Source organism: Loxodonta africana, chromosome 6 (genome assembly GCF_030014295.1).
Source record: "Loxodonta africana isolate mLoxAfr1 chromosome 6, mLoxAfr1.hap2, whole genome shotgun sequence".
Lineage (NCBI taxonomy): Eukaryota > Metazoa > Chordata > Mammalia > Proboscidea > Elephantidae > Loxodonta > Loxodonta africana.
Window position 1 is genome coordinate 126,221,551 of NC_087347.1, and position 576,716 is coordinate 126,798,266.

General features: G+C 47.5%; 1 protein-coding gene across 1 annotated transcript; it reads left to right on the forward strand.

The window, feature by feature from the left end:
- The first annotated feature begins 210,552 nt into the window (after nt 1-210,552).
- On the forward strand, nt 210,553-470,274 carry GLI2 (GLI family zinc finger 2). Its single transcript, XM_064287308.1, has 13 exons — nt 210,553-210,898; nt 400,479-400,584; nt 428,677-428,879; nt 431,820-432,005; nt 446,028-446,229; nt 447,837-448,050; nt 449,318-449,440; nt 453,538-453,672; nt 459,208-459,357; nt 460,924-461,088; nt 462,762-463,043; nt 464,683-465,007; nt 466,251-470,274. Exons 1-13 carry the CDS (start codon nt 210,757-210,759, stop codon nt 468,626-468,628), a joined length of 4,611 nt encoding a protein of 1,536 aa, XP_064143378.1. The 5' UTR covers nt 210,553-210,756; the 3' UTR covers nt 468,629-470,274.
- The last annotated feature ends 106,442 nt before the right edge of the window (nt 470,275-576,716 follow it).

Consider the following 576,716-nt stretch of genomic DNA (forward strand, 5'->3'; position numbering starts at 1 on the left):
CATTATGCTGAGTGAAATTAGTCAGCTGCAAAAGGACAAATATTGTATAAGACCACTATTATAAAAACTTGAGAAATAGTTTAAACTGAGAAGAAAACATTCTTCTGTGGTTATGAGAGAGGGGAGGGAGGGAGGGTGGGAGAGAGGCATTCACTAATTAGATAGTAGATAGCAACTACTTTAGGTGAAGGGAAAGACAGCACACAATACAGGGGAGGTCAGTACAGCTGGACTAAACCAAAAGCAAAGAAGTTTCCTGAATAAACTGAATGTTTCGAAGGCCAGCGTAGCAGGGGCAGGGGTCTGGGGACCATGGTTTCATGGTTGACATCGAAGTCAATTGGCGTAATAAAACCTATTAAGAAAACAATCTGCATCCCTCTTTGAAGAGTGGCGCCTGGGGTCTTAAACTCTACCAAGCAGCCATCTAAGATGCATCCATTGGTCTCAACCCACCTGGATCAAAGGAGAATAAAGAACACCAAGGACACAAGGCAATTATGAGCCCAAGAGACAAAAAGGGGCACATGGACCAGAGACTGCATCATCCTGAGACCAGAACTAGATGGTGCCTGGCTACAACCGATGACTGCCCTGACAGGGAACACAACAGAGAACCCCTGAGGGAGCAGGAGAGCAGTGGGATGCAGACCCCAAATTCTCATAAGACCAGACTTAATGGTCTGACTGAGAAGGACCCCGGTGGTCATGGCCCCCAAGCCTTCTGTTGGCCCAGGACAGGAACCATTCCCAAAGCCAACTCTTCAGACATGGATTGGACTGGACAATGCGTTGGAGAGGGATGCTGGTGAGGAGTGAACTTCTCGGATCAGGTGGACACTTGAGACTATGTTGGCATCTCCTCCATGGAGGGGAGATGAGAGGGTAGAGGGGGTTAGAAACTGGCAAAATGGACAGGAAAAGAGAGAATGGAGGGAGGGAGTGGGCTGTCTCAATAGAGGGAGAGCAATTGGGAGTACGTAAAACCCAAACCAAACCCACTGCCGTCGAGTCGATTCTGACTCATAGCGACCCTATAGGACAGAGTAGAACTGCCCCATAGTTTCCAAGGAGCACCTGGTGGATTTGAACTGCCGACCTCTTGGTTAGCAGCTGTAACACCTAACCGCTACACCACCAGGGTTTCCTGGGAGTATGTAGCAAGGTGTATATAAGTTTTTTGTGTGAGGGACTGACTTGATTTGTAAACTTTCACTTAAAGCACAATAAAAATTTATATATATATATATATGGGTATATGGGAAACCCTGGTGGCGGACTGGTTAATTGCTACAGCCGCTAACCAAAGGGTGGGCAGTTCGAATCTGCCAGGCGCTCCCTGGAAACTCTATGGGACAGTTCTACTCTGACCTATAGGGTCACTATGAGTCGGAATCGACTCGACAGCACTGGGTTTGGGTTTTGGTTTATGGGTATATATGTATTTATGTACACATATTGAAAAAAAAAACAAACTCAGTGCCTTCGAGTCGATTCTGACTCCTAGCGACCCTATAGGACAGAGTAGAACTGCCTCATAGAGTTTCCAAGGAGTGCCTGGCAGATACGAACTGCCGACCACTTGGTTAGCAGCCGTAGCATTTAACCACTACGCCACCAGGGTTTCCATGTAGACATATATGTGTGTAAATATGTATATGTGAGTATATATATGTGTGTGCATATATGTGTATTCATATGTATACATATATGTATGTCTGTGACTGTATGCACATAAAGCATATAGGGGCAAAGTTATAGATACTTCTTAAACGTAACCAAACACCTCACAGAATTGGTTTCCTGGGTTTGAAGAATTAGGACCATAGTCTTGTGGGACATTTAGGTCAATTGGCATAATATAGTTCATAAAGTTGTGTCCTACATCTTAATTTGGTGAGTAGTATCTGGGGTCTTAAAAGGGTACAAGTGGTCATTTAAGACACAACTATTAGTCTCTACTCATCTGGAACAGAAAAGAGAAAAGGAAACCAAAGATTCAAAAAAGGAAACTAGTTTACAGCACTGATAGCCCATATGAGCCATGGCCTCATCTACTCTGAGACCAGAAGAACTAGATGGTGCCCAGCTACCACTACTAACCATTCTGATCAGGGCCACAATAGATGAACCTTGATAGAACAGGAGAAAAAGGTGGAACAGAATCTAAATTCCTTTAAAAAAAAAACAGGCTAACTGGATTGGTTTAGACTGGAAGACTCCCCTGGACTATTGCCCTGAGATATTCTTTAAACCTTGAACCAAAACTAGCCCCTGAGGTCACCTTTTGGCTAAATAACAGATTGGCTCTCAAAATAAAGACTATCCCCATAAGGACTGTGCTTATTATAAAAATCATCTATGTGAGACCAAATGGTCAACAATTACTTTAAAACAAAGATGAGAATGTAAGGGGACAGGAAAACTAGATTAATGGAAATGGAACGACCAGAACGGAAATACTGAGAATGTTCACACATTGTGAAGAAAGTATTCAATATCACTGAACAATTTTTGTATAAACTGTTGAATGAGAACTTAAACTGCCATGTAAACCTTTGCCAAAAACACAATAAAATATTATTTAAAAAATTATGCAAAAAAAAACTTATTTGAAGAAAATAATTTCAATAAAATCCAAAAAAAAACCAGAAATAGTAATTGTAGTGTATAAAAACCTGTAATTAAATTGGCATGGTATGGGTCTGAAAAATTCTTTCTCAAAGAAATTCCAATCACTGTTGGCATAATCCTATTAAAATATAAATAGTCACATGCTTTTAGGATGAAAACATTCCCAGTATCACAGAGGCAGAGGCAAAATGTCAGGGCCATAAGGGTGAAGACAGAACACCCATGCTCACCCTACACTCTGTGGTCTGTGTAAGCAACACCAGCACCCTGCACAGCGACACCCCACACCCAGCCCACTTCCTGCTCCTGACCTCCAGACTCATGTCCCCTTCACAGCCTCCTCTCACCCTCCTGATACACCATGGTTTTCGTGGCCAGGACATGTCCTCTCTTCTGCGATTATGATTTGAGTTCTCTCTTGCCTCTCACCACCCACCTCCCCAGGCCCAGGCAAGCCCCAGTGACTTCGAGGTGATGGTACCCCAACAAGCATGGTCCTCACCAACGGTACCTCAGCCCAACAAAAAAGACCCCGCCACTCATCATTGTCCCTAAACCCCCCCTGGACCTTCATACAAACAAGATTTCCAGGGACCTGCCCTGGACACTAGGAGCTCCAAGATGAGAGACAGGCAGACTTATTGGGAACATGGGAAACAAGAAAACAGCTAAATGTTGTGAGTACCTCCCATATGTCAGGCATTTTTTAAGTACATTACATACATTACTTCTACTCTACAAATTAATTCTGCAGGGCTGGTATTAACTCCTTCTCACAGAGAGATAATTGGACCCAAAAAGGTTGAACAACTTGCCCAAAGTCTCCCAGTTATTAAAAGGTGGAGGTGAAATTTGAACCCATACCTAACTTGATTCTGAAGTCCATTAAGATCCAAAGTCCATTATGATCTCTCCTCTAGCAATGGCAGGCTCCTAACAACTAACAAAGCTAGAGAAATGGCAAATAAAAATCTATGAAGGCTTCAGAGAGCTCCCAAGCCGTGAGGAATTGGGGTCCTGAGATCTGCACAGCACCGGGCCACTTTCCTCCAGGAGCACACATGAAAGTCTGAGTCAGGCTCTTGGCAGAGTCACAGTGATCTAAGGACAAATATTGGCATTCAGTACCCACCAAGGATGTCCTGGTAAACATTCCAGGATTTCAGCTGAGGTCCAAAGGCTACATCCTGAGAGTAAGAGTGAACCAGATATATATCCCTCTCTTGCAAAGTCAGCAGCCCAGTATTTGATTGGATTAAGGTGACCTGGAATTGTTGAGACCCTAGCCAGAACCAAAGATAAATCTTCCCTTTGAAATTATAACATCATCCAGAGTCTCAAATTAATGCTACGGTTTTTTAAATAAAATGTCTGCCATGCAAGCAAAAATAAGTAACAAGGAATTTAAAAAGACCAGACGACATGACCAAAAACCAAGAGAAACAATAAACTATAGAAGCAACAGACCCACAGGGGTTCCAGGTAGTGCAGTTATCAGGCACAGACTTAAATTCCTGTTTATGTCGAGATGTAGTTTTAGCGAAGTTCATGACTAGAGATGCATCTTCTTGTGATTTGTGGTCATGGTTAAAAATTTGGGTTCCCAGGTCAGACCTCCTCATTCTGATCTTTTATATTATTATCAAGCTACTAAGCTGGTTGGCATCTGAGGCCTCTAAGGTACAGCAAATGGTCTCGTTCCAACTACAGGAACAACAAAGAGAAGAAACTAAAGAACCAACAAAAATAACAGATGTTTTACATAAAGGTACCCCATAAAGCAATATCTATAAGACCCGAAGAAACCAGGTGGCCTGCCAAGCTTAGTGATCAAAGATTCTAAGTGAATCATGATCAGGAAATAACAGACATCTCACTTTGATTTTAAGGTTTTCTTACCCACGAAATCAAAAATTTACTGTAAAGAAATTCCTGACCAAAAATTAATCCTGCCAGCAGATTTTCTTTTACCCACAGTTGCTAATCTTTTCTTTCCTCTTGAAAGCCAGGCTTACTAAATTTAAATTTCAAAAGATATGACTGAGTGGAGGGTTGAGGTCATCTTATGACCTGATATTAGATGAACTCAGTAAAAAGGGGAGGGCAGGGTTCAGTCAATCAATTTAGGATTGGCCAATGTTTGATCTTCTCTATTTCTCTCTCCTTTTTTCTTTATAGCCTCAGTGTATCTATCTTCTTTGAGCCTTTTGCTTTTTCTGGAATCAAAATGGTGTCCCTATATGCATATAAAATAACTGCTTAGGATAAATCTTATGTTAAAAAAAAAAACCTTCTGTTTAACATGTTCAACACAGTGAAAGACAAGGTTAAAATTTCAGCAGAGAATATAAACTATAAGAAAATGAAATTCTAAAACTGAGACAAGAAAAAGGAAATTAAGAACCTGATGGATTTAAAAGCTAATTAGGCACAGCTACAGAGAGGAGTTAGTAAACTGGAAAATACATCAGAAGAAAATATCAAGACTAAAGTTTGTAGAAACAGAAGTATAGGACAAATAGGAAAGAGTATAAGAGTCATTTGGGATATGGTGAAAAGATCTCATGCCTATAATTGGAATCCCAGAAGGAAAAGAGAGGGAGAATGGAGCAGGAGCCCCATCTGAAGGGAGAAGAGCTGAAAGTTTTCCCAGGAATATGTTCTTTGCATTTACTCCATTCCAAATATTCCAAAATCTTAGGCTCTTTGATCCTTGCTTTCCCCGTTCTATTTCCCATCATCTTTCCCCAATTGTTACCTTTTAAAAATAGTTGTGGTTCAGAGTTTAGCCACATGAAACACCAGTGAAACAGGAGACAGCCTTTGCTAGTGTCTTCTGCGAAGTATGGGAATGATGATCTATCTTCCCCCGGACAGTATGGTTTGAGGCCTGGAACTGCAGCAGCCATTTTGTGAGCACGAGAGAGTAGCCTTGGGAGGAAGCTGACATTGACACAGAAAAACTGGATCCTGTTCTCATTGTTTGATCACCCAATCAATGCACACTTAGAGCCAACAATACCCCCACACACATTGCTATAATTTGGGGCAAAAAAATTTCCCTTTTAAGCCATTTGAATCAGTTTATAGTCACTTGCTACCAAAGCAAAACTAAGCAATAGAAGATTTTGGAAGTAAAATTGCTTTCTGGAAAGTTGCAACAATTTGTAATCCACCTTGCACTGTATGAAACTACCTGCCATTCTTCACCCAGTCCAACATTTAGCACTGTCCTTTTAAAATCTGCTTCTGATAGACAAAACAGTAACACTTGTCTTTAGTTTTAATTTGATTATCTTTGATTTACGGTGAGGTTGAATGTTTAATGTGTTTCTTAACATTTGAATTTCCTCTTTTGTATATTGCTTCATTATGGCTACATGTCACCAATACCTTAGTTTTCTGTGTTTTCCTTGCTACCATTGTTCACAAGTCTTTTTTACAAGCAGAAACCCTGGTGGCGTAGTGGTTACGTGCTAAGTGCTACAGCTGCTAACCAAGAGGTTGGCAGTTCAAATCCACCAGGCGCTCCTTGGAAACTCTATGGGGCAGGCCTACTCTGTCCTATAAGGTTGCTATGAGTCGGAATTGACTTGACGGCCGTGGGTTTGGTTTTTGGTCTGGTTTTTACAAGCATCACCAGATTTGGGGCTAGGCACTGTGCTGCATGGGTAGAGTGCACTGGGTTTCTCTTATATATGCCTTTCTGACCTTGGGTTTATAATTCTGCAAAAATGACTGGATGGGCCACAGTGTCTTAGTCATCTAATGCTGCCATAACAGAAATACCACAAGTGGATGGCTTTAACAAAGAGAAATTTATTTCCTCACAGTAAAGTAGGGTAAAAGTCCAAATTAAAGGCATCAGTTCCACGGGAAGGCTTTCTCTCTCTGTTGGCTCTGGAAGAAGGTCCTTGTCCTCAATCTTCCCGTGATTGAGGAGCTTCTCAGGTACAGGGACCTCATGTCCAAAGGACGTGCTCTGCTCCTGGTGCTGCTTTCTTAGTGGTAATGAGGTTCCCAACTCTCTGCTTGTTTCCCTTTCCTTTTATCTCTTGAGAAATAAAAGGTGGTGCAGGCCACACCCCAAGGAAACTGTTTACCTTGGATCAGGGAGTGAGTAAGGGTGATGTTACAATCCCACCTAATCCTCTCAACATAAAATCAGAATCACAAAATGGTGGACAACCACACAATACTGGGAATCATGGCCTAACCAAGTTGACACATTTTTGGGGAGACAGAATTCAATCCATGACACATGGCCTATCCTGTGATTGGTCTATCTTATGCACCTTGCAGGGATTGATTGATTTGCTATGCAAACAGCGGCTTGAAAATCCACCCAGTAGAACTGAGTGACTTGCGGGGATTAGTTGATTTGTGATCCTGCCGGGAGGGCCATGCCTTGAAATAGACAAGGAATTTGCTTACATAAGCAGCCAACCCCACAGAGTGAAGGGGGGACCTCATTACCATCAAGAAGAATCTGGAGTGGAGCATGTCCTTTGAGTCCAGGTGCCCTGCACTGGGAACCTCCTAGACCCGGAAGAGAGAGCCATAACACTGAAGATGGCAAGAAGCGGCAGAGAAGCAGCGGCGGCAGTACCAGTGGTAGAAACCACAAGACCAGCAGATGGCAGCAGTGGGCAAATTGGCCCACAGAGCAGAGCTGGGGACCTCAGGGCAGGAGGTCACCAACAGAGCTGGGTGCCCCGTACAGGGAAGCAGCTGCAGTCCAGGCCCATTCAGCTGGACCACCGAGCAGAGCAAGCACCAACCTGGAGGTCGAGCTGGCCTGCCTTTGGCTGCAACACATGCCCCAGCTGTGTTGAGAGCTGTAACCCTAAGGCGTAGAAGGGCCCAGTGGCAGAGGCTCGGGAGATCCTGTGCAGGAGTTTTCCTGTGAGGCAAGGTCCAGCAAGGCTCAGTGGCAGAGAAGCCTCAAGAGTCAAGCAGACCCCTAGCTCTCCCAGCAGTGTGCTGGTAGCTGGAGGCTGAGAGGTATGCATGGCTAAGGAGGGTCCATGCACAGCCTAGAAGGGTGGCCTGCTTTCGAGCACAGCCAAGAGCAGCTTAGAGAGCTATCCCGGTTGGAAGCTGTCCTGATTGATGAACTGCATTCTGTCTCCTGCGTTATATCCTGTTACTTCTTTAATAAATCACATAACTGTGAGTATGGTCTGTGAGTTCTGTGTGGCCATTGCAAGGAATTATCAAACCCAGCAGAGAAGTAGAGAGTGGCATGGGGGAGGATGGCTGGTCAGGATAGTGAAAAAGTTGGAGAGTGGAGGTATGTCTGACCTCTACCTCATAGGAACCAGCTTTGTGCTGATCCTGATTCTTACCCCTCAGGAATTTAGATAAGTTCCAGTGCTAGATTACAATGGGGCAGGAGTCATAGAATTCAGTGGAACAGGCCTTCTGTCCTGGGAAACTGACCATCTAGTAAGGGTAGGAAAACCAGAATGGAAACCTCTGGACCAAAAGGCTGCCGACAGGCATGTGGGAAGAGATAGGAGGCTGCATCTGTTAGGACTGTTTCTTACGTTGTGATCACTGAGCTATTTGGAATTATTTCCACCATCTTATTTTATGGTCTCGTTTTACTTCCTTTTTCTTTGAATATTCGTTCTCATTCCCTTTTTCATTGTATTGAGTAAATTCTTTTTATTCCTTTCTTTCCTCCAGTCTAGTGGTTTGAAAGTTATACATTCTATTTCTATTCTTTTAGTGCTAACCCACTATATTTTAACATGCATACATAACGAACTCATGTATCTAAGTCTAATCAGTGTCTCTATTCTTCAGTCAACTAAGACATGGACTTCATAATTATTTAACTTCTATCAACCATTTAATGTCTTTTGTGTTATTGCTATACAGTGTTTCACATCCACCTGATATTTAGCTCCCCCATGATTAGTAATGGACATCTTTTTTTCCCAGTAAATGTTTATTTAGACTTGCCAACATACTTACTAATTTATTTTCTTATTGCTATCTTCATCATATCTCTTCCTTCTGAAATCAACTTCCTGCTTACTGAAAACACCCTTTATTAATTCTCAATAAGAGACTGTGAGTGATAAACTCAATCAACCGTTGTTTGTTTGAAAACTTTATTTTATCCTCATTCTTGAATAATTTTTTATCTGGATGTTAAAGATCAAGTTCACAGTTTATTTCTGTTTAGCCTTGTGATGATTTCATTCCATTGTTGTCTGGCATCAGTTGTTGCTGCTGCTAAGTCTGCTGTCAGCCTAAATATCATTCCTTTTTTCATTACTGTGTCTCTTCGTTCTTTGTCTAATGCCATGTCTGCAGTTTTGTAATAATGTGTGTAGATGTTGATTTACTTCTATTTCACCTATATGGAACTTGGAGTGCTTCTTTCTTTGCCACTCTTTCATCCTGGACCTTCTCATTGTGTTTACCAGTCTCTTAACATAGCTTTCATATTTTCATCTTCTTATCTCTTTGTGTTGCAGTCAGGGCAGTTTTCTCAGATCTACCTACTGACTCCCTACTTCTCTCTTCACCTGTATCTGGTCATCTCTTTAATCGATCTACTGAGTTCTTAATATTAATCAGAGAATTTTATTTCTTGAAATCTGTTTGGTTATTATTCAAGTTTGTCTCTTTCATTTTATAATTGTTTTTCTTGTTCTATCTTTTTAACTGTTTTAACTATACTTATTTTACAGTCTCTTTAAGATTTTTAATTTATTTTCAGTTCTTGGGGTGGGAATCTTAATCTTCTTTGTTGACTCCGTTCAAGACTTTTAATTGTAGGGGACAGAAAAACTCACCTAAACAGACCTAACCAAGAGTAAATTAATTGGCTCATACAATTGAAAAGTCCTGAGTTATATCTTGCTTTAGTCACAATTTGATTCAGGGCTAAAATCCAGCACCAAATTTCTCTGTCTTTTTCTATCCTTTGAATTGACTTCTCCTGTGCTGGTTCTGTTCTCAGACAGGTATCTCCTTATGTGACAAAAGAACTGCAACAGCAGAAGCTTTACCATCCTCCCAGATTCAAATCTAGCCAGGAAGACAGAATCTTTTTTTCTCTTTTTTCCACTAGCTCCTGCAAAAGCCATGATTGACTCTGATTGGTCTAGCTTAGATTACTTACTCATTTCTGTACCAATGATTGTGGTTATGGAAATGAGATATGGTGGTTGATTTGGCCCAGGGTGGAGCCTCACCCAGCCCAGCTGACCTGAGAGAGGAGGAAAGGTCATCACCAGTTGGGCTGAGAAGGACAATGGATGCTTGGGGAAGCATGGTGTGTGGGTAATAGTAAGTTTCAATAAATGTCTGTAGAAAGAATGAATTAATTTAACCTGATCATTATCTAACTCATGAATCTCCCCTCTATACCATTATCCTCCTTACACACACACTATCACACCCATACACATACTTGCACAAGAAGGCCAGCCCCCAACAACTCCCATCTCCTGTTGTAATGTGGTAGCAATAGTGTCAGACCTCGTCTAACTTAAAGGAGAATGAGAATTAGCTTCAGAACCAGCCCAAAGCTGACTCCTATGAGATGGAGATCAGACTTACCTTCACTCTCTAACCTTTTTACAATTCTGACACCAGTTGTCCTCCCCATGGCAGTCTCTACTTCTCTGCTGGGTTCAATAATTCATTGTAATAGCCACACAGAACTTACTGACCACACTCACTTTTTAGGGATGTAACATGGGCTCAGGATTAGTTTGGAAGTAACAGGAAAAAGATCAATGTCAGAAACCACACAGGCAAGGTCTGGAAGGTTCCCCCAAACTGAAGAGCACATCATTACCTTCTTTAGTGTAGGACAGCTCTGTCTCTCTGTCCTCTCTCTCAGCTGGCTGTGCAGACCCCTTCTAGGTCCACTCAGGACAGACCTTTCCTCAGCCCCTGTCCTGCTTGGGCAAATGTTACAGCTCTTTTAGCTCCACCAAAAAGTGCCCAGAAGCACATCACTTCTCCAGCTAGCCTCCGGCCCAAGGGCCTTCAGCTCTCTGTGATCAGCAAGCTCCTTTAGCTACATGACAAGTGCCTGAGACACCCCACTCTGACAGCAAGCCTCCTGCCAGAAGGAGCTCAACTCTCTTGCTTTGTGGGTTGGTAAGCTCTCTGTAGCCATCTCACTCCATGGGCCAGAAAGCCCATTATACTGTCTCACACAGGTCTTCTGGCTCTGCTGCCATCACTCCAGTATTAGAGCTCTCTCTGTCTCCTGGGTTCAGAAGGTTCTCAGCACAGGGGCCCTGAGTCCAAAGGATGTGCTCCACTCCATGCTCTTCTTCTTGATGGTAGTGAGGCCTCCCCTCAACCTCTGTGGGATGGCTGCTTATATAAGCAAGTGACTCAGTCCTATCAGGACGATTTTACACACCCTATTTGCTTAATAACTAACTAATACAATCCCCTCGCTGGACTAAATTGGCCAATCCCCTTGAAAGCGTCTTCATGTATTCGCAGAATAATTGACATTTTCTCCAGACAGGGACTGGCTTCTTCCTTGGGCAAATGTAGCAAGCTTCTCCAAAGGACTAGGACAACTGTAACAAAGGCAACGGTAAAAACTCCTTTCTTCCTCCAAAGGCCTAATTGGTGATCACCCTTCCTCCTCTCTCAGGCCAGGTGGGCTGGGCAAGGCTACCCCCTAGGGCCCAAGGGAAAAAATTTCCCAAGCATTTTTCTTTTTCTCTCTTTTTCACAGAACCAAGGCAAAAGGCCACATAAAGAAATTCATTTCACCTTTTTTTTTTGTCTTAATAGACGAGCAAGCCCAGACCAGAAAGCTCCTTTCCCATTGGTTTCCACTACAGCCCCGGGACTGATTCTCTCTAACTATATTGAGCCTCAGGCCCCTCTCTGAACTCAACATGATCACTCTGTCTGGCCATGCCTGAGTCATGATCCATCTCCTGCAACCAGGAGCAGGGACAAGCTCACAGAGCCACACAATCTGAGAGTGGAGGAAGGATGTACCCCCAAGGAAGGTGGGGTACTTATACCGGAGAAGGAAGATGGATGCTGTCAGGCAGAAGCAATAGCTGCCCTTTCAAGTGTGAGCAGATGTTGCTCTGTGTGGTTTCACACCAGGCAAGCCCAGACCAGCCTCCTGTGCCTCCCACTCACAATCTCTTCATGATGTGGACATGCCATGGACTCTCTGGTATCTCCTATCCATATATTTATTTTACAACTTTTCCTAACATCAGCCCGTACCATCTTCTAAAGTAAAAACCAAACCTGCTGCTGTTGAGTCAATTTTAACTCATGGCGACCCAATGTGTTACAGAGTAAAACTGAGCTCCTTAGGGTCTTGTTGACTATAATCTTTATGGAAGCAGATGACTAGGTCTTTTGTGCCACCCAGAGACCTGTCTTCTAGAGTAGTGTGCTCCAAAATGTGTCATTCAATCTATCAAGTAAGGCTTTGTTAGTTACTGACCATCATTGTTCCCATTTATGTTTCTTTGGGAATTAATGGTCTAGAACACGGCAGACTCTATGATTTCTAGACCTCAGCATACCCCTCCTTCCAGAGGTGAGCCCTCATCGTTTGAGTCTGTTCTCAGGATACAAGCTATCCTCTGGGGCTCCTGTCCAGCCACTTTTGTGACCCGAGCTCTCATTGCGTTGTAGACAAATTGCATTCTAATCCCAAGCCCTGATGCTTATGAGCTGAGAGAACTTCTCTGAGGCTCCATTTCCTCATTTGCAAAATCGAGACAATTATGCTCACCATCAACGGTCCTGGGGAGGAAATATTCATGGAACTCTCTGCAGGGATGTCCAGTTATGGTGCCTAGCTCAGTCAGTTCTCCTTGAGTGTGAGCTCCCTTTTCTCCTCTCGCTGACTCTGGCTACTGTGGCTCCTGGCTCAAGACCCTTCTGTTCCTTGACCACTGGTCTGCCCCTGTGCCCCTGACATCTGCTAACTGGCCAGGCTGTGGCCTCTGACCCTTAACAGCCACTTACCTTTGCCTTTATATAACTTCCCATCTGACCCTTGATCCTCCATCCTTGATACCCCCACCCCTTTGGCCCATCCTCTTCTGTGACTCCTTCTGCCTAAACGCTAGGCCAGGGTGGCCCAGTGGGATGGGTAAGGGAGAAGCAGTAGATGGGGACAGGTAGCTGGGAGGAGGTGGTGGAGGTCACACCATCTCTCTCTGGTAGTGCTTGCTTTTCATCTTGAGAGAACATCTGTGGCTTCCACATTGTCACAAAACAAACAGAACTGAGTCTTGTATTTCACAATCCGTGCAGCTAATTTCATGGATCTTTGACAGTTCTTTCATGTTTCTGACAGTGGCAAGCATTTTTCCCCTGGGAAGTTAAGGGGGCGTGTGCCCCACCCCCACCCCCCGCCCCATGACGTTATGCTGGCACTCCCAGGGCCGATGACACTCTGCTGTCGCCTTTCACATGTGAGCAGATGTTGCTCTATGTGGGTTTCCAGGTGGCCGAGCCATGTCCCTGACCACCTCCCTCTTCTGCTGCACTGAGGACCCTCCAACCCAGTGACTCACCTGGCTTTGCCGCCCACAGAGGGCTTTCCGGTTGGCCACGCTTGAGCAACAGCTCCATGTTAAGAGAATGCTTTTCTCCATGCCAGTTAGGGAAATGGGGGCTAACAGGTTTTTCTAGCTCCTGCTCTTTTCGATTCACAGCTCACATGTTTCCAGGTCTGCTAGTGAGGTCCTGAGGCAATCCCTTGATTTAGGGATTTATTAATTCTTCTAATGTTCGCTTCTCCCCGCTCCTCCCCACTCCCCATGACTCCTCCAGGTACCACTTCCCGTCACAGCCCTTATGACAAGTTGATGATTAGCCACGCAGCAGAGGCTGTGGTTTCCCCTCCCCTGCTGCTATGAGGGTGGGACCTGCTTCAATTCCTAGGATGGGTGCTGGGTTCATGACCCGAGCCCCCTGTCCCCTGGCCTGTGGCCCACTGCACTTCCCACCCTCGTGGTTGTAGAGTGGAGGGGAACCAACAATACCACTTGTTTAATGTTGCTGGAAGCTATGCCACTGGTATCCCAAAGACCAGCAGGGTCACATATGGCTGGGAGGTTTTAACAGAGCTTCCAAACTAAGACAGACTGGGAAGAAAGGCCTGGTGATCTACTTCCAAAAATTGGCCAAATGGAAACCCTATGGATCACAACAGAACATTGTCCTATATGGTGCAGGAAGATGAACCCCCTAATTTGGAAGGCACTCAATTTTTTTTTGTTTTTTTTTCAAAATACACAGTGGCCACAACAATGGACTTGAGCATAACAACAATTGTGAAGATGCCAGTTAGGCAACGTTAGGCAACGTTTTCTTCTGTTGTGCATGGGGTCGCCATGAGTTGGGGCAGACTCAACGGCAAATGGCAACTAATAACAGTACGGCTGCAGGCCTTAGTTGTGTGGCCTTAAGCAGTTATGCGCTTGTCCGATCCTGTTTGCTCCTCCAGAAAGTGAAGACAATAGCCCCCACATTGCAGAGCGGCAGTGAGGGTTAAATGAGAAAAGATAAGCAAAGTGATTGTTTACAGTAAGTTATTATAGTACAATAACAGCCAACATTTACTACATGCTTATCACATGCCAGACACACGGTACATAGACTGATGTCTTCAATCCTCACTGCTATCAGTGAGGAAGAGCCCACAGGACGCCCATCTTATACATGAGGAAAGCCATGTACAGACAGGTCAAGTAATTTTCATAAGGTCACACAGCTGATAAGTGGCCGGGCTGGCTGTGAGCCCGGGAGTTTGCCTCCAAAGCTTACTCTTAAAAATTCTAGCTGCCTTCCACAAAGGTCTCCCCCATTCTCTGAGAAAGTTCCTTTTCCATCTCCAGCCACTGGGAGGCGCTCTGGCCTCCTGAAGGCTCACTGTTACCAGGTGGAGATTGTTTTCCGGTCTCCATCGTTAGCACTGCGGGAGTGCTTGGACTGGTCACTCTCTCTTCAAAACACTTCCCTGTGTGCCCTCTCTCCAGCCCTGTTGGCGAGGTGAGTGGCTCAGGTGCTCTGGTCCACATTTTACAGACAGGGAGACTGAGTTCCATAAGGTCTCCCAGTCAGAATTGGGGCGGGGGCCAGATAGTGGGTCTTGGCCGTCCACGCCCTTGCCCCACCACCCCAGGCGATATGGGGCTTGGGTGATGCCTGCGGGAGGTGGACCCACAGGTTCTCTCTGGGACGCACAGGGAGGGTGGGCCTGGGAGTACCGGGAGGCAGGGCCTGGGAGCACAGGGAGGCAAAAAGCCCAGGAAGCAGGTGCCTGTTGCTTCCTTATCTCCGGGAACAGTTTCCCTTTTCAGCTTCTTGGCTGAGGGAGTTGAGAGATTTTTTTCTCCAAGACCTTCTTCCTGACAGATTAATTTATCTATTTCAGTAAGCTGGGCTTCCTGAAAAAGGGGAGGCCCCATACCCGGGCCAGGGTGAGGACCAACTGAAGATAAGTGAAGGGCGCCCATCCCTGCCCTTTCTCACTCAGGCCTCCCAGGGGTCAGTCCCCTGATGCTCAGGCTGAAGGGCAGCTCCTGGGTCCCCTACCTGCCCCTTGCTAGGGATGAAGGAAAGGAACTTCATGGGGTCTGTGGCATTGGCAGGAACCGTGCAGAACCGGGGACATGTAGGCTCTCCTGCACCCCTACCAGCCCCCAAGGTGAGTCTTCTTGGACCCATTTTATGGCTGGGGAAGTTGAGTAAAAGATGAAAAACTGCCCTAGGGTCAGAGAACACATTTGAACCCAGAACTCTTCCTCCTCCATTCTGCTCCCCGTACCTAAAGAAAGGATTTGAAATGGGGATTTGCACTGAGCTGGGCGTGAGCTCCCAGATCTTGGCAGCCGGGATGGATAGCTCTTCCTGAGTATTATTCGCTCTGTGCCTGGCCTGCCCTGTCCTGCCCCTACCCTGCCCTACCCTGCCCTACCCTGCCCTACCCTGCCCTTCCACTGCCCTGCCCCTGCCCTGCCCTGCCCTTCCCCTGCCCTGCCCTACCTTGCCCTGCTCCTGCCCTGCCCCTGCCCTGCCCTGTCCTGCCCTTCACCTCCCCTGCCCCTGCCCTGCCCTGTCCTGCCCTTCACCTCCCCTGCCCCTGCCCTGCCCTGTCCTGCCCTTCACCTCCCCTGCCCCTGCTCTGCCCTGCCCCACCCGGCCCTGCCCTGTCCTGCCCTTCACCTCCCCTGTCCCTGCCCTGCCCTGTCACATCCTGCCCTGCCCTTCCCTACCTTGCCTGGCCCCCGCCCTGCCCTGCCCTGCCCTGCCCTGCTCTGCTCTGCCCTGCCCTACCTTTCCCCTGCCCTCTCCTACCTTGCCCCTGCCCTGCCCTGCCCTGCCCTATCCTGCACGTCACTCGCCCTGCCCCTGCCCTGCCCTACCTGCTCAGCTGCTAACCGCAAGGTCAGCAGTTAGAACCCACAAGCAGCTCCACAGGAAAAAAGACCTGGTGTGATGATTAAAATTGTGTGTTGCCTTTGTTGGGCCATGATCCTCAGTAGGTTGGCAGTTGTGATGTAGCTCAGAAGTCGTATAATGATGTAATCACCTCCATAATGAGATCTGATATAACGTGATCACCTCCACGATGAGATCTGTTGTGAGCAGCCAATCAGTTGAAAGGGAGTTTCCTTGGGGGTGTGGCCTGCATCCAATATAGGTGGGCTTTCTTGCAAGGCTCACCAGCGTTTTGCTCACTCTGGATCCTGCAGCCAGCTTCTGTTCATCTGACCTCCGGTTCTTGGGACTTGAGCTATCAGCATACCTGTCATCTTGCCTGCCAATCTTGGGATTCGTCAGACTCATCGGCCTGTGAGCCAGAAGAAGCCTCCAGTCTGGTGACCCACAGAGTAGGGACTTCCCAGCATCTGCAACCGCATGAGTCATTTCCTTGGTATAAATCTCTTTCTATATATATATTTATACAATTTACTGGTTTTGCTTCTCAAGAGAACTCAGCTTAAGACACCTATTGCTCTGCTCCCATAAACATTTCAGCCTAGGGAACCCTATGGGGCAGTTCTATGCTGTCCTATAGGGTCGCTTTGACTTGGAATTGACTATGTGGCACACAACAACAATCTGAGCATATAAAGAACTTTTACATCTCAATAACAAAAAGACAAATAATTCAATTAAAAATAGGCAAAGAATCTGAATAGGCATTTCTCCAAGGAAGAGACATAAATGGCCAATAAAGCCCTGGAAAGATGTTTGACATCATTAGTCACCAGGGAACTGCAAATTCAAACCACAATTAGATACAACCAGGATGGCTAGAATCAGAGTCAGGTAATCATAAGTACTGACGAGGTTGTGGAGAAATCGAAAACCTTGTCTGTTGCTGGTGGGATTATAAAATGGTAGCGCTACTGTGGAAAACAGTTTGGTGATTCCTTTGGACCCAAGGTTCCTGTGCGGAGAAGCTCCTAGACCAGGGGAAGATTGATGACAAGGACTTCCCACCAGAGCCAACAGAGAGAGAAAGCCTTCCCCTGGAGCTGGTGCCCTGAATTTGGACTTATAGCCTCCTGGGCTGTGAGAGAATAAATTTCTGCTTGTTAAAGCCATCTACTTGTGGTATTTCTGTTACGGCAGCACTAGATGACTAAGACATATGGTATGTGAATTATATCTCAGTAAAGCTTTTGGGGGAAAAAAAAACTAAAGTCGCAGTGATGATGCCCCAGTAGCCCCAGGGCTGTTGTGAAATCTACTGAACAGGCTGTGCTTTAAAAATATGATGTAAATGACAACACAGTCAGGTGGGCCCCACCCAAAGTGATTTCTCCCTGGATGTGGATGCTGGGATGAGGAGGCAGCGCTGTCTGTCTGCGGGACTCAGGCCCAACCCCTGGATCTGTCCTCCCTCCCCCTTCCCCACCCCTCCCCACACACCCTGGCTACGGTCATTACAAGGCATGAGTGGTCAGAGGGGCAGGGGAGCGTCCCCGAGGAGGCTAAGCCAAGTGGGAAGTAGGGGACACTGCCCAAGTGAACCAACCGGGGTGGAAAGGGTATGGCGGGCATTTCAGACAAAAGAAATGGCCTGTGCAAAGGCTCTGAGGGGTAACTGAATGGGTGCTCAGGCCAAGAGGATGTAGGAGAGGAGAGGGGCTGGACAGTCAGGGGAGTGGCCTCTGGAACTTTCCTATCCCTCTCCCCACCACCCTATCACCCCACCACCCCACCACCCTGCCACCCCACCACCCCCGTATTCTGCCTTCCCTCCCTGCACCCATGCTCTTGGCCATCTCAGCACCAACCAACCGACCAACTGGTGTCACTTCCTGGGAATGGCTCCATGAGGTCCCTATCAGGTGAGGGGTTTTGACTACCCACGATCCCACCTACACCCAGGAGACCCAAGGACCAGGTAAAGTAACCAGGAAGAAGCCTGGCTGGAAAGCCGGGGTGGGGCAGAGATCTGCTGGGGCCCGTGGTTACACATTCAGGGATATTGCAGGTGTATTGTTAAATGCAGATATCATTTCATATTAAGTTACATAGACTCTTTTCAGTCAAACAAATTATATGAAAATCAAAGGTAATAAGCACTCAAAACTCAGCATTCCTGCTTACTTTACTGCATTTTACTATTATCTAAGCTCTTGTGGTTATTTACACCTGTTGTGTCTGTATGATGGCAATACTACATAGTGCTGCTGCTCGTCTCCCCCCAACTCTGCATTCGGTGACGTCACAGTGGTAGCCTGAAACCCACAAACACCACAAGTCAGGGCTTTCCCCAGGGAGCAGATGGCAGCCTGAAACCCACAAACAGCACAACTCAGGGGGCCTCCCCCAGAGAGCAGGCTGCTAAACATTTGCCAGCACACCTCTGGGGGGGATCTCTCTGCCACACACCTAGCGCGCTGGCCTGGAGTCTGTGACCTGGTTAGGGTGAATAGATGGTGTTGCTGGGCTGGAGCCTGGTGTTTGGGAACTCTCCCTGCAGGGGTGAGCTGTGCAGACCCTACCCTTCCTTTTCACTCTTTGTGCTCAGGCTCCAGGGCCCCTCTGATTTCAGGCTGGCTCACCTGGGGATCCGAGGAGGCAGGGTCCACTGGGCAGCATAGGGCTGTGGTTGCCATCTCACGGGCCCCAGGCAGGCACCAGTGTGCCCATCCTCACAGCCACCTTGTAGGCAAGACCACGCACCCAGGTGGAAGAATCCAGGTTCTGAGAGGGGAGGAATTTAACAAGGGCTCATGGTCGGTAAGTGGCAGGTCAAGATTCTAACCCACTTCTAGTGGACTCCAAGGTCAGTGCTCTCCCAAACAAACCACATTGGGGGGTTAGGTGCAGGCAACCACATCGGTCCAGGCTTCTAGGGTGTGGTTAAGGAAACTTGGAGAGGACTAGCATCCACTCCTGAAATTCCACCATTAGAAATTCATTTCTCTGGGTATCTGCTGCCCTTCTCTTTGAGTCCTCTTATGATACCTGCATCCCTGAGAAGGTGAAATCATTGGAGCACCAACATCCCACTCATGGTTCTTTGGGAGACACAAGCAGCAGGGAGAAACCCGGGTGGGATGGGGCATGACAGGAAAGGGGACTAGAAAGCTGAGGAAGGCTTGCCAGTGACCCACAGCAGTCTTTCCGAAGGGCAAGGGGGCACAGGAGAGCCTCACTCTGTGCAGTCACCCTCTCTGACCATCACTTTGCTGGGAACAGTGAGGGTGTGGTGGGGATGGCAGCAGCAGGTGGCCAAGCCAGGCCCGGCAGGTGGAAGGTATGGTGAGGGGCGGGGCTGGGCCTTGCTGGAAGGACTCAGCTTAGAGGTCAGAGCCCTGGCTCCGCAGCCAGAGTTAAAGTGTGCCTCAGAGATTCAATGAGAAAATCACAGAAGGGAATAGCAAGGAGCCAAGTCAAGGGTCCATGGGATGTCCAAAGGGGCCTGATCCAGCTGTGTGGCCTTAGGCACGCCCTCCACTGCTCTGGGCATCAGTCTCCTCGTCTGTACAAAGGTTTGCAACAACCAGCCAGCCACTCTCACAGGGTGTAGAAATGACCCCACTCCAGGAACTGGAAAGTGTGTGAGGAGCTGGCTCCAGAGGCTCGGAGCAACCATGGGACTCCAGGACTGCCAGCCGCTGTCTGATCAGCCTCACTTCTGAGAGAAGACCTGGCATCCCAGGTCCAAGGACATTCTAGAGACCCAGCCTGCTGGGGAGGAGGCAGAAGTCCTCTCTAAGAGAGGACCCTGTGGTCTGCTCATGCAGGGACTGGACGAGTTACTAAGAAAACCCAAGCAGGACCAGCAGCTGTCACTGAAAACAACATTCTTAATTCTATTCAGGATTTCCTGTCTTGCTCCCAAATACTTGAAGCAATTTACAATTATATGCAGAACATGGCAGGAAAACAGGAGGAAGATGAGTCCAAGGGACAGCAGTGGGGGGCCTAACATGGAGCCCAAGGCCCAGGTGGGGTCTAGCTTGCCTGGAGGCCTAGAGGTAGGGAATAAGGGATGGAGGCGGAGGACCTGGCCGCATGTACCAGCTCTAAGCCGCCCAGCAACCATAGTGAAAAGGGAAACACAATTGGACACACAATTGAGAAAACAGCCAACTGCTCAAGGGAAGTGTAACCATTACTGATAGTAGCAAGGGAAAGCCTTTCTCTTATAGGGCCTCACAAAGAGCTCCTGTGGGAAGCAGTTACCACAGCCAGCCACACGGCAAGCCCGACACTTATCTCCCCGGGTTTGTTTTCCAGCATCCCCCAGCATCAGCAGATGGCACTTCATCAAAGATTACGTATATACATATACAATACACACACACACACACACACACACACACACACACACACGTTATCCATTGGACAATCCCTTCCCCTCACAGGCACTGTTTACAGCCCCCATACTGTGGCCTCTGCATCATCTCATTGAATCTCCTGACGCTCATAATACCAAACTCCTTTTAGAAATGCAGAGGCTGGGCTCAGGGAGAGTCAGAAACTTGCCCAGAGTTCCCCAGATGGGAAAAGGGAGGCCAGAGTTCAAGCCACGGCCTCAGGCCCACCCCACACTATTCCTGGCCCACTGTGGGCCTCTGCCACCCACCCATCCGTCACCACCAGCTTTTGTCACATTGACATGTGTAACAGCAGGGACTTTGTCTCACGGTGACATTTCACCAGCATCCAGCCCTCCGTGCCTAGGGCAGTGGGCTGTCTCCTCTTGGATGATGGTTTCCTGGCCCCAGGGGCAGACCGCCTGGGCTGTGCGTGGGCTCTTCTGATAGGCAGGATTTTGCAGCCGTTAACTGATAACTTAAAGGTTGGTGGTTCGAACCCACTCAGGGGTATTGCAATAGAAAAGACCTGGTGATCTGCCTCTGTTATGATTACAACCAAGAAACACTATGGAGCGGTTTTGCTGTATTCCACCAAGAGCTGGAATCTACTCGCTAGCAGTTAACTACAACAGCAAAAACAACGCATAAATTCCCTCCTTACTGTGAATGCCGGGTGGGGCAGGGGGCAGCCAGCAGTGCAGGGGGTGACCCTGAACCCCACATCAAGCAAGTCTCTGGCAGGAGGAGGGCTGAGGTGTCCAGAAGCTGGCCTGCAGCAGTGCCCGCAGGGCTCCCCCAAACTCTGAGAGGGCAACACCCAACTGGTTTGGGCAGAAGAACCTTAGAAATGGCTGTGCCCGAGGCAGATACCACAGCACTCCGACCACTTACACGACCAAATCTGAGCAGAACACGTGTCCATCGTAGCCATAACAGCAGCCACTGTTTGCCTAGTGCCTCAGCCGTGCTGGGCTGGACTAAGCATTTTATATGTTTCGTGTCATTTAAAGCTGTCCTAAATTATCCAAGGATTGACCTGCCTATGTGCAAAGTGACCTCCAGGTGAGGTTATTCAGTGCAACATGGCTGCAACAGTCAAAACTTGCAAACACCTAAATACCCCCCAGGTGGGCAGAGCAGGCAGTGTGGCACATCCACAGACAGTGGAATACCACGCAGTCATGAGAAAGGGTGAAGGCACACTCGGCACCAACACGAGCCATCGCCAAGATCTGCTGCTAAGTGAGAAGAATCAGCGTGCAGCCTGTCACTGTTAGTTACAATCTCAAGGGAGGCCATGGAGGCTACAGTATAACTGGGTTTGCCTGAATCTGCATGACAGACTCCGGAAGGATGCGCAGAAAACCACTTCCTCCGGGGAAAGGACCCGGGCTGGGAGGAGGAGGAGGCAGGAGATTTTCACCCTGGGGCTGCTTTGTGCTTTGTATCATTTAGATTTTAACCCCTGTGAAGTTGTTTTCATTAAAAGAAAAGTATACTGGTCAGTAAGCATGTGAAAAAAATGCCCCACATCATTAGTCGTTAGGGCAGTGTGAATCAAAACCACAATGAGACACCACTTCACACCCACTAGGATGGCTATTAGCAGAAAGACGGAAACCAACCAGTGCTGGTGAGAGCGTGGAGAAATTGGAACCCTGGGGGATAGTTTCAGAGGTTTATCCAGCCTCCATGACTCCGGAAAGTCTGGAGTCTATGAAAATTTGAAATTCTGGTCTGCATTTCCCCCCCTTTGATCAGGATTCTTCCACAGAATCTTTGAACAAAATGTTCAGTAATGGTAGCCGGGCACCATCCAGTTCTTCCGGTTTCATGGCAAAGGAGGGAGTTGTTCATGGAGGCAGTTAGCCACACAGAGGAATGCAGTTTTGATATGACTGAACCTTGAAAATGGAGTGAAATAAGTCAGACACAGAAGGACTAATATGGTATGATCCCACTTACATGAAATACCTGGAATAGGCAAATGCATAGAGACAGAAGTAGATTAGCGGTTACAAGGGGGCTGGGAACAGGGCTAATGGGAGTTACTGCTAAAGGGGTACTGAGTTTCCGTCTGGGGTGAAGGATAATTTTTGGAAGTAAATAGTGGTAATGTTAGCACAACATCAAGAATGTAATTAATGTCACTGAATTGTACACTTAAAACGGTTAAAATGACATTTTTTAATATCTATTTTACTGCAATAATTTTTTTTTTTTTAATACTATATGTCTACAACTCTTCAGTTAAGGCCTTTAGGGCCAATATTTTGGATTCGGAGTTTCTCTGACTTGAGGCAGACATTCAGGCACGTACGTCACATGTTAGCGAGCACCTCCAGCGGGGCCCCAAGGCAGCACCATGTAAATAAGCACATTGATTTTTCCACAGCAAAACTTAGGACACTTTGCACTAAGCAGAAAAATAAGGACAATGAACAGCCTCACATCAGCTCAGGTCAGGCTTTGTCGTCAAATTTATGAAGTATCTTCTGGAATTGAGACCACGTGTATATTTTGGAATTACAGATAAGGGATTATAGGTTTGTGTATGGAGAAATTTTAAAAACAAGTTAGGCAGAGATAGCTATTTGCCTATCTAATATCCAATATCCTCTCTTCCCTTCTACCTTGGTTATACAACCCCCAATTTTCAGCTGACCCCAGCTAAAAACACTATTTCCTAGCATCCTTTGCACACAGGAATAACCGTGTGACTTAGTGCTGGCAAATGAAATGCTAGTAGAAATGTATGTCACAGATTTCAGGAAATTTCCTTACAGCTGGCCTAGGCCCTGTGACCTTTGTTCCTTCCTCCTTCCTGATACCTAAAAAGGGGATGTAATGGCTGACACTCCAGCAGCCATTTTGAGTCATGAGATGACCTGAAAGAAGAATGAAAGTGACAGCAGAATGGTAGAAAAGCAAGACAGAAGGAGCTGGGGTCCCTAATGACTCATTTTACATGAAATGGGATTAACCCATTTTGTTTAATCCATCATTATTTTTAATTTTCTTCACGTGTGAATATAACCCCAATTGATATATCATTCACATTCGTATTATTTTTATCTCCATTTCACAGATGGGAAGCTGAGGCTCAGCAAGGAGAAGTAATGTGCCCAAGGGCCACAGCTGAGGTAGGTTGTACAAACCACAGACTCCATGAGAGTAGAGGTAGTTGCATACAAGATTAGCAGTCAGCATGGTCAGTGTGAGCAGTGTCCACCCAAGTACTGGCTGAGCAAAGAACAGCCCAGGTCCAAGGCCCTACATATTGTTGGGAAGGAGGCTTCGGGGCCATGAGGGTTTGCCTTCTTCCACCTGGCCTGAGTCTGCACCCACCAAGCAGGCTTCTGTGTGCCAACTTCTCACACTGATTCGCTTAGGGAGGTTGTACCAGCCCAAGATATGAGCCCAGGTGCCTTGGCAGGTGTATTTCTTGCTGTAAATTGGCAAGGTGGTGTGTGGAGTGCCCAACCATTGGGCAACAGCGGCACACCATGCGTGCCCACACTTACCACCTCAAGGATCGGCAGGTGATCGTGACGCTTCCTCCAGGGGCCCTCCACATGCTCTTCACCTGGGGCACGCCCAGGCCTGCCTCACAGAGTCTTCCCTCTGAAAGGGACCAGCACTAGCACACATGCATGTGAGGACACCATATGTCAGATGATGGCATGTGCTCTGGAGAAAAATGAAGTGGAAAAGTGTTTGGGAGTACGGGAGGTGTGCTGCTTATTAACAGAATGAAATGAACATAATAGTTTCAGTTTGGAAAAAACTAGCCTAAGAAACTTTGGAAGATGGTATTTTGACTATCTTCTTTAGGCTAAAGATGAAAAGAACCATATATGTATCTTATGCACTGGTTAGCTGGGTATGGGTAAGCAGTTCTGAAACTCCTTTATGTGCATCCTAGGACTGAGCAGGAGAAGCAATGGTGGTTCAGTGGTAGAATTCTTACCTTCCATGTGGGAGACCCAGGTTCTATTCCCTGCCAATGCACCTTATATGCAACCGCCATCTATCTGTCAGTGGAAACGTCCATGTTGTTGCTATGATGTTGGACAGATTTCTGTGGAGTTTCCAGACTAAGACGGTCTAGGAAGAAAGGCCTGCTTCAATAAATCAGTCAATGAAAACTCCTTGGGTCACAATGGTCTGATCCACAACAAATCTTGTGGGTGGCACCGGACCAGGCAGAGCTTCGTTCCATTGTGCGCGAGGTCTCCATGAGTCGGAGCAACACGATGGCAGCTAACAACAACTAGGACTGAGCAAATAAGTAAATATATTGTACATAACAACATCTAAGTTTTTCCAAGTTGGAGAAAGGAGTTACAAATAAGGAAATGAGGAAGGCTAGAATGAACCCTCTGGTCGTTACATTGTTAGGTGCTGTCGAGTTGGTTCTGACCCATGGTGACCCTATACACAACAGAATGAAACACTGCCTGCCCCCGCCCTATCCTTGCAATTGTTGCTATGCTTGAGCCCATTGTTGCAGCCGCTGTGGCAATTCATCCCATTGAGGGTCTTCCTCTTTTTTCCTGACCCTCTATTTTACCAAGCATGATGTCCTTCTCCAGGGACTGGTCCCTCCTGATAACATGTCCAAAGTATGTAAGATGCAGTCTCACCGTTCTTGCTTCCAAAGAGCATTCTGGTTGCACTTCTTCCAAAACAGATTTGTTCTTATGGTGTTGGACTGAAATTGGAGGTATCAGTATGAGCTCACGGGTTTTAATATATATACAGAGTTACGAAGAACCACCCTTAGAAGAAGAATTTTTTTTTAACATCTTATTGTTTGTAATGTACAACATACAATGTTGCAGTGTATATGTAAGTGTGTATGTAATGTTTCCAACTCTAAAAGACAAATAAAGATCGGATTTATAAAGATACTGATAATAAAAGACAATAATAATGAAAATTTAAAAAAAAAAAAACTTGGGTGTTCCACTTATATCCACCATACGTCTGACAGTTCGTTCTATGTGGTGGCTTGCATGTTGCTGTGATGCCAGAAGCTATGCCACCAGGATTTCAAATACCAGCAGAGTCAGAGCCTCCAGACTAAGACAACTAGGAAGAAAGACCTGGCAATCTACTTCTGAAAAAATTGGCCAGTGAAAACCTTATGGGTAGTAGCGGGAAGATGTCTGATACATTGCTTGTGAATGAGCTCCTCAGGTTGGAAGTCACTCAGAAGATGACTGGGGAACAGCTGCCTTCTCAAAGCAGAGTTGACCTTACCGACCTGGATGGAGTGAAGCTTTCGGGACTTTTGTTTGCTGATATGGCATGACTCAAAATGAAAATCTGCAAACATCCACTAATCATCAGAACACGAAATGTACAAAGTATCAATCTAGGAAAATTAGAAGTCATACAAATGAAATAGAAGGCATAAAGATCCATATCTTAGGCACTAGTGAGCTAAAAGGGACTGGTATTGGTCATTTTGAATCAGACAATCAGATGGTCTATTATGCCAGGAATGACAACTTGAAGAGGAATGGTGTTGCATTCATCATCAAAAAGAACATTTCAAGATGTATCCTGAAGTACAACACTGTCAGTGATAGGATAATGTCCATACACCTACAAGGAAGACAAGTTAATATGACTAATGCCAAAGATGAGGAAACTGAAGATTTTTACCAACTTCTGCAGTCTGAAATTGATCAAACATGCAATCAAGATGCATTGATAATTAATGGTTATCAGAATTTGAAAGCCGGAAACAAAGAAGGATCAATAGTTGGAAAATATAGCCTTGGTGATAGAAACAGTGGCAGAGATCTCATGATAGAATTTTGCAAGACCAACGACTTCGTCACTGCAAATACTTTTTTCAACCACATAAACTGACTATACACATGAACCTCACTGGATGGGAAACATAGGAATCAAATCAACTACATTTGTAGAAAGAGACGATGGAAAAGCTCGATATCAGTCAGAACAAGGCCAGGGGCCGACTGCGGAACAGAGCATCAATTGCTCATATGCAAATTCGAGTTGAAACTGAAGAAAAGTAGAACAAGTCCATGAGAGCCAAAGTACGACCTTGAGTATAGCCCACCTGAATTTAGAGGCCACCTCAAGAATAGATTTGAGTCATTGAGCATTAATGACCAAAGACCAGACAAGTTGTAGGATGACATTAAGGACATCATACATGAAGAAAGCAAAAAGTCATTAAAAAGACAGGAAAGAAAGAAAAGACCAAAAAGGATGTAAGAAGAGACTCTGAAACTTGCTCTTGAACATCGAGTAGCTAAAACAAATGGAAGAAATGAATAAGTAAAAGTGCTGAACAGAAGATTTCAAAGGGCGGCTTGAGAAGATAAAACAAAATAATGAAATGTGCAAAGACCTAGAGTTAGAAAACCAAAAAGGAAGAATACACTTGACGTTTATCAAGCCTAAAGAATTGAATAAAAAATTGAAGTCTCAATTTGAAAGATTGAAGGATTCTATGGCCCAAATGGAAACACTGGTGGCGTAGTGGTTAAGTGCTATGTCTGCTAACCAACAGGTCAGCAGTTCAAATCCATCAGGTGCTCCCTGGAAACTCTACGGGGCAGTTATACTCTGTCCTATAGGTCATTATGAGTCGGAATCGACTCGATGGCAGTGGGTTTGTTTTTATGGCCAAAATATTGAATGACACAGGAAGCATCAAAAGAAGATGGAAGACATAAACAGAGTCACTGTACCAAAGAGAATACATCGATGTTCAACCATTTCAGGAGACAGTATATGGTCAAGAACTAGTGGTACTAAAGGAAGAAGTCCAAACTGCGCTGAAGGTATTGGCAAAAAACAAGGCTCTAGGAATTGAAGGAATACCAGTTGAGGTCTATCACAAACAGACACAGAGCTGGAGGTGCTCATCCACCTATGCCAAAAAATTTGGAAGACATCTACCTGGCCATCCGACTGGAAGAGATTCATATTTGTGCCCATCTGAAAGAAAGATGATCAAACAGAATGCAGAAATTATGGAATAATATAATTAATAACACACACAAGTAAAATTTTGCTGAAGATCATTCAAAAGCAGTTGCAGCAGTACATTGACAGGGAGCTGCCAGAAATTCGAGCTCGGTTCAGAAGAGGGCATGGAAGGAGGGATATCACTGCTGATGTCAGGTGAATCTTGGTTAAAAGCAGAGAATACCAGAAAAAGGTTTACCTGTGGTTTATTGATTATGCAAAGGCATTTGACTGTGTGGATCAACAAATTATGGATAACATTGCAAAGAATGGGAATTCCAGAACCCTTAATTGTGCTCATGAGGAATTTGTACAGAGACCAAGAGGCAGTCATTCAGACAGAACAAGGGAATACTGGTTGGTTTAAAATCAGGAAAGGTGTGCCTCAGGGTTGTATTCTTTCACTATACTTATTCAATCTGTGTGCTGAGGAAATAATCTGAGAAGCTGGACTATATGAAGAAGAACAGGGCATCAGGATTGGAGGAAGACTCATTAACAGCCTGTGATATGCAGATACAAAACCTTACTTGCTGAAAATGAAGAGAACTTGAAGTACTTACTAATGAAGAACAGAGTACAGCCTTCAGTATTGACTACACCTTAACATAAAGAAAGCAAAAATCCTTACAAACAGACCCGTGAGCAACATCATGATAAGTGGAGAAAATATTGACGTCAAGGATTTCATTTTACTTGGATCCACAATCAGCCCATGGAAGCAGCAGTCAAGAAATCAAACAATGTATTGCATTGAGTAAATCTACTGCAAAAAAAAAAAAAATTTTTTTTTTTTTTTTTTTTTTAACTGCAAAAGACCTCTTTAAATGTTGAAAAGCAAAGATGTCACTTTGAAGACTAAGGTGAACCTGACCCAATCCATGATATTTTCAACCACCTCATATCCATGTGAAAGCTGGACAATGAAAAGGAAGACTGAAGAAGAGCTCGTTAATTTGAATTATGATGTTGGCAATGAATATTGTCTATACCATGGACTGCCAGAAGAATGAACAAATCTGTCTTGGAAGAAGTACAACCAGAGTGCTCCTTAAAACCAAGGATGGTAAGACTTCTTCTCACATACTTTGGACATGTTATCAGGAGGTAGCTGTCCTGGAGAAAGACATCATTTTTTGTAAGGTCACTGAAAAAGAGGGAGACCCTGGCTTGACACAGTGGCTGCAATAACGGGCTGAAGCATAGCAGTGATTGTGAGGGTGGTGCAGGACAGGGAAGTGTTTGGTTCTGTTGTACGAGTCAGAATTGGCTGGAAGGCTCCTAACAACAACAACAAAAACAACATTCAACTTATATCAGTACTGACTTAGTACACAATCAGAAAGGTGTGAGTGTGTGTGTGTGTGCACGCACGCACATACATACATTTCATACCTTGATCTGCTGAGAGGGCCTAGAAACAATAGCACCCTAGTACCACTGAGCACAAGGAGCCCTGGTGGCACAGTGGTTAAGCATTGGGCTGCCAACTGGAAGGTCAGGGGTTTGAACCCAGCAGCAGCTCCGTGGGAGAAAGATGTTTCATGAAGATTACAGCCTTGGAAACCCCATGGGACAGTTCTCTGTCCTGCAGGGTTGCTATGAGTCAGAATTATCTCAAAGGCAACGGGTTTGGTTTGGGTTTTGGTTTACCAGTGAGCACACCCAGTGCCCAGATCTTGATTTCTCAATATCATTATTAATAAAAGGAACTAGCACTCCTTAAGAGAAACTGCTAATCCCAGGACTGGGTCAGGGAAAGTACAAGTTGAGCCTGGAATGTCTTATGGTCCCAGAAATGAAGGAAGTGCTCAAAAAAACAAGGGCAGGTCAAAAGGGCGTAGAAGCTGACATGGAGGAGCTCCTGATGGCCAAATCTGGGACGATTTGAACAAGAAAATAAATAAGGATAGTAAGAGATGATAACCCATAGAATGAAGTGAGAACCCATAAGTCCACACTAATTATGTAGGTAAATGAATAAATAACACCAATGGGGAAGAAAGGAGAGCTGTGCCTCGCAGGAGCATTTCAGGTATTAACTGTAGAAGGAATGATGGACGTAGATAAGTCACCACCCAGTAAGCTCCTCAGTAGTCATTATTTCAGGCGAGAATCATCAATGAATGCTAAAATTAGTAGGCAAAGATACGAAAAACAAGATATTTGCATAGTCTCAAGTATCTGCCCACAGATACACACTAATAGGAGAAGGAAAAACAGTAACCTCGTAATGGAGAAATCAAATATCATGTGCCCCAGAATTTCAGAAGATGCCGCCCGCCTTCTCGGTGGCCTCCTTGCCAAAAATGCATAACTCAAGTTTAATGAGGAGGAAATATTAGGCAAACCCAAATTGAGGGGCGTTCTACAAAATGACTGGCCGGTACTCTGCAAAAATAAGATAAAGAAAGACTGGGGAACTGCCCCAGATTGAAGCAGACAATACTTGAATAAAATCTGTAGATTAGATAAAAGCTATACATGCATGTTAGTTTTCTGACGGTGAGGAGTGTGCCGCAGTTATGTAAGATTTTAACGTGGAGAATCTGGGTGAACGTATAATGGGAATTCTCCGTCCTCTTTTTGCAACTTTGCTCTAAATCTGAAATCATTTCAAGATGAAAAGTTAAAAAAGGAAAAGCGAGAGACATAAGACACGCCTTACTCAATCACTCTGGGTGGGTCTTGTTTGGATGCTGATTCAAACAAACTGAAGAGAAAATTTCGCTTCTGTTGTTGTTGTTGTTAGGTGCTGTCAAGTGGGTTCCGACCCACCTGGAAATCGGACCTGGCTACCTGGGTGTTAGGGGATTATTCGTCATTGTCAGGTGAGGTCATGTTGTTTTGGCCATGCCATTTTTAAAAAATGTGTGCTGAGGTAGTTTCAGGTGAAATGTTATGATGCCTGGGATTTGCTTCCAAATAGTGCTTCCAGGAGGTACAGGAAGATGAGCCCCCTGAGTTGGAAGGCACTCAAAGCACACCATGGCAGCAAAAATGGACTCCAGCGTACCAACCACAGTGAGGCGTCCAGTGTTTCCCTGTGTTGTACTTGCAGTGTCATGAGTCAGAGCCGGCTGGAGGGCAACTAACAAAACGACAATACAGAAGATGAGCAGCGGGGTGTAGGTGGACAGGACTGGCCAGGGACTGAAGGTTAATGGGGCCAAACGATGGGTACACGGGGTTCATTTTATTCTTCTGCCTACTTTTGTGCACCTTCAAGGTTCTCCAGAGTAAAGAGTTTTGTGACCAATACCCAGAGGCAGTTCTCGGCCTGGACAGGTGGGAAAGGAGGAAGCAGGCTGGGACTCCTCCCAGTGTTTCTTCCTGCTATGTTCTGCACACCCTTCCCTCTCAGGGTCTGTTCTCCTCGGCCCGGCAGGCGCCTTCTGGGGCCTGTGCAGACTTCTCTCTAGGTTGACCCCCTGCTGGCGGTCCAAACCCCAATGTCAGGAGTGCGCACGCTCTCAGCTGAGAGTCCTCACTCACTACCCTCTGCAGCACCAGGCCCGCTCACACCTCCTGAGGCCCTCCCCAGCCCCTCGCCCACACCCTGCCCCCCTTGCTTGTCATTCGGCAGCATAGCTTTTTAGAAATGATAAGCAATGATTTTCCTTGTCATCTCCTTTCTTCTTTTTGCCCTTCCCGTGGGCGTGGTGGTTAAGTACTACGGCTGCTAACCAAGAGGTCGGCAGTTCGAATCCTCCAGGCGCTCCTTGGAAACTCTATGGGGCAGTTCTACCCTGTCCTATAGGGTCGCTATGAGTCGGAATCGACTCTAGGCAGTGGGCAGTGGGGAGTGGGTTTATTTTTTTGCTTGGTTGGTTGTTTTTTTGGTGACTCAGGTTGGAGAGGGATGGGGCAGAGAGAAGAGCGAGCGTCCTGCGATCCCGCACTCTCCCGACAGGGGCACTATGGACACTGCGGGGGGCCGCCTCTGTAGTGGGGGGCCGCCTCTGTAGTGGGGGGCCACCCTCGGTATTGCAAGATTTGCAAGACCCTGAGCCTTCCTGGTCCCACCCTCTAAATGCCACTCACACCCCCCGTCACTGTGATAACCAAAAATGCACCCACCCCACTGAGAACCATGACGCTAGTTTTTGTCTTCCAAAAGTCTACCATTAAGGGAGAGAGCACATGGCTGGTTAGAATCAACGCCAGAGATGAGGAGGTTGGAAGAGAATAGTTTTCTTTCAAGCCCCCTCCAACACCTCCAGAAAATGATCGTCCAGGCTGAGGTGAGGAGGAGCTGACCAAAGATGGACATGAGTGGGCCTTGAAAAGAGGAGCCCAGGGCAGTGCCCAAGATGGACTTGCCTGAGGGAGGGCAGATGGGACCCCCGTGGAGCCTCCAGGAGGGTAGCTCCATCCTGAGCATCAGGAGAGAGGTATGGCAGGCAGTGGCTCCTGTACCCTCACATAGACCAAAATCAACTGAACCATTGGCATCCAATCGATTCCAACTCATGGCGACCCCATGTGTTACAGAGTAGAACTGCTCCATAGGGTTTTCTTGATTGTCATCTTTATGGAAGCAGATCACCAGGCCTTTCTCTCATGGCACCACTGTGTGAGTTTGAACCATCAAACTTTAAGTTAGCGGTGGACCACAAACCACTTGCATCACCCACGGACTTTTTGCATAGCGCAGAAGCAATTGAATGGTGTCCCCGCCCACCATCCAGTGTAGCATAGAAGCTACAGCAAGAGCTCAGGACCTGAAGGGGTCTGTGTGGACGCTAATGGGAACCTCACATCTTGAGAACACCACCTCGCATGGTATCCAAGACCAGGTATTCATTTTCTCTCCCTCCCTCCCTGTGTCGCACACACACACACACCTCATTCTCACACTCGCTCTCACACTCTGTGGTATAACTCAAGCCCCCCTGAACTTAAAGCCAATGCCAGCCACAGTAAACCAAAAAAAACCATTGCCATCTAGTCAATTCCAGCTCATAGTGATCCTATAGGATAGAGCAGAACTGCCCCATAGTGTTTCCAAGGAGCGGCTGCTGGATTCCAACTGCTGACCTTTTGGTTCGCAGCCAGTCTCTTAACCACTGCACCACCAGGGCTCCAGCCACAGTGGGAAGCCTAAATGACTGAGTTTCAGCACCCTAGGGGAACAGGCACATCAGATAGAAACTAAGTTGAGTTATGGAAAACAAAGAAAGCGACCTGTCTTGCACACCTGACATATGGAATATTAGAGACCAGAAAACTGCATCATATCCTAAGATGACTGCCATGGAGAGAGAGTTCCCTCTGTGGTGTCACCCGAGAGCCTGGTAAATCAGACAGCCAGGAAATGCAGGCTGTCCTCAAGGTCTCGTCCACGCCAGCCCCTCAGTTATCAGGACGCATGATGCAGTAAGTCATCGTATTCTTCAGTTAGGTTTAAGTGTGTTATTACTATTTTTCACATTTTCTATCATGGTATTAAGTGTCATTTAATGTGTTTTGGGCAATGTGGATGAATAAAAAGTGCTGCATGGTGGGAGCCTGGGAATATACTGTAGTTTTAACTTAATCTTTACAGAAATAGCCCCCCTTACCTTCTCAAACTTCCTGCTTTAAGTTACAATTTCCTGAAAGGTAACTGGGACATAGAATATTGCAGGTGGACCCCCGTACTCAATGTCTAGTGCTGTGCTGGGCTCATCCTGGCCCAAGCCTCAAATGCCTGGGTCCTTGGATAAGGGCTGGGTCAGGCCCACAAAACTCACCATCCCCAGGGCCTTCTGTGCCTTCCAAAAAGCGTCAGTGAAATTAGGTGTTTGTCCTGTGGCATCATGGCGCCACCTGGTGGTCATTATGCATACTGTTGCTCCCCCAGAATCCAGCTGCGTGTGTGCGTGTGTGGGGGTGTGTGTGTGTGTGTGCGCGCGCATCCCACCACTACCCTGACTGACCACTAGCTATTCGGGAGCAGCTTGTAAAGGGGAAGACTGTTATCTGACAACCGTGGTTCCAAATCCTAACTCTGCTGCTTACTTAGCAATTGACCTTGGACAAGTCACTTCAACTCCGTGAGCTTGCTTCTTCCCCTGGAACATGGGAGTAAGAATCTCTCCCTTACAGGGTTGTTGGATGATTATATGTAGCACATAGGTGGGGACCAGAAACCAAAACTATGGTTGACTCTTCTACCAGTGGTCAATGGCGATGTTTTCCATGAGGAAACCAGCCCTTCCACTGGATTATAACCCCTGGAGGAAAGAGTGTATGCCAAATTGCTCTGTATTTCTTCCCCTTCCTGCCGGTCCCTTGCCTGCCTCACCACGACCACCGCAACCAGTCAGTGCAATGCTCAGTACACGGCTGTGGGGCACAAGACTGGCAGAAGCTGAGGCTTCTGGGCTTGGCCTAGTGATTTCTTTGTTTATACTTTAATTGAGGGCTGCTGTCTCTATTTGGAGCTGGTTCTATATCATACAGCATTAATGGAGGCTCCCCAGGTCTGCTTGAGCAGGGCCTGGAGGGTGACCTTGGGGGGGCGGGCAGTGTCCCGGGCCTCTGCAGATGCACAGAGCAACGGAGGGTGGGAAGGCAGCCTCAAGAGCCAGGCCTGGTCCGGCAGATGGGTCACTGCTGCTCACTGAGGGCTGCACTGGGGCTTACCACAAAGGGCACAACCAGAAGAAGTGGGCCCCAGCTGCAAAGTCAGCTGTGGAGTACCTTTTTGTTATAAGCCTCAAGCTCTCTTTTTTCCTTCCTTTCTTTTTTTGCATTAGATGAAAGTTTACAGAGTAAATTAGTTTCCCGTTCAACAGTTTGTACCTGAAGTGTTCCATGACATTGGTTCCATTCCCCCCAATGTGCCAGCACTCCCCCCTTTTCCAACCTGGGTTCCCTGTTTCCATTCATCCTGAATTGCTACCCCTTCCTGCCTTCTCATCTTTGCCCTTGTGCAAATGTTTACCTTTTGATCTCATATAATTGCTTGTTCTAAGGAGCACGTTCCTCTCGGGTGTTATTGTTTATTTCATGGGCCTGTCTGTGGTTTGGCTGAAGGGTAGTCTCCAGGAATGGCTTTAGTTCCAGGTCAGAAGGGTGTCTTAGGGCCATAGTCTTGGGTGTTCCTCCAGTTTCCTTCAGACCAGTCAGTCTGGTCTTCCTTGTGAATCTGATTTTTCCTTCTGCAATATTTCTCCTGCTCTGTCTGGGACCCTGCACTGTAATCCCCTTCAGAGAGGTCAGTAGCGGTAGCCAGGCACCATCTAGTTCTTCTCATCTCAGGGTCCTGTAGGCTGTGCTTCGTGTGAAGCCCTCTTTCCTGTTCACAGTTGTCCCACTAAAAATGGAGGAATTCCGTGGGTGATGCAAACGGTTGATGCGCTCAGCTGCCAACAACAGTTTAGGTTGAAGTCCACTCAGAGGCACCTTGGAAGACAGGTCTAGTGATCTACTTCCAAAAAAATCACCATTGAAAAGCCTACTCTGATCCACATGGGATCACCACAAGTCAGAGTCCACTCTGTGGCAACTGTTTTTGCTTTTTCTCATTTTTATTTTTTAAATGGATGAGACAGACAATAGCTGGGGAGGGGGGCGGGTTGAGCGGTGGGGAGAGTTTTGCCCTTGAAATCAAGAGTGAACTTACCACAGTACAGCTGGTAAGGCCCCAGTGTGCTGGCCGACAGATTCCCTAGCCCTGGCTGCTGCTGCCACTCAACCCACCACTAACGTCCTAGGCAGAAGGGCATTTCAGCCATGCTATAGCCACCACCCCAAAAGCCCAGGTCTGCCTCAGGGGCTCACAATTTCACATCCTCTTTAGGACCAGGCTGGCCCCACACAGCACCTAGTCACACTTCCAGAAGCTGGGAGGAAGCTGCCCCCCTTACAGGATAAGCAGGAGCTCCCTGGCTGGACACTGCAGGCAGGGGCACCCACAGGAGGGGCAACCACATGGGCAGAGGCGTGTTATGGAGGGCACGCACTACAGGCGGGAACCACTGGGGAGTATGGAAGGGACTTGGGGCAACCATGCAAGGCTACAACTAACATAGCACCAGGCCCCTGCTCGTAAGTCCTACCCTGACCTTCTGGGGGAAATCAGTTAGACCCACAGGTAAATCTGCTTTGTAAACTGGAAACCATAGGAGTATCTGGGCTCTAGCTTGGGTAATTTCAAACCATGGGGAGTCAGCTTAGCCTCCTTCCTGATCCTCATCTCCTCACCCTCAATTCTGAAATCCAGAAAGGTCCCCACACATTAAAAATGTTTCATAATTCATTTGGCAGCAAACCCTGCCCTGCTGGGCCTGTGGCTGCATGTGAGGTCATTCTTCCTGGTGAAAAAAGCTCAGTGGGGGTGCTGTCCCGGGACCCACTGAGGGGGACCCCCACACCACCCTGTATGTGTGCATTCTCACTAATTTAAACCCTGAGCATTCTGGGTCCCAAACCACAGCCACTCTGAGAGTTTTGGACTGGGAGTATGGACCTATGGTAGAAAGTGAAATTTCTCCCAGTTTACTCAGAATTTGTATTCCTAGAAATGTTTGTAACTGAAAATTCTAAATCACATACTTCCTCTCACTCATTCCCTGTGACTGGACTCTGGCGTACTCCCATTTTCAGTCACATAGCTGCACGTCTTCTGTCAATTTGCTGCTCACGACCAGTCGGGCCGCCATGCTTTGGTCTGAAGACTTGAGGGCAGTCGCTGCCTCACAGCAGCTCTCAAAGCGGGCCTGCCTTCCTCCTCCTCGCCAGCACCAGCTGCAGCCACTCCCTACTTCTCTCTGCCCGTCGCCCTGCTGCTCCCAGCTCGTCCCGTCCCCAGGAAACTTCTAGTCTCCTCCGTGTACCTGCAGACCCCCCTCAGATCAATGGTTTTAAATACTGAAATGACAGAGGATTGCAAGGAAAAACAATGATATGGAAAAACAATTGTCAAAATATTTTTTAAATTGTGATACAGAATTGTACGTGCAAAGTGCTTAAGATCTTAATAATATTTTAAGATGAGGTCACCCAGTGTCTGACTCTACAGCAGAGTTTTTTTTGTTTTTTTCTTTTAAATAATATCTGTGGAATCCCTGGGTGATGCAAACAGTTAAGCACTCAGCTGCTAACCGAAGGGCTGGAGGTGAGAGTCTACCACAAGGGACCGCAGAAGAAAGGCCTGGTGATCTATTTACAAAAAATCAGCTGTGGAAACCCCTATGGAGCCCAGTTCTACTCTGACACACACGGGGTCGCCTGAGTTGAGTCAAATCAACAGCACCTGGTTGGCTCAATGACTGCAGAGCAAAATGAAAATTTTGTGGTTGGTGACAGAGCTATGGTTACTGCTAAAATGAAACTGTGTAAGGTTTTGTTGTTTGTTTTTAGCCCCCATAGTGGAAAGAAATGTTACCTTTTGGTTAGAGGTTAATGAAAATAAAAGTAATATTTTTTCCATTCAGGTTCCAGCTTCCCTGAATCTACCCTCATAACCTTGGAGTCCATGTACCCAGATAAAGATGCCTAAGTGTGTAGTAGCTGATCTGGCCTGCAAGATATGACTGCGATATATAGAAAACTTCTACAACAGAAAGATAAATAACCCAGTCAAAAACTGGGCAAAGGACATGAACAGACACTTCACCAAAGAGGATATTCAAATGAATGAGGTCATGGATTAAATTGCACCCCCTAAAATATGTGTCAGCTTGTCTGGGCCATGATTCCCAGTATTGTGTGGTCGTACTCCATTTTGTGATCAGATTATCCTCTGTTGAGTGATATGTTGTAAATCCCAGCCTCTACGCCTGTGGTTGTGGTCCCATTTGGGAGTGAGCTGTCTATTATGTTAGTGAGACAGGATTAGGTCATGTTAACGAGGATTAGGATGGAATGAAACACCCTTACTCAGGTCATAGCCTTGATCTGATCTAAGGGAATTTTCACTGGGGTGTGGCCTGCGTCACCTTTTATCTAACAAGAGATAAAAGAAAAGGAAATCAAACAGAGAGAGAGGGATCTCCTACCACCAATAAAGAAGAACCAAGAGCTGAGTTCAACCTTTGGAACCAGGTTCCTTGCACTGAGAAACTCCTGTACCCAGGGGAAGATTGATGACAAGGACCTTCCCCCAGAACTGACAGAGAGAAAGCCATCCTATGGAGCTGGCACTCTGAATTTGGACTTCTAGCCTCCTAAACTGGGAGACAATAAATTTCTGTTTGTTAAAGCCATCTACTTGTGGTATTTCTGTTACAGCAGCACTAGATGACTAAGACAAATGATATCCAAAGAGGCTATTCAACTCAAAACAAACACATGAGAAGATACTCAACATCATTAGCCATCAGAGAAATGCAAATCAAAACCACAATGAGATACCATTTCATTTTCACTAAGATGGTGTAGTGGTTAGTGGTTAGTGCTACGGCTGCTAACCAAAAGGCCGGCAATTTGAATCCACCAGGAGCTCCTTGGAAACTCTACCGGGCAGTTTTACTCTGTCCTATGGGGTCGCTATGAGTCGGAATTGACTTGACGGTAGTGGGTTTTTTTTAGTGGGTAAGATGGCTACATTACAAAACAAAACAAACAAATAAACCAACAAAATAACAAGTGCTGGAGGGAATTTGGAAAAATTAGAACCCTCATCCATTGCTGGTGGAAATGCAAAATGGCACAGCTGTTGTGGAAAACAACCTGGTGGTTCCTCAGACAACTAGAGGTAGAGCTACCAAAAGACCCAGCAATTCCACTCCTAGGTGTATACCCTAAGGATCTAATAGAGGTGACACAAACACACAGATGTTCATTGCAGCACTATTCACAATAGCAAAAAGACGGAAACAACCTAAGCGTCAACGAATGAATGGGTAAACGAAATGTGGTACATACATACAACGGAATGCTACGATAAAGAAAAAGAAAAATGAGTTCCCAGAACATCTTAAAACGTGGATGAACCTGGAGGACATTATGTGGAGCAAAATAAGTCGATCAAGAAAAAACAAATATTGTATGTTTTCACTTTTATGAAATGACATGAATGTGTTGTAGAGAAACTAACACTCATTGGTGGTTACCAGGGGTGGAGGGTGGGGAGAAGGAGAAGTACTCCCTAGGGAGTAGTCGTTTTTTGTTTACAGCAATGGTAAAGATGTCATGGGATATGGGTAATGTCTGCACAGCATGACTGGTATAACCAATGTCAATAAGCTGTGCATAGAGAAAAGGGATGACTGGGCAAATGCTAGGCTGTGTCTAGTTTTGCAACAATAACAACAACCCAAAGAAAGGGGTAGTGGCTACAGATGCCGATACTAATTAGACATAAGCCATCACCTCATGGGATTAGTTCTCTTGGTTTGGGGACTTTGGGACATGGTCTCATGGAACAATCCAGTTGATTGGCATAATATAGTTCTTAAAGTTTACATTTTACCCCACAGTAGGGTGGGTAGTGTCTAGGGTCTTAAAAGTTTACAAGCAGCCGTCTAAGATACAACTATTGGTCTTTATTCTCCTGGGAAAAAGAAAGAAAGAAGGACACCCAAGAGTCAGAGAAGAAACTGGATTACAGGACTGTCTGCATGGACCACTGCCGCCTTCGTGACAAGGACTAGGTGGGGCCCAGCTACTACTACTAAATGCTTTGATCAGGAACACAGTAGATGAATCCTGATAAAAAGGGGAAACAATGTGAAACAGAGCTTTAAATTCTTAAACAATCTAGACTTACTGTACAAACTGAGGCTGCAGAAATCCCTGAAACTATGGCCCTGGGTTGATCTTCAAATCTTCCATTGACACTATTCCCCGAAGTCACCTTTAAACTCAGTTTTGCCCAAAGAGTAAAGATTGTCACCCTTGAGTATTGCATGTAAATATATACATATAAAAAATACATTGTATATATATATAATACCTTATTTTTTTTGTTTTGGTTTTTATATAGAAAATACCTTGTACACAAAAAATACCTTATATATATATATATATATATATAAAGTATTTTTTCACAAATAATGAGCAGCCCAGGTAAATAACGTGCCTACGCACATAACACACATGGCCTGCCTAGGAAAATCGTGTGGGGGAGGGGTTACGAGGTTGGCAAAAAAAGCACAATGTTATTTGCATAAAATATGGTATATAAGACCAAAGGGTGAACAGTTATTTTAAAGCATAGAGGAGAAAGTTTAGGGACAGAGAGTTTAGGTAAATGGAAGTGAAATAATTAGAACAGAAGTAATGAGATTGCTAACACAATGTGAGGAATGTAACCAGTGTCACTGATCGTTATGTCTAGAAACTGTGAATGGGAGCAGGCTTTGCTGTGTGTATTTTCACATAAAATTAAATTAAATTAAAAAAAGTATTATTACTCCAGCTCTGAGTGACCCTTTCATGCAGGTCCTTGTCCAGGGCTCCAAGGACTAGATCATGCCCCCAGGGCCCACTGTGTGCACCTGTTGTGTGCCTCACTGCTCATAGATGCAGTCAGGGAGTCTGTGCCCAACTCTCATTGCCAAATGCTACTTGGTGGTCTGGTTGTGAGGGCCCCTACCAAAGGGCAGAGGGGAGAGTCATGACCAGACAGGGTCCTCAGCAAATGGTGATATCTGAGCACCAAAAGGCCATTAGGAACTTACTAATAAGAGGCAGTTACTAGTATTTCACTTAATTCTGTTGTTTCATGAATAAGCACCCCCAAAGAAATGAATGTGTCTCCACTAGTTTTCTGTTGTTAGGTGCTGTGAGTCGGTTCCGACTCATAGTGACCCTGTATGTACAACAGAATGAAACACTGCCCGATGCTGCACCTTCCTCACAATCACTGCTGTACTTGAGCCCATTGTTGCAGCCACCGTGTCAATCCATCAGCTTGAGGGTCTTCCCATCTTTTGCTCACCCTCTACTTTACCCAAGCATGATTTCCTTCTCCAGGGACTAGTCCCTCCTAATAACATGTCAAAAGTATGTGAGATGTCTCACCTTCCTAACTTCTAAGGAGCATTCTGGCTATACTTCTTCGGAGACATTCTTCTGGTAGTCCATGGTATAATCAATATTCTTGGCCATACCACAATTCTAAGGCCTCAATTCTCCTTCAGTCTTCCTTATTCGTTGTCCGGCTTTCCCACACACATCAGGCAATTGAAAATACCACAGCTTGGGTCAGGGGCACCTTAGACCTCAGGTTGACATCTTTGCTTTTTAGCAGTTGAAAAAGGTCTTTTGCAACAGATTGTCCAATGCAACGCGTCTTTTGATTTCTTGACCTCCATGGGAGTTGATCGTGGATCCAAGTAAAATGAAATCTTTGGCAACTTCAATATTTTTCCATTTATCATGATGTTGCTCATTGGTCCAGTTGTGAGGATTTTTATTTTCTTTGTGTTGGGGTATAATCCATGCTGAAGGCTGTAGTCTTTGATCTTCATCAGTAAGTGCTTCAAGTCCTCTTCACTTTCAGCAAGCAAGGTTGTGTCATCTGCGTAACGCAGGTTGTTAATGAGTCTTCCTCGAATCCTGATGCCACATCCTTCTTCAGAGTGTTTGCTCAGTATACAGATTGAATAAGTATGGTGAAAAGATACAACCCTGACACACGCCTTTCCTGATTTTAAACCATGCAGTATCCCCTGTTCTGCTTGAACGACTTCCTCTTGGTATACGTACAGGTTCCGCATGAGCACAAGTGAGTGTTCTGGAATTCCCATTCTTCAAAATATCATCCATAATTTGTTATGATCCACATAGTTTAATGTCTTTGCATAATCAATTAAACACAGGTAAACATCTTTCTGGTACTCTGCTTTCAGCCAAGACTCATGTGACGTCAGCAGTGATATCCCTTGTTCCAAGTCCTCTTCTGAATCTGACTTGAATTTCTGGCAGTTACTTGTACTGATGCAACTGGTTTTCAATAATCTTCAGCAAAATTTTACTTAAGTATGATAATAATGATATTTTTTAATCTCTGCATTTTGTTGGATCACCTTTCTTTGGAATGGGCACAAGTATGTATCTCTTCCAGTCAGTTGGCCAGGTAGTTCTTGATCATATTCCACCTCCTGAAATGGCTAAATGTTGACAAATTCTTTTGAATACAGCTACTCTGTGTACTCCTTCCATCTTCTTTTGATGTGTTCAATATTTTGTCCATAGAATCCTTCAATATTGCAACTCGAGGTTTGAATTTTTTCTTCAGTTCTTCCAGCTTCAGAATGCCATGCGTGTTCTTCCCTTTTGGTTTTCTAACTCCAGTTCTTTGTGTATGTCTTTTCTTCTTTTCTTCCATTTGCTTTAGCTACTACACTTTCAAGAGCAAGATTCAGAGTCTATTCTGACATCCATTTTGGTCTTTTCTTTCCTTCCGGTCTTTTTAGTGACCGTTTGCTTTCTTCATGTATGATGTCCTACATGTCGTCCCACAACTCTTCTGGTTTTCAGTCATTAGTGTTCAATGCATCAAATCTATTATTGATATAGGCTCTAAATTCGGATGGAATATACTCAAGGTCATATTCTAACTCTCATGGACCTGTTTTAATTTTCTTCAGCTTCAACTTGAACTTGCATATGAGCAATTGATGCTCTGTTCTGCAGTCAGCCCCTGGTCTCGTTCTGACTGATGATACTGAGCTTCTCCATCGTCTCTTTGGAGAAGGACATCATGCTTGGCAAAGTACAGGGTCAGTGGAAAAGAGAAAGACCCTCAACGAGGTGGACTGACACAGTGGCTGCAACAACGGGCTCAAGCATAACAATGATTCTGAGGATGGTGAAGGACAGCGCAGTGTTTTGTTCTGCTGTGCATAGGGTCGCTATGAGTCGGAGCTGATTCAACGGCACCTAACAACAACAACAATCATCTTTTTCCACAGATGTAGTCAATTTGATTCCTGTGTTTTCCATCTGGCGAGGTCCACATGTATAGTTGCCATTTACTTTGATGAAAAAAATATATTTGCAATGAATGAGTCACTGGTCTTGAAAAATTCTATCATGCAATCTCCAGCATTGTTTCTGTCACCAAGACCATATTTTCCAACTACTGATCCTTTTTGTTTGTTTCCAATTTTGGCATTCCAATCACCTGTAATTATCAATGGGTGTTGATTACATGTTTGATCAATTTCAGACTGCCGAAGTTGGTAAAAATCTTCAATTTCCTCATTCTTGGCATTAGTGGTTGGTGCATAAAATTAAATAATAGTCATATTAACTGGTCTTCCTTGCAGGCATATGGTTATTATCCTATCACTGACAGTGTTGTGCTTCAGGACAGATCTCAAAATGTTCTTTTTGATGATGAATGCAACTCCCTTCCTGGCATAGTAGACCATATGATTGTCCAATTCAAAATAGCCAATATCAGTTCATTTCAGCTAACTAATGCCTTGGATACTGATCTTCAAGCTTTCTGTTTCATTTTTGATAGCTTCCAATTTTCCCTGATTCATACTTCCTACATTCCATGTTTCTATTATTATTGGATGTTTGCAGCTCTTTCTTCTCATTTTGAATCGTGTCCCATCAGCAAATAAAGGTCCTGAAAGCTTTTCTCCACTCATGCCATTAAGGTCAGGACTACTTTGAGGAGGCAGCTCTTCCCTAGTCATATTTTGAGTACCTTCCTACCTGAGGGCCACATCTTCCGGCACTATATCATGCATTATTCCAATGCTTTCCATAAGGTTTTCATTGGCCATTTTTTTTCAGAAGTAAAACACCAGGTCCTTCTTCCCAGTCTAAGTCTGGAAGCTCCACTGAAGCCTGTCCACCGTGGGTGACTCTGCTGGTTTTTGAAACACCAGTCGCATAGCTTCCAGCATCACAGCAACCTGCAAGCCACCGCAGTACAACAAACTGACAGACAAGTGGTGGAGCTTTCCATCACTGCATTTCAAATTACTACAAATTTGGTGACTTAAAACAACACACATACAAAAAAGAGGAAGGAACAATTCCCAACTCGTTCTGCGGGGCCCGGGTTACTTGATGCCAAAATCAGGTGAAGAAGACTGCCACATCTTTCTCTCACAGAGCGACTGGTAGGTTCTAACTGACAACTTTTTGGTCAGCAAAGCACTTGGCCACTGTGCCCACAAGTCTCCTTAATCAAACAATTGTTTAGCTTAATTAATAAAGAATATCTGCCTTGAGGGTTGTGCTCTTTTAATACTTATCTATATGGAATCAAATTGGCAAGAGCAACTTAAAAGATTAGATAGGAAACTTAGGGGGCAGTGAGTTTATGTTAATGGGGAGGAACAATTCAGAAAAGGAGGATGAGAATGGTTGCATAATTTGAAGAATGTAATCAATGTCACTGAATCGTGCGTGTAGAAATTGTTGAATTGGTGTATGCTTTGCTGTGTATATTCTCAACAAAAAAAAAATAGAATAAATTTTAAAAAATAAGATGAAGATATCATAAGAAAACCACAGACCAATATATCTTATGAATATAGACACAAAATTCTCAACAAAATACTAGCAAATCAAATCCAGCAATGCATGAAAAAGATTATATACCATGTCCAAGTAGGATTTATCTCAGGAATGCAAAGTTGGTTTAATATCCAAAAATCAATCAATGTAATACACCACATCAATAGAATAAAGGGCAAAAACCACATGATAATCTCAACAGATGTAGAAAAAGCAGTTAACAAAATTCCATATCCCTTCGTGGTAAAAATACTCAAAACCTAGGAATGGAAGGGAACTTCCTAAACCTGAGAAAGGGCATCTATGAAAAATCCACCACACATCTGTCAGTTTGTCGTACTGTTGTGGCTTGTGTATTGCTGTGACACTGGAAGCTTTGCTACAGGTATCTCAAATACCAGCAGGGTCACCCATGGAGGAGGACAGGTTTTAGCAGAGCTTCTAGTCTAAGACAGACCGGGAAGAATGATCTGTCAGTCTACTTCTGAAAAAAATTAGCCAGTGAAAACCTTATGAATAGCAGGGGAATATTGTTCAATATAGTGTCGAAAGATGAGCCTCTCAGGTTGAAAGACACTCAAAAAACAACTGAGGAAGAGCTGCCTCCTCAAAGTAGAGTCAACCTTAAGGACATGGATGGAGTCAAGTTTTCAGGACCTTCATTTGCTGATGTCACACGACTCAAAATGAGAAGAAAACAGCTGCAAACATCCATTAATAATCAGAACACGGAATGTACAAATTATGAATCTAGGAAAATTCAAAGTAGTCAAAAATGAAATAGAATGCATAAACATCAATATCCTGGGCATTAGTTAGCTGAAATGGACTGGTATTGGTCTTTTTGAATGGGAAAATCATACGGTCTACTATGCTGGGAATGACAACTTGAAGAGTAATGATGTCACGTTCATTGTCAAAAAGAACATTTCAAGATCTATCCTGAAGCACAATGCTGTCAGCAAAAGGATAATAGCCATAAGCCTGCAAGGAAGACCAATTAATATGACTATTATTGAAATTTATGCACCAACCACTAATGCCAAAGATGAGGAAATTGAAGATTTTTACCAACTTCTGCAGTCTGAAATTGATCAAACATGCAATCAAGATACACTGATAGTTACAGGTGATTGGAATGTGAAAGTTGGAAACAAAAGAAAGAACAATAGTTGGAAAATATGGCCTTGGTGGTAGAAACGACGCTGGAGATCGCATGATAAAATTTAGCAAGACCAATGACTTCTTCATCGCAAACGCCTTTTTTCAGGCAAAGATGGCCTGAAGTGTCTCCCGGGTGACATCCGAGCAGCTTAGCAACCCCAGCAGAAAGAAAGCTCCTCTTCTCCATAGTTTTAGAAGGGGTACGTTGTGCCAGGAAGCTGAAAAGAATTGAAGTGCAATCTGCAGATTAAAGAAAACAGAAACATAAGTCAATTTCTGTGTGGAGCTGGACACGCGGGTAGTTAAGAAATTCTGCAAACAAATATGTTCTCGTTGTTGTTACTGTTGTTTTGTTTTCTTTTAAACACAGGTGACTTGGAAACTAGAAGGAGTTTGAGAAAGTGGAGCCACAAGAATGACTGCCAACAAGAGCTGCTTGCTAAACTGATCTCACCATCGACTACCGTGATGGAAATGACACAAAAACTTATATTTATTTAAAATGTAAGTTCCTCTTCAGAAATTACAAACCATCATAGATCTACCATGTGGTGCAAAATATGTGTAAGACCATTTAAAAAAGTGATGTGTCACTCTTCTTGAGCTCAGAGGGGAATTCCAAACTGGTCTCATCTGGTTCAGGAGGTGAGGCTTCCCCTCCACATCACCATCACCCCATGAAGTCTCCACACCTTCCACTCTCTGTTTCAGGGCATCTTCCCCTTCTGGAACAATCCCTTGTTTTTTTTGGAAAGCAGCTTCTTCTGGCTCTCAATCCAGGTGGCTCAAGTGGGGCTGGCCCCACCCCCAGCTCCAGGGAAGGCACAAGACTCAAGCTTGGCCAATGAGAGTCCACATCTCCATGGACATGGTGATTGGTTCAGGGAAGGTCACATGATCCAAACCAGGCCAGCCAATCAGAGCCCTTTCAGGGCAAGAGCAGGTGGGCAGTGTCTCAGGGCACAGACCAGCAGGCTGTTGAGAGGTCCCAGGGTGCTGACTGGTGTGGGTGCTCCTCCTGGTCAGAATCAGGGCCCTGGTAGTCGTGCATGTCCATAGAGCTCCCAGTACATTTCCCCTGAAGATAGAGGGCCCCATTCCTTCCTCTCCCGTCCCACTCACTTCCCCACTTTCCCATCTGCCACCATTTGTTTGGCTTCCGAGAGCATTTTTCATCTGTCCTAGTAGTCTAATGTTGCTATAACAGAAATACCACAAGTGAGTGGCTTTAACAAATTTTTTTCTCCCAGTCTAGGAGGCTAGAAGTTCAAAATCAGGGTGCCTACTCTATGTGAAGGATTTCTCACTGCCTGGGGGAAGGTCCTTGTCTCTTCAGCTTCTATTCCTTGGCTTCTTGATCTTCATGCGGTTTGGCATCTATCTACGCTCCACCCCCCACCCCAACCCCCATCTGTGCTTGCACACTGCTCATTTAATCTCTTTTATATCACAAAAGAAATTGCCTTACAACACACCCTACACTAATACAGTCTCATTAATATAACAAAGAAAACCCATTCCCAAATGGAACTGTAACCACAAGTATAGTGGTTGGAATTTACTACACATTTTGGGGGGACACAGTTCAATCCATAATGCCATCTCAGTGATGATGTCTTCAAAGAAAGAGCACATGACCAACTCCGGGGCCAGCGAGGAGGGCTCCAACCCACCACTGACAGAATGCAGTGGGTATGGAGGAGGGAGAAACACAGAGGTTAAAACAATGTTGTTGTCATTGTTAGCTACCATCAGCTCCAACTCCTGTGACTCCACATACAATAGAACAATGTTGTCTGGTCCTGCGCCATTTTCATGCTCGAGGCCATTGTTGAGACCACTGTGTATTTTGAGTGCCTTCCAACCCAGGGTGCTCATCTTCCAGCACTATATCAGACAATAGTCTGTTGTGACCCATAGGGTTTTCATTTGCTGATTTTTAGAAGTAGCTCACCAGGCCTTTTTACTCTGTCTTAGTCTGGAAACAGAAACCTGCCCACCATGGGTGACCCTGCTAGTATTTTAAATAACAGAGGCATAGCTTCGAGCATCACAGCAACACAAAAGCCACCACAGCATGACACACTGACAGACAAGTGGAGGTAAAATAGCAAACAGGTTATTTAAATGGAACGTTTTTGTTTTTGTTTTGGCTGAGACCACATGCTAATGGGGAAGTACAAGAGCTCCGTGAAGGACTTGCAAAGGAAGTGTCAAAAAGTGACTGGAGTGGTGACTGCTTCTCTCTTTGACACAGTCAAAAGCAAAGAACTTTTGGAAGACGATTTGGAGAGCAACATTTTAAGGCCCCCTGGACAGGTGTCTGAGTCACGCTGGGGATCTGAAGGGTGAGAGAGGACCTCTGGCTGCTTGAGCAGTGGTAAGGGAGAGAGACAGCTGCTGTGCTGGGCTCATGTGTGTGAGGTGTGTTGGGACAAAGGCTCCTGGCATGGGGTCCTCCCAGGGGGCCTGGGAGGGGCAAAAAGACCCCAGCTGAAGGAAGCTGGACATATGACAGGAGGCTTGGGTGGAAGAAGGAGTCGTAAGTAACAAGCCAGAGAGAGCGCATTAGCCTTGTTGAGGGAACATCCAGTGAGAGAGCCACACTAAGGGAACATCAGCTTTGAACATCTGCCAAGCCCAGAGTGTGCCAACACTAACTAGGTTGTCACAAGACACCAGTCAAATAGGGGCTTCTCCCAGCTCCTCCTGTCCCCACTCACCTCTCCTCCCTCCCAGTCTCACCGTTCAGGGGTCAAGAACGGAGACAGCAACATGGGGAAAATGGAGGGGAGCTCCTAGAGGGAAGGCAGGAAGATGCTGACCCCTGCGCCCGGCCCCCACCCCCCGCCACTGCCCTGGAGGACACTGTGCCAGGAGGGGCTGTGGAGAAGCTGAGCCTCCAAATGAAGGTTTTGTTACACTGGGCTGAATACATTCATGATGGAAGCAAGTCTATCTTGTATGACTGAAAAGAACCAGAGTACTCTTTACTAAGTGTGACAAAAAAGCCATGGGCAATACCCTGGGATTCTTCAGAGGCATAGGGTGGGTTTAGAGGATCTTAAAAAAAAAAAAAAACTAAACCCATTGCTGTTGAGTCAATTCCAACTCATAGCAACCCTATAGGCAGAGTAGAACTACCCCATAGGGTTTCCAAGGAGCAGCTGGTAGATTCGAACTGCCAACTTTTTGGTGAGCAGCCAAGCTCTTAACGCTGCGCCACCAGGGCTCCTTAGAGGGTCGTTGGGGGACAAAAACAGAATTGCTTTAGGATTCCACCCCATGAGTCAACCCACAACAGTTACAAGGAAGGAATTAACTGGGCCAACGACCTGATTTGGACTTCTAGCCTCCAGGGCTGTGAGAAAATGTCTGTTCTTTAAAGGCACTCACGTGTGGTATGTGGGTTACAGCAGCACCAGGAGACTAAGACAGACCTGAAACAACCTCCAAGATACAAGGTTAACTGAAAATGCCTTCCTCTCTGTCCTGATCCTTCTGCCTGTTCTGGGCCCCCCAACCGATAGATCAAGTGGAGTTTCAATTTGTGTGGAGCTGTAATCTCCTCACCTGCCAGTAAATTCCTGGCCCCGCTCAGCTTTCCAGAGGCCTGTGAAGCTGCTGTTGGTGCTTGGGTTTGCTGTGACATATTTTCATTGGCAACACTAGCTGCTGGGACCCCAGCAGGGCCACCTCCTCTCCCCTTCCAGGGCCAGCTTCCTCCTGACCAGCCCTTCTCTGACCAGCCCTCAGGTCCCTCCCCACCAAGGACACTCCCAGCTTTAGCAATGGACAGGGTTGGGAATGTGAAATATGCTACCTGACCAAACGAAGACGTTGACTGAACGGCACCTGTCCATGTTTCCAGGGACTGGGCAGCAAGGTCTCAGCCTCACACACACGGGAGCCTTTCTCCCTGGCCCTGTTTCAGAAGCTAATCACCTACACCTGCTGCTACAGATCCCACAGAGTTATTGACTCTGAAGTCAGGAGAAATCCCAAAGGCAGAGCTTGCAGCCCCTTCACCCACCTGCAGTCCTCCCAAGACCTGATATCGAACACTCAAGCCACATCTGGGACTGTGCCTTTGCCCATGGTTCCCAGGCCCTCTTCCTGGAGCACAATACACTTATGGCACCCAGATCTTGGATTTTTAAATACACTCCCCATTAAAAGGAACCAGACCTCCTTGGAGAAATGGCTGATTTCAGGTTCGGGCTAGAAGGTATAAAGATGAACCTGGGACCTCTTGTCACGCCAGAAACAGGAAACTTTCAAAGACCCATTAGGATCATGTCAAAGTACATAGAAGCTGGTATCAAGGGCTCACCCTGACCCAAATCGGGGCAACTGGGCATCAAAAACAACAGTGGCAATTATTATGGCAGTCACCATCCTAACCGGTGCTCACATTGCTTTGCTACTAGTGGCACAACCCAGTGATGTGACATCACTAATACCCTCACATGCCCCCATGAGAGGCTCAACGTTACCCACACGGTATTCTTGCAAAAAAATGTTTAACCTGACTCCAACCATGAAGGAAAAGGAGCCGACAAATCTTAAGTGAGGGAATTTCTGCAAAAAACAGACTTAGACTCTTAATACCAATACCAGGAAAGACCAAAAAAGGCTAGGGAGCTTTTCTGAATTAACAGAGACTACAGGCAAAGAGCCATAACATGCAAACGTAATGTGTCATCTTGATTGGATCCTGAATCAAAAAACTCAGCTTTGTTGGGGAATAATTAAGTAAATTTGAATATGGGCATTTGAATTTGATGATATTATTGAATTATTGTCCATTATCTTAGGCATGATACTGGTATCATGTTTCTATAGGAGAACATCTTTATTCTCAGCAGAAACCTGCTGAAGCATTTCGGGGTGAAATGTCATAAAGTCTGCAACTTTCATACTGTTCCGCACACACAAAAGTGTGTGCACACGTTCATGTGTGTATGTGTTTATCTGCATATCTCTTTATACCTGTGTTGTTGGCATTGTGTGCAGTTGAGTCAATTTAAAAAAAAAAATTTTTTTTTTTTAGAGACCCCACTTGACAGAGTAGAACTGCCCCGTGGAATTTCCTAGGCTCTAATCTTTATGAGTAGCCCTCGTGGCACAGTGGTTACTCAGCTGCTAAACAAAACATCAACAGTTTGAATCCACCATCTGCTCCTTGGAAACCCTATGGGACAGTTCTAATCTGTCCTATAGGGTCGCTATGAGTAGAAATCAAGTGAACGGCAATGGGTTTAGTTTTCTGGTTTAATCTTTATGAAAGCATATCACTAGGTCTTTCTCCCATGGAGCCGCGAAGTGGGTTCAAACTACCAGCCTTTTGGTTAGCAGCCAAGCACTTAACCACTGTGCCACTAGGGCTCCTTTATATCTGTATATCTGTGGAGAGAGAAAAAGAGATATCAAGTGTGCCAAAATATTAAGAATTGGCTAATCTAGGTGACAAGCATATGAGTTCTCTTTGAACCTTGTTTAACTTTTCTACAGCTATGAAATTTTTCAAAATTAGATTTGGGAAAGTCTATCCTTCTTCCTCTGGCTCTTAGGCAGCACCTCCTGAAAGTCATCCTCACATTCGGTAATGTTGTCCCTCGGTTGTTGTTGTCGTCGCTAGTTGTTGTTGAGTTGACTCCAACTCACGGTGACCTTACGTATAACAGAAGGAAACATTGCCCAGCTCTGTTCCATCTTCATGATCATTGGTACGTTTGAGCCCGTTGTCTCAGCTATTCATCGCTCCACCTCGTGAAGGGTTTCCCTCATTTTCGCTGACCCTCTACTAAGCAGGAGCCCTGGTGGCGCAGTGGTTAAGCGTGCAGCTGCTAACCAAAGGGTTGGCAGTTCGAATCTACCAGCTACTCCTCGAAAACCCTGTCTTGGTTATCTAGTGGTGCTATAACAGGAATACCACAAGTGGATGGCTTTAACAAAGAGAAGTTTATTTTCGTACAGTACAGTAGGCTGAAAGTCCAAATTTAGGGTGTCAGCTCCAGGGGAAGGATTTCTCTGTCAGCTCTGGAGGAAGGTCTTTCTGACCAAGAGCTTCTCTGCACAGGAACCCCGAGTCTAAAAGATGTGTTCTGCTCCAGGTGTCTTCTCCCCTGTCTTTCTGCTTGCTTCTGTGTTTTATATCTCAAGAAATTGCCTCAAGATACAATCCAATCCTGTAGGTTGAGTCCTGCCTCACTAACACAACTGCCGCCCATCTTCCCTGCATCATAGAGGCAGGATTTACAACATACAGGAAAATCGCACAATACCGGGAATCATGGCCCAGCCCAACTGATACACACGTTTTGGGGCGGGGGGGACATCATTTAATCCATGACAAACCCTACGGGGCTGTTCTACTCTGTGATTCTACTCTGTGAGTTGCAATCAACACAACGGCAACATGAGTTTTTCTACCAAACAGGGTGTCCTTTTCTAGAGATTGGTCTTTCCCGTGTCCAAAGCAAGCAAGCAGAAGTCTCTCCATCCTTGCTTCTAAAGAGCATTCTTCGCCAGCACCATAGTTTGAACTCCTCAATTCATCTTCTGTCCTCTTTTTCACTGTTCAACTTTCACACGTATGTGAGGCAATTGAAAAAGACCAGGGCTTGGGTCAGACCCACCTCAGTCATCAAAGTGGAATCTTTGCTTTTTGAAACTTTCAGGAGGTCTTTTGCAGCAGATTTGCCTGATGCAATATGTTGTTTGATTTCTTGACTGCTGCTTCCATGGACGTTGATTGGTGATCCAAGTAAAATGGATCGTGCCCACTGGTAATGCGGGGGAATGTTGTTAACAGGATATCTCTCAATACACAGGCTACCTGGAAAGGGCTTTTGACTCCAAGGGGCAGCCATGTCTGAATCAGGATGTCTGTTAGCAGATCTTTCCCCAGGGTAAAGAAACACAACATGTGTACACAACATATAACATGTGATTCTACCCCCTTCAATCCTTGGGGAAACTTCTGGCCAGTAGTCTGGTGCAGGGACAGGCCTCTCCCAGAAGCCTCCAGGGAGGTACATCCAGCCTGCATTGTAAGCCCCAAGGGTTGTAAGGTTCCCTGTCTCCTAGCTGGTAGGGCTGCCCAACCCCTAGAGCAGCAAGGAGCAGCTGAAGCTATGGTCCCACACACTTTGCCTCACCATCTATTGCCTGAATGGAATGGCCCTAAGGGGCAGGGGAGACGTACTGGCTTGGGTCTGAGGGAGCCACTCTGCCCCTGAGGGAGCCACTCTGCCCAGTATGAATCCCAGAGTGCCCTTAGACTTACTAGCTGACAGCCCCCCAGGCAGGACCCCAAAATGCACAAGGATAGAGTGCTCCCCTATCAAGGGGCCATCTGTTTTTGCTACGGGGTGAGAATTTCCCATCACTCCATATGGCGTCCAAGCCCCCAACTTCTATTCTGCACTTAAAGGGCCTAGGACCCCGTAGGAAAGGGGGCAGAACTTCTGTGATAAAACCAGGCCTCCAAGAAAGGTGGTCCACTTGCTCAAGGGAACAAGGAGTGACCTGCCAGCCCCCCAGATAATCCAGTTTCTCAGTCTCTCAGACCACTTTGTCCCTGCCCTCCCTCTTCTCCTTTCCTCTTAGGTTCTGGGCGTAGAAAGCACACCAAGGGAGAGCACCCTCTAATCTTTCTGTCCTGCAGCTCCACAGCTGTCTGTTCTGCAGGGGTGCTTTCCGGGGGACTTTGGAGAAAGGGAAAGGCCCTCGGGAAGTAACTGAAATAATTAAGTGGGTGGTGAGGAGGAAGGGCCTAGAGTGATGCTCTCTCTCCAGAACTTTTTACACAGCTCCCAGCAGGGCCTTGATATTGAACCCCACCTTCAAAAGTGCGGCTTAGAAATTCACCACAAGGTGGCAGGATAGAGTTAAGAATGGAATCGTCTCTTGGTCCCGGGTAGTAACGGTGGGGACCGCAAAAAAAAAAAAAAAAAAAAAAAACCCAGCTGGGACAGGAATCTATCATACGTGCACAGTGTAATTTCAGCTTCTCATTTCGTGAGGTATTTTGGACTTTGCACCATGCAGCCCCCTCCTATACCAGGGAAAATACCCCAGCATTGATGGGGCGTCCTCGGTGTTCTAAGCACTGCGCTGGGCCCCTGACAAATAGGAGGCTATTACATTGCAGCCCCCCCCCATCTTACTTTGTAGCTGGGGAACCAGGCTCCATTGAAGTTAAGTAGTTCACAGGGACAAAATGAGAACACCAGCACCTGCGTTCAAAGTTCATGTCCTCCCCAGTACACTGTGCTGTCTCCTAAAGGTGTAAAATGGCAGAGAGCACCCCACTGCCCCCTTCCTTGATGGCCTACAGAACAGGCTGGAGGGTGGCCGTCTCTGACTCACCCTAGGGGTTGGGGCTCAGTGCAGAGAAGGGCCAGGAGGGCAGCGAGAGCCACTGAAAACACCCCCAATTAACAACAGCAAAGCCACACAGTACAATGAGGCTTACATTGTCTGTTGTTGCGAGGCTTCACTTTGTCCTAATGTGATCTCACCACTCCCTTGTAGCCTCCCATTTTATGGACAGGGGATTGAGATCCAGAGGTGTGAAGTCATTTCCCCTGAGTCTCACACTCAAACTCAGGCTGAGCACCCTGGCCCCCAGCACTCTTACAGGACACACAGTGCTGCTCTCAGTTAGTCACGGCAGGGTAGGCGTCAGTGACTTTGAAGAGAGCCTCTGTCTGCTGGTCAGTGAATTCAGGCAGGAGGATGGGTGTCCTGGGAAGGCCAGAGAAATGGGAAGTGTGCTGGGGAAGGGAGGAGGGCATTCCCAGAGGAACTGGAGAATGCTCAGGGGTGCCCTGGGACCATGTCCTTTGGTAATTGGCAGGACTTTTTTGTAAGACCAGAAGTGATAATCCTTGTATGTAACCCAACAGGTTTTCACGGGGTTAAACAGAGATAAAATACGTTCAGTCGACCTCTGGGTGACTTGATTCCAAACTGCTCTCCTCTGGTGCAGCTACAAATTGTTTGAAGCTGGATGGACTAGGGGCTAGCTTATCGGCAGTGGACGTGACAGAAGGCACAAGAGTGACTGCCAAGGCTAGGTCAGGAAAGCCCACATAGCCCCTGCCTTGTTTGCTGGGTCCCGTGCTTTTGGACCCCTGAGCTGCCAAGTAAGAAGCCTGGACATGCCTGGAGGCCTTGGCTGTGAGGAAGCCCTGGGCTCTGAGATGGGCCACTGGACGTGCTCTGGTCAGCAGCGCTAGCCGAAGTCCTGGCCATCGATCGAGTCTCTCCAGCTGAGCCAGACGTGAAGCAGAGACAAGTGGTCCCTACAATGCACTGTCTGAATTCCTGACCCACAAAACCCATAACAACCCCAGTGCTATCGAGTCGAACCCATGAGCATCATGAAATGGCTGTTCCAAGCTGCTAAATTCCTGGGTAATTTGTTATGCAGCAACGGTAACTGGAACCTCTTGTACTTCTAGAAATATGTCTAGAAACGGTGTCGCTTGGACACAGCGGACCAGATTGCACACTTTTCCTCTCCCCATCTAATTCTCCTGGACCCTCTCCCTCCCGCCTTCCTTCCTACAGAGACAGACAAGGAGGAAATGTAAAATGTTTTCTGAGGGTGACCCCAGACTAGATTACCAAGGAACATTCTAGAGTTATCTTCTATGGAAATGTCCTCTGAGTTAGTGCTTGAATAATAGATTGGGCTCACCTAGCATCATGGGAAAAGATACCTCCTTGGGAGGGTTGTAAGTAAATTCAGAGTTCTCTTTGATGAATCTCCCTTTTCCATGCAATTCTAATCTCGGTTGCTCACCTTTGCCTGTCAAGTAAGGGGCAGGAGTCCCTGCCTGGAAGCCAGTCCATCTCCAGGTGTGCTGTATGTAACGAAGGCTTTGCGGGGAGGGGGGTCCAGTTAGCACTGTGATTGTGATTGTGCACAGCCTGAGCCAGGCCTGGGGGCAGGAGATTGGGGAGACTAGCCTGGGAAGCCTGAGCCTCCATTTCCTCCTACTCTTGGTGAGATGAAATCAGCAGGCCACTCACAGCACCTGACCTCCAACATTCACTGACAGATATTACTGCTTAACACTTGGGGTGCCACAGGGGACCAAACAGGCCCAAACCCCGCCCTCATGAAGCCTAGGTGCTAGTGGGGCAAGGCAGACGCTAGAAACCAACAGAATACGTAAGTTACTTTTAGAGGGGCTTAGTTGGGTGGTGCAAATGGTTGACATACTTGGCTGCTAACTCAAGGCTAGAAATTAGGGTCCATCCAGAGGCATCTCGGAAGAAAGTCCTGGCGATCCGCTTCCAAAAAGTCAGACATTAAAACCTTGTGGAGTGCACTCTACTCTGACTCACCTGGGGTCACCACGAGTTGGAACCAGTTCTACGGCCACTGATTTAAAGGGTGACAAGTGCTGTGAGGACACAGGAGTAAACAGAGGTCAGGCACACTGGGTGGCGTGGTCACAGTCAGTGACTTTGAGAAGGTGATATTTGAGCAGACTTAAAGGAGAGAAGCCAGCTACGCTGTATATTTTTTAACTACATTTTATTTGGCATTTTAACATTGTTACGAAGACAAGTAAGAGATGCTTTAGAGACAGACCAAGCTGACCCACCAGCTACTCTGCCAGAGTCAAAGTTCTCCTGGGCTTTGGCACTGGTCCAGTCATCAGCACTAATCTTGTATATAGCGTATGTATCTTTTACTGAAAAACGTATGTATTATGATAAGAATAATGTGGTCTTTAACAGCACACAATACAGGGGAGGTCAGCACAATTGGACTAAACCAAAAGCAAAGAAGTTTCCTGAATAACTTGAATACTTCGAAGGCCAGCGTAGCAGGGGCAGGGCTCTGGGGACCATGGTTTCAGGGGACATCTAAGTCAATTGGCATAATAAAATCTATTAAGAAAACATTCTGCATCCCACTTTGAAGAGTGGTGTCTGGGGTCTTAAACGCTAGCAAGCAGCCATCTACGATGCTTCAATTGGTCTCAACCCACCTGGATCATAGGAGAATGAAGAACACCAAGGACACAAGGTGATTACGAGCCCAAGAGACAGAAAGGGCCACATGGACCAGAGACTGCATCATCCTGGGACCAGAAGAACTAGATGGTGCCCAGCTACAACCGATGACTGCCCTGATAGGGAACACAACAGAGAACCCCTGAGGGAGCAGGACAGCAGTGGGATGCAGACCCCAAATTCTCATAAGACCAGACTTAATGGTCTGACTGAGACTAGAAGGACCCCGGTGGTCATGGCCCCCAGATCTTCTGTTGGCCCAGGACAGGAACCATTCCTGAAGCCAACTCTTCAGACATGGATTGGGCTGGACAATGTGTTGGAGAGGGATGCTGGTGAGGAGTGAGCTTCTTGGATCAGGTGGACACTTGAGACTATGTTGGCATCTCCTGCCTGGAGGGGAGATGAAAGGGTGGAGGGGGTTAGAAGCTGTCAAAATGGACTCGAAAAGAGAGAGTGGAGCGGGCTCTTATTAGGAGGAGAGTAATTGGGGGTGTGTAGCAAGGTGTATATGGGGTTTTGTGTGAGAGACTGACTTGATTTGTAAACTTTCACTTAAAGCAGAATAAAAATTATTAAAAAAGAATAAGTGGTCTTTAAATGATCTAAAAACCCTGTTGCCATTGGGTTGACTCCGACTCATGGTGACCCCGTGTGTGTCAGAGTAGAACTGTGCTCCACAGGATTTTCAGTGACCGACTTTTTGGAAGTAGACTGCTAGGCCTTTCTTAAGTGGTGCTGGGTGGACTCGAACCTCCAGTCTTTGGGTTAGCAGCCTGTGGTGTCAACCTTTCCCACCAGCCACGGACTCCTTAAATGATCTGAGTCTCCTAAAAGTCATGTTTTGGGTGGAGCCTGAGAGGGCCTCAAGCTGTCATCTGTACCTCTGGGCCCTTATCTGGGCCTGGTCGGTGGGGTAAGGAGGCCACTCCTCTCGGCCACTTGCACTTGCGAGGGTACTCGGCCTCGCCACCTTGGGGGCAATGGAGCAGCGGAGCCAGAGCCCACCTCCCTACAGGGTGCCAGCTTTAAGGATCTTGTAGATTTTAGGCTTTGGCATTCAGCCCCTTCCACTGCACCACTGGCCTGTTCTAGCTTCAACCTTCGGTGACTGGCCCCAGAAGCAAAAGCCCCTGAAAGCTCCTGAGGCCTCTGGGGGCAGGATCGAGCCCAGGCCCTCTGGGGCTGTGTACCCCACTGACAATAGATGCTATGGCCACTGCACCACCCCCTCCCCTACCAGGCGCTTCCCGGGAGAAAGATGTGACAGTCTGCTTCCGTAAAGCCTTGGAAACCCTATGGGGCAGTTCTGCTTTGTCCTATAGGGTCACTATGAGTTAGAATTGACTTGATGGCAATGAGTCTGATTTAGAACTGCGCTTCCCAACAGGGTATCCACTATTCACCTGTGACTATTTAATTGTAAATTAAATACAATTAAAAACTCCGTCCCCAACTGCTGTTAGTTGCCTTGGGTTGATCCCAACTCATGGCGACCCCGTGTGTGCAGAATAGAACTGAGCCATAGAGTTTTCAGGTTACAGTCTTTCAGAAGGGGATCGCCAGGACTGTCTCCTGAAATGTCTCAAACCACCAGTATTTCTGCGAGTAGTCAAGCATTTAACCACTGTTTTCACCTCCAGGGACACCTCGTCAGTCGTACTAGGTGCATTTCAAGCGCTCAGTGGCCACATGTGGCTAGTGGCTATCATATCAGACAGTGCAGACACAGGTATTTCCATCACCTCAGAAAATTCTGCCAGCCAGCTCTGCTCCAGGAGTCCCCGAGGATCCTGCAAATGGAGGACGAGATGGAGGGATTCAATGGCCCCCTTCCCCAACCCTGCCCAACAACCAGGCTCCAAACCAAAACCAAATCCATTGCTGTCAAGTTGATTCTGACTCATGGTGACCCTACAGGACAGAGTAGAACTTCTCCACAGGGCTTCCAAACCTGTAAATCTTTATGGAAGCAGACTGCCGCACCTTTCTCCCACGGAACAGCCGGCGGGGTCAAATTGCTGACCCTTCAGTTAGCAACAGCCCAGTGCTTTAACCACTGCGGCTCCAGACTAAGTCCTCCTTAAAGGGACAGAAGGTGGCTTTTTTAGCCAGATCAGAATCCAGCTCTGCCTAACTCGGGGTTTCTCAACCTTGGCATTACTGGCCTTTCGGGCCAGATAATCCTTTCTGGTGGGGGGCTGCCCTGGGCATTGTAGGATGTTTTGCAGCATCCCTGGCCTCTACCTACTAGATGCCTATCCCCAGTTGTGACAACCAAATATGGCTTTAGACATTGCCAAATGTCCTCTGAACCAAAAACCAACCCTTTGCCATTGAGTTGATTCCAACTCATCGCTACCCTATAGGACAGAGTAGAACTGCCTCAGGGTTTCCAAGTTGCTGCTTGTGGATTCGAACTGCCGACCTTTTGAGTAGCAACCTAGCTCTTAGCCAGCCCTCTGGGGGAGAAGGGGAAGGGCACAATTGCTCCAGCTGAGAATTTACAAAGGCCTGTGCTAATCCTGAAACTGAAAGTATTCCCAGGGGAGATGTACATCGGGCTGCTTCAACCATTAGCACCTCGGCCAGGATTAACTGCTTAGTCAAAGTTCTCCCTAGCCTCCAGCAGGCCTTGAAGGAACAGGAGAGCTTTGATGGAGAAGAGGAGGGCTGAGTGGGGGTTGTGGATTGAATTGTGTCCCCCACAAAATATGTAGCAACTTGGGTAGGCCATGATTCCCAGTACTCTGTGGTTGTCCTCCATTTTGTGATTGTAATTTTCTGTTAAAAGGATTAGGGTGGGATTGTAACACCACCCTTACTCAAGTCAGATCCATGATCCAGTGTAAAGGGAGTTTCCTTGGGGTGTGGCCTGCACAACCTTTTATCTCTCAAGAAATGAAAAGGAAAGGGAAGCAAGCAGAAAGTTGGGGACCTTACACCACCAAGAAAGCAGCACCAGGCGCAGAGCACGTCCTTTGGACCCGGGGTCCCTGCCCCCGAGAAGCTCCTCGACCAGGGGAAGATTGAGAACAAGGACCTTCCTCCAGAGCCAACAGAGAGAGAAAGCCTTCCCCTAGAGCCGACGCCCTGAATTTGGACTTGTAACCTACTAAAAAAAAAAAAAAATAGACTGTGAGAAAATTAATTTCTCTTTGTTAACCCCATCCACTTGTGGTATTTCTGTTATGGTGGCAGTAAAAGACTAAGACGGGGTTATCACTGGGGAGGTGGCTGCCTGGGTAGTCACCAGGTAGGATGAGGGCACTGGGTGGGGGCTGCATGGGGCGGGGAGAGGGGATCATGAGAATAGAAGTGACCACATTAGGGAACAGCTTTGGGGGCCTGTGCCCCTCACCTGATAATGTACCCCGTGGAATGTGCACAGCACAGATAGCTACAGCGGGGCCTGGTAGCTGCAGGCCCTGGTGTATACAACAGAGGAGAGGGCACTCATCTATTCCCTGCCCCCCAGGAATTCATCAGGCAGACTTTCAGAGTTTCCGATAAACTCTATCCTTCCTGCAGCCCTGCTGCTTCTGTTGGCGTCATACATTAAAACAGAGGCAGGAGAAAAATGGTTAACATGCCCCAACAAATAATTCTCACGTGTCCACTTTCTGCACATGCAGAGCCATCCCCAGCTGATACCACAAAGGATGGTCATAACCAGAAGGCCCGGAATGACCTGCTGCCACGTCACCATTGCCAGAGTCGCAGGTGAGTGAGGAATAGCTGCTTTAAAAAAAAAAAAATTTTTTTTTTTTTTTTTACAGCCCAACAATTTGTGGAGTAATGACCTAACATCGCTCCTCTGGGAACTGGTCCCAAGAAATATTTTTGCAGGTAATGGCAAATAAGAACCAACTCGGCAAAGACTAAGACTGAATAACTCTCCCCACCCCCAGGAGGATTCACACGTTTTGACGAAAGCAATCTATAGGCACTCTACTGAATCTGAAATGCCTGAGATGAGATTGTGAATGGTATCCATTGCCAGGCTTATAAAGCGCAGAGGAGCCCAAGGGAGCTAGGAACCTGTCTTCCCCACAAATGACTCAAAAAAGCCAAAGCCACTATGTTCTTCTGCTCCAAGTGGGTGAGGCTTTCATCCTGCTGTGATTTGGGGTACTTACAGGCTTGAGTGGATTTCCCAGGCATGCGATGGGTGCAAAGTGGAGAGAACAGTTGAAATGACTCATTCTGATTCACTGAAAAACTCCTATTCATCCTTCAAAACTCTGGTCCTGAGTTACCTCCTCCATGAAGCCTTCCCTGAGCCCACCTCACCACACAACCCAGCCAACCCCGATTCCACCTGTGCCTCACACTGTTCTCCTGCCTGTATGTCACCTTCCTTTAGTGCTCAGAGCCAGTGACTGCGATGCCAGAAAGGCCAGTCAACTGCCAGGTTTCTCTCCCCCTGGTGTTTCTGGAGACATCTTCAGGTTCCACAAACTACCCTGTTAAAGTTGCTGCTACTGGTGGCATCCCTCAGGACACACTCCTGGAGCCTCCTCTTGATGTCCCACCATCTCCTTTCTCCTCATTCCTCCTCTCCTTCTCCCTCTGCCACCAGCCCCAGATAAGGGTCCTCTGTAATCCCCCAAAATATTTCTAGAAGGTTCGGAGACTGCAGGAGGAAATTACAATGCAGAAGAGAAAAGCTTCAAAGCAGACAGAGTTACGCTTGTGCTGGGACAGGAGTGGTGGTTCAGTGGTAGACCAGGGTTCAATTCCTGTCCAGTACACTACTGTACAGTCACCACCCGCTGTCTGTGGAGACTTGTGTGTTTGCTGTGATGCTAAACAGGTTTCAGCAGAGCTCCCAGACTAAGCCAGACTAGGAAGAAAGCCCTGGCAATCTATTTCTAAAAATTAGCTAGTGAAAACCCAATGGATCACAATGGTTAAAACCTAATGTGCATGGGTCACCATGAGTCCAGGGTTGACTGGAGAGCAGCTAACAACAACATCCCTCCTGTGAGGACCCTGCTGGGCCCCTCCTCACAGGCCCTCCAATGCTGCTTTCCAGTCTGGTCTGTGACCCTGTTGTCAGCTGCCCACCGTGTTCCCGCCCCCCCCCCATTGACCAAGATCAGGATGAGAATCCAGCCCCACCCCACCTGAAGCCTTCTCAGGTCCCTCACCTCAGGCTACAGGTTCACCTCCCTGGTCACCTCCATCAGCTTCATGGTTGCAACTCTGCTCTGGGGGAAGACAGCAATTTGCAGTTATAAACAGGACAGTTCAGCCCTCAGAGGAAACCATTCAGTTCAAGAAGAATGCTTCTGGCTTTAACTTTTAGGTGTTTTCCCAAAACAAACAGCAGTCTTTGCTCTTTGTTGCAATTATGAGTCAGAAACTGTTTGAGCCTTAAAATGGGAAGTTGTCCCTGGGGCTTCTAAAATGTGGGGTCCAAGCTGATGTAGGTGCTTTGCCTCCTTGGCCTCCTCTGTGGAGTGTATCATACGATATCATTATCAAACAACGGTCTCCCCTCCCCCCGCTAGACGCCAAGTCTCTGGAGGGTAGGAGAAGAATAGCAAATGTTCATATCCATTTGCTAGGCTCTTTTCCTGTCTTAGTCATCTAGTGCTGCTATAACAGAAATACCACATGTGGATGGCTTTAACAAAGAGGAGTTTATTCTCTCACAGTCTAGTAGGCTAGAAGTTCAAATTTAGGGCGCCAGCTCCAGGGAAAGGCTTTCCTCTCTGTTGGCTCTGGAGGAAAGTCATTGTGATCCATCAGTCTTCCCTTGGTCTGGGAGCATCTCAGCACAGGAGCGTCAGGTCCAAAGGATGTGCTCTGCTCCCAGAGCTGCTTTCTTGGTGGTATGAGGTCTCCCTGTCTCTCTGCTCGCTTCTCTCTTATATATCTCCAAAGAAATTGGCCTAAGACACTATCCCAATCTTGTAGATCTCATCAATGTATCTGCCACTAACCCATCCCATTAACATCTTAGTGATAGGATTTACAACACGTAGGGAAATCACATCAGATGGCAATCATACAATCCTGGGAATCATGACCTAGTTAAGTTGACAGATATTTTGGGGGGACACAGTTCAAGCCATGCCAATTCCAAAAATGTTAACTCGTCTAACCTTCATAGCAATCCTAGGAAATAGATATTGTTACAGGTTACATTGCATTCCTCCAATATATACTAGAGAAATAAGAGCCCTCACATGAATAGATATATGCACACCCATGTTCATTGCAGCATTGTTCACAATAGCAAAAGGATGGAAACAACCTAGGTGCCCATCAACAGATGAATGGATAAACAAATTATGGTATATTCACACAATGGAATACAACACAACGATAAAGAGCAGTGATGAATCCAGGAAACATATCATAACATGGATGAATCTGGAAGGCATTATGCTGAGTGAAATTAGTCAGTCACAAAAGGACAAATATTGTATGAGACCACTATTATAAGAACTCAAGAAAAGGTTTAAACACAGAAGAAAACATTCATTGATAGTTACAAGGGTGGGGAGGGAGGGGAAGGGAAATTCACTAACTAGATGGTAGACAGGAATTAGGTGAAGGGAAGGACAACACACAATACAGGGTAAGTCAGCACCACTGGACTAAACCAAAAGCTAAGAAGTTTCCTGAATACAACCAAACACTTCAAAGGACGGATTAGCCAGGGCAGGAGTCTGGGGACCATGGTTTCAGGGGACATTTAGGTCAATTGGCATAGCAAAATTTATCAAGAAATTTTTTTTTTGTATTATTGTGCTTTAGGTGAAAAATTTATCAAGAAATAATACATCTGGGGTCTTAAAAGCTAGCAAGAGGCCATCTAAGATGCTTCAATTTGTCCCAACCCACCTGGAGCAAAGGAGAATGAAGAACACCAACGACACAAGAAAAATATTAACTCAAAGGACAAAAGGGGCCACAAAAACCAGATACTCCATCAGCCTGAGAGCAGAAGAACTAGTTGGTGCCTCGTTACCACCAATGATTGCCCTGACAGGGAACACAACAGAGAGACCCTGATGGAGCAAGAGAAAAGTGGGGTGCAGAACTCAAATTCTAGTAAAAAGACCAGACTTAATGGTCTGACCGAGACTGGAGGGATCCCAGAAGACATGGCCCCCGGACTCTCTGTTACCCCAGAACTAAAGCCATTCCTCAAGCCAACTCTTCAGACCAAGAATAGACCGGACTATAAGACATAAAAGGAGTGTGCTTCTCAGTTCAACTAGATACAGAAGACTAGATTGGCAGCTCCTGTCGAAAGGTGAAATGAGAGGGCAGAAGGGGACAGGAGCTGGTTGAGTGGACATGGGAAAGCCAGGGTGGAAAGGAGGAGTGTTTGGTCACATTACAGGGATAGCAACTAGGGTCACATAACAATGGGTGTATAAATTTTTGTGTGAGAAACTAACTTGAGCTGGAAACTTTCACCTAAAGCACAATAATACAAAAAAAAAAAAATCCCCCTCAAAAGATATGTTGAAGTCCTAACCCCTGGTACTTTTGAATGTGACCCTGTTTGGAAATAGGATTTGGAAGATATTATCAGGTAGATTACCATGGGATCTTAATTCAATATGCTACCCGTTGCTGTCAAGTCAATTTCTACTCATGGTGACCCCATGTGTTACAAAGTAGAACGGCTCCATAGGGCTTTCTTGGCTGTAATGTTCACAGAAGCAGATCTCTAGATCTTTCTTCCACGGCACCGCTGGGTGGGTTTGAACTGCCAATCTTTAGGTTAGCAGCTGATGGCAAACCACTTGTACCACCCCGGAGCTTAAACCAATATGAATGGTGTCCTACTAAGAGAGGAGAAGATCACCGAGACAGGGAGACAGACGAACGATGCTGCGTGATGCTGCAAGCCAAGGAAGGCCTGGAGCTACCAGAAGCTAGAAGAGACACCTGGAACAGTTCCTCCCTCAGAGCCCTCAGAAGGAATTAACATGGCTGATAGCCTGATTTGGAGTTGGTCCCTCCAGAACTGTGAGACAATAAATTTCTGTTTCTATAAGCCACCTAATTTGAGGTATTTGGTTTATTTAACCCTGGGAAACTAATACAGGTAGTAGTGTGTCTCCATTTACTGATGGGGAAAATGAGGCAAAGAGAGCTGAGTAAGTTGTCCAAGGCCACAGAGGCAGTGCGTGGCCAGAGACAGCCCTAGAGGCTATGCACTTAACCCTTGGAGGAGAGCGTGCTTATGCCTTTGCACATTCCTAGAGTCTAGTACAGAACCTGGCTGTGGCTCAGAAACTGGGGACTCACTCTTCCCTGGGCCACTCTGGAAAACATCAGGCCCCCAGGGTGTCTCTCCCCAAACACTGATTGTGCTCCTCTTTCTGCTGTCTGCCAGGCCAGGCTCCAGGGTGGTAGAAGGGAGAGGAGACAGGTGAGTTAGAGCAGAGGCTGACCTTCCAGCGTCTCCTGCTGCAGGGAAGGAGACAAATGCCTTCAAGTCTGGGGGATGGCCAGGTCCCAGGTTTCCCTGAATTCTGAGGGGTCTGGTGTGCTGACCACTGAGACAGTGGGTGTGCGTTGCCCAGCTGAGGGAGAAGGTGCAGGGGCTTGAAAGATGCACGGGTATTCTGAGGTCAGACTCCTGGAAAGGCTTTTAATACTAAGCCTCTGAGAGACCTGAGGGTTAGGGAGACCTGGGATCAGACCCGATTCTGTCCTCACAGGTGTGGGATTCTGGGCAACTCACCTGCTCAGACAGGCAGCTTCCTCCTCTGTAAAATGGGAATCGTGCCACCCTCTCTCAGGGCTGCTTTGAGCATTAACAGAGGTGATGCCTGGAAGGACCAACCCAGTTCATGACGTCCCACAGGGTCTGCATTTTGAAAATGCTAGCCCAGTGAAATTGAAAAACCTCTACAGTCTTGGTCTTTCTCAGGCCTTTGGGTGGGCAGTGGGGAGAGGGGCCCTCTTTCTGCACTCCCTCATTTCTTGCCTACCCAGCCTCTTCCAGTCTCTTTTCTTCCCTTCTGCAAGGACTGATGGACCAGGCACTCTGAAGCTCTGCACTGCTGTGGGCTGGCTACTGGAGCTGGACCTGGTGGCTACCCTTCTCCCGGCTCTTGCCCATTTTCAAGGCCTGCTACCATTTAATCTTTGCCCCACCCCAGGAACAAAGGAAGAATCCCAATTATCCAGAAGACATGGAGGAGACCCAGTGAGTCAGCTACTCAGTTGATGCCAGGGCTCCCTCCTCAAGATCAACAGGATCCTCACATCCTTGTGCCAACGAAGGGATCTTTTACTATCACAGATCCACTCCTGTTACTCTACCCTGCTTAAAATTCTTCGGTAGCTTCCCATTGCTGGTGGGATACATTTCAAAACTGTATGGTCTAGCCCCTGCCTGCCCTCCAGCATCTCCTTTGGCTCCTCTTCTTTCACTCCCTACACTGTGCTCCTTCCTGCTTTGGCCCTGTGGTAGGAATACCCTTCCTCCTTGCTTCCCCAAACCTGCATCTGTTTAATGACTCTGAGGGCAGGGACCCTGTAACCCAGAGCCTAGCGCTGCGCCTGGCACTCAGAAATTATTTTAGAGAAATGAGACCTGTGGCTCAGTGAATTACTTAATATGGCCCTTCTAGGCATTGGGTTTGGGTAGTCATTCATAGTCTTGGGACTCCCACAAAATTATTGGGTGCGACTAGGCAAATAAGTTTCTTGTGGCCCACAAAGGAGATTGGACAGCTTGCTGACAAGGCAAATAAGCTGCACTTGGAGGGGTGGAACCATGCAAATAAGGTATATGTAACTGTAATGAGGGGATTGGTCAGTTTTGCCATCCTGTTAGTCTTTAAATGAGCCACCTCAGAGGTAGGAAAGGAGGTCTCACTACCAAGAAGAGACGGGAGAGGATCTTGTCCTTTGGACTCAACATCTCCGTGCTAAGGACTTCCTAGACCCAGGAGATGGAGAAAGCTGTAACACTGGGAACAGCAAGAAACAGCAGCAGCAGAACTAGGAGGCCGGCACGAGATGGCGCAATGGGCTTCCCAGCCCACAGAGCGAGAGAGCTGAGCGCCTTCAGGCAGAGGCTTACTGGAGGGGTTAGGTGCCTCCAGGCACTTAATGCCAGAGCTAAAGAACTTTGTGGCACTTGCTCAAACAGGGAAGAGGCCAGGCCGAGGAGCCAAGGGGCTGAGGGGCCAAGGGAAAGCCCTGTCTGCAGGCACGGCTGAGAAAAGACTGTCCTGATCAAAGGACTGCATCCTGAGTTGTTCCTGATCCTGAATTGTAACCTGTTACTTCCCTAATAAACCCCACAACTATATGGTCTGTGAGTTTGGCCTGGCCATTGCAATGAATTATCAAACCCAACAGAGAAGCAGAGAGCGCCATGGGAGGGATGGCTGGTGTCAGAATTGGTAAAAAGGTAGAGAGGAGGCATATCTGACCTCCACCTCGGGAATCAGCCTTCTGCTGGTGATGATTTTGAGTCTCTCTCCTCCTCCTGATGTCACCATGCCATTTTCACAAGACCCCAACATAACACCTTTAGGCTGAAGCCCTTGTTACAACCATCACCAAGTTCCTTACTTGCCAATCCTTTCAGTTTTTACCCACATTCTCCAAGCACTTGCCACTTCCAAAGCCACAGAAATGACAAAGTAAAACAAAAAGCCTGACAAAGCCCCAGCAGGTTCATCCACAAAACAAAGACTTTTTTCATTAAGTAGTAAATGCTTTGGGTTCCTCAGCTAATCCCCATCTCAGATGTCCCAACCCCAGCCCCCAGCCCCCAGCACCTCCTCCCGCAAGGCATCTGGATGTTGGAAGACAGGAAGCCCAGACTAGTGGGAAGGGGCAGGAAAAAGCGCTGAGGACATGGTCTCCTGGGAGACACTCCTGGATAGCTCTCTAAGGAAGCAGTGTCAGTTCTTGATTCCAAGAGGCCTTCCTACGCAGCCTGGAAGGAGCAGTGATGGCTCTTTCACATTTGGTGGGAATGTAAACGGCCACTCACATTTTGGAGAACGCTTTGGAGTTACTTTTCAAAATTTACAGTATGCATATACCATTTCCCCCAGCAATTCTACCATTAGGTTCCTTCTCTGAAATACTCCCCCACCTCTGTGCAAAAGAGGAGTGCAGGAAAATGTTTTTGCGGCATTCTCTACAAGAGCGAAATGGTAAGAATCTAAGTGTCCATCAAGGGGGGCATTATTAAGGGTGCATCCTTACTCTGGAAACCCCGATGGCGTAGTGGTTAAGTGCTACGGCTGCTAACCAAAGGCTGGGCAGTCCAAATCCACGGGCGCTCTTTGGAAACTCTATGGGGCAGTTCTACTCTGTCCTATAGGGTTGCTATGAGTTGGAATCGACTCTATGGCACTGGGTTTGGTTTTTTATCCTTACGCTGGGATGCTAGGAAGCTCTTAAAACAAATGATATAACGATCTACGTACCAGAAAAACGTCGAAGGGAAAAAGCAAATTTCAGAACAACGTATGTAATACCTTCCACTTGACGCATGTACCTTGAAAGGACAGGTAATTTTGGAAAGTGAAGGAAGAAGGTGGAATAAGGGAGCACGTAGGAGGGTGAGTGGCATCTCAGGCGACACCAGGAGGAAGCAGAGAAGAGGACCCTAGCAGAGGGAAGGGGAGGTTTGAAGGCTCCGAGGGGGGTGACTGCGGCTGTTCACTGTGGCAGGGGACTGGCAGGGTGAGCACTGAGATAGGAGAGGTGGGCAGGAGTCTGGGATCCCCCAGGCTCCGTGTGTCCTAAACATGAGCGGGGCTTTGAGGAGATTGTAAACGGGGGATGACAGGGTATGGTGTGGCATTGCTCCTGTGTAGCTGAAAAAAGAATAATTACAATTTCTCTCTCATAAAAAAGAGAAAGTAAATAGGTGCACTGGGGAAGCCAGGCTGGCGAGGTGGGCCCAGGGCTGTCAGGAGGCCCCGGGAACTGGGAGGGTGGCGTCTGCGGAAACTCACTTTTGCTGCCTGTGCCAATGCCTGCACCCAGGGGCCTGCAGTCAAGGTCTGCAGTGGGGTGGGCCTCTTGTGTATGGATTTAGAGACCCAGGGAACTGGGAAAGTAACTCAAAGGAGGAAAGAAGGTTCGCTGTTGAAAGAACCAGAGGCTCTTCTCTCAGGGAGGCGTTTTGCAAGGGAAGCGCTTTCCTCAGGCCGCTCTACCCTTTTTCCGTGACTAAGCTGAACCCCCTTGATCAGCTCTGTTGCCCTGGGCTGGAACACATTTCTTCCTCCTCCAGGAAGGGAAAGAAAGGGTCTTTGCACTCTGACGCACCCTCAAGGTGCCATGATTTTCAGGGAACGTGGGGGGAGCAGGCACTTTTTATGCCAGAAATGTCATTGAAACCGCTAACTCATATTACTTAGAGCAACTCTCAGGAGCCCAACGCAAATAATCTTTGATCAGTAGTAACTGATAGTGAACTTGCTCTAAATGGAAAAAAAGGATATAATACATATACATATTTTTAAGGATATTAAATATGCACACAGTCCCTAGGTGGTATAACAGGTTAATGCGCCTAACTGCTCACCAAAACATTGGAAGTTCGAGTCCACCCAGAGGCATCTTGGAAGGAAGAAAGTCCTGGCAATCTACCTCTAAAAATTCACCCAGTGAAAACCCTGTGGAGCACAGTTCTCCTCTGACATGCATGGGGCCACCACAAGTTACAATCAGCCCGACGGTAACTGGACACCGGCGTACACGTGCACTCTCTCGTGGTAGAACTCGGAGAAGGACACACAGCATAGTGCTCCGGAGAGGTCACTCCCAGGCCTAACCCAGGATTGTGAAAGAGAAAGAGGCCAGTCCTTTGTCAACTATTTATAATGAAACATTTATAATGAGCAGATATTATTTTTATAATTGGAAAAAACACAGTACAAAGGTGGCCTGAGCAACTATCTGTCTGAGCAATATCTTTTTCCCACTCTTTGTCCTTCCACGGTCTTCTGGTTGCAACCTGATCTCTCTCAGGCTCAGCCTGTGAGGCCCAGGCCCCTCTCCAGGACCCCAAGTCCCAGCCCGGCCCGGTATGACTGAGTGGGCTTAGACCCCTCCCAGGAGACTTGGTCTTCACCCTCGCAAGGGCTAAGAAAGGTTTTCTTCCTACACACTGGCTCTGAAAGAATGCAGTTTACTCTCATTTTGCATATGTCCGCTTCATGCCTGTGGTTGGGGATGTGTGGGAGGAATTTTGGCATTAATTGCCTAGCCGGATACAAATGTGAAATTACAGTCATAACAGCTAGGGAGGGTGATTGCCTGCCAGGAACTATGCTAGGGGCATTCTGTGGGTTCATCCATTTAACCCTCGCAGAAGTCCTTTGGGGTTGGTATTGTGATCTACCTATTTTACAGATAAGAAAGCTGAGGCAGAATGAGTTATTTATTGTTACTTAAAAAAACAAAGACTGGGATATCTAACAATCTGGTCTGATCTAATACTAAGTATCCATGGGGCTGTCCATCAGTCAGGAAATTATTTATTTTGGAAGCTGCATAGACAATGGTTCTCAAAATGTGGTCCCTGGAGGGCCAGCATTGCAGCCAACCCCGGAGAAACTCGGAAATGCAAATTTTGGGGCCCCAGCTCAGACTCACTGGGTCAGAGGTTTGTGTTTTAACAAGACTTCTGAGCCATTCTGGTGCTCCCTAATGTTTAAGAACTGCTGGTTCAGGCTTGAATTTTTAAAACCACTAACTGTTCTTGTCTGAATTCTCACGGGCTCTCTCAGATCACTCGGTAAGATTAATACAATGCGTCTTCAGTCACCTGGGGGGCTTGTGAAAGCACGCACTTGGGTCCCACCCAGAGTTTCTGATTCAGAAGGTCTGAGGTAGGACCTAGAAACTTGTCTTTCTATCAAGTTCCCAGCTGTTATGAACTGAATTATACACCCCCCCCCCCGAAAATAAATCCTAACCCCTGTACCTGTGAATGTGACCCTGCATGGAAATCGGCCTTTTCTTTTATTGTATGAATGAGGCCATATCAGAGTAGGGTGGGTCCTAACCTGAATCCCTTCTGAATGGTGTCTTATAAAAAGAGAAAACACATAGAGATACACCCAGGTACGCCAAGGGTTGCCAGTACCTACTAGCCCTCCCACGTGATTCATGAGCACACCAAGAGCAGAGAGCTTAAGTGACTCCTTAAAATCACACAGCAGGTCCATCTCTGAGTAGTTGTAGCAATATGAGTTCCTTTATGTGGCCTTTGTTTTGGAAAAACAGCTTGAGAGATTTATCCTCTAAGCCCTGAGGAGTTGCCTTTGCCTTAGTTTTCCACCCCAGAGTGTTTGCTATATTTCCTGGGTAAGCTGTAAACAACCCCGTTTTGATACTTTTTGTCTGGCCCTGGGCTACAGCCTGCCCTGTGATTGGTATGCATCTTGCAGGGATTGATCAATACACTATGCAAATGAGGTGACTATGGAACTATGAAAATGAGGCAACTATAGCCTACTATTCAAATGAAATGTCTGTGGCATACTGAAATGGGATTGGTCAGTTTATGCCCCCCTAGGAGAAGCCACGCCTTGAAAGTGACACAGAGTTTTGTATATATGTAGCCAACCCCGCAGAGGTTTTTCAGACAGAAAGAAGCCGGAAGATAGGAATCAGACAGAAGCAGAAGGAAGAAATGAAAGAGGAAAAGCAGAGAGAAAAGATGCAAGGAACCATCTAGAAGAGCTAGAACATGGGTCAAGGGCTGTACCACTGAAGACAGTGAGGGGCCCAGAAAGGGTCCAGAGGTAGAGTTTGTGGTACAGATGGCAGGGTCAAGAGTAGCCTGTCCTGAGGGGGCTAAGAGGAGCCTGTCCTCAGGAGGCAGAGAGGAGGCCAGTCTTCAGTGGGCTGAGAGGAGGCCCGCATGGCCAAGAGGAGCCGAGAGAGCTGTCCTGCACTGAAGAAGGGAGACTTTGCCTACTTGCTTCCTGATCCTGATCCTGAGTTGTAGCCTGTTGATCCCCAGTTGTACCCTGTTACTTCCTTAATAAACCATTTAACTGTAAGTGTGATCTGTGAGTTCTATGTGGCCATTGCAACAAATTATGAAATCCAGCAGAGAAGCAGAGAGTGCCATGGGGGTTACGGCTGGTGTCGGAATCAGTAAAAAGGTTGGAGAGTGGAGATATATCTGACCTTCACATCATAGGGATCAGCTTTGGGCTGAAGTTAGACAGGTTCTGACACTACTACTACACTACCCTTTTACAGTAGCCCTAGAAGTCAAGATTCCTGGGAAAAAGAAGAGTGATGAAACAAAGGAACAACCTTGTGTTGAAGACCTACTGGGCATTAGATGTGGGGACATTGGTCCCTTTCTCTGAGGAAGACACCAAACCACCATTACTGTATGGCTATGTATAACAGGGAGCCCCTAGGTGGTGCACTTAATACACTAAACTGCTAACCAAAAGGTGGGAGGTTCGAATCCAGCCAGAGGCTCCTCAGAAGAAAAGGTTGGTGATCTATTTCTGAAAAACCAGCCTTGAAAACCCTATGGAAAAGTTAAACACGTTTATCAAAAGACTTTATCAAAAGAGTAAAGAGACAACCTACAGACTGGGAAAAAATCTTCAGGAACAATACATCTGATAAGAGTCAATATCTAAAATATATTTAAAAAACTTCTACAAGGTAAAAACAAAAAGACAAATAACCCAGTCAAGAACTGGGCAAAGGACATGAACAGACACTTCACTAAAGAGGATATTCAAATGGCCAACAGATACATGAAAAGATGACCAAGGTCATTAGCCAGCAGAGAAATGCAGATCAATGAGATAGCATTTTACTCCCACTAGGGTGGACAAGATTTAAAAAAATAAAAATAAAAAAATGGAAACTAACAACTGCTGGAGGGGATGTAGAAAAACTGGAACCCTCATCCAATGCGGATGGGAATGCAAAAAAAAACAGCCTTTGTGGAACAGCCTGGAAGTAGAGCTGCCAAATGACCCAGCAATTCCACTCCTAGGTGTATACTCTAGGGATCTAACAGAAGTGACACAAACAGACATATGCATACCTTTGTTCACTAGACCTGGAGATAGAAAGCCAAAAGGGAAGAATACGCTCAGCATTTCTCAAGCTAAAAGAAATGAAGAAAAAATTCAAGCCTTGAGTTGCAATATTGAAGGATTCTATGGGAAAATATTAAATGAAGCAGGAAAAGAAGACGGAAGGAATACGCAGAGTCGCTGTACCACAAAGAATTGGTTGATGTTCAGCCATTTCAGGAGGTAACATATGATCAGGAACCGATGGTACTGAAGGAAGAAGTCCAAGCTGCTCTGAAGGCGTTGGTGAAAAACAAGGCTCCGGCAATTGACAGAATAGCAACTGAGATGTTTCAGTAAACGGATGCAGCTCTGAAAGTGCTCACTCGTCTATGCCAAGAGGCTTGGAAGACAGCTGCCTGGCCAACTGACGGGAAGAGACCCATATTTATGCCTATTCCCAAGAAAGGTGATCCAACTGAATTGGAAATTATAGAACAATATCATTAATATCACATGCCAGCAAATTTTTGCAGAAGATAATTCAAAAGCAGCTTCAGCAGTATATTGACAGAGAACTACCAGAAATTCAAGCCAGATTTAGAAAACATAGAACCGGGGCTATCATTGCTGACGTCAGATGGATCCTGGCTGAAAGCAGAGAATACCAGAACGATGTTTACCTGGGTTTTATTGACTATGCTAAGGCATTCGACTGTGTTGATCATAACAAACTATGAATAACATTGAGGAGAACGTGAATTTTGGAACACTTAATTGTGCTCATGAGGAATTTGTACATGGATCAAGAGGCAGTCATTTGAACAGAACAAGGGGATACTGATTGATTTAAAGTCAAGAAAGGTGTGCGTCAGGGTTGTATTCTTTCACCGTACCTATTCAATCTGTATGCTGAGCAAATAATCCAATAAACTGGACTATATGGAGGAAGACTCATTAACCACCTGCGTTATGCAGATGACACAACTTTGCTTGCTGAAAGTGAAGAGGACTTGAAGTACTTACTGATGAAGATCGAAGACCATAGCCTTCAGTGTGGATTACACCTCAGCATAAAGAAAACAAAATCTTCATAACTGGACCAATAAGCAACATCATGATAAATAAGAGAAAAGATTGAGGTTGTCAAGGATTTCATTTTACTTGGATCTCCAATCAGCACCCATGGAATCAGCAGTCGAGAAATCAAAAGACATATTGCATTGGGCAAATCGGCTTCAAAAGACCTCTTGGAAGTGTTGAAAAGCAAAGATGTCACCTTGAGAACTAATCTGCACCTGACCCAAGCCATGATGTCTTCAATTGCCTCATATGCATGTGAAAGCTGGACAATGAATAAGGAAGTCCAAAGAAGTATTGACGCTTTTGAATTGTGGATTGTGGTGCTGGCAAAGAATATTGATTATATCACGGACTGCCAAAAGAATAAGTCTGTCTTGAAAGAAGTGCAACCAGAATGCTCCTTAGAAGAGAGGATAGTGAGACTATATCTCACATACTTTGGACATGTTATCAGGAGGGATCAGTCCCTGAAGAAGGTCATCATGTTTGGTAAAGTAGAAGTGTCAGTGAAAAAAAGGAAGACCCTCAATGAGATGGATTGACACAGTGGGCTCAAGCATAGCAACAATTGTGAGGATGGGTGCAGTGGTCAAGCATAGCAACAATTGCGAGGATGGTGCAGGACCGGGCAGCGTTTCGTTCTGTTGTGCTTAGGAACCAACTCGACGGCACCCAACAACAACAACAACATGTTCACTGCAACGCTATTCACAATTGCAAAAAGATGGCAACAACCTAAGCACCCATCAGCAAATGAAGGGATAAGTAAAATGTGGTACATACATATAATGGAACACTACTCAGTGATAAAGAAAATTGAGTTCCCAAAGCATCTTGGAACATGGATGAACCTGGAGGAAACTATGCTGAGCAAAATAAGTCAATCACAAAAAAAAACAAATATTGTATGTTCTCACTTTAACGAAATGACAGGAACAAGTAAATATAAAGAAGCTAATGTTCATTAGTTGTCACCAGGGACGGGGCAGGGGCGGGAATTCACACTCTAGGTGGTAGATACTTGTTATTTTTGGTGATGGGAAAGGTAACACGGAATAGGGATGAGGTTGACACAGCTTGACAAAGGTAAACGATGTCACTAAAAAGGACGCAATAAAAAAGGACCTGTTGGTAATTGCTATGGCATACACAATTCTGAAACAACTACAAAAATAATAAAAATATATGTGCGGGTTGAAAGGTTGGTGGTTGGAAACCATCAGTGGCTCCTTGGCAGAAAGATGTGTCAGTCTGCTTCCATAGAAATATACAGCCTTGGAAACCTTATGGGGTTGCTATGTGTCGGAAGTGACTCGACAGCAGTGGGTTTGGTTTTTGGTTATATATGCGTATATGTGTATACCCACTGTTGTTGAGTCAATTCCAACTCACAGGGACCCTATAGGACAGAGTAGAACTTCCCCATACGGTTTCCAAGGAGTGCTTCGTGGATCCAAACTGCTGACCTGTGTTAGCAGCCATAGCTCTTAACCACTACACCACCAGGGTTTCCATGTATGTGTACAGGTATGTATATGTGTATATACAGGTGTATGCATATGTATATGCATTTATGCACATATATTCACATATATAATAAAGCACACAGTGGGAATAGCTACAGATACTTCTTCAACATAACCAGACACCTTGTGGGATTTGGTTTCTGGGTTTCAAGGATTAGAGCCATAGTCTCTTGGAACATCTTAATTAATTGTCATAATTTAGTCAATAAATTTTATGTTCTATATCCTAGTTTGGTGAGTAGTGTCTGGGGTCTTAAATACTTGTGAGCGGCCATCTAAGATGCAACTACTGGTCTCTGCTCATCTGGAGCAAAAGAGAAAAAAGGAAACCAAGGACTCAAAGAAGAAACAAGTCTACAGGACAAATAACCCACACCAACCACGGTCTTATCTACCCTGAGACCAGAAGAACTAGATGGTGCCCAGCTACCATTATTGACCTCTCTAGTCAGGGCCACAATAGATGACCCTGATAGAATGGGAGAAAAAAACGAAACAGAACCTCAAAGAAAATACACCTACTGAACCAGTTGAGACCAGGGGACTTCCCGAGACTATTGCCCTGAGATACTCTTTAAACCTTGAACTGAAATTAACTCCTGAGGTCACCTTGTAGCTAAATAACAAATTGGCTCAAAAAATGGCTATCACCTGTAAGTACTGTGCTCTTTTAAAACATCACCTATGCGAGGAAACCCTGGTGGCATAGTCGTTAATTCCTACGGCTGCTAACCAAAAGGTTGGCAGTTCAAATCCACCAGGTGCTCCTTGGAAACTCTATGGGGCAGTTCTACTCTGACCTACAGGGTTGCTATGAGTCGGAATCGACTCCACGGCAATGGGTTTAAAAAAAGTTTATATGAGACCAAATGGTCACCAATTGCTTTAAAACAAAGATGAGAAAGTAAGGGAAGTTAGATTAATGGAAACAGAACGACTAGAATGGAGAATGTCCATGCATTGTGAAGAATGTAACCAATGTCACTGAACAACTTGTGTAGAAGTTGTTGAATGGGAACCTAAACTGTTGTGTAAACCTTCACCGAAAACACAATAAAATATTACTAAAAAATAAATAAAATGAAAAAGAAAATCCTATAAGGTACAGTTCTACTCTGACACACATGGGATCACTATCAGTCAGAGTTGACTTGATGGCACCTGGTGGTGATGGTGGACATATAACAGAGGTCAGCATGGGAGAGGGCGTCCCAGCCAGAGGAGACAGGAGTGGGCCCCTGCCCTTGGCACCATTAATTCTACAGCTGAGCTTGGTTAGATAGGGAAGGCAGGGAAAGGCATTACAAACGGATGGATGCCTCCGTCAGAACAAACGCTGGTCCTTTGAAAGAGTCATAAGCATTTTCCACGGCTGGAGGGGTGTGGGATTTGCACTCACGTTGTGGGCCTGGACCAGCATGAGGCAGGATGGATGAAGAAGAGGGTGACCCAAGAGAGAGGCTTAAGGAGCAGGAGTCTAAAGGATTTAGGAACTAATTGGATGTGTCGCCTGGGGGAAAGGAAGGGCACCAAGAGGACCCTTGGACTCACTGGTGCTTCTGTGTATGTTTACCGAGCACACAGTCGGGGCAGCACTGGAGTTCTAGACTGGAAGGCTCACCAAGTGCAATCAGGTCCCGGGGAGCGGCTAAGGGACTCCTCTTGAAGCAAGCACACCGATTAGTTTCAAATGCCTGTTTATTTTGGGTTAGTGGGAGAGGTGATGAAGATAACGGGGGTCTGTTTTTGTTAGCTGCCTTCAGCTTGGCCCCGACTCACGACCTGCACACTGGAACGAAACACTGCTGGTTCTTTGCCATCCCTGTGACCGGTTGCAGATCAGATGGTTGTGATCCCCAGGATTGTAACTGGCTGATTTTGGAAGTAGGTCACCAGGCCTTTCTTCCTAGTCTTAGTCTGGGAGCACCACTGAAACCTATTCAGCACGATAGCAACACACAGGCCTCCACTGACAGATGGGGGTGGCTGCGCATGAGGTGTATTGACGGGGAATTGAACTCAGGTCTCCTACATGGAAGGTGAGTACTCTACTACTGAACCACCAATGTCCCTCAGTGGGGGTCTAGAGTCTCCCAAACCATCAACAGTAGGTCCTTCGCTAGGCCCTGGGGATTAAAAGAAGGTTAAGACATTTTCCCCTACCTCGAAGGCCTCACAATTTAGTCAGAGAGATACAGCAGATAATTAGCACGCAGCACATTAATTGTATCAGAGAGACACACTTGAGGGCGTGGAAGCCTGGTGGAGAGTCATCTAATCCACTGGAAGATGGAGAGTAACCAAAGAAGGCTTCCTGGAGGAAGTGACACTCAAGTTAGTTTTACAGCTTTGTGGCTCAGACATCCAGGTGTGGGGCTTGGTTGATGTTGTGGGGCTATCTACTGAGGTGGAGAATGCCAAAAGTTTGGGGGAGAAAGGTGTCAAGTTCAGTTTTGGACAGGTTGAGCCTGAGGTTCCTGTACAAACCCAAGGAGAAATGTCCAGTAGAACGAATACATGGCTCTGGGCTGCTCTTGTCCCCATTTTATAGATGGGCAAGTTAAGGCTCAGATTGGTTAATACGCAGCTGACAGTGACATGGAGCCAGGGGTGGTGAAAAGGATAGTGTGCTTGGTTCCTAACTGAAAGATTGGAAGTTCCAGTCCACTCAGAGGCACCTTGGAAGAAGGTCCTGGCAACCTACTTCTGAAAAATCAGCCACTGAAAACCTGTGGAGCACAGTTCTCCTCGGACACACGTGGGTCGGTTGCCACGAACTGGAGCCAACTTAACGGCAACTGGGTTTGGACACCGACTTAGCTGCTTAACAGCAGAGTTGATTTTCAAGTCCAGGCCAACTGGTGCCAAAGGCTTTACACACTGCCTGCAGCCCCCACGGAGACAGTACTCTACAAACGCCCGCTGGTTTACCTAGCTCTGAGCTGGCTGGTCGGCTTTTCGGGGGGCCTCTGAAGAGGAAGATAAACCAGAGAGCGTTTAACTGATAGGTGCCAGAAAGGCGAACATGACTTCCATTAGAATGAGCTCACGCTTTCGTCTGATTTCCTCCCGATGATGAGATAAGAAGGAAGATGGCAGAATTTCAAGTTACACCCAAACCGCCAAGAATTCCTCCTCGTCTCCGGCACCCACAGGCTCTGTGTGATCAGCTCCTGCCTGTTCTGCCCGCAGCCCACCTTCCTCCCCCACATCGCCCCTCCGCCCTATCCTCCCATCAACACCCCACTCTCAGGGACTCCCCAGCTGTGCCCCCAGACTTGAGCGGGCAGGATCCTCCCAAACAGCTGCACCCAGAGGTGGTGAGTGGAAGGTGTTTCAGTTCCTGCCCTCTCAGTGCTATGCCCATTTTGAGGAGAAGGAAACTGAAGCCCAAGCTACCAGAATTTAGATTCGATACTGTCCAGGCTCCACACTCTATTCTTGGCCTTTCCCTTTCTCAGGCCCTCAGTCCCTGACAACCAACCAAGAGAGACGTGTCACAGATGCCAATAAATGGAGCCATGGGCTCTTCTAGTAAGGAGAAAGAGCTAGGATCCAGGAGGCGGGGCAGAGTGAGCCTGGACCTCGGCCAAGTAAGAAAGATGAGCTGTTTACATTGAATTACTCCCCTCTCCATGAACATTTACCTTGCCCCCCAAAAAGTAACATTAAAATTTTTAACACGAGCCAAGTTGTTCGTTTTCCCATGGCTCTAGTATGAGACGCCCTGCCTCCATTTTTGAAGTCCTGGTGGTACAATGGTTAAGCACTAGGCTGCTAACCCAAAGGTTGGCAGTTTGAGCTGCTCTGTGGGAGAAAGACCTGGTAATCTGCTCCCGTAGAGATTACAGGCTGGGAAATCCTGTAGGGTAGTTCTGCTCCGTCACATGCAGTTGCCCTGAGTTGAAATTGACTCGACGGCACCTAACAACAACAACACTCTCCATTTTGCCTGTGATCTCGTCTTATTGGACAGTGCTACCCTCCGGGGACATGGTTTGGGTGCAAGCTCCATGCCATGGATGCGGCCTATCGGCTGAGCATCCCCGTCTTCGGCAGCAGGAGGCTGGTTTCTGTGCAGGACGCTCACGGGGGCTCCAGCTCTGCAAACAGGCAAACCACAAAGCACTGGTCATCACCCAGTGGGGGTGGCTGCCCCCCAGTCCTCTTTCCATCAGCTCCGAGCAGAGGCACCCTGCTCAAGGGAGGGCCGTGAATGGGCAATTGGCTTCGCAAGTGGAGCTGATATCCCCATCATCCTCAACCTGGACACACAGAACCAACTGGACATCCCAAATCCTGATTCCAAGGTGGGGTGGGGCCTTGGAATCTGCCCCTCGCTCCAGTTCCCCAAGTGGTTTTGATGTACCCCTTCTCTGCCTTCTGCTTTACAGGGTCAGCTCAGCTTCACCTCTCTCGCTCACTTAGTCTGGGTTCCTGACTCAGACAAAAGTTCAAGTGCAAATACTCTATTCAACAAGCCTAGGAAACACCAGTATGGGGTTGAGAAAGTGAACAGGGAAGGCAAGGAAGCCAGTTAAGAGCGTGTTGTCAACAGGTTGCTGTTACAGGCGAGTGGAGCCCATGGAAACTCTGGGAAACAGTGAAGATCACACACCTCAGAGCTTCCCCCAACCCACCAACTCCCATCTGTCAACGGTTGAGAGCTGCCCCCTTGCAGTGCAGTTGCCTGGGCCGTCCAGCTCATGGGCAGGTAGAGAAGCCTCATGAGTCCAGAAAAAATTCCAGGCAAAGGCACAGAGTTGCTGGCAGCTAGAAGCCAGGCCCAGGCCAGAGGGTACAAACCGTAAAGGACAAGAGAATACGGGCCAAGTGTCGACATGCCTGTTCCAGCCCTGCCCCCGCCCCAGCTCCCAGAGCCTCCACCCAAGTCCTCTAACACAATGCCACCGTCTGGACCATCCCTGGACTTCAGCGATGGTGGGCTCCATTGACCCTCACCAGCCCAATCTACATTGATAAACATCACTTATATCTATTATGATGGAGTCCCTGGGTGGTGCAAAGGCTTAACAGCCTCAGCTATTAACTAAAAGGTTGGAGGTTCAAATCCACCTACAGGCACCTCAGAGAAAAGCCTAGTGATCTACTTCTGAAAAATCAACCATTAAAAACCCAGTGGAACACAGTTCTACCTGACACACATGGAGTTGGAGTTGACTCTATGACAACTGTTTTTTTCTAATTTATTGTGGCAGACCTGTGCCTGTCCATAGGAGACGTGATGATCAGTACTGCTTTGAAGGAAACTGCACCCACAGGACACCCCCTTGTGTGTACACCCCAAATCTCTGCGGAAGATGATCGTGGCCAAGTGACCTTCCTTGCTCTGATATATATTGCTCCAAACCTAGTTATTTTTCTTGGACACGTTTCCAGGTCAGCATACAGATCTCCACAATTTGTTTTGAGAGCTTCGTAATATCTTGTAGTGAAGATGTAACACGATGTGTTTATTCTTCTATCGATCAACGTGTAGATTGTTTCTCTCTTCACTATTTTTTTCATTGTGCTTTAGGCAAAAGTTTACAGCTCAAGTTAATTTCTCTTACAAAAATTTATTCACATATTGTTTTCGACTTTAGTTGGCAATCCCCACAATGTGACAGCACACTCTCCCTTTCCACCCTGGGTTTCCCGTGTCAATTTGTCCCATTCCTGTCCCTTCCTGCCTTCTCAGGCTACCTACTGACAGAAGCCACCCATTTGGTCTCCTGTATCTGGTTGAACTAAGAACCACACTCCTCACGTGTATTGTTTTTTGTTTTATAGTCCTGTCTAATCTTTGTCTGAAGAGCGGGCTTCTGGAATGGCTTCAGTTCTGGGTTAACAGAGAATCCAGGGGCCGGAGTTTCAGGGGTTCCTCCAGTCTCTGTCAGACCGTTAAGTCTGGTCTTTTTACCTGAATTGGAGCTCTGCTCCACACTTTTCTCCTGCTTCATCCGGGACTCTCTGTTGTGTTCCCTGTCAGGGCAGTCGTTGATGGTAGAAGGGCACCATCTAGTTCTTCTGGTCTTAGGCTGGTGGAGTCTCTGGTTTATGTGGTCCTTTAGTCTCTTGGGCTAATATTTTCCTTGTGTCTTTGGTGTTCTTCATTATCCTTTGCTCCAAGTGGGTTGGGACCAATTGATACTTCTCAGGTGGCTGCTTGGAAGCTTTTAAGGCCTCAGATACCACTCACCAAAGTGGGATGCAGAATATTTTCTTAATAAACTTTGTTATGCCAGTTGACCTAGAAACCATGGTCTCCAGGCCCCAACCCCACCCCTCTTTGCTATTATTATTAGGGAAACCACAAAGAACATTCCCGAACCCATATCTACATGGCGGATCTCTAGAGGTAGAACTGCTGGGTCAAATGGTGTATTACACAACAGTGTAATGAGAGTAGGGTAAGGCCGAAGGAAGCCTGTTGGGAATGTCAGCTGTAAGCAGAGCTCATGGCTGACTTGAAGTGTGGTAAGAGCCTCCTTTTTACTGCCACACAGACAGCTGACAGGCTGTTCCCTGACCCCGTCGTTCACACACCACCTTCACTGTACTTGCCACCAAGCTGCCCACCACCTCTACTCTTCAAAACTTGGTATTTCTCTTCTTGAAAAAAAAAAACTCAGCTCCTCATGAAGGAAACTTGATATCACTTTATTGAAATGAAAAACAATGCATCCAGTTTCCCCTTCTGAAAATGGAGCCACAGTCCTGGGCAGGCTGCCCTTTATGGAGTTCCTTCTCTGCGTCAGGATCTGGGCAGATACCATGTCCCTTACTTCTCACAATAAATAACCAAGGCAGGTACTGTTATTATTCCCTCTCTGCAGCCCCAGCCTAGGCTCCCTCCTCTGCTCACACTGGCAAGTCCAGCTGAGCCAGGGTTCCCCACGCCTCTCCAGCGCCTAGAGTTCTGCCCCTGAGCAAGGGCCTGGCCCCTTTGACTCCCATCTCAGGACAAGCTGTGACTGGCCTCCTACGTGGTCTGCAGAACTTCTCCAGTCCCTAGGTGCCTCCTCCCCGGGTGCTGGCCACGCAGCCAGGGCAGGGGTTCCCTGAGCTGCCCACCAGCTCGCCTCTGCCCCCAGTGTGCTCACGCACACACACACGCCAGTGCCACTGCATTTATTCACGCACATTTTCACTGTTAGTTCTTTAATTTAACAAACGTTTATGGCCTCGTACTTTGTGCCTGGGGCAGTGGAGGTTCAGTGGTAGAATTCTCCCCTTCCCTGAGGAAGACCGGAATCGATTTCCTGACAACGCACCCCGTGTGCAGCCACCACCTGTCTGTCAATGAAGGCTTGCATGTTGCTGTGATGCTGAACAGGTCTCAGCAGAGCTTCCAGACTAAGACAAACTAGGAAGAAAGACCTGGTGGTCTACTTCAGAAAATCAGCCAGTGAAAACCCTATGGATCACAAAGATCTGGTGCCTAACTGATCGTGGGAATGGCACAGGACCAAGAAGTGTTCTGTTCCTTTGTGCATGGGGTCATCATGAATCAGGCTAACTGGACCACAGCTAATAACTTTGTTAGGGTAAGGGTTAGCACACAGTGGGCTATGAGAGGTGCTGGGGCTCAGAAGAGGGGCATTTAACCCTGTCCAGCTGGGGGCAGGGGGTCGGCGCCACAGGGGAGGTACTCTAGAGGAGGGACATCCCAGGAAGGGGGTGAAGGGGTGCATGCCTGGTAAAATGAATGGTGGACGAGAAGAAAAAATACTTGATGCTTGTTGGGACACCCAAGAATGGATGTATCTGGAGCAAAGGGCGGGACAGGACACGACTGAGGAGCCACTGGAGCTTTGGGACTGTACCTTAGAGAAGATTCGGGGAGAGGTGGAGGCCGTCGTTAAGGTCAACACAGGCTGTACCGCCTTTGGCCTTTGGATTGCGTATTAGCACAGAGATACCATCTTGGCCAAGCCTGCAGGGTGCTTGGTGAATACAGGCAGGGGCAGGTATGGGGGGCTGGGATTCCACCAGTCCCAGCTGTCAGACGAGGCCCCCCACCCAGGCAGCAGGCAGTGGACCAGGAATGAGGCCTCGGGATGCTGCTGTCTCATGGTGGCTCTGCCCTCCCTCCTCCCTCCGCATCAGGCTTTTGTGACACACGCCCACCAGACTCAGGAGAGGGTGGGGAAACCGAGGCAATCCAGAACCTCAGAGAGAGTCAGGTCTTCAGGGATCATCAAGTCCAATCCGTTCACTTTACAGACATAGAAACAGAGACCCAGAGAGAGAAGGAAACGGCCCACGTCCTCACAATGACTTAATGAGTTTATTAATGCTTCAATGACTAATAAGACAGCTGACATTTACTGAACACTTAACAAGCACTGTGACAAGTGCTCATTAGAAATTTGATAATTTTATCATCAGAACAATCCTCTGAGGTAGCTGCTATTCACTATTTCCATTTGACATGGTGGGAAACTGAGGCCCAGAAAGTCACTTGGCCGAGTATGGCTGAGCTTCTGGGGGAATTGCACTCAGAGGAAGGGGCTCCAGCTCCCACGGACTGCTCAGGTTGGCAGGGGAGCCTCAAACAACAGAGGCCCCACACACTTCTGCTTGGCCGAGGCCCAGCGACAGGAACAGACAGGGAGCACCCCAGGGCCTGTCTGCAGCCGATCAAAGCTCCCAAATGGGCGGCTGCCAGGGCTGGTGCTGCAGAGAGCAGAGCAGAGCAGCAGTTTCCAGGGCCTGGGAAGCCGCAAAGGTATCTGCAGAGAGCCACCTCACCTCCCCACCCTGCCACCAACCCACACCCAGAAGGCCTTAGACAGGGTTCTCTAGAGAAACACCATGGGTGGTACAAACAGTTAACGTGCCTGGCGGCTAACCAAGAGGTCGGTGGTCCACGTCAACCCAGAGGAAGGAAGGTCTGGTGATCTACTTCTGAAAAAGCAGAAAAGCCCTACGGAGCACAATTCTAGTCTGACACACACAGGATCACAATGAGTCAGAGTGGACTTCGTATATATGTAGTTGTCGGATATTGAGCAGATTCTGACTCATGGCACCCCTATAAGACAGAGTAGAACTGCCCCGTAGGGCATCCTAGGCTATAATCTTTATGGAAGCAGATCACCAGGTCTTTTCTTCAGCAGAGTGGCTGGCCAGTTCAACTGCTGACCTTCCGGTTAGCAGTCAAGCACTTAATCAGTGTGCCACCACGGTCCTTCCTGACAACACGTCCGAAGTACATGAGATGAAATCTTGCCATCCTCGTTTCTAAGGAGCATTCTGGTTGTACTTCTTCCAGGACAGATTTGTTTGTTCTTCTGGCAGTCCATGGTATATTCAATATTCTTTGCCAGCCCCATAATTCAAAGGCGTCAATTCTTCTTTGGTCTTCCTTATTCGTTGCCCAGCTTTCACACGCATATGAGGCAATTGAAAATACCATGGCTTGGGTCAGGTGAGCCTTAGTTCGCAAGGTGACATCTTTGCTTTTGAACACTTGAAAGAAGTTTTTTGCAGCAGATTTGCCCAATGCAATGCATTGTTTGATTTCTTGCCTGCTGCTTCCGTGGACATCGATTGTGGGTCCAAGTAAAATGAAATCCTTGACAACTTCAAACTTTTCTCCGTTTATCATGATGTTGCTTATTGATCCAGTTGTGAGGATTTTTGTTTTCTTTAGGTTGAGGTGTAATCTGTACTGAAGGCTGTGGTCTTTGATCTTCATTAGTGCTTCAAGTCCTGCTCACTTTTAGCAAGCAAGGTTGTGTCATCTGCATAACGCAGGTTGTTAATGAGTCTTCCTGAATCCTGATGCTGCATTTTTCTTCATGTAGTCCAGCTTCTCAGATTATTTTCTCAGCATATAGATTGAATTATTTTCTCAGCATATAGATTGACGTACACCTTTCCTGGTTTTAAACCATGCCGTATCCCCTCGCTCTTTTCAAAAGACTGCCTCTTGGCCTACATACAGGTTCCCCATAAGCACAGGTAAAAATGGTGTGGAGGAGGCATCTGACCTCCTCTAACTTCAGAAAGGGGAAGAAGAACCCAGATCAACAGCCCAAGGCTGATTGCTATGAGGCAGAGGTCAGGCATACCTCCTTTCTCCACCATCTTTACCAACTCTAACACCATTTGTTCCTCCCACAACACTCTCAACTTCTCTACTGGGTTCAACAATTTGTTGCAATGGCCAAATAGAACTCACAGACAATATTCACGATTATAGGGTTTCTTAGGGAAATAACAGGTTAAATTCACATTCAGGAATTCTCAGGATACAATTCTTCCATCAGGACAGTCTCTTCTTAGCCAAGCCCACTGGCAGGCCTCTCCCTTGCTCTTGGCCCCTCAGCCCCTTGGCCTGGCCTTTGCCCTGCTCAGGCAAGTGTTACAAAGCTCTTTTAACTCTACCATTAAACGCCCAGAGGCACCCCATTCCACCAGTAAACCTCGCCCAAAGGCTCCCAGCTCTAGCTCCTTGGGTCTCAAACCTAGCTTCACCAAGTGCCTGGAGGCACCCTACTCCACCAGCAATCTCCTGCTCAAAGGTGATCAGCTTTTTTTGCGCCATTGGCTGGGAAGCCCACTGTGCTGTCTCCTGGTCTGCTGCCTACATTTCTCTGCTGCCGCTTTTTGCTGTCTCCAGTGTTACACTCTCCCTCTCTGTCTACCATGTTGCAGCTTCTCTCTCTCAGTGTCTCCTTCTATGTCTAGCAGAATGGCAAAACTGACCAATCCCTGGTCAGGGTCCTATACACCTTATTTGCATAGCCCCATCCAGTCATTTGGTGGGAGTTACAAAGACTATGGTTAGAAGGGCCATATTAAGTAATTCACTTCACAGCACAATTAAGCGTTCTGGAATTTCCATTCTTCACAATGTTATCCAGCATTTGTTACAATTCACTCAGTTGGTGGATCGAACTACAGTGATCCATAGGGTTTTCATGGGCTGATTTTCAGAAGTAGATTGTCAGACCTTCCTTCCTAGTCTGTTTTAGTCTGGAAGCTCCTCTGAAACCTGTGCAGCACAATAGCAACACGCAAGTTCCATTGACGGTTGGGTGGTGGCTGCACGTTGGCCAGGAATCAATCTTGAGTCTCCCTCACAGAAGGCAAGAATTCTACCACTGAATTACCAATGCCTTTGGACGCCATCATTCTCCCGACTGCATCAGCCTCCTAACATCGAGTCAACGACCAGCCGCGCCACACTCAGGAAGACTCACAGCACACGTAGCAGGCAGAGCTCATCCGGGGGCTGTCACCCACCCAGACTCAGATGATGCTCCCCACTCTGCCGCCCCAACAATTCTGCCCATGTGAGGCTCCCTGCCACTTGCCAGGCGACTTGCTTCCATCCGGGGATGGTTCTTTTTCTACTGTGAAAGAAGTTTATGAACACTAAAGAAAGTGTGAAAAATACAAAAGAGGTGCAAGAAAAAAAAAAAAAAATCCCAGCCCTGAAAATAACCACTGTGAACATGTTGCTGAGTAGTCTTTAACTTTATGCATGGGTTGACTTTTTAAGAATGTAGTTATAATCCTATTACAGAAATTAAATTGTATTTTGCTTTTTACACACAGCAGTATATCATATATAACGGTACCACATTAAAATAAATTATTTGTTAAATATTTTTAAATGGTGGCCTAATATTCCATAGTTTGGATGGATATGATATGGCTCACTTAACAATTCCCCTAATATGGGACATTTGGCTCAGCCATCATTATAAATTTTTATAGACATCTTTTTCCGAGGTGTCTTCCCAGATTTAAGATGCATTTCCTTAGGATTAAATCTAAGAAGAAGGGATTATTAAGAAGGTCAAGAGTGTGAGCCCACTCTGAAGTTGTTGCTCCCTACAGGTGGTGACTGCGCGCCCCGGTTCTTCAGTGAGAGTTCCCGTTTATACCTGTTCTGTGTAACAACTAAAAGCGCTCCCTTGTACTTGGTGTCTCAGTGAGTGATGACCACCCCACCCAGAGGCTGGTCTGGGGACTCCCAGGACCCCTCTCCTCTGTGCTGCCCTACTCCAGTTTGGGTGTCAGAGGCTGTGACCACACCCTGCACCTGCACTCCCTGGGACAACTGTGCTTGCTCGTGTGACATTCACGTGGCACACACCTCTGCCACCCCACCCGTCTGGGTATCTGTGAGGGCAGGGACAGTGGCTCACCCTGCCCATGTCCCCAGTGCCCACCCAGGCCCGGCTTGTTTATCCACCAGGCTCAAGCAGGCTCCCACCCTCTGCTGGGTGCCCTCCTGGGCTCTGGGCACTCAGTAGTGTGTGACCCAGGGAAGTCCAGCACTGCATGGTTCAAAAACACCATCAAACCAGTAAATGGATTAACGGTTGTGGCTGGCACTGCCCCAGAGTGTTTGGAATGAGTGTGGATCCTGTTCAGGCCCCATGGAGTGAGGAAGAACCTGCTGGCTTCTGGTGGCATGAGCTCTTCTCGGAGGCAAGCTCCAGATGGGGTGCCAGAGCCCTGTAGGCCTCACAGTGTTTTCCAGAACTAGCCAGGAAAGACATTTGAAAACGTGCAAAGAAGCAGGAAGAACAGGCAGGTTGTCCCAGCTGCTTAAAAACTGAAGACCCAGGCGAGACCACAGTTCCTGCAACACTCATGAGGAGGCTTTGGTGGGGACCAGGTAATGAGAGCAGAAAATGGAGAATGTCCTTTACATACATTAGCAGAACTCTCTGACTTCTTGGAATTCACAGTAAAGCCCCCGTCACTTTGGTCATTGAGATTGCCCCTTGTAGTTTTGGAGATGGGGATGTCAAAGGAGAAGCTGAGACAAGTCCTAGAGGCCATACGACAACTCCTAAAAGGGGCTCGCTCTGAGGATCCTCTGTGTCAGGTGCTCCAGGGAGTCTCAGGCTGATATAGTCAGAAACCCCACAGCCCTCAGAGGGTGGGTAGCTCACTGGGGTGCGGACTTGGCCACCAGGAACACCCTGAGCCCTTCTAGAGGCGCTTCTCACTACCAACCGGTTGTTGCCGGGCCCAGGGGGCCAGATCTTCAGAACTTCTCAGGGGAAAAATAACAAAGAAATTTGTTTCCCCCCCACACCTTTAAAATATAATCGCCCTTACCCTTCAATGTTGTCAAGATGTCAAAAATAGAAAAGAAACTGTTTAATGTTGTCCAGTCCCAGCAAAACCTGTGGGCCAGTTCAGCTGGTAGGCAGCCAGTTTGTGGCCTCTGAACCAGCCCAACCTACTCACAGTGTTACAGATGGGGAAACTGAGGCCCAGTGAGGGGAGGGGCTTCTGTGGTCACATGGTGATTGGCAGCAGGGCACTGGTACCCCCAACCCAGTAGTCCCCTCTCACTGCCGCACTGTACCTCTGTCAAAGGCACCCAGAGAAGGAAAGTTGAGGCTTCGCTGGCCTACTAAAGAGCATCAAGGCAGGAGGATGGGGGGCCCTCCTCTCTGTGCAAGGATGGGCCTACTCCTCTGGCTTTCTGATGGAAGACCTGAAGTTTGGAAGGATGAAGTGGCTGGATTCTGTTAACCAAAGATACCTGCTCACAGTGGTACACCTAGAAGGTGTGCGAGCACTCCATGCCCACCTCTATCCCTGAGCTGCCTCTCCATCCAGGGAAAATACTCTCGGGAATCAGAGTCCACCTCCCCCTACCCCCCTACCCTCTGCTCTAATTCTGGCCTCCAGGTCTGCACTGAACACACCACAGCAGCACAGCACAGACTTAAAGACAGTGCCCAAACTCCCTTGAAATCTTTTCTATTCCAGGCAAAAACTCAGTTACTGTTGAGTCTCCTCCAACTCATGGTGAGCACATATGTGCCGGAGCACAACTCTACTCCATAGAGTTTTCAATGGCTGGTTTTTCAAAAGTAGATTGCCAGACCTTTCTTCTGAGGCATTTCTTGGTGAACTCAAGCCTCCAACCTTTCCATTAGCAGCCAAGTGTGTTAACCGTTTGCACCACCCAGGGACTCCATTCCAGGCAAAAAAAAGTTGCAATTCCTTCACTATTGGCCATGGGCTGGGGTGTTGAGATGCTGTCTCATCCAGATGGTGAAGGACACTTTGTGGTTCGTTATCCTCCTCTAGAAATGTGGCCCCTCAATGCACGCAGGCTGGGCTGATGGGGAGAGAGGAGCGGGCGGTCATGTTCCCAGGCCTGATGACCCTGTTTCCCACAGGAGGGAGCGGGTAGCACAAGCGGCCTAGGAGACGGCTTGTAGGTGCGCGTGGACGAACAGCCCATTGTGAACAGCCGAGCACGTCTGTTGACAGTGGTCTTCTATGTGGGCAAGCACTGGTGTTACCTAAGGTCTCCTGTACCTGGAACTGAGATGATGAAAAGAAGAATATGGAGTTCCCCAGAGCCTGACTGATCTGCTGTCAGGCCCAATAACATGTAGGTGGCACATGACAAGGGAGGTTTAGGGGACGCTGCTCTGGACCACAGCCTGCCAGCTTTTGTGACAGCGTGAAAAATCCCAGCAGAGCTGACCTTCCACGGGCCAACACCCTAAGGCTTTTCTTTGGTTTCCTTTTCTCTTTTTCCTTTCTGCAAACACCGTTGCTAAGGCATGTCTCTTTGTTCTTTTCTTGTGGGATGGGTTTTGTGAACTTAAGTATCTTAGCTGATATTTTGCCACTTCCTGCTCATTCTTTCAGTGGCCTGAGGCCTTATCTTTTCAAACCTTGAGTCTACACCCCAAGTGTCAGATGCTGGCTTGGTTTCATTCCCCCAATATAACCAGCAGGCTTTCTCTGTCTTCATGTAAGTCACTAGCAAAGCTGTGGGATCAGGCAGGGCTAAAGGCAGAGTCTGGTGACCCTCGGGCCTGGCTCCAAGGGACAGCAGTTCTTTCTCCAGCTCCAATTCTGCTGACTATGTCTCACCTGCTCCTGTTGCCCACAAGTGTACAGGACTCTTCAAGGGGCTTGCATGCCCTCCCTCTATGCTAAATACCCACTGGGACTTAACTTTGAGCAAGCTGGTTATTCTTTTTCAGAATCTACCTTGCACTCTTCGGGGGAAGCAGCCAGCATTTCCCAGACATGTGTTTCGGTGCCTGGCACCTTTCCCAGGCTTAACACTTTCTCAAAAGTCATAAGGTGCAACTCTGCATTCCCACTGCACGTTCTCACAGTCCTTTGGGCCGTAATTTATCCAGACTTGGGTACCAGCTATTATTGTTCAGCCTGGCTCAATTCCCTGACTAACTCTTCAGCCAGGTAGCAGAAATTAAGAGCCACATTTCCTCTTAACCATATTTGTTCAGTCACTCCACACTGAAGATCACTGTGGTTGTTCAAAATGGTACAGCACCAGAATTGAGTAATTCTTTCCCTTGTTTCCACATTAACACCCCATCATAGACACCTGCTGGGGTCCATCCAGGAAATGAAGATACAAAGATAAATGAGACAAGGTGTTTGTCCTTAGAAGCACTGCACCGGTCCCTTGCTTATTCTTCTTTCCATCCTGAACGTGCTACAAAAAAGTTCTTTTCATGGAAACAACTTCGGTGCTCATCAAGGGATGAGTAGATAAACAAATTGCGGCACATACTACACAGTTATAAAGAATAAGGATGAATTCTCAAAACATCTTATAACATGTATGAAACTGGAGGACATTTATGCTGAGTGAAGTAAGTCAATCATAAAAAGACAAAAATTGTATGGTCTCAATTTTATAAAAAGACAAGAACAGGTATACATACAGAAAGCAATGTTCTTTGGTGGTTACCAGGAAGGGAGGGGGGCTCACTTTCTAGGTAGTAGACCCTTGTTATTTTGGGTGATGGGAAAGTCCAAGTGTGAGTGAAGTCTGCACAACTTGACCAAAGTGAATGATGACACCAAGAAGTACATAAGAATACGGGAGATGATTCTGGCAAATGCTACAACATATACAATTTTGCAGCAACAGTAAAAACAACCAAAAAATATGTGTGTGGATACATAGGTAGATATGTATGCATATGTGTGTACAGGAAGGCATATGTGAGTATATGGGTGTGCATGTATAGTGTATCTGTAGGAGTATGTACATACATGTTTGTGTGTACTACATATATATTCGTATATATAATAAAGTACATAGGGGGCACACTCATGGATACCTAGACATAACCAAACACCTCAAGGACTGGTTTCCTGGGTTTCAAGGCTTAGGACCATAGTCCCTCGGACAACTCAGTCCAGTGGCAGAACATAGTTCATAATGATAATGTTCTTCATCCCAATGTGGAATGTAGCATCTGGGGGTTTAAAAGGTGGAAATGGCCATCAAAGATACAACTATTAGTCTGTGTTTGTCTGGAGCAAAAGAGAAAGAAGGAAACCAAAGACTCAAAGAAGAAACTAGTTTATAGGACTAATAGCCACAGGAACCATGGCCTCATCTACCCTGAGACCAGAAGAACTAGCTGGTGCCTGGCTACCACCACCAACCATTCTGACTAGGGACACAATAGATGGTCCCAGATAGAATGGGAGAAAAATAAAGAACAAAACTCAAATTCCTAAAAAAAGACCAAACTTATGGGACCAGTGGAGACTAGAGGAACACCAGAGACTATGGCCCTGAGATCCCTTTTAAACTTGGAACTGAAGCCACTTCTGGAAGTCTCCTCTCAGGCAAATAACAGACTGGCTCATAAAATAAACAATATCACTTGTGAGGACTGTGCTCTTTTAGGTAATCATCTATGTGGCCACATGGTCAACATTTACCCTAAAGCAAAGATGAGAGGGTAAGAGGGGGCAGGGAAGCTAGATTAATGGAAAAAGAACAACCAGAACGGAAGTAATGAGAATGCTGACACATTGTGAAAAACGTAACCAATGTCACTGAATAATATGTATAGAAACTGTTAAACGGGAACCTAAATTGCTGTGTAAATTTTCACCAAAAACACAATAAAATATTATTTAAAAAATAGTGCCAAAAAAATAGTGCCAAAACACACACACACACAAAAAGCTCTTTTCCCTGTCCTTGGAATTTCAAACTATGGTGAAACCTACAAACATAGCCGAGCTGTGCAGAAATGAAGTTTTCCCAGTCAGAGCTGGGTGAGACCTATTAGGGCTGGATGCTTTAAACAAAGAAGCCAAATGAAGCAGAAACCTGGAGTGGAGTGTGGATGGGGTTGAGGGGGCTGGTCAAGGGGTCAGCACGTGCAGAGAACCTTCTGAGTGCTAAGCATTATACTTGGAGCTGGAGACCTGAGCTGAACTCTACACAAATGATTTCAGAGTGGGGGCAGTGGGATGGGGGGTGGGCACAATGTCATACCTGCTAGAGATGCTGTGAGGAGTGGGTGCTTCCTGCTTTGTCTCGGGGAGCAGTGTTACAGAGGAGGTGAAGACCGAGCAGGGTTGTGAAGCCCGCACAGGAGCTCTCCGACAGAAGAGGTAGAGAGGGGCATCCCAGCGGAGGCAGTGCCTCTCCCAGGGGAGGCAGCAGGGGCACAGTACGCTGCAGGAGGGAGCTGGGACCCCATCTGGAAGGCCTTGCTACAGAGTTTGGGGCAGAGTAACACAGTCTGGTGAAGTATAGGAAGCTCTCTGGTGGCCATATGGAGGGTGGTTGCGCAGTCAGAGAAGCCAGCAGGGAGGCAGCTGTCAGCTCCAGCCTGCATTCCTCCTTCAAACCTTGACTGTGGCCCATTGTCATTTTTATTTTGTGTTTTGAAATTCAAAAAGCCTTTTATGATGAGAATTTCAAACACTTCAAACAGAGGGAGAACAGTCTGTCAGTTTGTTGTTCTGTGGTGGCTTGTGTGTTGTTGTAATGTTGGATGCTATGCCGCCGGTATTTCAATCTATCACCAGGGTCAACACGGTGGACAGGTTTCAGCAGAGCTTCCAGACTCAAAGGCCTGGTGATCGACTTCTAAAAATAAGCCAACGAAAACCTTACGGTTAGACTTCTGGCCAATATGGCGCTATAGACGGAAGCACCATGCCATCCCCCACAGTAAAGACCCAAAAAATAGAGAAAAACATCATTCCTGGATCCCAAAGTGTCAAATGAAGAGATAAAGAACTCAGCCAAATATCAAATGGAATAAGAAAGTGACAGAGGACAGAGAGCGGGAGAGATATGTGCACAGGTCCCTTAGCATAACGCAGCACGGATTTGCCATCTTGGGCTGTTGTCAGAGATAGGCAGACAGGGAGCAGGGGAAAGCAGCTTCATGAGCTCCCAGCAGGAGACAGAGCACTGGATAACAGTCAACACACGCTTTCCCATCCCCCATCCTCTCCCTGTTGCTCTACCTTGGAGCTTCCTGGCTGGCTGGAGTGGCACAGGAAAGCAGCTTCACGAAGTTCCCAGCAGGAGACAGAGCACCTGGTAACAAGAGATATACACTTTCCTAACTGCCATCCTTCTTCCCCTCCCCTCTTTGGCCTCCTCTGCTTCCTACCTGCACCCTCTCTTAGCCAAGAGGCAACTACTTCTGTCCCAGGCTGCTTGGATTCAACCTGCCCATATTGGCCAGGTCCCTGAGCTGGAGTTGCTTTTTTCCATCTCTTTTAGTTTCTTCTGTGCCTCCCACTACCTCCCCCTCCTTTCACTCAAACACCTGACTCCGTGTGCCATCTTTGCTTCTTCTTGAAAGGCTGTGAAGCCCAGCTTGACGAGGGATCCACTCCTTGGCCCGCAACACCATGCTGGTGGGATCCCTGGGGATTTATTTTTCCTTGTTTTGTTTTTCTTTGTTCTATTTTATTTTGTTTATTTGTTTTCTTTCTCTTTTTGCACTTGGTAGCCCCTTTCTAGCCAGGCTACACTGCACAGCTTAGGAGCCACTTCCGCAATCTGTGCAGCTGCGTAGATGGGATTCCTGGGGGGATTTCTTTTCTTCTTCTGATTCCTGGCCCACTCTGTCAGACCTAGTACGTGCCACAAACAACTCATCCCAGCCCCTCGCCTTCAGCTAGACCTGCCCTGCTTCACCACTGAGTGACGAGCCCCGCCCAGTGGACAAGGAGGTGAAAAGTATCATGACTACAGACGAGCAAACAACAAAGAACACACAGCTCCCCTGCTCAGAAATAACCAAATAAAAAAAAAAAAAAACAGGACAAAACAAACAAATCTACAATTAAAGAAACAAAGAAAATAACTACTGAATGTTTTGAAGACGGCAGACAATATCAAAACATATTAAAAAAACAGGACAAGATGGTTCCAGTAGGCATCCAAAAAAAAAACACCAGATGAATTTCAAGTAGAACAAAAGGCACTGGAACTACCTGACCAAACCGAAAAACCAAACCCACTGCCATCGAGTTGATTCTGACTCATAGCGACCCTATAGGACAGGGTAGAACTGTCCCATAGAGTTTCCAAGGAGCACCTGGTGGGTTTGAACTGCTGACATTTTGGTTTGCAGCCATAGCACTTAACCACTACGCCACCAGGGTTTCCAGAACTACCTGACAGGGAATTCAAATCTCTGATATTCAGAGCTATCCAAGAGCTGAAGCGAAAAGAAGACAAAAATGAGGAAAAAAATAGACAAATTTATTGAAAAGGCAGACAAATTTATGGAAAATACAGACAAAAGATGGAAGAATTCAGGAAAATAATACAGGAACAAAATTTCAAAATAAATTCACAACTAGAAATCATATAAAAACAACAACTAGAAATCCCAAAAATAAGGAACAAGGTTTCAGAACTGAACAGTGTCATAGAAAGGCCGGGGAGCAGGTTTGAAATGTTGGAAGACAGAATCAGTGAAATTGAGGACGAACAGTTGGATACAACTCTGTTTGAGGAAAAAATCAGAAAAAAGAACAAAGAAAAATGAGGAAACCCTGAGAATTTTGTGGGATACAATCAAAAGCAAAAATTTGTGAGTGATTGGAATACAGGAACAGGGAGAGAAAATGGAAAACACAGCGAGAATCATTGAAGAATTCCTGACAGAAAACTTCCCTAATATCATGAATGATGAAAAGCTGACCATCCAAGAAGCTCGATGAGCCTCATATAGGGTAGACACCAAAGCATATCATAATCACACTCACTAAAACCAAACACAAAGAAAAAATCCTGGTAGCAGCTCAAGAAAAGCAAAATGGCACATACAGAGGAGAAACAATAAGACTAAGCTCTGATCATTAGGCAGAAACAATGCAGGCAAGAGGGCACTGGGATGATATACATAAAACCTTGAAAGAAAAACATTGCCAACCATGAATAATATATCCTGCAAAACTTCATTCAAATACGATGGTGACATTAGAACTTTCCCAGATAAACAGAAATTAAGGGAACATGTAAAAAACAAATCTACAAGATTAAAGGTAGTGCTTCAGTCTGAGAGCAAACAACAGCAGACCACAGACTGAATCTAGGACACAAGGTTGTACCAGCCAGATACCAACATAAGAAATGAACTCTCAGGGACTGTCATAGATTGAATTATGTCCCTCCAAAAATGTGTGTATCAATAGTGCTGGGCCATGACTCCCAGTATTGCATGATTTTCCTATATGTTGTAAATTCTGCCTCTATGATGTTAGTGAGGGAGGATGGGCGGCAGTTGTGTTAGTGAGGTAGGACTCAACCTACAGGATTGGACTGTGTCTTGAAGCAATCTCTTGAGACATAAAAGAGAGAAGTGAGCAGAGAGACAGGGGGACCTCATACCACCAAGAAAGCAGTGCCAGGAGCAGAGTGTATCCTTTGATCTGGGGTTCCTGCGCAAAGAAGCTCCTAGTCTGGGGGAAGATTGATGAGAAGGCCCACAGAGAAAGAAAGCATCCTCCTGCAGCTGACATCCTGAATTTGGACTTTTAGCCAACTTTGCCGTGAAGAAATAAATAAATTTCTTTGTTAAAGTCATCCACTTGTGGTATTTCTGTTATAGGAGCACTAGATAACCAAGACAAGGACTATCCAAAACAAAAAGAATTGCAACAGGAAGACAGAGAGGTTACTCCATAAATGACGACAACATCAGAACAATAAAAGAGGGAATGAATGATTTAGTTATAGAACTTTCTAATGGAAAGGAAGGCAAGGCTATACCAAGTAATAATAAAAAATGGTTCAAATGTAGGGAAGATAAGGGTAAATTTCAGGGTAACCACAAAGAAAGTTAACAATCCTACTCATTAAAATAAAGAAGAAAAACTTAAAGTCTCAATAAAAACAAAATGAAAAAGAAATCCACAAACAAAAGGAGCTTAACACAGGAAAGTAAGAGGAACAAAGAAAATGTTAGTACCACAAAAAAAAAAAAAGACTACGAAATGACAGCAATAAACTCACACCTATCAATAATTACACTGAATGTAAATAGCCTCCATGTACCCATAAAAAGACACAGAGTGATAGAATGGATTGAAAAACAGGATCCATCAATATACTGTCTACAAGGGACACACCTTAGAAACAAAGACATAAATTTATTAAAAATCAAAAGATGGAAAAAAATATATCAAGAAAATACCTACCAAAAAAGAGCAGGAGTGGCAATACTAATCTCAGATAAAATAGACTTGAAAACAAAATCCACCATAAAAGACAAAGAAGGGCACTATATAATGATTAAAGGGATGATCCATCATGAAGATTTAACCATAATAAACATCTATGCACCCAATGACAGGGGTCCAAAATACATAAAACAAACTCTAACAGCACTGAAAAGAGAAATTGACAATTCCACAATAATACTAGGAGACTTCATCACACCACTCTTGATAAAGGACAGAACATTTAGAAAGAAACTCAACTTTTATAATGATTAAAGAAACTTTGATAGCTTTATCGAAGAGCTAAAGAGCATAATCACCCAATTTGACCTCATAGATGTATACAGAACACTCCACCCAACAGCTGCAAAGTACATATTCTTTTCTAAAGCACATGGAATATTCTCCAGAATAGACCACATCTTAGGCTACAGAGCAACCCTCAACAAAATCCAAAACAATGAGATACTACAAAGCATCTTCTCTGACCACATTGCCCCCAAAGTAGAAATTAACAACGGGAAAAGTAAGGAAAAAAAGTCGATTACATGGAAACTGAATAACACCCTGCTTAAAAACCACTGGGTGATAAAAGAAATCAGAGATGGAATAAAAAATTTCCTAGAATCTAATGAGAATGAAAACATCATACCAGAACCTTTGGGACACAGTAAAGGCAGTCCTCAGAGGTCAATTTATAGCAATAGATGCTCACATCAAAAAAGAAGAAAGGACAAAATTAAAACATTAGCTACACAACCTCAACAAATAGAAAGAGAATAGCAAAAGAAGCCCACAGCCACCAGAAGAAATGAAATAATAAAGATCAGAGCAGAAATAAATGAAATGGAGAATAGAAAACAATAGAAAGACTCAACAAAACTAAAAGTTGGTTCTTTGAAGAGATCAACAAAATCAACAAACCACTGGCCAAGTTGACAAAAGAAAAACACAGGAGGATGCAAATAGCCCAAGTAAGAAATGAAATGGGGGGCATTACAACAGACCCAACTGAAATAAAAAGGATCATAACAGAGTATTATGAAAAACTTACTCCAACAAATTTGAAAACCTAGGGGAAATGGACAAATTTCTAGAAACACACTACCTATCCAAACTAGCACAAAATGATATTGAAAATCTGGACCTGTAACAAGAGAAGAGATTGAAAAGCTAACTAAAAAAAAAAAAAAAAACTCCCAACGAAAAAAAGCCATGGCCCAGATGGCTTCACTGGAGAATTCTACCAAAGATTCAGAGAAGAGCTTACACCAGTACTACTCAAACTATTTCAGAACATAGAAAAGAAAGCCATAGTTCCAAATCCATTCTATGAAGCCAGCATAACCCTGATACCAAAACCAGGCAAAGACATCATGAAAAAAGAAAATTACACACCAATATGTCTCATGAATATAGATGCAAAATTTCTCATCAAAATTCTAGCCAATGGAATTCAGCATCATATCAAAAATAATAATAATACACCATGACCAAGTAAGATTCATACCAGGGTGCAAGAATGGTTTAACATTAGAAAATCAGTCAGCGTAATCCACCACGTAAAAAAAAAAAATCACATGATCATCTCAATTGACACAGAAAAAGCATTTGACAAAGTCTAACACTGATTCTTGATAAAAACTCTCAATAAAATAGGTATAGAATGAAAATTTCTCAAAATAATAAAAGGCATATAAGCAAAACCAACAGCCAACATCATTCTTATTGGAGAGAGGCTGAAAACATTCCCCTTGAGAACAGGAACAAGACAAGAATGCCCTTATCACAGCTCCTATATAACATTTTGGTGGAAGTCCTAGCTAGAGCTACAAGTCAAGAAACAGAAATAAAGGGCATCCAAATTGGTAATGAAGATGTTAAACTGTCGCTATTTGTGGATGATACGATACTATACATAGAAAACCCGAAAGACTCCATGAGACAACAACTGGAACTAATAGAAAGATTCAGCAGAGGAGCAGGATGCAAGATAAACATACAAAGATCAGTTGGATTCCTATACACCAATAAAGAGAATGATGAAAAGGAAATCAGGAAAACAATATCATTTATTTATAGCACCTAAAAAATAAAATACTTGGGAATAAATCCAAAATGTAAAAGAACTATACAAAGAAAACTACGAAACACTACTGCAAGAAACCAAGAGATCTACATAAATGGAAAACCATACCATGCTCATGGATAGGTAGACTCAACGTTGTGAAAATGAAAATTTTACCCAAAGTGATTTACAAATACAGTACAATACCAACCCAAATACCAACAACATTCTTTAAAGAGATGGAAAAACTTTTCATTAACTTTATGTGGAAAGGGACGAAGCCCCACATAAGTAAAGCACTATTGAAGAAGAAGAATAAAGTAGGAAGACTGGCAGTACCTGAGCTCACAACCTACTATACAGCTACGGTAGTCAAAACAGCCTGGTATTGGTAAAACGACGGATACATTGACTAATGGAACAGAATTGAGAGCCCAGATGTAAATCCATCTACCTATGGTTACCTGATGTTCAGCAAGGGCCCAAAGTCCATCAAATGGGGAAAAGACAGTCTTTTTAACAAATGGTGCTTGCAAAACTGGATGTTCATCTGCAAAAAAAGGAAACAAGGCCCATACCTCACACCATATATAAAACCTAACTCAAAATGGATCAAAGACCTAAATATAAAGCAAAAACCAAAAAGTTCATAGAAGAAAAAATAGAATCAATGCTAGAGGCCCAAATACATGGCATTAACAGGATACAAACCACAACCAATAACACACAAGCTCCAGACGATAAGCTAGATAACTGGGATCTTCTAAAAATTAAACACTTATGCTCATCAAAAGACTTTACCAAAAGAGTAAAAAGAGAACCTACAGACTGGGGAAAAATTTTTGGCTATTACAAATCAGACGAAGGTCTAATCTCTAAAATCTACAAGAAAATCCAACACCTCTACGACAAAAAGACAAATAATCCAATTAAAAAATGGGCAAAGGAAATGAACAGACACTCCACCAAAGAAGACATTCAAGCGGCCAACAGACACATGAGGAAATGCTCGCAGCCAATAGCCATCAGAGATGCAAATCAAAACCACAATGAGATACCATCTCACCTGGGCATTACTGGCACGAATCAATAAAACAGGAAGTAACAAATGTTGGAGAGGCTGCCGGGAGATCGGATTTCTTATGTACTGCTGGTAGGAATGCAAAATGATACAATCATTTTGGAAAACAATACGGTGCTTCCTTAGAAAGCTGGAAATAGAAATACCATATGATCCAGTAACCCCACTCCTAGGAATATATTCTGGAGAAATAAGAGTCATCACACAAATAGACATATGCACACCCATGTTTGTTGCAGAATTGTTCACAATAGCAAAAAGATGGAAACAACCTAGATGCCCAGCAACGGACTAATGGGTAAACAAACTCTGGTACATACAGACAATGGGCTATTACGCAATGATAAAGAACAAGGATGAATCTGCGAAGCATCTCATAACATAGATGAATCTAGAGGGCATTATGCTGAGTGAAATAAGCCAATCACGAAAGGACAAATATTGCATGAGACCACTATTGTAAACACTCATGAAAAAGTTTACATACAAAAAGAATCAATCTTTGATAGTTACGAGGGAGGGAAGGGGTGGGGATGGTAAAATACTTGATAGGCAATAGATAAGTGGAAACTTTGGTGAAAGGTAAGAATGTATAGAATACTGGGGAAGCCAGCACGACGTTACAAGGCAAGGTCATGGTAGCTCCATAGACACATCCAAATTCCCTGAGGAACCAAATTGTTGGGCTGAGGGCTAGGGGGGGCCATGATCTTGGGGAATGTCTAGCTCTATTGGCATAACATAGTTTATAAAGAATACGTTCTACATTCTATTTTGGTGAGTAGTGTCTGGTGTCTTAAAAGCCTGTGAGCAGCCATCTAGGATACTCCACTGATCTCACCCCTTCAGAAGCAAGGAAGAATGAAGAAAACTAAAGATACAAAGGAAAGATTAGTCCAAAGGACTAATGGACCACATCTACCATGGCCTGCACCAGACTGAGTCCAGTGCGATGAGATGGTGCCTGGCTATCACCACTGACTGGTCTGACAGGGATCACAATAGAGGGTCCTGGACAGAGCTAGGGAAAAATGTAGAACAAAATTCTAACTCAGAAAGAAAGACCAGACTTGCTGGCCTGACAGACCGGAGAAACTCTGAGACTATGGCCCCCAGACACACTAGCAGCTCAGTAATGAGGTCACACCTGAGGTTCACCCTTCAGCCAAAGATTTTTCAGGCTCATGGAACAAAACAAGACTAAACGGGCACACCAGCCCTAGGGCAGGGACTGGAAAGCAGGAGGGAAAAGGAAAGCTGGTAATAGGGAACCCAGGGTTGAGAAGGGAGAGTGTTGACATGTCGTGGGGTTGTTAACCAATGTTATAGAATGATGTGTGTACTGACTCTTTGAGGACAAACTAGTCTGTTCTGTAAACTTTCATCTAAAGTACAATTAAAAAAAAAAGAAAGCCTTATGGTTGGCATCAATAGCAGCAACAATGGACTCAAACCTATCAACCATCATGAAGATGGTGCAAGGCTAGGCAACGCTTTGTTCTGTTACACTCAAAGTCACCATGAGTCAGAGCCAGCTCAAAGGCAATTAACGATAGTAACCTTACATCTGTATCTCCTTTCTCTCATGCTGAGAAGATTCTGCTCTCAATGATGCTAACAAAGTTACTCATTTGCTTTATTTCATACTATATACATCACATTTCAAAGGAATACTACCATTTTACCAACAATATGATTACTGAGGAGCCCTGATGGTGCAGTGGTTAAGCGTTTGGATGCTAAGCAAAAAGCTAGTAGTTCGAATCCACCAGCTCCTCCTTGGAAACCTTATGGGGCAGTTCTACTCTGTCCTATAGGATCACTATAAGTCAAGATCGATTCGTTGGCAAGGGGTTTTATGATTACTGAAAAGAGCTTAAAGTCTTTCCCTGGTTCTTTTTGTCCTAAAGGTATATCCCTCCAGGGATGTGCAGTCAAATTATCATGTTTTAAAGTCATATGGAATCGTTTTTCTCTTTGTGTCCACTAACTGGACTTATATTTATGCTCATTTGTTTCATTTTACTTTCAATTTTTGGAATTACTTTTAAAAAATACTTTTGGGAGTATAATAATGTAAAATATTTTCACAGTTCCAAAGTCAAGTCTAAAAAACAAGGTTCATTCAAAGAAGTCTAGCTTCCATTCCTGTCCCCTCCATATTATTCCCTCCCTCTCCCCTTAGATAATCTAAAAACATTTTCTAGTTTATCTACTTTATACATATAAACAAATCACACACACACATTCTTTTATCATCCTTCCCATTTTAAGATAAATACTAGTATACGGTACATAGTTTGCCCTCCCTTGCTTATTTCACTTAACAGTCCATGTAATAGATAAAGAAGTATTCCTTACTTCTTTTTACAGTTGTATAATACTCATTTTGTGAGAACAGGCTGTAGTTCATTCAATCTTTCCCCACCAGAAGATATTTGGGTTGTTTCCAGCTTTTTTTTTCTTTTTTAATGTTACGAAGAGTGATGTTATTCATAGCTTCCTGCATAAATTGTGTCTGAGATAGATACTTAGAAGCGAGGTGGGTAGGTCAAAAGTGTATATGCATATGTAATTTTGCTAGTTATCCCAAATTTCTCTCCGTGGAGCTTGTCCATTTTGCTTTCCACCTACATTGCATCAGAGTGCTTGTTTCCCTTCAGCCTCACCATCAGAGTATGTTGTTAAGCTTTGAGTTTTTGTCAGTCTGATAAGTGAGCAATGGTATGTTGGTCTAGTGTTAATTTGCTTTCCTCTTGTTAGAAGTGAAGTTGAGCATTTTTTTATATAAATCAGAGCCATTGACATATCTTTTTCTGAGAAAGGGCATTTTACCATAGTTGGGCTTTTTCACTACTTTTAGAACTTCTTTATATAAGGCAGGGTAACGCTTGTTTGGGGAGCCCTGGTGGCACAATGGTTAAGAGCTCACCTGCTAATTGTAAGGTCTTTTGTTCTAACCCATTAGTGGCTCCAAAGGAGAAAGACCTGATGGATCTGCTCCTGTAAAAATTACAGCCAAGGAAACCTATGGGGCAGTAGTCCTCTGTCCTACAGGGCCCCTATGAGTCAGAATCAACTCAACAGCACACAATAACAACGTTAGGTGCCGTCTACATGATTCCGACTCAGTGACCCTATGCGCAACAGAACGAAACATTGCCCAGCTCTGCACCATTCTCACAATCGTTATGCTTGAGCCCATTATTGCAGCCTCTGTGTCAACCCATCTCATTAAGGGTCTTCCTCTTTTTCACTGGCCCTCTACTTTACCAAGCATGATGTCCTTCTCCAGGGACTGATCCCTTCTGATAACATGTCCAAAGTATGTGAGATGTAGTCTCGCCATGCTTGCTTCTAAGGAGCTTTCTGGTTGTACTTCTTCCAAGACGGATTTGTTTCTTCTTTTGGCAGTCCATGGTATATTCGATATTCTTCGCCAGCACCACAATTCAAAGGCATCAATTCTTCTTAGGTCTTCCTTATTTGTCGTCCAACTTTCCCATGCATATGAAGTGATTGAAAACACTATGGCTTGGATCAGGCGCACCTTAGTCCTCAAGGTGACATCTTTGCTTTTCAACACTTTAAAGAGGTCACTTTGCAGCAGATTTGCCCAATGCAATGCGTCTTTTGATTTCCTGAGTGCTGCTTCCAGGGCACTGGATCGTGGATCCAAGTAAAATGAATTTCTCAACAACTTCAATCTTTTCTCCGTTTATCATGATGTTGCTTATTGGTCCAGTTGTGAGGATTTTTGTTTCCATTATGTTAAGGTGTAATCCATACTGAAGGCTGTGGTTTTTGATCTTCATCAGTAAGTGGTTCAAGTCCTCTTCACTTTCAGCAACCGAGGTTATGTCATCTGCATAATGCAGGCTGTAATACCTTACACATATTGTTTGTCATCTGACTTTTTAATTCTTTTACTATTTTAATATTTCCTAGGAAAGAATTAAAATAATTTTTTATGTAATTAAACTTATCATTTTTTTTGTCTTTTGCTTCTGGATTTGAGTCAAGCTAGGGAAGTTTTTCCCACTCTGAGGTTATAGCGGAATTTATACATGCTGAAGTATTTGTACAGTTTTATTTTCTACATGTGAATAAAGGATGCATTTGGAATTTATGCTGTTGTACAGTGTGAAGAAAGGATCCAATTTTTCTTTTTCCATATGGCTGTCTAGTTATCCCAATACAACTTCTCAAAAAGCACATCTTTCACCCATTCATTCAGAATGTCAGCTTTATCAAAAACAAATTTCCATACACTATTAGGTCTATTTCTAGACTTTATATTCAATGCCATTAGTCTTTATATTCACTCATTATGATGGTTAAGATTGTGTGTCAACTTGGCTGGGCCATGATTCTCAGTGTTTTGGCAGTTGTATAATGTTGTCATCACTTTCCTATTGAAATTTAATATGTGATCACCCCCATGAAGGAATCTGCTGAGTGGTATCAGTGGGGGTAGGGCCTGTGGCGGCTCACCGCCCCTCAGCCTTCATCTCTCTGCCTTCCACTGTCTACTTTCTTTTCCTGCTAGTCTTGCAAAGGTTGTTGGCTTGTCCTGGATCCACCAGCTGTCTCTTGTCTGACCTCTTGTTCTTGGGACTTGAGCTAGCAGCTTACCTGTCCATCTTGGGATTCCCCGATCTTCACAGCCTGCAAGCAAGAGTCCTTCTCCCCGACCTGCCCATCTGCAGTTCAGCAGCCCCTGCTTCTAAGTTTTCCACATCAGGAGAGAGCGAGCGGCAGAGAGTCTGCTCAACCCTCCAGGACAAGCGAGAAGTGGTCCTCAACCGGCAAATAGATAAGTACCTGTGTTTAACCTACCTTGTGGATCCAAAAATATCCCTTCAGAAGAAACCTCCCTCCCATTTACCTACTCCCTTCCAGCTCTGTACTGAGTCCCAGCCAGCTGCATCCCCTGGGGCAGTAGAAGGACCCTACACTCGACTTGAGCCATTCTTCCAGCTTTGGAGAGGGAACAAATGAACAAACAAGGGAAAAAATAATCTGCTGGCTCCCCTAAGTTGGGAACTCAGGCACAGGAATAAGGGGACCACAGACTTTCAATGCCTTTCACCACTGCATAGACCTGTGTGGGCCCATTTCAACAGCATAGGCCCTCATCGACTGTTTCAGGTATTTGGTGGAGAGGCAGGTTCGTGATATCTGACAGTGCTCTGCCTAGTAAGCACAGTCCTTAACTACCCACAACAGGGGCCTGAGGAGTGAAGGCTCCACCCATGACAACTAGCCACCAGGGGTCTAACAATAAGTGATGTCTCCCAGTCCTTACTGCCAACAATATTGGGTGCCTGTAGTCTGGCTGCAAAACCCACCCACCTACACTCTCTAGGGAACAGGGGCATACTTTTCTCACAGACACTTAGGGGCAGTTGTTATAGTCTGGCTGCAAAACCCACCCACCTACACTCTCTAGGGAACAGGGACACACTTTTCTCACAGACACCTAGGGGCAGTTGTCAGCCCCTTCCTTGCACAGTGTGTGACCCCCTATTGCACCCAGATACCTGTGCTTACACCAGTTCCCCCTGCTCAGACTGTAGGTGAGAGCCTGAATCACATACTTGGTGACTGACTACCCAGGTACCTAATCTGAATCCATACAAGAAAAGTGAACTGACTCCTGGGCTCACATACCTAATAACAACTCTAACCACTTGGTGACAGGATGTTAGTACTTCAAAGATGCCAGCAATCAAACTGTCTCACTCAAGCAGCCTATTTGGGTATATCAAAACAAGAAGCTGGGACACAGCAAACATAAAATAAATAAATACAATAACTTATTGATGGCTTGGAGGAAACAGTCAATATCAAATCACATAAAGAGGCAGATCACAACGGCTTCATCAAGCTCCCAAAACAAAGAATCAAGAAATCTACCAGATAAAAAGAATTTCCTAGAATTACTGGAGGTAGAATACAAAAGATTAAGATACAGAACTCTTCAAGAGATCAGGAAGGAGATTAGGCAAAATGCAGAAGAAGCCAAGCACCACACAGACAAAGCATTAGAGGAGCTTAAGCAGATCAGACAAGAGCACAATGACAAATTTAAATAGGCTGCAAGAATCCATAGAGAGACAGCAAACAGAATTCAGAAGATTAACAATAAAATTTCAGAATTAGACAATTCAATAGTACCTCGTAAGAGAAGAATTGAGGCAATGGAAGTCAGAATTGCTGAGATTGAACACAAAGCATGTGACACCAACATATTTGAGGAGAAATCAGATAAAAGAATTAAAAAAAAAAAAAAGAAGAAACCCTAAGAATTATGTGGGGCTCTAGCAAGAGGAATAATCTATGAGTGATTGGTGTACTAGAATGGGGGGGAGGGGTGGATAACAGAAAATGCAGAGAGAATTGTTGAAGATTTATTGGCAGAAAACTTCCCTGATATTGTGAACGATGAGAAGATATTTATCCAAGATGCTCATTGAACACCACACAAGTTAGATCCCAAAACAAAGTCACCAAGACATTTGTAATCAAACTTGCCAAAACCAAAGATAGAGACTTTTAAGAGCAGCTAGGGATAAACGAAAAGTCACCTGCAAAGGAGAGCCAATAAGACTAAGCTTGGCCTGTTCAGCAGAAACAATGCAGGCGAGAAGGCAATGGAATGATATATAAAAGCCTTGAAGGAAAAAAGTTGCCAGCTAGGAATTATATATCCAACAAAACTGTCTCTCAAATATGAAGGTGAAATTAGGACATTTCCAGACAAACAGAAGTTTAGGGAATTTGCAAAAACCAAACCAAAATTAAAGAAATACTAAAGGGAGCCCTCCAGTTAGAAAGTCAGTAACATTAGATAACAACACAAAACTAGAACACAGGACAGAGTAACCAGATATTAACCCAGCTAGGGAAATCACAAAAATAAATCAAAGCTAAAACACTCAAAACAGGGAAACAGAGACTCCCTTATGTAAAAGATGACAACATTAAAACGAAAAAGAGGGTCTAAAAAATGTAGTCGTAGATCTTTCATATGGAGAGGAAGTCAAAGTGATAAAAAGAAATAAAAGATTGGTTTAAACTTAGAAAAATGGGGGTCAATATTAAGGTAACCACAAAGGGAAGTAACAAGCCTACACTTTAAAATAAAAAACAATAAAAACATAAAGACTCAGCAAATACAAAATCAACAACAATGAAAAAGAAGAAAAGAAAATATATAAAGAAAAATGACTCAGCACAGAAAATTAGGTGGAACAAGGAAAGTGTCAACAACACACACAAAAAAAGACATTAAAATGACAGCACTAAACTCATACCTATCAATAATTATGCTGAATGTAAATGGACTAAACGCACCAATAAAGAGACAGAGAGTGGCAGAATGTATAAAAAAAACGCAATCGGTCTATATGCTACCTACAAGAGACACATCTTAGACTTAAAGATACAAACAAACTAAACTCAAAGAATGGAAAAAATATATCAAGCAAAGAACAATCAAAGAAGAGCAGGATGACAATATTAATTTCTGACAAAATAGACTTTAAAGTAAAATCCACAACAAAGGATAAGAAAGGACACTATATAATGATTAAAGGGTCAATACAAAAGGAGGACCTAACCATAATAAATATTTATGAACCTAACGATAGGGCTTCTAAATACATAAAACAAACTCTAACAGCATTGAAAAGAGAGATAGACAGCTTCACAATTATAGGAGACTTTAACACACCACTTTTGGTGAAGGACAGAATATCCAGAAAGAAGCTCAGTATAGACACACAACATCCAAATGCCATAATCAAACCACTTGACCTCAAACTTGACCCCAAACTCATTCTATGAAGTCAGCATTTCCCTGATACCAAAACCAGGTAAAGACACCACAAAAAAAGAAAAGAAAAAAGAAAATCACAGACCAATATCCCTCAAAATTCTAGCCAATAGAATTCAATAACATATCAAAAAAATAATTCATCATGACCAAGTGGGATTCATACCAGGTACACAGAGATAACTCAACATTAGAAAAACAATCAACGTAATCCATCACATAAATAAAAGACGAGAACCACATGATCTTATCAATTGATGAAGAAAAGGTGTTTGACAAAGTCCAGTACCCATTCATGATAAAGACTCTCGGCAAAATAAGAATAGAAGAAAAATTCCTCAACATAATAAACAGCATTTATACAAAGCCAACAGCCAACATCATCCTAAATGGAGAGAGCCTGAAAGCATTCCCCTTGAGAACGGAAACCAGACAAGGATGCCCTTTGTCACCACTCTTACTCAACATTGTGCTAGAGGTCTTGGCCAGAGCAATTAGGCTAGAAAAAGAAATAAAGAGCATCCAAATTGATAAGGAAGAAGTGAAAGTATTTCTATTTGTGGATGATATGATCTTATACACAGAAAGCCCTAAAGAATCCTACAGAAAACTACCTGAACTAATAGAAGAGTTCAACAAAGTATCAGGATACAAGATAAACATACAAAATCAGTTGGACTCCTCTACACCAACAAAGAGAATGTCAAAGGGGAAATCATCAAATCAATACCATTTACAATAGCCCCCAAGAAGATAAAATACTTGGGAATAAATCTAACCAGAGACATAAAAGATCTATACAAAGAAAACTACAAGACACTGCTGCAAGAAACCAAAAGAGACCTACATAACAGGAAAAACATACCTTGCTTATGGATAGGAAGACTCAACATTGTGAAAATGCCTATCCTACCAAAAACTATCTATAGATACGTTGCAATCCTGATCCAAATTCCAATTGCATTTTTTAATGAGATGGAGAAACAAATCACCAACTTCGTATGGAAAGAGAAGAGGCCCTGGGTAAGTAAAGCATTACTGAAAAAGAACAAAGTGGGAAACCTCACACTACCTGATTTTAGAGCCCATTACGACACCACAGTAGTCAAAACAGCCTGGTACTGGTACAACAGATACATAGGCCAATGGAACAGAATTGAGAATCCAGACATAAATCCATCCACATACTAGCAGCTGATACTTGACAAAGACCCAAAGTCAGTTAAATGGGAAAAGACAGTCTCTTTAACAAATGGTGCTGGCATGACTGAGTATCCATCCAGAAAAAAATGAAACAAGACCCATACCTCACACCATGCACAAAAGCTAACTCAAAATGGATCAAAGACCTAAATGTAAAATCTAAAATGAGAAAGATCATGGAAGAAAAAATAGGGACAAGGCTAGGAGCCCTAATACAAAACATTACTGACATTGCACTATCACCAGAAGAGAAACTAGATAACTGGGAGCTCCTAAAAATCAAACACTAACGCTCATTCGAAAACTTCACCAGAAGAATAAAAAGACAACCTGCAGACTGGGAAAAAGCTTTTGGCTATGACAAATCTGATCAGCCTCTAACTTCTAAAATCTACAAGGTACTGCAAAACCTCAACAACAAAAAGACAAATAACCCAATTAAAAAGTGGGCAAAGGATCTGAACAGGCACTTCACCAAAGAAGATATTCAGGCTGCTAACAGATACATGAGGAAATGCTCAGGATCATCGGTCATTAGAGAAATGCAAATCAGAAGTACAATGAGATACCCTCTCACCCCAACAAGGCTGGCATTAATCCAAAGCATGCAAAATAATACATGTTGGAGAGGTTGTGGAGAGACTGGAACACTTACACCCTACTGGTAGGAATGTAAAATTGTATAACCACTTTGGAAATTGGTTTGGTGCTTCCTTAAAAAGCTAGAAATAGAAGTACCATACAATCCGGCAATCTCGTTCCTTGGAATATATCCTAGAGAAGTAAGAGCAGTCACACGAATAAATGTATGCACACCCATGTTCATTGCAGCACTGTTCAAAATAGCAAAAATATGGAAGCAACCAAGTTGCCCATCAAAGGAAGAATGGATAAAAAATTATGGTATATTCACACAATGGGGCAGTTCTATGATAAAGAACAACAATAAATTGGTGCAACATCTCTTAACATGGAGAAATCTGGAAGGCATTATGCTGAGTGAAATCATTCAGCCACAAAAGGACAAATATTGTATGAGACCAATATTATAAGAACTCAAGAAAAGGTTGAAACACAGAAGAAAACATAACAAGGGTGGGGAGGGAGGGAGGGAGAAGGGTATTCACTAACTGGATAAACCAAAAAACCCGTTGCCGTTGAGTCGATTTCGACTCATAGCCACCCCATAGGACAGAGTAGAACTGCCCCACATGGTTTCCAAGGAGTGCCTGGTGGATTCAAACTCCCGACCTTTTTGGTTAGCAGCCCTAGCTCTTAACCGCTATGCTATTAGGGTTCCCCACTAACCAGAGAGTAGACAAGAATTATTTTAGGGGAAGGGAGAGACAACACACAATACAGGAGAGGTCAGCACAACTGGACTAAACCAAAAGCTAGGAAGTTTCTTGAATATAACCAATCACTTTGAGGGATAGAGTAGATAGGGTAGTAGGGATGGGGATCTAGAGACCATGGTTTCAGGGGACATCTAGGTCAATTGGCATAACAAATCGTATTAAGAAAACGTTCTGCATTCCACTTCAGTGAGTGGTTTCTGGGGTTTTAAAAGCTAGCAAGTGGCCATCTAAGATGCATCAGTTGGTCTCAACCCACCTGGAGCAAAGGAAAATGAGGAACACCAAAGACACAAGGAAAATATGAGCCCAAGAGAAAGAAAGGGCCACATAAACCAGAGACTACATCAGCATGAGACTGGAAGAACTAGATGGTGCTCAGCTACCACCAGTGACTGCCCTGACAGGGAACATAATACAGAATCCCTGATGGTGCAGGAGAAATGTGGGATGCAGACCTCAAATTCTAGTAATAAGACCAGAGTTAATAATAAGTAATAATAGTAATAAGTAATAAGACCAGACTGAGACTGGAGGGACCCCAGAGGTCATGGCTCCCAGACTCTCTGTTAGCCCAAAACTAAAAACATTCCCAAAGCCAACTCTTCAGACAAAGATTAGACTGGACTAAAAGACATGAAACACACTGGTGACGACTGTGCTTCTTAGCTCAAGTGGACACCTAAGACTATGTGGGCAGCTCCCCTCTGGAGGAGAGATGAGAAGGCAGAGGGGGACAGGAGCTGGTTGAATGGACATGGGAAATGCAGGGTGGAGAGGAGTGTGTTGTCATATTGTAGGGAGCGCAACTGGGGTCGCATAACAATGTGTGTGTAAGTTTTTGGATGAGAAAGTGACTTGAGTCATAAACTTTCACTTAAAGCACAATAAAAAAAAAAGAAAAAGAAACCCACAATGTATTTGAAGAAAAGTTTTTGGAGGGCTAGCCCTGAAGTGGAGAACCAGGGCTGACAAACGTCCACTCCATCTCTAAGTCCTGCTGATTTTTTCTACAGGGTTTTCCAGACTGCTACCTCCTCCCCAGGCCCACTGCCCCACCCTCTCCCCTTCCCCCAGGATGGCTGCATCACCTCACATGGTTCCCATTCCCAGCTCCTTCCTTTTCCATTCTTCCCTGCAAATGATCCCTCCTTCGTAGCCCTTCCCACAGTGGGTCTATATAGGAACCTGTGGGGGTACCTGGCCTACCCAGAGTGGAGGGAAGGGCAATGGCTGTATTTCATTCATCCTATTAAAAGTTTTTTTTTTATTTCTAAAGTGTATGATACATGGTAGGACCTCTACCATGATGAATGAATGCAGGCATGGATTCATGAATGGATGAATGAATCAAAGAGTTTTGGTTGTTCTGCACCTGATTCTCTTCTGGTCATGCACTCTAGGGCAGCCCTACAGAGAAAAAGGCTGTCCGCTGGTGATTTCTGTGAGGAGAGGATCCAACATTTCTCAGCTTTGCACAACCCCTGAGTGCATGTCTACATTGCTTTGCACCACAAAGCAGTCTGGAAGGGAGTTGAAGATTTGGGCTGCAAATGAGAAATGCTGGTCTGTGGTCATCCTCCCCTCATGCACTTGTCTGCCCAGTAGTGGCCCCTCTGGTGCCATCCTTACATTCCTTACTTCTCCTATAGAAGCTTGCTTTTTGGAAAAGCTCTGAGAAATTCACTCAAGTAGTGAGGAGCATTGCCCTAGAGAGGTTTTGCATTACTGCCTCCCGCCCCAACCTGGCCTATGTATAGATATATCACTAAGTCCTAGGAGTAACTCCAGAGTTCGCAGCATTACTGATCCCAGAAAGCCAGCTGGAGGTATATTAGGGTGGAGCGATGATGGTGGTGTGGGTTCTGGAAGACTACCTAGAAGATCTGAAAGAACAACACATCCTCTAGCTAGTCTAGGGATTGACAAGGAGCCCCGGTGGTACAGTGGCTAAGCACTCAGCTGCCAACCAAAATGTTGGCAGTTCAAACCCACCAGCCACTCAGCAGGAGAAAGATGCAGCAGTCTATAAAGACGGCAGCCTTGGAAACCCCACGGGGCAGTTCTATTTTGTCCTGTAGGGTCACTGTGAGTCGGAATCGACTCATTGGCAACGTATTGCACTGACAACCTCCATCCCTCAGTCTGGCTCCAGGACCTGAATGAAGGCCATGAAAATGAACAGTTTCTTCTCTTTGGCCATTATCTAGTTGTTGGTCTGCCTTAGGGGCTGGGTCCCCAGCTCCTCTCAGCCACAGTCCCTTCCCCACTTAGAGTGTCGTATGTGTCCTCCGTTGCAGCCATATTTGTGTTTCTCTGATGAAAGTGTGAACCCCTTGAGGGTGGGGATTGGGTTTCTTTCTAGCACTCCCTGTACTTGTTACTGGGCTTTGTAGCTGTCTTAGTCATCTAGTGTTGCTGTAACAGAAATACCACAAGTGAATGGCTTTAACAAAGAGAAATTTATTTTTCTTACAGTCAGAAGTCCAAACTCAGGGCATCAGCTCCAGGGGAAGGCTTTCTCTCTCTTTTGGCTCTGGAGGAAGGTCCTTGTCATCAGTCTGCCCTTGTTCTGGGAGCATTTCAGCGCAGGAACCTCAGGTCCAAAGGAGACACTTTGCTCCCAGTGCTGTTTTCTTGGTGGTATGAGGTTCCTGTCTCTCTGCTCACTTCTGTCTTTTATACCTCAAGAGACTGCCTCAAGATACAATCCAGTCTTGTAGATTGAGTCCTGCCTCACTAACACAACTGCTGCCCATCCTCCCTCATTAACATCATAGAGGCAGGATTTACAACACATAGGAAAACCACACAATACAGGGAATCATGGCCCAGTCATAATAATACACACATTTTTGGGGTAACATAATTCAGTCCGTGACAGTAGCCAACCCACAAAAACACGCACGGCAGGCTCGCTCAGCTCCTACTTTCCGGTCTTCCTATTGTCTACAGTAAGCTTTGAGTGGCAGCCAGAGCAATATTTCTGCTCCCACACGCTGTTTCAGAATCTTGTCACTTTCCATCAGAGCCGCAGCCTATTTTTTCTCACCTTGAATGTTGGCCAGACTTTGTGATGGTCTTTTTTTTGGTAGGGGGGGCAACTTTTTTTTTAATACTTTAGATGGTTTACAGAACAAACTAGTTTCTCATTAAACAGTTAGTACACATATTGTTTTATGACATTGGTTAACAACCCCACAACATGTCAACTCTCTCCCTTTTTGACATTGGGTTCCCTGTTACCAGCTCTCCTGTCCCCTCCTGCCTTCCAGTCCTTGCCCCTGGGCTGGTGTGCCCCTTTAGTATCATTTTGTTTCATGGCCCTGTGTAATCTTCGGCTGAAGGGTGAACTTCAGGAGTGGCTATTACTGAACTAAAAGCATGTTCAGGGGCCATACTCTTGGGGTTTCTCCAGTCTCTGTCAGGCCAGTAAGTCTGGTCTTTTTTTGTGAGTTAGAATTTCGTTCTATATTTTTCTCTAGCTCTGTCCAGAACCCTCTATTGTGATCCTGTTAGAGTGGTCAGTGGTGGTAGTTGGGCACCATCTACCTGTCCTGAGTCCAGTACAGCTAGATGGTGCCTCTGGTGAAGGCCATGGTAGATGTGGTCCATTAGACCTTTGGACTAATTTTTCCCTTTGCATCTTTAGTTTTCTCCATTCTCTCTTGCTCCCAAAGGGGTGAGACCCGTGGGGTATGTGATGGTCTTAATGAGTAGAATGTAGCTGCAGGGATACTATGTGACTTCCAATGTTATGTAAAGGTTCCATAGTTTTTGCTGGGCCAACTCTTGTTATGCTAGCCTTCGGAACCCAGCTGCCATGTTGTAAGGAAGCCCAAACTAACCTAAGCAGAGAGGCACAGATGGAAAAGAACTGAGGTCTCCAGCCAAGAGCCAGAATCAACCAACAGATATGTGAGTGTGCAAGTCTTCAGATGATTACTGCCTATCTTTAAGTAGTCCAGGCCCCGACACTGTACAGGATGGACACGCTGTCCCCTTCTTGCCCTGTCCAAAATCCTGACCCGAAGAACCTATAATAAATGGTTGTTTTATTCCATTGAGTTTGGGGATGATTCGTTACAAGACCCTAGAGCTGAAACACTGTGTAATGATGGCTAAGTCACTTCTCTTTGGGCCTGGGTTTTCTCATCAGTTTCATTATACAGAAAAGAAGAATGAACAGGAATATCATTTCCTCCTTTCCTCTTTCCTAGATGGAGTCCCTGCGTGGTTAATGTGTTAAGCTGCTAATGAAAGATTGGAGATTTGAGTCCACCCAGAGGTGCCTCAGAAGAAAGACCAGGAGACCTTTTCTAGAAAAATTTTTATTGTGCTTTAAGTGAAAGTTTACAATACAAAAACTTATGTACACCTTGCCGTATACTCCTAGTTCCTCTCCCTCTAAAGAGACAGCACACTCCTTCCCTCCGCTCTGAATTTTCATGTCCATTCGGCCAGCTACTGACTCCCTCTGCCCTCTCATCTCTTCTCCGGACAGGAGCTGCCCACATAGTCTCATGTGTCTCCTTGATCCAAGAAGCTCACTCTTCACTACTATCGTTTTCTATCCCATAGTCCAGTCCAATCCTTGTCTGAAGAGTTGGCTTTGGGAATGGTTTGTGTTTTGGGCTAACCGAAGGTCTGGGGACCATGACCTCCGGGGTCCTTCTAGTCTTAGTCAGACCATTAAGTCTGGTCTTTTTACAAGAATTTGAGGTCTGCATCCCACTGCTGTCCTGCTCCCTCAGGGGTTCTCTGTTGCATTCCCTGTCAGGCAAGTCATTGGTTGTAGCCGGGCACCATCTAGTTCTTCTGGTCTCAGGCTGATGTAGTCTCTGGTTTATGTGGCCCTTTCTGTTTCTTGGGCTCATAATTACCTTGTGTCTTTGGTGTTCTTCATTCTCCTTTGCTCCGGGTGGGTTGAGACCAATTGATGCATCTTAGCTGGCTGCTTGCTAGCACTTAAGATCCCAGATGCCACTCTCCAAAGTGAGATGCAGAATGTTTTAATAGATTTTATTATGCCAAATGACTTAGATGTCCCCTGAAACCCTGGTTCCCAAACTCCCGCACCTGCTACGCTGGCCTTTGAAGCGTTCAGTTTATTCAGGAAACTTCTTTGCTTTTGGTTTAGTCCAATTGTGCTGACCTCTCCTGTATTGTGCGTTGTCTTTCCCTTCACCTAAAATAGTTCTTATCTACTATCTAATTAGTGAATGCTCCTCTCCCTCCCTCCCCACTCTCGTAACCAGCAAAGAATATTTTCTTCCCTGTTTAAACTATTTTTTGAGTTCTTATAATAGTGGTCTCATACAGTATTTGTCCTTCTGCAACTGAGTAATTTCACTCAGCATAAGGCCTTCCAGATTCCTCCATGTTATGAAATGTTTCACGGATTCATCATTGTAGGACTACTTTTGAAAAATCAATCATTGAAAATTCTAGTGAGTATGAGTTGGGGCCACCATGAGTCAGAGCTGACCCCGCAACGGCTGGTTTTTCAATCCTTTTTCATATCAGTGCTAACCTCTCTTTCTCAGAAAAGCCTTTTCTGCCCCCTACCTCCCCATTCTAGATCAGGTCTCCAATCATAAGCTCTCAGAGCATCTTGCTTTTCTTCTTTGCTCGGTTTCTAATGATGTATTTATCTGTGGGTTTATTAATGAAGCATAAGCTCCATGAGAACAAGGATCTTGCTGGTTTGGCTTGCTCTGGTATCATGACATTGAGCACAGTGCCTGGCACACAGGAAGTTGCTCATTGAATGAATGTTCTGGCATTTGCCCGAGTTCACACATTTGTGACTACATCTAGGACCAGGACCTGATATTTCCACATGTGGTCCAAGACTTCCTCTGAGACACCCATTTGCCTCACTCTCAAACCTTCTGTTGCTTTTTACAGCATCAAAACTTCTGACTACCTAGAGATGAACACATGGAGTCTGCAGCCTCTCCTCAAACCAAAAGCACGCTGTCTTCATTTCAACAGCCACCTTCTTGCCAAAATAAGCCAGGAAAGGTTATGTGTGTGCCTGGATTCCAGCAGGGCTTGAGCTGGTCTGCAAAGAAAAACAGAGAAAAAGGAAATATCCCAAAATGTTAATTTGTTTAAACTTCTTCACAAACTTCACAACACAAGGAAACCAACAGAGACAAACTCGTAATGAAGTAATCAGCCGACGTCGCTAATATTCCAGCAACAAGAAATGATCCCCCCCATTTCTTGGGCTAGATATGAATAGATATGAATAGGGTCATTAAAATATGGCCAAGGAGGGGAGGGAGAGTTTACTTTTTCTGTCTCCTTAGAGTCTGTGTTCTGAAAGCTCAGCAGGAATTTAAACAAATAGCTCAGAGGAATGGTGAATCTGATCATATTTAAAGAAAAAGCCCCTTTCAAATGCCTCTTCCCCTTAATACATTGGCTTGTACAAGGTTCACTTTTTAAAAATGTTGCAGGTTTTTTTTTTTCTCCCCCTTTTACCCATCTGGAGAGCCTATTTTACAAAAACAAAATTAGCATCAAATTGGTCTTAATATTGTTCTGTATATTTTTTTCCTAGTTCAGGAAGAAACTGTTGCTCCTCTCACATAAATGACTGTAAAGAGAAGGGAAGGAAGGAGGGACACAGGGGAAGGTGGCCCCCCACTGACTTAAACAATGAAGTTAGAGGGAGGTGGATGGGATAGGGAGAGGGCTATACAGAAAGGGATTATATCAGCGACAAGGGCCAGTGAAGGTCCCACCTCCCGGGTGGGGGCAGAAATTCATGGAGCCTTCCAGGCAAGGTGCAAGTATAGAAAGAGAGGCTTTTCGGGAGATGCCCCATCACTCTCAAGGCGAATTCAATTTAACTACTGGTACATCCCACTGACTAGGAAGAATGGCCTGGCGATCTCCTTCTGAAAATCGGCCAGTGAAAACCTATGGATCATAACAGAATATTGTCTGATGCTGTACAGGGAGATGATGAGCCCCCTAGGTTGGACGACACTACACAATAGCCACAACAATGGACTCAAACATACCAAAAATCATTAAGATGTGACAGGAGAGGACGTTTTGTTCTGTTATACGTAAGGTCACACCGTGAGTGGAAAGTGAAAGCAACTAACAACTACACAACCCACTGAAACTCATGGAGGTTGGCGCTTGAGTATGCTGACCTTGGACAAGTGACTTAATGTAAGCCTCAGTCTTCTCACCTGTAATACAGGGATAAGAACCTAATTTAAGGAGTTCTAAGGGAGTTCTGGGGAAACCCTGCTGGCCTAGTGGTTAAGTGTTAACGGCTGTTAACCAAAGGGTCGGCAGTTCGAATCCGCCAGGCGCTCTTCGGAAACTATGGGGCAGTTCTACTCTGTCCTATAGGATCGCTATGAGTCGGAATCGACTCGACGGCCCTGGGTTTGGGTTTAAGGGATAAATAATATAAAGAAAATATAACACAACACATCGTCTGGCATATAATGTTCCACAAAATGTTAGAAAAAAAAAGTTCTCCCAACGAGGCACTGTTTGGGTACTGCCCAGGCGCCCTGGATAGGTTGGTGGCCCCCGACCGGGGGAAGCGTACTTCCCCCCCATACTTCTGCAAGCCGGGAAGCTCTGGATTGTGAAGTTACGGAGTGTTTAAACAAGTTCTTTCACACACACCCCCATACACTCTTTGGCCCAAAAACTCAGTGAGATTTTTTTCTTCCTTCTTCCTCTGTTGTTGGGTTCTGATTACTTCCATCTGGCTGCAGCAGCTCGAGCGGCGTTTCTTTAAAACAACACAAAACCCCTCCCTACAAAACATACATGCACCAAACCTAGAAGGCTGCTTCGCCTCTCCAAAACACGCGCTCCGATGGCGACGTGTGCCAGCCCCGGCGGGGGGCGCGGGCCGGACTCCCGGCACCTGCGCGCATTGCCTGCCGCCCCCAGACCCGCCAGCGAGAGAAGGATTTGCGCGGAGCCAGGCCCCTCCCGGCCCCTCCGGGCCCCGGCTTCCGCCCACAGCGCCCTGAGAAGAGGCCGCACTGAGAACAGCGACCCGGGCATCTCCCGGTGGAGAGGAAGGGGGAGGTTGGGAGGGCAGGGGCTGGATTTCAGAGATTGAAAACAGAGCAGTCCTTGCGCCTCGGCTCCGGAGCTCATCTGACTTGAGTTAGTGACTCCCCACCCACCCCGGCGCCTTAAAAAAAAGTGTTGGAGACTGGCGCGCTCTTCGGTTCCCTCCTCGAACTTTCCTAGTAGGTGTTCTTTCTTTCCTCGGTGCTGGAGGGAGGGGGCGTCCCCGCGGCGGGTCCTGCGTCGTGGTACGGCGCTCAGTGCAGAACCCCGCGCGCGACGCGGGAGGCACGGCGTATGGCGCCGGGAGTGCACGCGCCGAGCGCGCGGGGGCGCTGCGCGGTTCGGGCGCTGATGGATTGCAGGAGCGCCGGAGCCAGCCAGCCAAGGCAGCGCGGCACCGCGGACTTTTTTTCAAACTCCCATCAATGAGACTTCGAGGAAGAGCAGGAGGCGACGGACGCGGAGGAAGGCGAGGAGGGGCCGCAGCAGCCGGAGGGAGGAGCGCGGGCCGCGAGGCGCGCCGAAGCCTGCGGGAGCTCCCTGATCGCCGGCGGTAGGGGCTGCCCGGCCCCCGCCCTCCATCCCCGCCGGCCTGCAGCCCCGGCGGGCGGCAGTCCCGTTGCTAGCCGCGCTAGTTAAGTTGGGATGGGGGCCCGCAGCCACCGCCCAGCGCCCGAGAGGCCACCTGCGTGCTAGAGGCAAACTTTTGTCTCCCTCGGTAAAGTTGCATTGGCCTTCTTTGGCTTTCTTTTCTCTGCGAAGCGCCCCTATCCTGGCCGGTCGCGGGCCGACAGAGATGCTGCGCTCTCTCGGGAGGTCCCTTGGCCGGAGACAGGCGCCACAGTGCGGGGATTGGGGCGCCAGGCTCAAGAGGTCCGGGAAGCGGGGGCCGGGGCGAATGGGGATGGCCCCACTTTGGGCTCTGGACAAGCAGACGTAAAGGAGGTCCTGGGGCTTGGGACTCGTGGGCAGGGGCGATTTTGCACCCCCCCCCACCAGGGGAAGAGCCTCGGTTCTCGGGGTGCACTGCCCAGCCTGGCCGGGTCCGCGCTTTGCTGACTCCGCGGCGGGGGCGGGGCAGAGTGGTGAGGGTCTTAGGCTGAGTGCTGCGAAGCTCTCCGAGGTGGGCGGTGGGCGCGCATCTGAGGCCAGCGCCGCCACTGGGGAACTTTTCTCTCCACTTCGCCGCGCCCTCATCCCAGAGCCGCGCCTTTCTTTCTTCCTCTCTCCTTCCTCCCCCTCGCCGGGCCCGTCGCCCCCTCCCCCTCGACCGGTCCGGCGCTCTGCTCCGGCCTCTGCGCCTTCCCTCTCCTCCTCCTCCTCCCCTTGCCCTCCGCCCCAAGAACCGCTTGACTTCCCGAAGGGATCGGCTCCTAATCCCTCTCTGGGTCCTCGGGTTCACCCACCCCTCACTTCCACTCCCGGCCCCACTCGTCGCCCTCCCCCCAGGGGCCATCTCTCAACAAGTATATTTGCTGAGGAATTTGAAAAATCCACTACTGCAACTTGATCTGTGTGTGATGGATGGGGAGAGGCGCGGAGAGAGTTGGGCGCCAATCCTATTAAGGGTTTAGAGAGTGGAGAGTGTTCCCAGACGGGGGGCGGAGGGGGAGAGGGGAGGCGGGTGGAGTAAGGCAGCGTGTGCTCGCGTGTGTGAGTGCGAGTGTGAGCGCGCTGCGGGGGTGCGCCAAGGGCGGGGAGCTGGAAGTCCACCCAACTCGGCGCCTTTACTGCCCGGCGGTAATCGCTGTCATTTCCTAGGAAACGCGACTTTTACGGCGCGGTAAGCTGGGCTCGCAGCCCGCGCCCCTCGCCCCTGGTGGCCCGCCACCGGCCGCAGAGGCTTTGGTGGCCTGCAGGTCCCCGAGGGGCGCCTCTCCTCACTCCTCTCTTCTTTGTATACTTCTTGTGCGGCTTCTAGAGTTGAGCCCTCGTTGGAAAAGTAGACCTTTTCCTAGGATCTGGTCCCAGTCGATGACGCGTCTCCCACCTCCCCGGCCTGGGGCATACCGCTTGGGTGCAGCTTGGCAGTCCGGTGGCCGCGTCCGGGTCGTCAGCGGTGCCCTCGGCCCCCGCCCACCGCCCTGGCAGGCGTGTGAAGGTTTAATCCCGACAGCTTCAGATAAAGCGAGCAGTTGTAAAACGCTCATACGCTGTTTGCAGACGAGGCTCTGGGGGATGTCGGAGAATTTGAAAGTAAACGTTTCCCTTGCAAGCGGCATAAAATAGTGTTTAAACAAATATTGTATTGGCATGCTCAGGGGGCTCGGTGCCAAAAAGTAAAGTAAATAAACTGCGGAATCCAAAATATACAGCAGCAGAAGGCGGCAGAATAGGCGCACTGGTCACACGCCGGCCTGATGAGGGCTGTTTGTTTCAGCCACCTCACCTCCCATTTCCTTACCTGGGCCGGGAGCTACCTTCGCTCGCCTCCCGGTGTGTACGTGCGTGTGTGGAAAGAGGTAGCCCTCTCTGGGCCTGGGAGCGGCTCCCCAGTTGCTCACGCGGGAGGCAATTCTCTGTGTGGCTACCTGGGCCGGCTCCCCGAGGGAGGGAGGGCATCCAGGCTATGCCCAGCCAGTGTGGAGTTTGAGGCTCTTGCCGCTTCCCAGCTTCTAGTCTGCCCTGGGACAGCAGTCCTAGAATGTCTGAAAGGCCTCCTCCCTTCTTCTTTAACCTCCCTTCTTGTGTTTCTTCCTTCATCTTTCTTACTTTCATTTTTCTTGACTGGTGACTTCTTCCTCCTTTGGCTGAGGGTTACAGGAAATTGTGGAGCTTTTGTCTCCTGGATTTAAATTTCACTTGTAATCGGCCATATATGGAAAGTTGTCACTTGTCTGATGAGCTTTCAGATTAATTATATTTTGTAATATTTAGGCTGGTTTTGTATTTCCCCTCCTCATTGAGAAGTATCTCAATTTCATGAGGTTACTTGAATGATTCTGGGGGAGGGGATGTTAAACTAATGCTGGGGAGATCCCCACTGAGGTGAGGAGCCCACCTGCCCAGGAAGTAGCCCTCAGATGAGCTGACCTTCGCTTGGTTCCACATCTGAGTGAGAGACTGTCCAGAGCAGTCTGTTTTCAAATGTCACCTGTGAGAGGGAGCAAAACTCCCAGACCAGGGCTGGACACAAAGAAGTAGGGGAGATTGCTTTTAGACACTGTTTGGACGTATTTTTATACTGCATGGGTACTGATCTGATGGGGATTGCACAAGGTCTAGACTCCTTGGGCCGAGACACCTAGGCTGCTCCCTGGCCGTGGCCTTCAGGGGCTCTTGATTGGCCCCAGCTGAAGCAGGTGTGGGGATGGCTCTTCTGGCCTTAGAAGGGAGAGCCACTCCACTTTCTCAGGGATGCTGCAATCTCATTGTGGGGAGAGCATTGAACAAAGAGGGAATCCTTTTGGTTGCCTGGTTGGGAGAAGGGGCTGCAGGGCTGCTTGGTCAGCTGCCCATCGCCTGGCTTTGGGGGTCTCGGGGGCTGTATACTGCAGCTGGCTTGTTTGCACTGCAGACTGAAAAATACACAAATACTTCACGCTTTTTGTACTCCTACAAGTGCCCTGTACACAGTGCAGCCCCTGGGGCTGGATTAGCAAACCCGGGGATTCAGCACACAGGCAGACAAAACTGAATATTTGCCTAATAAACACCCATCTTCCACCAGGCCCCCTTGGCCACCCCAGGGGAAAACGTCTCTCCAAAGATGTCAGCGGCTCCCGTTAAATGAGACCAGGAGTTTGTCGTGTGCGCTTGGGAAGTGCTTGAGATCCCCACACACCCAGCCGGTTTGGGAAGCCTCAAGCCCAGGGTCGTTCATCCTTGTGTACTCAAGGGTTAGGGCAGCTTGCCTTTTCCCGGAAAAGTGTGTGTTCGGCAGGGCTTCCTTTCATCTGAGTGGTGCTTGAAGGAGGTGGAGTAAACCAGCTTGTGCTTTTAGGCCGGGGGCGGGGAGTGTGGTTCCTACCAGTGCCAGGGCCTCTGCTTCCCTGGTGCACGAGACAGCTAGGTGGACCTTGCTGCGGACAGCTGCAGCTGTTCCTGCTGGGCCAGGGCCCTTTGAAAAGGAACCCCGGGGAAGCCTGTCCCCTTTCTTCTTTTCAGAGACTGTCAGAGGCATGTAGAAATGAAACACGTGAAGAATGCCAAAGAGAGAAACAGTAGTCTCAGATTCTAGAAAATTCAGAGAGGCGGACTAGGCGATTGTACCAAAAACGGGGATGTGCAGCAATTTCAGGGTGCCAGGTTCACACAGTTCTGAAGAACGGGAGAAGAAAAAACTGCTCTGTGATTCTTCCGTCAGCCTTGTCCAGTTAAAAGAAGCGCCGGGGAAGGGTCATCGGACACTGACATTTGATGGTGTTCTTTGGTAAAAAGCGACCCTATGGTTTTCAAATACATATCTAGCACCTGATTCAGTGTTAACCATTTCCTCTAACATCAATTTGAGCGTTTGTGTGGCATATAAAAGATTAAGAAAAATCCCAAGCATTGGCTTTTTAAATATCGAGCACGACAATAATGTCTTTAACATGCAGAACTAAGTTTAAAACCCTGGGGAAAAGCAGCACTGACAACAGCGTACCTTTCCTATCCTCCGGATCTGATTTTCCTCATTTTTTTTTTTTTTTTTATCCACAAAAGCATCCTTAATGTTGCTGTTTGCCTTCTGATTCTGGCTACTTAAAAAACATACATATGGGGGAAAAAACTCAGATCTGAGTTGTGGCCAAAGAATATCTATTAAACCATTTTTGAGATTTAAGTTTCAATTGAGTTAAGTTACTGTGGTTTTGTGTGTGTGCATGTTTGTTGCTGGGAGTGCCGGGTTTCACATTAGCATAAGAAGAAAAGTGTTAGTGCGTTTACTATTGTTTGGAATGAGGAGTCGCAGCAAAGGGAGGAACGCGGCCAAGGGGCGATGGTCCATTGAGATTCTTCAGCAGCCCCCCAGCTCCTCATCTGCCCCTGGAATCTGTGATCGGATATCACTTTTATCTCGCTTTTCCATTCTCTGGCCTTTTTCTCACGTTCACTTTTGTCAAGGTTTATTGATTATGTTTTCTTCTCTGCAAATCTGTGGAAAATTTAATGAACCAAAAACAGCAGTGAAATAAAGGGGACTTTTTATTCATTAGCACGGGATTGATTTTCCCCCTTTTGGCCAAGGGCCCCTGGCCTCCTGCAAGGGAGCTGGGGGTGGGGAGAAGGGGGAGGGAGGGCCGCTTAGCTGCAGGCCGGGTGGCCTGGACAGCCGGGCGGGGCCTCCCCAGGCCTGTGGCCTTGCTGCTGACCGGAAGGAAGGGCTGGGTTGGCCAGTGCAGCTCAGCCACGGAAAGCTCATCTCTAGGACGGCTTTTCTTGGCCACCTGTATCCACAACACTGCAGACCCCAGCCTTCTCCTCCAGGCTCCTGGCTCAGTGCGCTTGGGGTGGAGTGGAGGTGGGGGGATATTGTGTTCCCAGCCTTACAAATCAGTTGAGCGTCTGGGCCTTCCCGGGACACAGCTAAGTAGTTCCCTCCCTCCAGACCCAGCGCTCAAGCCTGTAATTAAGCAAAGCCCTTGGTGTGATTATGCTTTGCTGACTAGGCTGGGTTTGGAGCCTTTTCCCTTTATGAAGTAAGGTGAACTCTTGCTCTTTCCAGAAGCTTCCTGGGCAGCCTGTGCAGTTCTATTTACACAAGTCTGTCTGTCTGTCTCCTCTCTGCCTTTCTCCCTTACTTGCTCTCCTGTATTTCATCCCTCTCTTCTCCCTTTCTCTCCTTTCCTTTCTCCCCCCTCCTCTGTCTCTCTCTCTCCTCGCTTCCTCTCTTTTCACATCTCTCTCCTCTGTCTCTCCTTCTCCTTTCCTCTCATCCTCCCCTCGCGTCCCCTCCTTGGGTTTTCTCTCCGCCGAGGGCTTGCACCAGGAGGCCGCGCTGACCGAGCCCGCGTCAGGGAACGTTCCCTGCCCCGAGTGCCGCGAGCCGGCGGCGCCGCCTTCCCCACCTGCCCGCCGCCGCTTGGTTTGCGGCTCCCGAACAATGCCCACATTGTCCCGGCCGCGCACCCGCCGCCGCCAGCGAGTGGCGGGAGGCCGGGCCCAGCCCGTGGCCGGTGGAGAAGAAAGCAAACGAGCCGGCCAGACCGCATCTCCCCGGCCGCCGCCTTTGTGGACCGGGAATGGGAGCCCGGAGCGCGCGGGGTCCTGCTCCATCCTGGGGACCAGTGACTCTCGCAAAAGGTGCTCGCCCAGGGTGGACTTGAGCCGGAGTCTCCCTTCTCTCCTTCTGACTGGCGCGCCCTCCTCACCCCTTACCTGCGAAGGAAATTTGATTTTGCTTTACGGTTTGCAGAGCGAATGAACCAATTTCGAGAGAGCCGGGAGGGACCACGTTACCAAACTTCTGGTGGCGTATGAAACTTTGTCTTTACTATACGGTCTGCAAAGCTCAGACTCTAGCCACGAAGGCCTTCTGCCCTGTCTCCACCCCAAAGGCAGGAAAGAAAGGGTGGTCGCTAAAAATACCCCCCACTCCCATTCGGGTTGACCTGTAGGGAGTGGAGCCCCCTTAGCGCTTAGAAAAAGAAAGATCCCCGGATGCCTGGGATGTTAAAAGAGCATCCATCCCGGACCCAGATAGCCCCCTTTCAGCAGATGCTTAGCAAGGCTCCTTTGTGTGGTGGACAATGCAATAAGTCAGCCCGACTTTTGAGCCACATTTATAAGGAACTGTAAGGGCCGCTCAAGTACACTTGTGCTAAGTTGAATTGATTGAAATTTAATGACGGTTAGTGGGGATGAATGGTAATGATTTTCTAGCGTATCTTTGGCATACTTGACATTAATAACTGGAGAGTGTAGCGTGTGTGTGTACGCGCCCTGAGAGAGACTGCCACACGCGTGAAGCAGTGGCATTATTCATTCTTCGGGTTCCCAGTGCTTCGCCTCCTTCCTCTTCTCAGATCCTTTTCCTTCTCACCATAATTCAGTTGTTCGGATGATTTAAAAAAAAAAAAAAAAAAGAAGGAAAGAGAAAAATCTCTTTTCGTTGAGCACGTACATCACGTCAACATAATTTTGAGCTCATGATTTTTTTCAATTCCTACATAAATCAGCTTCTAATATACAGAAAATGATGAATTTGTTTTAGCTGCCATCATGAATTAATGTTATGCAAAGAGAAGCTTTGCAGGTGAAATGATTTACTTAATGATTTCAACTTCAAATATTTAAGCTCATTCATTATGTTGGGAGTTAAAGAAAACAAGTCTATATTTTTAAACCTGAGATGAGGAGATGAGCATGCATGTATTTGCGGTGAAGGCAGGCCTTAATGGCCAGAAAATAGCTCTTAATTTGTCGATTCTCCCTTTGAGAATCTACAGCTTGCCAAGCAGTGGCCTAAGGAACAGGGGACAGAAGACTTACAAAGTTCAGTCTTGGGGAGGACACAAATGTGTTTAAATAATTCCAACATGACCATCAGGATACTGTACCTTGTGGGTCTGAACTAAGTTCTTTAGGAACTAAGGAAGGCGTCCCATTTGAACTGATCTTGAAGGATGTGTATGACTGCCAGGTGGAGAAGGGAGAAGGGGCTCTGATGTCCTCCTCCATCATCTTTGCCATTGTCTAATTAAGACCATCAGCTCCTTAAGAGCAGATCATTACACATCTACCCATTAAGATGGTGGTGGTATGTGGTATAAAGGATTGTTCCAGGTAACTGCTAAGAGTCTCTTACGTATCATCTTTTCAGGCTGTTCTCTGGAGATGGTTGAGGAAGACAGTAAGAGTGATGGGTGGGTGCACTATGAAGAGACATTAGTCCCAACTTTTGGGGTTACCATGAGAGAGAAAGTGACTCAGCCCCTCAAGAGCTGGGTGACCCTGCTTTGCCTCTTTGCAGAGAGGGGGTTTGGCAAGTGTGCTTTCTCAGGGCCTCCAGCTCCAAATTCCTTGGAGGCAGCACATACTTCTCCCCAGCCCTCTTGAAGGGCGACATATCAGACAGGGTAGGAGGGCCAGGTCTGGAGAACGTGTGGGGTCTTTGTCATTGCCTCTGCTTTGGAGGAGAGTGTAGTGAGGACACCTCCCAAGGAATATGTCATGCCCTTCCCCTGCTGTGACTCTCCCAGAGAACCTTGGGGCCTGTGGTCACTGCGTGAGTGTGGGGGTGGACTTGGGGACATGGTGGGGGCGGGGGAACCAGATGGCCCGTGATGCCTTTTCAGACTTTTCCTGAAGGCTAGAGCCGAGTGAAGGAAGAGCTGACACATAAATATATCTTACATCTCTGAAGATAAGGGTAGAGTTTTGACTTTATTTCTGGAAAAATTGAGGTCATTGTGGGCTGATGACAGGTTGAAAGCACATCACTCAGGCATTTCCGCAGATGGCGGTGGCTTGTGCTGTTGTGATACATTGTGTGTGTCCACATGGTGACAGTATATTTAGGGCCGGCCCTCGCTGGCTGCCAAGATCAAGGTGAAGGGACACATCTGGTGGTCGCTGACTGGGGCTGCAGCAGCCTTGTTTATGTAGGGGAAGCAGAAATCAGACTCAGCAGTTACTCAGCCAGGAATTTTGCAGGTACGCGCATCAAGATTGGGAACAGAAAGTACTACTGAACGTATGTTGGCTGTATTTATCCAGAAAATATAGTATGTTAGATATTCTTCCCACCGTGATGTGTGAATGTGGGGTGTGTTAATGCAGGTAGACATCAGTGTTGTTAAACCTTGAGTCACCAGCTCCCTCTATGAATTAGAAGTTTTTTTCTCCTCTTTGCATACAATAAGAGAAATAGACTAAGAAAATAAGGTCAGAATCTGGAAATGAGTCCAAAGAGGCAAGTTCGACAACCAGGCTTTGTAGCTTCTCCAAGTGGGGTTCCTGGGCCTCCTGCATGGGATTCAGGTGGGACGCTTGCTAAATATGCAGATTCTCAGGCTTGGGGGCAACCTACTGAATGAGAATTACTGCAGGGTAGAGCCCGGGAATCTGCATTTTTTGAGACTGTGTGTGTGTTTGTGCGCGCATTGATGGTAATTATCGTTTTTCTTACAGTGATGTGCCTCAGTTCTTTTGTGATTTGGCATTAACAAAGAAATTGCCTTTGTATCTGTAAGGTTGGATGGACCAACCCAGGAAAGTGACCTCTGCAGATTGTAAGAATTTCAGCCAGCCACCTGGTTGGCTGTTGCTGGACTGGAGGTGGAGGGACAAACTGCCTGAGAACCGATTGGCTGCTGCTCCAACACAGCACAGAGAGAGGTGGGATAGCAGCTGGGCCCCTAAGGTAACTCTGATAGTCACCTGCTTTTGCCCTGAAAGATGCCTTACGCCCTAGGAGAGATCGGGAGTAGTGAGCTTATTAAACCACCACTTTAGTTTTTAAAATGTGCTGTAGGTTCTGGCCTGAGGCTCCCTAGAATGGCTCCTTTTTCTCCTGCATAAGAAGCTGCGTGTACGTGTGATGGCTGCTCATTCTTTATGGCTGAACTGACCAGAAGCCTGATCCTCTTTAGGTCTGGTTCCAGGCTCAGCAGTTGGAGCAAATATTATGGAAGCTCCTCCACGCTTAGGTTCGGCTGAAGGGCTTGCCTTGTAGTCGTCTTTGTGGTTTCCCAAAAGGGTAGGAAGAAGATAGGCTGGTGGGGGTGAGCACCCAGAGAGAGGAGTCGGGTGGGCTGTCATACCCACCCATGCTGTCATGGTATTAGGCTTCAGAGGTAGAGAGGGCCTGCTTTAAGGGTGAGAAGACCAGCAGGTTTTGCTGGTCAGTGCGAAGGAGGCTCAGCCCTGGTTAGTATGTGGGGCCTGGGCATCTAGTGACCCAGACTCACCCCCTGGCCCAGGTCTAACCCTATGACCTAGGTTTGGGCCTCTGCTCCCCTTCCACTGACCCCAGGCTCTACTCACAGACCTTTGTTGCTCGGGTCTTGAGAAGACTGTGTGTAGAACGTGAGGCCCTGTGTTGAAGCCTGAACTCCTGTTTTCGTTTCTACCTCCTGAGGAAGGGGGAGGTCTTTCTGTTCAGAGGGGCATATGTAAGTGGACAGAGCATTCTGACTCCTGTAGGCTGCTCTGGTACCCGCTTCTTCCTCCCCCAGGGTGTCGCCATGGTGCTGGGTCCAGAATGAAGTGTCATAGTCTGATTCACAAATGCAGGTGGGCCTTCCTTGATGTGCTCTCTGGTTCCCTGGCCTCCGCTTTCTGGTTCATTTTGATATCACTGCCCTAGGCTGGCTGGATGCTCAGGTATACATAGCATCTGCCCTCCAGACTACTCTATGGGAAGTCAATTTTGTTTCCCTGTGGACATCTGTGAGGGAGGGAGCAGGGTGTAGGGTGTAAGAGCTTGGCCTTCAGGCGGAAAGTTCTGCCATTACTAGCTGTGTGGCCTCAGGTAGGTTACTTAACCTCTCTGAACCTTACTTTCCTCAACTGTAAATGGAAAGAGCCCCCTTTAAAAGGTTGTGGGGAAGAATGAATGAGATGGCTCATGGCAAGTGGCTGGCATGGTACTTGGCACAAAATTGGGGGTTGCAAACATTGGTTTCCATCCCTATCTTTATCTTAAATGGCTCAGTGACCAAACAAAAGAACCGAAGCAGGAGACAAAGCTTAATCCCCTGGGTGAATGATGCTTTTCTCCTTTCAAAGCGAACGTGCTACATACACACCCCCCATGCTCAAAGAGAACCACATAGTCTTTGGGTCAGGGCTGCTGGCTTCCAGCCCCCTTGTCTTAATCTCTAGGTGTGTGGCCCCAGTTTCTTTATCAGCCCCTATGGTTCAGTCACTGTTGGATGTTGGGAGGAGCTGTAATGGTAGAGGGCTCTGAGCATCACGTTTTATCCAGGTGGGAGGTGCTGTTATCCCAGGGCGTGACTGCAGCCCTCAGCCCAGAGCCAGGGCCCTGCCTCGCCTGTCATTGCTGGGCCCCTTTCAGACGTCTCACAGCACACAATCAGCTTGTCAGGGAGTGGGGCCACCATACACCCAGTGTGGTACAGATGGGATTGTAGGGGGTGGGGAAACTGAGGCTCCTGTGACTGAAAAGGTACCTCATTGGTCAAGTTTCTCTATAGGTATGTGACTCTATAGGGTCAGAGGACACCACTCCTGTGTTTAAACTTTCTTGTAACTCTGAGAAGGAGTGTTGTCTGACCCTCTGTGTCTCCTTCTTTTACTCTCTCACTCTCTCTGCCTTCCCTCTCATTCCCTCCATCTCTCTTATAGTCTTTCTGTCTGATTCTTTGGAATTTCAGGTCTTGGGGACCTGGGAGGGAGCTTTTAAGTCTCAGTATCCTGCCTGATAGCCTGGAAAGAGTGAGGCAAACCTATGGGTGCTGGGTCTGGTTTCTACCCTACATGTCGTCTCCCTAATATGTGGTAAGGGGCAGGCTGTACTCTCACACAAGGTGCGAGCTGAAGATAGGAATGGAGCTGCTGACGGCAGAGTGGAGAACGGGCTCCTGCCCTTCCTGGAGCCCCACTGCAGGTCAGCCTACGGCCCACATTCCCCAGAGCGCCTCCTGGCAGCCCTGGGGTCTGCTCCCTGCACCCTGGCCTAGGCACTGGCGTATTTGTCTCCTCTCCATGACTTGAGGCTCCTTCACAGTGAGAAGACATGAAGCAGTGCTGAAAGGGTTCCTACCTTGATGAGTTGGGCTGCTGGAGTATCAGAAAGTGCATGGCTTTGGGGCATGGTTCTTCTCCCTGTGAGCCTCAGGTTGGGGACTGTGGCAGTTGCCTTGCCGGTGTGTTTTAGGTATTAAATGAGGTTCTGTGTGGGAGCCCCAGCATGACCCTTGGCTCATGGTTGGGGCTCTGGGAATGGTGGCCTTCCCCGTCACTAGGGTCTTGTTGGCCTTGGAATCGTGTGCCCTTAAATGCCTTTGGCTCTGACCTGGTATAGCTGTTTTTGGGGGGCTTTGCGGTTTGTATGATGCACTGCAGACTCTGTTGGTGTTTTTAGCTGCCATTGAGTTGACCCCTGATGCATGGTACCTCATGCATAATGGAATGAAAGGCAGCCTGGTCTTGTTCCCTCCCCATGATGGGTTACAAATTGGACTGTTGTCATCCATGGGGTTTGCGTTGGCTGATTTTCGAAAGTAGAGCACCAGGATTTTCTTCCTAGTCCGTCTAGCCTGGAAGCTCTGCTGAGACCTGTTCAGCATCATAGCAACACGCGGTGCCCCGTGTATTGGCTGGGAATCGAACCTGAGTCTCCCGTGTGGAAGGTGAGAATCCACGTGAAAATTCTACCACTGAAACCCAAGTGCTTTATCTTCATCTTTTGAGTGTACATGGGCAAGGATTTCAAGATAGCATGAAAAAAAGAAAACATTGGACATTTTGAAATTGTTGTGTGTGGACTCTCCCTGATCACTTCTGTAGTTGGCTCAGACAGTGGACGCTTGAAGTTTACAGTGAATCTGAGGAGGTGTAAATATTCCTTCCCTCTACATTTGTTCAATTTCCCTGCTTGATCCAGACCCCTGCAGGCAGGCTGATAAGGCAGATTGAGGACATTCTGCCAGGTAACCCCACTGGTACTGGGTGCCCTGTGGGAAGTGGGGTACAGGCTGGTGCTGTTTCCTTCTCCAGGTCTCTGATGTGCAGGGCCTCGCCTTCTCCAGGTTCAGCCCTAAGCCCAGGACCCTGCAGACCCCAGCGCCCAGCCCAGGTGTGTTACCAAGAACAGCTGAGGCTCTGTGCTCCAGTGTGGTGCTGCTTTGGTCTTCAAGTGAGTGGGACATGAGTCATTGGGCTCCTGAATCTTTCTTGGGTGGCTGGGCTAATGGGTCCTGAGACGCGGTGTGGAGTGCATTGCAGAATAAGGTCTCATTTTGCAGGTATGTAAACTGAGTCTCAGAGAGGTTGGATAATCTCCATATTCACCCAGCTGGTGGGAGGCAGAGCCCTCGGCAGAGCCAGATTTCTTATACCCAAACCAGCAGAGTTCACATTCTGGCAATGATTTTGGCAGTGAGAACCCAAGCATGCAGACAAGTGCCCACCGTGGGCCACTAGTAGCCAACCTCTAGGATCAGCCTGGCAACCCCCCTGGCTCTGCCTGATCGAGCCCGTCGTGTGCCCCTCGAGCTGCCCGCCCATACGGGAGGACAGAGTGGTACCTGGGGCGGGCCTGGGTCCCACCCATCCCACGTGCCTGCCCATTTCACCCTACGGCAGCCTCAGGTTCTCCCTAATGGCCCAGGAGCTGCCCACCCTCCTTCTCCTGCTTCTGTTTCCTTGGGTTTCCCTTTATTTAGATTTTCGCAGCCTTCTGTCTGCGTGGCTCGGCACTCCGTGTTTAAGGTCTGGGCTTTGATTCAGCTCTCGGGGATCAAGCAAAGCCTTCTCTCCTGATGTAAAAATATTTAAAACAACAATGCAGTATTCTCCCCCAAGATCTTGGAACTAAGACATACCTTTCTGCAGAAAACTTGTGAAATAAGGAAAAGTGTAATAAAGAATGAAATTTTGTTTTCATTCCAGTCTCTGTATTATTTTTGCTCTACGTTTTCTTACAAAACTGAAGTTACACTGTATACGGTCTTAGGGCCGTTGGTTCACTTAACAGGGACATTTTTCCATGTTATTAATTAATAATATTTTATTAATGTGATTTTTTCTTTTGGCCAACATAATACATCCCTTTGTCTGCCTCTTTTGCATTTTATTTTACCGTCATTTTGTTATTATACATTTAAATTGTTGCTAGGTTTTGTTATTGTAAACAGTGCCGGGACTGACACCTTGATGTATAAATGTTTACCTGAAATCCTGGTCATTTCCTTAGAATAGATCCCTAAAGGTGGAATAAGGTGGCCAAGGTATTTGACAGCTGTTTTTGAGGCCCTTAATAGCCTTCCTGGATTTCTAGTAGTATCTTCCAATCTTTTGGTGAGAGATTGGAAGTGCCATCTGAGGTTTTCAGAACAACTGTATGGAAACCAATATATAAGCAATCATGAGTGCCTTCTGCATACCCAGATACATGTAACCCACTTAGAATAAGGTCGCATTTTGCAGATGGGTAAACTGAGTCTCAGATAGGTTGGATAACCTCCATGTTCACTCAGGTGGTGGGAGGCAGAGCCCTGAGAAGGGCCGAGTTTCTTATACCCAAACCAGGAGTCTCCCCTGGAGGTGGGTTCTACGTGCTGCCATCAGAGAAGCTGGAAATGCCAGCTATAGCAGTATCTCTCAGCTGGCGGTGATTTGACTCCAGAGGCCATTTGGCAATGACGAGACATTTTTGGTTGTCACAACTGGGGGGCTGCTACTGGTATATAGTGGTTCGAGGCCAGGATGCTGCTCAATATCTTAAAATGCACAGGGTCGCCCAACGACAAGGAATTATTTGGCCTGCAATGTCAACAGTGTTGCTGTTGAGAAACCTTGGGCCAGATGAACCTAGGGCCTGCAGATGCACAGAGGGAAGGGAAAAGGCACCAGCCAGACCCGGGGGTTCTCTGGGGACTGGCAGAGCAGTACTCTGCCGCTGGGGCTTCCTGAGGACCTCCCACAGTGGGAGGCAGCCATCATCACAACCTGTCCTCACACCAGACTGGAAACCTGAAACCTTCTTTTCTGTGCCTTGAACTTGAAACAGCGTGGCGGATGCTGTCAGGAGGCATTCCTTGTGCAATCCATCAGTCAATCAGCTCGCACTTACTGAAACATCTGTTACGTGCCTGGCGCTGATTAAACTCTCCATGGGCGCACCTTGCTAAGTTGGTTACAGAGCCGGTGTCCTTCAGAATCCCTTAGGTTTCTCAGATGTGTGTCTTGCTCCGTTTTCCTCCATGCCTGGGAGGAAGGCTGCTTTAGAAAAGTCGTGAATTGGCCAGCGTGACCTTGAAAGGCAGCTACGTGGAAATGTTCGCTGGGAGAGGTGGCAGTGGGTGTAAGAAGAGGGAGCTGGAGCCTCAGCGTTTGCCCTGTCACTGCCATTCCCCTGGGCTCAGGAGCTTTGCTGTGAAGGGAGTGAACCTGCTGACCCTCGTGCTCCCTCGCCAGGTTTTTGTGTTGCTGTGACACTGCCTTAGGTCTCTTCCCTCTGTCACCTAGATTCTTTCGAGGAATATCCATCCCCTGGGGTAAAGGTGAGATGAGGGACAGACTGGGGGGTGGGGTGTTGGGGAAAGGCACATACCAGTTACTGTCCCTGCATTCATACCAATTAGTGGCGTGAGAGCTGGGAGAAGCATCCTTGTGTTTGTCACGGTAGCACGGGGCAAGCTGCAGAAGTCTTGGCTTCAGATCCTACTCTGCTTCTTAAACAGTGGTCCCTCATCTGTAAAACAGGACAAATAATAGTACCAATCTTATTGCATCGTGGTAAGGGAGGACTAAGTGAAAGTACATGGTAAAACATTTAGTACAAAGTTCAGGACAGGAAGTAGAAACCCCTGTAGGTATATTAAGCAGGAAGGGGCTTAACACAGGGAATTAGATGGTTACAGAACATTGGAGGTGCTGAGGGTGCAAGTTCTAGGCTAGGCCTCCAAAAATGACTTCTAGAACACTATCAAACTGAACCACCAGGGAAGCCACTTACTATGAGGCTGTCACCAGAGCTCAGAGTTAAGGATGCAGTCTGTAGTTGCAATCTGGAGTTTATGAACCTGGACTCAGGAATGTGCTGTTTATGCTGCTCTTATACCACGGGCTCTCCTAATCCAGGAAGCTGGGTAATGGATGCTGGAATATTCCTTTCCTAAGACCTTGCCTGCCAGCTGAAATAGCCAAAAGGACAGGAAGTTGGCCTTGCCTCATTTTTAGCTTCCCGGTCTACATGAGTGCATCTACTTGGTGTAATCTAATTTGTGTCCAGAAACCTAGCTTTAAAGGAGTCTGGGAAATACTCTCCAACTAGGAGGGCAGGATGAAAGTTGAGTGAGGCAGCCCCTGATGTCCACCACAGTATGTCTGAGAGCAGCTGCTCAGTAAGTGCCAACTGCCTTGTGATGCCAAGTTGAACCCACTACTAAGAATATTCTGGTGTTTTCAGAACTCAACTCCTTCCCCATCCCAGATTCTACCTGCAAATCTAGTCCTTCCATGGCTGGTGAGAGGGTGTGACATTTTCAGATACCTTGCCCTCTTTAGGACAGACATCATAACCTGGATATGTCTGTCTTCCTGATTCCAGGCTGGCAAACTTCCCACTTCACAATGAATGTTGGGCCGGGCTATCCTGGCAGCACTAGTCAGAGATTGCCGAGTCCTAGGTCAGAGTAACGGGAAGCCTTGTGGTCGGGGACCTGCAACATGGAGGGCGCTTTAGCAGTGGTCTCTTTATCTAACCAAATGGTTGAGCATGAGCAGTCCAGAAGGCTTCCTCCAGGCGAGGACCAGACTAGGTCTTCCAAGATGAGAATTTTGCCAAGGGAAGGATTGGGGGAAGGCAGGGCCGCCTAAGTGGAGGAAATTCTTTGGGCAAATGCTTGATATTTGGTATATTTCTGGGATCCTCAGTGGGCTCAGTGTTATTGGAAAGTGAAATGTGAGGAGGAGACCCAGCAGCCTGCAGGGGAGGGCACTCGTGAAAGCTTGGGGATACCTCCAGGGGACCAGCTTTGTGATCCCAAGGACAGCACCTCTGACTTATGGTCCACACATGGTTTGTCTTCAGGTTATGAGACATAAATATGCGGTGGATCCAGGTGTCTCTGGGGCTGGAGCATTTAGAACGGTTAGGTGCAGCAAAGTGATCATCAGCTTTACCTTTTCATTCTCCTTCCTCTTGGGTTTTCGGCTGATTTAGCTTCTGATGTTTTTTCTGCTGGTGGGCCAGGCACAACTGTGGAAAGAGAGAGACAGTTCCCAGCATGTGTACATGTAACTCTTTTCATCCCACCAGCCCTGCCCATATGTAGGCAAAGGGTGTGTCTGCCCTGCATCTGTTTCAACCTGCCCGTTGAAGATATCTCATGCTCAGGGTCATCTCTTCGGTCTATTGGGTGGGATGGCTGGTGGAAAAGGGAAGAGAAGATGAGACTGGTTCTCAGAACCTTCTCAGCTATGATCCCAGGAACACCTTCAGTGATTTAAGGGTAGTAGTGGCCATCCATCCAACCATCCATCCACCCATCCCTCCATCCCCCAATCCACCTACTCATCCATCCATCCACTCACCCATCCATTCATCCATCCACCCATCCATCCCCTATCCATCCATCTATCCGTCCATCCACCCACCTGTCCATACATCTGTTCATCCGTTCATCTATCCATATACTCACCCACCCATCCATCGATCATCCATCTTCCATCCATCCTCCATCACCCATCTCCCATTGTTTGTCTATTCATCCACCATCCATCCATCCATCCATGCATCCATCTTCCATCCATCCATTCATTCGTCTATCCATCCACCCACCCACTCGTTCATTCTCCATCTTCCATCCATCCTCTATCATCCATCTACCCACTGTCTGTCCAGCTGCCATCCGTCCGTCCGTCTGTCCGTCTGTTCATCCAGCCAACCAACCAACTAACCAACCAACCAGCCATCTAACTATAGGGATTTTAAAGGCTTTTGCTACTTGTCCTTGGTATATCTTTCCTGCCTTAACTGTGAGGGCAGTAACTCAAAGGTTACCTCCTCTATAGACTTTTCCCCTCCCTAATCTTTAAAAAAAAAAAAAAAATTTTTTTTTTTTTTTTAGTCTTAGGCTCCCACTTGCTCTGTTCTTGTAATACTGATCAATAGTCTTGCCATTGTCAGTTTATTTGTGCTCAGTAAATATTTGTTGATAAGTGAATCCTGGGGAACTTTTCAAGGGGAGAAAATGGCATTTACGCAGTTTTTTTTGACATCTCTCTTAAGAAATATGAACCAACCAAGCAGTCTGCAGTTACCCTTTTGCTGTTGAGTCAATTCCGATTCATAGCGATCCTATAGGACAGAGTAAAACTACCCCATAGGGTTTCCAAGGAGCAGTGGGTGAATATGAACTGCTGACATTTTTGGTTAGCCGAGTTCTTAATCACTGTGCCACCAGGGCTCCAGTCTGCAGATTGGCCTCCTTGATTTGAGAGGGCAAGAGCAATTGCTAATTAAGTGAATCATTTTTTTTAATATAGTAGAACTCTATTTTTATGCACTCTGGTAAGCATGAAGCCCTGGTAGTGCAGTGATTAAAAGCTATGGCTGCCAGCTCTTCAGACATGGATTGGACTGGACAATGGGTTGGAGAGGAATGCTGGTGAGGAGTGAGCTTCTTGGAATAGGTGGACACCTGAGACTATGTTGGCATCTCCTGCCTGGAGGGTAGATGAGAGTGTAGAGGGGGTTAGAAACTGGCGAAATGGACATGAAAAAAGAGAGAGTGGAGGGAGAGAGCGGGCTGTCTCATTAGGGGGAGAGTAATTGGGAGTATGTAGCAAGGTGTGTATAAGTTTTTATGTGAGAGACTGACTTGATTTGTAAACTTCCACTTAAAGCACAATAAAAATCGTTAAAAAAAAAAAGAACTACGGCCGCTAACCAAAAGGTTGGCAGTTTGAATCCACCAGCTGCTCCTTGGAAACCCTAGGAGGGGCAGTTCTACTCTGTCCTACAGGGTTGATATGAATTGAAATAGACCTGACGGCAATGGGAATGGGTCTGGTAAGTATGTTTTATGGTTCATTTGGGCCTCACACATAAGCTCTGCACAATACTTTTGTACCCTTTTCGTAGATTTTTTAAGCAGGAGTCTGGATGTTTTGGTGGCTAAGGCTTTGGTAATGTAGGGAGATAACCAGGGCTCTAGCCTAGCTTGGAAACCCTGGTGGCATAGTGGTTAAGTGCTATGGCTGCTAACCAAAGGGTCGGCAGTTGGAATCCACCAGGCGCTCCTTGGAAACCCTATGGGGCAGTTCTACTCTGTCCTGTGTGGTCGTTATGAGTCGGAATTGACTCGATGGCAATAGATTTAGGTTTTTAGTCAATGCCTCACCCACAGTTTCTCTGTTTTAAGTGATTAGAGAGGGTTGATTTGGGGCTTTCAGATTCATGGATGGTCATTTCACTGGTTTATTTGAATTAGGTCTTGAAAAGGAAGCAGCACTAGATCTTACTGTTCCCATAGAAAGTGCTCACGTCTTTAAATGCTGTCACGCCATCTGAAGATAGACAGGGCTTAGAGACCATGCCCTAGTTAGCACCACCACTAGGTACGGGATCCCTGTGCTGTGCCTTGAGGACAACCCTATGCAGTAGGCAGCGACAGTACCTGCAGTTTACAGATGTGGCCGAGGCTTTGTGGTTTTATTGGAGTTGCCTAAAGCCCCAAAGCTAGAACTGTCCACTTAATAGCTCCCCTCTCTTCCTGGGAGTTAGCTTGCCATCCACAGCACCACTCTGTCATTTCCTCTGGGGGAGGGCAGGGCACAGCCATTGTCTCAGCAGAGACTCCCTCTGCTTGGGAGGCCTGTCTCCCTGCAGCCCCAACAATTGGGAATATCTACCTGTTCTTAATTCCCAGTCTGCCTCCTCCATCTCCTACTCTAAGAGGAGGTCCACCCACTTGTCCCTTCTATGGCCCCTCCCTTCTGAGTACCGTGAGCATTTTTCCCATGCTAGTTCTTTCCTGGAGTCTCTGGGTGGTGCAAACGGTTAAGTGCATGACTACCAGCTGAAAGATTGATGGTTTGAACTTACCCAGAGGTGCCTTGGAAGACAGGCCTGGTGATCTGCTTCTGAAAGGTGACAGCCTGGAAAACCCTGTGGAGCAGTTCTGCTCTGCACATACAGGGTCGCCATGAGTCAGAGCCTACTGACGACAACTAACAACAGTTCTTTCCCGGGCAAATCCCTCACGCCCTTTTTCAGTAGGTTCGTCCCTGCGTGGTCTGTATGACCCATCCTGGCATCAGTTTGGTGCCCTGGGTGGATAGGAACATGATACTCTGGCTGTGGCGTGGTCATTGGGAAGAAACTGGGCGCATCAGCTCCTTACTTTGTAAGACTCAGTGGAGCGGGGGTTTTAGAGTAGGCACTGGAGCTAGAACGCTTTGGTGTGGATCCCAGAGTAGGCACTGGAGCTAGAACGCTTTGGTGTGGATCCCAGAGTAGGCACTGGAGCTAGAACGCTTTGGTGTGGATCCCAGAGTAGGCACTGGAGCTAGAACGCTTTGGTGTGGATCCCAGAGTAGGCACTGGAGCTAGAACGCTTTGGTGTGGATCCCAGTTCTGTGTGTGTTTTTGCATCTGTAAAATGAGGGTAACAATGGCACTCATCTCATAAGGGTGTGTGCTTAATGTTAGTTGCCTTTCAGCTGGCTCTGACTCATGGTGACCTCGTGTGTGTCAGAGTAAACTGTGCTTTATGGGGTTTTCAAGGCTTTGACCTTTGGGAACAGAGCTCCAGGCCTGTCTTCCAAGGTGCCTCTGGGTGGGTTTGAACCACCAACCTTTTGGATGGTAGTTGAGTGCTTAACTGTATATGCTACCCAGGGGATCCCATAGTGAGGATAAAAAGAGTTAATGTGTTTCAAGTACCTTGTGCATAGTTAGCATTCAGTAAATGTTGGTGATTATTATTAATAAGGCAGCCAAAATGGGCACAATATGTATTTGACAGCTGTATCATACTAGTGATTCATTGCAGCTATAAAGCAAAAGCAAACAAAAAAACACCGTTGCCACTGAGTTGATTCTAACTCATAATGACCCTGTAGGACAGAGTAGAACTGCACCATAGGGTTTCCAAGGAGCGCCTGGTGGATTCCAACTGCCGACCTTTTGGTTAGCAGCCTGAGATCTTAACCGCTGCGCCACCAGGGCTCCGTCACAGCTATCACAGCTATAGTCAGCCAAAATCCTTATTTCTCATTTAGCACGTGCTGCTGTTGAAGCCACTGTCCCCCATCTTGCTGGTCTTTAGCGATACATTTTCTGGTGAAACGTCTTGGCTGGGAGCAGAGCCTACCCTTACCAGAGCCTGGATACTTCTGTGCCCCTGTCTCAGACCAGGAAAAGGGTCAGTTAATTATCAGGGAGAGTTTCTAGGTGCCTGGTTTTGTCCAGGTCCAGGCCAAGAAGGTCCAGTACCTTTGGGCTGCCGGAGGCTACCCTGGGCCTTGGGGTGATGACTTGGTGCCGCCTCTGCCCTGCCACGTGCTGGGGAGAGGCCTTTCCAAAGCAGGGCTCCCACCGCTTCCTGGGCAGCTCCTGCTGGGTAGGACGGCCGCTGCGAGACCCAGAAGACTCCATAGCCCACGACTGTCTTCTCTCCCATCCTCTCGGAGACGTAAGGATCGTGATGGCCCAAATACCCAAATATTAAAATAAGAGATTTCTTCTCCTGTGCTTTGAGATTTTTTTTGTTTTGCTTTGCTTTTTGGCCTATTTTTCTGTGAATCTTGAACTCTCTTCCCCAGACCCCATACCCCCATTTTACAGATTTGAGGTTGTATGGATTATAATTTTGCATCCTGTAATTTTTACTTAATAACTTTTTGGTGAGCATTTGCTATTGGCTGTGTCAAAGTGTGTTTTTTTACTTGCTCTATTTTGGACATTAAGGTTGTTATTTTTCTCTAGTATAAGTAATTCTTTTAAAATTGGCTTTGCATATAAACTCTCTAAGAATATTGGTGTAAATAACTTGCTTTTTTTTTTTTTTAACAAAAGCAGATCATTTGTAAAATAACAATGAAAAAAGATTTAAAAAGAAGAAAGTAAATGGTGCCCGGGACCTCAGCTCCATCTTCCCTGTGTTCTTTATGGATTACCCCCATTAGCATCTTGGGGGAGGACCTCCTAGACCTTGCCCTATTCATGTTTACTATATTTCCTGCACACATGGGATCACATCACGCATATTGTTTTGTATTCTACTTTCTTCCAGTTAACACACATTATTATGTATCTTTGATCATGACGGATCATGTTTTTTGGGTAAATTTTCAGAGACAGAATTCTTGGATCAAAGGTGAGGTCATGTTTAAGGCTTATGACTAGTATTTCTAGGCAAGTGGTTAAAAAATATCCCCAGGGGAAGTCAGTGAAGTGAGTTTCCTTCTGACACAAACATAATGTAGATAAAACATTTTAGATATTACAGAAATGTATATCAGGGAATGAGAAAACCCCCCAAAAAACTAAACCCATTACCGTCAAGTTGATTTCGACTCTTAGAAGGTCCCCCTCAATTATTCCCCTTAGGTATTATTGTTGTTAGTTGCTATTGACTTGGCTTCGACTCATGGAATGAAATGGTGTCTGGTCCTGTGGCATTTTTGTGATCACTGGAAAGTTTGAATCCATTGTTGCAGCCATCGTGTATTTTGAGTATCTCCTGGTGGTGCAGTGGTTAAGCATTTGGCTGCTGACCAAAAGATCGGCAGTTCAAATCCACCAGCTGCTTCTTGGAAACCCTCTGGGGCAGTTCCACTCTGTCCTATGGGGTTGCTATGAGTAGGAATCGACTTAACAGTAGTGGGTTTGGTTTGTTTGTTTTCCAGCCTAGGAGACTCATCTTCCAGCACTGTATCTCTGTTGTGATCCATAAGGTTTTCATTGGCTAATTTTCAGAAGTAGATGGCCAAGCCTTTCTTCCAAGGCTTTCTGAGTTTGGAAGCTTGGCTGAAACTTGTCCACCCTGGGAAATACCAGACGTATAGCTTCCAGCATCATAACAACATGCAAGCCACCACAGTACAACAGACTGAGAGATAAACCCTGATAATAGGTATGCATGTGTTTTCCAGCTTGTCTCAATACACATAAACCCATATTTTATTGGACTTGTCATTTGTTTTTACACAAATGGGTTTATATTACAATATTTTCCATCAACTTGCTTTCTTTCACTTAGCAGTATGTCTTGGCATTCAGATCAATCTCATTCATTTAATTTTTTTTATGAATCTTTGAGTTTTATTTACATTTATTTATTCAGTAGTAACATATTCACATGGTTAATAACTTCAGAAGGCATTAAGGGTTACATATACATTGTGGTCTTCCTACCACTGGTTCTTCTCTCCAGAGAAAATCAGAGATACTAATAGTTTGTATATTCTTCCAGAAATAGGTTTTATGCAGGTGACATGGAAATGGATATATAATTCTTTTTCCCTTCTTGTGCATGGATGGAAGCACATTATACGACCTGTATTATACCTTGCCTTTTTTACTTACCATTCCATATGCCATGTAAGTACATAAAGAGCTACCTGTGCTTGATGTCATCTAGGTATACCAGTGTATAATGTGCCCAGAGTTTATCTTAATGGGCCTGGGGGTTGTTTCCAGTCTTTTGCTACTATAAACAATGTTGCATTGAGTAATCTTATGTCATTTCATGTAAAAAAAAAAAAAAAAAAAGTGAGTTTAATTTATAGCAAAATTCCACGAAATGGGATTTCTGGGTATAAGGGTAGGTATTTTCGTAATTTTGATAGATATTGCCAAATCAGTTTCCATAGAAATTCACCCTCCCCCCAGCACCTTATAAGAGTGCCTGTTATCCCATGTCCATGCCAATGATGCAGAGTGTTCTCAAGCTTTTTGATCTTTGCCAATCTGATAGTTGGAAGAAAAATTACATCTCAGTGGTTTTTTTTAAATGTACAGTGTACAGTTTGATAAATTTTGACTTACGTAGGCAAACCATCACCACCGTCAAGATAGTGAACATATCCATCACTCTCAGAAGGTTCCTCATGTCTCTTGGTAATTCCTCCCCTCTTTCTATCCACTCGCCTTCCCCAGGCAACCACTGATCAGTTTTCTGTCACTATAGATTAGTTTGTGTTTTCTGGAGCTTTATACACATGGAATCATACAGGCCTCTCTCACTCAACACAATTGTTTTGAGATTCAGCCGTGTTGTTGGGTGTATCAGCAGCCCATTCCTGTGTACTGCTGAGTAGTAGTGCATTGTGTGGATATATCACAATTTATTTATCCAGTCACCTGTTGGTTGACATTTGCGTTTGTTCCAGTATTTGGCTATTACAAATAAAAAGGCTCTGAGCATTTGTGTATAAGTCATTGTATAGACAGGTGCTTTCTCTTCTCTCGGACATCCTACTTAGGAGTAGAATGTCTGGATTATGTAGTAGGTGTGTCTGGATCATAGGTTCGTGTGTTTAACTTTTTAAGAAACTGCAAAACTGTTTAGTAAAGTGGTTGTGCCACCAGCAGTATACAGGAGTTCCAGTTCCACCACAACCTTGCTAACACTTGGAATGGTCAATCTCTGGAATTTTAGCCTTTCTAGGAGACGTGTAACAGCATCTCATTGTGGTTTTAGTTTGCATTTTTCTACTGATTAATGATATGTGTCTTTTTGTGTGTTTTTTTGCATATCTTCTTGGTGAAGTGTCTGATAAAATCTGTTGCTTGACTATTTTTTACCTTGGGTTGTTTGTTTTCATATTATTTAGCTTTGGGAGTTCTGTATGTATTCTGAATATAAGCCCTTTATCAGATATATGCTTTGTAAATATTTTCTCCTGTGCTGTGGTTTATCTTTTCATTGTCTTAACCCAAAATCCACTGCCGTCGAGTGTCTTTTTGTAGAGGAAAAGATTTTAATTTTGATGAACTCCAGTTTGTAAAATTTTTCTTGTATATATGATGTTTCTGGTGTCATATCTAAGGAATCTTTGCTTAAGCTAAGGTCACAAAGATTTTCTACTATGTTTTCTTTTTAGAAATATTTAAGTTTTAGGTTTAGGATTGTGAGCCACATTGAGTTAATATTTGTATATAGTGTAAGGTATGGATCAGAGTTTTTTTTCTTTTATTGTTTTTGAGTATGGATATCCAATTAATTGCTTCAGCACCATTTGTTGAAAAGATTATTTTTTCTGCATTAAACTACCTTTGCAACTTTGTAAAAAATGTTTCCCCTGTGTTTGGGTCTATTTCTAGACTTTTTATCTGTTCCATTGATCTCTTTGTCTATGTTGATGCCAGGACCATAATGTCATGGTTTCTGTATCTGTATAATAAGTCCTGAAATCAGGTAGTGTTAGCCCACCAACTCTATTCTTCATTTTCAAAGTTGTTTTGGCTCTTCCAGGTTCTTTGAATTTTCACAGAAGCTTAAGAATCAGCTTGTTTTAGAATTTTAAAATTCAGAGTTTAGAATTTCTACAAAAAAGTTTACTTTTACGGTTTTGATGGAGATTACAATGGTGTTGTTGTTATTAGGTGCTGTCGAGTCGATTCCGACTTACAGCGACCCTATGCAGGTCTTTGCACATGTTATCATAATATTTTACTTTGTCATCTCAGAATTACAATGAGTATAGATAAATTTGGAAACGATCGACATCTGAACAATATTGAGTGTTCTGACTCATGACCAAGGCATGTCTTTGCATTTAAGCCTTCTTTAAATTCTCCCTGCAGTGTTTTATTGTTTTGTGTATAGGTATTGTACATCTTTTTTTAGGTTTATCCTGAAATATTTATGCTTTCTGATGCTATTATAAATGATATTTTAAATTTTTGACTTCTGATTGTTGCTAGTATTTAGAAATATAATAGATTTTTGTATATTGGTCTTATATTCTGGTTTTTTGTAGATTTTGTCATATTTTATGCATAGATGATTGTATCATTTGTGAATAAAGGCAGTTTTTCTTCTTTTGTAATCTAGATGGTTTTTATTTTTCTTGCCTGGGTGTACTGGCTAGAACCTTCAGTACAATGTTGACTGAAGCATCCTTGTCTTGTTCTTGATTTTAGGGAAAGCACTGAGTCTTTCACCATTATATCTGATGTTAGCTGTCAGTTTCTTATCGATACTCTTTCTCAAGTTGAAGAAGTTCTCTTCCTTTCCTACTTAGCTGAGAGTTTTTACCAGAAATTGTTGAATTTTGTCAAATGCTTTTCCTGGGTCTATTGAGTTGATTGTACGTTTTTTCTGTTTTCGTTTGTTAATATGGTGAATTACCTTGACTGGTTTTCAGACGTTAAACCAATTCTCTCAGTGTTTACGTCATGCATTTTGAAGCTGTTATTGAGCATTTAGGATTGCTCTATTCTCTTGATGAACCGAGCCCTACATCATTTTGAGATGACTTTCTTTATCTCTTGTAATTCTTTTTCTGGCTGCTTTTTAAGATTTTCTATGGGTTTGTAGTTTTGGGTGCCCTGGTGTAGCACTGGTTAAGAGCTTGGCTGCTAAGCAAAAAGTTAGCAGTTTGCATCCGCCAGCCGCTCCTTGAAAACCCTACGGGGTAGTTCTACTCTGTCCCATAGGATCGAAGTGAGTTGGAATTGACTCTATGGCAACGGGTTTGGTTGTTCTTTTTTTTTTTTTTTTTTTTGTAATTTTCATCAAATTTGGAAAGGTTTTGGCCATTATTGCTTCAAATATTTCCTTTTTCTCCCTGTCTTCCCCTGTTCCTTCTTGGGGGACTTGCAGTCATATTCGGCAGCCTGAAATTGTCCCATTGCTCACTGATGCCTTTTTTTCCAGGTTTTTGCTCTCTGTTTCATATTGGGTAGTTTCTATTGCTATTTCTTCCAGCTCATGAATCTTTTCTTCTGCAGTGTCTAATCTGCCATGAATCCCGTCCAGTGTGTTTTTCTCTCTAAAAGTTTGAGTTGGGTCTTCTTAGTATCTTAGATGTTTCCACTTAACTTTTTGAACATATGGAATGCAGTTATAATAACTGTATTTTAATGCTCTTTTATCTGTTAATTCTAACATCTATGACTGTTCTGAGTTGGTTTTTCTTTTTCTCTTTGTGTCTTAGGGTTCTTTTTTTTTTTTATTAACTTCTATTGAGCTTCAAGTGAATGTTTACAAATCAAGTCAAACTGTCACATATAAGTTTATATACACCTTACTCCGTACTCCCACTTGCTCTCCCCCTAATGGGTGAGCCCTTCGAGTCTCTCCTTTCCTGACAATTTTGCCAGCTTCCAACTCTCTCTATCCTCCCATCCCCCCTCCAGACAGGAGATGCCAACACAGTCTCAAGTGTCCACCTGATACAAATAGCTCACTCTTCATCAGCATCTCTCTGCTACCCACTGTCCAGTCCCTTCCATGTCTGATGAGTTGTCTTCGGGGATGGTTCCTGTCCTGGGCCAACAGAAGGTTTGGGGACCATGACCACCGGGATTCCTCTAGTCTCAGTCAGACCATTAAGTATGGTCTTTTTGTGTGAATTTGGGGTGTGCATCCCACTGATCTCCTGCTCCCTCAGGGGTTCTCTGTTGTGCTCCCTGTCAGGGCAGTCATCGGTTGTGGCCGGGCACCAACTAGTTCTTCTGGTCTCAGGATGATGTAAGTCTCTGGTTCATGTGGCCCTTTCTGTCTCTTGGGCTCTTAGTTGTCGTGTGACCTTGGTGTTCTTCATTCTCCTTTGATCCAGGTGGGTTGAGACCAATTGATGCATCTTAGATGGCTGCTTGTTAGCATTTAAGACTCTGGGTTGGTTTTGATTGATTTTTTTTTCCTAATTATGGTTCACAGTTTCCTGCATTTTTGACATGCCTGATAGTCTTTGATGGATGCCAAAAACCAAAACCAAACCCTTTACTGTTGAGTCAATTCCAACTCGGAGCAGAACTGCCCCATAGGATTTCCAAGGAGTGGCTGTTGGATTAGAACTGCTGACCTTTTGATTAGCAGCCATAGCTGCAGATATTGTAAATTGTATCTTGTTGGGTGTTGAATATTTTTGTTTTGCTATATATATTCCTGAGCTCTTCCTGGGATGTAGTTTAATCCATTTGGGTCTTGCTTTTAAGATTTGTTAGATGAGATCAGAGCCAGGTGTAGTTTAGAGCTCTGAAAGATTGGAGATTCGAGTCTACCCAGAGATGCCTTGGAAGAAAGGCCTGGTGATCTACTTCCAGGAAATCAGCCGTTGAAAACCCTGTGGAGCGCAGTTCCACTCTGATACACATGGGGTACCATATGTCGGAGCTGACTTGACTGCAACTAATTTTTAAAAATTATTCCTTGACAGCAACTGATTTTTAAAAATTATTCCTTGCTATTGAGGCAAAATCCTTCTGAGCACGCTACCTGTTGCCCTGTGAACTTTGAGATATTCCAGTCTGGTTGGTAGGAACAGGGCACTGCTCCTTCTGATCCTTTTGGCTGGTTATTTCCTGGCCCTGGGGACGGAACCGCCTGTGCTGATTATCCTCTGAAGGAGGGCCCCCTTCAGACCTCTGGGTTCTCTCTCTCTAGCTTTTTCCTCTCTGGTACTCTGCCTTGGAAACTCTAGCTGCACTGGGCCCCCCGGCCCTCAGCTGGGTCTCCTTAGCTCAGGAATCCCACCAGATTCCACATGGGTTACCCCTTTCCTCACTGTGTCTGGAACGTCTTTCGAGACAGTATTGGGGGGCAATGCAGGGCTCCCCTCACTTGCTCCCGTCCCTGAGGGTTCACTGTCCTGTCCTTGCTTGATGTTGAGTGTCTTGAAGGCCTATTGTTTCACATGTTTTGCCTGTTTATTTGGTTATTCGGAGCAGGAAGCTAAATCTGGCCCCTGTGACTCCATTTTGGAGGGAAGCAGGAGTCTCTCTCACCTTAGTTTTAATTTGAGTTTTTCTCATGAGGAGGAGCTTCCCGATTTCACACAGGGTAGCATGTTCCACGGTCAGCCAGTCCTTACACTGCACGTGCTTATGGCCTGCCAGGAGAGTCTGGCGTGGCGGGAGGACACACACAGCAGTGGCCTGGGGAAGGGCCGGGTGCCGGAGGAGGCAGGGACGAGTTACTGGTTGTCCTGGCCCGCCCTGCCCCTGAGGGAGCCAGGCCTGGTAGAAGGAACATTTGTGTGGGCTGGAGGATTATGCTTTACTCCCAGCACCGCACACAATGTCAGCAGCCGAGCGTGGGAGCCGCGTCAGAACAGAAAACCCCGGAGAGCTCGGGCCTGCCAGCGAAGGCACTCGTTCAAGATGTTGTCATGAGCAGAAAAGGGGAAAACGGAAGTGGGAAGGGCTGGTGTGTGCTGCACTGGCTCCTCTGCGTGCACGGGGCTCTCCAGCCAGACCACAGGATCCCTGGGCCTTGTCTTGCCCTCCCAGGACTGAGTGCTGGTTCCTAGGCCCAGACGTTTGGCCTGGGCCATTGACTAGCCTGCCTGCCTGCTTGCTCAGGAGACTGGAAGCTGGGGTGAGGCCCAAGGCCCAGATGCAGGACTCCCTTTAATTTCCCAGCTCGGCTGTGGCAGTGGAAAGTATCTGCTGGGCCTGCAGCCTTGGGAGGGGCGGCCGGAGGAGGCAGTAAATCATCGCAGGCTGGGAGAACTGCTCCAGGCCTCCTTGGCCTGTGGGGAGGCTGTGGGTGGGCCTTGGGGAGCTCGCTGCCCACAAGCCGGGCCAGGCCAGCCAGGCCACTCTGCGGATCCAGGGCACAGAGGGAGAGGCAGAGAGAGGGTCAGACTATAGAGACCTGCACTCCAGTCCTCTTGTTGTACAGGGGGATGCGGAGGCCATGCAGTGGACACAGCCCGAGCCAAGGCCAGGGCCCAGCTGGCCTTTCCTTCTCTGGAGAAAGGGGGCAGGCAAGGGACACAGTGGGTGGGCTAGGCCTTCTCCAGGCCTGATTCGTGTGGGGCTCCCTGTACCTAGCACATAGGCGGGTTTCCCTGTCTGTTGGTAGAGGTGCTGTCAGCTGTGCTGGCATCCAGGGAGGGCAGAGGAGAGCTGGACCATCAGTTGGGGGGACCTCGATGGAGATGTTGGAAGTGCTCTGTGCTTCAGTCCTGAGGGTCTCCCTTCTGGCCTTTGGGGGCCCTCTGGTTGCATTTCCCCTGGGTGGTATTGGGGCGAGCCTCTGAAGGGCTGGGGGATGTGCCAGCAGGGTGACCCTGGGCAAGGCCTATTCCCTCTCAGGGTCTCTGTTGCTGCATTTGTAAAGGGAAGGGTAGGTGCTAGATTGTCCCAAGGCCCATCCCAACTTAAGACCTTCTGGAGGCTCCTTCACTCTGGGATTGGGCTTTCTCGGGACACTCCAGTGAAGCGTCTAGTGCCTCCCAGAGGACATCACCGTGCCTTTGAGGGGATGCCTGGGAGTCAGCTTTCCAAGCATCAGAAGGGGTGAGGCTTTCCCAGGAAAGGGAGGTAGAGTTGAGCCCCTCCCTGGGGCCTGGGGTGACCTATGGAGTTTGTGTTGTAAGATTTGGGGGACTGTGTGTGGAGGCATGTCCAGGTTACTCTGGGGAGGTGATTGCGTTTTACTCATCACCCAGGCTCCTTTGGGACTTGTTCTCCTGAGCCCCTGACGGCACCTTTTTGCCTCCCACTGGCCCGGCAGCTCCCACACTCCCATGCTCTGGGCTGCCGTGCCTGGATCAACCCTGACCACAGCAGCCAGCCTTTCCGTCTTGGCAGTTTCTCAGACCTCACCCCGTCTTTTTCTGCTCTGTTCTCATGCCCTGAAGTTCTGCATCCCTCTCCTTGCAAATATCAAAACAAAACTGCCGTGATATTTCCAGATCGTTCTGAAATTTCACCCCTTAATTCTCTTCGCTAGGCATACTTTTCTAAATCCTGTCCTGGGAAGTTCCTCCTGACCCTGAATGCCCTCTTGTGCAATCCCCACAGGCCCCGTGAAATCTGTTGAGATAGCCCTTGTGCGGCACGGGGAGAGCTGGGCAGGAAGGAGGAAGGAGGGCGGGCGGGCTGGGCTGTACCTTGGCTTCGTCGCAGTAGTCGCAGACATCTCTTCTCATCTGAGTGCTGGTTTGGATCTTGGTACAATTTCGTTGGTTTTGAAAATAAAGGAGAATGAGGGGGTGGAAGAAGGGCAGGCCGTGGAGAAGAAACTTCACATTGCTTAACGGTGTCTGCCAGCTTCATCCTGGTGGCGTGGTGGTTAAGTGCTACAGCTGCTAACCAAAAGGCCGGCAGTTCAAATCCACCAGGTGCTCCTTGGAAACTGTATGGGGCAGTTCTTCTCTGACCTATAGGGTCACTGTGAGTTGGAATCGACTCGACGGCAACGGGTTAACCAGCTTCATCTAGGCTCAGATCTGGGCCATCAGGGACAGCTTTGGGAGCAGTCCTGGGAGTGGGGCTTGGGTGGGAAGTGGAGGTAAGTGATGGAAGAAACAGGGAAGCAGCCCTGCCCACCCCATAGCCAGGGAGGTGGGCATTGAGGCCAGAATATTTGCATCAAGAAGCTTGGATACCCCTGGATGCCCCTGGCTGCATTGCCCCCACAGCCCTGCCCCTTCTCTCTCCCTCAGATTGGCTCTAGCCAGGGCTGGCTGGAGGAAGTCTCCCAAGCCTGGTCCCAGCCCAGGAGAGCTGCCCCTGTTGCCTCCCTCAGGCCCATGCCCCTTGTCTAGCTTCCTGCCTGTGCTTCTTTCCTGGCAAGAAAACCAGTGTGGGCCAGGCAGACCTGGTTCCAGCCCCAAGGGCATGTGCCATGGACCTTGCTGTCCCCGAGCAGGTGTGGCACAAGTGCTTCTTCTGACCAGTGATGCCTGTGCCAGGCTGGCCGGCAGCCTTTGGGTGGTGCCGCTGCTCAAGGGGGCTTTGCTGGATCAAGGGCTGTTTGTGCCATATACCCAGGCTGCGTGATGCCTTCCTGCCCTTTTAGCCCATCAAAGTGACGGCTGTTGGGCTGGGGTGGTGGGAGTGGAGTGGCCTGGAGCTTGCTTGGGCACTTCTTTGTCTGGTGAGTCCTGTGCATTGTACTCACCTTGGCCCCAGCCAGTGGACACTGGTACCCAAAAGCTGCCACTTAAACCAGAGGGGACCCCTCCCCCCAGAGCCCTGGTTCTTGTCCTCCTCCAGGTCCTGGTAGGGGCCCCTGTCCCCGACCAGGCCAGTGCTTCCTGCGGCACTGGGACTCAAGTTGACCCTGCCATTTTATTCTACATCAGAGTAAAAGTGGCAATGGAGGGACCAAAGACTCCTCCTCTGTCCTCAGTCAGGGCTGAGGGGCTTTCAAGGAAGACCCTGCCGCTGACCAGCCCTGACCCCTCTTCTTGAACACACTGACCTCAGGGTAGAGCGGTGCTTTCTGAGGGAGAGTAGGGGGTGTCCCTTGCCCACACTCCCACTGTGAAAGGCCAAATGGAGGCGGGAATGAGGAGAAGCTGCTTCTCCAGGGGTGCCAGGCCCCTCCCTCCCCAAGGAGGGCCTTCTCCCACCTTCTAGTGCATGGCAGGGGGACAGCGCAAGGGTGGGTGCTTTGTGGGGAAGGATCATTGCTGATCACCCCTGTCTGAACAGCCTTTTCCCTCACTTAGCCAGAGAGCACCCCGGAAGAGATTTGTTTCCCTTCTCCAAAAACCAAACCAAACGCATTGCCATCAAGTTGATTCCGACTCATAGCGACCCTATAGGACAAAGTAGAACTGCCCTCTAGAGTTTCCAAGGAGCAACTGGTGGATTTGAACTGTTGACCTTTTGGTTAACAGCTGAGCTCTTAACCACTGCGCCACCAGGGCCCCCCCTTTCTCTAGAAGGGGCAAATTAGAAAACCAGGGAGAACAGCAGAGTGCGTAAGCCCAGTCCCCCCATGGGGGCGTCCTGCTCCAAGAACTCTCTGCTGCCGTGTCCCAAGCAAAGCCACATTTGTGACAAGGCCCTTTTGTGCTGGGCAGAAGCCCTCTGGGTTCTCTAGGAAGGCTCCATAGCCTGCCTTGTCACCTGAACGTGTCTGCTGACCCTCAGGACTTCAGGGAACACAGGATCTGTGTGCCGAGTGGTGCTGGGCACAGCAGGGGTACAAATGGCTGCCAGAGCTGACTTGTGGGCTCCTGCCTGGGCGAGCACTATTGGCCAGGGCAGGGTGGTACCACAGCTGCTGGCCACGGAGCTGGGTAAGGAGGTACCAGGGAGGGCATGTCACAGGCCTGGGAGACAGCCCAGAGGAGACTCAGCATTCTTGCCTCCAGCTTACTGAACACTTGTGAGATGTGTCCCCAGTAATCTTACTAATAATACTAGGTGCACTACAAGTGTAAATGTTTTAATTAAACAAATACTGATCTCTTCCAGGTTAGCCCTTTCATAATGCCACCCTCACTCACTTGCATCCCTACCCCAGTGTGTTTTCCTGCATTGGAGTGAGGGGCTTGAGTCACAGCTGGTGGCTGGGCACTGCACAGGGCATGTGAGCTGTGGACCCTCTGAGTGAGCCCGGCTTGGTGTCCTTGTGCACGCACAGTGGGAGGGAAAAGAGTAGGAAGAGGTTCCCCAGAGCTTGCTTTTGCAACCCCTCCATCATAAAAGCTGCTTCTGACAGAAAGGGCCCAGGGCCCACGTGAGCTTGGGAGAAGCCACGTGCTCTGTGACTTTCCCAGGTCTTAAAAGTGCACGTCGCACTTTTGAAGGCTCCGAGAAGTCCCCCACTAAACTTGTTTAACATTGGCCCAGTATTTCCAGAACTCACCTAACATAGAACCTCTGACTCGAGGCCTAAAACCATTGTTTCTCTGAGAATGTTTAGCTGTTCCTCAAATAGAAGGTTATTTCTAGTTTGTTCACCTTTGTGTCTCTTGAGGAAGCTGAGAGCCGTAGCGCTTTCATTTGTTCACTGTTCATCCGTGCAGCAAACGCCCAGTGGAAGTAGTTGAGGGTGGTTCTTATTCAGCCACTCAGTATGCATGAAGCAGTCATGTGCTGAGCACTGGAGCAAAGTGTCCAGTAGGTGCTTGGAAATGTGTGGTGAGTGAGAGTGTCAGGGGGCAAACCACAGGAGCCAAATCTAGCACCAGGGCCAAGGAGGTGAGAGAGAAGGCCAGGTGCTGGGTGAGTGGGGTAACAGAGGCGCCAAGAGAGGGGGTCTGGGGTGGACCCTGTGCCTTGGTGGGGTGTGTGGGGCTGGTCCATGTCCAGGCCAGGCTAGAAGTGCAGACAGGGAGGAAGTGGTGTACCTGGCCCTTTCTCCTCCCCTAGACTTAGCATCAGTGAGAACTCGTAGCTGTCGTCCCTCCATTAGGGCCCACTAGGGTTAGCCTGATGAGGACAGTGGTGGTTCAGGTGTAGAATTCATGCATTTCATGTAGGAGGCCCGTGTTCAATTCCCGGCCAGTGCACCTTATGTGCATTGAAAACCCTCTAGATTACTACAGTCCAGTCCCCAACCAATCGTGGGGATGATGCAGGACTGGGCAGTGTTTCATTCGTTGTGTGTGGATTGCCATGCGTTGAGGCTGACTCTGCAGCACCCAACAAGAGCAACAGCAGGGCTTGTCCAGGGAACCAGCCTTTAGGGTGACAGGAGACCTCAGGATGAGGTGGGCCCTGAAGGCCCAGCAAAGCTCTGCCTCCATCCAAGTGTGGAAGTTAAGACAGAGTTCATGAGGTGTCTTTGAGTTTCAGGTTCACTGTCTGACTTATGCATATGCCAGTGCAGGCCCGAGGAGACGGGGAAGTGGTGTTGATATGGAGAGAACATTGGGAATTTAAGAAGCAGCAGGAAAGATGCTCCTTCTAGAATCCAGACGGCGTTTGTCACAATGATAACGCCTGTTGTCCAAACAAAAGTTGCTCTGTGGACAGGGCCTGGGGCCATCCTGGTTTCTTGCCCAATCCTCCCTCTTGTGGCTGGGTCACGTTTCCCAAATCATAACACTGAGAATTCAGAGGTACATGCTGGCCCGGCTGGACTGGGGCAAGTTTTCCTCGCTGTTCTTAAGCACGTCTGGAGCTGACTGACCCTTGGTGACCTCATAGCCTTCAGTGCAGCTGTGGTGCCTCAGTCTGGATACACCAGTCTTTCCAGAAAACACAGTGCGTCCCTTCCTCCCCCTCAGCTCCTCAGGCCGCCCAGAGAGTGGCCGGTGTGCTGTCCTCAGGCCCACAGACACCGGTATGGACGCAGCAGGTCATGCCCTGGCCTCTGTTGCCAGGCTCCTCATGCCCCTGCCACCTTAGAACGTGATTCCAGCTGGTCTGAAGAAGGAGCCTTGGGGTAGGAGGGTGCAGAGACTGCCCTAGGGAGAGATGGGAAGACAAAGGCCAGGAGGGGCCACGTCTCAGAAATTGGAGACAGAGTCTGTCCCCCTGAGACATGAAACTCTGTGTTCACAGTAACTGAGGAGCTCAGGGAGGTGGTGCGGGCAGTGGAAGGTCATCAGCAATAAGGTCAGGCTGGCCTGGTGGGTTCCTGCCTCTGCTGTTTAAGACCTCAGTCAGTGGTGTCACTCGGTGTGGTGTCACCAGTGGGGTAACTCACGGTGCCACCCCCCATGCGAATTACCACAGTATTGTAGCCAAAACAGCAGAAAATTTAACAAAATCCGTGACTGTAAACACACCGGCAGCAATGAGAATAGCAGCACATGCGTGTAGTGTGTACAGATGAAGCCACGTGATTCAAAGCATCGTTGTGGTTGGGTAATAATGACAGCTCTGACCGGAGCACATTAGAAGGTTCAAAAAGTAAATTAACATCGAGTTTTAGCCTTATAGGCATATTGATACACATAAACTGGGCTTCCAAAAATTTTTAGTTGTAACTATAGGAATGTTTTGACAAAAAATAATAAGTTTCTGCTGAACTGCACAAACATTTTATAGACAGCCATTTTGGCGTCACCCCCTCTGACAGTGTCACCTGGCATGGTCCGCACACCCACGCCCCTCTAGTGAAGCCACGACCCTGATGTCTCAGTTTCTGCATCTGTGAAATGGGGATGTAAGATAGCATGGTATACCCTGGCACAGAGTTGGCATCCAAAAACCAGACAGCTTTTCATTATATCAGAATTGATACTAAAAAACTCCGGTTCAATTCCTGGGGCCGGTTCTGGAGGACTCTGTGGGAATTTGGCTGTGAGGGCCTGTTCCCAGGCTTATAGTTGTCACCAGGCAGAAGCCCTGACCTAAGGCAGGTTTTAAGGTTACACTCCCCCTTCCCCCCGTTAGAAGGTAGTGCTGATAGAGGGAGGCTGGGGCTGAAAGAATGTGGCCTTCAGAATCAGACCAAGGGGCAGCCCATCAGCTGGCTCCTGGGCTAAGATACTCCATTTCTTCACCCGTTGAGTGGGTAGAATCATGCCCTTCCCTTGGGAGTTTTGTAAGGATAAAGATAGGATGCAAAAATACCCAAAAGGCCTGACAGACATAGAGCAGGCTCTAAGAAGGGCTGCTCCTTGTGTTTCTTCCGTCCGAAGAGTGCTAGGGGCTTGTCCTGCCCTCTAGGTAGAATTCCCACCTTCCATGAGGGAGACCCGGGTTTGATTCCTGGCAAGTACATCTCATGTGCAGCCACAGCCATCTGTCACTGGAGGCTTGCATGTTGCTGTGATGCTGAACAGGCTTCAGTGGAGCTTTCAGACTAAGACTAGGAAGAAAGGCCTGGAGATCTGCTTCCAAAAAGCAGCTAATAAAAACCCTATGGAGCACAATGGTCTGATCGCCAACTAATGGGGTATCGTTGCATTTTGTTCCATTGTGCACAGGGTCACTGTGTGTGGGGGCCAACTCAATAGCAGCTGAGAAGGCAGGAGTGAGGGCAGTGTGAATGCCACCTCCTTGGGCTAGACTACTTTGGAGCTGAGCCCGTGCCCCTGAGGAGGCGGCCGTAGCAGCCACTCAGAGCACTGAATGCTTTTTCAGCATTAAAGTGGGGTGAGAGGCCAGGGTCTGGGGTGGCGCTACTGCCCTGCCTGCAGTCTGGTGCCTGGGGGTGAGCACGTTCAGTGGGGGTGCTTTTATCCATGTTGAGGAGTGAACCCCCTTCCCTGTGTCTGCTGCTGGTGAGAGGGTCAAACAATTATGGATTTCCTAATTTCCAAGCCAATTGGGAAATTAAATTGCATCTCCATCAGAGCTTTATTAGTAATTTTCAAGAAAGAGGTAATTGAAAAGAAATTTTTTAATACCCTTGCCAAATTGGCATAGGGGCACAGGAGCAGCAGGAGTGTGTCCCCACCTCCCCCATGGCTCCCAACCCTGAGCTCAGCCGAAGTGCATGGATGGTGTGAGATGCTATTCCCCCCAACCCCTTCCAGGCCCCTCCTGGCCCTCCGTCCCAGCATCCCTGGCCCCACTGCCTCACCTTGCACCTGTAGCTTGGCTGGTTGAAGCCCCAGAGCCCAGCAGGGCTCCAGTCACCTGGCTGTAGTTCTGGTTCCCTTCCTGTGAGCTGTGTGACCTGGATAGTTCTTGGATGCTCTGTGCCAGCCGCTTGTGCGTCCTCTGAAGTGGAGATTGCTCAGTTCGTGCTTCATGTGTTCATTTTGAGGTGTGAGCGTGTTGCTACTAGGAGGTGCTGGGCCAGTGTCAGACACACCAGAAGTACCCATTCGTGGTGGCTGCTGTGCTTCTCCTAATCCTGGCATCACTGCCTGCCATGGCCACTGCCTCTACTACTGTTGATGCTGCTACCTGCCCTTCAGGGTTCTGTTTCAGCCTGTCCTGACACTCTGAAGCCTTGAACCCACCCCAGGCTCCTCTTCCTACAAACTCCTGGCATATTTTTTATTAAATACGTGGCATCCATTGTGTTGGAATAAGAGTGTTACTACAAGCACTAAGGATAACAGGGGCTCACCTTTACTGAGCATGGACTCTGCGTCATGCGCTTTTGTGCACTATTTCACTGACTCCTCACAATGGCCCTAGGCAGTGGGTGGATTCACCCCCATTTTACAGAAGAAGACACGGAGAGTCAGAGACATGAAGTGACCAGCAGAGCGAGCGGATGCTTTGCGTGTAGGAAATCTCTGTCAGATGGCTGAATGTGGTTGTTGGGTGTCTTAGGCTGGGTTCTCTAGAGAAGCAAAACCTGTAAAGTGTATAAATATATATATAGAGAGATTTATATCAAGGAAATGGCTTACGTGATTGTAGAGGCTATAATATTCCAAGTCCATGGATCAGTATAGAGGCTTCTGATTCACGTAGCCCCCGAGGCTGTCGAACCCAAGATCGTCACGTCGGAGAGCAGGGCTCTTGCTCACAGGCTGTGAAGATCCATGAATCCCAAGATTGGCAGATAAGCTGCTAGCTCAAGTCCCAAGAACCAGAGGTCAGACAACCAAGAGGCAGCTGCAAGATCCAGTGCAGGCAAAAGCCAGAATGTCCACTTATACTTGAATGCAGGCCACATGCCCAAGAAAACTGTCTTTCAACTGATTCACTGCTCATAGTGGGTCCCATCGTGGGGATGATCTCATATAAACACGGAGAATCATGGCCCAGCCAAGCTGACACACAATCTTAGCCATCACATTGGGGTTATTTAATTGCATGTGAGAAGATGATGTGTTTTTGATCTGATGAGCCTGCAGACAATGAAACCAGCTTCCTTGCCCCCAAGCCTCTGCTGTGAAGAGAACAGGTTCCTTCTATGCAGAGAGTTGTTGAACGGTGCAGGAACCTATTTGCCACAGCCTTTATAATAATTTTTATTATTTTTTTTTGAAGTCAGGCTGACATGGGTCATGCCCCTGAGCACTCTGCATCCCTCTGTGCCTCAGTTTTTGCCTTGTAGAGTTGTCGTGGTGACGAAATAACAATGGCTGCTTGGACAGAGCCTGGAGCTAGAAGACATTCTGATTGGTCATTGCTTTCAGGAAGGTGTGAGGAAAATCCAGCAGCCCCTGCTGTCACATCCATGCCATGGGGCAGGACTCCTCGGTCCCTGGCTTGGAGGGGTGGGTGGACCTGTCTGCCTGCTTGCCTGCTACCTGTGGCCAGCTGAGCTCATGCCCAGGCGCAGGGCCCCAGCCTTTGTGCTTCTCTGACATCAGAGCCTGGGTCTGTCTGCTGCAAAGGCCTCCAGAACACCTGTGGGCCCAGCGGGGCACAGCCTTTCCATGGCTAGCCGTTCCCTGCCCTGCCTGTGGCAAGTTTTGGGGGGCCGCTTAGGGAACTCCCATGAAGGAGCCCAGAACTTCGGCTTTTAGCTTTGTTAGGCTCTGAAAAGGTGGGCTGGGAACATTTGACAGGTGGGTGATGAGTCTGAGGAGCAGAGCTGGTATCCCCATTCTTTTAGCTACTCATTCAGTCATTCAGCCAGGAAATTTTAGGGCTTGTCCCAGGCTAGCCTCTCAGAGATGAGGAGACATGACAGGTTCCCTATTCGGAAATGACCCAAAAGCGTGACCTGCTATGACAGGAAGTAGCTCCTTTCCTCCCATAAGCCCAGAGCCTTCCAGAACCCTCTCTGACTTTGGAGCCCCCCTTGGTGCCCAGCTGCATGTGCTGGGAGCCCACACCCAGTGTTGATTGAATGAATGCACGAGTTGACAGATGATGAAGGAAGAACCAGGAGGGACTCCTAGGCCTTTGGACACCCAGGACCCAAAAGTTCACTCAGCCCCAGTTTCCTCAGCAAAGGGGGCCAAAGCAAGGATGCTTCTCACTTCTCATTTCTCAGCAAGGCCACGGCTAGTGCTGGGCAGCCAGGCTGGCTGAGCCCAGTGGGCCCTCCCTGCCGCAGAGTGGAAGATTCCAGGACTCTGTGGGTACCCTGTGGCCTGGGCAGCACCCCCAGAACCATAGCTCCTGTGCATTTGGCCCCTTCTTCAGGGAGTTGTCCCTGCACGTGGCCCCTCTGGGCCCTGGGGACCTGGCCTAGCCCTCCCGGCTGCTGGAGAGCTATCAACGCCTGCCATTGGTGACTTGGTCTTAATACCAGGTTCCACTGCTGCGGAGACGAGTGTAAACCTCCTTGTGGTCTGAGCTCTGGAGCTCCTGGGATTTCTAGGAAATCATTTTCCTGGAGTTACAGCAGGCGAGCTTGGAGATGTGCCCTGTAGCGCTCCCTTGTGTGTGCATGTGTGAGTGTGTGTGTGTGCATTTGTGAGTATAGAAGTGTGTCTGTCCGATTGTCCGTGTGTTTGTGGGTGTGCTGGGAGTGTGTCTGATTGTGCATAGGACTTGAGTGTAGGAGCATGTGAGAGTGTGGAAATCAGGTGCAAAAATGTGTGTGTGTGTGCACGTGTGTGCGAGCGTGCGTGCACTCAGCCTCTAGAAGTCCACGTGACTGGACAGGTCTGGCTGACAGTTACTGCCTATCTCTATCCTGCCCCCTCTTGCCTCTTACTTTGGTCCTGCAGAGGGAGGGAGCTGCCTGGATCCTGTAGATTGGAAACTGGCTTGGCAGGGTGGCTGGTGGTGGTGGGTCTTGGAAACTTGGGAGGGTGTGGTGCTTGGGGATTGCAACTTGGCTGGAAGCCATGGCCTTTGATATTTGATCCAAGGCCTGCAGTGGGGCTTGACTGCCACCTTCCTGCTTTTGCAGTGAGAAGGAGTAGGACTGGGACCCTGTAACCTAGGGCTGTGCAGTGGCCTTCCGTCCTCTGGGCTGGCCCTGCCCACCAGCCCTGGGGGGAGGGGGGCATTGCACAGGTGCTGAGCACCTCCTCCCAGACCTAAGTGGTCTGAAAGGGGAGCTGAAAACACTTAGCCATGCCTTTTCAAATTGGGCCCCCACAGTTCCCCACAGTTCCCCAGGCCCCAGGCCCTGGTGGTACCACCCCAGACACCATTCACTCTGCATTCTGGTTGTGTTCAGGGCCCAGACGCACATGTAATGCACTTCTCAGTGCCTCCTGGAGTTGTGCACCTCTGGCCTGATAAGAGGCTCCCTGACCCTCAACTTCCACACTCCTAGCTCTCACCCACACTCTGCCCAAAACTCCACTGTCCCTGTCCCAAACCCTCATGTCCAGTTGACTGCAGCTGCCCAGAACCTCTGAGGTCACGCTGCTCCTTGGCACCAGGGCTTTGGCTGGCTGTCTGGTCCTGCTGGAATGCCTCTCGGCTTCTCCACGCCCCACCCTGCCCACTGACTCCCTCAGGGCACAGATCTGTGAGGGTTTATCTGTCTCCTTCCCAGCTGGACCAGGAGCGCCCTGAGGACAAGGTAGCATCCTGTCTCCATGTCCCCAGCTTGGGGCCTGGCACAGATATCAAGGTCCTCGGAAAAGCTGCTGCCCAGTGGCAGACCGACATTAAGGAAGGTGCCCATGCTTGGGTGCTGGTGCTGGAGGGCTGCTAGTGCAGCTCCCTTCCTCCTGGGAGGGTGGGTGATTCCAGGTGGGTACCATACCAGGTGGGACCTGCCTTTTCCTCCAGTCTTGGGCAGGCTGGTGAGCAACCAGGTCTTCAGTTTCCTTGTCCTGAAAATGGGGTGGCAGCCAACAAAGTGTGGAGTGGCAGCCAACAAAGCATGGGGTGGCAGCCAACGAAGCGTGGGGTGGCAGCCAACAAAGCGTGGGGTGGCTCAGGAAAGGTCACCTCTGCACTAGCTCAGCAGCATGCGGAGTGCCTGGGGGTCTCTGATTATAGGAATCATCATTGTCTGGTGTGGCCATCTGTGTTGACTCTACCTACCCGACAGGGACAGGTCTCTGGAGAGAGGTGAGAAAGGGAGCTGCTTGGAAGCCTGTGGCCTCCTCTGCATGCTGCCTCACCCTGCCCACACCTCTGCTATCTACACCTGTCCTGCCATGCCTGCCCTGTCCACACCTGTCCTGCCCACACCTGTCCTGCCACACCCGTGCACACCTGTCCTGCCCACACCTGTCCTACCCACACCTGTCCTGGTCATACCGTTGTCCCGCTTATACCCCTGTCCTGGCCACACCCCTGTCTTGTCCACACCTGTCCTGGTCATACCCTTTTTCCACCCACACCGCTGTCCTGCCTACACCGCTGTCCTGCCCACACCCCTGTCCTGCCCACACCCCTGTCCTCCCCACACCCCTGTCCACACCTTCCAACTACTACTTGCTGAGCTAGAGCTAACTTTCCAAGCCCAGGGACTGGCTATGACATCCTGCCCTGCTTGCCCAGGTCCAGCTCCCACCAGGACATACGCATCTTGCCTGGTACACTGGGTTCCATGGCAGCGAGTCAGAGAGAGTCTTTGGAAAGCACGCCCCAGTGAATATGAGAGGGCAGCTGTCCGATCCTGACGCGGGGTGCCTGCTGGTGGGCTCTGCGTGAGTCCTGGCATTGCGAAGCTGTAAGCCTGAACGCATGTCCTTGGTGTGAGTAGGCAGTGGTGGCTCCTCAGGGCAGACGCTCAGACAGGGGTGTCCACCCTGCACTGCCCTTGCCTGTGCGCATTGGCCAGCCTGCAATGGGAAGTCAGTGCCTTGGGCAAATGTGTTATCTTTCAGAGCCTTGGCTTCCAACTCTAAAATGGCAGGGTGAGGCTGGGTGGCTTCCCAGGCCGTTGCTTCTACCCTAATGTGATTCTAAGGGAAAAATCAAGGGCATTTCTCTCAGAAGCCTTTGCGGTCTCCTGTGAAGACAGGACAGATGCTGTGGAAAGTTAGAGCTCAGTTGGTGTGGCTCAGACCACCACTCTGGCCAGGAGGGGGAGTCTTTGGGCAGGTGCCCAGGGCTGTCTTGGGGGTCCTTCTGCCTTCTGACACATCGATGCCATGAGTCCATCCCAACCTGAAGCTGCCTTCTGGGCAGAGGGGCTGTGATCAGTAGGACTTAGCTGCTCAAGCGAACAGCAAGCCTTTTCAGAGTGGCTGCCGGGACTGCTGGAAGTTAGAGGGAGAGTGGGAGCTGGGGTCCTTCCCTCCCCACAGTCCAGTGAGCAGAGTGGCCTTTCCAAGGAGGCAGGGCCTCCATGGGGAAAGCTCACGTTGCTTGCCTTTGGCACACTTATTCTGGGCCTTTGGTGCTCTCGACCTGGGCCGCCTTCCTCTCGCGTGTGGACTTTTACAACTGCTTCTGGGAACTCCTCAAGTTCCCAGAGTGCTCTGGGTAAAATGTTCCATGTCATGTCTCTCCTGACCTGGAGGATACTGATGCCCCTGTTGGCCTTGTGCACAGATGGCGGGTTAGTTTGGGCCCCCGTGCTGGCTTGGTGTGATTGGTAGGGGCTGTCTGAGGTCTGAAATCTTCAAGAAGGACTCCTGGGGCTGGAGGGAAAGAATGATGTGATTGATTAGCAATGTCTGCATGGACCCAGGAGGGGGATTGGTATGGTTGGTCGTGTGCAAAATTTAAAACAGGATGGTATCCACATTCTTCCTTTAAGGCCCAAGGCTGGTCTTTTCCACTCCAGCATGGGTCGGGGCTCCCAGAGATTTATCACCCTGTTCTGCAATTACTGGTCTCTTTGTTTCCCTCCTCCACTAAGCAAAGCTTTCTGAGAGTGTGCAGCCTATGTTCATTTTGTTGTCTACAGGGGCTGATGTGGTGCCGGCACCCAGGAGTGCTCAGCTAAGTGGCAGAGTGAGTGCTGTACTGGAAACAGTTAATTCTGCGTCCCCAGGAACAGCCAGGGTGGCACGTCGGAGGGTTTGTCTCTGCAGTGGAGCCGGTGCCACTTGGGGGCTGAGCTGTAGGGAGGATCCTTGCCAAGGCCTGGGCATAAGTGGAGACACCCAGCTCTAGGACTGGACACCTGGCTCTTGGTGGCAGGGGTGCCGAGGGAATGTCTGCTGTTGCGGACGAAGGTTTTAAAGCGTATTTTTAGCAGTTATTCACAAACAGTCCATGCACAAGGTAATGAAGTAGAAAGTTCAGAAAAGAGTCAAAGGAGAAAAAGGTCACTGACAGCCTCATTATTCATCAGCAGCTCCTGGGGATGGACACTTCCTTCAGGACCCTCCTGGACTGTGCAGCCCCTGCTGACGTCTGGCTGCATTGGCAACTTCGGGTCTGGATTTTTCCCTTCGTGTTTAGCCCTTCCCCGTGTTATGAAATAAGTCTTTGTAAATATTATTGTTAATGACTAATATTCCATCATTTGGACATACCGTGATTACTTAGCCCGTCCCTTACTTTCTTGGCCATTTGGGGTTGTTCTCAGTATGTCGGCATTACGCATTTTTCTGTGACAAATTTTGTAGCTAATGAGCTTTGAGTTCTCTTGTGGGGTTGAGGGCTAGAAGCGGAGAGTGGGTCGGAGAGTGGAAATTTTTGTAAGGCCTGAAAAAAATTTTTGAAGGTACTTTTGGGCATTGGCGGTTCAGTGGTAGAATTGCCTCCCGCACCCCCTTGTGGGAGACTCGGGTTTGATTCCCAACCAGTGCACCTCGTGTGCAGTCACCCCCCGCTTGTCGGTGTGGTTTGCGTGTTGCCGTGATGCGGAGCAGGTTTCAGCAGAGCTTTCAGACTAAGATAGACTAGGAAAAAAGGCCTGGTGGTCTGTTTCTGAAAACCAGCCAATGAAAACTCTGTGGATCACAACGGTCCAATCTGCAGCTGATCGTGGGAATGGCGCAGGACCTGGCAGCGTTTTGTTCCATGGTGCGCGGGGCACCATGAGTCAGGGGCTGACTTGATGGCCCCTAAAAACAACATCATTTTTCAAGGTACTCGAGAGGTACGAGGGTGAGGTATTGGTGTGTCTGATGGTGGTGACATTCTGAGGCGCTCTGCTTTCCCAAAGAGGAAAAGTAAGCCCTGCAGCTTGGATGTTTGAAGAGAGACGCCCCAGCAGCGAGTGCAGACCTGGAAACGCACATTGTGTGTGGTGTCCTGTCACCCGCTGGTGACAGCTTGGGGTGGCTCGGGCAGGGCACTGCTTGTCAGATGGGAAACCTGCCGGTGCTTTTAATTCAGGCCGCTCAGCCTGACATGTTCCTGTCGCCTGCTTCCTGCTGCCGTGCCAGCCCCCCACTGCCGTCTGCCACCACTGCCACTGCTGGCCGGGTGCCCGCACAAGTGGGGCCTTGCTTGGCACTAAGGAGAGATGACAAACACTGCTCGTCCGCTGTGTGTTCTCCGGGAGCCAGAAGAGTGAGCCAGCACGGTGCCGGCCTTCAGGCAGCTCCCTGCTGGGAGTGGGGAGATGGCTGGGTCAAGCATGACAGCCTGCATAGGGTGCTGCAGGCGCACAGCCTCAGGGCTCTAAGGGCCCCCTTCTGGAGGGATAGATGAGCTTAGACTGAGTGTTAGAGAACCCCTAGGCCCTGCCGTGCAGGGTGTCCTGACCAAGGGGAGCTGTGTGTACAACGGCCTCACCTTTTTCCTTGCAGCCTGGCTTCCTCGCATCACCCAACCATCACTTAGAAGCATCCTACTCTCAAACCAGGGGGAGTGGATGGTTCAGTGGTAGAATTCTCAAATTTTTTTTTTTTTTTTTGGGAGACCAGGTGTCACGGATTGAATTGTGTCACCCAAAAATACATGTATTAATTTGACTAGGCCATGATTCCCAGTATTGTGTGAAAGTCCACCATTTTGTCATGTGATGTGATTTTCCTATGTGTTGTAAGTCCTCCCTCTGTGATGTTGAGGAGATGGGATTAGTGGCAGTTGTATTAATGAGGCAGGACTCAGTCTACAAGGTTGGATTGTGTCTCGAGTCAGTCTCTTTTGAAATATAAAAAAGAAGCGAGCAGAGAGACATGGGGACCTCGTATCAGCAAGAAAGCAGCGCCAGGAGCAGCGTGTGTCCTTTGGACCCGGGGTCCCTCTGCCTGAGAAGCTGCTATTCCAGGGAAAGATTGATGACAAGGACTTTCCTCCACAGCCGATAGAGAGAAAGCCTTCCCCTGAAGCTGCTACCCTGAATTTGGACTTCTAGCCTAGTAGACCGTGAGAGAATAAACTTCTGTTTATTGAAATCATCCACTTGTGGTATTTCTGTTATAGCAGCCCTAGATGACTAACATACCAGGGTTCATTTCCCAGCCAGTACCCCTCATGCACAGCCACCACCCGTCTGTCAGTGGTGGCTTGCTATGATGCTGAACACGTGTCAGCAGAGCTTCTCTACTTAGAAAAACTAGGAAGAAACGTCTGGTGATCTGCTTCTGAAAATCAGCCAATGAAAACCCTATGGGCCACAATGGTCCGACCAAAACCGATCATGGAGATGGTGCAGGACTGGATAGTGTTTCGGTCTGCTGTGCACGGGGTCGCCACGGGTTGGGGGCCAACTCAGCAGCAGCTAACAACAAGAATCTTGAACCAAAATCAGGGTGAGGAGGCCGTCTCTCCCATGTCCTCTGACAAGTTAGAAGGGCATCCTCAGGGCCCTTAACTCTGGGTGTGGGGCTGGGGCTGTGTGCTCCCTGCCCAGTTCCTGACCCTGAGCCGCCTGTACCACGTCCTCAGGACCCATCTGTCAAAGAAAGCTGCTTTGGTGAGAAAGGTAGCAGCTGTTGGGTGTATTTGCAGTAAAGACCATACGTTTATTACTATTCTTTTAAAATGACAGCTTTATTGAGATAAAATTCACATAAAACTCATCCTTTTAAAAAATGCTTTTTAGTTTATTCACAGAGTTGTGCAGCTGTCACCACTGTCTGAGGACATTTTCATCACCCCCAAAAGAAACCCTGTACCATTAGCGGTCACTGCCCAGCCCACCCCAAACCCCTGGCAACCACCCCTCTCCTTTCTAAGACTGCACCTTCTTGTGTATATATGTTTGCAGACTCACTAGACAAGATGTCAGAAATGGGCCTATAGCTACAGCCTATGAGTGTCTTAGGCTGGGCCTACACTGCATTTTAAATCTCAGGAAACTCCCTCCCTGACTGTCTGGGGAGCCTGGCACTCTGGTCCCTCACCCTTCCACGAGAAGGACAGTGGCTGCCTGTTTGCCACAGTCAGCACCACTCCCTATTGCCTCGGGCCAGGCCTACTTTTCTGCATGACCCCTTGATGTAGGAATTGGCAGTCCTCACCCTAGATCTTTGCTGCCTCCGGGTCTAGGAGGCATATTCTCAGCTCTCCCCTGACCTTTCTGCCCCAGGCCCCGCTCTGTTGTAGTCCTCACCCCCCACAGCCAGGGTGCCCACAAGAGCCCACCTGACTTGGCTGGGCTCAAAGTCTCCTTTCCGAAGGGCAGATCTGGCGAGAGGTCAAGGAACTGTCCCACTTGTCCAGCTCTATGCCTGGAAATGCTGCCCCTGGCCAGGACTGGCAGGCACAGGACATGGGTGTGCTGTGACCCTGGCTGTCCTGCCCACCCCTCTGCCACCCTTCGGCTCTTCCACTCCACGCTGATCTGAGCTTCCGGTAGACACGAGACTACTCAGCGCTCAAGCCGTTTAACCTGCTGTGATTTGAAGCTGCGGCAATTAAATTTTAATTGAGATGCGCACTGCTTAAGCAGACACAAGGCAGTTACAGCTATCGCTAATTAATTTTCTTCCAAAATGACAACATTTAATAATTATGCTCCGTGACGCACGTGTTATTTATGTGGCCTTAATTTTTCCCTGCTGTTAAGCGATACCCATCCAGCGGTCGTTAGCAGTGTTCTCATGCGTGCCCACTGTGACAGCTTCGCATGTGACGGGCAGGTGAGGCTCTGTGAGTAATTCACAGCGATTCCTGGGGCGTGCCAGTGTCCACCCTGGCTCCCTGTACCTTCTCAGCAGAGTTCCAAGGCTTTCTCCCCAGGGTTCTCTCCCGAGGAATTACGTGCTCCTGGCTTAGTGGTTAAGAGCTCAGCTGCTAACCAAAAGGCTGAGCAGTTTGAATTCACTAGCTGCTCCTTGGAAACCCTATGGGGCAGTTCTATTCTGTTTGGTAGGGTTGCCGTGAGTCAGAATCGACTGGACGGCAATAGTTTTTTTTTTGGCTTGTTTAGCCGGAGTTCCTGGATAATGCAAATGGTGAATGCGCTCGGTGGCTAACTGAAAGGCTGGAGGTTCAAGTCTACCCTTAGGTGCCTTGGGTGGCTGGCAGTCTACTTTCAAAAAGACAGCTATTGAGAACCCTATGGAGCACAATTCTACTCTGACACCCTGGGGTCAATGTGAGTCAGCATTGACTTGATGGCAACTGGGTTTTATTGGTTTGTTTAGCCAGGGAACAGCTTCTGTAGTTAAAACATCTGCGCCTCCCGGATGGGAGAGCAAAGTGATTGAGAAATTGGGACCTGGGTGATCTTGGTAGACTTGGGTTTTAGGTGTGAACTTGGACAAGATGCCCCAGCCTCCTCACCTATACAGTGGGAATAATAACAGCACTTCCTTCTGGGAGGCTGCGAGGCTGGGCTGATCGTCTCTGTGATGCAGCACACAGTATGGGTCTCGTGAGCGCAGCACACAGTATGGGTCTCGTGAGCGCAGGCCGAACCTGTGGCCGACAGGCTGGCCAGACTGTGGAACAGAAGCCCTGACCTTCTCCTGGGTTGTACCTTCCCTTCAGGGCTCCTGTCCTTTGCATTCTGCTGCCCTTGGTGCCTGGGCCTCCTTGAATGTTCTCATCTGGTCCCTTTCCTCGGCTCAGTTCTGCTCAGGGGCAGAGAGGCAGGGCTGCAGCAAGCCCTCTGCAGTCGGGTCTGAGCTGGACCCCATCCTTCCAGGGATTGCAGCTCCTAAACCTAGGCCACCCCATCAGGTGCCCAGGCAGATGGGGGTGGGAAAGGCTATGGCACTGAATACTGACTGGGCACCTACTGACACATTTAATCTTCCTAAAGCAGGCCATGTTATTCCTGTTTTCCAGATAGGAAAACTGAGACCCAGAGAAGTTGGGTTTCCAGTGGGTAAGAGGTGGTATCAGCTTTGGAATCTAGCATTGTCTGGCCCCAAGTCTGGCTTTTTCCACTCTTTTTTTCCCAGCAGGGCCTGGGGAGGCCTGCAGCCTCAGGTTCTGGGGGTCTGAGTGTGATCAGGGCCTCTTGCTGTTGAGAAGGTCAGACAGGTGCATGGGAGTGAAGGATCAAGGCTTCTAGAGCCCAGGGCCATAGTCCAGGGTAAGTCTCTGTGGCAGTGGGTCGTGGAGGTGCTGAGGAAAGTGCGGCCCCACACTCAGGAAGCATCCCCTGGTGTGCGTGTCTGTGTCCCTGTTGTGGGGCTTCTCCTCTGTTGGGGCGTGCTCTGTGCCCCCAGCTGGCGTGGGAGCAGCTGTCACAGGGCTGGGGCTGTGTCTGTGTCTCTGTGGGCAGGCTTTTCACCACAGCGGGACTGTGACTAGGCCTGGGGGATTGGGATTGGGTGGTCAGGTGCCATGAGGCTGGCCACCTGCCTGCTGTCACATGCCCACCTCTACCTGTTAGGCACCCCAGCCCTGTTTTCATCTGTCTTCTGTCGCAAGCACCGAGTGTGCAGTGAAGGGAGAGGTTCTAGTCTGTCACTGCTGTGCAAGCTCTGGGGGGTTCCTTCTCCGCTCTGGGTGTCAGGTCCACATCTGTAGATGAGAGGTGTGGTGGGCCAGAGGCTCCAGAGGCCCCTTTCAGTTGGAAGATACTAAGCAGAGAGCAGAGAACTGAGTCCCTGAGAGGTGCAAACAGATAACGTGCTTGGCTGCTAACCAAAAGATTGGAGGTTCGAGTTCACCCAGAGGCGCCCTGGAAGAAGAGCCTGTTGACCTACTTCTGAAAAATCAGCCATTGAAAACCCCAGAGAGCACAGTTCTACTCTGACACGCTTGGGGTTTCCATGAATCAGAATTGACTCGAAGGCAATTGGTTTTTAACTGGAGTCGGGACTGTGATATGGAAGGCAGGCGGGGTCATGGAGACCCCGTGAAGGAACTGTGGGCTGTGGTGGGTTCTAGAATGGAGGAGAGATCCCTTATATCCACTCCTTCAGAAAACCTGAAGGGGGCCTCTTCTCTGAGCCAGTCCAGGTGAGAGGCCTCTGCTGAGGGTTGAGCGACCAGTCCCAGCCCCGGGGCATTCTGGGAAGGCTGGTTGGAAGTTTCTAGTGCGCGTTGAAAGTTCGGCTGCAGCCTGCTGGCCTGGGGGAGGCTAGCCTGCTTGCCCCAGGCACATATGCTGGCTGAAAGGTGGGATTGTTCTTCCCGGGCTTGCAGCAGACCCCAGATGCTCCTTAAGCCCTGCTGCAGACACACTTGTGGGGTAGCGGCATAGGGTCAGGTGGGCTTGGTGGCATCACAGTGAGCCTTGGGTGGAAGCTGGGGTGGAGGGAGGGTGGGGATGCAGGGCCTGACCAAGCCTGAGTCCGGCCTGCTCTGTGCAAGGAGGAGCTGTGGGGTCCAGAGGAAGTTGCAGGGTCGGGGCTCAGCTAGAGGCCTAGCCGGGGTGGAGGCATCCTGGTATATGTTCTCCCTAATGGCGTGCAGTGGGGACGTGCAGACAGGGCCAGCTGTGGAGATGCACTGGGGTGTAAGGATCTCCACCATAGAGTGGAGGCAGGGCAGTGTAGCAGCAGCTGGAGAGAAACTTCTGGGGTCTCAGCAGAGGTTTTCTCCCGGGGTGCCCTGTTGCGGGGGACAGTGGCCAGGGCGTCTGCTGCCCAGGACATGTCCACTGACTGCATATCTGGTGTGTGGGCTTGGGGCGTCTGAGCCCAGGACAGGATGCAGAGCCCAGCATGGATGGGGTGAGGGCAGGTGGAGATGCTCAGGCAGGAAGCTGCTGGGGGACGGGGCAGGCGGCTCCTGGTGGAGCATCACGTCCTGGCTCCCATGGGGCAGGGCCCAGGCACAGCTAGTGAGTGCTGGACCTGGTGGCAGTGTGCTCCGGGCTCCCTGGAGTTCTGCCGTGTGATAGAGGAGAGTAGTCACCCAGTGTCCACCGTCAGCAGCGCCACCACTACCTAACCAGTGGACTGCCCCTTTGCAGGCCACCCTGCCGCACTGGACTTTCCTACTGTTGAGTGGAAAGATCCTGCTGATTATCATGAAAGCTGAGGACAGCGAGGCTTGCCCTTGGCTCCCCTGCTCCTGGCCCTCCTCCATTTGTTTTGACATGTCTTTCTCTGGTGCGCTAACTGCTTCCTCGGACCCCTCGGTATCTTGGAGTGCACGGTTATCTCCCCACAGCGTCTGGCCTCTCCTGTGACTCAGAACATGCTCCTTGTCGGTCTTGATCCAATCTCAGCAGCTCATCCCCTCAGCCCACACAGCGGGGAAGATAATTAGGGAAGCGGAGAGGATTATTGCCAGGTTCCCAGGGCAGGGGACGTCAGCTTGGGTCGAGGCCCGTCTAGAGGGTGTGCAACAGGGTGTGGCCAGCCCTGGGCTGGGTGCTCTGCTGGGTCCTGAGGGAGTCCAAGGGGTCAGACAGGTGGAGATTCAGATTGTGCTTGTGGCCAGTGGGGTGAGACTGAGGCCAAGTAGCCTGAGGACCTGGCTACCTGAGCTTAGTGGGTGGACAGCAGTGGGGGTGGCATGCCAGGTGGGCAAGATGCAGACGGTTTCCATGTGGGCCACATGAAACACAGGAGAACCTGGGGTCCCTCACCCCACAATCCCAGGGCAACCATCTCCTTGTAGCTTTGGCAAGGAAGCTGCCAGGCTGGGTTGGAAACACTAGGGACTTAGTAAAATGTGCCCCTGGTTTTGCCAGTGGAAAAGTTGGGTTGAACTAGAAGAGGGGTGTAACCTTGCATTCATCCCACACTTGGCTTGCGCACCAGCCCAGCAGCCTTTCCTGAGGGATTGGATGGTGGATGTTGTGGGGAAAGTGGAAGGTTATGAGTCGCCAGACTGGCCATCTCCAGGAGCCAGGCTCTCAGGGCAGAGTAAGGCACAGGGAAGAAGAGCATGAACTCTCCCAAACACGCACCCTTCCCTGCATGGAGTAAAGCCAAGGTGGTGTCTTCTGTGACTGTCACGGCAAGCACTGACCTGAGACCTTATATGCATGAGCTGGAGTCAGGTCCTTGCAGACAGACAGACAGACAGACAGACAGACAGGCATACACCTAATCCCATGAAGTCAGCATTATCATCTTTCCCAGTTTACAGATCAGGCAGGTGTGGCTCAGGAAGATTGAGCAATGTTCTCAAGATTCCGTTTGGTAAGTGGCCTGCTGGCAGGCTTTGCCTCCTAAGACAAGCTATGAACATGGAAGTCCTACTGACCAGTGGTCTCCCCTTCTGCATTGTGCCAGCTGCTGGCCAGGGCTGACGGGGGCCGGGACTCTGCAGCTCATTGCTAGTTGAGCAGGCCCCAGTGGGCAACCTTGGCGTTTGGGAGAAAAAAACCTAGAAAGTCCAAATAGACTTAGAGAAGGGGGTTGGGATGGACCAGCCTGAAACAAGGCCTAGGAGATCTTGAGCCATTGCCTGAAGGGTCAGGGCCTGTGTCCCCACCCTCTCTTCCCCACAAGAGGTCTTAGCCTTTCGTGGTTCAGTAATCATACCGGTGAACGTTTACTGAGGCATTCCCTGTGCTAAGCCTACTGTGTCAATCACTGGACTCACCTTCACAGGTGGGGAAGCGACACTCAGAGGAGCTAATGACAGTGCCCAAGTGCCACAGCAAATGAGAGGCAAGGCTGGGGCTACACTCCCAGGCCTACTCCTGACCACCACACTGTCCTGCCTTCCCAGGCCGGGACCGACTGCCGTTTCCTCTGCCAGTTTTTTCAAACCCAGGAGGGTGCACTCCTAGCTGTCTCGGCTCAGAGTGTGTGTGTGTGTCTGTGAGCGCGTGGGTGTTTGGTGGGTGTGGATGTGTTGAGGCAAACGGAGAAAGAAAACAACACACGCATCTTTTTCAGCCCCGTAGACATCACTGCATGGTGAAGGAATGTGGATTCTGCAAAACAGCTTTTTTTTTTCCATGGTGCATAAATCCTCTGGGTTTCTCCGCTGTCGGAAAGGCATTTATTACTCAGGTCTTGTGTAGCACTTATCACCGAAAAGGGAAGGCTTGTGTGAACACACGCACACACACACACTCGCATGCACATGCGTGCACGCGCGCACACACACACACCCTTTAACAGCTGGAAAGTGAACTCTCCTGGAATTTCAGATGAGGCAGGCCTGTTGAGACCAAGGAGGCCTAATTGCTGAGCTCTGATTAGGAGCTGGAGTCCGAGGAGGCCAGCCACCAGCCACGGGAGTGTGGCCACCTTCCATTCTTTATCCATGGGGAGCAGAGACAGTGATTTCCATCCAAATGCAGGGACCCCTGGCTGTCTGATCCATTGTAGGTGAGAGAGGGAGGGAGAAAGGGAGGAATGAAGGAAGGAGACTTCCTGAGCAATTCACACGGCCCTGCTTTCCCACTCCAGTCAAGCCCAGGGTCCAGCACTCGCGAGGATTTTCTGGCGAGTTTCTGAGCAATGTGACTACCTCAGGAGCTAGCAGAGTGACCTGACCCTAAGGGCTGTTGGGCCGATCCCAGGTGTGGACACTTGCCCAGCCTTTCTGGTCTCTTGGGGTGAGTGGGTGGGCCTGAGCTCTGAGCCAGCTTCCTCATTTTGGCTCCCACATCTCTGTTGTCCCATGGTGCACACACCTCTCTTTGCCGTGGTTTCCTGGTCTGTAAAAGGAGACACTCGCTGTGCCCACCTCTGGGACTATTGGGAGCATGAGAGGAGAGAATGGAGGCCGGCCCCTTAGCATGGTCCACTGCAGCTGCGTGGCCTAGTCCTCCTCAGCCCCTCCCCTTCCCCTCCCCACCACTCAGGGTCAGTCCTTGAGTGGAAGGATGGTAAGTGTTGATGACCTTGAGGAGACCCAGGCTGGGGCTTGGGAGACACACATTTGGACCACATATCTGGGCTCTGCCATTCTAGGCAGATTACAGAAGCCAGGCAAGGCTGCTGGGAGCCTCAGTTTACTTGTCTCTAGAATGGGGACCAAATATAGTAATGTGTGGAGGGTGTCTGTATGGAAAGAGACTGAAGGCACTTCCTCCCATCCCAGTTTTCCTCTGGATATCTCAACGGTATTCCCATCTTAACAAAGGCCTCTTGGAGCCCGACAATCAGAACCAACAATCAGAACCAAGAGAAATGGCCTCTTAGTGGTGGAACTTCAAACCTGGGGGGAGCTGGGGCGTTAAGGAAAGGCATCGGCCTATGGGGAGGAACCTTCCTGCTTGAGTCACGAGGCCTGGGTTTGAGGCTTGATCGTTGGGTCACCAGCTCTGCCACCTTGGGCACATTGCTCATTCATTCCCAGCTCAGTTTCCTATTTCTGCCATGGGAGGATGATATCTGCCCTACGGGGCCCCTGGCAGCTGTGGATGGATGGACGGATGGACAGACGCTTGTTTGCTGGTGGTAGTCACACTCTGAGTTTCATTGTTGGAGGGCTCTCCTTGCATCATGGTTGACTCAGTCGTGCTGTGAACAGTGGGAATGCAGTCCCATAACTCGTTATCCTTTTTTGGGGTCCCCTCACTGGTTTGGGCACAGTGACAAGGCACCCCCTTGGAGAAGTAATTATATAATGTCAGCGCCAGCCTTCTCTTCCCCACGTCATCTTCCCTCTCGCCTCTTCTGCATGTTCTGCGCCTTTGTAGGCCTTTCCACATTCTGGTATATCGTGGTCACGCTCTTTCCTGGAAGAAAAGAGGAGGTGCTGAAGGAAAACGTGGCCAGGGCATCTCTCTTGGAGGGTCTGCCTCTACCTTGGAGGGCCTCAGGACAGGCCCTGCCTGACCTGGTGCTTCTCAGCCCTGATGGGGCCTCCGTCTTAGGAAGGGATGGCTCAGTGGTGACCTCTCTAAGCGTCTCCTTGTGTGGCTTCTGTAGCACGGCCCCCCAAGCCCTACCCCAGCCCAGGCTCAGTACTGGCCCCAGGGTTCTGGCCAAGCAAAGAGGAAATATAAAGAAGCTAGGAAAATTCTCCACTTTTCAGCACTCTCGTTGGGGATAGCTGGGGTGGCCCCTGGGTGGGAAGCAGAGACGTTGAGGGAGTGGCTCTCTGCGCATGCTGTGAGGAGATTGAAGTTTTGAGAGCTTTTTCCAAATATTTTAAGTAAATTCAGTTTGGCACTCCACAAGGTTTGCAGCCAGTCAGGGTGGGGACAAGGCCTCCCTCTGGGCTGCAGCCTCATCAGGAGGGAGTCCTTCTGTCCAGTGCCTGGCCTCTGAAGGGGAGGGGCCTCTCCTAGGTGGTGTCTTAGCCTCTTAGGGCTGATGTAACGAAATACCACCAAGTGGGGGGTTTAAAAGCAGTTTACTTTCTCACTGTTCTGAAGGCTAAAAGTCCCAGTCAGGGCATGAGCCATGTCAATTCCTTCTGCGGGCTTTGAGAGAAGTAGTTTCATGCCTCCTAGTTTCCGGTGGCTGCCAACAAACCTTGGCGTTCCTTTGTTGCCTACAGATGGATCTGACTCCACTGACATATAGTGTCTGCCTTCTTCCTGTGGGTCTCCCTTTTTAAAAGGCACCACTCAGAAGGAATTAGGTTTAGGACCCACCCTAATCCGGTATGGCCTCCTTTGACTTAACTGACAACACAAGAAAAACCCTATTTCCAAACAAGGTCACATTCACAGGTTCAGAGGTTAGGACTTCATATTTCTTTCTGAGGCACACGATTCAATCCATAACAGATTGGGGGCCAGGCATCCTTGTGGAGGTTAGATCCCACGGGGCCGCAGCAACTGGTCGACACCTGGGTGCACCTTCACTACTTCACGGACCTGAATCCTAGTTCTTCTCTGCAAAATGGCAACACTTCAGTGTGAAATGGTAGGAGTTAAGTTTGCCCCAGAGACCTTGGGTGGTACAAAGGGTTAATGTGCTTGGCTGCTAACCTAAAGGTTGGACATTTGGGTCCACCCTGAGGTACCTTGGAAGAAAGGCCTGGCAGTCTACTTCCAAAAAATCAGCCACTGAAAACCCTATGGAGTGCAGTTCTGCTCTGACACACATGGAGTTGCCACTAGTTGGAACTGACTTGATAGCAACTGGAAAAAAAAAATTGCCCCAGGGGACACCAAAGGGAGATTAGGCTCTGTGGGCCAAGGTGCTGGGATAGATAGACCTTCCTTTGCCCTGCTGGGGTGGGAGCGCTGGAAGCAGCAGGTCCCCTGATTCTGAGACCCAGGAAGGCTCCTCCCAGCACTGGCCTGGTCACCTTGTCCTGAGATTCGTTCTACCTGCTTTGTTTTCATTATCAGAAATAAGGCTAGGTTTATAAAAAAAAATAGCTTCTCCTAATTTTCTCTATATTCTTTTTTTTTTTTAAATAATATTTTATTGTGCTTTTGGTGAAAGTTTACACAGCAAATTAGGTTTCCTTTTAACAGTTTCTATGCAAATTGTCCGGTAACACTGGTGATGTTTTCACAGTGTGTCAACATTCCCATTACTTACGGTTGTTCCACTTCCGTTCATCTAGTTTCCCAGCTCTCCCTTACCTTCTCATTTTTGTTTAGAGTAAATGTTGACTGTCTGGTCTCCTAGAGATGATTTTTTAAAGGAGCACAGTACTCACGGGTGATATTGTTTATTTTATGAGCCAATCTGTTATTTAGTGGAAAGGTGACCTGTGGGAGTAGTTTCAGTTCAGAGTTTAAGGGGGACTCTCAGGGCTGTAGCCTCAGGGGCTCTTCTAGACTGAACTAGTCCAGTAAGTCTGGACTTTGAACAATTTGAGTTTTTGATCTGCGTTTTCCTCCCATTCTACCGGGATCCATCTGTTGTGTCCCTGACCAGAACGGTCGGTAGTGGTAGCCGGGCATCTCATGGTAAATGAGGCCATGGTTCCTATAGGCTATTAGTCCTGTATACTAGTTTCTTCTTTGAGTCTTTGGCTTCCTTCTTTCTCTTTTGCTCAAGATAAGTAGAATCCAATAGGTGTGTCTTAGATGGTCGCTTGCATCCTTTTAAGACTCAGATGCTACTCGCCAAACTAGGATGTATGACATAAACTTTATGAACTATAGTATACCAGCTGACGAAGTTGTCCCACAAGGCTATGGTCTTAAGCCTTCAAACCCAGAAAACTAACCCTGAGAGGTGTTTGGGTATGTCTGAAAAGTATCCCAAATTGTGTCCTGCACATGCTTCGTCTTGCATATGAATATATATACAGCACACATATACGTGTATATACGTATGCCTATAGGATCGCTATGAGTCGGGATCAACTCGATGGCAACGAGTTTGATTTTTTTTTTCGTTTTTATGCATACTCCTGTACATGCACACATATGTGTACACATATACCTACCTACCTACCTACACATATATATGCATACATACCTATCCGTGTAATCACATACGTAACTATTGGCTGTTGTTCTTGTTGCAAAATTGTGTGTGCTATAGCATTTACCAAAGACATCCCTTATTCTTGTATACTTCCTAGTGACATCGTTTACCTTGGTCAGGTTGTTCACAGTTCACCCACATTGGGTGATACCTTTCCCATCACCAAAAGTAACAAGTGTTTACTATTTAGGGAGCGATACCCCCTCCCATCCTTGGTAACCACCAATTAACATTTATTTCTGTGTGTATACCTATTCTTGTCTTTTTATATTTGCCCTTTTTTGATTGACTTATTTCACTCAGCATAATGTCCTCCAGAATTCATCCATGTTATAAGATGTTTTGAGGACTCATCATTATTCTTTATGGCTGCATAGTATTCCATTGTGTGTATGTACCACATTTTGTTTATCCATTCATACGTTGATGACCACTCTAGATTGTTTCCATCTTTTTGCTATTGTTAATAGTGCTGCAATGAACATAGGTGTGCATGTGTCTATTCATGTCACTTCTGTTAGGTCTCTAGGATATATGCCTAATAATGGGATTCCTGGATTATAAGGTAGTTCTATTTCTAGTACTTTGAGGGAGTGCCACACCTTTTTCCATAATAGTTCTACCATTTTACCCTCCCACCAGCAGTGTATAAGGGTTCCAATCTCCCCAGATCCCTGCCATCATTTGTTATTTTCTGTTTTTAGTTGTGCTTTAGGTGAAAGGTTACAGAGCAAATTAGTTTCTAATTCAAAACTTTATACACAAATTGTTTCATAACATTGGTTGCAATCCGCACAATGTGTCAGCACTCTCCCCCTTTCCCCCCGAGTTCCTTGGTTCCGTTCATCCAGTTTTCCTGTCCCTTCCTGCCTTCTCGTCTTTGTTTTTGGGCAGGTGTCGCTCAATTGGTCTTGTATTCTTGATTGATCTAAGAAGCACGTTCCTCATGTGTGTTATTGTTTGTTTTATAGGCCTGTCTAATCTTTGGCTGAAAGGTGAACTTTAGAGTGGCTTCAGTTCTGAGTTAGAAGGGTGTTTGAGGCCGTAGTCTCTGGGTTTCCTCCAGTCTCTATCAGACCAGTTAGTCTGGTCTTTTCTGTGAATTCAAACTTTTGTTCTGCATTTTTCTCCCTCTCTCTCTGGGACCCTCTGTTGTAATCCCAGTCAGAGTGGTCAGTAGTGGCAGCAGGGCACCATCTAATTCTTCTGGTCTCGGGGTTGTGTAGGCTGTGGTTCATGTGGTCCATTAGTCCTTTGGACTAATTGCTCCTTTGAGTCTTTAGATTTTTCTCTCTCCCTTGCTCCATACCGGAAATGTTCATGGGGTAGTGGTTAAGTGCAACAACTACTAACCAAGAGGTCAGCAGTTTGAATCCACCAGGCACTCCTTGGAAACCCTATAGGGCAGTTCTGCTCTGTCCTATAGGGATGCTGTGAGTCGGAATCTACTCGACGGCAACGGGTTATGTTTATTTTTGTTTTGTTTTTTGCTCACTTACCCTCTTCCTCACCTCTTGGCATATCTATCTATCTATCCATTCATAGATTACTGTTTGTTAATACTATAGTTGCAAGATTGTTTAAGCTATAGTAGTTACAAAAAAAAAAAATTTCCATCAAGTCGATTCTGACTCATAATGACCCTATAGCTTAGCAGCCTGAGGCTCTTTACTACTGCACCACCAGGGTTCCAAAAGAAGAGACCATGAAAAGACTTGAACCCTCAATTTTCTGATTCGAAGTTGGATGTTTTATCTGTTAGGCTACGTGGTCATGCCGTAGTTAAATTACTTGTCTTTTATTCCTGTATTCCTCTTAGTGTCCATTCTTGCCTTGGTCGTGTTGTGCTGACTTCTCCCATGTTGTGTATTGCTTTTCCCTTCACCGATATTAACTCGTACCTACTATCTCTTTGGTGATTTTCCCTCCCTCTCCCTCCCATCCCTGGTAACCATCAAAGAGTCTTTTTTTTTTTTGCCCTGTATTTAACCTTTTATTGTTACTGTCTAAAAGTGGTCTCATATAATATTTGTCTTCTTGTGATTGATTTATTTCACTCAGCATAAGCCCTCCAGATTCATCCATGTTGTGAGATGTTTCGAGGATTTTTCACTGTTATCATTGCGTAGTACTCCATTGTGTGTACATATCACAGTTTGTTAATCCATTCTTCTGTTGATGGGCACTTAGGTTGTTTCCATCTTTTTGCTAATGTGAATAATGCCACAGTGAACCTGGGTGCACATATGTCTATTTGTGTCATGGATCATATTTCTTTAGGCTATATACCTAGGAGCGGCATTGCTGGATCATTTATTTCTATTTCTAGCATTTTGTGGAAGTGCCATATTGTTTTCCATAGTGGTTGTACCATTTTACATTCCCATTAGTAGTGTATAAGAGTTCTAATCTCCCCACAACCTTGGCAACATTTGTTATTTTCTGTTCTTTTGATTAGTGCCAGTAATGTTGGTGTGAGATGGTATCTCATTGTAGTTTTGATTTGCATTTCTGTAATGTCTAATGATCATGAGCATTTCCTCATGTGTCTGTTAGCTGCCTGAATGTCTTCTTTGATGAAGTGTCTGTTCATATCCTTTGCCCATTTTTTAATTTGATTGTCTTTTTGTTGTTGATGTGTTGAAGTTTTCTATAAATTTTAGAGGTTAGGCCCTTGTTGCATATGTCATAGCCAAATTTATTTTCCTAATCTGTAGGTTCTTTTTTTACTCTTTTGGAAAAGTCTTTTGTTGAACCCAAGTGTTTGATTTTCAGATGGTCCCATTTATCTAGATCATCTTCTTTTGTGTGTGTACTTTTAGTTATGTATGTATTCTATTTATGCCATATATTAGGGCCTCTAGCATTGTCTCTAATTTTGCCTCCATGATCTTTAGAGTTTTAGGCTTTATATTTAGGTCTTTGATTCATTTCGAGTTAGTTTTTGTGTATGGCATGAGGTAGGGATCCTGCTTCATTTTTCTGCAAGTAGATGCCCAGTTTTGCCAGCACTATTTGTTGAACAGACTATCTCTTGCCCATTCAGCAAACTTTGGTCCTTTTTCGAAGATCAGCTCTCCGTAAGTGGATGGATTTACATCTGGGCTCTCAATTCTGTTCCCATTGGTCTGTGTGTCTGTTTTACTACTACCAGGCTGTTTGGACTACCGTGGCTGTGTAGTAGGTTCTGAGATCAGGTACTGTGAGGCTTCCTACTTTGTTCTTCTTTTTAAATTAATCTGTACTTATTCAGGGCCTCTTTTCCTTCCACATAAAGTTAGTGATTAGTTTTTCCATCTCCTTGAAGAATGTTGTTGGGATTTGGATCAGGATTGCACTATCTCTGTCTTTTGCTTTGGGCAGTATTGGCTTTTTCACAATGTTAAGTCTTCTTATGAGAGCATGGTATGTTTTTGCATTTATGTAGGTCTCTTTTGGTTTCTTGCAGTAGTGTTTTGTAGTTTTCTTTGTATAAGTCTTTTATGTCCTTAGATTTATTCCTAAGTATTTTATCTTTTGGGGGGCTATTTTAAATGGTATTGTTTTCTTGATTTCCTTTTCACAGTTCTTTTGTTGATGAAGAAGAATCCGATTGATTTTTGTATGTTGATCTTGTATGTGGCCACTTTGCTGAATGCTGTTTTTCTGTGTCTTTGATCAGTACCATTTTAGCAGGGGTGAGATGATATTGTAGTTCTTTAAAAATGATATTTCATTGTGTTTTCGGTGAAGATTTACACAGCAGTTTAGGTTCCCATTCAATAATTTCTGCACAAGTTGTTCAGTGACATTGTTACATCCTTCAGAATGCCTGAACATTGTCATTATTTCCATTTTTGTTCTGTTTCTCGTAGTTTTGACTTGCATCTCTCTAAAAGCTAATGGTCACAAACATCTTTTTATGTGTTTGTTGGGCATTTGAGTGTCCTCTTTGGTGAAGTGTCTGTTATGTCCTTTGCCCATTTTTAAATTGGGTCATTTGTCTTTTTCTTGCTGAGTCGTTGACTTTTTCTATATATTTCTGTTGATTGTCTTTTTACTGTTTTTATAAAGTCTTTTGATGAATGTAAGTATTTAATTTTTATGAGGTCCCATTTATCCTAATTTGTGCTTCTGTTTGTGTATTTATAGTTGTGTTTCATAGTTTATTATTTTTTTAAAAAAGATTAGGTCTCGTAGTTTTCTCCCTATGTTTTCTTCCAGGAATTTTATAGTTTTAGCTTTAATATTTAGGTTTTTGATCCATTTTGAGTTAGTTTTTGTCTATGGTGTTAGGTATGGGCCCTGTTCCATTCTTCTGCAAGTAGATACTCAATTTTGCCAGCACCATTTGTTAACGAGACTGTTTTCTTCTCCACTGATAGATTTTGACCCCTTGTCGAAAATTAGTCCTGTATTCTTTAATAAATATTAATGAAAAACACAGTATGGCCATTACATTAAAGAACATTACCAACAAAATCAGCATTACCCCAAATCTCATCGTCCTAAGCAAGATTTTCTTCTATAGGTTGTTTCTCCCTTGTATATATGGTTCCTTTTCCTAATTGCAATTATAGTATGCACTCAATTTTGTTTTATTTTCATTTTGCATATGATGTTAAACATTTTGGTCTTTGTAACAAGGATCTAGAACAGGTGCAATGCTGTTCCATTTGTTGCTATAATAATGTTGTTGTTGGCTGCCATCAGGTTGGCCCCTGACTCATGGTAACCCATGCACAATGGAACGAACCACTGCCTGTTCCTCCACCATCCTCCTGATCAGACTCTTGTGGTCCATAGGGTTTTCATTAGCTGATTTGCAGAAGTAGACTGCCAAGCCTTTCTTCTTAGTCTGTCTTAGTCTGGAAGCTGTGCTGAAGCCTGTCGAGCATCACAGAGACACGCAAGCTTCCACTGATAGACGTGTGGTGGTTATGCATGAGGTACATTGGCAGAGAATCAAACCCAGGTCTCCGGCATGGAAAGCAGGAATTCTACCAATGAACCAACAATGCTTCATTGCTGTAATATCAATGTATTAAAAGCTATTTTCCTCCTGTTGAACACGTAGGTTGTTTTTAGGATTTTGTGTGTCTAGTTAACCCCGCAGTGAACATCTTGCATGTTCCGTTTCACCCATGACTGACTGCATCAGCAAGGCAGGGAAAGGATTTAGCAGATGTTTTATGGCAGATGTAGGCTTCCAGCAGTCATTTAGATAGCTGGGGTTCTGTTGTCCGGTGTATTCTAAAACCAGAAACCACTGAGCAGGTCTCCTTTGGTTCAAGTACCTACTATGTATGAGGTGCTATACTAGAAGTTTTATATCCACAAACTCATTCATAACAACCCTGGAACATCAAATTATAGCTCCATTTTCCATCTAAAGAGTAGGCAAAGAGAAGCCGCGTCACTTTCCAAGGTCGCAGAATTTTCATCAAGATGCGGACCCAAGCATTGGATCCAATACTTCAGTGCTCCTTGCCTCTGTTTATAGCGTAAATTAGACCTCCCTCCCTGGGAGGTACTCAAGTCGAGACTGGATGGCCAAGTGTCTAGAATACTATAGATCAAAGTTTCTAAACCTCAGCACTGTAGACATTTTGGGTAGATAATTCTCTGTTGGGGTGGGGGGTGGGGGACTGGCCTGGGTGTTGTAGGATGTTTAGCAGAATCCTTGGCCTCTTCCCTTGAGACACCAATAGCATGATTTGGTGACGTTGTCTCCAGACATTGCCGAGTGTCTCCTGGGGACAGATTTGTCCCCAGTTGAGAACCACTGCTGTAGTGGCTTCTTGAGGGAGAGGAGGTTGAGCTATTTGATCTCTTACTGTCTCTGAGGTCTCCACGAGGCTCCTGTGCCTGGTGGGCTGCCTTGGCCAACGGTCTCGCATCTGTGGATGGCTGGCAGGAGGGACCGGCTGTGGCAGAGAATGTAAGGAACGGTGGGATCCAGCTCAGGGACAGACCTGGAGGATGTGGAGCTACTGTTTCCATGTGTGGACCCAGAGTAGGGGTGCAAAGCCTCTCAGTCATCCAGCGGGCCCTGAGGTGGCTCCCATGATGCCTGGGGGTGACAGCCCTCTGACCACGGGACACTCTGTGCATCTCACCTCACTGCTGTCTCCTGCCGGTTGGCGGAACCCGTTGTGCACTGGATCACCCCGTGGAACTGCCCTCCCTCCCTCCCCCACTATAACCAGCTTCCGTCGAGTTGATTCCGACTCATGGCGACCGCATGTGTGTCAGAGTAGAACTGTGCTCCATAGGGGTTTCAGTGGCTGATTTTTCAGAAGTAGATCACCAGGCCTTTCTTCTGAGGTGCCTCTGGATGGACTTGAACCACCAACCTTTTGGTTAGCAGCTGAGCTCTTAACCACTTACACCTCCCAGAGACCCTCCCCCGCTAGCTGGGAACAAGCCACAGTGGTCACTCTGGCCTCTCATGTGGGCTGGGACATCCCGAGCGTCTTCCCGAGGACTCCCCAGAATTGAGTCTCTCTGTGGCACCCTGACTCTGGGACCCAGGCACGCTGTGGGACTGGCCAGAAGACTGATTCGCGGGGCTCAGTGGGGCTTTAAAGGACACTGGCATTTCCACTCCGGAAGCGTTTAAATGGGCTGTGGGAACTAAAGGGGCTTGATTGAGTGTGCCTTGGAGAGCTTCATCTAAAGGAGAGGGGAAAATGACCAGAGGTTCACATTACAAAGCCGCTCTGCTTTGCGGACGGTGTCATGCAAAGAAATGCTGAAGTGTGAGAACAGGTAGAGAGACCAGCTCCTTTTTTATCAGGAGGGTATGGACTGGACGTCAGAGCCAAGGGTGGCCTTCAACAAATCAGGGCAGGGAATTTGGCACCCTTGCTCCCCACAGTTCTCCCCTTACATTTCTCCCTCCAGCTGTCTCCATACTGTGCCCCCTCTGATTAGAAACCAACTTCTGATATGAAAATCACTTAAGGCCTGACCTTATTAAAGGGTAGTTAGCATTTTATCCTTTCACAGATGAATTATTATTATTTTTTCTTGTAACTTTTTGGTGATGCTATGTTTATTCATTAATGTAATACCTGCTGAATCATTGTTTGTTGGTAGTTTTTTATTATTTGAAAAATAGGGTGCCAATTGCAACCATTCCATACGGGTACCATGTTCCATGAATTATATCACAAATGTGGTACATATCAGTACCATGGCCCAGAAAGTACATCACACTTCCTGGTTACACTTGAGCCATAAAATATCTTAAGTTTCCAGCAAGTGCTTTATAAAAGATGTTATCAGGGAGATGACTAATGCAAGTGGGCCATAGGGGTCCCATGTTCCATATAGCACATCACGCACGTGATATCTATTGGTACCATGTTCCTTGAAGCACACCACACATGCAGTACATATCGGTACCATGGCCTCTTGCTCACTGTGCCTCCTGCTTGCAGCTCAGACCCTGCCCATCACCCCTGGTCCCCTCTGCTTCAGCAGACCTTTCTGGACCTGCCTTGTTCCCCCTTCAAGATGCTTATTCCTTACTTCCTCCAGGAAGCCTTCCTTGACCTCTGATGAGCTAGCTGAGGCCTTGCAGCCCCTAACCTTCTGTCTGTTAGGACACTGATTCTGGCTGTCACTGTCTGTTGACCTCGATGACTGGCTCCCTGGGGACTCTGGGAAGGTAGTCCTGTGCTTAATTCACCTCTGTTGTCAAGGAGCTATCCCAGACTTGTTGCATGGTAGGCCTCAGGAAACATATGCCCCCTGAATGAAGAGTCTTGCACTTGTACTGCATCATGGGAGCAGTTAGAACTTTCCTGGCCTCCCTGAGCAGCTGCAGCTGACCCACAAACAGCTGGAAGGGGTGTCAGGTCACGGGGTTGAGGGGTCCAGACATCCGGTTTGAGCCCTGCGTGACTGCTGGAGGGCCTGCAGGCTCCTGCGCATGAGGAGGAAGAGTAGGACCTGGGCAGGGGGATGGTGGGACTGGCAATGGGACACGCAGGGACAGCTTGGCAGGCAGGCCCTGGGATGCCCTCCTCCTACCTTCAACACAAATGTGGCATCCTGTTGGCTTTGTTGCAAGAAAAAGGTGGCATTCTCCTCACTAGGGTGGTATTGGCTCCTGGCTGCTGGCAGAGCTTGGGGAAAGCCAATGGTTGAGCCTGGCAGAGGACAGCACCCACTGCAGAGACACAGACAGGAGAGTTGGTGCAGGCACTGCCTGGGAGGAGCAGGGAGGGCCACGGTTGGGCAAGTCAGAGCAAGGTGCTGCCCAGACGGAACCAGGAGCTGCCTGGGCCACACACTGGCTGGGTTCTTCAGGAGCCTTGAGGGCCTAAGCAGCCAGCTTGAATCTCTGCAGTCAGCATGCCCCCCCCAACCCTGCTGACTTACCTGAGCCCAGCACCACCTGTGGAGAGGGTGACATCAGATCTTGGGGATTATTAGTGCTTAAAACAGTTGCTGGTCCATGGATGCAGGTGGCTTTTGGGACCATTTTGCTTGGATCCTGTCCACTCCCAGCCCCCACATGCCTAAATTCCTGTTTCCTGTAGTCGTGGCATGACGTGACACTCCCTGGGGATCTGACCTGCCCACCTCATGGGTGGGGGACTGAGGTTCAGAGATGGGAGAACACTCATCCAGAGTCGCACAGGGTGCCAGCCTGGGCTGGAGGAGTGATGTGGCTTAAACTGGGAAGGAGCTCTGTGAAAAGCCCCCTTGCATCAAGCGGCTGCTCTGTAGCTGAGTTGCCTAGAGGCAGGAGGCTGGAAGGGATGAACTCTGGAGGCCTTTCTCAGTGCTGGACTCTGAGAATGGCGAGAAAAGTAGATTCCAACTCATAGCGACCCTATAGGACAGAGTAGAACTGCCCCATAGATTTTCCAAAGAGCACCTGTTAGATTCGAACTGCTGACCTTTTGGTTAGCAGCCGTAATTCTAAACAACTATGCTACCAGGGTTTCCGGCCCCTTGCTAAGAGCACCATAATCACAAGGATCTTTCAGGGGCTAAGATAGATGAAGCAAATGGAGGCTCTTTCCACCTCTAGGGTGGGCTCTGTGAATCCTAGAACCCACACCAGAGCTCTAAGGGGCAGTAGTGGACAAGAGAAGGTGGGATACATTATATGCCACCACCCCTTCGTGCTGACCCCTGGGTCCACCCTACCCCCACCTGCCAGCATTTTTTTTTTTCTCTGTTTTCTTTGTTCTCCCACCTAGCCCTGTATGCCACCCCTCTTCCCACCAGCCCTCACCATGCTGCTGTGGTTACAGCATCCCTGGCTCAGGCCTGCCACTGCACCAGGCCTGCACATCACCTCCCCTCCTGCTGCTGGACCAGCTGCTGAGTGGAGGGAAGCAAGCCCGTACCACTCCTCATTTGATGCCCCTGCCTATATGGTGAGAGGCTGTGAATGCACCCACACCACCGGACCAACATCAAGAGGCAGACTGTGCCCGCCCAGTCAGACCTCAGCCATCTCGCCAAACCAGTGTACAGTGAAGCAGGCTCACCCTGCCTGCTGCTGTCCTGCCCACATGGACAAGGTAGTGAGAGCTATTGTACACACAGACGGGCAAGTAGCAAAGCATGCCTGGTCTGCCTGCCCTGACACACCAAAACAAAGAAATAGGATGAAAGAAACAAACATACAATCAATAAATAAAAAAAAATGATACCATAATATCTTGGACGGAAACCCTGGTGGCATAGTGGTTAAGTGCTATGGCTGCTAACCAAAAGGTCAGCAGTTCAAATCTGCCAGGTGCTCCTTGGAAACTCTACGGGGCAGTTCTACTCTGTCCTATACGGTCGCTATGAGTCGGAATCAACTCGACGGCAGTGGGTTTGGTTTTTTGGTTTTAATGTCTTGGACACAGCAGACGATATCAAAATATATAAAAAAGCAGGACAAGATGGTGCCAGCAAGTGTCCAAAATAAAGAATCAGATGACTTTCTGGTAGAAGAAAAAGCAGTGGAAAGATTCGGTTAGGAATTCAAAAGACTAATATTTAGGGCTCTCCAAGAGATTAGGAAAGAGATCAAGGAAAGTATAGACAGAACCAATGAAAACATAGCCAAAATCAAGGAAAACACAGACAAAGCAACAGAAGAATTTGGGAAAATAATATAAGAACAAAACACCAATAAATAAATAAATAAATAGAAATCATACGAAAACAGCAACTAGAAATCCAAAAGATAAACAACAAAATTTCAGAGATGGACAACTCAGTAGAGGGTTTTAGGACCAAATTCAAAACAAAGGAAGACATAATCAGTGAGATTGCTGACAAATTCTTTGGCACCAGTTTGAGGAAAAATCGGAGAAAAGAATGAGGAAAAACGAAGAAAAAAAAACCCTGAAAATCATGTGGGACCCAATCAAGAACAAAAACTTGTGCATGATCGGAGTTCCAGAACAGGGGGAGAACATGGAAAACACAGACAAGGTTTTTGAAGATTTGCTGGAAGAAAGCTTCCCAAATATCATGAAAGATGAAAAGCTGACCATCCAAGAAGCTGAATGAACCCCTTATAGTATAGACCCCAAAAGAAAGCCACTAAAACATATCATACTCACACTTGCCAAAACCGAAGACAAAGAAAAAATTCTGCGAGTAGCTTGAGAAAGACAGAAAGTCACTTACAAAGGGGAAATAATAAGACAAAGTTCTGATTACTCATCAGAAACTATGCAGGCAAGAAGGCAATGGGATGACATGTGTAAAACTTTGAAAGAAAAAAAACTGCCAATCAGGAATCCTGCAAACTCTCTCTCAAATGTAATGGTGAAGTTAGAACATTTCCAGAGAAACAGAAATTAAGGGAATTTGTAAAAACCAAATCAAACTTACAAGAGATATTAAAGGAAGTCCTTTGGTTAGAGAACCAACAATATCAGACAACAATCGGTATATAGGACACAGAACAGTATCAGACAAGATACCAACCTAGGAGAAGAATTCTCAACAATAAAACAAAGCTAAAAGACTTAAAACGGAAACAATCTGTAAATGACGACAACGTCAAAACAATAAAAGGGGGAATAAAAGGCATAGGTGTAGAACTTTAAAATGGAGAGGAAGTCAAGGCTATATCAAGTAATAAAAGACTGGTTCAGACTTAGATAGGAAGATAAAAGTAAGTTTCAAGGTAACCACAAAGAAAGTTAAAAAACCTATTCATTAGAATAAAAAAGAAAAACATAAAGTCTCTGTAAACACAAAATCTATATTAATGAAAGAAAAGAAAGGAAAATCCGTAAAAAAAGGAACTTGGTACAGGAAAATAAGAGGAACAAAGAAAACATCAACACCACGCAAAAAGCACAGCAATATGAGAGCAATAAACTCATACCCATCAATAATTGCACTGAAAGTGAATGGCTTAAATGCACCTGTAAAGAGACAGAGAGTGGCAGAACGGATAATAAAAGCACAGCTCATCATATGCTGTCTACAAGAAACAGACCTTAGACACAAAGACATAAATGTATTAAAAATCAAAGGATGGAAAAAATATATGAAGAAAACAGTAAAAAAAAAAAAAAAAAAATGAAAGTAGTAGCAATACTAATCTCAGATAAAATAGACTTTAAGGCAAAATCAGCCATACAAGACAAGGAAGGACATTATATAATGATTAAAGGGACAATCCAACAAAAAGATGTAACCTTAATAAATATCTATAGACCAGCGACAGGGCTCCAAAATACATAAAACAAACTCTTAACAGCACTGAAAAAAAGAAATAGTTCCACAATAATAGTAAAAAAAAAAAATTATTTATTTATTTATTTGTTTTTTACTATAATTGTGGAACTATTTCTTTTTTTCAGTGCTGTTAGGAGACTTTAAAACACCACTTTCAGTAATGGGGAAACCTTGGTGGCATAGTGGTTAAGTGCTACAGCTGCTAACCAAAAGGTTAGCTGTTCGAATCCACGAGGTGCTCCTTGGAAACTCTATGGGGCAGTTCTACTCTGTCCTATAGGGTCACTATGAGTTGGAATCACCTTGATGGCAATGGGTTTGGGTTTTGGTTTTGGTAATGGACAGAACATCTAGAAAGAAACTTAACAAAAATACTGAAGATCTAAAGTCCAGAATCAACCAACTTGACCTCATAGACATATACAGAACACTCCACCTAATAATAGCAAAGTCTACAGTCTTTTCTAATGCACATGGAACATTCTCTAGAATAGTCCACAGTTTGGGCCACAAAGCAGCCCTCGATAAAATACAAAACATCAAAAAAATACAAAGCATTCTCTCTGATCATACCACCATAAAAGTAGGAATCAGTAACAGAAAGAGCGAGGAAAAACAATCAAATACATGGAAACTTGCTTTAAAATGACAGGGTAATAGAAGAAACCCAAGAGGGAATAAAAAAATTCCTAGAATTAAATGAGAAGGAAAACACATGAAAACCTTTGGGACACAGGAAAGGCAGTACTCAGAAGTCAATTTATAGCAATAAATGCATACATCAAAAAGAAGAATGGGCAAAAATCAAAATGTTAGCCCTACAACTTGAACAAATAGAGAACAGCAAAGGAAGCCCGCAGCCAGCAGGAGATAGGTAATAATAAAAATTACAGCAGAAAAAAATAGAGAATAGAAAGTATTAATAAGACCAAAAGTTGGTTCTTTGAAAGGATCAACAAAATCGACAAACCATTGGCCAAACTGACAAAAAGAAGAACCGGAGAGGAAGCAAATAACCCAAATAAGAAATGAGATGGGGGACATTACAACAGAGCCGTATGAAATAAAAAGGATTGTAACAGAATACTATGAACAATTGTACTCCAACAAATTTGAGAACCTAGAGGAAATAGACAAATTCCTAGAAAAACATTACCTACCTAAATAAACAAGCTGAGATAGAAAATCTGAACAGATCCATAACAAGAGAAGAGATTGAAGAGGTAATAAAAATAGTCCCAACAACAAACAAAAAAAAGTCCTGGCCTGGACGGCTTCACTGGAGAATTCTACCAAACTTTCAGAGAAGAGCTTACACCAGTACTACTCAAACTATTTCAGAGCATAGAAAAGGAAGGAATAGTCCCGATATAATGTCATTTTATGAAACCAGCATAACCCTGATACCAAAATCAGGCAAAGACACCACAAAAAAGAAAATGACAGGCCAATATCTTTCATGAGTATAGATGGGAAAATTCTCAACAAAAGTCTAGCCAATAGAATTCAGCATAATATTAAAAAAAAACAATACACCACAACCAAATAGGATTATACCAGGTTTGCAAGGATGGTTAAACTTTAGAAAAGCGATCAGTGTAATCCATCACATTAGTAGAACAGAAGAATCACATGATCATCTCAATCAAAGCAGAAAATGCACTTGCTAAGGTCAAACACCTATTCTTGATAATAACTCTCAATAAAATAGGAATAGAAGGGAAATTCCTCAACATAATAAACGGCATGTATACTGAAAACAGAAACAAGACATTTCATACTGAAAACAGAAACAAGACAAGGGTGCTTTTAATCACCACTCCTATTTAACCATGTGCTGCAAGTCCTAGCTAGAGCAGTAAGGCAAGAAAAAAGAAATAAAGGATGTTCAAATTGGAAAAGAAGAATTAAAAATATCTATTCATAGATGATATGATCCTTTACATAGAGAACCGTAATGATTCCACAAGAAAACTGCTAAAAACTAATAGGAAGAGTCAGCAGAGTGGCAGGATACAAGATCAACATACAAAAATCAGTTGGGTTCCTGTACACCAACAAACAGAACTGTCAAAAGGAAATCAGGAGAACAATACTATTTATAATAGCTCCCACAGAGATAAAATATTTAGGAATAAATCTGACCAGGGACATACGAGACCTATACAAAGAAAACTATAGAACATTATTGCAAGAAACCAAGAGACCTACATAAAAGAAAAAATGTATCATGCTCATGGATAGGAAGACTCAACATTGTGAAAATGTCAATTCTACCCAAAGCTATCTACAGGTGTAACGTAATCCTGATCCAGATACCAACAGCATTCCTTGACAAGATGGAAAAATGAATCACCAACTTGACATGGAAAGGAAAGAGGCCCCAGATAAGCAAAGCATTTGTCATGGATTGAATTGTGTCCCCCCAAAATATCTCAACTTGGCTAGGTCATGATTCCCAGTACTGTATGATTGTCTACCATTTTGTCATCTGATGTGGTTTCCCTGTGTGTTGTAAATCCTATCACTATGATGTAATGAGATGAATCGGGGCAGTTATGTTGATGAGATCTACAAGATTAGGTAGTGTCTTAAACCAATCTCTTTTGAGATATAAAAGAGAGAGAGGTGAGCAGAGAGACATTGGGACCTCATACCATCATGAAGGCAGTGCTGGGGGCAGAGTGTGTCCTTTGGACCTGAGGTTCCTGCTCAGAAAAGCTCCTAGGCCAAGGGAAGATTGATGACACAGACCTTCCTCCAGAGCTGACAGAGAGAGAAAGCCTTCCCCTGGAGCTGGTGCCCTGAATTCGGACTTTTAACCTACTGGACTGTGCAAGAATAAACTTCTCTTTGTTAAAACCATCCACTTGTGGTATTTCTGCTATAGCAGCACTAGATAACTAAGACAGCATTATCAAAGAAAAAGAACAAAGTAGGAGGCCTCATAGTTCGTGATCTGAGAACTATACAGCCATGGTAGTCAGAGCAGCCTGGTATGGTGCCTGGCTACCACCGATGACTGCCGTGACAGGGGACACAACAGGAATCCCTGATGGAGCAGGACAGTAGGATGCAGGCCTCAGATTTCTGTAAAAAGACCAGACTTAATGGTCTGACTGAGACTAGAGGGACCCCAGAGTTCATGGTCCCCAGAACCTCTGTTAGCCCAAGACTGGAACCATTCCTGAAGCCAACTCTTCAGAGAGGGATTGGACTGGACAATAAGATAGAAAACGATACATGAGACTATGTGGGCAGCTCCTGTCTGGAGGCGAGATGAGAAGGCAGAGGGGGACAGGAGCTGGTTGAATGGACACGGGGAATACAGAGTAAAGAGGAGGAGTGTACTGTCTCATTCAGGGCAGAGCAGCTAGGAGTACATAGCAAGGTGTGTATAAGTTTTTGTATGGGAGACTGACTTGATTTGTAAACTTTCACTTAAAGCACAGTAAATTAAAAAAACAAAACAAAACGCCTGGTACTGGTACAATAGATACATAGACCAATGGAACAGAATTGAGAACCGAGACATAAATCTATCCAGCTGTGGATGGCTTATCTTTAACAAAGGACCAAAGTTTACTGAATGGGAAAGAGACAGTCTCTACAACAAATGGTGCTGGCAAAATTGGATATCTATTTGTAGAAAAATGAAACAGGATCCATACCTCACACTATACACAAAAAATAACTCAAAATGGATCAAAGACCCAAATATAAAACCTAAAATGATAAAGATTATGAGAGAACAACACTAGGAGCTTTCTAATACATGGCACAAAGAGACCACAAACCATAGCTAACAAAGCACAGACACCAGAAGATAAACTAGATAACTGGGAGCTCCAAAAAATTAAACACCTGCCTCATTAAAAGTTTTCACCAAAAGAGTGAAAAGTGAACCTACAGACTGGAAAAAAATTTTTGGCTATGGCATATTTGACAAAGGTCATATCTCTAAAGTTTATAGAATAACACCTCAACAACAAAATGACCCAATTAAAAAATGGGCAAAAGGATATGAACAGATGCTTCACCAGAGAAGACATTCAGGCAGCTAACAGACACATGAGGAAATTCTTGAGATCATTAGACACTGTTGTTGTTGTTAGATGCCGTCGAGTCAGTTCCGACTCATAGTGACCCTATGCACAACAGAACGAAACACTGCCCGGTCCTGAACCGTCCTTACAATTGTTGTTATGCTTTAGCTCATTGTTGCTGCCACTGTGTCAGTCCATCTTATTGAGGGTCTTTCTCTTTTCCGCTGACCCTGTACTTTGCCAAGCATGATGTCCTTCTCCAGGGCCTGATCCTTCCTGACAACATGTCCAAAGCATGTAAGACGCAGTCTCGCCATCCTTGCTTCTAAGGAGCATTCTGGTTGTACTTCTTCCAAGACAGATTTGTTCGTTCTTTTGGCAGTCATGGTATATTCAATATTCTTCACCAACACCACAATTCAAAGGTGTCAATTCATCTTCGGTCTTCCTAATTCATTGTTCAGCTTTCACATGCATATGATGTGATTGAAAATACCGTGGCTTGGGTCAGGTGCACCTTAGTCTTTTAGGTGACATCTTTGCTTTTCAACACTTTAAAGAGGTCCTTTGCAGCAGATTTACCCAGTGCAATGCATCTTTTGATTTCTTGACTGTTGCTTCCATGGATGTTGATTGTGGATCCAAGTAAAATGAAATCCTTGACAACTTCAGTCTTTTCTCCATTTATCATGATGTTGCTCATTAGACATTAGAGAAATGCAAATTAAAACTACAATGAGATACCGTCTGTCTAAGTTATCTGGTGCTGCTATAACAGAAATACCACAAGTGGATGGCTTTAACAAGAGAAATTTATTCTCTCACAGTCTAGGAAGCTAGAAGTCCAAATTAAGGGTGCCAGCTCCACGGGAAGGCTCCCTTTCGGCTCAAGAAAAGGCCTTCGTCATCAGTCTTTCCAGTTGAGAAGCTTCTCAGCACAGGGAGCTCAGGTTCCAAAGGACGTGCTCTGCCCTGGCTCTTGTTTCTTGGTGGTATGAGGCCCCCATATCACTCTGCTTGCTTTTCTCTTTTATATCACAAAAGAGATTGACTTAAGGTACAGCCTGATCTTGTAGACCGAGTCCTGCCTCATTAGCATAACTGCCTCTAATCCTGCTTCATCAACATCATAGAGGTAGGATTTACAACTCCAAGGAAAATCACATCAGATGACCAAATGGTGGATAGTTACACAATATTGGGAATCATGGCCTAACCAAGTTGGCACATATTTTTAGGGGACACAATTCAATCCATGACACCATCTCACCCTGACGTTACTAGTACTAATAAAAACAATAGAAAATAAAAAATGTTGGAGAGGTTGTGGGGAGATTGGAATTCTTATGTACCACTGGTGGCAATCTAAAATGGTAAAACTGCTATGGAAAATGATATGGTGCCTCCTTAAAAAACTGGAAATAGAAATACCACATGATCCAGCAGTCCCACTCCTTGGAATATATCCTAGAGAAACAAGAGCCATCATACGAATAGACATATGCACACCCATGTTCATTGCAGCGTTATTCACAATAGCAAAAAAATGGAAACAACCTAAGCCCCATCAACAAATGAGTGGATAAACAAATTATGGTGTACAAACATACAATGCAAGGATAAAGAACGATGATGAATCTACAAAACATGTCAACATGTATGCATCTGGAGGGCATTATGCTGAGTGAAATAAGTCAATCACAAAAGGACAAATATTATATGAGACCACTGTTATAAAAACCCAAAAAAGAGATTATAGAAACGCAGAAAAAAACCATCTTTGATGGTTACAAGGGAATGGAGGGGTGTGGAGGGGCAATCACTAACTTGATAATAGACAAGTGTTAACTTTGGTGAACGGAAAGACAACACACAATATAGGGGAAGTCAGCACACCTTGATCAAGGGAAGGTCCTAGAAACTTCCATGACACATACAAACACCTTGAGGGACCTAATTACAGGGGCTGAGGGCTGGGGACCATGGTCTCGGGTGACATCTAGGTCATTTGGCATAACATAGTTCATAAAGAAAATGTTCTACATCCTGCTCATGATGAATAGTGTCTGTGGTCTTATAAGCTTGCGAGTGACCATCTAAGATACATCTATTGGTCCCATCACATTTTGAGCAAAGACTGAAGAAAACAAGGAAAATATTAGTCCCGAGCACTACTGGACCACGTGAACTACAGCCTCCACCAGCCTGAGCCCAGAAGAACTAGATGGTGCCCAGCTACCACCACCAACCACTCTGACAGGGATTGCAATAGAGGGTCTCGGACAGAATGGGAGAAAAATGTAGAACAAAATTTTCAAACTCACAAAAGAAGACCAGACTTACTGATATGACAGAGACTGGAGGAACCCCTGAGACTGTGGCCCCTAGACACGCTACTAACTCAGAACTGAAGACACTACTGAAGCCCACCTTTCAGCCAAAGATTTAACAGGCCTATAAAATAAGCAATAACACACTTGAGGCACGTGCTTCTTAGTTCAGTTAAATCAAGTATACGAGACCAAATGGACCACACCTTCCCAAAAGCAGAGACAAGAGAGCGGGAAGAGATGGGAAAATTGGGCGAATGGACACGGAGTACCCAGGGTGGAACAGGGAAGAGGTAGAATGCTGACACATTGAGGGGTTTGCAACAAATGTCAAAACACCATTTGTGTATAAAATTTTTGAATGAAAAGCTAATTTGCACTGTAAACTAAAACACAATAAAATTAAAAAAAGAAGGAGATGGGGAAATCTCACCTGCCCCGCTCCCTGCTGCCACCCAGAAGAGCCTTTGTCACCCAGGCAGGTCCTGGAACTTACCCAACCCTTTCTTCAGGACAGATCCACTTTTGCTGAGATGTTGGAAGAAGTGAGACTTGTGTTGGGTCCTGCAACCGTCTTTCCGGCCCGGGCGAAAGCCTGGGTCTCCTCGCATTTCTAGAGGCTGTGGTTTGGGTTATGATTGGTAGGACATGGGAAAGCCACCTGCACCACACCCCTAAACCCCAAAACACCACTCCTAGCCTATACTTCTACTAGGAAAAAAATAGCCCCTCTGGGGTTTAATGTTTCAAAAGGCACTTTTTAAGAAATAAGAACTATTTTTTAAAAATTCATCCTAAAAGGTGTGTGTGGGCAGAGCACAGAAGGTACTTAGTAAACACTTGTAGTCTTCTGTGTTAAGCACTATGCACAGTCTTTGCTCTCTCAAAATCAAACACATTAGCGTTGAGTTGATTCCAACTCATAGTAACCCTATAGGACAGAGTAGAACTGCCCCATAGAGTTTCCATGGAGCAGCTGGTGGATTTGAACTGCCAGCCTTTTGGTTAGCAACTGTAGCACTTAACCACAATGCCACCAGGGCTTCCTTGCTCTCTCAAGGGGTTTACAGTTTAAAAGAAGGAATGTGTTCTTAAGTCATTAGCAATTTTCCCCCCAAGATGGTCTTCATACACACTGCTGGCAAACACTTGCCATGGCAGACATTATGAATCCATTACAGAGCTCTTTCTTTCCAGACCTAACTAACCAACCAGTTGTCACTGAGTCAACTTCAACTCATGGAGCCCCCATGTGTGTCTCAGCAGAACTGTGAGCTAATTTTTTCAGATGCAGATCACCAGACCTCTTCTGAGAGACCTCTAGGTGGATTCAAACCTCCAACCTTTTGGTTAGCAGCCGAGCATGTTAGCCATTTGTACCACCCAGGGACTCTTTCCCTTATGCTCATCCTCAGCCCAACCCTCCCAGGACAGTGCTGATGGGCCACAGGAGCTGAAACGTGTTTGCCCCTCTGACCTCGGCGCCCAAAGTCTTGTGGAATCAGGCCTGAGATGAGGCTAGGAGGAGAAGCTTTTTGCAGGCTTAAGTTCTAGAGAGTGGCTGTGTGTTCAGTCAGTATGTCAGTCATTACCAAACTTTGGCTGAGCCTGTGCCTGGGTCGGGGTAAAGGACTGAATGAGGTCTGGAGGAGGACAGATGCGTAGACAGGTACATAGAGTACAGAGAAACAGAGCCTTGATCTCAGGGAGCACCAAAAGGACAGACCCCTAACCTGGCCTGCCGGGTCCTGGCAGAGCGGTATCTAGTGCATGGCAGGTATTGCACCAGCATGGTGCCACTGAGTGGTTTCTGTTAACCTGGTACAGCCAGCCGTGTATCTATGGGACATGGCACCTATGACAAGCACTGAAATTATGCCCCTTTCCAAACATCTGACACTTCTCTTTTAGATAATTTTACCATCCAAACCAAACCAAACCCAGTGCCGTCGAGTCGATTCCAACTCATAGCGACCCTATAGGACAGAGTAGAGCTGCCCCATAGAGTTTCCAAGGAGCGCCTGGAGAATTCAAACTGCTGACCCTTTGGTTAGCAGCCGTAGCACTTAACCACTACGCCACCAGGGTTTATCAGCTCAAAAATACAAACCAAGCTTGTTAATCTTTTAATTAACACATTACTGTGCTTGGGGAAGGATGTTGGGTCGTACTGGGTTAATAGAAACTGCTTGGTGGTACCCCGCGCCCACGGCTGGTGCAATACCCTAGATATGCCACTGGCTGGTGATCAGCAGGGAAGGCTTCCCAGAGGAGGTGGCACTTCCTCTTATTTCTAAGGGGTGAGGTAGGTGTTGGGGAGACAACATCCCAGGGAGAGGAGAAGCATGACCAGAGACAGAAATGTGTTAAGCAGCACAGTTGGTTGGGGACTGGGGTCAGCTTAGAGAGCGTGTATATTTGTGTGTGTGGTGGGGAAAGACAGTGAACCTGGAGGTGTGTGTTAAGGGGGCAGATTCCGAGTGACCTTGGTGCCCTACAGGAACTCAGACCTTATTCTATGGGGCACATTGCCACCTTTCTGAGCCTTGTTTTCCCTTCTCAGAGCCCACTTGGGGGGTTTTCTCCACTCACTGGGCCTCGACCCTTCCTGCTCCTCCCCCCCCCCCCCCCGCCAGCCCTGGATTAAGGGACTTTTGCAGGGGAAGTCTGTGCCCAAGATTCTGTGTGCAGTCCTGGGCGCCTGCGGAGGGCTGCAGTCTGCCCCAAGCAGTCTGTTTTCCCTCCTGGGGCAGAGGCGAAGCTTGTTTTTCTTCCCCAGTCAAGAGTTGTGCCTCAGAAGCACACACAATGCACCTGTGAAAATATATGGGGTCTGGCTGGGCCCCTGGACAGCGGGCTCCTTGTCTGCCTCATAGCCTTCAGCCTCACAGCAGAGTTGGAAGCAGTTCCCAACCCTCTGCTGGGGACAGAGAGACCCCAGCCAGGGATCCTGGGCCCTCTGGGGCTTCTGCTGCTCCAGGGCTATCCATGGAAGAGAGTGGTGGACAGGGTCTCAGGGGGAAGTTGGAATCAAGCAGAAAGGGCATGTTAAAAAGGTGCCAATGTGGGAATTGCCCTGGACAGACTTTCCTGCCCCTCAGGTGGGCAAGATAGGCTCGCTGGGCTGCCATGCTGTGATAACAGTGCCGTTTGACTTTTGAGTTGGGCAGTCAGCGTGCGCCCAACTCTGAGCTACTAATCTTCACAGCGACCCTGTGAAGGAGGTGCTGCTCCCACCCCATTTTATAGATGAGGAAGCTGAGGCTTAGGGAGAAGTTATACACGTCCACAGCTTCCAGGTGGAGCTGGGATTTGAACAGGCATCCTTTCTCCACAGTCTACCCCCGCTGTCCTGCTCTGATTATGCAGATGCCGACATGTATAGGGAGTGTTGTAAAGTTTCAGAGACAGCACAAGATTGGTTAGGAGGGCATCAGGGCAGGCTTTCTGAGTCTTAAAGCATGTGTTCCTCGGCTAGAGCAGGGGGAGAGGAATGTTCTGGGCACGACAGCAAAGGCAGAGAGTGGGCATTGAGATGGCCTGGTATTTCCTGGGAATAAACCCAAGTGGAAACAAATGCCACCATCTGAAGTGTCCATCAGGAAGTAGGTCTCACTCACACCTTCCCGGAGAAAAACACCAGCGCCTCCCACCCCGGCCTCCTGATACCATCTCCTGTTCGCTGAGAGTGGCTGCTGTGGGGGGCCTACGTTTCCTGTTGGGGCCCTCCCTGCCCTCCGTTCTGGCCCAGCGAGGCACTGAATTAGGGCTAATTATCTGTTTTCTTTCACACCACCAAGCCCAGGGGCTGGGCAAATTAGAGTGCTTTCATATTTGAAAAAATAAACTCAAGAAGCGATGAAGACGCAGGTGCATTGCCCGGAGGAGGGCTTTTGCTTGGTGCCCTCCCTGGGCTGCAGCGAGTGGTGAGGGTTCGCCCTTGACCTTCCAGGCCAAAGCTTCTGGAAGCGGCGGGGTCAGCGAGGGCCAGGCTGGCTGGGCTTGCTGCAGAAGCGTGTCCTGAGGCCCAGGAGGTGAGGAGGCGCATTGAGGCAGGAACAGAAAGGGACTGGGCCTGGTCTCGACAGTGGTCTCGGGGTTCTTCCTCCACCAGCCCTTTGCCCATCTCCCCCCAGCCTGCCTGCCTTTCCCAGATACGCTGATACCCCCACAATTCCACTTCATCCTGGTTTAGCTCCTTTTCCCCTGTGGGTACCCTCTTCTTTCTTTTTCTCTCTCCCTAGAATGTGGCAAAGGCAGTTCCCTCCTTTTGTTCATGCTGTTCCCTCTGCCTGGATGCCCTTCCCTCTCCTCTATGCAGGTCAAGCTCTACCGTTTCATCCCATCTTGAAGCCACACGGCGGGTTGGATGGTCCTCAGGAAGCCTCCCCTGATCTCCTAGTCTGTAGCCCTGCCTTGTTGAGATTTCATGGATCATACAGTCTCTGCTCCTTATTTGACATTTAGCATACACTGCCCTGGACATTGATGTTGTTCTTAGGTGCCGTCGAGTCAGTTCTGGCTCCTAGGGACCCCATGCACAACAGAATGACACATCGCCTGGTCCTGTACCATCCTCACAATTGTTACTACACTTGAGCCCTTTGTTGCAGCCACTGTGGCGGTCCATTTGTTGAGGGTCTTCCTTTTTTTCACTGACCCTCTACCAAGCATGATGTCCTTCTCCAGGGACTGATTCCTCCTGATAGCTTGTCCAAAGTATGTGAGATGTAGTCTCGCCATCCTTGCTTCTAAGGAGCACCCTGGTTGTACTTCTTCCAAGACAGATTTGTTCATTCTTTTGGCAGTCCATGGTATAGTCAATATTCTTTGCCAACGCCACAATTCGAAGGCATCAGTTCTTCTTCAGTCTTCCTTATTCACTGTCCAGCTTTCGCATGCTTATGAGGTGATTGAAAACACCATGGCTACAAGGGGGTGGAGGGTGGGGATGGAAAAACACTAAATAAGACAATAGATATGTGGTAACTTTGGTGAATGGTAAGACAGTATACAATACTGGGGAAGCCAGCACATCTTGTACAAGGCAAGGTCCTGGAAGCTCCATAGACACATCCAAATTCCTTGAGGGGCCAAGTTGCTGGGCTGAGAGCTGTGGGGACCATGCTCTCGGGGAATATCTAGCTCAGTTGTCATAACATAGTTTATAAAGAAAATGCTCTACATTCTACTTTGGTGATTAGCGTCTGGGGTCTTAAAAGCCTGTGAGTGGCCACCTAAGATACTGCACTGGTCTCATCCTTTGCAAGCAAGGGAAAATGAAGAAAACTAAAGATACAAGGGAAAGATTAGTCCAGAGGACTAATGGACCACATCTACCACAGCCTCTGCCAGACTGAGTCCAGTACAACTAGATGGTGCCCAGCTACCACCAGTGACTGCTCTGACAGGGATCACAATAGAGGGTCCCAGACAGAGCTAGAGAAAAATGTACAACAAAATTCTAACTCACAAAAAAAGACCAGACTTACTGACCTGACAGAGATGGGAGAAACCCCGAGAGGATGGCCCCTGGACACCCTTTTAGCTCAGTAATGTCACTCCCGAGGTTCACTCCTCAGCCAACGATTAGACAGGCCAATAAAACAAAATGAGACTGAAGGGGCATACTATACTAGCTCAGGTGCAAAGGCTAGAAGGTAGGAAAAAAAAAAAAAGAGGAGGGGACAGGAAAGCTGGTAATAGGGAACCAAGGCCGAGAAGGGAGAGTGTTGACATGTTTTGGGGTTGTTAATGTCATAAAACAATATGTGTACTAACTGTTTAATGAGAAACTAGTTTGTTCTGTAAACCTTCGTCTAAAAAAAGTACAATAAAAAAGAAAGGAAAAAAAAAAGAGTTGCTGTGAGTCGGAACCAACTTGATGGCACCTAACAACAACAGTAGTTTCCTGGAAAGCAATCAGAGAAAATTACTTGCTGCACTGTTTTAAATTGCTAATGTTTAATTAGTTAGTGTTTGTACAATTTTTTTTAATTTTTATTGTGCTTTAAGTGAAAGTTTACAAATCAAGTCAGTCTCTCATACAATAATTTATATATACCTTGCTATATACTCCTAGTTGCTCTCCCCCTAATGAGACAGCACATTCCTTCTCTCCACCCGTGTCCATTCAGCCAGCTTCTGTCCCCCTCTGCCTTCTCATCTCCCCTCCAGACAGGAGCTGCCCACATAGTCTCATGTGTATACTTGATCCAAGAAGCTCACTCCCCACCAGTATCATTTTCTATCCTATAGTCCAGTCCAATCCGTGTCTGAAGAGTTGGCTTTGGAATGGTTTGTGTCTTGGGCTAACAGGAGGTCTAGGGACCATGATCTCCAGGGTCCTTCTAGTCTCAGTCAGACCATTAAGTCTGGTCTTTTTATGAGAATTTGAGGTCTGCATCCCACTGTTGTCCTGCTCCCTCAGGGTTTCTCTGTTGTGTTCCCTGTCAGGCAGTCATCGGTCGTAGCCAGGCACCATCTAGTTCTTCTGGTCTCAGGTTGATGTAGTCTCTGGTTTATGTGGCCCTTTCTGTCTCTTGGGCTTGTAATTACCTTGTGTCCTTGGTGTTCTTCAATCTCATTTGATCCAAGTGGATTGAGACCAATTGAAGCATCTTAGATGGCTGCTTGCTAGCGTTTAAGACCCCAGATGCCACTGTCCAAAGTGGGATGCAGAATGTTTTAATAGGTTTTATTATGCAAATTGACTTAGATGTCCCCTGAAACCATGGTCCCCAAACTCCCGTCCCTGCTATGCTGGCCTTCGAAGCATTCCCCTTATTTGGGAAACTGCTTTTGGTTTAGTCCAGTTGTGCTAACCTCTCTTGTATTGTATGTTGTCTTTCCCTTCACCTAAAGTAGTTCTATCTACTATCTAATTAGTGAAACCCCTCTCCCTTCTTCCCTCCCTCCGTATTGTCATAACCATCAAAGAATATTTTCTTCTCTGTTTAAACTATTTCTTGAGTTCTTATAATAGTGGTCTTATGCAATATTTGTCCTTTTGCAGCTGACTAATTTCACTCAGCATAATGCCTTCAGATGCCTCCACGTTATAAAATGTTTCACGGATTCATCATTGTTCTTTATCGATGTGCGTAGTATTCCATTGTGTGAATATGCCATAATTTAAGTTATTCATTCATCCATTGATGGGCACCTTGGTTGCTTCCATCTTCTTGCTATTGTAAACAGTGCTGCGGTGAATATGGGTGTGCATGTATCTGTTCGTGTAAAGGCTCTTATTTCTCTAGGATTTATTCCAAGGAACTAGATTGCTGGATCGTATGGCAGTTCTATTTCTAGCTTTTGAAGGAAGTGCCAAATTGATTTCCAAAGTGGTTGTACCATTTGACATTCCCACCAGCAGGATATAAGTGTTCCAGTCTCTCTACAACCTCTCCAACATTTATTATTTTGTGTTTTTTGGATTAATGCCAGCCTCGTTGGAGTGAGATGGAATCTCATTGTAGTTTTGATTTGCATTTCTCCAATGGCTAATGATTGTGAACATTTCCTCATATATCTGTTAAATACCTGAATATCTTCTTTAGTGAAGTGTCTGTTCATATCTTTTGCCCATTTTTTAATTGGGTTATTTGTGTTTTTGTAGTTGAGTTTTTTCAGTGTCATGTAGATTTTAGAGATCAGATGCTGATCGGAAATGTCATAGCTAAAAACTTTTTCCCAGTCTGTGGGTAACCTTTTTACTCTTTTGGTGAAGTCTTTGGATGAGCACAGGTGTTTGATGTTTAGGAGTTCCCAGTTATCTACTTTCTCTTCTGATGTTTGTGCGTTGTTAATAATGTTTTGTATACTGTTCATGCCAGGTATTAGGGCTCCTAGTGTTGTTCCTATTTTTTCTTCCATGATCTTTATCATATTAGATTTTATATTTAGGTCTTTGATCCATTTTGAGTTAGTTTTTGTGTTTGCAAAGTGTTGTTTTGTTATTCATTCGTCATACCTGTTTTCAGGTCTATTTCTTGTTGTTGTTAGGTGCCGTTGAGTAGTTTTTGACTTATAGTGACCCCACGTGACAGAGTAGAACTGCCCCAGACATTTTTGGAGGCTGTAATCTTCACAGGAGTAGATCTCCAGGCCTTTCTTACCAGGAGCCACTACGTGCATCCACATCGCCAACCTTTAGGTTAGCAGCTGAATACTTAGTCATTGCACCACCAGGGCTCCCCACATATCTACTAGATTCCCGGGACTCTCTGAGAGTACAAGGATAAGAACAGCAAGGTCTCCGGTCACCATGCCCTCACGCTATCAGGGGCAATGGACACGTGTAGGACCCTTTAGTTCAGTGTGAGGCATGGGTCTGCTGGGGATGTGTGTACATAAGGATCACAGCCCAGAGGATGGGGATCTTACCTCTGCTTGCTTGGGAAAGGGGGAAAGGGGAAGAAAGGAGATGAGAGAAGAAAGAAGATGAGAGAAGAAAGAAGAGTCAATTCAGAAGAGCTCCGTGGAAGAGGTGTGTTTAAGCTGGGCCTTAAATGGGGAAGAAACAATTTGGAAAAGGAGGGTGAGAGTGGTTGCACGACTTGAAGAGTGTTATCTATGTCATAGAACTGTACACGTAGAAGCTGTTGAGTTGGTGTGTGTTCTGCTGTGTGTATTCTCAACGACAACAAAAAATGAAATAGATTTAAGAAAAAAGGAATGAGTAAGAATTCACCAGGAAGAAAAAGCGAAAGGATCATTTCAGGCAGAGGAAGGAAGAGGCAGAAAAAGAAAACCATGGCTTGGGTCAGGCACACTTTAGCCCTTAAGGCGACATCTTTGCTTTTCAACACTTTAAAGAGGTCTTTTTCAGCCGGCAATGGTGAATTCCCTACAAATGTGCCGTGCCTCGTCAAGGTGGCAACAGTGACTTGTACCTTTTGATACCACCTGTAGTATTCCCTAACATGGCAGGCATCTGCACAAAGAATTGGGCTGTGATAGAAAAAGTAGAAAATGTGTGGGCTTTAGAATCCAAAGGACCTGCTTTCTAGCACCAGCTCTCCCACATCTTAGCTTTGTCATGTTAGGCAGTATCCTAGTTACCTAGTGCCACCATTGCAAAATATGCCCAAGTGGGTGGCTTTACAGAGTAGAGATTTACTGTCTTATCCTTTTGGAGACTCTAAGTCCAAATCAGGGCTTTGGGGGAGAGTCCTTTCCTGCCAGTTGCCCTGGAATGTCCTTGGCTTTCCTTGGCATCAGTCTTCCCCCACTGTGTGTCTCTGTTATCTATTCTGCCTTTTTTTTAACCCAGAAGTGATTAGGTTTAGGACCCACCCTACTCTGGTATGCCTTCAGTAACATAACAAAAGAAACCCTCTATTTCCAAACAGGGTCATATTTACAGGTACAGAGTTTAGGATTTCTTCATGTATTTTGGAGGGACACAGTTCAGACCACAGCAGGCAGGTAGCTTACCCTCCTTGGGCCCCAGTTTTATTGTAAAATGAGGATCATGATTGTGACCTTCTAGGCGTAGCCACGACTTGATGAGATGATTCAGGAGAGCAGCCGGCATGGTGTGGGGCACATTCCAGGTGATGGAAGCCTTTGTTCTCTTTGCCTTCAAGTTGGTTCCGACTCATAGTGACCCTATACACAACGAGTGAAACACTGCCCGGTTGTGTGCCATCCTCACAATTGTTGGTATTCTTGAGCCCGTTCTTGCCACCACTGTGTCAGTCCATCTCATTGAGGGTCTCCCTCTTTTTCGCTGACCTTCTACTTTACCAAGCATGATGTCCTTTTCCAGGGACTGATGTGTCCTGATGGAAGACTAAAATGCACAAATGTTTCAGAATGGGCTATGAAGGGTGAAGTCTGTGGAGTCCTCCCCCTCACCCACTTCCTTTTCCCTTCAGGATCAAGGAGTGGGTGTACATTTTGGTTGGGGTGGGTGAGTGGGAAGTGACCTGAAGCACATGGCGGGCTCCCCAGGGCGTCTGACGTAGAGAGTGAGGAACCCTCTTGCTCTGATGTTGCCCGGCTTCTGCCCTGTGGCCTTGGGCTAGGCAAGCCTGCACTCCAGAGCTCACTTTAGAACGTCCATTTTCCAGAGGGAGAAGCTGAGGTGATGGGAGATAAAATGACTGGCATTAGGCCCTAGCGGGTGGATATAGGACGAGTCCTTTGGGGCTTGGGGCCATGGCCTCCTGCTCTCTTTTTAATTATAATGAGGTTATAATTATTATTGCTCTGAATCTGTATTGCCTTGGCAAAGTGTTTTTCACTCCAGGAACTTTCATATGTTTTATCTCATTTGATCTTAAAATAAGTCTGCGATCAAGGCAGGGTGGGCATTTATTATCTCCAGTATGAGTGTTTGGGCATGGGTATGTCTCTGTACACGTACATGTGTGCGTGTACGTGGTGTATATGCATCCCTCTATGTATCTGCATGTGTCTGCTGTAGGTACAGGGTATGTACACATGTGGCTGTCATGTGGTGTGTGAGTGTACTTGTGTGATATGTGTGTGCATGTCTGTGTATATGGGTGTGATGGGTGTGTCTGTGTGCATACGTGATTGTGTATGTGGTGTGTTGTGAGCCTGTGTGCATGTGGTGTGTGAGTGTGTGTATGTGTGATATGTACATGCATATCTGTGTATGTGTGTTTATGTGATGTGTGTGTCTGTGTGCATGTGTGATTGTTTATATGGTGTGTGCGAGCCTGTGTGTATGTGGTGTGTGTGTATATATGTGTGATAAGTACATGCATGTGTGTGTGGGAGCCTGTGTGTATATGCGTGTGTGATCATGCATACACATGCATGTGGGCCTGGGGCACACTTGCTGCATGCTGAGATCACAGGGGAGGCAAGAACTTCAAGGCTGTGTGCTTGCTGCATGGACTGGAAGGTAAGGTGTCATTTCTCTGCTGGAGAATGATTTTGCCTGGGGGAGAACGCTCTAATTGCTGTGACTCACTCGGTTAGATGAGTTCCAAGCAGCCAGGTGGCAGGAGGGTATCTGGGATTTCAGGTTTCAGGGTGATTTGCTCAGCCTGCTCTGATTGGTGATTTGTGTGCAAGCAGGTCCTTAAACTCAGGGGTTCTTAACCTTTTCTGTGCCATGACCCCATGGGCAGCCTAGGGAAGCCTGTGGACCCTTCCTCAGAATAATGCTATAAATGCATAGAATAAAATACACAGGAATATGAAAGAAACCAATTATATCAAATGCAACGACCAAAATGTTCAAAGCAGGGCTCTGTGACATAGTAAGGCCCACATTAACTTACTAGGACATCAAACAGCCAGGCCTGGCAGTGGGCTTTAGGGACTGTGCTCGTTCGGAGCTGTGGTGAGCATAGATAATATCCTGCCATATCTGCGGCAGCCCCGCTGTGCTCCAGCACATCTGGGACTTGCCCTGGGGCCGACTCACAGGTCCTGCCAAAGCAGCTGTGGTTTGTTGTCCACGTTCATGCCTGGGGGGTGGGAGGGGGAGACACCACGTTTCAGTTCGAAGTTTGTGAAAATAAAAATGTATTTTTTTCCGTTCAGGTTATGCATTCTTGCTTGAACTGGAATTTATAAAATTATTCCGAGGCTGGAAGGGACCTGAGGACCCAATGTAGTTTTCCTAAAACCTGCCTGAATATCAGAAACACCTGTGGATCTTTAAAAAAAAGATGCAGATATTTTGGTTCCCCTCAGCCAAGACCTACTGAATCAGAGTGTCAAGGGGCAGACCCAGGAGCTGGTCATTTTAAGATGCTCCCTGAGGTTCTTTGTGCCATCAAGGCCCCTGGGAGGGTGCTGAGGTCATGAGGGCAGGTGTGCCACTTCTCAGGGCTCATAGGAAGGGGACTTCCCCTGGTTCCCTTGGAAGAATCCCAGAGAATTGGCCTGCATTTGCCATTCTTGGGTTGTTTAGGCCGTGTCGGGCAGTGTGAGTTTCGGAGGCAAAGTGAGAAGGTGTTGGCTCTTTTCTCACCCTTGTAACTTCCGTGGCTCCGCAGCGCTCTTGGTCGGAGCCTTTCTGTGGAGCCCGGGGGAGATATCCCAGGGCAGATCATTGGCTGATGTCTGAGGGGCCCTGAGGTATGGGAACCCAGAGTTCGCCTCATCCCCGCCCTCCCCAGGTGGCCTCAGAGAGCTCAGATGAATGAGGCTGCCGGGCTGAGGTGGGGCTGAGGAGCCTGCGTCAGAGGAGCTTCAGGGAGTGAAAGTGGCTGCTGGGCTCCTGGTGTTTACCCAGAAATTGTGCTAATCCCATTAATTCCGGAGATTTACACAGCCTCTCTGCTCTGCCTACTCCCTTCTTCTGGAAGGGGTGGTGGGGCGGAGGTGGGGAGAGGACGGCAGCTGATCTGCAGAAGGCGAGACCTGGGACAGGATGGGACTGCTGGGGTGCCCTCAGGCTGGTCCACTCCCACAGGTGCTCCTGGAATCCCAGATGCCGGCTCACTGTGTGCAGGTTCCCGAGCCACCTGCCACAGTCTGGGGAATAGGAAGCTGCATGAATACCTTCCCTTTCCCCACTCTGCTCTCTGGTACCTGCAGCAGTCAAGCCCTGAGCTTTGAGCTGGCATCGCAGCCAGCAGGCCTGCACTCTAGACCTGGGCCTTCTCCCTCCACGCAGAGTGGCCTTGCGCGGCAGGCTTCCCCACTGGAGGCCCAGCTTCCTCCACTGTAAGAACTGGGGTGATGATACCTGCTTTGCCCATGTAACGGGGTTGGGGTGTTGGCATGAGGTCAAAGCTGCTGGTACCAAAAAATTCTGTGGCCTTTTCCTCCCCTCCTTTCCAGTCTCACTGTGTCCCTTACAGGGTGGGTCACAATCCCTTCTGGAGACTCTGCCATCCCTGACACTACAGTCTTTAAGTGGTAGGGCCTCAGTTTCCCCATCCGCATTTTGAAGAGGCTGGATCTGAGCCTCCCAGAAGCCTGCCCACCCTGTGCCCTAGTGCTGGGGCTGGTCACATTCTCTGCTCCTGAAGAAGGGGCACCTTAAGTCCCCTCCTGGCGCCTAGTCCAGGGAGTCCCAAGCCCTCCAGACCTGGCCTGGTTCCCTGCACCCATCCCATCCCCTGGGCAGGGCAACTGACCACCTATTTGGCTAGGCCTGGGGACCCTGGGATGGAAGGCCCACCCCTACCCTGGAGGAGGTGACAGGCAGGCAGGAAGCCAGGTGAGTGCACAGCAGGCCATGACGAGGCTGGGTGGGCGATGCCATGATGGGAGTGTCTAAACCCAGAGGAAGAACACACATGTCCATGTGTGGGATGGGCAGGAGGAATCCCTGCTAGCCTAGCTGGACTCCCAGCCTAGGTCAGTGGAGGCAGGAAGCCGCTGTCAATGGAGACTTGCAGAATAAAGGGTCAGGGGGCGAACGTACAGCTACAGGCTCCTACGCCTCCCACCCAGTTCTGCCTGGGCAGAGACACCTCCAGTGTGACCATGGGTGTTTGAGGGGCAGCCCCAGACAGCCTCAGCCTTTGCTCCGGCCCCCTTGCCCCCAGTGGTTCCTGTCCACCAGTCCGGCCCCCTAGGATCTGGCATTAGGGTGGGGACCACATCCCTAATCCTGCCCTGGGCCCTGGGCTCCTGCACAGTGCTCCCCACTCCTGAAGGGCTGGATGGTTGGTGATCTAAGTGCCCGTCAGGGAATGCTGGGGCCAGTCCCTTCTCACTGAGGGTCCTTCCTGAAGGACAGCACTCTGAGGTGTACCAGACTCATTTCTAAGTGTGCGCCAACCTCCTGGAGCCCTGGTTTCCTCCTTTGTCAAATGCTTCGAGGACTAAATGAGATCATCTGTGTAAAGCGCTTAAACCCAAACCTACTGCAGTTGAGTTGATTCCGACTCATAGCGACCCTATAGGACAGAGTAGAACTGCCCCGTAGAGTTTCCAAGGCTGTAAATCTTTGCAGAAGCAGACCGCCACATCTTTCTCCCATGGAGCTTGGAAGTGCTTAAAACCAAAACCAAACCAAACCAAACCAAATCCAGTGCTACCGAGTCCATTCCGACTCATAGCGACCCTAAAGGACAGAGTAGAACTGCCCCATAGAGTTTCCAAGAAGCTCCTGGTGGATTCAAACTGCCGACCCTTTGGTCAGCAGCCGTAGCACTTAACCATTACGCCACCAGAAGTGCTTGGTACCTGGTAAATGCTTGTTGGTCCAGATGTTGTTTTGATTTCTGCCTTTGTTTTCAAATTCAAGATGTGTTCCAAAGTTGGGCTTGAATTCCCTCACCTGAGCTGTTTGAAGGCAAACCCAGGCTGTCCATGTGGTGATTTGCATTTAAAAGAGCCATGACTTCGTGCCTCTGAGGTCCACTCCTGGCCTTTGCTGACTTCCTGAGCAGTACTGTGTGGAGGGGTTGATAGCAAATGGAATGTGGGGTGTTGAGGTCTCGGGTGGGCCACTTCACCTGACTGCTGCGGGGTCCCTGAGAGTGTGTGACCATGACTGCTGGAGGGGGAGGGGGCTTCCCAGGGGAAGTGACTTGAAGGAAGAGGAGTTTGTCGTGCACAGAAAGGGTACAGGCTTTGTGGGGGAGCATCGCTTGAGTAGAGACGTGGTGGTGTGAAGGGGGTTGTGTTTGGCCGCAGGATGGGTGGCCATGGAGTGAAGTTGGGTGTGAAGGGGAGGTGGGGAGGGAAGCCTGAGGAAAGAGATGGGAGACTTGACCTGCAAGCCAAGGGGCTAAGTAAGGCCGGGGTTGGGAGGGATGGGGTGAGATTAGGTGTGGGTAGGGGATTAGCTGGAGGGCACCAGCGGTGTGGAAGGTGCGCAGGGAGCCAGGTGCAGAGCAGTGGGCTGACCAAGGCACTGTGGATGATGTGCATTGCAGGTGAAGTGATCACAGCCGATTGGATGTGGACAGAGGGAGAAGGTGCCCCAAGATCCAGCTCAGTCCCCGGTAGGGTGGTGCCGTGGCAAGGGTAAGGGGCAGAGGAGAAGCAGCGTGGGGCAAAGCACGTTGCTGGTGAGAACAGATTTTTAAATGGATTTAAAAAAAAAATCAGACAATGATTTTGGTCTCTTCAGGAAACCCATAACACACCAAAGAGATTTCTTTATACCACTTGCCTGATTTTCTTGGGTTTTAAAGGATTGTGGAAATCATACAGGCTGGTGTGTACAGATGAAACCAGAAGCTTGGACTTGGGCTGTTAGCTAGTGAAGCCACAGGGACTATTGACCGTCTTTCTTGCCTACACCCTTGTTGTTCTTGTATCCTCTTATTTTAGACTTAGACTTGGGAGTAGGCTGGAATTTAAAGAGTATACAGTTCTGGGCCCACTGATAGAGTTTTAGCTTTGACACCCACGGAGTGGACCTGACTGTTGCCCTTGGTGTCTGCCACACTGGGACCCCTGAGCTTCCTCCTGGACCCTACCACCAGCAGGCACACCTGTGTGCCCCCTCTCTTGCTTAGGCAGCAGCAAAAAACGTCCTTTGGCTCCACACCCTGCTCCAGCTGCCACCCAATTTCTCTGCTTTTAAAGTGAAACTTCTTGAACAGAATTGTCGGTGCCTCTGTTTCTATTCTCTTTCTTCCTGTTCCTGGCATCCCCCCACTGCCAGGCCCTCTTGACTGAGACAGCTCTCTTGTCAAGGTGACCAGTGACCGGCATGCCTGCCAAGCCCAGTGCTTAGCCCCCGGCCTCACCTTCTCTGTCAGCAGCTTGTGACAGTGTGGTCGCTCCTTCTCCTCAAAGCACTGCCTTCCTTCTGTTGGTTTCCAGAGCCCCACCCTCTCAGTATTCAGCCCCCCCATCCCCAGCCACCACTGGCTGTTCCTGCTCACTCTGCTAGGCTGCCTCTCCCCTTTTTTCCTGACCTTGTAACGCTTTTTTTTGTAACGCTGGGTCGCCCTGTGTCTCAGTTCTGGAAGTTTTTCTTCTCCACCTGCACCCTTCCCCTGGCTGTCTTGTCCAGCGGCTGCCATGTTCATGTCTCTAGCCTCCACCTCTCCCCTGAGCTCCAACAGCCTCTGCTTCACTTCTTCCTGGATGTCTTAATAGGCATCTCAACTGAACAGGGCCCAAACCGAACTCTTGATTTCTGCCCCGACCTTGCTCCTTGCCATCTCTTCTCCATCATGGTCAATGGCCCCACCAATCGTTTATCCAGGTGCTCAGCCAAAGATATGAGCCATCTTTGACTTTCCCTTCTTTTGAAAAATCTGGCTTTAAAATCTCAATTCTGAAATATTCGATGCGAGCCCTGGTGGCGCAGTGGTTAAGCACTTGGCTGCTAACCAAAAGGCTGGTGGTTGGAACCTACCAGCTGCTCTGTGGCAGAAAGATGTGGCAGTCTCCTTCTGTAAAGATTATAGCCTTGGGAACCCAATGGGGCAGTTCTATAGGGTCTCCATGAGTTGGAATCGACTCGACAGCAATGGGTTTTTGGTTAATGTTTGATACAAGGTTCACATTAGCAATATCTGCAAGTCATGGCACATATTAATAAAATGCTTGTTTGTCACGCAGCTGGAGACAGGTACATTACCTGGGTCTTACATCACCAGGGTGCTCCTCCCTTACCTCCCCCTCCCCCCCGGCTCCTCTTTCCATTCTACCCCTATCGAGCCTGTAGCAAGGTCTGTGAGCTCTGCCTTCAGAATACACCCCCATTTCATCCCCTCCATCACTACCGCTGTAACCCAAACCACCATCCTATCTCCTGGGCCATTTCCGTAGCTGCCCCTGCACCGGACTCTGCTCCCTACACAGCAGCAGATCTGCTCCTTCACAGTGTGAGGCAGAACCCTCCAAGGCCTTCCCTGACCCCCTGCTACACCCTAGGCAGACCAGGCCCCTCCCACCCTGCCCGTGGCTCCTCCCACCCTGCCCATGGCTCCTCCCACCCTGCCCTTGGCTCCTCCTCTTCCTTCATGCCTTCCCGTGGCTCCTCCCCTCATGTTGTCCCTCCTGCTTGCATGCACCTTCCTGTCTCCGGCCTCTCCTGGGACAGCAGCCCCTCTTTGCCCCTCTCACCGGCCTCTCCTCTGTTACTCTGCTTTATTTTCCCATGCTACTTCTCACTCACTGAAATTAAAAAATTAAAACATACGTTTATTCCCCCTTCTCCCTTATTTATTATCAGTCTTCCAAGTAGAATGTAAGCTCTATGTATTGTAACCTCAGGCAAGTGGCATGATGCCTGGTGCATAATAAAATGCCCAAACCAAACCCGCTGCAATAGAGTTGATTCTAACTCATGATGACCAACATGTTACAGAGTAGAGCTGCCCCATAGAATGCCCCACAGAGTTTTCTGGGCTGTAATCTTTATGGAAGCAGATCACCAGGGGTTTCTTCCGTGGCACTGCTGTACGGGTTTCAACTACCTACCTTTAGGTTAAGTAGTTGCATCACCTGAGGACCTTATAAATGTGTTTAAAAATATGTTGACTGAATGTATGTGAGTGAATAAGTGATGGAATGGTGATGAATGAATGAATGAATGATGGATGAATTCTGGTAAGCAGAGAAGGAACACGAAAACTAGGATTTTTCTGTTAAGGAACCCCTGGGTAGTTCAAACAGTTAATGTGCTTGGCTGCTAACCAAAAGGTTGGAGGTTCGAGTCCACCCATAGGTGCCTTGGAAGAAAGGCCTGGTGATGTATTTCAAAAAATCAGGCATTGAAAGCCCTGTGGAGCATGGTTCTGTTCTGATACCCATGGGGTTACCATGAGGTGGAACTGACTCAACGGCACCTGGTAGACTGGTGAAAGATAACTGTTAACTAATTTTATTTCCCCCATGATTCTAAGTCGGAATCCTTACTTCTGACTTCATTTCTCTAGGTCGTTCTTGTTTTTGCTACTCACGTCGGTAGGAACTTGTTGTGTAGATTTTAAAAATCTGGGTGAAAGACCGTGAAAGCTCTTGGCTGTTGTCCGTGAGGTCTTTCAGAAGACCAGACCCATCTCAGGACTCATAATTCTCAAAATTAATTAAAACCTCCTTCCCAATTACGAGGGAATTAAGCTGGCTGCCTTAGAAGCCTGCGACGGCCGGGGGAATCTGGGTCGGCGTTTTGGGGCTGGGTTTGGGGGCTGTGTTGGTGAGCATCTCTGTCTTCTCCCTTAGGGTTGCCACCCAGGATTATGAGCGGCTGAGATGGAGACGTCTGCCTCAGCCCCTGCCGCGGAGAAGAAGGACGGCAAAAGTGGGACCCTGGAAGGCAACGGCTTTCCCGACCTGGGCAAGAAAGCTTCTCGTGCAGCGGCTGCAGCGGCGGCAGCGGCAGCTGTCCAAGGAGGTACCTTCAGTTTTGCGTTTTGCAAACGGCAGGGGTGTTTTTCATGGGCCCGTTAGGATTTAATTGGAGTGGTGGTGTTGTCATTCAGGCATGCGTGCTGATTTTATGGAGGGCAGAATCCCAGACACCTGGGTCGACGCCTGCGGGGTTTCTTGGCCGTCTGGTTCCTGCAAACCCCGGGTGCTGAGCTGTCTCAGGCTGCAGCGGTTGGGACCTGAGGACGGTGAGGGGACAGGGAAGAGGGGCGAGTGCCCGCTGGGTGGCCCTGGAGTGAGTTAAGCTGACACATTCGAGAGTTGCCCAGAGATGCTGCCTCTTGCCTGTGGCTGCCAAGGACTATTTTGGAAAGTAATTGTCCCCTGATCCTTCTGGCTGTAATTAGAGGGTCAGGTACTCAATTTAGTATCCTTAGGTGAATTTCTGGCCGACCTAACCATGACAGAAGGGCTGCACGAGCCGCGGCCTCTCATTTTACCGCCCCGAGAGAAGTCCGTGGTGGTTTCCAGCAGTCCATGCCAGCACCCCGTTGGGAAGGTTTGGCTGGAAGGTGGGACCTCCCCTGTGTCTGCGTCCTCCATCTGGAGGCCACAAGACTATTTCTGTCTCAGAGGAGTGGAGAGACTCAGATTTCTTTTCATCCCTTTTTTATTCAAATGCGTTTAGTCATGCCCTGTTGCTCCCAGCACAGCTCTGAGGGAAAAGCGCCCTCAGGGTGAGGTGTGAGGCTCTGCCTGTCACACTTGCAAGTGTATGCCGGCTGCCTGGGGTCTTGTTAAAATGCAGATCCTGGTTCAGGAAGTGGGGCACGGGCAGGGTTTCTGCATTTCTAAGCAGTGCTACACGGCGCGGAGTCTGCCACCCCACAGGCTGCGCTTGGGAGAAAAAAAAAGGAGCTGGGGTAAAAAACCTGAAACGGATGCTGAGAGGGGTGTTTCTAATAGTGAGCTGAGGTGAGACTGGGACGTGGGACCATATCAGGGGAGGACAGTGTGAGACCACCTTTGTGCGCTCACCGTGCAGAGGGCCTTGACTGTTGGCCCGGCTTGGAGGAGAAGCACCTGTGCCCTGCACTCTGGGTGAAGGACCCTCCCCCTTGGTGAGGGGCTCTGAGAGGGGCCGGCGGGGGTTGGGTGGGGGCGGGAGGTGTGGCTATAGAAGGTGTAGTAGGAGCCCCCCACCCAGGGCAGTTTCCAGGAGAGTGGGGGAGCCGTGGGAGGGGGGAGAGGAGGGGTGGTGGCAGTGAGCCCTGGCTCTCAGGGCCACCTGCCTGGGTCCCCGGCTGGCTGTGTCTGCACATTGTCCGTTCCTCCCCTGGGTCAGGCCCACCCTGATCTCTGGACTCCTCAAGCTTGTGTGCCTTTGCCTGGAGCATAGACGCAGGAGCTCTGGTGTAACTTTTGGCCTGCCTCAAGGTTCTGAGGGGAACCCACCTTGGGGTCCTCAGGGGACCTGCCTCGGGCTGGGGTCTGACTCCCAGAGCTGTGAATGGATCATGGAACTGCACATGTTGCAATTTACAGCTGTGTCACAGCAGCAGAGAACAGACTTAGGCAGTAATTAGTAATTAGGGAGTAATTGGAGGGGAAAGCCCCTCTATCATCAGGCCTGGTTGTCACCCTTCGGTGAAATAACAACAGATGTTTGCAGGGTTCTGGAAGAGGGGGCAGTGGCGGGAAACAGGCCTGTAATTTGGAGTACAGAGGCTCACAGGAGGCTCCCCTGCTCTAGCCCGCTGCTTACCCCTACCCCACCACCCAGAACAGCTCCCCTGTCCTGGGCTCTCATTGCCTAACTCCCGGTCAGCTTGGCTGATGAAGCTCCAGCAGAACCTGGCTGAGGTGCTGGGGGAGAGATGCCTCCCAGGCGGTAGAGCCCAATCCTGCTTCTGGACTGCTGCAGAGGACAGGAGCTTCCCAGGGATTGCTGCTTCCTGAGCCCGTCTCTGCGGGGAAAGATGTGGCAGTCTGCTTCCTTAAAGATTTACAGCCTTGGGAACCGTAATGGGGCAGTTCTGCTCCCTGGGAAGGACCCCCTGGGAGTAGCTGTTGGAGTATTTTTAGCTCTGACATGAGGGGAGCCCCAGGGTATGCTGGCTGGGGTCCTAGTTCCAGTATTGCCCCCTGGCCCCTATAGGGTAAGCAGTTCTCATCTCTTGGCCTCATTTTTCTAGTCTTTATCATGAGGGGATTTGACACATGTTATCCAAAGTCTAGGAGTCCCTGGGTGGTGTGAAAGGTTAACTCATTCAGCTTCTAACCCAAAGGTTGGTAATTCAAGCCCCTCCCAGAGACCCTTGGAAGAAAGTCCTGGCAATCTACTTCTGAAACATCAACCACTGAATACTCTGTGGAGCACAGTTCTACTGTGACCCACAGTTGGAATCGCCTTGACTGCAACTGGTTTTATCCAAAAGTAGGTGATCTTTAGATGTCACATTTTCCTTAAATCTTATTGGGTGGTACAGAAGGGCTGTGAGCAAGAATCTTCATTCACTCAGCAAACCCGAGTCCCACAAGCTCCTGATGGGGCCTCCCTGCCTGCAGGATTAGACCTGACATGCTGGTGAGGTACACCAGCGAAGGGGTGCTAGGTGGCAGAAGTGGTAGTGTGTCCCTGAGATGGAAACACCTAAGGGTAGGGCCCCGAAGGGTAGGGCCCTCTTGTGCTCAGCTCTGGGATTCAGTTCTTGGTGCTGGGGGGCATGAGGTAGTGCCTGAGGGTATCCTTGTGGAACTGAGTGGCCTAATGACAATGCTGGGTGGGGGCAGCTTTGCAGAGTTGGACCTGCGGCACAGGGCTGGGTGTGCACAGTGCGTGAGGTGGGGGAAGGGGGATTGCACAAGGCCCCATAAGGCGGCAGCCCCGTAAGGCGACAGCCCATAAGGCGGCAGCCCCGTAAGGGGACAGCCCGTAAGGCGGCAGCCCCGTAAGGGGACAGCTCGTAAGGGGACAGCCCGTAAGGGGGCAGCCCCGTAAGGGGGCAGTGCGTAGTGTACGCTGGGAGGGAGCTGAGAGCTGCTTGCTGAGGGCTCCTTTCTGAAAAAGATTGAGCAATCATCCTGGTATGAGAGGGCTTGTCTGCGGCCTGTTTCGGGGCTGGTGGTAGAGGGTGCCTGATTGATTCCCCTGCTCAGGTGACCTCTCTGGTCCCTATCAGACCCCTGACCCTGGCTCCTCCTCAGCCTAGTTCATTCTTTCAAAAGCCCATGAGATTGGCCCTACGATGGGGCTCCTGACTCTTGCTCTGGTGATAATCTCTTTAGCTTTTCATATATTAAGTTTTTGATTTTAGACTGTGTTGGAGGGTGTCTTAGTCTGGGTTTTCTAGAGAAGCAAGCCCAGCAAAAACATGTTTAGAGAGAGAGAAATTTATATCAAGGAACTGGCTCACATGGTTGTAGAGGCTGGCAAGTCCCAAGTCTGTGGGTCAGGCATCAGGCTGGAGGCTTCTCCTGACTCATGTAGCTGCAGAGGCTGACGAACCCAAGATTGGCAGGTCAGATAGCAGGCTGCTGGCTCACGGGCTCTGGAAGCTAAAGAATCCAAGATCGGCAGATAAGATGCAGGCTGCTAGCTCAAGCCCCAAGAACTGGAGGTCAAAGGACGATGAGCTGAATGCAGGATCCAGAGCAGAGCAAAAGCCCATGAGGTTTGTCAGAAAGTCTGTATATATTGGATGCAGGGCACACCCCCAAGGAAACTCCTTTTCAACTGATTGGCTGCATATAGCAGATCTCATCACTGAGGTGATCACATATCAGATCTCGTCATGGAAGTGATTACATCATTAAACGACTGCCGAACTACATCGTAACTGCCAAACCACTGAGAATCATGGCCCAGCCAAGTCGAGATATAACCTTAACCATCACAGGGGGTGATTTGGGTCTGAAAGGCCCAGTCCCATGATATTGTGTGGGAAGTGTCCAATCTCTGCACCAGCCTTGGAAGGATCTCCATGCCTCAGTTCCCTCATTTGTCCAGTAGGCTAACAGCACTGGATCTCTTCCAGACAGCCAGTTCTGTGAGGCCATGACTTATTTGCCGATGGACCTTGCAAGTCACCTGGCCTGACTGGCCTCAGTTGCTTGGCTTCCCCTGGGAGTCCACCTGGTCAGACCACTAGGAGCTGGGTGTTTCCACTCCACACCACTGTGCTAAAGCGCGCATCAGCAACACCTCTGCGTAGCAGAGCAGGGCTGCACCAAAGGAAAAAGCAGCACTGTGGTCAGACTGGGGAAAATGTTAGTCTAATCGTCCGCGAGAGCCGCTCTTGAGAGCAGACGGTGAAAACTATGGAGGGTGGGTTCCTTCCCAGCCCCTTTAGCTGTTGTGCTGGCACTTTGGAGGCTGTAAATCTTTAAAAACACATTTGGGCCCAGGAATTTTTTTCCTTTAATTTCTAAAATGGTGTAATTTTAAAAGCAATTTGATTCAGATGTTTCTCCATGCTTTACACTGAAATTGTCCAACTGCTGTCATATTTTCCTCTCCTGCAGTGGGTACTTTTTTCCCAAAGTATTTCTGAACCTCTGTGTGCCTGAGCTGAGCTTCGGACACCAGCCCATGTAGACCTCTGGGCTGGGAGGATCTGAGAGGCTGGAGTGTAAAGCTGGGAGCTGGGTCTTGATCTGATGGGTTTTGCTAGTCCCTGAAACCAAGCAGCTGAGACCAGCATTAGGAATCTTGTGAAGTACCTGTGATGGTCAACACATACTTTCCTGAACACCTACTGTGTGCTGGGCCAGTGGCTCTCCCAGTGTGGTTCCACACCAGCAGCATCAGCATCTCCTGGAAACATTAGAAATGGAGATTCTCAGGTCCTTATTTTACCCCAGACCTGCTGAGTCAGAGACTGGCGGTGAGCCCAGCCTCTGTGTTTCAACAAGCCCCGTGGGTTTGAGAACCACAGTGCTAGGTCCACTGTACTCTAACTGCAGTAGGGCGGGTCCTTGTTGAGCCTCAGTGTTGCCATCCGTAAATGGGAGTCATATCAGGACCCATGTCATAGAGCTGCTATGTAAAGGTTACAGGAAGTATAATGCAGGGTGCTTATTCATGCCCGGCCTCGGACACTCAGTGAACAGTAGCTTCTTTCCTTACTTCTGTTATTACAGGCAGTGAGGGGTAGTAAGCAGCAAACACGGACTGCCTAGTCACATTCCAACTCAGCCGACCTTGGGCAAGTCGCTTCGTTTGTCTGTGCCTCAGTTTTCTCATCTGTGAAATGGCACCTTGTGAGATTTACTTGTGTTAATCCATGCATAGAAAAGTGCCTGGGACCTACTTAGCTCTGTGTGAGGCCCAAGTTAAGTATTTGCTTTATTAACTATTGGAACCTTGGGTGGTTAAGAGCTCAGCTGCTAACCAAAAGTTCGGCAGTTTGAATCCACCAGATGCTCCTTGGAAACCCTATGGGGCAGTTCTACTCCATCCTATAGGGTCGCTATGAGTTGGAATCGACTCGACAAGCAGTGGGTTTGGGTTTTTTTGGTTATTATCTTCTTACTGTTTTTCCTTTTCTGGGCCTCCCGGCTCTGCCTGATTTAGAAAGATTCCTATTCACTAGAAACCCTTGCAGGCTGACCTGTTGAGGCTGCAAGCTGATGGGCAGCCCAGATTTCTGGTGTCTTTGTACTCGGCCATTGTGGAGGGAGTCGGGGTTCCTGTCCTGCAGGGGTGACCTTAGCGTGTGGCCTGACCTCTTTGTACACTAGCGGTTTGGACCCGACCAGAGGTTGTCAAAGCTGGCCGAGGGGACAAGGATGAAGACTGCTCCCAGGCCTGTGTATTTTTAACAGTCTTCCCAGGTCACTGGATACAGCTGGTCTGAGGCACAGACTAGACCTGTTTGAGTTCTAAGGACTCAAGTTGGTGGACAAACCAGTTGCTAGTGGTTGGTAAGGGGAGGGTTGTGACCAGCACAGCTGAGGGGTGGGCTGTTCCTGGAAGCCTCTAGGACTGCCCACATCACAATGGCAGTCAATTTATTGCTGTCACTTCTTCTAATGTTTCTGTGTGCCACATTTTCACCTTCAAGGTGGGGGGTATCCCCATGCGCACTGGGGAACGGTGTGCACATTCCAGCAAATTTAAGTGGCTCAGACCCCCGGCGTTGTCACGAAGATGCCCAGGGCTAGAGCACCCCCAACTCACATTTACGTCATTGTACCTAGGAGTCTGTCTGACCCCTTTCATTAATGAACACCTCCCAGACCCCGGTGTCTGTTTGTGCTCCCCTCCCACAGGGGCTCACGTGGGCAGGGCATCGTTTGCCCTCCACCACCCCCCATGCCCCTCAGCTCAGCAGATACCTCAGCAGTGATTATGGAGTGGACGCACCGAGGCTGACGCCTTTGTGCCAGTTGTGTGGGGGTGGGATGACAACTCAGACCTTTGCCCACCCGGGGGTCGGTCCCCTGCTCTTTGGCTCTGGCCCTCTGCCCACCTTGGCCCTGTGGACCACAGGGAACTTGCAGAGAGGACCAGCCTCCCCGGCTTACCCGAGCTGTTCTGCAGGCCTCTTATGCCTTGGGCCTGGATTGCACTCAGGGGTGACTAAATGGGCAATTATTCTCGTTTAAGTGATTTTTCGGATTGCTGTGATGCTGCTTCTAGGCTTGTTTGACAGCCCTGCTTCACCAAGCAGCCAGTTCCCATCAGACTTTTTCTGGAGATCTGGGCTTGGTGCTCCCTGATGGCCTGACTCACCCAGGAGGCTGGCACAGCTCCACTGGGGGCCTGGATGCCAAGGTGGACTGGGGAGCTGGAGGTCCACTCCTTGCACAGAGGGTATGGTAGGGAGGATGTGGGCCTGCGGGGATGTGGGCCTGGGGTGGGGGGACGTGGGCCTGCGGGGATGTGGGCCTGGGGGTACGTGGGCCTGGGGGGTGGGGAAGGGACGTGGGCCTGCGGGGATGTGGGCCTGGGGTGGGGGGATGTGGGCCTGGGGGTATGTGGGCCTGGGGGGGAGGGATGTGGGCCTGGGGGTACGTGGGCCTTGTGGGGATGTGGGCATGGGGGTACGTGGACCTGTGGGGATGTGAGCCTAGGGAGATGTGGGCCCAGGAGGACGTGGGCCTGGGGGACGTGGGCCTGGGGTCAGTGAGACTTAGCTTGCCCAGCCCACCACTTGCTAGTTTTGTGTTCTGCGGAGTCAGTTAACTCTGAAGCTGTGGTGTCACTAGGGGGTTGTGAACCACACTGGGTGACACTGTCAGAAGGGGCAACACCAAAATGACTGTCTGTAAAATTTCTGTGAAGGGTTTCAGCAGAAATTTATTATTTTTTATAAAATATTCCTGTAGTTAGTTATAAGAACAATTTCTTTCTCGTAAGCTCAGCTTACATGTATCGTCAGTATACCTACAAGGCTAAAACTCTTTTTCAGCCTTCTCATGAGCTCTGGTCAGAGCCGTCATTATTACCCAGCAACGATGACACTTCAGAATCCCGTGGTTTCGTCTGCACTCGCTGCAAGCGCGCACTGTTGTTTTCAGTGCTGCCAGTGGCTTTCTAGCCGCTGATTTCATCATATTTTCTGATGTTTTAGCTACAAGATTGTGGTAATTGGGAATGGGGGGGGGTGGCACCATGAATTGCTGCACTGGGTGGCCCAACCCTAGTGATGCCACTGTTCTGCTCCGTGAAATGGAGCTAATAATGTCAGAGGTATCTACTTCTGGGCTAAACTAACCAAAAAAGCCAAACCCACTGCATCGGGTCTGTTCTGGCTCGTGGTGACCTCACGTGTTACAGAGTAGGACAGCTCCCTAGGGGCATCTTGGCCGTAATCTTTACGGAAGCGGATCACCAAGCCTCTCTTCCGTGGTACCACTGAGTGGGTTTGAACCACGAACCTTTAGGTTCGTAGTCGAGCACAAACTGTTGCACCTCCCAGGGGCCTGCCTCTGGACTACTGTGAGATTAAGTGGGAAATCATCTCTAGAGGGGCTCGCAGAGTAACCGGGTAGAGAGGAAGTAACTGTTAGTAGCAGGAATCTGAGGATCCCGCACACTGACGCCAGACTCCAGACACTCCCCACAGGGGCCCAGTGTCCACACTCAGCCTCTCTTGCCTGTAACACAGCAGCCCTGCCCCTGTCCCTGCCCCTGCACCTACCGTCAGTGTGCTGCTTGGGGTGGTGCCCCCACCCTGCCTGGCTGCCCCCTCTGTGCTGTAAAGGTCTCACATGTCTGCACTAAGACCCACATCACGGTTTTCTGGCTGGTGCCCACGAGCTGGCGAGCTCCGCCCTCTTGGAACGAGGGCACCCAGGGCAGTGCTGCTGGGTCCCCAGCGTCCCGCACCCACCCCAGCACTTCCTTGTTTCTCGTTTCATTCATTCTGGATGCCTGACAGATGCAGAGTTGGGGAATTGAAGTCATTTCCAGTTATAAAACAGAAGAAGCTTTAGAGAGCATCTCATTCATATCAGTTCATTTTACAGATGGAGAAACTGAGGTCCGGGGGCATGAAATGCAAACGGTTGCCAAGCGATGCCATTGGGACTGGAACTCGATTCCCCCAGAAATTGCCCATGGGGTAGAACACAGCCTGCCCCGTGGTCCGGCCCCCTCCTGGTCCAGACCCCAACTTCTCAAATTGATGGTGTTTATGTAGGAAACATTTTTCTGACATTTGTTTCTGTCAAAACTAATTTCAGCATTTCTAAAGCTTGGTAAAAATACAGCCTCATTACTTTGATGTCAGCGCATAGTTTACTATTAGTATATTCTGGGGTTTATCATTTTAGTCATGTTTAACACGGCTGCACCAGGCATGCTCTATTAAATCTGGCTGATTTTACATTCCTGTCCGGAATTATTTATTTGTAACAATTTCCTCTCTATCAAAAGACACAGCTAATGCTGTGTTTTAATGTGTTATTTACACACAAAATAACCTATTTACAACTCAGTATGCGCTGGAGGGAGAATGGATGGGCCCCAGTTCCCTGCGTTCTGTTATATCAGAGTTTAACAATCTGGATTGCTAATCGAACCATTTATCATTGGTGGGGGTGGTGGCCAGGTCTCACCGCCTCTGATCTGGGAAACACTTTGAGGATAATGAAGTCAATCTGGGCGTTCGGGGTGGATGTGGGATGCCTGGAGGAGGAACCGGACCCCTGGCCTTTCCCCGTGGATTCCCTGAGTTCATGTGTGCATGCCACAGAAGGTTCTGGAACCTGGATCAGTGATGTGGAGAAAACAGAGACCTAGAGGAGCTAGGAGGTGTCGGGGACTAGATGCTGTGCAAACACTGTGGTTGGGGCCGCTAGGCGGTGGCTAGCAGTCCTGCCCAGGGAGCTTCACCTGAGGGCAGCGTCTGAGCGGGGCCTCTAGGGTGTGTGGTTTTCACCAGGCAAAAAGAGGAAAGAGGGTAGACGTGGTGGGAGAAGGAGCAGCAGAATAGCACCTTGGGGTGCAGGGGTCCTGGGATTAGGGAGTTGGCCCATTGACTGCAGTGTGGGATGTGTAAGCAGTACACAAGTGGGGCCTGAGAAGTGGGGCTTGTGCCTTGGAGCAGGTGGAGGCGGCTGGACTTCCCTCCAGAGGCAGCAGGGAGCCAGCCCCAGAAACCCCTGTGAGTCCCAGTTTGCCCATGATATACAAGGAGGAGCAGCCTTCTAGCCTGAGGAACACCCTGGGCAAAGGCCCTGGGGTAAGTGGATGGCTCGGCATGGCAGGGGCAGTATGTTAGAGTGGGGGGTGCAGGCAAATGCAGCTGGTTTTGTCAGCCCCTTGATGGAGGGTTCCCTCCCCCACTCCCAGCCCCAGCACAAGCCACCATCTCGTGGCTGGGAAGCCCTGTGCGTCTGTCCGGTGGTCCTTCCTTGGGCCTGTGTCCCCTGGCTGCTGCACAGCCACACATGAATGCTGGAGGCTCAGCCTAGCCTGGCCGTGCGTGTGTGTGACTTGTTTGGAATCTTCTCCAGGACGTGGCTGGTGCTAGCCCTCTCCTTCCTCTCCTGCTGTGGGGGAGGGAAGGGAAAAGAGTGGAGGGGCCACCATCTGGGAACCACCCTTAGATTTTCCCCTGTGAATCGAGGTGGGGTGTGCATACTGGGGCTGCAAGTCCCATGGGCATGGACCTGCCTGCTCTGTGTTGGCGGCGGGGAATCCGGGAGTCTGAAACCCTTATCCCAGGTAGGCCGCGAGCTGTGTGGTCAGAGGAGGGCCCATCTCTGCCATCTGGCCTTCCTGTCCTGCTCTGAGCAGCGGTATTTGAGAGGAGGGTTTGGGTTTGGTGTGATGCTGGGCAGTTGGCACTGGGTCCTGTGTTTTCTCCTTCCCTAATCCCTGAGATTCTGGAAATGAAGGAATGACACCCCCATCCTGGTGCCCGACTCCACAATTGGGCAGTTATCCTTTAGCTGCCCACTGTGTCTGTGCAAGGCACACAGTGTCGTCCCTCCCTCTTCTTGAGCAAGATTACTGCACTAGCTGCCAGGCCTTTTCCCAGAGACATCTAGGTCTCAGCAGCCTGCAGGCACTGGAGCACCTGGGGCCGGGGGCAGCTAACCCCTGGGAGAAAGAGGCTCAGAGAGGGAAGTAAAGATTGCTGACTGCAGGTTGCTGAGGCCTCGATGCAAGTGGGACCATTGTCCTGTTCCTGGTCCCCGGGCTGTGAGGTGTCCACACTCGTGCACCTCCAGGTCTATGAGCGTGGGCCTTGGCATCAGGGGCCAGAGCAGTGTGGAGTTCCCTGCCTGAGCACAGCCCACAGCAGGGGTTCATGCCAGGTCCAGCTTCCCCAGCTCTGAGCTGACTGTGGGAGGGAGAGAAAGGAAGGGCCCGGCAATTCCACTCCTAGGTATATACTGGAGAGAACTGAAAACATATCTTTACATAAAAACTTGTACATAAATGTTTATAGCAGCATTATCCCTAATAGCCAAAAAGTATAAACAGCTCAAATGTCTATCAATGGAAGAACAGATAGACAAAATGTGGTATATCCCTGTGTCATGGATTAAATTCTGTCTTCCAAAAAATCTGTGTATCAACTTGGTGAGGCCATGTGTGGTTGTCCTCTATTTTGTGACTGTAATTTTATGTTGAGAGGATTAGGGTGGGATTGTAACACCACCCTTACTCAGGTCACCTCCCTGATCCAAGGTGAAGGGAGTTTCCCTGGAGTGTGTGGCCTGCACCACCTTTTATCTCTCAAGAGAAAGGGAAAGGGAAGCTAGCAGAGAGTTGGGGACCTCACACCACCAAGAAGGCAGCACCAGGAGCAGAGTGCATCCTTTGGACACAGGGTCCCCACGCCTGAGAAGCTCCTCGACCATGGGAAGATTGAGGACAAGGACCTTCCTCTGGGCTGACAGAGAGAGAAATACCTTCCCCTGGAGCCGATGGCCTGAATTTGGACTTGTAACCTACTAGACTGTGAGAAAATAAATTTCTCTTTGTTAAAGCCATCCACTTGTGGTATTTCTGTTATGGAAGCATAGATGACTGAGCCACCAGGAGAAATGAAGTCCTGATACCTGCAACAGCGTGGATGAACCTTGAAAACATTGTGCTAAGTCAGAGAAGCCAGACACAAAGGCTGTGTAATATATGACGCCATCTGTATGAAATGTCCAGAATAGGAAAATCTAAAGAGACAAAAAGCAGACTGGTGGTTGCCAGGGGTGGGGGGAGGGGGTAATGGGGTGTGACTGCTCATGGACCTTGGGTTTCCTTTTTGGGGTGATCAAAGTGTTCTGGAATTAGCTAGAGGTGACGGCAGCACAACATCCTGAATCTACTAAAAACCACTCAATTGTGCACTTTAAAATGATGAATTTTATGGTATGTGAATTATATCTCAATTAAAAAGAGAAGAGCAAGACAAAAGAAGGAAATGAGGGAGGGAGAGAGGAAGGAAGCCTGGAAGGAAGGGAAGAGTAACGAAAGACTGGGAGGGAGGGAGGGTGCTGCAGCTTCTGCGTGGCCTCACACGGCCCCCACATCCCTGCAATGGTCCCCCCGGCCCCCTCAGTGGGAACTTGGCTTCTCCCTGGCGAATGAGAAGCTTCCCAGTCAATCCTGTAGACTCCAGAAGGCTCTAAAAAATAACTGGAGTGGAAGGTGGGTGTTTAATGACAAAGTAAATAATTACATTAAGGGTGTGAGTTTGGAGGGAAGCTGAGTAAATCACTTTTGAAAGTGCACCAGCTTCCAGCTCACTTCCAGCCCTTTATCACCAGATTACATTCTCCCTTGCACTTGGGATAATTGATTGAGAGTGGTGGGGGCTGGGGGCTGCAGCCCAGGGGTCTGCCGGGGTCGGAGAGGCTGAGCGATGTGGCCCGCTGTCAGAGGAGCCAAAGGGCAGGGTCATTGTCCTACTGGCAATAAGGTTCTGTACTGGGAGGGCCCAGGGCACGGGCTGACCCTCTATCCTTGACTCCCTCAGCTGCAGAGGGCGAGGCTGGAGCAAGGACGCAGGAGCAAGGTCACTGTCAGTCTTCCAAACTTTTTTTTTCTCTTTTTTTCATTGGAAGTTTACAATTCAAGTCACTCTCTCCTACAAAAACTTATATGCACATTGTTATGTGAACCTAGTTGCTCTCCCTACGACGTGACAACATGCTCCTTCTCTCCACCCTGTATTTCCTTTATCTGTTCCCCAGCTCCTTTCTGCCTCTGCCTTCTCATCTTACCTCCAGACAGTAGCTGCCCACATAGTTTCATGTGTCTACTTGAGCTAAGAAGCACACTCCTCACTAGTATCATTTTATGTCTTATGAAACCAAAACCCAAACCCACTGCCGTCGAGTTGATTCCGACTCATAGCGACCCTATAGTCCAGTCTAATCTTTGTCTGAAGAATTGACTTTGGGAATGGGTTTAGTTTTGGGCTAACAGAGAGTCCAGGGAGGATGTTCTCTGGGGTCCCCCCAGTCTCAGTCAGACCATTAAGTCTGGTCTTTTTATTAGAATTTGAGTTCTGCATCCCATTTTGCTCCTGCTCCACCAGGGATTCTCTGTTGTGTTCCCTGTCAGGACAGTCACTGGTGGTAGCTGAGCACCATCTGGTTCTTCCGGTCTCAGGCTGTTGGAGTCTCTGGTTTATGTGGCCCTTTCTGTCTCTTGGGCTCTTATTTTCCTTGTGTCTTTGGTATTATTCATTCTCCTTTGCTCCAGGTGGGTTGAGACCAACCAATTGATGCATCTTAGATGGCCACTTGCTGGCTTTTAAGACCCCAGATGCCCCTCGCCAAAGTAGGATGCAGAGCGGTTTCTTAATACACTTTGTTGTACCAGTTGACCTAGATGTCCCCCGAAACCATGATCCCCAGACCCCTGCCCCTGCTACTCTGTCCCTCGAAGTATTTGGTAGGACTCAGGAAACTTCTTAGCTTTTGGTTTAGCCCAGTTGTGCTGACTTCACCTGTATTGTGTGTTGACCTTCTCTTCACCTAAAATAATTCTTGTCTACTGTCTAATTAGTGAATACTCCTCTCTCTCCCTCCCCACCTTCTTAACTATCAAAGAATGTTTTCTTCTGTGTTTAAACCTTTTCCTGAGTTCTTATAATAGTGGCCTCGTATAAAATTTGTCCTTTTGCGACTGATTTCACTCAGCATAATGCCTTCCAGATTCATCCATGTTACGGGGTGTTTCATGGATTCATCGTTGTTCTTTATCACTGGACAGTACTTCCGTTGTGTGAATACACCATAATTTGATTATCCATTCATCCATTGATGGGCACCTTGGTTGTTTCTATCTTTTTGCTATTGTAAACAGTGCTGCAGTGAACATAGGTGTGCATATTCGTGTGAGAGCTTTTGTTTCTCTAGGATATATTCCAAGGAGTGGGATTGCTGGATCATATGGTACTTCTCTTTCTAGCTTTTTACGGAAGCACCAAATCAATTTCCAAAGTAGTCGTACCATTTTACATTCCCACCAGCAGTGTATAAGTGTTCCGGTCTCTCCACAACCTCTCCAACATTTATTATTTTGTGTTTTTTGGATTAATGCTAGCTTAGTTGGGGTGAGATGGTATCTCATTGTACTTTTGATTTGCATTTCTCTAATGGCTAATGACTGTGAGCATTTCCTCTTGCCTGGAGTTCTTCTTTGGTGAAGTGCCTGTTTCCTCTGCCCATTTTTAAATTGGGTTATTTGTCTTTTTGTTGTTGAGGTTTTGCCGTATCTCGTAGATTTTAGAGATTAGACGCTGATCAGATTTGTCGTCGCCAAATTTTTTTTCCCAGTCTGTAGGTTGCGTTTTTACTCTTTTGAAGAAGTCTGTGGATGAGCATAAGTGTTTGATTTTTAGGAGCTCCCAGTTACCTAGCTTCTCTTCTGGTGTTTGTGGATTGTTAGTGATGTTTGGTATACTGTTTATGCCATGGATTAGGGCTCCTAGCATTGTCCCCATTTTTTCTTCCATGATCTTCATCATTTTAAATTTTATATCTAGGTCTTTGATCCATTTTGAGTTAGTTTTTGTGCATAGTGTGAGGTATGGGTCTTGTTTCATTTTTTTTGCAGATGGATATCCAGTTATGCCAGCACCATTTCTTAAAAGAGACTGTCTTTTCCCCAAGTAATGGAATTTGGGCCTTTGTGGAATATCCAGATGTGAGTGAATTTACGTCTGGGTTCTCAATTCTATTCCATTGGTCTGTGTACCTGTTGTTGTACTGGTACCCGGCTTTTTGATTACTGTGGTGGTATAATAGGTTCTAAATCAGGTAGTGTGAGGCCTCTGACTTTGTTCTTCTTTTTCAGTAAAGCTTTACTTATCTGGGGCCTCTTCCCTTTCCATATGAAGTTGGTGATTTGTTTCTCTGTCTCACTAAAAAATAGCATTGGAATCTGGATTGGGATTGCATTGTATCTATAGATCACTTTGGGTAGAATAGACATTTTTACAATGTTGAGTCTTCCTATCCATGAGCAAGGTATGTTTTTCCACTTATGTACGTCTCTTTTGGTTTCTTGCAGTAGTGTCTTGCAGTTTTCTTTGTATAGGTCTTCTATGTCTCTGGTTAGATTTATTCCTAAGTATTTTATCTTCTTGGGACTGTTGTAAATGCTATTGATTAGGTGATTTCCTGTTCTACATTTTCTTTGTTGGTGTAGAGGAATCCAACTGATTTTTGTATGTTTATCTTATATCCTGAAACTTTGCTGGACTCTTCTATCAGTTCCAGTAGTTTTCTTGTGGATTCTTCAGGGTTTTCTGTGTATAAGATCATAACATCTGCAAATAGAGATACTTTTACCTCTTCCTTACCAATTTGGATGCCCATTATTTCTTTATTTAGCCTAATTGCTCTGGCTAGGACCTCTAGCACAATGTTGAGTAAGAGTGGTGAAAAAGGGCATCCTTGTCTGGTTCCCATTCTTAAGGGGCATGCTTTCAGGCTCTCTCCATTTAGGATGATGTTGGCTGTTGACTTTGCATAAATGCCCTTCATTTTGTTGAGGAATTTCCCTTCTATTCCTATTTTGCTGAGAGTTTTATCCTGGATGGGTGTTGGGCTTTGTTAAATGCCTTTTCCGCATCAATTGATAAGATCGTGTGGTTCCTGTCTTTCGTTTTATGTGATGGATTACGTTAATTGTTTTTCTAATGTTGAACCATCCCTGCATACCTGGTATGAATCCCATTTGGTCATGGTGAATTATTTTTTTGAGATGTTGTTGAATTCTATTGGTTAGAATTTTGTTGAGGATTTTTGCATCTAAGTTTTATTTTTTTTGTGGTGCCTTTACCTGGTTTTGGTATCAGGGTTATGCTTGCTTTTTTAGAATAAGTTTGGGAGTATTTCATCCTTTTCCATGCTCTGAAATACCTTTAGTAATAGTGGTGTTAACTCTTCTCTGAAAGTTTGGTAGAATTCTTCAGTGAAGGTGTCAGGGCCATGGCTTTTTTGGGGGGAGTTTTTAAATTACTTTTTCAATCTCTTCTTTTGTTATAGGTTTATTTAGTTGTTCTGCTTCTGTTTGTGTTAGTTTAAGTAGGTAATGAGTTTGTAGAAATTTGTCCATTTCCTTTAGGTTTTCAAATTTGTTAGAGTACAACTTTTGTAGTTTTCTGTAGTATTTCAGTTAGGTCTGTTGTGATATCGCCTATCTCATTTCTTATTTGGGTTATTTGCTTCTTGTCCTGTTTTTCTTTTGTCAGTTTGGCCAGTGGTTTATGAATTTTATTGATATTTTCAAAGAACCAGCTTTTTGTTGTTAACTCTTTCAGTTGTTTTTCTGTTCTCTGTTTCATTTAATCCTGCCGTAATTTTTATTATTTGCTTTCTTCTGGTGCCCGAGGCCTTCTTTTGCTTTTTCTTTCTATTTGTTCAAGTTGTAGGAATAATTCTTTGATTTTGGCCCTGCCTTCTTTTTGGATTGGAAACCCTGGTGGTGTAGTGGTTAAGTGCTATGGCTGCTAACCAAACGGCTGGCAGTTTGAATCTGCCAAGCACTCATTGGAAACTCTATGGGGCAGTTCTACTCTGTCCCATAGGGTCGCTATGAGTCGGAATCGACTCGACAGCACTGGGTGTGTGTGTGTGTGTGTCTTTTTGGATGTGTGCATTTATTGCTATAAACTGACCTCAGAGCATTGCTTTTCCTGTGTCCCAAAGGTTCTGGTAGGAAGTGTTTTCAGTATCATTTGATTCTATAAATTTCTTTATTCTGTCCTTTATTTCTTCTCTAATCCAGTAGTTTTTTAGCAGGGTGTTTTTCAGTTTTCATGTGTTTGATTTTTTTTCCTTGCTTTGTCTGTTACTGATTTCTACTTTTATGGCTTTAAGGTCAGAAAAGATGCTTTTTAATATTTTGATGTTTTGAATTCTGTTAAGGCTTGCTTTATGGCCTAATGTGTGGTCTATTCTGGATGCTGCATGTGCATTGGGAAAGAAAGCATACTTGGCTGCTGTTGGGTGGAGTGTTCTGTATATGTCTATGAGGTCAAGTTGGTTGATTGTGGAATTTAGATATTCCATGTCTTTATTGAGCTTCTTTTTGGATGTTCTATCCTTCACCAAAAGTGGTGTGTTGAAATCTCCTACTGTTATTGTGGAGCCGTCCAGCTGCCTTTTCAATGCTGTTAGAGTTTATGTATTTTGGAGCCCTGTCATTGGGTGATTAAATATTTATTATGGTTATATCTTCCTGGTATAAACCAAACAAACCAAACCCAGTGCCGTCGAGTCGATTCCGACTCACTGCGACCAGAGATGGTGTAGTGGTTAAGTGCTACAACTGCTAACCAAAGGGTCGGCAGTTTGAATCCGCCAGGCGCTCCTTGGAAACTCTGTGGGGCAGTTCTACTCTGTCCTCTAGGGTCGCTATGAGTATGAGTCTTCCTGGTATATTGATCCTTTAATCATTATATAGTGCCTTTCCTTATCCTTTGTGGTAGATTTTACTTTAAAGTGTATTTTGTCAGAAATTAATATTGCCACTCCTGCTGTTAAACAATTTATTTATTTATTTATTGCTGTTATTTGATAGTTGTTTGCTTGATATATTTTTTTCCATCCTCTGAGTTTTAGTTTTTTTGTGTCTTTAAGTCTAGGATGTGCCTCTTGTAGGCAGCATATAGACAGATTGTCTTTTTTTATCCATTCTGCCACTCTGTCTCTTTCTTGATGCGTTTAGTCCATTTACGTTCAGTGTAATTATTGATAGGTAAGTTTAGTGGTATCATTTCGATGTCTTTTTTGTGCGTTGTTGGCAGTTTCTTTGTTCCACTTCATTTTCTGTTCTGAGACATTTTTCTTTATATATTTTCTTTTCCTCTTTTTCATTGTCGTTGGTTTTGTATTTGCTGAGTCTTTATGCTTTTCTTTTTTTTATTTTGATGTGAAAGATTGTTAATTTCCTTTGTTCTTACCTTAATATCAGCCCTTATTTTTCTACGTTTAGACCAATCTTTTATTTCTTTATATTGCCTTGACTTCCTCTCCATATGAGAGATCTATGACTACATTTTTTAGTCCCTCTTTTTTGTTTTAATACTGTTGTCTTTTACATAATGATATCTCTGTTTCTCCTGTTTTAGCTTTGATTTATTTTTGTGATTTCCTTATCTGGGTTGATAGCTGGTTGCTCTGTCCTGTGTTCTAGTCTTGGGTTGTTATCTGATGTTATTAATTTTCTAACTGGAGGATGTCCTTTTAGTATTTCTTGTAATTTTAGTTTGGATTTTGCAAATTCCCTAAACTTATGTTTATCTGGAAATGTCCTAATTTCATCTTCATATTTGAGAGACAGTTTTGCTGGACATATTATTCTTGGCTGGCAGTTTTTTTCCTTCAAGTCTTTATATATGTCATCTCATTGCCTTCTTACCTGCATGGTTTCTGTTGAGTAGTCCGAGCTTAGTCTTATTGACTATTCTTTGTAGGTGACTTTTCGTTCATCTCTAGCCACTCTTAAAGATCCATCTTTGGTTTTGGCAAGTTTGATTATAATATGCCTTGGTGACTTTGTTTTGGGATCTACCTTGTGTGGGGTTCGATGAGCATCTTGGACAGATATCTTCTCATCATTCACCATATCAGGGAAGTTTTCTGCCAAAAAAACCTTTAACAATTCTCTTTGTATTTTCTGTTATCCCTCCCCCCCACCCCGGCACTCCAGTCACTCATAAGTTATTCTTCTTCATAGAGACTCACATAATTCTTGGGGTTTCTTCAGTTTTTTTCAAATTCTTTTATCTGATTTTTCCTCAAATATGTTGGTATCAAGTGCTTTATCTTCAATCTCACTAATTCTGACTTCCATTTCCTCAATTCTGCTCCTCTGACTTTCTATTGTGTTGTCTAATTCTGAACTTTATTCTTAATATTCTGGATTTCTGTTTGGTGTCTCTTTATAGATCCTTGCAGCCAATTAAATTTGTCATTATATTCTTCTCTAATCTTCTTAAGTTCCTCTAATGCTTTGTCTATGTGCTGCTTGGCTTGTTCAGGGCTCCTAGATTGTCGTATATAGACTCACTTGTTTTTGGGGGTCTTTGTTGTAAGAGGGACCACAGGAAACATCTGAATACTCCACCATCTTGCCCCCCCCGCCCAGTCTTCTTATCTTCTGAGCGGCCAGAGCCCCCAGCATGTACCTGGTCCACCCAGGCCCAGAGAGGGGATGGGAAGGGGAATGGGCTTGCTGAGGCCATACAGTGAGGAGCAGATCTGGGACCCAGGGTGGCTGGGTTAGACCCCCATGGTGTATGAGATCCTTTGTGTTCAGGGCATCCTCAGCTAGATGGCACACATCACGTGTATCGCTGCATGGGAACGGGGCCCAGCATTTCCTGGGAGAGGCGAAGCTGTCTCCGTTTGGCACAGTCAAGGTTGTGGTTGTTGGCACTCCCTCATGCCCCCCGTGCTGGCCTGCAGCCCCTGCTTTGCTCTCCCCTTCACCACCCTCCCTCCCTCTGCCCCAGTTCTCACACTGTCCTCAGTCATTCTCAGGTGGCCTAGCACCTGTCCCCACACCCCCCCAAAGCCCCAGCTGTGGAAGGTGGGCAGGCACCTACGTGTAATGGGGTGCCCTGGGTGGGACATTTCCAATGTGTGGGAATACTTGGCCTGGAAGGGAAAGATAGTTCTTCCTCGATGAAAAACAAGTCAGCATGCTTGGTTCCAAGTGATGGAAACCCAGTTTGACTGTTTTAAACTTCATGGAGCTCTTGGCCTCCATAAGTGGAAGCTGAGGGCTCGATTTCAGTTCAAGATGGGCTGAATCTACAGGCTGAAATGCTGACACTGGGACACTGCTGCTTTCTCTCCATTCTCCTGCCTCCCTTTCCTCTGGGCTGGCATTGGACAGCAGAGTCCTGCTGCCGCAGTGGTTGAGCACTCAGCTGCTAGCCAAAGGGTAGGTGGTTGGAACCCACCAGCTGATCCGTGGCAGTCTGGTTGTGTAAAGGTTATAGCCTTGGAAATCCTATGGGAAACTCTATGGTGCAGTTCTACTCTGTCCTGTAGGGTTGCTATGAGTTGGAATTGACTCAACGGCAGCAGTTTTGGTCTTTTTTTTGTGTTCGACAGCTTTTCCTCACCAGGTGCAGGTGAAGGTGGACCCTAGCACCATGGGCTTAGAGGGAGAGGTGTCTCATTCCAGATGATTCCAGCAGAAGCCCAGGGGCAGCTTCCCACTAGCTGGGTGTGAGTTCCATGTCCCTCGCAGACCACTTTGACCAGGCCATGTGGTGTCCAATCAGGCTGTGCACACCCAAGGTCGTGGTTGAGTTGGCCTTCTGGAACCGTAGGAGCTGTGCACCGAGGCGGTTCCAGATGATGCTGGGCAGGCCAAATAAAGGTTCCTCCCTGCCTGCAGCAGTGGGAGAAGCATTGGCAGGCAGCCCCATGGGACCCAGGAGGCGCTCACCAGTGGATGACAGGCAAAGCACCAGCACCTCTGAAGGAGCGAGGCCTCCTCTGGTCATTCAATCCCTGGGCTGCCCCTTTTGGGCTGCACCTGGAGTGACCAAGCTTGTCCCCTTCACTAGTGGCCCTTTTGAGCTCCCTCATGCTGGGGTGGCATCATGAAGAAGGGCTCCTTCCACGTGTGGATGGATTCTGGGAAGTGGGAATAGCATGAACAGAGGTGAAAGTGGTGGATAGAGGGCACAGGGAAGAGCTGGGACCAGAGTACCCTGCTTGACAGGGTGTTTCTCACAAAGGGGTGGAGGAGACAGTTGGCATGGGAGGCTGAAATCACTGTGGGGGCCTCGCAGGCTGGCTGAAGAATTTGGACTGTGGGTAGTAGGGAGCCACTGAGGGGTTCTGAGTAGGGGTGTGACATTTTAGAATAAACTCATCTTTTTGCAGAGTGACTTACAGCCTGTGACTTGAAGCATTCCATGCCCACAAACAAAGTGCAGATGATTCTTGCTTGGTTTCTTTGCTTTTCAAAGATGACTATTCTTTCTGCCTTCCTTTTTCCCACACATGTTTATTAGGGCCCTGCTCTGCCCTGGGCACTGTTCTAGTTACTGGGTCACAGCAGGGAATAGCCCAGGCAAGGCGTAGCTCCCATGGAACATACTTTCTCATCAGGAGAGAGACACGTAGCCTAGTAAGTGAGCAGGCTGTGAAGAACGTAAGATGGGGGCTCTGATTGGGAGGGACGGGGGTTGGCAGTCCTGGCATTCACCGTGACAGGAAAGTATTTTCCATTGTTGTTAAGCCCACTGCGTGTGTCAGATGTGCCGATACAGCACAATGGGAAACGGTGTCCTTTGCTTGGGGACAAGAAGAAACTTGCTCTTAACCCAGGTGCAACCTGAAGGTCTGCTCAGTTGTCTCTGCACACGGAGCAGCATGTGGCATGTGTGTGTGCCGTGGCCTGGCCACAGCACTGTGTCTAGGAGCTGGGGATTCACCAGGCATAGCTGGAGTGGACACATCTGGAGTCAGATAGCCCTGGGCACTACACACAGCTATTGCTGACCAGCTGTGGGGCTTGGGCAGTCCCTTAGTGCCCTGCCTCAGAGAGGAGTATCAGGACTGGAGTAGGGGTGCAGGGTATCCTTGCCATGAGGCTGGGGGTCCCATAGTGGGGCCTGGATGGACTGATGGCAGTACCACTGTGGGCGAGCTTCTGTGTCTCTGAAGTAATTTTCTGGTTTTCTCTCCCCTCTTTGAAGTCCTGGGGAGGCCCAAGGGAACCCAGTCTTTCTTTGGGAATATCACCCTTCTCAGTCCTGCAGGTTGCTGGGGAAGCCCCTTTCTCCCATCCCTGTTCTTGGCATGCAGCCCCCATCCTGTCCTCCCTATTCCTAGAACATTCCCTCCCAGGTCTTACTGCTGAGGTCTCTGCACCTCGTGGCTGGCCAAGCGAGTCCCCCTCCCCGCAGGTGAGTCCCCCTCCCCCCAGGTGAGGCCCCCTCCCCCCAGGTGAGTCCTGTCCTCTACTCTTATATTGCTGTTGCTGACTGCTGTGGAGCTGGCCCCCAACTCATAGTGACCCCATGCACAACAGAATGAAATGCTGCCTGGTTCTGCACAATCCTCATGACCGGTTGCCGATCGGACCATTCTGACCCATGGGGTTTTTATTGTCTGAGTTTCTGAGGTAGATTGCCAGGCCTTCCTTCCGAGTCTGTCCTAGCCTGGAAGCTCCTCTGAAACCCATTCAGCGTCATAGCAGTGCTTAAGCTACCACTGACAGACAGGTGGTGGTTGTGTGTGAGGTGCATTGAATTGAATCTGGGTCTCGCTTTGAAGCCGAGAATTCTACCGCTGAACCACCAACGCCTCTACCCTTAAACTCGTGGATAAAACAAGTCAATGAAGGGGAAAATGCCGTGCCAGTAGGGAAAGCTGGTGGAAGCTGACTGGAGCAAGTGTTCTTTTGGCTTTCACCAGGCCCTGATTGAAGGTGGGGGCACCTGGTGGTCCCATGGAGCTGTTACTGAAATAAGGTTCTTGCCTCTCACTGGTCAAGAATGAGCAGGTAAGGCATGTAGAGTTTTCCACATGAGCAAAGCTTTATTGAAGAGGCTTGTAGGCAGAGATGAGGAGGGCCTGGAGCAATGCTTACCCTTGTCTCAGAACAAAAGATGGGTCTGGGTTTTTAAAAGTTCTTGGGCAGGAAAAGATTCATGTTTATTCGTAGGCACATGTGGGCATGTTAACTATGGTGCGCGTGCAGATTTCCAAGATGGCTCCTGGCCGGGAGGGCTCTGGGATACATAGCAGGACTGATTATGGGGTGTCGCTCCTGCACAGTCTCTCACACCCCCCACCGCCAACCTTCGATTCCCGGGCTGGGACTGCAGCCCCTCACTGCCCCCGGTGGAAGGTCACACAGCGGTCACAGGTGGATGCTCTGCACGTGTCCCTGGGGCTGATTTCCTCCAGCTGCTTCTGAAAGGCAACTTTAAAGATCGTTTGCAAGCTATTTTTAGATACCCTGCCCCATTGTTCTGGGGAATGGCTTTGTTTCTGCACCCTGGCCCATTTCTTGTTACTTTGCAGATTTGGGGGCTCCTCTGTTCCCTGTCTTACTAAGTCCCTAGGTTCCACACCCAACCCCCTATTACCTCCCTGATAGTATAGCCTATCTCTCATTTGCTTGGTCCTCCTCTAACCACACCAGTCTCTTTGCTATTCCTCAAACAGACACCCTCTGATCTTAGGGCTTTGCTCCCTGTCTTAGAGCCTTTTCTGGCTTGTTCAGTGTGGGGTGCGGGAGAGCACTGGGCTTGGACGGGGCGACATGGGCCCAGGAGTGCTGCGAGGCCCGGAACTGATGCCTGGTGACGGCTGCGAGCAGCTCCTGAAGCCTTGACAGCGCCCCACAGAGGGCGAGCGTGAGAACTGCTGTGAGTGCCTGAGCCTCAGGGGCGTCCGGGCGGGGCCGGGGCAGACGTGCCTTTGCTCATGCGTCCCCAAGGAGCACTTGCTGCTTCTGGGAACTTAAGAAAAAACCAGGGTAAATGTTTCTGTGTGCTGTGAGGCTTGGAGGAGGGCAAGGATGGCCACTGGAAGTTCTTCCCAGAGGAGGCAGGACACAGTGGGGACCACGTTGAGACGCGGTACATGTGTCTGGCTGTCACGTGTTGCTTGTGCTGATGCTGGGAGTATCCCAGCTGCACGCTGCATAACAGCGGGACCAGCTGTGCTGTGTGAGAGAGGGGAGGCCGAGCCCCAGGGCCAGAATGTGGTGACTCCGGGCCCTGCTTGTGCGAGAACCTTCAGGCGGGGGCCGCCCGACGCAGAGCGCCGGCGAAGCCTGATGGACGCGGCTCACAGGCCTGCTGGACCATACACCTGGTCTTGTACATCAAGCTCCACCTGGTCCTTTGGCCTCAGTCACCCCGTCCCCACCCCACACTGCCGGTTTTCATCAGCACAGCCTTTCTCCACCATATTTCCCGTTCTCACATGCAGTCTCATCCCTACCAAATCAGCAGCCCCTTGGGCCTCCGCATCCAGAGAAGAAGATCAACTCCGGCCTCCTTAGCCCACCCAGGGAAAGTCTCAGACTGTACTCTTGTTTTCAGGGGGAGGTGCACTTAAGGTTACTCCCACACATCCTGTCTGTCTTAGTCATAGGCTGTTCCCAGTTCCCTGAATCAGAGGCCAAGATAAAGATTTGACTGCAAGTGGCTTATTTGGGAGGTTGTTATTAATGAAATTGTGTCCAGTCAAAATATGTGTTGAAATCCTAACCCCTGTACCTGTGAATGTGACCGCCCATTTGGAAACAAAGATTTGTCTTTTGTTGTGTTAACGAGGCTACACAGGAGTAGGGTGGGTCCTATACCTCATCCAAAAAGCAAAGATGTTACTTGGATGACTAAGGTGCTCCTGACCCAAACCATGGTCTTTTCAGCCACCTCGTATGCATGTGAAAGTTGGATAATGAAAAAGGAAGACAGAAGAGGAATTGATGCATTCAAACTGTGGTGCTGGTTAGCTCTCGGCTGCTACCCGAAAGGTTGGCAGTTGGAACCCAGCATCTGCTCCACAGGAGAAAGATGTGGCAGTCTGCTTCTGTAGAGATTTACAGCCTTGGAAACCTTGGCGGGGTCGGGGTGGGGGGGGGTTCTACTCTGTCCTATAGGGTTGCTATGAGTCGGAATTTACTTGATGGCAATGAGCCTTTTTGTTTGTTTGTTTCTGTGAAGCCACCCACTTGTATTGTTTGTTCCAGCAGCAGTACTAGACCTGGACAGAGGTATAGAGAGAGGAGCAGGGTGATGAGACAGGGAAGGGAAGGCAGCCGGCAAAGTGTATGGTATGGAGTATGCCTCACAGTTCTCCTGCCCACGGGGCAGGGAGCTGGGGTATTTAGACGCCAACTCCCGTCAGCACTTTCGGCCTGTTGTACAGTTGGACAAAGTGAGCTTTGGGGGCAGAGAAATCTCTCAGACAACCACACGGGCTGGTGGTCAGAAGTCGAGTGTGTGCACCAAGGGAATAAGGACCAGGGGATGTGAACAGGGACCAACATCACCTGCTGCACAGAGATGGAAGTGGCGGGTGCTTACAGGTTGCGATGTCTGGGTGTTTAGGAATCCTTTTCTGTGTCTCTTTGTGTGATTTCATCATCAGAGATGAATTCTTACTGCTTAGGAATGTATTGGTGTGATAAAATGGATACTCCTCTGCAAGGAGGCCCCATCCGGCCTTTGTCAGACATTGGTGCCTCAGTGGGAATGAGTGTATCAGGTTCTCTCTTGAGAACAAGGTTTGATGGGAAAGAGGACGGGGGACAGAGGCTGCTGCTCCGATTACAGGGTCAGAAACGGGAACTGAGCATTCCGAAGATCCCTCTGAAGCCTCCTCAGACACAAGGACCTGTGCCTGCCTTCCTGAGGCCTTTCCATGTCAGAAACCCAAGAGCTCGGGACAGGGACAGGGATGGTTTTCACAGCTGGGCGTTCCGGAGTGGAGGCGGCCCCCAGACCCTGAGCTCTGGGGGTGAGCCTGATTTACAACCAGTCACTAAAAATATATACAGTGAAATGAAAGCCTGTGCCATTGAGCAGGCTCTCCCTAGCCGTTGTAAAGATAAGTAACGGCAGTTATAAGGCCACTTAAACCCTTACCTTTGGGGTATAAAGGGGTCTCTGCAGACAGTAAGTCTCTATCGAGAAATGTTTACTCATAAAAAGACACAATGAAGCCCAGGAGAGAAAGCTTCCCCGCTGACACGGGCTCTCTGCCTTTATGGCAGCTTTGCCATCTATAACAGAAGCTGCAAATCAGCCGCTGGGCTGGATAGTCAGCCATGTGGAAAAGTTGGGTGTAAGTTAAACTTGACTTCCTGCCGTCCAGAGAGCCCACTTCACCCAAACACCTTCTTCCCACATCCGTGGGGTGAATCGTGCTGCTCTGTGTCTGGCTGCACACTCAGCTGTGGCTCCCCAGCACCACGGGGTTGGGTCAGCCCTGTGGCACACAGAGCCCCTACCCCTCTCTAGCTTCATGATGTCCCCTGCACTTTGCATGCCAGCAGTACCAAATTACTTGGGGTTCCTTGCACAGGCCAAGCCCTCTCGTGCCTCCACATCTTTGTACAGGTGTAGTGGAAACCCTATGGGGGCAGTTCTTCTCTGTCCTTACAGGGTCGCTATGAGTTGTAATCAACTCAACGGCAACAGGTTTGGTTTGGTTTTTCCCAGAATGCCCTACTCTGCTTCTGCTGGACGAGCTCTTGCTGGTCCTTTAAAGGCTGCAGTCCCACTAGGAGTGATGGAGAGCAAGGGTCTGCTGTGAGAGCTGACTGCACAGGACTGTGGGAGCCGAGAAGTCCATAGTAATTGTTGCGATGGTGTGTGTTTCATTGTGTCTATTTTCACCACAATAAGATTTAAAAAAAGAAGAAAGGAGCTTCTGCCCCCCAACTGCCTCCCCTCCCCCCTACAAGGAGTATGCAGTCAGTGTCCGTGACCCAAGGCTGTGATAAACAGCTGGGCCCAGTCTGGGTCCTTCACTTTTGTGCCAGATGCCTTGGGCATTTAGTGCAGACAAAGTCAAGTGCCAGGTCAGGCACATTGAGGGTAGGTGTTGGCTGAAACTTTGCAGAGTGGGGTGGGCACTGCAGGTAGGAAGCAAAAACCCATGGGGTCCGATAACATGCTGTGTCCGTCTCTCCATGCTCCCCCTACTCACTCTGCCCACCCCCAACCAAACACGAAACACTCTGTGCCTCTGAGTGTGTCTGGGCCCCCAGACAAGTCTCCCTGCCCTCCAGTGTCTCCCCCTACGCCCTCTGCCTCTCCCAATCCCAAGGGTCCTTCAAGGCCAGATTCAATCAGTCCGTTCTGTTTAATTCAAAAGCACTTTGATGTTTATGGAAGGCCTACTGGTTAGCATGTTGCCAAGGCCACCCGGCTGTTAAGTGGTTTAGCCAGGATTTGAACTTGAGTCTGTCTCACCCCTAAGTCAGATGCCTCATCCACCGGAGTGCTACCTTCTTCCTCCTGCCTTCTGCTGATAACCTGCTCGTCTGAAGTGGCCACAATCCTGTCCACTTAATGTGCTGGGAAAATGTAATTTTGTTAGAATGGTTTCTAAGCCAAGAATCAAGGGGTGCTGAATACCAGCTGCCATCAAGTAGGCTCCGACTCATGGCGACCCCATGCGTGTCAGAGGATTTTCAGTGGCTGTGATTTTTCAGAATCAGATCACCGGGGGAGGCACAGATGAGCTCAGGGACAGCCTGTCACTGTGGTGAGGAATCCAAGAGAGAGGTCCTGGGAGAGGAGAGATGGGGAGGCTTCCTGTAAGAGGCGTGCCTGATCTGGGTCATGAGGGATGAATAGGAGTTCACTAGGCAGAAAAGTGGGGCATAGAGAACAGAACCTGGCACAGGCAGAGGGGACAGGGTGCCAGTAGGTTTCTGGACGCACGAGCTGAGACGATGTGAACCTGGAAATGGTTGACTGTTTTGCTGGAGATCTTCTTCCCAGCTTCTCCTGAAGCATCCTGCCCTAGAAGGACATTGAAAGACCAGGGAGGTAAGGGGAGGTGAAAGAAAGGCCCAGGCCAGTCCTTGTGCCTTTTGTCTGTTTTTTCTTTAGCCGAATCTGAGTTCTCTCTGGCATCCTGAGAATCAGGACAGTGGTGTGAGGGTGGGTTTTTGGAGCAGTTTCCCTTCCCGTCATCTACCACAGGCTGTGCTTTCTTGTCTAATCTGAAGTCTCAGCTGTTGCCCTGGTATTTGCTGAATTCACAGCAGTTCAGTTCCGAGGCCCCTGTTAGGGGAACCGGTGGCTTTCATCTAGAGTTCTCTGGGAGCCTGAGAGGGTTAACCCACCAAGCCAGCTGGTGAGCATTAGTTCCCCCTTGCCAGGAGATAACGTCAGAGGCTGATGCATGAGGCAGAGAAAGGCGGGTGGCAGAGTAGGGCTGAGGGCTGGCTGGAGGCTCTCCCCGGGGTGGGCTTTGGCCTGGGACCCCGCCCCGCACCGCACCCCAGGTGGGCGGGCTGTGGCCGGGTCTGTGTGTCTCACTGTGCGCGTCTACGTTTCCTCTCTTCTGGGGAGAGCGATTCTTGGTGAGTGTTCTCCTTGGGGGGAATAACACAGAGAGCATGGCAAAACTTCCCTGGGAAAGAAAGAGTGTTGGAGCAGCAGAGAGGAGCTGCTTTTTCTAGGGGTGCTGTGGGGAGCACCCTGACTTCCTTCAACAAAGTTGCAAGTGTTCCAGCTCCGCTGGGCTTTGCCTTTTAAGCAGCGGAGCAGGCAGCGGGAAGGGCCTCCCCGTAGCTGTGGGCTCAGGGAGGGGCCCCGTCTTACCAGGGCGTCCAGTCCCCAGTGGCCAAAGGAGCAATTTGCTGAGGTGGCTTAAGTATACATTTTCTGAATCTGTTTGTGACCAGGGGCCTTCAAAGGGGCTGTCATGTGCCGACTCAGTGACTGCCGTGTGGCCTCCTGGTGGTTTCAGATGCTTTGCCAAAGCCGGGGGCCCCTCCTGGGAAACGTGGAACCAGCGTTGCAGGCCCAGATGGGCTCCCCTCTGTCCTGCAGCCTGTCTGGGCGTGGTGAGCCCACTGCCCCGGCACACTGGTGCAGAGCATCTCCCGGGGCGTTTGAGGGGGTAGGCCCTTAGGGCTCACGAAGGTGCTCACGTGAAACGTCAGTTTAATGGGTTCCTGGACTTCATGGATTGAGTTACCAGGATGAGAGAAGACCTGGTATGTAATGTATTTTTCTATTTTGGCTGAAGGTTGGGAGAGAAATGTCCGGTTAGGGATGTGCTTAGCTGAGTGGTAGCATCACAAGTGAGTGTTCACTGTGAGAGAAATGGGATAGAGCAGACATCTGTGAGCGACAGTGAGGGAAATCCTGGCTTTGTGGAGGGTGTCTGTGCTCACTCTGGCCTGGCCGCCCAGCTCCACCGACCAGCTTGTCAGCAAGCACCAGGCAGGGCGTCCGCTGAGCCTGGCCCTGGCCTCACAGGCATGTGGTAGAGGCCGAGGGACACCTCGCTGGGAGCTGCACGTGAGGATGAGGGGAGGAGAGGCTGTGTGTGGGTGGCCACGTGTGGGTCCAGGGGGACCTGGAGGGGACAGGGCCCTCCAGTCTGGCCCCACTCCTTCCCTTGCCCTTCCTTCTCCCAGTCAAATGGCAGGGAGGAACCTCTGGAGGGGAGGATGACTGGTAGACTATTGCATGTACTTGGAAAGACTCTTTTCTGCTTTGTCTCGGCCAGCCCTCTAAGTGGTTGCCTAGACTGAACCGCATGCAGGACCCCATTTTGCAGATGGGGAAGCCATGGTTCTCTGTGGGTCAGAGACCGGTCCAGGGTGCCCAGCTGGACCGCAGTGAGTTGGGAATCATACTGAGCCTCCCTAGTCCCAGCCTCCTGGTTCCATTCGGTCCTTTCCTCTTGGCTAGGCTCCATCCCTCATTGGCCTTTGACTCCAGGGACAGATGAGAGAGGGCCCTTGGGGCAGCAGCTGCCCATAGACTGATCTCTGCTGTATCCAGTGCCTTTGACTGGGAGGGTGCTGCTGCGGTTAAGATGTGGCAGTGGGCTGGGTTCATGTTCCCGCCTGTTTCATGCCAACTCACTGAGACCTCAAGCACATTGTTTCTCTCTAGGTCTCAGTTTCCTCTTCTGCAAAGCACCCATCTCAGGGGTGCCAGGACTGAGTTACTATCTGTAAAGCGCTTAGAGCACAAATGTGTTTGTGGGGCCACGTGGCCTTCAGGTGTGTCTTCACACCCAGCACTGATGTGGGCGCAGTGCCCAGCCCACAGTGGATCCTCCAGAGGTGCGAACTGGTGATGAACCACAGACCTGTCTTTTGAACAGCGGCAGGAGGATGAGCGAGGGCTACAGCGGGGAAGGCATTTGGACAAAATGGCCTTTTCTGGAGCACTCTAGGAAACAGCCAGTTGGCCCTGAGGCTCCAGAACCTTTGTGTCCCTGAACTCTTGAACCTGGGGGATTTCCCTATCATGGGAATTCCTCCTGCATACTTGCCATGGGTAATCACAGGAGAGATGCGTGCAGGCCAGACAGCAGGCACAGTGCTTCTGTATGCTACATGTTTGTTATTTCTCTGATTATTAAAGCAATCTAAATGTTTGATTAATTCAGAAAACTGCAGTGAACACAAAAGTGTTCTTCCCTAATCCTGCTTCCCAGAGATGAACGTCTCACATTTTAGCATATTTCTTTCCAGTTCTTCCTATGCAGTACTTTCCTTTTTCAGTGTTAAGTTCAGTTAAGGAAATTAAAAGTAAAATTAGCAGGGCTTTTGGAATTCAGAGCTTCAGAGGAAATGGTACCAGTGAAAGCAAAATGGTTCATTTCCCTCTGATTTTATCTTAAATACACTCCAGACCCACCTTCTGCTTCTTGCGTTGGCTCTTCTGCAGGCACCCCAAATTTCCCACTTGTTTTCCAGGGGGCACCTCCTTGCAGTGGCCTTGGAGTGGCAGGCTGAGAGGGCGTTGCGGGAGACAGCTGTGGACAGGTGTGTGAGAGGTGAGGCAGACGGCAGGTGATGGCCATGTGGGCGCCCCAGGAGGGACTCACTCCTGGCTTGCAGTGGCCGCCCGTTCCCCAGGCCGGCGCATTTGACATGCAGCGCCGCACACCGTCTTTGGTATGCCGTTTGGTCCCTGGACTTAATGAGTTCTGCGGGGACGCTCCGCTGTAGCTGAAGATCATTTACCTGAATTGCTTTTTAACTTCTGCCGTGGGAAGCTGCCCCTGGCGCGGTATAATTACATTATAATTTACAGCAATTCCAAATCTATAAATTTAGCCATACGGGTCGCTGTGAGTCGGAATCGACTTGATGGCAGTGGGTTTTGGGTTTTGAGTGGGGGGAAAGGACCTGGGTTGTGTGGGGGCTGGGCAGAGAGACCCCATTTTGTTAAATTAGCCTCTGTTTCTGGGTGTAGGCTTCAGCCCCTGGGCAAGAGCAGAAGAGGCAGAGAGGGACACTGCTCGTCCAATTAAGTACTGAAGTTTGCCTTAGCACCGAGGACTGTTTGGGTCATAAACTGGCTTGTGGGAGAAGGTGCAGGCATAATCTAACATCCCTGTGATCTGCTGCCTTGGAGCAGCTTGCTGTGGGATATGGGGCGTGGACGGAAGTGGGTGGCCTCTGTGGCATGGGGAGGTGGGTTCAGGTTTCCCTGGAGTCGCTTAACTCTTAGGCTTTGGAGAGGAGAGGTTGGGCCTCAGGAGATGTTGGAGGGTGGGAGACTATGGGGCTTGGAAGTGGACCCTGCAGGATTCTAATAGGCAGGGGTGGAAGAGGCGCAGGCTCAGGGAGGGGCTCTCCTCTTTGTGCCCTCGCTGTTGGGACCCACCGTCTTCCCCCACTGATGGTTTTATATGTTTGGTGGCCCTCGCTTTCCATGTGTCTGGGCAGCCCACCCCATTCCTATAAAGCCATGCACAGGTCAGAATGATCCACACTTAATGTGCACAAAGGCATGGGATTCTGGGGTGAATTAATGTTATATAATAGAGAAAAGATGGGCTTTTCTGATTTATCAGGTACAGAAAAAGGTTCATGTCTTGGGTGACTTACATTGGGATGACCTTATAACAGCGGGAGACAGGAACGTGGCAAAACATCAGTGGAGCTTAGGTTCAGAGAGGCTGAGTCACTTGCCTTGTGTCACACCTGGGAGAAGAGATGAGGTGTGTACATGGAGAGGTACAAGTGAACGCTGGGTGGAGGGCTGGCAGGTGGGAGAGGTGACTAAAGGCGGTAGAGAACGAGAAACAGGTGAGCCCAAAAGGAATGTGTCCTTTCTTGGAGCCCAGAGGCTGGGTGGTGGGGTTGTGGGTGAACATGATCTTGATTGCTAGCAGATCCTCCTGTTGGGCTTGAGGTGACTCTTTGGGGTGACGCCCCTGGCAGTATCCCTGGAAGCTAGTGGTCCCCTGAACTGCCCTCTGAGCTTTGGCTCTTACGCCCATGAGTGCTGGGCTCAGAGATGACAAAGCTGCCTGCAGAGTAACCCTCCAGAACACTTGCCTCTAACCAGCATTCCGGCTGAAAACCCTTCCTTGGCCCCTTGGGCTGCCTCTGAAACTGGCTCTGAGGAGTGTTCACCGTGGTCTGTGAGCATGTCAGCCCATCCTGGGGGATGTTGCTATTCTGTAAGGTGTCCCCACGGCATGGCATCCAAACCACAGGGTCACCCCCTGAACAAGAGACCCCTGCAGCATTCTACCCTGGAGTCCACGGGCCTCCAGCCCTGCATGGGTATGATTTGAGGGGTCTTAGGAAATTTGAACCCAATACTTGGAGTCTGAAATAATTTATTTCCTTTCAAAGGAATTCTTTATCACTTAGGTTTAGAACCTTGGCCACCACATTAACACAACACTTTCCTGAGCATCTTTCCATCCACCTGCTCCCTCTGTCTGGAAGGCACCACCACCTAGTTCTTTGTTTGCCTCCTCCAGGAAGCCTTCCTTGATCTAAGTGCCCCCTACCCACCCATTGGGTACCCCTCCCTGGTACTTTCTGTCACCAGAGCCCTTTGTCCACTGAGCGTCTCATGTCTGATGACTCTTCTCTCCCCCACTAGCTTGCACTAAGCCAGACCCGAAGCTGAACTGTATCCTGCAGAAGGGTCTCATGTCCAGCTGGCCGGGAGATATTTGGGGACAGAATGACAGAGTGGAGGATCCCAGGGATGCCTCCTTCCTGCCTCTGCTGGTTTGCAGACATCCCTGGAATGAGCCTCGGCTGCTCAGAGCTCTGTGCTCCAGCTGCGGCCCAGCAGTGCCCCTGAGAGGGACAGGATGCTGGGGGTAAGACCCCATGAGTCTCTCCTGCCTGGGCATGGTGGGAGGCAGCTCAGTGATGACTGCCTTTGTTATGACAGTGCAGAGCCTTGGGCCCAGGCCACCATCAGGCACAGCTGCAGTGGTTGCTGCTGGCAGCCAGCAGGGCCAGCGGGTGGGCAGGCTGGGAAGAGCCTCACGCACGTGCACCAGCCTTGCCTCGCTGTGCGGCCATGTTTGCCTGTGTGAATCCAACTCAGCAAATAGAGTGCTCCTGCAGATGACGCGGTACGCTGTGTCCACCGTCCCATTGCCCTTGTGTGTGCCCAGAGAGGGGCTGGGGTGCAGATGCAAGCAAGAGGCCACTGGTTTCCATCAGCTTAGTTCCACACATGTCTCTGTGCTGTGAGTTTCTGAGCCGGAGGTTTTTTACGCAAACCCCTGGTGCTTACGCACACGGACTTTTCACGGGCGGCCCTGGGCCAGCTCTCTGCATTGTGTCTCCTCCACACAGAGGAAGCTGCCTTTGTGGAGGAAGCAGACCTACCTCGACCATGGGCCCTTCCTTCAGGAGTGCCGGGGTGATTCTGGCTGCTGGAGGTTTTTGTCTTATGCATGGGTTTTGGCACGTAACCCTTGTAAAAGCTGTGATTTCCCAGCATCCCCGAGTTACAGATCAGGAACTTGAGACCTGGAGAGAGAGGAGCTCCCGGCCACATGGGTGGGGAGCAGGAGTTAGAGGCAGCTCCATCAGATTGCAGAGCCCGTGGCTTCTCCACTCCAGGGCAGAGCAGAGGAACAATTGGGGAACTGAGCAGCTCTATCTCTCCTTTATCATTGTCCCTAGTGATGACCTTTGGAGCCCATTCTAGGTCAGCTTAGAGGCTTCCCCCAGCCCCTTCCTCTGTCCTCCCCCATGTCAGACACTGGGCACATTCTTCATGACTTCCCAGGGCCTGCTTTCCTCAGCCTATCTCCTTGTGCCTCAGTCTCATGGAACTATTGTGGCTCCCAGGACGAGTGGGGCCCTCACCCTCCGCTTCTCACTGTGTGGTCACTCCTAGTGTGTCTACTCCATGTCAGCCCGGTGTTCTGAGCTCCCAGAACAGTGCCCGGCACTTGTTGTTGTTAGTTGCCATCAAGTTGACTGCGACTCATGGCAACCCCATGTACGACAGAATGAAATGTTGCCAGGCCCTGAACCATCTTCACGGTCAGTGGTAGGCTTGAGTCCTTTGTTGTGACCACTGTGTGTTTTGAGTGCTTTCCAACCTAGGGGGCTCATCTTCCAGCACTTTATCCGTCAGTGTTCTATTGTGACCCATAGAGTTCTTTTTTTAATTTTGTTTATTTTGTTGTTGAGAATACCAAAGCCAAACCCGTTGCCGTCGAGTCGATTCTGACTCATAGCGACCCTATAGGACAGAGTAGAACTGCCCCATAGAGTTTCCAAGGAGCACCTGGTGGATTTGAGCTGCCGACCTTTTGGTTAGCAGCCGTAGCACTTAACCTACTACACCACCAGGGTTTCCGTTGTTGAGAATACACACAAAATATACACTAATTTAACAGCTTCTACGTGTACAATTCGGCAACATTGAATACATTCCTTTTTTTAGTTGTTTCTCCCCCATTAACATAAACTCACTGCCTCCTAAGATCCTTGGCTAATCTTTCAAGCTGTGTTGTCAGTTTGTTCCCATGGGAAGTTCTTAAAAGAGCATAATGCCCAAAGCAGACTTTTTTTTTTTTTTTTAACTCATTTAGCTAAACTATTATTTGGTTTTAAAAAGGCTTTTGGTTTAAGGTTTAAAGGTTATCTCAGGGCAATAGTTTCAGGGGTTCATCTAGCCTCCATGGCTTCGGAAAATCTGGACTCTGAGAAATTCAGGTTCTGTTCTTCATTTTCTCCGTTTTGATCAGGATTGTCCTCTAGAATCTTTGATCCAAGTGTTGATCCATAGGCGTTTCACTGGCTAATTTTCAGACGTAGATCACCAGGCCTTTCTTCCTAGTCTGTCTTAGTCCAGAAGTTCAGCTGAAACCTGTCCACCACCGGTGGCCCCGCTGGCGTTTGAAATACCGGTGGCGTAGCTTCCAGCATCACAGCAGCACATAAGCCCCCACGGTACAACAGGCGGGCACTAGTACTTCCTGTAAGTGTTTGTTGAGTGGATAAATGAACGAATGAGTGCATCGGGGCCTCTAGGCTCATTTGGAGCCAGCCCAGAAATGCAGGCCTGTGGCAGAGCTGTGCTGGCCCCATCTCCCTCTGCTGTGGGAAGGTGGAGGGGGCCACAGCCCAGCACATGTTTCTGCGGATACCTTTGCTAAGTAGTGAGCCCAGCTCGCCTGGGCCAGTGCCTGTGCTTAGCCGGCACCGACAAACATCTGAGATGTGCTGAGAAAAGTCAGTGCGGGCAGGTCTTGATTCTAAAGACCCATGGACTTTTTTTTTTTAATTTTTATTGTGCTTTAAGTGAAAGTTTACAAATCAAGTCAGTCTCTCACACAAAAACCCATATACACCTTGCTACACACTCCCGATTACTCTCCCCCTAATGAGACAGACTGCTCCTCCCTCCACTCTCTCTTTTCGTGTCCATTTTGCCATCTTCTAACCCCCTCCACCCTCTCATCTCCCCTCTAGGCAGGAGATGCCAACATAGTCTCAAGTGTCCACCTGATCCAAGAAGCTCACTCCTCACCAGCATCCCTCTCCAACCCATTGTCCAGTCCAATCCATGTCTGAAGAGTTGGCTTCGGGAATGGCTCCTGTCCTGGGCCAACAGAAGGTCTGGGGGCCATGACCACTGGGGTCCTTCCAGTCTCAGTCAGACCATTAAGTCTGGTCTTATGAGAATTTGGGGTTTGCATCCCACTGCTGTCCTGCTCCCTCAGGGGTTCTCTGTTGTGTTCCCTGTCAGGGCAGTCATCGGTTGTAGCCAAAGACCCATGGACTTTTAAAGCTGCGAGGAACCTTGGGCCACCTGAGCCAACCATCCGCTTATCTCATAGCTGAGGAGAGCCCCACTGGGACCAGCCCCCACCCCCCGCCCTCCAGCCAGCTGGCTTCTCTGAGACGTTCATTTGGAACTGGGCCCCGTGTCTTCTCTCTCACCAGGAGAAAGTGATCTAAAGGCCGGCCTCTTGTCTAAGCGCCTTCACCCCAACGCTATTCCAACATTGGAGCTCTCAAGCCCAGACAGACGCTGAGGGAGGATCCTCTGCACAATATGTTGGTTTTTGAAATTTAAATCTGATTTTTTCTCTCCTCTCTGTGAAAAGAATTAAAATCCAGCCTAAGCTTATTATAGGCGGGCGAGGTTATTTTGGGAAGTAGCAATTAAAGGTTTTCTATTTTTTCTCTCCCTTTTGCCCTTGCAGCTTGCACAGGTCTGTGAAGCTATTAAACCTTCCTCCAGCCCACAGCCCAGAGGAATCTGCCTCTTCCCACTTCCCCTCCACTTCCAGCCCTTGGGAAAGAAAGTTAAATTCGTATTAATTACCGCCAAATCTGCTCAGTAAGCACTTGCTGAATATGCTCAGAGATGAGGTTTAAAGCTGTCCTCCAAACAAAATGGCAAAATGAAAGGAATCATTTATTTGGTCAGACACTATAATTTGCCACGTCATTCCACTTCTCTTGTTCCTGAAATGGATTCTCTGCTGCGGCCTAGGACTTGCAGCTCGCTGTCCAACAGCCACTGCTCCTCACAAGCCAAGGAAGAGCCTGCCTCACTCCACCAGGCTGAGGCTGGGCCCAGGGTGTAACACGTTCATGCACACTCACACACTTACACACACGCATGTGCACACTCACACACTGTCACCCACAATCACACTAGCACACATACCCAGTCACACACACCACTGCATACAGGACATACACACACACACTACACACATCCACTCACTCACACTTGTACTCACATGTGCACACCCAAAGAATCTCACACTCACCAGTCACACTCATGCATGCACACATGCTCACCCAGTCACACACACTATCACATATAACACACACACACACAGACATGCTATACACATGTGCACACAGAATCTCACACTCTCACCAGTCACACACATGCATGCACACACACCCAGTCACCATCACATACAGCATGCACAGACCTATACAATCCAGTCCCACACACTTACGCTCACAGACACACTCACACCTTTGAACAGTCACACATATATATGTATGTGGAACCCAACAGAGAAAATGCTACAAAGCAGGTTAATAGCTCCTGTCCGATCCTGTTGTGCATGGGGTCGCTATGAGTTGGGGGCCAGTTCGATGACAGCTAAGAACAACAGTTCGATAAATGACCTCCTTCTACGTATTTTGCAGAGTGGGCACGTCGTGGAAGTCTTTGGATGTATTTCTGACTGCAGTTAGTTTTTATGAGGCTGCTTTAGCTCAGAGGTCACTTAGGGACTGAGATCACAACCTGGGAGAGGAACAGTACTGAAGTGGAGCCCAGCCCAGTCACCTGGCCCTGGCCATGTGGCTTTGGGCGAGTGGAATGAGTTCCCTGAGCCTCAGTTTCCCATTCCTAACAGAGAGAACAAAGTGTTGACCTCATAGGATGGTTGTGAGGAACGAGTAAGCATTTGCACAGTAACTTTCCTAGTAGGTTCTTATCAGCATTGGCCAACATCATCATCATCGTCATCTTCATTGTCCCATGACGCCTGTGTTCCATCCCTTCGTTGAGTGCTGACTTGGCTGGGCTGTGGGCCAGGGCCTGGGCTGGAGGAGACTGCCCCCATCCAGGGTGACTGGCAGGAGGGGACGCATGGGCCTGGAGGTTCCGCATGCTCACTGGTCCCTTTCCTCTAAGGGATTCTGTGCCTGGTTCTGGAGAGAGCTGTGGGCCTTTGGGCTGCTCAGAGTTCACGTGAGCCCAGCAGGCAGGTCCTCTGAGCTGGGCCCTCAGGTGGAAGAGGGCTCAGCGGGCAGGCGAAGGGTGAGGTGTGCCTGTGTGAATGTAAATGCGTGTGCATGTGCACGTGACTAGTGCTTGGAAGACGTGGCCTTTAAGCAGAGTGTTGGGTGTAGATGGTGGCACGTTTGGGGTCCATGCTTGCTGTGGCCTGGGTGGGAGTCAGGTGGGTTGGTGGGTGATCAGGGTACGTGACTGCCTCTCCCTGAGTCCTAGTACCTCCCATATGCTGGATCAGGGAGCGCCAGGTGGACATGCTGCACCACCTCCAGGTGGTGTCTTTGTCCCTGCTACCAGAGTCTTGTGTAAGCGGCAAGCTCCCCTGCCCTGGGAGGGTCCTGCCTGCAGCTGCGTTCCTCACCAGACCCCAAGCTCAAGCAGTCAGGGAGCCCGGCACTTGTAAGCCCTCAGCTGCAGAGTGTTGAATGCTCACCTTACGGAGGACGATGGGCCCCGCTGGAGCAGGTGTTTGCTGAGCCTGTGCCTGTGTGAGTTTGGGTGCACATGCTGTGTGTACAGGTGAGTGGTGCACAGATGCCTACTGAGGGCCCCACATCCTTTCATGACGTTCCCTGGTCTGTCCCCACGTGGCTGAAGCAGCCCCTTGTGTTAGGGGCTGGCACCACAGCCACTTGGTGTCCTGAGAGACAATGGAGCAAGGCTGACTGAGGGGAGCACAGGAGAGGATAGTGGATTGTTGCTGGGACTCCTGCAGCCCAAGGCCTGGCATGAGCCTGTCCATGACTGAGCCACATGCCCTCAATTCTCTCTCTCTCTCTCGTGTCCTGAAAGCACGTCAGTTTTGTGTTTGCTCCCTGGCTGCTGTGGCCAAGTGCCAGGGCTTAGTCCAGGCGACTTAGCATTTAAAGTGCTGAAATGAAGTTTCGCCCTCAGATCTAGGGATTTTAGAGAGATGACCAAGAAGAGGGAGCCCGTGGCCTCCCTGCGCTGTGCCCCACAGATGCAGCCTGGGCGTGTGTGGGGCAGTCAGCTCTGTTAGTGCTGAGGCGGCCCAAGGTTGCCTCTCCTTCAGGCTCACTGAGGGAGCAGACAGCTGTCTTCAACCAGGAAACTTGCCTGTTAGGTGTTGGTTTTTCTGCCTGCTCTTAAAAGGGAACAATGCGTCTACCTTTGGCTTCTAGATCAGGCCTCAGGAGAACTTGGGCCCCTTGGGCTGCTGCCCCTGTCTCTGGGGGTGAGCCTGGCTGTGGAAGTCACTGTGACTTCCTTGGAGTGTGTTTGGATAATTGGAAAATAAATGACTTTGCTTGGAAGGTAGACAGAGCTGGGCCCCAGGCTAGCTTTGCCCTTCCTGCTGTGTGACTTAGGCAAATCACTTATCTCCTCAACCTCAGGCTGGTGAGTCCTGAATCCTCAGGAGGACTGAATGAGAAGTGGTAGGTATCAGGAGGCCCAGGAGGGGCTGGTCCTCTACAGGGTGGCAGAAGCAGGTTAGAGGTGAGTGGCGCTGAGTGTGTTTTCTCTGCTGACCTGTGTCGTCTCTGAGGCTCCTTCCTCAGCTGGGTGGATCCTGTCCTCTCCTCCTTCCTCTCCTGAAGCTCAGTGTCATAGTCCTCCAGCAGTGCTGGCAGAAGACAGCTAGAAAAGACTCTTCTCCCTGAGGGATCAACTCCTGGAGAAGGACATCATACCTGATGAGCGAAAAAGAGGAAAACCTTCAACACGATGGATTGACGCAGTGGCTGCAACAATGGGCCCCTACTATTGTGGAGATGGCACAGGATTGGGCAACATTTGGCTCTCTTATACATGGGGTAGCTGAGTCAGAGCTGACTTGACAGCACCTAACAACAGCAACCCCAGGGTGCGGTGATGTGGTGGCATGCGCTCAGGCTTCAGGCCTGATAAGGAGGCTTTGGGGCTGGGAGGCAGATGGTGGCTGCCTGCTCTGTCATCAGCCTGTCTTGCCCTGTGGCTCTTCTTCTCCCCAGACCCAGGACCAAGCCTTCTAGTCCATCTCCTCACCTTTGCCTCTCTCTCCTAACTGCCCACCATGCTGCATTTCCCTTCCCTGTATTTGTTTCCTTTCTTTTCTTCCCTGCTTGTGCCTGAGGCCTCCACAGCCTTTGAGAGTTGGCCTGTCCCCACTGGGGACTCGTAAGGGAATAGAGGCAGCTGGGGCCTGGAGGCCTGGCCTCTAGGGTCTAAGGGCTATTGACCCTGGGAGAGCCCCTCTCACAGAGGGCAGCCTCTCCCATCCTTGGGCTGAAGGAGCAGCAGCACCAGGGTCTGGAAAACGGGCTTCTGCTCAGAGTTCTGTGCACTGAGTGCCAGGTTCAGCGGGCCTGGATTGCATCTTACGTCTGTAGCTCGTGGGCTGCCTAACCTTGGGCGAGTCGCTGCAACCCCATGAGGTCTTTTTCCATCTAGAGGAACCAGAGTGTCTGCTGCCTTTGCAGGCCAACATGAGGACTGATTGAGAGCCTTATCCCACCTACCTTGGATGAGCCGACCCCTTCTCTGTGAGCAAGCACTTGCTGAATATGCAGTGGACAATAATAGGGTCTTTTGCTCCACATGGACATGGGTGCACAGACGTCACAGCAGCCACCTCCACCACTGAGATCACTGTTCCCACTCCACTGGCCACCACCCTGGAGCTGAGGACTGCCAAGACTTCATGAGCTGAGAGGATGTCTACAGCTCCCGACAGCCTCCACAGGCGGTTAGGAAATGATTGCAGGCCATTCAGGGACACCCAGCATTTGAATTTCAGATTCTTTTCACAAACCAAGGCTTAAAACTCAGATGGATATTAACCCCTGGGCCTTCAAAAGGCATCTTACCATAGTGTTTGAAACTTGCCTGTTTCATGGGCTTGTCTGGCTTAGCATAAGTCAAAGCTGGCAGCAGCTTGGCGTAACTCTCGGTCCAGGCTCAAGCGACCCCCAAACGCCTCAGGAACATCTGCCCCACCCACACTGTCACCCCTGGATCCTGTACATGACACACAGTATCTGGAGCCATGAGATGGTGTCCAGGTTCCTGCAGGCCTCTCGGGGCCTCTTTTTCACACTGTTGCTGGTCATGTAGGAATTTTCACCCTGTTATACAAGTCATTGGAAACCCTGGTGGTGTAGTTGTTGAGTGCCACAGCTGCTAACTAAAAGGCCCGTAGTTCGAATCCACCAGGCACTCCTTGGAAACTCTATGGAGGCACTTCTACTCTGTCCTATAGGGTGGCTTTGAGTCAGAATTGACTTGACAGCAACGGGTTTCAGAGGGGTAAACCTTCTCTTTCTATTAGGATCACACTAGTGGCTTCCCCCTGGGTAGTGGGCACAATGGCTGCTTTAGGTATTTTTTCCTGGCTGAGTGTACCATACATGCTGACCCAGGGAGGGCACCTGAGGGGTTGTAAGTAAAGTCACCTGTTTTGCTGTATGCCAGAAAAGGAGACCCACTCCAACCCTCAGAATATAGCCATCGTTCTTTTCCATGTGAAGCGTGACTGCCCTCTATGCAGTAGGGTGGTAGGCTCACACGTTAGGCTGATCGGTTCCTCCATCTCCAGGGGGACGAAGTAACAATCCACCCCAGTGGGGTGACCCACAACAAGTGGCAATAGATGGTTTCACTTCCCGGTGCCAGATTCTAAGGTGTCCAGAAGACCAAGCTGTTTTGTTCCAGTAACAATCTTGGGGCCTGTGGGGCCTGTGACGTCACTTGTATCATTGTTGGAATGTTACTCGGGGCTCCTCATCTGGAATATGGGCCCAAAGCCCCAGTGGGGGTCGAATTTTTCCACCTCAAAGCCTCGGGCAGCACCTTGGTCCACCCCACCAGGGAAGCCTTGCCCGTAAGTGTTCATATTTGTTGTTTTAGGACACCGTTCTTCCTTTCTACCAGGTCCGCTGCCTGGGGGTTGTATTGCAGGTGGTAATGCCATTGCACCTCATTCTCGGCCGCCCATTCACACACATCATGACCTGTAAAGTGTGTATCCTGCTCACTATCAATCCTTTGGGGTATTCCATACATAGTGCTCAATTTTTTGTAATCCTTTTATTGTGGCATCCTGGCTCACTCATTTACCCGGGAACGCCTGTGTCAAGCCAGTTATAGTGTCCATAGAAACAAAAGTATACTTCAGTCCTTCGTTAGGGGATAGGGGCTCTATATAATCCACCTGCCAGGCCGTCACTGGCTGTGTTCTTTATGTATCTTCCCAGGCTTGTGAGGCAGGGCATTGCACTGTTGGAGGTATGCATGTCATTTGGTCGGAGTAGTTGTCTGGGTGATAGCTGATGGTGGCTTGGAAAACAGCTTGTTTATGGGCAAAGCTGTGTGAAGGGTTACAGCTTCCACCCCTGTTAATGGCCCTACCTGGTGGAGAACATTATAGGCTGCCAATAATTGTTTCCCCATGGGATCGTATCGATTTTCTGCCCCCCTCCACAGTAGGGATCAAAAGCTGAGGGGGACTTTAGTTTCATCCTGATCTTGCTACGAAGCCCAGCCAAAGCCATCCTCGGTGCTGCTTACATCTGACCGGAAGGGTAACCCGTCCTCGGCGCCGCTCACATCTAACCGGAAGGGTAACCCGTCCTCGGCGCCGCTCACATCTGACCGGAAGGGTAACCCGTCCTCGGCGCCGCTCACATCTGACCGGGAGGGTAACCCGTCCTCGGCGCCGCTCACATCTGACCGGGAGGGTAACCCGTCCTCGGCGCCGCTCACATCTGACCGGGAGGGTAACCCGTCCTCGGCGCCGCTCACATCTGACCGGGAGGGTAACCCGTCCTCGGCGCCGCTCACATCTGACCGGGAGGGTAACCCGTCCTCGGCGCCGCTCACATCTGACCGGGAGGGTAACCCGTCCTCGGCGCCGCTCACATCTGACCGGGAGGGTAACCCGTCCTCGGCGCCGCTCACATCTGACCGGGAGGGTAACCCGTCCTCGGCGCCGCTCACATCTGACCGGGAGGGTAACCCGTCCTCGGCGCCGCTCACATCTGACCGGGAGGGTAACCCGTCCTCGGCGCCGCTCACATCTGACCGGGAGGGTAACCCGTCCTCGGCGCCGCTCACATCTGACCGGGAGGGTAACCCGTCCTCGGCGCCGCTCACATCTGACCGGGAGGGTAACCCGTCCTCGGCGCCGCTCACATCTGACCGGGAGGGTAACCCGTCCTCGGCGCCGCTCACATCTGACCGGGAGGGTAACCCGTCCTCGGCGCCGCTCACATCTGACCGGGAGGGTAACCCGTCCTCGGCGCCGCTCACATCTGACCGGGAGGGTAACCCGTCCTCGGCGCCGCTCACATCTGACCGGGAGGGTAACCCGTCCTCGGCGCCGCTCACATCTGACCGGGAGGGTAACCCGTCCTCGGCGCCGCTCACATCTGACCGGAAGGGTAACCCGTCCCGTGCTGTACCTAGCACTTTCACTTGTGCAACCAACACCTTTGCCTTCTCAAGAGCAAATTGCTGTTCGTTTCCCCAATCCCAAGAGGCACCCTTTTTTACTAGGCCATATCGTGATCTCAAGCACTGGGCCAAGTGGAGGTAAAATACTCTCCAATATCCCGAAAGACCCAGGAAGGCCTGCACTTCTTTTGGCATCTTAGATGTGGGATAATCTTATATCTTATCTACTGTGGCTTCAGGCAACACATGGATCTTACCCCACTAGACAACCCTTAGGAATTTTACTGATGTTTTGGGCCCCTGAACCTTGTGGTATTCATGGTCCATCCTCTTCCCTGTAGGTGGATGATTAGGGTGTCTGGACACTCCTGTAATAGAGAAACATCTTTAGCAGTTAACGTGTAATGAAACCAATGGACAGAAGCAGGGAAGGTGAAAAGAGATTCCTAGCAAACATTTCATGACAAATGGTGGGACTATGTAGATACCCTTGGGGTAGTACCTGGACTGTCCATTTCTGCCCCTCCCAGGTGAAGGCAAACTAGTCCTGAGCAGACAGGGCTAGAGGGATGCTAAAGAATACAGCATGATACGTACCCAGGTCTCTACTAAGGGTTTCCAACCAGGAAGCCACGTTTGGGACTGCAGCACGTATAGGAGGGATCATCTTGTTCGCTATAGTCCATGGTCGTACATCAGTACCCATCTGGTTTCTTCACAGGCCCACAGGGCTATGAAAATCACTGTAGGCTTCCCAGAGGATGCTCACCCTTTTCAATTCCAAAATGGTTTCACTGATTTCCTATGTCCTCTGATGTCTACCACTCTTTGTGGTGGGGGCAGAGCCACTGCTTTCCATGCCTTGTTCTCCCTCAAGACTGCTTTTATCACCCTTACCTGCAGTTGCAATTTTCCCACAGATGTGGTCAAAGTCAGGCCCATGACTATGGGACATCCACCTGTAGAATGTAATTTGGTATTGGGGAAATATAAACTTGATATGGTTTAGGGGGAGTACATCCTATATGTAGCATCAAGAGTACCCGACATATGTGGGTGGACTTTCTGCCATACCCATCAATTGCCAAGGGGGGTCCTAGAAACCACTCAGGGTTTCCAAAGATAAGGGTGCACTCTGCCCCTTCATCAGCCAGAGCTAGCAGATGCTGCTTGTTCTTGACCAGTGTATTGTGACCTCTACATGGGGCCTCAGGTCCCCCTGCAGGGCCCTGATCTGCGGGTGAACTCGGCCCCACCCGTAGTCCATAGGGATTGGCAGGGTCCACCAGGTGGCAAGCGGCACTTACTCATGGGGGGCACTGGGACCCAGAGGGTTGTATTGTTGCTCAGGCTTTAGATTCTTCCAAAGATTGACCAAAACTGCATCCAATTGTTTATCCTTTCTGCTGCCGTCCTGGCAGCCACTAAGTCCACCCACATCTACTTTTGGATTATGTTCAAAGGCCCCTTGGATGGTCATCTTAGGTTTTCAGTCCTTTTTTTCTCTCTTCACATGGCTCACACCCCTTTTCTCTAGCCCTCTCACTTTTACCCAAGTTGGCTACAGCTTGTCCCACCTGGTAGGACAACTGTAGGACTGGCTCACTAAAGGACTAACTATAACCACCAGCGTGCCATACCAGGAGGGTGGGGCCGCCTGTAGGATCTTTGCTTTCATTACTGCAGTAAGGAGTTCATTGTCTGGCCCCTGGAAGTGCTTGGCATAAATGGTGGGCACATACCTAGCTCCTGTTGCTGTAACTTCTCTGCGGAAGACCACTTCCCATCCGTACCAGGAAGATACCCCTTATTTGGCCACACCTTTCTATAACACAAGATGATCCAATCTGTGAGGGTTTATATGCCCTCTATGTTCCGAGCTGCATGTAATCACTGCCAGAGAGTGGGTTGAGTGGTTATACTAATCATTTTTTCTGCCTTGGCTCCATTAAAAGAGACATCATCTCCCCAATATCTCACAGATGTAACAACCAAGCTGGAATGGTTTCCTTTCCTTTCTGCTGGAATTTTCTGTACAATTCAATCAACTCAGTGGGGATATATTCCTGTATTGTCATAGAACTGGCAGGCGGGGCTTCTTGTCTGTGGTCTTTGGGCTCACCGGTAGCTTTCATTTTATGGGTAATGAGTGGCTGTGCCTAGAGGGGCTGCTCTACAAAGCCAGGCTTCTCCTGTACTATCACCTCCACTTCTAAGTCACCAGCAGACTCGCTTTCCCAAGGATTCCACGTTTCCAGTCACCGTTCATCAACTCTGGCCTGATCTTCTCCTTTGGCACTTTCCTTCCACCTGTCTTTACAAATCTGCAGGTGAACATTTTTAGTAGCTCATCCAATTCACAGACGCAGCTGTTCAATACGTCAGTTGTGGTCACACACAGCTGCTGCCCATCCCCTTTCCAACTGTAACTCTTCCTACAAAGCTCTTATGTGTTCTTCAGCAGCTAGCTGGGCATTGGTGGCCAGCTGAATGGCCCAGAGCAGTGGCCACTCTATGGCTGCTGCTGGTTTCCTGGCTTCCTTTCCACACCTATGAAAGTGCACATCTTCCCACAACTCAGTTATGCCACTTGGCTTTTTCAAGGCGTCCTCTTTCTCAGGTGGCAGTTCACACACATTAAGCATACAGGTCAAATCTACACACATGGAGGTTGCTGGCTAACCCAGGATTTTCCCCACAGAGGCCTCACTCCCACTTGCCATTTCCTTGATCTCCTGGCTGGCTTGCCAGTTGTTTTGGCATGAACCAATGAAGTGAACCTTGCTTCCAAAAATGACAGATGTCAGGACGCTGAAGAAAAAGGCAGGGAACTCTAAAGTGGCAGCAACAGAGTTTATTAGGGAGACCTGCATACAAGGCAGGTCCTCGATGTCAGCAGGACCAAGCAAATCTCCACACCTTATAGTGAGAGGCAGAGGTTTTATAGTGGTAGTGAACAATAGTGGCTACGTGCCAGGGATGCCTATAGACTTATATAAGGCTGCCTCAGCAAGAATTTGGAAAAAGAATGACATAGCAAACAGCAATGAACTAGCAGAAAGCATGAGAATGGCCGTGATCAGTCTCGTAAAACCTGTTTGCCCTTCAGCAGACAAAGAAGAAGAGACAGGAAAAGAGCCTAAGGCAGGGTGTCACAGAGCTGCCCAGGAGCTAAGCCCAGCCAACATGTGGTTTTGGAGGGAGCTGATCAGATAGAGCCTTAGAGAACTGTTGACCTGAAAACTGTTGCAAAGCGTAGACAGCTGTTTTGGGTGGGCCTGTTCGGACTCCCTGTGGAACGTCAGCCCAAGTCTCTCAGGTCTCAGCTAGCAACAGGCACTGAAGACTTTGAGCTTCTAATCTGGGCTAGTATGGTCATTGGGGAAGAAATGTGCTATGTATAATACACACACAGACACATATGTATACATACTTATAAAATATTAAATATATATAATATTTTGGAAACCCTGGTGGCATAGTGGTTAAGTGCTATGGCTGCTGACCAAAACATCAGCAGTTGGAATCCACCAGGCGCTCCTTGGAAACTCTATGGGGCAGTTCTACTCTGTCCTCTAGGGTCCCTATGAATCAAAATTGATGGCAGCATGGGTTTGGTTTGGTTTTGGTATATATAATATTTCAAGTACCAGCACCCATAGTTCCTCCACATAGCTTAACACTTTGCCTGTTTTGGCTGGTGGCATATCAAGGCAGGGAATGGTCTGCTCTGGCTGCAGACAATAAGGGGATGTGCAGTGTCTGTAGAGTATTCAAAAACAATAATTCAGTTGACTAACAGTCACTGAATTTTTTTTTCTTATTGTACTTTAGATGAAAGTTTACAGAGCAAACTAGTTTCTCATTAAATAATTAATACACATATTGTTTTGCAACATTGGTTGCCAACCCCACAACATATCAACACTCTTCCCTTCTAGACCTTGGGTTCCCCATTACCAGCTTTCTGGTCTCCTGCCTTCTTGTCCTTGCCTCTGGGCTGGTGTGCCTATTTAGTCTCATTTTATTTTAAAAAAATTAGGAGCCTGTCTAATCTTTGGCTGAAGCGTGAACCTCAGAAGTGATTTTCTTACTCAGCTAAAAGGGTGTCTGCGGGCCATATCTCGGGGTTTCTCCAGTCTCTGTCAGACCAGTAAGTCTGGTTTTCTTTTTTTTGTGTGTGAGTTAGAATTTTGTTCTACATTTCTCTACATCTCTGTCTGAGACCCTCTTTTGTGATCCCTGTCAGAGCAGTTGGTGGTGGTAGCTGGGCACCATCTAGTTGTGCTGGACTCAGTCTGGTGGAGGCTGTGGTAGTTGTGATCCATTAGTCCTTTGGACTAATCTTTCCCTTGTGTCTTTGGTTTTCTTCATTCTCCCTTGCTCGAGACAGGGTGAGACCAGTGGAGTATCTTAGATGGCCACTCAAAAGCTTTTAAGACCCCAGGCACTACTCACCAAAGTAATATGTAGAACATTTTCTTTATAAACTATGTTATGCCAATTGAGCTAGATGTTCCCTGAGACCATGGTTGCCAAAGCCATCAGCCCAGTAATTCTGTCTTTCAGGGAGTTTGGATGTGTTCATGGAGCTTCCATGACCTTGCCTTACACAAGTTGTGCTGGCTTCCCCAGTATTGTGTTCTGTTGTACTCTTCACCAAAGTTACCACTTATCTTTTGCCTATTTAGTGTTTTTCCATCCTCACCCCTCCCCTCCTTCATAACCATCAAAGATTATTTTTGTGTGTGTAAACCTTTTCATGAGTTTTTACAGTAGTGGTCTCATACAATATTTGTCCTTTTGTGATTGATTTATTTTGTTCAGCATAATGCCCTCCAGATTCATCCACGTAGTGAGGTGCTTCATGGATTAATCATTGTTCTTTATTGTTGCATAGTATTCCATTGAGTGTATGTACCATAATTTGTTTATCTGTTCATACCTTGATGGATACTGTCTTGGCCTGGGTTCTCTAGAGAAGCAAAACCAGTAAAGTGTATAAATACATACGTAGAGAGATTTATATCAAGGAAATGGTTCACATGGTTGTAGAGGCTAGAACGTCCCAAGCCAGTGGATCAGGATAGAGGCTTTTCCTGATTCACATAGCTATAGCGGCTGGTGAACCCCAGATCAGCAGGTAGGAGAGCAGGGCTCTTGTTCACAGGCTGTGGAGATCAGCAAATCCCAAGATTGGCAGGTAAGACCACAAGGCTTCTCCTAATTCGCATAGCTGCAGGGGCTGGCAAACCCAAGATTGGCAGATCTGAGAGCAGAGCCCTTGCGCAAAAGCTGTGACGATCGATCGATGCTAGCTTAAGTCCTAAGACCTGGAAGTCAGACGAACAGGAGCCAGCTACAGGGTCCAGCACAAGCAAAAACCAGAACATCTGCTTATGTTCAGGTGCAGGCCACATGCCCAAGGAAGCTCCCTTTCAACTGTTTGGTTACTCAGCAGATCCCACCATGGGAGTGATCACATATCAGATCTCAACTGGGAAGTGGTCACAATGTTATACGTCTGCTGGAACACTGAGAATCGTGGCCTGCCTAAGCTGACACACAATCTTAACCATCACAATCCACCCCTTGTCAACTTGACATCTGTACACATTTCTTTAAACCATACATAATCTCTGAATAAAGACAGTTGTAAAGTCTATAGAGTCATCCTTGCACCTAACATGATGCAACGAGCACACATGCAACTGAAAATGCATTAGCCCCGTTTATATCATATTTTATAAGTAAAGAAAACAAAAATGTTTAATACACACATACAAAGCAGAAATACTCATAAAAATTACAGTCCTCCTTTCTGCAACTGGTCACATGGCTATAACTGGTATTTAGAACTACCTTCTTCCACCACTCATGCCATATTTCCTTTGCCTTCAGCAAGCACCTCTGCTAGTAGTGATTCTTTGCCTGGTGGGGTGACCCAAACTGTCATTGCTGAAGGGTCTGGGCCGTTAGTAGTCATGTCAGGATTGGGTTGCTGTAGCTTTCCATTGACTTTAATCACAGGGCATGGTAGTACTAAGAGATGCTGTAAGGGATCTCCTGTATTCCAGATATACTCTTTTTTACCTCCATTATGTAATATCAATCTGATTTCCTCCTGGTAATGAGGATCAATCACAACAGCTAGTATGGTAACTCCCTTCTTTGCCTGTTGATCCAGAGGCATAAGGAGCCCAAAGTGGCCAGGTGGCATTCCTCGTTTCCAGTTCAATGGAATCAGTGATGTGGCTCCAGGTGGGAGCATTCCTCCCTTTGGAATGAAGATCTCTAGACCTGTAGAGCATAAGGTCATGGAAACAGGAAGCAAAAATCTCATGAGTGTGTCGCTAGGGGTAATAGTGAGCGGTGCTAATCCCATTTCCAACCCTTGATTACTGGACCCATGAATCCTGGCTGTGGGAGAAACAGCACCATATATTGGACACAATGCTTCTGACAAAACTAGCACCTGTGGACTACAGAATCCACTGTCATGGTATGCCACACAGCTTTGCCTCAGATCAAGGGACTCACTTCACAGCAAATACACTGGGCCCACGCTCATGGAATTATATGGTCTTACCATGTTCCCTATCATCCTGAAGTAGCTGCTTGACAGAACAATGGAGTGGCCTCCTAAAGACACAATTACACCACCAGGTAGGTGGCAATATCTTGCAGGGTCGGGGCAATGTTAATTTCCCACCCTCTGGCATGCAAATGTTTTACCAATAAGTCCAGAGTCATTGAAACTTCTTCCTTACTGGTTCCGATCATCGTAATGTCATCAATGGACTAGTGTGACATCTTTTGGAAGGGAAAGGCAATTGTGGACTAAGTTATGACATAGGGTGGGAGAGTTGATGTAGCCCTGAGATAGGCAAGTGAATGTGTGTTACTGGCCTTGCCAGCTGAAGACAAACTGCTTCTGTTGGTCCTTTGAAACAGCTATCGAGAAAAAAGCATTAGCCAGATCAATAGCTGCATACCAGATACCAGGAGATGGATTAATTAGCTGGAGTGGTGAGACTACATCTGGAACAGCAGCTGCAATTGCAGTCACCACTCGGTTAAGTTTACGATAATGTACTGTCATTCTCCAAGATCCATCTGTTTTTTTGCACAGGCCAAATAGACGAGTTGAATGGGGATGTGGTTGGAATCATGACCCCTGCATCCTTCGAGTCCTTTGTGGTAAGCAGTAGACTCTGCAGTCCTTTTAGGAATGCAGTATTGCTTTCAGTTTGCCATTTTCCCAGGTACAGGCAGTTCTAGTCCCCTCCACTTGGCTTTTCCTACCATACTAGCCCTTACTCTACACATCAGGGATCCATTGTGGGGGTTCTGCCAGTTGCTGAGTGTATCTATTCCAATTATGCATTCTGTTGTTGTTGTTAGGTGCCATTGACTCATAGGTTAGGTTCTGACTCATAGTAACCCTATGTACGACAGAACGGAACACTGCCTGGTCCTGTGTGATCCTCACAATCTTTATTATGCTCGAGACCATTGTTGCAGCCACTGTGTCAATCCATCTTGTTGAGGGTCTTCCCCTTTTCCGCTGACCCTTTACTTTGCCAAGCATGAGCCCGTCTTCAGGGACAGATCCCTCCTAATGACACGTCCAAAGTATGTAAGATGCAGTCTTGCCATTCTTGTAACTAAGGAGCATTCTGGTTGTGCTTCTTCCAAGACAGATTTGTCCTTTCTTTTGGCTGTCCATTGTATATTCAATATTCTTCACCAACACCACAATTCAAAGGCGTCCATTCTTCTTTGGCCTTCCTTATTCACTGTCCAGCTTTCACATGCATATGATGCAATTGAAAATACCATGGCTTGGGTCAGGCACACCTTAGTCTTCAAGGTGACATCTTTGCTCTTCAACGCTTTAAAGAGGTCCTTTGCAGCAGATTTGGCCAATGCAGTGTGTCTTTTGATTTCTTGACTGCTGCTTCCATGGGTGTTTATTGTGGATCCAAGTAAAATGAAATCCTTGACAACTTCAGTGTTCATTTATCATGATGTTGCTTATTCATCCAGTTGTGAGAATTTTTGTTTTCTTTGTGTTGAGATGTAATCTATACTGAAGGCTGTGGTCTTTAATCTTCATCAGTAAGCGCTTCACGTCCTCTTCACTTTCAGCAAGGAAGGTTGTGTCATTTGCATAACACAGGTTGTTAGTGAGTCCTCCTGCAATCCTGATGCCTGGTTCTTCTTCATATAGTCCAGCTTCTCAGATTGTTTGCTCAGCATACAGATTGAAGAGGTATGGTGCAAGGATACAACCCCGACACACACCTTTTCTGACTTTAAATCACTCAGTATCCCCTTGTTCTGCCCTAACAACTGCCTCTTGATCTATGTACAGGTTCCTCATGAGCACAAGTGAGTGTTCTGGAATTCCTATTCTTCGCAATGTTATCCATAATTTGTTAGGATCCACACAGTCAAATGCCTTTGCATAGTCAGTAAAACAGAGGTAAATATCCTTTTGGTATTCTCGCTTTGAGCCAGGATCCATCTGACATCAGCAGTGATATCCCTGGTTCCATACCCTCTTCTGAATCCAGCCGCTGTTTCTGGGAGTTCCATGTCGATGTACTGCTGCAGCTGCTTTTGAGTGATCTTCGGCAAAATTTTGCTTGAATGTAATATTAACGATATCGTTTCATAATTTACGGATTCGGTTGGATCACCTTTCATGGATATATGCATGAATTTGGATCTTTTCCAGACAGTCGGCCAGGTAACTGTCTTCCATATTGCTTGGCTCAGACGAGTGAGCAATTCCAGCGCTGAATCCATTTGTTGAAACATCTCCGTTGATATTCTGTCAATTCCTGGAGACTTGTTTTTCACCAATGTCTTCAGTGCAGTTTGAACTTCCACCTTCAGTACCATTGGTTCCTGATCACCTGTTACCTTTTGAAATGGTTGGACGTCGACCAGTTCTTTTTAGTATAACAACTTTGTGTTTTCCTTTCATCTTCGTTTAATGCTTCCTCAATCGTTTAATACTTTCCCTATAGGATACTTCACTATTGCAATTAGAGGCTTGAATTTTTTCTTCATTTCTTTCAGCTTTGGAAATGCTGAGTGGTTTTCTATCTCCAGCTCTTTGCACATGTCAGTATAATACTTTGTCTTTTTGAGCCACCCTTTGAAGTCTTGTGTTCAGTTGTTTTACTTCATTATTTCTTCCTTTTGGTTTTGCTGCTGAGTGTTCAAAAGCAAGTTTCAGAGTCTCTTCTGACATCCATTTTAGTCTTTTCTTTCTTTCCTGTGTTTTTAGTGACCTCTTGCTTTCTTCATGTATGATGTCCTTGACGTCATTTCACAACTCATCTGGTCTTTGGTTATAAGTGTTCAAAGTGTCAAATCTATTCTTGAGATGGTCTCTAAATTCAGGTGGGATATACTCAAGGTCGTAGTTTGGCTCTCGTAGACTTGCTCAGATTTTCTTCAGTTTCAACTTGCATTTGCATATGAGCAATTAAAGGTCTGTTCCACAGTTGGCCCCTGTCCTTCTTCTGACTGATGATATTGAGCTTTTCTATCCTCTCTTTCCACAGATGTAATCGATTTGATTCCTGTTTATTCCATCTGGCGAGGTCCATGTGTATAGTCGCTGTTTATGTTGGTGAAAAAAGGTATTTGCGGTGAAGAAGCTGTTGGTCTTGCAAAATTCTATCATGCAACCTCAGGCCTTGTTTCTATCAGTAGGGCCGTATTTTCCAACTACTGATCCTTCTTCTTTGTTCCCAACTTTCACATTCCAATCACCAGTAATTATCAATGCATCCTGATTGTATATTCGGTCAATTTCAGAGTGCAGAAGCTGTGAAAAATCTTCAATTTCTTCATCTTTGGCCTTAGTGGGTTGGTGGGTAAATTTGAATAATAGTCGTATTAACTGGTCTTCCTTGTAGGCATACGTATATTATCCAATCAAGGGCAACGTCATACTTCAGGATAGATCTTGAATTGTTCTTCTTGACGATGAATGCAATGCCATTCCTTTTCAAGTTGTCATTCCAGGCATAGTAGACCATATGATTGTCTTATTTAAAATAGCCAATACCAGTCTATTTCAGCTCACTAATGCCTAGGATATCGATGTTTATACAGTCCATTTCATTTTTGATGATTTCCAATTTTCCTATATTCATGCTTCGTACATTCCATATTTCGATTATTAATGGATGCGTTTGCATTTTGGAACTAGGGAAATAACTACAGGGTCGGTTCCGGGACCCAGTGGCCTTGCTGTGAGACAGACATGAGCTAAGACTCAATGAATACCCTGACCTCCGTATGCCCCGTGCTCTGACTCGTGGGCCACAGTGACGTTTTGGGTCTCCTGGAATTTGTGTCAATTTAGAGCCAGTATTCAGTAATCCTGGGAAAGTCTGAACAGTCACTCTCGTAAAAGGCCCTAGATCCCCTTGGAGGAAGGCTGGGAGAGAGATTTACAGTATAAATTTTTGGCAGTATTGGAGTCCTCCCTCAAGGGAACCCAGCCTCCACTTTACTCAGTGGGAATTAATTGAGGGACCGTGACTCTATAGCTAGTCTGGTGATTAGACTTAGACTGCTGTTTACCTGATGTAGAATTCATCTGTTTGCACAGATGAAGTAAATATTTGTAGATTTCCTATGTATTTTACTCCTAGTTAGACCACCACTGAGTAGCCAATGCCATAAGTTCATACAAGTCAGGCTATTCTGATTACTGCTTTGACTTCTCTGTCCATTACTGTAAACACGCCTATCTTATCATTGTCTATTGAGTGCCGCCACTTCGTCCCTACTACCCTGGGGTCCAATCACCCCCATTGTAGTTAGGTGTCTTAATTCAGTTAGGGCACTGTCCACTGTCAAATCTGATTTACATAAAATAGCAATCACAGTAGTCTTCAAGGATGCAGGGGCTCTCTTCACAAATTTGTTTCTCACAGTTATGGTAAAAAGTGTGTCCACTGATCACTCCAAGTGTGGGTCTGTGGGTCTATCCTGATAAATCCACTCTAGCATGCCAATTTCCCTGAGTCTTTGGATACCTTCTTCCACAGACCATCAATTGCTCATATGCAAGTTCAAGCTGAAACTGAGGAAAATCAGAGCAAGTCAATGAGAGCCAAAATATGACCTTCAGCATATTCCACCTGAATTTAGAGACCATCTGAAGAAAAGATTGGACGCATTGAACACTAGTGACAAAAGACCAGATGAGCTGTGGAATGACATCAAGGACATCATACATGAAAAAAGCAAGGGGTGATTGAAAAGATGAGAAAGAAAGAAAAGACCAAGATGGATGTCAGAGGAGATGCTGAAACTTGTTTCGAACGTCCAGCAGCTAAAGCAAAAGGAAGAATTGATGAAGTAAAAGAACTGAACAGAAGATTTCAAAGGATGGCTCTAGAAGACAAAGTAAAGTATTATAATGACATGTGCAAAGAGCTGGAGAGGGAAAACCAGAAGGGAAGAACACACTTGACATTTCTGAAGCTGAAAGAACCGAAGAAAAAATTCAAGCCTTGAGTTGCAATAGTGAAGGATTCTATGGGGAAAATATTAAATGACGCAGGAAGCATCAAAAGAAGATGGAAGGAATACACAGAATCATTATACCAAAAAGAATTAGTCGATGTTCAACCATTTCAAGAGGTAGCATATGATCAGGAACCGATGGTACTGAAGGAAGAAGTCCAAGCTGCTCTGAAGGCACTGGGGAAAAACAAGGCTCCAGGAATTGATGGAATATCAATTGAGATGTTTCAACAAACGGATGCAGCGCTGGAGCTGCTCCCTCATCTATGCCAAGAAATATGGAAGAGAGCTTACTGGCCAACTGACTGGAAGAGATCCATATTTATGCCTATTCCCAAGAAAGGTGATCCAACTGAATGTGGAAATTATAGAACAATATCATTAATATTACATGCAAGCAAAATTCTGCTGACGATCATTCAAAAACGGCTGCAGCAGCATATCGACAGAGAACTGCCAGAAATTCAGGCCAGTTTCAGAAGATGACGTGGAACCAGGGATATCATTGCTGATGCCAGGTGGATCCTGGCTGAAAGCAGAGAATACCAAAAGGATGTTTACCTGTGTTTTATTGACTATGCAAAGGCATTCAACTGTGTGGATCATAACAAACTATGGATAACATTGCAAAGAATGGGAATTCCAGAACACTTAATTGTGCTCATGAGGAACCTTTACGTAGATCAAGAGGCAGTTGTTTGGGCAGAACAATGGGATACTGATTGGTTTAAAGTCAGGAAAGGTGTGGGTCAGGGTTGTATTCTTTCCCCATACCTCTTCAATCTGTATGCTGAGCAAATAATGCGAGAAGCTGGACTATATGAAGAAGAACGAGGCATCAGGATTGGAAGAAGACTCATTAACAACCTGCGTTATGCAGATGACACAACCTTGCTTGCTGAAGGTGAAAAGGACTTGAAACACTTACTAATGAAGATCAAAGACCACAGCCTTCAGTATGGATTGCACCTCAACATAAAGAAAACAAAAATCCTCACAACTGGGCCAATGAGCAACATCATGATAAACGGAGAAAAGATTGAAGTTGTCAAGGATTTCATTTTACTTGGATCCACAATCAACAGCCATGGAAGCAGCAGTCAAGAAATCAAAAGACGCATTGCATTGGGTAAATCTGCTGCAAAGGACCTCTTTAAAGTGTTGAAGAGCAAAGATGTCACCTTGAACACTAAGGTGCACCTGACCCAAACCATGGTATTTTCAATCGCGTCATATGCGTGTGAAAGCTGGACAGTGAATAAGGAAGACCGAAGAAGAATTGATGCCTTTGAATTGTGGTGTTGGCAAAGAATATTGAATATACCATGGACTGCCAAAAGAACGAACTAATCTGTCTTAGAAGAAGTATGACCAGAATGCCCCTTAGAAGCAAGGATGACGAGACTGTGTCTTACATACTTTGGACATGCTGTCAGGAGGGATCAGTTCCTGAGGAAGGACATCATGCTTGGCAAAGTATAGGGTCAGCAGAAAAGAGGAAGACCCTCATCGAGGTGGATTGACAAAGTGGCTGCAACAATGAGGTCAAGCATAACAATGATTTTAAAGATGGTGCAGGATTGGGCATTGTTTCATTCTTTTGTGCATAGGGTCGCTATTAGTCAGAACTGACTCAACAGCACCACCACCAACAACAACCACAACAACACAGTATACCAAGACAGGTCTGGTACTTCAACTTGATTTAGTGTACATCAGTATGTAATGCGTGCTTCAGTAGCCCAACCAAATAAACTATTAGATCCTTTCTGACTTCTCAAGGTGAAACAGTGAATGAAGAATCTGTACTTAGTGGAGCCATATCAATAAACTCAGACTGTTTCATCTTTATGTCTCTTGCACCATTATCCCACACTTTTAATAGCCATTCCCACACATTTTCCCCAGGTTTGTTTATCCACATCAGTAAAGTGAAGCAGTTCTTGTGGAGTGGACTGTACCTCCTCCTGGGTCACACTTTGTACTTCACCTTTTAGGACTCACTGGGACTTAAAAGTCTTGTTATAGGTCTAGAAGCCAAAATTGGCAGTGGGGAAGTATTTTGAGAACATTCAGCATTGTCTTGGGAAGCATCTGCCTCAGGTGATGCCCCAGGCAATGACTCAGACAAGGGTTCTTTTGAGACAGCTGGGGGTGGGAAACTCTAAACCAAAGGTCAGCAGTTTCAATCCACCAGGTGCTCCTTGGAAACTCAATTTTGTCCCGTAGTGTTGCTATGAGTTGTAATTGACTTGATGGCAATGGGTTTGATGTTTTTTGGGGGTGGGTTAATGCCATTCGATGGTAGTGGAGAGGCTAATGGTTTTCCTGAGGAGGGTGGTTTAGCAGTCAAACTTGGATTAATCTCTTCACATAGGAGTGGTTCTGTTGGTTGGAGTAATTCAATGGAATTTAGGGGGTCATAGTCTCCAGCTTCCGGATTATCTGCCCATACGTTCCCATCCCAATTTCAGGGCCCTGTTTCTTCTCAATCAATGCCCTTACTTTAATTTCAGATACCTCTTGAGGGTGGTAATTGAGTTGGTTTTGTACTGCAGCCACTCTTACAATAAGACTCTGAGTTTGGTTTTTGGCAATATCAGCTCTGTTACTATAAGAAATAAGACTTTCTTTCAAAGTGCAAGTGAAAACTTTGAGGTCATTTATGTGGCACTTGAGCTTTGACTCTGAAGCCCTGAGCACATCTCTTTCTTTCACCGGTTTGTCTAGGGAAAGTAGGACCAACCAACCAGCTTCCTTATACTTGCCATTATGGCAAAACTGTAGAAAGATATCACAGATGTGTTCACTCAGTGCCTCGCCTTTCACCAATACCTGTTCTATTGGTGGTAATATTTTTTGTATTTGTATTGCCACATCAAGCCATGGGTTAGCAGTGACCTCTTTGGTGCTAGAAGCAGAGTCATTGACATCTTTAAGAGTAACCAGACTTGAGAACCAATTTAGAAAACTCATCCTTACAAATTTGTTTCTCTAGAACCACTCTCACTATCAAATGTCTTAGACTGGGTTCTCTAGAGAATCAAAACCAGTAAAGCATATAAATAAATATATAGAGAGGGAGATTTATATCAATGAAACGGCTCAGACGGTTGTAGAGGCTGTAACGTCCCAACTCTGTGGATCAGGATAGAGGCTTCTCCTGATTCATGTAGGTATAGGGGCTGGTGAACTCAAGATTGGCAGGTCTAAAAGCAGGGCTCTTGCTTACAGGCTGTGAAGATCGATGAATACCAAGATTGGCAGGCAAGACTGCAGGTAACCTGAAAGTCCCAGGAACTGGAGGTCAGATGAACAGAAGCCAGGTGCAGGATCCAGTGCAGGCAAAAGCCAGAACATTTGCTTATATTCGGATGCAGGCCACATGCCCAAGGAAACTCTGTTTCAGCTGATTGACCACTTATAGTAGGTCCCATCATGGTGGTGATGACATATCAAGTCTCAAGAAGGAAACGATCGCAACATGATACAACTGCCAAAACACTGAGAATCATGGTCCAGCCAAGCTGACACACAATTTTAACCATCACAGACACCTAGGTTGTTTTCATCTTTTTGCTATTGTGGACAATGCTGCAGTGAACATGGGTGTGTATATGTCTATTGGTGTGAGGGCTCTTATTTTTCTAGGATACATTCCTAGTTGAGGGATTGGTAGATCATATAATATTTCTATTTCTAGCTTTTGGAAGAGCCATGTCATTTTCCAAAATGGTTGTACCATTTTGCATTCCCATCAGCAAGGCATAAGCATTCCCATCTCCCAGCAGCATCACTAACATTTGTTATTTTCTGTTTTTTTTTTTTTTTTTTTTTTGATTAGTGCCAATAATGTCAGGGTGAGATGGTATCTCATTGTGGCTTTGATTTGCATTTCTCTAATGGCTAGTGATGGCGAGCATTTCCTCATGTGTCTGTCAGCAGCTTGAATGTCCTCTTTGATGATGTGTCTGTTCATTTCCTTTGCCCGTTTTTTAATTGGATTATTTGTCTTTTTGTTGTAGAGGTGTTGGATTTTCCTGTAGATTTTAGCGATTAGACCTTTGTCAGATTTGTCATTGCTAAAAATTTTTTCTCAGCCTGTAGGCTCTCTTTTTGCTGTTTTGGTGAAGTCTTTTGATGAGCGTATCTGTTTAGTTTTTAGAAGATCTCACTTATCTTATGTCTTGGTCATCTATTGCTGCTATAACAGAAATGCCACAAGTGGATGGCTTTCACAAAGACGAATTTATTCTCTCACAGTGTGGTAGGCTGTGAGTCCAAATTCAGGGCATCAGCTTCGGAGGATAGCTTTCTTTCTCTCTTGGCTCTGGAGGAAGGTCCTTGTCATCAATCTTCCTTTGGTTGAGGAGCTTCTCAGGTGTGGGGACCCTGGTCCAAAGGATATGCTCTACTTCCAGTGCTGCTTTCTTGGAGGTATGAGGTCTCTGTGTCTCTCTGTTCACTTTTTGTCTTTTATATCTCAAAAGAGATTGGCTTAAGACACAATCTAATCTTGTAAATTTCATCAACATTATAGTGATAGGATTGACAACACAGGAAAATCACATCTGATGACAAAATGGTGGAACATTACACAATACTGGGAATCATGGCCTAGCCAAATTGATACACTTTTTTTTTTTTATTGTGCATTAAGTTTACAATTCAAGTCAGTTTCTCATACAAAAACTTATACGCACATTGTTATATGACCCTAGTTGTTGTCCCTACAATGTGGCAGCACACTCCTTCTCTCTACCCTGTATTTCCCACATCCCTTCAACCAGCTCTTGTCCCCCTCCACCTTATCATCTTGCTTCCAGACAGGAGTTGACCACATAATCTCATGTGTCTACTTGAGCTAAGAAGCATACTCCTCACCAGTATTATTTTATGTCTTATAGTCCAGTCTAATCCTTGTCTGATGAGTTGGCTTCAGGAACGGTTTTAGTTTTGGGCTAACAGAGTCTGGGGGCCATGACCTCTGGGGTCTGTCCAGTCTCAGTCAGACCATTAAGTCTGGTCTTTTTACTGGAGTTTGAGGTCTGCATCCCACTTTTTTCCTGCTCCATCAGATATTCTCTGTGTGATACACATATTTTTGGAAGACACAATTCAATGCATGACGTCTTGTTATTCTTTTGGTATTTGTGTATTGTTAGTTATGGTTTGTATCCTGTTAAATGCCGTGTATTAGGGTCTTTAGCATTGACCCTATTTTTTTCTTCTATGTCTTTATAGTTTTTTGTTTTTATTTAGGTCTTTGATCCATTTTGAATTAGTTTTTGTGTATGGTGTGAGGTATGAGTCCTGTTTCATTTTTTTGCAGAGGGACATCCAGTTTTGCCAGCATCATTTGTTAAAAAGACTGTATTTTCCCCATTCGATGGACTTTGGGCCTTTGTCAAGGATCAGGTGACCATAGGCGGATGGATTTAGGTCTAGTTTCTTGATTCTGTTCCATTGGTTAACCTATTTGTCATTGTGCCAGTACCAGGCTGTTTTGACTACTGTAGCTGTATAGTAGGCCCTGAGGTCAGGTAGTGCAAGTCCTCCTATTTTATTCTTCTTCAATAATGCTTTACTTATTTAGGTTGTCTTCCCTTTTCATATAAAGTTAATGATTAGTTTTTCCATCTCTTTATAGAATGTTGTTGGTATTTGGCTTGGGATTGCATTGTGTTTTAGATTGCTTTGGGTAGAATTGTCATTTTCACAATGTTAAGTCTACCTGTCCATGAGCATGTTTTTCCATTTATGTAGTTCTCTTTTGGTTTCTTATAGTAGTGTTGTAATTGTCTCTGTATATGTCTTTTACATCTCTGGTTGGATTTATTCATAAGTATTTTATCTTTTTAGGGGCTATTATATATGGTATTATTTTCCTGATTTCCTTTTCATAGTTCTCTTTTTTGGTGTGTGGGAATCCAACTGATTTTTGTATGTTTATCTTGCATTCTGCTGAATCTTGCTATTAGTTCCTGTAGTTTTCTTGTGGAGTATTTTGGGTTTTCTATGTATAAAAAAAAAAGTATAGTATCATAAAAAAAAAACAAAAAACGAAAAAACCATCATATCATCCACAAATAGGGACAGTTTTACTTCTTCCTTACCAATTTGGATATTCTTTATTTTTTTTTTTCTTGCCTTATTGCTCTAGCTAGGACTTCCAGCACAATGTTATATAGAAGTGGAGATAAAGGTCATCCTTGTCTCGTTCCTGTTCTCAAGGGGAACGTTTTCAGCCTCTTCATTAAGACTGATGTTGGCTGTCAGTTTTGTATAGATGTACTTTATTATGTTGAGGAATTTCCCTTCTATACATATTTTATTGAGAGTTTTTATTAGGAATCGGTGTTGGACTTTGTTGAATGCCTTTTCTGGGTTAATTGAGATGATCGTGTGATTTATTTATGTGGTGGATTACGTTGATTGATTTTCTAATGTTGAACCACCCTTGCTTATCTGGTATGAATCCCTTTTGGTCATGGTGTATTATTTTTTTGATATGATGCTGAATTCTATTGGCTAGAATTTTGTTGAGGATTTTTGCATCTATACGCATGAGAGATATTCGTCTGTAATTTTCTTTTTTTGTGGTGTCTTTGCCTGGTTTTGGTATTAGGTTTATGCTGGCTTCATAGAAAGAATTTGGAAGTATCCTTTCCTTTTGTATGTTCTGAAATAGTTTGAGGTATACTGGTGTGAGCTGTTCTCTGAATGTTTGGTAGAATTCTCCAGTGAATCATCTAGGTCAGGGCTTTTTTTTAGGAGGGAGTTTTTATTTTTTTATTATTACCTTTTCAATCTCTTGTTATGTGTCTGTTCAGATTTTCAACTTCAGCTTGTGTTAGTTTGGGTAGGGAATATTTTTCAAGAAATTTGTCTATTTTCTCTAGGTTTTCAAATTTGTTGGAGTATAGTTTTTCATAGTAATGTGTTATGACCCTTTTTATTTCAGTTGAGTCTGTTATAATGTCCTCCATCTCATTTCCAATTTGTGTTATTTGCCTACTCTTCTATTTTTCTTTTATCAGTTCTTTTTTATTATTACTGTGGCTGTCAATTGTCTGAATGATGCTGGTGATAGAATATTACCCGTTGGGCAAGACCAATCCTATTACCCTCCCCTTTGACTTAGATCCCTATGTGTCCTTCCCCTATCCTTCCCAGAGAGAGCCAGGGTGCAGAATTTCATGTTTATCATCCTCTGGCATATTTTGTTTTTGTTGTAAAATACACATAACATAAAATTACCATTTTAGCTATTTTTAAGTGTACACTTCAGTGACAGTAACTATATTCACCATGTTGTATAACCATCACAAGTATTTCCAGAACTTTTTCTTTATCCCAAACCGAAACTTTTGTGCCAATTAAACAATTACTCCCTATTCTACCTTCCCTTCAGCTCTTGGTAACCACCCTTCTACTTTCTGCCTCTATGAATTCGTCAGGCATGTTTTACATTTTTACTATGTATGTACAAACGAGCCCTCATGGCATGGTGGTTAAGAGCGTGGCTGCTAACTGGAAGGTCAGTGGTTCAAACCCACCAGCCACTCTGTGGGCGAAAGATTTAGTAGTCTGCTTAAAGTTTTACTGCCTTGAAACCCTTCAGGGAAGTTCTACCCTTTTCTGTAGGGTCTGTATGAGTCAGAATTGATTGGATAGCAACAGATTTGGTTTCAGGTTTTATATATGTACATACCTATACAGCGTGTTTTCAAAAGTCGATTAAAATGTTATCTTACTCTGTGTGTGTGTATTCTATGCACAATATTATCTTTTTTGAATGTATCCATGTCACCACCTAGAGCTCTGATTTGCTCATTGAAAGCTCTGTATATGACTCTATCCTATGAATATTCCACAGCACATTTATCTGCTCTCTTGTTGAGGTTATTTAGGTTGTTTACAGTTCTTTTTTTTTTTTGCCAACATTGTGGTCGTGGATTATGTTGGACATTGTCTCTTCTGCATGTACTTTATGGCAAAAACCAAAACCAAATCCATTGCCGTCGGGTCATAGCAACCATATAAGACAGAGTAGAACTGCCCCATAGGGTTTCCAAGGAGCAGATAGTGGATTTGAACTGCCAACATTTTGGTTGGCAGCCTAGCTCTTAACCACTGTACCACCAGGGCTTCGCTTTAGAGCAAGGAATTATGAGTTCAGTTTTGTGGGTAACAAACAGCACTTAAAAAGATGAAATAGAAAATAGCTCAGTGCATTGTAAATGGTAGAGGGCCTGTTTTGTTAAACTTTTACTTGGTGTTTGTGTGCATGCACACAGACAGGCACACTGTGTTGTGTTGTGAGAAGTAGTTCTTTATATGTGTGACATCACAGTGGTTTCAAAGCCCGAGCACCAGTGTATACACAAGAGTAGAATTGCTGAGTTGTAGGGCCTGCACACAAGGAGCCCTGGTGGCACAAATAGTTAAGCGCCCAGCTGCTAACCTAAAGGTCAGTGGTCTGAACCACCCAGTGGCTCTGTGTGAGAAAGACCTGGCCTTCTGCTTCCGTAAAGATTATAGCCAAGAAAACCCTATGGAGCAGTTCTACTCTGTCACATGGGGTTGCAGTGAGTTGAAATCGACACAACCACGCCTAAGTACAACAAAAGTAAGGTATGCACACTTTCAGCTTTATTGTTGTTGGTGTCAGTTGTGTGGAGTCTGCTCTGATTTAGAGCGAGCTTACTAATAACAGAACAAAATGTTGACTGGTCCTGTGCCATCTTTATAATCGTTGGTATGTTTGAGTCCATTGCGTCAGTCCATCTCATGGAGAGTTTCCCTTGTTTTTGTTAACCTTCTACTTTAACAAACATGATGTCCTTTTTTTAGTGATTGGTCATTCCTGATGACGTGTCCAAAGTAAGCAAGTCAGAGTCTTTGCATCTAAGGAACATTCTGATTGTGTTTCTTCTAAGACTGATTTTTGGTTGTGTTGGGAGTCCACAGTGTATTCAGTAATCTTCACCAACACTACAATTATAATTGCTCTCCAAAGTGGTTGGACAGATTTACCCCCATTCTTCATGCAACTCTTGATATTATTAGACTTGAAATTTTTTGCCAGTTTAATAAGCATGAATGAGATCTTATTTTAGTTTGCATTCTCCTCATTTGTGTATTGGTCCTTTGGGTTTCTTCTCCTCTGAGTTGCCTGTGTTCAGCTTTGTTTTCTATTGCCTGTTTGCCTTTTTCTTAGTAAGTTTTTAAAGAGATCCTAATCATTGATTTTTTTAGATGTGTCATAAACAGTTTCTTCCAGTCTCTTGTTGCCTATTATCTTTATGGTCAGCTTTATTGGTTCAAAAATTGTACATTCTAATGTAGTCTAGTGTATCATTCTTTTCCTTTATGGTTTGTCTTACTTGTGTCTTGTTTAAGAGTTCCTTTCCTGTCTTGAGGTCATAAAGAGATTCTGCATTTTCCTATAAAAAGTTAAAAATTGTAATTTGCATAAAGTTTTAAAAAATTTATCTGGAATTGAATTTTCTCTTTGGCATCATGTAGAGATCAAGTTTTATGTAATTTTTCTATATGAGTATCCACTTGTCCTGTGCCAGTGACTGCATTTCCCCACTGATATTTTTTTTGAATAATTTTTATTGTGCTTTAACGGAAAGTTTACAAATCGAGTCAGCCTCTCACACAAAAACCCATATATACCTTGCTACACACTCCCAATTACTCTCCCGCTAATGAGACAGACTGCTCTCTCCCTCCACTCTCTCTTTTCATGTCCATTTTGCCATCTTCTAACCCCCTCCACCCTCTCATCTCCCCTCTAGGCAGGAGATGCCAACATAGTCTCAAGTGTCCACCTGATCCAAGAAGCTCACTCCTCACCAGCATCCCTCTCCAGCCCATTGTCCAGTCCAACCCATGTCTGAAGAGTTGGCTTCGGGAATGGCTCCTGTCCTGGGCCAACAGAAGGTCTGGGGGCCATGACCACTGGGGTCCTTCCAGTCTCAGTCAGACCATTAAGTCTGGTCTTATGAGAATTTGGGGTTTGCATCCCACTGCTCTCCTGCTCCCTCAGGGGTTCTCTGTTGTGTTCCCTGTCAGGGCAGTCATTGGTTGTAGCCAGGCACCATCTAGTTCTTCTGGTCTCAGGATGATGTAGTCTCTGGTTCATGTAGCGCTATCTGTCTCTTGGGCTCGTAATCGCCTTGTGTCCTTGGTGTTCTTCATTTTCCTATGATCCAGGTGGGTTGAGACCAATTGATGCATCTTAGATGGCTGCTTGCTAGCGTTTAAGACCCCAGACACCACTCTTCAAAGTGGGATGCAGAATGTTTTCTTAATAGATTTTATTATGCCAATTGACTTAAATGTCCCCTGAAACCATGGTCCCCAGACCCCTGCCCCTGCTACGCTGGCCTTCGAAGCATTCAGTTTAGTCAGGAACCTTCTTGCTTTTGGTTTAGTCCAATTGTGCTGACCTCCCCTGTATTGTGTGCTGTCTTTCCCTTCACCTAAAGTAGTTCTTATCTACTATCTAATTAGTGAATGCCCCTCTCCCACTCTCCCTCCTCCCCCTTCTTGTAACCACGAAAGAATGTTTTCTTCTCAGGTTAAACTATTTCTCAAGTTCTTGTAATACCCACTGATATTTTTAATGCCAAAGCTGTCAAATATTAGCTTTCTTATGTATGAGTGTCTGTTCCTGGGCTTTCTCTTCTGTCCCAGTGGCCTGCTTCTCCTTATGCTGTGTCCCTCTGTCTTATTTACTATTGCTTAGTATTAAGTGTGAATGTTTGATAGTGTGAACCCCCCTTATTTTTTCCTGTTTCAAATTGTTGTGATTCTTCATGTGTCCCTTGTTCTACCATGAAAACTTAAGGATCAGTTCTTTAGATCTCATGAAAATCTGTTGGGACTTTAATCGGAATTGAATTGAATTTATGGATTAATTTGAGGCAGAATGCTATTTTTGTTGTGTTGAGTTTTCTCACCCATGATTGTGATCTTTTCTCCCCTTTATTTAGTACTTCTTTTATGTATTTAAGTTTTATAATTATTGTCATAAAGGTCATAACACATTTTTTTCTTAAATTTATTCCTAAATATAGTTTTTGTTACAGTTTTAAATGGTATATATATTAGTGAAAATTACAGTTTCTAATTCTTTATTGCTGGTGTATAGTGATGTAATGGATTTTTTTATGTTGATCCTGTTTCCAGCGGTCTTGCTGATTGCTAATTAGTTTAGATACTCATATTGTTTACAAATTATGAAAGCTTTTTCTTTTCCAATTCTTATATGTTTTATTTCTTTTTTTGCATCTTATTGTACTGTCTAAAATGGTGCTGTTCAATAGAAATATAATGCATACCATCTGTTTAATTTTAAGTTTTCTAGGAGCTATATTTGAATAGGTAAAAAGAAATAGGTGAAAATCATCTTAATAACATGTCTTATTTAACCCAGTGTATCTAAATATTAAGATCTTAACACGTAATCAATGTGACAGTGATGGAGACTATTATATGTTCATTGTGTCCACACCAAGCCTTCAATTCGGACTGGCCACATGTCATGTGCCCAGTAGCTGCATGTGGTAAGTGGTTATTTGACTGGACAGCTCAACTGTAGAATTTTCAGTCCATTGTTGAATGGAAGCTTGGTGAGTGGGCATCCTTTTCTTGTTCCTGACTTCGAAGAGAATAATTTGGAAGTTTTCCCATAAGAACAGTCTTTTAGTTGTATTTTTTGGTAGAGTTCTTCCATTAGGCTTTAAAAGTTTCTTTTTGTTCCTGTTTTGGTAAAACTCCCTAATTGTGAATGGCTGTCAAATATTATCAGTGCTTTTCTGCAAATATTGAGGCAGTCATAAAAATTTCTTCTTTAAACTCCTATTGGGATAAATTATCCTCATAACGTGTGCTAAGAAATACTCCTCTTTTTTCAGTAATCTTCCATTTGTACAATAAATTAAGGATTATCCATTCCTTGAAAGTTTGGAAAAATCCAGACTGCAAAACTGCCTGACTGCAAAACTGGGTTTTGTTTGTTTGCTTGGTAGAGTTTCTTTTGTTTTAAGTTACTAATTCAGTTTTTTTTTTTTTCAGTTGTGGTAAAATATACGTAGGAAAACCTTTGCCAATTCAACAAATTTTGCATGTATTTTTCAGTAACACTGATTACATTCTTCATGTTGTGTAGTTATTATCACTCTCTTTTTCCAAATTATTCCACCACCATTAGCATAAACTCAATGCCCTCTTACTTGGTAGCCCCCCCCCCCTTCCTTCCACTCCTGGTAACCACCAATAAGCTTTGGTTTTGTCTATTTAGTATTTCATGTAAGCAAGATCGTATTGTATTTGTCATTTTCCATCTGACTTAGTATTTAATTCAATATGATGTTTTAAAGTTTTATCCACGTTGTGGCGTGCATCAGGACTTCATTTCTCTTTATGGCTGAGTAATATTCTATTATATGTATATACCACACTGTTTATCCATTCATCTGTTAACGAACATTTAGGTTGTTTCCACCTTTTGGCTATTGTAAACAGGGCTGCAATGAACATTGGTGTACAGGTTTCTGTTTGCATTCCCGCTTTCACTTCTTTTGGGTATATACCTAGGAGTGGGATTGCTGGGTCATATGGTAGTTCTATATTCAACTTTTTGAGGAATCTCCAAACTATTTTCCACAGTGGCTGCACCATTTTGCATTCCCACCAGCGATGGATGGGTTTTCTCCACGTCCTTGCCAACACCTATTGTTTTCTGTTTTTTTAGAATTATTTTTTATCGTAGTTATTTTAGTGAGAAATTAATTTTTTTTAACCTTTAGAGATCATCCCAGAGTTCATTTTCTTTGAGTCATCTATGTATTCATTTCTCCAGTTTTCAAATTTAGCAGCAGTGGTTGTAGTTAAGTTCTTTTTTCCCTCCCTGTCGCTGTTCATTTGTGCCTTCTCTGTTTCTTCATTAGCCATCACAGAAGTTTATCTGCGTTGTTACTCCTTTCAAAGATCTGACTTGAGAGTTGGTGGATTCTCTTTCTTGTTTGCTTTCTATTTCATTTATTTCTTCTCGTATTGTCATTATACCCTTATTCTTTCTTCTCTGAGTTTGCTCTAGTGTTATTTGTCTGACTCCTTGAGTCGGACACCTAGGTGATTGATTTCCAGACTCCTTCTTTTCCACTCTTCCTAATGTCAGTGTATATCTAAGTGCTCCTTCATTTTGTATAGCATTTTAAAATATATGTATGTAAAATCTTAGAATCCATGTTTTTTTTTTTTTTTTTCGGTTTGGGAAAATTTTCATCCCTTATCTCTTAAAACCTGGCCTTTCCTCTATTCTCTCTATTCTCAACTTCTACTGTTGTGTATATGTTGAACTTTCTCATTCTTCCTCTGTGTCTCTTCAACTCTTTGTTACATTGTCCATTTTTCTTATCTTCCTGTTATGTTTTCGCTAATTCTCTCTTAAGCTGACTTGGGTATGCTTCCTGTTGTACCAGCTAACTCTTGCTCATGGTTGTGTCTGTGTGAGCATTTTGTAATTTCTGATCCTGAGTAGAGACTTACCTGTAGGAAACCTGTGTGGCCTCAGTTGAGGCCCTCTCCCTCCAAAGTGATTTTCTGTATGACCTGCCAGGTTCTTCCAGAGTAGCATAGATGTGAAGTCTGCTTGGGGGTTCCTTGACCACATGAAAACTTTAAATTTGAACTGTCACCCAATGAGATCAAGCAAGCATGTGATTACAGACTGTCAGGGGAGATGTTTTAAAATCCGCCTCCAGCTTCCCAGGCAGAGGTGTATGCATTCTTGGGTGTCCCTGTGCTGGTAGGTGTGGAAGGGCAGCCAGCTTTTTATCAACATGCAGTCCTCTAAAGGTCTTGACGACACATGGGGTCTTAGTTCTACTCTTAATCTCTCAAGGGCTCCAGGCCTCCTGTCTGCTCCCTGTGTGGTCACCAAAACATCCACCACCAGGTTCCCCTCCCCCAGGAAGCCCCAACATCAGCTCACCTGCTCCAGATTTGGCCCCCAGGTCCCCCCCTATTTTCTGTCCCCAGGCGGCTTCTCCTCTTTTCCTGCCAACTTAGCTATATGTATCTATCTATCTGGAAACCCTGGTGGCATAGTGGTTAAGTGCTACAGCTGCTAACCAATGGGTCGGCAGTTTGAATCCGCCAAGCGCTTCTTGGAAACTCTATGGGGCAGTTCTACTCTGTCCTATAGAGTCACTATGAGTCAGAATTGACTAGACGGCACTGGGTTTGGTTTTGGTTGGTTTATCTATCTATCTGTCTGTCTGTGTCTATCTACCTGTCTACCTACCTATCATCTATCTGTCTCCGTCTGTCTATCTATCATCATCTGTCTCTGTCAGTCTATCTGTGCTATCATCTGTCTCTGTTTGTCTGTCTATCTGTCTGTCTGTCCATCATCTATCTATCTATCTATATCTAATCTATAAGAAAATGCTAGTCAGTTTTATTGAGCTGGAGGGCTTTTAGTTTACCTTGTCAGCCATGTTGCTGAAACTGGATATCACTATGCTGTTGTTTTTCACATGCAAAATCCAAGGTAGAAAATGACGTTGGTGGGGAAGGAAACCCATATTTTGGAAAAGAGCTGTAATTATCATCCACTCCAGGCAAAAGACTCATGAAGTGGATTGGTTTTCAGGGGAGGAAATCCTCGGCGTGTGCCTTTTTCCAAAATCCACAGGCTAAGTCTCTAGCTACTCAGCCTTCCTGGTTGGAGGCCAAGGCTCATATACTTTATACTTTATACTAAAGGAACAGTGTTTGGGGATTATAAGGTTGGCCTGGTGAAGGGAGTGGGGAGGGACCGTTTTTACCCATTGCAGGCCCATCCCTGACACTGCCTGTCTATGTCATCTTTGCAGGCTGCTTGGCCGTCCGCAAGTGCATCCTCACCCTGTTAAGTGTTATTTTTGCAGTACCGAATCCCTCCTGGACACAGAATTCTGAGGCTTAAGGCCAAGTTTCCTACAATGTTAGGAGTTCTGGCATCTTAGTTATTACTTCTTGAGTTTTCTCTTTGTCTTCATTCATTTAAACAATATTTACTCAGGGTCTGCCATGTGCCAGGAGCCCTGGTGGTGCAGTGGTGCAGGATTCAAGCTAACCAAAACGTTGGCAGCTTGAATCCAGCAGCCACTCCTTGGAAACCCTATGGGGCAGTTCTGCTCTGTCCTGTAGGGTCGCTATGAATCTAAATTGACTTGACGGCCAGGTACTGTGCTACGCACTGTTTAAAACATTTCTTCATTGCCTTTGGTATGCAGGTGCTGGGAAGCCCATGAAGAACTGGACTTGCTTCACGGCCTGGCCAGGGGTAGAGGGGAGAGGCTGTCCACAGAATGCCTATGCAGACCAGAATGTAGGAAGCGTGCAACAGAGGGGCGTGCTGGAGTCTCCAGGTCCTCAGCAGAGAGGGAGGCAGCGACAGATGAGCCAGATCCAGCTGGGCAGGAGAGGCGGAGGGAAGGAGGGAGGGAGACAGTGTGTACATGTGTCTATGTATGCGTGGATATGTGTGTGTGCCTGTGTGTGTGTGTATATGTGTGCATGGGTGTATCTGTGTGCATGTGTGTATGTATATATGTGTGTGTGTGCATGTATGTGTATATATATATTTGTGTGTGTATATATATTTGTGCGCGCCTGTGTGTGTATATATATTTGTGTATATGTATGTGTGTGTATATATTTGTGTGCGTGTGCATGTCAGTTATTGGTGGCAGTGCTGCTGTGCTGCTGGGGGTGTGGTCTGAGAAAGACTAATTTAGCTCCCTCCCCCTACTTAGTTCTATTAGCAGGGACAGTTTGAGATATTTGGCTTTTTGTTAAGTTTTCATTTATTATCTTATCTAGAGTAACACATGATTCAAAATTTGATAGTTTTAAAGGACATATGGTGAAAACTCTCCCTCCCAACCTTGTCTCCTGGGCAGTAAACTGGTTCTCCTCTCTGGAGGCAACTGATGTTACAAGTTTCTCACATGTTCTTTCCGAGATATTCTAGATGTACACACGTAAAAAACACATATATTTGTGAATATTTATAAAAACCCAGTATACATGTACATATCTATAAATTTATACACACAGAGATATATATGTTTTTAATGCAGTTGTCAGCATCTTGCTTTGTTTGCTTGACAATGTATCTTGGAAATTCATCCATATTAGTACCAGAAGCGCATCTTCATTCGTTTTTACGGCTCTTTGGTATCCATTACAGGGACAGACCATAGTTTATTTAAAGAGTCTGCCAATGACGAATATTTAAATTTCCAGTGTTCTGCGGTTTCCAACAATGGCTTAAGAAATCATCTTGTGCAGAGCTGCTTCGTATATTTGAGAGCATATCTGTATTATATAGAATACAGCTTACCAAGAGCTTCTGACATTCTGAACTAATAACGAATGTTCCATATCAAGGCTGCTCAGGTGGGTGACCAGGCCTTGGTGTCTTGGGCTTCCTATGGGCTGAACCCATAGCTATAGGAATGTTCCTAAGACCTTCATCCACAAATATGCAAGTGTATTTTCTGAATGAATGAATGAATGAACGAATACTTATCCTTCCACTAAATTTCAGTTATTAAACAGCACGGGAAAATAGTTCTGTCAGTTTTACTGAGCCATCTCCAAATTAATTCAAATTAGGGTTTCTAATTGTTTAATAAATTACACCATCCCTTGAAAACAGCTTCATGAGACCATCAATGGTCCAGGTAGAGCTCTGGTTGAGGAATCATTAATCGGGTTGTAAAAGTTGGTTTCCCAAATTAAAGATGATACATATGATACCACTAAAATCATGGGAGCCTCAAATTTGGTAGAACTTTCTTTTTTTGTGGTATCGTGAATCAATTAAGCATTTGTTGTTTTAACAGTTTTTACATGGGCAGTTCAGTGACATGAGCTACGTTCAGCATGTCGTCCCACCATCACCAGTGTCTGTCTCCATATTGTTCCCTCACTCTTAACAGAAACACAGTGGTCCCTCAGCAGCGACTCCCCTTTCCCCTTCCCTCCCATCACTGATGACCTTTAGTCGGTACACATTTGATACTTCTTATAAGTGGGATCATACAGTATTCGTCCTTTTGTGACTAACTTATCTCACTCAAGGTAATGTTTTTAAGGAGCTGTTGTTTATTGCCATTGGGTGGGCTCCAACTCGTAGTGATCCTATGTAAAATGTAATAAAACATTTCCCAGTCCTGCGCCATCTTCATGATGATTGGCGTGTTTGAGTCCATTGTTGCAGCCATTGGGTAATGCCTCCCAACCTAGGGGCCTCATCTTCCACCATGATATCAGACAGTACTCTGTTGTGATGCAAGGTGTTTTCGTTGGCTAATTTTCTCAAGTAGATCTCTAGGCCTTTTTTCCTACTCAGTCTTAGTCTGGAAGCTCCACTGAAACCTGTCCACCATGGGTGACCCTGCTGGTATTTGAAATACTGGTGGCATAGCTTCCAATAGCATAGTAAGATGCAAGCCACCGCCATACAACAAACTGACAGATGGGTGAAGAGGTAGCGCCTTCATTTTTGACCAAGGATGAGGGAAGACTTTTTAGTAGTAATCTACTTTGAATACTGGAGCATACCTTTTGATAAAGTTCTGGTTTTCATTCTCATATTCCAGAATGCAGTGACATGGAATGATAGCTGCTATTTGAGCCCCTGTTATGGACCAGGCCTTATTCCTCTTCTAACTCTTTACAGGGCTGCTCTCCCAACAACTCTATAGTATCCCAACTTTACAGTCAGAGTGCCTGGGCTCAGGGGGTGCAGTAACTTGCCCAAGGCCCCACAGCTACTAGATGGACATCCAGGATTCTCACCCAGGCTTCTAGGCCACGGGTGCATGGTAGAGCATCGAGCCCTGTGTGGTGATTACCCAAAGCACACTGGAACCTAGAAGTTGGGACTGACTCGAGCCACAGGGGTTGAAAGGGTTTGGACTGGGATCTGCCTGCACTTTTACGAATGTCCTTTCCACATCTTGTTGTCAATACGATTCCAAATGTGACTACAAGGGTGAAGAGAAGCCATTTCAGGATGTTATGTTCCCCCATTTCATCCGTGAAAACATTTGAGAAAGAAAAGGAATGCCCTTACTCGTGGTGGGCTCAGCACAGTGCAGTGACGGTGCGGTGGTGACTCTGGGACTCTTGCCTGTACCTGAGTGTCAGAGTGCCTTTGGCGTAGGCAGGAGTGTGGCTCTGCCGGAGCCTGGGGGTAAGCTCATGCAGGTTCCTCCCTCTTTATGAGCCTGCTTCCCTGTCTGTTACGTGGCGGTCGGGTCCTCTCTGATGTCACACTCCTGGCAAGGTGTGCTTGACACTTGCTCCCCACCCTGAATTGTAAAGGATCAAAGGGCATATTATACCAGTTGTCAACTTCAAGTTCACTCCGACTCATGGTGACCCCATGGTATCTGAGTAAAACTGCTTCATAGACTTCTTCTAAATTGTACTTTAGATGAAGGTTTACAGAACAAACTAGCTTCTCATTAAACAATTAGTACACGTATTGTTTTATGACATTGGTTAACAACCCCATGACATTTCAACATGCTCCCTTCTCAACCTTGGGTTCCCTATTACCAGCTTTCCTGTCCCCTCCTGCCTTCTGGTCCTTGCCCTCGGGGGTGGTGTGCTCCGTTAGTCTCCTTTTGTTTTATGGGCCTGTCTAATCTTTGGCTGAAGGGTGAACCTCAGGAGTGACTTCACTACTGAGCTAAAAGGGTGTCCAGGGGCCAGGATCTCGGGGTTTCTCCACTCTCTGTCAGGCCAGTAAGGCTTCATAGAGTTTTTAATTGCTGGTGTTTTGGAAGTAGATCACCAGGCCTTTCTTCCCAGGTACCTCTGGTTGTACTCTACTGCCAACCTTTTGGTCAGCAGCTGAGCACATTAGCTGATGGCACCACATATGTTTTAGTCTTTGCTGAAGCTACTCACTTCTGCCATTGTAGAAAAGCAGCCATAGACCCTGTGTAGACGAACAAGGGGAGCTGTGTTCCAGTCAAACAAGCGGTGGCCTGTTTTCGGCCCTTGGGCTGGAGTTTGCTGACCACTAGTCTAATGGAAAAATGACATTGGACTGAATTTGCAGAAAACTTAGGCCTACTTGGGTATCAACCTTATTTCGTGTGTCTTTGTGGGAGGCGGGGGAGGGGGAGGCAGGGAGGTGGGCTGAGACACCTGTTCTGCTTGGATGACCTCCAACCTTTTGGGGTGCTTCAGTACCAAGTGCAGTGGTAGAATGCTGGCCAGGGAACAGCAAGAGTAGCTTGGAGCAAGGCCCTCTCTTGCTCTGAGCCTAATCTTTCCCATCTATAAAATGGGAGGGTTGGGCTGTGATTTCTCAAAGGTTCCTCCCTGCTCCAAAATGTCCTGATCTAGTTGGAAAGGAAATGAATGTTCTTTTCCCTGGAGATTGTGGTTTCCATTTGTGCCTTCGGCCACCAAGACAAAGTGGGTAAGGTATTTCATGTTGTAATCTGCATTCCTAGAGGCACTTGTCTTCTGGGATACCCCATCATAGCAAACCCCAAACCTTCACGAGCCAGTTGGGTTGGGACAGTCCCTGGTGCCTCCTCGGCCATGTGGTGTCATGAAAAGAAGGCCTCACCTGTGAGTTGACGTGAGCCCAGGTGAGCAGCACGTTGCCTTCTCAGCCTCATGTTCCCCACTGCACGTGTCCCCTTCATAGCTGGGCAGGGGAGCATGTGGGACAAGGTATGAAAGAGGTGCTTTGGAAACCCAAACAGTGCTGGCATTTTACTGTGGCTCTTCTCTCACCGCGGACAGGTGGGAGGGCTCCTAAAGCCAGGGCAGCTCTGGCTGAATTGAAGGTGGTCGCAGCTGCCAGAGGAAGGAACATTGTCACTCTGACTCAGAACTGGAGAAATCAGCCGTGCCCCAAGCCCAGGCAATTGTGTTCCATCCTCACAAGTAGAGGCAGCTTTCTCTCAAACCCCGAGACAAGGACAGGCACTTTCCTGATGCAGCAGAGGCCCAGGAACGCCCCCCTCCCCCCGCCCCAGGGCCCAGACCTTCTGCCCAGCGCTTGCTCACAGTGGCTGCCAGCTGGCCCTTGTCGGCTGCCTCCAGTCTCATTCTCAGACACCGCACCCAGTCTTGGGTGGCCTTGGGCTGGAACAGAGCTCCCTGGGAGAACTGGAAAGGAAATTGCACGGCAGTCAGGAGCCACCTTGGCTTCTTGTGCTGACTTGGCCGATTCTGGTGGTAATGAACTTGGGGATTGCCTGACGCTTTGCGCCTTCAGTTAGCTGATTTGAATCACGGAATGGGCGATGCCTGCGGTGTCTGCGTGGATACTGAGGGTTTCCGTGGTAAACCATTCCCTTTGTAAATATTATTATGTTCCAGGCATTGTGCCAGAATTTGTATAGCAGTATTATAGATAATATGGATGAGTCTTTCCTAATTGTCTGGCCCCGGGCTGAATATTACAGGCTAGCTCATTTGATCCTCAGAGCCACCCTCTCCATCTTACAGATGTGAAGACTGAAGCCTGGGGAGATTATCTCTTGGAGGTCTCACAGCTGGCTAGAGACCAAGCCAGGGTTTGGTCTGGCTGATTGTTCAGATGGTGTTCGTTGAGTGACTCTCTCTCCCCAGGTCAGCTTGGACATCTCACTGGCTGGGCCCCAAGTATGGACCACCCCTGCTCGGTTGCTGTCATTTGAGCAGCGTGTGCACAATTTAATTTCTCCCCTACCGGCTACTCTGCTTCCTTCTTGAGGGCTGGCCTCCCATCCATCTTCCCTGAAAACCCCTCACTTGAGCCATTCCTCTGGGTTTCCAGAGAGAGCCAGTGAAAATGTGGATGTGATCCTGGTGTCTGGACTGTCCACCCTGCACCCGTCTGGAGAGAGAAAGGCTGAATTCTGGACTCTTGGCTTCTGGCTGCTCAGGGTTTATAAAAACCCTCCCTGGCCTCACCCCTGATTCGCTGGGTTTGGGAATAGCCCTGGATCTGTATTTTTTTTTTTTTTTAATGTAATTTAATTTTGGTGAAAATGTGGACAGTAAAACCTAATCCCATTCCGCAAGTTTCTAGACATAATGATCAGTGACGTTGGTTACATTCTTGTAATTGCGTCAACATTCTTGTTATTTCTGTTCTAGTTGTTTCACTCCCATTAACTTAAACTTCCTGCCCCGCAACCTTCTCATCTATGCTTTAAAACAGCTGTTGACACTTTGGTCATGTACGTATATTTATAAAATACAATATCAAGGGTAACAATCTTTACTTTTTGGGCTCAAATGTTATTACTTAGTTTAAAAGTGACTTCAGGGGATAGTTTCAGTGGAAGGTTTGAAGAACAACTCAGGGCCATAGCCTCAGGGACTCTTCCAGCCTCAGTAAGTCCAGTATGTCAGGATTCTTTAAGAATTGAAGTTCCATTCCACATTTTCCCCCCTTTTTTGCAGGATTCATCTATTGTGTTCCTGATCAGAATGTTCAGTAGTGGTAGCTGGGCACCATCTAGTTCTTCTGGTCTCAAGGTGGAGGAGGCAGTGGTTCATGTAGAAAGTCCTGTAGTGTAGCCCCTTCTCTGATTCTTGAGTTTCTTTCTTTCTCTTTTGTTTCAGACGAATGAAGACCAACAGTTGTGTCTTAGATGGTTGCTTATAAGCTTTTAAGACCCCATTCACTACTCATCCTAACATAAACTTTGAGAACTATATTACGCCAATTGACTGAATTGTCCCCCAAGACCATGGCCTTAAGCTCCCAACGAAGAGAACTAATCTCATAAGGTGATTGTTTATGTCCAATTAATATCAGCATCTGTAGCCGCACCCCCTTTTTTGGTTGTTGTTATTGTTATAAAACCATACACAACCTAGCATTTGCCCATTCATCCTTTTTGACTTATTGACATCAGTTACATCAGTCATGCTGTGCAAACTTCACCCATATTTGGTGCCATCTTGAAGCTCTGGTGACCCAGTGGTTAAGAGTTTGGCTGCTAACCCAAAGGTCAGTAGTTTGAATCCACCAGGTGCTCCTTGGGAACCCTATGGGGCAGTTCTACTCTGTCCCATAGGGTTGCTATGAGTCGGAATCAACTCAATGGCAACGAGTTTGGTTTTTGGTTTTTCCCATTTCTGTAAACAAAAGTAGCTACTGCCTAGGGAGCATTTCCTCCTCTCCTCCCTGCCCCTGGTAACCATGAGTGAACATGAGTTTCTGTGTATTTATCTAGTCATGTTACTTCATAGAAGTGAGAACATACAATATTGTTTTTTTTGTGATTGATTATTTCACTCAACATAATGTCCTCCAGGTTCATCCACATTGTATGATGTTCCAGGAACTCGTTTTTCTTGTTCACTGAGTAGTATTCCATTGTATGTGTGTTCACCATTCTGCTTATCCATTCATCTGTTGATGGGCACCTAGGTTGTTTCCATATTTTTGTTATTGCGAATAGTGCTACAATGAACACAGGTCTATTTGTTGTCAGTCCTATTAGATCCCTAGAGTATATAACTAGGAGTGGAATTGCTGGGTCATATGGCAGATCTGGGAACCCTGGTGGCATAGTGGTTAAAAGCTATGGCTGCTAACCAAAAGGTCGGCAGTTTGAATCCACCGGGTGCTCCTTGGAAACCCTATGAGGCAGTTCTTTTCTGTCCTATAGGGTCACTATGAGTCAGACTCAAGTTGATGGCAATGGGTTATGGCAGATCCACCTCTAGTTTTTTGAGGAACTCCTAGACCGTTTCCCACAATGGTTGTACCATTTTGCATTCCCACCAGCAATGGATGAGGGTTATAATTTCTCCACATCCCCTCCAATACCCCCTCCAACACTTGTTATTTTCTGTGTTTTTTTTTTTTAAATCTTAGCCATCCTAAAACTTGTTAACACTGAGCTGGTTCTAACACATAGTGACCCTACAGGACAGAGAAGAACTGCCTCATAGGGTTTCCAAGGAGTGGTTGGTGGATTTGAACTGCTGACCTTTTAGTTAGCAGCCGAGCTCTTAACCCCTGTGCCACCAGGGCTCCTTAGCCATCCTCAAACCCCAGTGCTGTCCTAGTGGGAGTGAAATGGTATCTCAGTGTGGCTTTGATTTGCATTTCTCTGATGGCTAATGACTTTGAGCATCTTTTCATGTGTCTGTTGCCCATTTGAATATCCTCTTTGGTGTCTGTTCTTGTCCTTTGTCCATTTTTTGATTGGGTTATTTGTCTTTTTGTTGTTAAGTCGTAGAAGTTTTCTATGTGTTTTAGATATTAGACCCTTATCGGTTATATAGTTTCCAAAGATTTTTTTCCCAGTCTGTAGGTTGTCTCTTTACTCTTTTGACAGTCTTTTGATGAACTTAAGTATTTAACTTTTGTGAGGTCCCAGTTACCTGTTTTGTTTTCTGTTGCTTGCACATTCGTCGTTGTATTTGATAATCTATCTTTGAAGAAAGTTAGGTCCCAAAGCTTTGCTCCTATACTTTTTTCCAAGGACTTTATGGTTTTAGATTTAACATTTAGATCTTTGATTCATTTTTTTGTGCATGGCTAAAGTATCAATCTTGTTTTATTTCTGCATGTGGAAATCCAATTTTTCCAGCATTATTTGTTGAAGAGACTGTTCCTTTCTCATTGAATGGATTTGGCTCTTTTGTCAAAAATCAATTGACCATAGATGTTTGGATTTATTTCTGGGTTTTTAGTTCTATTCCATTGGTCTATATGTCTTTTTTTTTTTTTTTTTTTTTTATGTCTATCATTAAAACTTTACCAGGCTGTTTTGATTACTGTAGCTGTGTAATATGTTTTGAAGTCAGGAAGTGTGAGGTCTCCTACTTTGTTTTTCTTCAAAATTGCTTTGGCTGTTCATAGTCTCTTGTCTTTCCATATAACATTGAGGATTTGTTTTTCCATTTCTGTAAAGAATGCTGTTAGAATTTTGATCAGGATTGCTGGATATATATTTTTTTAAAGTCTCCAAGTGTTTCCATGCCGCTGCTCAGTCTTGGCCTCCAGGTGGCTGACAGCGTGCATGTTCTGCAGGGCACCCTTGGGGCTGGGGGCCAGCATCTCCCCTGGCTGTTGCCTGCCCCCACCCCTTGGTCATGCCAAGGCCCTTGTCCTACCCCACCATGTTTCAGGTCATCATATTGTCTGAGCTCAAGAGGCAGAAATAGTAGCAGTGTTGAGATTCCTCCATGGAGAGCCTGACCCTAGCAGAAGCCCTGGCCCAGGCTTTGAAGCTGGGTTGGCCCAGGCTTGGCCCTCAGCCCTTCCGCTTCCAGCCCGTGGAGCATGGCGAGTTGTTTGGCCTCTCTGAGACACACTTTCCTCATCTATAACATTCGTATTCATAGCTGCATCTCTGAGCCTCTCTGAGGGTGGAAGGGTCCGTGTACTCCAAGCAGGTCAGGGGACCCTATCTCCAGCCCAGAATGTGCACGGGTGCTCAGCATGTGTTTGTTTTGATTCTAACCTGCGTGCCTGATGCCTTAGAGGCAAGTATGAGTTTTAGCTGCATCTCTCCAGCTCTTAGCAAAATCCTAACACTCAGCCCACTCAGAGTCTGGGAGCTGTGATGATTATACTGTCCTGGCTGTCCATGTTTCTGGGGGGCTCTGAACCCAAAATAGGAAGGGGTAGGTTGGGTAACGAACCTGGATATGCCCCGACCTGAATGGGTTCCTTGGATGTGTGCAGTTTTAAAACTGGGATAGCAGTAACAGCTGCCATGGAGTTGATTCTGACTCAGGGCGACCCCATGTGTGCAGAGTAGGACTGCTCCATAGGATTTTCGTGGTTCCGACCTTCCAGAAGCAGATGGCCAGGCTTTCCATCTAAGGTGCTTCTGCTTGGGTTCGAACCACCAACCTTTCAGTTACAGCTACAGCCCTTAACTGCACTCCCAGGGACTCCTAAAACTGGGGCGGTCCTGGGCAAAAGAGTCAAGAGCAGGGTCTCCTTCACCATTAGGTGCAGTAGGCACAATGCCACCATATGGCAGGGTCTCACTGGAAGGTTTATTTTTTAATCAGAAGAAAAAAATTAATATAATCCAGCCCTGAAGACTTAATTCTATTTATCATTATACCAAAGCAGTTGTTAAAATAATTTCTCATATATGTTGTGGAGGAAGGGACCCACAAAGGCAAAAGTGCCCAGGGCCCCCAACAGTCATAATGCATCCCTGGGGAACAATGCTGCCCCCCTGCCCCCCTCCCAGGAGATCCCTTGACCCCCAGGACTCTTTGTCCAAGGATCTGGAGGAAGAGAAGATGGCCAAGAAGGGGACAGATGGCCATCAGGCATCCAGGGCAGCAGGGTTCTTCTTGGGGTTCCAGAGAGGGGCCATAAAGGAAGCGGTGGTTTCTGTCCCTGGGCCTGCCGAGCCCCAGAGCTTTGATTGTGAGGTTGATGATAAGGTGGTGGTATGTCCGTGTTTGTGCTTGCCAGCCCTGAGTGAGATGGAAAGTTCTGGTTCTCAGATGTTCCTGCCTTGGCTGTGTGGGGGGCAGGGGTGGGCGTTCCTGTTTGGAGCGAGGGAGTTGATTTAATACAGCTGAGGCCAGGAATCAGTGGAGGCTCAGAATACAGCTGGGTCCCTGCCAACCCCTCCCCCACCACATGTGGCTTTAAAGGGGGGGATCTGAAGGAGAGGGGGCGGGGATAGCAGATGTCATTGTCCCCACACGGTGTTCTTGTTTATCTTTTATTCATGGCAGGCGCTTAGGCTGAGGCAGTGCTCAGAGCAGCACTTACAAGTGTGCTGCATTGACGGGCTCTCAGAAGCCTTGGGGGAGAGGGAGACAGCATGAATAATACAGGCTGCATCTTGATGGAGCTTGTCAGGCAGCGACTCACACACCTGAGCAAGGGCTTTGAATGCTCCTAGCTCTGAACTTGGAAAGAAAGCTTTCCTTGGCTTCCAGGTGGGAGTCACTGAATCACCTGGTTGGAAGAGCCCTTAGGTAGGGGTAGCAGAAGAGGCAGGAGGCCCCTGCTCTGTCTGTGGGTTTGGACCCAGCTAGAACTTGGGGGCTTCCCTGGGTAGTGCAAATGGTAACATACTCGGCTGCTAACTGAAAGGTTGGAGTTTACCCAGTGGCACCCTGAAAACTCAGCCATTGAAAACTCTGTGGAACACAGTTCTACTCTGACACACATGGGGTCACCATGAGTAGGAATCAACTTGAGAGCAGCTGGCTGGAACAAAAGTGAAGAATTTTGTAGTGTTTGCAGTTATGAAGCCCCACCCCTTACCTTATCAGACAAGGAGACTAACATCCAGCGCAGTGAGGGTCACAATGTGTTGACGCAACTCTAGCCCCTCATCTGGGCATCTTGACTCTGTCCTGGGTTCATGCCCCTCTCCCAGCCTTTCTCTTTATTTTGGTGGAGACAGAGTGTTTAGGACAGGGAAGAAAACTTAGGTCTGTTTTTCATTGTTCATCTTATTCTTGGCAATTTTTGTGGAAGGATCTCATAGGAGGGGGATATTGGGGAGGGAGGAATTGGGAAAAGACAGACATCTTCTTGGCTCCTTTTCCATGAAAATGGTGGCAGTTCTGTATTTCCACTAAAAATAGCTGCTTCTCTGTCAAGAAGGCCACCCACACTGATGATTTGGGGACTGGGGGAAACAAGATGTGGGCCTTGGGCTGCACCTTATGTGGACAGGCCTGGAAACTCAGAGATTGACACTTTCATTTGCGGGGAGAGGGAGAAAGGGTGAGGAATGCTGGGGTGCCATATCCAAAGAACTGGGCAGCATCCCTGCCTTTGTGTGGTGCTGACGGGCCTGCATTCCCAACCAGGTATTGGTGTAAGTTGCTTTAAGGTTAAATGAGGGTTGGCTTCTCTCTTCCCCTTGATACCCCTATGTAGAATGATTGATATCCAGGTGTTTATCTTTTATGGCATGGTTGTGATTATGAGAATGATAATGATAATTGGATTCTTCTGTAAAGAAACTAAACTAACTCAGGGTGTTAGCCCCCAGAGCCAAGTCTTATGTACCCTGGGATTTACAGGTGTCCCAGTGTGATAGCTGAAGCCATAGTTGGACAAGCCTTACTCAACTATGCAGAACTTTAACCCAGGTTTCTAGTTTCTCATATTTGAATATGAATGGCTATCCAAGGCTTATTTGGCATCTGAAGAAAGGATACTAATAAAGGATGTCATGTGAAAGAGCAACAGCAACATAAAGAAGAGACAAAATATGGTCCTAGAAAAAAGAGAATTCTAGGAGAGATGAAAATATAAGCCAAAAATAGCCCTTTCGGAACACAAGAGAGGGTCCCTGACGGAACAGGAGAAAAGTGAGGTGCAGGACTCAAATTCTAGCAAAAAGATCAGACTTAATGGTCTGACTGAGACTGGAGGAACCCCAGAAAACATAGCCCCCAGACTCTCTGTTAACCCAGAACTAAAACCTTTCCTGAAGCCAACTCTTCAGACAAAGATTAGACTGGACTAGAAGACATAAAAGTGATACTCCTGAAGAGTGTGCTTCTTAGTTCATGAGACTAAATGGGCAGCTCCTGTCAGGAGATGAGATGAGAAGGTAGAAAAGGAGAGGAGCTGGTTGAATGGACACAGGAAATCCAGATTGGAAAGGAGGAGTGTGCTGTCATAGGGTTAGCAACTAGGGTCACATAACAATGTGTGTATACATTTTTATATGAGAAACTAACTTGAGCTGTAAACTTAAAGCACACACAAAAAAGAAAGAAAGAAAGAAAGAAAAATAGCCCTTTCTTGGTATCCTCAAAGAGATCCAAGTGTGCATTCCATCCATAAAACAAGAACAGGATGCTAAGAAATGAAAGTATTCCAAGAATTAAAAAGAACTGTTGGATGTTAAAAGTATCATTAAAGAGGCAGAAAGTAACCCATGGAAAGAAGACTAGAAAGACTAAGGTAGAGACATCTTGTTTCCAGTCCAACATGTAAAGAGCTTTGAAGTTATTACTCCCTGTCTCACAAGAAAAAAATTGAGCAAACTGAAGCTCAACAACTCTTCTTATATTGACCAGAGAATTGAGGTCACAGGACAGACTGCTGCCTCAAAAACTGGAGAGAGAATCACAGCTTAACAGCAACAGAAACCCACTAGCAGAACCCCACTTCTGGAGACAGTATAGGTAGGAACACTTAAACTGTGATTGATGGATTGCTGGAGGCTCGGTGTAGACTAGTTTGATAGTTAAAAAACTCTTGGGGAAAGCCAAGACTTGAACCCCCTCCACACACACACTTTTATGAGTTTTACCTACAGGTACCCCACTCTGAAGACTAGAGAAAAATCTCCTCATGCTTCCAGCAGGAAGAGGGGACACTAACCATTTTGAAATACACCCAGAGATCTCTATTCTCCTTTATAAGGCCTACCCTCATGGGAAATTAATTTACTACTCCTAACCTACTTGGGATTCACCAAAGTCTAACCAACCTGGGGAAAGGGAAATACCCAACTCCAGCTCCCTCTGGCCTTTCTGTCTCTCCTCAGGTGGGGAGCGGAAAGCTGAGAAGTAGTTTTAAGAGTCACAGCCCAGGGGCACAGGGTCACTGAAAGACTGAGACTTAATCATAGGACTGTGGAATACTTTCCTCTACCCCTCAACATCTCACCATCACATCAGTAGGGCTCCTGTATAACAACAGGAGATTACAGCCAAAAGAACGTCAAGCCTAAAATCCTATTTAAGGAGTCTAGGGAAACAAAGACAATAGGGGAGACAAAAACAAGGACACTAGAGAAAATTTTAGCCTCGATACCTACAGCTAGAGCAAACAGTAAACACAGCCTAACTCCTAGCCAAACAAACACAAAACCTCACACTGAAGTCCCATCTACCCCAGTTCCTTTTACCAAACATATCATGTCCAGCTTTAAACAGAAAATTTCAAGGCATAATAAAAGGCAAAAAACATAGCCTGAAGAGACAAAGTAAGCATCAGAATCAGACTCAGCTATGGCAGACATTTTGGAATTAACAGACTGGGTATTTTAAAAAACTGTGGTTAATATATTCAAGTGTAATCCATACTGAAGGCTCTAGCCTTTGATCTTAATCAGTAAGTGCTTCTAGTGCTCTTCACCTTTCAACAAGCAAGGTTGTGTCATCTGCACATTGTAGGTTGCTAATGAGTCTCCCTCCAGCTCTGATGCCAACAACAAAAATCCTCACAACTGGACCAATAAACAACATCACAATAAACAGAGAAAATATTGAAGTTGTCAAGGATTTCATTTTACTTGGATCCACAATCAATGCCCGTGGAAGCAGCAGTCAAGAAATCAAATGACGTATTGTGCATTAGGCAAATCTACTGCAAAAGACCTCTTTAAAGTGTTAAAAAAGCAAAGAGGTTATTTTGAGGACAAAGGTTCTCCTGACCCAAACCATGGTATTTTCAGTCACCTCATATGCATGTGAAAGCTGAACAATGAATAAGGAAGACTGAATTTTGGTATTGGTGGAGAATATTAAATACACCATGGACTGCCAGACAAAGCTGTCTTGGAAGAAGTACAGCAAGAATGTTCCTTAGAAGTGAGGATGGCAAGACTTTGTCTCACGTACTTTGGACATGTTATCAGGAGAGAGAACAGTCCCTAGAGAAGGAAATCACGCTTGGTTTCTTAGCCTGGATTCTCTAGAGAAGCAAAACCAATAAAGCCTGTAAGTATCTATATAAAGAGATTTATATCAAGGAAATGGCCCAGTTGTACAGGCTGGAACATCCCAAATCTGTAGGTCAGGCAGGAGGCTTCTCCGGACTCAACATATCCTCAGGGGCTAGAGAAACCAAGACCGGTAAGTCAGACCACAGGGCTCTTGCTCACAGGCTGAGAAGACCGATGAATCCCAAAATGGGCAGGCAAAATGGGCAGGCTAGCTCAAGTCAGTTTTCCAAGAAGACATAATAGTCCTTAATGTATATGCCAGAATGCTCCTTAGAAGCAAGGATGGCAAGAGTACATCTCACATACCTTGGACATGTTATCAGGAGGGATCAGTCCCTGGAGAAGGACATCATACTTGGTGTCTTAGGTTGGGTTCTCTAGAGAAGCAAAACCAGTAAAACATATAAATGTATATAGTGAGAGGGATTTGTATTTATATCAACGACTCACATGATTGTAGAGGCTGGAACATCGCAGGTCCATGGATCAGGATAGAGGCTTCTCTTGATGCACGTAGCTGCAGGGGCTGGTGAACCCAAGATCAGCAGGTTGGAGAACAGGGCTCTTGCTCACAGGCTGTGAAGATCAGTGAATCCCAAAATCGGCAGATAAGCTGATAGCTCAAGTCCCAAGAACTGGAGGTCAGATGAACAGAGACAGACACAGGATCCAGGGTGAACAAAAAAGCCAGAATGTCTGCTTATATTCTGATGCGGGCCACACTTCCAAGGATACTCCCTTTCTACTCACAGCAGATTCAATCAGGGGAGTGATCACATATAAACACTGAGAATCATGACCCAGCTAAGCTGACATACAGTCTTAACCATCACACTTGGTAAAGTAGAAGGTCAGTGGAAAAGAGGAAGACCCTCAGTGAGTTGGATTGACACAGTGACTGCAGTGGTGGGCTCAAGCATAACAATGATTGTGAGGATGGTGCAGGACTGGGCATTGTTTCATTCTGTTGGTCCCTATGAATTGGAACTGATTTGACAACACCTAACAACAACAACAATGTGTATGCTTCTCACAACAGAGGTGCAAAATACATGAGGCAGAATCTGTTAGAACTGTAAGGAGAAATAGACAAAGCTGCTCTTACAGTTGGAGACTTCAGTACCTCTCTGTCAGTAATTGACAGATCCAACAAGGAGAAAACCTGTAATAATATAGTTGAACTGAACAGCACCATCTATCAACTGGATCTAATTGACATTTATAAAATTCTTTTATAAAACAATAACAGAAGACACATTCTTCTCAAGTTAACGTGGAACATTCAACAAGATAGGCCACATCCTGGGCCATAGAACATACCTTAACAACTTTAGAAGAATAGACATCATACAAAATATGCCCTTAGACCGCGATGGAATTTAACTACAAGTCAATAACAGAAAGACAGCTGGAAAATCCCAAAATACTTGGAGACTAAACAACACTAACAAATAACAAATGGGTCAAACAAGAAGTCTCAAGAGAAAATTTAAAAATACATTGGAAGTAATGAAAAAAACAACTTAACAGAACTTGTGGGATGCAGCAAAGCAGTGCTTTAGAGAAATATTTATAGCATCGAATGCATATATTAAAAAAGAAGGAAGATCTTAAAATCTGTAATCTAAGCTTCCACCTTAGGAAACTAGAGAAAGAACATCAAATTAAATCCAAAGTAAGGTGAAGAAAAGAAATAATCAAAATTAAAACAGGAATTGATGAAAATGAAAACAGGAACTCAATAGAGAAAATCAACAAAACCAAAAGCTGGTTCTCTGAAAATGTTAATAAAATTTATAAACTTCTGGCTAACCAGGAACAAAAAAGAAGGAAGACAAAAATTCCTAATGTAAAAAATGAAAGAAGGACCGTCACTGCTGATCCCATAGACATTAAAAGGGTAATATGGGAATATCATGAACAACTCTCTGCCCACAAATTTGATAAACTAGATGAAATGAACTAATTCCTTGAAAGATACAATCTGCTAAAATTCATATAAAGAGAAATAGATCATTTGAATAGGCCTACATGATCCCTGATGGTGCAGTTGTTGAGAGCAATGGCTGTTAACCAGAAGGTTGACAGTTTGAATCCGCTACCCATTACTTGGGAACCCTATGGGGCAGTTCCACTCTATCCTATAGGGCCACTATGAGTTGAAATTGACTTGACGGCAACTGGTTTGGTTTTGGTTTTATACCTGTTCAGGAGCTCTGGTAGCACAATGGTTAAGAACTTGGCTGCTAACCAAAAATTCTGCAGTTTGAATCCACCAGCTGCTTCTTGAAAACCCTATGGGACAGTTCCACTCTGTCCTGTAGGGTCAACTATTAGTTGGAATCAACTTGACGGTAATGGGTTTTTTTTTTTTAAATCTATTTAAAAAATTGATTCAATCATTAATAACCTTCCAAAACAGAAGCTTCAGGCCCAGACGGTTTTACTGGTGAATCCTACTAAATATTTAAGGATGAAATAATACCAATTCTCTACCATCTATTTCAGGAAATAAAGGCAGAGAACACTTCCTCACTTATTCTAAGGGACCAGCATTACCCTCATACTGGAACCAGACAAAGACATTACTTACTAGGAAGAAAAATTGTAGACCAGTGTCCATCATGAGTGTACATACAAAAGTCATCAATAAAATATTAACAAATCAAATTCAGCAATTTATAAAAATTGTATACCACAATTAAGTGGAATATTTTCCAGATGTGCAAGGTTGGTTCAACATTTGAAAACCAACATCACCCATCCCATCAATAAGCAAAGAAGAAAAATCATATGATCCTATCAGTAGATGGAGGAAAATCATCTGATAAAATTCAACACATATTCATGATTTGAAGCCTTTGTGGCATGGTGGTTAAGAGCTCAGCTGCTAACCAAAAGGTTGGCAGTTTGAATCCACCAGCCACTCCTTCGAAACCCTGTGGGGAAGTTCTTCTCTGTCTTTATATAGGGTCGCTACGAGTCGGAATCGACTCAGTGGCAATGGGTTTGGGTTTTATTCATGATTTTTTTTTAAAAAAACTCTCAGCAAACTAAGAATAGAGGGGTACTTCCTCAATTTGATAAAGAATGCTTATTAAAAAAAAAAAAAGCTAACATCATACTGAGTAGTGAGAAATTAGGTGTTTTTCTCCTAATATCAGGAAGAAGACAGTGATGTTCCCTTTCACCACTTCTCCTCAATGTTTTACTGAAAGTCTTAGCTAATGCAATAAGAGAAATAAAGGAAATAAAAAGTATACAGATTTGGAAGGAAGAAATAAAACACTCTTTGTTCACAGATCACTTGATTGTCTACGCAGGAAATTCCAAACAATCAGCAAATAAACTTCTGCAGCTAATAAGTGATTATAGCAAGGATACAGAATACAAATGTCCAAAAGTCGATCACTCGCCTATATAAGAGCAACAAACAACTAGAATTTGAAATTAAACACACAACACCATTTACATTAACACACACAAAAAAAGGTATAAATCTAACAAAATGTGTACAAGATCTATATGGGGAACACTACAAAACTCTGATGAAAGAAATCAAAGAAGATCTAAATAAATGGAGAGATAATCCATGTTCGTAGATAGAAAGGTTCAATATTAAGATGTCAGTTCTTCCTATCTCGATCTATAGATTCAATGAAATCCCCCCCAAATCCTAGCAAGTTATATTTTGGATAGTAACAAACTGACTCTAAAGTTTATGTGAAAAGACAAAAGACCTGGAATAGCCAACACAACACTGAAGAGGAACAAAATTGGAGGATTTACTCTATTCAACTTTTAAGATTTACCATAAAGCTACGGTGATCTAGTAAGTGTAGTATTGGTGAAAGAATAGGCAAAAAGATCAGTGGAACAGAATAGAAAGTCCAGAAATAAACCCACACAAATCTAGTCACTGGAGCAAAGGCAATCCAGTGGAGAAAGGATGGCCTTTTCAACATAGGCTGGAACAACTGGGCATCCACGTGCAAAAAAAATGAATGTAAACCTACATTAACCGTACACCTTTCACACAGACATTAACTCCAAATTGATCATAGACCTAAGTGTGAGACACAAAACTATAAAATGTCTGACGATAACATGGGAGAACATCTAGATGACCTTGGGTTTGGTGATGACTTTTTATATGCAGTACCGAAAATACAATCCGTGAAAGAAAAAAATAATAAATTGAACTTCATTCAAATTAAATATTTTTTTTTCTCTGAGAAATACTGTTAAGAGAATGAAAAGATAAGCCACAGGCTGGAAGAAATATTTGCAAACCACAGATTTGATAAAGGACTTGTATCCAGAATGTACAGAGAACTCTTAAAACTCAACAATAAGAAACAAACAACCCATTTTTTTTCTTTAAATATTGTATTTTTGGTAAAAGTTTACACAGCAAATTAAGTTCCTGTTTAATAATTTCTATACATATTGTTCAGTGACATTGGTTACATTTTATACATTGTGTCAACATTCTCATTATTCTGTTCTGGTTGTTTCTTTTCCATTAATCTAGCTTCCCTGTCCTTCCCTGACCTTCTCATCTTTACTTTAGGGTAAATGTTGCCTGGTTGGTCTCAAATAGGTATCTGTTAGTTTGTTTTCAAGGAGCATGGTATTCATGGGTGATTTTGTGTATTTTAAGAGCCAGTCTGTTATTTAGCTGAAAGGTGACTTCCAGGAGTAGTTTGAGCTCAAAGTTTAAAGAGTATGTCAGGGTGATGGTCTCTGGGGTTCCTCTAGTCTCTGTGGGTTCAGTAAGTCTTACCTTTTTTAAAGAATTTGAGCTTTGTTCTACAGTTTTCTCCCATTCTATCCAGGACCATCTATTGTGTCCCCGGTCAGAACGATCAGTAGTGGTAGCTTGGTATGATCTAGTTCTTTTGGTCTCAGGATAGATGAGGCCTTGGTTCATGTAGATAATAAGTCCTATAGATTAGTTTCTTCTTTGAGTCTTTGGTTTCCTCCAATAACCCAATTTAAAAGTGTGAAAAGATGTGGACACCTCACTAAAGAAAGATATACGGATCATTAAGTATATGAAAATATGTTCAACGTCATATGTCATTAGGGAATCGTGAATTAAAACAGTGAGATGCCACTCCCTACCTGTTGGCGTTAGTTGCCCTTGAGCTGGGGCTTCAACTCCTGGGGACTCCATGTACAACAGAATGAAACTCTGCCCATCCTGCACCATCACTGGTGTGCCTGAGTCCACTGTTAGAACCACTGTGTATTTTGAGTGTCTTCCAACCTAGGGGACTCACCTTCCAGCACGATATTGGACAGATTCTGTTGTGATTCATAAGATGTTCACTGACTAACTTTCAGAAGTGTATTGTCTTTGTCTGGTAGCTCCACTGAAACTGTCCACCATGGGCGAGTCTGCTGTGACTTGAGATACCAGTGCCGTAGTTTCCAACATCGCAGCAACGTGCACGCTGCCATAGCACAACAACCTGGCAGACAGGTGGTGGACACACCTGTAATAGTGACTTAAATCCAAAACACAGCACATAATGCGGGCAAGGATATGGAGCAACAGGAGTGCAAAATGGTACAGCCATCTTGGAATACCATCTGATAATCGCTTACAAAGCTAAATGTAGGCTTAGCGTAGAATCCAGCAGTCATTCTCCCAGGTGTTTACTCAGATGAGGTGAAAATGTATGTCCACACAAAAACTGCACACAAATGTTTATAGCAGTTCTAATCACAGTTGCTAAAAATTAGAAGGAACTCAAATGTCCTATTGTAGGTGAATGGATAAGCAAACTGTGGTACATCCATACAATGAAGTATTATTCAGTGATTAAAGAAAAACGAGTTATCAAGCCACAACAACGTAACCAAAAAAGTCCGTTGCCATTGAGTCAGTTCTGACTCATAGTGACCCTGTAGGACAGAGTAGAACTGCCCCATAGGCTTTCCAAGGAGTGGCTGGTGGATTTGAACTGCCGACCTTTTGGTAAGCAGCAGTAGCTCTTAACCACTGTGTCAACAGGGCTCCATGGAGACATAAAACAAAAACAAAAACAAACCTGTTGCCATTGAGTCGATTCCTACTGACAGTGACCCTATAGGATAGAGTAGAACTGCCCATAGAGTTTCCAAGGAGCACCTGGTGGATTCGAACTGCTGACCTTTTGGTTAGCAGCCATAGCTCTTAACCACTACACCACCAGGGTTTTCCTGAAGACATAAAGGAAACTTAAATGCATATTGCTAAGTGATAGATGCCAGTCTGAAAAGGCTATGCGCTGTGCGATTCCAACTAATCATGTCCTCAAAACAGCAAAAGCATAGAGACGGTAAAAGACATCTGTGGTTGCCAGGAGTTATGGTGTGAATAGGTGGAGCACAGGTGGTTTTAGGGCAGTGAACTATTCTGTATGGTACTGTAATGGTAGACACATGATGTAATGCATTTGTCAAAACTCTTAGAACTGCTCAACACAAAAAATGAACCCTAATGTACACTATGGACTTTAGTTAATAGTAATGTTATCAATATTGGTTCAGCAGCTGCAACAAATTACCAGATGCACCAATTCAGGAAGTCAGTAATGAGGGGGAACCATGGGTGGGGGAGAAGATGTATTTGGGAACTCTTTGTATTTTCTGCACAATTTTCCTGTAAACCTAAAACTATCTAAAAATAGTCTATTAATTAAAAAAAAAATATACAAAGGAAGACAGGAGCAAAGTTGAGAAAAAGTAACGTATTTTTAGACAGGTGATCGAGCATATGACAAGTGGATGTTCCAGAAACCGAAACAGGAGACAGGCAGGAGAAAATGATAAAATAATTAATACAAGAAGATTGCCCGGATAAGAGAATACTAGAAAAAGAATTAATGCTAGAAAAACCATTCAGAGGTCAGAAATCCTTGTATTAAGACGGTTTCTAGAAACTTCCAGAGAAGGGGAAAACAAGCAAACCAGCCCAGGTCACCTACAAAGGAAAGAGGACTGCACTGTCTCACCCTTGTCAGCACAGTGGGAATGTGTAGACAGCGGAGAGCTCAGTCATGAGGGAAATGACTTTCAGTTTCTCCTCAGCCAAACTCTCCATCCAGGGTGAGGGTAGAATAAGGATGTTGTCAGACATGAAGGAAGGACTCAAAACCTTTACCTTCCACACACTCATCCTAGGAAGTTACTTGAGGATGTTCTTATGAAAAATGAAGACAGAGAAAGAGTTCACCCGGAAGGGGAACGATGGGAGGCCCAAGCCGTGGCGCAGCCTCAGGAAGTCAGTGTTGAGGGGTCCCTGGGGTGAAGGGCTCCAAGGGGAGATGTGGGGAAAAGTGTAAACACAGAGTCTGCAGACCTGGTGCCCATGGAGGAACTGAAAGACCTGCTGTCGCTTCACCAGGAGGAAGGGGCTGGCTTTACACAAGATTAAATGTGTGTGGGTTAGGAAGGCGAAGGGGCAGGTTTTCAAATGAACTGAATTGTCCTCCATATAAATTATGTGGAAACGCTGGTGGCATAGTGGTTAAGTGCTGCGACTGCTAACCAAAAGATCTGTAGTTCAAATCCATCAGGCAGTCCTTGGAAACTCCATGGGGCAGTTCTACTCTGTCCTATAGGGTTGCTATGAGTTGGAATTGACTGTATGACAACGGGTTTCGTTTTTCTTTTTTATAAATAATGTCCTAAGTTGATAAATCAGAAATATGGGGCTTATCGGATTAAAGAATCCAACATGGCGTTTTAATACATTCCTTATGTAGATCAGATAAGCAAAGGAATTAAAAGGAGAAAAATTTTAAGAGAGTTAAAAGTGCTTGCTCGCCTCCAGGGAACAGGGAAGGGCAAGGGAGGGGGACCGGGTGCTTTTCATCATAACCCCTCGGTACTCTTTGATTTTTGTCAATCATATGTAGAATCACTTAGATTTCTTTTTTTAAAGCCAAAAATTAAAATATATATATATATAAATTAAAATGAAGCACCTTAAAATGGTCCATAGTTTGTAACAGGAGCTTCTCTGGGCAGACTTGGGGAAGACACTCTGGCCCAGCCCTCAAGGGTGCTCATGGAATCGCAAGTGTGGTCTTCTTTACAGGGTCCGTGATGCCAGATCAGGCTCTGATTGGTGTGACCTCTCAAGTGAGGTGTTTTCAGTTCTGCTATTTTGTTTTGTTTGAGTTTACTTTTTGGAAGACAGATATGTAGAAATGACAACAAACAGGCCCCAGGCCGGTCCTCAGCCCTGCAGTGGTAGCGGCCCCAGCACTGGGCAAGGTCCAGTGGACATACCACGTTGTAGTTATGCCCATGCCCCCTCCAAGGGGTAACCTGCCCAAGAAGCCTTTGTCAGGGCCTGCTGTGGGCCAGGTTCTCACTAGGTGCAAGGCAGACACACCAAGGGGCCAGGCCTGGTGGAATGAGAGGCACCCCCATGGTGGTCTAAATACAGTCGCTCTGCCAGGAGGAGGCAGGGAGGCCAGCCAGGCAGCGGGCAGCAGCTCAGCAGTGAAGCCCCTCCTTTCAAGGAGGTCCATTCCATCAGGGAAACATAGACAGCCTACTGTGAATGCACGTGTGAGATGGTTTAGTGGCAGTGCTAGGAAGTGCTGCGTGAGACAGAGCTGGGGCGCTCTCTCTGGGGTCAGGGCGGAGCGCTGGCGGCTGTGAAGGAGTGAACCTTGGGAAGAGGGTTTGTGGAACACCTGGTGGGGATGGGAACAGCTGAGCAAAGGCCCCTGGGGAGGAAAGCCAGTGCGTAGGATGTGGAGGCTTTCCCTATGTTTTGGAGAAGGACATTCTTCAGTGAAAGTATAAGACCGGAAAGGTAGGTCAGAGGTGGGCCCCACAGGAGTCTGGTGGGTCTGGGATTATAGAGCCAGTCACAGAGTTGTGAGGACATCTACCTGCATGGAAGGCGATCCTGTGGGGAATCCAGAGAGGGGAGAAGGACAGACTGAAGAGTGGGGAGTTGTCCCTCTGCCCGGGCTGTTGGGGAGCACCAGAGGCAGATGGAGCATGAGCCCATTCCAGAGCAGGGAGGATTCCTGTAACGGATGGGGCCCACTCTGCAGGGTCTGGGAGGTGGTGCTGAAGCCCCACCTCCACCCCCAGGCTGGGCGAGAACCTAGAACAGGAGCCAGCTCCACCTACCCCCCAACCTCCCCCCAGCGTCCTGGCCTCGGATGACATGCCCTTGGGTGCCAGTGAAGTGAGTGTGGGACTGAGAATGAGTGTGTTTTCTGAGCAGTAGGATTCCAGAGGCTGCACCGCAGTAAACGCCAACAGAGCAGGCATTTGTTTACACGGCGTGTTGGAGGAGGGTTCTCTGCCCACAAACACCTCTCCTGCCTCCCCAGCCCTTGGTGGCTAAGTCTGGAATTTCGCTGTTATAGGTCCAGCCTGTTGGCCTGGAATACAAATGTCTCAGTGAGGAAGGACCTTAAGCCATCATGGGTGCTGACTACCTGTGTGCCTGGAAAGTCTATCAGGGCCCTAACTACTCCATGAATCAGCCAGCACGTGCTGTGCTCTATGTGCTGTGCACTGTGAGGGCCCTGGTGTGTGCGACAGCAGACAGACACAGCTCACCCGCTCCCTGGGTGTGCAGGGGTGGAGCAGACACAGCTCACCCTCTCTCTGGGTGTGCAGGGGTAGAGCAGACACAGCTCACCTGCTCCCTGGGTGTGCAGGGGTAGAGCAGACAGAGCTCACCTGCTCCCTGGGTGTGCAGGGGTGGAGCAGACTCAGCTCACCCGCTCTCTGTGTGTACAGAGGTGGAATAGACACAGCCCACCTGCTTCCTGGGTGTGCAGGGGTGGAGCAGACACAGCTCACCTGCTCCCTGGGTGTGCAGGGGTGGAGGAGTCACAGCCCACCCGCTCTCCTCTGGGAGAGACAGGCTCAGCAGGTACGATCATGGTGTGATCTGCTGTGAGAGAAGTGGGAAGGAGCCTCAGGGGCACAAAGCACGCAGCTTGCTGGGGTGGAAAGCCTACTCATGGCTTTCTGGTGTGGCCTCCTCCTGGCTGTGCATCCTTGGACAAAGTACAAATTCCTTACCCTCTCTGCACCCCCATTTGAAATCACTAAAGAGGGTGTAGGTGGCACTTTCTCTGCAAGGCAGTTGAAATGCCGGCACAGTGCTGGCCTATGGAGGAGGATTTCCTGTGCATGAGGAGTTACGAAAGGCTTTCTAGAGGCAAGGTATGGGTCAAGGGGAGGCTTAAAGGATGGCCAGGAGATTTTCAAGGTGACAAGAAAAAGAAAAAAAACCAAACCCAGTGCCGTCGAGTTGATTGCGACTCATAGCAACCCTAGAGGACAGAGTAGAACTGCCCCTGCCCCATAGAGTTTCCAAGGAGCGCCTGGCGGATTTGAAACTGCCGACCCTTAGGTTGGTAGTCGTAGCACTTAACCACTACGCCACCACGGTTTCCAAGGTAACAAGAGGGGAAGGGTATTCCGGGTAGAAGAACTGGCAGGTACAAAGGTGTGGAGGCATGGGGCTGCCAAGAGCAGGGCAGTTTGGGAAAAATGCAGTAGGTTTGAGTTCAACAAATGACTGGTGATGATCCGAGGTTTGGAGAGGGGAGAAGGAAAGTCATGAAAGCCATGAAAATCCTGAAAGGAGAGGCCAGTTGGGCTTGCGTAGAAAATTCCCCGCATCTCGGAGTAACTATCCTGAGCCTGGCTCAGCTTCCTGGCAGACCAAGGCCTCCAGAAGCCTCCAGGCCTTTTTAGTTCCTGTTGGAGCTAGAGGCCTGGTAAGTGGAGCGCTGGGGGCTGGTCTCCATGGCCAGTGAGGAATGGCAGTTCTGTGCTTTCTGGCTGTTTTTTCGTTTTGTTTTTCCGAGAATATTGACAACCACTTGTCTCTCAGTTTGTTGTACTGTTGTGGCTTGTGTGTTGCTGTGAGGCTGGAAGCTATGCCACCAGTATTTCAAATACCAGTAGGGTTACCCCTGGTGGACAGGCTTCAGTGGTGCCTCTAGACTAAGACTAGGAAGAAAGGCCTGGTGATTGACTTCTGAACATTAGCCAATGAAAACCCTATGTATCACAACAGAACAATATCCAATATAGTACTGGCAGAGAAGTCTCTTAGGCTGGAAGGCACTACACAGTGGCCACCACAATGGACTCCAACATGCCAGTGGACTCCCCAGGCCTCGAGCTCCATCACGCAGATGGCACAGGGTCAGGCATAGTGTCATTGTGTTATACATGGAGTAATGAATGATGTGTTGGAGCCGACTTGACAGCAACTAGCAAGAGCAAGAATATCAAGTCACTAGGCTTTCATCTATCAAGGGAAAGAAGAGGAAGCACAAACCCTAAGGTGGACGATGGTATTGTGTGTTTTCTACATGTTCCAATACAAGTTTCCCTTTTGTTCTTCCATGTGATTGAAAGAAGGGAGGTGCACATTTTCCTGCACAGCATATGCTGAGCCTCTTTCCGCACAGATCCCAGGGGTCGGGGCCCCCATCCTCACCTGGGAGGGATGCCGGTGTGGTGGTCACTGGTGGGGTGCAGCCTGGCTGCTCGCAGAGACAAACAAAACTTCAGTGCACAAGCTTCATGAAGTGGAGCGGCTTGCAGTAACAGCAAAGACACATGGGTATTCCCTGCCTGTGGTGGCCTGTGGCTCTCCCTGAGCCCAGTTCTGCCCACTCCTTCACTCTGCCAGCATTTACTGAGTGTCTACTGTATACCAGGGGTTATGACGGGGAGCAAGACAGATCCCTGGCCTCAGATCACTCACAGCCTTGTAGTAACCATAGCCAGGTACATCAACAGTTGTAATGCAGGGGGTGAGAGTAAGGAGAGCAGAAACTGCAGCCTAGGGGGGCAGAGCCTGGAGTCGATCCTGAAGACTTCCTGGAGAAGGTGACACCTGAGTTGTCTCAAGGATGAAAAGGAGCTTGCCAAAGGGTAGAAGCAGGAAGGCTTGCGAGTGTGTAAGCTGTCTCCTTCCCCGCAGGTGGTGGTCATCGGGATTCCGGTTAGGCTGTTGGTATCCTGAGGGGCTACACTCCGTAAGGGATTGCTTTTAGCATCACTCTCTGGATCCTGGTCCCCGTGAGGTACGCATGTGCTGAGATCTTCAGCTTTTAATGTTGAGGACACATCTGAGGATGGGAAGAAACCAGAAGGAAGTCATGGCCACCAGAATTGACACTTCGAGTGCCTGCTCTTTGCTTGTTATTAGCACAGTGGCTCTCGAGCCTGAATGTGTATCAGAAGCACCCAAGAGGCCTGTTGAAACATTGCTTGCTGCCCTCACTCCCAAGCTGCTGATTCAGTAGGTCTGTGTTGGGGCTTGGAAGTTTGCATTTCTAAGAAGCTGCAGATGACCCTGAAGCTCTTGGTTGGAGACCACACTTAGAAACACTGGCTTAACTCAATGCTGGGCAGTCCTGGCTGGCACAGGGGAAAAAAAACCAACTTCCATCGAGTCACCTTGACTCATGGTGATCCCGTGTGTGTCAGAGTAGAACAGTGCTCCACAGAGTTTTCAATGGCTGATTTTTTTGGTAGTAGATCACCGGACCGTCCTCTGAAGCGCCTCTGGGTGGACTTGAGCCTCCAACCTTTTGGTTAGCAGCTGAGCACGTTAACCGTTTGCACTGCCCAGGGCTTCCACCCATAACAGTGCTCGGAGGGCCAGTGCTCTTTCGCCCTCAACTACCCTGTGGAGCAGGGAGCAGGGTGTACGTGAGGCTGTCAGGGAGAGCCCCTGATTTCTTCTTGAGAGAGGGTTTATTTATGCCAAAATTAAAAAGAAAACAAACAAACAAACAAAAAGTACTGCAAATGACCAGAGGAAAACATGGAATCTACCGGACATGCAAAATGGGTCTCTGGGAGCTCACAGAAGGGTCCTGACTCCACGCCAACACTGTGGGCAGCTCTCAGCCAGCTCCATTGTCGCTGTTATCATCTGTGGAATTACCTTCAAAGCCAGGGAGTGAGCCCCTCAAGAATATTGGTCAGGTCACTTCACAGACACTCCACTTTTACCCAAGTGACCTTACCTAGCTGGGCCATCTGCCATCATGTCCCAGGAGAAGAGCTGTGGATTCAGCATTAAGAATGGGGGAACTCCTGAATCTAATGCCTGGAAAAAATCTCTAAACTCTGAGCCCAAACTATCCCATGAAGCCAGCATTAAACTAAACAGCACTTTAGCCCAACTAATAATGTTTGCCTTGAGCATAGTGTTCTTATAAGGAATTATTTATGGGAGTGTAGACCGACAGCAGTTCATCTAAAGCACAGAGAGCCTAAATTAACGGTGATGCAACAACATGGGTAGAGATAGAATCCTGACACAGTGTGAAGTGTAATCAATGTTATTGAACTGCTCATGCAGAAATTATGAACGGAAGTATGTTTGGTTGTATGTATTGCCACCAAAAATATTATTTAAAAAAAAAAAAACCCTGTGGTGCTTCCCATTTTACAGAGGGGGAATTGAGGCTCGGGATAGCGAGTTACTTAAGGAGGGCTGCACAACTTGAACTCAGCCCAGGACTGCTGATTCTGGAGCCTGAGCTTTCCCTGACATCCATCCCAGCTTCTTTTCTGCTATGGAAGCCTTTCTACTCTTTGTGCTTACCTGTGGTTCCTCTCCTAATGCTGCCCGGGGGTGTTCTAGTACATAGGGGACGCCTGTCCCTGAAGCTTCTCAGACAGATTCCAGTGTGGGGTTAGGTGGCTGCCTCCTGAAATTTAGAGCCTTGATTGCGCTGCTCAGCTCACCACCCACTCAACACCTTCCCTCAGGTTGAGGAATCCAGACTCCCTTTTATGGCAGGTCTGGGCCAACTGTGCTGGCCAGAAGGCAGGACGGCCCACGGCAGTAAGGTGGGGTGGGAGAGAGTTGAACAGTGTATGTATAGTTGGGGATCTCATCCTAAAATGGACTGTCCCCCTCCCCCAGATCTCCTCTGCCTATTGGCTTTGCAGTGCTTGGGCCTGCCTTTGGCTTGGGACCAGCCTCTATGGGAGGGAAGTGGCCCTGCTGTCTGCGGGACAGCCTGGAGCACCCAGAACCTCCAGGACCCTCTGAGCTCAAGGGCACTGCGGCCTGGAGCCCCGTGTCAGTTCACCTGCCTACCCCCGCTCCCGCCACCCGCCCATTGCTCTGCAGACCAGTGGTTTCCAGCTGCTTCTATTGTCTGTCTGAGTGCATTCCTGAGAGGCCTCTGAGGAAGCCTCTGTAAGGCTGGCATGGAGAGAAAATCCAGATGGATAGGCCCCAATGAATAACTTGGGCTGTCAGTATGCCTGGCTTATTTTCAGACCTGGAGGGAATAGGCCCTCTCTGAGTTGATTTATAGCAGGGTGGGAGCTGCCTGGGCAGGCAGGGGCCGTAAAGGGGTAGGCGGGGGGCTGGAGAAGCCAAGAGGCAGCCTGGGAAGAAGGGCTCCTCCCTCCATGCTTTTCGGCCATGCTGTCTGAAGACTTACTGATGTGCTCTAAGGTGCCCACAGCTGTGGGTCTTAGTCTTTGAAGCCACTGTCTGTTCTGTGAAAGACCAAGGGAATCTGCATAGAAATGGCTATGGAGGAGAAAGAAGAGTGAGGTGAGGATGACAGGTAGAAACAGAGACGAGAAGAGGAAGTGCCTTGACTATAGAGGTGCCACGCATCCATCCACGTGTCCATCCACCCATCTATCCACTCACCCTTCCATCCATCCATCTGTCCGTCCATCTGTCCACCACTCCACCCACCCACCTGTCCACCCGCCCACCCGTCCACATGCCCACCCGTCTACCCACCCATCCCTCCACCCACCTACCCATCCATCTGTCCATCCGTCCATCCATTCATCCATCAATCCATCACATTTTTATCCATCACTTAAACTATGTTCCAGCCATTTACATCCAGATCTCACCTCCATGTAGCCCTCATTAAACCAACCCCTCCCCCATCTCTGATTTCTGTTTGCACTCACAGCCTGATCATGACCCTTGACCCTTGCAAACCATTTTCTCATGAGTCTGTTTCTCCTTTTGACCCACCCAGAAATTTTAAGCCCCTTCATTCAGGATCGTGGTTGCCTCCAGTTCTCTTGTACCCTTCTTAGAGCTCTCCTTGGAGGAGCCACTCAAGCACCTTTTGTTGGTCGTTAGGAACGTTAGAGTGGAGACGTAAATTCCTTGAGGTTGGGGTTGCCTGGCTCCTGTCTAGGGTAGCTGAGATGGAACAGGAGTTCACTGCTGAGTGCTCAGGGGGCAGAATATGGTGCTGGGGAGAGAGCCCATGTTTGGAACTCAGCAAAGGTTTGATTCATGGGGCTGCTCCCAGTTGTGTGACCTTGGAGAAGTCACTTACTTAGCCTTCTTGAGACTCAGTGTCCTTGTTATCAAGGAGGAAGATATCGACAGAGCTGTGACAATGAAGCGTGGGTGCAAAACACTCTGTGTGGTGCCTGGCACAAGGTTCCTGGGTGGTACCTTTAGACTTCCCTCTTGTCCCTTTTCCCCTTTCTTCTCCCTCTGTCCCTTATGTCCATAGATTTGATTAAGCCTGACCAAGGCTTCCTCTGACTCGCCCACCTCCACCCTGTTGAGTTGGAATGGGCAGAGCCAGACGCAGCCGTCTGAGGTCGCTGGGCAGGGCCAGGCTGGTGAACAGCAACGGGCAGCCCCTGATTTTTTGCCCACTGCTCTCCCCTGGCTCAGTCCTTGTCCTGGCACACCTTGCTGCCTCTGCTCTTGGCTGCTGGTCCCCAGAGTGGGACAGGGAAGAGATGAGCTGCTGCAGGGCAGGTTGTTTGAATAGCCGGGTGCCTTGTGTGGATGCCATAACTTGCGCCTGCATGCAGCCAGTGGCCAGTGGGTTGTTCTCATCACGTGGGAAGTGGTAGAGGTGAGCTGGGCATGAGAAGACATTTGGAGGTGAGGGATAGGAGGGTCAACTCTGGGGAGGGAATGCGGTACTGGGGGCCACAGTCATTAAATCAGCTTAATTCCCACTTCCCTCTCCCTAACTATTAAACAATTATCTCATTTGGAAAGTGTTTCTTAATGGAAGGCAGACTCCACTCCGGAGGCCACAGGTTTTGCAATCGGCTGTCTCCAGCATGTTCCAGGCTAGGGTCGGCTAGAAATGTCTTTGTCCTAGCCACACCTCCACAGTAGGCTCTGGGCTGAGCCAGGGTTTCCTGAGGCACAGTGGGGCCGAGCCCCCCGCCCCCCGCCCCACTTCCCAAGCTGCCCTGGCTAATAGTTTCATCACTAGTGTTTTCTTGATCAGCCTTCTAGATCAGTCGTCTGCTGCCTGTGGGTGGCTGCACAGGAGCCAAGGGCCAGGCCTCCTGAGCTGCTTACTGTTTTCTGAGATCCCGGCCCCAGGGTCCCTAAAACATCAAGGAATATTAGAGATGGGAGAAGTTTTTGGTCATTTTTACAGGTGAGGCCACTCAGGCCCTGAGGGACAGGGACCACCCCAAGGCCATGCTTTGCGTTGGCAGCAAAATGAGAAGACCAGGCCTCCAGCCTGCCAGCCCAGAGTTCTCTCCGCTTGATGCTTCCTTCATTTGAAATGTCACAGAACCTAAATGTGGACCAGCCCCTCTCACAGAGGTCATTCGTGTGCCAGGCAGGCTCGGACCTTCCCCCCAGCTGTAGTGTGGAGAATGGATTGGAGGGGACCAGAGTGATTGGGGGAGCCTTGTTAATGGCCAGGAGTTTCTGTCTCCCTCAACACCACGAGAGGCCTTAAGGCAGGGCTCACCCGGCTATTCCTCATCTGCACATCGGGGCCCTTCATCCCTTTCCTGCTTTTGTCACAGTGCCCTGAGGTTTGCTCGTGACTATAAACCAGGTGCTGGGCTGCTATCAGCACACCTCTCAGACTGAAAGGCCCCAAGCAGGCTAGGCCTACTCCCAGGGCTCGGGGTGGGGGGGTGGGGGGGTGGTGGGGCGGGGGGAAGGGCTTATGCAGCGTGGCCCCGTGTGCGTTAGGGAGGACTTACGGAGGGCTTCAAGGAGGTGGCCAAGGGTGAAGGAGAGAGCGGGAGGGCATTGCAGGCAACCAGGGTCTGGTGTAACTTGCTGGCTTCGGAGAAGGCCCTGTGTGGAAGAGGCATATGTAGGGCAGGCAGAGCTCATCCTAGAGCCTGGGCCTGGTTCCGTTGTTAATAGGGAGCTATCGAGGATTCTAGAGCTGCGGAGGGCCAGTTGCAGGGTGAGAGACATGGTGGTGAGGGAGGAGTCAGAATTCTAGTTCTGCCACTCAGTCCTCTAAAGCAGACCTTGGGGAAATTGCCCACTTCTAAAACTAAAACAAAAACAGCCAGTTGCCATCATGTTGACGCTGACTCATGGCAACCCCATGTAATTTTCAGAAGTAGATTGCTAGGCCTTTCTTCTGAGGTGCCTCTGGGTAGAATGAAACCTCCAAGCGCTTAGTTAGCAGCTGAGCGTGTTAGCCATTTGTTTTACCCAGAGTTCATGTGCCCACCTCCCAGGGTTATAAAACGAGACCTAGTTTCTTATGGTCCTGATATAATGCCTGCTCACAGTGAGCGTTCTGTAGCAGCGGTGGTGGTGTCACGGATGTAACTGATGGTGGACGAGGCTGAGGGCTGGTCCACTAGGTCTTTAAAATCTTAGAGCCCCCGACAACGATCACTGTCAATATTGTGCAAGACTGTGTGCTGGATGATGGGTTAAAAACCAAAAAACCAAACCTGTTGATGTTAAGCTGATTCCGACTCCTAGCCACCCTAGAGGACAGAGTAGAACTGGGTTGGCTTTCCAACAAATGCCTGGTGGATTTGAACTGCCGACCTTTTGGTTCACAGCCGTATCTCTTAACCACTATGCCACCAGAGTTTCCGGATGATGGGTTTGGCTTCTAAATATCCAATCTCAATCATCTTCTCTGCAGGAGAGACGTTACCACCCCATTTTACAGATGAGGACCCTGAGGTCACATAGTCCGTGACTGGTAGAGCCTGAGTTGAATCCCAGGATGGCGTGGGTTTACGGCTCCAACACTGCCCAGAAAGCAGTGCAGGGAGGAGCACGGGGCACCAGATGCAGTCAGTGCTGAAGTGTCTACACCCCAGGCCCTCAGGACAGCAAAGGTGCTGGGCAGGACAGATAGGGAGACGGTTGTGAGGCCCTTGCTTCCAGGCAGCTTCCTAGAGGGTCTGTCACGTGGCTGTGGCCATGGCCTTGCTTCCCAGTAGCTCAGCTGTAGGTGGAGGAGGAGCTGGGGAGAGGTCCCAGTGCTGGACCCTGTCATATCTGGCCAAGCCTTTACTCACTTAATTGCTTTTTAAAGCAGAAAGGCACTCACATGGTTCAGTCTCTTAGTCAAGTCAGCTCTGGGACGCGTTGGGAACAGGGACACAGCAGTTTGCTGATTGCCACAGCCAGGATTAGCCCTCCGCTGCCCGTGATGTTCTTTCTCCTGCCTTGCTGACCTTGATAGGGCTGGGGCTCACTGAGCTGAGCCCCTTTGTTAATGCAGATGAGAAAAGCATTAACCTGTGGGGATACAAAGATGGCTCCCCCCTCCCCCACGTTAAGTGGCCTTCCAGGTCGGCTCACTATCTATCCGTCCACCCACAGACTCATTACCACTTGACCACAGAGGAATTCCAGAGCCAGGCAGGGATTTTGTCTGCAGGCTCTGGCAGCTCGGCGGATTTCAATGAGACGATCGCTTGTCATTTTTTATTAATGAGCAAGTGCCTGATTCATTATACATCTGAGGGGTGAGCTCCCCCAGATGGGGAAGAGGAACTTGGAGGAGCTGAGCCTCCACCAAAGGAGGGATGAGGCCCCATGTGTGAGTCTTTTCTTCCTCTTTCTCCCTAAAGAAAACAAGTGAAAAGAGGTCCCCGGCTGTGGCAGGTAAGGCCCAGGTGGCCTGCTGCATGGCAGTCAGAGGGGTAGCCCAATGGCCTGACGATCCCTCAGCCCTGGGACTACAGAGCGCTGGGAGTTGTCTGTGGGCACTTTTTCATGTTCGCTTCAACACCTAAATCCTTCCTTCTATTGTGACTCTTCAAAGACTTCTGCTAACCTGGGCCTCCAGGCTGGGGCGGAACTAAGGTAAGGCAGGCCAGGCACGTGTGTGCCCAGGGCACCGCTTGAGCAGTTTCTATTGGCCATCGCAGTTTCCATCACCAGCTGAGAGAGATCACGCAGCAATTTAAAACTAATCGCCATAGGCGCTATTTTCCCTAGGTAGACCTCTGTTTCCAGGACTGAGCAGCGGGAGCCAGGCCCTGAGCTCCGGAATCTATAAGGGAAGTTATCATATATAGAGCAGATTTCTGTGTAGGGGTCTCCAGAGGAGGCCTCGGGTGAGCTCTGGCTGATAAATAAATGTCTATGTAGGAGGGCCCCCTAACAGAAGCATGTCACTCACACACCATTCTGCCAGTGCTCCTGCTGTGTGCCAGGTGCCTTCCTAGACATCAGGGACAGGAAACACAGCAGTTCTCGCTCTCTAGGAGCTCTCAGGGGCCCTGGATTATGTCTGGGCTTACCACCCAGCTGGCCGAGTGATTGTGGCACCCCTGTGTCCTTATCTATAGACTCTGCTGAGCAATGTCTGCACTGACTGTCTTTCCAGTGGGTGGATTGGAAAGAGCTGGCAGAGCCAGGAGCCCGTTGCAGCTGTGATCAGCCCATCACGAGCACTTAGCGTGCAGGTGGGTTGGCAAGGACAACTTGCTGGGCTTGCAAGGGGCAGAGCTCCTGCATTCTCAGATCTTTGAGGAAATGTTCGATGTCTTATTCACCATGGCTTTGCTGGGCCCTGCAGCACACGTGCTCTGCAATTCTAGAGGGATGATGCACACACACATATATATATATATATTAACAATCCACAGGAGGGGTAAGGCTGGCCCTGCCTCTGGATCCTTGTCTCAGATAGGAGGTCTGTTTGGCCCAAGAGGGCAGTGAACTCAGGCCCGACTTAAAGCTGGAAGGGGATGTGGTAAATTGTGTTGTGGAGTCCCCGGATGGTGCAAACAGTTACACGCTTGGCTGCTAACCGAAAGAATGGAGGCTTTAGTCCACCCAGAGGCACCTCGGAAGAAAGACCTGCAATCTACTTCCTAAAAATTAGCTGTTGAAAACCCTGTGGAGCACAGTTCTATTCTGACACACAGTAGCTGTGAGTCGGAGTCAACTCAGTGGCAATTGGTTTTTAAATTACTTTTTTAGAAGCATGAAGTTGTAGCTTATTTCTTGCTTTTCCCCTCCCCAACACACACACACACACACACACACACACACACACACGGAAGTAGAGACCGTCCACAGCTTCCTTCTGTTGCCTGTAACTAAGAAGTTTTGAGAGAGCTTTGGAAGTGTATCGAGTCTGGTTGTTGGCTCTGCCACCTTCTAGTGGTGAGACCTTGAGCAGGTACTCCATCAAGTCCTCAGGTTTTTACGCATCTTAATAACACTGGTGGTGTAGTGGTTAAGAGCTATGGCAGGTAACCAAAAGGTCGGCAATTTGAATCCACCAGGCTCTCCTTGGAAACCCTATAGGGCAGTTCTTCTGTGTCCTGTAGGGTCGCTATGAGTTGGAATCGACTCAGTGGCAGTGGGTTGGCTTTTTTTTTTTTTTCGTTAACAGTCCCTACTTCATAAGCTTTATAAGATGAAGGAGACGTCTCTAAGTGGCCTTGGCTAGGGTTGGGCCGTTGGAGAACTCAGCTAAGACAAAGCCAGTTGTGTGGAGCTGATTCCGACTCATGGCAAAACGTAGAGTTTTTTAATGGCAGAGTTTTGGGACCTAGAGCACCAGACCTTTCTCCTGAGGCACCCCTGGGTGGACGCAAACCTTCAACCTTTTGGTTAGCTGCCGAGCGCATTAACCATTGGCACTACCCAGGGCTTTACTAAAACCATGAAAAATGAGAACCCTTGCCTGCCTCTGCCTGTGAGAAGACAGTGTGCCTGCCAATGGATCGAGAGTGCCCCTGGGAGACCCCAGAAGCACCAGTCCTGCTTGGAGTTACCCCAAGAAAAACTGTTCCAGAGACCTCTCCTGCAGCAGCCTGTTGCTCCTCTGTACCCCCAACCCGCCTTGGCTCCAGTCGGTGCCCACTTTATCTTTCCCTGAGGACCAGTCAGTGCCGCCTTTTCCCCCCACGGCCCCCCCAGCCTTAGAGATGACACAACCAGGGCCTGGCCACCCGCCTTCGAGGGCCGTGAGCCCCACCACAGCCTATCTTCGCTTTTGTGACGAGAGTCTACTTTGCTTCAGGCACCATGACTCAAAATGAGCAACACACAGTTCTTCATTCCGTGTCAATCAAATGTTTAATGGTTTTCAGGTTACTTAATTACTGGTATTGTGTTTTCAAACTAGAGGTTTTAACTGCAAATATGCAGTGTTTAGTCACGTTGTGGGTTACCTCTACTGTTGTGGGCTAACCTGGAACCCTACCCAGGTTATATTGCATTATTTTTTATGGGAAAATGCTGACTTTCAGAGCATGGCTCATTTGTAAGTGGGAGCAGGCTGTGTTCATATAAAATGAAGGGCATGGTGTGTCGTATCAACAGCACAGATAAGACGCTCACTGCAGAGCGAGGCCCAGTGTCTAGGCCAGGAAGGCTCATGCTTGGAGGAGGGGGCCGTGGGCAGGAGGGAGGCGTGCTGATGCCTGGAGGCGTGTGTAGGGTCAGTGAACAGGCCAGCTGGGCAGCAAAATAGCATATACGTGGGAGAGTTTGGAGAGGTGGATGGTTTCCAAGGGCTTTGGTGGAGCCAATGACAGTTTTGAGGTGTGGAGGGTCCTACTCAGATCCTGTTGGAGGAGGCTCAGCAAGGGGTAACTGAGGATGGTAGACCAGTCTGGGGGGAAGGTGCTGTGCTGGTGGGCCGCCACAGTCAGCCTGCAGGGCTGCATCCCCAGGAGCAGGCGAGCTGCTAGGGAGGTGCCAGCCACAGTGAGAAGGCCCCAAGGCTGGGCTGGGTGGCGGCCTTGTTGCCTGACTGTGAGTTTCGACCTGCTGCTCTTGTAATGGTTCCTGGGTCAAAGCAGTGCGAGTTGATTCTGCTCCCCAACCTCTGTGTCGGTGGGTCCTGTTCTGTACAGACAGTGTGTGCTAGAGAGAGAGAGAGTCAGAAAGAGAAAGAGAGAGACTGAGAAAGACACAAAGACAGAGACAGAGACAGAAAGAGAGACAGATGGGGACAGAGAGACTACAAAAAGATAGAGATAGAGACCGGGCGACAGAGAAAGACAGAGGGATGAGACAAAGACAAAGAGGGGCAGACAGAGAAAGGCAGATAAAGAGCAAGTGAGAGGTGGGAGGTAGGCTTCCCCAGTGGAGAGGTGGTCTATGAGTTAGATACAGCATGGCTTTTGCTCTCTGTGGGGCACTTGAAAACCTTAGAAGTGGATTTCTTTAAAGTCCCACTAAGCCTGGCCGAAGGAGCCCTGGCGGCGCAGTGGTTAAGTGCTCAGCTACTAGCCAAAAGATCAGTGGTTTGAACCCACCATCCGCTCTGTGGGAGAAAGATGAGGCAATCTGCTTCTGTAAAGATTACACCCTTGGAAACTCTATGGGGCAGTTCTGCCGTGTCCTGTAGGGTTGCTATAAGTCAGAAATGGCTTGAGTGCAACTTTTTTTTAAAGCCAGGTTGAGGGGAATAGACTCAGAGTCACAGAGCTTAGAAGGCGTGAATGGCCAGGAGTAGTCTTTTCCATCTCGGTCATACCTCATTCTGGGCCTGAAAGGTCCCCTGAGGAAACTGAGGTAAAGAGGATATCAGGGGATTCTGTCCCTTAAGGCCTTACTCACGGCTGCCAGTGAGTGGTACCAGGGATGGGGGCTTGAGGGGGGGTGGCAGATGGGAAAGCTGATTATATTTGACTTGAGCTTTTATGCTTTTAGGATGCTTGAATACTTCCAGGGGCTCCAACGTGAGCACAAGCCTTAGGTGGGAAAGAACCTCACTGGGTGAGCTCAGCATGTGCAAATAGCCAGTTCTCCTTACGTTCCCTTCCCCACCCCTACACAGTCACAGCCGGCTCCTGTCAGAATGATCCGGATCCTAGACTCAAGGAGTAAGGGTCACCATGGGAGGGAAGTTTCCGTTCTGGGTGGAGGAGCCCTGTGCGTGGGTCTCCACCAGGAAAGGGTGAATGAAGGCCTCCCCCAGCCTTGCTGGGCCGCGTACCCTGAGGCTGAGAAAAGTCTGGTTCACTTCCCTTGTTTTCGTGTTGTGGCCTTTGTGGTGCCATCTGAGGCAGCACCACCCAAGAAGGGGGCCTGCTTTTTAGTTCTGCTGACCCAGGAGTTTAGGGGTGAGTTTTGTGTGTTACTGACCGAGACAAATCTCTGACCCCTTTGTGGCTCTGAAATAGTGTCTGCTTTGACCATCTCCTCTCCCACCCATCTCCCCGGGAGGAGCTGCTGCTTTGGGGTGAGGAGGAAGTAAACAGTGGTCAGAACAGAGCCAGCCTGGGAGTCCGGAGGCCTGGCTTCTGCCCAGACCCTGCTAATGCAGCACCTACTGCATGTTAGGCCAGGCCATGGGCTGTACCCGTGGTGTGCCCATGGCAGGTTAGACCCTCTCTCTGGGCAGCTGGTGCTGGCGGGCAGCTCTGCCTGGACTCAGCTGAGGAGGGGGATCCCAGGACCTCTGACGGGGAGCAGGGAAGGGAGCATGCAGCTATTTGTGTGACAGATGTGCCCCGTAGGCCGAGTGGGTGTGCACGGTCCTTCCTGATTTGGGGGAGGACCCCAGAGGTCTGGGCTGCCCTTGAGGCTTAGGGGGCATCCCACAGGCTCCTGTCTCCCATGTGGAAAATGTATCTTGTTATAGGGGCCTGAAGCTGTGTTCCTGAGAGAGTATGTGGTAGTGGGGACAGGTCAGGGGCTGGATTTCCATCATAATCAGAGGGTCTCAGGTGGGGACGTGGGGTCAGGGGCCCCTAAAGGAGAAGTGGGGCCAAGACTGGCCAGGGCATGGGAAGGGGTGGTTGGCTCTGGAGCCTTCCTTCTCCCAGTCAGGGACTGTCTTCCCTCCCTTCCTGTCCTACGGTGAATTACAAGCATCTTATACTTGTGTTCATCTCGTTACTTAAGGCAAGACCTCTCTTTTGGGGACAGAAGAGCTATTTTTCATATTGGCGACTCCTGGAGTTCAAGTGGGAAAGAGGATACAGAAGGTCATTGGGGTGGTAAGTGGTGATGGTGTCAGTGACATTGACCCGCCCTCTCTACATGCCCTCTCACCCCTCCGTCGCTGTATCTGTACGCATGGCGCAGCCCCTGCAGGTAGGGAGGGTGGCTGGCAGGCCTACCTGGTGCATCAGCACACCTTGGAGGTGGTTGCGTCCCACTCTTGTTTGAGTGGAACTTTTTGCTGCAAGGTCCTTGCCTCCTCCCTACGGAAGAGAAAAGGATGGGTGGGAAGTGAGCTTCAAAGCCCCCCCCCCGCCCCCGCCAAAAAAAAACCCCCGTTGCAAAGCCTGAAACTCAATGAGTGACATTTCAGGCCGGGTGGGTAGGGAGTTGAGCTGTGGGCCAGGTGGGGACTTCCAGACCCTCCCGGCAGCACTGCATGTGAGGGACCACCCTGTGGCCTGCTCTGCTTGAGGACACTTCACTCCGCAGATCTTTGGCTCTCAGTACCTACAGGAGCAGCGGGCAGTTGGGAGCCTTTCAGAGAGTGCAGGGCCAGTGGCCTGGGGGCTAGTCCTGTCTCTTCTGTGACCTTGCTGTGTACCTTGGGCAAGTCACTCTCCCTTCCTGGGCCTCAGTTGCCCGTTTTTATAGAGTGGGCTCTCTGGTCCAGATAGCCCCTAAGGCCCTACCCAGTTCCCTCTTCTTTTCTTGAGGTTGCAATTGGGAGCTTGTGGCATCATGCCCCATGCTTGGGACCCTTGTCCTGGTGCCAGCAGGTGGGCGGGCAGGTGGGCAGCTTCTTCCAGCAGGTGTCTGGAGGGGCCGTGCGACTCCCAGCCTGGAAAAAGCACTGCAGGGAAGACAGCCCACTACCACCAGCAGCAGCCAGCTCCCTCAAGTCAAGTCAGCCTTTAGCATTAGCTCTCAGTTCCTAAACCCTCTGCAGGGTCATAAATGATTCATGGAGTCCCCCCTCCCTCCCAGCAGCCACTTGACGTTCCCTCCCAGTGCTCCATCAGGCTGCCTCTCCTGCCCTGCCAGGCGGCGCCCTCCCAGTCTGCCACCCCTCCTGCCCAGTGCGCCATCCTGCCTCCCTCCCGGCCACACAGGGTAAGTTGAAGCAGGAAGACAGCTTTTCCTCTGATGCTTCAAGTGGAATCGAGGTGGTGGCAGCTGTTGTTTGTACAGGCCTGGCCCCACCGCTTTCTTCTCCTGCTTCCCTCTCTCCAGTCCACTGTGCTCCAAGTTTGAAGCCAGTAAGAATAAGTAGGTGCCATGCAAGGAGGGGTCTGCTGGGTGTCAGGGAGAGGGAAGCTGGAGGGGTGGAGGCAGGAAGGGAAAGGAGCAGGAAGGACCCTCTGGGTGGAGAACTGGAGGAGACGAGAGAGGGGATGTGAGGGAGGAAAGGAGGCTGGAAGAGAAAACGGTTTGAAAAAAAAGTGCAGTGGCTCCTGCTTAATGGTGGGTGAGCTTGTCCGGGAGTGGGAGATTTGCAGGAAAACTCTCACCGTAAGCCGGAGGATTTTTCTCTGCTGTCCCCCTCCCAGCAGACTCCCCCAAGCCCCTTAGACCTTCCGGGTGCAAGCAAGAATTTTGAGCCAGAGTTTCTTCTGAGATTTGCGAAAGTTGAGCTTCTGAGAGCTCTGTCTTTACCGCTTCAATTCCCTGGTGGGCTTAGCAGTGAGGAGGACTTGCAGACAGGAATCTTTATTGTTTGCTGAGCCCCAGCTCACAGTTACTTAGGAAAACGTATGTGTGTTAAAGCCGAGCCTCCCTCGGGAAGATGCTGTTTTCACATGGGGAATGAATCTGGGGAGAGTTGAGTTTAGGAAAGAGGGCAACAAAATCGTAATGAGAAAGAATGTTCTAGAGGCTTGACAAAATCTAGAAGACACTTTCTTGTACTGTCCCTGTTCTTTTTAACTTCCTTTTGAATCTTCTTTTGGAGCCTTAAGCCTTATCAGAGGCCTGGGGGTCCTAACAGTGGGGGTAATGCTGCCCCTAAGGAGCCCTGGTGGTGCGGTGCAGTGGTTAAGAGCTGTGGCTGCTAACCAAAAAGTTGGCAGTTCAAATCCACCATCTGCTACTTGGAAACCCTATAGACCAGTTCTATTTTGTCCTGTAGGGTCACTATGGGTCGGAATCAACTCAGCGGCAACAAGTTTGGTTTTAGTTTTAAAGCTTTGTGAGCTATTCCCTGGTGTAGAGGAAACTGCACTCCCAGAGGAGGAAGCAGGCAGGAGCAGACGGCCACCCCTTAGCACCCGTCCTTGTTTGTCTGGGTCTCTGGCATGGGAAGGTTCATTTGTACAGTGAAACCTGTAATAGCCAGAACGCTACGGGACTACTTTGTCTTTCTGGGTCTTGCAAGTTTTCCGCCTGTCTTAGTCATCTAGGGCTGCTGTAACAGAAATACCACACGTAGATGGTTTCAACAAACAGAAGTTTATTCTCTCACAGTCTAGAAAGCCAGAAGTCCAAATTCAGGGTGTCAGCTCCAGGGGAAGGCTTTCTCTTTCTGTCGGCTCTGGAGGAAGGTTCTTGTCGTCAATCTTTCCCTGGTCTAGGAGCTTCTCAGGTGCAGGGACTCCAGGTCCAGAGGACACGCTCTGCTCCTGGTGCTGCTTTCTTCGTGGAATGAAGTCCCCATGTCTCTCTGCTTGATTCTGTCTTTTATGTCTCAAAAGAGATCGGCTCAAGACACAATCTGATCTTGTAGACTGAGTCCTGCATCATTAACTGCCACTAATCCCATCTCATCAACATCATAGAGGCAGGATTTACAACACATAGGAAAATCACATCAGATGACAAAATGGTGGACAGTCACACAATACTGGGACTCAGGGCCCAGCCCAATTGATACACCATATTTTTCGGGGACACAATTCAATCCAGGACACCACCTTTGACAGGGTGCAGTCTTACCACTTTTCTGTTGCTCTCTATTAGTGGAAAATATTTGAGTTTTCCTTCTCTGACGGGTCGTTTCCGCTTTCCAAGATTTTACTGTATTTTCCTATTGCCGGTTAGAAACAAAATTAGATAAGGAAGCGAGATGTTCTAGGCGGTGGCCTTTGGGGAAATGGTGACGGTGACTGTCCATCAAGCCGGGGTATGACTGTGCTAAAGGAGAAATGGCCAGGAAGTGGGGAACATTGTGACTGAAAGACCATGGGTAGCGGGAATACAGAAGCTGCCCGCTGGAAAAACCATCCTCAGAGTTACAGAGGGGACACCTTCCAGGCAATGGTAGCAGCATTTGAACCTATTCTGAGGGAGAGAGAAAAAGCCGTAGATCCTGGAGTGTAGTGAGAGGCAGAGATTAGAAAGGAGGTGGGAGCCACGTGGCATCGGGCTTTGTGGACCGTGAAAGTTGGAAACCCAGTGGGAAGGGGAAGAGATATGATCTGCTAATCAGTTGCGTCGACTGGATTCCGACTCAGGCGACTCCCTGTGGGTCAGAGTAGAACTGGGCTCCACAGGGTTTTCAATGACTGATGTTTTGGAAGTAGATCACCAGGCCTTTCTTCTGAGGTCCTTCTAGGTGAACTTGAACCCCCAACCTTTCGGTTAGCAGTTGAGTGCAATAATCATGGTTGACTCAAGGTCAACCAGTTAATGACTCCTATGACACTGGTGGCCCAGTGGTTAAGCATTCAGCTGATAATCAAAAGGTCAGCAGTTCGAATCTATCAGCTGCTCCCTGGAAACCCTATGGAGGAGTTCTACTCTGTCCTATGGGATCACTGTGAGTCAACATTGGGTTTGGTTTGGGTTTTTGCTGGTCATAACCAAAAAAAAAAAAAAAAAAAACCATTGCTGTCAATTCTAACTCATAGCAACCCAACTGGACAGAGTAGATCTGCCTCAAAGGGTTTCCAAGGAGTGGCTGGTGGATTTGAACTGCCAGCCTTTTAATTAGCAGCTTAACCACTGTGCACCAGAGCCTGGAAACATCACTGTAGTGGCTGTGTTGAGGCAGGGTTGGGGGCAAGTGCAGAGGCAGGGAGGCTGTGGAGGACAGCATTGTGGGGCCTGGAAGAGCTGAGAGTGGCCGGCTGGAGAGGGGCAGGGGAGGTGGAGAGAAGCACACCTCAGCAGGGCACTCCTCACCCCCAGCCTCCTGGCTTCAAGGCCTCTGGTCAGATGCCAGGCTCTGCAATGGCAGTGCCTGGTGCATTTGAGTACAAAGTGCCACTCAGTATAACTGGCACAGCTCAGTCTTGGCCATTTGTGATTTTCAAACAAACTGTGATCTCCACCTTCCAAACAATTTAGTTGCTTTGTTTGTTGTTTTCCCTAGCCAGCCCCATCACAAACTTTTGAAGCATGAAATGAATTTTGCTGGCCCCCGTCAATAGGATCCTTTCACTAGATAATGGATTTTATGAAATGGCTATAATCCTCCCAGGTAATGAGCAAAAGCTACACTCTCCAGTTTGGGCCAGCATTCCTCTTCTTGATTTATGATATATTGGTGAAAATAGTAAACTGATAGCAGTTGCAAAATAGTCATAAATCACTAGGCAATGTTGCTTAAACTATAGAGAGGTTTCCAGAAGTGAGATGCTGACAGCTAGTGAAGGAACAATTTGGCAATCCCAAAGGCATAAACACCATTGAAATCAAATCTGTATATTGTATTGTGAGGTTGAGGGATGGAGTGGCGAAGGGTGCTGAGGAAGGAAGGCAAGCCAAGCAAGCCTGTTCCCAAAGATGGAGGGACATCCCCTCCTGTGCCCCAGGCCATGGGGGCCCACAGCTCTGTTTAGTTGGTTTTTGTATTCTTTTCTCTTTCTAGACAGTTCTGGGAAGTTTCCAACCCAAATTTTTAACATGTATGAATATGCTGGGCTAATACATAGTATTGCATTTTAGAGCAAAGTCTATTGAAAGTATAATTAGCTGACTTAGTCAGGGTTCTTTAGAAAAACAGGACTAGTAGAATACATATTCGATGGGGGCATCCTGGGTGGCACAAATAATTAAGTGCTTGACTACTAACCAAGAGGTTTGCAGTTCAGACCCACCCAGAGGTGCCTTGAAAGGAAGGACTGGCGATCTTCTGGAAGGTCATAGCCTTGAAAACCCTATGGAACACAGTTCTACCATGCATACGTGGGGTCTCCATGAGTCAGAATCAATGGCAAAAAGCTTATTTGGTTTTAGAGGGAGATAAGACAAGACAGATTTATTTCTTATATTAAGGAATTGGCTCACATGATTGTAGGGGCTGCCAAGCCCAGAATCCATAGGTCAGGTGACAGGCTGGAGATTACTTAGGCTTTTGTCCCCAGATCCACAGGTCATATAAGGCCAAGAGTAAAGAGCAAAGGAGTTCTGGCAAGATGTCTGTTTCTAGTTTGGAGGTAGAATTCCATTTTTGCTCTTAAGACCTTAAACTGATTGGATGAGGCCCTCCCACAGTATGGAAGGTAATCCCTTGGGTGGCACAAACAGTTAAGCACTCAGCTACTAGCTGAAAGGTTGGTGGTTCAAACCCACCCCAAGTCACCTTGGAAGATAGGCCTGGCGATCTGCTTCTGAAAGGCCACGGCCTTGAAAACTCTCTGAAGCAGTTCTATTCTGCGCACATGGTGCCGCCATGAGTCAGAACTGACTCTCTGGCAACTAACAGCAAAGACAATTTGCTTTACTTAAGTCCGCCTGATTTAGTTGCCTTTAATTACCTCATGGATTCAAACATACCAGCTATCACGAAGATGGCTAAGGACAAGGTAGTGTTTTGTTCTGTTATACATCAGGTTATTGTTACGATTGAATTGTGTCCCCTGGAAATATCTGTCGATTTGGCTAGGTCGTGATTCCCAGTATTGTATGATTGTCTACCATTTTGTCATCTGATGTGATTTCCCTGTGTGTTGTAAGTTCTTTCACTATAATGTAATGAGAGGGATCAGTGGCAGTTATATTGATGAGATCTATAAGATTAGATGGTGTCTTAAGCCAATCTCTTTTGAGATATAAAAGAGAGAAGGGAGCAGAGAGACATGGGACCTTATACCAGCAAGAAAGCAGCGCTGGGAGCAGAGTGTATCCTTTGGAACCGAGGTTCCTGTGCCTGAGAAGCTCCTTGATCAGGAGAAGATTGATGACAAGGACCTTCCTCCAAAGCCGACAGAGAGGGAAAGCCTTCCGCTGGAGCCGATGCTCTGGATATGGACTTTTAGCCTCCTAGGCTGTGAGAAAATAAACTTCTCTTTGTTAAAGCCATCCACTTGTGGTGTTTCTGTTGCAGCAGCACTAGATGACTAAGACAGTCCCCATGAGTTCGAGCCAACTCATCGGCAAGTAACGACAACAACTACTTCATAAGAACAAAAAACACTAGTGTTTGACCTAACTACTGGACACCGTAGCCCAGCTAAGCTGATACATAAAATTCACCATTGCAGTAGCATTTGTATGTTGTAGCTGGAATTAGAGTTCAAAGCCAGCAATGTCGGTGGGTGCTGGAGAGATTAATACTCTTAGGGAAAAGGCTAAGTCTGCAGCCTTGTTTTCATGGAATTGCCTCTAGTCTCAATGAGATATATGTAGATTACTGGTATCATCAGTTCAAGCAGAAACGTGTTCTATCCCTGGATCAATGAATGAATGAATGGTGAAAAGCCTTACAGAGCGTGTGTAGTGTCTAGTCAACACCCTCATTTTACGGTGAGGAAACTGAGTCCTGTGAGAGGGGAGTGAGGTGCCTCCTCAGTCTCACAGGGAATTGGTGAGAGAGATTGGAGTGGTACCGAGGCCCCAGCGAGACATGAAATGATGTCTCCCAGGATTTGCGCTTCACGGGTAGCATAGACAGACGTGTGGACTTTGTGCAGGCTCCCTGTCAGAGGGCAGGTCAGCAGTCCTTGGCACCATGGCAGGATTGCATGGGTACCTCGCCCGTCTGAGTGCTGCTGAGCTGACTCACCTGCCACGTTCAGCTCCAGACCCGGCTCCTGCCCAGAGGTTCTCCCACTCCCAGGTGAAGCCCGGTACCCGGAACCCAGAGTCTAGGGTGGGGATGGCATCTCCACCACATCTTGGGTCCCCAGTCCCTGCCCTGGGCTGGCCACAGTGGCTCTCTGTGAGTGCCTGTTCTGTCGATGCTCAGCATTTGAGCTGACCCCTTGGAGACAGTGGCGAGACTTTTACTCTGTGATCCTTCCAGGGTCGATGAGCATGGCCCGGTGCCTGACCCGCCATGCCGCATCCTCCTCACATTCCCCCTCCGCCTTTGCGTTTGTCCTGATGTCGGCCAGCTGTGCCTTGGCCAGGACAGAAACTTTTCTGTCACATGCACTCGGGGCTGTCAGGCCATGGGTGATAGTCATGGACTGATCTGTACTCTTCTAGGTACAGGTTTGCAAAGGACGTCTTTTGTTCTTTTTAGAGTAGCTAACCTCTAAATCTATTTAATACCCCTTCCTTGGTTGTCCATCATTATGACACATGATTTTCCAAAGGATTTACTATTAGTTAGTAGCACAGGGCTTTCTCCCTGGGGTAGCAGTGACTTGCAGTGAAGAAAATGCATGTTCAATGTAGCAATTTGTCTTTTTTTTATATATTTATTATAAGAGTAAATGAGTTATTGTTGGAGACTTCAATATTATTGCAAATTAGGTGCTGCAAATGGAGCTGGGTCCATTAATTATGTTTCTCAACTCCCACAGCAAGCACGCCAGTTCAGGGACCAGTTGAGAGTCCCGGCCCTTCCCAGGGTTTGCAGGAGGGACTTGCAGGGGCAAAGGGGATGGGGAGATGCCACACAGGTGGGCAAGGGCAGCACAGAGTTTGACGTGGTCAGAGGTGGGCAGGCTGACTTGGCCAGTGTCAGCAGGCTGGAGGAGGTGGCAGGACCCCAGGGTGTGACAGCTGCCCCCATGACCTACTCCAAGCCCATAGCTGTGGTCATGGAGCTGCTAACTCTGTGCCCAGACCATCCTCTCAGTTGTGATCTCACTTCCAAAGTGTTGACACCGCCAGCCACACAGGGTGGGTCTGGGTTCTGATTTGGGGCTAGCCCCGTGTGAGAGAGTGGTGGCTGGAATCTGCCAACCTACAGTGGGGTCCTTTGGGTCAGTGCCCTCTGGTGGATGTCTGCTGAGACTCTGCAGCTGGCTGTTCCTGTTCTGTAGTCACCCACCTGGTCTAGGGTGTACCCGAGGGCACAGGATGCATGTGATGGAGTTGGGTCCTTGCCACCAGAGATGAAGTCTGCAGGACCCTGTGCCTGGACCATGTGTGGTCAGTGCCACGGAGGGGGGCAGGCGAGGCCCTGGCACACAGCCATGTCCTGGGGCGGAGGGGCCTAAGGGAAGTCCACCTAACCCAGCAGTCAGGAGCACAGGCTTCTGGTGACAGCCCAGCCCAGGTTGGAGTCCTGGTTCTGTGTCGCTTGCTGGTGGATGACTTGGACCAGGTGCTCACCTTGCTCTGACCTTCATTTCCTCTTCTGTGAAATGGGCTAGTAATGTGTAGGTATTGGTGGGATTGAAAGAGCCCACGTCCTGAAACACTTCGCACAATGCCCAGACCATAGTAAAAATAAAAACAAAAAAAAAAACCCTTTGCTGTCGAGTCAATTCCGACTCATAGCGACCCTGCAGAACAGAGTAGAACTGCCCCATAGGGTTTCCGAGGCTGTAATGTTTACAGAAGCAGGCTGGCGTATCTTTCTTTCACAGAGCAGCTGGTGGGTTTGAACCCCTGACCTTTCTGTTAGCAGTCAAGCTCTTCACCACTGCGCCACCAGTGCTCACAAATACGATTTGTTTAATTAGTATTAAATAGGTTTTCTTAGGATGTGATAGGCTAAACTTTAAACATCGATAATTCGTTTCATTTGATTGCAGTAGTAAAGTAAGCTTAGATGGACAGGAAGGAATCTCCCCTCAGTCTACCGCTCAGACAAAAGAGCCAGCGTTATCACGCTGGAGTCTGTGTCCGCAGCCTGGTGCTGTATTCACACGTTACACGCACGTACTATTGTTGTTAGCCACCATCAAGTCAGCCCTCATCTTGGCAGCCCCACACGCATAGGGAGGAAACGCTGCCCAGTCCTGCGTCATCCCCATGATGGATTGCATGTTGGACCACTGTGGTCCATAGGGTTTTCAATGGCTGATTTTCAGAAGTAGATTGTCAGGCCTTTCTTCCTAGTCCATCTCAACCTGGAAGCTTTGCTGAAGCCTGTTCAGCATCATGGCAACACTACATAGGAGATGCATTGGCCAGGAGTTGAACCTGGGCCTCCTGCATGGAAGGTGAGAATTCTACCACTGAACCAGTACTGTCACCTGCTCCTATGTGTACACCCACTTCTTTTAAAAATGGGGTCCTACTGTATTTGGTATTTTGTTACCTCTTCACGTGACAGTGTGTCCTCCCCACTTAACAACCCCTTGTCACTAACATTCTTTTCTACTACAGGGCTTCTCAAACTTTTTAGTCTCAGGACCCCTTTACACTCTTAAAAATTATTGAGGACTCCAAAAAGCTTTTGTTTTTGTGGGCCACACCTATTGATGTTTATCATTTTAGACATTAAAACTGAGAAATTAGAAAAAATTAAATCCATTTAAAATAGCAGTAGTAAGCCCATTTCATGTGAACATAAATAACCAATTCTTATGGGAAATAGCTATATTCCGCTCCCCCCCCCGCCCCCAAGTTGAGAAGAGTGGCATCGTTTTTCAAGTCGTACAAACCTTCTTACTGTCTGGCTTAATGGAATAGAGCCTTCTCATACCTGCTCTGTGCTCTGTCATCCTGGCCCCCCTACCCCATAGCCTCTGAAAACCCCCACTATCCACTCGTGAGAGAAGAGTGAAAACGGCAATTGATGTTTCAGTATTAATAGAGAAATAGTTTTCACTTTGCAGATGGCCTTAGTGGGCCTTCAGGGCCCCCCAAACCAAAAACCAAACCCGTTGCCATCGAGTTGATTCCGACTCATAGTGACCCTGTGTGACAGAGTAGAACTGCCCCCATAGGATTTCTAAGGCTGTAAGTCTTTACGGAAGCAGACTGCCACATTGCTTCTCCCTCGGAGCAGCTGGTGGGTTCGAACCATTGACCTTTTAGTTAGCAGCCGAGAACTTTAACCACTGCACCACGAGGATTCCTTTCTGTATCCCTAAGAGCCTTCTGGAAACACTGGTGGCATAGTGGTTAAGAGCTCGGCTGCTAACCAAAACGTCGGCAGTTCGAATCCACTAGCCACTCCTTGGAAACCCTATGGGGCAATTCTACTCTGACGTATAGGGTTCTTATAAGTCAGAATTGATGGCAATGGGTTTGGTTTTTTTTTTTTTTTTTTTGAGGGGTCCTCTAATTACACTTTGAGAGCCCCTGTTCTACAGGGACTCATTTTTTATTGTTTTATTGTGGTGAAAATATATATAAAAAAACATTTTGCAGTTCACCACGTACAATTGAGTGACATTGGTTATATTCACTGTGTTGAACAACCGTCACCACTGTCCCTTTCCAAATTATTCCATCACCATTACTAGAAACTTAGTGCCCCCTAAACAAACACTACCCCTTTTGACCTCCTTCGTAACCCTGGTAACCCCTAATAAACTCTGCTGTTGTTTTAAGTTGCTGCAGCTCATAGTGGCCTCATGTACAACAGAACGAAACATTGCCCAGTCCTGCACCATCTTCACAATTGTTGGCATGCTTGAGTCCACTGCTGCAGCCACTGTGTATTTTCAGTGCCTTCCAACCTGGGGGGCTCATTGTCCGGCACTGTATCAGATAATATTCTGTTGTGATCCATCAGGTTTTCATTAGCTGATTTTCAGAAGTAGATTGCCAGGTCCTTCTTTCTAATCGATCTTAATCTCAAAGCTCCACTGAAACCTGTCCGCCATGGGTGACCCCACTGGTATTCTACTTTTAGCTCCCAGCATGACAGCAACACGCAAGCCGCTGCAGTACGACAAACTGACAGATGAGTGGTAGAATGAACTCTAAGCACCCCTTTTTAATGCCTACAGAAAAAGTTTCTGACCTTCCAGCGGGCCAGTAAGCATTCTCCAATGGCCACAGGCGCACTGGTCCTCCTCTCTGACCAGATCCATGCCCACATTGCATTAGGCTGCACTGGCATGGCCTGCACCCACATCACTGTGAAACGGGACCAACTAGTACAGTCTTCTTTACAGTGTCTGTAACCACTGAGAGAATTGTCATACCGTCTCATAACCTTTGGGGCAGGCAGCCTGGTGGTGCAGTCTCCTGCAGACCATGGGAAGACACTGATGTTTGGCAGGCCCTGCACCTTTCCCAGTCACACAGTGTATTGTTGCCACATCTCACTCCAGAGCCTGCTCCAGGAAGGAGCTGCTGTCCCCAGGCTGGGGGGCTGCCTTATTGGGCTTAGCTCATCCTGTAGTCTGCTGCCTGTGGGCCTTGATCACCAGGGAAGAACCCAGCTCCTGCTCACCCTCACCCCAGAGGCTCCCAGCTTCAGGCTGTGGTCCCACAGGCACACCCAGGGCCAGAGTGAAGGCCTGCAGCTTCTCTGGGCTGCCTCCTCAGAACCATCCCCTCACGGCCCACAGAGCCCAGTTTTGTGAGAGCCCAGGAGGCCTGTGCAAGAGCCCGTGTTTGGCTTGGCTGTGGCCTGTTTTCTCAACTAGCTGGCCAGTCCTTTCCAAAAATTGGCTGGGGTGTTTTGAAATGTTATGTCTGAAACAGAAAATTCACCCTCCCCCTTCTCTGGACCTGTAGCACGCCCCCCCCCGCCCCCAGCCAAAAGTTATAGTAACAGTTGAAAGGACCAGTAACCAGAGCAGAATAGAGTGGGTTTGGAAATCTTAAAAGTGAGAACAGAGCAGGGCAGCCCGGCGCCAGGAGAGAGGCTGAGTGCCCGTGTGAGAGTTGTGCTGACGTCTCCCAGTGTCAGCGTTTGCGGAAGACGGATGCGCCCGGAAGCGGCCCGCTCCTGTTGGAGTGCGCAGGCCCACGCCGACCATCTGTGGGTGGCATCTATCATCCGTGACCCGTCACATTTGTACTTGTTGTTCATGGTCTCTTGGCATGTGTTGTTTTTTCAGGGCTGAAATATAGCAGGCTAATGAGGTATCTCTCTGCTCAGGGGGACTCAGGCTGCTCAGGAGAAACCTCAGCAGCTTGCTGACTAGTTTGTCAAGAGCTGCACTCTGTGGCAGCTGCTGTCCCGGCAAAGAAAAAGGAGCGGGGTTGCCGGGGGACACAGGGTCGTGGCTGGGGGCGCTAGGGGTGCCTGGGAAGCTCAGCTCAGTCAAGGGTCTGCCCTGAAGGCGACGTAACCAGCTGCTGTTGAGTTATTTTGACTCATGGTGACATCATGCGTGTCAGAGTAGAACGGTGCTCCAGAGGGTTTTTAATGGCTGATTTTTTCAGAAGCAGATTGCCAGGTCTTTCTTCTTAGGCACCTCTGGGTGGATTCAAACCATCAATCTTTTGGTTAGTAGCTGAGTGCAAACAGTTAAGTTTATGCCACCCAGGGGCTCCAAACGTGACTTCTGTAGGAATATTTGTTTCTGGGACTGCCCAGCAGGGTACAACTGTCTCAGTTGCTGCTAGTAGGACAGTGGCTCAGGGGCATCTGGCAGACCTGGGCTCACACTGTAGCTCCCCACTTGCGGCCTAAATCTCTCTGCTCTTGAAGCCTGTCTCTTCATCCACGAAACAGATGTTGTGATGTTCCATGAGCAGGTGTGATCTGTGTTCAGCAAATGGCAGGAGGAGGTTGGTGGCGGTATCTATATCTGGCACTGTGGCTAGTTCTGTGCAGGTAAATTCTTCCTAAGCTGGACCTCCTGGGGAGCCAGGGGTGTGCACCCCTTATCAACACACAGTGCCTGGACCAGAGTGGAGGCTGTGATGCCAATGAACCCGTGTGGACTGAGGGGCCTGGAAAAGTGGGGCTTGGGACAAATCTGGATGGAAAGATGAGGAATGACCTCAGGCTGGGCATCTTCACCCACGGACTCGTGCCCTTGGTGCACAGCCTGAGGTAGTGCAGGAGGGAGCTGTATAGAAGAAGGCCATAAAGGAACATGAGGCCAGGTGGGGAAGGGGATGAGGCTTGGAAGGAATTTGAAAACTGTTTTCAAGTGAGAATGCTCCTTTCGGCTAGAAGAGCTGTGATAGATGCCGCCTTCCCTGGGTGAGCCCCTCCCTGCTGGTAGTAGTAACAGCACTATTGACAGCAGCTTCTGCTGACAGCTCCAGCCGTGGGCCAGGCTCTCTGCTTTTCCTCTTGGCAACCCCACGTGTGTTATGACCTATTAGTTCTGTGCAGTCAGTCACAATCCAAATCCCAGGATTCTAATGGAATTCTCCGAGCTGATTGTAAAATTTACACGGAGGAGAAAATAACCCCAAAGACCCAAGACTGTTTTTGCAAAACAAGACCGTGGTGGGGGAGAGGAGCCGTCCTGCTAGATATTAAATCTATTATAAAACTGTCCTTACGAAAACAGATCATCGGACCCAAATGGAGAGTCCAGAAATAGATAAAAAATAAAGTTGGGAATTTCGGTAGTTTACACCAAGGTTGGCTTTTCAGTCAGTAGAGAAAGGATGGGCTGTTAGTAGGTAGTATTAAGACAAATTGGTTATATATATATGGAAAAACATGAAGTTAAACCCATACCTTATCCTCATTACGAAATAAATTCAAAAACTGAATTAAAAAAAATAAAAATTATGGAAGTGGGTGCCTTTATTCGCCTGACCACTTTGCTTAGGGGGGCCTTCTTAAGATACAAAATGGAAAAGTCATAGCAGAGAAGATGGATATATTGGACTATATCAAATGGTATACTTTTTTCCCCAACCTTCTTATTCTGAGAATTTTCAAACATTCAATACAGCTGAAAGAATTTTAGCTGCATGATCTCTACCACTTAATTCTTCTGTTAGTGCTTTACTGTCCTTGCTGTGTCACCTGTCTGTCCAACCACCCGTCCGTCCTCTCCTCCATCCTTTCTCCATCTCATCATGAAGTAAATTTCTGCCACCAGTTGAAATTATAAGCCTTCATATGGAATAGGAACTGCAAACAAATTTAAGACAAGTAACAGGCTGGGAGAAAACATGTGCTGCCTATATAACACAGCTGAAGGACTGAAACCTTGATGTAACTAAGGAAAAAAAAAAAAAAACTGTCCAGTAAAACCAAAATGGGCAAAACCTAGGAAAAGTCAATTAATGGAAGTAGAATTAGAAATGTAATTTAAGCATAAGAAAAAGAAAACCCCTCAACCTCTTTAGTATTTAGGGAGGCTCCCCATCAGATTGGCAAAGATTTAGAAGTCCACTCATACCTCATGAAGGACAGGACGTGTGGAAAGGGGCACTGTCATTGATTGTTGGCTCAGTGTCAATGGCGTGTTGGTTCTGGCGGACAATTGGCAGCATGTAATAAAAATTTTTGACCCCTTGATCCAGCAGTTTCCCTCCTCAGGATCTCCTCTAGAGAAATGATCTCATGCGTACACAGCGAAGCACGAACAGAAAGGTCCCTTGTAGCATAAGAGCAAAAATTTGAGAATAACCTATGCAATACAGAAATGGTTGAACCCTAGGGCACACCCATTCTGTGCAGTGGTACACAGCAGCTAAAAAGGAATTAGCTCTGTCCATGTTGATATGGGAAGATTTTCAAGAAACATTAGTAAGTGGATCAGGCGCGGAATTCATCTACTGTGCAAAGAGGGAGTACAGAAACATTTTTAAAAACAGCTGACATGTATTGAGTCCTTACTGTGTTTCAGGCTTTTTCCATCCACTGTCTCTGTTCTTCAAAATAAGCCTATATAGCACTGTTAGTTGCATTTGACAGATGAGGAAAGTGAGATTCACCAGGAACCCACCACTACCAAGTAGCAGAACCACGATCCCACCCAAACTGCCTGACTCCAAAGCCGTTCTTCTTTCTGTAATGATTTACTCTGTTTCGGAGACGTAAAAATGGTACCTGCATATAGTAATTGCTTTGTCAGTTTACTTCCCTCCCACCCACTGTCTTCAAACATTGCTATCCAATCAAACACTCTAACATCTAAACGAATATAAACATGCAGAACAAACGGACCATTTAGTGGCAGGATGGGAAAAGAAGGCAGGGAAATGTCATGGCAGTGTACTTCGCAAAGGGCTTGGTGGTTAGGTGGTTCCTCCACCTTCCTTGGGGTTGGCAGGAAGTTACCTGAGATGTCTTATCACCTGTGAAAGAATAGCATTTCTCCTTTAGAAAATAAACGCTGCAGGGCAGTATAATAGAAGACGCATCTCTCTGGGGCCCTACTGGGCATACTCTGACTTGAAGGGCTCGAAGATGCTAAACTGGGGCAGAGTATTGATCGGGCTGTCCCGCCTTCTCAAAGCTCACCCTCCTGCCTGGCAAAAATGTTAGTTGCCACTGAATCGACTCCAACTCATGGTGACTTTCCATACAACAGAAGTAAACGTTGCCGGGTCCTGCGTCATTGTCACGATTGCTGATGTGTTCAAGTCCATCCTTGTGGCTATTGTATCAGTCCGTCTTACCGAAGGTCTCCTTCACCCTCATTGGCCCTTTTCTTCACCAGACATGATGTCTTCTTCCAGCAATTGATCCCTCCTGACCACATGTCCAAAGCAAGTGAGTCGGACAATATTCTATTGTGATCCATAAGGTTGTCACTGGCTGATTTTCAGAAGTAGATTGGCAGGCCTTTCTTCCTAATCTGTCTTAGTCTGGAAGCGCCACAGAAACCTGTCCACCAGGGGTGACCCAGCTGGTATTTGAAATACTGATGGCATAGCTCCCAGCATCACAGAAACATGCGAGCCACCATAATGCGACAAACTGTCGGATGGTGGGTCACAAAGATAGATGAGATCAAGTCTCTTCAGGAAGAATATATGAAATTAGTTGATATGTTTAAAAATATTCACCAAAGAAATAAGGTCTTGGGGGGCTGGGAGATGGGAGTGGAGGCCCTCCTCCCATCTGGTTTGCAGCTGGCTAGAGAGGTGGGGGGTGGAGGAAAGATATAGAATTGGGTCAGATGGCAGAGGCAGTGGCTTCTTGGGAAGGGACATCTGTGGGATGGCTTCTAGCCTAGCCAGCCAGCAGAGAAGAACATGGTGCTGCTGGCCCAGGCTGACGTGGGCCCTGGAAGGCACTTCAGGACAGGGGAGGGTGTCTGGGGAGGCCAGTGTCAGGGCAGGCATCTGGGGTCTTTGTGTAGTGGAGACCCACTGAGGAGACACAGACTTACTGGGAAGGTTATGACGCATATGTGTCGGGCTTTGTGTGCACAGCCCCTTTCCAAGACTGTATGCTTAATGTTAGACTCATTATTTGGGGTTTTTTTTACTTAGTGAGGCCTCCCAAGTTGTCTAAGCTTCAGGATGCACAGAACCTAGATCTGCCCATCACGCAGACTAACGGAGGGAAAAGCAGGAGAAGGCCTGGTGAGGAGTGGGCACATGGCTTGGGAGGGACTGGGGCTCAGCCCTGGGTTTACAGAGTGATGCTCTGCCTGGGGCTTGACTCAGAACCCCCAGCCTGGCCTTGCCTGCTTCCTCAACAGACGCAGAGCATGAGGCCTGCTCCTGAGCTCGGTGGGCCCTGCTGCTGGGCTCTGCTGACCGCTGCCCATCTGACATCAAACTGGATATCCTGAGACTAGACTGGGGACCCAACGGACAAAGCCTGTGTCACTAGTGGTTTCAGTGCCTGGGACGTAGATACTTAAGACAGCCTTTAAGCCTCTTGTTGAAGTTTACAAATGGGGATGCATCCTTTAAAAAACTATTAGAATATAACATACAGAACAGTACACACATCTTACGTGTGCAGCTTGATGGATTTTCATAATGTGGACACATTTGTATAACCAGCACCCAGGTCAGGAAGCAGACTGTTACCAGAGCCCCTTTGCCCACTCCTGGCCACTGCCCAGGGCAGTCTCCCCCCGGCTTCTGATAGCATTGCTTGGTTTCGCTTGTTTTTCTTCTTCATATAGATAAAATTATGCAGTATGTGCGCTTTCGTGTCTGGGTTCTTTTTTTGGGTTTGTGGGATTCGTTCGTGTTTTTTCACGTAACTGTGGCTTGTTCGTTCTCATTGTTGAATGCTAGGACTTCCTCCTTTTTGAGAATATAGCACAATATACTGGTCTGTTCTGATGTTGATGGACATTTGGGTTGTTTCCAGTTTGGGACTCTGATACTTATGAACCCCACTGCACAGCCTTGGTAAACACATGTGTGCATTTCTGTTGGGACTGAGCCTCAGACTGATATTGCTGGGTCTTAAGGTATGTGGTAATCGACTCGACGGCACTGGGAAGGTATGTGTGTAGTCAGCTTTAATAAATACTACCGGTTGTCCAAAGCGGTTATGCCAATTGCCTCAGTTTTGATACTGGAATTTGTTATTAATAGATTTTTTTAAAAAAATTTTACAAAAAATTCTTTTACATTTGTATCTAGGAAAAACTGTTCAGATTGAGGTGGGTATATTAAAGTGTTCACTGAGCCTTAGTCGGGAAATTAAAGAACTGTGAACCTAGAGGCATATTCACTTTTACATGGACTTATTCGCTCACCTATTTGCTCTTCCTTCAGCTATAGACATTCATTGTGGCCTCCTTGCTACCAGGGGCTAAGTGAGAAAGAAATATAGAAGACAAAATCTTATCCCTATATGGAATTACAGTTGAATTTATTAGTTACATCTTGTCATGGATTGAATTGTGTCCTCCCAAAATATCTGTCAACTTGGCTAGGCTATGATTCCCAGTATTGTGTGATTGTCCACCGTTTTGTCATCTGATGCGATTTTCCTATGTGTTATAAATCTTACCTCTATGATGTTAGTGATGCAGGATTAGAGGCAGTTATTTAATGAGGCAGGACTAAATCTACAAGGTTACGTTGTGTTTTAAGTCAACCTCTTTGGAGATATAAAAGAGAGGAGTGAGCAGAGGAAATTAGTGTCAGGAGCAGAGTGCATCCTTTGGTTCCTGCACGGAGAAGCTCCTAGACCAGGAAAAGATTGATGACAAGGACCTTCCTCCAGAGCTGACAGAGAGAGAAAGCCTTTTCCTGGAGGTGGCACCCTGAATTTGGACTTCTAGCCTCTTAGGCTGTGAGAGAATAAGTTTCTCTTTGTTAAAGTGATCCACTTGTGGTATTTCTGTTACAGCAGCTCTAGGTAACTAAGACACATCTTTTGGTCAGTAACGGCTCTAACTGAGAAAGACCATCTCTTTATACAAATAATTGGGCCTAAGAAGAGCTACATAAGCAGAATCATGGTTGTAGTAAAATCATTTTGTAGTGTTTAAAGGGCCAGCAGAGTAAATGGGAGAGTTTCAATAAATTAATGCCCATCCATAGAATAAGACAGTATGAATGTGCTAAAATGATAATTATGAAGAACCTTAATGACATAGCACAATATTGAAAACAGAAAGCAGAATACAGAGTTATATATACAGTATGACACCTATTTGTAAAATTCATATCTTGCAGCAAAAAGAAAAACACTAAGTTTCGTTTTTCTGGTTTGCAGAATCTTCCTGGTCTTTGGAGCCCTGGGAGCTCCCTCCTCCCTGCTCCGCTCTGCCCTCTTGCTCCCCAGTGTATAGGCAGTGTGTGTAACCTTTGGCATTGCTTGGTGGCAGTGCAGGGTGCGTACATCTCAGCTGTGGATGGTTTGCTCACCCAGGAAGGGCAGGAGCTCCATTATGGCTTCTGTGTCTCTCTTATGCCCGCCTGGACCTTCTGGTGGCAGGCTTTGGCTTCAGGGAGAGGCCTTAAAGCAGGCTCTGCTCAGCCCAGAGGAGCTATTAGGGAAGTGGGGGACACAGAGAAGGGCCTACATTAGCAGTGTCCCTCAGTGGAAGGTCCGAGTGTTGGGAAGGGGTGGAGAGGCAGCAGCAGCTGGGTCTCTGAGGGGCTTGGATTTTGGTCAGTGAATGAGTGAGGGTCCGAGTTGCTTGTTAGAATTCTTGCTTTGGGGAGTTGCAAAGAGCAAGCGGGCTGAGCTCTGAGGCAGTACACACCCACTTGCTTCCCTCTCTGGCTGGCTCCCACTACGAACTGAACTTCTGGGTAATTCTCAGCGGCTGGAGGCAAATCCTGCCTCTGAGTCACTTAATGGCCGGCCTACCACCCCACAGTAACCCATAATTACTACTTAGGAGTTTGTGGATGAAAACCAGCAGATTCCAATTCAGCGTGTTAAACTCTGTTCTCATGCGCTGCTCTAATAAGGAGCTTTTAGCCTCCAAGAGCCTGTGCCCACTGCCACGCGAGGCCAGTGGGCAGACCAGTAATTTCCATCAGCATCAGCTGGGCTTCCACAGCTGGCTACGTTTCTGCATTTAGGATTTTCGGTGCCAGTTAAAATGCTCACGTGGTGAGCATGTGTGTATTTTTATATTTTTGCAGGCTGTGCTGCAGACGAAACCAAAGTACCCAAATCTGTTGCCATCAAGTCAATTCCGTCTCATAGTGACCCTATAGGACAGAGTAGAACTGCCCCCTAGGGTTTCCAAGGAGCAGCTGGTGGATTTGAACTGCCGACCTGTTTGGTTAGAAGCCAAGCTCTTAGCCACTGTGCCACCAGGGCTCCAATGAGGGGGGCATAAGTTGGGGCTTCCAGATACTGTCAAGTTGATTCCAACTCATGGTGACCCCATGTGGAACAGAGTAGGGCTAACTGCTCCGTAGCACTTTCTTTACCAAAGTATATTGCCAGGCCTTTCTTCCATGGCACTGCTGAGTGGGTTTGAACTGCCAACCTTTTGGTTAGCAGTCCAGCACAAACTGCCCCACTGAGGGATCTGGAGCCTCCAGAGATGCCTCTGTGAGCTTTCAGGGTCCTGTCTGCATGCACACTATTGAGCCCTTGTGGGGGCCTTCAGGTGGGGAAGGAACGGGCTTCCTTTAAGGACCCTGAAGTGTGAGAGGCAGGAAGGTGTGATGTGCACCTCTCCACAAACAGGCAGTTAGCCATCGTCCAGATGCTGCATTTATTCACCGTTTTACACAGCCATTGGACAGCCATTGGGGCTTTACTAGTTGGGAATTTTAATTAGAGCACTGAGCTAACTTAATTACTCTTCATTCAGGTGTAAGGCAAGGGAAGGATCCATTTCCCCAACTTTCCCAGCCTGGGCAGGACCCCTTATCTATCCCTGAGTCTCAAATCTCAGTCCCACCAGGGCATCCTCCAACCCTTCTCCTCCAGGCTCTGGCCCCGCCCAGCCCTGCGCTCAGGAGGGAAGACCAGGTCACATAGGTGGTTATTAACAAGCAAGCACAAACCGTGTTTTGCCCACTAAGCTGCAAAGCTCATTGTTTTACTCTCCATGCCCTAGAACACTGCAGAGAAACAAAAGCAAGAAAGAGCAGCTGGGGACTGGGTTAGGACAGTTTTGATATTTGCCTATGAGTAAGGTTATAAATTTATACCCCTTGGCTGGTGGCGCAGTGGTTAAGAGCTATGGTGAGCTAAGGGTGCTAACTAAAAGGTTGGCAGTTCGAATCTGCCAGCCACTCCTTGGAAACCTTATAGGGCAGTTCTTCTCAGTCCTATAGGGTTGCTGAGTTGGAATCGACTTGATGGCAACTGGTTTTTTGTGTGTGGAGGGGGGTTGGCTAAATGATATCCTTCTTAACCACAGTTAGGATTTGAACTGTTGAAAATTAAAATTTGGGGATGTGAGGTGAAAGCAAGCTTGCTTTGGGGTGTTGAAGAGTTGTTTTCAGCAATTGTACTCAAGACCTAGCAGCATGCACCCTTTGAGGGGCAGATGACCTTTTCTAAAGGGATGCATGAATGGAAATATAAATATTTTCCCCCAGTGGGGAAAAACATGAAATTAGGCTTCCATTTTAGCCATATTCAGAAGGTAGCACTTCACAGTGGAAAAAGCTACGCATGTTGTTACCATGGTAACATGACTTTGGTACCTTGGTTTCTGTATCTGTAAAATGGAATAATAGCACTAACCTTAAAAAAAAAAAATTTTTTTTTTTTTTTATAGAATGGTTAGTGGATTCACTGAGCACATCTGTGTAAATCTTCTGACACCTGGTCAGGCCACAAAAGTCTCACTAGTGTTGCCTCTTCCTCACCAGAGGAATGCGACCCTTCCAGGAGGGGCAGCTCTGATTCAGTCTGTGGGCCAGACTCCCAGATGCCCTGGCCTGGTTGACAGTCACAACCCTGAAGTTACCTGTGCTACATCCAGATTGGCTTAGGCAGGGCCAGTGTCTGGTGCGTAAGGCCAGCTTCACCGCCTTTACCTCAGGGCCCCACCTGAAGTTGGGGAGGGCAGGTGGAGCAGGTGGCAGCATGACCTGTGGAGTGGCGAGGGGGACCTAGGCACCAGATGACCACCCAAAGATACCTAGTGACACGTGAGGCGCTTCAGGGTGGAAATGAACAAGGGACCAGCAAGGCCCCACAGGGTGATTCCAGAACACCAGTTCCGCAAGTACAGGGTGGGAGGGATAGAGCTTGGAAATAAGACAGTTCAGCCTACCGTAGGCGTTTTATCTTGACCGAGCGTAAACAAGCAGTCTCTGGATGGATGTGGCCGCCACAAGTGAGTTTGACCTTTGCAGGCAGGCATTCACCTCTAGAAGGATCCAGGTACCTCAGGCTGACAGCTGCGTTCATGCCCAGGAGCCACACCCTCAGAGGAGCCCAGTTCAATGTGGAGAGCTGTGGGGTGAAGGTTGGGCAGGGTCAGGCTCTGGCCTCTACCTTCGGGGTGGCCCAGGGTGATTCTATCCTGTGGGAGCTGTAGTGTGTCTCCACTGGGAAGGGGCAAAGCTGGCAAAGAAGATGTTGAGGTGCGGTAGGGCTGTGAGGCCTGCTCCAGTGTCTGCCTCTGCCCACTTAGGGACCTCCTCCAGGCCATCCTTGTCCCTGGGCCTCAGTTTCCTCACCCGTAAAACCCAGATGTCACTGAAGCCCCTCCACAGCCCTGTGCAGATGTGAAATGCTGACGGAGGAAATAAAGCCAGAAAGAGGGCCAGGATTTCTGTTAAAAGTCCCAGCTCTTAGCACCTGAGCGAGGCCATCCTCACTGATGCTGGAGCGGACCGAGAAGCAAATGGAGCCTGAGTGGCCACACTTGCCATCCAAGGGGAGAGCTCAGGTAAAGGACAATATTGCCATCTTGGGACCCAGCACCACTAAACCTTATGGGTAATGGGTTTTTCATCCCCTGGGTAATAGGAGACACCAAGAAATGAGGACATTACTAAGTGAGTCCCTCACCTCCTTGGCCCTATTCAGCAAACTTGGGGGAAGGACATTGCCCAGCATACAGCCATGTGTGGATTTAATGGGATTTCCAGCTAAACCTTCCATCAAATTTACGGCTGTGCCTGTCTCCTGACCTTCCCCCTCTCACACACTCTTTTTGGAAATGCAGCCGTGTGCAGGCTGTGAGGTGTCATTTCCCCCACGGTGGAGATATACAGCCCTGGGCCTGGGTAGAGACTGTGCATCTAATCAGGCTGAGTCCCGTACTTCACCCGCCCCCTAAGCCAGGTGAACAGCCACCGGGCCACCTGGTGTGGGCAGTGCAGAGGCAGAGCATACTTGCCGTGCCAGCCCCTTGCCCAAGCCCACACCTAGCTCAAGCTGGCAGGGCTCCTGCTCTTTCTTCTTCCACCACCCCAGCCTCCCTTTCATTATTGCTGCAGCCCCAGCGGCTCCTGCGCTCACTGCCCCTTCCCCAGCCATCTGCCCACCGTGCTTTCCCTGGCTTCCTCTCCATCCATCTCTGGCTCTCCTCCCTGGAGGTGCTCAGCCTCTTCTGTAAGACCCAGCTTCACCGCCACCTCCTCCCGGACATCTTCTCTGATGCGCTCACCCCAGCAGGAAAGGCCACCCTTCTCTGAACTGTGAGGGCACAGGGAAGGAAAAAACTCAAACTCTGCCCCCTGAAGCCTGCTATCTGTTGTGAGTCTGCACCCCCGAGTGGACATGGGTCCTCAAGGGTAGGGCCTGTCTCTGCATGACCAGTGGCTTCTGGGCCTGGTCCAGAGAAGACACCCAGTAACAGACGCTCTCATCGTCACTGTCACATTGCGATGTTGTCAGGCCCATCTTAGAATGAGAATATGGTTGTACTGCTACCCCATCAAGCCTACCAAATGCCCTCCCAGCCTCAGGCAGAGCAGCTTCTTGTCCCGAGAACAGCCCCTCCTCACGTCCAGTGTACTGGCCTTATGGCGTCAGGGCTCTGGAGTAACTGCCCTCATGGTGGGCACCATGCACCTGGCTACCCCACCTTGGAAAAGCCAGCAAGGTCTTTCCAACTGGCTGCCTTCCTTTCTCCACTTTTGACAGGGCAGCAGCTCCTCCTGCTCCTCTTGTTTTTCATCTGGAGTGGCATGTGTTTCCATAGCCCTTCCCTTTCTGAGTCCACATTTCTCTCACTGACTGCCTCAAAGGACTGTGGTGGTGGCCACAGCAACAGGCTGCATCCAGCAGCACTTGGACACACAGGTCATGCAAGGTGGCTGCTGGCGCAGGAGGGTGTCTGGCAGGTGGGGAGAGTGACTCAAGCTTGAGGACACAGGGAAGCCTTAAAAACAAAATCACCTTTGAGCCCTGGAAGCCGGGGTCCTCTGTGCTTTGTGTTGGGAGGATAACAGTCAGACCTGGGGGGAGAAAGAATCTGGCAGCACCAAGCTGCACCCTGTTATGGGGAGGAGTGGCTTTGTGTGGGCCACACTCGATAGCATCCAAATCATCATCAGTGTCACATAGGACCCTGAGCAGAAGCCCTGTTCTTCTCGGTCTAAGGCTATAAGAACACCAAAAAGGGGAACTTCCGTTTCTTGTCTAAGAGTGTGAAGGGGAGTGGCCTGGTCCGAACTGCATTTGGCTGGCTCTCACTGGCCCTCTTGAGAAGTATGAAATGGAGGGGGTTAGGTGGTGAGCAAAGAGGCTGGTTAGGTGGCTGCCAGGATGGGTGGTACAAATATTCAGAGGCACCTTGGAAGAAAAGCCTGGCAATCTACTTTTGAAAATTCAGCCACTGAAAACCCTGTGGAGCACATTTCTGCCCTGATGCACATGGAGTCTCCATGAATCTGGACCGACTCTACCACTGCAAACAACAACAACAAAGGCTGGGTTTGGGCCATAGTGGCAGGGTGGCGGGACTTTACCAGCCCAAGCCCCATCTGGTGGGTAGACTCAGGGGAAGGAGGGACCCGGACAATGTTGGCAGAGTAGATGGTGGGCCCTTCCGAGATGAGGAGCCTGCAGGAGGAGCAGCTTGGTGGGTGTGGGGAGGAGACGCTGCCAAGATAACTGGGGCCCGTCGAAGTGATGGACAGACAGATCAGTGCTCCAAAGAGAGGCCTGGGCCCAAGGTGCAGATCCAGAGACACAGGCTGAGTATACACGTCTGACTGTAGGAGCCAGTGACATTTAAGAACATCCCTGGCTTCTCAAACAAACATCCGAAGCTGGCCCCCAAAGAATTCCTGTGGTTGTTGAAAGCAGGTGGTTCCATGCCCTGCCTGAAAACTTCCGCATTGTAAGTGGTGGATATCGCAAGCCACAGAGACCCCTGAGAGCCCCCAGAATTCTAGTGTGAGCAAACATGCTTTTGTGTTGTTTTTAATCTCCCCCTGCAGATAGACTGCTCAGGGGTTCCCCCCGCCCCACCCAGAACCTGAATTGATGCTCACCAAATTAGATCAATTCCAGCCAGAGCCTCTACTCTGTGATTATCACCCTCTAAAGTGCTCTTTGCCTTGCTGGGCTGGGTGTTGGTTTTCCCAAAGGCTTGTAATAAACAGCGGCGAGAGCTATGTATAGCCAGCTCCCTGGCGCTGGTGAAGCTCAGGAAAGGCCACTGTTTGAGGTTAGCCTTGAGTCAACTTGTACCATGTACTTTGGAACATTTCAAAGGAGGCGGAGCACACACAAATCATTATGAGGCTAATCAGAAGTTGGGGTCTTTAGTGGCTATGTGTACACAACCATCATTGTTGCCACGGCCCTTCTCCCGCAGAGGCCATTATTCCCAAGCAGGGTGCTGTTTGCCTGGTTTTGTCTGGGCCACGATTTGTATGCACTTGATAGATTGCCAGGGTCGGGGGTCTCCTCCTTGGGAAACAGTGGAGTGGCGTCTCAGTACACTCTTAAGAGGAAGGAGACACTTAAGACCAGCGTTTGCCCAGGTCCTTGAGAGAGCCGGGCAGCCTAACGCAGTGCTAGATCAATGTGACAGGCGGCTAAGAAGCTTTGGAGGCTCATTCACAAACGGCTTTTATTGCCTCCCTCAGATGGGGACAGCAAGCCTGCTGCGAGGCAGGGGAAGAGGCGGCAGTGGCTGAGATGCAGCTGGCAGAGCTGGCCTCTGAGCTCTTGCTTTTTTTGCCAGCCTCCACGGCCTGCAGTGCAGCTCAAGTTTGCCAGAGTGAATTGGAGCTGCCTTGCCGCAGTCCAGCCGTGCGTGATTCCTTATAAGCCCCTGTCCTATCACAGGCCGCTTTTCTGGCTGGCTGGGAGTGGGGCCGGAGGCAGGAGGGAGGAGAGTTTTTGCCCATTAGAGGGAAAGGCTCCTGGTAAACAGTTTCAGTTGCCAAAATGCTCTGCAATTTAGTGGTGTTGCTGTCTTTTTTAGTGGGGAGGGAGATGTTTTTGGTTTCATCTTCGGTGTTTTTCTGGGACTTCTGGGACACCTGTTGACGCCATTTTTTTCTCTTGATGGGACATGGCTGCTGAGCAATTAGGAATCAACCCAAGGTTTCCACATTCTCCTTCTAAACAGTATTGCCTTCACTTCTCTATTTTTTTCATTGCTTTTTCCTCTTCGGACACAAAAGACCTAGTGTGATGTAGGGTGGGGCGGGGGGCGGGGTGGAGCGGGGACAGGCAGCAGTTGGAGAAACCCAGACCACAAGAGGCGTGCCTGCCTAAGAAGCTGATGGTCAGTAGAGCGCTGTGTCTTCTACTCGTCTGTGTTTGGTTTGGGTCTGGAGTGGAGGGGGCAGAGGTCGACATTTTTATTATAATCAGTACTTAGAACCATCTGAGGTTTTTCAGAACTGTGTGATGAAAAGGGACCATCATCAATGGCACCAGTTTTCCTCTAATGGGTTACTTGTTCAGAGTTGCCACCCTTCAGTGCTACTTCTGAGGTCCAATCCTAGGCAGAATTCTCAGCCAGGATCTGAGCTCCTGTGAGAGGGACTTGAGAGCAAGCAGCCACCTAGACAGGCCAGCACTGGCCGAGGTCTCAGTGGCATTTCCTTTTTTCCAAGTGAAGCAAACAACTCACAGTCTTGTCAGTTAGCAGTGACTTCATTTGCCCTGTTCTCTCGGCTTATGGTCTAAGTGGAGGCAGTTGAACTGTCGGCCCAGGCCCAAGAAGGAACCAAGTCTCCCTTCTCCCCAGGGGCGGGGAGGTGTCTCGGTTTCCTATTGCTGCTGCAACAGAAATACCACAAGTGGGTGGATTTAAAGACCAGAAATGAAATTTCTTATAGTCCCGGAGGCTGAAAGTCCAAATCAGGGTCTCGGCCACATTGATTCCTTCCTTGTAGGTGGTCCTGGGTGTTCCTTGGTTTGTTGGCTTGTAGATGATCCTTGCATGGCATCTGTCTTCCCCTGTGTGTGCCTATGTCTGTCTAATCTGCTCTTTTTATGATTATGTATAATTCTTTTTATAATGAGTGATTAGATTTAGAACCTACCCTACTTGGGGATGATCTAATTAACATAACAAGGAAAACTCTATTTCCAAACAGGAATATATGCATAGGTTCAGATTCCAGCATATATTTTGGGGGGACATAATTCAGTCCATAACAGAAGGGTAGAATGAAGAGGGGCCAGGCTAGATGACTGTGAGGACTTTATCCAGAAAAGGGAGGCTCCCTGTGTGAGGTCAGTGGGTTGAGTGCAGTGGGACCCCAGGGAGACGGAATGCACGTAGCCCTTAGGGAGGAGGAGAGTGGAGTACCACGGAGAAATGGCCTCCTCTGTTTTAGCCCTTTTCTGCTCTTGCCCCTGGGCTGCTAAAGAAAAGTCAAAAGGTGTGTGGGGCTATTTTTAACCTGCTAAGATGTGCTGATGAGCCCTGATGGTTCAGTGGTTAAGCACTTGGCTGCTAATCAAAAGGTCGGCAGTTCGAACCCACCAGCCAGTCCTCGGAAACCCTATGCGGCAGTTCTACTCTGTTCTATAGGGTCACTGTGAGTTGAAATTGACTCGACAGCAACAGCTTTAAGATGTTCTAAAACCCAAACAAACAAACAAACCCTTTGCCACCAAGTCAATTCCAACTTATAGGGACCCTATTTTTTTATAGGACAGAGTAGATCTGCCCATAGGGTTTACAGGAAGCTGCTGGTAGATTTGAAATGCTGACCTTTTGGGTTAGCAGGCTGAAATAACCACTGAGCCTCAGGGCTCCAAGTTGTTCTAAGGAATCTTAAATGGCTCTTATTTGTATCTCATCTTCCCTGTTCTTGTTGTGTGCTGTTGAGTAGAGTCTGATTCATAGTGAACCCTGTATGACAGAGTAGAACCACCCCATAGGGTTCCCTAGGCTGTAATCTTGCTGGGAGCAGCTCACCACAGAGTAACAGGTGGGTTCAAACTGCCGACCTTTTGGTTAGCAGCCGAGCACTTAACCATTGTGCCACCAGGAATTCTTTCATCTTCCATGTTGCTGTTGTTGTTAGGTGCCGTCGAGTCGGTTCTGACTCATAGCGACCCTATGCACAGCAGAACGAAACACTGCCCCATCCTGAGCCATCCTTACAATTGTTGTTATGCTTGAGCCCATTGTTGCAGCCACTGTGTCAATCCACCTCATTGAGGGTCTTCGTCTTTTCAGCTGACCCTGTACTCTGCCAAGCGTGATGTCCTTCTCCAGGGACCGATCCCTGCTGACAACATGTCCAAAGTATGTAAGATGCAGTCTCACCATCCTTGCTTCTAAGGAGCATTCTGGCTGTACTTCTTCCAAGACAGATTTATTCATTTTTCTGGCAGTCCATGGTGTATTCAATATTCTCCTCCAACACCACAATTCAAAGGCATCAATTCTTCTTCGGTCTTCCTTATTCATTGTCCAGGTTTCACATGCATATGATGCGATTGAAAATACCATGGCTTAGGTCAGGCGCACCTTAGCCTTCAATGTGACGTCTTTGCTCTTCAACACTTTAAAAAGGTCCTTTGCAGCAGATTTACCCAATGCAATGCGTCTTTTGATTTCTTGACTGCTGCTTCCATGGCTGTTGATTGTGGAGCCAAGTAAAATGAAATCCTTGACAACTTCAATCTTTTCTCCGTTTATCATGATGTTGTTCATTGGTCCAGTTGTGAGGATTTTTGTTTTCTTTATGTTGAGGTGCAATCCATACTGAAGGCTGTGGTCTTTGATCTTCATTAGTAAGTGCTGCAAGTCCTCTTCACTTTCAGCAAGCAAGGTTGTGTCATCTGCATAACGCAGGTTGTTAACGAGTCTTTCTCCAATCCTGATGCCCCGTTCTTCTTCATATAGTCCAGCTTCTCACATTATTTGCTCAGCACACAGGTTGAAGAGGTATGGGGAAAGAATACAACCCTGACCCACAACTTCCCTGACTTTAAACCAATCAGTATCCCCTTTTTCTGCCTGAACAACTGCCTCTTGATCTATGTGAAGGTTCCTCATGAGCACAATTAAGTGTTCTGGAATTCCCATTCTTCGCAGTGTTATCCATAGTTTGTTATGACCCACACAGCCGAATGCCTTTGCATAGTCAATAAAACAGAGGTAAACATCCTTCTGGTATTCTCTGCTTTCAGCCAGGATCTATCTGACATCATCAATGATATCCCTAGTTCCACATCCTCTTCTGAAACCGGCCTGAATTTCTGGCAGTTCCCTGTCGATATACTGCTACAGCCGTTTTTGAATGATCTTCAGCAAAATTTTGCTCGTGTGTGGTATGTTCTATAATTTCCACATTCGGTTGGATCACCTTTCTTGGGAATAGGCATAAATATGGATCTCTTCCAGTCAGTTGGCCAGGAAGCTGTCTTCCATATTTCTTGGCATATACGAGTGAGCACCTCCAGCGCTGCATCTGTTTGTTGAAACATCTCAATTGATATTCCATCAATTCCGGGAGCCTTGTTTTTCACCAATGCCTTCAGAGCAGCTTGGACTTCTTCCTTCAGTACCATCGGTTCCTGATTGTATGCTACCTCCTGAAATGGTTGAACATCGACTAATTCTTTTTGGTATAATGACTGTGTGTGTTCCTTCCATCTTCTTTTGATGCTTCCTGTGTCGTTTAATATTTTCCCCATAGAATCTTTCACTATTGCAACTCGAGGCTTGAATTTTTTCTTCAGTTCTTTCAGCTTCAGAAACACCGAGCATGTTCTTCCCTTTTGGTTTTCCATCTCCAGCTCTTTGCACATGTTATTATAATACTTTACTTTGCCTTCTCAAGCTGCCCTTTCAAATCTTCAGTTCTTTTACTTCATCAATTCTTCCTCTTGCTTTAGCTGCTCGACATTTGAGAGCAAGTTTCAGAGTCTCCTCCGACATCCATCTTGGTCTTTTCTTTCTTTCCTGTCTTTTCAATGACCTCTTGCTTTCTTCATGTATGATGTCCTTGCACAACTCGTCCGGTCTTTGGTCACCAGTGTTCAGTGCATCAAATCTATTCTTCAGATGGTCTCTAAATTCAGGTGGGATGTACTCAAGGTCATATTTTGGTTCTTGTTGACTTGCTCTGATTTTCTTCAGTTTCAGCTTGAACTTGCATATGAGCAATTGATGGTCTGTTCCACAGTTGGCCCCTGGCCTTGTTCTGACTGATGATATTGAGCTTTGCCATCGTCTCTTTCCACAGATGAGTCAATTTGATTTTTGTGTGTTTCGTCTGGCGAGGTCCATGTGTATAGTCGCCGTTTATGTTGGTGAAAGAAGGTATTTGCAATGAAGAAGTCGTTAGTCTTGCAAAATTCCATCATTCGATCTCCAGCATTGTTTCTATCACCAAGGCCATATTTTCCAACTACTGATCCTTCTTCTTTGTTTCCAACTTTCGCATTAAAATCGCCAGTAATTATCAATGCATCTTGATTGCATGTTCGATCAATTTCAGACTGCAGCAGCTGATAAAAATCTTCTATTTCTTCATCTTTGGCCCTAGTGGTTGGTGCATATATTTGAATAATAGTCGTATTAATTGGCCTTCCTTATAGGCATATGGATATTATCCTATCACTGACAGCATCGTACTTCAGGACCGTTCTTGAAATGTTCTTTTTGACGATGAATGCGACACCATTCCACTTCAAGTTGTCATTCCCAGCATAGTAGACTATATGATTGTCTGATTCAAAATGGGCAATACCAGTCCTTTTCAGTTCACTAATGCCTATGATATCGATGTTCATGCGTTCCATTTCATTTTTGACAATTTCTAATTTCCCAAGATTCATACTTTGTACATTCCAGGTTCTGATTATTAAGGGATGTTTGCAGCTGTTCTTCTCATTTTGAGTCGTGCCACATGAGCAAATGAAGGTCCTGAAAGCTTTACTCCATTCACGTCATTAAGGTTGACTCTACTTTGAGGAGGCAGCTCTTCCCCAGTCATCTTCTGAGTGCCTTCCAACCTTGGGGGCTCATCTTCCAGCACTATTTCAGACAGTGTTCCGCTGCTATTCATAAGTAGACTGTCGGGTCCTTCTTCCTAGTCTGTCTTAGTCTGGAAGTTCAGCTGAAACCTGTCCTCCATGGGTGACCTGCTGGTATCTGAATACTGGCGGCATAGCTTCTAGCATCACAGAAACACACAAGCCCCCACAGTACGACAAACTGACAAACACGTGGGTTTGTTTTGTTTTTTTATCTTCCGTACCAACTCTTTATTCCTCCTTGAACCAATCTTTAGAAGGCGGTTGCCCAGGCACAGAACTTGGTAGGTAAAGGAGGAGAACGAATGTTTTCAACCTCAGAGAGCTCAAGTTGTGGAACACAAGGAACAAATGAGAAACCAAAATGCAATGTGGACATAAGACGTAAAACTGCAAACCTGTTAGAAAAATTCATCTTGGGGATCTGTGGCTAGGCAAAGGGTTCTTAGACTTGACACCAAAAGCATGATTCTTAAAAAAAAAAAAAAATGATGAATTGGATTGTATAAAATAAATAATTTTGCTGTGAAAAAGACCCTGTTAAAGACTATTGAAAAGAAGATAAGCCATAGTCTGGGAAAAAATATTTATGAACCACATATCCAACAAAGGACTAGTATCTAGAATGTATAAAAGCACTCCCAAAACTGAACATTAAAAAAAAAGTCCAATTAGAAAATGGGCAAAAGACATGAAGACACATTTCACTGAAGATAATACACAGAAGAGAAATAAGCACATGAAAAAATGTTCAACCTCATTAGCCGTCAGGGAAATGCAAATTAAAACCACAACAAGATCACTACATACCCATTGGAATGGCTAAAATAAAATTGTAGTGACAGTACCAAATGCTGGTGAGGATGCGGAGAAACTGGAACGCCCATATATTACTGGTAGGGATGTAAAATGGTACAGCCACTGTGGGAAACAGTTTGGCAGTTTGTTATAAAACTAAACATGCAATTACTATATGACTCAGCAATTGTACTCTTTACTCTTCAGTGTTTATCCAAGAGAAATGAAAATATGTGTTCAGAGAAATGAAAATTTATGTTCACACCGAAACCTGTATATAGATGTTCATAGCAGCTTTATTCATAATAGCCAAAAACTAGAAACAACTCAGCTGTCCTTAAATGGCTGAATGGTTAAACAAACTGTGGTACACTCATACCACAGAATGCGACTCAGCAGTACAAAGGAACAAACTATTGATAGAGGCAACTTGGATGAATCTCCAGGGAATGATGCTGAGTGAAAAAGTCAACCCCAAAAAGATGACAAACTGTGTGATTCCACTTACATGACTTTGTAAAAAAAAATTATTGTGGTGAAAAAGTGCATAACAAAATAAAACATTGCAACAATTTCTACGTGTGCAATTCAGTAACATTGATTGCATTTTCAAGTTGTGCAATCTTCGCCGTATTCTTTTCCCAGTCATTCTGCCACCATTAGCATAACTTCAGTGCCCCCTAAGCAAAAACTCTCTTTTTCCTTCTCTCTCCCATCCCTGGTAACCACTAATAGTCTTTGGTTTCTATAAAACCCATTGCCACCAAGTCCATTCCAACTCATGGCGACCCTATAGGACAAAGTAGAACTGCCCCATAGTGTTTCCAAGAAGCAGCTGGTGGATTTGAACTGCCGACCTTTTGGTTAACAGCCAAACACTTAATGACTGCACCACCAGAGCTCTTGGTTTCTATAGATTTGCTTATTTTTTTATGCAAGTGAGATTCTATAGTCTTTGTCCTTTTGTGACTGACATATGTAGCTCAGCATGATGTTTCCAAGGTTCATGTATGTTGTGGCGTGTATCAGGACTTCATTTCTCCTTATGGATGAGTAGTATTCCATTGTGTATATGTAAGGTGCCCTAAATGGAGCCCTGGTGGCACAGTGTTGAGTTCAGCCTCCTAGCCAAAAGGTCGGTGGTTCAAATCTGCCAGCTGCTCCTTAGAAACCCAATGGGGCATTTCTACTCTGTCCTATAGGGACACTGTGAGTCAGAATTGACTCGACAGTAACAGGTTCGGTTTTTGGGTTAGTAGTTTAGTGCAATGGCTAAGTATTCAGCTGCTAACCAAAAGGTCAGCAGTTCAAATCCACCCAGCGGCTTGTAGGAGAAAAGACCTGGTGATATGGTCCTGTAAAGATTACAGCCTAGGAAATCCTAGGGCAGCTCTACTCTGTCATATAGGGTCGTTATGAGTCAGAACCAATTTGATGGCACAGAACAACGACAACAACAGTGTTCCCATCTGTGTTTATACCACAATTTGTTTATCTGTTGATGAATGTTTTGGTTTCCACCTTTTCGCTATTGTGAAAAGTGCTGCAGTGAACACTGGCATACCGGTTTCTGCTTGTGTTCCTACCTACACGTCTTCTGGGTCTGTACCTGGTATTGGGATTTCTGGGTCATATGGTAGTTCTATGTTCATTGAACTTTTTGAGGAACCGCCAAACTGTTTTCCACAATGACTGTACCATTTTACATTCTTACCAGTAGTGGATGAGGGCTCCAGTTTTTCCACGGCCTTACCAACACGTGTTGTTTTCTGTTTTTTTTTTTATCATTGCTACACAACATTTTTGATGTGACAAAATCGTAGAAATGCTGAACAAATTGGTGGTTGCTGGGGGTTAAAAGGGGGAAGTGGGGGATTGGAGATGGGGAGAGAACTAGATGTGGCTATAGATGGCAACAAGGAAGAAATTTGTGGTTATGAAACTGTACAGTATCTTGACCAAGGTGGTGAATACATGGACCTTCACCTGTACTAAAATTGCACAGAACTAAATACATACATATGAGCACAGATAAAACTGGAAACATTGGAACAATGTGGACGGAGTGTATCAATGTCAGTATCTGGGTAGTGATGTTGCTCTATAGGTTTGTAACACATTGTTGGAAATCTGGATAAGGGGTACATGGGATCTCTCTGTATTATTTCTTACAATTGCACATGAATCTGAAGTTATCTCAAAATAAAAGGTTTAATTAAAATACAGTGTAGATTGACTCATGTGTCTTTTGTAGCTCCCCACCAAGTAAGCAAATTGTGCTGTTTTAGGAGGGATCAGGCCTATTGGGGACATCTGCGCTTACATGGGATCTTTTGGATTAGAGGGAGGCAGGGTCAGGGTTTTCCAAAGGCTTGGCTTTCCAAAGTCGGCAGCCAGGTAGTGCAGTGAGGTAGAGTGAGGACAAGCATCCTGGCCTCACCTCGGCCACCTCCACCTCCTGGTGTTTGCTTCTGGGGGATGGCTTCCTCGTGCAGGCTTGCCCAGGATCAGGTCCATTTGTTCATGAATTAATCCATTGCCAGCGAAGATTTCCTGAGCACTGACTGGGTGCCAGGCACGGGGTCCACAGAAATAAAAAAGATAGATCCAATGACCTCAGAGAGTTGATATGCTGGGGAAAGGTAGGGTGCGGGGGGAGGGGGTGGAGGTGGAGAAAGAGGAAATAAGGAAGACTTCCTGGAGGAGGTGGTACACCTGAGCCACCTGTTGAAGAACAAATGGGCCTTAGGCTGAGAAGGAATTCCTTGAGAGGAGGCATGGCATACTGGTTTAGGGTCCGACTGCCTGGATTCAAATTCTGAGGTGCTCACCTAGCTCTGGTTCTTAGGCCAGATACTTAACCTCTCTCTTCCTCAGTTTCCTTTTCTGTGAAATGAAGACATTGAGGGGACCTGCCCTGTAGAGCTTGTTTTGAGGAGTAAATGAGTAGATGTTTGTAAAGTGTCTAGGACAGTTTCTGATCATAGTGAGTGTGGTGTGTTTGATAACGAAGATATAGTAAATAGGTGAGGGTAGGATCTGTAGAACTTTACCCCCTGGAGACTCTCGGGGTGCCTTCCTTTGGGGAACCAGCTCACATTCCTGAACTTCTCAGAGCAGAAGGAACCACCCTTGGATGCTTTATGGTGGACAATGCTGTTCCCTTTCTCACTCTTTCTGACTCATCTCTGCACCATGTACCCCCACTCTGTGTGGAGAGCAGCAGAAAGGGGCTTTTCCTGTCAGGTTTCCCAGAGACCGAGTAGTTGTGGAAGAAACCAGGCTGACTGAGCTCCCAGAGTGGTGATGCCCTCTTTGTGTTGCACACTCATGTGGGTGCCCCCTCCTCACCCTGCATGACCGCAAGCCTGTGACCTCCTGCTTGCCCATGCACACCATTGTCACAACCGTGAATTCCTTAACCCAACACTCTGGGCAAAACTTTAGATCTGACCAGATGTTCATGGAAAATATTGTAGTCCTCCTCCCCCAGCTCTTCCCCTAGTCAGTGGGGGAAGGGAAGGGATGATTTGGTCTCTTTTGGTCCAGTGACAATGGTGTCCTCTCCTTCCTTTTGTCTTCTTGAAAGTTCACCTGGGTCACAGGGAAAAGAGCTTTAAAGAAGTGTGTTTCAGGAGAGTTTTCTGCAGGTGGTAGTTTTGAGTCCCCCAGGTCTGAGAGGGCTGAGGCTTGGGCTGAGGAACCACGAGGTCCCATTGGGTGTCGGTGCAGTTGGTCAGGAAGCCTGGAAGGGCTTGTGGGAGCTTGTGCAGAGCACAGACCTCTGTTCCCACATCCGTAAAGTGGGTGCAGAAAGCCTGCTCTGCCCCACAGTTAGCCTGTGTTGGTCTGTCAGCTCTGATCCATGAGTGTTTGCTATAGAAGCTTTCATGTCCTGGCTTCCTGCTGTATCCTTTCCCTTTCACTGCATCCTAGCTGTCTTACTGCTGCCCTAGTGGTAGAGCAGGGTGTCAGGAAATTAATGTGCAAACCAATGTCTTGAATTAATGAATGGCTACGGCAGAACTGGTGTATAAGCACCCTACCTCTCACATCTCTCGTTCCTGTGTACGCTGGCTCCCAGTTTCCATGCGGAGCTAAGCCCCAGTTGCCGGAGTAGAAGGCCTGTGCTGATGCCCCTGGGTGAGCCACTTTCCTTTGCTTGTCTCAGTTCATTGATGCCTCCTGGTATCCTGCCACCTCCTAAATAAACCACTTGCACTCATGTCTTTGTCTCAAGATTGGCTTCTGAAGGGGCCCAAACCAAATGGTGCTGATGACATTTCTTGGGCACATTCCGTAGATTTGAAGTCAGGCAAGATAGACCACCACTAGCCAACAGTGTGAGTCTGTTTCCCTGTGCTTCAGTCTCCTAGTGTGTAAAATGGGGCAGTAATCCCTGCCTTGAAGAGCTCCTGCTACAGGTACACTTAAAGTTGAGTTTTGGGGCCAAGGTATCTTGAAGCAAAGATCTTAAATATCTTAGTAGCCCAGCCTGTCCCCAAGTAGTTTGGGAGGAAAGCTGAGTTACCATGTAGATTTTGGGCTTCTGTTTCTTGTTTCTTTTTGTTTTTAGCCTTGCTCTTGGGCGAAAGTCAGGGGAAAAGCCTGGGCTCAAGGTGAATAACCAAACCCAGCCCCTAAAGGGAGAGTGGTTTTCAAAATCAAGTGGCCTCAATGTGCATACAGACAAAAGTTTATTAGTGGTTACCCCTTCCACTGGTAACCACTAATAAACTTTTGTCTGTATGCATTTTGAAAACGGGAAAGTGGGAATTATTGCCTAAGGGGCCCTGAGTTTCTGTGCAAAAGAATGAAAAACTTAGACATGGATAGGGCGATGGTTGTACAACACAGTGACTGTAAGTAATGTCACTGCATTGTACACCTAAAAGTGGTTAAAATGACAACTTTTTGTTATATATATTTTGCCACAATAATATTAAAAATAAAATGGCCCCGGCCCCTCGGCCTCCCCTCCCCCAGCTGGGGTTTGTGTGTGGCACTGGGACAATTAAGATTCTTGCTGAGTGCTCACAGCCCTCTCTGAGCCCGTCTTGAAGGATCTTCTGAGAACTGGTTCCTCTCTGGGAATGTTTCTGAGAGATTTCTCATGGCTGAGTTCCCCTATAGAAAACGAGGAATTGTAAGTCTAGCGTAGTTCAAGAAAGAAAGTGGAGGGAGTGAGTCAGAACCAGACAAGAATAAGTTAACAGTATTCATGGCAGCGTCTTGGGAGGAATTACTCCCCGCCCCCACCCCCGCCCCCCCAAAAAAAGAAGAAGAAAAGGAACCAAAAAGAAAAGAAAAACTTTAAGCAGACTGAGGGAAAGATGAACGGGTGCCATCCAGCCAGACTCCTTTGCCCAGACAGCTGAACAGGCGGCAAAGACAGTTCTTGGAGGCTTCAGTGCCTTCAGCCTCGTCAGTCCAGGCCTTTGTGGACTTGGTTTGGAGGAAGATTTAGCAAAGCTGTTTATTTTGCATAAACCTGAGTAATAAGCCAGCGCTGGGGGAGAAGAATTGTAGGAGGCTGACAGCAGCCGTGATTTAACCTGACCCCTGTACCTCTGCAGCCTCGGCTGGAGAATGAACTGCATGCTAAATCACCATGGAGGAGGCCAAGCCTGCAGGAGGCCGAGCCTGCAGGAGGCCCGCTGTGGGGAGAGAAGGCATGAAAAGGGCACTCTGGGGTCCTCCGGGGCCTGGTGACGGCCCAGGCCCCAGCCAAATTTGTTCCTTTCCCTTTACCTCTTGTCTGAAAATCCAACTTGCCAGAAAGGTCATTAGCCTTATTCTTCTGCTTTCCTGTTTCTTCCCAGGCATTTGCCAGGCTTCCTGATCTGTGTGCTTTTTGAGAACAAATTTGTTTGCTTTTTTAATACTTGCGAAAGTTGCCTGTCCCCTTAGACAGGGGAGCTGCTCTGGGGCCTCAGAGTTGACTCCGAGGCTAGATTTTAACTTGCGCTCCGGAAGTCTCTAGAAAAATCACCAGGCACCTCTAGTCCTCAGCGGTGCCTGCTCTGTTTAGCTCCCTGCCTTCTGTCCTTCCTGCCCTCCAAGAGCCCAGTGCTGGGTTAATCCTTATTGCTGGGAAAAGGGGGAGGCTACTTCCATAGATTTGGGTGGTTCTAAATCCATGTTCTGGTGGGGATTCGACAGGGAGGAACTTCAGAACAGGAGAAAGACTACTACAAGAGAAGACAAGGTGGGCATCAGCATGGTGTCAAGCCTGCATACAAACACATCCACACACACTCATTTCTGTCCCTTTCCTCCAGGATAAGCTCAGTTTTCCTGCTTCCAGGCAGCTCCATCAGTGCTTCCCTAAAGTCCTGGCTGAGCGGGAGTGAGTGCCAGGGCTCCCCAGGGACTCTGGCCACAAGCCTGCGGACAGCTCACAGAGCTCACCCCGGGCTTCCCTTTGCTACCATGCCAGCGATTCTTTCCTCTTTGGAAACTGGGAGGAAAAAGACAACAACCAAAAAAAAAAAAAAAAAACCCCAGCAAAACTAAAAATGCACGCTTGGCTGTAAACACAGAGTAGAAAGTTTTACTTGGATTTGATGCGGAATGGATTTATGGAAGGAATGGTCAAAATGTTAGGAGGGAAAGAAGGAATTTAAATATTTTCATTTTTTTTTTAAATTGGGGTGAAAAGTTCACCAAGAAGAAGTAAGTTTCAGGGAAAGACGACAGGCCTGGGGGAGCTGGTGGGTAAGTCATTAGAGCTTCTCTGTCTCCTCACCTCCCGGTGGGACAGATAGGGCTCTTCCTGCCCATTATGTGGATGAGGGAACAGACCAGGAAAAGGTAAATGGATGAACCCCGGTAGGATGAACTGAGTGAAGGTTCTAGGCTTGTGGTTCCCATTAAGCTAAGACTTACACCTGGCCTAGTTTTCCTGTTCCCATCTCTCTTCCCCAGTGCAACTTCTGGGCAAGTTGGTTCTCACCTTCCCTGGTGGTCAGTGTGTCTCCAAGTATTAGATGTGGCCCAGGTTTCTCCCTCCCTCACTGATCACACACTCACCACTGACTTCTCCACCCCAAGCCTGGTTCCCTGACCTCGTGGAGCTATAGCTGAGTGGGAGAGGCAGACAGGTGAAATTATAGGGTCATGACCCCAGAGGGCCGTGTCTTCCCTACCTGAGGTGTGAGGCAGGTCATGAGGGCTCAGAGGAGGAATTGAATCTTAACCTATGAGCATTTGCAGCGAAGAGGAAATTGGGAGGTAGGGGTGTATTTAGAGAAATAAGGGAAATGGTGTTCCTTTCCAAAGGTTGAAACTCTCAGAAGGCAGGTGGTCCCACAGTGTCATGGGGATAGTAAAAGTTTCCAGAGCAAAATAGCATCGCCAACAACTGACATTTTGTTGTGAAGGTGGGAATGTTAACAGGTCTCTAGGGTTTCCTTCGAAACCTACCACAACGAAACCTTTCTGAGGCCTCCCCCCTTTTTCTGTCTTGCTGAAGGAATCCTAGCTTGGGTGTCAACCCCTCGAGGAACCAAGAGTTGACTCTTAGTGAGGTTTGTTTGTTAACTTTGACCTTATGCAGTTCCAGAGACAGCCTCTAAAAATGCATACAGTTTAATTGGGCCACATAAAAAGGAGATGATATCATGGTAAGGAAAAATAAAAAAGGAAAAGGAGGATCAAAAAATAAAAATTAAGTCAAGGTTGAAGCAAGTGCTCTTCAGGCATGCTCCAGGGCCCAGAGAGGGCTGGGGGAGGGTTTGCCCTGGTGGCCTGAGGGAGGGAAAGGATGGGCAGAGGGGTGGGAAGGAGCCTGCGCCCACTGCCGTGTGGGCAGACACCCCAGGAATGCTTTGTGGGAGAACATGACCCTCCCACATTCCACCACTGCCAGCTGCCCTCCAGTCAACCTCAACTCTTAGTGGTGACCCCGTGTGTATTAGAGTAGAAGTCTGCTCCATGTGGTTTTCAATAGCTGATTTTTTTTCAAAAGTAGATCACCAGGCCTTTCTTCCAAGGCACCTCCGACTCGAACTTCCCCCGTTAGGTTATCCCAACTACGGATGCTCTCACATAAGCACCTCTCAAGCTGACACTGCAGCACACAGGCTCCCCCTCTCACTTGCAAAAATATCCTGACTCTCTGATCTTGTCTGCATCGGCCTCAGAGATGGTACACTTGGTTTTCTCCTGGGGGAGGTAGGGCTCCTCTTTTGGGTCCTAAACCTCTCTTTCTGCCTTGAACTTGTATGAGCCCCTGTCCTTCACTCTGCCCAGATTACTCGCTGTCTTAGAGCAAACCATGTCCTCTCTCAGCTTTGCCTTTCCATGCTGAAGAGCCTGAATGCTTTGGCTTTTCTGATGAGAGGTAAAATAATAATAATAAAGGCCATTAAAGTATTTTTGTCAGGAGGGCATCAAAACCGTGGGCCCAGGGTTCCCAGAGGAAAGGGTTTTCTGTGTGGTTTTAGTCTGCTCTTGGGTAGCACTCAGTATTTTATAAGCATTTGTCAGCATAGCTGCTGGCTAATGCATTGTCTTCAGGGAACGTTGTCCACCAACCTGAAATTCCTTATCTGTGTCCTCAGCAGATGTTCAGCCACCTGAGGTTATTGAGCACTAACAGGTCCATGATGCTTAGATGTCTGGGGCTGTACACACGTTACACTGATGGGCTTAGCATGTACCTACCCTATGCCAGCAGGTGAGGGCAACCAGTGATGGGGATCAGGGATTTCAGTTATTCCCCATGAACGAGGAATTCCCGGTTTTTTTTTCCACAGGTGATTAAGTCTGAGGAGCCCTGGTGGTGCAGTGGTTAAGCGCTCGGCTGGCTGCTAACCTAAAGATTGGTGTTTCAAACCCAGCAGCTGCTCTGCTGGAAAAAGCTGTGGCAGTCTGCTTCTGTAAAGATGACAGCTTTGGAAACCCTATGGAACAGTTCTACTCTATCCTATAGGGCCACTATGAGTCAGAATCCACTCGACGGCAGTGGATTTTGGGTTTTATCGTAACAAAGGGCGTATTAGATTTTTTTCTCAGACACACGTTTTACACCTGTCTCTATTCTAGGAAAAAACAAAAGAGATATACTGTCTTAGGTTTGCCACACGTGTGTGTGATGCCAAGGCGATCTTGTAGAGCTCAGTGTCCCTGTCTATACAATGAGTGAACGAGGGCCAGTGGTGGTTCAGTGGTAAAATCCTCATCTTCCATCTGGGAGCACTAGGTTCGATTCCCGGCCAGTACATCTCATGCACAGCCACGCCTGTCTCTCGGTGGAGGCTTGTGTGTTGCTTTGATGCTGAACAGCTTTCAGCAGAGCTTCGACACTGAGATAAACGAAGAAGAAAGGCCTGGTGATCTACTTCAGAAAATTAGCCAGTGAAAACCCTGTGAATCACAATGGTCCAATCCTCAAGTCATCATGGGGATGGCGCAGGACCAGGCAGCCTTTCATTCCATTGTGCACAGGCTTGTCATGATAACAAAACAACATACAATGAATGGGTTTCACTGATAATCTCTTTTATTGAACTGATAATATCTCTGATCCTATGCAGAACCTATGATCCTATGATCATGTCTTTGGGTCCCTAAAATTTTATAAATTTTTCCCACCCAATTTCATGATACCAGAAACTAAACCAAACCCATTGTTGTCAAGTCGATTTTGACTCATAGTGACCCTATAAGACAGAGTAGAACGGCCCCATAGCGTTTACAAGAAGTGGCTGGTGGATTTGAACTGCTGATCTTTTGGTTAGCAGCCGAGCCCTTAACCACTATGCTATCAGGGCTCAAATTTCATGTTACTGCCCAGTAATTCCAGCCTCTGCAATTCAGAGAAGTGAATATGGTATTATTTTCCCAAAGAAAACTCCCTTCACCTGGGATCTCTTCTTTTCCTTTTTTAATATTTTTTTATTGTGTTTTTGGTGAAGGTTAGGTTCCCATTCAACCGTTTCTGCACATGTTACTCAGTGACGTTGATTACATTCTTCACAATGCGTAGACATTTCAGTATTTCCGTTCTGGTTGTTCGTTCTCTTTAATCTAGTATCCCAGCTCCCTTACATTCTCATCTTTGTTTTAATTATTTGACCATTTGGTCTTATATAGGTGATTTTTTTTTTTAAACAAACACAGTGTTCATGGGAGATGTTTGTTATTTTTTGCGCCAATTTGTTATTTAGCTATCAGGTGACCTCAGGTTGGTTTCGGTTCAAGGTTTGAAGAGTATCTCAGGGCAGTAGTCTCTGGGAGTCCTCTAGTCTCAACCAGTCCAGTAGGTCTATTTTTTGTTTAGTTTTTTTTTTTATTATTAGGAATTTGGGGTTCTTTTCCTCATTTTCCTTCCATTATTTCTGGGTTCATCTTTTGCGGCCCAGATTAGAATGGTTGGTAGTGATAGCTGGGCACCATCTAGTTCTTCTGGTCTCAGGGTAGAGGAGGCTGTGGTTCATGTACACTGTTTGTCCTGTAGGCTAGCTTCTTCTTTGAGTCTTTGGTTTCCTTTATTTCTCTTTTGCTCCGGACTAGCAGAGACAAATAGTTGTATCTTAGATGGTTGCATGAAAGCTTTTAAGACCCTGATGTGATCTTTTCTTATTGTTATTGTGTGGTGCCATTCCGATCACATAATAGTGGCACAACACTCTCTCCCTGCAAATTAGAGTAAGCATGATGGCATAATGCACTGATATCGTAGATATTTTTGAAAAACAAAAATGATTATCATAAGGAAAATCATTCTAGCCCTGTGAGGTTGGGTTTATATTTTCCCCAGACATCTGCTATGTTTATAGAGAAGAATAAGTATCTGTGTAAAAATGTATTTTATTTGCTGTAGAAAATAAGTATCTAAATAAATATCAAGCTTTTAAAATTGGAGCACTGGCAGAAATGAACGCAAATGGCTGGAGGATAGGGCTTTCCTAATTCTGGAACATGCATTCCTGCGTTTGCGCTTAACGGGGTCTGTTTGTCTTTGCTCTGCAGCGGAGGCCAGCCTCTGGGGAGGGGAAATGAATATTTACGTGGCATCCAGTGTGGGCTTGACACTTACATCCTGGGTCTCATTTATCGCCACCTAGTTATTTTACCATCCGGTTTCAAAAGAGGGAACTGAGCCTGGGAGAGGCAAAGAAGCTTGCCCAGAACAGGATTCCCAGTCAGTGTGACTGCTTGGTCCCTGTCCCAGAATGAATGCGTGCAGGCTGCCGGCCACTCTCTTCTGACCCCAGAGTCAGGACACTAGTAATTGTTGGCACACAGCACCTCAGGCACAGGAGAAAGGAAGGAGACCTGTGGTGAGAAAGGCAAGAGTTCTCTCTGCACGCCGACCTGGGGAAGGTGGCCGAGGGTGGCCAGACACCCACATATTTCCTCCTTGCCCCGCGTACTGGGGCCTGAACTGGAGACTCCTCAGCCAGCTAGCCTCCTCCTGCACCCCACCAGGACACCTCCTTCCTCAGCTCCAGGTGGTGCAGAGTGGCCACAGTGTGAGTGACACGCAGCTGGGCCTCATTTGTGCATTTTGTTTTACAAGCTGGCGTCTTGGTGGGTGATGGGTTTTGCAGATCCCTGTAACATAGACACAGTTACCCCAGGATAGGAGGGAAAGCACATTTCTCACTTTAGGGGGCCACTTCTGCCTCTCTCTCACATGCACGCGCACACACACTCATACACACCACAGGCACACACTATCAGTCACGCACACATCACAGGCAGGGTGTATTAACCAGTAAGCACAGTATGCACAGACCGAATTGTGCAGTCGGCTTCTGTAAAGATTTACAGCCTTGGAAGCCCTATGGGGCAGTTCTGCTTTGTCCTTATAGAATCACTATGCATCGGAATCAACTTGACGGCAGTGAGTTTGGGTTTTTTTTTTTTTTTACTAATCTGTAGTGCACAAAACCAGGTGAAATTGTGCACGTTAGTAAGTAAGCACAATTAAACCCATGCATACGTTGCTTACTGGGTAATCCCTCCCTGATCACACACGCACCACATACTTTCACATACACTCTCTACTCCTTAGACTGCAACTGCCCAGTGAGGTTCCCCTAGAAGGCAAATGTGGGGAGGATGGATTAACCGGCCCGCCTTGGTGCACCTGGCCTTGTCATCATCTGCCCCATGGATAAAGGGTAAGCCAGCCCAGGGCCGTTGCCCACCCACCTGGCCTTTCTGTGTGTGCAGAGTCCCAGGGTGGTACAAATGGTTAATGTACTCGGCTGATAACCAAAAGGTTGCGTTTCTAGTCCACCCAGAGGTGCCTCAGAAGAAAATCTTGACGGTCTACTTCCGAATACTCAACCACTGAAAACCCTATGGAGGCAGTTCTACTCGGACACACGTGGCGTCTCCATGAGTGGAAGTCAACTCCACGGCAGCGGGTGGTGGTGCTGTTGGTTGTGTGGGTGCGACTCCTAGTAAACTGAGGGTGATCGTGTGAGCTTGGGCTCAGGAAGGCCGGGAATGTGCAGCTCTGGGACCCTGTTCCCTCTTGGTTCTGGCGGGGGAGTTGACATAACAGGGCTCAGTCTCATCTCAGCTGAACAGGAAAGATGGAGTCCATCTCGCCTCTCCATGTGGCTGTTGTGAGGGTTAAGTGAGGTAATAGATGAGCGTATGATTTACAAATGAGGCCTCCACAGCATGTACAAATACAGGCTGTTGTTCTTACTGGTGTCCAGCCAGATGCGGCCTGCAGTGAAACACACACGGCTTTGGAAGCAGACAGTGGCCGTTTGTGGAGGGTGATGTGTTAGCCAGTAATTCTCCAGAGCGTGAGCACCCCTGGGAGGCCTGCTCAGCACAGACAGCTGAGTCCACCCCCAGCTTCTGACTCTTTAAGTCGGGGTGGGGCCCAAGAATTTGCATTTGTAACAACGCTTCCAGGAGATTCAGAGGCTGCTGCTTTCTGGGCCACACTTTGAGAACTGCTGTGTGAAGTTTGTCTTTGGTTTAAGAGTCAGACAAGGCAGATTCTCCAGGACAGCCTCAGGGATCTGGACATAAATGGGGCCCTGGATTGCAAATCTAGGTATCCTGGCTGCTGCTCTCACCTCAGCCTTTCCTGTCTTTTCTGGTTCTTTCTTTAGCAGAATTAAAAAAAAAAAAAAAAGTTGCCGTGGAGTTAATTCCAACCAACGGGGACCGCATGTGTGTCAGAGTAGAACTGGGCTCCATAGGATTTTCAATGGCTGATTTTTTGGGGAGTAGATTGTCAGACCCTCCTTCCAAGGTGTCTCTGGGTGGACTTGAACCCCCAACCTTTTGATTAGCAGCTGATTGTGTTCACTGTTGGCACCATCTAGAGACTCCCCTCTGCACAGTAGGAATGATAAACCTGGCCCATGAGGGTTGCGTGGATTTGACAAGATGACAGGAAAAGGCTAGTCCAAAAAGATACACATTATTTCCTTCCTCCTTCCGCCGTCACAGCTGCTGGATAAAATAGCCGAGAGATGTGTGTGATGATAGTTGTTTCAAAAAAAATGGAGGTTGGCAATGCTGAGTGGTTTCCTTGGGACAGTGCCAGAGACCTGGGAAGTGACCCCATGTCTGCTGACTCCCGTGTCCAGGTTCAGAGTAGTGTCGTTGAGAGCGAGGAGACCCTTCACAGAATTTGTCTGATCATTCATTTTCCTTTGACTCTGAAAATTTGTACTCATTCTTACTGTTTAAGCTAAGGAGGGAGAGCAGAGCCCTTTTGCCTGACGTGTATAAATCTTAGCTTTGGGGTTTGCTTCTACAGCATAAGTTCTTTCTTGCCCACATGCCCACCCTCACCCCCCACTTGCATCTATAAACATTTTTTTAACGTGTATTTTCTTCCCAAATGAAGCCACTTAAGCTTTACCAAAATGAGTTGCCGACATGGAATTCACCTTTGACAAACGTCTGTCATCGTGTTTTACTGAGATGGACTATTACAAATTAAGTGAAGTCACCGTTTTTTGTTTTTCTCCCACGTAGTTATGGAAGAAGAGCAGTTCCTAAGTAAAAGATAAATTATGGCTGGATCTAAAGAGGCGTCATTTAAAAACTGCCAGGATACAAGTGGGTTCTTAAAAGCCATGCAGAGCCACTAAATTCACATGAAAATTGAATGGAACAGGATTGCCGGAGTGACAGCGTCCTTGGCATTGATTTATCCCGTCTGTTCGGCCAACGCAGGACTTCAGGCCTTTGGTGGGAGAGGCAGAGTCCACTGGAGAGGGTGCTGCTAGCAGTCTCTGCAGGTCCTAATGTCCCCAGACCCCAGCTGGAGCTCTGGTAGAGCAAGGACCGTTGGCAGAATGATAACAACACACGCAGGACCAGACTTGAGAAGGGCACTGTCCCAGAGAACACATGATTTTCTTCTTGTTTATGATAAAACCCTTGCAACATTATGCTTAGACTTCTTCTGACTGCTTCTCCCTGGTGGAACTTTGAGGTTGCCTGCAATTGTTTGATATTATAAAGTCGACTCTGAGAAAAATCTTGGTGCCCAACACCTTTTCACCGCTTAGATGTTTACCCTGGAGTAGATTCCCAAGAGGGGGGATTACTAAATCAAAGGGTATGATTCTTCGGAGAGTTTATCAAATTATTTTCAATAGCTGTTGCCAACAAGATACTCCCAACGGCCTTTTCAGCATTGGGTATTTTCCTTAAGAAAAAATATCTTGGTAATTTTTTTGGAAAGAGAATGGTTGTTGTTAGTTGCAGTCAAGTTGATTTTGACTCATGGCAACCTTATGTATAACAGAACAAAATGTTTCCCAGTTTTGCAACACCTTTGTGATTGTTGGTATTTTAATTCCATTTTGCAGCTGTTGTTTAGTGCCTCCCACCCTAGGGGGCTCATCTTCCAGCGCTCTGTCAGACAATATTCTGTTCTGATCCATAAGGTTTTCGTTGTCTAATTTTCAGAAGTAGATCACCAGGCCTTTTTTCCTAGTCTGCCGTAGTCTGGAAGCTCTGCTGAACCCTGTCCACCATGGGTGACCTTGCTGGTATTTGAAATACTGGTGGCATAGCTTCCAGCATCACAGCAGCACACCACCCACCACAGTGTGACAGACTGACAGGCGGTGGAGATAGAGGATGGTAGGATGTAATTATTTAATGACATTATTTGATTTGCAGGAAATAAAAGTTGTTTTTTTTTAAACGAGACAGTGTTAGGGAGCACTGGGGTTGCGGAGACCCGATGTGGCAGGGCTGTGCTGGAGCTAGTTCGTACAAGCGCATGAGATTCGATGCTACACATCTCTTTCCAACTTCCACATTTAGTGACCTCTCATTTGTAGCTTGAAATTGGCCATGGTGGGAGCATTTGTGCCATGGAAGTCGGCAAATGCTGCAAGCCAGGGCTTACCCCATCACCGGCAGAGCTGGTTGTTAACATTTATCAGCCAGCACACTGCTTCAGCCTTTTAACAATTGGTTGTAGAGGGCTTGCTGGGGAGACAGATAATAATAGTAAAAGCCTTCCAGTCTAGTAGGAGAAGGAGAATAGTTGGTTATTAGTAATGGACTCTGCAGTCAGAGCACAGATAGTCCTGAAGTGGGAAAAGAAGGAGTCCTTTCAGGCTTGAGTATTCCAGGAAGACTTCATAGAAAAGTTAAAGCTTAAGCCAGGTCTCCAAGAGTATTCGAAGCGAGGGTGTGGCGGGGGGAGAGGAGTGAAGGCTGGGGGCACAGTGTGTGCACGAGGCTGGAAGCAGCCATTCATTCCTGCCACAGGTGACGACTAAATTAAAGCCCCAGCCAGTGGCGTGAACCGAGTGCTGTGACATTACCCAGAGCCCCTGCAGGCTCTGGGCTGCCCCTCCCTGTGACCCTTTGCAGCCACGGGCTGAGGGAGAGGGATGCTGTGCACCTCCAGTTCCTGGCATCTGGTTCCCATTTTGTTAGAGGTTGGGGTTCATTCTCAGCAATCTACAGCACGAGTGCATTTCAAAGGAAATGCTTAATTGGTCCCCAATGCTGGGCTCTGTTTCATCTCCCAAGGAGAAAGGAGTTTTGTTGCCTTGACGGTTGAGGAAGGACAGGTTGTTTGTGAGTATGTTTGGAAGTTGTCCATTTTTAGGACTCTGTGGGTAATAAATGGTTCAAGCTGTGGGGGGAGGAGGGAGTGAAACTCAAGAAATGGATGGCGAAGGGGATGCTTACTGAGGCCAGTTCTCCACAACAGAATTTAAGGCTAATGGATAAAAACCAGAACAAAAACCAAACCCGTTGCTGTTGTGTCGATTCCAAGTCAGTAACCAAGGTGGGGGGGTGGGGGTGGGGGTAGAATTTTCAGGTTAAAAGTAAAAGCAGCTCAGCCAGCTACCTTAAATTGCCCACCAACCTTGTTGTGCGCTGAAGATGGGTCACAGTGATGGTGGTGGTGATGTCCCCTGCCGGACCCCATGGCAGGCCTGTGCCTCAGTGAGAGAGCACGAGAGACAGGGCTGGTTCTCAGTTCTGTCAGACTCTTCCCATAATCCTCTGCCTTAGAATCTTTTGCTTTGGGGCAATCTGAGAAGAAAGATTGGCTGAGGACTGGTGAGAAAAATCATTCAGCTCTGAAAGTCAGGCTTGATACTTGTTGGTCTTTTATTTCATCTCAACATATCTGAAGCAGGTCCTATATGAGATGTTTAAACACCTACACATGAAATGCCAACAGAGCAGGACAGTAGTGACTAAGTGAAAATGAGCTTCCAAAGGCCCTCACATCACATCACCTCCCTCCCTGCCTCCTGCCCCTCTTCCCCTTCTTTCTTGTGGATCCCACAGGTGCTTCTCCCAAAGGACCTGAGTAGATTATAACAAAAGGACTTCTGAGATGGGACTGGTAGAAAAGGTCCCAAAGGAGACAGGGAGTGCCTTGGGGAGGTCTGCCTGGGGTGATTTGACAAGTGCCAAGGAAGCCAGGGGTTCACTGAGGCCAGGCATGTAGGGATTGGTGGGCGATGAGGCTGGGGAGATGAGGGGGTGGTAGGAGAGTGTTCTGGAGAGTGGTGAGTGTGGAATGTTGTGCAGGGGTCTGGGGAATGTCTCCTTCTCAGCCTTACCTCAGTCCTCGGACCATATTCATCCCATGAAGACAATCTTGGACCGTGAGCTTATCTGTTAGTGGCACCAGGAATGACAGGAGGATGGAGGCCCTGCCCAATTTGAGTTTTGGAATATAGTAGAATCTTCTGGAAAGTGAGCATTTCAGGAACACCAAAGCACTGTCCTTAACTGTAGGATATTGAGGTGGTTGAATCAGTTTCCTGCAGGTAAAAGCCCTTCATTCTCTCACTCATCCTTCATCTCTTGAGCTGGGTAGCGGTACCAGACCATTCTGTTACCCAGAGGACTGTTTCAGACTTGGCTTGTTTGGTAGAAAGGGTTGGAGCCTGGACTCTGATACTGTGTGGGTCCCTGGCTCCCTGGGTGACCTTGTGACCTTTGGGTTTGGTTCTCTCACCCTCCAATAAGGAAAGACCCACCTGCCTTCTTCCCCCCAGTAGTGTGAGTAAGGACTGGGCATCGGGGTGCTTGTGCCTTGGGCATGGGAAGGTGGTGCTAGGACCAAGAACAGGCCTTCCAGCAGGGATGCACAGCAGAGCCCTACTGCACAGCGGAGCCCCCTGGGGAGCTTAAATGCTGATGATGTCCAGAGCCTACCCCCAGAGACTTGGGTTCAGTGGGTGGGGGCTAGGCCAGGCATTGGGATTTTTAATTCCCCATGTGTTTCTAACGAGGAATCCCTGAGTGGTGCAAATGGTTAACGAGCTCCTCTGCTTAACCGAAAGGTTGGAGGTTCAAGTCTACCTAGATACACCTCGGAAGAAAGGCCTGGTGATCTGCTTCCGAAAAATCAGCCATTGGAAACCCTATGGAGCACAGTTTTACTGTGATGCACATGAGGTCACCCTGAGTTGGTGTCGCCATGAGTCAGGGTCAACTCGATGGCAGCTGGTTAACTGACTTCTAACGTGCTTCCAGGGCCTGATTCCCTCTGCTTGTCCCTCTGCCTTGGCCCCTGGTTGGGCCTGGAGAGGAGGGAGGCCTGCCGGCACAGGACGGGAAGGGCGGAAGACGCCTGAGCTGCAGGCTTTCCCTCAGCCATTAAAGTTTATCGCTGCCACGGACAGTGATGGAAAAAGGCTTTTTGTAGGGCTGAAATGTGAGCAATGGAACTTGCCGGTAGATACTGACACAGGGCACTTATCTCATAAAAATATCCTCCACGTCAAAAGGTTCCAGTAAATGTGCTTGCAAGTGTTAGCAGTCATCTCTGCCTGCCTTAGGCGGCCCAGGGCACAGGGAGGGCTGTAAAGTTCCTGCAAAAAGTGGGGGGTGGCGGGGTGGGGGGTGGGAGGTGGGAAGCGAAACCCGGGCCTGCTTCTGGGGGAAAGTGCCTGATCCTCTAAGTGGGCACCGTCCCCCGTGAGCCTTTCCGACAATCACCTATGCAGAGGTGGAAAGGCTGTTTACATGAGAGGTGAGTATGCAGACCACAAGCTCAGGTATGAGGTCATGTGTGTCATCTCTCGGACTGTTTCCAGGACCCTTTGAGTAAAGAAGGCTACTTACGAGGAAGCCCTCAGAGAGCTTGAGTGACTTGCCCAAGACCACACAGTTAGTAAGCAGCAGTGCCAGGATTAGGAAACGAAAGCCCTCCTCTTTCTAGGACATCCAGCACCTGGATGAGTTCTTACTCTGTTTGAGAGCAGGAGTTGCTGGAGGCCTAGGCCGACCTCTGCTTGTTTTACAGCTGAGGTTGAAGAAAGGTTCCTTGCCCACCTCTGGAGGGCTCCTCGGCAGGGACAGGCCCAGGCTCCTTTTGGTCCACTCAGGACCTGCCATAGAGCTAAACACTACTCAGCAGGTACTTACAGCAGGTGCTTGCTGCCTCCCGGGGTTCCTATGATGGGTTTGTCATGGGCAGGGGAATGGTGTCCACCCAGGTGGTCAGTACACCCATCCTATCCTTCTGCCTCCCCTTTGCTGGCTCTGGTTACCTATTTAGCTCGCTACCAGGCACAGAGGGAGGCCAGAAGAAATCTGGCCATTCTATCCGAGAAGGCAGACTCTACTAACTGTGGGTGGAGCCACCTGCCTGCTCTGCCACCTGCCGGTGTTTACATGGGAAACCAGGTCAGGGCCTGGACTAAGGCAGCGTGGGGGAGGAGACAGGCCAGTCCTGGGGGCTGTGTTCAGTAGGAGGCCTTCTTGCACTCAGGGCCTTGGTCAGGGGCAGTGATGCTGGGGGGCCACATCTGAAGAGTGGTTCCCCTCTCCCTGCCCACAACCATCTGGGTAGGGAGGTTCAGTGGATAAGCACTAAGCCCTGGGGGTGCTGGGCATGGTCAGGGCCTAGCCTTTTTGCACTGAGGCCAGGCAGGTGGCAGAGGCCAGAAGCCCCAGGGTCCAGGCTCAGCTGGTCAGTGGCCAGACCTCAGCTCCTAGGTTGTACCTCGATACCAGAAACCTGGGGAGTGGGGGGGGGGGGCAGGCGAGCAGGTGAATGAATGACTTCTCAGCCAACAGCTCTGCCCTCGCCGCCAGGCCTCATCTCTGGCACCCTCTCTTCTCTTTACACCCCACCTGTGTAGACTTATCTGCCCTCAAGGCTGCTGCCACCCCATGCATGTATCTCCTGGGTCCTGCCTCCTGCCATACCCTGCCCCAGTTTAGGTCTTATTTCTACGCTGGCCACTGGACACGGCCCCCAGTGCTCCACACACAGCGTATCAGAAACTACCACCATCTTGCCCTCAAAATGGGCTTTTTCTCCTGTGTCCTCTCCCATTATAGTTGGCAACACTGTGCCCACCTAAGCCCCCAAGTTAGCACCCTGGCCAGAGTGCTTGACCAGCCAGCTTCCTTCTCCACCACACCCACTCAGCCCAGTTCTGTTGGGCCTCTGTCCTAAATTTTCACGACTCGGTTCCTGCTTTCCTCACCACCTCTGCCCCCAGGAGAGGCCCTCAGCCTCTTACCTCTGTTGTTCATCTCGCTGCCAGCAGCATCTACACACCCTACCTTCCGCACTCTCGTATGTAAAATGCAACTCTGACCCTGTCGCTGTTTTGCACAAAACCATCGAGTGGCTTTCCACCACCACCTGGCTGATGTCCAGTGTCCTTCCACCATGTAAGACTGTCATGCCCCAGCCCTGTCCACTACCCAGCCCTAGCCCCCACGCTGCCTTGGCGTAGGTGCTGTGATAGCACAGAGCGGTCAGTGTCCCCGGGAGACTCCCGCTATTCTCACTTCTATGCCTGGGCTTGTGCTCCTCAGCTGTGTCACCTGCTGACCTGTGTGTCTCCCACTGGCCTGGGACATCCTAGAGGCCAGGCCTGGCGAGTTTCCTTTCCTTTCTGTGTCTCCAGAGCAGAATGTGGGCCTGGGGGTCAGCAGGAACACAGTAAATGCCAGAAGGACTTCCCAACCCAAAACCTGGGACTATGAAGCTGAGAAGGCAGAACACTCCGAGGACTCCCCTGGGAAGACATCCATGACACAAATTTATACACTACTACAGGGAGTGCATTTTCTGCCACCAGCAGCTTTTGTGTCTCCATTTCCCAGCCCAGCATCCTGTCATAAGAAAGAGCAGTCAGTGTCAGTGCGTCTTTTTCCTCATCAACAGAAGCGCACAGCACACAGGCTCTAGAGTCTTTTGCTGTCAAATCACCTCTCACCCATGACGATCCCATGTGTGTTAGAATAGAACTGCTCTCCACAGGGTTTTCAATGGCTGATTTTTCAGAAGTAGATCTCCAGGCCTTTCTCCTGAGGAGCCTCTGGAGGACTCAAACCTCAAACCTTTCTAACAGCAGCCAGGTATGTTAACTGTTTGTACCACCCAGGGATTCCACTTACCAGGGTTCAAATCCTTCCTTGCTAGTTATTTGCGCTGTAGTCTTGGACAAGCTATGTACTTACCCGGCCTCAGTTTTCTCATCTGTAAAATGGGGGTAGTGACAGCACCCGCTGTGGTGGATAGTTTTATGCGTCAACTTGGCTAGGCAATGGTTCCCAGTGGTTTGTCCAAACACTAGACTAGTTGCTGTTCCATAGTGTAATGTAATCATGTAATGTAATCCCTTTCTGTAGCGTAATGTAATGAATCAATTAGGTGAAAAGGGAGTTTCCTTAGGTCACGTTCTTCTTCCAGACTATAAGTAGATATTTTGGCAAACCTCACACACGCTCTTCACTCTGCACCCTTTCCCTTGCCTGACTTACAGATCTTGGGGTTGCTAGCCCCTACAATCAGTAAATCTTTCTATATGTATATATCTGGTGGCACAAACGGTTAAACGTGTGACTGCTAACGGACAGGTTGGTGGTTCAAACCCACTCAGGTGCCTCAGAAGAAACGCTGGGTGCTCTGCTTCCAAAACGTCACAGCCCTGAAAACCCTATGGAGCACAGTTCTACTCCCACACACCTGGGGTCACCGTGACTTCAGGTCGACTCAATGGCAGCTGGTTTATTTGTTTGTTTTTGTATCTCACTGGTTCTGTTTTCCTAGAGAACCCTGGCTAAGACACTCACACACAGGGTTGATGTGAAGAGCAAACACATGGATATCAAGCACCCAAAATTGCACCTGGTGTATTGCAAGCACTCAAGACAATTGTCATGATATGTCATCCATCCTGTGGATACTCGCTGGGCTTTTCCCACCAGACTGTGGGCATGGAGCAGCAATGCTGTTCCTGTGGTGAACATGGGTGTGCGGTTGCTGCCCTCATGAGTTATTTCTCCGTCTTCTTTCATGTTCTTGGTGGCAGAGGTAGCTAGAAGGCCATCCTCAAGAATCTCGGGGTGGAAGACACAACTCAACCATGTGTCATTTAGGACCCTGTACGGTAAATCATTAAGCTTGTGCCATGGCACTCTGGGGTAAGCAAAGATGGTCTAGAGTAGGGGACATTTGCAACAGAGGAGCTGGCCCTGGGGTTCCCCGTTATCCAGTGTGATGGGATCTTCCAGTCCCGGTCCGGTGGTATATCTGCTTGGCCTCCACTTGCTTTGTCTGAGTGGGTCTTGGGATGGGAGCAGGAGTGGCCAGACTTGAGCCAGAGCTCAGAGTGTGGACCCATGGGTCGGCCAGAGCTGCAGGCACTGGTGTAGGACACTGAAGAAGTGACAGCCTCCCTTCCTCTGGCCAGCAGTGCTGTATGGACCTTCTCCTAGAGCTGCCTGTGGGTCAGGGCCCTTGCCTTCAGAAGCAAGGTCTGCTCCACCTGCTCCATGTTCAGTCACATGTGGTCCTCTCAGCACCTGCAAAGGGACCAGGAGCCGGGGCCCTGGGTTAAAACTCTGCACACTCCAGAACTATGAGGCGGAGGGCCGTGTGGTCTGCCTAGGGTGTGGGAGAAGGCACGATTCCCTGCTTCCAGGAGGGAAGGCTCCTGGCCCAGCCCTGCCCCACTGATGGGCCACACATGGCATCTGGCCTGAAGCCGTGGTTTAGGGGGAACAGTGCTATGGGAACAGCTCCCAGCTCTGGCTGTCGCTCCACCCCAGAGGCATTTTCAGGGTGGGTGGTTTGGTTTGGGAATCTAATTTTGCCCAGAAAGAGAAGAGGACTCAACCACTGGGTAGAGCACCGTTCAGCTCAGCGATGGTGGACAGACTGTTTACAGAGCACGATGCAGGTGGCAGGGGTGTCAGGTGGTTGCTGGCAGTATCCTTCTCCTCTTCCCAGAAAGTACGGCCAGGACCCAGTGGGGAGATGGGGTGACGTGTCACCCACACACGTGCTGAAGATCTCAGTCTCCGGAGACAGGCTGCGAGGGTCTCCAGCCCTGGGACCACTAGAAGCCACAGCGTGGCAGCCTGATCACTGGACATTCCTCCTCTGGGCCTGGTTTGATCAGGGGGTGCTGCTGCTCCACATCCCAGAACTCTCCCGGGGCGCCCCCAGCCCCAGGTTCTCTTCCTGGCCGGGCCCATATGGAAATCGTCTTGAGGAGCTGCACAGAGCAGGAGCCCACCTGGTTGCCTCTTCCTGAATGCGGCCCTACTGACTGCTCCTCCCACTTGGACACCCTCCCCAGCTGTACTTCTGAGGGTCCCCTGATCAGCCCTGCCCCTGTCATCCCCACTGCATGTGACTCTCTGTCCTTTTTCTGTGACTTGTCTCTCACAAAGTGCCATCTGAAGGGAAAGAATATGAAATGCTTAAGGGGCCTGGAGGAGGGGATGCATTCCATGTCCCCAAACCCGGGAAGCCAGCGCTCAGAGGCAGAAATACACGAACCCCCACTTGGTCAGGACTGCTGTGAGATCGTGCCTGCTGCCTCATTTACACCCATTTTACAGATGCAGACCCCGCAGCAGCAGAGCCTTATGAAATAGATCATAACTTTGGGAATGGCAACAGCTTCTCCAGGTAGGGCGTGCTGAGGGAGCGTGCCGCACCAGTCTGGCCATGTGTCCATCCTTCCCACTTCCCTCTGGGTAGCCTGGGGGCACTGATGGCATCTGCAGTTGCCCTGCACCTGGTTTGTTCCTTCCAGTGGTCCTGTCCCAGCCTCAATCCCCACATGGCATCTGTCCACCCCTGCCATGGGGCTTTTGTCCAGCCCAGGGGCTTGTGATGCTAAAGAGAAATTCAGGATCTCATGGTGGCCAGCGGGCTTGAGGCAGGGTTGCCTGCGGGGCCGTGGGCCCTCTCCTCCCCTTACTTGGCAGGGTCTGCTGGGGCTTCTTGTCCTAATGAAGGGCCACGTTTTAATTTATGCAAAGAGGGGGGCTGGTGGCAGGCATCACAGACCATTCATCACCCCTTTTCCCAGCACCCAGTCATTCATCAGCGGGACCTTGAAGATAATACACTTTTTGTTTAAGGCAATTACTTAATCTCGACAAACTCCTGTGTTAAGCAGGGCTATTAGCAGGGCCTATCATTAATCAGCGCAGAGCCAGGTGGGCGAGTTTTCTGAACTGCGATCGCTCTGGGGGACGGTGGTGGGCCCCTTGCCATCCTCACCACCCTAATTACACCAGCAGCATGCTAACAAGGAGCACGCCACGTGGGCTGCAGGGCCGCAGAGCCACGGCAGGAAGGGGCCCATTTTTAACGCCAGTCAGAGCGCTTTCTGAGCCAGGCAGGATGATCCATGGGGGTTATTAGCAGGCACCAGGAGCACAGCTGGGGAAAACTGATAACTCCCCTCCCTTGAGTCCCTCCTGAACTTGCTTTCGACTTGCTGGATACCTGGGCAGCAGCTGCGTGGAGCACCTTTTCTGTTTTGGGAGGTTGTACTCACTTTTGGGAAGGGACAAGATGGAAATACCAAGTTCGGACTTGTGTTATCTGGAGTTTGTCAACTGACTCCTCCCTCCCTGGGCCACCAGTGCCCTACCAGTCTGTCCCACACCTTGTCCCACCGGGGCTGCCTTGATGGGGGCCCTGGGCACCCAGGAGAGCCTGGAGTCTGCGGAACAGGGACCTGGGCCCCGACTCTGTCTCACGTTTCTCTTCCTGCTGCCTCTTTTCTTCTGTCCTAGCTATGACATTGATTAGCCTCAGGACTGACTCTGGACAAGTTGTTGAACTCTTCTGTGCCTCAGTTTCCTCATCTGTAAAATAGGGATAATAATACCTACCTTGTTAGGTTGCTGCGAAGATGAAATAAGTTAGCATATCCAACATGCTCAGAAAATTGCCAGCCTGCAGTCAGCCCACTTCTGTTCTCACTCAGTCTCCTAGAGAGAGGCCCAGCTAGTGAGCTGCCATGTGGCCACCACCCAGCTTAAGGGAGCAGACCTTTCTTTCCTAGGTCCCCAGTTAGTGTATAGGAGTCCCTGGGTGGTGCAGATGATTAGCATTCTTTGCTGATAACCAAAAGCTTGGAGGTTCAAGTCTATCCAAGACACCTCAAAGAAAGGCCTAGCAATCTGCTTGTGAAAAATCAGCCACTGGAAACCCTACAGGACGCAGTTCTACTCTGATGCACCTGGGGCCATCATGACAACAACTGTTTTTCGTTTTGTTTTAATTAATGTGTGCAGCCCTTGGCAGTCACCAACGGCTCTTGTTATTCTGGCGTCTGTTCTCCAGTAATGAGATGAGCCATCCATTCACCCACCGCTCACCTCCTCCAGGCCAGGCGCTGGGCTCCCCCTTGGCTTGGAGGCAGCGGTGCAGACGAGGCATGTTCTACCTGATTTGGAGGGAGGACGGAGAAAAAGGCCTGGAAGCTTTGTAAAGGAGGGACGTGTGCTCTGGGCCTCTTCAGGGCAGTGTGAGTTGATGTGATGGAGAAGAAGAACATGGAGGTGGTTAGGAGCAGCTTTCCAGGCAGCCTGAGGGCTGATAGCCAGCATGGAGGTATAAAACAGCAGGGGTGGGCTTTCTGGGGTCTGCAAGGCCCTCAGTCTAATCCCAGGGTAAGAGGGGACAGTGGGGAGACCCACCAGAGTCCCGAGGGCGTGGTCAGTCTTTGGACTCCATTCTGAGGGTGCTGCAGGGCCTGAGCAAGCAGCCCCCTCCTCTGGGTGCCCCCTTCCTGGGGCATAACTGGACCACAAAGCAGGGCCTTCACCCCAAAACACAGTGAAAGCCGTGGAAGGGCGGCCCTGGTTTCTGTCGCCCAAGAGTGGGAGTCTCCCCTGGATTTTAAACCCTGTTTATTTTAAAGGAAGTAGACCCTGTCTGCTTTTAATTCACATACTTAGCTCATCAAAATATTGTTTTGCAATAGGTCTTTTTGATGTCCAGGAAGCCTTTGGAGTTTTTTCTCCTCTTTTTATATAGTTTTATTCTTGGAAACAAGATTCTGGCACTGCTCAGAGCCAGCGGGTTAGGTCATGAAAACATGTTTTCTATGTCTCAGTTTCTCCATCAGCAAAATAGGAGGAATGGGCTCTTCCCAGGAGTCCGTGGATGGTCTCCTTTCCTGCCGGGTGGACCCTGTTTTCTCCAGTAAAGGAAAGCTGTTCCCATTAGCAGCAAGTGGGAGTGGGTGGGATGGAGTGTGGGGGAGGGGAGGTGGAAATGGTATGTGCTGGATCCATCATTCAGTTAATTGGGCCCAGAATGACCTTGAGTCAGTGCCACCAAGGGAGCCAGGGTTCTGGAAGGGTCAGGTGATTTGGTCATTGTTTCTGCTTAGCCCTACCCTTAGGCCCTTGCAACCCCCTGCATATACTTTGCTTTCTGGAGACCCTCTTACCCATTAGAGGTCTCAGGAGTCCAGGAGCCCACTCACTTGCTTGCAAATGTCCCAGGCATGTCGGGGAAGGCATGGGCTGCCATCCAGGGCAGGATCTAGGGGGCCACTGCTGACCTGCTCAGCCCTGCTCGGATCAAGGCGTGGAAGTGAGTGGGGGGTAGAGTAGGAGTGGTAGGGGACGGAGGCAGTGCTGACTTACTCCCTTGAGCCAGGAACAGGCTTTACCCATAGAATCTCATTTAACCCCCCCTCCCAACAACCCCATGAGCCCTTGGGTGGCACATTTGGGTTTGACACTCAACTGCTAACCTAATGGTTGGCAGTGGAACCCACCCAGTGGCACTGTGGAAGAAAGGCCTGGCGACCTGCTTCCATAAAGATAACAGCCAAGAAAACCCTATGGAGCAATTCTACTCTGTAACACATGAGGTTGCCATGAGTCGAAACCAACTCAACAGTGATGGGTTTGGTTTGTGTTTTTAACAACTCTGTGAGCCCCTAGGAGCTGAACAAATGAGAGGAAAGGAGGGAAGCCTCATTATTTGTCAATCAGTTGATTTAAGTGCCCTAATAGAAGTTTTTAGGGAGCTAAGATCCAGAAGTGAGGAAGGATCGAGTTTTGGGAAGAACTTTCCTCTTCACCAGATTTTATATCTCAATGAGAGTGGTATTAATCTAGATTAGATGTCCATGAACAGTTAATAATGGTAACTAGTTAGACCTGTGCTGTGCTAGACAGTAGCCACTAGCCAGGTGTGGCTCCTGAGCACTTGAAATGTTGCTAGTCCAAACTGAGATCTAAGTGTAAACACGCACCAGATTTTGAAAACTTATTACCAAAGTTTTCACGACGAGATGGGTTCAATGATGGTATCAAGGATAGCAATGATTATGAGGAAGGTACAGGACTGGGCAGTGTTTCTGTCTGTGGTGCGTGGGGTCACTATGAGTTGGAGCCAACTTGATGGCATCCAACAACAACAGGACCAAAAAAAAAAAAAAAAGTAAAATATCTGAATAATTTTTTATATTGATTACATGTTGAAATAATATTTGTAATATGCTGGGTTAATTGGAAACCCTGGTGGTGTAGTGGTTAAGTGCTATAGCTGCTAACCATGCGGTCAGCAGTTCAAATCCACCAGGCGCTCCTTGGAAACTCTATGGGGCAGTTCTACTCTGTCCTGTAGGGACACTATGAGTTGGAATCAACTCGACGGCATTGGGTTTGGTTTTGGTTTTTTGGTGGCGCAGTGGTTAAGTGCTTGGCTGCTAAGTGAAAGGTCAGCAGTTTGAACCCACGAGCTGCCCCTCAGGAGAAAGATGTGACAATCTGTTTCTGTAAAGATTATGAGGCAGTTCTACTCTGTCCTCTAGGGTCGCTATGAGGCAGAATCAGCTCAACAGCAATGGGTTTGGTTGGGGTCAATTAAGTTGTTTTATTAAAATTAATTTTATCTGTTTCTTTTCATATTTTTTATGTGGCTGGCTGCTAGAAAATTTTAAATCACCTATGTGGCTCACGGTGTATTTAGTTAGATGAATGGGCACCGAGAGATGAGTTTTGGGCAAAGAACTTTCATAAAGAAAAGGGCCCCTTGAAGTAACATGTGATTATTGGAGCCATACTGATAAGGGCCTCCTGGGACAGGGGCTCTAGGAAGTGGTCCTTAATTAGGGGACCTGCTTCAATGAAGGAATGAAAAGTACTTTGTAATTAGCCTGCCACTTGTGGGAAAGTAAGCAAGTACTGCTCGAGTGCTCAGAGGTTCTTGAAGGCTGTTTGTTCTCATAGCAGATCCTCTGCTGGGTTTAAAGGTCGTCAGTTGACTTTGGCAGGTCTGCCCCAGAACACATCCTCAGCCCTTGAAGCTGTTGCCGGTACCGGTGGGGACCGGCTGCCTTGGCTTCACCATCCGACGGCCCCACCTCCACGAGAACTGTACTGGAGTTAAAAGCAGATGTCAGCCCTCTCAGGAGGGTGTGAGGCAGGACCTCAGTGGGCCAATGAAATATCTCACTAGAGGCCTCTGGAGAGGCCCCAGTACTGGTCAAGTACACAGTGGTGGTAGCATCTTTGGGGCATGTGAGGACCAGGCAGAGGAGTGGCGCAGACATCCCCCGTGAAAAGCGGTCTTCTCGGACCTTGATGGGGCAGTGTGGAAGCTGCTGGCTGATGAGGTCGCTGGTGCAAGTGCGCAGGTACATCCAGTCCTCGTGACTCGTGGTCATCGCGTTCTGTAAAGTTGCCAACAATACTGAGCCGTCGCTCCAAGGGGAAAGGCAGTGTTAGGTTCCTGCGAGCCTCTGGTCACAACATTTTTGTCAACCAGTCAATACGTGGGAGCCCTGGTGGCGCAGTGGTTAAGAGCTATGGTGAACTACGGCTGCTCACCAAAAGGTCAGCAGTTTGAATCCACCAGCCACTCCTTGGAAACCCTGTGGAGCTGTTCCACTCTGTCTTGTATGAGTTGGAATCGACTTGATGGCAAGGGGTTTAGTTTTTTGGTTTTGTCAATACGTAGCCTTGTTTTATGTGTGTTTCTGTTTAGACATCTTATCTAATATATGGAGCCCTGGTGGCTCAGTGGGTAGGAGCTTGGGCTGCTAACCAAAAGGTTGGCAGTTTGACTCCATGGCCACAATCTATCATTGCTTCACTAACACTGAGCTTGCAGCCTGCAGCGCTGTAACTCATGCCTGAACGCAGCGTGTCTCACACGGTAACTTTTTCCACAGGGCACGTGGTAGCTTTCTTGTGCTTAAGAACACCAGCCGGCACTTCAGCACTACGCTTAGAGGCCATTTTAAACAGCAAAATCAACAACAGAAAGCTGAAAAGTGCAAACACGTGGCACTCCATAGACTGTGAAGAGGACACTTGTCCACAGCATGAGAGTGAAGCGAGAAGGCACTGCCGCCTTGCTCACCCTCAGCTAGGTGTGCCTGCGTCAAGCGACTCAGTTTTCACTGCTCTGTGCACACACACAGATGATAGCGAAAGCTCTCCAATACCGATCACTGAGATTACCCATAAATTTTAGTGAGTAGACAAGTTTGCAAAACCAGAATCCGTGAATAATGAAGATGGATTATATGTCTGTTGAGGCCCACGAGACTTAGCCAGCCTCTGCAGCATTGAGCTGACCCTGGAGGCCTGCATCTATCTGGCGGGTGCCTCTGAACCAGGAGGTGGGTGGGCACCGGAGCCAGAGCACCAGCTCCCGGGCCATTCTCTTCTCAGGGCCTGTTTCCACCCCAGAACGAGGGCCCTGGATCACACTTTCTGTGCTATATTCTGCAAGGTCCCAGTGTCCCTTGGAGGCACAGACCTCTGGGCTGAAAATCTGTTATATATTTTGGGGTTCTGCACCCTCCTTTTTTTTTTGAAAATGGATTCCGTGGCTAGAGACAGAATTTTCAAACTCAGTCAGGCTTCATCTTCTCTGAACTTCCTTTTGTCCCTACTATCTGTGCCCTGGGGTCCCACTCATGCACCCTGGCAAGCAGGTGACCTGTCCTATCACCGACGATGATAGGGGTCTTCACAGGGTCCCTCACAGCCTTGCTAACAAGGCAAGAGTCTAACAGAGAGGTTGGTGGTAATGGTAAGACTGGCAAATGCATGGGTGGCCCTTTTGTGTGTCTGGCTCTCATAAGCTCTTGACATGTGTTAACAGGTCACCGCCTCAGTTTCCCTTGGTGGGTTCTATCACTGAGGCACAGAAGGTTAAGTCATAAGCCCAGCATCATTCGGTGGTAGAGCCAGCCTGAGTCCCTGCCAGCTGCAGCGTCAATGCTGTCCCCTGTGACTCTGCACAGTGCAGGTCACAGTTGGCCTCCTGTGGCCTGTGCTTGTTTTCTCGAGACCACCCTTAGATGGGAGAGACCCCATGACTGTCCAGGCTGTGGTGCAAGGGCCCTGTGGGCATCAGGGTCCAGCCTCCCCCGGGCTTTTGCTCAGACCCCTTGCTCCTTGAGCGTGTGTTCCTCTCCACCCGCCAACTGGCCTCTCAGACCACAGCCCTGGTGTGGGGGGGTTGTGCTGGCTCCAGCCCAGTGGTCAGACAAGACCGTCTTGGAAAATCCAGCCCTGGGCTCTGGGTGGACGGTATGTGCTGGCCGGCCTAGCTGAGGCCTGGCCCTGCCAAGCTCTACGTGGGGGTAGCTATGATGGCGCGCGAGCTTCCTGGGCCACAGTCCGCAGCACAAACCAGCCAGTTGTGGTGCTGGAATTTCCTGTCTGATTTTAACCTCCCCCCCTTTTTTTCCCCCCAAGTGAGACAGAAAGGCTTTCTAATTGCATGCTGTAGAGTGGCCATTCAGGATATCATAATTCTTATTAAGTGTTTCCTGTGGGACAGTGCCTGGCATCAGAAGGGGCGTTCCAAAGCTACCTGTCCTGTGCCTTATGACTGAGAATCAGTCACAATCAGGCTGCATACAGCCTGGAAGGTGTGCAGACCCTGGGTGGTGCAAACAGTTAACACACCTACTGCTAACTGAAAGATGGGAGCGTCAAGTCCACCCAAGGCACCTCAGAATGAAGTCATACCACTTTCGGAAAACCAGCCGTTGAAAACCTCATAGAGCACAGTCCTCCTCTGACACACATGGGGTTGCCATGAGTTAGAATCAACTGGATGAATACTGGTTTGGTCTTATTTCTGGAAGGTGGGCTCAGCTGGCCCTTGGGAAGGAGGCTTTCTTAATCCTTCTACACTTTGAGTACCTGTCAGTCTGGTGTTTGGGCCGAGTGACTTCGTCCCTGCTGGGGGAGCGCATCCTTCAAAGGGTCAGCCTTAGAAGTTGTCCAAGTTTCAGAGTGGAGTGAGAGTGCCCCAGGCCAGGGAGGATGCCCGTGCAACAGCTCCCGTAGCTTCTCCCAGCCCGGGCGTCCCCTCTGTTCTCGTAGCATCTAAACGCACAGCCCTCTGGGCATCTCAAAGCCTGCAGCTGTGGTGATGCTCAGGCCACGCACAGCCGCAACTCAGAGCCCCGGTACGTGGGGCGGCGCAGGGGTCACCCCGTTAGAAGCCATGCCTCTCCCAACATGGGTTTCTCCAACCCCAGACACTCTGCAGCTGTTACCTGGGTAGGAGGCATGGATATGAGAAGTGGCATTTTTTTCACTTTGTAAAAGGTTCGCATTGCTGTTCTGCTTAGGGTTAGATGATTTAATTTGCCAAGTTAGGTATTAAGGGTGGCATTGAGAGTAGCATGCTCTCTCTCTGTCTCTCCCTTTCTCTCTCTCTGCGTGTTGGGATTGGAGAGTCATTGACAGTTATTGAGCCTGTGGGTCCCACTCAGAGGTAAACATGTTCTTATTTGGCTGAGTCAAACCTCATCCAGGCCCCCCAAAACCAGTTGACTCCAACTCATGGCATCCCCATGTATGTCAGAGTAGAGCTGTGCTTGATAAGGTTTTCAGTGGCTGATTTTTTGGAAGTAGATTGCCAGGCCTTTCTTCCGAGGCACCTTTGGGTAGACTTGAACCTCCAGCCTTTGGTTAACAGTCAAGCACATTAACCATTTACACCACGCAGGGGACTCCAGTCCAGGCCGCAGAGATGGCAGGTCAGATGGCTGCTCCCTCCTCACCTGCCATGGCAGCCCAAAGAGGAAGTCTGCTACCGAGCCTGGTGCTCCTTCCTGCTTGGGGCCACTGACCCCCCACACTTTCTGGAGGGGCATGCTGGGTTTGGTTTAAGGGAATTGGGTCATAAGCAGAATCCCAGCCTCTGAGGCTCTGCCCCCCACCTGTGGGAGGAGCCTTGCATCCAAGGGTGGACTATCCAATAGGCAAGGTAAGAACAGTGCCTTACCTTGTTTAGCGGATCATCTGTAGTGAGTTTATTCACTGCAGATTAGTAAGTAAGCACAAGTAAGCCCATGGTTACCTTGCTAACTGGGTATTCCATCCCTGTCAGGGATTGCAAATTTAAAAAGAGGCTTTGATTCTGTACGAAGGTGCCGTGGAGTTGGGAGAGAGACAGATACCAGCCATACCTAGAAGCAGAATCTTTAATGTGGTGAAAAAATGTGAAATTGTTCCCTACAGAACAATCTGGTAAGCAAGGTAAGCACTGTGCCTGCCTTGCCTGCTGGGTGATTCACCCCTCTTGCACGCCAGGTGTCCCTTCTCTGGGGCCAGATCACACCTCTTCTGCCAGGATGAATCCTGCTGCTGTCTTTCCTGAGATGTGAATCACTGCTGCAGATACCGCAGTACTAAGGAGGGGATGGGGTTTAAAACCAAAACAGCCTGCCCTTTGACAAAATTCTCAACAGCGTCCACCTGAACTACCAGGCCACCTCAACAGTTCCCTTGGCTGTTTTGTTTTGGCAGCAGCAGCCACAGAAACCAGGGAAAAGCAGGGGGAGACCCTGGAGTGTGGAGTAGGGGACTGGTCATCTGGGAGTGGGGTGGGCGGTCAGCAGGGATTGTGCTGATGGAGGTAGAAGGCCGTGACCCCCGTGGCTACCAGCTGCCCTCGATCTGTAGCACAGCAGGTGGGCCTGTTTATGGGGGGGGGTGCACATCAAAGGGGGATACGGCATTTGAGTTACCCTGAGGGCCAGAAAGGGTCCCATCACCACTGTAGCTCTGGGGCCCTCATTCACATCTACTTTGAGGTTTACACCACTGGGGAAGGGAGCTACCATTTATTATATTCCTACTATTTGCCATGGAGCCCTGGTGGCACAGTGGTTAAGAGCTTGGCTGCTAATCAAAAGATCGGCAGTTCAAATCCACTAGTCACTCCTTGGAAACCCTATGGGGCAGTTCCACTCTGTCCTGTAGGGTCGCTATGAGCCGGAAGTGACTCGACGGCAACAGGTATTTGCCAGGCCCATCACCCTTCTGTCAGCTTGCCGTCCTGTAGTGGCTGTATGTTGCTGTGATGCTGGAAGCTCTGCCACCAGTGTCTCAGCAGGGTCACCCATGGCACACCGGTTTCAGCAGAGCTTCCAGACTAAGACAGACTAGGAAGGAAGGTCTGGTGAGCCACTTCTAAAAATTAGCCAATGCAAACCTCATGGATCACAGTGGAATACTGGTAGGCGTTAAAAATACAGTGACCTCAACAATGGACTAGAACATACATGATAGTGAAGGTGGCGCATGGCCGGGCAGTGTTTTATTCTGTTGTGCACTGGCTCGCTGTGACTTGATGGCAGCTGATAATATGGCAGATCTGCTAGTGTTCTCTACAACCACCAGGTTGATGTTATCTCTGAAGCTTGGAGGTGTGCTCGTCACTTGATAGCACATGACAGAACCGGGCTTGCACCCAGGTCTCTCCAGACTCACAGCTCTCGTGCTTCCTGGTCCTGTACCAACCTACTTGGACAATGGGACCATCCCTTAGGATAGTCGTTTCACTGATCCTGTAGTAAGCTGGATTTCGGTATAACTGTAAAGTTTTCTGTGCTTGGCCTCAAGACTGTCCGTTCTGCCACGTTTTACCTTTCTTCCACGTTGTCACCTTCCTTACCAAAGTTACAGGTGTCTCCTGATGGCCTGGGTCTTTCCATCAGGAGGAAAGGGGACCAGTAAGCCATCTGTGCTTTAGTGTGAATTTGTTTTTGTGGCTTTCTCAAGGTCTGTTTGCTTTTAAGAAAAAAGAATAATTGCACCGATTACTACTCAAAACTCAAGGAATTATAAGGTAAAGGAATGTAATAAGTTATTACAGGGGAATCCCAGGCAGAGACCCCCAAGTGGGAGACAAGTTGGGGACTAAGAAACACTTCCCTCGTCCCCCATGAGGACAGTGCCTTGACCTCACTTCCTGGAGGCCACCCAGAGCAGGCCTCCAACCCAACAGGTGTTTGTTGAGGGAGTGGTGGGTGAGGGCCCCACAATGAGCTGTGGCCACTTGGCCCAGTGCTGGAGGGTACCCGGTCCGGAGGTGCAGCTGTGATCCCTGTGAGGCATGCATTGTTACCACGCTGGTCCTCTGGATGTGGCAAGTGCACAGGTCATGGGTGCTGCAGTCCCCATGAAGGAGGCTGCCTGGTGGGTGCAGAGAGCGGCTGCTCTAGAGGAACTGCTTTTGTGGGTTAAGTGGCTATCTGCCAGGATTCAGGCTCATCTCAGCAAACGCACTTACACCCTCTCTTCAGCAGCACTGTATATTGCTGGGCCTCTGTCCCAGGCACTGATGCGCAGGCTGAGGGCCTGCCTGTCTTAATTATCTAGTGCTGCTGTAACAGAAATACCACAAGTGGGTGGTTTTAACAAACAAGTTTGTTCTGTCACTGTCTGGGAGGCTAGAAGTCCGAATTCAGGGAGCCAGTCCCAGGGGAAGGCTTTATCTCTCTGTCTGTTCTGGGGGAAGGTCATTGTCATCAATTTTTCCCTGGTCTAAGAGCTTCTCTGAGCGGGAACTCCATGTCCAAAGGATGTGCTCTGCTCCTGGCACTGCTTTCTTGGTGCCATGAGGTCCTCATGTCTCTCTGCTCACGTTTCTCTTTTATATATCAAAAGAGATTGGCTCAACACCCAACCTAATCTTGTATTTTGGGTCCTGCCTCATTAGCATAACTGCCTCTAATCCTGCCTCATTAACATCATAGAGGTTAGGATTTACAACACATAGGAAAATCACATCAGATGATAAAGTGGTGGATAATCACACATACTGGGAATCATGGCCTAGCCAAGTTGACACACATTTTTGGGGGACACGATTTAATCCATAATAGGGGCCCAGCCTTCAATGCCCACTTCTTGGTCCTACTCTGCAGCCACAGCCCTGACCATCTGCATAGTAACCCTGGAGATGGGCCTGCTGCTCAAGAAAGATGGGGTCCGTAGCCTGCCCTGGCCCCTGGCCTTCCTTACCCCCTACTTGCTGCCATCATCTTAGTTCGAGCTGTACTGTGCAAGGACCAGGCCTCCTTCCAGAGCCACCTGTCTGCACCTGCCTTCTCTTAGCACCGGGCAGGGCCGCTTCTCACGCAGTAACCCACCTTTTCCGTGATCCCAGGCAGGCGCACACCAGCCCACATGCCCAGAAGCCAGTTCTCCCCTGCAGTTTGAGTCAAAAACAACTTGGTAATTGGAACCAATTTCCCTCAAGTCAGTTCCAACTTCTGGCCACCCCATGTGTGCCAGAGTAGAACTGCGCTCCATAGGGTTTTCAATGGTGGATTTTTCAGAAGTAGATTTCCAGGCCTTTATTCTGAGATGCCTCTGAATAGACTTGACCCTCCAATCTTCTGGTTAACAGCTGAGTGTGTTAACCATTTGCCCCACCCAGGGACCCCGTGGTAACTGGAGACCTCTGCTCTTTGGGGACTGGGCACCCCAGAGAGCTCAGGACTCCCTAGCACACCCAGCTCCCCTGGGTGATGCATGCTTTTCTCCCACTGGGGACCCCAGTCCATGGGACAGCACCTCCCTCTGGCTCTGCAACTGCCCTTGGGCAGCTCCTCCGCACTGTAGCAACACGTGGCCTCACCCACAGACAGTTCACCAGGCTGCTGTCCGGTCATGTTGTGATGACCCAGTTTTCCCAGTTCCTTGTCTGAACCCTCTGCTGACCCCTGCATTCACCAGAGTGGCTATTAATGGAGAATTGGCTGGAGACGGGCTTTCAGGCAAGCAGTTTTCCTTGCCCCCTTCCAGTGTCTCAGCTCACTTAAACGGCGAGATGGCTACGCCTGGGACACTGCTGACACAGACGCCTCGCCCTTGCCCCTGGGACCCACTAGCCCAGGGGGATTTGGTGTTTAAACCGCTGCACAGAGACATTCCAGGCTTCTATAGAAACCGCCACTCCAGTGTTCTCAGCTTCGCAGGCTAGTGGATCAAAAACAAATGTGCATTTTTAAGACAGGGAAGGGGCAAGCCATTGAAAATTCCCAACTTAGAATTTCTTCCTCACAAACTTAAAAAGAGAACCATTTCTTTGAAATGACATATGGTTGAGTTTTTTCCCTTATGCCGGAAGGACATGATTTAGTTTTTTTTTTTTTAACTTAAGAAAAACCAAAACAAAATAAAAACCCACAATGAAAACAATGTGTGGAAGGTTCTCATGCAATATGTCACTTTCAGGCAGCTCTTGTTCTTTTTTATTTGAGGGGGTGTTTTTTGGGGGATGGAGGGTTAGCTCTTACTCTTTGTTTGTCCTCATGATCCTGTGGTGCTTCTGATGGGGTCTAGATAGTGGTTTCTCACAGGAGTCTGAAAGTGCAGCTTCCCCCTCCCTTTTCCTGGTGAGAGCCTCAGAGCAGAGCCTTCGCATCTGAACGTTTCCGTGAGGCACGTGTGGGGACGATCCATGCAGGTCTGAAAGGGGCCCAGACCCCAGGTGAACCAAGGTCAGCCTCTGTTTTCCAGCTTTCCTGTGGTGAAGAATTGGTCCCCAGGGATAGTGGGGTGGAGGTGGGGGTTGTTGTCCTAACACAAGTAGGCTCAGGTGACTGGGCCTCTGGCTGGCGCACTGAGTGGATTTAGTAAGCCATAGAGTCAGTGAGTTGTACAGGGGGGCTGTGAAGATGAAACGGCACCTGCCGCCTAGAACACTGGATCCCTTGTGAAGCCAGAGGCCCTTTCCCTGGGAAGTGGAGACCACTCGCAGATAGAATGTTCTGGAAGGAAGAGGCCTTAGAGCTCATCTAAACCCTGTTGTACAGATGGGTAATACAGGACCCACAGAGTTCCCCAAGGTCACATGGCCGCCTAGCGGCAGTGCCTGTCTGGGATTCAGGGCCCTATTCCCTGGCTGGTGAACTCCTCTGCCCCAACCAACCTGACCCGACTCATGTGGCCTTTTGAAAATGCTTCATCAGATCAGGTGACTCCCTCCTCAAGACCCTCCAGGACCTTCCCAAAACCGCTCAGAAAAAAGTTCCAAACTCCTTCCCGCAGCCCACACAGACTCCAGTTGTTCTCTCCAGTCAGCACCCCCTCGTTCACTCTGCTCAGCCAACTCGCCTTCCTGTTTTTCCCGACTCACCCCTCCCTCCCTTTATTCCCTGTTACCTTCCTCCTCTTGGTTTTCCTTCTTGGCTTGGCCACCCTCTTGCATTATGGTATAGATGGATGTGCTAGCTTGGTCGCCATCTGTTCCACAAGGGCCTAGGACAGTGTCTACGACATAGCAAGCCCTTGATACAAATGGGTGGACAAACGAGTAAGTGAATATTCCTCCAGTGGCTGCTCCCCAGACTTCTTTCCTGAGAGGCATGGATGGATTGGACTTCCTCCTGGAGTGGGGAGAGAGCTCTAGGCATCAGGCATTCTGGGTTTGAATCCTTGCTCTTCCATCTGCTAGCTAACCTCGGGTGCCATGCATCCATCCTGTGGCAATACTGTGTGTTAAAAAACAAACCTAACGCATTGCCATTGAGTCTACTCAGACTCATGGTGACCCCTTATGATACAGAGCAGAGCTGTTCCATAAGGTTTTCTTGGCTGTAATCTTTACAAAAGCAGATCACCAGGCCTTTCTTCCAAGGTTATGCTGAGTAGATTTGAACTGCCAACCTTTAGGTTAGTAGTACAAGCACAAACCACTTGCATCACCCAGGGGCCTCTGTGTGCTATTCAATTAGAAAAAGGGTGACCAGAGTCCCTGCTCCCTGAGGGCTCGCTGTGAGCTGGGCTCTGGGGAACTAGCTGGGAACCTTGTGGGGCTGGGTGGGGCAGAGACCATTAAACTACCAGTCACGTACTGCCCGACTAGTGTTCTCATCTCTCAGCCTCAATTATCTTTCCTAAAAAAAGGACAGCTTCTGAGTGTTCATAAGGGCTGGGCTGAGAGAGATGACTTCGACCAGCTGTTCAGGGCTTTGGATTCTCCTCCATTTCCTCATCTGTGAAATGGGTGCAATAAAACCTACCTCAGCTGCCTCGGAGGGGGGCTCCTGGATGTGCAGGGAAACATTATCATTGTGTTAGCAATAGTGTAGTCTGGTCTACTTGGACAAATTTAAAAAATAAAGCCCTCCTACACATTTAGGAAGGTGAATACCACTTCCCTGCTGACTCCCCTGGGATTTAGAAAATCCCAGTTTATGTCCCAGTGTGTAAGCAGACAAGGCTCTGTCCTCCTCCCTCCCCAGGATTTGCTGTGAATGTGGGGCAACTTGTCCCAGGCCCTACAGCTAGTAGATGGTGTAGTCGTAGTTTGATTGTGCGGCTTGGGGGCTTCAAAGACTACTAGTAATTGTCATCAATGGTGGTAACATTTATGAGGGCCTCTTACCTGGACAGGCACTGGGCTGAGATCCTCTTCTGCGTGAACTTTTTATCTTCATTGTTGTTGGTTGCCACGGAGTTAGCTCTCACTCATGGTGACCTTAAGAATAACAGAACCAAACATTGCCTGGTCCTGTGCCATCTTCATGGTCTTTGTTATGTTGGAGTCCATTGTTGAGGCTATCGTGTCAGTCCATCTCATTGATGTTTTTTTTGTTTGTTTGTTTTTGTTGGCCTTCTACTTTACCAACCTTCATGTCCTTTTCTAGAGCTTGGTCTTTCCTGATGACATGTTCAAAGTAGGCAGGCCAAAGTCTCGCCATCCTCACTTTTAAGGAGCATTTTGGTTGTATTTCTTCTAAGACTTACTCGTTCATTCTTTTGGCACTTCAAAATATTAAATATTCTTCAAATATTTAATATTCTTTGCCAACACCACAGTTGAAATGCATCAGTTCTTCTCCTACCTTCCTTTTTCATTGTCCAGCTTTAACATGCATATGAGGTGACTGAAAAGACCATGGCTTAGGTCAGACACCCCTTGGTTATCAAAGTGACATCTTAGCTTTTTAAAAACTTTTTTTTTTAATTGTACATTAGATGCTGAAGGTTTACAGAACCAACTAGTTTCTCATTAAATGGTTAGTACACATAGTGTTTTATGACATTGGTTAACAACGCCACGACATGCCAACACTCTCCCTCCTCAACCGTGGATTCCCTATTACCAGCTCTCCTGTTCCCTCCTGCTTTCTACTCCTTGCCCCTAGGCTGATGTGCCCCTTTGGTCTCATTTTTTTTTATGGGCCTGTCCAACTTTGGCTGAAGGGTGAACCCTCAGGAGTGACTTCACTACTGAGCTGAAGGGGTGTCCAGGGGCCATACTCTCAGGGTTTCTCCAGTCTGTCAGGCCAGCAAGCCTGGTCTTTTCTTTTTGAGTTAGAATCTTGTTCAACATTTTTCTCCAGCTCTGCCCAGTACCCTATATTGTCATCCTTGTAAGAGCAGTCAGTGCTGGTAGCCAGGCACCACCTAGTTACACTGGACTCACATTGGTGGAGGCTGTGGTAGATGTGGTCGATTAGTCCTTTGGACTAATCTTTCCCTTGTATGTTTAGTTTTCTTCGTTCTTCCTTGCTCCCAAAGGGGTGAGACCAGTGGAGTAGCTCAGATGGCCGCTCAAAGGCTTTTAAGACCCCAGACACTGCTCACCAAAGTAGAATGTAGAACATTTTCTTTATAAACAATGTTATGCCAGTTTAACTAGATGTTCCTGAGACCGTGGTCCCCAGAACCCTCAGCCCAGCAATTTGGTCCCTCAGGGCATTCGGATGTGTCTATGGAACTTCCATGATCTTGTCTTGTACAAATTGTGCTGGCTTCCCTAGTATGTGTACTGTCTTACCCTTCACCAAAGTTACCACTTATCTATTGTCTATTAAGTGTTTTTCCACCTCTACCCCTCCCATCCCTCATAATCATGGAAGACTGTTTCTTTTTGTATGTAAACCTTTTCATGAGTTTTTATAGTAATGGTCTCATACAATATTTGTCCTTCTGTGATTGACTTATTTCACTCAGCATAATGTCCTTCAGATTCATCCATGTTGAGATGCTTCACAGATTCATCGTTCTTCTTTATCGTTGCATAATACTCCATTGTGTGTATGTACCGCAGTTTATCTATTCTTCTGCTCATGGTCATCTAGGTTGTTTCCATCTTTTTGCTGTTGTGAATAATGCTGCAATGAACATGAGTAGGCATGTGTCCATTCATGTGACAACTCTTATTTCTCTAGAATATATATGTTCCTAGGAGTGGGATTGCTGGATCATATGGTATTTCTATTTCTAGCTTTTTGGGAACCGCCATATCATTTTCCAAAATGGTTGTATCATTTTGCATTCCCACTAGCAGTGCATAAGAGTCCCGATCTCCACAAACCTCTCCAACGTTTGTTATTTCCTATTTTTTTGATTCTTGCCAGCGATGCTGGGGTGAGATGGTATCTCATTGTGATTTTAATTTGCATTTCTCTAATGGTTAGTGATTCGGAGCTTTTCCTCATGTGTTTGTTGGCCACTCGAATATCTTCTTTGGTGAAGTGTCTGTTCATTTCCTTTGCCCATTTTTTAAATTGTATTATTTGTCTTTTTGTTGCAGAGGTGTTGGATTTTCTTGTAGATTTTAGAGATTAGACCTTTCTCTGATTTGTAATAGCCAAGAATTTTTGCCCAGTCTGTAGGTGAAGTCTTGGTGAAGTCTTTTGATGAGCATAAGTGTTTAACTTTTAGAAGATCACATTTATCTAGCTTATCTTCTGGAGTTTGTGTGTTGTTGGTTGTGGTTTGTTTCTTGTTAATGCCATGTATTAGGGCTTCTAGTGTTGATCCTATTTTTCCTTCTATGAACTTCATATATTTAGGTCTTTGATCCATTTCGAGTTAGTTTTTGTATATGGTGTGAGGTATGGGTCCTGTTTCATTTTTTTTGCAGATGGACAACCAGCTTTGCCAGCACCATTTGTTGAAAAGACTGTCTTTTCCGCATTTGATGGACTTTGGGCCCTTGTCGAAGATGAGGTGACCATAGGTAGATGGATTTACATCTAGGCTCTAAGTTGTGTTTCATTGGTCAATGTATCTGTTGCTGTACCAGTACCAGGCTGTTTTGACTACTGTAGTTGTATAGTAGGTTCTGAGGTCAGGTAGTGTGAGTCTTCCTACTTTCTTCTTCATCTTCCGTGGTGCTTTACTTATCTGGGGCTTCTTCCCTTTCCATATAAAGTTAATGATAAGTTTTCCCATCTCTTTAAAGAATGTTGTTGGTATTTGGATCAGGATTGCATTGTATTTGTAAATTGCTTTGGGTAGAATTGTCATTATCACAATGTTGAGTCTACCTATCCATGAGCAGGGCATGTTTTTCCATTTATGTAGATCTGTTTTGATTTCCTGCAGTAGGGTTTTGTAGTTTTCTTTGTGTAGGTCCTTTACATCCCTGGTAGTATTTTATTTTCTTAGGGGCTATTGTAAATGGTATTGTTTTTGTGATTTCCTCTTCATTGTTCTCTTTATTCTTATATAGGAATACAACTGATTTTTGTATGTTTATCTTGTATCCCATTAATCTGTTGAATCATTCTATTAGTTCCAGTAGTTTTCTTGTGGGGTCTTTTAACTTCTTCATTAACAATTTGTATGCCCTTTATTTCTTTTTCTTCCCTTATTGTTCTAGCTAGAACTTCCAGCACAGTGTTAAGTAGGAGTGGTGATAAAGGACATCCTTGTTTTCTTCCTGTTCTCAAGGGGAATGTTTTCAGCCTTTCTCCATTAAGAATGATGTTGGCCATTGGTTTTGCATAAAAAAATTTGAGAAATTTCTTTTCTATACCTGTTTTATTGACAGTTTTTATCAGGAATGGGTGTTGGACTTTGACAAATGCTTTTTCTGCATTGATTTGAGATGATCATGTGATTTTATTTCCTTTTATTTATGTGGTAGATTGCATTGATTGATTTTCTAATGTTGAACCATCCTTGCATACCTGGTATGAATCCCACCTGGCTGTGGTGTATTATTTTTTTGATATGATGCTGAATTCTATTGGCTAGAATTTTGTTGACAATTTTTGCATCTATATTCATGAGAGATATTGGTCTGTAATTTTCTTTTTTTGTGATGTCTTTGCCTGGTTTTGTTGTCAGGGTTATCCTGGCTTCACAGAATGAATTTGGAAGTATCGCTTCCTTTTCTATTTTCTGAAATAGTTTGAGTAGTACCAGTGTAAGCTGTTCTTTGAATGTTTGGCCAGGCCTTTTTTTTTAATTACCTTTCAATGTCTTCTCTTCTTATGGGTCTGTTCAGATTTTCAACATCATTTTGTGTTAGTTTGGGTAGGTAGTGTGTTTCTAGAAATTGACCATTTCCTCTAGGTTTTTTAATTTGTTGGAGTATGGTTTTTCATAATACTGTGCTATGACCCTTTTTATTTCAGTTGTAATGTTCCCCATTTCATTACTCATTTGGGTTATTTGTGGCCTCTCCTGTTTTTCTTTTGTCAATTTGGCCAGTGGTTTGTTGATTTTTTTTGATCCTTTCAAAGAACCAACTTTTCGTTTTGTTGACTCTTTCTATTGTTTTTCTATTCTCTATTTCATTTATTTCTGCTCTGATCTTTATTGTTTCCTTTCTTCTGGTGGCTGTGGGTTTCTTTTTCTGTTCTCTTTCTATTTATTCAAGTTGTATAGCCAATGTTTTGATATTTGTCCCTTCTTTTTTGATGTGTGCATCTATTGCTATGAATTGACCTCAGAGTACTGCCTCTGCTGTGTCCCAAAGGTTTTGATATGATGTGTTTTCAGTCTCATTTGATTCTAGGAATTTTTTTATTCCATCTCTGATTTCTTCTATTTCCCAGAGGTTTTTAAGCAGTGTGTTACTCAGTTCCCTATAATTGATTTCTTTTCCTTGATCTTTCTGTTGTTAATTTCTACTTTGATGCTGTTGTGGTCAGAGAAGATACTTTGTATTATCTCAGTGTTTTGGATTTTGTTGAGGGTTGCTCCGTGGCCTAAGATGTGGTCTGTTCTGGAAAACATTCCATGTGCATTGGAAAAGAATGTGTACTTTGCAGCTGTTGGGTGGAGCATTCTATATATGTCTTTGAGGTCAAGTTGGCTGATTGTGCGGCTTAGCTCTTCTGTATATTTGTTGAGTTTCTTTCTAAATGTTCTGTACTTTTTACTGAGAGTAGTGTGTTGAAATCTACTATTATTGTGAAACTGTCAATTTCTCTTTTCAGTGCTGTTAGAGTTTTTTTTTTATGTATTTTGGAGCCCTATCATTGGGTGCATAGATGGTTATTATGGTTAAGTGTTCATGATGGATCATGCCTTTAATCATTATATGGTGCCCTGATCTGTCTCATATGGTGGATTTTGTTTTAAATTCTGTTTTATCTGAGATGAGTATTGCCAAGAATCCTGCTCTTTTTTGGTAGTTATTTGCTTGATATATTCTTTTCCATCCTTTAATAAATTTACTTCTTTGTTTCTAAGGTGTGTCTCTTGTAGACAGCATATTGATGGATCCTGTTTTTTATCCATTCTGTCACTCTCTGTCTCTTTACGAGTGAGTTTAGACCATTTACATTCAGTGTAATTATTGATAGATGTGAGTTTATTGCTGTCATTTTGTAGTGCTTTTTTTTTTTTTTTTTTGTAGTGCTGACATTTTCTTTGTTCCTCTTATTCTCCTGTGCCAAATTCCTTTTCTTGGCTTTCTTTTGTTTTTGTAGATTTTGTTTTTATTGAGACTTTATGTTTTTGTTCTCTATTCTGATGAGTAGGTTTGTTAACTTTTTTGGGGGTTACCTTGAAAGTTACCCTTATCTTCCTAGGTTTCAACCAGCCTATCATTAGCTGGCATCACCTTGTCTTCCTCTCCATTAGAAAGTTCTAGACGTACACCATTTATTCCTGCTTTTATTTTTCAGACGTTGTTGTCATTTACAGATTAACCTCTCAGGTTCCCTGTTGTAATTCTTTTGGCTTTGGGGTAGTCCTTGAGAGTTCATTTCCTACATTGGTATCTGGTTGGTACAATCTTGTGTCCAAGATTCAGGCTGTGATCTTATGTTGTTTGTTCTCAGAATGTAGGGCTCCCTTTAATAATTCTTGTAAGTTTGGTTTGGTTTTTACATATTCCTTTAATTTCTGCCTATCTGGAAATGTCCTAATTTCACTGTCATATTTGAATGAGAGTTTTGCAGGATATATTATTATTGGTTAGCAATATTTTTCTTTGAAGGTTTTATATATGTCATCCCATTGCTTCTTTCCTTCATGGTTTCTGCAAAATAATCAGAGCTTAGTCTTATTGTTTGTCCTCTGTATGTGACTTTTTGTTTTTGCCAAGCTGCTGTCATGATTTTTTCTTTGTCTTTGTTTTTAGTGAGTGTGATTATGATATGCCTTGGTGTTTTTCTTTTGGGGTCTATCCTATATGGGGTTTGTTGAGCTTCTTGGATGGTCAACTTTTCATCTTTCATGATATTAGGGATGTTTTCTGTCAGCAATTCTTCAATGATCCTCTCTGTGTTTTCCATTTTCTCCCCCTGTTCTGGAACTCCAATCACTCACATATTTTTGCTTTGGATTGTATCCCACATAATTCTCAGGGTTTCTTCATTTTTCTTTGTTCTTTTTTCTGATTTTTCCTCAAACAGAGTTGTATCCAAGTATCACTTCGCTGATCATGTCGTCCATCGTTTCAAACCTGCTCCTCAGGCCTTCTTGATGCTGTCCATTTCTGAAATCTTGTTGTTTACCTTTTGGATTTCTAGTTGTTGTTTTGTGTGATTTCTAGTTGTGAATTTTATTTTGGCATTTTGTTCCTATATTATTTCCCTGAATTCTTCCTTTTTTTTTTTTTTTGTCTATATTTTCTATGAATTTGTTTATTTTTTCCTCACTTTTGCCTGCTTTTTGCTTCAACTGTTGGATAACTTTGACTATTAGAGATCTGAATTCCCTATCAGGAAGTTCTAGTGCCTTTTCTTCTACTAAAATTCATCTGGTGTTTTATACTGGATGCCTATTGGGACCATCCTGTCCTGTTTTTTTTAATATGTTTTGATATTCTCTGCTGTCCTCAGGACATTCTGCAGTTAATTTCTTCGTTTATCGATTGTAGATCTGTTTGCTTCATTCTACTTTTTTGTTTTATTTGGTTATGTCTGAGCAGGCGTGCTTTGTGTTCTTTGTTGTTTGCTCATCTGTGGTAACGATACCTTTCACCTCCTTGTCCAATGGACATGGCTGGTCCCTCAACTATGGTGCAACAGGGCAGGTCCAGCTGAAGGGGAAGGGCTGGGATCAGTTGTTTGTAGCACGCACGTAGTAGGGCTGACAGGGCTGGCCAGGAATCAACATTGGGCAGGTTCTGGTAGGCTGTGCCTGTGCTGCTTGGGGGTGTGATGTTCAGTGCATGGTGCAGGTAGGCAGGAAGGAGGGGGGAGGTTGTGATGTGTGGAGTTAATATGGGTGTGGGAAAGAGGAGAGAGAAGTGAGAAAAACAGGAGCCAAAAACAAACAAACAAGGAAAAAAGAGTGCTAAGGGAGCTTGCCATTGGAGTGGTGAGGTGAGAAACTGAGAAATGGAGAAGAAAAAGGAAAAAGAAAAAAAACTAGATAAAAATTTGGAGGAAAGAATGAAAGAGAAGAAAAGCCCCCAGGGGTCCCACCGGTGTGGCTCCAAAAACCAGGGAAGTGACTCCCAGGCTGAGTAATATAGCCTGGCTAGAAGTGGTATAGATGTCACACAGTGCTGGGTATTCAGGAGACAGGAAAAGAAGATACGTATAGAGAGACAAGAACTGAGAAATTAAGAAAGACAGAAAGGAAAAAGGAGAAAGAAAGAAAAAAGAAATGCCTGCAGGGATCCCGCCTAAATCGCTGCACAGATTGGGGGAGTGGCTCCTAAGCTGTGCAGCGCTGCCCAGCTAGAAGGGGCCCCCAAGCCACGAAAAGAAAACAAATAAAACAAAACAAAGCAAAAAAACAAAAACAAAAAACCAGGGATCCCGCCAGCATGGTGTTGCGGGCTGGGAGAGTGATTCCCAAGTCAAGTGGCATTTCACAGCCTTTCAGGAGGAAGCAAAGATGGGCCATAGAACCAGGTGTTCCAGAGAAAAGAGGAGGAGATGGTGGGAGGCATGGAAGAAACCAGAAGAGTCGGGAAGAAGCAACACCAGCAACAGAAAAATGGCACTCAGGTAACTGGCCAGTGTGGGTGGGGTGAACCCAAGTGGCTCAGAGCCTAAGCAGTTGCCCCCAGGCCGTAGACTGTGGCCAGCAGGAAGCAGAGGAGGCTGAGTGGTGGAGGGGGAAGAAGGGTGGGGGTTAGGAATGTGTATATCGCTGGTTACTGAGTACTCAGTCACCTGCTGGGAACTTCGTGAAGCTGCTTGCCTCTACTCTCTGTCCGTGGATCTCCGATGTGGGTGGGGCGAATCTGAGAGGCATGGAGGCTGGACTTCCCAACCGACCGAGCCACCACTGCCAGCCAGGAAGCATGGAGGCAGCACAGAGGGGAAAGGATGGCAGGGGGGTGGGAAAGCGCGTGTCTCTGGTTACCAGGTGCTCTGTCTGATGCTGGGAGCTCCGTGAAGCTGCTTTTCTGTTCTCCCTGTCTGCCGATCTCCGACAGGAGTCCAAGATGGCAGATCTGTGTTGCGTTAGCTGATAGGGGACCTCTGCACGTATCTCTCCTCACTCTCTGTTCTCTGTCAGTTTCTATTCCATTCAGTGCTTGGCTGAGTTCTTTATCTCTTCATTTGACACCTTGGGTTCCAGGACTCATGTTTGTCTCTGTTTTGCCTAGTTTTTCGGGTCTTTGCTGTGACGGGACGGCATGGTGCTTCTGTCTGTGGCACCATGTTCGCCAGAAGTCTCCACTTTTAAAAAATTTTAGAGTTCTGTCTTTTGCAGAAGATTTGCCCAATGCAATATGCCATTTGATTTCTTTTTTTTTTTCTCCTTAAATAATATTTTATTGTGTTTTCAGTGAATGTTTGCACAGCAAATTAGGTTCCCGTTTGACAATTTCTACACAAATTGTTCAGTGACATTAGTTACATTATTCACAATGTGTCAACATTCCCTTTAATAGTATTCTGGTTGTTCTGTTTCCAGTTCTCTAATGTCCCTGTCCCGTCATCTTCTCATCTTTGCTTCAGAGTAATTGCTGACAGTTTGGTCTCATATAGGTGGGTTTTTTAATGGAATATCGTACTCACAGGTAATATCCTTTATTTTATGTGCCAGTCTGTTATTTCACTAAAATGTGACGTCAGGGGATAGTTTGGGTTCAAGGTTTAAACAGTGTCTCAGGGCTATAGTCTTAGGGAGTTCCTTAGTTTCAACTGGCCCAGTAAGTCTGGACTTCTGAAGAATTTGAGTTCTGTTCCATGTTTTTCTCCCATTCTGTCAGGGCCTGTCTCCTGTGGCCCTGATCAGAATGGTTGGTAGTGGTAGCTGGGCACTATCCAGTTCTCTGGTTTCAGGGTAAATGAGGCCATGGCTGGTTGGTATAGGCTATTAGCCTTGTGAACTAGGTTCCTCTCTGAGACTTTTGGTTTCTTTCTTTTGCTTTTGTTCCTGACAAATAAGACCAGTAGTTTGTATTTTTGATGGCTGCTTTCAAGCTTTTAAGACTCAAGACACTACTTACCTCCCTGGGGTGCAGAATATGAACTTTGTGAATTATGTTATGCCAATCGACTGAGTTATCCCATGGAACTAAGGTCCTAAGCCTTCAAACCTAGAAAACCGATCTCACAAGGTGTTTGGTTGTCTGAGAAGTATCTGTAACTGTGTCCTCTCTAAATATATATATGTGTGCACACAGATATCTGTACACACCGTGTGATTTCTTGACTATGGCTTCCATGAGCATTGATTGTTGATCCAAGTAGAATGAAATCATTGACAACTTCAATCTTCATATTCACCACACAAGTTACCGTTATCCACTTTCAGGTAAGAAGAGGGAGGCTGAGAGAAATAAAGAAACTTGCTCACAGCCATTCAGCTGGTAAGAGGCAGGCTTGCTCTCGGGGTCTTCAGAGCACCGTCATCCCTGTCAGTGCTGCCCAAGCCACCACCTGCCATCCAGTGTCACCTCTTGAGAGCATAGGCATTCTTAGCCACAGAGGGGAGAGGGTGTTCATTGCAGTGATCCCTGCTCCAAAGATGAGTGCCAGGGGCCTAGAGGGGTAGGACAGGCTACCTGGTGTCCTGTCAGGCAGCCAGCTGCTCTTTGAATCTGAGACTGGCCAAGTTGGGTCAGGGGCCTGGTGGCACAGTGGTTAAGTGCTTGCCTGCTAACTGAAAGGTCAGTGGTTTGAACTCACCAGCTGCTCCGCAGGAAAAAGATGTGACAGTCTACTTCCATAAAGAGTACAGCCTTGGGAACCCTACGGGCAGTTCTACTCTGTCCCGTAGGTTCACTCTGAGTCAGAATCTACACAACGGCAATGGATTTTTGGTTTGGGGTTTGGCCAACCAATTTAATCAAGGTTAGAAGTTTTGCTTTCTTTTCCCCCACTCCCCGTGGAAGGTGCAAGTATTGTGGAATTATAAAAACAAAATTGAATATGTGAAAACTAACACTGATATTTCAGGAGAAAAGGTCCCTCCCGTTAAGAATTCGCAGTGTTTATAAAATCTGTGCAGAAGCGGTGAGCAGCGTGATTTTGATGCTTTCATTACATTAGGCCTGGTAGTCAGCTGACCTGTATGTGGAGCAAACTGTCTTCACTTCTCTCACACATTCAGAAATTCAGACTCAACACTGATTCCCACTGGCCTGTGGCCGGCAGCCTGACTGAGTTGACTGAGGAAGCTTCACTTCTGAGCCTTTTCCCAGTCTGACTACTTTTTAAAGAGCCTTGTTCTGCAAAAGCCTGTAATTACGTTTGCCTCCAGGGCACCCAGGAATGTTTTTTTAATAAGCAAAGAACATCCTACAATTGTCATGATGATTTGTCAAGGGCAGGCCAAGTGCAGACAGTAGGCTGGGCCAGCTCTGGAAATGGCCACTTGCTTTCATTTTCCTCCTTGCCACCACCAGCACACTTGGGGTCAATAATTGATGATAAGAGCTGGAGAACTGGCGGATGGAGTAAGAGATCTACTTTATGCTGCTAACGAGGTGGGCAGGCAACCCGGCGTGACTTTTCCTCAGCTGCCGGAGCCTACCCTGCCTTCGCTGATGGTTCTAGGTAGATATTTCCAGCCATGTCCAGATGTTCTGACCGGGTGCTGCTGAAGTCCCATGCAGCCGAGGCCTGGCTGGCCAGGGGCTGGCGAGGTCGGAGCCTGTTGACTCTGTCAGTCCTGATTTGCGCACGAGTCTGGTCTCCCCGCCCTTGCTATAATCCCCAGGAGTTCAAAGAACGCTTAGCTGCTTGTCTTTGTCAAGGGCACAGTTGGGGATCTTTTATGTGGAAGATGTAGGATTTCTTGGGACGACTTTGATTATTTATTTATCCCCTCCGTGGGTGTGTGATAGCTGGCACCGAGGAGCCTCTGTCCTGGGCTGCCCCGGCTCTGAAATCCGTCAAGCATTAAAGCCCTTCGGAAATTGCTTTGAGAGGAAGGGGAAAGTATTTGAAGCCCTGTCTCTGTGTTCTCCTCTGCAGCACCACAGCACCTTCTGCCGCCCTTCCATGCTCCCTTGCCAGTTGACATGCGACACCAGGAGGGAAGGTATCCCTACGAGCCTCACTCTGTCCACAGCCTGCATGGGTAAGTCCTACTCTGCCCGCTGCCCACAGTGGCTGTCACTGGCCCTGGGGGAGGCTAGGCTGGAGCCCTGGCCACCTCTGTAGCCTCTTTCTTTCTTTGTGGCAGCCCCTGTCCAATGTTGTTCTGAATGAGCACTCACTTTTCCACCAGGAGGGCACAGACCCCGGGTCCTGTGCGAGATTGTGGGTGGGCGGGCTGGGCTGGGACTACCCAGCTCCCCTCTGGTTGTCCAAGAAGGAAGCACTTCTCATCGGTGCACATCACTTCCAGGGCTGTAAGCTATCCTGGTGTGTCCACAAGGGGTAGAGGCTGTTTGCCCATCCATAAAGCAGGAATCCCCTCCAGGCCAAGTTCCCATATAAGTAAGGTGACCCCAGTTCTGTGCTGTTCCAGAATAAAAATGAATAGCACCTTTCATCATTCTCAAGTGTACCATTTGGGCAATAACTTATATGGCCACCCTACTTATAAGAACAAGGTCCCTTGGTGGTGCAGTTTGCACTTGGCTGCTAACTTAGAAGTTGGCAGCTTGGCTTCACCTAGTAGAGGCTCAGAAGAAAGGCCTGATAATCTCCTTCTGTAAAATTACAGCCCTTGCAAACCCCGTAGAGCCCACTTTTACTCTGACACACGTGGGATCGCCACGGGCCACCGTCAACTCCACAGCAATGGATTTGGTGTTTTGGAGTTTACTTACAAAGATAAGCTATACCTTTGGGGCCTCTTCCTGTTCCCTGCTTTGAGACCACCATGTCAAAGGGGGTGTTCTCAAGTGTTGTCTCAACTTCCATTTCTTGCCCTCTTTTTATATATTTATTATTATTTTTAAATAATGTTCTATTGTGTTTCAGTGAAAATTTACATATCAAGTTAGGTTCCCATTTGACAGTTTCTACACAAAGAGTTCAGTGACATTAGTTGCATTTTCCACAGTGCGTCAACATTCTCCTTAATTGCGTTCTGCTTGTTCCATTTCCAGTACTCTAGTTTCCTTGCCGCCTTATCTTCTCATCTTTGCTTTTGAGTAAGTGTTGACTTTTTGGTGTTGCGTAGGTGGTTTTCCTGCCCCTATTCATCCCTCCCCACCCTCCCCTCCCCCCGCCCCAGGGCCTCTAAGCCCATAACTGATCTCAGTTTTCTTGGTCTTTTTGGTTAGGAGTCCCTGCGTAGTACAAATGGTTAATGTGCTTAACTCCTGACTGAAAGGTTGGAGATTCAAGTCAACCCAGAGGTACCTGGGAGGAAAGGCCTGGCAATCTAGTTCCAAAAAATCTGCCACTGAAAACTTTTGGAACATGTTCTACTCTGAGGCACATGGGGTCACCGTGAGTCAGAACCAGCTCCATGGCAACTGCTATGATCGAAAGGCCTGGCCCCTCGCTGCCCCATCCGTTCTGCTTCCAGAAAAGAGGCTAAAACCTTCTCCCCACCCCTGACATCTCTGCTACTCCCCACACCCACCCCGACACCCTCCAGATACCTGATCTGCTGCTCCTGCCCACTGTATACCAACACCAAGTTGCTGTTTGTGGTTGCCAGCCCACAACCTATCATGCTCCTTGGAGCCTCAGCAGTGCCTGATGCCCGGGTTGCCTGGGATGCCTCCCACCTGGCCACTTGCCTACAGATCCTCTGAGCCTCAGAGCGGGAGCCACCTTCTCCCAGGGGCAGTGTGATCCCCACACTAAGTGACTGCCCTTTCCCTGGAGTCTTACCATCTCGTTGGTCCTCTGCTCCACCCCATCACACCAGAATGATCTTTTTGGAAAAAAAAAAAAAGATGTTTTTTGTAGAACAGTTTTAGGTTTACTAATTGTGCAGCAGGAGCCCTGGTGGCACAGCAGTTACGAGCTCGACTGCTAACCAAAAGGTCGGCAGTTCGAATCCACCAGCCACTCCCTGGAAACCCTGTGGGGCGGCTCTACTCTGTCTTATAGGGTCACTATAAGTTGGAACCGGCTTGATGGCAATAGGTTTGGTTTGTGTGTGTGTGTGTGTGTGTGTGTGTGTGTTTTTATTTTGCAGAAAGTCTAGAGTTCCCATACCCCACCAAGAACATTACTTCTGCTATTGCATTTGTGGGATACATTTATCCTAATACTGATACGTTAGTATTTACTAAAGCCCATAGTTTATGTCAGGATTCACTCTGTGTGTTGTACAGTCCCATGACTTTTGACAAACGCATACCATCATGTGCCCACCTTCACATGTTACACAGAATAGTGTCGCTGCCCACACAGTGCCCTGTGCTCCACTCTCCCCTCCCCCGCCCCTGGCAACTGCTGATCTTCTCACTGTCTCTACAAAAACCAAAGCAAACCTGTTGCGACCGAGTCAATTCGGACTCACAGCCACCCTATAGGACAGAGTAGAACTGCCCCATAGGGTTTCCAAGGAACACCTGGTGGATTGAAACTGTTGTCGTTTTGTTTAGAAGCCAAGGTCTAAACCACTGTGCCTCCAGGGCTCCAACTGTCTCTAGTTCTGCCTTGTCCAGCTGTCATATGGTTGGGATCATACTGTATGAAGCTTTTCCAGACTGGCTTCTTTCTCTTAGCAATATGCATTTCAGGTTCCTCCATGTGTTTTGTAGCCTGATAGCTCATTTGTTTTTATCTCCGGATAATACTCCATCGTATGGATGTACCACAGTGTACTACAAAGTCACCTCTTGAAGAACATTTGGATTTTATCCATATTTTTGCAGTTATGAAAAAACTGCTGTGAACATACCCGTGCAGGTTTTTAAGTAGACATGGATTTTCATCTCATTTGGTAAATACCTGGGAGCACGATCGCAGGGTTGTGTGGTAAGCCTGTGTAGACTGTCTTCCCGAGTGGCTCTACCGTCTGGCATTCCCACCAGCAGTGAGTGAGATTCCTGTTGCCCCACAGCCTCGCCAGCATTAGGTGCTGTCCGTGTGGTGTTTAGCCATTCTGATATGTGTGTGGTGGCATCTCATTGTTTTAATTTGTGATTCCCTAATGACATATGATGTCGAGCATCTTTTTCATATGCTTATGTACCATCTGTATATCTCCTTTGGTGAGGCATCTGCGCAGGTCTTTTCACCTTTTAACCTGTGTTCACACCTGTTTCCCAGCAGGCTTTGGGCCTCTCTCTCAGTTCCCTGCCTGCAGCAGCCAGCATGTAATCGGTGTGCAATAAATATTTCTGAGCAGAGAACCCTCCCCCGGCACTCCACCTGTGAAGACAAGGCCTACCTCCTCTCCCATCCCTGAGCTAATGACGTCATGAACACTTCCTGAGCACCCACCATTTCAAAGCTTTCTGCTTGATCAGAAGCAGGTGTGATTGAGAAGGTGTCCCAGCCTTCAGAGAACTCCTGTTTCAGGACACGCATGGCCTTCCCAAGACAACAAATATGGGATTTTTCTTTTAAAAAATATATGTATTTTTATTTTTTAACTTTCTACTTTGAAGTAATTTCAGAGTTGCAAAAGTAGTACAAAGAATTCCAATATACCCTGTACCCTCAAATCTTTAAAAAAAAACAAAACTAAACCCATTGCCATCAAGCCTATTCCAACCCTTAGCGACCCTGTAGGACAGAGTAGAACTGCCCCATAGGGTTTCTAAGGCTTATCAAAGCAGACAGCCACATCTTTTTCCTGTAGAGCAGCTGGTGGGTTTGAACCGCTAACCTTTTGGTTGACAGCCCAGCGCTTAACCCCTGTTAACGGGGCTTGTTAACATCTTACATAACCGTAAGCTGATACAATACTACTAACCTACAGATCTTATTCAGATGTGGTTGGTTGCCCGTTAAGGTCTTTGTTTCTTTTTCTGGTTCAGGATCACACAGTTCATTTAGTTGTCATGCATCTTTATTGTTGTTTTTAGGTGCAGTTGAGTCAGCTCTGACTCATGGCAACCTTATGCGTAATAGAACAAAACGTTGCCCTGTCCTGCCCCATCTTCATGACCGTTGGTATGCTTGAGTCCATTGTTGTGGCTTTGGTGGTAATCCGTCTCATTGAGGGCTTCCCTTGTTGTCACTGACCCTCTGCTTTACCAAACATGATGTCCTTTTCTAGCAGTTGGTCTTTCCTGATGATGTGTCCAAAGTAAGTGAGGCGAAGTCTTGTCATCCTCCTTTCTAAAGAGCATGCTGGTTGTATTTCTTCTAAGACAGATTTGTTCATTCTTCTGATATATTCATTATTCTTGCCAACACCATGGCTCAGACGTGTCTCTTTAATCACCTTTAACCCCGGATAGTTCCTTGGTATCTCTTTGTCTTTCATGACCTGGGCACTTTTCAAAAGTTACAGGCCAAGTTGCTTTATAGACTCTCTGATTTTGGTTTGCCTAATGTTTCCTTGTGATTATATTCAGACTATGCGTGTGCGGGGAATAAACCATAAAATCAATGCAAGCGTAACAAGAGGTACGTGGTGTCAGTGCGTCTCATTATGGGAGATAATTCAAATCACTTGGTTGAGGGACGTCTACTGGGTTTCTCCATGTTAAGCATTTTCCCTTGTAATTAATAAGTGTTTTGTGGGGTGATACTTTGAGACTATGTAAATATCCTGCTTCTCATTATGTTTTCACTCACTAAGGAGCGCTGGTGGCACAAATGATTAACCACTTGGATGCCAACCAAAAGGTTGGCAGTTTGAGCCCACCGAGCGGCTCCATGGAAGAAAGCCCTGGCAATCTGTTTCCATAAAGATTACAGCCCAGGAAACCCCATGGGGCAGTTCTACTCTATCACATGGGGTCTCTATGAGTCGGAATGGACTCAACAGAACAATTTTAACATCCACAGCAATTGTAACATCCATTGTGATTCTTCCCAGAAATAGTAATTACAAGTATTTGCCAAATGGTGATTTTTCTATTCCTATATTCCTTCTATCAGTTGGAATTCTGCTGTAAGGAAGAGCTTTCCCTTCTCTCCCATTTCTTTCCTCATTTGAGTATTTCTTTATAGCTGTCTGGATGCATGGATATTTCTTTTATGCTTTGGGTTATAATCTGTTACTATCACAGTGTTGTTTAAATTGTCCCAGATTTGGTCATTGGAAGTCTGCTCTTGGGCAGTGTGTTGGTGGCTCAGTGACACAAGGCCTGGACACAGCAGGTCTGCTGCGCGGCACTTCTTGTGAGGGGTGCCGGGGCTAGTCAGAGACGTGGGCCATGCTGAGAGCTCCACGGAGAGCACGTCCGGGCAGGTGTACATCACTACAGGTGAATGTCTCAGCTAACATCTCCCAATCACCGAGCTGCACTGACGGGTGGAAGAAGGCCCCAACACTAACGACTGCCATTTCTCATAATAACACCGAGTATGTTAACAGGCTTTGCTGCAAACACTTCACATGTTTAATCTCATTTAAGGTAGGCATGTCATATCATCTCTATTTTACAGATGTAGGAACCAAGGCAGTACAGAGAGGTTAAGTAACTATCAAGGTTGCTGACCCGGTGAGTTAGAAGAGTGCTACAGCCCCTGACCCTAGACCCTCGGCCACTCCCTGGCCTTTCTCGTGGGGCACATGATGGATCTGCCCCATTCCTGCCGAGAACCGCGCAGCCTTTGGCTAGGGCACCAGCCCCTAGGTCAGTGGTTCCCAGACTCTCTGGACCAGCAGCATGGGCACCCTTGGGCAGCCTGTTAGAAATGCAAATTTTCAGGTCCCAGCCCAGACCTGTTGAGCCAGACGCTCTGGGGTGGGGCCCAGGAATCTGTTTAGGGCACCTTTTAGGTGATGCTGATGTAGGCTCAGGAGTGAGAAGCTCCAGCGCTGAGTGAGGGAGGCCCCTGGGTGCCTTTCCTCCCCGGGCCATGGAGAGCCATGGGGTGTTCTTCTCCAGGCTTCACCCTTCACCAGCTCTGGGTTAGACACACTTCACACCCCCTCCCTGAGTCCCTTCCTCCTCATCAGTGAAGGGTGAGGATGGGTCAGTGTGTGCAGAGTGCTTGGAGAAGTGGAAGGTGGGTATGCAGGCAGCAGTGGGATGTGGCCAGGCTCCCACCTGAGGAGATGGCAGGGGTGGGGGAGGGGCACATCCCACCTGTATCTGCCACTGTCCTCCTGTCTGTCTCCTTAGCTGGACTTGATACCCCTGAAGGCAGCGCCTGAGTCTCCTGTGGCTCTGTAGCAAATTATCATAAACTCCGTGGCCTAAGACAACACACGTTTATTTTTAGACAGCTAAAAAAAAAAAAAGTTTTTTTTTTTCTGGAGGCCAGAAGTCGGAAGCAAGTCTAGACCTTCTAAAGTCAAGGTGCCTGCAGGGCTGGTTCCTTCTGGAGGCTCCAGGGAGGGATCTGTTTTCTCGCCTTTTCTAGCTTCTAGAGGTCTTCTGCGTTCCAGGGCTCAGGACCCCTTCCTCACATTACATTGCCTTTTCTCCCCTGCTGCCATGGTCACATCACCTGCTTCCTCCTTTGTAGAAGCTTCTTTGTCTCTGCTTCCCTTTTGTAAGAACTCTTGGGATTACATTCAGGTCCCACCCGGATAACCCAAGATAATCTCCCATCTCAAGATCTTTAATCACACCCACAAAGTGCCTTTTGCTATATAACTAATGTTGACACGTTTCAGGGATCAGGACCTGGATATCTGTAGGGTCGTTGTTCAGCTCCCCACAGGCAGGGACCATGACTGTCTCCTTTGGGATCACCAAGCCTCAGAGTGTGCCCTGCACCACACAGCAGACATAAAACAAAGCTAGTCAGTAATTTCTGGAGGGCCTGCACATGTGTGCAGCATTATTTAATTTCCTCCATTGCCCTAGGAGGCAGGGTATAAGCTGCATCTTACAAATCAAGACTGAGAGTCAGAGAGGCACCAGCCCCCAGTGTGTCACCCCTGTGAGGAAGGTCTGCTGGTTTCTGGGCAAGGATGGCTCTGGGGTGCAGACTCCTCTCTGAGCCCAGGAGGCTGAGCCCGGTTCACACCCTGGTGAGGCACCAGCACCCTGCATCCCAGAGCCCTGTGACATACCGCTTCTGCGGCTCCATGTCATTGTGGCAGAGTTGTCCCCGCCCAGCCAAAGGAGACAAATTGAGTGCCTAGCCTTGGGCTCTGGAAGGCCACCTCTTAGCCCCTTCTTCCCACCCCTTCTTTTGCCCCAGGTGGGAAGCAGGACAACATGGAGGAAAAATGGCAGCATGGCTCTGCTCTGTGACTAATGTGTCTGGGGCTGGAAGGGCCCCGACCCATTAAGACTGTGCTGTAGCTCACTCCTCCTTGCTGGCGCCAGATGCTCCAATTACACAAACGTTGCACAGTAAATGAGGTGCAGTGTCATCTCCTGTCAGCCTGTAGCGTGAGCACCTGCCTGCTGCTTCGTGTCCAAGGCCCATAGCTCCACCCTACACACCTCACCCCCAACCCGCCCAGCTCACCACCTACCACATTCTGCTGCCTCTTCTCTACAGTCCCAGCAGCCGCCTGCTGGGCCCCAGGGCCCCCGTCCGCTCTCCTGATCCCACATGACCTCGTGGAGCCCTTGGCACTGCCCCAGGCAATTGTACTGCAGTCATGGCACCCGCCAGACACCTGGGCTTCAATTCATGAGCCTTGGGGGAGCTGATTAATGTTAATTAATAACCCTCAGTGTTCTCGTCTGTAAAAGGGAGTAATAATAATACCTACCCAATGCTCTGGGTTATTTTGAGAATTAAATGAGGTCATATAAGCACTGGGGCAGTAGTGGTTCAGTAGTAGAATTCTCGCCTTCCTAATCCCCCTTGATAACCCATTCACAGGCCTAGGCCCTGAATTCACCTAAATGACTCCAAAACCTATTCATATTCTCTGCTTGCTGAAGGGGCGAGCAGACAAGGTGGGGAGGAAACAGTTCCCACTTCTGTCCTCTTGCCTGGATCCATATTTGACTTCTGACATCTGTGACACCCAACACCAACACCCGCCTGGATTTTGGACCCGACCATGGCTAGTTGCTCCCACGCAGACCCCTTTATCCTGAGCTGGGCTTGGCAGCTCTGCTCAGCGCCGAGGTCACAGCCCAACGCTGCCCTGCAAAACACAGGACAGAGAACAGCCCCTGCTGGGGACAGATGGCGCTGGGTCTTAGCTCTCAGCTTGTGCAAAGTTGGCACACTGGCCCTGGTTCCTTGGGAACAAGGGACCACCAGCAGGTGGGTGAGGACCTCCTCCTGCCACTGTCATTTACACACTCTGTCACGCACGCGTGTGACCCAGAGCCTCCTCAAGAGGGCTGCTGAGAATGTCCGACCCTCATCCCAGCAGCTGCTTATTAATGGGATGTTTAGCCCCCACGTCTGTGTGCCTTCCCTGAAGAAAGTAGTTTCTTGGCTGTTGCTGGCTGAGCTCACGGATTTTCCAGCCCAAGGGGATTTGGAGCTGGCTTGTTCCAAGGTCATTGTTTCGAGAACTCCACCGGCCCACCATGAGATTAACAACACAGCCCCCTGCCCTGCCGTGACTCATGCGCCCTGCCCTCAGCCGGCCACCAGTGGGGCGGAGAGAAGTGTGGCTATTTTCTCCTTTCAGTCTTGGCATAGCACACCAGGTTCACAACTCACAGGGAACTGGCTTTGAGTTTCACCAAGAAAGCTCTCCCTTGGCAGAGGGGCATCTTCTTTTCAGAGAGTTGTGGAGGACCTTCGAAGGGCTTGTTTCCTGAGGAGGGGCGGGCCCTAGCTGGGCTCCTGTGTGGCCCCTCTGGCTCACCCCTAGTCAGGGCTGCTGGGGGGCCCAGTGTCACCCAGAGTGGCCTCTGCCCCTCCACCCCACTTGTGTCCAAGCTGCAGCTGACCGCTTCTTCAGAGCAAGTGGGTACAGGCAGACACATGGCACAGAAAACCCTGGGTCTAGGCAGTCTGTAGAAGTCCTGAGTGGCACAAACGGTTATGCGCTCAACTGCTAAACAAAAGGTCAGTGGTTAGGACACACCCAGAGGCACCTCGGAAGAAAGGTCTGGTGATCTCCTCCCGAAAGATCACGGCCATCGATGGGAACCAAATTTGCTGTGTAAACTTTCACCCAAAACACAATACATTATTAAAAAAGACAAAGAAAAAAAGATAACCAAACCCTGTTGCTGTTGAGTCGATTCCGACTCTTGGGGACACCATGACTCAGAATCAATGGCAACTTTTTGCTGTTATTGTTTTATATCAAGAGGACTCCCTCTGTGGCGCCAGCAGTTAGCACGTGGCTACTAACCAGAAGGTTGGAGGTTCGAGCCCAGCCAGAGGCACCTCAGAAAAAAAGCCTGATGATCTACTGGAGGCAGTTGATCAGGCAATGCTGCCACCTCTTGTGGCTGTCAGAGGAGTGAGTGGCATATAGATGGGAGCCCCTGGCTCACTGAGGTGAGTGGCCCCAGCTCCCCATCAAGCAAGGCCCTTCTCTCTGGATGTAGGATGCTGGGGTCAGACTAAATGACATGCAGTAATATGAGCCTGTGACAGGTCCTCTGCATTGTATCACTTAATCCTTATGGACACCCTACAGGGAGGGCAGTATTAGCACTCCCGGTTTGTAAATGGGGAAACTGAGGCATGGGGTGGTCACCTGCCTTCTCTAGTGACATACTCCTAGCAAGCAGCACAGCTGGGACCTGAACCCAGGCAGTTTGACCCTAGAGGCCTCTGCCTGGCCCTGGCTCCTCCACTAAAGTTTCTCCCAGCTCTGAGAGCTCACATTCCTAACACCAGGCCCCTGCTCTGCTAAGTGGGACAGACAGCTCTTTTATAATGGAATCTGGCCTGTGAAAGTTTCTCAGGTCTTTGATCTGGGATGATTGCTGGCCCCTGGCAGGAGAGGCGCTACTCTGTGCTAGCAAGAGAGCTCCCTGGTCACCTGGGGGCAGAGAGGAGTGGTCTGCAGCAGGGAGGGCATGCAGAGCAGGCGAGGACGGGGGACTACAGATTCCTCCACTGCCCTGCAGTGCCCCCTGTCCTTTTGGGCCTTTCCTGTCCCACATCCCCAGGGTGCGCAAGGGTTTAAATCCTAGCAGTGCACCTCCACCCTTTCCACGAGCCTCAGCTTCCCCATCTGTAAGTGGGGATGTAGGACCCCATATGGGGTTTTGAAGATGAGGTGAATGAGTGTACGTAAGGCACACAGAAGAGCACCTGGCACATAGCGAGTGCCCTACAGGCAGCTTCTCGTACCACGCTCCCGTTGCTCCCAGAAGGAACCCCACATTTCATGCCAGGGCCCTGCTGGGTAGGATCACATTCAGTCCTCGAGCAACCTAGAAGATGGGGGTATCCTCCCAATGATCAGACCCGAAAACCACATCACTCAGCTGGTAAGTGGGATCTGACCGCAAGGCTGACTGTCCTCAGAGAGGAAGGGAGGAGGTCTTAGTTATCTAATGCTGCTGTAACAGAAATACCACAAGTGCATGGCTTTAACAAACAGAAATTTATTTTCTCACAGTTTAGGAGGCTGGAAGTCCAAAACCAGGATACTGGCTCCAGGGGAAGGCTTTCTCTCTCTGCCAGCTCTGGAGGAAGTCCTTGTCTCTTCGACTTACTTCCTGGTTCCTGAGAGATCTCCATGTGGCCTGGCATCTATCTTCCCCCATCTCTTCTTCCTTATTTTGCTTCTTTTATATTTTGTCAGAAACTGACTCAAGACATACCCTACACTAATCCTGCCTCATTAACATAACAAAGACAGCCCATTCCCAAATGGGATTATAACCACAGGCACAGAAGTTAGGATTTACAACACATATTTTACCCACTGCTGTTGAGTCAATTCCGACTCATAGCGGCCCTATAGGACAGAGTAGAACTGCCCCACAGAGTTTCCAAGGAGCGCCTGGTGGATTTGAACTGCTGACCTCTTGGTTAGCAGCTGTAGCACTTAACCACTACGCCACCAGGGTTTCCACACATATTTTAGAGGAAGACAATTCGGTCCATGACAGGGGGGCTCTTACCTCACTTCTAAGGGCTGTGGTGTGTTCTCCCTGCTGGCCAGCGTGGAAACAAAGCAGTGGTCAACACAAAGGGATTACTCACTGATAGCAGTTCAGGCATTGGGGGATAGACTGGTCTTTGAAGTGGGGGACCACTCACACTTCACAGTACCAGTTGTCCACTCTAGGTGAACAGATCCCCTTGTTGAAACTCATCCATTTATTCAGAATAATTCATCGTGGCTAGATTTGTCTGCAAGGGCCATTGCTTGGGCCACTCCTGCCAGCTTTAGTCGACATTTGTTGAGGGAACACATGAGCAGTGCCTTGCCCCAAGTCCCGCAAGCTTAGAAAATGCTGGCGCCATTGCTGCTGCTGCTGGCCTGACTCCTCCAGGCCCCCACCATTGCAGCTACCATGACATTCTTGATTATATGTCCTGGTGTCCATGCAGAGCAGACACGTTCCTGCCCCTGTCGTTCCAGCTGTGTTTCTGAAACGTGCACTTGACCCATGTTACCAAAGCAAAATAGAAAGAGTTTGGTGTTGCTTCACTCAGTCGGGGCGTGTTTTTAGCTCTCGGTGTCTGTAATGTGCCAGTCTTTTGCCGGGTGTTAGGGATACAGGAGGCACCACTGTGTTGCTGTCTACCCAGAGCTCCTGGCCTGCTGGGAGGTGGGGAGGAATTGGGCAATTACAGGGTGGCATGTTGGAAGTAGGGGGCAGTGGTGGTTCAGCGGTAGATTCTCACCTTCCAAGGGGGAGACCCGGGTCGATTCCTGGCCAGTGCACCTCATGTGCAACCACCACCCGTCTATCAGTGGAGGCTTGTATATTGCTACAAGACTGTCAGGTTTCAGCAGAGCTTCCAGACTAAAGATGGACCAGGAAGAAAGGCCTGGCTATCTATTTCTGAAAATCAGCCAATGAAAGCTCTCTGGATCACAACCAACTGACCTGCAACCTCTTGTGAAGATGGTGTGAGGCCGGGCTGTGTTTTGGCCCATTGTGCATACAGTTGCCATGAGCTGGGGGCCAGCTCAAAGGCAGCTAACAGCAACAATGCTGGAAGGGAGTTTGTGGGATCCCACAGCACCCAAGAAGCCAGAAATGGTGTGTTCATCAGCAGGAAAGCACAAGAGGACGTCTTCTCCCTGATCCTACTTCCAGCCAGCAGCCAGCAGAGGGGAGCTCCACGACCTCCTTGGAGTCATTCCAGAAAAGGTTCTTCCCTCCCCGCAGACACCAGCGCCAAGATGAAGAAGGGGAAACCCTTTCAAAGTGCACACTGATGGCATCTAAAGCTTGCTTAAAATTATTAGCACACCCCCCTCTAAGCGGACATTTATCTAAACTTCCAGGAGCAGGCCATCTAGTGCTGACAGGCTTCCAGGAAGGGAAATTCCACACAGCACTCTGGCAATCCAGGCCAGAGTTTAAGAATCTTACTGTCACTGTGGAGCCTTTTCCCTGTGCTAGCCTGCCCTCCACCCAGACCTTTTTCACTCTTGGAGCCCTGCAGACAGAAGCCCAGACCCCTTTGCTTAAGCCTGGTAGACCCTCCCTTTACTGAAGGCCTCCCCTGCTCCTTCCTCAGCCACACCCACCCCAGACCACATCTCACCCCTATGCGTGGCCCCTCCGTCTAGCCCCCCTTGTTTGCCGTCTGATACGACAATCCCCCTCATAAAGCGGTGGCTTTCTGGAAGATTCAGCTCAGCTGTGCTCAGCCCAGGGCAGCTCCTATTCCAGATGAGGGCCTGACATAACCAGAGGTTAACGGGTGATGGCAGGTCACCCAAGAGGGCCCAGGCAGGCCCAGCTCCCCCAGGACCTCTTCCCCAGGCCCAGCTGTGTTCCTGCCCCACTGGACACGTCTATCAAATCCAAGGCCCCCAGCTTCCCCTACTCCGCACAAGTTAGGACTCTGCCAGGAAAAAAGCCTCTCTGATGTTTCCTCTTGGCTTTGATGCCTTTTGATTTTTACATTTGGAAAAGCTGATAACCTTTCCTATCCTTCTGCTCTGAGGGGAGAAAAATGTGATAAAGGGTGGGCAATTGAGTTAACCGCCGTTAACTGTGTGGCTAGATCTTAACAAAGTCCATCTGTATGACCTTCTTTGAGGTGCAATTTTATAACCTAATTTCCCTACCAAAACATCAGTGTTTACTTAGTACGAAATCTGCTCTTTGTCAGCTGAACACAGTGATTTCTTTATTACAGCTCTGTGAGGGCATGACAGCTGAGAGCCAGCGCCCGGCTCAGTCTGGTGGAGTGCCCGGGCCTGTAATGGGAACCGGGTGAGCGAAGGGTCGAGTGGATTGGATGTGTACACAGATGTGTGTCAGTGGACAAAGCTGGGGCCAGAGCCTGGGTAGCAGACAGATGGGGCAGCCAGGGTGAGCCTGCTGGTGATAAGGGAGGCTGTCATTGAACCCTGAAACGATTTCCAGCTGCCCACACAAAGTCCCCCAACCCACCCGGCAGCCATGCCGCTCCCCACCCCGTGACCCCCATCCACTCACTCAGCCAACTTCTACCCAGAGACCAGCTTCCTCTTGCCGTCCCTTTTTTTTTTTTGTTTTAAATAAGTTTACTGTAGTAAAATATATATGGGAACCCTGGTGGCCCAATGGTCAAGTGCTTGGCTGCTAACCGAAAGGTTGGGTATTCAAACCCACCCAGTGGCACTGCAAAAGAAACGCCGGGCAATCTGCTTCTGCAAAGATTATAGACAAGAAAACCCTATGGAGCAGTTCCACTCTATCACATGGGGTCACTATGTGTCAGAATTGACGGCATCTAACAACAACAACAAAATATATATTAACAACAACAAAAATATATATATAACAAAAAAATTGCCATTTTTAACTGCACAATTTGGTGACATTAATTACATTCACAGTGTTATACAACCATCATCGCTGTCTGTTTCCAAAAGTCTTTTGTCACCCCAGACAGACACTCAGTGCAGTTTAAATAGTTACTCCCTCTCCGCCTCCTCCCAGCCCCTGGTAACCTCTAATAAACTCTGATGGCTTTGCATTTACATACTCTGGGTATTTCATGTCAGTGGGATCATACAATATTGTCCTTTTGTGACTAACCTGTTTCACTCTGAATAATGTTTTCAGCGTTCATCCTTGGTGTAGCATCTATCAGGACTTTATTTCTCTTTAAAGCTGAGTAGTATTCCATTGTGCGTAGGGACCACATTTTGCTCATGCACCCCTCTGTTAATGGGCACTTGGGTTGTTTCCCCGTTTCGGCTATTGTGAATAATGTTGCAAGGAGCGTTACTGTACACGTATCCATTTGAGTCCCTCCTTCCAGTTCTTTAGAGCATACACCCAGGAGTGGAATTGCCAGGTCATATGGTAATTCTATGTTTAACTTTTTGAGGAACCACCAAACTGTTTTCCACAGCGGCTGCACCATTTCATATTCCCGCCAACAATGAACAAGTGTTCTGATTTCCCCAGTCATCCTTTTTTAAAAATTTGGTCTTATTAAATATTACAGACATACAAAAGAATTAGGAAAGCATGTTTAAGATGTAAAATGACACACGGGCCCTCGTCCACTGGCCAGCCGTAGGACTGGGAACATGCTAGCTCTTTTGAGGTCCCATCTGGTCATCCAATATTCCACCACGTCTGAGCCCCACCCCCAAGCCTTCCCCCACCAAGTGTCATGAATGTTTTGTGCTTGGCTATTAACCTGAAGATTGGCAGTTCAAACCCACCCAGCAGTCCAGCAGTGCCGCAGAAGGAAGGCCTGGCGACTTGCTTCCGTGAAGACTACAGCCAAGAAAACCCTGTGGAGCAGTTCTACTCTGTAACACATGGGGTCACCATGAGTCAGAATCAACTTAGTGACCACAGGTTTGCATCTCGTAACAGTTTTACTTTATGTCTGATTCTCCAAACAATATGTTGTGTTAGTTTTGCTTTGTTATGCTTTACGTAAATGGAATTGTTCTGTATGTCTTCTTTGGGAACTTTCTGCTTTACACGCCTGAGATCTGTCCCTGTTGATGCCTATGGCTCTTAATCTGTTTATTCTCAGTGCTCTGCAGCAGTTTCTGTCGGTGGGCATTTGGGATGAGTTCGTTTGCTGTTTCGAACATTGCTGCTGTGAACACTCCTTTTCTGTCCTCTGGGCCCCATATACTTACTTTAGAGTAAGTCTACGTCTGGGAACAGGATAGCTGAATCAGACGGTAGATATTCACGGTTTAACTCTCTTAGACGATGCCAGACTTTGGCTGAGTGATCTCGCCAATATGCCAATACGCGCCTCCACCCACAGCGTTTTAAGCACTCAGTTTTCTCCACATCCGATCCACCAGTGTGATATTGTCAGTGTTTTTACCAAACAGTATCTCCCTGTGAACTTTGTTTCCTATTTCCCTCCTTACCGATGTCAATGAGCGCCCTTTCATATGTCCACTGGTCACAACATTTTCTGCTTGTGAGATGCCTGCTCAGCAATTTTGCCTGTTTCTCTGAGGAGCTGTCTTCTTCCCACTGATCCAAATCAGCATTTCGTTTATTCTGACTAGTGATTCCATGGCTGGTCACATATATGGCAGATGTCCCTTCCCGGTTTGTGCCTGGTCCCTCACTCCCTTAGGGACAAGTGTGGATGAAGGGCTGCTCCTCCTGTCACCTCGTTGGGGTGGTCAGCACTGCCCTTACCATGTCCCTACGTGTTCTCCCGCTCCAGCCCCCTTCATTCCTACAGCCCCAGGACTTTCCTGGTACTCGCCCATAAGACCTGCCCTTTGCTCAGGCTCTCCTGTCCCTCAACACCTGGCCTCCACCTCTCACCACCTCCTTTCCCATCAACTTTGTGGTGAGAGTCCAGGCCCAGCTCAGACACCACCTGCAGGAAGTTTTCTTAGATTTCCCACTGGATGAACGAATCCCTTCCTTCTCACCCGTCTTCGCCCCCAGCTCCTTGGGTACTGTTGGTAGGCCAGTCAGTTTCTGCTACCCCTCCACAACTCCAGAGGTCCTCGTGTGGTAGTTTGGCCCCGGCACCAACATGAGCTGCGGGGTCAGCAGGGCTGAGATTTCCTCAGCTTATACCAGACCTAGGCCCTCTGCCCAGTGGTGCCCCACCCAACGGCCTTGGCGTCCTTGGCCTTAGGGAATTCACGTGCTCTGCTGATACCTGTGCAGGTGCAGATACAGGGCAGGCCCTGGGAGTGTCGGGCCCACCATGCCAAGCTCTGGCACGGCACCTGCCAGTCAGGTTTGTGACCATCTAGTCTACGAGTATAAGCTCCTGGGAGGGGGGTCCTGCTGAGTTATCTCAGATCCCCAGCTCCCTCTCCCCCAGTGCCGCCAGAGACAGTACTCGGGAATGCTGGTGAGGGACGTAGGGAGCAGGGCAAGAAGGAGTGACAGGAACTGTGGTCCGGGCTCTTGCTTATGGTTACCGCTTTTGGGGTATATCCTTCACTGAACCCCCACATGGGCAGACTGCAGGACAGACACACAGGAACGGGTAGATTGATGCAGAAAACAAACTGGGCTCCAGTAGGGGGAGGGGGTGCTTCTCCCTTGTTTTCCAAAAAGAATCCACTGTACATCTCTTTAAAAAAGGAAACCCCCTGAGTACATTTTTTAAGTGACTGAATTTCTGGAACTTTCTAAGCTAATTTATGGGAAATGTGGTAAGCAAGCTTTACAGTATATAGTTTCACATGCAAAAAGCAACAAGCAATCAAAATCAAAACCAACCAACAAAAAACCTGGAGAGGAGGGTGGATTCTCTTCTGAGGCCCTGAATGGAGCTGTGCTGGTGGAAGCAGATATTGGCCTGCCGCCTGCCGCCTGCCGCACCCTACCTTTAGGGAGCCGTAGCTTGGCAGGAGGGAGAAAGGACTGGGCGCTGCGGCAAGCCAGGGGTCATTGGAGCTAGTCAGTGGGCGCAGACAATGCCTGCCTGGTGTCTCTAAGAAGGTAGGTGCCAGCCCCAGGGTCCCTCCTCTGGCAGCTCAGCAACAGCAGAAGGGGTCACGCCCCGCACTTCCGAGCTCTGCCAACCCCACCCATGGCCCTGTGATCCTGGTGGGTGGTAGCATTTTGGCCCCAAGATAAAACCGGCCCGCACGGGCAACGGTCCCAGGGCAGGAGTTTGACGTGCCGGGGCTGCGTGCGAGGTGGAGCCACTATGGGAATCAGTGACCGTGTAATCCTGGCAGTGGGCGGGCGAGCACACCCCAGAGCCCTGGGAGCACGGGCCGGCACAGGACACAGCCCTCAGCACGCCCACCCCTGCTGAGAGCACCTGCCCTCGCCTGTACCTGCTGGCCTGTGCCCATGGACCAGACACAGCGGGCTGGGGCATCCCAAACTATAACATATCTGGGCCCTACTTTCTGAAATGTACAGATACTGAGGAAACGTGATGATATAATGATGGTGATGTTGCCACCTCCTGTGGGTCTGCTACACGCAGACACAATATGCTGTATTAGAGTCCTGGTGGCGCAGTGGCTAAGAGCTCAGGCTGCTAACCAAAAGGTCGGTAGTTTGAATCCACCAGCCACTCCTTGGAAACCCTATGGGGCAGATCTGCTCTGTCCTGTAGAGTAGCCATGAATCAGAATTGACTTGACAGCTGTAACAAGTTAGCATGAACCGGAAGACATAACACGACAGCATTTATTCTCTCACACTTCTGGAGGCCACAAGTCTGAAATGAGCATCACTGGGCCAAAATCAGGGTATGTGTGGGGCCGTGTGCCCTCTGGAGGTCTGGAAAGAGCCATTCCTTGCCTCTTCCAGCTCCTGGTGGCTGCCGGCCTCATGCCTTGTGGGCCCTGTCACTCCAGTCTCTGCATCTGTAGTCATTGCCTCTTCCTCTTCTGTGTGTATCATCTCTCCCTCCTCCTCTCTTATAGGACATCTGTAATGGCATTTAGGGCCCACACAGATAATCCAGAGTGATATTCTCATCTCAGAATCCTTAACTTCATCACGTCTGCAAAGACCCTTTTTCCAAGGAAGGTAACGTTTACAAGGTCCAGCAATTAGGTTAGGACTTGGACTTACCTATGGGTGCTGTTATCAGTCCACTACAATGCCTTCCCTCTGCGTCTCGCTGCAAATTTGTAGGGCCACTGTCGTCGTTGTTTTACAGATGAGGAAACTGAGGTCCAGAGAGGCCACATGGCTTCACCCAAACCACACAGTAGCACTGGGCTGAGATGGAGCTCAGCCTTCAGGTACTAGTGCTGTGCTCCTCACTCAATGCTCTTGCCCATTCGTTCATTCAGCAGACACATCCTGAGCGTGCTCCGTGTATCAGGTGGGTGCCGGGCCTGGTGCTGGGCAAGTGTACCTGCTCCTGGGGCTGCCTGTCCAGGGGGGAGACCGCCATGTGGGAGGTCGCTACATTATCAGTAGAGGTGGACCTGCTGAAAGAAGAGCTGCCTTCCACAGCAGCATCTCACAGGGGGCCTGGCCTCAGAGTGGGGCTGGAGGCATCCTGGTGAGCTGGCCCCCTGGGGAGAAGGCGGGGGTGGTTAACTGGGGAAAAAAGGAGCAGAGTAGGCTGTAGAGGAGAGGGCCATGAGTGATGGGCAGACAGTAAGGGCCAGAGGCTGTGAGACTGAGCACAGCCTGTCCCAAGGAGCAGAGAGGAAGCAATGGGGTTGGCACGCAGGGTGAGGAGGGGAGGGGCAGGTGGGCCACACAGGATGGGGGGGTCTCATTCCTCTTGTCACTGAGGCCATAAGTCTCCCCGAGAAACGGGCAGGAGGTGGAGCTTCAAGGCTCCGTAGCCACAAGTGACTGTCTGTCTTTCGCATCTCCAGTGGAGGCCTCTAAGCACCACAGCCTGGCTCCTAGTTTTCCAGTCCCGTGGTCTGGCCTCACCACGGTCATGTCATTGTCTCTTTGGACTCAGTAGTGCTAACTGCAAAACGGGATGCAAAGGGCCCTCTTCTACCTGTTTCTGGTGGTCCTACCTGCCCTGAAGACCTCTGCACAGAGCTGTCAGAAGGAGCCTTGTTGGATCAGTGCTCCCTCCCCTGGCCCCCACCCCCAGGGGCAGTCTGGCTGAGCCAGCACCCCCCAGCTCTGGGCTGTTCTTGCCCAAGCATGGCACCATGGGTGGGACACGGGGTCCCCACCCACCCAGAGCCCCTAATCCCTGCACTTCCTTCTCTTCTCTCACTGCAGTGAAAAGAACATGTCTGCTCCTGCCCCGCGCCTCTGCTCAGGCTGTGATGCTGGTCAGAGTGCTTCCCTTCTGTCCCCCAGCCATTAGATCTTACCCTTCCAGCCCAGCGGAAGCTGCATGCCCTCAAGAACCTACCCCTAGACGTTCTAGCTCCCAGGGCAGGGCCCAGCTCTGGGGCATCTGGCCTGGTCCTCAGGCCTGGACAGGTTAGCCCTAACTCACATGTGGCCATGTAGGATTCTGATTGCCGTGGCCTTTCATTTGATCCCCCTCCAAAAATGTGTGCAGAAAGGCCTGGGATTTGATGTGGGAGGTGCATCTCTCTAAAGGGAGAGGTGGCAAGCAGTGCCGAGCACCTCCTGTTCCCAGGTGAAGCTGGGCACACTGTCCATTCTTCCCTCCTTACAGCTCACACTGCCAGTTGTGGATTGAGCTGTGTCCCCCAAAATATGTGTCGGGGCAGTTCTACTCTGTTCTATAGGGTCGCTATGAGTCGGAATCTGACCTGATGGCAGTGAGTATGGGAATTTGGGAATGGGCTGTCTTTGTTATATAATGAGACAGGATTAGTATAGGATGTGTCTTGAATTAATCCCTTACAAAATATAAAATGAGCAGATAAAGGAAGGACAGATGGGTAAGACAGATGATACCAAGACACTTGGTGTCTTAGTCACCTAGTGCTATTATAACAGAAATACCACAAGTGGATGGCTTTAACAAAGAGAAGTTTATTCTCTCACAGTCCAGTAGGCTAGAAGTCCAAATTCAGGGCGCTGGCTCCAAGGGAAAGCTTTATCTCTCTGTCAGCTCTGGTGGAAGGCCCTTGTGGTGCATCTCAGCGCAGGAACCTCAGGTCCAAAGGATGCGCCCTGCTCCCGGCACTGCTTTCTTGGTGGTGTGAGGTCTCCCATCTCTCTGCTCGCTTCTCTTTTAATATCTCAAAAGAGACTGGTTTAAGACACTATCTAATCTTGTATAGCTCATCAGTATAACTGCTGCTAATCCGTCTCATGTCATCATAGTGACAGGATTTACAACACATAGGGAAATCACATAAAATGGTGGACAGTCACACAATACCGGGACTCATGGCCCAACTAGTTGGCAGATATTTTTGGGGGACACAATTCAATCCATGACACTTGGAGATATGCGAGGAACCAAGAAGTGGAAGCTAAAGAGACAAGGACCTTCCTCCAGAGCCGACAGAGAGAGAAAGCCTTGCCCTAGAGCCAGTGCTCTGAATTTGGTCTTCTAGCCTCTTAAACTGTGAGAAAATAAATGTCTGTTCATTAAAACCACCCACTTGTGGTATTCTGTTACAGCAGCACTAGATGACTGAGAGACTGCCCTTCTTGCAGGTCCTATTGCCCCATTCTGTGGCCAGGGACACTGAGGCTCAGAACAGACACACAACCGTGGTCCAAGATAAGTGGCAAAGCCATGATTCAAACCCAGATCTGCCTGGCTGAGAAGCCTGGGCTCTGCCCTGAGTGAGGGTGGCTCCCCTCAGCCTGCCCCCCAGGGTCGGCTTGAGGACCGCCTGAGGTGAGAGGTCTACAAAGGGATCCTGAGCCAAGGACAGGTTGAGGCAGAAGTGAGGCCCTCAGTCAATGGCGGCTGGGTGGTCCACTTCAGAGGCAAGAAGACTTGGCTAATCCTCTTGTGCCCTTACAGGCCTGCACCTTGGCAATCACCGCACTTCCTTGAGCCTCGGTGTTCTCACCTGTAAAGTGGAGGTGATAGAAAGTATCTGCTGAGGTGCTGAGTATGTTGGATGTAGTAAGTGTTCACCCAATCCTTCAGACTTCAACACAGAAGCAGCCAGGGGCAGATTAACCAGTAAACATGGTATGCACCGGCTTGCGTTGAGCAATTTACGCACGGGCTTAGTTGTGTTTCCTCGTTAATCTGTGGTGAGCCGTTTCGCCTGGGTTTCACCACAGCTTTGCCGGGGTAGGGGACAAGTGAAATTGTGCACTGTAGATTGGTGGGAAGGCACAGTTTTCGCCTGTGTGTACCTTGTTCACTGGGTAATCTGGCCCTGGCTTTGCCTTGGCAACGTCTAGTTAGATTACAACAGCATCCACCCAGTTAGGTCACAGCTAACTTTGTCCAGTCTCCCCTTTCTCCTATTCCTCTTTCTTTTTCCAGCCACCACCTTTGGGTCTGGCCCAGAAATTCCTCCCAGGGACTTTGCCAGGCCTCTTCCCTCTGCCAACAGGAGAGAGAGAGAGAGAAAGAGAAGCCCTTTCCTGGTCCTGCCCCAGCCTTCCAGAGAGGAGCAGCCATCCCGGCTGACAGGCCCGAGCAGACACTCAGAGGGCGCGGGGCTCCTCCACCGTGACAGGAGCAGCCATCTCGGCTGACAGGCCGAAGCAGACGCCCAGAGGGCGCAGGGCTCCTCCACTGTGACAGGAGCAGCCATTCCGGCTGACAGCCCAGAACAGACACTCAGAGGGCGCAGGGCTCCTCCACAGGGACAGGAGCAGCCATCCCGGCTGACAGGCCAGAGCAGACACTCAGAGGGCGCAGGGCTCCTCCACCGTGACAGGAGCAGCCATCCCGGCTGACAGCCCAGAGCAGACACTCAGAGGGCGCAGGGCTCCTGCACAGGGACAGGAGCAGCCATTCCGGCTGACAGCCCAGAGCAGACGCTCAGAGGGCGCGGGGCTCCTCCACCGTGACAGGAGCAGCCATCCCGGCTGACAGGCCGGAGCAGACGCTCAGAGGGCGCGGGGCTCCTCCACCGTGACGGGAGCAGCCATCCCAGCTGACAGGCCAGAGCGGACACTCAGAGGGCGCAGGGCTCCTCCACAGGGACAGGAGCAGCCATCCCGGCTGACAGGCAAGAGCAGACACTCAGAGGACGCGGGGCTCCTCCACCGTGACAGGAGCAGCCATCCCGGCTGATAGGCAAGAGCAGACGCTCAGAGGGCGCGGGGCTCCTCCACTGGGACAGGAGCAGCCATCCCGGCTGATAGGCAAGAGCAGACGCTCAGAGGGCGCGGGGCTCCTCCACCGTGACAGGAGCAGCCATCCCAGCTGAGCTCCTGCCCAAGGCACCACTTCTGTCATCACTGCCACACTCATGTGCACACACACATACACTCACACATTCACACACATACTCTCACACACATTCACACTGACACACATTCACACTCATACTCACACATCGCACTCACGCATTCACACTCACATTCATACTCAGATTTAGAATCTCACATTCACACTCTCACACATTCACACTCACCCTCACGTTCATACTGTCACACATTCACACTCTCACATTGACATTCAAACTCACACATTCACACTCACACATTCACACTCACACATGCACATTCATACTCACAGTTCACACTTCCACATTCACACTCACACTCATACATTCACTCACATATTCACACTCTCATTCACACTCTTAAACATTCACACTCCCATTCACATTCTCACACATTCATATTCATACTCAGACATGCACACACATATTCACACTCTCATACATTCACACTCCCACGTTCACACTCTCATTCACACACACACATTCACACTTTCATACATTCACATTCATACTCCCATTCGCACTTACATTCACCTTCATACTCACACGTTCACACTCCCACATTCACATACACTCACAATTCACACTCTCCCTCATTCACACACATTCACACTCACTCATTCACACACATTCACACTTTTACACATTCACATTCATACTCACACATTCACACTCACATTCATATTCATACTCACACTCAGTCACACTCACATTCACTGTCATACATTAACATACATTCACATTCATACATTCACACTCATACATTCACAGTCACTCACATTAACATGTACACACTCATACCCCCACATTCACACTCCCACATTCATACTCACATATTCCCAGTCACATGTTCACACTCTCATACTCACACATTCACACTCACTCTTACGTTCATACACATATTCACACTCTCACATGCACACATTCATTCATTCTCACATTCACACTCAAGCATGCATTCACACTCTCACTCCCTCTCACACTCACTCACAATCACACAGGAGGCAGCAGGGCTGCAGTTGGCTGTTCCTCTTACCCAGAGCCCCTGTTTGTGCCTCACGTTCAGACGTGAACGGCCAGCACAGCTGCCCTCCGCAGCCTCAGCGGCTATGAGCAGGACGTCAGGGGCCTCTCCTACAAACCTGCAGGGTGGAGGGTAGATAGCCTGAAGCGCCGTGGCTGAGGTCTGTCTTGCAGGTCGCCAGGCCTGGATCACTCTGGCAGTGGGAGGCTGTATTAGTCAAGGCTTCTTCAGTTGCCCCCCAAAAAAACCCACCCACTGCTGTTCAAGTTGACTCTGACTCACAGCGACCCTAAGACAGAAAAACTCAGCACAAACTGGTTTAAACAAACAAAAGAAGAAAAATGCATTGGCTCCAATAACAGAAAAAGCCAAAGGTGATAGCTTTAGGCAAGGCTCAAATCCGGAACGCTCAAAGGTCTCAAATCCGGAATCTGGTTCTCCATCTGTCAGCTCTGCTGTTCTCTGTGTCCTGTTTATTCTTCATGCTTCATCCTATCAGCTGAAGAACCCCTGTGAACAGGGAGCCCTTCTTTCCCAAAGATGCCAGCCAGAGCTGCTGTTGTGGGCACATGCTCCTCTGTGAACCCAGCACGATGACTGGGATATGGAGTGCTCTGATCAGCTGGGCCAGGGTCACCACCCACCCCTAGAGCAGACGGGGAAGTAGGTTCCGTACAGCCCCAGCCTGAAGCTCTCAGTGGGCGATGCTCCTGTCCTCCCCAGCACACACGTACACATCATCCCTGCAAGAGCTGCTTCCGTCCTCCGGAATGTCCTTCCTCATTAACCCTTGTTCATCCCTCAGGGCCCAACCCAGTGTCCCCTCCTCTGAGAAACCTTTGTTCACACTTGCAGGTAGTGTTAGGGGCCTGCCCTTCTGCTCTAGCCCTTGTCACACTGCCTGCTGCTTGCCTGGTTTGTGGGTCTCCTCTTCCACCTGGCCTCTGAGCTCTCTGCAGGGCCCTGGACACAGCTAGTGCTTAGGGCAGCTTTGCCAGGAATATGATGAAGTACAGGCTCAGATGAACCCAGAGCTGGACTTTCAGGGGAAAGGCAGTGCAGAGGGGCAGTGTGCAGCCTGAGTAGCTTGCTGAAGGCCGGGCTCTTCTGGGCCTGCTGTTATGGCCTGAGTATGTGTGCACACACATGTGTATGCATGACACATGAGGCTGTGGCCCCCTTTTAAAATGAGCTTCCACAGCTGACACCCCCCCTCACCCCCCACCTTGTCCTCAAGGCTTCCTGTTCGAGTCTCTGCCCAGTTGTCAGAATTCAAGGCCTGGACAGGTCACACTTAGACCAGGTCAGAGCCCCTGCCGTACAATGTGTGGAAGCAGGAAAAGAAAGGGAGGCTGCGGCTGAGGTCGACCAGAAGCAGCGGCTCTGATTTCACCAGCAGACTCCTTTCCTGGTGAGGTCCCCACAGCCTGGTCCGCTGTCCACCTGTACTGGCGGGACCCAGCCCACACAAGACTCTCAGCTGGGCTCAAGGATGGGGCCGAGCATCCATGAAAGAGACGCTCTGGTCCCCAAAGGACCTGCTTTGTGAGTTGTGTGTGTTTGAAGTTCTGCCATTTGAGATTCATTCCTTTGGCTTTATTTGGTTTGTCAAAATGATATCTTGAAGCACTTGTACCCCCGGATCCATGTCAGTCATTCACATCACAACATCAGAGCCCCAGTTCCTTTCCAGAACAGGATTGGATTGTGGGGTGGTGGGGTAAAGGTGGGGGTGAAGGCAAAAGAGAGCTGAAACGGGGTGGGAAAAATCTGTCCCCTCACCGTCCCTCTGGTTGTCAGGTGTTGCCCGGGCCTCCACTCCCCAATCCTGTACCTAGCCCCAGAGCTCTGCTCGCAAAGAACCAAGAGTCATCAGGAGCATGCACTTCCTTGCTGAGCAGGTGGGCCCAGGATCTGGCCCAGACACACCTGGGATGGCGCTGTGGTCCCACCACCTGCTGTCTGAAGGGTCTTGCCCCCCGGGTGTGTTCTTCTCTGTAAAATGGGTGTAAAGTGCCTACCTTGTGAATGTTTTGTTTTGATTAAAAAGGCAATCCGTGTGTATAAGAGCTGGCATACAGTTCGTCCCCTTGAGGGATGCCAGGTGAGGGCACAGCTGTGATCTCAGGGGCCATGAGCAGAGGGCACATCTAGCGAGGCTTCCAGGAGGAGGTGTCTGGACAGGTATACAGGGCTCTGTAGGCTGATGGGCCTGTCGTCTTGGGTCTTGGGTGTCCAGATCAGCAGACGCCCACACTCTAAAATACCCTGTGACTAGGAAGGGACGGGAAGGGAGCTAGGGTGTGTTAACCCCTCCTGTGTGCTCTGCACTGGTCTTTTTGTCCCACTCTGGTGGGAACCAGAGACAGCACCCTGGCCAGGGCCACACTGCTAAGTGAGAAAACGAACCAGCCTGTCTGGTCCAACAACCAGTGCTCTCAAGGGCAGGCGGTGCCTAGATGCAGGGTCCTGCCTGCTGTCTCCAAGCCTTGGCTTCCTCCGAACAGGCTCTGTAATCCAGGCCTGCTCTGCACCTGCCGAGAAGAGCCTGTTCAGCATCATGTCAACACACACGCTTCCACTAACAGACAGGCAGTGGCAGTGCTTGAGGTGCGTTGGTCAGGATTTGAACCCAGGTCTTCCCCACGGAAGGTAAAAATTCCAAAACTGGCCACCCATGACCTCACCTTGCAGGTGCACTGCCCTCTAAAGGTAGCGTTGTTACAATCACATGTTCCATAGGCTCCCTCATGCCCAGCTCAGTGCCTGGCACAAGAAATGCTGCCACCCATGGATTCAGAAAGTGCTCTGAGCCCCTGCAGGATGCCCATTCCTGGGCCAGGTGCTGAGAGTGCAGAGATACAGACACACCCTGCTCTGAGCAGACCCCGTTACCCTGGGACATGAGTGGCAAACCAGAGATGGAACAGGGCTCCATGGGGCAGCAGGGAGGAGGACACTCATGCCAGGGGAGGGGGCCTCGGGGGGAGGGGTGTCACAAAGGAGAGACCTTGACCGGGACTTAAAGTGATGAGAAGGAATTTGCCCAATGAGGCACCGATACAGGAAAGCATTCGAGGCCAAGGCTCAACTTGGGCAAAAGCACAGGAGCGTGAATGTGGCCTGGCAGCCTCATTGAACAGCCACGGCCACAGCAGTCACATCTGCAAAGGCTAGAAAATGTCATAGCAACAGCCTTCGGGCGAGTGGGGAGTTGGTGCAATCCAGGTGTTAAGACATCTGCATGTCACCTGTTCAGGCCCTGCTTTTACTGTACTGTAGGCAAGATTCTCATGTGCTACTGAATGTTCTTAGTAACCGTCTCTGGTTTGCTCCAGCCACGAGGACAAGTCATTCCCTCCCTGTAGTAACCAGTTCTGACAGCATCTTGCCACACAACCACACAAATCAGATGGAAAGACCTGATCACTGATTAGCTGTCTAAGGGCTTCCGGGCACTTCTGGGTTTTGCTCTCCAAGTATGGCACTACTGCTGTAATAATTAACCAAAACCAAACCCGTGGCTGTCGAGTTGATTCCAACTCACAGCGATCTTATAGAACAGAGTAGAACTGCCCCATAGGGTTTCCAAGGAGCAGCTGGTGGATTGGAACTGCCAACCTTTTGGTTAGCAGCTGAGCTCTTAACCACTGTGCCAGCAGGGCTCCACAGCTGTAATAGTAGCTGGCATGTATTAATGCCCGCTCGGTCTCAGACACGGTTCTGGGGACTTTCATCCTCACGGCACCCTTGTGAAATAGACACTGTTATCCCCATTTTACAGACAAGGTAACTAAGGCTTGGAGAGGTTGTGTTCCTTTCTCAGTGTGATCCACTGGTTCTAATCTAGGCTTGTGTGGTTCTAAAGCCCATGTTCTTTTCTTTCTACTATGTCAGATCACAGAGAGACTATTTTCTTAAGAATTAAAACTTGGTCAATTTGGTTTCTAGTGACTTAACTGATTTCACAGCAACGTGTCCAGAATGTCTGATTTTTTTTGAGTAGACAGCCTTGAAACACCACTAGATCCGCTGCCTCTACGCCCCAGGTCAGCAGACCTGCTGTGAAAGCCCTGTGGGTTGTGTTGAGCAGAGCAGGCTCCTCCTCGCGGGTGGACAGTTGGCTGCCACACCAGCCCAGCCCAGGCGGGACCAAGCCAGAGGCACAACTGAGCAGTGGTGGAGTCCGAGGAGGAAGGGCCTATTCGCATCAGCAGGAATTCCATGCAAGGAGGGCTACAGCGATATTCCAGAACTTTCCATACAGCTTGCCATTTCAGTGTCATCTTGAATGCTGATCTCTGGCTTCACGGTTGACCCTGTGACTGACAGCTTCACACCAATGACTGCCCCACTGGATGAGAAACCCCACTTGCAGGGCACCTCCCACTCCTCTCTTTTTCTCAGTTCTCTTAGGAATATGAGCTCTTTGGGTTGCAACACCAATATTCATGTTTCCATGTTCTGTTTTCCATACGTGTTCGTGGAATCCATTCATTCACTCACTTAACAAATATCTATTGAGCTCTTGCTCTGTGCTCAGCCCTGGTAGGCACGGGGGGAAACAGTGGTGACAACGCAGCCCTGTGAGGGGCCTGCCGAGCCTGTGGTCCAGCAGATCCAGTCACGTACACACAGACCCCATGCATCAGGCGTGGGGTGGGCGGGCCACTCCACCACGAAGAAGATTCATATATGCCTTCACCAGACTCTATGTGAATCCATCAAGGGGTGCTGATATATGAAATTAAAAAGTAGACATTGTTCTGGAACCTCTTCCTATGACAGTCAAGAGCTGTCCATGTTGGTTCTGGGTTCTTGGCGGGGTTCCCTGTGCACTCTCCAACAGGCGGGCAGCCCTTCTCAGGACCTTCCCTTTGTCTTCGCAGGCCTCCTACCCTGAGCGGCAGCCCTGTCATCTCTGACATCTCTTTGATCCGGCTTTCCCCACACCCTGCCGGCCCTGGGGAGTCCCCCCTGAGTGCCCCCCACCCGTACGTGAATCCCCATATGGAGCACTACCTCCGTTCTGTGCACAGCAGCCCCACCCTCTCCATGATCTCTGCAGCCCGGGGCCTCAGCCCCGCTGATGGTGAGTGGGGCCCAGGCTAGGAGGGTAGCTGGGTGCAGCAAGGGGCAGGTGGGAGGCCTGGGGGCTCCGTCAGGATCATCAGTCTCGTTAATTCTAACACTGCTGACTCCCCAGCCTCGTCACCTTGGAGAGTGACCAGGTTGGTGTCCAGCCCACCATCCCTGAACATTAATTAGGTTTTGTGGTAAATGAACGGTGAAAGGTGGGAGAATTTGGGGTCCACTGGTGTTTGCACTTTTTTGCATGCAGTTCATGTGTGATTTACCGTAACAGTAATGGTAAGAGGCATCCTGTTTATTCAGGTAGGTCCTATCTTAGGTGAGGACCATTTGGTTACAATAAACTCAAGTCTGTAGAAGCCAGTGTTCAGTAAAGGGAGTGTTGTATAGGAATGATTCATGGACCCCAGAGCAGAAGGAAGGCAGGGCTGGTTGTCCTGGGGGGAAGAAGGTGTTAGCCATGAGTCCTGGTCCTCTCTGTCTCTGTCTCTCTCTTTGGGCCACATGGAGCCTACTGTGGCTTCCTGCTCTTTGCTCCCCTTGTAGGTCAACATAGGTGGCCTCTATGGCAGCCCCAGATCCCAAGGCTTCAAGAATGAACACCAGTGGCTCTGTGTCCCCAGTTTAGAGAGATGAGCTGGCCACCCCTAGGCCAATTAATTTGAGCCAGTGAGGGGTGGGATCCCTTGGTACAAATATGGCTTTCAATCTAAAATTTTCTACTTCTAGTGCCCCATCCCACAGTTACACATATGTGCTCACATGCACACACTCACAGTGGACAGTGGCGAGCACATTTAGGAACCTGCCCAGCCTGTGCTGTCTTGGGAGGTGCACCCTCAGTCCCAGCAACGAGAAAGGCTTATCTGCTTTCCTGTGATCCCCTCCAAGCTTTGGTCACCTTGCCATTCCCATCCTCCAGAGCAACTGAGCTGAGCTGCATCTCCACGAAATATGCCCAGCTGCGGCCCCCGCTCTCAGCCAAGTCAGTTCCTGGCTGCAGGACCTTCACAAGGCCCACTCAGGACCCCTGTGGGGCAGAGGCTCTGAGAAGCATGGTCCCAGGGACTTGCTCCTCACCTGCTCTGTTCTTACCAGGTGATTGTGGACCCTTCGCCAGCAGGTCTGTGCCTTCTAGCTTGCAGGTGTCATCGTACACTGAAGCAGAGGGCCTGACTCAGAAGGTGCAGGCTGGAACTTCACAGGGAGAAGAAGGCTTGCAGCCTCGAAAGGCACTAGAAGTCTCCCTGAAGCTGGTGTCTTGTTGTCCAGCCCTGAGGTTTTTACTTAGTGTGGTCCTCATCAAAGAAGCCAGACATTGGTCAAAGCCAAGGGGCCTTACAGCGCTGGCCCAGCATGTGGCTTCGTTCTAAGATGGCCCATAGGGGTTGGGACCCAGCCCTGAGCTCTGAGTGGACCCTGTGAGCGGCCTTGGCAGAACCATGGTGCCATGGAAGGGGTGTGCTGCCCAGCGCTGAGTGCCGAGCTGGCAGGGAATCACCATCTTGTGGAAAGTGGGCCAGCACTTTTCCACACCGCTTGTGATAACCTAGCTGGCAACAGGCTTACCTAAATGGAGCATGACGGGGGGCAAGTTAGACTCAAGATGCTGCTCAGGTGCTGACGCTTACCCCTGGCATCAGTGGCTGAATGGTGGTCCCAAAGAGATGTTCACCTTCAAATCCCTGGAAACTGTCTATTTGGAAAAGGGTCTTTGCAGATATAACTAAGGTAAAGATCTTGAGATGGGGAGAGTACCCTATATTATCCAGGTGGGCCCCAAATCCAGTGACAAGTGCCCTTATAAGAGACATACAGAGAAGGCAGACTCAGAAGAAAAGGCCATGAGAAGATAGGGGCAGAGATTAGAGCCAAGGAAGCCAGCAACCACCAGAAGCTAAAAGGAATGTCCTAGAGTCTCTGGCCCTGCAAACACCTGATTTCGGACTTCTGGCCTCCAGGACTTTGAGAGAATAAAATTCTGTTGTTTTAAGCGACCAAATATGTGGCAATTGGTTACAGCAGCAACAAGAAGCTAATACGGTAACAGACTTACTAGAGAAGAGAAAGAACCTAGCATGGTGATGGGGCATGGACAGGATGGGCAGGGGGCTGGATGGTCAGCCTGGCTGGAGACCAGGGCCCCCTCTGCAGGTCCAGCAGGAAATGGTGAGGAAGAGGAGGAAGGTGGCAGCTTCCACTCTCTGGAATCTTCTGCCTGCTGAGCACATACGAGATCTCATTTGGTATTTGCCAAGACTAAACAGCACAGAAGCCTGGTCAGGAACTTTGGCTCTAGAGTTTTCAACCTTCAGTTGCTTCCCCAATGTCACACTGCCTGAAGGCAGGCCCCTGATGATGGAATTTCAACTTCCTTTCCTGTGTTCCTAAGCCCTGGGAGGGCCGAGGCAGACAGCCCTGGGGTTCTTCAGCTGCCAGGACGGGGAACAGCGTGGCCTTTGGCGGGCAGGTGCTTTGCCCACCAGGCCCCGGGCTCTTGGCCAGTGTCTCCCCAGGAATGTTCAGGCCGAGCCTAACCTGGAGCCCTAGCCTGGCGGCCATGCACCTCAATGTGCATCTCCTCTCTCCTTTGAAGAAAGACTCTGCTGGGCCTTAGATCTGTCCACCTGGAGTGCTGGGCTTCTGTGGGGCCTGGGGGGCAGAGGTGGGGTTGTTTATGGATTTGAGGAAATGGAGGAGTGCGAGGCCTAGCTCTGGTCTCCCTCATCACCCAGAAACACCCCACCCCCTCCTAGCCCAGTAGGGCCCAGTGCAGTGAGATGCCTGGGCAGAGGGACCCCAGGGGCCCTGGTTGTGGGGAATGGGCAAGAGGGCCTTGGGGAGAGACCTTTGTCCAGGTGTGTGTTGCTCTTCTCTTTGGTGGCCAAAGATGCAACCACTGCCAGATTCTGACCACTTCCTGTCTCCCTCTCGCCCACAGTGGCACACGAGCACCTTAAGGAGAGAGGACTATTTGGCCTGCCCCCTCCAGGCACCAACCCTTCCGACTATTACCACCAGATGGCCCTCATGGCGGGCCACCCCACACCCTACGGGGACCTGCTGATGCAGAGCGGGGGCGCTGCAGGCGCGCCTCATCTTCACGACTACCTCACTCCGGTGGATGGTGAGTGCTGGGCTGGGGATCCCGCTGGGGTGGCGCTTCAGTGGGGAAGGGGGCAGGGAGCAGGACAGAAGACAAGAAGATGGATGGGGGAGGCTGGAGGGTGGGCACTGGGAGTGCTAAGGAGAGGCCTGGCTTGGCCTTGCTGTCTCTCTCTGGCCGCCTCACCTCACATTTACGTGAACTCCTTGAGCGAGGGTCCTGGTTCCCCAGAAAAGAGTTTTGTTGGGGAAGAGGACGCAGTCCTTGTGATGCCAGCCACAGATGGATGTCATTCCTGAGGGGAGGCGACTGCATGACAAAGAGGCATGACCAGAATGTGATCCCTGGGTCTGTCCCACCCTGTGTGGCTCCCCCAGGATGGTTTAGTCCAGGGTTAAGCACACAGCACAGGTATTAAATAGTGTCTTCGTTGATTATAACAGCTCTGTAAGGGCGCATGCATGAGCACATACACACTCGTTCACACACACGCACGTACTCTATCTCTTGTTCTCTCAGCATCTCAACACTGTGTGTACCTGGGCCACGTAGGACACCAGCAGGCAGTGAGGCTTGGGGCTCAGGTGAGGCTGTGTGCTGTACAGATTAGAAACCAAATGGATACAGTGCTTCTTTGGGCAGCACACACAGGCTGCCAAGGGTGTATCCAGACAGCTCATTCAATTGTCCGACTGCTCTGAGCAGGCCCACTGTCTTGGGGCCTGAGGATGGCACCAGGCCAGCTAGGAGGTGGATGAGGCAGAGGAACATGGCCCCCCAAGGGCAGGAGCAGCCCCCTAAACAGGTAGGATTGTCCAGTTATTCACCAAACAAAAGCACCTGCTATGCATGAGTGTGTGTGTGAGTGCATGTGTGCATGCCTGCCTGCATGTGAGAAGCAGAGAGAATGAGAACAGACGTGTCTGCCTCTGTTTGGTGCCTTTATACACATTACCCTTCAGAACTTGCGTTCTGAGGTTGGAATTGTTTTCCGTACTTTAAGATGAGCGAACTGGGATTGCAAACATTAAGTGATTTGGCCCAGGCTGTGCCTTGGGGTTTTCACACCTGGCTGTTTGTTACTGTTATCATCTGCTCTCCCTTGGGCACGCTGCCTCCAGTCCAGGCAGCACAGTACCCTGACAAGCCCCAGGAGCCATGGCCTGAAGGGGATCCTTGGTCCTGTGGCCTCAGGGAGAGGCAGGTGGACCCGAGGAGCGGCAGAGAGACTGTGCCAGGGGAGGAAGTGAAGTGGAGGTGGGGAGGGCCTGGGTCCCACACCTGGCCATGCCGTGACCTGGCTTTGGGAGCCGAGTCCGGGCAGGGGGAGGGGGGCGATACCCAGCCCCTTGCAATATGTAGACTTAGCTTAGTGCCTGCAATACAGTAGGGACCCCCTTCTCTGTCCATCTGTCTTTTTTCTTCTTTCAAATCTGCTTCCTCTTACAAGACTCTCTCCATATTGGCACCACTGTCCACCTCGGTGCTTAACCCCCGTGCCAGCAATTCCCTCCAGACACCTTGTTCTTGACATCTCCCCAATTCACCTGCCCCCAGGCCTGTCACATCTGGCCTGTCAGTGCTCTCAGACCATCCAGCTATCTGCAACATTTGCTTCACTATCGCACAGCTCAGGCCTCCATCAGCTCCCATCCTGCCATCAGCCCTGCGTGGCCCCCATCATCCTCAGGGGGAATCCAGACTCTCATGTGCCTCACACAACCCTGCATGGCTTTGCCTCAGCATTTATTCCAGCCTTGTGTTCCCCACCTGAACACTGCACGTCAGCCACGTTCTGCTTTCCTTCTGCTTCCTGGGCCCACGTCCTCTGCTCTGGGGGCCTTGGCAGGTTCTCGCTGCCTAAAATGCCATTCCCCACAGGCTGGCCAGGCTCATTCCTGTGGTCTGCTAGGACTCATACCAGCCACCACTTCTCCCACGACATCGTCCCAGGTCCAGCCCAGGCTGTCTTAGCACCACTTTTGGGGGCTCTTGCATCTCCGTGACCCACCAGCAGGACCTGAGGCTGATCACACGTCATTATGTATAACCAGATATTGAGCCCCGTGGGGCCTGGAGCATGTCTGGCATGGAGTATGCCCTCTGTGCTAGTGTGATGGGTGGGTGGGTGAGTGAGTGAGTGAGCGGTTATATAGATGGATGAGTGAGTGAGTGAGTGAGTGGGTAAGTGGGTGGGAGAGCAATGGAGTGGACGGGTGAGTGGGTGGGTAGGTGAATGGGTGAGTGAGTGGCAGTTATAGAAGAACCTGGAATAGAGGCAAACTAGGGAGGTAACTGCTGGAGAAGCAGCTGGTGTTTGCAGGGAGCCTGGCAGGGAGGGACTGGGGAGCAGGAACTTTGTTCCTGGCCACCACTCAGCATTTGGGGGTGTCTGGGAGCGAGACTCTCTCAGAGACCTTGGGAGGTGGAGGAGTAAGGAGGGTGAGCTCACCAGTGGGCATGTGCTGCGGCCAGCTCACGTCACTGGCTGCGGAACTCATCATGTCTGCAGGGATCCTGTCCCAGCACCGGCAGCAAGGGAGGAGCCTGCCATTTTTGCTCCCAGTCTTGGGAACTTGCCTGGCTTTAGGACGCAGTGGGAAGCGCCACCAGATTCCGGAGTTGGCCTGAGCCGGGCTGTGAGTTTCTCGGGCTGAGGCCTGGGGACAGGGGTGGATGTTCCGTAACCCTCATGGATTTCAGGAGCAGATTGTTCCATTCCCTTTGTTCTCACTCCGTTCCAATTTAAGGAAGTTGGAGCAGCCAAGCAGCAGCTCCTCTTTGTCACTACTTGACAGTTTTCAAACAAGTTTAGACTAGAACCAGAACCTTCGCCTCAGCTTTTAAAATATTTTAAAATTACATTGGTGAATATAATGTCACTGAGCTGTATACTCACGTGGTACAGTGGAGCTCTGGTGGCACAGTGGTTAAGAGCTTGGCTGCTAACCAAAAGGTCAGCAGTTCAAGTCTATCAGCTGCTCCTTAGAAACCCTATGGGGCAGTTCTACTCTGTCCTATAAGGTTGCCCTGAGTCGGAATTGACTTGAAGGCAACAGGTTTCGTTTTTGTTTTTTATGGTAAGCGGTTACAGTGGCAAAGATATTGTTATATGTATTTCACCACAACACTTTTTTTTTTTTTTAAAGTTTTGGGCATTCCCGCTCAACTCCGATGCCTGTGTGGATGCATCTTTAGGAGACTCTTGACCTGGGGGTTAGTCAGGAAGAGCACGCTGCTAGTGCTCCTGGCCCGGGTCCTCGCTCGGCTGAGCCCAGCCGTGGCTCCCAGTGTCACCCAGGCCAGCTGCACAGGTCTGCGAACAGCCCACACGGGAAAGGATGGAGTGGGCCTTCCCACTGTGTTCCTTTCTTTTTTTTCCATTTTGACCTGATATTTATTGTGCTTTTACAACATGTCATTTTTGGTTTAGAAACCATGATTAGTTTTCCAACATTAACTCAAAAGCATGGAAAATAAAATCCACCTACTTTCTATTAAACACCCAGCAACTATGGCTCCTCGCCCTCCTGCCCAGGCTGGGGAGGCCGGAGGGGAGCAGTTGGCCAGACGCTTTATTGTGGGGCAGCAGTGGTGCCTGCCTGGGTTCGCACCCCACACACGTCCCCTGCACTGCCCCAAAATACAACAGAAATGGTGCAGACCCAAGCCTCCGTTCACAGTGCTCTCACAGAGAGCCTTGTGCAGGCCGTCTCAGGGCCCAGGCCAGCCCAAGGGGCAGGAGACCACCCTGCAGGAGGGTCCTGCCTTTCTCTGAAGACCATGTGTGCTCAGGTCAGGCAGCTGCCTGTTAGTATGACCGTGAACTTGTGAGCTCCATGCAGGTGCAGGGGCATGGGGGCATCTCAAGAGCTTATGGTAGTCAGGGGGACTGCATCTCTCTCTCATTCACACACACACACACAACACACACACACATTCATTTGGTAGATATTTATTGAGCACCTGCTGTGTTCCACCACTACCTCTCTGTCTGTCTGTCAAAACGTGGTGGCCTATGTGTTGCTACAATGCTGAAGTTATGCCACCGGTATTTTGAATACCAGCAGGGTCACCTGTGGTAGACAGGTTTCAGCAGAGCTTCCAGACTAAGACAGACTGGGAAGAAAGGTCTAGGTAATCTACTCCTGAAAAGTAGCTGATGAAGACCCTGTGAATCCCAAGAGAAGATTGCCTGATACAGTGCTAGGTGAGCCCCCTAGGTTGGGAGGCACTCCGAATGCACAGTGGCCGCCACAGCGGACTCCAGCATACCAACAATCATAGGATGGCACAGGGCCAAGCAGCACTGTGTTCTGTTACACGTGGGGTCACCATGAATGAGGCCCAACTTGACAGCAGCTAACAATAACAACACCTCTGTGCTGAGCACGAGGGACACCACAATGTGCAGAATGCCCACGATTTAGGGGGTGCTCTGCACCTCCCCTGCCTGGGGGGAGTATAAGCTCCTTGGACTGCAAGAAGGTCCATCCTGACCTGCACCCCACTACCCGGCCTCCGATCTCAGCACCCTCCTTTCATGTTCTTGTGCACCGGCACAGCCACAAGACAGGAGGTGGAGCAGCGGGGGTGAGAACCTTCCAGAGAGGCTTTGAATGTCAAGCTAAGGAGGGGAGACAGGACCTCCCAGCAGTGAGGCAGCCTGAGCAGAGCAGAGAACCTGGCGAGAAGGTGTTTGTGAAGGCTGCCTGAATCCACATCCCATAGAGCAGCACCTCAGACCCACTCATCTGCAAACCACATCCCAATTTTTACCTTAGCCAGATGCCATCTGCCACAGTTACTGATTTTATATTTCCAGTAGTCTCTTCTTTTAGGGTTCTATAGATTGATATAAGTAGAACTTTACATCTCTTCCTCAACTGGAAAACCTGATAATGTCTGAAGGTGTTGCTGTCCCCATCAAGCCTGAAATAATCTCACTGGGATCATGTGTACGTCTGACATCTAGGAAGACACTACCAAACCAGTGACTATCGAGTTGCTCCTGACTCATGATGACCCCATGTGTTTCAAATCAGAGTAGAACTGGGTTTTCCATGGCTGTGATCTTTTGGAAGTAGATTGCCAGGTCTTCCTTCCAAACCACCAACCTTTTAGTTAGTAGCCAAGTGCTTGACTGCACTACACAAGGATCCCCGGTAGCGCAGCAGTTAAGCACTCTGCTGCTAACCCAAAAGGTTGGCAGTTGAAACCCACCTAGCCACTCCAGAGGAGAAAGACCTGGCGATCTGCTCCAGTAAAGAAAATCCTACGGGGCAGTTCTGCTCTGTCACACGGGGTCACTGTGTGTCGAAAATCAACTCGATGGCCTCCAGCAACAACAGGGACTCCTACAGTTGTGAGTTGTGGGGAAAGGCAGGCAGGCAGAGGGGCTGACAAAACCTACACCAAACTCTTCACTCCTCCCAGGGCCAAAGGCCAGAATGTGGAGGGACACAGGGCGTTTCCCACGGCTCCGAGAAAGCCAGTCTACCTAGGCCAGGAGCACCGTGGGGCTTCTAGCCGCTGGGGGCTTGTTTCCTGGTGTTATTAAAGGAGGCCTGATTTATGGCAGGACATGTAAGGAGCGATGCTGTATCCGAAGTAAATAGATACCCAGGCTGGTGATCCCAGGTTATCAGTCTGCTGAGGGTTCTCTGGAGAGTGGGGGAATCCGCCGTTTGTCACCAGGGCCTAACATGGAATGCCTTTGTATTATTGTCGAATATTGGTGATTTAGCTGCAGAGCGACAGCAGCCACAGCCCCCCACCCACCCCGACTCCCACTGCGTTGAGAAGATTGAAGTGTTTCCGATTGAAGCGTTGTCTGTTTAGCGCCCATATTTCCTCCGAGCTGTATATTTTATTGTCATATTGACACTAATTTGACTCGGGTGTCACCTCAGTTCCGACGCTGTTCTTTATGCAGCCGGCAGTTCCAGGGGATTTTTCAGAAACCAATTACATTGATCACACCACAGAGAGGCGCAGAGGAGCCCGAGAGGGGCTGCCAGCAGGCCCTAGCCTTTGGGCAGGAGGGGAGACTGAGGCAGAGGAGACCAGGTTGCAGGTCCTAGAGGGGCACGGGGACAGGACTACTTATGCAGACACTGGGCTGAGTGGCCTCCTTGGGTCATTTGTGGAAAACTTCATAAACAGTCCTGTGAGACCCGAGTCAGATGAAGGGCCTGAGGCCCAGAGCCCAACGTGTGTCTATGTCACGTAACTGGGACATGGTGCTGGGAGGCCTCAACCCCAAGCCCTTTGGCTTCGAAGCCCAGGCTGTCCCTACTTGGTAAGGAAGGCAGCCTGGTGTTGGGGGTAGGGCTGTGATAGCTAGGCATGGGGAGCAGGTTACGGCCCTCTAGATGGGATTTCCTTAGAGCAGCCTTGGTGAGTCTAGCAAATACCTGGGCAGGGGAGTTGGGCCATGTAGGGAGTGCTCCGTTAACCAGAGCACTCACTGACCAGTGAGGATTCAGGGCACAGGAGCCCGGTCCCAGGGCGTGTGCTGCTGTCCCCCAGGAAGGTGCATCCCAGCCTCAAGCTGAGGACAGCATTTGGCACATGGAAGGCTCCTGGGATAGGACACACCCTCAGCTGCCGGTGCCAGCACCAGGCCCACCCAGGGTCCTTCCCACACCCTTCTGCCCGTCAGCCCAGCTCTGGGTCTACAGTCAGCCCGATGGAGCGGAATGGTATGGCTCTGGAGAATCCACAGCCCCGGTGCCCCAGGAACCCTGTAGGGAGGGAGGGCGGTCCTTCCTCCATGCCTGTCCACCCATGGTGTTCTTATGGTCCTTATGGTTACAAGCCCATGGCCACCTGGAGGTGGCTGCTGTTGACCCATGTTCCAGATGAAGAACTAGCTCAGAGAGGCTCAGCAACTTGCCAAAGTCCTCCAGTTCAGAGGGGGTGACAGGCAGGGTGGGAACCTGGTCAGCCTGGGTCCAGGGCGCACACTGGTGCCTCTGCATCCTGGAGCCTTCCTCCTGGGCCCTCCGAGAACACCGAGCATAACTACTGACAGAGCACCCAGGGCATCATGCCTGCTACTGCCAGGTACCATTTCCATCCCCCCATGGACAATGAGCTTCATGAGGGCAGGGCTGAGTGTCCTCCTGGCTTGTAGTCCCACGATGTCCCCAGTGCTGCACAGGGACTGATGTATGAATGAATGAAACATCAGTGAACAAGACAAAGGACCAGTGGATGGAACAGAAGTCCAGATGCAAGGAGCGACAGGACCTGGCGCACCTAGGGCAAGGGTGGGCGGCGGCAGCTGTGTGCAGGGTGGGCCGCGGCCTTGCAGACCCCAGCAGGTGACGGACATTAGAACAGGCACAACCACAGATGAAAGGACTCGACGGCTGCCAGTTCCGGGTCATAAATCACGGGAGAAGCCATGGGAAATGAGAGCCGGGCTTTTCTTCTATTTAGTAATTTATCAGGGGAAGAGGCACATTAATAAACATATTTCCCTTGAGGTGTGGGAAGAACAGAGCTGAACATCACTGTCGGATTTGGCCTGTTTCCGCTTGTTAGGGGCACACAAGAGGGGAGGAATCCAAATACTAGCAGCAAAATCTTTTTTTTCAATGTGTTACAAAAATGCATGTGAGTTACTTTATATGATATTATATCTTTTCACCTTTCATATTTTCCCATTCGCCACTCGTTTAGTAAGTAAGAGGAGTGTCCTGGAGGATTGGCTTTTGTATCTTATTTGGAATTTTCCTTAAAGTGAGGACCGGCAAGGAGTGAACTCAGTAAACAAGAACTTAGAAGCTGAGAGGAAGCCTGGTGAGCCGGCAGATGAGTGAGCGTTTAGTGGCAGGTGTACTGCAATGTGGCCCAGCCGCCTTTCCCAGACTCAGCGTCCTCCACTGCATTGTGCCTCCCCTTGACTGCCTCCCCTCCAGCCCCACCAGATGCTTCTAGCTCCTAAAGAAGTGGTATTGTTAGCTGCCGTCTAGTTGGCTCTAATTCGTGGCAACCCCATGTACAACAGAACAAAATATCCCAATCCCATGCCATCTTCATGATCGTTGGCATGCTTGAGTCCATCGTTGCAGCCACTGTGTATTTTTTATGCCTTCCAACTGAGGGTGCTCATCTTCCAGCACTATATCGGACAATGTTCTGTAAGGTTTTCCTTGGCTGATTTTCCGGAGGAGATTGCCAGACCTTTCTTCCTAGTCTGTCTTAGTCTAGAGGCTCTGCTGAGCCTGTCCACCATGGGTGACCCTGCTGGTACTTGAAATACCAAAGGCAGAGCTTTAGCATCACATCAACACGTAAGCCAGCACAGTCCGACCAGCTGACAGCCGGGTGGTGGCTATTTTCATCAGCAGTCACTGTGAGTGTCTGCGCTCTCCTCCCCCCTCTGCATGTTCTCGGTTCTCCCAACAAGCCTGCAAGACAAGCTGGGCTGTCTCCATTGTATACACCAGGAAAGGGAGGCTGAGAAGTTACAGAATGTGCTCCAAAGCAAGTTGGCAGGTCTGGTGTGGCCAGCCAACGCAGGTCTTCACCTGAGTTTCCTATCACGTGTGTCTACCCATCACAGCCTCTGGGCCCCCAGGGGAGCCTTCCTCGACCCTCTCCCTGCAGCTGTGCCTCCCCCAAGACCCCTTTCCTCCCTACCCCAGCAGAGGCAGTGTGGACGGGTGGTTTATTTGCCTGGCTTCCAATCCCAGTTTCACCACTTCTTCTGGCTCTGTGGCCTTAGGCCAGCTACTTAACCTCTCTGTGCCTTTGTTTTCATTTTCTCATGGGTAGAATGAGGATAATAATAAACAACAAGAACAAAACAGTTGATGTCGAGTCAGTTCTGACTCATGGCCACCCCCAGTGTTGCAATGCAGAACTATGCTCCATGGGGTTTTCTTGGCTGTGACCTTCCAGACGTAGGTCTCCCGGCCTTTCTTCTGCAGCACCACTGAATGGGTTCAAACCGCCAACTTTTTGGTTAGTAATCAAGCACTTAACCATCTGCTCCACCAGGGATTCTTGAGGAGAGCAGTAATCCCTTCTCTATAGGGTACTTGTGAAGATTAAATTAGCTAATAAAGTGCTTAGAATAGTGCATAGCACATGCTAGGCACTCAGTGAATACTAGCTTCAGTGACCACTGTTCTGCTGTCCCCCAACATGTCATGCTCATGCCATTTAGTGGATACCTGGCACATCCCACTTGGAGGTCATCACTGAGCCAGCTGTTGGAGCATTGGGGATATACTGGCGGGGCTGTGGAGAACTCGAGCCTTTATGCGTGAAGACAGGAGAGATAGAAGCAACCAGGTAACCACACAAGTTGAGCTCACCATGGTGACTTTTGTTTGCAGAGAGGTCTGCAGCTGTGTGAGCAAATGAGGGAGGAGCTGACCAACTCGGGGAGGTCAGGGAAGCTTCCTGGAGAAAGGAGTGACTCAGCTGAGGTCAGAGTGCAGTGAGGAGGGAATGGCATGTCAGGAGGAGAAGGCACACAAGCAAAGGCACTGTGCAGGGCAGGCAGCCTAGAGGAGAGCCAGTGTGGCTGGAGCAGAGCGGGGGAAACGGGGCAAGATGAGGCTGGAGTGGCAGGTTGCATCGGCTGTGCTAAGGACTCTGGCCTTTTTTCCTAAAAGCAACGGGAAGCTTTGGAAAGTCTTAAGGGGGACAGTGACATGAACCAATTTGCAATTTAAAAAGTTTTCTGCACCCAGTGTAGACAGTGGATTGGACAGCAGTTAGTGAAGGGGTCTCTGGAATGTTCCAGCTAGGCTGGGCTGGTAAGTTGAGAGAAAGGGGACATGGTGAGGTGTTCAGGAACAAACATCTGCAGGCCTGGGTGAGGTGAGGGGAAGGGTCAGCCTTCTGTCACAGGTTGGGGGCCCTTGCCGAGCTGGGGAGCTGCTGGAGGGGCCAGGCAGGTTCAGATCAGCAGTGGTGCCCTGCGTGTTGAATTAGGTTTGCCTTTGACCTGCAAGAGGAGGTACCACATAGCCTGATAGCTTTATTAAGTTTGTATGGCAGTCTCCATAAAGTTCATTATTTGCAGTCACTTTTGTTGGGGGGAGGGGTTGCAGAGGCTGTTTTTTGGTGAGAGGGCATCTTCCTGGCCCCCACCCTGGGCCCACCACTCTTAAGATACCATATAGACAATGAGGACATGGAGTCCCCAGAAAATCCACATGTCAGGGCTCCGCTGGACCCAAGTTCAAATCCTGCCTCTGTGGTTCCAAGACCTTAGCGCCCCACTAAACTCCTCGAAAGCCTCATTTCCTTATTTGCAAAGCTGGGTTTGATTGGGGGATAATGGTAGCTGTTAAATAAGACCAAATCAAACCCATTGCCATCAAGTCAATTTCAACTCATAGTGAGCCTACAGAACAGAGTAGAACTGGAGCGGCTGATGGATTCGAACTGCCGACTTTTTGGTCAGCAGCCGTAGCTCTTAAGCACCAGGCCACCAGGACTCCATTAAATGAGACAGTGAGTCCAAATGTCACTAAATGGTTACTAAATCTCTCAAGAATTCAGAAGGACACCCTTCTGCAAATACTGAACCAAGGCACATGCTGCCTCCTGTTGCTGACCACGGAGGACGTGTCCGTGCCGCATGGGGTCCTCGTTCAGTGTTCAGTTACACCTGCAGCGCAGCATGGCTCCGGTGCTGGCGGGGCGTGGGTTTGCGCCCTCAGGCGCTGAGGGCCCGCCCCCTCGGGCGCTGAGGGCAGGGCACAGGGTAGGCCACCATGTGTTCTTGGGTCTGGGGCTGGCAACAGAAGGCAGCCTTGTCCGAGTAAGTGAGCTGCTGGCCTGGACACCCCTCTGTGGGCAGAGCGAGCCAGAGTCACAGAAAGCATTTATGTGGAGGAATCCTGAAACGGATAGAGGTGATGGTTGTGCAGCATGATGAAGGTAATTAATGTCACTGGATGGTACCTGTAAAAATGTTGTCATGGCAAATGTTTGTTAGATACATCTTTAAAAACCCACTGCCATCGAGTCGATCCCAACTCATAATGACCCTATAGGACAGAGTAGAACTGCCCCATAGAGTTTCCAAGGAGCGCCTTGCGGATTCAAACTGCTGACCTCTTGGTTAGCAGCCACAGCACTTAACCACTCCGCCACCAGGGTTTCCAAGATATATCTTTACCACAATTTAAAAAAAAAATAATTAATTTTGAGGAATTCTTTCCCCCCCAAAAAGCATCTGGGAGCAGCGTCTGCGTACCCACTGTAGCTCTGCTTACTAAAGGAGTGTAAGCCCCAGTCCTCAGCCCTCAGTGCTCAGCAAAGTAACAGACCACCAAAAATGAAAATGTAGCTGGCAGGGGTGCTCAGAAAGAAAGCGTTCTGGTTAACTCAACTTTTTCTTCCAACTGGGGGCTTTTCTAAAAGCTCTTCACCCCTTTTGTTGAACATCTTTTCCAAAGCCTGTTGGACCCATGCACGTTACAACTCTAGGCCGTTCAGAACGTAAAAGCTACCTTCACTGCCATCATCCATCTGGTCGTAACCCCCCAAAATTGGTGGAGAACTGTTTCTGAGTTCAAGTCACTGAAGTTCTGAGTCTCAGAGAGGTTAAGTAATTTATGCTGATCTGGGGCTTGGGCCAGCCTCAGAGCCCGCACCGGCCCCTGCACCCAGGCTGCCCGTCTACTTGCTGTGGGACTTGGACAAGCCCCTCCCCTCTGGCCTCAGATCCCCCCACCCCCACCCCTTGCCCACAACAGACGCAGTTAAGAAAGAAAACACCAGAAGCCCCGTTGGGCTGAGGATTCTGGGACCCCCTCTCTCAGCAGCCCAGAGAGGTGTTTCTACCTGTGGCCCAGCAGTCAAGGGGTTCCCCAGGGTCCCCAGGACTTTCTGGGTGTGCTACAGGCACTCAGGCTTTTCCTTTTTCTGATAAAGCTGACCTTCGGGGGCCGGCCAAGGCTGGGAGAGACAGAGCTGGGTCTCCCACAGGCTCTGGCATAGCCCCTGCTGGCTGTGGGAGACCCTGCTGTGATGCAGCTATGTGGGCACAGTGATGTGCAGTTTTCCTCAGCTATCCTGTGGCTCCGTGTGCCACACCTGCCCAAATGTGCCCTGGACCTTCCAGGGGCAGCGGCACCGTGGGAGGCTCCGAGACTCACCTCATCACCCCTGCCCGCTGCCCCCTGCTCCGGAGGCCCCAACACAGACATAATTAGGAGTCGCCCTGCTGTGAGCACTCAGTGTGGCATTGACAGAGTAGTTTGAACCCTGAAGGAGCCATGTGGACAGCACGGGGTGGCCAGGGCCAGGCATACCAGTGGTCACGCTGCCTGTCATCACCCTAGAGAAGGGGGAGAGACCTGAGCAGGGTCTGAGCAGGTCGAGCAGGCAGAGGGTGAAAATCGGGCACTGCGAGTCTGGGAACACTGGAGTGGGGCTGGGCCAGGTGCTTCAGCAGCCAGGGAGTCTGAGTAGCTGTGAGAGTCGTCTAGGGCCAGCCCCTCAACTCCTGTAAGAAAAGATTTCCCACACTACCTCTGGAAGCTGGAGGCCAGGATGGCGGAGAAGGTGGGCGAGGTGGGGGACAGAGGAAGAGGCTAAGACCTCCCATGCAGGTACCCTGAGCAGTTCTGGTGGCCACACTCGTGCAGGCTTCTTCACACTTCGCCTTATTCATGTGTCACGGCAGCCCCAGGAGGGCGGCACTATCGTTAGATGATCTCAGGGAGGTAAAGTAACCGTTCCACAGTGGACCTGGGCAGGGCAGACACCTTGTGTGTGGAGAGTCGTCCAGCCGTGCTGCCAGGCCATTTCTAGGCCACGTGGTTGTCCAGAGGAGAGACCCTGGTTGGGGCAGAGGATGGAGGTGTAGGGTGGAGCAACCTGGAGCCACCATGGGAGACCCCATGGCTCTGGGGCACAGGCAACCCTGGTCTGGGGCAGTGCCTCTTCCTTATGTATGTGTGGGGTGGGACGAGGTGGGCTAGGGGTGAGAGCAGATAGGGCAGGGTAGGGTGTGTGTGTGTGTGTGTGTGTGTGTGGCAACTGGTCCCCAGGGCCTTGGGCCACCTCAGAACTGCAGGTCCTCAAAGTGGCAGAGCTTTGTGCTACATACTCGGGCTGCTTCTTGCTGCCGCTCCTTGAGTCCGACCCATCTCATCACAGTAGGTTCTGGAGGGCGGCCACCCAGGCCCCTGCTTGGCGAATACCCTGTCAGAGGGTGTTCAAATGGTTATCCTCATTACAACACAATTGCACTCCATGACCTGAAACACTGTGCTGCATGTCTGTCCTCCCCGTGGCTTAGCCACAAGATTGAACCCTACAACAGTGAGAGCAAGTGAATTATACCCCACACACCAGCATGGACAAGCCCCACCAACTACAGTGCTGGACGCAAGGAGCCGGATATGGAAGGGCATTGGTAATCCCCTTTATGTAAAGCTCAACAACCAGCCACACTAAGCGGCGGTGCTAGCAGTCAGGACAGAGGCTGCCTTGGGTGGGACTGGCAGGGACAGAGGGCCTCGTGGGCACTAGCCACTCTCTGCCTCCTGACCTGGAGCTGTTTTCATGGGTGGATTCACTTTGTGAAAGGCACCAAGCCGTTTACTCATGAGGTGTGCACTTTTCTGTCACACCTTAGCGCTGCTGGGTTCTAGCCCAGGTCTCTACCTACCTGATGGTAAAGACCAAGGTGTATGCCCAATGCTGTACTCACTCACCACGCGTCTTACATGCACTTCTCAAGTCATCGCCACACCTGCCTGGATCAACCTCATTTTACAGATGAGTGAACTGAGGCTGAGAGAGGCTCCATATGTTACCCCAGAGCCCACAGCTGGAGCATGGCAGCACTGTGACTCTGTTAGACCGCATCTCAGGTTCCTCCTGTCGCCCATCCACCAATTCTCCTTCTCCTGCCTCCCCCTCCTCCACCCACACGTGCGTACACACATACACACACTCACACGTCCGCACACATGTACCTGCACCCACACGTGCACACACATACACTTGTGCACATCAGGTGATGCTAACATGCTTTGTGCTTGCTGCTCCCTCCAGTGTCTCGCTTCTCCAGCCCACGGGTGACCCCCCGACTGAGCCGCAAGCGGGCGCTGTCCATCTCGCCGCTCTCAGACGCCAGCCTGGACCTGCAGCGGATGATCCGGACCTCCCCCAACTCACTGGTGGCCTACATCAACAACTCCCGCAGCAGCTCGGCGGCCAGCGGCTCCTACGGGCACCTGTCGGCAGGTGCTCTCAGGTAAGCCTGGCCTCCGGAGAGGGCTGAGTTGGGAGCAGGGCTTCCAACCTGTTTGTGGTTCGAACCCCTGCTGAGAATTTGCGTTTCTAATGAGTTCCCTGTTGAGAATTTGCATTTCTACCCCAGGTATACTGAATCAGAATCTACATTTTAACAAGCTCCCCCTGGTGATTCTTAGGTATAACCTCATGGGAACTCGTTAGACATGCGAATTCTCAGCAGGGGTTTGAAGCCCTGGTTGGGAGCTGAGTGGGGCTGAGCGGGCGGGTCTGTCTTGGTGGGTGCTTTCACCCTGAGGAGGAAGATAGGACTTGTTGCATTTGCGAATTGACATACTTGCTTTTCTTTTCCATAAATTCAAAACCAGTGATAATGAAATTCAAATAGTTCACTTATGCCTACCTTTGGGTACATTTTCACATGCTCAATACTCATCCCCCAAACACAATTTCCGATGTGAAAATGGCATTTCCTGCCCTGTCATGTCGATCCAGTCGTGAAATCAAAGGGGAATCTGACTTGAAGAGTGGCTTTTCTGGTGTTTTGGTGGGGCTCGTGAGTGGCCAGGCTGTGACCAGCATCAGATGCACACAGGTGTGAAGGGGCTTGGCCAGGTTCTCTCAGCCAGTCTCTAAACTGGTGGTGGCCTGCATTGTGGTCACAGCATGGCCCACCTGGACTTATCAACACTGTTCACCCTTCACCTGTCTCAGCACCTCAGACACCAGCCAGCTGGCCTGAAATTCTTGTCCTTCTGCTGACCCATCTTAGGGAAGCGAGGAGCTCGGGAGAATTTGGCCTAAGGACCCAGAAGTAGAAGTAATCACAAAGACATAAGTTATCCTTTGTTGTATAACGAGTTACTCTAAAACTTAGCAGCTTCATACAACAATAAGCGGGCACCTCACATAGCTCCTGAAGGCTAGGAACCTGGGAGTGGCATAGCTGGGTGGTTTTGGCTCAGGGTCTCTCATGAGGCTGCAGTCAAGATGTCAGCAGGGGCTGTGGTTAGGTCTGGAGGGTTGGTTTCCAAGAAGGCTTCATCAGGTGGCTGTTGGCCGGCTCCTCCCTGTAGGCTCTCCACAGGGCTGCTTGAGTGTCCTCACAGTGAGGAGGCCACTTCCCTAGCGCAGGAGCTCCAACAGACAGCAAGGAGGACGCTTCAGTGTCTTTAATGACTTAGCCTTGGAGGTCACCATTATTTTCTCGAATGGTCAGGGAGAAGGCATCTCAGACCCAAGGACCCAGAGAAGGAATCAGTGAAAAATATATCGAGTTTAAGACAACAAAAACCACAGAGCAGGGGAGATGCCAGGCTGTGGGGATGGGAAGGAGCCTGGCCTGGTACCTCCAGGGGACAAAACTGCCACAGTTGAAGAAGACTGGCAGGGCCTGAGACTAAGCAGGGAAGGGAGTCCTGAGAGGGCAGGCAGTGGGGAGCCACTGCTGGTTTTGGAGTGAGGGAAAGCCATGGTGCCATGGGGTTAGCAGCCTGCCAGTCCCAATCTGCTGGACAGGGTTTTCTCTGCCCAAGAAGCGTCAACCCAGCAGAGCCCCTGCCGCTGCTCCTGCCTCCACTCCATTACCTTGTCCCTTCTCCGTTGCAGCCCAGCCTTCACCTTCCCCCACCCCATCAACCCCGTGGCCTACCAGCAGATCCTGAGCCAGCAGAGGGGCCTGGGCTCAGCCTTTGGACACACACCACCCCTGATCCAGCCCTCACCCACCTTCCTGGCCCAGCAGCCCATGGCCCTTACCTCCATCAATGCCACACCCACCCAGCTCAGCAGCAGCAGCAACTGTCTGAGTGACACCAACCAGGTAGGTGGGCCCAGGAAGCAGGAGGTGGACCACCAGATACTCAACCGCCCCACAAGGGTTATCCATTCCCATCTCATGCCAGGAACCTGTGGAAGGACTCTGGGCACAGGCTGCCTGGTGGTAGGCCCTGTGGGCAAAGGCCAGATTGATGGAGCCTCAGGCTGGAGCAGGGGTAGTACTTGGTCCTGACACTGCCCTCACCGTGGGCAAGCTCCCAGCCTCTCAGTGACAGCCGCTGGTACGGACGGCTGGAACGGAGGGACTCCTGAGTCATAATTCTATGATGCAGAGTCTCATTTAGAACATGTGTTTGCCAAGGGCTTTGCAATGCATTTACATGACCCTTCTGTGGGGCCTCTGAGCCGCCGGCATCCTGGCACAGTGCCCAGCACACACAAGGTGACATTAGCTTATAGTGAATGAATGAGGTCCTGTTTTGCAGATGAGGCAATGTATGTATAGCGGCAGTGTCGTACAGTGCAAAGGGCACAGCTTTGTAGTCAGAACGAGTTTTGAATCCTGACTTGCCTGAAGGAGCACATTTCTTTACCTCGTTCGGCCTGAGCTAACTCACCTGCGGAGTGGAGGTCCTGCTCCCTACAGCGAGCCGTGGTGTGTGTAAAGAAGCCCATGAGTGAGTGGAGCCCCCAGTAGATCCTGGAGCTCAGGCCACACTCCTCACAACTCTCCAGAGGTGAAGCACCTTCCCCAGGCCACCAGTTGGCAGGTGACTGAGCCAGGTGTGACCATGTCCTGGGAAGAAGACCGGAAGCAGCCCCCCTCCCCCAGGTCCGCCTAGCGCCTCCCCTACAGAAAGTTGCCATTGGCTTTTGCAGCATCTCCTGATACTACATTTCCGGGCTCTCCTCCTGAGGGTGCAGCCGCTTCTCCCCTGTCCCCTGGGCTAGCCAGGCCCCATTCACCTTCTACCCAGAGCCATGCCTTGCCCTCTTACTGCAAGACACCCCCTGCTCTAGAGGGCTAAGCTGAGCTCCTCCAGACAGGAGCAAGGATACCCAGCTTTTTCCAAAGAGAGAGTCCCTTTTGCATTTCCCTGGAGTCTCCGGAAGGCGGAGGCAGGGGCTGCGTGGTAGGGAGGAAGAGCTGGCAGGCCAAGGTCTAAGCTGTGTCCTGGCCATGCCCTGGCTGGATGACCAAGCTGGGGGACTTGGTTTCCAACACTTCAAGTGAGAGGGTGGGCCCAGTCTGTGTGGGGGTGTCTGCTCCCTGCTCCCATGTGACAGGCCCCCCTGTACCCTACCTCTAGAACAAGCAGAGCAGCGAGTCGGCTGTGAGCAGCACGGTCAACCCCATCGTGATCCACAAGCGCAGTAAGGTCAAGACAGAAGCCGAGGGCCTGAGGCCCACTTCCCCACTGACGCTGACACAGGTACGTGCAGGTCCCGCCCACCAGGGTGTGGTTGCCTGGTTGCCTCTGGGTCCACCCAGCTGGAGCCTGATCCCTGTTGGTGAAGGATGCATGGATGCATGTGTGAGCGAATGAGTGAGGGCGCAGCAGGCGGAACTGTGAGCTTGGGAGACCAGGGCAATGACGGCCTCACCCCTGCATCCCTGAATGAGCAAGGGCAGAGCAGGTGCAGCTGTGAGCTCAGGAGACCAGGGCTGTGACAGCCTCACCCCTGCATTGGTGAATGAGTGAGGATGGAGCAGGCACCACTGTGAGCTCTGGGCACCAGGGCTGTGTCGGCCCCGCCTCTGCACCCGTAGAACCCTGCACATGTCATATACTTATCAAATACATGCTGAGTAAAAGAATAAGTGAATGAACTCTGACCTTCCATGAGTCCTCAGGCTGCAGCCCGGCTCCTACCAGTGCCTCACCCTGACCCAACACAAGCCAGCTGAAGCAAGCTGTTCCCCCACCATGAATGGGTTGGGCCTCTCTCATGTCCCTCTCCCTGGAGGCCCTCCCTTACCCTGCCCCTACAATCATTCTTACCTTCTCTGCCCTCCCAGATAATGGAACTTGCTTCAGCCCAGACTCCCCCTCTTAGTTCCTTGCTGCTGACACGCCTAACTCCCCACTGCGTGGTCAGCTTTTGAGGGGTGCCACACTGAGAGTGTGGGCAGTGGTCATTCAGTGGTAGAAGTCTTACCTTCCATGCAGGAGACCCAGGCTTGATTCCTGGCCGATGCCCCTCATGCATAGCCCCCACCCGAGTGTTAGTTGAGGCCTGCATGTCGCTGTGATGCTCAGCAGATTCCAGTAGCGCATCCAGACTAAGATGGACCAGGAAGAAAGGCCTGGAAACCTACTTCTGAAAATCAGCCACTGAAAACCCTATGGATCACCGTGGTCCAACCCTATTGTACATGGGGTCACCATGAGTGGGGAGCCAACTGAGCAGCAACTAACAACAAGCACAACTTCCAGAGAAGTACCTGGTTGGTGCCATATCACCAGGGTTTGCAGAGGGCCTGGCGGGCACTGGCTGCAGCACTGTTTTCTGATGACAGGTGCTTGTTTGGGTGAGTTAGTAGAGTAGTGGGGAGAGGGAAGAGAAGATGATTCCACAGCTCGGGACAGGCCTCTGCTGGCTGGAGCCTTTGCAGCTCCCTTTGGAAGTCTTTGCACTTACTCTAACCCGCCAAGATGGCAGACAGGCTGTGCCAGACTCTCGGAGCAGAGACAGAGGTCTGCCATGGGAAATGCGTGGCCAGCAGGCCAGCCTCCCCACCCAGGGTCCACCCCCATGACTACACGACCCCTAGCTGTGACACAAAGGTGCTTGCTGCCCCATCCTCACCTCCCCTGCGTCTGCCGGCCATCCTTTGTCAACACTGTAAACCATCAGGCATGCTCTAGGCACTTAATTTTCATGAAATATTGGGTCCTGTTACTGTCAGGCAGACAGAGGGGTTGATGACAAATTCTCCCCTCCCTGATGCCAGAGCCGGTCTCAGTGTGATGCATGGTTTCCCAGTCATCATCGGGGCGGTTGAAATTGATGAGGACAGCACAAATTCAGGGAAGATAAACACACCGGAAGGGTGAGAATGGGCCAAGAGGCAGGCACAGAGCACCTGGGGGCCCAGGCCCACCTAGCAGGAGGACTCTGTTCCTACCCTCAAACCCAGGCAGCTACAGAAGAGTGAGTCTCCCTTCCTGCCTGGCGTGTCAGTCGGGGGGAAGCTGTTTATCACAGGGAGGCTGTCACCATGCCACTCAGCGTCCCGGCTTGTTGGCAAGGTGGAGGCACTTGCCCTCCATGGGCGGAAGATGCAGCGTGATGAGTGCCCTTTCAGCTGGAGCCTAAAGTCGCAGGCTGGGGGCGCCCAGCCCAGTCTGCTGCCTTAGCAGCCTGTGCATTTCCTTTGCTCTGCAGCCGGTCTGTCAGCTGCTCCAGCCTTCTTTAAATACACAGGTATGCAGGCTATACAGACAAGGAAGCTATTTCCAGTGCTTCTTAACGTGCAGAGAAGGTGTGAGGAGGCCCCTCGTCCACTCTCCCACACAGGCTCACTCGACAGCCCCACAGATGATCCCCTGACTTAAAGTCCAGAGCAGAGACCTCCCAATGCACAGCCCTCACCTTGCCCTGTGCTTTCTGCTCCCCCCAAGGAGTTACTGTATTATCACATCATCATTTCCCTTCTTAGCACAAGCGGACTCATGGAAAGGCCCACTCTGAGAACAACCAGAAACCTCTCTTGGGAGGATTTGCAGCCCCAGCTGGACATCAGTCAGGGTGTGAGTCTCGGCTGGCCGCTCTTAGACAGGGCTGTGGCGTTAGGGATGTGGCTGTGGTGTGGGTGGCTGCAGCCCCAGCTTCAGCGCACCCCCGGCCTGTGGGGGCTCTGGCTCTTGAATAAAGGGTGAAGTTGTCCCCAATCACCTGGACTACAAATACTTACCCCCGAGGCTCTTTTGAAAGACAGAACATTTTCTTGGTGCTTTCTGGCAATAGTTTGAAATATAAAGCAAGTCTTTATAACATCTGCTCTTTGCTGGTCTTTGTCCAAGGGTGCCTAGCAGGCCGGTGGGATCCTGGGGAGTCCCTAAAGCACTTGCAGGCTTCTGCAGGCCCTTGCTGGGCCTTTTCTCCCAACTGGGGGCACCTGTGCCTCTCCCTTCCCCCTGCCTCTGGTACTTCTCACCCTGTCTCCATTTCCTCTGCTCAGAGGCTGCCCCCGCTCGGTTCTGGGCTGTAATCAGCTGGGGGTGGAGGTTAATTCCAAGGCTGTTGTTAGTTTGGGAGTAAAAGACTTTGTCTTCTTTGAAAAGAATTTCAACCACCTATGATTATGATTAGATGATGAGGCATTCGTGATTCAGTGGTAGAGTTCTCACCTTCTGTGCAAGAGATCCAGGTTCAATTCCTGGCCAATGCACCTTATACGCAGCCACCACCCGTCTGTCAGTGATGGGTGGTGCCTTGCATGTTGCTACAATGCTGAACAGGTTTCAGTAGAGCTTCCAGACTAAGACTAGGAAGAAAGTCTTAGAGATCCACTTCCAAAAATAAGTCAGTGAAAACCCTATGTATCACAGTGGTCGGATCCCCAATCGATCATGGGGATGATTCAGGACTAGGTGGCATTTCTTTCTGTTGTGCATGGAGTTGCCATGAGTGGGGGGCCAACTAGACCGCAGCTAACAACCACAACAGCCCTGCAGATGATCCCATTGCTGAAGGTCCAGAGCAGAGGCTTCCCAAACCCTTCTTTTACGTTGGTCCCAGTGCACAGCCTCTGGGATCAGGTGAAGGGAACATTTCAGGGGCTTTTCCTCCACCTCCTTGAAATGGCCCTGTGTGGACTTTAATGTGGTTGGGAGACTCGAGTCCAGGTCTAAGCTGCCATAATTGGCTGTGTGTTCTTGGGAGGGTAAGTAAACCTCTCTCAGAGCCTCAGTTACCCCAGCTGTAGAACAAGAACACAAATGCCCATGGTTTGAGGGCTGTTGCAGGGGAAACTGGCCTTAGCAGTGAGTCCAGGTGCATCGTATGCCCCGAGGAGGAAGGATACTATGAGAGCAAGGGCCCCGGGGCCAGGAGAGAGTTATGCTGGGTTTCCTTCCACCTCTAGGCAGGATCAGACCCTGTAGATGGGATAAGTAAGAAAACACCCCACTCCAGAGCCTGCTGGGCCCATCCCCACAGAGGACATAAAACCAAACAGAAGCCATGAACTCCGTGCCCTGCCCTCCTTGCCACATCAGCAGAGCGAGGAGTAATGGGCAATGTGGTGACAAGCAGCTTAGGCAGGAGGGAGGTGTCGGGACAGTGTCAACAAGACAGCAGGGGGATGGGAGCCAAACAGAAGAGAGACTGGAGAAAGGGCTGAAAGGTTGATGAGCGAGTGAGTGTGTGTGTCTATCATCTATCCATCCGTCCACACAACCTTTACCAGCCCAGGGTCCTGGCATCGCCTGCCAGGGGGCTGACAGCAGCACCCCCTCAGGCCCTGCCCTCAGAGCCAGATGGTTGGCCACAGCTCACGGGGGTGTGCTCTCTTCTCCCCCAGGAGCAACTGGCTGACCTCAAGGAAGACCTGGACAGAGATGACTGTAAGCAAGACCCAGAGGTGGTCATCTATGAGACCAACTGCCACTGGGAAGACTGTACCAAGGAGTATGACACCCAGGAGCAGCTAGTGCACGTAAGCCTCTCAGCCCCAGCAGCCTGCCCACCAGGGTAGAGCCCAGCCTACATGGGGGCTTAAGCCTTCCACACCCTCTGCTAGAGAGAGGGCTGGAGGAGGAGGCCCCAGGAGCTGCCTGGGCCATATCCCCAGCAAGTGGAAGACATGCAGGATTATTTATGCATGTCCTGCATGTTGCTAAACGGGGCTTGTAAATATATATATTTATGTGTGTGTATGTGTGTGTGTGTATAGTACAACAGAGCAGAAGAAAAATAAGTAAATGAGAAAATCAGGAGGAAAGGAACATTAAAATGCAGCCAGGAGTAGAGTTAGTATTAAAATTGGAGCTTCCTAGCAGCCAGTGCAAAGAGAGGGAGATAAGATTAGTTAAACCAGCCAATATCACAAGATATTAACAAATCTGGATCTGGGGCCTGAAGGTTTTCTCCCATGGAGGAAGGAGTTGGTAATTTCTTCTCGGAGACCAGCCACAGGTACCTAGTGTATGTTGGGTGCAGGTGAGTGTCTACACACAGATCGGGGAGGGGGCTACTTAAAATGCCCCTGGGTACTGACAGGTCAGCCATGGGTGCTGGGTGGACCCTTCAGGGTGTGCTTCTTGGTCCCCACTCAAAACTTTTCTACAGGAGCATCCAAAATATTGGCTGTCAGGAGATTATGTGCGTGGTAGGTGGAGCAGGGGCTTGGTGAGTGAGGTGCCGGGTGTAACCTCCCAGCCTCCGTTCTTTCTTCTGTGAGGGGGTGAGGACTGAATATGATGCCACAGCTTACTCGCTAGTGCTCCCTGCATGGTGGCTCCCTCCTCCTCCCCTCTTCCCCTCTTCAGCCCTGAGCATTTCTCTGCTCTGTCCGGAAAAGAACTTACTTTCAGGGACAAGTCTGCTCTCTACTTCTTGGTAAATGAGTGTCAGTAAAGATGAAGCCCACACTAAGTTAGTACCTTAGATGCCAGGTAGACTAGAGACACACACACACACATTTATGCACACATATTTACACACACATTCTCACACACACTGACACACTCACACACATACACTGTCTCATACCCACATACACACACTTTCATACACTCACTCTCATACACACACTAACACACACGTGCACACGCTGTTGTTCTCATTATGAAACCACCTCAGAGGGCCATATTTTTCCCCAGCTCTGCTTCCTGTATTCATGCAATTCTGCTCTCCAATACTATGGGTTTCTCTTGCGTTTAGACATTTCTCCCCAACCCCCGCCGCCCCCACTGCACCGTCCCGGGAGACCAGATTTTCCCAGCAAACACATTGGAGCTGCCATGGAGCCTAGGAACCAGGGTTTTATCTACTCCCTTCTGAAACACGTTTTCATTATGTGCCCCCTCTTTGGAGTCAACAAGTCCTAGATGGAGAAGGGGGCGAGTTAGCACCAATTGTAGGAGAAACGAAACTTAGATTAACGGAGGAGACTGGCAGCATCCCAGGCCTAGAGAGGCCGAAGCAAAGGCGCAGAGGTGAGAACACAAAACGTGTGTCCGGAAGGAACCCCCGGACACAGGCAGGTGGGCTCAGAGCCGGGGCGGGGGCTTCACTGCAGACTTCCGCCTGTGCCCAGCCATGTCCGTGTCTGTACGCGGTGTGGTGGCCTCCTACCTGGCCTCAGGAAGAGCAGACTCCTTTGCACCAGAGGAGTCAGCCCCCTTTCTCTGCTCCCTGGGAAAAATGGATGGCGACGGGCACACAGGGAGTGGAGCACCTGGCTGAGTGTTAACAATTCGCTGCGAAGTAAACCAATAAGAACAAAATGGAAGGCGTTATCAGGAAGCATTTTTACCATTTGAAAGGCCTTAGAAATGGAAAGTGAGACTAATGCGATACTGTCTCCCTGGAAGGTGAAAGCATGCAGTAGATTTCACTTGCTCTGGTGCTGGCATTTTCGGGCACACATTTGGGTCAGTTGTGCCGAGTGTGAGGGCCAGCAGATTTCTATCTTCCGAGTGAGGTGCTGCCGGTGGCTGGGTGCCCAGCGCTTGGGCAGCCTTGTGGGTTGCAGAGGTCTCCAGCAGTGTAATCCACTGGCAAGCTAATACAAGCTTCAAATGCCAGCCGTGTATGTGATTTTATGTATCCTATATGAGTCAGAATCGACTCGACGGCACTGGGTTTTCTGGGGGTTTTTATGAGCATGTTAGGTCTCCGAGTGGGCAAGCAGTTTGCTCCTGGTTACTAATGGGAAGGTTGACAGTTCGAACCCACCCAGTGGCACCACAGAAGAAGGGCCTAGCGATCTGTTTCTGTAAAGATTACAGCCCAGAAAACCCTATGGAGCAGTTCCACTCTGTAACACAACGGGTCGCCATAGTCAGAATCAACTCGACGGCATTGGGTTTGGTTTGGTGTTTAGGAGCACATTAAATAGAAGTAAAAAGAAATAAGTCAAGTTAATTTTAGTATTTTATTTAACCGAATATATCCAAGCTATTCCTATTTCAGCGTGTAATCAATATAAAAAAAACTTTTGAACTATTTTACATACTGTTTTTCATTCTCCATCTTTGACACTTGCAGCCCGTCTCAGCCTAGAATAGCCACATTCAAATGCTCAGCAGCCTCATGTGGCCAGCAGCTTCTGTACCAACAGTGGGGTCTGGAGTTTGCAGGGTAGTGAGTGGGTAGGGGGAAGTAGATCTGGGAGAAGGAGTTGTGAACAGAGAGAAGAAGGGCACGGGAACAGGGGAAGGGAAGGGGAGACCGCCAAGACCTCAATGTTCCTGCTGTTCCCTGTGGGGAAGCACGCCCAGCCTGACCCATGATACAGGCGGGACATGACCTTCAAACTAAGAGGGAGATAGAAGAGGAAGAGCTGGGCCTTGTTGGGGCCCAAAGAGGCTCCCTGGTGGCCTTTAGAGAGACACCTCAGTGGGAAAGGAAGCAGGAGGACCATCTTCTTTTTCACTCTACTGTGTAAATGACTGTCTTAGTTATTTAGTGCTGCTATAACAGAAATACCACAAGTGGATGGCTTTAACAAACAAGTTTTTTTTTTTTTCTTACAGTGTGGGAAGCTGAAAGTCTAAATTCAGGATGCTAGCTCCAGGGGAAAGCTTTCTCTCTCTGTTGGCTCTAGGGGAAGGTCCTTTTCATCAATCTTCCCTTAGTCTAGGAGCTTCTTAGCACAGGGACCCCATGTCCAAAGGATGCACTCCACTCCTGATTCTTCCTTCTTGGTAGTTGGAGGTCCCTCTCCTCTCTGCTCACTTCTGTCTTTTATATCTCAAAAGAGGTTGACTCAAAGTACAACCTAATCCTGTAGATTGTGGTCCTGCCTCATTAATATAACTGCCTCTAATCCTGCCTCGTTAACATCATAGAGGTTAGGATTACAACACATTGAATTATATCAGATCACAAAATGGTGGACAACCACACAATACTGGGAATCATGGCCTAGCCAAATTGACACACATTTTGGGGGAACACAGTTCAGTCCATAGCAATGACTAATATCAGCTACTCCCTACTCCTCAGTGAAATAAGCAAACCAAAGGATTAAAGGCATAAAGGGCCTCCACGTATGTCAACATACACCAAGCTCCAGTTGAACCAGTTGTCATTGCATCTGCTCCAACTCAGGGCAACTCCATGTGTGTCAGAGTAGAACTGTGCTCCATAGGGTTTTCAATGACTGATTTTTTGGAAGTAGATTGCCAAACTTTTCTTTCGAGGCACCTTTAGGTGGACTGAGCCGCCAACCTTTCAGTCAGCAGCCAAACACATTAACGGTTTGCATCATTCTGGGATTCCAAGCCAAGCTCAGAGGTACAATTCCCCCTGCTCCAGTGAGGACTGCAGCCTTTGGTTAAATAATCAAAGCAAGTGACTAATTACTGAAGGGTCCACCCAGTGCAGTCTGCTCTCTGCGTGTAACAGAACGCTGTGGTAGCACGTTCACCCTGTTACAGGAGAAGCCACTTCCACAAAAGCACACAGGTAGCATGACTTTGATGAGCCCAGGGAAAAAAGGGTGGGCACAGGGACAGGAAAAAGAGAAAAGTTAGCCCTGTGTTCCTGGCCCGGAGCAATGTGTTAGGTGGTGTGGGCCAGGGAACCAGTCCTTCAGGGAAGGCTTCCCAGTGTGGCCTGATGGCTCTGTTAGCCCCTGAGAAGTAGATCCCTGCAGGGCCATGTGGTAGGGTTGCTGGAAGGTCAGTTCACCCACCCTTGGTTGCCCCCCTTGCTCTCCTGGGCCACTTTGTCCCAGGGTGGCCTCCACAGTGCCCAGCGCTCACCACGAGGGCCGGAATGGGCTGCATCCACACTTCCTGCCAGTGGCCCTAGGCCAGGCATTTAGCCTCCTGGGCCTCTGCCAAGGAGACAAAGCCATCATTTCATGGGCTCACTGCCAAAAAGAGGCCAGCATGTGTTTGTTTCCAGTATAATGAAAAATTCGATTTGAAATTTCTGAAACAGTAGGAGAGGATTCCTGTGTACCTGGCATGGGCTCACGTGCCCCGCTGCATTAATGAGCACCCCACAGTCTGCAGCCAGGGCACCATCCTGATCTCTGTCTCCCCTAGAGTGGGCGGGCACCTTTGGTCTTAGATGGTCACTTTGATGACTCATGGGAAAATGGAGGCCAGACAAGTGGCACACAGTAGGTTAGCATGTAATGACAGCTGACGATAATTTGTGAGGAGTCCTTTGTTTGGAAGACATGCATATGGCCTGGCATTTAGTAGGTTTTTTTTTTAATCTTGTTGGATGAGTGAATTTACATAGTAGGTAGAGTGAGCAGTGAGGTGAGTGGTCCCACATAATAGTGGGGGGCAAGTGGGGCAGGAAGTCTGTACACAGAGGGGGAGGGCTCATAGTAGGATGTGGTCTGGTGGGTGAGTAGTCTGCACATAGGGGTGTCAGTGAGGTAGGTGGTCTGCACATAGTAGGTGGGGCCCAGAGGTGGTTGATCAGCTCACACTAGTAGGGGTGGGTGCTCAGCTCACAGTAGGTGGGGCTGGGGGTGGGTGGTCAGCTCAAGTAGAAGGGGCCTGGGGGTGGGTAGCCTGCACACAGTAGGTGGGGCCCAGTGATGGTTGATCAGCTCACAGTAGTAGGGGTGGGTGGTCAGCTCACAGTAGGCGAGGCCCAGGGGTACATGGTCAGCTCAGTAGGTGGGGCCCGGGGGTATGTGGTCAGCTCACAGTAGGTGGGGCCCGGGGGTGTGTGGTCAGCTCAGTAGGTGGGGCCCAGGGGTGGGTGGTCAGTTCGTAGTAGGCAGGGCCCAGGGGTGCATGGTCAGCTCAGTAGGCGGGGCCCAGGGGTGCATGGTCAGCTCAGTAGGCGTGGCCCAGAGGTGCGTGGTCAGCTCAGTAGGTGGGGCCTGGGGTTACGTGGTCAGCTGACAGTAGGTGGGGCCCGGGGGGGTGGTCAGCTCAGTAGGTGGGGCCTGGGGGTGGATGGTCAGCTCAGTAGGTGGGGCCTGGGGGTAGGTGGTCAGCTGACAGCAGGGATAGGTGGTCGGGCTCACCCTTCCATGACTTGCTCCCCACAGCACATCAACAACGACCACATCCACGGGGAGAAGAAGGAGTTTGTGTGCCGCTGGCAGGCCTGCACGCGGGAGCAGAAGCCCTTCAAGGCACAGTACATGCTGGTGGTGCACATGCGGCGGCACACTGGTGAGAAGCCGCACAAGTGCACGGTGAGTGCAGTCCTGGCCCCGTCCCTTCCTGCAGCACTGAGCTCAAGACGTTGGCCAGGCGAGGTGGCTCTTGGTTGAACGTGTCTGACCAAAGGCAAACTGGGGGTAAAATGGGCTCCTTGCTTGGGCAGGTCTGCCCGGCGAATTGTCTGTCTGTTCCTACCCCCATCAGTTCTCGCTCCTGGGTCTCTGCTCCTCTGAGTCCAGAAGCTTCTCACCTAGCTGCTGTCCCAGACCTGTGGTTTCTCTGGGTGTGGGCACCTGGTCGCCAGGGTGGGTGCACTAGTGTCTGCATCACTGTGAGCCCCAAGACCCAGCTGCACCCCACCGTTGGCGTGGTGGGGCAAGGCCTGGGTGGAGGGGCTGGCTCCGAGGTGACCCGCAGTCTGTCGCTGCACAGAGCAAACTTCATCGGTGATTCCCAGCTTGAGCAGCGATGAGCTAAAAACCACTTCGGTTGAGTTTTAAAAAAAAAAGACTTTAAAGATAAGACCTTTCATACCCCTTATGGAGTCAATAGCATTTGTGACCGTACAGGTGAGGCTTCCTATTTTTAGCACAGAAACCATTCCCCTTCAAAGGGCGGTGGTCCGGGGATGCAGTGATGTGGCTGTGACTGAAGCATTTGGGACATCCTCTTTGTGAACTCCTGTACTTCATTATTTCTGAGATGACCATCTTGTTCTCAAGCTAATATCCCTAAAATCAGGCTGTGTCTTAAAATCACTGGTGTCCAGGATTCAATGAAATATGACACCTTTGTTGACAAGTTTTTTTTTAATTGAGATAGAATTCACATACCATGAAAATTTACCCTTTTAAAACATATAATTCAGTGGGTTTTAGTATCTTCACAAAGTTCTACAACCATCACCACTAATTCCGGGACATATTCATCATCCTAAAAGAAACCCTATGCCTGTTAGGAGTCCCTCCTCAGCTCCCTCCCTCCCAGCCCCTGGCAACCCCTAGTCTTTTTTCTGCCTTTGAATTGGCGTATTCTGGACATTTCATATAAATCGAATCATGTAATCTGTAGCTTTGGGGACTGACTTATGTCACTCAGCATAATGTTTCCAAGGTTCTTCGTGTTGTAGCATCAGGACTTCATTTTTCTTTATGGCCAAATAACGTTCCCAGCGTACGTATGTATCTCATTTTGTTTATCCATTCTTCTGTTGATGGACACTTGGCTCAGCACATTTAGAGGCACAGAAAAGTTCGAATCTAGGGAGTGACGTTGGGTAGCAGTTAACAGCCATGTTTATAAAGAGGGTTTAATGATGGGGGAAGGTTCTCACAATCTTGTATTAAAGAAGTACGTGAGGATGAATTCTACAAGAACCAGAATGAGATTGACCTGGATGTTGGCCAGTGGTTTTCATTTTCCTGTTTGTCCTAGAGTGACCATATGTCATCTTATAATCAGAAGGAGAAGTAAATGGTGGTGTTCAAATGCACTCTGGAGATGCTCAGGCAGAGAGGCGGGAGGGTGCGGGCCAGCCCTGGGGTTGGGCTCCTGGGGTTGGATCGAGGCCTCACTCACCCAGCCCTGCCTCATTGCAGTTCGAGGGCTGCTCCAAGGCCTACTCTCGCCTGGAGAACCTGAAGACGCACCTGCGGTCCCACACCGGGGAGAAGCCCTACGTGTGCGAGCACGAGGCCTGTAACAAGGCCTTCTCCAACGCCTCCGACCGCGCCAAGCACCAGAACCGCACCCACTCCAATGAGGTACCACACTTGTGAACACATCCCTCAGGGGCTTCTGGACATCTGTAAGCCAGTCGATGGCCCGAGTGCCCTCCCCCGACACTGACCTGCTGCAGGGCCTTGGACAGAGACCTGGGGTGGGGGGAGGGGGGGTCCTGTAAGCCACCATCCAGCTGGGAGGCTGCGGGCCGCCAGTCGCTGTCTCTGGGCCGCCGCCTCTTCTCTGAGAGGGAGAACTGACCAGATGGCCTGCGCCCCTCACACACTCACCCTCCCTGTCCCTTGGTTTTCTCATCTGTAATAAACATGGTAGCACTCTCCTCCAAGGCCAGCGTGCTGTCCACATAAGCTGACGTCGTGGCTGGGTATCTTGTTTGGTCTCCTGAGCTCCACCATGCCACTCGAGAGGGGTCTACTTCTCTGGTTCTCACAGCAGCTAGTGGGATGAAATTACTGTGCCCAGCACCACACAGTTTGCAGGCTGGGCTGTGGGTTTGGAACCCGGGAATGCTGGTTCATCTGCAGTTGTGAAAACATCCTGAGACACGGATTCATATCCCTGAGCCACCATGATTGAAAGTCATCGCTTCCACAGCAAACAGGGGTTAGATTAGGGACAGCTGCATCACTTCGGGCTGGGGTCACAGCAGGAATCTGAGCCCCTCCCCAGAGCTCTCTGCAGCTGGCAGTGCTCTGCTCCGGCTGCTGGTACTGACTGGGTCTGCGGTGGCGTCAGCCCCCAGCCAGTGTCACCCAGCTAGCTAGAGCCCCTGGCAGGTGGAGAGAGCCTAGGAAGGCCAGTCGGGCAGGAGCCAGTGGTGTCTGCAGCATCCACCTCCGAGTTCCGCCCAATCACTCAATTTCTGTCGCTCAGGTGGACTCAGGAAAGAATGTTTCTGGAAGCTTAGAAAAGGACTTTGCTCCAGTACTTCTAAGAAGTGTAAAGAATTCCTAAAGACACTTGAACTCCTCGGAGTCTTTACTGATAAGAGCCAGCCTTGGAGAGGTGTGGTGTGTAAGTGTGTGTGTATGCAGGTAAGCGTGTATGTGTAACTGTGTGTGATTTAAGTGTGTGTGCGGTGTGTGTGTGGATGTATGTGGATGTATGTGTCTATGAGCCCGGGGCTCAGGCTCAGACAACCTGGGTTTTCATCCCGTTACTGGGTGACTTTGAACAAGTTTGCTTGCCTCTCCGAGCCTCTCTTTGCTCCTCAGAGAAATTGGGAGCCCTGGTGGCACAGTGGTTAAGAGTTCGGCTGCTAACCCAAAGGTCAGCAGCTTGAATCTACCAGCCGCTCCTTAGAAACCCTCTGGGGCAGTTCTACTCTGTCCTCTAGGGTCGCTGCAAGTAGGAACCGACTCGACAGCAACAGGAGGCGAACGGGAGTGCGATCTCCTATGAAAAACTCCAGTGCGCCTTTTGCAGGGGAGGCAGCATCGTGATCCCTCCCCTGCAGTGGCAGCCTGTGGCAGGGGCTGCATTAACCATGCACTTCTGTGCAGGAAAAGGTGGCAGACGAGGCGGGGCCAGGCGCCTGCGGCCTGGGGCTGCAGCAGCTCCATCCAGAGGGCGCTGGCTGCAATACAGCAGAGCCCCTGCCGGCCGGGGTCTGCGAAGCAACGGGTGGCTTCAGGAGGACCTGAAGAGCCCATCATTATCCCCCGTCCTTAAGAGGCCTGGTGTCTCTTTCCAGAAACCCTACATCTGCAAGATCCCAGGCTGCACCAAGAGATACACCGACCCCAGCTCACTCCGGAAGCACGTGAAAACAGTGCACGGCCCAGACGCTCACGTCACCAAGAAGCAGCGCAACGATGTGCACCTCCGCGCCCCACCGCTCAAGGAGAATGGGGACAACGAGGCCAGCGCCAAGCCAGGTGGCCGGGGCCCTGAGGAGAATGCCGAGGCCGCCAGCACCAGCCAGGCCGTGGAGGACAGCCTGTACGTCAAAGCCATCAAGACCGAGAGCTCCGTGGTAAGCAGAGCCGGTAGCCACAGCCCCAGGCCATGCAGCCTTTCCCCATCTTCCATCACCCTGCTCAGAGCCTGTGGTCCCTACTACAACTAGGCGCTCTGCCCCAGGGTCCCCAATCTAAGGGCGTGTGGTGACCTTCCCCTCTCCAACCTGGCCTCCTCCCTTCACCACCTTGGCCTCACACAGAACCTGCCTGTCCCAGGTCCTGTTCCACCTCTAGCTGGACCCCTGCTGGCAGGGCTGTGAAAGATGGGAGCCACATGCCCGCTCCCACGGAGTCCACCTGCGCAGGGGCGGGGCTGCTCCCATGTGTCGGCCTCTCCAGCCAGCACCCCCTGCTCACTCCCTCCCCTCTGTCCTCTCTCTGCCCTGGGCCCCTCCAGGCTGTGCTCCTCTTGTTCTAACCACCTGTTCTTTGTCTCCACCTTTTTCCCAACTCCACCTCCCCTAAGGATAGACAGTACTGAGGTGAGCGGAGAGCCGTGTGGGTAGGGGGTGGGGGGACTGCGGCGTGAGTTGGGGGGTGGTGGGGGCAGAGATCGTCCTGTCATCCAGGCCCCCAGACTCACTCACTCCATTTGGGAGTCTTCTTACCTGTGCTGACTCCAATCCCGGTCTCCACCAGGCATGGACCCAGGAAGGTGGGTTTGGACAGGCCAATGGGAGGGCACTCAGGTGGGACCCTGGGAGTAGGTCCCAGCAGGGGTGCAGCTGGCTGGTGCAGAGGACAGAGGACTGGCGTTGTTGTTAGCTCAGGCTGCAGAGATGGGATGGGCCGACCTACAGAGGGTCTTGGGTGCCAAAGGAAGGAGTGTGGACTGGTGTCCAGGGTAGTAGGAGCATTGCAGCTTCCGTAGGAAAGGCATAGAATCAGGGGGCATTCCACCTGGGAATGAGCCCAGAGCTGCTACCTCTGAGGTGAGCCTCACTTGGGCTGCCAGATCCCAGATCCCACACTGCATAGGCATGCGGTGAGTCCTCTGCCCATTCCACCTGCCCCCTTCCATGTCTGTCAGCCCAACAGAAACCAGCCAGGAGCTCAGCTGACATGCCGTTCAGGGTGGCCATTTGGGCAGCGGCTGCATGCAGCACTTCAGCCCTTCCTGAGCATCCTCTCCCTTCCCGACAACCTGCTGTTGGCCTGTCGTGATCACCCCGCCCAGCAGAAGGCACCATCCAGCAGGCTTACCGTGGCCCTTGCTTCACTGTGCGGCACATGGCCGTTGTTGGGAATGCTTGCATGTTTTCTTTCATGCCAACTTTATCAGGCTGTGCAGCCTCCAGGGCTCACGGACTCAATGTGTCCAAACATTTAAGTTCAGCAGGCTGAGCTCTAGCCCAGACATGGGCTGGGAGAGCGTCGGTGCACAGATGGAGGTGTGGAGCTAGCGGTATTTGTGCCTTCTGTATGCTGGGTGCTTTCCACCCATCATGATCCCTGTAGCAGGGGCAGTGCAGGTTCAGAGAGGTGACGTGACTTGACTATCTCATGGAAAAAAAACAAGTGGTGTTTTGAAAGCCCCTTTGAAAGCAAAGCTTTCATTCCTTCGGTGGGTGTGCCAGTGTGCGGCTTGGGTGCAGGATAAGCAGGTGGGTCCTCATGCCTCTGATTCTGTGCCTTCTTGCTGTGCCTCCACAGTTGTGTCAGTCCAGCCCCAGGGCTCAGTCGTCCTGCAGCAGTGAGCTCTCGCCCCTGGGCAATGCCCCCAACAATGACAGTGGCATGGAGATGCCAGGGACAGGGCCTGGGAGCCTGGGAGACCTGACAGCACTAGACGACATGCCCCTGGGGGCCAACGCCTCAGCACTGGCTGCCCCCTCAGCTGGTGGCCTGCAGCTGCGCAAACACATGACCACCATGCAGCTCAAGAAGGAGAAGCTAAAGTCGCTCCAGGATTCCTGCTCATGGGTCGGGCCAGCTGCACACACCCGGACCGCCAAGCTGCCTCCCCTCCCGGGCAGTGGTAAGTGGGCCGAGGGTGGCACGGGGCAGAGCAGGGGGCAGTGGTAAGTGGGCCGAGGGTGGCGCGGGGCAGGGCAGGGGGCAGTGGTAAGTGGGCCGAGGGTGGCGCGGGGCAGGGCAGGGGGCAGTGGTAAGTGGGCCGAGGGTGGCGCGGGGCAGAGCAGGGGGCAGCACTAAGTAGGTACAGACCTCCCAGGTGCCGTGTGCAGTTTTACTGGGTGCTTGCAATAGGAAAGATCTTACTAGCCCCATTTTACAGATGAGGAAGCTGAGGCTCAGAGTTATAAAAGTGACTCTCCCAAATCAATCGTGCTCTTTCCGCTAAGCCATGCTGTATTCCCGTGACCCCTAAGCGGGCAGACCTGCTCACGTCATCCTTTTCCTCGTCTAGTCTCTCAGTCATTTATTAGGCCCCTGCTGTGGGGCTCCGTGGCGAAGGCCACAGGAAGGAAAGCAATATAATAGCAGTCATGGAGGCCGTGCCGTCAGATACACATCTGACTGTGCAACAGATCAGGAAGCTCCGAAGACAGAGCTAAGGCTAGGACATTCAGAGGAAGAGAGAGCTGGGGAAGAGCAGGGAGGACTTCACGGAGGAGACACCATTGTGCTCAGCCTTGCAAGGTGTGGGCCAGGCTTTGAAATGGAAGGTGTCTTCAGCGACCATTTCCTGAGTGCTGACTCTGTACCAGGCAGTGTGCTGGGCAGCATGCACAGCAGAACACCCAGCCCCTCATCTGCCCTACAGGGACCAACAGCACATTGTGGGGGACGCTGTGATGCACCATCCAGATACCCCTTGAAGGAAGGATTTGTTGCTCAGTCTTGGGCAGACTGCTGGCAGATGGCCTTCAACTCTCAGGCCCTACAGGGACTACCTTGGTTGCAGACAGCTGCCCACCCTAGGTCGTGCTCCTTCCTAGGGTACTGCACATCCCAGGACTGGGGGGGGGGGGGGCGGAATATGATGGCCCAGCCATCTCAGCCCAACTCTGCACAGCACACAAGAGCCATTTGAGCTCCGAGGCTCCCTATGAGACCAGCCAAGGCCATCCTGGGGCCAGCATCACAGTTCTCTTCTCCCTAGCCCTGCTGTCCTTGCTCCCTGGCACAGGTGTGGGGCCCCGGGGCATCCTCCCAGGTAGCCCAACTGGCAACACCTGTCCAGAGATGGTGAGGTACAGAGTCTGTGCCAGGCCCTCCTGGGCTCATCTCCCAGAGCTAACCTCTCTCCTTCCTGGCAGGCGCCATCCTGGAAAGCTTCAGCAGTGGCGGGCCGGCAGGGCTGCTGCCCAACCCGCAGCTGTCTGAGCTGCCCGGGAGTGAGGTGACCATGCTGAGCCAGCTGCAGGAGCGCCGCGACAGCTCTACCAGCACAGTCAGTTCAGCCTACACCGTGAGCCGCCGCTCCTCCGGCATCTCCCCCTACTTCTCCAGCCGCCGCTCCAGCGAGGCCTCGCCGCTGGGCCCCGGCCGCATCCACAACGCCAGCTCAGCTGACTCCTACGATCCCATCTCCACGGACGCATCGCGGCGCTCCAGCGAGACCAGCCAGTGCAGTGGTGGCGGCTCGGGGCCACTGTACCTCACCCCAGCGCAGCAGTACAGCTTGCGGGCCAAGTACGCGGCAGCCACCGGCGGGCCCCCGCCCACGCCCCTGCCCTGCCTAGAACGCATGAGCCTGCGGACCCGGCTGGCGCTGCTCGACGCGCCCGAGCCCATGCTGCTGCCGTCCTGCCCGCGCGCTCTGGGCCCCCGGCGCGGCAGCGATGGCCCCGTCCCCAGCTACCCCGGGCCGGCGCCCGCCTTCGCCCACGACGTGCCGGGCCACGGCGCGCGGCGGGCGAGCGACCCGGTGCGGCGGTCCGATCCCGCAGCGCTCCCGCGGGTGCAGCGCTTCCACAGCGCCAGCAACGTGAGCCCGGCCGCGCTGCCGCCCGAGCGCCGCGCTTTCGGCCTGCAGTCCTACCTGGTGGGTCGCGGCGCCTACTCGCCACGCCCGCCCAGCATCAGCGAGAACGTGGTGATGGAGGCCCTGGCGGCAGAGGCGGACGGCGCAGGACCCGAGGATGACCTCGTGCTGCCTGACGATGTGGTTCAGTATCTTAAGTCTCGTGCCAGCGGCGCCCAGGAGGAGAATGGCCCAGAAGCCTATCCTGCCGAGAGCACGGGTTTTTCCGTGAACCTCAAGCTGCCCAGCCCTGGGTTACACAGCCAGCATAGGATGGTGGCAGCAGACTCCAACGTGGGCCCCTCCGCCCCGGTGCTGGGAGGCTGCCAACTGGGTTATGGGGCACCTGCGAGCCTAAACAAAAGCAACATGCCTGTGCAATGGAACGAGGTGAGCTCGGGCACGGTGGATGCCCTGGCCAACCAAATGAAGCCTCCACCCTTCTCACAGGGCAACTTGGTGGTAGTGCCACAGAAACAGGCCCTTGGCCAGTACCCAGGCTTCAATCAGCAGGGTCTGCAGACTAGCCCAGGAGGCCTGGACAGCACACAGCCACACCTGCAGCCCCATTCTGGGCCCAGGGCGAACTACATGCAGCAGCTTCGACAGCCAGCCACAGGTGGCCAGTGTCCCAGCATGAACACGGCATCGAGCCCCCACTCCAGCTACAGCCAGTCCCACTCCCAGCTGGGCCCCAGCGCCATGGGAGGGGCCCTGAACCAGTTCTCCCCATCCTGCAGCAACATGGCAGCCAAGCCAGGCCACCTGGGGCTCCCTCAGCACATGGAAGTTGCTCCTGACCCTACCATGATAGGCAGCAGCCACAGGGAACTTGGGGTCCCCAATTCCACCTTGGCCATGGTGCCCCCACCTCTCCCATCCCAGAGCTACTCACAGCAGAGCCATCACCTGGCAGCCCCCATGAGCCAGGAGGGCTACCGCCAGGGCCCCAACCTTCTGCCTTCTCACCAGCCTGGCTTCATGGAGCCCCAGCAGGGCATGATGGATGTGGCTGCATCAAGCTTTGGCCTAGTGCAGCCCCGGCCACCCCCTGAGCCCAGCCCTGCCAGCCGCCACCGTGGGGTGCGTGCTGGGCAGCAGCTGGCTTATGCCAGGGCCACTGGCCATGCCATGACTGCTGGCGTGGCCAGCCAGGAGACAACAGAGGCCATGTCCAAGGGAATGATGGGAACTATGGTGCCTCTGCCCCCACAGCCACCCCCACAGGACACAGGCGGGGCCCAGGACCACAGCCTGCTCTACTACTATGGCCAGATCCACATGTACGAGCAGAACGGAGGCATGGAGAGCCACGTGGACTGCCAGGCCATGCAGACCCAAGCTTGTGCAGACAGCCTGAAGCCTCAGCCATTGCCCTCGCCAGGGGTCAATCAAGTGTCCAGCACCGTGGACTCCCAGCTCCTGGAGGCCCCTCAGGTTGATTTTGACGCCATCATGGATGATGGAGATCATTCGAGCTTGCTCTCGGGCGCCCTGAGTCCCAGCCTCCTCCACAGCCTCTCCCAGAACTCCTCCCGCCTCACCACCCCCCGGAACTCCCTGACCCTGCCCGCCATCCCCACGGGTATCAGCAACATGGCCGTCGGGGACATGAGCTCCATGCTCACCAGCTTGGCCGAAGAGAGCAAGTTCCTGAACATGATGACCTAAGCCCCAGCCCCGGTGCCCAGCGAACCTGGAGGAACCACTTCCCAGAGCAGGGGGGTTTTGTCTTTTTGTGTTTGTCCAAAAAAGTATTAAATAGGTCCGAGGGGTTTTTGCTGATGGCTGGCTCAGACCACAGCTGCTTTAAAGCAAGTCTCATGTGCAGACCTTCTGGTCTCTTTGGGTTACTTTTCAGAACACTGAGAAAAGTCTCAATAAGAAAGGAAGGTAGAAATGAACAACTCATTTACACAGTGCTTTCCAGCCTTTGGCGTTTATCCTCTGTTCCGGCTCCTTCACCTCTGCCGTTTGGCTGATAAAGGATTACATCGGCCAAGGGCTTTCCAAGTACGCAGGGAAAGAGGGAAGGCGAACCACATTGGGTCTGAATCTGAAAGCCATAAAGGATATTTTGTTGCGGGAAGATTAGCTTCTTATTCCAGCACTCACAAGGACAAGGAATTCCTGGCCAACCAGAATTCTTCTATGAAGCTTAATTCTTGAGGCCTCTAACGTCACTTGCCACAAAACAGATTCTACCTGAGTGACTCAGAAGCACGTCCTTATTCCAGGGTTGGTAGAGCTGGCATCTCGATCCCATAAAGCTGAGTTTGGGACCCACAGACTGTCCAAGTGTATGCAACTGAGTTACGTATCAGAAGTATCACCAGAAAAAGCAAAGAAAAAACTGGTAATGCTCTTGGGGCAAGCCCACAAGCATCCCTGGCTTCCCCAGCCCATGTTTACAGTGTTCGTGCGTGTAGAATGTAGCCCTTCCTGAAAAGAATGCTCATTTCTAAATACCTCGGGGCCGCTGGAGCTCCTGTGGGCCAGGGATGGACCAAGGTGAGCTGACGCACCAATGGTGCCTGGAGAAGGGCCCAGCAGGAAGAGGAAGTCGCATGTTTACCAAATCCTCTCTTTCTCCAATGCACTATATGCCCACTTGATCATGGAGAACTCCAGGGCTGGATGACAGCCCCTCTGCCCAGGCTCCCATTAATTAGTCTGCACCAAGCCAGTGTGCGGTGCCCAGAATCTTATGGACTCCCTGCCTTCTGTTCCTCCCTGTCCCTTTGGCTGAGAATGTTGACATGCATGGTGTTTTGTGGTGGGAGTGGGAGGGTGACTGGGGTTAATTCTTGGGACTCTAAGGAACCATCACCGAATTTTCCTATTCAGTATGACCAAGTCCCACCTGGAAATGGAATTTGGAACTTGGCTTCAAGGGGTGAATTGATGAATCCCCCATCATATGCACATACACCTCCCCCCACGCCACCCAAACCTCTCCATGTGGAATTTCTGGCAGCCTTGCCAAGCCAACCGCACCGTGATGAGCTTGATCCTAACTGTGACCCTGGCTTCAACCAAGGACTCCCTAGACAGGGCCAAAACCTTCTCACTAGCCCCCCTGCATCCCAGAACATCAAACCCTGTTAAGGTCCAAAGACAAGGCCAGCTCGGAACAACCAGCCCTTGGACTTCTCAAAGGGCCTGGGGCTCTGTGGTGGTGGTCATTTACTTGCTGACATAGAGTTTTGCTAGCCATTCTCAACCTGTATATATTCTGTACAAAAGACATGATTCCTGAGGATTCTGTAGGTGAACCATCCAGCCAAATTTTATCTCCAAAAAACATTTTTAGCTTTTTCTACGTGGTATGAATTGAGATGACATGCTCAATTTGTAAATAAGTCTTTTTGTACATTAAAAAAAGTAATTTTTCATAATTTGTCTGTCTCCTTCTCCCTTGACAGTAGTTAATGAGAACCTGGGCAGTAAATTAAGTGCATTTGAACGGAAACTGGGTTTTTTTTTTTTTTCTTAACAGTGTCAAAATGGGTTATCCCGCCTTCAGGAAGAAATGTTCAATGCTAAGGCTGTTTGTTTGTTGTTTTTGGGGGCAGAGGAGGGTTTTACAGGGAAGATTGGCCGTTGTTCCAGTGAGCTGGCCTCAGCATCTAAGTTGGTTTGCCGAGAACCAGGCCTGCTAGCTCCAGGTATCAGCCCAAGCCATCGTGTCCAAACCCCCTCTTTGATGGGCAGTCTGGTGGAGCACATTTGAGTCAGGGTGGGATTGGGGGAGAGAAGGCCCCTAAGGCAGAGCAAAGTTTGCTTTCTGGTGCAGGTGGGAGGGGAGGGGTCAGCGTACGCAGTGGGGCAGCAGTCATTTTGGGACAAAGGGGCCTTGGTGAGCAGCCAGGAGCAAGGGCTCTGAGCATAGGTGCTGCCCTGGCAGATGGACAGGAAGGCCCTGGGTCTAGTGAGCCTGAGGCAGCCATTGGCAGAGATCCAATCCATGTCAGTGGAACACAACCTCAGGGTAAATCAAGGATGTGGCTGTAATGCCCTTTTCTGAAAAGAATAAAAGGATTAGGATATCTTAGGAGTCTCTGGATGGTGCAGTTAACACACTCAGCTGCTAATGGAAAGGTTGGCAGGTCAACTCCACCCAGAGGCACCTAGGAAGAAAGACCTGGTGATCTGCTTTTGAAAAATCTGCACTGAAAAGCAAAAAACCATCCCAAACTCACACACTTAAAACAATCGCTTTTTGTTCTCACAGATCTCTGAGTAGGCAGGGATCAGTCTCTGGGACTGGGACAGGAGAATAGGGAGAGGAGGGTGCAGGACTGGGCCCCTTCTGTGGGGTCTGCATGCTGGGCTCCTGAACTCCCAAGCTGGGTCCCATAGCGCCCTCCTCTGCATGAGGAAAACCTGGCACAGGGGTTGGGCAGTCTGGAAGCTGAAGCTGCGTGGGACCTTACCCTTGCTTATCAGGTGTTTGGCTCAAAACTAACTCCATGGATGCAACCAAGTGGGCTGAAGAGGGGTATTGTGGTCAAATGGATATGGGAATCCCCCAGGAAAAATGAAAATGAGCAGGTATCCTTTATGCAGGGCGTCCTAGAGTCTTTCGTGTATGTCAGGGGAACCATCTGTTCCCTGGCCTCACAATTCCTGATGGAGAGATTACAGCCACAGTCACAGTGCTGGCCCCTCTGCTCACCAGGAGGAACCGAGAGTGCCTGACTAGCCCCTTCCTCCCCGTCTCAGAGCTTGCCTTTAGGACTCGCACCTTCGGACTTCTCCGTATGTCAAGCCCTTTGAAGCAGTCCTGCCCTGTGTTTTGGTTTGTTTTTTTGAGTGGTGGGGGATGGCTAAAGTGGCTTAATGCTGCCTGAGACTAAGTGAGTGAATCTCCCAACCAGGTGTTAACAGGCCCATCACGGCGTTCAACTATGGCCACCATCGTGCCACATAACAAAATTCAATAGACCTGAACACCTTGGAACAGCAAACGTTTTATTTAGTTTACAAATCTGGGCCAACTGAGGGTTGGCTGATCTGGGTCTGGCTCGGCTGGGTGACTGCTGGGTCAGCCGGGTGCATTCCTGCATCTGCAGCTCAGCTGGGGGTCAGCTAATCTAAGTGGGTTGGCTGGGTGGCTTGGGCTCTGCTCCGTGTGTCTCATTGTCTTCCGGGTCATTTGTCTTACGGTGATGGCTGAACCACAGAGGTCAAGCAGAACAGAAACAGGTGAGGTCTCTTTAGGCCTCTGCTCAGAACTGATTGACATCACTTTTGCCTCCTTCTATTGGCCCATGCAAGTCACATGGTCAAACTCTAATCAGTGACGTGGGAAGTATCCTCCTTCTGAGGAAATGAGTGGGAGAAAGTGAATATTCCTGAGCAACAGCACAATTGACCAGAGTCTGCGCTGTAGAGGCAATTATTCATGCCCCTCCCACGTGTAGAATGTACTCCCCCAGGACCCCAAAGTCTCATTTGATCAGATTTCAGGCTCAAAGTCCAGGATTGTGTGGTTGTCATCTATTCTGGATGTGGCTGTTCTCAATTCAGAGACTTAGAAACAGCAAAGTTACCTGCCCCATCACACATACACACATCTACCTTGCAGGGGTGGAGCAAGGCTGGGAGAGCTGCGGTTAACATGCCATTTGAAAACGAAAGCTGGAGTGGCACAGGAAATCCTGCTGGGTAGGAAGTTGGGAGACCAGGATCCTTTATGTTTTAACAGTCTTGGTCCCCTTTAGCCCCGGGCTGGCCTCTTCGGCTCTCAAACGTGCTCCAAAAGCCATACCAGCAACTCCTTCGCTGGTATACCTCTATTTACAGTCGTTACCTACACATCCCACTGCTTCACTAGACCAGTCTTTGGAAACCCTGGTGGTGTAGTGGTTAAGTGCTACGCCTGCTAACCAAAGGGCCGGCAGTTCGAATCTACCAGGTGCTCCTTGGAAACTCTGTGAGGCAGTTCTGCTCTGTCCTGTAGGGTCGCTGTGAGTCGGAATCAACTCCACGGCACTGGGTTTGGTTTTTTGGATTGGTTTACCTACACCTCAGGCACTTGGGAACCTGCCATGCCTGAAGTTCTCCAAGCATCCAGTTGTCCTGCTGAAAGGATACTCTAAAACCAGCCGTCATGGCGTTGACACTGACTCATGGCAACCCCGTGTGTGTCAGGGCACAGCTGTGCTCTATAGGGTTTTCAATGCTGATTGTTCAAAAGTAGATTACCAGTCTTTCTTTCCATTAGCAGCTGAGTGCGTTAACTGCACCATCCAGAGACTCCTAGGATATTCTAATCCCTTTATTCTTTTCAGGAAAGGGCATTATAGTAACCTCTTTGATTTACTGTGAGGCTGCGTTGCACTGACAGTGCCCTGGATTTGTCTTTGCCCCCAGGCCAAATCCTAATTTGAGAACCTACTGGCAAGAGAAACTAAATTCTGCTTGTACACTGCCAGTTCTCTCCTGAGCTCATCCTTACTAGTAGTACCTTATTATGTGCAGCTCAAAGCAGCTCACGCTTAGAACGTTCTGCCTGCCAACCATCTTGCCCAAGTCCACAAATGCGTGAGATCCATTTTCTTCCTCCCAAATTACCACAGGCAGAACGGAGCACACCACAGCTACCTGAGGCAGAGAGCTGTCATAAGAGGCACAGTGCCAAGCACTTAAATATATTGAGGCAGGTTATCTATTGCCTCAAAAATGCCAGGAAAAAACCATCCCAAACTCATAGACTTAAAACAGTCGTTATTTATTCTCACAGATCTGAGTAGGCAGGGATCATCAGCCTGGCTTGGTTTATGCTGGGCTTGGCTAGGTGGCTCTGCTCCGCATGTGGTCATTCTGGGACCCAGTCAAAGGGGCAGCAGTTACTCGGGAAACTTCTTATGGAGAGGGCAGAAGCTCAAGAGGGCAAGTGGGCATTTGCAAGGGCTCTTAAGGCCTAGGCTTCAAAACTGGCACACTGCAACTTCCCTCCCACTCCATTGGCCCAAGCTCGTAACATGGCCAAACCCAAAGTCAAAGGAGCAGGCAAGTACAGTTCATCCATGAGGAGGCCATGGCCAGGGCGTGGATGTCAACAGTTCTATCTGCCACCATGGAGCTTATTTTGCAACAGGCACTGCCATGGGCACATTACATTTATTAAGTCCTGTAATCTTCCCAGCAACCTACGAGAGAGTTACTATTATCCCTAGTTAAGTAGCTTGTCTATATTCCATTGTCTCTAAGTGACAGATAGGATTCAAACACAGGCCGCCCAGCTCCAGAGCCCAGAGCCCAGGGCGGCACCCTGACAAGACAGTGCTGAGCAGAATGGCCACAGGCACTGCCTTCGTGGAGCTTACCGATGAGTGAAAAAAAGGACTCCAGAATTAGTCAAATGGTTGCAAAAGAAGAGGATCACTAACCCCTAAGGGCCATGAAGGACAGGTAGGTGAAGAAGAGGTTCCTGATGCTAGGCGGCAACATAGTAGGTGGATTTGACCACATCAGAGAGGGTGGAGTAGATTTCTCTGAGGGATAACCATGCCAAAAAGGGGAGGGAAAGGTAACCCAGGCAAAGGGAAGGGCATGTGTAAAGGCCTTGCGGTAGGAGAGAGCAGGAGACAAGAAGGCAAGTGAAGGGAAGCTGCTGTGGCTGGCAGAGGTTGGAGGGCACAGTGCGAGAGGAGGCGGGAGGGGTAAGGAGGGAGGCTGACTGCAGGGGTCCTGACAGGCCAGGCAGGGTAAAACTTTCTGATGCTCCTATGAGCATCAGAAAGCATCAGAGAGGTTTTAGCAAGGGGAGACTTGCGTGCTGCAAAGCTCTGTCTAGCTGCAGGATACACAAGGGAATACCAGGAGCCCCGGGCAGAATGGGGACAGAAATGAACCCACCACGGTGGATGGACTCAAGAGTTGCTAAGGATGGGAAATGAGTAGGGCTTGGCTATGGGTGCAAGTGAGGATGAGCGGGGGGAGGTGTTAAAGAGCCCTCCTAGAGATCTGGCTCACCAGGCCAGGCCTATTCCCCGAGATGGGGGGCATTGGACAAGGGCCCCTGTGACTGGGTGAGGAGGAGAAGGGGGAGGGACCAGGGCATCAGGAGTTCAGCTTTGCATGTGTTGAGTTTGATGGGCCTTCAAGACATCCGAGAAGAGAAGCCTAAGAGGCGTTAGGATTTGTGAGTATGGAGCTCACAGGAGAGCTCCTGGCCAGTGATGGGAATTTGTCACCTGCACGTGGAGGTCACCTGGGGCAAAGCACAGCCTCAGAGACGAGGGGGCCTGGTAATGGGTCTTAAGAAATCCCAACCATCGAGAGGCAGAAAGAAGAGGGTGTGGCTGCCAGGAAATCCGGAATAGCAGAGAAGGAGGAAAAGGCCAGAGGTGGGTCTGCTGCCCAATCCAGGGAGAGAGCGCTTCCAGGGAGCAACAACAGTGAGTGCTCCTGCTCCCTATGACACTGAGGACCTGTGTGTCATCCCGGGCCCTTTCCTTCCTCTCACATTCCGTAGCCAATATGCCGGGAAAATCTGCCAACTCTAATTTCAGAGACTAGAATTTGATCACTTTTCACTACGACTCCCCTTACAGCATCCCTATAGTATGCAGGAGCCAGTTCGTACATAGCTAGCCAGGAATTTGTTAGCTGGTTGTTAAACAATTGGCAGCTTGAAATCGGCCACAGCAGGAGCATTTTTACCATGGAGATGATCAAATCAGGGAATTCTGTTCCTCTCTGAGAGAGTGGTTTACAAGCACTCCCCTCCACTGGGCCAAACTTGTCTTATCTGGTGCTTCTTTACTAGTCTACCTGCTCCCACCCTTGTCTCCTACAGTCTAAGCCCACTTCACCAATCAGAGTAGCTCTTTAAGATCAGGTCACTCCTCTGCTTAATGCCTTCCCTTGGTGCCCCCATCACCAGCATAAGCTCTATGGCTCACATGCCCTCCCAAACCTCATTGCCTTTCCTCCCCACTCATGGCTCAGTTTAGCCACCCATATACCCTGGTGGCGTAGTGGTTAAGTGCTATGGCTGCTAACCAAAGGGTTAGCAGTTCGAATCCACCAGGCACTCCTTGGAAACTCTGGGGCAGTTCTACTCTGTCCTATAGGGCCGCTCTGAGTTGGAATCGACTCTATGGCACTGGGTTTGGTTTGTTTTTTATACCCTGTGCATTCCTGCCTCAGGGCCTTTGCACAGGCTGCCCCCACTTCCTGGAATGCTCTTCCGCAGGTATTCACACAAAACAGCCCTCAACTCCTCAATTGTTACCTTCTCAATGAGGCTCATCCTGACCACCCCCTTTATAATTATAATACACTCCTCACCTCACCCTCCCACCCCCACCTCCTTACCTGCTGTCTTAGTCATCTAGTGCTGGTATAACAGAAATACCACAAGTGGATGCCTTTAACAAAGAGAAGTTTATTTCCTCACAGTAAAGTAGGCTAAAAGTTCAAATTCAGGGTATTCGCCCCAGGGGAAGGCTTTCTCTCTCTGTCAGCCTTATCAGTCTCCCCCCAAGACTAGGAGCTTCTCTGCACAGGGACCCTGGGTCCAAAGGACTTGCTCTGCTCCCAGCTCTGCTTTCTTGGTGGTATGAGGTCCCCCTGCCTCTCTGCTCACTTCTTTTATATCTCAAGAGTCTGCCTCAAGACACATCCAATCTCGTAGACTGAGTCTTGCCTCACTAACACAACTGCCGCCCATCCTCCCTCATTAACATCATAGAGGCAGGATTTACAACAGATAGGAAAATCACACAATCCTGGAAATCATGGTCCACCCAAATGGATACACACATTTGGGGGGGAACATAATTCAATCCATGACATTCTACCCTTTGGTCGCCCCCCAAATCACATTCTTGCAATATGCAAAGCGTATTCACCTCATCATATCATAGCAAAAGTCTTAACTCCAAGTCCAAGATCCTAAAATTCCTCTTAATCTGTGAAATCTAGAACACAAGTTATCTGCTTCTAAAGGCACAATGGCAGAACAGGCACAAGCTAGGCATTTCCATTACAAATGGGAGAAACTGGAGGAAAAGAAGGGATAACAGGCACCAAGCAAGTCACCAGAACATGTTACACTAGCCCTCAAGGCTTGAAAATAATCGTTTGTTCTCTGAGACCATCACACAATAGCCCTGCCCTCCAGACTCTAGGTATTGGCTATACTCTCTGGATTCTGAGTGGAGGCCTCTCTGCCCTGGGCTTCAGCTCCGCCTTCCGGGCCCACTGGGACACTGGGATGGCAACTCTGCTTCCTCAGCTTTAGGCGCACCATTCTCCCCATCCATCTGAGTGGTGACTCCACCCTTAGAAACACCAAAGGTCATGGCCATACTTTTTGAGACTGAGGCAGCTCCCTTCTTGTGTTCCTTGCCTCTTCAGCTTCTGCTTCCTGTAGCCTCTCGGCCCTCAGGCCTCACTCCCGCATCTGCCCTCCTGGGGCAAGTGTTCCAAAGCTCAGCAGCTCCACTGATAAGTGCTCGGAGGAACCCCACTCTGCCAGGAAGTCTCCTCCGCACAGGCACTCAGCTCTTTCATTCCGTTGGTTGGCTCTAGCACTGTCTGGTGCTGGTCTTCTGGTTCTGCCGCTGCAGGTTCTCTGCTGCTGCTGCTCCTCTTCCACTGTGGCTCCTCTATCCATTCAGTTTCAAAACTGCTTCCACATTTTAAGTATCTGTTAGAGCAGCACCCCACTGTCTTGGTACCAAATTCTGTCTTAGTCATCTAGTGCTCCAATAACAGAAATACCACACGTGGATGGCTTTAACAAAGAGAAGTTTATTTCCTCACCGTAAAGTAGGCTAAAAGTCCAAATTCAGGATGTCAGCTCCAGGGGAAGGCTTTCTCTCTCTATTGGCCTTCTCATCAATCTCCCCCAGGACTAGGAGCTTCTCTGCACAGGGACACTGGGTCCAAAGGACATGATCTGCTCCCAGCACTGCTTTCTTGGTAGTATGAGGTCCCCTGTCTCTCTGCTCACTTCTCTCTTTTATATCTCAAGAGATTGCCTCAAGACACAATCCAATCCTGTAGGTTGAGTCTACCTCACTAACACACCTGCCACCCATCCTTCCTCATTAACATCATAGAGGTAGGATTTACAACATACAGGAAGGTCACACAATACCAGGAATCGTGGCCCAGTCAAATGGATGTGCACATTTTTGGGGGGACATCATTCAATCCAGGATACCTGCTGTATTTTTTTCCTGTAGCACAACTGACCTTCAAATACACTGTGTCCCTTCCATTCGCTGAAGGAGTCATCAATGTCATCAGTGACAGGAGCAGGGGCTGCCCAGCATGGGGTGAGGAGAGTGGGAAGTGGAAAATGAGAGAAGTAGTAGAGGCAGCGCTTCAAGAAGTTTGCCAGCAAAGATGAAAGGAAAAGAGAAAACAACAGCTGAAGAGGTTTTGTTCGTGATTTTTTTTCAACAGTTGCTGACAGGAATCCAGTTGAGAAAAAAAGACAAAATAGACAAGGGAGGCAGGGGGAATAACCAGAGGGCATGCTTATGTGAAGGTGAGGGGTGTTGGAAGGTAAGGGGAGGAGGGTTGGCATTAGCCTACAAGGTAGACAATGCCCCCACTGTAACAAGGGGAAAGGAAACAGAGAGGGCCAAGAAATGTGGGTTGGTAGGTTTGGCAAAGGGAGGAAAAGAGAGCTTCTATCCTTTCCCCTGGGACCCATGGTGGATCAGTGGTAGAATCCTCACCTTCCACGAGGAAGACCTCAAGCACAGCCACCACCTTTCTGTCAGTGAAGGCTTGCATGTTGCTGTGATGCTGAATAGGTTTCAGCAGAACTTCCAGACTAAGACAGACTAGGAAGAAAGGCTTAGAGATCTACTTCTGAAAACCAGTCGGTGAAAACCCTATGGACCACAACGGTGTGATCTGCAATCAATCAGGTGGCAGTGCAGGACAGGGCAGGTGTTTGGTTTCTTTGTGCGTGGAGTCGCCATGAGTTGGGGGCTAACTCGATGGCATCTAACAGCAAAGACAACAATCCTTTCCCTTAAAGTAGGAGTTGAAGTGGTCTGCTGAAAGAGGGGTGACAGAGGGGTGATTGGAGGGTCAAGAAGAGTGGAGAAGGTTTGGGATAGTCAGTCCTTGGGCAGCGAGTTTTCCAGAGAAATTCTGAGGGCCCTTGGAGGATGGTGGAAGCGTCTGCTCCCGGGAGGTTTTGTTCCAGCCGGCTGTGTCTTTCAGGGGTTTGGAAAGAGAACACCAAGCAGACGTCATCCACACTGACGGTGGCTTAGAAGGAGTGGCAATGAGGCTGAGGGGAGGGGAGGGAACTTGGGGTAGCAGCGAGCTTCAGACACACACTGTGGGAAGATGCAGAGGAGCCAAAGACATCTTTTCCCTCTTGGGCATTTTGGATTCCAGGGCTAGGGTGGGTGTGATCATTAAGATTGTGTGTCAATTTGGCTGGGCCATGATTCTCAGTGTTTTGCCAGTTGTATAATGTTTTGATCACTTCCCTGTTGAAATCTGATATGTGATCACCCCCATGATGGAATCTGTTGAGTGGTACCAGTGAGGGCAGGGCCTGCTGTGGCTCACCGCCCCTTCAGCCTTCGTCTCCACCTTCTGCTGCCTACTTCTTTCCTGCTCACCTTGCCAAGGCTTTTGGCTTGTTCTGGATCCAGCAGCTGTCTCTTGTTGTCTGACCTCCAGTTCTTGGGGCTTGAGCCAGCAGCTTACCTGTCGATTTTGGGATATGTCGATCTTCATAGCCTGTGAGCAAGAGTCCTGCTCACTGACCTGCTGATCTTGGGTTCATCAGCTTCTGCAGCTGTGTGAATTGGGTGAGACCTCTATCCTGATCCACGGACTTGGGACATTCCAGCCTCTACAGTTGTATAAACTGTTTCCTTGATATAAATCTCTCTCTCTCTCTCTCTCTATGTGTATATATATATATACACACACTTTACTGGTATTGCTTCTCTAGAGAACCCAGCCTAAGACATTTGGTACCGAAGGTGGCTTTAGAGAAACAAATTTGTAAACATGAGTTTTCTAAATTGGTCCTCAAGTCTAGCTAGTCTTAAAGATATTGATAACTCTGCTTCCAGTAGCAAGGAAGGCACTGCTAATCCATGGCATGAGATGGCAATTCAAATATGCAAAATATCACCACCAATCAGGTATCGGTGAAAGGTGAAGATCTGGGTGGTTGCATGTGTGATACCTTTCTACAGTTTTGTCATAATGAGAAGTACAAGGAAGCTGGTTGGTTGGTCCTACCTTTGCTAGACAAACTGGTGAAAGAAAGAGATGCGCTCAGGGCTTCAGAGTTACACCTAGAGCGCCACATGCATAAATGACCTGAAGGCTTCCACTTGTGCTTTGAAAGAAAGCCTTCTTTCTTTCTTTTTTTTTTTTAATTTTTATTGTGCTTTAAGTGAAAGTTTACGAATCAGGTCAGTGTCACATACAAAAATTTATATACCTTGTTATATGCTCCTAACTTCTCTCCCCCTAATGAGACAGCCTGCTCCCTCCCTCCACTCTCTCTTTTCGTATCCATTCTGCCAGCATCTGACCCCCTCTGCCTTCTCATCTCCCCTCCATATAGGAGATGCCAACATAGTCTCAAGTGTCTACTTGATTCAAGAAGCTCATTCTTCACCAGCATCTTTTTCTATCCCGTTGTCCAGTCCAATCCCTGTCTGAAGAGTTGAGAGAGCCTAATTTCTTGTAGTAACAGAGCTGAAATTGATGAAAACCAAACCCAAAGTCTTATTGTAAGAGTGGTTGAATTACAACACCAGCTCAATCAGCAACCTCGAGAGATATCTGAAGTTAAAGTTAGGGCACTGATTGTGAAGAATTGAAACTTGGGATGGGGACATATGGGCAGATAATCAGGTAGCTGAATACACTGAGCCTCTAAATTCCATTGAATCACTCCTGCCAGGAGAACAACTCCCATCTGAAGAGATCACTTCATGTTTGTTTGCTAAACCACCCTGCCCAGAAAAACCATTAGCCCCTCCACTCCCTTCCAATGAGATTAGCCCTACCCCAGCTGCGTCTAAAGAGCCCTTGCCTGAGTCATTGCGTGGGGCATTACCTGAGCCAGATGCTTTACAAAAGGATGTTGGATTTTCTCAAAACATTTCCACACCACCAATTCTGGCTTCTAGACCTATAACTAGACTTAAGTCCCACCAACCAAAACCAAACCCACTGCCTTCGAGTAGATTCTAACTCATAGTGACCCTATAGGACAGAGTAGAACTGCCTCATAGAGTTTCCAAGGAGCACCTGGTGGATTCAAACTGCCAACCTTCTGGTTAGCAGCACCACTACCCCACCAGGATCCCAGTGAGCCCCAAAAGGTGAAGTACAAAGTGTGGCCCAGGAGGAGGTACACTACACTCCAAAACAACTAGTTGACTTTTCTAATATAAACTAACAGAAACCTGGGGAATATTTGGGGGAATGCCTATTAAGGGTGTGGGATAATGGTGCAAGGAACATAAAGACAGATCAGTCTGAGTTTACTGATATGGGTCCACTAAGCACAGATTCTTCATTCAGCGTTTCAGCTCAAGAAGTTAGGAACGGATCTAAGAGTTTGTTTGGCTGGATTGCTGAAGTATGGATTACATGGTGGCCTACACTAAATCAAGTTGAAGTAGCAGACTTGCCTTGGTGTACTGTAGATGAAGGTATCCAAAGACTTAGGGAAATTGGCATGCTAGAGTAGATTTATCAGGTTAGACCCACAGACCCACATATGGACTGCCCAGAGGACACATATTTTACCACAAGTGTGAGGAAAATTTGTAAGGGAGCGCCAGCAGCCTTGAAGACTGCTGTGATTGCTATTTTATGTAAATCAGATTTGACAGTGGGAACTGCCCTAACTGAATTAAGACACCTAACTACCATGGGGATGATTAGATCCCGTGGTAGTAGGGGCCAAGTGGTGGCACTCAATCAGCGAAAACAAGCTGGGCGTGGTTATAGTAATGGACAGTGGAGTCAAAGCAGTAATCAGAATAGTCTGACTCGTACGGACTTATGGCTTTGACTACTTAGTCATCATGTCCCTAGGAGTGAAAAGATGGGAAATCTACGAAATACTTGATCTATACAAACAAATGAATTCTAGGTCAAGTGAACAGCAATCTAACTCAAATCACCAGAATAGATAGTCATGGTCCCTTAATCAATTCCGAGACTTGAGTGAGTTTAAAGACCCACAACCCCTTGAACGAAGGGGAGGCTGGATCCCCTTGAGGAAGGACTGCAATACATTGCCAAAAATTTATACTATTAATCTCTCTCCCAGCCTTACCCACAGGGATCTGTGGCCTTTTACAAGAGTGACTATTCACTGGGGAAAAGGAAATAGTCAGGCTTTTTAGGGATTACTGAGTACTGGCTCTGAACTGACATTAATTGCAGGAGACCCAAAGCATAACTGGGGCACACAGTCAGAGTGGGGTCATATGGAGGTCGGGTTATTAGTGGAGTGTTGGTTCATGTCCATCTCACAGTAGGTCCAGTGGGTCCCCAAGCCCATCCTGTAGTGATTTCCCTAGTTCCAGAATGCATAATTGGAATAGATATACTCAGCAACTGGCAGAATGCCCACACTGGATCTCTGACAAATAGAGTAAGGGCTATTATGGTAGGAAAAGCCAAGTGGAAGCCAATAGAATTGCCCCTACCTAGGAAAATAGTAAACCAAAAGCAATACTGCATTTCTGGAGGGATTGCAGAGTTTACTGCCACCATCAAGGACTTGAAGTATGCAAGAGTGATCATTCCCACCACATCCCCATTCAGCTCACCTATTTGGCCTGTGCAAAAAACAGATGAATCTTGGAAAATGACAGTAGATTATTGAAAACTTAACCAGGTGGTGACTTCAATTGCAGCTGCTGTTCCAGATGTAGTTTTATTGCTTGAGCAAATTAATCCATCTCCTGTACCTGGTATGTGGCTATTGATGTTGCTAATGCCCTTTTCTCCATACCTGTTTCAAAGGACCATCAGAAGCAGTTTGCCTTCAGCTGGCAAAGCCAACAATACACCTTCATTTGCCTACCTCAGGGCTACATCAATTCTCCAGCCCTATGTCATAATATAGTCTGCAGGAAACTTGATTGCCTTTCCCTTCCTCAAGACATCACACTGGTCCATTACATTGATGACATAATGCTGATTGAAACTAGTAAGGAAAAAGTGTCAATGACTCTGTACTTATTGGCAAAACATTTGCATGCTAGGGGGTGGGTAAGTGATCCCACAAAAATTCAGGCATCTTCCACCTCAGTGAAATTTCTAGGGGGTTCAGTGAGGTGGGACATATTGAGATATTCCTTCTAAAGTGAAGGATAAGTTATTGCATCTGGCTGCTCCCACAACCAAAAAGGAGGCACAGTGCCTAGTGGGTATCTGGATTTTGGAGGCAACACATTCTTCATTTGGGTGTACTACTCCGGCCTTTTTATCAAGTGACTTGAAAAGCTGATAGTTTTGAGTGGGGCCCAGAACAAGAGAAGGCTCTGAAATAAGCCACGCAAGCCACTCTGCCACTTGGGCCGTGTGATCCAGCTGATTCAATGGTGTTTGAAGTGTCTGTGGCAGATAGAGTTGCTGTTTGGAGTCTTTGGCAGGCCCCTATTGGTGAATCATAGTGCAGACCCTTAGGATTTCGGAGCAAAGACCTGCCATCCTCTACAGATAACTACTCTCCTTTTGAGAAACAGCTTTTGGCTTATTACTGGGCCTTAGTGGAGACTGAACGCTTAATCATGGGACACCAAGTCACCACACGACCTGAGCTGCTCACCATGAACTGGGTGTTGTCTGACCCACAAAGTCATAAAGTTGGATATGAACAGCAGCACTCCATCACTAAATGGAAGTGGTATATACGAGATAGGCCCAAGCAGTACCTGAAGGCACAAGTAAGTTACATGAGGAAGTGACCCAAGTGCCCATGGTCTCCACTCCTGTCACATTACCTTCTATCTCCCAGTTTGCACCTGTGGCTTCACAGGGAGTTCCTTATGACCAGTTCACTGAAGAGGAGAAAACGCATGCCTGGTACAGATGGTTCTGCATGATATGCACTCAGTGGACAGTGGCAGCACCACAGTCCCTTTCTGGGACCTCCCTGAAGGACGGTGCTGAAAGGCAATTCTCCCAATGTGCAGAACTTCAAGCAGTGCACCTGGTTGTTCACTTTGCTTGGAAGGAGAAATGGCCTGATGTGTGATTGTATACTGATTCATGGGCTGTGGCCAGTGGTTTGGCTGGATGGTCAGGGACTTGGGAAGGCACATGACTGGAAAATTGGAGACAAGGATTCACAGGGAAGAGGTATGTGGATAGACCTCTCCGAATGGGCCAAAGAAGTGAAGGTATTTGTGTGTCATGTGAATGCTCACCAAAGGGTGACCTTAGCAGAGGATGATTTTAATAATCAGGTGGATAGAATGGTGAGTTCTGTGGAAACCCCTCATCCTCTTTCCCCAGCTACTCCCGCCATTGCTCATGAACAAAGTAGCCATGGTGGCACCAATGGATATTATACACGGGTCCAGCAACATGGACTTCCACTCACCAAGGCTGATTTAGCTACAGCCACTGCTAAATGTCCAGTCTGCCAGCAGCAGAGGCCAACACTGAGTCCCCGATATGGAGCCATCCCTCAGGTGATCAGCTAGCCACCTGGTGGCAAGTTGATTACATTGGACCACCTCCGTCATGGAAAGGGCAGCATTTTCTCCTTACTGGAATATACACTTATTCTGGATATGGATTTGCTTTCCCTGCATGCCATTCTTCTGCCAAAACTACCATCTGTGGACTTACAGAATGCTTTATCCACCATCATAGTATCCCACACAGCATTGCCTCTGGTCAAGGGACTCACTTCACAGCAAATGAAGTGCAGCAGTGGGTCCATGCTCATGGAATTCACTGGTCTTACCATGTTTGCCATCAACCTGAAGCAGCTGGCTTTATAGAATGATGGAATGGCCTCCTAAAGACATAATTACAGTGCCAGCTAGGTGGCAATATGCGCATTCTGTGGAAACCCCTCATCCTCTTTCCTCAGCTACTCCAGTCATTGCTCATGAACAAAGTAGCCATGGTGGGGCTGGGGCAATGTTCTCCAGAAGGCTGTATATGCTGTAAACCAGCTTCCAATGTATGGTGCTGTTTCTCCCATAGCCAGGATTCATGGGTCCAGGAATCAAGGGGTGGAAATGGGAGTGGCACCACTATTACCCCTAGTAACCCACTCACAAGATTTTTGCTCCCTCTCCCTGCAACATTATGCTCTGCAGGCCTAGAGGTCTTAGTTCCAAAGGGAGGAATGCTCTTACCTGGAGACACATCACTGATTCCATTAAACTGGAAGCCAAGAATGCCATCTGCGCACTTTGAGCTCCTTATGGCTCTGGATCATTAGGCAAAGAAGGGAGTTACCATACTGGTGCAATTAATCCTGATTAGCAAGAGGAAATCTGATTGATATTACATAATGGAAGTAAAGAAGAATATGTCTGGAATGCAGGAGATCAGTTAGGGCATACCATGTTCTGAGATTAAAGTGAATGGAAAACTACAGTAACCCAATTCTGACATGACTACTAATGGCCCAGACCCTTTAGGAATGAAGGTTTGAGTCACCCCACCAGGAAAAGAACCACGACCAACTGAGGTGCTTTCTGAGGACAAAACGAATACAGAATGGGGGGTGGACGAAGGTAGTTCCAAATACCAGTTATGACCATGTGACCACTTGCAGAAATGAAGACTGTAATTGTTATGAGTATTTCTGCTTTGTATGTGTAGATGTTTTTGTTTTCTTCACTTATAAAATATAAGATTGTAAACAGGGCTCGTACGTTTTTGGTTGTACATGTGTTAGTTGTATCATGTTAGGTGCAAGCATGACTTTGTAATTGCCTTTATTCAGAGATTATGTACGGTTTGGGGAGATGTGTACAGGTGCCAAGTTAACAAGGGATGGACTGTGATGGTTAGGCCATGATTTTCAGTGTTTTGGCGGTTGTATGATGTGATCACTTCCCTGTTGAAGTTTGGTACGTGATCACCCCCATGATGGAATCTGCTGAGTGGTACCGGTGGGGGGTGGGGCCTGTGGCGGCTCACCGCCCCCTCAGCCTTCATCTCTCTGCCCTATGCCACCTACTTCCTTTCTGCTCGTCTTGCCAAGGCTTTTGGTTTTGTTCTGGATTCAGCAGCTGTCTGTTATTGTCTAACCTAGAGAACCCAGCCTAAGACAGTGGTCTTGAGGGGCAGCTTGATTTCCTTGAGCTTGCCCTACCTTGCTGTTCCAGTGAGCTGCCTCTCCCTGAAAGCAATTGCTCTAGTGTTATGTCTAAATGTAATGCATTACAAGCTGGGGGAGGACCCTTTAGGCTCCCCTCATGGCCCCAAAGTGCATCTGGAGGGAGCACCAGGTAATTCCCGAAGGCCCTTTATTGCCTCGCTCAGCGGGAGTGACACCGGCCAGCCTTTACGAGCTGGCAGAACGACCTCCACGAGCAGAGCCGCTGTAAATAACGGCTGTGTTTTATATTACGGGCAAGACGATTTATGGGCCGCCTCAGCACTCCACAGACAGCCATTTGGCCAGGAAGGGAAATGACCTAACACTTAAGAAATTTAGAAGCCAGAAAACAGCATGTGTATGTTTGTGCACACACACACAGATGTGGCTGTGTCCTCTGTGTTCACTCCACTCCGTCTGCCTGACTAACCAGGTATTGGAAACCAGAAGCAGCTACATTAAATATGCTGGCTATAAAAGTGAAATGAAATAAAATGGCTCGTTTCCCTCTGGCTGACAATGAGGGATTTTTTGGGGGGGAAGGCAGGTGGGCAGGGTGGTCAGCTCCTCCCAAATCAACCCGGGTCCCTTTCTCCAGGGCTAGGTCTAGCTCTCGGCAGAACATACACGATCTCTCCTGTCTTAGTTACCGAGTGCTGCCCTAACAAAATATACCACAAGTGGGTGGCTTTAAAGAACGGAAATTTATGTTCTCACATTTCAGGAGGCTAAAAGCCTGAATTCAGGGTGTGGCTCTAGGGGGAGGTCCTTCCTTGTCTAGTTCAGCTTCTAGTAGTTGTGGTCAGTCCTTGGCATTTCTGGCCTTGTAGATGCATTTGTCTCCATCAACTGTCATCCTCTTCCCCTGTGTGCATCTATTCTATTCCCTGTGAATATCTAATTTTCTGTATCTATATCCCCTGTGTGTCTGGCTGTATTCTATTTTTTTCATTACTCAGAAGTGATTAGATTGGGATCCACCCTTCTCTGCTCTGTACTTATTAATAGAACAACAACAACAACAAAAACCCTCTATTTCTAAGCAGGGTCACATCCAAGGCACAAGATTTCAACACATATTTTTGGGAGATGCAATTCCGTCCATAACATCATTTATGGGAGAATTTTACTGAAATGTCTATTGTAGGTCTGTCTTCCCACTAGGCTATAAATTCCTGGAAGGCAGGACCATGTATTCATTGACTTTGTATTCCTAGTTCCTATAATTGCACCTGGCACACGGTAGGAACTTAGCTCATAGTTGTTGAATTAAAGCTTGAATAGATGAGTGTTATCTACTGGGTCTTTGATAGCAAGACTTTGCCTCATGTACTTTGGACGTGTTATTAGGAAGGATCAGTCCCTGGAGAAGAACATCATGTTTGGTAAAGTAGATGGTGATTGAAAAAGAGGAAATCTCATTTGACATAGAAAAATTATTTGGCAAAATACTACACCCTTTCATGATAAAAACATGCAACAAACTAGAAAAAGAAGAAAATTTCCTCAACATGATAAAGGCAATATATGAAAGACCCACAGCTGGTATTATACTCGGAAACCCTGGTGGCATGGTGGTTAAGTGCTACGGCTGCTAACCAAGAGACCAGCAGTTAAAATCCACCAGGCCCTCTTTGGAAACTCTATGGGGCAGTTCCACTCTGTCCTATAGGGTTGTTCTGAGTCGGAATCGAGTCGACGGCAGTGGGCTCGATTTTTTTTTTAGTATTGTACTCAATGGTGAAAGATGGAAAGATTTGCCTTAAGATCAGGAACAAGACAAGAATGCCTGCTTTCACCATTCTATTCAACGTTGTTCTACAGGTTCTAGCCAGAGCTATTAGACGTGAAAAAGAAATAAAAGGCATACAAATTGAAAAGGAAGAAGTAAAATGATTTCTGTTTATAGATGAAATGATCTGTGTATATAGAAAACACTAAAAAACCCACAGAAAAACTGTTAGTGCTAACAAACAAGGTCAGCAAAGCTGTGGGATACAAAGTTAACACACAAAGATGAGCAAAGCAAAAAAGAAATTAAGAGAACAATTCCATTTACAATAACATCAAAAAGGAAAAAATAGTTAGGAATAAATTTAACCAAGCAAGTGAAAGACATGTACATTGAAAACTACCAAACATTGCTGAATATATTTAAAAAGATCTAAATAAACAGAAAGACATCTCACATTTGTGGATTAGAAGACTTATATTATTAAAATGACAATACTACCCAAAGCAATACACAGATCAAATGCAATTCCTATCAAAATCCCAATGGCATTTTTTCACCGAAATAGAAAATCCCATCCTAAAATTTGTATTAAAAAATAAAAGAACAAAGTTGGAAGACTCACACTTTCTGATTTCAAAACTTAATACAAAGCTTTGGTAATCAAAACCGTGTTGTACTGTCATTAAGGATAGACAGAATAGAATAGAGAGCCAGAAATAAACCCTCACATATATAGTCAATTGATACTTGACAAGGGTGTCAGGGCTATTCAATGGAGAAGAAAAGACAGCCTTTTCAGCAAATGGTGCAGAGAAAACTAGATATCCACGTGCGAAGGAATGAAGTTGGGCCCTTACCTTTATCATATAAAAAAATCAACTCTGAATGGATCAAACATCTAAATGTAAGAGCTAAAACTATAAAACATTTAGAAGAAAATATAGGGGAAAATCTTTATGACCTTGGATGTGGAAATGGACTCAGATATGACACCAAAAGCACAGACAATAATAGGAAAAAATAATCAACACACGGTGCCAGAGATGGGACAAGGCTCAGGATGAGGGGAAGGATGAGCTATGACAAGGATGTGATGCAGGGGTGGGGGACAGGGGATGAGGACAGGCCAGGGATAGAGGATAGCTGGGGATACATGCACCCTACTGGATAAATTTTAAATCTTGATTTCACATTTAGATACAGCTTTGTAATACAGAGGTTGGCAGTTTGAATCCACCAGCCACTCCTTGGAAACCCTATGGGGCAGTTCTGCTCTATCCTATAGGGTCGCTATGAGTTGGAATCAACTTGACTGGCAAATAAGTTTGTTTTTTTGTTTTTTGCAATAAAGAGGATTCAAAACAACTGTGTCAGGCTCCTTGGAGAAGTGGCTGATTCCAGACGTTGGCCGGGGAGGTACAAGTTGGACTGGAAACATCTTGTGAGGACAGAAAATAAGAAAGTACTCAAAAAATGTAGGGGGCTCATGATAAGGACTCAGGAGCCACCCTGAAGATGCTCCTACCGGCATAGTCTGGGACAATTTGAGCAACAAAATGAATACAAACCACTAGAAAAACAGGCATCTATGAGTCTGTAACAGTGGTTCTCAATGGAGAGCAATTTTGCCTCCACTCCCCACCCAAGGAGAAGCCCTGGTGGCACAGTGGGTAAGCCCTCAGCTGCTAACAGAAGGGTCGGAGGTTCGAATTCGCCAGCCACTCCATGATAGAAAGATGTGGCAGTCAGCTTGGTAAAGATTACAGTCTTGGAAACTGTATGGGGCAGTTGTACTCTGTCCTATAGTCAGAATCAACTTGATGGCAATGGGTCCCCACTCCAGGGGACATTGGGCAATGTCTGTAGACATCGTGGGTTGTCAAAACTGGGAGGGGAAAAATGTTACTGACATCCAGTGAGTACAGGCCAGCCATGCTTGTTAACATCCTACAATCCACAGGAAAGACCCCTTCCCAACCAGCAAAGAATTATCTTGTTCAAAATGTCGATAGTGCCAAGGTTGAGAAACCCTGGCTTATACATATAACAAAAAGATAAGTAAATAACTAAAAGGGGAAAGGAGGGCGCTGTTGCTTATAGTAGAATGGCAAGTGCTGGCTGGAAGATGAAGAGAGAATGCTTGCATAGGAAGTCGTTGTTTTGCAGCTATCATAGTGAAAGGTGGTTCGGGCAAGAATCATCAATGGATGCTAAAACTAGGAGGATATTTAAATTATGAATGTAATTTCTTCAATAGATATAGGACTATTCAGATTTTCTATTTCTTTTTGAGCTGGTTTTGGTAAATTCTGTTTTTCAAGGAGTTTGTCCATTTCATCTAAGTTATCAAATTCACTGACATAAAGTTGTTCATAATATTTTTGTATACTTTTTATGTCTATAGAATATTCAGTGTTATTTCCCCTTTTATTTCTATTGGTAATTTTAATTTGCTTTCTTTTCTTTTTGATCATTCTTGCTAGCAGTTTAGCAATTTTATTAATCATTTTAAAGAATCAACTTTTTTTTTTAGCTTCTAAAGGTGGTAACTTAGAGCACTGATTTTAAGCCTTTCTTCTTTTTTAAAATATGTGTTTAAATCTGTAAATTTTTTTTTTTTTAGCTACATCCCACACTTCTGGATATTTTGTATTTCATTATCATTCAATTCAGAATTTTTTAACTTTTTTTCAATTTTACTGTGGGGAAAATATACATAACAAAACATACACTATCCCAGCAATTTCTACATGTACAACTCAGCACCATTGATTATATTCTATAAATTGTCCTCTGTGCACTTTTTGACCAACAGTTCCACTCCTGGTAAACAGCTAGCAGAAATGCTGGTAAACAGCTAGCAGAAATGCAAACATATGGTCATCAAATACATGTAGTAGATCATTCATAAAAAACCCAAAACAAAACACATTCCTGTCCAGTCGTTTCCAACTCATAGCAACCCTCTAGGACAGTGTAGGACTGTCCCATACAGTTTCCAAGGAGCAATTGATAGGTTCAAACTTCTCCCCTTTCAGTTAGCAGCTGAGCTCTTAAACCACTGAGCCACCAGGGCTCCATAGTAACACTGAAATGTCCATAGCCCCAAAGTGGAAAATATTCAAATGGCCGTAATAGAATGAGTCGATCAATTGTTGCATATTCATAAAATGGAATATTGAACATCAATGGAAATGAACAAACTAACTGCACAAAATAATATGGATGACTGTCACAAAGATAAGTGGTGGAATGTAAGAAGCTAAACCCAAAAGAGTTAACATAGTATGATTCCATTTATATAAATAATTTAAATACACACAAAAAATATGATTACCAGTCAGGATAGTGTATACTCTTGTGGGGGCTAGGGATAGGAAGCCAGGATGGGGTGCCAGCACTGTACTCTTTCTTGATCTGGGTGCTAGTTATATGGGTGTGTTCAGTTTGTGAAATGTACGGTGCTGTGCCTCTATGGTTCATGACTTTCCTGTGTGTATGTTATACTTCAATGACAAGTTTACTTAAAAGAAAACACAGCACTCCTTGGTGTACTCAGGGCTCACCCATTAGGTTTGAATCTGTTGAAGGCTGTTAAGTTTCTTCAAAAGAGATGGGGTGTTACCATTTTAATATGCTGCGAATCTATTCGCCTTGGGTATAACCCAGAAATAATCTGCAAGACCTGATGGAGCTATTACAGGCAGGCCAATACAGAGTGCTCTTCAACTTCCTGTCGACAGGGAGAGTGAGAACCAGCCTTCGGCAGAGAAAGCGTCCTTGATTAAAAAAAAAAAAAAAAAAACCAGACTGTAAAGCCCTCGAATGGGAGTAGGGAGCCTCCTTTACTTAGTAGAAGATCAAAGGTGAAAAGGCCTTTAGATTTTTTTACTTAAATCAGTCAGCCAAGTATCTTTCAAACAGGTGCATAAAGGCGAGAGGGGACTTGCGGATATGCCATTGGCATTGGTTTAAGTAATCCTGGGCGTTGGGTGATAGAAGGGCAACATGTGTACCAGAGAGAACTTTAAGGGGCAGAGAGTCTAGATGAATGGTGATGAAATAAAACGGGCAGAGAGGGTGAGAATGGTGACACAATGTGAAGTATGTCACCAGTGCCATTGAACTATACATGGAGAAATGATGAATGGATGAATGGCATGTATATTGCCACCAACAATAAATAAATTAAATAATAAAAAAGAAAATCCTATGGAGCACGGTTCTACTCTGACACAAATGGAGTCACCAAGAGTCAGAACTAACCTGATGGCAACTGATTTATTGTGTGCCTCGCACTAGGAGTTCTACCCGAGTGTTTTTCAGACTATGGGCAGTGACTCACAGGCAGGTGATGAAATAGATTTAGGTGGTTGCAACCAGAACTTTTTATTTTAAAAATAAATAAAATAGAGTTGAAAACAGAGCCCATCGCAGATAATAAGAATGTTATTTTGTAAAATATTTCTTTCGGTGTGTGTGTATCTGTGTGTGCGTATATATGTAAGCTTCTTCTAGGTCTTGATGTTAAATGTTAATCTTAATGAATATTCATGGTCAAGAAAAGTATAAAACTCTGATCTTCATATATTTATGCTAATACTTGCCAAAAAAACCCAAAAAACCCAGGAACATAGCTCTTCTGTTTTACATGAGAAATCTGGGGCTCTGAAGGTTTTCAAGTTCACCCAGATGCGCCATGTGACAGCACATGGTTCAAATCCAGGCCTATGTGTCTCCAAGGCCCAACCTTCCTCTGTTACACATGACGTCTTTCTTCTGGAATATTTTAAACATTTCCCTCATGGTTTCTTCTTTGACCTGTAGGTCATTTAGGAGTGTGCTATTCAATATCCAAATACTTGGGAATTTTTCTAGTATGTCATTATTATTATTTCCTAATTAAATTGTTATTGAAATAAAACATTCTATGAGGCTTTGAAATTTGTTGAGACTTATGGTCTATCTTGGTGAACATTACCTATGCACTTAGAAAGGGCATTGTATTTGGTGCACTACCCAGGCGTGAATCCAGATCTGCTGCTATTAGCTGTGAGTTAAGTGTATAATATAGCCTCTCTGAGCCTCAGTTGTTGTACGAATTAAATAAAAAGTTCTCAGCCCAGGATGCATAGTGGTGGCCTACTCAGTGTTAGCTGCTCTTCATCTCTTTCTCCTCTGCCTCCTTCTTCTCATTGTTATTATTTTTATTTTTAAATAATATTTTATTTTGTTTTCAGTGAAAGTTTACACAGAAAATTAAGTCCCATCTGACAGTTTCTACACTAACTCTTCAGTGACATTACTTATTTCACAATGTGTCAAAATTCTCACTAATTGCTTTCTGTTGCTCCATTTCCAGTACTCTAGTTTCCCTGCCCCCCTTGTCTTATCATCTTTACTTTAGAGTAATTGTTGACCTTTTGGTATCATGTAGGTAGTTTTTTTAATGGAGCCCTGCATTCACAGGTAATAGCCTTTATTTTGTGTGCCATTCTGTTAAATTTCACTAAAAGGTGGCCTTAGAGGATAGTTCCAGTTCAAGGATTAAAGAATATCTCAGGGCAATACTCTCAGGGTGTCCTCCAGTATCAACCAGTCCAGTAAGTCTGAACTTTTGAAGAATTTGAGTTCCGTTCCACATTTTTCTCCTGTTCTGTCAGGGTCCATCTACTGTGGCCCTGATCAGAACGGTCAGTAGTGGTAGCTGGGCATCATCTAGTTCTTCTGGTCTCAGGGTAGGTGAGGGTGTGGCTTATGTAGGCTATTAGCCCTGCTAACTAGTTTCTTCTCTGAGACGTTGGTTTCCTTCTTTCTCTTTTACTCCTAATGACTAGTTACCAATAGGTATATCTTAGATGGTCATTCCCAAGCTTTTTAAGACCTCAGATGCTGCTCACCTCATTAGGATGCGGAATGTGAACTTTGCGGTGCCAATTGACTGAGTTGTCCCATGAGATTAAGGACCTAAGCCTTCCCACCCAGAAAACCATTCTTGAAAGATATTTGGTTATGTCTGAGAAGTATCTGTAACTGTGTCCTCTAAGAATATATATATCTGTGCACACATATCTGTATATACAAGTACATACAGGTATTTCTATCTGTACACACATATGTACTCACCTGTACCTACCTGTACACATATATGCCTATACACCTACATATATGTGACCATACACTAATTTTTTGGTTAATGCTGGTGTACTTGCCAAATTATATTTGTGGTATTCTTTAGCACAAATATCCTTTTCTCTTGTGCACTTCTTACTGGCATCATTTACTTTGGTCAAGCTGTGCTCATTACACCCGCACTCTGTGCTACTTTTCCCATTACCAAAAATAACAAGCATCTACAATCTGGAGAGTGAATCCCCCACATCCCTGGTAACCACCAGTGAACAGAGGTCTCTGTATATTCCTGTTTTCTTATAAAAGTGGAACCGTACAATATTTGTCTTCATGTGATTGACGTATTTTATTTTGCGCTATGTCTCCCAAATCTATCCATTTTGTAATATATTTCATGGACTCATCATTATTCTTTATGGCTGCATTATATTACATTGTATGTATGCACCATATTTTGCTTATCCGCTCATCTGTTGAAAGGCACTTAGGCTGTTCCTTTTTTTATTTTTTTTGCTTTTTGAACAATGCTGCAATGAACATATGTGTGCATATATCTATTTGTGTCACTTCTATTAGGTCTCTAGGGTATATACCTAGGAGTGAGATTGCTGAATCAAAAGGTAGTTCTATGTATAGTCTTCTGGGAAGTGCCATGCTGTTTTCCACAGTGGTTATAATATTTTATAGTCTTACCAGCAATGGATAAGGGTTTCAATCTCCATATATTCTCACCAAGATTTGTTGTTGTCTGTTTTTTAAATCAGTGCCATTTTAGCAGGAGTGAGATGGTATCTCATTGTAGTTTTGATTTGCATCTCTCTAATGGTTTGGTAAATTAGAGGATCAGCGAAAAAGAGGAAGACTCTCAACTAGATGGATTGACACAGTGGCTGAATCAATGTGCTCAAACATAGCAAAGATTGTGAAAATGGCACAGGATGGGGCACTGTTTTGTTCTGTTGTACCTAGGGTTGCTATGAGTCAGAACCCACTCAATGGCACCTAATAACAAAAATGGCTAATGGTCATGAGCATCTTTTCATGTGTTTGTTGGTTGCTTGTATTTTCTTTTTGGTGAAGTGTCTGTTCATGTCCATTGCACATTTTTTAATTGGGTTGTTTGTCTTTTTGTTGTCAAGCTCTTGAAGTTTTCTATATATTTTAGAGATTAGACCCTTATTGGACATGCTATTTCTGAAGATTTTTTCCCATCCTATAGGTTGTCTTTTTACTCTTTTGATAAAGTCTTCTGATGGGCATAAGTATTTAATTTCTATGAGGTCTCAATTAAGAAATTGTCTTCTGCTATTTATGCATTTGTAGTTATGTTTGTTACCCTATTTTTTATTTAAAAAAACAAAAACTGGGTCCCATATTTTTCTCCCTGTTTTATTCCAAGAACTTTATAGTTTTAGGTTTAACAGGTAGGCCTTTGATCCATTTTGAGTTAGTTTCTGTGTGTGGTGTGAGGTATGGGTACTGTTTTGTTTTTCTGCAGGTGGATATCCAATTTTGCTTGTACCATTTATTAAAGAGACTGTTTCTTCCCCGTTGAATGGATTTTGACCACTTGTTGAAAATCAGTTGTGGATTAATGGATGGATTTCTATCTGGACTCTCAATTCTATTCCATGGGTCTATGCATCTATCACTGAACCGATACCAGGTCCAGGCTATTTTGCTTACAGTGGCTGTAAAATATGTTTTGATATTGAGGATTGGAAAGCCTCCTGCTTTGTTCTTTTTCTTCAATAGTGCTTTGGCTATCTGGGGCCTCTTTCCTTTCCATATAAAGTTGATCATTAGTTTTTCTATTTCTGTAAAAATTGCTCTTGGGATTTATATCAGGATTGCATTGTATCTGTAGGTCACCTTAGGTAGTATTGACATTTTCACTATATTAAGTCTTCCAATCCATGAGCATGGAATGTCTTTCTATTTATGTAGATCTCTTAGTCTCTTGTAGTAGGGCTTCGTAATTTTCATTGTTTAAGTCTTTTATGATCCTGTTTAGGTTAATTCCTAGGTATTTTATCATTTTTGTGGCTATTGTAAATGGTACTGTTTTCTTGATTTCATTTTGGAAATTAGTGTGAAGGAACCCAACTGATTTTTTACCCTGCAACATGGCTGAATTCTATTGATCCAGAAGTTTTCTTGTGGAATCTGTACAGTTTTCTATGTATAGGATCATGTCACCTGCAAATAGGGAAAATTTTACTTCTTCCTTTCCAATTTGGATACCTTTTGTTTCTCTTTGTTGCGTTATTGATCTGACTAGGACTTCCAGTACAATATTGAATAAGAGTGGTGTAATGGGCATCATTGGCTCATTCCCATTCTCAAGGGGAAGGCTCTCAGTCTTTCTCCATTGAGAATAATGTTGGCTATTGCCTTTGTACATATGCCTTTAATTATGTTGAGACATTTCTATTTCTATTTTGCCAAGGGTTTTTTTTTTTTTTAATCAGGAAAGGATGTCGTATGTTGTCAAATGCCTTTTTTGCATCAATTGCTATGATCATGTGGTTATTTTCCTTTGTTTTATTTATGTGGTGACTTACATTGATTGATTTTGTAATGGTGAACCACACTTCCATCTGGTATGAATCTCACTTGATCGTGGTGTTTTTTTGAAGTGTTGGTGAATTCTTTCGGCTAGAATTTTGTTGAAAATTTTTGCATCTATATTCATGAGGGATATTGGTCTGTAATTTTCTTTTTCTGTGATGTTTTTCCTGGTTTGGTATCAGGGTAATGCTGGCTTTGTAGAACGAATTAGGGGATATTCCTTCCTCTTTTATGTTTTGGAAGAGTTTGAGTAGAATTCATGTCAGCTCTTCTCTGAATGTTTGGTAAAATTCCCCAGTGAAGCCATCTGGTCCTGAACTTTTTTTTGTTGGCAGTTTTGTTTTTTTTTTTTAATGACAGCTTCAATCTCTCCTCTTGCTATGGGCCTGTTTAGATCTTCTACCTCTATTTGAATTAGTTTAGGTAGGTAATGTATTTCTAGGAATTTTTTCATTTCATCTAGGTTTTCAAATTTGTCAGAGCACAGTTTTTTCATAGTATTCTGTTATGATCCTCTTTTGATATGTTGTGTTTTCATTTGATTTTAAGTGTTTTTTAAAATTTCATCTATGACCCAATTTTTTTTAGTAGTGTATTATTTAGTTTCAATGTAATTATTATTATTTTTCCTTATTCTTCCTGCTGCTTATTTCTAGCTTCATAGTGTTATGGTCAGAGTAGATACTTTGCATGATTTCAATCTTTTAAAATTTGTAGTGACTTGCTTTGTGTTCTATCATATGATTTATTCTGGAAAATGATTCACGTACACTGGAAAAAAATGTGTATTGTTCCATTGATGGGTGTAGTGTTCTATATATGTCCATTAGGTCAGATTTGGCTTTAATACCTAAAAGTCCTAAAATGATCTTCTTTTTAGATGTTCTATCTAGAATTGAAAGTGGTGTGTTCAAATCCTCAACTATTATTGTGGAGTTATCTATTTTTCCTTTCGTATTAGTAGTTTTTTTCATGCGTTTTGGAGCACTGATGTTAGGTGCATATATATTTGTGATTGTTATGTTTTCTTGATGGATTGACCCTTTTATTATTATTTAATGTCCTTCTTTATCTCGCAATAGATTTTGATTTAAAATTTATCTTATCCGATATCAGTATGGCCACGCCTGCTCTTTTTTGGTTACTGGTCGCATGGAATATTTTTTTCCAAATTTTTATTTTCAGTCTGTTTGTATCCTTATGTCTAAGGTGTGTTTCTTTTAGGCATCAAAAGATGGATTTTCTAAAAATCCATTCTGTCACTCTCTGCCTTTTGTAAGGGGACTTTAGACCATTTATATTTAAGGTTGTTATCAATAATGAAGTAGCTGCTTCATTCATTTTGCTTATTTTTTGAGTGTCTTAAATCTTATTAGACTATCCTCATTTTTTTTATTTAGCTTTTTTTTGTGATGAGTCTTTTTTTATTTCTTCTATTTTTTCTTCTGTGTATTTTTTCTGGGTGTTTTCCTGGTGGTTACCACAAATATTGTATTACACAACTTGTCATTTCAGCAACATTTAACATACAAACAAGTACCATACAATTTTAACATACTACACTACTCCTGTTTCGATCCTCCCTCCCCTTTTTCTGCTGGGTGAATCTCCATTGGCATGATTATATTTCCTATATCCAATGGGTTTAATTTGTACTTATTTCTTACCACTTGATCTTACATTGCTTGTGGAAATTAACTATTGAGTATATTCCCTGAAAATATCATATATTTGTCCATGATGCTACTCCCCTCTCCCCCCACTCATGTGTAGATGCAAGTATTTGTCTAATGCTCTTTCTTTTACATTTAGAGAACTCCCTGAAATAATTCTTGCAGAGCTGGTCTGGTAGTGGCAAATTGGGAATGTCTTGATTTCCCCCTCATTTTTGAATAATGACTTTGCTGGATAAAGAATTCTTGGTTGGCAATTGTTTTCCTTCAATATTTTATGTATGTGGCTCCATTGTCTTCTGGCCTCCAGGGTGTCTAGGTAGAAATCCGCACTAATTCTTATGGTGGACTTTTTATATGTTATATTGTGCTTTTCTCTTGCTGCCTTCAGAATTCTCTCCTTATCTTTGGTTTTCAAGGATTTATTACTACAATGTATCTTAGAATGGACCTCATTGTTATTCTTTTGTTTGGAGTTCATGTAATTTCCTGTATTTTCAGGCTTGGTTCCTTATTCAGGTCTCGGAAATTCTCTATGATTATCTCTTGGAAAATTCTTTCAATACTTTTATTATTATCTTGATGTTCCTGAATTCCAACAATTCTGATGTTAGGTTTCTTAATTGAATCCCACATTCTCATTTGGCTTTTTTCATTTTTCTTTGTTCTTTTCTCTTGAGAGTTAACAAGTTCAGTTACTCTGTCCTCTAGTTCACTTATTCTAGCTTTAGTCTGCTCAAATCTATTATTGAATGTTTCTCTTGCATTTTCTAATTCAATTATTTTAGTCTTCAGTTCCATTATTTCTCTCTCTTTTCTAACGTTTTCAATCTCCTTATTGAGCTTCTGAATTTGTATCTTATTTTGTTTCCTGATCTCCATTAGTTTGTTTTATGTGTGTTCTTTCCTTTCTTTAAACATATTTAACACTATTGTCTGGATGTATTCTATTTTTTCCATTATCCTCATCTCCATATGAGAAAGTTTCGCTTCTTCGTGTTTTTATTTTGATTGGACCTTCTTCTCTTGTGACCCTCCTGTATGTTTTATCTTATTGTTGTTTTATTTTTATAAGTATCTTATTGTGTTGATTTGAAATTTGGAGTTTCCTGTATTTCCAAGAATTATTATTTTTATGTTTACCTCCATTATCTTCTCCTAAGGTTCACTAGATGATGCTTTGGCCTTTGATTCTTTCCATGCTGAATCAGCAGTTATGTCTGAGGATTTATCTCTATTACTATTGTGTTCTAGTTTGTCTCTGCAGGTTTCAGGCATTTTGAGAAGTTTTTTGTCTCTGGGTGCTTACTACAGGTGGTTTTCCTTAAGGTGGCTTATTTTACTGATATGAGGGTCTGTACGTCTTCTGTGGGTTTGGCTGAAGATTTCCCCAGATGGTAGCACTCATTGGGCTGGATTCCTTCACTTTTCTTTGTAGGATTGGGGTATGGCTTTGTCTCTATGACTAATTGTGTGGAGGGGGGGAGCCTTCTGCTGGCCAGGGGTAGAAGTGGTGGTACTCATCTTCCATAATGAGAATGAAGAGAATGCTTTTTGTCCTTTCCTCACAGGTGACCTTTAGCAGGCTCTCCCACAGTGCCTGGTTGTGGGTAGGGAGCCAGCTGTTTCCTGTTCGATGTATTTTTCTCATCCCGGGCCATAGATGGACTTTGTGGCTCTTCTGCTGCCCTGGGTCTTAGAGACTGTTGGCCTCAGGTCTCAGCAAGATTCAATAGCACTCACTCACGGTGTCTTGGCTTCCCTGTGCACCTTCCCAAGTGCATGGCTTGTGAATTCCTCTAGCCAATCTGTGCCACCTTAATCGGACTATGTTTTCCTCAGTTTAGCTCCTGTCCTGTGTTCTTTGTCAAGCATGTTGCCATTCCTGTACCAAAATCAGAGCAGTGAGCCAAGTCCTCCAGATGCCAGCATCCAGAAACTCCAGCTTCTCTGCCAACCCTACTCCTCCTGTCCCCTATTTCATGATTCACCTCGGCTCTCCAACAGTTCAACTGCCTTCCAGAGCTCTGAGATCTCAGTCTGTACCTGTTTTTACTCATTGTTCAGTAGATTAGTTACAGGGGGATAAATGGCAGTGAGTGTTTACTCGGCCATCTTGCCCTGTTTCTCCTCTTATTGTTATTATTACTGGTACCGTCATAATTATTATTGTTCTTATTACATAGTTGCAATCACCTTTAATGGAACTTCTGAGGTCGCTATTAGACCTTCCTTCCAGGAAAAGGAGTTTCCAGTGTATTATTTTAGGGTCAGCTAGTCTAAATTTGGAAACTCTGGTGGCATAGTGGTTAAGAGCTCCGGCTGCTAACCAAAAGGCTGATAGTTTGAATCCACTAGGCACTCCTCGGAAACCGTATGGGGCAGTTCCACTCTGTCCTATAGGGTCAATATTAGTCAGAATTGACTTGATGGCAGCAGGTTTGTTTTTTCGTTTTGTATTCTAAATTTATTCTCACCGCGATGGATAACCACTCAGAGCCAAATTATTCGCTTTACATTTCACGCAGAGGCTGTTGTGGTAAAAGGCACCAAACCATCTGCTGTGGAGTCAGCTCTGACTTACGGCAACCCCTTATGTGTCAGAGTAGAACTGGGCTCCACAGAGTTTTTAATTGCTGATTTTTCAGAAGTAGATCATCAGGCCTTTTTTCTGAGTGGACTTGAACCATCAACCCTTTGGTTAGAAACCTGGAATGTTAACCATTTGGATAACAAGGGACTAGCCCTGCAGTGGTGCACGCACTGCAGTCAGGTATGGTTTGCTGAGTTGATAAGCCCCCTGGGAATACTTGGTGTCTTAGTTACTAGTGTTGCTATAACAGAAACACAACAAGCAGATGGCTTTAACAAAGAGAAATTCATTCTCTCATAGTCTAATAGGCTAGAAGTCCAAATTCGGGGAGTCAGCTCCAGGGGAAGGCTTTCTGTCTGTGTCAGCTCTGGAGGAAGGTCCTTATCAACTTCCCCTGGTTGAGGAGTTTATCTGCACGAGGACCCTGGGTCCAAAGGATGCACCACGCTCCTAGTGTTTCTTTCTCGGTGGTATGAGGTCCCCCGTCCTCTCTGTTCACTTCTTTTATATCTCAAAAGAGATTGGCTTAAGACATAATTCAATCTTGTAGATTGAGTCTTCTTCATTAACATAACTGCCTCGAATCCTGTCTCATTAACACCATGCAAATCCACTGCTGTCGAGTTGATTCTGACTCATATCGACCCTATAGGACAGAGCAGAACTGTCCCATAGAGTTTCCAAGGATCGCCTGGTGAATTCAAACTGCCAACCTTTTTTTTTTTAGCAGCCAACCTCTTAACCACTACACAACCAGAGACCTCTTGCATATTAGATGTCAACTTTCAATTGTTATCACTCATAGTAGGTGATTTATCTGGGTGTAACATCCCAGGCTGTGAACCTTCTCCTTCGAAATTCTTGTTCATGGCTTGCTGTCTTCTGGTATCTTAAGTAGCAGTAGAGGTTTCTGAAGCTGGCCCAATTACTATTTTTTTAATGATATTTCATTGTGTTTTCAGTGAAGGTTTACGCAGGAGTTTAATTTCCAATTCAACAATTTCTAAACAAATGGTTCAGTGGTTTTGGCTACATTCTTCACAAAGCATGAACATTCTCATTATTTTTGTTCTATTTATGCCATTTCCATTAATCTATTTTCTCTGTTCCCTTACCTTCTCGTCTTTGTTTTAAAGTAATTGTTGACTGTTTGGTCTCAAATAGGTGATTTTTTAAAGGACCACAGTACTCACAGGTCATATTCTTTATTTTGTAAGCCAATCTGTTATTCAGCTTGCAAGCTTTTAAGACCCCAGACACTTCTCACCAAACTAGGATGTAGAACATGAACTTTATGAACTATGTTATGCCAACTGACCAAGTTGTCCCACGAGACTATGGTCCTCATCCTTAAAACCCAGAAAACCAATCCTGTGAGGTGTTTGGTTATGTCTAGGAAGTATCCATAACTGTGCCTCTACATGTTTTATTATATATATGAATATATGTGCAGGCACACACATATATACATATACATACACCTATATATATATGGAAACCCTGGGGCCTAGTGGTTAAGTGCTTCGGCTGCTAACCAAAGGGTCGGCAGTTTGAATCCGCCAGGCGCTCCTTGGAAACTCTATGGGGCAGTTCTACTCTGTCCTATAGGGTCGCTATGATTCGGAATTGACTCGATGGCACTGGGTTTTATATATATACACTTATACATACCTATATATGCCTACATACAAAGATTTATACCTGCACATATATTTTTTGGTTGTTGTTGCTGTTGTTGAAAAATTATATATGCCATAGCAATTACCAAAAGATTCTTTTTTCTGTGTACATCTTAGTGACATCATTTACCTTGGTCAGGCTGTGTACACTTCACCCTCATTTGGTGTTCCCTTTCCCATCATCAAAAATAACAAGTGTCTACTACCTAGAGTGTGAATCCTCTCCCCTGCTCACTCATCCCTGGTAATTACTAATGAACATTAGTTTCTGTATATTTACCTATTGATGTCATTTCATAAAAGTGTGAACGTGCAATTTTTTTTCTTTTGTGATTGACTTCTTTTGTTCAATATAATGTCCTCTAGGTTCATGCATCTTGTAAGATGTTTAGGAACTAATTTTTCTTTGTCACTAAGTAGCATTTCATTGTATGTATGTACTACATTTTGCTTATCCATTCATCTGTTGATGGGCACTTGGGTTATTTCCATATTTGCTATTGTGAATAGCATTGCAATGAACTTAAATGTGCATGTGTCTGTTCATGTCACTTCTATTATATCCCTAGGGTATGTACTTAGGAGTGGAATTGCTGGGTCATATGGCAGCCCTACCTCTAGCTTTTCTATGAACCACCACCTTGTTTTCCACAAAGACTATACCATTTTACATTCCCACTAGCAATGGACCAGGGTTCAAATTTCTCCACATCCTCCCCAACACTTGTTATTGTCTTTTTTTTTATCTTCGTCATTTTATTGGGAGTGTATCTCACTGTGGTTTTGATTTGCATTTCTCTGATGGCTAATAATGTTGAACATCTTTTCGTGTATTTGTTGGCCAACTGAATATCCTCTTTGGAGAAGTGTCTGTCCATGTCCTTTGCCCAGTTTTTTATTGGGTTATTTGTCTTTTTGTTGTTAAGTTGCAAAGTTTTCTGTGTGTTTTAGATATTAGACCCTTATCGGTTATATCATGCCAGTGTATACTCTTTACTCTTTTGATGAACGTATTTAACTTTTATGAGGTCCCAGTTATCTATTTTGCTTTCTGCTGCTCATGCGTTTGTTGTTGTGCTTGAGAATCTATCATTGAAAAAAATTAGGTCCCAAAGCTTTGCCCCTATATTTTCTTCCAAGAATTTTATGGTTTTAGATTTATCATTTAAGCCTTTGATCCATTTTGAATTAGTTTTTGTGTACAGCTAGCCCAATTATTGTTCCTTGGGATGTAACTCTTTCATTTTTCTTCCTATGTGTTAAGGATTTTTATTTTTCTTCATAACATAATTCCAAAAGTTTTGCAAGGTAATTACAAGCCCAAGAGACAGAAAGGGCCACATAAACCAGAGACTACATCGACCCGAGACCAGAAGAACTAGATGGTGCCTGGCTACAACCGATGACTGCCCTGACAGGGAACACAACAGAGAACCCCTGAGGGAGCAGGAGAGTAGTGGGATGCAGACCCCAAATTCTCATAAACAGACCAGACTTAATGGTCTGACTGAGACAAGAAGGACCCCGGTGGTCATGACCCCCAGACCTTCTGTTGGCCTGGGAAAGGAACCATTCCCAAAGCCAACTCTTCAGACATGGATTGGACTGGACAATGGGTTGGAGAGGGATGCTGGTGAGGAGTGAGCTTCTTGGATCAGGTGGACACTTGAGACTATGTTGGCATCTCCCTCCTGGAGGGGAGATGAGAAGGTAGAGGAGGTTAGAAGCTGACGAAATGGACACGAAAAGAGAGAGTGGAGGGAGGGAGCAAGCTGTTTCATTGGGGGAGAGCAATTGGGAGTATGTAAAAAATGTATATATAAGTTTTTGTGTGAGAGACTGACTTGATTTGTAAACTTTCACCTAAAGCACAATAAAAATGTAAAAAAGTTTTGCAGGGTGTGAGTATAAATGAGAGTTTTTGATTATTTTTTGTTTTTGGATCATCCTTTGTGATCCACATACACAGGTCTTTATCTGGGAAATCTTTTCTGGATAATATATTTGATTTCATTTATACTACTTTAGTATAAATACTACTTTATTCTATTCTACTTTGTTTATTCAAAAGATACTTATTGAGAGCCTATGGGGTAGGCACTGGGGATACAGCAGTGGACAAGACAAAATCCCCACCCTGAGAGAGTTTATAGAATTTACACAGGTGAAAACAATAAGCCAGACCTCCTGTGGAGGCAGGCACTATGGAAAATAATGCAGCAGGGAGGGGACAGAGTCCAGGGCAGAGAAGATCTGCTCTTTTCTTCTTGTTGGCTGCCCTCAATTCAGCCCCCAACTCATGGCTACCCCACGCACAATGGAAAAAATATTTCCTGGTCCTGCGCCATCCTCATGGTCAGTTACAGAACGGACATTTGTGATCTGTAGGCTCTTCATTGGCTGATTTTCAGAAGTAGATCTCTAGGCCTTTCTTCCTAGTCCATTCGTAGTCTGAAAGCTCCACTGAAAATTGCTCAGCCTCATAGCAACATGCAAACCTCTACTGACAGACAAGTGGTGGCTGCACGTGAGGTGCATCGGCTGGGAATTGAACTCAGGTCTCCTACGTGGAAGGTGAGAATTCTACCACTGAACGACCACTATTCCTGCTCATTCCTTCGGAATATCTATTCTAGTTTGTAATGAAATTGGATTGCCTCTGTCCTCAATGTGTAGTATATTCATTTTCATCATTTGCTTCTACTTTCCCCTTTTCTCAGCAATCTGAGAAAACTTGACATGTTTGCCCTCCACCCCACCAGTTCTGTCTTTCACAGTCTGTTGTGCTCACCTTTGCCTCTGGGGAGGCCTTTCACTCTTCTCTTCCATTTTGGCCCCTCACCACCCCTCAGCTTGCCTGTCCTCGTTTATCATCTCCACTCCTTTGTATCCTTGGTTCCTGGAGGCCAGTCTTCGTGAAGCTCCTTGAGATGGCTTTCTGAGATTTTACTCTCACTCTTGCAACAAACCATTGTCAGGAGCCTCTTTTTCCTCTGACTCATCAGAGTGATTTTGCCTTTCTCTTGCTCAGTAGGATTTTGTTTTTCTCAGTTCACATCCTACCCCCATGCCCCCTCTAGTGCCCATCAGTGGCAATATGGGAGTGTAGCCCTTGCCCTGCTTAGCCTGCTGGGCCATGGTGCTGGGTGAATCCCTTTGGGGTGACTGGCTGGATGTGGGTCGATGGGAACAGCACCCAGTCCCACCCCTGGGTACATAAACACCAGGGTAGCTCCATCTGTCTGGGATGGACTTGTCTCTGTTCACTGCCTCGGGTTCACTCATGCCCAACAGATGGAGGAACTGAAAACACCCAGTCCCCAGAAGACACCACCACTACTAGCTCTGCCCTTGCTTTTAGCACTTGACGTGACAGAGAGAATTTGGAGGGGCGGGCAGATAACTCCCAAAAACCACAGAATACTTTGCCCTGAAGTTTCTGTCCTTAGAGTCTTCAGAAGCCCCACAGCTGGAGAGGTTATTTATGTTAACCTCCTATTTAGAAATTAAGTTCCGATTTGGAAATTAAGGACTGTAATTTAGCATTAACCCAGATGTCAAGATGTAATGAAACACACTGTGGGGGAAATTGAATTCCATATTGCCAAAGACCCATTTTATTTATAATAATCAGCCTCTCATATCATGCCAATATTGATGGATCATATGCTTAAAATTTTGATAGCTCATTCATTTCTATAATTACATTTATTTTGAATTAAATAACTCACACACTCTTGATACACAAAGAGACAAAATTAATTTGTGAATCAGAATTAACCTGCCATTCAACCCCCCGAAACTGTTCTTTCTGGAAACCCTTGAAAATCTACATCCTGCCATTTCACACAGGACCATGTGGATACGAACAACTTTTAACCTGGATAGAACTTCATCCTTGGGCTTGGCGAGAAGTGTCATTGACTGAGTGATGGGGAAGGGGTGGACTTGCTCACCAATAGGCTCAGATACACGGACAGGGCTATGTACCAACACAGCTGATGTGCCCAGGAAAACACAAAAGCAATCGCAGAGACAGCTGCTTGGGGTTGGGGAAAAAGGTGTGACCATTGATGTTAGTCTCTAGTCCACTAGTTACTAGGTGAGTGACTCTGAACAAGATTTCTGAGCAGGGTGGTAGAAATGCCCACTGCTTCCTGCCTGCCCCCACCCTCTCTGCCAGGGCCCAGTCTCCTAGCCACAACTGGCTCAGGCCAAGAGTAGAGTCATGAACATACAGAGTTGATTGGATTGGCGTGGGGACACTGAGTAGCTGGGCTGCGGGGGATGCTGAGGGGTTTGAGCAGACTGCCCTGCATGGTCAGCCAGAGTTGGCACCATGCACACACACAGAGAATAGAGAGCTGCCTTGCAGTGACCAATGAGAGAGGAAGCAGTGTCTCCCTGGGACAGCTCCCTCACACATCAGAGGGTCTTGGTCTCCTGTCCTTGGTGGTCTGAGCTGCCTCTTGCATCTGCTTGGTGTACCCCTCGCAAACCAGGCCACTGTGAGAGGCAACTACTCTGTGCCAAGCCCTCAGATTCACCATCTAGGAGCAGAGCCATACAACATTCATAATGAGCGCTGCACAATGTGCCTTGTCAAAGAGAGGGTTACATAGCCTCTCTGAGCTTCAGTTTCATCACCTCCAGTGTGGACCTAACACTTCCCTTTGCAGGATCCGTGTTAGGTCAAGGAAAAAGGGTGTGAAACCCCAGCCCAATCCTTGTACATAATAAGTGCTCAGTAAGTGACCAAAAACAAAGGTAAACAAAGGTTGATTTAGCATTTTAAAAGTAAAGACAGTGACGTCAACAAAGAGACGTCTGGAGAGGGGAGCCATGATAGAGCCCCTGAATTTTAGGGGAGCCGATGGGGAGCTCAGCTGGAGTAGGGGAGTGATTCCAGGAGTACAGCCAGGGCTGAGGAAAGCTGGATCCCATAGGTCCTGGTGTGACCGCAGGAAGCAGAAAAGATTGGCAGGGTGAGTTCAAGGTCTGAGAAGGCATGGACAGCCCTGGGAAATGCCCTGACTGTGGGGTGGCATGGGAGGGCTGGAGTGGGGCACTGAGGCTAGCTGAAGGAGAGAGCTATGGACCTGCCAGGGCTCTCGTCCAGATACAGAGCAGAGACATGTCAGGGAGGTGGGTGGGGGACTTCAGTAGGAGGCCAAGTTGGTGCCCACAGACTGTGGCGAGGGACTGAGGCAAGACTGGTCAGGACCCTGCACATCTTAGTCACCTACAGGCCTGAGACATAAGGACGTTAAGAAGTGAAAACACCCCCTTGGCTCCCACTGCCAGTATTTGTCTAATACCCTGCCTCCTCCCCGAGTCCATCCTAGTGGGAGGGGCATTCTGAATCAATGGAGCTTTAAACTTGCCGTGGCTAAGAAGTCACTGAGTTTGACTCAGTTTCCGTGTGGCTAGGATCTGTTTTCTCTGTCAAACAGAATAGGGGCTCAGCATTAGAAATTTAAATCGAGTGATAGCAAAATGGAGGTTGGCTTTTGTATGCTTGAATCTGTGAACGTAAAGTTGTGTTTTCACAAGCCCCAGGAGGATGAGGAGACTTCTCAGGCAGCACCTGGGAACCTCTGGAGCAGGAAAAAACAGTGGGGGGCCATAGAACTGTCTTCCAAGATTTGAGGAGCTGGCTCCTGGCAAAGGGCATTGGTGCTGTCTCTTGAGAGGATCAAGTTGCTAGCAGTTACAAGGTGGTCGTTGAGCTCTGGCTGGGAGCAGGGCTTCCTGACCCTGGGCTTTCCGTTGCTGGGTGGTGGCCAGTTGAATGTGGACAACCATGTGTCAGGACGGCAAAGGGAGACATTGCATTAGGTTAGAGGTTGAAAGGATTGCAAAGGCTGTCAGAGATGGATGCTTTCTTACACCGAGCACCTGTATGCACAGCTCTAGAGTGAGAAAGAGTGAATAAATCCAATGTCAGGCCCTGTTACAAATATGAAAAAATTAAAATCACCTCTGATCCCCTCTAAGCCCCTGTGGGAGTTAGGCACTTTGGAGGGAATTAACATTCCCTTTTTTTTTTTTTTTAATGAGCCTGGAGCCCTGGTGGTGAAGTGGTTAAGTGTTCAGCTGGTAATCAAAAGGTCAAGCCCACCACCCGCTCCTTGAAAACTCTACAGGGCAGTTCCACTCTGTCCTATAGGGTCACTATAAGTCGGAATTGACTTGACAGCAAAGGGCTTGGTTGGTTTTGGAATGAACTCATGGAGTGTGTGGATGATGCAAATGGTTAACAGGTTGGGATGCTAATCAAAAAGCTGGAGGTTGGTATCTACCCAGAGGTACCTTGGAAGAAAGGCCTGGTGACCTACTTCTAAAAAATCAACCATTGGAAACCCTGTGGAGCACAATTCTACCCTGACCCCCATGGGCTCGCCAGGAGTCAGAGTCGGTTAGAAGGTAACTGGTTGTTGTTGTTTTCCTAATAGCTCATGTACTCTGCACGGCCATCCAGTGACACTAGAATTATTCCAATTTTAAGATGAAGACACAGATTCAATGAGAGCAATTAGCCTATCCAAGGGCGTGCAGTTAATAAGCAGCAGAGTCAGAGCTAAAGCCTGCGTCTTGTACCCTTCCCAAACACATCCTTTATTCTAGGAGGTAAACTTTCAGAAAACCAGACTTTAAAACCGTCTTTCACTCTATGGCCTTTGAAGGAAATAGCTCAGATAAAGCCTCAACTGGCTGCACACAACTCTCAATTGTTTTTGCGTATCTTTGCAACACCTGGAATCCAGATCTCTCTGCCTTCCCTTCCTGGCTGTCTCCTGCTCTTGGTGTCCTATGCGTGTTTCAGACTCTTGGGCCTACGGAAAGAAGAGTGAAGAAAGAGCCCCCTTGTGTGCTTCCCTGTGCACATCTGGGACTGCCTGGGTCAAACACTGGGGATTTCTCAACATGCATCGCCAGGCAGGAAAGCAAGCTGTGCCAGTGATTGATACCGGCCTCCTCCCTGTCTCCTGGGCACCCCAGCAAGTAGTCGACCCATCAGGCCTGAGCGGGGGCAGCTTATATAGCAGAAAGGGGCTTTGTGGTGGTCACTTGGGGGTGCCATTTACAATTCAGCACTCACTGAGGGCTTCAGGAACTGTAGTTGTTTTTGTTGGCTGCCGTCTAGCCGTTCTCCAGACTCATGGTGACCACACGCACGATGGAACGAAATGCTACCTGGTCCCGCACCATCTCTATAATCGATTGTGGATCCGACCGTTGTGATCCATAGGGTTTTCATTGGCTGATTTTTGGAAGCATATTGCCAGGCCTTTCTTCCTAGTCTGGAAACTGCAAAGAAACCTTTTCAGCATCATAGAAACATGCAAGCCTCCTCTGACAGACAGGGGTGGCTGCTCATGGCGTGCATTGGCTGGGAATTGAACACTGCTCTCCTGCATGGACGGTGAGAATTCTACCCCTGAACCTCCACTGCCACCTCCCAACACCCCCTTCCCGGGTACTGTAGACTCTGGTTAAATGATGCTTATGAGCTCAGGAGGTAGAATTCAGGATGTCTCACCCACAGGAATGTGAGGGAGAGAGCCCTGGACAGGGCCCCGGCTCTAGTCCTGACTGTCTCCTGGCCAACCCACTGTCCAATGGGATAGCCATTGCTCAGGCTGCAGAACCACAGGCCTGGTGAGTATGGCAGGGGAGAAGTGAAAGGGGGTACCAGGTTGGGGGCTCTGCAGATCAGTGATTATTAGGGTCACCTAGACCCAGAGCTTTGGCCAGTTTCACGGGGAAACAAGTGTGTCGTTTCCAACAGTTAAAAACAAACCCCCACTAACTACATCATGTGGCTAAAACTAGGCGTCAGAGATAGCCCCTCCCCCCAATGGAAGAGCCAGAGAGTTTTGTGAGCCAAGATTCTCCCAGCAGATGTGAGGGTCTGCCACCCTAAGAAGGGGCCTGAACAGACAGAGGAAGCCCTAGGGAGTGGCCCCACTGTGTGAGGTGGAGGTGTCCATGCTAACGTGGCTCTGGACACAATCAGCTGTGTGCTTGGCTTATGTACTTAATTTAGTTATCTTTCCCAAAGACCAAAACCAAAAACTAAACCTGTTGCCATAGAGCTGATTCGAACTTATAGTAACCCTCGAGGCAGCAGAGCAGAACTCCCCCATAGGGTTTCCAAAAGGTGGCAGGTGGATTGGAACTGCCAACCTTCTGGTTAGCAGCCGGACACTTAACCACTGCACCACCAGGGCCCCTCCCCAAGGACAGTACTTTGGAAAGTCAGTTTCGTTAGAATACTTTCAGCTGTGAGTAAGGCAAACTCCAGCGCCATCTGTTTTAAACAATGAAGGGAAACCCATTGGTTCCTATCTAGTGCTGCTAAAACAGAAATACCACAAGTGGGTGGCTTTAACAAACAGAAATTAATTTTCTCAGTTTAGGAGATGTTGTAGAGAAAAACTTGAATGTCGTTTCAAGTTAAAACAGAGGGGTTTATTAAAGGTTTAAAACAATTTGCAGTTGGGGAACTACGTAGCCCATTGAAAATGGAATTAGGCAGTTCCTGGGCGGTTTCATTATACGAGTATTCTTACGGGGTAAAAAGAGGAACCAAACTAGAGGGAGGGCAATTACAGGAAAATCAATGAATATTCTAATAATCACACCCTGATGGGTTACTGGACAGTTAGTGATTACAGATAGTTTCACAGCGTACTTACATCATGGGTACTCGATGCTCACATGTACTGTCTCTATCTTGCAAAAAGGAAAAAAAATACTTCGTTGGCAACAGCACCCAGACAGCACTCTTCCTGAGTAACTATTTTGAGGGGAGCAGATAGTCACTTGGTTAAGACCATTCCAGGCATATGGTTTCACATCCTGGTTTTGACCACCAAGGAAAAACATATTTTTCTCAAAAAACATAGCTGTTAGTCTAGAACCCAGATTAAAATCAGATAGCATGGTCAGCATACTATGCCTCTGTCTCACTGGGTGCCCTGAAAACTTTCTTTTCCTGGGACAGAGACTAGAAGTTCGAATTCGGGGCACCAACTTAGGGAAAAGCTTTCTCTCTGTGTTGGCTCTGGTGGAAGGTCCTTTTCACTGACTAACTTCTGTTCCTTGGTATGGCATTTATCTTCCCCCATGTCTCATTGCTTGATTTGTCGATTGCTCAATCTACTCTTTTTATATCTCAAAAGAGATTGACTCAAGACACATCCTGTACTAATACTGCCTTATTAACATAGCAAAGACAAACCATTCCCCAGTGAGATTATAACTGCAGTTATAGAGGTTAGGATTTTAGGGAGACACAGTTCAGTGCATAATAGTCCTGTAACCGAAAATGTCCAGTAGAGTCTGCTTCAGGTGGGGGTTGGTCCAGCGTTCACTGATGGCACCAAGAGCCCAGTTGTTGCAATGACTATGTTTTGTGTTTTATGGTAGCAGTTGCATTCTTGTGTGGCTACCCTTCAAGGCCCAGGATGGCCGCAGTAGGGACTGTGGTTGCGTGATTCTACTCTACATCCTGGTCTCTTTCCCCAACTATGGAACAAAACCTCTGGGGTGGATATAGTGGGTGCTCCACCCAGAGCCCCTCAGACCCCTTGTCCTGGCTCTGTATGCCTGTGCTTTTTTTTTTTTTTTTTTTAACTTTTACTGTGCTTTAAGTGAAAATTTACAAACCAAGTCAGTCTCTCGTACAAAAACTTATATACACCTTGCTATTTACTCCTAGTTGTTCTCCCTCTAATGAGACAGCACACTCCTTCCTTCCACTATTTTCATGTCCATTCAGCCAGTTTCTGACCCCATCTGCCCTCTTAATCTCTTCTCCAGACAGAAACTGCCCACATAGTCCCATGTGTCTACTTAATCCAAGAAGCTCACTCTTCACTAGTATCATTTTCTATCCTGTAGTCCAGTCCAATCCCTGTTTGAAGGGTTGGCTTTGGGAATGGCTCTTGTCTTGGGCTAACAGAAAGTCTGGAGACCACAACCTGTAGGGTCCTTCTAGTCTCAGTCAGACTGTTAAGTCTGGTCTCTTTATGAGAATTTGAGGTCTGCATCCCACTGCTCTCCTGCTCACTAAGGGTTTCTCTGTTGTGTTCCCCTGTCAGGGCGGTCATCGGTTGTAGCCGGGCACCATGTAGCTCTTCTGGTCTCAGGCTGATAGAATGTCTGGTTTATGTGGCTCTTTCTGTCTCTTGCGCTCATAATTACCTTGTGTTTTTGGTGTTCTTCATTCTCCTTTGCTGTAGGTGGGTTGAGACCCATTGATGCATCTTAGATGGCTGCTTGCTAGTGTTTAAGACCCCAGACACCACTCTCCAAAGTGGGACACAGAATGTTTTCTTAATAGATTTTATTATTCCAACTGACTTAGGTGTCCCCTGAAACTATGGTCTCTAAACCTCCACCACTGCTACAGTGGCCTTCGAAGCATTCAGTTTATTCAGGAGACTTCTTTCCTTTTGGTTAATCTGGTTGTGCTGACCTCTCCTGTATTGTGTGTTGTCTTTCCCTTCACCTAAAATAGTTCTTATCTACTATCTAATTAGTGAATACCCCTCTCCCTCCCTCCTTTCCTGCTCTCATAACCATCAAAGAATATTTTCTTTTCTGTTTAAACTATTTTTTGAGTTCTTATAATAGTGATCTTATACAATATTTGTCCTTTTGCAACTGACTAATTTCACTCAGCACAATGCCTTCCGGATTTCTCCATGTTATGAAATGTTTCACGGATTCATCATTTTTCTTTATTGGTGTGTAGTATTCCATCGTGTGAATATACAATAATTTATTTATCCATTTATCAGTTGATGGGCACCTTGGTTGCTTCCAGCTTTTTGCTATTGTAAACAATGCTTCAGTGAACACGGGTATGCATATAGCTGTTCTTGTAAAGGCTTTTATTTCTCTAGGATCTATTCCAAGGAGTAGGATTGCTGGATTGTATGGTAGTTCTAGTTCTAGCTTTTTAAGGAAGGGCCAAATTGATTTCCAAAGTGGTTGTGCCATTTTACATTCCCACCAGCAGTGTATAAATGTTCCAGTCTCTACACAACCTCTCCAACATTTATTATTTTGTGTTTTTTGGATTAATGCCAGCCTTATTGGAGTGAGGTGGAATCTCATTGTAGTTTTGATTTGCATTTCTCTAATGGCTAATGATCGTGATCATTTCCTCATGTATCTGTTAGCTAACTGAATGTCTTCTTTAGTGAAGTGTCTCTTCTCATCTTTTGCTCATTTTTTAATTGGGTTATTTGTCTTTGTATAGTTGAGTTTTTACAGTATCATGTAGATGTTAGAGATCAGACGCTAATCAGAAATGTCATAGCTAAAAACTTTTTCCCAGTCTGTAGGTAATCTTTTTACTCTTTTGGTGAAGTCTTTGGATGAGCATAGGTGTTTGATTTTTAGGAGCTCCCAGTTATCTAGTTTCTGTTCTGCATTTTTAGTAATGTTTTATATACTGTTTATGCTGTGTAGTAGGGCTCCTAACGTTGTCCCAATTTTTTCTTCCATGATCTTTGTCATTTTAGATTTTATATTTAGATCTTTGATCCATTTTGAGTTTGTTTTCGTGTATGGTGTGAGGAATGGGTCTTGTTTCATTTTTTTCTGGATAGATACTCAGTCATGCCAGCACCATTTGTTAAACAGACTGTCTTTTCCCCATTTAACTGACTTTGGACTTTGTCAAATATCAGCTGCTCATATGTGGATGGATTTATGTCTGGATTCTCGATTCTGTTCCATTGGTCTACATATATGTTGTTGTACCAGTACCAGGCTGTTTTGACTACTGTGGTGGTATAAAAACCAAAGAAACTAAACCCAGTGCCGTCGCATGGATTCCGACTCATAGCGACCCTATAGGACAGAGTAGAACTGCTCCATAGAGTTTCCAAGAATAATAGATTCTAAAATCAGGTACATCGAGGCCTCCCACTTTATTCTTCTTTTGCAGTAATGCTTTACTTATCTGGGGCCTCTTTCCCTTCCATAGGAAGTTGGTGATTTGTTTCTCAATCTCGTTAAAAAATGTGGTTGGAATTTGGATCGGAATTGCGTTGTATCTATAGATGGCTTTGGTAGAATAGACATTTTTAGTGTTAAGTCTTCCTATCCATGAGCAAGGTATGCTTTTCCACTCATGCAGGCCTCTTTTGGTTTCTTGCAGTAGCATCTCGTAGTTCTCTTTGTATAGGTCTTTTATGTCTCTGGTAAGATTTATTCCGAAGTATTTTAACTTCTTGGGGGCTACTGTGAATGGTATTGATTTGGTGATTTCCCATTCAATGTTCTTTTCGTTGGTGTAGAGGAATCCAACTGATTTTTGTATGTGTATCTTGTATCCTGATACTCTGCTGAACTCTTCTATTAGTTTCAGTAGTTTTCTGGAGGATTCTTTAGGGCTTTCTGTGTATCATGTCGTCTGCAAATAGAGATACTTTTACTTCTTCCTTACCAATCTGGATGCCCTTTATTTCTTTATCTCGCCTAACTGCTCTGGCCAGGACCTCCAGCACAATGTTGAATGAGAGTGGTGATAAACGGCATCCTTGTCTGGTTCCCGATCTCAAGGGGAATGCTTTCAGACTCTCTCCATTTAGGATGATGTTGGCTGTTGGCTTTGTATAAATGCCCTTTATTATGTTGAGAAATTTCCCTTCTATTCCTATTTTGCTGAGAGTTTTTATCATGAATGGGTGTTGAACTTTGTCAAATGCCTTTTCTGCATCAATTGATAAAATCATGTTATTCTTGTCTTTTGTTTTATTTATATGATGAATTACATTAATTGTTTTTCTAATGTTGAACCATCGCTGCATACCTGGTCTGAATCTCACTTGGCCATGCTGAATTATTTTTTTGGTAAGTTATTGAATTCTATTGGCTAGAATTTTGTTGAGGATTTTTGCATCTAAGTTCATGAGGGATACAGGTCTGTAATTTTCTTTTTTTTGTGGTGTCTTTACCTGGTTTTTGTATCAGGGATATGCTGTTTGGGAGTTTTCCGTCCTTTTCTATGCTCTGAAATACCTTTAGTAGTACTGGTGTTAACCCTTCTCTGAAAGTTTGGTAAAACTCTGTAGTGAAGCCGTCCAGGCTGGGGCTTTTTTTGTTGGGAGTTTTTAAATTACCTTTTCAATCTCTTCTTTTGTTATGGGTTTGTTTAGTTGTTCCACCTCTGTGTTACTTTAGGTAGATAGTGTGTTTCTAGAAATTCATCCGTGTCTTCTAGGTTTTGAAATTTGTTAGAGTACCATTTTTTTGTAGTAATCTATATGATTCTTTTAATTTCAGTTGGATCTGTTATAATATCATCCATCTCATTTCTTATTTGGGTTATTTGCTACCTCTCCTGTTTTTCTTTTGTCAGTTTGGGCAATGGTTTATCAATTTTGTCAGTTTTTTCAAGAACCAGCTTTTGGTCTTGTTAACTCTTTTAATTATTTTTCTGTTCTCTATTTCAATTAATTCTGCTCTAATTTTTATTATTTGCTTTCTTCTGGCGCCTGAGGGTTTCTTTTCCTGCTCTCTATTTGTTCAAGTTTTAGGAGTAATGCTTTGATTTTAGCCCTTTCTTCTTTTTGAATGTGCACGTTTACCGATGTAAATTGACCTCTGAGCACTGCTTTCGCTGTGTCCCAAAGGTTGTGATAGGAAGTGTTTTCATTCTCATTGGATTCTATGAATTTCTTTATTCCATACTTGATGTCTTCTATAACCCGGTTGTTTTTGAGCAGGGAATTGTTCAGTTTCCAAGTGTTTGATTTCTTTTCACTGCTTTTTCTGTTATTGATTTCTACTTTTATGACCTATGGTCAGAGAAGACGCTTCGCAATATTTTGATGTTTTGGATTCTGTTAAGGCTTGCTTTATGACCTAATATGTGTCTATTCTAGAGAACGTTCCGTGTATGTTGGAAAAGAAAGTATACTTGGCTGCTGTTGAGGTCAAGTTGTTTGATTGTGACATTTAGATCTTCTGTGTCTTTATTGAGCTTCTTTCTGGATGTTCTCTCCTTCACCGAAAGCAGTGTGTTGAAGTCTCCTACTATAATTGTGGCACTATCTCACTTTTCAGTGCTGTTAAAAGTTTGTTTTGTGTATCTTGCAGCCCTATCATTGTGTGCATAAATATTTAATATGGTTGTATCCTCCTGTTATATTGTCCCTTTAATCATTATATAGTGTCCTTCCTTACCTTTGTGGTGGATTTAACTTTAAAGTCTATTTTGTCAGGAATTAATATTGCCACTCATGTTCTTTTTTGATTGTTGTTGCTTGATATATTTTTTTCCATCCTTTGAGTTTTGGTTTGTGTCTCTAAGGTGTGTCTCTCGTAGGCAGCGTATAGACAGATCTTGTTTTCTTTATCCATTCTGCCACTGCCTGTCTCTTTATTGGTGCATTTAGTCCATTTACATTTAGTGTAATTATGGATAGGTAGGAGTTTAGTGCTGTCACTTTGATGTCTTTTTTTGTGTGTTGTTGACAGTTTTTTTTCCGACTTAATTTTTTGTGCTGAGTAGTTTGTCTTTATGTATTGTCTTTTCCTCTTATTCGTTGTAATTGATTTTGTTTCTGCTGAGTCTCTATTTTCTTCTCCTGTTTTATTTTGATGGGTAGAATTGTTAGTCTCCATTGTAGTCACCTTAATATTTACCCCTATTTTTCTAAGTTTAAACCTAAGTTTTATTTCTTTATATCGCCTTGTCTTCCCCTCCATATGAAAGACCCATGACTACATTTCTTTGTCCCTCTTTATTGTTTTAATGTTGTCTTCTTTTACGTAATGACATCACTGTTTCCCTGTTTTGAGTGTTTTTTTATCTTAATTTATTTTTGTGATTTCCCTATCTGGGTTGACATTTGATTGCTCTGTCCAGTGTTCTAGTGTTGGGTTGATATCTGATATTGACTTTCTAACCAGAGTACTCCCTTTAGTATTTCTGGTAGTTTTGGTTTGGTTTTTTACAAATTCTCTAAACTTCTGTTTATTTGGAAATTTTGCCTTCATATTTAAGAGACGATTTTGCTGGATCTATGATTATTGTCTGGCAATTTTTTTCCTTCAATGCTTTATGTAAGTCATTTCACTGCCTTCTTCTGACATGGTTTCTGCTGAGTAGTCCAAGCTCATTCTTATTGACTCTCCTTTGTAGGTGACTTTTCCTTTATCCCTACCTGCTCTTAAAATTCTCTCTTTATCTTTCATTTTGGCAAGTTTGATTATAATATGTCTTGGTGACTTTCTTTTAAGATCTACCTTATATGGAGTTTGATGAGCATCTTGGATAGATATCTTCTCATCTTTCACTATATCAGGGAAGTTTTCTGCCAACAAATCTTCAACAATTCTTTTCAAATTTACTGTCATCCCTCCCTGTTCTGGTACTCCAATCACCAGTAGGTTATTTCTCTTGATAGAGTCCCACATGATTCTTAGGATTTCTTAATTTTTAAAAATTCTTTCATCTGATTTTTCTTCAAATATTTTGGTGCCAAGTACTTTATCTTCGATCTCACCAATTCTGCCTTCCACTTGCTCAATTCTGCTACTCTAACTTTGTATTGAGTTGTCTAATTCTGTAATTCTATTGTTAATCTTCTGAATTTCTGATTGCTGTCTCTCTATGGATTCTTGCAGCTTATTAAATTTTTCATTATGTTCTTGAATAACCCTTTTAATTTCTTCAACTGTTTTATCTGTGTGCTCTTTGGCTTGTTCTTGGTTTTGCCTGATCTCCTTCTTGATCTTTTTTTGATGTCTTGTAGAGTTCTTTATATTAATCTTTTGTATTCTGCACATGGTAGTTTCAGGAATGCACCTTCATCCAGAAAATCCCTTGATTCTTTGTTTTAGAGCTTGTTGAAGTGATCATGGTCTGCTTGACTCTGTGCCATCTATAAGTTATTGTATTAGTTTATGTTTGCTTACTATATCTTAGCTTCTTGCTTTGTTTTGTTATGTCCAAATAGGTTGCTAAACAAGCTAGCTTGATTATTTTCGCCTTTGAAGCTCTAACAGCCTGTCATCAGATGGCTAGAGCTGTTACTAGGTATATAAGCCATTCACTTTTCTTGTTTGGATTCAGCTCAGGTGTCCAGATAGTTGATCATCAAGTGTGTGGTACAGGCTCTGTCCCACAGTCTTAGAGGGGCAGGGGTGATTGGTGTAGGTACTGGTATCTGGTTGCAGCAGGGGATCATGCTCTGAACAAGGTAGCGAGCTGACAACCACCCCTCAAGTGTCTGTGAGGAAAGCATGCCACTGTTCCCTAGAGTGCACAGGTGGGTGGGTTCTGCAGATGGACCTTGGTCACCCAATGCTCTTGGTTATAAGGACTGGGAGGTGACAGTTATCCTTGGACCCCTGTTACGAGTGGCTGGGTGACCTGAATGGAGCCACCAGTCCTTAGGCCCGTGATGTTTGTAGGTGAGGACCCTGTTTAATAGACAAAGTGGTATCAAACAGCAAACACCCACCTCTCCACCACGCAGCTGAAACTGTTGCAGCCTGCCAACAAGGGCCCATTCTCCTGAAATAGGCTTACACAGGTCAATGTAGAGGGGAAAGATATTCAAAGTCCATGGACCATTTATGCGTTGACAGGAGCCACTTCTGTCCTGAGCTCCCCAGGTTGGTGGAGCTGGAAGATTATCTTCCCCCAATTGTGAATTTATTCCTTCTCCAAGGCCAGGAGAATGGCTCAGAGCATACAACAAGACCTATCACAGGCCCAGGGAAATCGAGAGCCCCTGAAGCCGGCTTGGGAGGGGGGCAGGGTAAAATACATGCAAGTACTCAGCTTTTGCTAAGAGTGCCGTTCTTCTGTGGCTCTGGAGGTGTGAGTAGGCTCTGTGGCTGACTGTTTCTTTCTGAGGAAATTGCGGCTGAACGCTACCACCAGCCTGCTGCAGCCTGAGCGTTCCCAGTGATTCAGGTTTGGCAACTCTCCTCTGCTTCTGAACTCTCTTTCCCTCCCCTGCCGCTCAGCCCATTTTCTAACTTTGCCTTTAATGTTCAGGGCTTCTAGCTTGCCATAAATGTAATTGTTTCACTTGTTTTTTCGGGTCTTTATTGTAAGAGGGCTCACTGGAACCGTCCGACTACTCCACCATCTTGACCCCGCCTCCTGCCTGTGCTTTTTTTTAACTGCCTAACACTCCCCCCCCCCCGCCCAAAGGACTTCCCTTGCACCAAGGGAGAGACTCCTGTAATGAACTAGAAGTACCTGAGAGTTTACATCCCCAGAGCAGTCCTGAACCAAAAATTGTCTAGCATGGACTTAGGAAAACTCAGTTTCCTTGTTTCAGATGAGATGTAACTTACACTCCAGAGTCCCTTGTGGAATCAGCTACCTTCTCCCTGATGTGGCGTTCTCCGCTTCCCTCTCCTACTCCCCCATTCCCTAAATGAGCTCCTCTGGGGGCACTTCCTCCATAAGGCACTTGTATAGGAATTTTTGTTTCAGGGTCTGCTCCTAGGTAAATTTTACATAAACAACAAATAATTGTTTTAGTATAAGTACATCCCACACAATATGTGAGACACACTTAAAAATATGTGCTGCTTGTCTGAAATTCAAATCTAACTGGGCTTCCTATATTTTATTTGCAACTCTATTTGTAGGGAACTTAATTTAAGACAAACTTTACTTTCAAAGAACCAACTCAGAACATTATATTGCCCCTGAACCCAATCACCACAGCAAGGGAATAGGATCACAAGGATTTGCTTAGAATAGTCAGGGTTCCATCCTGGACCTTGGAGTGATGTCACACTCACTCCAACTTTTGAGTTGGTTGCTCCACAGAGAAGAAGGGTAGTGTGGATGTTGGGGAGGTGTCATGGATTGAATTGTGTCCCCCCAAAATATCTGTCAACTTGGCTGGTCAAGTATTGTGTGATTGTCCACCATTTTGTCATCTGATGTGATTTTCCTATGCGCTGTAAATCCTATCTCTGTGATGCTGATGAGATGGGGTTATCGGCAGTTATGTTAATGAGGCGGGACTCAATCTACAAGATTAGGTTGTGTTTTGTGCCAATTTTTTGAGATATAAAAAAGAAGCAAGCAGAGACACATGGGGACCTCATACCACCAAGAAACAAGAGCCAGGAGAATAGCATGTCCTTTGGTCCTGGAGCCCATACACTGAGAAGCTCCTTGAGCAGGGAAAGATTGATGACAAGAATCTTCCCCCAAAGCCAACAGAAAGAAAATGTCTTCCCCTGGAGCTGGTACCCTGAATTTGGATTTCTAAACTACTAGGCTGTGAGAGAATAAACTTCTGTTTGTTGCAGTCGACCACTTGTGGTATTTCTGTTATAGCAGCAGTAGATAACTAAGACAGGAGGCAACCACAACACCTGTTGCTAAATAGAACTGTTGTTGTTAGGTGCCATCAAGTCGGTTCCAACTCATAGCGACCCTATGAACAACAGAACGAAACACTGCCCGGTTCTGAGCCATCCTTACAATCATTGTTATGCTTGAGCTCATCGTTGCAGCCACTGTGTCAATCCACCTCATTGAGGGTCTTCCTCTTTTCCGCTGACCCTGTACTCTGCCAAGCATGATGTCCTTCTCCAGGGACTGATCCCTCCTGACAACATGTCCGAAGTATGTAAGATGCAGTCTCACCATCCTTGCTTCTAAGGAGCATTCTGGCTATACTTCTTCTAAGACAGATTTGTTCGTTCTTTTGGCAGTCCATGGTATATTCAATATTCTTCGCCAACACCACGATTCAAAGGCATCAATTTTTCCCTGGTCTCTCTTATTCATGTCCAGCTTTCACATGCATATGATGTGATTGAAAATACCATGGCTTGGGTCTGGCGCACCTTAGTCTTCAAGGTGACATCTTTGCTCTTCGACACTTTAAAGAAGTCCTTTGCAGCAGATTTACCCAATGCAATGCATCTTTTGATTTCTTGACTGCTGCTTCCATGGCTGTTGATTGTGGATCCAAGCAAAATGAAATCCTTGGCAACTTCAATCTCTTCTCTGTTTATCGTGATGTTGCTCATTGGTCCAGTTGTGAGGACTTTTGTTTCCTGTAAAAATCAGTAAGTGCAGTTATGACTGTATGTGCAGAGCTGCCAGTGCTCCTTAGGTTACATTTACATTTCACAGAACCCTCCACCGTGAAGATACAGGGGCTACCTTACAGAACTTGGACAAACAGCCTTTTACAAGGAGCTCTGTCTGCATAGCTGTCAGTACACAGCCTTTGCTTGCTCTGTAACTTCAGTAGCTCGCTGTGTATTTACAGTGTTAACACAAGCAACTTAGTCCAAGGCACCATATTTCCCTGCAATTAGTACCTGTATGATGCAAAAATTCCTGAACTGGGCCTGAGTGCTGCATAATCTTTAAATAGAGCACTTGCTTTGTAAAGAACTGTAGCTGAGGAAGAAGCCTTGCCCTAAGCTACTTTATAAGCTGGTACACAGTCGGTCTGCTATGACTTCTCAAATGTCCATGGCCCTACGCAGGAATGTTTAAACAAGGGTCATTATTTTAAGTGTTTGGAAGCATTCGTCCATGAAATCCTTTATTTATCTCTTGAAAGTTTTCCCTCTCAGGTTGACTGTTTGCCCAAAACAATCAAGACATTTAAAGGTTTTTCTTGGCTGGAGCTGGCAGCCTCCTCCCAGGAGAGCCCTGGTTAGCTGTGTGTCAAATTTCCCAGACATGATCTGATATTATCATCATGGCAGGCTTCTCTACAACTGGGCATTCATAATTTTTCCTTTTCCTCAAGTTTTGATTTTTATTAATTTCACTGTTTTAAAATTAATTTTATCTTTTACTTATATAAAATAGGAAACCCTGGTGGAGTAGTGGTAAAGTCCTATGGCTGCTAACCAAAAGGTCAGCAGTTTGAATCTACCAGGCGCTCCTTGGAAACTCTATGGGGCAGTTCTCCTCTGTCCTATAGGGTCACTAGGAGTCGGAATTGACTCAACAGCAATGGCAATGGGGTTATATGAAATAAAATATTTGCTTATTTTCTTTAAATAAACATATAAATTGCATATACATTGGTATTGCTAGTTGCTGCTGAGTCGACCCCGACCCATGGAGACCTTAAGTATTACAGGCACCTGCTCATCCTTCACCCTCAGCCCAAATGTCACTTCTTCACGCTTTTCCCACTGTGGATTTTCCTGGCTTCTTTGCATTTCATAGCGTGTACCATGGCATGGAGTTATGTATTTATTCATTTGAGTATTTGACAAATGGCTGTCTTCCCATCAGCTCTGACTAGGAGGACAGGACAACATCTATCTGCTGGCCATAATTCCCCCAGGCTCCACAGGCCCTGGTGCTATAGGAGGTGCTTGATAAGGATTTGTTAGATGAACAAACAGATGTGCCTGGGTGTGTCACTCAACAACTCTGAGGTTTGATTTCCTCAGGAGGGACACAGGGCTGACAACATCCACCAGGCAGGGCTGCTGTGAGGATTGACTGAGATGGGACAAGGCCCCACCCAGGCGTGGCCCTCAGTGAGTGCTCAGAGTGAAAGCCATGGTCACTGGCCGCTGATTGTCATCTAATCTCCACACAGGCTGGAATGTCTGGTTTCTCAGTTGTCTCCACCATGCGGCCATAGCTTCTCACTCCCAGGATGTGACCCTCAATGCTTTCCCTATCCGTATCCTGGGTGGCACAAACAGTTAATGTGCCTGGCCGCTAAACAAAAGGTTGGAGGTACAAGTCCACCCAGAGGCACCTCAGAAGAAAGGCTTTGTGATCTACTTCCAAAACAAATCCATTGAAAACCCTGTGGAGCACAGTTCTGCTTTTACACATATGGGGTCACCACGAATGACAGAAACTGTATATTGGTTTCTCATTCAAAAAATGCATTGGGAACTTTTGTGTCCTTGTAACACAAAGCAAATTTTGAAAACATGTGAAACTCTTTTGACTTCATGTACTTGGATGGGAGGAACTCTACATCATTTTCTCATTCTCAGAATGGATTGAGAACTTTCCAATCCCTGTAACACAAAGTATACTTTGAAAAACTCTTCTGACTTTAGGTACTTGAATGGGAGAAACTGTACATGGTTTTTTCATTCACAAAATGTATAGGGAACATTCTGTTCTTATAATACAAAGTGTAATTGCTGGGTCTGGGATTAGCACAGAAGGGACCCTCAGTGTCTCAGGTGGGGCTCTCCAAAGCAGGCCCTCTGAGCAAAGGGGTTTATTAAGGAAGGGCCCTGGGAGTCAGGGGAGGGTAAGGAGAAGGTCAAGCCAGGTGGGCTCTCAAGCCAGTTTCCACAGGGGTAGTAGTTTCAGTCTGACCCCGCGGGGAATTATGGAGCATAATGTTTGCCTCAGGCCTGCCTCCACCTGAGGCCAAAGAGCTGGGCCTTCATTCCAATCATTAGTTAAGGCTGGAAGGGTGGGGAGTAAGTTGCTAGGCCCTTTGATTATCTGCACCTGGGGCCTCGGATGGCAGTGCAGCATCTGGCGGACAGGCAGTCCTCAGAAGTGCAGATGCAGGTGTAAATATAGACAGCACTGGAGGTGTGTGGGGGTGGCGGAGGGACACAAAAATGGTGAGAGGACCCTGAGGGGCCTGGGCAGAATACACACCTTGCCCACTCACTTACCTAAGTTTCCTCAACTGTTTCCGTGAGATTGCCCCTGAACCAGAGGAAGAGTCTCCCGAAATCTGCAAAGGCTCGGCTTGATTCCTGGCATTGCTGCCAGTGGGGCAGGCAGGAGGAGAGGGAGCCCTGTGGGGTCTCTGCCAACTCCACTGGCTGACTTGACTTTGGTGACTCCTGGGCTCTCCAGGCTTCTGGCAGGTGGGTGGGAGAAGGGTAGAGAAGCCTGGCTCTTCCTCTGCGGGTGGGAAGTGACCATCGCCACTGTGATTCCAGAGGGCTCGGCAGACCCTTCTCCAAGGAGAGTGTGGAAAAAGCCAGGTGGAAAATCCTGGCTTGGCCAATTAATACGAGCAGCAGAAAAACCCCTAAATTGTTTCCATAGCAAGCGACCTGTGTTCCCAGGTCCATGGGAAGGCAGAAAAAATGTATCGCACATGAAGGAAAATTGAAGCGTGCCCCAAAGTTCATCAATACTTTTCTGTCTTCCCTTGCCAGGTTCCCGTTGTTCGAACATGCCTCACTGTCTCAGTGAGGTAATTTGATCCAGGCAATAATCATCATAAATATTCATGGTTTAGCCTTAACATTAGGATAACATCTGCTTCCAAACATCTGCAATCTGTTTTCAATGCTTCAGTGAAATATAAATTAGCTATAACTAATACAATAAAGCAATAATGGGGATAATGATAATGAAAGGTGCCTATTAGGGTGGGAATCCAGCCGGGTCTCCAATGGCCAGTTTTCTGAAGTTCTCTAGAACTTTGCATTCCACCACCTCAAACTTCCCCCAAATGAAAGGGGCTTTGAAAAACCTGCTCTGGATTCTTGGTATGCGACCAAAGGCAGCCAGCATTTCACAGGCTGGGGCCCCACCTCTGCTCCACATCCTTCTCCATCAGCTGCACGTGGATCTTTCTAGAAGACAAATCAGCCCGGGTGGGTTCCCTGCAGGGAACTCTACTTTGTCACCTTCACTTCCTGAGGAACGAGGTCCAACCCTTGGCCTGCAAGCCGGACCCTGATGCTGTGGCCCTTGCCCTGGACCACCTGCCCCCTTCCGCCCACTCACCATCCTCAGTTCCTGAAGGTCCCCAAACACTCCATGCTCTTCCTGGCCTCCAGGCCACTGCATGTGTTGTTTCCTCTACCTGGACTTACCTTTCTCCCTCTTCTCTTTAGTTAATTCTTAGTTGCCCTTTATGGCTTGGCTGTTGGCAATATAGGAATCTCTGGGTGGCGCAAAAGGTTGACATGCTCAGCTGCTAACTGAAAGTTCGATGGTTCAAGTCCACCCAGGGGCACCTCTGAAGAAAGGCCTGACGATCTGCTTATGAAAAATCAGCTGTTGAAAACCCTACGGAGCACAGTCCTATTTTGACACACATGTAGTCGCCATGTTGTTAACCTTTTTTGTTGTTGTTGTTAATTGGTTTCGGTTTCATTGGCAACATACAGAGAAAATCCACAATGCTGTAAGGAAAAGACAAACCAACCTGTTGTAAAATGGACCCAGGGCATGGACAAGACATTCACAGAAGAAATACAAATACTACATCAACCTGTGAAGAGGCTTTCACTCTCACTAATAGTAATTAAAATGCAAGTTAAAACAAGGATGACAATGTATAATACTATAATTTTATGTTACTGGATTGACTAGCTAAATTGCAAAGACAATTGGTGTAAGATAATGCTTTTTTATTTTTTAAACAATTGGTATACATATTGAGAAAACTCTGAAAAAATGTAGATACACGCCAAATTGTTCTTAAGAGTTACTTTTGGGACATAGGATTGGAGGAGATTCTTTTGTTTTGTTATTTGAACATGTTACACGGGGCATGTGTTATTTTGTTTTGTCTATAAAAATGTACCCACTTATTAATTTCAAAGGAGAAAACAGTAATTTCATAGTGGAGAAATCTGAAAGATTCATCTTTACCAAGTCATCAAAACAAGCACCACCATTAATGAGATAAGTTGACATCACATGCCCACTGCTGCGCTGCACTCAGAAAGGCACAGCATCCCTTCTGTGGTGTTCCTGACAAAACCGTGTGAGTTGGATCTCACCATGAGGAGGCATCAGCCAAACCCAGATTAGGCCACACCATTAGCCCACAGGGAGCCCTGGTGGTGCAATTTTTAGGGTTTGGCTGCTAACCAAAAGGTCAGCAGTTAGAATCCACCAGCTGCTCCATGGAAATCCTATGGGGCAGTTCTAGTTCTACTCTGTCCTACAGGACCGCTTTGAGTCAGAATTGACTTGAAAGCCAACAGTTATCAGCCCATAGGAGCCTTTGCATGAACTAAAGTAATACTCCCCTCACTCAAGGCAAGTCTGTGCATAGCAAATCACGCTGTGTCACTGGGCCTGGGGTTCAAGTCTTGGCTTTGGCAGTAGTAGCTGAGGGACTCAGGGCAAGTCACTTAGCCTCTCTGGGTGACTGTGAAGCTCGCATGAGTTCAAGTCCATCAAGAAGCCCGACACAATGCCTGGCGCATTCTGGAAGCTCAACAACATAAGTCTACCCCTTCTCTCTCCTCATCTGGTCAAGCAACATGGATGAGTCTAAGAGAGAGGGCCCTTTCCCTCAATGTCAGCAGTTAGTAAGAGAAAATATGTTTGCCTTTTGTCAAGCCTGGTGTGTTTGAATTTTAAAACTTTTTACTTTTCGTGAGAAAGAAAATCCTTGTGAAAACTTTTAGATATTAAGGATAGTGTCTAACAATGGCACAAAGACATGATGAGGTAAATGGGGTTAGAATTACTGACCTGCTGTGAAGTACATAGACCTAAGCCAGCCCTTAGCTTCTGTCTGTACATGGGGTGGTGGGAATCTTGGTCCACCTCTCAGGGTGTGACATGCCACCTGTAATGCACTCAGGCCATGGCACACCACCCCCACCAGCTGAGTGGAATTCCAAGAGCCCAGGATTCTAGGTGAGAAGAACTTCAAGCAACTCCTTAAGGGTGCGTCAGGTAAGGTACAGCTGCACGACGCGTGTGCTCATGCATACCGAGCATGTGTCTGCTTTTACCTGGGCTCCAAAAGAAAAAGAGCTTTTTTCTTTTTTCTCCTGGATGGCGGTCATCCTGGATTTGTGTAGCGCTTACCACAGCTTTCCAGCAGGTGGCAGTAAAGGGTTTTAGGAAGGGTCCTTTTGGCTAATTGGCCCAGTCTCCATTGGGTTTAGGGTAGAGACCCTGTCCTGTGTGGGTTTGTGTAGCAGGGGCTCTTCCTCACACCTCCAGGGTCTGAGTGGGAGGTCAGGATTCCTCACACCCTCCTGCATCCTCATATAAATTAATATATGTCTTTAATGCCCCTTTTTATATATAGTGCCATCGTGCAAAGCACCACCTGACCATCTGTACATGGTAGCCTGGTTCACCACCCCACCCCCCAGGGGCTGAGGATGGAGCGATGTCCTCTTAGCCATAACCTTATGTTAGGTTCTGGGATGCAATGCACTGTTGCCAACCTATCCTTCTTCCCTCCATAGGCCTCCTCCCTGCTGTCCTTAGGGACAGGCCCCAAGAGAGATGCCTGAGCTGTAGGCCCCCTGCACAGCCCTGCGTGGGCCTCTGGGGGATCTCCCACTGTCTCAGTTTTGGGGGGCCTATGGCACAGGACAGGGCTAAGGAGCCCTGAGCCTTGTACCCCATCTCCACTTCCAGACCAATGCAATAATGCGCTGTCGACGTGGAGGGGGACTAGTGAGTTTGGGACCCTCTTTCACAGCCTGGATGCCACCCAGGAACTACGCCTGCCTCACAAATGTTGTGTTGCACTTTATAGAAAAGCACTGGGGCTGGAGGGAATCAGCAAGCCTGGGCCCTAGACCCAGTTCCATAAAGAGCCATTTTTATGATGTTACTTCACTTGTGCCAACTTTTGTGTCTCCATTTTTAAAAAGGGGGATTTCAAACTAATGCCTACTCAACCCACCAGACAATGTTATTGACAGAATTGCCAAAACCCCCAGAATCCCAGAATTCCAGGATGAACTTCCACCCAATAAAAAAGCAGGCTGTTGTGGATGTGTATTCTTGGCTCTCAGGATTCCCAGGGGTAGGTTCTGAGATTCATTCCCAAGTCATAGGATCAGGGTTTCAAACCGGTTCTTCCCAGTTCAGTCATGGCTGAAGAGGCAACACAGGAACAGATCAGAATTTTCCCAGAACCATGACTGGAACAGGAAAAATTACAGGTCAAAGACCCGCTAGAAACTTAATCTCCCTCTTAGAAAATAAGAGCAGAGTATGTGTTGCATAGCAACCAAATCTCTTGCCCGATGGATTCTGTGCAGAGTCGGAAACAGCAGTGCCCCACTTAAACATGGTGGCCGACCATGCCGCTTTGAATGTGTGTGGTTCTCTTCAGACCTGCCAATAACCCAGTCTCATGCATCAGGCTCCTGAAAGGGTTCGCTATATCTCTTCCCAGTCTCCCATTCCAGGGCTTCAACTCATAATTTTTCCTGCTATGGCTATGATTCCAGATCACACAAATTCTAAAAATTTAGGTGTATTCTGGTTCTGCTTCACCGGCCATGACTGAACCAGGAAGAATCAGTTCAGAGCCATGCGTAAGAGTTCCCAAGTCAAAAGCACAGATTGTCCCACCCTACCCAGTCAATGTATCTGGATCACCAGAAGTACCCCAACTCAGACCTGGGACGTCAGGTCCCTTATTTTTGCCAAGTTTGTGGTGGTGCCAGGGTGTGCTGAGTAGAGGCCTCGCTCCCTTCCCCTGATGTGTGGACAGGTGGGAGCTGTTTTGGGGGGTAGAGTAGGGCTAGCCTCCCTGGCTGCATGTCTTAGCCTTGTGCAGGAACTCAGGACCCCTTGGCAAAAGTTGCCAGAGAGTCCCATTCATTGGCTCCATTGACCACCCTGTAAATGATTAAACTGGGATCCAGCTTTCTCCACTGGAAAGTTGTTTCTGATTGAGTACTTTCTTCCTTGGACTCCCATTAACCAAAAAAAAAAAAAAAAACCAAACCAGTTGCTAGTTGCCACAGAGTCAATTACAACTCATGGCAACACCATGTATGTCAGAATACAGTTGTGCTCCATAGGATTTTCAATGGCTGTGACCTTTTGAAAGTAGATTGCCAGGACTTTCTTCAAAGGTGTCTCTAGTAGGGTTTGAACTGACAAGCTTTTGGTTAATAGCTGCATACCTAACTGTCTGAGCCACCCAGGGACTCCTGGCCTCCCACTGGGGCATTGTAAATAACCATCTGCAAATGGGGCTGAATCAGCCAAAGGTGGGGAGTGACTCTGGCCCACATCCTCTGACTCCCCTCCCATGATCCTCTCACTGCAGCCAAGACCTGTCCCAACAGCAGATTCTGCAAGTGGCTTTGCCAACGAAGTCACTGAGGAACCAGGGCTGAGGGGCCTTGGCCAGCCAAGTTTTAAGTGGCAGCTGGAGTGAGGTAGGCCAACAGGGAGGGTAGAGGCTGAGGATGAGTCAGAACAACTCAGGTTCAAGTCTTGGCTTTGGCACTAGTAGCTGAGGGTCTTGGGGCAAGTCACTAGACCTCTCTGGGTAGCTGCAAGGCTCACATGAGTTCAGTCCATCAAGAGGCCCAATGCAATGCCTGGTGCATTCTGGAAGCTCAACAACAGGAGCCTACCCCTTATCTCTCCTCATCTGGTCAAGCAACATGGATGAGTCTAAGAGAGATGGCTCTTTCCCTCAATGTCAGCGATTAGCAACAGAAAATGTGTTTGCCTTTTGTCGAGCCTGGTGTGTTTTTGAATTTTAAAACCTTTTACTTTTCATGAGAAAGAAAATCTCTGTGAAAATTTTAGATATTAAGGATAGTGTCTAACAATGGCAGAAAGTCATGACGAGGTAAATGTTTGGGGTTAGAATTACCTACCTGCCATGAAGTGCATAGACCTAAGCCAGCCTTAGTGGGTCTCCAGGCTTTTCTTCCTTGGCACTGCTGTGTGGGTTAGAACCACTAACCTTTCAGTTAGAAGCCAAGCGCTTAACCAATTGCACCACCCAGGGATCTCCAGCAGTGGCGGGGATGTTCTATTCTGGCTGCTGTTGGGTCACCAGTCAGGATGACTTTGCCCAGCCTCTTTTCATCCACTCTCCCTCCATAGCTACTTCCAAGCCCCTCTCAAGCACCAGGAAATGTCCACTGCCCCCTTGTCTTCCGGGACTCAGGAAGCTCTGTGGGCTCATCCCAGCCCATCCACCTGCAAATGCAGACCAACTATGTAGCCCCTTCTCTGGGCCTTGCCCCCTCCCTGGATTTCTATTGGGGAAAGGGGCCTCTGGGGGTCTCCAAATGTTTCCGGCTGTCCTTCCAGACATAGGGTGGGATTGTACTTCTCTGTCCTCTTGAAGTAAGGTTTGGTCTATGACTTGCTTTGGCCAATGGAAAGTGAAGAGAAGTGACAAGTGGCCCGTACTGTGGGAAGATTTAAGAGCCACTGTGTGATTCACCATGCTCTTCCCCTCTGCTGTGATGACTAACAGTGCTTCAGATGGTGGCCGCTCTTCTGCCTGAGTCCTGTTCAGCATCATAGCAACATGCAGGCCTCCACTGATGGACTGATGGTGGCTTTGGCTGGGTATGGAACCTGGATCTTTTGCATGGAAGTGGAGAGTTTGACCACTGAGCCATCATTGCCCCTGGATGTGTCATGTCACTGAAAAATTAACCTTATTTTGTTAAGCCACAGAGACTCGGGGCTGTTTGTTACTGCAGTAAAGCCCACCTCTCCTGACTGCTGCAGAGACATGGTTTAGCTTCCTCTGCCTTTGACCTTCCAGGTCAACCTATAGTCTAACGTTCCCCACGGCTCAGCCAGGGGAACAGATGAGAGACTCCTTCTCAGAGACCTCCCATGTCTCACACCCCTGGCTTCCCTTGTGACTCCTGCCCTTCCAGCCAGGGATGAGGGGTGTTTCTTTTGTGGCCCCTGCTTCTTATTTGTCAGTTGCTCCCCCTTGGCTTATTGTTCATTTCCTGCAGGTTAGGCTTTTGAAACTTAAAAGGCAAGGCACAATTCCATTTCCTCTGCTGTCTTTCTGTCATTGCTTCTCTGAGGCAGTAAATACAAAATTGACTGGGAGAAGGGGAAGAAGACGAAGGTCAGGGGTAAAAGTTGAATGGGGCTGGTGAGGAACCTTGGTGTGGTCAGCTAAATTATGATCCCCAAAGAAGTCTGTTCCTTAATCCCCAAAACCTATGAATATGTTATCTTATAGGTTAGTTACCTGGTCCTGCTGTAACAGATATATCACAAGTGGGTGGCTTTAAAGAACAGGAATTTTTTTTTTTTCTCACAATTCAGGAGGCTAGAAGTCTGAATTCAGGGTGTAGTTCTAGGGGGAGGTCCTTCTTTGTCTATTTCAGCTTCTAGTAGCTGCCAGCAGTCCTTGGCATTCCTGGGTTTGTAGATTCATCTGCCTCTGTCGTTCCCAAATAGTGTCTGTCTTACCCCTGTGTCTGTAAGCATGTCTCTGTGTCTTTGCTGCTCTTTATATAACTCAGAAGTGATTAAGTTTAGGATCCACCCTGCGATGGTATGACCTTAACTGACTGATTGATTGTATTACATTAGACTACATTGTGGAAAGTGGTTACATTTCATTAGATTACATTACATCCACAGGTATAGGGGTTAGGATTCTTTTGCTCGATTAGGGTCCCTGTCCTGGAGCAGTGAAGCCAATGAAACGTACTCCAAGTCAGAAAGAGAGAGAAAGTTTATTTAGGAGGTGACACCAAGGGGAAGTCCGGCAGCAATGCAGGCTGTCTTTACGAAGTCCCAAAAAGCAATTTTACATTAGAACTTATATATGGCTGTTACAAAGGTTGTAAGTGTCTTTTTGGCACATAGCCCACAGATGGCATGGCCGGATGAGTTATTCAGTACAAGATAATTACAGGAGATTCTTTATCAGACTAAAGAGATACATGCCAGACATCTTCTTATCAGGATAAAGATATACATGCCAGACATCTGGGCTCTAATCTTCCTGTGGGGGAGGGGTCTTAAGTCACAGGTGGCTGGACAGAACAAAACAAAGTCATTAACAAAAGTATTCAGAAAAGAGAAGGCAGGCAGAAAAAACTTATAAGTTCATCACAGCATTAGTTATGTCAAGCTCTCAATCACCCATTTTGAAAAGGAGAAAACATGTTGTGGAGTATTAGGGTCACAAGTCCAACACATGTTTTGGGGGGACATAACTCAATCCGTAACACCGTACATTGTACAAGAGTCTTTGAAGATGTGGTTCAGTCAAGGATTTTTAGACTGGGTAATTACGCTGGGTTGTCAGGGCGGCCCCAATGTCATCAGTAGGCTCCTCATGAGGAGGGTTGATCAGAGTCAGAGCAGAAGCTGTGTCGACAGAAGCAGAGGTCGTCATGATGAACTTTAAAGATGGAGGAAGGTGGCCTGAGCCAAGGAACGAAGCCGAAAAAAGCAAGGAAACAGGCTCTCCCCTGGAGCCTGCAGAAGGAACACAGCCCTACCGACACCTTGATTTTAATCCAGTGAGACCCATGGTGGATTTCTAACCTACAGGGCTGTAAAATAACAAGTGTGTGTTGTTTAAACCTCCAATTCTGTAATGATTTGTTACAGCAGCCACAGGGAATGAATGCTCTTGATTACTAGTTAAAATATTATCCTGTCCCCTACACAGAGCAGGAAGGCCACCAGGGGTTCCTAAAGTGCCTCCTTCATCCACCAGGGGATCATACAAGCCCAGCTGTGGCTTGCCCAGACACTGCTCCCACCTGGCCTTTCACTCACTCTCCCCTGGTTTCTTTTCCTGGTTTGTTAGCCTTCTGGACCCAAGTATGGTCTTCAGACTAAGGGTCCACATTTTCATTTTGAAAACCTGAATGACCTACTTCTTTGGCGTCTGCATCCTTTGCAGGGGTGAACCTTTGAGTCTACTCACTCCTTTAGTTCCCAGAAAGAAGGACCCCTCCTGCCACCTGCCTCAGGGAAGTCCTCCCCATCATTAGATGATCCTGCCAGTTGCTTCTATTTTCTACCAATATATTTACCTAAAGTCCATCAGATGCAGACTTTGATAACACTAGGAAGCCAAGGTCCCTGATGTTACCTTTCTGGCACCTCTAAGAGTGCTTCCAATATGGTAGCCAATAGCCACGTGTGGCTATATAAAGGTAGGCTTAAATAAATGGAAACTTAAAACTCAGTTACCCAGTAGCCTGAGCCACATTTCAAGTGCTTGATAACCACATGCATCTTGTGACTATTGTATTGGACAGCACCAACATGGAACATTTCCATGACCAAAGGAAGACCCATTGGATAGTGCCGCTCTCAGATACTCTTCTCTAAAGTTCTGCCCAGTTTAGAGAAGGGAGCCCCTACTGACATTTACACCTGAGTGTGAGTGTTAGTCTTGTATTCTCTCTCCTTGGAGCATTTGTATTCTCTGCCTCGTCTCTGGGAATGCGTATTTCTGGCCTACGATAAAGGAATTCCAATATGTAGGATGTGGCATGGGCACTCAGCATCAGTTTCTTCCTCTTCTAGAGTGTTTTCCCCTACTGCAGAGAGTTGTAAGCTTAAAACTGCATTTCCCAGACTGGCAGTTAGGGTCCTCGATATTAAATCCAAAAAAAAAAAAAAAATTCAGTTGTGGTCCACTCTGACTCATGGCGACCTGATGTGTATCAGAGTAGAAATGTGCTCCACAGAGTAATCGATGGCTGATTTTTCAGAAGTAGTTTGTCAGGACTTTCTTCCAAGGTGCCTCTAGCTAGACTCGAACCTCCAACCTTTCCATTAGCAGTTTAGTGGGTTAACCGTTTGTACCACCAAGGGACCCCGGACACTAAATAAGCCAAACCAAACCCACTGCCGTTGAGTCATTTTTGACTCATAGTAACCCTATAGGACAGGGTAGAACAACCCCATAGAATTTCCAAGGCTGTAAATCTTTACAAAAGCAGACTGCTACAGCTTTCTCCCCTGGAGTGGCTGGTGAGTTTGAACTGCCAACCTTTTGGTTAGCATTAGAGCACTTTAACCACTGCACCACCAGGACTCCTTTGATATTAAATAGGTTCTGCCAATTAGAAGCACTTGCGTAAGGGTGGTGGGGCCATCTTTCTAAAGCTTTGGGCTACTTTCTTCCGGCAAACAAGAAATAGTTGAGAGGTGGTCACAGCAGTGGCTTATTCAGCATCCTGGCATCCAACCACAGCTTCATGGAGCAAGAGCAGTTGTCGCCACGATCTAGTGTTTAGGCAGGAGAGCCAGAGGCAGCTCCCAAATCCCCACTTCCTGCTCACTGGATGGCCACTATGACAGTGTAGCCCTGAAAACAATGTTTTCTGTGCTGCTCTGTTCTGGTGGTCATTTCTGGACACCAGGCTGAAGCCTACCTCTCTACCTTTCAAATGACCTTGTTAACTTCTAATTTCCTCTATTAAATCCCTGCCTGCTTAAAATACCTAGCACAGTTTCTACTGTCTGCACTCAACCCAGCAAGGAACCGGAGAAGAGCTGGGACAGCTAACTTCTAAATCAGGGTAGTTTTCTGGGCATCTCTAAAGAATAAATTGCTCTGTGTTTGTGGCCACATAAGTAACCCAAATGACTTGTCCTGGAAGTGGAAATTTCTGACTTCAGTCACTATTGCTCTGCAGAACTGAACCAAGTCACACCTGCTAACCTAATACTTTCTTTTATAAGGATCAGCACAAAGCTGGTTCCTACGAAGCACAGGTTAAAGATGTCCCAAATGTCTGACTTTTGCAAGCTGCTGTGCCACTCCATCATCTCTGACATCAACTACTTCCTCTCACCTTATTGCTCTCCCTCCTGTCTTTGGGTTCCCTAATTTGGTGCAGTGTCTCACAGAACTCACGAATCATATAAAGGAAATGGCTCACACGGTTGTGCAGGCTGGCAAGTCCCAAATTCATGGCTGAGGCATAGACTTCTCTCTGGCCGTTAGTCTCTGCCCAAAGGCACTCAGCTCTCTCGCTCCATGGGTGAGGAAGCCCACTGCCCATTTGCTAAGGGTCTCTGCTGCTGGTTTCTGCTGCAGGCCTCTTCTCTGGTGGTGGTGGGCTCTCCTCTGTGCTCTGGAATTGGCTCTCTTTTAAGGGAAAACTGACCAATTCCCTCGGAGGGCCACAATTATTTGCATAGCCCTGCCCAATCACCTGGGTGGGAGTCCCAAGACCACGGCTAGAAGGCAACACACAAAAGTAATTAATCATACCACATGGGGCTTTATTTTATGTAATGGTCTTCACTAAGCTATTCTGTAAAGGGCTTGAGGAGCTTAGATTATTTCAAACCCCAAGCTAGCTAAAACAACAGGCTTTATTTGGGAAGATAGCTTTAAAAAGACAGAGCATGACAAAGTCAAATACTATGTCGGAAATGTGACTGAACTGTTAATAGTACATGAAATCAGACACACAAAATTGTGAAACACAAACCACAGTTATATTTGTTCTCAGGAAGTATGAACACAACAATTTTTTCATCAAGATGGAAAAACAACAACAACAAGGAGACTGTATACTGTGGTTGACGCTTCACCTCGTCTTCTCTGATGGTGTTCTGCTCACCTGTCCACACAATCTCTGGTTGGTACCTGTCTGGCTTTGCCTTACTTTCCACCCACGATTCAATAATTCTAGTATATTAAGTTGTGGTTTCTTCCCAAGAAGCAGCAATTATTTGAAAATCATGACCTCTTGAGTACACTTTTATCTTTTTGGCAAAGACTTGCCGAGAGCCTCTGTTCATTTGTCTCCTTCATCTGTTCAACAAGCATGTATTAGGCACCTACTGTGTGTTGGAGGCAGTAGTGGCTCAGTTGTGGAATTCTCATCTTCCATGCAAGAGACCTGGGTTAGATTCCCAGTCAATGCACTCCATGTGCGGCCACAGCCTGTCACTGGAGGCTTGCATGTTGGTATGATGCTGAACACGTTTCAGTAGAGCTTTCTAGACTAACAGAGACTAGGAAGAAAGGCCTGGTGATCTACTTCCTAAAATCAGCCAATGAAAACCTTAGGTATCACAATGGTTTGATCCGTGAATGATTGTGGGGATGGCGCAGGGCCGAGCACTGTTTTGTTCTGTTGTGTATGAAGTCGCCATGAGTTGAGGCAGACTCAATGGCAGGTAACAATGACTACGTGCCAAAGAGTGTTCTAGGAGCTGAGTACAGTGGTGAATGAAGTAGGTACGTGTCTTTGAAGAGCTCACAGCCTCTCCCTGCCACCCCATCTCTCTCATAGCTTCTGTCTCTGGGGAAAGGAGGGGCAGGAGTTATCATCGTCCAGGGCTGAGAAACCAACCAACAAACCCGCCATCACTCTCTAGGGTGCCTGGCTTTTTAGCCACGAGCAGGATAGTTTAGCCACACTCTGCTGCTCATCAAGCCTCTTAATTTTATACACAGGGAAACTGAGGCCCAGGGAGCTAAAGGGCAGGCAAGTTAGGACTGGAATCAGATTTAGCACGGAGGCCCCCCGACTCCCAATAAGAGCTGGAAGGACACGCTCCCAGGGACATCTGTCCTGAGTCAGTGGCTCAGGGGCCCCAGTGCACTGGTAATTCTCCTACTGGGCTGCAGGACTACACACTGAACCAAGTCAGCCTCACCTGGAACTCCTGGAGTAGAATGAAATGAGGTGAGGCATTAGTGGTGGGCTCAGGAAGCCTCAGTCAGAAGATGCACCCTCTGCACACTCGGGTGACCAGTGCCTGTTGTTTACGCAGCATCTAGCCTGGTGTGTATGTGCAATGTATGTGTACAGATGTACAGTATACATGTTGACATCAGCATACAAAATGTGTGGTGTGCATTTCACGTGGTTTGTTCTTATTACAAATACTTACAGCCAAATGTGTTTAAGGCCATAAGTGGTGAGTGTAGTGGCGAGAACACTGGCTTTGGAGCCACACACATCGGGGCTGAAATCCTGCTTTGCTGCTGTGCCAGCTCTGGGAAGTTTGGCATGTGAATTTGCTTCTATGAGCCATGGTTTTCTCATCTGTAAAATGCAGATAGCCATGAAGTTGTGAAATAAATTCAAAATATCTAGTAAGAGATTAGCCAGCATTTTGAAAGTAAACATATACATTAAATACTAATCTCCTTCTCTCTCTTTTTTTTCTCTTTCCCTTTCACAGTCTTCGGTCCTCTAATTTTGTTTATACAAAAACAAACCCAAACCTGCTGCCGTCAAGTCGATTCCAACTCATAACGACCCTACAGGAAGGAGGAGAACAACTGCCCCATATGATTTCCAAAGCTGTAATCTTTACTGAAGCAGACTGCCACATCCTTCTCCCCCAGAGCGTCTGGTGAGTTTGAACTGCCGACCTTTCAGTTAGCAGCTGAGTGCTTTAACCACTGTGCCACCAGGGTTCTTATGCATACATATATATGTATATATACACACATGTATAAAACCAGTAGCCAGTTGGTGTTGAGTCAGTTCTGACTCATGGCAACCCCACGTGTGTCAGAGTAGAACTGTGCTCTTCAGGGATTTCCATGGCTGATTTTTGGAAGTAGACAGGCAGACCTTTCTTCCGAGGTAACTTTGGATAAACTTGAACTGCCAGTCTTTTTTTAGCAGCCAAGTGCTTTACCATTTGCACCACCCAGGGAATATATATGGAGCCCTGGCCACCCAATGGTTAAGCACTCAGCTGCTAACTGAAAGATGGGCGGTTCAAACCCACCCAGCCACTCTTCCTGAGAAAGACCTGGCGATCCGGTTCCGTAAAGATTATAGCAAAAAAAAAAAACCCTATGGAATAGTTTTACTGTGTCACTCATAGCCACCCTATAAGACAGAGTAGAACTGCCCTGTAGGGTTTCCAAGGAGCAGCTGGTGGATTCGAACTGCCAACCTTTTGATTAGCAGCCGAGCTCTTAACCACTGCGCCACCAGGGCTCCCAGTAATGAATAGACCCTCTTAAAGGAAAAACACTCCAGTATCTTATGTTATTTTTATTATAACGTTTTTTAAATAAGGATTCACTCACAAAACTAGGTATAAACTCCTTATGCTTGTAGTTCTTATAGAACTTGTAGAGCCTAAATAAGTTTGCAAATGTAATACAGATAAAACAATAGAACCAATACAACATGACTGTTTTTCTGCCCTAAATTCTTACTTGCAGTATGGACTTGGTCCGGGGGGTGAGAGGGCCTAGCTGCCCCCAACTGTGAGTCCTTCCTCCACACTTTATGTTCAAACTCTTGCTCCGTGATGCCACCTGGCTTTCGTGTGGCACACCACCGACCTTACTGAATTTGTCAGCCAGCCCTGTATTTTTTTTTTTTCTTACTAAACCCCCAGTAGCTGTTGAGTCGATTCCAACTCATGCTGACCCCACGAGTGTCAGAGTACAGCTGTGCTCCATAGGGTTGTCAGTGGCTGATGTTTTGGAAGTAGATCACCAAACCTTTCTTTTCAGGTCCCCATAGGTGGACTCAAACTGCCAACCTTTCAGTTAGCAGCTGAGCACATTAACTGTTTGCCCTACCCACGTAGGACAATTAAAGCTGTATTACTCAATCCAGCAGCTGCATTTACACCAGCCCAGACTTGGGCAACAAAATCTCAAGGTGATACTTGGCTTTGAGACTGGCCTCCCTTCCACACTATGCAGAACATGCTTGTATGCATTAAAAAAAAAAAAAAAAAAATTTATTGTGGAGAACACAGACATATGCACACCTATGTTCATTGCAGCACTGTTCACAATAGCAAAAAGATGGAAACAACCTAAGTGCCCATCAACAGGTGAACAGATAAGTAGAATGTGATATATACACACAGTGGAATGCTACTCGGTGGAAAAGAAAAATAAGTTCCTGAAACATCTTACAACGTGGATGAACCTGGAGGACATTATGTTGAGTGAAACAAGTCAATCACAAAAGAAAAATATTGTATGTTCCCACTTTTATGAAATGACATATATAGGGAAATACACAGAAACTAATGGGTGGGGTTCACACTCTAGATAGTAGATACTTACTATTTTTGTTGATGGGAGAGGTAACACTGAATGGGAGCAAGGTGTGCACAGCTTGATCAAGGTAAACGGTGTCACTAAGAAGTACACAAGAAAAAAGGACCTTTTTGGTAACTGCTATAGGAGCCCGATGGTGCAATGGTTAAGAACTTGGCTTCTAACCAAAAAGTTGGCAGTTCAAATCCACCAGCTGTTCCTTGGAAGCCCTATGGGGGCAGTTCTACTCCGTCCTAGAGAGTCGCTATGAGTCAGAACTGACTAGATAGCACACAACAACAGCAACATGGCATATATAATTTTGAAACAACAGCAACAACAACCAAAAAATGTATGTGCGGGTAATATCTATGTATGTAGGCATGTATGTGTATAGATACATATGTATATGTGAGTATATATGTGTGTACATATATATATGTATATATATACAGGTTTTTTTATGCATATGTAATGCATGTATGTGTGTACAAGCATATATATTTATTTATATATATAATGGAACACATAGAGGGCACAGTTTATGGGTACTTAAAAAAAAATTTTTTTTTTTTCTTAGATATAACCAAACACCTCATGGGATTCAGTTTCCGAGTTTGAAAAATTAGGACCATAGTCTTGTGGGACAACTTGGTCAATTGCATAATACAGTTCATAAGTTTATGTTCTACATCTTAGTTTGGTGGGTAGTGTCTGTGGTCTTAAGAGCTTTCAAGTGGCCTTCTAAGATATAACTATTGTTCTCTACTCATCCAGAAATAAAGAGAAAGAAGGAAACCAAAGACTCAAAGAAGAAACTAGTTTATAGTACTAAGAGTTTACACGAACACAGCCTTATCTACTCTGAGACCAGAACTAGATGGTCCCTGGCTACTACTACTGACTGTTCTGATAGACCCTGACAGAATGAGAGAAAAATGTGGAAAAGAACCTCAGATTATTAAAAACAAACCAACAAACAACAAAAAAAGCAGACTTACTGGGCTTGTCAAGACTGGAGGACTCCTCGAGACTACTGTCCTGACATACTCTTTAAACCTCCACCTGAAACTAGCCTTTGATGCTGCCTTTTAGCAAAATAACAGGTTGGTCCACAAATTAAAGAATATTACCATGAGTACTGTGCTCTTGAAAAAATGTCTTCTACCTGAGAACAAATGGTCAATAATTACTTTAAAAGAAAGGTGAAGATGTAAGGAAGCAGGGAAACTAGATTAAAGGAAACAGAAAAACCAGAATGGTAATAATGAGAATATTCACACACTGTGAAGAATGTAATCAATGTCATTGAACAATTTGTGTAGAAATTGTTGAATGGGAACCTAAACTGCTGTGTATACCTTCACAGTAAACATAATAAAATATCATTAAATAATTTTTTTATTGTGGTGAAATATATGTAACAAAACAATTACCATTTCAACCATTTTTGCACGCGCAGTTCAGCGACACTGATTACATTCACTATGGTATGCATCTATTACCACTATCCTTTTCCAATTTTTTCATCACCCTTAACAGAAACTCAGAACTTCTATGCATTTTTAATGACCCAAGTCTGCTAGCTAATACCTCCACACCAAGTCCCACCATTTCATTGGAGACCTCTGAGAGTCCCTTCCTCTGGCCCCACTACATTCCAGCCTACCCCTTCCAGACACTCCTTGAACCCCCAGGGAAGCAAGGTCCAATAGAACTACGTCTGTCCAATATGGTAGCTATTAAGCACTTAAAATGTGTTTAGTGGGGCTGAGAAACTGAATTTTCTACTGCATTCAATTTTAGCTAACTCAAATGTAAATAGTCACATATGGCTTGTAGCCACCTTATTGGGCAGGGCAGCTCTAGGGTTTCATGTCATCATTTTTAAAGTGATGGAAGCACATTTTAAATTCTCACCAACAACTTGCAGGTGGCTGGGGATCCTCGAGTGTTGCACACCTGGAGCCTGTGGTCCTGAGAGGAAACAGGTTCTGTTTGTAAAGGCTTGAGCCTGTTAGGGCCCTGTATGAACCAAAGTTTTTTGAATATGTCCTGCTTTGGTTCGTTTTCCAGCTGGATGTGTACAAGGCTACCATGCGTCTGTCAGTTTGTCACACTGTGGTGGCTTGCATGTTGCTGTGATGCTGAAAGCGGTGCCACCAGTATTTCAAATACCAGCAGGGCCACCCAGGATAGACAGGTTTCAGCAAAGCTTCCAGACTCAGACAGACTAGGAAGAAGGACCTGACAGTTTATTTCTGAAAAAAGCAGCCAGTGAAAACCTTATGGGTAGCTATGGATCAATGTCTGATATAGTGCCAGAAGATGAACCCCTCAGGTTGGAAGACGCTTAAAACACAACTGAGGAAGAGCTGCCTCCTCAAAGTAGAGTCAACCATAATGATGTGGATGGAGCAAAGTTTCTGGTCCATCCACATCATTATGGTCCCTTCATTTACTGATGTGGCACAACTCAAAATGAGAAGAAACAGCTGTAAATATTCATTAATAATTGGAATGTGAAATGCGCAAAGTATGAATCTAGGAAATCTGGAAGTCATAAAAAATGAAATGGAATGCATGAAGGTCGATATCCTAGCATTGAGAACTAAAATATGACCTTGAGTGTATCCCACTTGAATTTGGAGACCATCTCAAGAATAGGTTTGAATCATTGAACACTAATGGCCAAAGACCAGATGAGTTGTGGAATGACATCAAGGACATCATACATGAAGAAAGTAAATGGTCATTAAAAAGATAGGAAAGAAAGAAAAGACTTAAATTGATGTCAGAAGAGACTTTGAGACTTGCTCTTCATGTAGAGTAGCTAAAGGAAATGGAAGAAATGATGAAGTAAAAGAGCTGAACAGAAGATTTCAAAGGGCTGCTCCAGAAGACAAAGTATTATAATGAGATGTGCAAAGACCTGGAGTTAGAAAACAAAAAGTGAAGAACACGTTCAGCATTTCTCAAGCTGAAAGAACTGAAGAAAAAATTCAAGCCTTGAGTTGCTATATCGACAGATTCTATGGGCAAAATATTGAATGACACAGGAAGTATCAAAAGAAGATGGAAGAAATACACAGTCACTGTACCAAAAATAATTGGTCAGTGTTCAACCATTTCAGGAGATAGCATGTGGTCAAGAACTGATGGCATAGAAGGAAGAAGTCCAAGTTGCACTAAAGACATTGAAAAAAACAAGGCTCCAGGTATTGATGGAACATCAGTTGAGATGGTTCAACAAATGGATGCAGCTCTGGAGGCAATGACTTGTCTATACCAAGAAATTTGGAAGATAGCTACCTGGCCTACCGACTGGACAAGATCCATATTTGTGCCCATTCCAAAGAAAGGTGATCCAACAGAATGTGGAAATTATCAAAAATATCATTTTTTTTTTTTTTTATCGTTAGTACCATATGCAAGTAAAATTTTCTGAAGATAATTCAAAAGTGGCTGCAGCCCTACATCAGCAGAAAACTGCCAGAAATTCAAGCCAGATTCAGAAGAGGATGTGGAACAAAGGATATCATTGCTGATGGCAGATGAATCTTGGTTGAAAGCAGAGAATACCAGAAAGATGTTTACCAGGGTTTTATTGACTACACAAAGGCATTCAATTGTTTGGATCATAATAAACTATGAATGACATTGTGAAGAACGGGAATTCCAGAACACTTAACTGTGCTCATGAGGAAACTGTATGTAGATCAAGAGGCTGTTCTTCAAACAGAACAAGGTGATGTTGTGTGGTTTAAAATCAGGAAAGGTATGTGTCAAAGTTGTATTCTTTCACCATACTTATTCAGTCTGCATGTTGAACAAGTAATTCAGGAAGCTGGACTATATGAAGAAGAATGCAGCATCAGGATTGGAGGAAGACTCACTAACAACCTGCGATATGCAGATGACACAACCTTGCTTGCTGAATGCGAAAAGGACTTGAAGCACTTACTGATGAAGATCTAAGACTACAGCCTTCAGTACGGATTACACCTCAACATAAAGAAAACAAGAATCCTCACAACTAGACCAACGAGCAACATCATGATAAACAGAGAGAACGTTGAAGTTGTCAAGGATTTCATTTTACTTGGATCCACAATCAGTGTCCACGGAAGCAGCAGTCAAGAAATCAGACGACGTATTGCATTGGGCAAATCTGCTGCAAAAGACCTCTTTAAAGTGTTAAAAAGCAAATATGTCACTTTGAGGATTAAGGTGTGCCTGACCCAAGCCATGTTATTTTCAGTCGCCTCATATGCATGTGAAAGCTAGACAAAGAATAAGGAAGACCGAAGAATTGGTGCCTTTGAATTATGGTGTTGGTGAAGAATATTGAATATACCATGGACTGGCGAGAATGAACAAGTCTGACTTGGAAGAAGTACAGCCAGATTGCTCCTTGGAAGTGAGGATGGTGAGACTTCATCTCATGTACTTTGGACATGTTGTCAGGAGGGACCAGTCCTGGAGAAGGTCACCATGCTCGGTAAGGTAAAGGGCCAGCGAGAAGGAAGAAGACCCTCAATGAGATGAACTGACACAGTGACTGCAACAAAGGGCTCAAACATAGCAATGATTGTGAAGCTGGCGCAAGACCAGGCAGTGTTTTGCTCTGTTGTACATAGGGTGGCTGTGAATTGGAACAGACTCAATGGCACCTGACACCAAAAACAACAGGAGAACAAGGAAGCCTTCCTTTTCCCTCCCAGCACTCTTAGTGCCTTACACAGTTGTTAGCAGCTGTGCAGTCAGCCCCCGACTCTGTGCAGTCAGCCCCCGACTCCCGGTGATCCCACACACAGCTGGTTCTATGCCATCTCTGTGATCATGCACTGATTGTACCCTTGTAATCCATAGGGTTTTCAGTGGCTGATTTTTGGAAGTAGAGCTCCAGGCTTTTCTTCCTAGTTCATCTTAGTCTGGAAGCTCCACTGCAACCTGTCCAGTATTATAAACAGAAAAAAAGTATTAAAGCAACATATTAAAAGCCTCCACAGACAGATGGGTGGTGGCTGCCCAAGAGGTACATTGCCTGGGTCTCCCACATGGAGGGTGAGAATTCTACCACTGAGCCTGTGTCATTAAACCTGTATCCATTTTCTATACAGCCACAATTTGCTCAGCACCTGCCCTGTGCCGAGTGCAATGTGGGGTGCTGGGACCCAGAAATGAGTAAGAGGGGGCTTCACCCTGAGGTGTCCCCTGGCCAGGGCAAGAGGAGAGGATTAGGGAAAGAAATGGGATGAAGGAGCCTAAGAAGTGCTAGGGGAAGTTCATGTACAAGGATGAGTCCTGGCCAGGGAGGGTAGGGCAGGATACCCTGAGAGAGCTATGAAGATGAGGAGGAGTTCAGCTCTGTGGGCAGATTCAGGAGAAAAGTACCAAACCGGGTTCCAAAGCACAAACGTGTGAGATCCTGAGGTGGGCTCAGGGGAAATGGGATGGGAATGAGCTCGACCTGGCTGGGCAGGAGAAGCAGGGCCTGAGAGCATAATCCTGTGGGTCGTATGCAGGCCTTGGAGTGTTGCAACCACATTCCTCTTTAGAGCGGCCACGCTTGCAGTGATGTGGAGGTCAGGTAAGCGGGTGATGAGTACAATGGAGATGTCTGGCTGGGAGGTCAGGCAGGCCAATTCGGAGCCCAGGAGAGAGACTGGGCTGGAAACAGCCTTGGGCAGTGGTGGTGCTGAGCCACCAGGCCACCGAGCAGTGCACTGACCAGGTAACTCAGGACCTACCTGGGTCTGGAGAAGGGGAGGCCATGAGAAATTCATGCAATAGTGTCCCTGACACGTGAGTCCTGGGGAACCAATCTCCCCCCCACAGAGGAAAGGGAAGAAGCCTCAGAGTAGGACACACAGAACTAGGCTGGGGACCCTCCTTGGGGCTCAGCTGTGGCCAGCAGCCACTGACACCTACAGCAGCAGCGGCGGAACCTCTGATAGTGGAGCGGGGACTTTGGGCAGAGGGGTGGGCCCCGGCTTCAGGGACGGGCTTGGGTCCAGAGCAAACAGATGCTCGCCTTCCTGGGGCCCGTTTTTCATTCTGGTGCCACCATAAATTGCCTGGAGCAGCCCCCGCCCTCCCCGGGCTGCCGCTCTGCCATGGGGAGTATCAGTCTTGATAAGACATTACTTAAAGCAGCGGTGACAGGGCCTAATCAGTCTTGTGAAATATAGACTTCTCCCCACACTGCGGGCAGGGCCGACATTAATACACATTTATGCAAAGCAAGAGCTGTAGCTGTCGGGGGCTAATCTTTACAAGTATGATAAATGATGTTTATTTTCAATGATGGAACCAAACACCCCAACCGACAGTAATTGTAATAAAAAGGACAGATCGACTTCTATAAAGTGATTGAATTACCCAGTGATTGCATTAATGTCTACATTCCGCTGTGTCACGAGCTTCCTCAAGGTTCTAAGGACAGTCGGGCAGGACACTTTCCCCTTTGAGTCAATGCCTGCCCTTCGCCCGGAGTCCTGGGGTAAAGGGGACTGCCAGCTGTGAGTGATGCTCCTGTCTCCTCCAGCCTTTCTCCCCTGGAGTGGTGTGAGCCTGAGCTGGATGAGCACAATAACAGTTAATATGGCCATGTTGGCCCCGGGTCAGGAGCTGGGCAGGAGAAGGGAAGGGCAGGAGCTGGGCGGAGGGCAGGAGGAGGGGAGGGCAGGACCTGGGCAGGAGGAGGGGATGGCAGGAGGAGGGGAGGGCAGGAGCTGGGCAGGAAGGGGTGAGGGCAGGGGGTGGGCAGAGGAGGGTGGCTGGCCATTAGCTAGCCTTTCAGAACAAAACACGCAGTGTTATATTTAATTCTCCCCATAACCCCCCAAAAAACCCTTGCCTTCTAGTCGATTCCAACTCCTAGCAGCCCTATAGGACAGAGTAGAACTGCCCCCATAGAGTTTCCAAGGAGTGCCTGGTGGATTCGAACTGCCAACGTTATGGTTAGCAGCCATAGCAGTTGACCACTACACCACCAGGGGTTCCCATAACCCTGAAAGGTAGGTGCTATTATTATTATATTATAGATGCTCTTTTTGCAGGCGAGCAAGTGCCGGCTGCACACACAGCTGGCACTTCAAAAGTAGGATTCACACCCAGAGGCATTTAACAGACAGCTACTGAGGTGTCTGAGGGGTCTGACGTGACTCCCAGCTGTTCCCTGATGTGTGCCCAGGAACCTGCCCAACCCTGTGGCCACCCAGAGGACCCGAGAGTCAGCCTGCTCCACTATGGACGTAGAGGCTCAGGGGCCTGGGCCGGAGATGCTGGGTGCCGTCTTCCAACACCACAGCCCAGGGCAGCGCGCTGGCATGGCAGTGCATGAGCCTGGGTTGGGTCTGTCTCTAGGGACCTCAGTTTCCTTATCTTTAAAATGGGGAGAAGAGCAACACCGAGCTCACAGAATTGATGGCCAGTCCAGGAAGACGAGGGTTCCTCCCAACTTTCTCCTGGGTGCCTCCCAGGGTCAGACATCTCTTGGGAGGTCCAGTAGCCCAAAGGGGGTTTGGGGCCCCAGAGATCCTGAGCAGGAAGGATGATACGGCTAGCCAGAGGGATCTCTTCACACAGTTAATTGGTTCTTGCCACCCTCTCATGGCTTCTACTGATTTTAGAATAAAATCTAAGCTTCTTAACCCTCACAAGTTTGCCCCAGTGCCCAGCCAACTTGGTTTAAGCTACAGCAACAGCAATTTTCTGTGGCTCCACCGAATCCCAGCTTCTGTTTAGTGAGCCTCATGCCAGGCGCCCTTTCCTTGCTCCTCGTTGCGGCCCTTTAAAGGTCGGGGGGCAGAGGCTTAGAGAGTCTAAGTAACTTGTTCAGGTTACAAAGAGCTAGTTAGTGACAGAACCAGACTTCCAACCTGGCCCAGAGGGCCCTCACCAGGCGTGGACTGAATAACGGCACCTCGAGATGCCCATGTCCTATTCCCCAAAACTTGTGGCTATGTTAGGGTCCCTGGGGGGTGTGAAAGGACTGTGCTCAACTATGAACCTAAAGTTGAGTGGTTCAAACCCACCCCATGGTGCCACGGAAGAAAGGCCTGGCAAAATGTTTCTGTAAAGATTACAGCCGAGAAAACCTTATGGAGCAGTTCTGCTCGGTAGTACGTGGGGTCACCATGAGTCGGAGTCAACTCAATAGCAATAGGTTTAGTTTTTGGCTTTTAAGGATGTCCATGTCCTAATTCCCAGAATCTATAATGTTACCTAATACGGCAAAGAAGTCTTTGCAGATGTGATTAACATTAAGATTTTGAGAAGAGAAAATTATCCTGGATTATCCAAGAGGAGTCAGATGTGATGGGGAAGCAGAGGGTGGAGTGACACACTTGGAGCGTGGAGGGTGGGGCCACAGGAGTGATAGGAAAGGCAAGGAAGCCAACTCCCTCCTCAGAGCCTCCACAAAGAACCAGACACCTCAGAATTAGCCCAGTGAAAAGAAATTTCAGACTTTTGACCTCCAGTACTGAAAGAAAATAAATTTGTGTTGTTTTAAGCCACTATTTTGTGTTAATTTGTTACGGAAGCCATAAGAAATGAATTGTTGTTATCTGCCATCAAGTCAGCCCCCAACTCATGGCGACCCCAAGCACGACAGAAGGAAATGCTGCCGGGTCCTCTGCCAACCCCATGATTGGTTGCGGATCCATACGTTTTCATTGGCTAATCTTCAGAAGTAGATTGCCAGGCCTTTCTTCCTAGTCGGTCTTAGTTTGGAAGCTCTGCTGAAGCCTCTTCAGAATCAGAGCAGCACAGGCCTCCACTGACAGACAGGTGGTGGTTATGTATGAGACGCATCGACCAGGAATTGAACCCGGACCCTTTGCATGTTGTCGTTGTTGCTAGGTGCTGCAGTCAAGTAGGTTCTGATTCATAGCAACCATATGTACAACAGAACAAAACACTGCCCGGTCCTGCACCATCCTCACAATTGATATGTTTGAGTCTGTTGTTGCAGCCACTGTGCCAATTCATCTCATTGAGGGTCTTCCTCTATTTCGATGACTCTCTACCAAGCGGGGTATCCTTCTCCTGGGACTGATCCCTCCTGATAACATGTTCAAAGTATGTCAGGAGAAGGATCTGGCAGTCTACTTCTGAAAAAAATGAGCCAGTGAAAACCTTGTGAATAGCAGTGGTCTCTCGCATGGCAAGTGAGAATTCTACTACTGAACCACGGCTTCGACTAACACACCTGGCTAATTCAGCTTTAAGGGAAAAGAAGAAGCCTCCACTCCGAACTAACAAATGGGCTGAGGAAGGAAAACATTTCAAAAGGATGCGTTTTTACCACATTCAAGCTCAAATCATAATCTGTCCAAGTTTTTCTGAATGGAGTCCTGCAGTGAAGCATGTTGGGCCCGCAGGTCAGTATCCTCTGTAACCAGCAGCACCCGTAGGTGCTCCTACCACAGACCGTGGGCAGCTACAGGCATCTGAAGTGTGTGTGTGGAGGTGGGGAGGGCACGGGCACTCCTCAGCTGCACCGGAATCACCCGGAGGCTTGTTCAAGCAGAGTGTGGGCCGCACCCCAGGGTCCCTGAGCCGGTAGGTCTGGGGTGGGATAGTGAGAATTGCATTTCTGGTATGTTCCCGGGCAGTGGTGCTGCTGTTGGTCTGCAGACCACACTTTGAGGACCACAGCTGTGGGTGGCAGCTGTCAAACTTGGATGTGCCTGAGAATCACCCCGAAAGCTAATGAAAAACCCAGTGAACCGAAGGAGCCTCCTCTGGGTGATACAGCATTGGGCCTGAGGCTCTGCATTTTTATCAAGGTCTGCAGGTGATACAGGTCCCCACCAAGGCTTGAGAACTGCTGCTGTGGGGCACTGCTTAGGCAGAAACCCGGGGCCTCTGGGAGGCCCTAGATTGCCATCTGTTGGAGGGAGGCTGCAGGCGAGCCCATGGGGCACTAAATTCAGAGAGGGTCATCACAGTAATAAGTGTTGCCTAGTTTTTATTCTTCTCTCATGGTCTCATTTCATGCTTCTGTTCATAGTATGTTGCTTATTTTGAATATCTTTCATATTTTAGCCAAAAAAGGAATGTCTCTTACATAAACGTTTTTTTAAAAGGCTTGCTTGTTTAAACACTGTTTTGTGATATGTGCCCGCCTGCCCAGACTCCCAACAGTCAGTGAGAGGCAAGGATGGCACTCAGAAGACACTGGTGCCAGGTCACTTTGGTGGAGCCAGAGCCAAGTGTGCATGGTGCACCTGGAGCCCAGGAAAGTGGCCGCACCCTAACCCCAGACTCTCTCTGCAGAGGTCCAGTAGTGCCCCTCCCACACCAGCTTCCACTGCGCTAGCTCTCCGGGCAGTGCTGCCAGCCCCTGCCCTCTGCTGAGAAAACACTGTGCTCAGCCTTCCCCTCAGTCCAGGGCCTGTACAGGGCTCCCGTGCTGGTGATGGCCTGTGCATCCCTTTTGCAAGTCGGAAAACCAGGGTCATCCTGGACACCATCTTTTCTTGGACGACCGTAGCCAGCCCATCGCTTGATGTTGGCAGTGCCACGGCTCCATATTTCATACTTGCCACCCTCACTTGTCGCTAACACTGAGGTCAGCAGGGTCCTAACTTGTCCCTTGCATCTATGCTTGCCCTCTTCTCTAGTTCCCTACCCGAAAGACAGTGTCATGTTTTTAAAATGTATACGTAAACATGCTTACTATTGTGCTGGTGCTGCCTGGGAGTTCAAGGACTTAGGGAGAGGCAGCTTGAAGGTGGTGTAGTCAGAAACCAAACACCACTTCCACCCCTACTTCAAAAAGCCCACAACAATCCCACCTCTGTGGCCTTGTGTCCATGTTCATCTGCCGGAAATGCCCTTCCTTCCCGCCCCACCCATTTCACCCAGCAGCTCCTCTCTGCCTCAAGACTCAACACTGGGAGCAACCTCCTCTGGATGCCTTTTCTACCAGCCCAGGCAGAGAAGGGTCCTCTCTTGGGCTCCTGCCACATCTATCCAGGGCCTGGCAGATGGAGTGCTCCTCATCTGTTTACTTGTTTGTCTCTAGGCTGTGGCCTTGCTCCTCTCTGTACATATCCAGCTGGCCTTGAATGACTGTACATGATGTATAGGATAGATGGAGAAGGAATGTCAGAAGTAAACAGAACTTTAAACATATTTTTATTATCTCCCCTTTAGATAAATGTTCACGGGTTCGAAGTTTAGCTCCAAGAATCAGCGGGATTGATACCCTCCCTCCTGCAGACAGTAGGCACCTTTGGCTTTGCCCATCCCGGAGACACAGTCAAAGGCATAGCACCAAGTAATAGATTGCCACAGCCCAGGGGTCACTGCTGCTGTGAAGGGCTGACAGGATTGCAGCCTTCCAAGGCCTGGGGCAGCTGGTCTTTCTGTAGGATGTCCGCATCTATATGATCTTTTAAGACCATCTGCAGACCCATCTGATCACAAGAGGCACTGGGATGAGGTCAGGCTTCCTCCTCCAATAGAGGAGGGGGAGGATTTGAACTTCCCTTTTCCTGCCCAGCAGAAGTAGGTTTGCTCTGTCTTTAGGATATATCTTTAAGAGGGTTTGCTCTGTCTGGGAGCAGGTGGCCAGGAACTTGAAGATAATGGTGTTTCCACAAGGCCAGCTGGATGGTTGGTCCTGTTGGGAATGAGAGGCCAGGCTAGTGGCAGGTAAACAGAAGGCTCCCTTCATGGAATACTGGGAATGACAAGAACCCTCCCCATCTCAGTCTTCCGCAGGGTGTTGTGTCCAAGGGCAGGTGCCAGGGATTTTGTTCCTGCCATCTCATCTTAGTCTGAGGGTCAGTAAGAGTGTGTGCGCACACACACACACTCATACAAACGTATTTACACACTCATACACACAGTCACGTGCTTACACACATAAGCACACACATAGAAGTGTAGCACGATCTTAGGAACTAAAATCAGTTTTAAACCCTCAATATCATTCTGTGGTAAAACTCCTGCCCTCCAGAAGGGAGACAGGAGTTCCCTCACTCCTCAGCGGGTGTTTTCTGAGCACTTGCCCAGCCAGGCACTCCCTCAGGTGCTGATGCAATACGGAGAAAAGTAGCACTCACTGTCGCAGCCTTCATGGATCTTGCAGGTGGGAAAGCAAACTCCGGTATCAACGTGTGATTACAAACCAAGATATGTGCAATGAAGGAAAAGAGCCTGGTGTCAGAGGACAGTTCTGCAGGGGCCTGGCCTCGTCTGGACTCAGGGAGGGCATCTCTGACAAAGTGACCTTTGGACTAAGAGCTAAAGGCTGTCTAAGGGCTATCTGGGAGGGAGTAGAAAGCAAGGTTCCTGGAAGAGGAACCGCCTGGGAAAAGGCCCTGGTGCCAGTTGGGGACTGAGGAAATGGAGAAATTGGAGAGGCCAGTGTGAAGGAGAGTGCCTAGAGGCCAGCGTGACAGAAGCATGGTGGGAGAGGAGGCCCAAAGGGTGCTGTGGGTGACAGGCAGGGTGTTGTATGATCTTTGCATCTGTATGATATTTGAAGACCACCTGCAGACCCATCTGATCACAAGGGGCGCTGGGATGAGGGTCAGGCTCCCTCCTCCAATAGAGCTGCCCCAGGCCTGGAAGGCTGCGATCCTGTCAGCCCTTCACAGCAGCAGTGACCCCTGGGCTGTGGCAATCTATTAGTTGGTGCTGTGCCTTTGACTGTGTCTCTGGGATGGGTGAAGCCAAAGGTGCCTACTGTCTACAGGAGGGAGAACACCAATCCCGCTGATTCTTGGAGCTAAACTTCAAACCCGTGAACATTTATCTAAAGGGGAGATAATAAAAATATGTTTAAAGTTCTGTTTACTTCTGACATTCCTTCTCCATCTATCCTATACGTCATGTACAGTCATTCAAGGCCAGCTGGATATGTACAGAGAGGAGCAAGCCCACAGCCTAGAGACAAACAAGTAAACAGACGAGGAGCACTCCATCTGCCAGGCCCTGGATAGACGCTGCGGGAGCCCAAGAGAGGACCCTTCCCTACCTGGGCTGGTAGGAAAGGCATCCAGAGGAGGTTGCTCCCAGTGTTGAGTCTGGAGGCAGAGAGGAGCTGCTGGGTGAAATGGGTGGGGCGGGAAGGAAGGGCATTTCCGGCAGATGAACATGGACACAAGGCCACAGAGGTGGGATTGTTGTGGGCTTTTTGAAGTAGGGGTGGAAGTGGTGTTTGGTTTCTGACTACACCACCTTCAAGCTGCCTCTCCCTAAGTCCTTGAACTCCCAGGCAGCACCAGCAGATGTTCGTTAGCGGGTGAGAAGCAGGCGGACTGGAGCCATTTGGCAAGCCCTATGCTTTGCCAGGCCTGTACGCTAGGAATAGATGCTCGGCGTCGCTGTGGGCCCAGCACTCTGGTCCTGACAAGTTTGGATGGGGCTGGAGTGATGGGGGGAGGGCAGGGAAAGGAGTCTAATAAGTTATTTGTAATTATTATTAGTTTTTGTGTTAGGACTCCCGGCTGCCCAGAACATAAGGATGTGTGCCCCCTCCTCTGCTGGAAGATAATTAAAAAAATTTAGGGGAAAATATTTGGGTGAAACTAATGTGGTTGGCTTCGGTAATGTCAGAAATAAATGGGAGCCCTGCTGGTTGGTGCAGGGGTTTCAGTTGGGGCAGCATATTGTTGCTCTCCGACCCTCATTATTGTGCCCAGCCGCTTCTGGGCTTTGGGGCTGAGACATTATAATTTGTTATGATTATCAAGGCCATGATGTGGGACGCTGGTTGGAATTTCCACCCTGATAACGAGGAAGGCCAGGCAGTAGGCCAGTCCCAGCCGTTTGCCCCAGCTGTGCAGGAGGAATGTGGCCCTGGCCTTGGTGACCCCGCCTGTCTCTGAGCCTCCTTGGATGTCCCAGTTGGAATGTCAGTGGAGCCCAGCCCTACCTATGAGCCTTGCCAGTGCCTTTTCCTCTCTCTGCAGGGCTGAGCCCTAGACCTTTGTCCAAACAAGGCATCAGGCCAGCCCAGTTCAGTATGTCCAGAGAAAAGAAATGATTGTCCTATATGGAGACTTCATCATCTGCAGAAGACAGCTATCTTCACTTGAAAATCCAACTCCACTACCACCTCCTATAGGCAGTCTTCCCTGATAGGACACACACATCATCATCCCTTCTCGCTGTTCTAGCTGTGCACTTACTTTTACTGTTGTTGCTCTTGGCTCACTCCAGTGTTAGTTACTTGTTGCATGCTAGTGTCTTTGGCTAGATGTGAGGACCCTCAGAGTAGGGACTGTGTCCTGGTCATTTTTTTTTTTTAAGTAATATTTTATTGTGTTTTTGGTGAAAGTTTACACAGCAGTTTAGGTTCCCATTAACACTTTCCATTCAAGTTGTTTAGCGACATTGGTTACTTTCTTCACGATGTGTGAATATTCTCAGTATTTCCATTCTGTTTGGAAATATTGATTGGAAATTGTTCCATTAATCTAGTTTCCCTGCCCCTTTGCATTCTCATCTTTGTTTTAAAGTAATTGTTGACCATTTGGTCCCATTTAGATGATTTTTTAAAAAGGAATATTCTTTATTTTGTGAGCCAATCTGTTGTTTAGCTAAAAGGTGACCTCAGGGGCTAGTTTTGATTAAGGTTTGAAGGGTATCCCTGGGCAATAGTCTCCAGTAGCCCCCCAGTCTCGACCAGTTCAGTAAGTTTGGTTTTTTTGTTTTGTTTTGTTTAGAAATTTGAGGTTCTGTTTCACGTTTTCTCCTGTTCTATTGGGGTCCATCTATTGTGGCCCTAATCAGAACGGTTGGCAGTGGTAGCCTGGCACCATACAGTTCTTCTGGCCTCAGGGTAGATGAGGCCATGGTTCATGTAGACAATTAGTCCTACAGACTGGTGTCTTCTTTGAGTCTTTCGTTTCCTACTTTTTCTTTTGCTTTGGATGAGCAGAGACCAATTGTTGTATCTTAGATGGCTGCTTGCAAGTTTTTAAGGCCCAAGACACTACTCATCAAACTAAGATGTAGAACACGAACTTTATGAACTGTGTCAATTGACGAGGATGTGCCAGGAGACTAAGATCCTAATCCTTCAAACCCAGGAAACCAATCCCGTGAGGTGTTTGATTATGTCTAAGAAGTATCTGTAACTGCACCCCTTATGTGTTTATATATAGATAGATAGATGCATACAGTCACATACATGTATATATATATGCATATACCTATATATACACATGGAGGAGCCCTAGTGGTGCAGTGGTTAAGAGCTCAGGCTGGTAACCAAAAGGTTGCCAGTTTGAATCCACAAGCCACTCCTTGGAAACCCCTATGGGGCTGTTCTACTCTGTCCTATAGGGTCATTATGAGTCTGAATCAACTTAATGGCAACAGGTATATATACACACATATATACTTACATATACCTACCTATACACATATATGTCTACATACATACAAATATACCCACACATGTATTTTTTGGTTGTTTCAAATCGACATATGTAATTATCAACAGGTCCTTTTTTCTTTTGTACGTTTTACTGACATCATTTATCCTCATCAAGCTGTGCACACTTCACCCTCATTCAGTGTTACCTTTCCCATGACCAAAAATAACAAGCGTCTGCTATCTAGAGAGTGAATCCCCCTCTGTCCCCCTCCCCAATCCCTGGTAACCACTAATGAACCTTAGTTTCTTATATTTGCCTTTTCATGCCATTTCATAAAAGTGAGAGCATATTATATGTATACATATATTTTTTGTGATTGACTTTTTCCCCCCTTAAGATAATATCCTTCAGGTTCATCCATATTTCAAGATGTTTCGGGAACTCATTTTTCTTAGTCACTGAGTAGTATTCCATTGTATGTATGTACTGCGTTTTACTTATTCATTCACCTCTTAATGGGTACTTGGGTTGTTTGCATCTTTCACTATTGAGAATACTGCTGTGGTGTGTCCTGGTCATCTTGATGCCCCCAGTGCCCAGAACTGCACATGGCACATTCCAGGTTTTCAGAGGATGTTTCTTAAGTGGTCATGAGGTGAGTCTGGGAGCACTCACATACTACTGGGCATGGACAGCTGTCCAAGGGTGGGTCACAGGGAACAGAGAGCCTATGGAGGTAGAGTGGGGGAAACACACTCGGGGGAAGGGGACAGGCTGAGGGGCAGAGCAAAAAAAGAGACTGAGGGTCAGGCAGACTTTCAGGGTTCCAAGTGAGCACACTAGAAAAAGGCCCAGGAATAGGTCAAGTGGTGTCAGAGTCTGCCTCATGAGGGGTCAGCTCAGGTGCACTCCCCAGATGTGGCCACAGGAGTTTCTGTGATTCATCTTTAACCAGCAGAAGAAAAGGCCAGCAGAAGAAAAATCTGTTTGCCTTAGGCAGGCAGGAGAAGATTCTCCAGCCTGTTCTCCTGATCCTGGGTTTAGGAGGCAAGGGGAGAACAGAGGAGGAGGAATTATGTGGAGGTGTGCCCACTAGCTAGGTATGGACCACAGTTTCCTGAGCACCAGTTCTAAGCAGGGATGAAGACATTAAAGCATTCTTTTTATATCAAAACAAAGACCTTGATTTGGGTACAAATTTTGAGTATTTTTTAGAAAAATCACGAAACATTAAAGAAATTTCACACTTGTGTATTGGGCATAGATTTTTTTTTTTTTCCTTTGTCCCTTGGGTCCCAGAAAAATAGCTGGGAAACTACACAGGGAAGAGAGCTTTGGCTGAAGACAGAGATGAAGCCTTTGTGTAAGAGGGAAATACTGGATTTGGGGCCAGCTGTCTAGGCCACATAGAAAGGCCTTCTCAGGTTCCGGTTCCTCTGTGCCTTTCAAACTGGATAGGACTCAATTCAACAGTCATTTGCCTAGTGATGAGCTGCTATTGACACACAGAGGTAGAAATGATGATCTCCAATCCTGAGGGATTGGGGGCCTGGTGGGAAGAGGAATCAATGGGACTTCAAGAAGGTAACTCGTAATGGGCCTGGAAGGAGGAGTAGGGTTCTGAGAGGTGAGGGTGACAGAAAGGCCACCTGGCAGAAGGAACTTCATGAGCAAAATCATGGCAGCATGAGAATGAGCAGCATGTTGAGGAGCAGGGCCCCTTCTCCAGGCTGCAGTCTTCCACCCTCAGCCCTTCTCTACCCTGCTCGTCCCAGGCCCACCTTTGGGCTCTGCCGCAGTGGGGTTTTTGGACCCCAGCTTTATTTGGTCCCTCAACAGTGAGCCCAGGCAGGAGGTGTGAGGGAGGCAGAGGATCGAGGCTAGCTCGCTTATTCCCTAGGCTCCCTGCCCTCCAGGCTGCTTCCTGTATCCCTTAACCAGAGGTCACAACTACTTCTTTCAACACTGCCTTTTAGTGTGACTCTCTCCTTGAGGGGAGGAAGTGGTCCCAGCCCTCCCATCACTAGACCCAGAGCACTTCTCTCTTCCTCGAGTACCCATCATCTGTCAACATCTTTAGTCCAGTTAGTGAACCCACCTTGTTTACACCAAGGTGAGTGTGCCAGGATGTCCCTGTGACTGGACAGTTGACAACAGGAGGGAGAAGAGAGAAGCATAGGCATGCAGGGGTTGACTGGGTCTGAGACAGCCAACTTCAATCCACTGTTGGGAGGTTCCTGATCGATGGTGCTGAAGAGAACCCAGAAGTCACACCCAGGTCTAGCAGGGTGGAGAGTGCTTTGATTGACCAGTAATATCTGCCAGGGAGAAGGGCTGGAAGCAGTGACATGTGTGCCACGTGCTCTGCCATCCCTGGACAGATCCTAGAGCCACAGGAAAAGGGACTTGGATTTTTATCCTAAAGCATTGGTGGGAGAGAAGGGAGATGTCATCAGAGTCATTTTGAACAGAGGACTGCAATCCCAACATGTTTCTTTTCCACAGTGTTGTGAGGTGGACAAAGGAGACAGGGAGGCTGGCAAGAAGGCTGCTGCAATGCAGTGAGAAGGGTCAGAAGGAGGAAAACACAGGGATTGGAGAGGCAGGAAATATTTGGAAGGGTGAGATTTTGAAGCCAAATTCTTAGGACTTGTTAGCTATCAGGATGACAAAGAGGAAGACTGGAATGAGTTCTGGATTTCTGATTAGGATACTAGGACCACATAGGTGCCATTATGGGGAAGAAGAAGGGGAAAAAAAAAAAAAAAGAACCAATTCCTGTGAAGGGAACTCTAACTGCCTCATGTGTGTCAGTAGAATTGTGTTCCATAGGGTTTTCAATGGCTGATTTTTTTCAGTAGTTTGCCAGGCCTTTCTTCCAAGGTACTTCAGGTGGACTTGAACCTCCAACCTTTCAGTTAGCAGCAGAGCACATTAACCATTTGCATTAACCAAGGATTCCATTAAAGGAGACGGAGATACAAAAGGAGAAGCAAGATGAGGAACACAAAAGAATGGGAGAGGGTAGTTGAACAAGTAAAAGATGCTGTTATATTAAGAAGTCCTAGGCTCTAAACACACTTTAGTGAAGGAAGCCTGCGCCCATGGCTGGTGACCATTGCATAGTCCCTAGTGCCTGGGCTGGACAGGATGCACTGCTTAGCTGGCTGGCGGTGAGGGCACCTGTAATTGTGAGGACAGTGGCAGCACCATCTGGCCTCCATGAGTGAGTGTCAGGAGCGGGAGGGGCATAGCTAGTCAAGAAGGGCTGAGGGCTGTGCAAATTGCCCTCAGTTGCCTTGGGCATTTCTGTTACCATGGCCAGCCACCCCTGGGGACCTGGCCCTTGAGCAAGATTGGTCTGTCCTTGTCTCTTTAAGCCTGGCTTACATTGGACTAGTTTCCTGATTGGGTTCCCCCCCTCCTTTTAATTTTAAAATTCACACCAGCTCATTGTAGAAAATTAGAAAATAAATCCCTGGATGGTGCAAAAAATTAACACAACCGACTGCTAACCAAAAGGTTGGCAGTTTGAATCCACCCAGAGTCTCTTCAGAAGAAAGACCTGCAACCTACTTCTGAAAAACTCCGCCATTAAAAATCTGATGAAGCACAGTTCTACTCTCACACACATGGGGTTGTCATGAGTCAGAATTGACTCCATGGCAACTGGTAAGTAGTAGTATTAAGAAGTGTCCAAGAGTAAAACACATACTCTGGTAAAGTAAAAGTAAAGAGATTTACTGAAGGTTCAAAACTATTCAAACTGCGGACACATCTGATCTCACAAAGTGAAAATTCCAAGGTGGTGAGGTTACAAATACGTATTTATATGCTTAAATCGAGGATCAACAATGCAACATTTCTGATTGGTGCTCAAGTGATGTAAGGAGGCTGGAGGCAGGATAACTTGAAGCAGGAATCCATAGGAACTGGTTCAGAGTATATATGTGGGCTCCTTAGATTGGTTATTTCACATAACTGCAGAAGCTCATGACTAAAAGGGGGGAGGGAGGTTCACAGAGGGTCATAAAACAATCACAGGGCATTCCTTTTTGAGAATGTTTTGCCAAGATAACATCCTTAGCAAACACTCCCTAAGAGTTGCTTGTGCAAGAGATTTCTGATAAGACCCTCTCTTTAGAAACTTTTTTTCCACATCCTTAGCTTAACTGCAGAGGAAAACATTTTCTTAGTTGCAAGATTAAGTTTGCTCGAGGTTAACAGCTGCTAGGAAGAAAGAAGAAACTTAAAATAGAGTTTGAACTCTAACCCAGGCCAGCCATTTAACTTTAGTCAAACACCTCGATTTTGGAACTCTTGTTTATTTCCTCCTTTTAATCAAGAATTATCATATGCCAGCCTTTGATCTCTATTATAAGAATGCTTTCTTCTTCATGGACTTATTATTTCTTTTCTCCGGGTTTATTAGATGGCTACCTATCCACAATAGGCCTTGAAGACCCAGATGCCATCTATGAAAAGATAGCTGGACATCATGTGTTATCAGTGGCTACTTATTTTGTTAAGCTTTTAAGTCTCCAGACGCCATCATGTAGATAGCTGGACACCACTGCCAAACCCTTTTCCATGCCATCACTTAGCATTCTACTTCTGTGATCTTGGGGCAGAGGATTTGAAGAGAAGAAGGCCACATTGAAAGAATGGTATAACTATTTTTGAAAGGCTAGTCTAAGGCGTGAGGTCCCTCAAGTTTGTCAGCAAAAAGAGTTTCATCTACATACATTATCCCTCTCATAGGCATCAGGTTGGTTTTTTGAGTCAAAACATTGGAAGTAACCTTCATACAGCATTTGATTTTTCTGATAATAATTATAACAACAGTAAGTATCATTAATCCAGTCAGAAATATAGACCTAATCCAGGATCCTATTCCGGAAGGCAACCACCTAAAAAACCTAAGAAGGGGGATTTGTGTATAGGAGGTGATTGAAACCAGGTAGCTTTTTGGCATACTTGTCTGATGTCATGTTCTACTCCTCCTGATGTGTTTGTCTAAGTACAAGTATTGGCACCTGTACATACTCCTCAAAATCTGTTGCTGTCGAGTTGATTCCAACTCATAGTGACCCTATATGACAGTGTAGAACTGCTCCGTAGGGCTTCCAAGGAGCACCTGGTGGATTTGAATTGCCTACCTTTTTGTTAGCAGCTGTAGCTCTTAACCACTAAATCAGCAGGGTTTCCATACTCCTCAAGGGAATTCTATTATCTAATACAACTTTAACAAGATAGTTGAAGGATTTTTGTTGAGCTTCTATGCTAACACCAAGTTCACTGGTTATTTGTAACATAGTAGCAGACAGATTGCAGATAGATTTCTCAAGTTCAGGGATACCAACAAGGGGTAAAAAACCTCGGAGGCACTCCCATTCGTCTCTGCCTCTGTCCATTATAGGATTTTCATTAAATTCTAGAGTATAATCTCTTCTCTGTTGGGTTAGAATGTTTAATCCATTAGTCCAATGCAAACTATCATCATAAGAGTGGGTTTTAATGGGACCCCAAGAGTACCTAGAGTGTATTGGCCATCCATGCTCACTTGTCTAAGCAAGGCAGAGCCCAAGCAAAGGGTTCAATATTGGTGCTTTCCCTTAAATATGCTGATCCTCCACATAAAAATTCATATCTAGGTGATGCACAATTGTCAGGGAAATGGACAGTTTGATTAGTTTCTTTGAGACATCTTTTGGCAAGGGAATTATTGCAAAAGGATAATCCTCCTAATTCTGATAGTTTAGCTTTAAGACAGGGACAAATTGAAGCCTTTTGGTTATTTGCATTGCAGAATTTTACCAGTTTACTGGATGTTAGCAATATAAAGAATAGAGTGTCCATCAGCATAAGTAACTTCAGAGCACATTCAAACATGAGAGAGATAAAAGCAAGGCACTAAAGGATAAGTAGGGGAGTTGGGTGGATGCCACAGTCTAACACAAATGGCTCACCTGGCAATGGCACTGGTATTGACAATAGCATTAAGTATGCGACTATAGTTAAAAATAGGTAATGCTATGGGATCCAAATTGTCATATCCAGATTACGGAATTTGATGACAAATCCAACAATCAGCCAGATTACCAGCACTAGCTACTGACTGGGCTAATCTAACAAAAGCATTCTCATGCCAGGTACCAACAGAATTCATGATACGCAGTAAGAGAATACTTAAGAAGGGCTTCATAATGTAAGAACACTAACCAAAAGTACTATAATAAGGCAAAATATAAAGATAATGGCTATAATAAAGCAAGATTCTCCCTCAGTTATTTGCATGGGAAAAACAAAATGTTAAAACAGGGAATAGTGCCACAACAATGTAATACAGCTGTCAGGGAAAGGATGGAAAAAACAATAAAGCAGAGCACAAAAAATATCAATAGGCTGCATAAGCAGGCTCAGAACTAAAACAAGACAGTATGGCTATTAAAAATATAATATCCCCCTAAAGTCATCTTAAAACCACAGAGTAGTTTAGCTTAACTAGTAAAAAAGGCCTGCCTTGACCATTATGCTCTTTTAAGACCTATCTGTATGGGATCAAATTGACAACAGGGACTTGAAGATTAGATAGGAACCTTAGGGGGCAGTGAGTTTATGTTAATGAGGGTGGAACAACTCAGAAAATGAGGGTGAGAATGGTTGCACAACTTGAAGAATGTAATCAATGTCGCTAAATTGTACATGTAGAAACTATTGAATTGGTGTAAGTTTTGCTGTGTAAATATATATACATACAAAATAGTGATAAAGATTGTTGTTGCAAGGATTAAATAGATTCATCCATTATTAAAATAGATAAAATAGATTCATCCTTTAATGATTCTTATCCTTACATCAGCAATCTTTATCATAAACTTTAACTGAAGGTTGGGCTAGTTATAATTTTTCCTTAGGAGTCTTATGTTCTTCATTTGCCAAGTATATTAATAAGAGGAGGCTGTCTTTGAGACAGTCATCCTGAGAACTTGATCAAGTGAGCAAATCATCCAAATATTGTAGTAAAGTGGATCCGCAGGTACACTGTAAAGGCTGTAAATCAGCATGCAAAATCTGGGTAAAATAGATGGGAGATTCAGTAAAGCACTGTGGCATTACAGTCCAAGTGAATTGTTGGTCCCCCCCATCCCCTAAGTGAAAACAAATATAGGTTGTCTGGGTGTAAGTGTATCCTGAAAAAGGTGCTGCAAAGATCCACTACGGTAAAATGAGTGTCTTTGGGCGGAACATTAGAAAGAAATAAGTGAGGATTATGAACCACTGGAATTCTAGGAATAACAATGCGATTGATGGCTTCTAAATCCTGCACAACCCTCCAGCCTCAGTTATTTGCCTTCTTTAGTGGAAAAACAGGAGTGTTGCGAGGACTAGTGCAAGGGATAATTAAACCTTTGGTGAGAAAGTCCTGAATTATTAGAGTAAGTCCCTCTTTTGCTTCTCGTTTTAAAGGGTACTTAGAAATCTTAGGCAATGGTTTGGAAGTATCGACATGGATTTCACTGGGGTCTGTGAACAACACCCAACCAAAATCTATGGAAGTAGTGGCCCACAGGATTTGTGGCACTGAGGAAAGATAGCCTAAAGGAGTGGGAAGGTCAGAGGAGCTGTCTTCCTGCAAGGGCACAGTAAGTACCTGTAAGTAACAAAAGTCTTCCCGCTATGAGGTTTCTCCAGTCTCATGGTGATGATTAGGGAGTTCTGATAACATCTCCCCTTGACCATTAAATTGTGTATGACAATTCTTGCTAACTAATAAAGTCTCTTCCTATCAGATTAACTGGGGTATCTTTACTACGTAGGAAGGGATGTATATCTACTATAGGGTCAAAGGATGTTATAACAGGTTTAGAATGGATTACAATTTGTTCTTGATTAGCAACCCTCACTACTTTAGAGGTTTTTGTACTCCAGGGCTTTTGTAAACACATGGGATTAATGGCTGATAGGGTAATACCTGTATCAATTAAAAAACCTTCAAGGTTCTCCATTTACTTGAATTACAGTTTCCCCTTGATAATTTAAGACCACCATCAGAAAATCCCCCATTTTGTTCCTGGAGGCCTTTCATTCTACTTTTGCCAGGGCATTATCTCACAACATATTGCTCAATTTATTCCTTAATTTTATGGAGTCTTTCTTAAAATATCCAGGTTTCTTACAGTGATGACAGACTGATTTAGTGCCCCTGGTCTAGTACACCCACAAGCTTTAAATTTATTATAATTAGAGGACAGCAGCTGTTCTAATTGCAAATCCACCAACTTATTTGCCTTAGCAGCTTGTTTTGTTTCCATACTTTGAGCAAGTTCGTGAGTTAATCCAGTTAGTTTGGCAATAGGAGCAATTCTCCCATCCAGTCTATGCCTTTTCACTGAGGTTTAAAGCTCAGGATAAAGGCCAGAAATAAACACTGTGTTAAAGCTCCTGAGGCCCCTGGAGTTAAAGGATCTAAATCCAAATGTTTGGTAAATTTCTAAAATAACCAATTTTGATAATCATATACACTCTCATCTTTATTTTCTATGCATGAATGGATCTTTGTCCAATCAACTGCACAGGGAAATGACTCACTGAGGACATCAAGCAACTCTTTCCCCTTGTTCCAGGCCTCCCAGAAGAGATTTTCAGCTGCTTTGTTGGTATCTAAAGCAAGGCTAGCCTGAGGATCTCTCAAACCAGCATGTTCCAACCATAGCTGTGCATTCCCAGGATTCATATAAATCTAGTAACCCACGCTGGTAAGCATCAATAAGGATTTTAAATTCTTTAGCATATTTATAAGGGTCCTTTCATAAGTCTAGAAAGTCCTTAACAATACTTCATAATTCACTATGAGTTCATGGAACAAAGAACACAGTAGGTTCTCTGGGAGATATATCTAATTTCTGACTATAAAAATCTTCCTTTATCAATGAAGCATTTTTCTGAGGATATTGAATCAAAGCTTGACCATATTTTAACAAACTGGCTTGGATTGAATTAGAGTCAGTCCAAGCTGACCAATATGGGAGGACCACAGGTCATCTCAGGGAAGGTGGGAAACTCTAGCCCCTGTGCAATCATCCTTGAAACCCCTTGCAGCCATTGGTGTTGGCATCTTCTGCTCCCATGAGGCTTTGGGGGCCCACTGACTCCCCCCACCCAACCCAGCCCCAGGGACTTTCCCCTTTGTTTGGGGGAAGGCTCTCAACTCCTACTTCTCCTGACCTTCTGTCTCTTCCTTCCTGCTGGACTTTGAAGGCAACAAAATCCAGAACCTAAATAACTGTGACCACTAACAAGCTCTTCTTACCAAAGGTCAGGGAGGGCTAAAGTGGAAAGCCCTCCCAAGAGCGGAAGGAAAATACTTGGCAAAGAAAGAGAAAAAAAAAAAGAGAGAGAGAGAGAGCACTCCATCATAAAGTAATCTGAGCAGCCATGTCCCAGCAAACAGATCCACACACTTTCTTACATTGAGATTGTAATGTCCTGCTCAACTGCTCCTTGATTTTTCACTCAGACTGTAAGCATTTTCTCACGTCATTGAAAAATGTGACTTTTAAAGTTAGTTTCTAAGGTTAATCTAGTAAATGAACTGGAACCAGGGGTTAAGTGAATGAAAGGACAGTCATGCATGGACACAAAGACTTGTATCAATAACTGATCTCTTTCACCTCTCTTCCTTTCCTCAGTCCATCCCCAAGGTCCACCCACCCCCTCAAGCTTCCTTTGATGACTCCCTTGCTCAAGAACCTGCCATGGTTCCCTACTGTTATCAGATCAAGTCTAAACTCTGTGAATTCTTCCATGACTGGCAGTCCCTTCTCTTCTCTGCAAGATAAGTCCTCCATCATGTCTCCTCTTGCAACAGGCACCCATCCCTCTCTTCTGCCACACTAGTCTCTCTGGGGTCTCCTACAGCATTCATTCCGTTTCCGTGCTTTGCCTGCCAGTTCCTTCCTTCCAACTTTCTCTTCTCCATCTCACTCATCCTCGCATCCCCTCCACTGCTCTCCCCAGCCCTCCAGATCTTCCTCTCCCCTGGGGGTCTCACTTGTGGTCTAGAGGAGGCATCTGATCACTAGAACCTTCTGACAGTGTGAATTGTTAGTCTTCTGGGAAAATGGCCCCTAGGCAGAGCCAAGGACCCACCCCTCCTCTGTCAGGACCTTGTGGGTTTGAGTCTGGTAAAGGACTTAATGGCACAAGCACTTTTCTGAGGAGAAGCCCAGTTGCCTGGGCTGTGGTTGGGGCTGTTTTGCTGTCCACTGCCAGCCCAGAGCCAGGCCCAACACACCATGTCCCCTGCTGCCCTGGGCTAGCAGAATTCAAAGCTTGGCTTTGGATTTCTGACTTCTTTCCTCAAAGGACAATCTGCTACAGTGTCCAGAATTTGTTGAACATAGAGGCACTTTACAGCCTTGGGTGGGTCCTGGCCCCATCCTTGGCACAGCTGTGCCACGTGGGCAGCTCACTTAACCCTTCTAAACCATAGTGGCCTCTTGAGGTTACAGAGAATGAATGTAAAGCATTAGTACTCAATTAATAGTAACAGCAAAAACTAATGCTACCAAAGATTAGTGAGTGCCCAGCACTGTCATAAAAGTGCTATAGGCATAATCTCTTTTAATGTTCACAGTAATCTACAGGGTAAAACCCATTCCCATCAAGTCCATTCCAACTCACAGCAACACTATAGAGCAGAGTAGAACTGCCTCACAGGATTTCCAGCCTGTAATCTTCACCGAAGCAGATTGCCACATCTTTCTCTTATGGAGCAGTGGGTTCGAACCATCAATCTTTGGTTAGCAGCCGAACGCTTAACCACAGCACACCACGGCTCCTATGTTGTTGTTGTTGTTGTTGTTAGGTACCGTCAAGTCGGTTCCAACTCATACTGACCCTGGGTACAACACAATGAAACACTGCCTGGTCCTGCACCATCCTCACAATCGTTGTTGTGCTTCAGCCCATTGTTGCAGCCATTGTGTTAATCCCTCCTTGTCTGTCCCGTCACATGTCTGTCAGTTTGTAGTACTGCGGGGGCTTGCATGTTGCTGTGATGCTGGAAGCTATGCCACCGGTATTCAAATCCCAGCAGGGTCACCCACGGCGGATGGGTTTCAGCTGAGCTTCCAGACTAAGACAGACTAGGAAGAAGGACCTGGCTGTCTACTTCTGAGAAGAATTAGCCACTGAGAACTGCATAAATAGCAGGGCTTCTATAGTAACTATTATTCCCAGTTTCACAGATGAGAAAACTGACATCTGGCTAGCTTCAGCAACTTGAACCTGGAGCCCTATAGGTCTACAGTAGAGCTCAAGGCTGCTTGGAATCAGGAAATGACCCTCAGCTGCCCCATCCATAGTGCCCTGTGTTTCTGTAACGGAGGACAACCACTTTTTAGTGTACTTGTGCTGGAAGATTTCATTTCATGCAAATATCGAAGGGGTACCGACTTGGCTAGGAAATCCAGACCAAGCTATTCACACACTCTGGGGAAATTCACAGGACAAAGGTAAATAGAAAGATGAATATGTGCCCAATTCATGCCTCTACAAATCGCTACTCACTTTTGTTGAACAATGAGTGAAAATGTCTGTAAGCACTTATTTGAGAGCCTGGAGTAAACAGTGTGAAGAGCCCCCGCCTCCCCGTCCCCGCCCCCCTCGCTCGCGCCCACAATCCCGTGGCTGGTCCTGAGATCCGCCTTATTTGTCTCCCAAACTCACTAAATCTTTCACCAAAGCTGCCCGTTCCGCTCTGGCTCTGCTAGGGTTCACGGTCAGCCCACGGGGCAGGACGGAGGACGGTGCTTTGTCATTCCTCCCGCGCTTATCAAACGTGGCAAGAAGACCTCAGCCGAGGCTGGGCCACCCACTGCCAGCCCGGGTCCCTGCCTACACGTTGAGAGACAGACTGGAACTTCAACAGGAGCGGCTAGCCTCTGGCTGGAACCTTCCCAGATTCCCAAGTTAGTTCCGAAATTCACAACTAAGGCCACACTGAACTTCTCAAAGCGATTGCTCCGAAATCTGTTTGAAAATTGTTCAAAACCGCGTGATATTTAATCCCCAAACTAGGAGGTGGGGAAACGGGCTCCGAAGCCCGACAGCGCCCCCGGGTGAGGCTAGGGTGTGGTGCTGCAGCATCATCACTGTGGCCGGGCTGCACTACAGGGGCAGGAGGGGTCTCAAGTGGGCGCCTCACAGCCCTCCCCTCCATCTCTCGGCTTCCGCATTTCAATCCACCCCCCACCCCCACCCGCAGCCCTGATTTCCGTCCCTAAACTATCCAAAAACCCTCGACTGTCCATCCATCCTCCACATTTTGCAGAGGAGAAAAATGAGACCCGAGAAGGAGCGCATCTTGTCCCAAGCCACACAGAAGGTTTCAGAGTGGACGCATCTGTGTGTCTTGAGATCTTCATCCCAGCCTTGATGAAGGACGAGGTCTGAGAAGGGACTTGCCAAGGGGAGTGCTAAGAGCACGGGACAGCACGGGCTGTGTAACTGAAGATCTGGGATTCGAAGTAGGGCCCAAGGATGAAATGGAAAAGCCAGAAGGTGAGCTCTGGGGCTGGAGTATTCAGGGAAGGCTTCCTGGAGGGAGTGGCTTGATCTCTGCTTGTTAGAATGGGAAGCATTTACATCTGAATAGGAGAACACGGAATATCCCATTGGGGGGACCTTGAAGAGGGGCCTGAAAGAGACTTCCTTTCTTGGGCTTTAGAAAAGCTTATGGCTTGCAAGTCAGTCTCTGGGTCTGATTTTAATGATTGCTGTTTACTGTAATTTCAAATTACTTGCTATTAGAGTTTGCTAAAGAGCAAACCTCCCCACAAGCATAGCAACTTTTTTGGTTGTCCTTCTGCCTCATGGACGTTCCTCCAGGTCCCCTCACCCATTCCTCTTGTCTCTTTGACGGCTGCATGTCAGAGGCCCTGGCTCGGCCTGTCACCCACTTTCCTGTCTACTCCCACTTGCTTGGTACTCTCACCCATTCTAAGGGCTTATACTACCATCCATAATGCAATGACACTCTCTGCCCAGCCTTCTCCCACCCTTTAATATCCACACTGGGTGCCTCTATTAGACCCCTAAGGCTGTTGGAACAAAGCACCACAAAGTGGATGGCTTGTAAGAACAGAAATTTATCACCCCACCATTCTGGAGGCTAGAAGTCCAAAATCCAAAACCAGAGTGTCAAACTATGTTTATTCCTTCTGTGGGCTCTGAGGGAGAATCTCTTCCATGCTTCTGCCAGCTTCTGGCGACGGCTGGTGACCCTTTGGCATCCTTGGCTTGTACGTGCATCACTCCAATCTCTGCCTCCATCTTCATGTGGCATCTTCTCTCCGGTGTCTTTTTGTCTCTGTGTCTCTTTTTATAAGGTCACCACTCATATTGGATCAGGATCCACCCAACTCTAGTATGGCCTCATGTTAACTAATAACATCTTGAAAGACCATGTTTCCAAATGAGGCCACATTCAAAGGAAACCTGGAGTGAAGTGAGAGGGACAGGGGCAGCTTTGGGGTAAGACCAGCAGGGGGCAGGGTGCATGTCTGCCGTGCAACCTGGGTGAGGCCTCAGGTTCCTCTCCAGAAAATAGGGGTTGTTGTGAGACTTCAAGGCAATGTATGTACAGATATTTCACTGTACCTGCTCCCCCCAGGCTATGCCTAAAATTGAAGTCCTACGTCCTGAAAATTGCCAGAGGAGGATGTCCTGTGTCTTCCCACAGCAGTCACTGTCTCTTGAAGTTGGGGATTGTCCCAGAGTGCGGAAGAGGTGGGGTCCAAAGTTTGGGATTGGGCCCAAGGTCTGTCCCCAGAACCCTGGAGCAGATGCTGACACAACCCGAGGTCCCCTCCAATCCCTACTCTGTCCTGCCCACAGTTTCCCATTCCCCACGAGAGCCTGCTGCAGCTGCTGCCATCTGCCTGATTACAGAAAAGAGACAGTGATTAATCAGCCAGGACTGCCGCGAACAACCATTTTCTTTCATTTACCTGCCCCCTGACCCCGAGCCCAGTCCCAGTCTGCACCAGGGAAGTGTATTAATCATGCACTTTAAAAATATTTAAAGGCAGAGCTGGGCCTGAGGAAGAGTCTCCTTTAATGGACTCCTTTTCAGCTGAGGGTGAGTATGCTAATTAGGAGATAAAACAAACGGACTGTTTGAAATGCAAATGAGCCCGTGGAAGCTTGTCTTGCCCCATCCTTCCCGGGCTGCTTGCTTGGAAGGTTAAATCTTACTTTCCCCAGCCACTTGCCAATATCTATTCTTAACCAAAAAAGATGGTGGCTAATGCTAAAACTGAGAGGTCCTAAGTCTGCTTTGCACTCCCTCTTCTTTTTCTAGAACAAGAAGTCATCTTCCACACTTCTGTGTTTGGAGCCACCCAAGCCAGGACACTAGCCCAGCTCACTCCCCAGCACCGCCCCCTCCCTAGGCCTGTGTCTCCCTTGATCATTTCCTCTCCTGGCCCTCAGCCTCACTTCAGGCTTCTGTACCTGCTAGGCTCCCTGCCTGCCTTCTTGCCCCCATTAAAGCCTCTCCATCCTGCAGATAGCCTGTATGAGCCTCCCAGACACAAATCTGAACCCTTCCCAGCTTTGCTCATGTTCACAATCAACCCCCTCCCTGCTACCACCAAGTCAAAACTTGGCCTTCAGCCTTAGACCCCACCTCCATCCCAACCTTCCAGGCCTGGCGACAGGTACTTCCTGCACTCTGGCCTTGGCTTATCCTAACTTACCTGTCTGGAAGCTGCCCCTCAGCCCTGGCTGGTCAGCTCCTGCTCATCCTTCATAACTCAGGGTGAGCATCCCCTCCTCAGAAAAGCCCTCTCAGGCCTCCCCAGTTTGTGGCCTCAGGGTCCCTGGATATGGCACCTGTGTCGGGTATGGCAAAGCACCTGTGTGTTTGTTACCAATTGCCAATCTGATACAAAAGGTCCTTGTCTTTTCCTGAGTAAGAATACATGCGAAAGACAAGCTTTATCTTCAGCAAGCTTTATTTTGCTTGAGTCAAGCAAAACAAGTCAGTGAAGGACTAAGCCACTCTAAACAACTGACTCGTTAGAGTCAGGGAGGTCGCAGCTCTTATAGTTTAGGATAATTGTGCCACCTTTACTCATAGGTTTCCTGGGACCCATCAGGCAGTAGTCATCCATCGGGCACCTTGCTGATGTCTGTGCACGTTCCAGGGCTGGTTCCTCTGAAAAACATCTTTCAAGAGAGTACACTATTTGTTCTTTCTCTATCACACATTCAAGGATGGGGGTTTTGTGTTATCAGCCAAGCACATAATTTTTGTAAGTAAGTTGTAAGTTGCAGATGATGCAGGGCTCCTTGTTTAGGGGCTCAGTCCCTGTTTCTTCCCTATATCATATTCACTTGTCTGTCACCCCCAGGCTCAAGGACTCCTTGGAACAGGAGCCTTGTTTCCCTCCCCATCGTGCCCCTCACCCGGCTGGCACAAAGCCAGCACTGAGCAAATGCACGTAGAGTTGACTTGGTCTTTACCCAGTTACAGGCACCCTGCTGGCCCAGAGAGGCTAGGCTGACATCCCAGCCGTGGAGAGGATGTGGACCTCAGGCCCCAGAGATGACCTTTTGCTGTGAGACTGGTCCTGGAGAAGCAGAGAGAAACACGTGATCTGGGGTCATCTCGTTTGATTTGAGACCCACAGGGTTCTTTTTGGAGAGACCTGGATTCCAAACCCACCCCAACAATTGGACAAGTCCCATCATGTCTGGGAGCCTCAAAGTCCTCATCTTTAAGATGGGAGGAGCAACTCTGTGCTCTCAGGCAGGATCCAGAGGCATCCTGCAACCTTTGCCCTGCTTTTTCTCTGTCAGGCTATGCTTGGGCCATGTAAGGGGAGCCTCCCACCCTGCATCCCAGCCTCCCTCCCACTTCTGGGGTCTCATATATCCTCAAATTCCAGTTGGTAAAGGCCTGGCCTCCCTCCTCTATGGACACAACCAAGCAGGCCCCCACTAAGACTATTAGGGCATTAAATATTATCTTCAGTTATTTCCCCATCCCCAGCAGCAATGCTCAGTTCTTCCTCTCCCCCTGTATTCATTTTACCGACATCCTCACTTTCCCGAACTTCTTAACACACTGTGCCTTAGGTGGGCTTCTACAAGAAGCAGATAACTAAGATGAAGTTAGAGGTGAAAAAGGGTATTGGGGAGTGTAATAGATTGAATTGTGTCCCCAAAAAAAGATATGCTGTAGCCCTAACCCCAGGTCTTTGCACATTTCATTATAATAATTTACTTTGTCTTCTCGAGCTGCCCTTTAAAGTTTCCTGTTCAGCTCTTTTACTTCATCATTTCTTCCATTCACTTTAGCTACTCTACCTTCAAAAGTAAGCTTCAGAGTCTCTTCTGACATTCATATTGGTCTTCTCTTTTTTTTCGTGTCTTTTTAATGATCTTTTGCTTTCTTCACGTACATGTACTTCACGTATATGTTGATGTCATCCCACAACTTGTCTGATCTGTGGTCATTAGTGTTCAACGGGTCGAGTTTATTCTTGAGATTGTCTCTAAATTTCGGTGGGATATACTCAAGGTCGTACTTTGTCTCTTGTGGACTTGTTCTAATTTCTCAAGCTTCAACTTAAACTTGCATTTGAGAAGTGGATGGTCTGTTCCACAGTTGGCCCCTGGCCTTGTTCTGACTGATAATCACGAGCTTCTCCATTGTTTGCTTCCACAGAAGTAGTCGAGAATAAGTGTTTGGTCTTGAAAATTCTATCATGTGATCTCCAGTGTTTTTTCTATCACCCAAGCCATGTTTTCCAACTGCTGATCCTTCTTTGTTTCTGCCTTTCTCATTCCAATCACCAGTAATTATCCATACATTTCGATTATGTATTTGATCAGTTTCAGACTGCAGACATTGGTAAAATCAATTTCTTCATCTTTGGCCTTAGTGTTTGGTGTGTAAATTTGAATAATAGTCGTATTAACTGGTCTGTAGGCGTATGGTTATTATCTGTCTTAGTTATCTAGGGCTGCTATAACAGAAATACCACAAGTGGATGATTTTAACAAAGGGAAATTTATTCTCTCATAGTCTAGGAGGCTAGAAGTCCAAATTCAGGGTGCCAGCTCCAATGGAAGGCTTTCTCTCTCTGTTGGCTCTGGAAGAGGATCCATGTCATCAATCTTCCTCTGGTTGAGGAGCTTTGCAGCACAGGGATCCTGGGTCCAACGGATGTTTTATTATCCTGGCTCTTGTTTCTTGGTGGTATTCCCCTGTCTCTATGCTCACTTCTCTCCTTTATATCTTAAGAGATTGATTTAAGACACAACCTAATCTTGTAGATGGAGTCCTGCCTCATTAACATAACTGCGTCTAATCCTGCCTCATTAACATCATAGATGCAGGATTTACAACACACAGGAAAATCACATCAGATGACAAAGTGGTGGACAATCACACAACACTGGGAATCATAGCCTAGTCAAGTTGACAGAAATTTTGGGAGGACACACTTCAATCCATGACATTATCCTATCACTGACAGCATTACACTTCAGGATAGATCTTGAAATGTTCTTTTTAACTGTGAATGTGACACCATTCCTCTTCAATTTGTCATTCCTGGCATGGTAGACCATACGACTGCCTAATTCAAAACGGCCAATACCAGTCCATTTCAGCTCAGTAATGCTAGGATATTGATCTTTATGCATTCCATTTCATTTCTGACAACTTCCAATTTTCCTATATTCATACTTTGTACATTCAATGTTCTAATTATTAATGGATGTTTGTAGCTGTTTCTTCTCATTTTGAATCATGCCACGTCAGCAACTGAATGTCCTGAAAGCAAACCAAAAGGGAAGAATATGCTAGGAATTTCTCAAGCCGAAAGAACTGAAGAAAAATTTCAAGCCTTGAGCTGCAATGTTGAAGGACTGTATGGGCAAAACACTGAATGAAGTAGGACGCATTAAAAGAAGATAGAAGGAAAACAACCTAAGTGTCTGTCAACAGATGAATGGATAAACAGATTATGGTACATACACACAATGGAATACTATAAATGATAAAGAACAAAGAGGACTCTTCAAAACATCTCACAACATGGATGAATCTGGAAGGCATTATGCTGAGTAAAGTAAGTCAATCACAAAATTACAAATATTATATGAAACCACTATTATAAAAACCCAAGAAAAGTTTTATACACAGAAAAAAACAATCTTTCATGGTTATGGGGAAGGGGAGGGCTAGAGAGGGGAAATCACTGACTAGGTAATAGATAAAAGTTAACTTTATTGAAGGGAAATATAACACACAGTATAGGGGAAGTCAGCACAGCTTGACCAAGGCAAAGTCACAGAAGCTTCCTAGACACATCCAAATATCTTGAGGAACTGAATTACTGGGACTGAGGGCTGGGGACCATGGTTTCAGGGGATGTCTAGGTCAACTGGCATAGCATAGTTCATAAAGAAAATGTTCTGCATCCTACTTTGGTAAGTAGCATCTGGGGTCTTAAAAGCTTGCAAGCCACCATCTAAGATACATCTATTAGTCCCATCATGTTTGGAGCAAAGGAGAATGAAGAAAACCAAAGATACAAAGAAAATATTTGTTCAAAATATTAATGGACCACATGAACCACAGCCTCCACACAGCCTGAGCCAGAAGAACTAAATGGTGCCTGGCTACCACCATCAACTTCTCTGACAGGGATCAAAATAGAGGGTCCCAGAGAGAGCAGGAGAAAAATGTAGAACAAAATTCAAATTCACAAAAAAAGACCAGACTTACTGGTCTGACAGAGACTGGAGGAACCCCCAAGACTATCACACCTGGGGACCCTGCTAACTCAGAACTGAAGCCACTCCCAAAGCCCACCTTTCAGCCAAAGATTAGACAGACCTATAAAACAAACAATAACATAGGTCAGGAATGTGCTTCTTAGTTCAATCAAGTATACTAGATCAAAAGGGGAACACCCACCCAAAAACAAAAGAAGGGAAGAAGGGACAGGAAAATTGGATGAATGGACACAGGGAACCTGAAGTGTAAAGGGAAAGGGAAAGAGTGCTAGTATATAAATTTTTTAATGAGAAACTAATTTGTGCTGTAAACTTTCACCTGAAGCACAGTAAAATTAAAAAAGAAGAAGAAGATGATGATGGAAGAATACAGAGTCATTGTACCAAAAAGAATTGGTCGACACTCAACTATATCAGGAGGTAGCATATGATCAAGAACTGATGGTATTGAAGGAAGACGTCGAAGCTGCACTGAGGGGAATGGCGAAAAACAAGGCTCCAGGAATTGATGGAATACCAACTGAGATGTTTCAACAAATGGATGCAGCACTGGAGGCACTCGCTTGTCTATGCCAAGAAATTTGGAAGACAGCTACCTGGCCTACTGACTGGAAGAGATCCATATTTGTTCCCATTCCAAAGAGAGGTGATTCAACAGAATGTGGAAATTATCAAACAATATCATTCATATCTCATACAAGTAAAATTTTGCTGGAGATAATTCAAAAGTGGTAGCAGCAGTACATCAACTGGGAACTGCCAGAAATTCATGCCGGATTCAGTAGAGAATGTGGAACAAGGGATATCATTGCTGATGTCAGATGGATCTCGGCTGAAAGCAGAGAATACCAGAAAGATGTTTACCTGTGTTTTATTGACTATGCAAAGGCATATGACTGTGTGGGTCCTAACAAATTATGAATAACATTTTGAAGAATGAGAATTCCAGAACAATTAATTGTGCTCATAAGGAATCTGTACATACAGTAAGAGACAGTCATTCAAACAGAACAAGGGGATACTGCCTGGTTTAAAATCAGGAAAGGTGTGCATCAGGGCTGTATCCTTTCAACTCACTTATTCAATCCATATGCTAAGCAGATAACCTGAGAAGCTGGACTATATGAAGAAGAACGTGGCATCAGGATTGGTGGAAAACCTATGATATGCAGATGACACAACCTTGCTTGCTGAAAATGAATAGGACTTGAAGCACTTACTGACAAGGATCAAAGACTACAGCCTTCAGTGTGGATTACAGCTCAACATAAAGAAAACAAAAATAGTCACAACTGGACCAATAGCAACATCATGACAAATGTAGAAAATACTGAAGTTGTGAAGGATTTCGTTTTACTCAGATCCTCAATCAACAACCGTGGAAACAGCAGTCAAGAAATCAAACAATGGATTTGCACTGGGCAAATCTCCTGCTAAAGACCTCTTCAAACTGTTAAAAAGCAAAGATGTCACTTTGACGACTAAAGTGCACCTGACCCAAGCCATATTATTTTCAATTGCCTCATATGCATGTGAAAGCTGCACAATGAATGAGGAAGACCAAAGAGGAATTGATGCCTTTGAATTATGGCGTTAAGGAAGAATATTGAATATACCGTGGACTGCCAGGAATGAACAAATCTGTCTTGGAAGAAGTACAGTCTGAATGCTCCTTAGAAGCAAGGATGGCGAGACTTCGTCTCACATACTTTGGATGTTATCAGGAGGGATCAGATCCTGGAGAAGAACATGATGCTTGGTAAAGTAGAGGGTCAGTGAAAAAGATGAAGACCCTCAATGAGATGGACTGACACAGTGACTGCAACAGCGGGCTCAAGCGTATTGATTGTGCAGGACCAGGCATTGTTTTGTTCTGTTGATATAGGGTCGCTATGAATCAGAACTGACTTGACAACACCTAATAATAAAATAATAATAGTCCTAGTCCCTGTGAATGTGACCTTGTTTAGAAAGAGTGTTTGAAGCTATCAGTTCACATGAGGTCATGCTAGAATAGAGTGGATCCTAATCCAGTATGAGTGGTGTCGTTATAAAAAAGGAGGAGACTAAGAGAGAGAGAGACATAGGGCGTAGATGTTCATGTGAAGATGGAGGTGGAGATTGGAGTGATGCATCTACAAGCCAAGGAACACCAAGGATTGTCAGGAGCCCCCAGAAACTAGGAAAAAGCAAAGAAAGATCCTCCCTAGAGTCTTGAGAGAGAACACAGAGCTGCCAACACCTTGATCTCGGACTTCTGGCCTACAGAATTGTGAGGGAATACATTCTTGTTGTTTTACGTCACTGGGGTTGTGGTACTTTGTTACAGCAGCCCTGAGAAATGAAGACAGAATTATCACCTGGGCAGGGGGAGCTGTGAGGCCAAGATGCAGGCCTGGCAGAATCTCCGCCTACCCGTGGTGGGCTCTGGAGCTGACAGCGACTGTCAGGGGAGGTCTGCCTTGGATGGGTTGGCCCCCTGGGTGACTGGTGCTTGAATTGACTGTCAGGGGAGGTCTGCCTTGGGTGGGTTAGCCCCCTGGGTGACTGGTGCTTGAATCGACTGTCAGGGGAGGTCTGCCTTGGGTGGGTTGGCCCACTGGGTGACTGGTGCTTGAATCGACTGTCAGGGGAGGTCTTCCTTGGGTGGGTTGGCCCCCTGGGTGACTGGTGCTTGAATCGGAGAGGGCTCCTGAAGAGTATCATGAAATACATCTCAGAATCATTGCAGGGTCAGGGTGGGGAGGGAGATGAAAGCGGGGGAATTCATCTGCCCTCTCCTCCTGCCCCCACTCCTCAAGCAGGGCGCTGTGAGTGTTAACTTTCTCCACACTCCCGGGGGTGCATGCGTGGGTGCTGAGCAGTTTCCACTTCATTCCATACCTCATGTGGGCCAGAGGCAGGTGCTGTCCAAGTGCACCTGTGTAAGCCCACAGAGGCCACATGAGACTGGGCTGGGGGCATACCTTTAGGAACCATCTGCTTATAACCACATGAAAAGCCATGGACTGGGTGGGCTCATCCAAGGACAGAAAAGAGAAGACACACCCTGACTGAACCCTGAGAATTACCACCAGGATAGGACATGAGGAGCCCACAAAGGAGACTGTCATGGACTGAAGTATGTTTCCCCAAAAATGTGTGTATCATTTGGGCTGGGCCATGATTCCTGGTATTGCGTG

Coding starts and splice junctions, on each gene's coding strand:
- GLI2 (XM_064287308.1), top strand. CDS start 210,757: ATGGAGACGTCTGCCTCAGCCCCTGCCGCGGAGAAGAAGGACGGCAAA. Junction 448,051..449,317: donor GTCTGAGTGACACCAACCAG/GTAGGTGGGCCC, acceptor CCCTACCTCTAG/AACAAGCAGAGCAGCGAGTC. Junction 449,441..453,537: donor CCCCACTGACGCTGACACAG/GTACGTGCAGGT, acceptor CTTCTCCCCCAG/GAGCAACTGGCTGACCTCAA.